Source organism: Lonchura striata, chromosome 26 (genome assembly GCF_050655825.1).
Source record: "Lonchura striata isolate lonStrDom1 chromosome 26, ASM5065582v1, whole genome shotgun sequence".
Taxonomy (NCBI): domain Eukaryota; kingdom Metazoa; phylum Chordata; class Aves; order Passeriformes; family Estrildidae; genus Lonchura; species Lonchura striata.
The window spans coordinates 2,106,679-2,648,713 of record NC_140728.1 but is presented as its reverse complement, the minus strand read 5'-3'; the positions used below and the strand labels follow the sequence as shown (position 1 = coordinate 2,648,713).

At 53.7% G+C, this 542,035-nt stretch overlaps 33 protein-coding genes and 3 long non-coding RNA genes across 129 annotated transcripts in view; 18 read left to right on the top strand and 18 right to left on the bottom strand.

Moving 5' to 3' along the window:
• GRM4 (glutamate metabotropic receptor 4) overlaps positions 1-7,517 on the bottom strand; it is a 36,474-nt gene extending 28,957 nt beyond the window's left edge. Inside the window, exons 1-2 of one of the 3 annotated variants that reach the window (XM_021535982.3) lie at positions 7,369-7,517; positions 596-1,374 (exon numbers count right to left, since the gene is read on the bottom strand). In XM_021535982.3, the coding sequence (XP_021391657.1) occupies positions 596-1,114 (519 nt within the window). In that variant the 5' untranslated portion in view covers positions 1,115-1,374; positions 7,369-7,517. Of the gene's footprint in view, positions 1-595; positions 1,375-2,318; positions 2,336-6,425; positions 6,742-7,368 lie in introns of those variants that run through there. The other 2 variants (XM_021535983.4, XM_085561187.1) reach the window with 2 other exon arrangements.
• Positions 7,518-21,655: 14,138 nt separating this feature from the next.
• Positions 21,656-29,068, top strand: HMGA1 (high mobility group AT-hook 1). Of its 4 annotated transcripts, none has more exons than XM_085561186.1 (6): positions 21,656-21,741; positions 21,980-22,106; positions 25,569-25,673; positions 26,344-26,424; positions 26,812-26,862; positions 28,832-29,068. In XM_085561186.1, exons 3-6 carry the CDS (start codon positions 25,572-25,574, stop codon positions 28,835-28,837), a joined length of 240 nt encoding a protein of 79 aa, XP_085417312.1. In that variant the 5' UTR covers positions 21,656-21,741; positions 21,980-22,106; positions 25,569-25,571; the 3' UTR covers positions 28,838-29,068. The 4 variants fall into 4 exon arrangements, with proteins under 4 accessions (XP_085417312.1, XP_021391639.1, XP_021391640.1 ...); XM_021535964.4 differs by having other exon boundaries at positions 27,938-29,068; XM_021535965.4 differs by having other exon boundaries at positions 26,341-26,424.
• SMIM29 (small integral membrane protein 29) lies at positions 29,037-31,811 on the bottom strand. Of its 8 annotated transcripts, none has more exons than XM_085561180.1 (5): positions 31,259-31,312; positions 30,274-30,388; positions 30,098-30,123; positions 29,923-30,028; positions 29,037-29,667 (listed from the first exon to the last, which is right to left on the bottom strand). In XM_085561180.1, exons 2-5 carry the CDS (start codon positions 30,322-30,324, stop codon positions 29,605-29,607), a joined length of 246 nt encoding a protein of 81 aa, XP_085417306.1. In that variant the 5' UTR covers positions 30,325-30,388; positions 31,259-31,312; the 3' UTR covers positions 29,037-29,604. The 8 variants fall into 8 exon arrangements, with proteins under 8 accessions (XP_085417306.1, XP_085417305.1, XP_085417311.1 ...); XM_085561179.1 differs by having other exon boundaries at positions 30,214-30,388; positions 31,259-31,309; XM_085561185.1 differs by lacking the exon at positions 31,259-31,312 and adding an exon at positions 30,955-31,188 and having other exon boundaries at positions 30,214-30,388.
• A 4,536-nt stretch (positions 31,812-36,347) lies between these two features.
• Positions 36,348-59,596, bottom strand: NUDT3 (nudix hydrolase 3). Of its 5 annotated transcripts, XR_013341268.2 has the most exons (6): positions 59,201-59,594; positions 48,189-48,299; positions 40,238-40,282; positions 39,520-39,604; positions 38,365-38,777; positions 36,348-37,226 (listed from the first exon to the last, which is right to left on the bottom strand). XR_013341268.2 is itself a non-coding variant. In XM_085561176.1 (5 exons), the coding sequence occupies exons 1-5, from the start codon at positions 59,297-59,299 to the stop codon at positions 38,608-38,610; spliced, it is 498 nt and encodes a 165-aa protein (XP_085417302.1). In that variant the 5' UTR covers positions 59,300-59,596; the 3' UTR covers positions 36,348-38,607. The 5 variants fall into 5 exon arrangements, 4 of the variants coding, with proteins under 4 accessions (XP_085417302.1, XP_021391663.1, XP_031362838.1 ...); XM_085561176.1 differs by having other exon boundaries at positions 36,348-38,777; positions 48,201-48,299; positions 59,201-59,596; XM_021535988.4 differs by having other exon boundaries at positions 36,348-38,777.
• A 1,098-nt stretch (positions 59,597-60,694) lies between these two features.
• Positions 60,695-66,813, bottom strand: RPS10 (ribosomal protein S10). 2 transcript variants are annotated; one of them, XM_021535987.4, is made up of 6 exons: positions 66,678-66,813; positions 65,085-65,234; positions 64,319-64,490; positions 61,528-61,605; positions 61,155-61,210; positions 60,695-60,783 (listed from the first exon to the last, which is right to left on the bottom strand). In XM_021535987.4, exons 2-6 carry the CDS (start codon positions 65,232-65,234, stop codon positions 60,742-60,744), a joined length of 498 nt encoding a protein of 165 aa, XP_021391662.1. In that variant the 5' UTR covers positions 66,678-66,813; the 3' UTR covers positions 60,695-60,741. The 2 variants fall into 2 exon arrangements, with proteins under 2 accessions (XP_021391662.1, XP_021391661.1); XM_021535986.3 differs by lacking the exon at positions 66,678-66,813 and adding an exon at positions 65,753-65,807.
• PACSIN1 (protein kinase C and casein kinase substrate in neurons 1) lies at positions 66,811-80,699 on the top strand. Its single transcript, XM_021535984.4, has 10 exons — positions 66,811-66,950; positions 76,183-76,315; positions 76,648-76,804; positions 76,914-77,149; positions 77,291-77,446; positions 77,773-77,948; positions 78,130-78,250; positions 78,327-78,451; positions 78,569-78,762; positions 79,094-80,699. Exons 2-10 carry the CDS (start codon positions 76,253-76,255, stop codon positions 79,201-79,203), a joined length of 1,338 nt encoding a protein of 445 aa, XP_021391659.1. The 5' UTR covers positions 66,811-66,950; positions 76,183-76,252; the 3' UTR covers positions 79,204-80,699.
• A 594-nt stretch (positions 80,700-81,293) lies between these two features.
• On the bottom strand, positions 81,294-89,168 carry SPDEF (SAM pointed domain containing ETS transcription factor). Its single transcript, XM_031506980.3, has 6 exons — positions 89,028-89,168; positions 84,171-84,644; positions 83,335-83,532; positions 83,196-83,243; positions 82,641-82,781; positions 81,294-82,544 (listed from the first exon to the last, which is right to left on the bottom strand). Exons 2-6 carry the CDS (start codon positions 84,616-84,618, stop codon positions 82,366-82,368), a joined length of 1,014 nt encoding a protein of 337 aa, XP_031362840.1. The 5' UTR covers positions 84,619-84,644; positions 89,028-89,168; the 3' UTR covers positions 81,294-82,365.
• A 13,105-nt stretch (positions 89,169-102,273) lies between these two features.
• On the bottom strand, positions 102,274-127,205 carry ILRUN (inflammation and lipid regulator with UBA-like and NBR1-like domains). The gene is made up of 5 exons (XM_021535990.3): positions 126,973-127,205; positions 115,360-115,514; positions 111,943-112,140; positions 110,092-110,420; positions 102,274-102,675 (listed from the first exon to the last, which is right to left on the bottom strand). The coding sequence occupies exons 1-5, from the start codon at positions 127,128-127,130 to the stop codon at positions 102,640-102,642; spliced, it is 876 nt and encodes a 291-aa protein (XP_021391665.1). The 5' UTR covers positions 127,131-127,205; the 3' UTR covers positions 102,274-102,639.
• Positions 127,206-128,647: 1,442 nt separating this feature from the next.
• Positions 128,648-133,068, top strand: SNRPC (small nuclear ribonucleoprotein polypeptide C). 2 transcript variants are annotated; one of them, XM_021535969.4, is made up of 6 exons: positions 128,648-128,698; positions 128,921-128,963; positions 129,307-129,415; positions 130,724-130,813; positions 131,389-131,493; positions 132,700-133,068. In XM_021535969.4, the coding sequence occupies exons 1-6, from the start codon at positions 128,691-128,693 to the stop codon at positions 132,822-132,824; spliced, it is 480 nt and encodes a 159-aa protein (XP_021391644.1). In that variant the 5' UTR covers positions 128,648-128,690; the 3' UTR covers positions 132,825-133,068. The 2 variants fall into 2 exon arrangements, with proteins under 2 accessions (XP_021391644.1, XP_021391643.1); XM_021535968.4 differs by having other exon boundaries at positions 130,721-130,813.
• A 789-nt stretch (positions 133,069-133,857) lies between these two features.
• BLTP3A (bridge-like lipid transfer protein family member 3A) lies at positions 133,858-159,271 on the top strand. 5 transcript variants are annotated; one of them, XM_085561168.1, is made up of 22 exons: positions 133,858-133,885; positions 133,981-134,085; positions 145,167-145,329; positions 146,093-146,131; positions 146,602-146,693; positions 146,886-147,075; positions 147,242-147,382; positions 147,931-148,101; positions 148,639-148,816; positions 149,145-149,231; positions 149,365-149,529; positions 149,963-150,105; positions 150,821-150,962; positions 151,399-151,592; positions 151,828-153,368; positions 153,590-153,786; positions 154,260-154,411; positions 154,496-154,643; positions 155,848-156,119; positions 156,440-156,548; positions 156,931-157,046; positions 157,456-159,271. In XM_085561168.1, the coding sequence occupies exons 2-22, from the start codon at positions 134,042-134,044 to the stop codon at positions 157,573-157,575; spliced, it is 4,404 nt and encodes a 1,467-aa protein (XP_085417294.1). In that variant the 5' UTR covers positions 133,858-133,885; positions 133,981-134,041; the 3' UTR covers positions 157,576-159,271. The 5 variants fall into 5 exon arrangements, with proteins under 5 accessions (XP_085417294.1, XP_085417292.1, XP_077645205.1 ...); XM_085561166.1 differs by having other exon boundaries at positions 157,450-159,271; XM_085561169.1 differs by lacking the exon at positions 133,858-133,885 and adding an exon at positions 142,311-142,438 and having other exon boundaries at positions 133,965-134,085; positions 157,450-159,271.
• A 171-nt stretch (positions 159,272-159,442) lies between these two features.
• Positions 159,443-161,296, bottom strand: TAF11 (TATA-box binding protein associated factor 11). 2 transcript variants are annotated; one of them, XM_021535970.3, is made up of 5 exons: positions 161,106-161,296; positions 160,895-161,034; positions 160,674-160,761; positions 160,414-160,510; positions 159,443-159,835 (listed from the first exon to the last, which is right to left on the bottom strand). In XM_021535970.3, exons 1-5 carry the CDS (start codon positions 161,271-161,273, stop codon positions 159,705-159,707), a joined length of 624 nt encoding a protein of 207 aa, XP_021391645.1. In that variant the 5' UTR covers positions 161,274-161,296; the 3' UTR covers positions 159,443-159,704. The 2 variants fall into 2 exon arrangements, with proteins under 2 accessions (XP_021391645.1, XP_085417301.1); XM_085561175.1 differs by having other exon boundaries at positions 161,160-161,288.
• A 545-nt stretch (positions 161,297-161,841) lies between these two features.
• ANKS1A (ankyrin repeat and sterile alpha motif domain containing 1A) lies at positions 161,842-235,071 on the top strand. Of its 7 annotated transcripts, none has more exons than XM_085561174.1 (25): positions 161,842-162,063; positions 177,721-177,801; positions 178,510-178,666; positions 180,424-180,486; positions 184,962-185,258; positions 185,869-185,944; positions 186,228-186,329; positions 187,548-187,643; positions 187,728-187,924; positions 189,366-189,458; positions 193,434-193,551; positions 198,901-199,466; positions 208,683-208,749; positions 212,370-212,476; positions 224,127-224,225; positions 224,561-224,713; positions 224,835-224,942; positions 226,497-226,661; positions 226,990-227,115; positions 227,241-227,312; positions 227,712-227,798; positions 228,134-228,271; positions 228,895-229,065; positions 229,475-229,573; positions 230,206-235,071. In XM_085561174.1, exons 1-25 carry the CDS (start codon positions 161,867-161,869, stop codon positions 230,323-230,325), a joined length of 3,555 nt encoding a protein of 1,184 aa, XP_085417300.1. In that variant the 5' UTR covers positions 161,842-161,866; the 3' UTR covers positions 230,326-235,071. The 7 variants fall into 7 exon arrangements, with proteins under 7 accessions (XP_085417300.1, XP_085417297.1, XP_021391670.3 ...); XM_085561171.1 differs by lacking the exon at positions 229,475-229,573 and having other exon boundaries at positions 161,843-162,063; positions 230,206-230,303; positions 232,068-235,071; XM_021535995.3 differs by lacking the exon at positions 229,475-229,573 and having other exon boundaries at positions 161,843-162,063; positions 230,206-230,303; positions 230,407-235,071.
• LOC146765245 (uncharacterized) lies at positions 198,701-201,407 on the bottom strand. Its single transcript, XR_014950146.1, has 3 exons — positions 199,792-201,407; positions 199,344-199,618; positions 198,701-199,003 (listed from the first exon to the last, which is right to left on the bottom strand). It is a non-coding gene; the product is annotated as an uncharacterized LOC146765245 (long non-coding RNA).
• Positions 235,072-239,539: 4,468 nt separating the features above from the next.
• Positions 239,540-280,011, top strand: SCUBE3 (signal peptide, CUB domain and EGF like domain containing 3). Of its 4 annotated transcripts, none has more exons than XM_085561164.1 (23): positions 239,540-239,862; positions 257,033-257,155; positions 258,090-258,215; positions 260,978-261,112; positions 262,080-262,205; positions 263,144-263,260; positions 266,346-266,393; positions 269,270-269,386; positions 270,507-270,629; positions 271,809-271,925; positions 272,766-272,888; positions 273,077-273,211; positions 273,490-273,582; positions 273,666-273,782; positions 273,860-274,021; positions 274,275-274,478; positions 274,559-274,720; positions 274,992-275,159; positions 275,248-275,409; positions 275,648-275,845; positions 276,273-276,425; positions 276,603-276,682; positions 276,833-280,011. In XM_085561164.1, exons 1-23 carry the CDS (start codon positions 239,829-239,831, stop codon positions 276,980-276,982), a joined length of 2,973 nt encoding a protein of 990 aa, XP_085417290.1. In that variant the 5' UTR covers positions 239,540-239,828; the 3' UTR covers positions 276,983-280,011. The 4 variants fall into 4 exon arrangements, with proteins under 4 accessions (XP_085417290.1, XP_085417289.1, XP_077645160.2 ...); XM_077789034.2 differs by lacking the exon at positions 239,540-239,862 and adding an exon at positions 248,258-248,739; XM_085561163.1 differs by lacking the exons at positions 239,540-239,862; positions 266,346-266,393 and adding an exon at positions 248,156-248,739.
• A 752-nt stretch (positions 280,012-280,763) lies between these two features.
• On the bottom strand, positions 280,764-283,306 carry RPL10A (ribosomal protein L10a). Its single transcript, XM_021536006.3, has 6 exons — positions 283,277-283,306; positions 283,003-283,077; positions 282,841-282,921; positions 282,386-282,534; positions 281,703-281,875; positions 280,764-280,965 (listed from the first exon to the last, which is right to left on the bottom strand). Exons 1-6 carry the CDS (start codon positions 283,279-283,281, stop codon positions 280,795-280,797), a joined length of 654 nt encoding a protein of 217 aa, XP_021391681.1. The 5' UTR covers positions 283,282-283,306; the 3' UTR covers positions 280,764-280,794.
• A 418-nt stretch (positions 283,307-283,724) lies between these two features.
• Positions 283,725-292,720, top strand: ZNF76 (zinc finger protein 76). 4 transcript variants are annotated; one of them, XM_077789080.2, is made up of 15 exons: positions 283,725-283,847; positions 284,642-284,810; positions 285,988-286,068; positions 287,195-287,272; positions 287,419-287,621; positions 288,193-288,270; positions 288,624-288,740; positions 288,978-289,053; positions 289,350-289,475; positions 289,577-289,756; positions 289,968-290,201; positions 290,526-290,656; positions 291,371-291,523; positions 291,613-291,726; positions 292,044-292,720. In XM_077789080.2, exons 1-15 carry the CDS (start codon positions 283,725-283,727, stop codon positions 292,146-292,148), a joined length of 1,968 nt encoding a protein of 655 aa, XP_077645206.2. In that variant the 3' UTR covers positions 292,149-292,720. The 4 variants fall into 4 exon arrangements, with proteins under 4 accessions (XP_077645206.2, XP_085417286.1, XP_021391685.3 ...); XM_085561160.1 differs by lacking the exon at positions 288,193-288,270 and having other exon boundaries at positions 283,782-283,847; XM_085561162.1 differs by lacking the exons at positions 283,725-283,847; positions 284,642-284,810 and adding an exon at positions 286,557-286,657 and having other exon boundaries at positions 285,974-286,068; positions 292,044-292,719.
• Positions 292,721-293,444: 724 nt separating this feature from the next.
• On the top strand, positions 293,445-303,923 carry DEF6 (DEF6 guanine nucleotide exchange factor). The gene is made up of 11 exons (XM_021535998.3): positions 293,445-293,617; positions 297,360-297,500; positions 298,932-299,117; positions 300,415-300,642; positions 300,722-300,868; positions 301,036-301,144; positions 301,226-301,524; positions 301,909-302,075; positions 302,272-302,470; positions 302,862-302,952; positions 303,181-303,923. The coding sequence occupies exons 1-11, from the start codon at positions 293,522-293,524 to the stop codon at positions 303,390-303,392; spliced, it is 1,875 nt and encodes a 624-aa protein (XP_021391673.2). The 5' UTR covers positions 293,445-293,521; the 3' UTR covers positions 303,393-303,923.
• A 961-nt stretch (positions 303,924-304,884) lies between these two features.
• PPARD (peroxisome proliferator activated receptor delta) lies at positions 304,885-323,616 on the top strand. 10 transcript variants are annotated; one of them, XM_085561139.1, is made up of 8 exons: positions 304,885-304,955; positions 307,914-308,007; positions 317,607-317,835; positions 318,515-318,666; positions 319,355-319,493; positions 320,072-320,274; positions 320,599-321,049; positions 321,449-323,616. In XM_085561139.1, the coding sequence occupies exons 3-8, from the start codon at positions 317,706-317,708 to the stop codon at positions 321,694-321,696; spliced, it is 1,323 nt and encodes a 440-aa protein (XP_085417265.1). In that variant the 5' UTR covers positions 304,885-304,955; positions 307,914-308,007; positions 317,607-317,705; the 3' UTR covers positions 321,697-323,616. The 10 variants fall into 10 exon arrangements, with proteins under 10 accessions (XP_085417265.1, XP_077645208.1, XP_085417263.1 ...); XM_085561142.1 differs by having other exon boundaries at positions 304,925-305,005; positions 317,721-317,835; XM_085561141.1 differs by having other exon boundaries at positions 304,925-305,005; positions 317,721-317,835; positions 320,596-321,049.
• A 732-nt stretch (positions 323,617-324,348) lies between these two features.
• LOC110473434 (uncharacterized) lies at positions 324,349-327,340 on the top strand. Of its 2 annotated transcripts, none has more exons than XM_085561156.1 (8): positions 324,349-324,566; positions 325,044-325,163; positions 325,262-325,542; positions 325,755-325,849; positions 325,961-326,181; positions 326,424-326,534; positions 326,618-326,741; positions 326,815-327,340. In XM_085561156.1, exons 1-8 carry the CDS (start codon positions 324,496-324,498, stop codon positions 326,968-326,970), a joined length of 1,179 nt encoding a protein of 392 aa, XP_085417282.1. In that variant the 5' UTR covers positions 324,349-324,495; the 3' UTR covers positions 326,971-327,340. The 2 variants fall into 2 exon arrangements, with proteins under 2 accessions (XP_085417282.1, XP_085417281.1); XM_085561155.1 differs by having other exon boundaries at positions 325,752-325,849; positions 326,815-327,107.
• A 141-nt stretch (positions 327,341-327,481) lies between these two features.
• Positions 327,482-334,607, top strand: FANCE (FA complementation group E). 13 transcript variants are annotated; one of them, XM_085561127.1, is made up of 12 exons: positions 327,482-327,544; positions 328,485-328,722; positions 328,957-329,578; positions 329,661-329,705; positions 330,316-330,375; positions 330,456-330,599; positions 330,675-330,798; positions 331,336-331,411; positions 331,533-331,599; positions 331,695-331,820; positions 331,938-332,032; positions 332,161-334,607. In XM_085561127.1, the coding sequence occupies exons 2-12, from the start codon at positions 328,499-328,501 to the stop codon at positions 332,162-332,164; spliced, it is 1,587 nt and encodes a 528-aa protein (XP_085417253.1). In that variant the 5' UTR covers positions 327,482-327,544; positions 328,485-328,498; the 3' UTR covers positions 332,165-334,607. The 13 variants fall into 13 exon arrangements, 12 of the variants coding, with proteins under 12 accessions (XP_085417253.1, XP_085417258.1, XP_085417254.1 ...); XM_085561128.1 differs by lacking the exon at positions 327,482-327,544 and adding an exon at positions 327,617-327,649; XM_085561129.1 differs by lacking the exon at positions 327,482-327,544 and adding an exon at positions 328,177-328,208.
• Positions 334,608-336,321: 1,714 nt separating this feature from the next.
• LOC110473436 (uncharacterized) lies at positions 336,322-342,944 on the top strand. Its single transcript, XM_085561134.1, has 16 exons — positions 336,322-336,514; positions 337,136-337,176; positions 337,255-337,400; positions 338,203-338,249; positions 338,619-338,695; positions 338,860-338,923; positions 339,212-339,287; positions 339,529-339,556; positions 340,132-340,272; positions 340,382-340,513; positions 340,792-340,939; positions 341,343-341,395; positions 341,954-342,004; positions 342,105-342,187; positions 342,275-342,388; positions 342,691-342,944. The coding sequence occupies exons 1-16, from the start codon at positions 336,436-336,438 to the stop codon at positions 342,848-342,850; spliced, it is 1,440 nt and encodes a 479-aa protein (XP_085417260.1). The 5' UTR covers positions 336,322-336,435; the 3' UTR covers positions 342,851-342,944.
• A 1,295-nt stretch (positions 342,945-344,239) lies between these two features.
• MICAL1 (microtubule associated monooxygenase, calponin and LIM domain containing 1) lies at positions 344,240-356,678 on the top strand. Of its 4 annotated transcripts, XM_021536008.4 has the most exons (26): positions 344,244-344,397; positions 347,651-347,866; positions 347,944-348,222; positions 348,876-349,083; positions 349,166-349,273; positions 349,444-349,542; positions 349,620-349,775; positions 349,982-350,082; positions 350,347-350,604; positions 351,001-351,116; positions 351,199-351,325; positions 351,597-351,669; positions 352,073-352,223; positions 352,296-352,483; positions 352,591-352,697; positions 352,780-352,830; positions 352,928-353,005; positions 353,332-353,506; positions 353,601-353,683; positions 353,792-354,245; positions 354,364-354,455; positions 354,613-354,711; positions 354,828-354,921; positions 354,999-355,098; positions 355,209-355,282; positions 355,387-356,678. In XM_021536008.4, exons 3-26 carry the CDS (start codon positions 347,962-347,964, stop codon positions 355,515-355,517), a joined length of 3,384 nt encoding a protein of 1,127 aa, XP_021391683.3. In that variant the 5' UTR covers positions 344,244-344,397; positions 347,651-347,866; positions 347,944-347,961; the 3' UTR covers positions 355,518-356,678. The 4 variants fall into 4 exon arrangements, with proteins under 4 accessions (XP_085417247.1, XP_021391683.3, XP_085417246.1 ...); XM_085561121.1 differs by lacking the exon at positions 352,928-353,005 and having other exon boundaries at positions 344,240-344,397; XM_085561120.1 differs by lacking the exon at positions 352,928-353,005 and having other exon boundaries at positions 344,250-344,397; positions 351,597-351,717.
• SMPD2 (sphingomyelin phosphodiesterase 2) lies at positions 356,490-361,391 on the bottom strand. Of its 3 annotated transcripts, none has more exons than XM_085561158.1 (11): positions 361,324-361,368; positions 359,726-359,828; positions 359,178-359,274; positions 359,015-359,091; positions 358,711-358,804; positions 358,533-358,622; positions 358,135-358,217; positions 357,833-357,965; positions 357,658-357,762; positions 357,424-357,580; positions 356,490-357,203 (listed from the first exon to the last, which is right to left on the bottom strand). In XM_085561158.1, exons 2-11 carry the CDS (start codon positions 359,773-359,775, stop codon positions 356,860-356,862), a joined length of 1,230 nt encoding a protein of 409 aa, XP_085417284.1. In that variant the 5' UTR covers positions 359,776-359,828; positions 361,324-361,368; the 3' UTR covers positions 356,490-356,859. The 3 variants fall into 3 exon arrangements, with proteins under 3 accessions (XP_085417284.1, XP_021391650.1, XP_085417283.1); XM_021535975.4 differs by lacking the exon at positions 361,324-361,368 and adding an exon at positions 360,212-360,419; XM_085561157.1 differs by lacking the exon at positions 358,533-358,622 and having other exon boundaries at positions 361,324-361,391.
• A 2,769-nt stretch (positions 361,392-364,160) lies between these two features.
• TEAD3 (TEA domain transcription factor 3) lies at positions 364,161-387,693 on the bottom strand. 10 transcript variants are annotated; one of them, XM_085561144.1, is made up of 14 exons: positions 387,559-387,692; positions 376,248-376,501; positions 372,759-372,823; positions 370,990-371,052; positions 370,796-370,858; positions 368,017-368,028; positions 367,545-367,682; positions 367,295-367,338; positions 367,131-367,192; positions 366,688-366,821; positions 366,401-366,574; positions 365,413-365,553; positions 365,059-365,211; positions 364,161-364,536 (listed from the first exon to the last, which is right to left on the bottom strand). In XM_085561144.1, the coding sequence occupies exons 2-14, from the start codon at positions 376,381-376,383 to the stop codon at positions 364,423-364,425; spliced, it is 1,299 nt and encodes a 432-aa protein (XP_085417270.1). In that variant the 5' UTR covers positions 376,384-376,501; positions 387,559-387,692; the 3' UTR covers positions 364,161-364,422. The 10 variants fall into 10 exon arrangements, with proteins under 10 accessions (XP_085417270.1, XP_085417273.1, XP_085417271.1 ...); XM_085561147.1 differs by having other exon boundaries at positions 366,688-366,791; XM_085561145.1 differs by having other exon boundaries at positions 376,248-376,504; positions 387,559-387,686.
• A 5,019-nt stretch (positions 387,694-392,712) lies between these two features.
• TULP1 (TUB like protein 1) lies at positions 392,713-396,903 on the bottom strand. Its single transcript, XM_085561159.1, has 10 exons — positions 396,766-396,903; positions 396,407-396,511; positions 396,166-396,300; positions 395,911-396,002; positions 395,519-395,692; positions 395,103-395,215; positions 394,519-394,627; positions 394,226-394,324; positions 393,772-393,943; positions 392,713-392,993 (listed from the first exon to the last, which is right to left on the bottom strand). The coding sequence occupies exons 2-10, from the start codon at positions 396,450-396,452 to the stop codon at positions 392,860-392,862; spliced, it is 1,074 nt and encodes a 357-aa protein (XP_085417285.1). The 5' UTR covers positions 396,453-396,511; positions 396,766-396,903; the 3' UTR covers positions 392,713-392,859.
• Positions 396,904-397,282: 379 nt separating this feature from the next.
• On the bottom strand, positions 397,283-400,223 carry LOC146765244 (uncharacterized). Its single transcript, XM_085561033.1, has 4 exons — positions 400,177-400,223; positions 399,398-399,497; positions 397,862-397,979; positions 397,283-397,761 (listed from the first exon to the last, which is right to left on the bottom strand). Exons 1-4 carry the CDS (start codon positions 400,221-400,223, stop codon positions 397,355-397,357), a joined length of 672 nt encoding a protein of 223 aa, XP_085417159.1. The 3' UTR covers positions 397,283-397,354.
• A 2,525-nt stretch (positions 400,224-402,748) lies between these two features.
• FKBP5 (FKBP prolyl isomerase 5) lies at positions 402,749-421,863 on the bottom strand. 2 transcript variants are annotated; one of them, XM_021535999.4, is made up of 12 exons: positions 421,809-421,863; positions 415,882-415,958; positions 413,404-413,521; positions 412,406-412,550; positions 412,055-412,197; positions 411,063-411,177; positions 407,815-407,971; positions 407,256-407,346; positions 406,403-406,486; positions 405,769-405,954; positions 404,755-404,994; positions 402,749-403,146 (listed from the first exon to the last, which is right to left on the bottom strand). In XM_021535999.4, exons 2-12 carry the CDS (start codon positions 415,890-415,892, stop codon positions 403,039-403,041), a joined length of 1,398 nt encoding a protein of 465 aa, XP_021391674.2. In that variant the 5' UTR covers positions 415,893-415,958; positions 421,809-421,863; the 3' UTR covers positions 402,749-403,038. The 2 variants fall into 2 exon arrangements, with proteins under 2 accessions (XP_021391674.2, XP_085417261.1); XM_085561135.1 differs by having other exon boundaries at positions 415,882-415,961; positions 421,842-421,859.
• A 5,178-nt stretch (positions 421,864-427,041) lies between these two features.
• Positions 427,042-433,711, bottom strand: CLPS (colipase). The gene is made up of 3 exons (XM_021535976.4): positions 431,798-433,711; positions 431,205-431,327; positions 427,042-431,125 (listed from the first exon to the last, which is right to left on the bottom strand). The coding sequence occupies exons 1-3, from the start codon at positions 431,903-431,905 to the stop codon at positions 431,000-431,002; spliced, it is 357 nt and encodes a 118-aa protein (XP_021391651.2). The 5' UTR covers positions 431,906-433,711; the 3' UTR covers positions 427,042-430,999.
• Positions 433,712-433,715: 4 nt separating this feature from the next.
• LHFPL5 (LHFPL tetraspan subfamily member 5) lies at positions 433,716-459,540 on the top strand. Of its 2 annotated transcripts, none has more exons than XM_085561118.1 (4): positions 433,716-434,219; positions 436,780-437,016; positions 437,754-437,786; positions 452,759-459,540. In XM_085561118.1, exons 1-3 carry the CDS (start codon positions 433,808-433,810, stop codon positions 437,768-437,770), a joined length of 666 nt encoding a protein of 221 aa, XP_085417244.1. In that variant the 5' UTR covers positions 433,716-433,807; the 3' UTR covers positions 437,771-437,786; positions 452,759-459,540. The 2 variants fall into 2 exon arrangements, with proteins under 2 accessions (XP_085417244.1, XP_021391695.1); XM_021536020.3 differs by lacking the exon at positions 452,759-459,540 and adding an exon at positions 438,046-438,347 and having other exon boundaries at positions 433,717-434,219.
• Positions 439,221-462,419, bottom strand: SRPK1 (SRSF protein kinase 1). 3 transcript variants are annotated; one of them, XM_085561114.1, is made up of 17 exons: positions 462,384-462,419; positions 462,238-462,298; positions 457,048-458,429; positions 453,449-453,567; positions 452,459-452,567; positions 451,979-452,066; positions 451,731-451,818; positions 450,226-450,332; positions 449,408-449,573; positions 448,390-448,415; positions 447,684-447,900; positions 446,993-447,421; positions 445,437-445,537; positions 444,418-444,525; positions 443,065-443,134; positions 442,520-442,612; positions 439,221-441,674 (listed from the first exon to the last, which is right to left on the bottom strand). In XM_085561114.1, exons 3-17 carry the CDS (start codon positions 457,116-457,118, stop codon positions 441,490-441,492), a joined length of 1,977 nt encoding a protein of 658 aa, XP_085417240.1. In that variant the 5' UTR covers positions 457,119-458,429; positions 462,238-462,298; positions 462,384-462,419; the 3' UTR covers positions 439,221-441,489. The 3 variants fall into 3 exon arrangements, with proteins under 3 accessions (XP_085417240.1, XP_085417241.1, XP_021391688.2); XM_085561115.1 differs by having other exon boundaries at positions 457,048-457,318; XM_021536013.3 differs by lacking the exon at positions 457,048-458,429.
• A 127-nt stretch (positions 462,420-462,546) lies between these two features.
• Positions 462,547-467,326, top strand: LOC110473468 (uncharacterized). 2 transcript variants are annotated; one of them, XR_014950144.1, is made up of 3 exons: positions 462,547-462,731; positions 463,243-463,372; positions 463,995-467,326. It is a non-coding gene; the product is annotated as an uncharacterized LOC110473468 (long non-coding RNA). The 2 variants fall into 2 exon arrangements; XR_002465880.4 differs by having other exon boundaries at positions 462,548-462,731; positions 463,978-467,326.
• Positions 467,327-468,274: 948 nt separating this feature from the next.
• Positions 468,275-492,168, top strand: MAPK14 (mitogen-activated protein kinase 14). 2 transcript variants are annotated; one of them, XM_021536018.4, is made up of 12 exons: positions 468,275-468,533; positions 475,178-475,307; positions 477,379-477,437; positions 477,803-477,914; positions 478,428-478,457; positions 478,876-478,923; positions 479,358-479,472; positions 480,420-480,491; positions 487,924-488,003; positions 488,530-488,608; positions 488,879-489,052; positions 489,804-492,168. In XM_021536018.4, exons 1-12 carry the CDS (start codon positions 468,418-468,420, stop codon positions 489,869-489,871), a joined length of 1,083 nt encoding a protein of 360 aa, XP_021391693.1. In that variant the 5' UTR covers positions 468,275-468,417; the 3' UTR covers positions 489,872-492,168. The 2 variants fall into 2 exon arrangements, with proteins under 2 accessions (XP_021391693.1, XP_021391694.1); XM_021536019.3 differs by lacking the exon at positions 487,924-488,003 and adding an exon at positions 485,852-485,931.
• On the bottom strand, positions 491,815-512,043 carry LOC110473467 (uncharacterized). Of its 5 annotated transcripts, none has more exons than XR_014950142.1 (5): positions 511,905-512,043; positions 510,509-510,629; positions 495,013-508,003; positions 494,779-494,830; positions 491,815-493,638 (listed from the first exon to the last, which is right to left on the bottom strand). It is a non-coding gene; the product is annotated as an uncharacterized LOC110473467 (long non-coding RNA). The 5 variants fall into 5 exon arrangements; XR_014950143.1 differs by having other exon boundaries at positions 511,866-511,964; XR_014950140.1 differs by lacking the exon at positions 511,905-512,043 and adding an exon at positions 511,606-511,852.
• MAPK13 (mitogen-activated protein kinase 13) lies at positions 493,634-510,503 on the top strand. Its single transcript, XM_021536016.4, has 12 exons — positions 493,634-493,888; positions 496,880-497,009; positions 497,361-497,419; positions 498,460-498,568; positions 499,566-499,595; positions 500,037-500,084; positions 500,996-501,110; positions 501,465-501,536; positions 502,020-502,099; positions 502,539-502,617; positions 503,520-503,696; positions 503,988-510,503. Exons 1-12 carry the CDS (start codon positions 493,770-493,772, stop codon positions 504,065-504,067), a joined length of 1,098 nt encoding a protein of 365 aa, XP_021391691.1. The 5' UTR covers positions 493,634-493,769; the 3' UTR covers positions 504,068-510,503.
• Positions 505,778-528,608, top strand: BRPF3 (bromodomain and PHD finger containing 3). 10 transcript variants are annotated; one of them, XM_077789087.2, is made up of 13 exons: positions 511,228-511,359; positions 511,491-511,543; positions 514,325-515,727; positions 516,590-516,746; positions 518,124-518,255; positions 520,167-520,295; positions 520,640-520,952; positions 522,019-522,282; positions 522,438-522,915; positions 523,781-523,878; positions 524,422-524,519; positions 525,981-526,135; positions 526,432-528,608. In XM_077789087.2, exons 3-13 carry the CDS (start codon positions 514,343-514,345, stop codon positions 526,613-526,615), a joined length of 3,393 nt encoding a protein of 1,130 aa, XP_077645213.2. In that variant the 5' UTR covers positions 511,228-511,359; positions 511,491-511,543; positions 514,325-514,342; the 3' UTR covers positions 526,616-528,608. The 10 variants fall into 10 exon arrangements, 9 of the variants coding, with proteins under 9 accessions (XP_085417228.1, XP_085417230.1, XP_077645213.2 ...); XM_085561102.1 differs by lacking the exons at positions 511,228-511,359; positions 511,491-511,543 and adding an exon at positions 505,778-505,914; XM_085561104.1 differs by lacking the exon at positions 511,491-511,543 and having other exon boundaries at positions 511,221-511,359.
• Positions 528,609-529,084: 476 nt separating this feature from the next.
• On the bottom strand, positions 529,085-541,324 carry TBC1D22B (TBC1 domain family member 22B). Of its 4 annotated transcripts, none has more exons than XM_085561116.1 (14): positions 541,165-541,323; positions 538,519-538,581; positions 537,373-537,429; positions 536,130-536,470; positions 535,249-535,428; positions 534,718-534,788; positions 534,195-534,323; positions 533,922-533,987; positions 533,003-533,117; positions 532,436-532,542; positions 532,004-532,079; positions 531,639-531,766; positions 531,325-531,420; positions 529,085-530,855 (listed from the first exon to the last, which is right to left on the bottom strand). In XM_085561116.1, exons 1-14 carry the CDS (start codon positions 541,218-541,220, stop codon positions 530,727-530,729), a joined length of 1,614 nt encoding a protein of 537 aa, XP_085417242.1. In that variant the 5' UTR covers positions 541,221-541,323; the 3' UTR covers positions 529,085-530,726. The 4 variants fall into 4 exon arrangements, with proteins under 4 accessions (XP_085417242.1, XP_085417243.1, XP_021391697.1 ...); XM_085561117.1 differs by having other exon boundaries at positions 536,130-536,446; XM_021536022.3 differs by lacking the exon at positions 538,519-538,581 and having other exon boundaries at positions 541,165-541,324.
• Between the last annotated feature and the right edge of the window lie 711 nt (positions 541,325-542,035).

The following is a 542,035-nucleotide window of genomic DNA, read 5'->3' as shown; positions in this document are numbered from 1 at the left end:
CCGCTGCAGCCCAGAGATGTGGTTGTGGATAAATAAATGTACAGCAAAGGGGAAAGGAATTATCAACTCCTCGGCATTCCTGCGGCTGGCACAGGGCAGGAGGAAGAGCCCTGCTCATCCCACCACAGCCTGAGCACCTCTGGGGCTGGTGGCACAGGACAAGCATCCCCAGCCTGGCTGATGTCCCCTTGGACTGAAGCAGAGCAGCCCCAGCTGCCCCCTGCCATCAGCCATCGCTGCCTCCACCCCTCTGGCTCAGGTGGGATTTACATTTTGGGGTATACCCCCTGAAGGAGCATCCCCCAGAACCAAACACACCCTCAGCCCACCTCCCATCCAGCCCCCGCCACGGGGCGGGAGCACCAGCACCACGAATCCGGGGGAGATGAGACAAAAACCCTCCAGCTCCGAGTGTCGTCAGCGGAGAGGGATGGAGGAAGGGATCCCCGGGGACCTGGGGGAGGCAGGAGAAGCGTTTTAACAGCACCAACTCTGCCTCCCCCCAGCTGTGGAGGAAGAGGCACACAGGAGAAACGCTGCCAGAGCACCCGCGGGGGTTTCGCCGAGCGGTTCTCGTCACCTGGCCGAGCCCTACCTTGAAGAGCCGCAGGATGTTGGCCACCATGATGGACACGGAGCTGCCCGAGGCGCCGATGACGCCGACCACCCGCTCCGGCTTGGTGATGATGGGGGGCCCCCCGCTGACGCAGCGCACCTCGGTGCTGTCCTTCTCGATGAGGGCCTGCACGAAGGTCAGCGACTGCTCCAGGGCGTGCGTGTCCCGCGAGCACGTGTCCAGGATGCGCGCGCCCAGCGTGATGTTGGGCAGCAGGTCGGGGTCGTTGTTGATGCGGTCCAGGGCGAAGAGCATGGCCTCCAGGCGATGGATGCCCTTCTCCTTCTTCAGCTCCCCGCAGGCTTTGCCCTCGGCGCCCCGGCCGTGCACGGGGAACAGCCCCCCGAGCGTGATGTCGCCGTCGATGCGGATGGAGTTCATGTGCGGGTAGCCCTGGCCTTTGGGCTTGGCAGCACCCCCGGGCGCCCACCCCCAGCTCCAGGCACTCAGGAAGAGGCAGAAGGACAAACGCTCCATGCAGAAGTGAGCCCCGCTCATCGCCAAGGCCGTGCCGGGGCAGAGCTCGGGCCGGGAAGGCGGCGGCGCTCAGGGGGCCGGGCCGGGCCGGGCGGGCGGCATGGCTCCGGAGGGATCCCGCTGCGCTCCCTCAGCGGCTCCCGGCGCTGCTGCCGGCCCCGGGGGAGCAGCGGGAGGTCGGGGTGCGGGAGGGTGCCGGGGTCTGCATGGCTACACCAGAGAGGAGAGACGGCAGCAGAGACGCGAGCCCACGTAAAGCTTCGGCTGCTTCCTCCGGGAACCTTGGAGGGACGGGGAAAAGGGGAGAGAGAAAATCAGGCAGGAGCAGGAAGAGGACGTCGGCTATTCTGGGATTTCATCAGGGAGATGGTGGAAATAAATACTGGGGGTTATTGCAAAAAATAGATTTGGGATCCACTGGGTCTTTGATTCATGCCAGGGGTTTGGGCTCGGCCCAAATTGCATCCAGGCAGAGGGGCTGGTCAGGGCCTCGGAGACAGAGCCCACAGAGCAGCACTGGTCAGTGACCAGCTCAGAGGGGTCCCTGAGACCCTGTCCCGACCTGTCCCTTCCTAAGGGAACTGAGAGGGTGGGACAAGTCCCAAGACAGCGTCGGAGTGGGCAACCCCCACACACACCCCCAGCCTGGTCCCTGCCTATCCTAAAACACCCCTACTTTTTCCCAGCGGGTTTTTCAGTCCCCTTCCACAAGCCCACTTGCCTTGAGCCCCCCAAACCGAGGTCTGCATCCTCAGCTGGAGCCAGGCACTGCCAAAACCCAGCGTTCCCGGTCCGAGTCACAACCTGGAGCTCTGCGCTCCTGCCGCTCTCCCTTCAGGCCACTGATTCCTGAAGCAGCAGCTGCTTCCCTTATCGACGGCTTCCAGCAGCTGATATCCACGGCACCTGAGCTGCCCCCGCCCCAGCAGCACAGCCCCTGCCTCAGTTTCCCCCCAGGCAGGCTCGCCCTCATGCCCATCCCCTCCGCAGCCGCTGACGGATGCTGAGGGCAGCGCATGATTAATGCAGGCACCAAAAGCAGCGAGGAGCCGAGCAGGCAAACGCGTTCCCCAGGCAGGACGAGCAGCAACAGTGAGACCAAGGAAACAGCTTAAATTAATCTCAGCTCAAGCCCAGAGCCGGCACCCAAGCTGGACAGTGTCTCACCAGCCCCAAGGGTGCTCCTGCAGCCATCCCAGCCAGGAGGACCCTGGCTTCAACTCACCTCCATGAATTATGCACCTCCCCGCCCGCCGCAGCCGCTTGAAGGCCCATCTCCAAAGCGATTCTGACAGCCGGGGCTTTTAAGGAGCCAGAATTACCCGGTGCCCAGCTCGGTGCTTCCAAAGGCAGGAGGTTGGGAATGCTGCAGCAAAACCCCTGCCCCAGCCTGCCGGGAGAGCCCCCGGGAGCTCGGCCCCGCTGGGATGGGGCTCAGGGACAGCGATCCTGCTTGGTGCTGGCCCCTCTGCAGAACCACCCCACGCATCACCAGCGGGCACGGAGCACGGGGAATGTGGCTCCTGCACAGCCTGGGAGCGGGTCAGGCTCTGCCCGTGCTGGGGAGGAGGAGGAGGATGGGGAGATGAAGGATGCTCAGACACCACAGGCACCTTCAGAGCCCCGCACCAGCCGAAAGCAGGTCGCCTCTCGCACCCTCATCCCTGGAGCTGCAACGTTTCTGCCCATCAAAGGTGGGATGCTCACACCATGGACGGCTCCCAGGGAAACCCTCAGAGCCCACGGCAGCTCCCGCAGAGCTGGCAGTGCCCCCAGAGCCCACTGCCTCTCCCTTTCTTCTTTTAAGCTTTTTCCCTCTCTGTTCTCTCCCCTTTGTGGCTCCTTTGATCATATAATCTGAACGAACTGAAGGTAAAAATATCACGGCAGGCAAGAAGAAAGCACAAATAACAGGGAGAGGAGGAGGGAGCTGGTTCGGAGCCCTCACGGAGTCATCGGGGGAGATGGAACCCCTGCTGCAAACGGCCCAGGAAGGGGTGGCAGGTGAGCACCCCCGTCCCCCCCACCTGCCCCCAGCAGCTCCTCAGCCACACACAGGTCACTGCTTCCACACAGCCCAGCCCTTGGTTCCACCATGCCTCAGCCTCCCCAAAGCAGCTGCTCCACCAGGGGCACATCTGGAGGGAGGTGCACATCTGGAAGAAGACACCTGCCTACAGCAGGTGCTCATGGAGCAGGGAACAGCCTTACCCACACACACCGGGCTCCGAAGGGGCCACAGCCGCCCTCCTGCCCCATCTGCACAGCTCCACAGGGGCACCCCGAGGGCGGCAGGAACAGGGTGGCATCATCACTCAGCACGGTGCTCTAGCCCAGCCCCAAGGAAGGAGCAATTCTGCTTTCTCCTGCTTCCAGCACAGCATGGGCGAGGACGGAGCCTTCCCATCGCCCTCATCCCGGCTGTGCTGCAGCCCGACCCGCAGCTGGGAGCTGGCACAAGCACAACCAAGCCGAGATCTCCAGAGCCAGGGCTGGGTCATCCCCTGCCCGAGCCAGGCTGGGCTGGGCAGTGCCGGGGCGGAGGGAGCCGGGGCTGCTGCCCGGGACTGGCAGAGCCCTGCGGGGCACGGGCGGGCAGCTCGGTGGCATCCTGCTCCCCTCTAGTGGTGGCCAGCGGGCCACCGGCATCGCCAGCCACGGAGGGCCTGGAGGGAACAGGAGAGGGCTCAGCTGGGCAGGAGAGCCCCTCTTGGGCTGGTGAAAAGTGTCCCTGCCCATTACAAGGGCTGGAACTGGATGAGCGTTAAGGTCCCTTCCAACCCGAACCATCCTGTGATTCCATTAAATCAAAGTCTGATTAAGAATTCCCCCACATCACAGAGATCTCCTGCTGCACAGCCCTCTCCAGTGCCCAGAGGAGCAACGGGCCATCCCAGGCATCACCTCTGCTGCTCCTTCCCGCAGCTCCTCCTGCACGTCCCCACAAGCACTGCCTGGGCTGGACTGTGGTGGACACACTCCGGACAGACCCCGCTCCCAGAGCTCTGCCTGCAGCAGGATCCATCATCTCCCAGTTCAGAGCCAGAGCGTTTTCTGGGGCTCATCAAACTGAGCAGGAGCTGAGCTGGTTACAGCCCAGGAGATGCAGCAATAATCAGGCAAGAGCACCCAGCACTCACCTGCACCCATCCCCAGCTGCCAAAGAGCCCAGCTCCACCAGCACCAGCCTGGCACTGGGAGGGCTGTGCCAGCTTGTGCCACACTGGTTCCTACCACCTCCACAGCATCTTTTTGAAAATCAAGGCTATTTCTTTCCCCACCTGCTCTTCCTCCAGCAAGCAGGGCCAGCCAGCAGGCAGCACAATATCCCAATTAGTGTACACTCACTCTTCCCGCTTGCAAGCAGCTACAGGGTACTTTGCTTGGCTCCTGGGCTTTTTAATTGCAAAAGCTCCATGAAGTAGAGCAGAATGGAGACGTGGACAGAGGGAGGGGACGCCAGGTTAAGTTCTCTCCCGACAGGCAAAACCTTAAGTATTCAGGTCCAGTACCCCGGCGTTCACTCAGAGAAGCAAGGCCATGGCTCAGCAGGCAGCAGTGAGCACAGACCCCGGATTGTGCCATCCAAACCCCCTCAGTGAGCTCCAAAACACAGCCCCGGCCCAGCAACCCCTCCAACGATGCATGAACCGACAGCACAACGCTCACACAAGCCCAAGCCCATCACCAAGGGGCCAACTCGTCCTCTCTGCAACCAGGTCCTGCCAGCACCCAGCTCAGAGCCCCATGATGAGGAAAACCTGGGTATGACCACCCACCTCAGTGCCCCGGAGCATCTGCTGAAGGACGCTGAAGTCCAACCAAAAGTGCTCCCGTAGGGCGCGGACGAGATCCAGGGAATATTTCTCACACCATATTTATATACATCCTTAACTGCAGCAAGCCCTTTCGTTCCTCCTCCCTCCCGCTGCCAAGCAGGTCAGGGCTAATCCCTCACTTTGAAGGATGGGCTGGCACGGCAGGGGGGGAAGGCGAGCAGGATCCAGCCCCGGAGCAAGCGGAGAGGGAACAGCAGCTCACCTTGCGGGCAGGCGGCGCGAGGAGTCCGCGGGCAGCCGGCGCAGAGCTCCAGGGAGGGAAGGAGCCGCCGCTGGTCCCCCCCACCCCGCTCCTGCCACGTGCAGCAGAATCTCGCAATTAATTTTTTATCGCCATCTGCAATTTGGGATGGTGCTGGCTGCCGGCGAGAGCGCGGCCTGACTGCCGGTGCCCGGCGGTGCCCACGGCAGCGTGCGCTGTCCCCGCTCCCCATCACACCCACGCCCCGACACTGCGGTCTGGCGGTGCCAGCCCCTGCCCACATCCCCCCAGAGGTGACTCTGGAGACCCCCATCCTGAGCCGGGCTCGGTGCGGGGCCATCCAGGGAAGTGCAGGGAGGAAAAGCCTCCGTGAGACGCAGCGCCCGGGAGGAAGAGCCGGTGCCCGCAGCGGGCGCGAAGCCGGGGAGGGCGGCGGGCGCGGGTTCACGTATGTTATAATTAGGACCTGCCACTTCTTCAAGCCGTTGCCTTTCTGGGAAGAGCTGGAAGGGGGTGGCTGAGCTGACAAATCCATCCTCCTCCTGCCTGATGCCAAAGTTGAAGCACGTGATGCTCTTTTTCGGGGAGCCGTTAGGTGATGCTGGCCCCTGGGATGTGGGGCCAGGCCACGGCTGCACTCGAGCTTGGATTCCCATGGGAAAATCCCCTTGAGGCTGCTCTGACACTCTGGGGTGCAGCTCAGCACCCCTTAAGCCAGTGTCTGATGCCATCCTCAGGAGGGCTTTGCCTGTAGCCCCCCAGCCTGGGGCGGCTGGAGCCACCGCTGCCTGTGGGGACCCTCTGCCGTCACAGAGAGGGACCACCCCCAGCAGCAGCACTGCCCCTCCAGCCCGGCCACAATCAGCCGGGATCTCTGCACATCCCATGGGACCGAGCCCCCCCGGCGCAGAGGTGGCAGGTCACAGGGAAAAGGATCCTGCCCCAGCTCTCCCCCGCGCCACAGCCTTGCCCGGCGCATCCCCCAGCGCATCCCCCGCTGCCTGGTGCGGATAACGCTGCTCACAGGGCACCAACGTGGGGAAGGAAGGAGACGAGCTCTTTCTTTTGGCAGTTGTCGTGGTGGTGTTTTCCCGAGCTCCTCGCTGCATTCAACAGATCAGCTCTGCTCCTTCTCTTCATCCTTCCATCCCTCCCCTCCTCCCCGAGCCCTGCCCGGGGCACACGGCCGCTGCCGGTGGGTGACCGCCAGCCCTGCCTGGTGCCACCCTCGCCGAGCCCCGAGCCACAGGTCACCTGCAGCGCGCTGGCGATGGCAAAGGCGGTGACTCACCCGCAGCCTCTCCGTCGCAGCCGCCGCCGAAGGCAGCGGGCATCCCCCAGCGCCGGAGCAGCCCACGGAAAAATCACCCGGCTGGCAGAGCACGGCAAACTCATCACACCGAGGGAAGGCGGAGGAGGAGGAGGAGGAGGAGGGCTGGCAGGGCTGCACCCGGGCACGCAGTGGGAGAGTTCTCCGGTTTTTTCTCACGGTTGCCAACTTCCCCAGCGTGGCTCCCGACGCCTCAGATCCGCTCGCCCGGAGAGCGCTCGGGAGAGGAAACCGAGCCCGTGCCGGAGCGGGGCTCTGCCCGACCCAGGGGTGCCTCCGAGGGGTCGCTCCAGCGCCCGGGAAGGGTCGTACCCCCCACAGCCCCTCCGAGCTGGCAGGGGAAGCGCCTTCAGCCCTTCTCCGCTCTCCTGTCCCCCCTGCCCTGCCCTGCGGCGGCTCTGCGGGCGCTGCCCGCTGCGGCGAGGCGAGGGCAGCCCCCGCCGGCGGCTCGCCCGCGGTCACGGCCACCCAACCCTGCCCGCTGCCTCCTGCCCCAGCCCCTGCCAGCCCCCCCGGCCGGCAGAGCCCCCCAGCACCGCCCCCGGAGCCCTCGCCGGGCAGTGGTCACCTCTGGGGACAAAGGTGGCAGGTTGGGGACCGGGGCGAGGGGTGCCCTCCGTGCCCCCGGCGGAGGCGAGGAGCGGGCAGCGCTCCGCAGTCCCCAACAATGAATAATGCGATGAGTGCGAGAGGGGGGAGCGCTGGGGGTTCCGGGCTGCAGCCCCCGCTGTCGCAGCCCCCCCAGCACAAAAACAGAAGGAAAGGCGGAAAATTCGCCGGAGCGTTTTGGTGGAGGGGAGCGGCGAGGCTGCAGGGAGGGGGAGCGGGGGGCGCTCGGCCCCGGGGGAAGGTGCGGGGGCACCGGGAGTCCCGGGGATGCTCCCCCCGCGCCGCCCGCACTTACCCGCGGGCAGTGCCAAGTTGGCGGCGCCGCCGGCCCCGTCTCCGCCCGGTGCCCGGTGCCGCTGTCCGCCCCCAGCCCGGGGGCGCGGGCAGCCCGGGGGGGCCCTGCGGCGTGCGGCGGGGGCGGCCCCGGCCCCCCCAGCCCCGGCCCGGCCCGGGAGCCGAGCGAGCCGCAGCCGGGCGGGACCCGCCGCGCTCCGCGCACCGCAGCCGCGGCGAGGAGGAGGAGGAGGAGGAGGAAGAGGTGGAGAAGGGGGAGGAGGAGGGGGAGAAGGAGGAGGAGGAGGAGAGCCGGGGCCGGGGAAGTTTTGCATGAAGAGGAGCTGGGAAGCCCGCCGCCGGCTTTGCCAGCCTCTTAAAGCACTAGCGCAGCGCGGGGACCCCCGCCCCGGCGGACCCCCGGCTCCTGGAGGAAGGGTCTCCCCGCCCGGCTGCTGAGGGTCTACGGCTCCCTGCAGCGACAGCCATCCTCAAATTCCCTTCTCCAGGTGGGAGCAGCTCCCGCAAGCAGCGACGAGGGAGGATGCTGTCACCCCAAGCCGGTGCCTTTCTCCCTCCCAAAAATGCTGCCGAGCCCCCGCGCCCCGCGGAGCTCGGCTCCTGCCTCGCTTTCCCCGTCAATGCCCCGCGGCTCCGAGGAGCCCGCCGTGCGGTGTCGATTCATTAATCCAGAGAAAACACAGCCCCCTGGTAATGGCCATTGACACATTAAGTGCTGCGATCCATCACGGTAACGACACGGCGGCGATCGCCCGGTCACCGGAGCAATTAGGGCACGCCCTGGCGAGCACCAGGGCTGCCGGGGCTCCCAGCCCCTCCTGGGGTCCCATCCGCGCACACCAAGCGGGGTCTGGCTGTGGGGAGGGGGCTCTGCCTCCTCCCAGCACCGAAGAACCAAGCACGGACCACAAACCCACAATTCCAGCCTCATCTTCCTCAAGGGGTGATTCGTGTTTGCAACAGCGAAATCCCAGCCCTGGTGAGGGTCAGCCAGGGCGCAGGCAGGCTGGTTGCCCTCAGAAAAGGCTCCTTTTCACCCAAATCCCAGGGTGGAGAGGAGTTTTGCCGAAGCACTGGGGATTGCCCAGCTCCAGAGCTGGGATTTGAAAGAGCCCTGGCCTCCCCGGTGAGACGCAGCTCCTGAAAAGCTGCCCGGCCACCCCGCTGCCACCGGAGCGCTCCCGTGCATCCACGGGATGCTGCCCAGGGCTGCAGAGCCGCCAGGCTGCTGCCGTGGCATCGTTTCCAGCAAGAACAGGAGCGGTGTTTGTTGTTACTCTGCTCTAGAGGGACAGGGCGGGGGGCACAGCCCCACCACCCCACCCCGTGTGAGCATCCTCAGCCGGGGCTCTGATGATGCCGGGCTCGAAGCAAAAGGAAATCTGCGCTGTGCTCGATGGGGAGGGGACACAGAGAGCAAGCCCCTGGGAGGACAGGACCCCCTGCCTGCCCCAAGCCAGGGCTGAGGGGACTCCAGAAACCACAGGATAAGCCAGGCATAAATCCCTTGCCAAAAATAGCTTTTAGAGGCACCCTAAGGTCAAGGTCCCTGCTCCAAATCGGAAGCCCTCAGCTCCTGGGGATTTCTAAGACACATGTTTGCCTTCAAGGAGAAACAAGGGTGCTTTCCTCACAGCCTGGGCTCATGAGGACTCCAGGCCACCCTGCTCTGATCTTCCCAGGCCCCAAACAATCTCTGTGGGAAGGTGTTCGGGATAAATTGTGGAGAATTTTGGCCGGAGCACCACCTGAGCTGCTCTGGCAGCTGGCTCATTCCGGAGCGCCTCACTGCTGCCCTGGCTTCAGAGGAAAATCATAACCCAACCCTCCCAAAATCATGGGAGCCTGAATGCCAGGGATTGCAGGATGCTCTTCCCACCACGGCTGAGCTGGCAGTGCCTCTCTCCTCTCCGAGCCTCACGTCTCCCCTGCTCGCAGCCCTCTGCCAGCCAGAACCCAAAATACCAGCACAGCTCTGGTGTCACCAGCGAGAACGTCAGAACCCAATTAACATTTGGGAATCCAGCCGAGGCTGACGATTCCCCCGGCACGGCGGGAAAGGCCTCGGCGTGGGGCTGAGGGTGGGAGACACCCCGGTGACTCCAGGGGTGCAGCTCGCCCGTGGGGTTACCCCAGAGCAGCTCTGCAAAGCCCACAGAGGTGCTGCCAGGGCTCCTGCTCAGCGCTGGGGTCAGAGCTGGGCAAATCCTCCAGGAGAGTTCGATGCCATCAGCAAATGGACGTGGAGAAGGTGCCAGGATCGATATCGGCCCTGCGGGCACCGGGCCAGAGCAGCTGAGCAGCTCCTGGTCCCGAGGGCAGGGCTGGGGCCAGAGCCCCTTCCCAGCTCCATGCCCCTGTCCCCTGCCCATCCAGGCTGGCACAGCACCCCGGGGTCCCCCAGCAGCCTTTCCTGAACCCCCAAACTCACAGGATGCCTGCAGGAGGCTCTGGGTGCCCTCACCCAGCTCATCCCCAGGCTGGCACAGCTCTGGGTGCCCTCACCCAGCTTGTCCCCAGGCTGGCACAGCTCTGGGTGCCCTGACCCCACTGATCCCACAGCTGTCCCCAGGCTGGCACAGCACCCCGGGGTCCCCCAGCAGCCTTTCCCTGAACCCCCAAACTCACAGGATCCATGCAGGAGCCTCTGGGTGCCATCACCCAGCTCATCCCCATGCTGGCACAGCCCTGGGTGCCCTCACCCAGCTCATCCCCATGCTGGCACAGCCCTGGGTGCCCTCACCCAGTTCATCCCCAGGCTGGCACAGCTCTGGGTGCCCTCACCCAGCTCGTCCCCAGGCTGGCACAGCTCTGGACTCCCCCTCCAGCCTCCTTCCAGCTGCCCTGGCCCCCAGCCAGCCAGGAAGGTCACCGTGTCCACTGCTGAGGCCACCAAGCGCCATCCAGGAGACACAACCGCTTGCAATTTGATTTTTTTTTTTTTTTTTTAATATAGGAAAACTTGAAACCGCATCTTATGGACTGGACATTCCGGCTGAGCTCTGCAAAAGGGCTTTGAATAATTTATGGCCGAGCCACCAGCTCCTCCTTCCTCCTCATGGGTCACTCCTGTCCAAGAGATGGAGGCTCAGGAATCACACCCTGCCCTCTTCATCTGGGGGCTGCACTGCCAGTGCCTGCAAATGCCTTGGGTGTGAATTCCCTCCTGGTTAGAAGGGTGCAGAAAAGAAATCTTTAATTCAAAGTGAAATATTAATAGAACTGTAATTAGCTGTAATATCTACACAATTAAAAAGCAGGAGGCCCGGCAAGAGCTATTTTCATGTGTATTTAAAGAAAAATAAGTTTGCAGGGTAAGGGGTGGGGGTGGCTGGGGATGATTTTCCCAATTGTCTGAGGGAGAAATGTGGCACACATGTCCTGCAGTGCTGGTGGAACAGGAAGGAGTAAAAGGACAGGTCAGAAGAAAAGAAAAGAGCAGAAGAGGGATTTGTGGAGGAAATAAAGAAAGAAGAGCTGAAATGACACTTTTGTCCTGCTCCTCGGGGATTTTGTAGCAAAGGCAAGATTTTCACGGACAGGCAGGGGTGGGAAAAATCTCAGTGGAAGTTGGCAGGGAAGGAGTGGAGTGACCCTGGCTCAGCCCCCACAGATATTTTCCAGCAGGAATTGCATGAGCTGCTTGCAAAAAGCCATCAGCTCACCCTGAGCTGGGCAGTCACCGAGGGGAACAACAAAACCAACAGAATAATTCAGCTCAGCCCCTCCAAAACCCCTAAATAATAGGCCAAGGAGGGGGAAAAAAAGCAGCCTTGGATTTTTTTCCCCTAGAAAGTGACTCCCACACAGCCCCAGCACATGAAGGTGGGTAAGAAATCTGGATTTTTGGAGAGCAGGAACGGCACTGCCTGTGCTCGCACGGGCTTGACATTCACACATCGGCCGTGCCTCTCCCCACAGTGGGGATAATGGGATGCCGAATGTCAGACCACTTAAATATATATAAAACTCATTATACGCCTCATGACTAACAGATCTCGATGGGGAAAGTTGCATTTTAAAGAAATGCGGGGAGAGAAAAAAAAAAAATAAAAAAAAGAAAAGAAAAAGCCCATCCGGGCTTGCAGGGAGGAATTAGCAATGAACCAGGGATGATTCGGCTGCAGGCTGGGAGTGATGACAACTCCTCCTCCTCCTCCTCCTCCTCCTCGGGAGGAAGGCTCCTGTACCTGTGCCAGCTCCCTGGCAGCTCCCTGGCAGCCTTTCACCTGCTTTGGGGGCTGTCAGCTCCCACCAGAGGCTTTCCTGCAGCCCAGGCACCCCCAGCCCCCCGAGAAACCCCAGGTGACCCCAAGGAACCAGCCCAGCCCCTCAGAGGCCACCAAGGGGACGTTTCCTGAGCTTCTGGGCTTTTCCCCCGTGGCAGCAACGAGGGGATGGAGCACAGTGCCTCTCTCTTGCCAAACCTCTTGCTGCAGCCTCAGAGCCTCTTCTTGGGGGTTATTTTTCTTTCTTGGGTGTATCCAGCCTAAAAATCCCCCTCTGCTCCTCCCTGCTGCCTTGGCATGAGGACAAAAGGCCCGTGCCCGGCTGAGGGAGCCCAAAGTCGGGCAGCACCATCGCTCTTATCGTTCTTCTCCTCTCCAACACTTCCACCTAATGGTGAGAGAGACGCTGAGGAGAAGCCAGCCCAGCCCAGCCCAGCTCACACAGGAACCCCCCAGGAGCAGAGCAGAGGCTCAGCACAGCCCAGCACAGCCATGGACCCCCAGGAAAGAAAAGCTGCTGCTTTGCCCCTGGAATGACCCTGTGAGGTGGTTCCAGCATCTCCAAAAACGGGGATTTTTGTCAGCTCCGTGCTCGGGGCTGTGTCCTGCCTCTCCCCCCCTGCAGCTGCTGCTCCAGCGTGGGAAGGAACAGGGGGTTTGGGAGCCCAGGAGCCCAGCCCTGCATCCCCACGCTGCTGTCGCAGGAAAACACGAGGGCTGCTGCTGGAGGTGCCCCCAGTCTGATCCGCCCAGCGCCACTGGTGAAATGCTCCCACCCCAGTTAGAAGCTGTTGCTTTATAGCAGAGGAGGGAAGAGCTGGGGCCCAGGGACGTGCTGAGTGGCCAGAGGTCATTTTGGGCAGCGATTTCTCCAAATTTGGGCTTTGAACAATACAGAAACACGAAAAGCTGAGGCATAATGTTCTCCTGGAAATCCCTCGTCCTGCACCATCAGCAGCTTTTTGTGCTGATGCTTCAGAGAGAGCAGGACCTGCCCCCAAACCAGCAGCGGGGTCCCAGTGGTGCCACCCTGCTCCCATGGACCAACCTTCCTGTTCTGCCACCAATTCTGTTTTTAAAGCCAGAGATGTCCCCAGTGCAAAGGTGCCACCCCGTCCCTCAAACCTGGCACTGGGAAAGCAAAGAGGGACAGACAGTTCTGTCTGCGTTTCCATCTGGGTGCAGGAGGGGTTTTTTATCCACCCACAGGGATCATGAGCAGCTGGAAATGTTTTCTTTAAATCTCAAAAAATAAATAAATAAATAAGGGAGAATAGGGAAGGAGAGAGAACATTTGCTGGTAAAATTAACTGTGACGGCCAGGCAGCACACACTCCCTCTGTACCCACAGGACAATTAGAGGAAAATCTTTACACGTTAACTAACATGGAAGGCAGGGATGGCATGGAAGACAATCCCCTCGTTTTTCCCAACCAGCCATGCTGGAGCAAGGTGGCAGCAGCCCCTGGGATGCAGGACATGGGCAGGGGACAGGGCAGGAGGGAGAGGAGAGCACAGCACCAGCTCTGGTGAGGAACTGGGACTGGAAAGCCACGGGATGCTGGGTGGGCCCAGAGCCAAGCACCAGCATCTCCAGCACCCATCCAGGCATAAGGAGATGGGGGAAAGCAGGGAAGGGCCCCATTCCTTGCTTGTCCCCTCCAGGTGTCCAGGGAAGCTGCTGTGCCCCCCTCACACACCTCCAGAGTGGCACTGAGCACCCATCCCACACCCAGCCTGCCCCACTCACTCTGCATGCACCAACCTGCTCTGCCGGAGAACAAACTGCCCCAAACTGGGATGGATTTGCAGCAGAGGCTCCTCCAGCACTCCCTGATTGCTGCTGGGGTGGGGAGTGAGTGGCACACCTTGCCCAGCACCCCGGGAAAGGTAAAACCCCGCGGTGCCTGAGCCCGGAGCCCACCCCGGCGGGCAGCACCCGTCTTCTCCTCCCAACTTCTCCATAATTCATGCAACAACCTCCTGAAAGAAATATCCTCCTCGGACATAAAATATTCATGGCCTCATCCTTGCAAGGAAACACTGTCTTCCTTGGAGCGCTACCAAGCAGCCGAGGCCAGCACGGATTTGCCTTTGCAGGAGTAATTATGTTGGTCATCGATCGGTGCCGCAGTGAGGGGCTGTGCTGGGAGGGGCCCCCCGGTGCCGGCGTGACCCCCCCATCCCCCTTCCCGTGCCAGAAAGTGGCTTTTGGGAAAGTCACAAAAGGGTTTGGGGAGTGGGAGGAGGGATCCCACACTGAGCAGCGGCATCCCAAGAGCTTCCCCAAGCTCGCAAGGGTGTCCCAGGAGGGAGCAGCTCCCCCAGCACCGCCCTGGATCCCACCCAGGTCACACCCAGCACCCCTCACACCCCACAGCCTCATGCACCTGCCAGGAGACACCCCCAAACCCCTCCAGTCCCCCCAGCTCCTTTCTGCTCCCAGTTTGGATGCTCAGTCCTTCGGAGCTCCTTCCTATTTCCCCTCTTTTGCAGAGCTCAGCCCCACTTCACTGCACAATATTCAAAATCTTTATTATTATAATTGGGATTTTTTTTTTCTTTTGCCTTTTCTCTCTCCCACAGCTCCCCGAGCCCCAGGCAAAGGGTTCCAGAGGTTCTCCTGTGCACTGGAGGCAGCACAGTCCAACAGAGCCCTGTCCCCTGGACAAGGAGATGGAAGGGAATGCATCACTCAGCTTCAGGGGGGCTCAGGGTGAGGAAGAAGAGGAGGAGGGGCTGCGGGTGCCAGGGAGCGCCCCAGCAATGCTCTGGGAGATGATGTCTGAGGGGAGGGGGGCTCAGCACGGGCTGGGGGTGAGACACAACCTGGAGCAGCCTGTGCAGCCGGGATGGGGGCCAGGGCCAGGAGCTGCCAGCCCCGGGGACCCCCGGCTGCCGCAGAGCCCCTCTGGGTGCCAGAGCTGGGCTCAGCACCTCCAGCGAAGGCCAGCAGTGCCTTCCCGTGGAAGCTGCACTCACTGCAGCCCCGCAGCAGAACGGACCCGGCCCGGGGCATCCCTCCGGCCCAGAACATGGGGAAAATTATCCTGAATTCACACACACACACTCGGCTGTGGTGGGGACTGGCCCCTCCAGCCCCCGGCTGTGGCACAGCCCGGGCAAGCAGCTCCTGCGCATCAGTGGGTGAAACACAGGCTCCACCTCCACAGCCCCCTCAGGACCCTTCCCTAAATCTCCAGGGCAGATCCCTGCTCCAGCCGATGCTCCCCAAGCCTCTCCCAGGGCTGTTGGGGAGCAGGGACCCTCCGAGAAGCCACATCCTCCTATTGAAGGGCGGCGTGGGTGCTGCCGGGGTGGGTGGGCTCGCTCGGGGGTGTCGCTCCCACCCCGCAGGGACTCTGGGGACCGCTCGTCAGGGATGGGAACAGCGCTGTCCTCCCCCAGCTCCGAGTCACGGGGAGCCGCCGCGTTCGTGACGCTCCCCTCGAGGGGAGCCACGCGTGCCGCTCCGCTCCCACGCACGGAGGAGCTGCCGAGGTTGCCAAGGAAGCCGCTCCCGGGGCCCGGAGCTGGCTGGGAAGGTGGGTGACAGCCTGGCAAAGTCCCACCCGGCTGCTCTCTCGTGCTGGATTGGGAGCGTTATAAATGAGAATTTGGCCAGAAAAATTAAAATTTAAAAAAAAAAAATTATTTTGCGATCAAATTCTATCTAGCCAGCCACAAGGAAAGAACAGAGCCGAGCCCGGGGTCGGCCCTGGGTGTGCCACAAGGAGTCAGCCCCAGCAGAGGTTTCCTCTGTGCCAGCACACCTCCATCCTGGCACAAGCGGTTTTTATAGGGAAAATTCCGCCTGGGGCCAAGATTTCGGCAGTCAGTCTTTTCTTCCATTCAGAGTCCATAGGTTAATAAGATTTTCTTTTTTGGTGATGAGGAAGAACAATTCAGTGTCCGGAGTTCTTGAGTCCCTTGATGAAATTTACGGGAATTCGGGAACGCTGCATTCACATGGATCCGCCTGAGGATTTCCATGAGATCCATCCCGGATCGTTCACAGGATGATCAGCGCCTGGGGTCCCCGTATCTCTCCAGATATGGCCCATCTCCAGAGGAGCCACATCCTTTAATGTGTAAATCGGGTTTCAACACACACCAGGTTTCACCTGCGAGGGTGGGGGTACTCCTAATCCAAAGTGTACACTCCAACAAATATTCAATATCACATCTATCATACTAGAAATGGCGTGAATTATATCTCCTACACATACCAGGGAGTACCAGGGCACGGCAGCACGGGAGGAACACCGTGCCCGTCTGTGAAGCCTTTAGGTGGGGAAGGTGATTTTGCTGGGCAGGGGCCGTGGGGATAACCATCCCCCCGCGTGGGTTTGGGAGCACGGAGGGCTGGGGTGCTCAGCCCCATGGACCCCTCCTGCCAGCCCCTGAGCTCCTCGGTGCCCCCCTGGCAGCCTGTCCCTGCCATTTGAAAGATGAGCCCCTGGCAGAGCCGGGCCAGGCACGGAGTAACCGGAGCCGGGAAGGAGCCGTGACCCCCGGCCCATCCCGTTATAGCCGGCCCTAATCCCGGCCCGGCCGGGTGTCACATTCCCCCGGGAACGGGAGAGAGCAGCAGGGACACGCCGTGTGCCGGGGGTCCCCTGACAGGGACAAACCCGCTGTCCCCGAGCTCCGGGGACAAAGCCAGCAGCACGTGGAGGGCTCGGCCCTACGGCCAGGGCACCGGCACCCCCCAGTGTCCCTCCCCAGGGACCAAACACCTCCCTGCGGGCACTGAAACGGGAACGAGCCTCAGCCCTGCCCGGCCCCACCTTGCCCCCAGCCCTCGCCAGCACCGTGCTGCTGCCGGGGAGGGATGCTGGGACTCATCCCGGCGCGGCGGGGGGAGGATGCGGAGCCCTCGCTCCATCCCGCTCCGCAGCCGGAGCCTCTCCCCGTTAGGTGGCAGCAGGAAACCGCAGCGTTGGTTTTTCCGACCGAAATTATTCCATAATTCTGCGATTCCGGCTACGCGGGAGCGCGTCCCCCGCAGGAAAACCTGGCGCTTCCATGCGAGGCCGCTCCATCCCCTCTGCCCTGCCGCCTCGGGTCATTCGCTGGCCATTAGGTGACCCTGACCCATCTCCTCCCGAAGCCCTCCGGTCAAGCCCCCAGGCCGTGGAGGGGACACGAGCAGCGCTGCTCGGCTCCCGCTCCCTCCCTTTGACCGCCTTGGCCCCGTTCCCCGTCCCGTCACCTCCGGCATCGCCCCCCGTTCCCTTCCCCCGCCTCTGTGTCACCGCGGCCCCCCGTGCCCCCGGAGGCTCCGGGACGGTGCCAGCGGCTGAGTCACGCCGGTGACCGGCACCTGAGTCACCGGGAGCAGGGAAGTCCTCCCCCGGCCCTCGATGCTTTTCCAACCGGAGCTGAGTAAACGGGAAAGTGTCAAGGAATTTGGCCGGGAAAAGTGTTTTTTTGGAGCCCCTGGTGCGTCCCCTTTGCCACAGCGGGCTCAGAGCTGGCCAGGGAGTGGGGGGGTCCTTCCCTATTATACTGCGGGATTCCAGGGCATGGAGGAGCTAGGAAAGGCTGGGAAAAGCAGGACAAACATCCCTGTCCTCCAGCCCCCTGCAAGCGCCTCGCGGTGCATCCCCCCACCCCTCCTCGGATGCTGCCGGCAGTCACCACCTCCTCCGCTGCCCTGGTCAGATCTGATGTGCAATAAAATACCTTGATTAAAAAAAAAAAATACCAGGCGGCCAGACCCCACTGCGAGCCCGCCAGAGAGCCCTCGATTAATGACCCCTCGCATTCCCCTCCTCCGTTAATGATTTACAGCGGCTCCTCCCGGCCTGTCCCTCCCTCCCTCCTCCCCCACCATCGGCACCCCCAGGCCCCAGCAGAGGGGAAGGGGCTCCCGGCAGCGCCCGCAGGGATTTTCTCACCCCTGGCACATTCCCCGCGTGGGGAACACCGGGGCTGAGGAAGTTGCCAGCACCCCCAGCGTGGCTCAGCCTCATCTTTGCCCAGGGGGACGGCACCGGGCTCCATTCCTGCCTCTTCCCTGCTTGCTGCCACCTCCTTCTGCCAGGCGGGACCCCGCAGCCTCCCCGCACCCACCTGAGCCCATGTGCGGGAGCGGGGCCAGGGCTGCCCCCCGCAGCAGCCCCAGGCTTTGTGCTCCCGGCAGGCAGCCCCGAGGAGGTTTCATGTTACTGGGAAACTGGGATGGCGGGATGTTCCCGGGGCAGCCCCGCAGACAAAAGGCCATTGTGCAGCCGCGCAGCCATGGCTGCAGCCCCGGAGCATCCCGCTCCCTGCCACAGCCAGCAGCCACCCCAGGCCCGGGAGGTGGCACAGCCGGTGTTGGACCCGCCAGGGGCCCGAGCAGCTCCCCAAAACTCATGGGATGCTCCGCCATAGAGTGCCCAAGCCGGAGCACCCCACAAACGACCCCTCGCCCATCGCCATGCCACCAGCAGCACCCTCTCCATCCCGCGGGGCAGGAGTGGCACTAAACCAGACCCTGCTGGCACCGAGTAGGGGTGACGGGCAGGGACGTGTCCCCACAGGTCAGGACGTGCAGGTGAGGGGTGGCTGAGCCTGAGCCGCTTTCCAGCCCCACCGGCTGATCCTGCTCGCCCTGCGGCCGCCATGGATCAGCCTGTGCTGCCTCGGGATCACCAGGGTACAGGGAGTTATTTATGTGCATTTCCCGCTGCGGGGGCTGTGCTTATTGCAGCCCCAAGCACCCCGGAGCCCAGGGCAGGGGGAGCACCTCCAAATCCTTCTCCTCCTCCCACCGCCACCAAATTCTCCCCTGAAGCCCCAGCTCCGCGGTCCTGTCCCCACCACGCCCCATTAACGGCTGCTCCAGAGGCTCTGCAGGTGACAAACACACCCTCGTAATTAGCCAGGTGGCCCTTCTAATCACCCGACAACCTGAGCTGACTCAGAGGCTCGGGTTTCCCCTTTCCCAGGGAAATTAGCAGGAATTAGGCGCCCAAATCCCAAGCGCGGCTTTGCGGGGCTCGGTGGCAGTGCCAGGACGCAGGGCAGGGCAGGATAAGATGTGTGCCACTCAAGGGCCACCCTCTGGTCCCCCATATCCCCCCTGGGTGCTTTTTTGGACACCAAATCAGAGGTTCTGAGGAGCCCAAGGAGCTGGGGGTGATTTTTTTTTTCAGGGCACTTTCCAGAGGTGCAGCTTTTCCCAAGCGCTGGGCACCCGGACCTGAAATATTGGCTAAATAAATCGAGATACGAAAATAATTCATGTGTGCACCCCCCATTTGCAGCTCGTGCACCCCACGGCGCTGGTCCTGCAAACCCCGGGCTCAAATCGGCGCTTTAAGCCTGTAAGTTATCAGGTGATTTAGGAATTTTTCCGCAGAATGGAGCTGCAGGAAAACGCTGCCCTGGTGAGAGCTTAATCTGCTCCAGGGGTGAGAAGGAGGAAGGAGCCATTTAATCAAATTAACAGGCCTGGTTTGGGGTGGGTTCGGGGCTTTTTGGCCACATGGGGCTTCCTCAATGGGGCCATCGGGGAAACAAAGCCGGGAGGGGAAACAAAGGCCACGTCCCCATCCCTGTCCTCCCGCGCCATGGCCGGCCAGCCCCGGGAGCTCCCGGACCGGGACATCCCTGCTGGCATCCCGGGGGGCTCCCGTGAGCTCCGGGACATCCCTGCTGGCATCCCGGGGGGCTCCCGGACCACCGGGACATCCCTGCTGGCATCCCGGGGGGCTCCCGTGAGCTCCGGGACATCCCTGCTGGCATCCCGGGGGGCTCCCGGACCACCGGGACATCCCTGCTGGCATCCCGGGGGGCTCCCGTGAGCTCCGGGACATCCCTGCTGGCATCCCGGGGGGCTCCCGGACCGGGACATCCCTGCTGGCATCCCGGGGGGCTCCCGGACCGGGACATCCCTGCTGGCATCCCGGGGGGCTCCCGGACCGGGACATCCCTGCTGGCATCCCGGAGGGCTCCCGGCTCCTCGGGCACTCCGGGACACCGGCTCCGGGCGATGCCACCCCGGCACGGCCCGGGCTGCCCCGCCGTGCCCCGCGTTGGGCTCAGCTGCGATGTGGGGGGATAATAAATCATTTGTTTCCCCATTTCCAGCCATTTTCAGCTTCTTCCCTGGCTGCAGAACTCAACGGCGGGATGGGGGAGCTTGCCCAGTCCTGCTCCCAAACCCACTCAGCCGCGAGCCGTAAATCAGGAACCCAAGTGCAGAAACAAAAGTGAAAATGTTCTTCTCAGACTGCAGCCCCGGGCTCTGCTCCAGCGCGGTTCTTTCGCTGTTTTGCCCTCCTTGCACGTGGCTGTGTGCCTGTACCTGGCTGCTAGGCCATCTCCCCACCTCTCTCTAGTTCTGGGGCATTCCTCCAGCTCTGTTTTTCTTCTTTAAAGACCAAGTGGACGCCCCACGGGTGAAGTCGGTGTGGGGAGACTCCAGCGTGGGCTCTGAGAGTGGGAAACTGCTGAAACTTTGAGGGATTGAAGCAGAGCAGCCCCGGTGGTTTGCAGAACTCGGGCTGCTGCACAGTAAATAAGGAGGGATATTAATAACAACGAGCCTCTGCCAGCACACAAACCAAGTTCCTCATTGGGCTCACGAGCCTGAGCAGAAGCGTTGGGGTAAAAGGCACCCTGACATATTCAAACCCAGGTAGGGCTGCCTGCAGGTGGGGAAACACTAATTTTAGCCCCCCAAAAAAAGGGTTTGCAAACAACCCCTGGCTGGACACAAGGCCCTGGGATGGGGGCTTGGATCAGGAGGTGCACGGGGTGCAGGCAGGGGGTGCCTGCTCTTCCTGCAGCTGTTTGGGAACAGGAAACCCTCTTGCAGGAGGGTTCGCCCCCATCTTGGCTTTTATTTTTTAATTGTCAGAAAGGGTCACTGCTCCGATTGTGTTTTAGGCAGAGGAATTTGCAGGGGATTTGAAAAATCCAAATAACAATTAGCAGAAACAAGTGCCCCAAGCCTGGCTGGGTTTGATTTGTTTTTCTTCACCAACATTCCCTGCTAGAGCAGTTTTGCACAGGCAGATGTTGATACTTTCACATTTCATCATCTTAAGGCTCTCCTTTTTTTTTTTAATATTTTAATAAAAACTTTTCTGAAACTTAAATCCAGCTGTCTGAAGTTCAGATCCTCACTTCAGAGTTCAGCCCTTAGAGTCAAGATGGTCAAAAGCACCCAAATCAGTTTCCATTAGGTTTGTTATTGTTTGCACAGGAGTTTGCAAAAATTTCACACAACGGGATGCTGAGCTCTGGATTTCCCAGTATCTCATCGAGGAAAAGCACCACAAGACCCCAAATGCTCAACTTGTGTTGGAAACATTGCCCTGACACAGGGGGGGACCTGGGTTTTGGGGCACCTCACCCGAGAGCTGATCTCAGCTGACTCCACAACGACCCAAAGCACTTCCAAACCGAGCAGAGGAATTCTGAACAAAGCTCTTCCCTGCAGACTGAGCCCAGCACCTGCCTAAAGCCCCGGAGAGCCTCGGGGGCCCCCAGGAGCCCCCAAACCTCACTGTGCACCCAGCAGAACCTGCTCCCACACCAGCCTCCCCTTTCGGCGGTGGTGCTGCGGTAACGCATTCAATAAACACCGCAGCAGCATCCGAGGAGCCCCGGGGAGGGAGCCCCCCGACCCGGGGAGCAGAAGCTTTTTTGGGGAGCTGACCTGGTGGGGAGGCAGCAAACAGAAGGAGCATCGTGCTCCGGCCACCGGCACATGGCGATTGCCCCCGCGGGGCCACCAAACCCCAAAATACGGAAAGGGGAGAGCCACGGGTGTGACGATGGTGATTGTGGGGGGGGGGGTCACCCACAGTGGGGTCACCCAGCCGGGGGTCACCGCCACGACCCCGGCCGGGAGCGTTGGCAGAGGGGGGGATGAGGGTGTCTCCATCCTCTCCATCCTCCCCGGCCTGATCTCCACCCGCCGGGGGGGGACCCGGGGCGGGCAGGGCGGGCAGGGGCGCAGCCGCCGCCGCAGCGCTTTGAACGGTCCTATCGCTCCCGGCCGCGCCGCCCCGCGCCGCCCCCGCCGTGATGCGGCCCCGGCTCCGCCTCCCCCGCTCCGCCGGCGCTGGGAGCTCCCTTCGCCTGTTTGCCCTTATTTAATTTCGAGTGTGATTTTGCTATTTTTAGCAGCTGGATCCCCTCCAGTAAGGCTAGGAGCTCGCTCCGTTTTTTTTTTTCCCCCCTCTCCCCCCTTTCCCCCCCACCTCTTTTTTTTTTTTTTTTATTCCCCCCTCGTTCCCTTGCAAATGATTTTGACCCAGCTTCCTTCCTCCTGGAGCAATTTTTTTTTTTTTTTCTCTCGCTCTCTTTATTATTTATATAAATCCGCGGGGCCTGGCGGGGATGCGGGGCTGAGCCGCAGCCTCTCTCTTCTCCTTGCAGATCCGCAGTCGCCGCGGGCGGGGGGTCCCTTCGCTCCGCAACACAGACCCGCCGGGAAAAAAACAAAACCATCGAAAACCGGCCCCGAAACCCACGGCGAACGCCCGGCTCCGGGATCAAGCTGACTGTGAGTGCCACCTTCCTCTTCCTTCTGCCGCGGGGGCCGGGGCTTCGCTTCCCCCGGCCGCATGCGGGGACGGGCCGCGTGCGCCTGCCCGAGCTGGGCTTTATTATCGCTATTAATTATTGTTAATAGCAGCGTGATGCACCTGGGGGGGTGGGCCGGGCGGGGGTCCCCGCTCCCACCGCCGAGCGACTTCGCTCCACTTATTGGGCTGCGGGTGATGCAAACGCCCCGCACGGCGCTCGGGGCCCCGCACGTTCCCGGGACAGCCCCGGGACAGCCCCGGGACAGGCACCGTGCAAGGTGCGTGGGGGCCGCGCACCCGCGGGTCGGGGCGAAGTTGCGGGGCTGGGGGCTCAGGCGAACCCCCCAGCACGGTGCCCCGCAGCCCGCCTGCAGCGCCGGCTCCACGAGGGGTTTTATTACACCGCCCCCCACCCCCAGGACGGGGGCTTCACAAAGCCCTGATGGTGCCCTTCCTGCCTCTTTTCTTTCTCCTGCACCTCCCTCCTTCCTTTCCTTTATCACTTCCTTTTATTATGCATCCCAGGAAGGAAGGGGGGGACTTTCCTCAATGGCAGCCCCGGGGTGGGGTTCAGAGCAGCCCCGCGGCGGGTCGGGGCTAAGGAGGAGCCCGCACATCCCTCCCGGCCCGCACCCCTGCCCAACAGGCTCTTCAACTTCTGCTCCACGATTCCTTCCCCTCCTCCTTCCCCATCCCTCTGCCAGGAGGTGCGGCTGGGATCCTTCTCCAGCTGCCATCAGGCTGGATTTTCTGGGCGTGAAGAGCTTTTATTTATTTTTTTATATATATATATATATATATATACATTTATATATATTTTTTTTTTTTAAGATCTAAGCCCCCCCCGCCTGTCTTCCCGCTTCTCCTGGGCCGGTTTGTTTAATCTAAAGAGTAGGTGGCAGGAGCGAGGGATTTATGGGGTTATCAGCACAGAGCAGCGTAAGGCAGCGCAGGCGGCTGGGAAGGCAGGACCAGGCCCGAGAGCAGGAGGGAGCATCGCTCCGAGGGGACAGGTTGGTCCTTGTGCGACCCAGAGGTGGCTGCTGCGGAGCAGAGGGAGCGAGGAGGAGGCCCCCGAGGCTGAGCATCCACAGGGACGGAGAAGGGGAGGAGGTTTCCTTCCCCCAGCTCAATGGAGAGGCAGATGCGGCCCCTCCAAACCGTGCCGAGATGCTCCCCCCGCCCCTGGCGAGCCCGGCAGCCCCTGCCCGCGTCCCCCACTGATTCCTCCCTGCCTGGAAAGGTTTTCTCCCTCAGCTGCTTCCTCTCCTCCATGGCAACCCAGCTGCTCCCTCCCTCCCTGCTCGGCTCTGATGGCGTGTGAGCAGGGCCGGGGCTGCTCCCGCCATGTGCCCGGCGTGGTCCCCGCGGGCCGGGGGCACTGCGGGCGGCTGGGGCGGCTCTCGGGAGCGGGGCTGCCTGGGAAGGGGCTGGCATGGCAGAGGAGCAGCCCCCATTTCCAGCATCCTCCTTCCCAACCCCCTCTGCCAGAGCCCCCCGAGCCCCCTCAGCGCTGGAGCCCCTGCGGAGGAGAGGGGGTGGGATGAGGAAGGATGGGGGGTGGGATGAGAAGGGATTGGAGATGGGATGAGCAGGAATTGTGGGGTGGGATGAGCAGGGATTGGAGATGGGATGAGCAGGAATTGGAGGGTGGGATGAGCAGGAATTGGAGGGTGGGATGAGCAGGAATTGGGGATGGGATGAGCAGGAATTGGAGATGGGATGAGCAGGAATTGTGGGGTGGGATGAGCAGGAATTGGAGATGGGATGAGCAGGAATTGTGGGGTGGGATGAGCAGGAATTGGGGGGTGGGATGAGTAGGAATTGGGGGGTGGGATGGGATGCAGAGGGATGGGGGTGGGTGGAAGGTGCACGTGCTTTCCCCAGCACCAACAACTTTGCACAGCAGCTGCTTTGGGGGGCACAGGGCGGGCAGACCCAGCGGCACCTCCGACCCGTGCAGGGTTCCCTTGGCATTCCCAGCTGGAGCTGCTGTGGGGTCTGGTGGCCCCTCCAGAGGAGGAGAGCCCAGCAGGGTGGGGGTCATGCTGGGCCCATCTGTTTCCAGCTGCAGGAGGGGGCACGGAGCAGCTCGAGGCTGTGCTGCCTCTGACAGAGATTGACTTAAAAAGAGACAAAACCCCGTCCCAGCCCGACCAGCAGCCGGCCCTTTGCTGGCCTAAATCTAAACCATACTTCTTTTTTTTTTTTCCTAAGAGACTCCTTGAAGGGCTCTGGGATGCTGTGAGTAATATTTTCGGGGTGTTTACACTACAGCATGGTTTCTGTCTCCCAAAAAAAAAAAAAGACTCTGAGGGTGGTTTTTGTTGTTGTTGTTCTGCACTCATGAGTCACTTCCAGAGGGGAGCAGGAGCTGACGCCTGTTTTTTGAAAAGGCTCAGAGGTCTGAGTGGCTCCTCGGGGCTGCATGTCCTGCCCACACCCTCCCCAGTGAGGCTCAGCACCCCGGGGGGCTCAGCACCCTCTGCCCCCACAGCCCCGCTATCCCAGCTGCTCCAACACCATCAAACTGGGACCAGTTCCTCAAAGCTGAGCATTATTATCCCAGAGGCAGGAGGGTGCCTCCATCAGCACGCACAGACTGGGCACACGGCCTCGGAGCTGCCTCTGTTGCTGCTGGCAAGCCTCACATCCCCACGCTGGGCAGGTGTCCCCAGCATGGCCACGCTCACCCCGCCCGTGGGCTCACCGTGGGCAGCGGGGCTGTGGCAGCAATCCTGCCACATCCCGACTCCCTCCTGGGCTGCCAGCCGGGCACCGAGCCACCCCCACGGCTCTGGAAAAGCAGGTTTTCCCTGTGGCCCTGGGAAGCAGCGAGGTGGAGAGGGGAAGATGGAGCCTTTTCCTTGGTGGAATTGCTCCAGGAGCAAGGGAGAGCTGCCCAGCCCTTTGGGACGTGCACAGGGGAGGTGACAACCCAGCGTCCTCAGGTCAAGGGCTCAGCCTTACCCCCAGCTAGGCAGGAACAGGGGTGCAGCAGCGCCGAGGATGGGGTGGGGTGGGGAGCAGGGCTGTGGGACCCTGAGCCCCGCTCCAAGGCACTGGCACCCCCCTGGGGGCACCCAAGGTGCCCAGTGCCACCACTCGCCCTGCCCCAACTCGCGGTGCCAGCAGCACATCTGGGATTTCAGGTTAAATCTGGAGCCTCTGCTCTCCTCGAGGGCTCTGCAGGATGGGCTGGCCAAGCTGCTGCTCCCCAAACTCCTGAGGGGACCCCAGGAGTGGCTGCTCCTGCAGGGTGGCCGTGGGCTGGGGGCACTGCCCTGCAGCCAGCGCATTTTGCTCCCCGGCTGGTGCCAGGGGCACGCAGGGGACATCTCTGCTGCCCCAGGGTGAGGGTGTCGGGGCTGGCACGGCGAGCCAGAGCCGTGCCTGACTGACCTTCCTCCCTCCCACTCCTCCTCACCCTGCTGGGACAGACGATGAGTGAATCCAGCGCCAAATCCAGCCAGCCCCTGGCCTCCAAAGGGGAGAAAGACGTCTCGGAGAAGAGGGGCCGAGGGCGGCCTAGGAAGAAGCCGCAGGTACGTGGGGTCCCCTTGGAGAAAGGGGGGCCTTGAGCACCCCCAGGGTGTGGGGCAGCAGGAGATCCCCCCACACCTACACCCCAGGCTGGGGACACCCCCAGTGCAGCCCTGTTACCCCTTTGGGCAGCACCTCCCCAGGGCTCAGCAGCAGCAAAACCTTCCTGGGGGTGTCCAGAGCCCCCCCAGAGCTCCTGGCCCCGGCTGGGGGCTCTCCTGCCCCTCCCCAGGCCCTGCTGAACCTGCCTTTGCAGACAGGCTAATTAAAGCCCCATTAGCAAAAGCTGCTCAGAGAGATAAGATGCTGCTGAAGCCTTTATAGTACCAAACCCCCCCAGCTCCCCCCGAGGCAGGTGGGGTTTTGTGCACATGGTTTTCCTGCAGAAAAGGTGATTTGTGGCTTCCCCAAGACGCTTCCTCAGCAGGGAGCGGGGTCTGGGCTGAAGGGACCATCCAGCTGGGCTGAGTGGGTGATGCTGGGGGTGGAAAAGGTCACGTTTGCCCAGCTGAAGGACACGCAGGAGCCTGTGCCTGGCGTCTGACCACCAATCCCAGTGTGACCAGTGCTCCCAGTAGCACACGGAGCATCTCTGCCGGGGACAACGGGACTGCCAGGCTGCACTGCAAACCACTCTGGGCGTGCAAACCCCCCAAAATCTTCCTCCAGCAGGAGCCCAGCGAGGCCCCGACCCCCAAGAGACCCCGTGGACGGCCGAAGGGCAGCAAAAACAAGGCCACCACAAAGGGCAGGGTAGGTACCCAGGATGGGGCTGCTCCAGCTTCCACAGGCCCGGTTTGAGCTCAGTTATGGACAATTCGGGGCAGATCTGCCTCCGAGGTGGGGATGGGGGGAGGAATCTGGCCCAGGGAGGGTGGGGGGGCTGTGTGTCAGCACCAGGACACCACCCGAGATAAACCTGTTTGCAAAACAGGCGACTCACATCCTGCACCCACCTCGTGACTCACGGGGCATCCAGGGGGGCTGGGGGGGCTCGGGGGGCTGGCAGCACCGCCCCGGGAGATGCCAGTGGGGTGATGAATCCGGCAGTCACGGTGGGAGGAAGGGGAACACCGCCCACCCCCGCCAGCATCCTGGGGACAGCCTGACCAAAATGCCTTTTTTGTTCTCCCGGCTCAGAAAGCTGCAGTCACGCCAGGGAGGAAACCTCGAGGGCGACCCAAAAAATCGGTAAGCGGGCTTTTCCTTTCCCCCCATCCACCCTGGCAGGGTGCTGGGCACTCTGGGGGCACAGCAGCTCCCCGGAGAGCCCCGTGAGGCTGTTGGGTGGAGGTGCTCAGAGCACTTGAGCGAGTAGAACACGCACACGGTGGGCTCTGAAACCTCTGGAGGTGGGGTTTTGAGGAATCCTGCCCACCCCACATCCCCATGGACCCACGAGCAGCCTGGCTGGCTGGTCCTGCCCTGGGGACATGCTGACATTCCTTCCTCCCTTCCCTGAGCTTCCCCTCCTCCATTTCCCCCCTCTGTTGGCAGCTCAGGCAGGTGCCAGGTACCCCGGGCAGTCTCATCTCCCTTCCCTGCCTGTCCCGGATTTTGCTCCTTTTCCCACTGAAATTCCTGGCAGAGCCAAGGGCTTGGGGCCAGCCAGGGCTGCAAACCCCAGGTGCCATCCTGCCAGGGGTGTCACCGTGCCAGGGATGTCACCGTGCCAGGAGTGCCACCGTGCCAGGGGTGTCACCATGTCGGGGGTGTCACCGTGCTGGGGGCAGTTTGGGGACTCCAGGGCGGGCAGCTGGAGCTGGGGGTGTGTGTGAGGTGCCTGTCCCGTGCCAGCGGGGCCGTGCTGGGACACGATGTCCTGCGATGTCCCGCTCTGGCAGGCGCGGTGGCGTTTTTGTGAGTGGCGCGGGAGGAAGCGGGGCTGGCGTGACTCGGCCTCGGTCAGCCCCGAGTCCCCGCCACCCCCGGGGTCACGGCCACCCACCCCGGCCCCGGGGCTGCACGGGGACAGCCGGGGCTGGACACCCGACAGCCACGGCTGCCACCCCCCCCACCCCGGTGGCCACTGGGGACCCGGCTCCAGAGGTGTTGGTGGGGCTGTGGTCTCCCCTCCTCACTTCCCTCCTGGGATTTCACCTCCAAGCTAGAGTCAGGGCCGCTCCTTGAAGCCAGGACGGGGCCGTGCCTCAGTTTCCCTCGCTGCACAAGGGGTGTGATGCGCCTGGCCAGCCCTTGGCGCGGGGGCAGCAGAGTGGGGCCGCTCTCCTTTCCACCCCCCCGGCCACGCTCCCTTGCCTTGCAGCAGCAGGACGAGGAGGAGGTGAACATTTCCCAGGAGTCATCCGAGGAGGAGCAGTGACACCTCCCGAACCCGGCGCTACCTCATCGCCCGACGGCCCCGCGGCGGCCGGGGGAGAGGGGTGGGGAGAGACCCACTGTGCCGCCCTGGCTTCCTCCTCCTCCTCCTCCCTCCTCCGCTCCCTCCTCACCCTCAGACAACGGCAGCACTGGAAAATGGCCCAACCCGGGCGGCCCCCGCAGCCCCCGCCCGGGGGGGCACTGCCCCAGCTCCCCCTCCCCAGCCCTGGGCTTTGGGCACCCCACTGGAAAGGGGGATCACGGCAGAGAGCCGGGCTGGCACCCCCACCTTCGCTGCCCCCCGTGCAGTGATCTCACCCCACCAAAGTGGGGCTGGCTGCCCCCCCAGCACTGGGCTCGGCAGGGAAGAGACGGGGGGGCAGTGAAGGTGAGACCCCCCCCAAAATGCGTTAGACCTTTGCTCTGGCCTGCTGCTACCCTGGGCAGCCCCCTTCGTCCCCCCAGCCCTGGGTGACTGCACTGTGTGCGGGAGCAGCTCCCGCGGCGCTGCCGGGGCCCGGTGCCCATCCCGGGGGTGCCCACCCTCGGGGTGCCCGAGCACGGCTGGCCCCGGGCAGCCCTCTCCTCATAGGTTCTGGTATATATTTTTTTTTTTGTTTAGTATTTTTTTTTTTCCTTTCATTCACAACTACCTCTGGATATTTAAGTTCCACTCTCTGAACTCACGGATGTGCTGCTGCGCTGCCAGGGCACCGTGGGCTCGGTGGTTCCTGTTTTCGGAGTGTTGCTGGGGGCTGTGGGGTATTTTTTTTTTTTCCCCCTCCTTTTTTTTGGGCTTCATTTTTCTTTTTTTTTTTTTTTTAATTGTTATTTTGAGGTCTAGTTTGCTCTGCTGCTTCAAGGGATCGAGGCTGGCAGGGCAGAGGTGTGGAGGGACCATGGGATGCTCCCCCTTCCCCTCTGCCCCGGCACGACGGCTGCAGCGGGACCGGAGGTCGGTGCCGGGCGGCCCCGGCGGGAGAGAATCGGGGTTTGGTTTGGGTTTTTTTTTGGTTCACTGTTAACGACCTTTTGGGTTCCTATTTGCAGTTACTTGAATAAAACATTTTATGGATGTTTGTGACGCCTCTGTCCCGGGCCCCGGCTGGGTGGGGCAGGGCTGGCTCCTCCCGGGGTACCTCCACAGGGACATCCAGGCATCCACGGGGATGAGCTGCCGATGGAAACACGAACAGGCAAAGCCCTGCTGCCCCCCAAACTCCCACCCAAGGCCGGGAACCCCCAGCCTCACTCGGAGCCTCGGAGCCAAGGCAGAGACGCATTTATTCACCCCATCTTCCCCCAGGCATCCCGTGCCAGCAGAGCCTGCTGCTCCCTGCCAGTCTGCCAGCCCCAGCAGGCCCTCCTGGGCTTTCCAAGGGGCTGCTGCAACAGTTCAAGAAAAAAAAAAAAAAAAAAGGCAAAAAAGGCAAAACCAGGCACTGAGGTAGATGTCCCATCCTGGTCAGTGCTCAGACGTGGGGGCAGCAGCTGTGGCATCGTGGCACCACCGCGGGCACATCCTGCCCGTTCTGGCTGATGGAACCGGAGCTGCTGCCCCGTCCTCCCTCCCCTCCGGCGGGCAGGATCCTGTCCCGGTGCTCCGGGCAGTCAGGCCCTCCAGTCCCTGCGCGGGGGCCAAGGGGATGAGGAACCCCCCCAGCCAGGCACCACCTGCAACAAACACAAAGGAACACACCTACAGCCAGGGCGGGTGGGGAAGGCGCTGCCCACGCAGCCCAACCCTCCCAAAACCCTCTGGATTACATCCAAAGCCCAACTCCCACAAGGTCAGACTCTATGTTCTTGGAGGTTTTTCCCGACCTTAATGATTCCATGATTCCCAGAGCTCCCTGGGGACAGGCACCTCATTTGCTGCTTCAATTTTTCATGGGAAAAGCGGATAGAATTCCCAGCACAGCGACCCACCTGAGCCTCCTCAGCCTCCACCAGCAGCTCCTGCTCCGACTCGGGCGGTTCCTCAGCCGGGTCGTAGCTGTACATGGGCAGCAGCCGGTGCCGCAGCCGCTCGGACCTGCCGGGGGTCGCTGGTGAGTGCAGCCCCCGCCGGCCCCGCCGCCCCCCGCCCCGCGGCCGCGCTCACCTGCGCTTCTTCTTCACGTACATCACCTGCGGGGAAAGGCAAAGGCATCAGCGGCGGGGGCTCCGCGCCCCCCGGTGCCTCCCGGTGCCCCCCGGTGCCTCCCCCCGCCCACTCACCGCGGCCAGGAGGGCACCGAGGAGGGTGAGGAGGAGGAAGGGCCCGAGCACGGAGCCCACCAGCGAGTCCCCCGCCGCGCCCGGGGCCGTGGGCGCCGTGGCGTTGCTCATGGCCCAGCGCCGGCTCCTGCCCGCATCGGGGGGACGCGCCCGTCCGGCCCCACGGACGGGAGCTCTGCAAGCCACAGGCGGCCCCAGCAATGATCCCCACCCCGGGAATGACCCCCACCCCGGGAATGACCCCCGCCCCGGGAATGACCCCCGCCCCGGGAATGACCCCCGCCCCGGGAATTCACCGCCAGGGAATGACCCCCACCCCAGGAAAGACCCCCGGCCCGGGAATGACCCCCACCCCGGGAATTCACCGCCAGGGAATGACCCCCACCCCAGGAAAGACCCCCGGCCCGGGAATGACCCCCACCCCGGGAATTCACCGCCAGGGAATGACCCCCACCCCAGGAAAGACCCCCGGCCCGGGAATGACCCCCACCCCGGGAATTCACCGCCAGGGAATGACCCCCACCCCAGGAAAGACCCCCGGCCCGGGAATGACCCCCCCCCCCAACAACCCCGGGAAATCACCGCCAGGGAATGACCCCCACCCCGGGAATGATCCACCACCCAGGAACGACCCCCCTCCCGGAAATTCAACGCCCGGGAATGACCCCCTCCCTCCCGGGAATTCACTGCCCAGGAATGACCCACCGCCCAGGAATGACGAGCGCTCAGGTAATAACCCACCTCCCGCCCGGTAATAACCAACTACCCGGTGCTGATCCGCCGCCCGGTATCACCCCGTGGCGGGGCGGGGGGGGGTCACCCCGCACCCCCTCCCTGCGGAGCTGAGGCTCGGGGGGCGATCCGCCTCCAGCAGCGGGACCCCCGCACTGGGCTGTGCCCGGGACACCCCCGGGCTCCCCGACCCCCACCCCAATTCCCCCCCTTTCCTCCCTGTCCGGTTCGGGATGTCCCGGGGGTCTCCCCCCCTTCCCCCCCCGCCCACTCCGGGGATCCCCGCGCGCGCGCCCCGCCCGGCCCCGCCCACCTGCGCGCGCCGCCCGCGCCCGGAACCCGCGCGGCGCGTGACGGACGCGGGGCGGGGCCAATGGGTGGAGCCAATGGGCGTGAGCAGTGGGCGGGACAAATGGGTGTGGCCAATGGGCGTGAGCAGTGGGCGGGACAAATGGGTGTGGCCAATGGGCGGGGCTTGGGGCGGGGCGGTGGCGCCGCGCGGCCGGCAGGGGGCGGCAAAGACCGGGCGGGGGGGTGCGGGGGGAGAGGGAACCGGGCAGAGAAACGCCGGGAAAATGGAAAAATGGGAGCGCGAGGAGGGGAAAAACGGGGAAAAACATCGGGAGGAAGGGGGAAAAGGCCCCTGCGATGGGCACAAGGAAAGGCGAGCGGAGGGGTGGGCGGATGGATGGAGGGAAGCAAAAAAATGAAAAAAAAAGGCAAAATTAGGCACTGAGGTAGATGTCCCGTCCTGGGGGAATTGGACATCTTGCCAAGGTGAGTGTTCAACTAGGGGTGCGGGTGAGAGAAGAGAGAGGGATGGATGGATGGATGGATGGATGGATGCATGGATGGAAGGATGCATGGATGGAAGGATGGATGACGGATGGATGGATGACGGATGGATGGAGGGATGGATGGATAATGGATGGATGGAAGGATGGATGACGGATGGATGGATGGAGGAATGGATGACGGATGTATGGATGGATGGATGGATGGACGGATATGTGGTTGTGGTGGGACACAACCACCCACAGGGGATGGCCGGGTTCCAGGGGTGCCAGGAGCACAGGCAGGGTCACCCACCCTGGGGGCTGCTGTGGGTCCCTGGCCGGGGGCTCCTGCTGTGGCCGCTGTCCCCCAGGCTGGACCCGTGGGAGCTTTGGCAGGGGCTGTGACGGTGCCAGCAGTGTCACCCACGGTGGTGGCAGCGCCCCAGCCCTGATCCCGGCCGCAGGGCTAATCCGCTTTGCCCGCGGGGACCAGATGGTCCCGCTAAGTGGGTCAGGCAGGAGCGGGGGACACCGGGGAGCTCCGGCCCCGCTGCGCTCCCCGACAGCTGCAAAAAGCAATCATCGAGTGGGATGAGGTGGAAGAGGAGCCTGGACGTGGCGGGGCTGGGGGGACGCAGCCCCCAGGCTGGCAGCAGGGCAGGGCTCAGGCCCTGCGGAGCACCAGGAGCCTCCTGAGCTGGTAGGGAAGAGCAGCAGCTGGGCTGCAGCCTCTGGGATGGAGCTGCCCGTGGCACAGCCACTGTACCCTGCCTGCAGCACTGCCCTGCCTTCAGCACTGCCCATACCAGTCCCCACACTGCTGCCCTCACCTCCTGCCCAGCCCATGCAGGGTTATTTTCCTCTCTCCACACCAGAAAAGGGCACCAGCTGTCCTAGAGTGCCCAACAGCCTTTGTTCCCGGTGTCCCGATGTCCCCAGGGGTCCCGCTGGCCCCACCAGCCCACGCTGACTCCTCTCCCCGGCAGTGGCACTGGTCTCCTTGTCTGTGTTGATGCCCCCCTGCCCCAGAGACCCTTCCCAAACCAGCCCCAGCCCCTGTTCAGCACTGCAATGGGAGAACCACAGAGAGGGACAGGACCCCCAGTTCCCCCCAGCCCAGCGCTGACACCTCAGGAGCCTTCCACGCTGCTGCCCATCCCCTCCCAGCCCAACCCTGCTGTGCCAGGGCTAAAAATAAATCCATCCATTTCTAGGAAAGCTCCTTGGAGAGCATGAGCGAGTGGGAGCACATGGCCAGGAGGAGCATGCGTGGTCCTCGGGAGGAGACCGGGGGCCACCAGGCCCCTCCACACGGCCAGAGCCAGCCCAGGACACCTGCAGCACCCCCAGATCACACGTGGACATTTATTTTTTACCAATCCATTGTTTCCCAGAGCTCCCAGATGAGGGAAAAGGGGAGCCAAGGCCGGGGCAGCACAGGACCTGCTCATCCCTGGAGAAATCTCCCCCTTGCTAAGCTTGGGGTGGGGAAGGATGTCAGGGGGGCTGAGGCCATCACCACCCATCCTGGGGACAAAGCACCTTCATCACTGGGGTTTACAGGGCGTCAGCCAGGCCGAGAAAGCTGCAATAGCAACACAGGGTATTTATTTCTTTTATCGCTGCCCCAAACCCCGCTGGGAGCCCCCTCCCCTGCGCTCCTCGGCCCCCAGCACATCACTGGGGACAGCTTTGCTGAGCCGCTAAGCTCCCGTTTAAGCAGCTGAGCGCCAAGCGGCCGGATTTGCAGGCAGAGCATCCCTCCGGCTGCTCAGCCAGAGCATCCCTCCGGCTGCTCACCCGCCCAGAAACGCCGGGCTGGGGCCGGGGCTGGGGCCGGGGCCGGTCCCGGCTCTGCCCCCTCGGGCATTAACGCCGCCGTCAGCACAGATTCATTCTGGGCATGCTGCAGGAGCCCGGCCACATCCACATCCCAAAGGGAATCAGCAGAGGCTGGCTCAGGGATGGGTCTCCACACCAGGACGCGTTTGCTTCGCCTTTCCCTGGCCAGGCAGGCAGCCCCAGGGATGCCGGTGCTGTCGGTGCCTCTCCCACGGCTGTTCCATGGGGAAGGATTTTGGGACAGAGGTGGGAGCACCTTCGGAGGCTCCTCGAGGCTCTCCCCTTAAAATGCCCGTTTTTATTGCAGGGTGTGTGCCCCATCAGCGAGCCCAGCTCAGCACCAGGCTGGTGGTGACATCCCTGCAGTTGGTGACATCCCTGCAGCTGGTGACATCTGCCAGGCTGTGACTGTCCCAAGCCACTGCAGGGAGATTTCTCCTTGGAAAACTCTCCCAGGACGGAGAGACCAGGCAGGAGGCAGAGCCGTGTGAAACCCTGGCGTGTTGATTGGTTGGCACTGGATTGCAGCCCACGCTCTCGGCAAACTGGCAGCCCCCGATTTTATTTTTTGCCATTTTTCGCTCTTTTAAAGACAGCGACGGGCTCCCTCTCACACTGAACAGAGGAAACCCCTCGTGCCAGGACCATCCAGCTTTACCTCATCAGACTCAGAATCAGGCAGGGATGTCCTGCACCTGCCAGCCAGGACCGAGCAGGAGCAAACACCTCCTGCAGGAGGGGCTGAGCACGAAGGGACCAGCTCAGACACAAAGCAGAGACAAACCCCACAGCTCTGGCCAGCCCTGGAGCTTATTTTGGGGAGGAATGGAGAAGCCTCAGGCAAACACACCTATGGACAGGAGGCTGGACGATGGACCCTGGTCCTTTCTCCCTCAGCTGGGGTCTGGGGTCCCGTTCTGCTGATTTGGGGGACTGCCAGGAGCCCCCCATGTACACAGAGCTCATGGAAGGACTGAGCAGCAAATGCAAAGTGATCATTCGAGATTTTCTGATTTAATAAATATAAAACAGGACACACAGGAAATCCAACAAACGCTCTCAGACCTCCCCAGGTTTCTGAGGCAATTCTAGAGCAAATTCATCAAATATAACATCAAAATTCCCACCTTCCCACTAAAAAAAAAAACAACAAAAAAACAAACCAAACCAACAAAAACCCCAACCTCTATGGACTAGCACCAAAGAGAGATTTATAAATCTCCTAAATACAACTTCAGTCCAGTTCAGTTTCTTTTTCACCAGCTACACCTCAGTTCTGTACAGACCCCTGACACAGCACTCCAGGATCTCCGCAGCCCAGAGCAGCTGGATTAGCTCATCCCAAGGTTAGGAAAATGAGGATCACACCCCAGCCACGAGGTCACCACGTCCCTGAAGGGCTGCAGCCACCAGATGATGCCATTACTGAGGAGAACAGAGCCAGGAGGGAAAACCCAGCCTGGCACCGGGTCAGGCAGAGGGAAAAGCTCCTCACACTGCAACAGGCACTGCTTGGGGCAGGTTTGGCTGAGGATGCAGCTCCATCCCCACCCCAGCACCAGCCACAGGCTCCACTTGGGAGGGTCAAACCCCAAACCAACCCCTCACCAAGCCCCAGTGCTCCCTGTATGCTCTGCACAGGGATGGATGCTGCATCTGGCTGTGTGAAAACACAAACATGTTAATTTGGGATAAAACAGAGAACGGGCAGGCAAACCTACAGCTCTGGTACAAGGGGTGCTTGCTGGACCTGTGCAGCCTCCAGGATTTTGATCCCTGCTCGCTGTGGAATGCTGAACACAGCTTCTGCATGGAAAAGCTGAGGCAAAGGCCCAAAGCCCCTGCTAGATCCGGGAACTGAGGATTCCTGACATTCCCTACCCACATTTTTAGCCACTGAATACTTTGTGGCCACACAAGGGAAAAGCCACACTTGCAGATTCCAACCCCTTTTCATTTTTCCCTTTACAGAGTTTGCTTGAAGGCACATTCCAGCTCAGGCTGAACGAGCTGCCTCAGTGCTCCACAGGAGAGCAGGGAAGAGCTCACAGCGTCCACCTACACTGGAACAGAACTGGTGGGAATCCTGATGCTGCTGCTCCTTCCAGCCCCAAACCCAGCTCCCACCTTCCCCCCAGCACCAGGGCAGACAGGTTTGGGTGCTGAGGGACCCTGATGTGCAGCCCTCAGGCTTTGCCCCCTTCCATCAGCTGCACCCTGCTCACACCCCAAACCAGCACTGAGGACCAGCCAGGCAGGGAGCAGATGGCTGCTGCTGGTGTCTGGGGACACTCGGCTGAGCCAGCTGAGCACTGCTCCCACGGGATGCTGAGACACAGAGTGACACCCCACACAAGGGGCAGCTGAGGTAAGAACCCACTTTCCAACGCTCCCAGCTCGGAACAGCACGGGTTTCAGCACAGCTGGAGCCCCAGGCTCATCCCTGGCACTCAGCACATCCGGGCTGTGGGAGCACAGCCACCCTCCCACAGCTCCCCCGGGCCCCACACAGACAGGGCAACGCTCAGTCCCACACCAATTAATTAACACCAGTTTAGACAAAACCACTCCAGCTGCTGGGGGTGCAGCAGCAGGAACCTCAGATGCTGAGGAAGATGGGAATCGTGTGGTGCAGGGAGAAATTTGGGGAGCACAGAGCTCAGGCCTGCTCGGAAATCTGCACCTCTTCCATCAAGTCTGTTCCTGCCCCAGGAGCCATTTCCAGTTACAAGGCAGAACATCAGCCACTCCGTGGTAACAGCATCAATCCATGCCACATTAAAACACTTTCTTGGCACAATTTATTTTTTCTGACCCAAACAAATAAGCCATTAGCAAGTCATTAACAATATTCTACCCTAAATTGTCAGTTTAACAGCCCTGTAAAAACATTTTTTAGTTTAGAAACAAAAGTGTGCATGCTGCTGATATTAAAACTGCAGTTACTCTTTCAGGAGTACCAGCTGTTTTGTTGCAAAGCATTTCCAACATACTAATCTGTACAGTAGAGACCAAGACTCGTTGAAGGCAGTAGATGGCTGTGTCAGGTGCCTCGCAGGGCACGGGGACAGCGACTCTGGGAATTTCTTGGACACTTCCAGATAGAATATTCAAGCCCTTTTGAGAGTTTGGTTCAGGCTGACCAGCACATAGTGAGAAAGGATTGTACATTCGTCTCTAAGTTGAAGTGAGCTGAACTGGTGTAATTTAGGCTCAATTCCAGACGCTTGGGTTTGAGCTACTCCTTGAATAATGGGCTGTTCCTTACGCGTGGTTTTCCATGTCAGCGATCACTGGCACTGCTTTTGGCCTGGCTACTCCACACCGATGAAAGCAGGGAGAACAAGGAAAGGAACAGAAGAGGATCTTAAAATGAACAGCTTCTTGCCAAACCAGCAAGGATACCATTCCCCCTTGTCCCAGGCTCCATGGATATTTCTATCGGATTTTTATATTGTAAGCGCTTCTCAGGAAGAGAGAAAACTCCAGAACAGTGAGTGTTTATTAGAATATTTTTTGTTAAATAAAGAGCAGGAAAAAAAAAAACTGAAAAAAAAAAAGTACTGCAGATTTAATTTCACATCTTGGCTCTGCTCTGACAAAGGAGAAGTTACTGAACTCAGCAACCGCTTCTTGTCCCAAGCCAGGGATTAATTAATGCCCCTCCCAAAACTTGTACCTGTCCCAACCCACCCCCCCACACACACAACCCCAACCCTTCCCATTTTATTTCCCAACTAGACAACACTGTTGGCAAATCAAGACAGCATGAAACTTACAGCAATAAAACAACAACCCCCCCCGAGTGAAGCGTGCCAACGCATCGGGGAGCTCTGCTGTGCTGCTCCCCAGGAATGCTGCCTGCGGGAGGCAGCTGTACCTTTCACGGAGGGCACACCTCAAGCACGCTCCACGGTGCCACCCTAAGTGCCGCAGAACCACAGGACAAGAGACCGAACACCTGAATTTTTGAATTATTTCCCCCCCACAGGGATTTCTCTTCGGGGTGGAGCGCGGTGAGGACGGTCCAGCACAAACCCCAAGTGTCCAGCTGGGCACGGCGTAAGGCATGTGGACAGAGAGGCAGGATGCAGCGGGAGCAGGCGCAGCGCTGCTGAGCCTCGCTGCAGCTGCAGTTTGTCCGTCCGACCCCCCCTGCACCCCCGGCTCCGCCGCAGCCGGCGCTGCTGGGGCTGTTTGGTTTTGGCCGGCGGCTCCAGACCAGCTCCGGGAGGTTTCCCGGGGATGGAAACGCAGAAAGGCTGGCGGGAGCTGTGGGAGAAGCAGCAGGGATGTCTGCAGGTGATCCGAGCTCTGCCCTCAACTTCAAGTGTCACTGCACTAAATCGGGAGATACTGGTTGGGGAGTAAACTGGCCCAGCCACCAGCACTGTCACAGAATGTGTGTTTTTAAAAAACGGAGCAAAAGGCAAACAGATTAATCGTGAACCCTTCTTTTCAGAAGCAGACCAGGATTAAAAAAAAAAAACAAAAAACTCCCGCAAAATTAAAATGTTAGATCCTCCATCTAAAAAAAAAAAAAGTTTATACAGATGTGCTGCGAGTAATCCCCACACGGGTCTGAGCAGCACCTTACAGTACAGACTAAGACTTGAAGAGCTGATCTCACATTGGAAGTCTTTTAATTAAAAAAAAAAAAAAACAAACAACCAAAAAAAAGTGGCTCTGGCTGGGGTGACACGAAGGGGACACTTGGAACACTTCAGAGCACAAGGCAGATGAGGGGCTGGCAGCCTCCAGGCCGTGGAGCGGAGTACCGGGAAAGGGGCACTTCATGCACAAAATGTATTTTACAAAATACAGATCCAAAAAAAAAAAAAAAAAAAAAAGCAAAAAAAAAGCCAACAAGAACAAAAAAAAAAATTCATCCCACCTTGCACTAAATCGCAGCACTCTGAACACTTGCTCTGCCCCAGGCGGCTGCCCATGCCTGGTGTGAGGGAGGAGGCATGGAAACGGGGAGGGGAGGGAAATCCAGGTCTCAGTCTGCTTTTGGGAATTGCTCTCGCAGGGACGTCGTCAGTCATCTGATGTCGGACACGGAGCTCTCGGAGTACGGCGTGGTCATCACCGGGGTGCCGTTGTTGGCCAGGCAGCCTTGCCTCAAGGTCTCAAAATACGAGGCCTGCACTGGTTTATGATACTGCAGAACTTTTATGGCATCCTCTATCTTAAACCATTCCCTTTTCCTTCCTGGGGGCAAAGAGAGAAATCAGTAGGTGCAACAGAACGATGTTCTCTGATCTCAAGGGTCTCCCCCTCCAACCTCACACTGACAACTCCCCATCCCCAGGGACAGTTGTTTGTTTAGGGCACTACATCCCCTGTCTTGAATTTCTTAATAAAAAAACATTATTTTGCTATTTCTGCAGTTTCTGTTTAAAGCCAGATGCTCATTTTACAACAACTCACAACACACACACCAAGCACCACCCGATTTCCACCAGTTTGCAAGTGGACTTCAGGTTCCTGTGGACAGCTCTCAGTTCTTACTCTTTCCATAAAGAGCCTGAGGGGAGTCATGTTCCATTTGCTGCAGTGCAGTCACAAACCCTGTGGCAACAACGGGTTCATTTCCACTTGGGAATCCAATTTAAACACAAAGGTTTCAAAGGTAACAGGGAATGATTAACCCACACTGCTCACATGTATTTCCTCTAGTCTCAGACAGGACAGTTCATCTTTGCTTGGAACCATCCAGTGCAAGAACTAAACACAAAATTGCTGTGCAGGCAGCTGGACACTCACTTGGCTTTTCCTGGGTCACAGAGATGACAAATCATCGATTTCACCACAATTTTTTTTCCCAAGCAACCAAAGGACACGCCACTGCAACTTTTCCCAACAACACTCACACAGACTCCGGGTCGCAGAGGGATGCTGAGCTGACCTGTGGTTTGTTTCCATCAGCTAAGGCAGCATGCACCAAGCTTACCAATATTGACAGAGTCCTCCCAGTCCTCCAACACTTCGGTGACGATGAGTACGTAAACATAAGTCCTGTGCTTCCTGTCCCGGTTCTGGAAGGCAAAGGGGACAGGGTAAGGAGCAACCAACAGCAACACCAAACCTTGTTAGGCAAGAGGGCACTGGGTACTGCAAGATGCAAACTGCCCACCTCGGGAGCAGCTCCTCCCACAGCACAGTTCATTCTTAACTAAAAACTGTTGTGTTTTAAATCAGAGAGGTCCGGGAGTGTTGATAGGGATACCCAAAAGTGTAGTTCCTGATCTGTGGAGCAGGGCTTTGTGGACTGATGTGCTTACAAATTAGTTCTTCAGCTGGGAAGGTTCTGACCTATTTCCCATGAGTTTGAAGGAGTCAGTGCCAGAACAGCAGCAAGAAGAGCCGTGTCTGGTACCTGCTGACTGTGCCAGGTGTGGCTGTGAGTGCTACAAATGAAGGAGGACCCTACTCCCCCACTTTTGGCAGCACCAAGAATATTCAGCCACGCCAGTTATCACCAGTGATTTCACTGAAGTGCCCACTGCACAGATCAGAATTGCTGAGCAGGTGTGTTTTTATTGATTTAATAGTGACTTTGACGTTTGCACCAAACCAGCACCAGCTCACCCCACAACCCTGCAGAGCCATTGTTACTCCAAGATGATTTTTTACAACAAAATTTCACAGCACCCACATCTGAAACTTACCTCAAAAATTCCCACTAATCTTCCTAACGTCCCTTTCACTCCAGCCTAGGGAAGTTCAAAGAGAAAAGAAACATGCTTTAACAACAGCTCAGTACGTGTTTCCTACTTGTTGTGCAGGACCAGTTCCTTTAGGACAGGAAGCAAACGTTCCAAAATTCTTCTTGTCTTAAACCAACACAGTCACAAGGCAAAAACCAGAAATGTATCCCAAGTGCTCAACATCCAAGCATTCCCAGGGTTTTTTTCTTGTTTTCCTACATTCAAACAATTTTGAATTCAATCTGGAGGAAGAAGAAATATTTGAGGAGTTACTCTTTGCATACCAATACAGTCCTCGTGACCAGAATCTCCTCTGCAGGTTATTACAGCCTGAGCAAGAGGAACACTGGCTTTGGGGTTTGGCAATTTTACCCCTTCAAAATCAGAGTTTAAGGAAATAAAATACGTGTAAGACATCTCACTTACACCCCAAGAGTGATGTGCCAGCTCCCAGGTATTTCAGGGGTGTCCTGCACACACCTGAAACAAGCCAATATAAACACAAAATGCCATGACATGGCCCTGGCAGCAGGAACTAGAGAGGTTTGGATATAACACAAAGGGCAGATGCACACTGAAATAAAGCTCTTGAATCAAGCCAAGGCACAAATCAGGAGATCTAAGCAACACTTCTGCCTGTTTGAATGCTACTGAGGATGTACCACTCCATCACTTTGGTGTCCCTTTTGGCACCTCTCTGCTGGCTCCCTCCCCACCCTCCTCAGCTCTCAATCCCAGCCCACTCTCCTGCCCTTGTTTTATACTCCCTCTGTTTTATGACTGTAAATGGTTGGAACTCAAGTGCTACAGACAAGATGAGATCTTGCTCCATGATTTAACAGGTCTGAACCAACCCACACAGCCTGGCACACGACCCAGCCACAACAGGGAGGTAGAGTCGGCTCCATCTCCAGCAGCTGGAACACATCCCATCAACAGCCCAGGGAAATTGTGCCTCTTGCAGATGAGATACAGAGATCTGATAATGCCAGGCTTCTCTTTTTTTAAAAAAAAAAGATGTTTAAGTCACATTAATGATAAGACAAATTCTCTGTCCTACTGACCAGCTGCCACACAGTCTCGTGCTGTCAGAAAGGAAGAACTTTCTTTAATGAGACCATTTTCCTGGTTAAGTTCCAGCCTACTGCACAAAAAGGTACCAGAGAATCCAACCAGAGAATCCCTCACTCCAACAGCTGCTGATGTGGAACTGCCCCAGGAGCAAAGAGTTTGGAGCTTCCTCACTACCAGCAGTCAGAGAAATCTATAAATCTGTTGGAATCTGAGGTATTGATGATTTTGAGATTGTAAAAAGTCTCTGTGTTTTTGCCCCGTTGCCAAAGCAGAAGCCATAATTGGTCTGTGCTGGTTTCCAGGTTGTTTATTCTGTTGATCTCTCACATGTTCTGCTGCCCTGCCCAGCTCTGTCCTGCAGGGCAGCGTGTGGGGCTCTGCCCTCAGTGGGATGTGACAAACATTAAATACCAGAAACTCCCTGGGCTGGATTTACAATAACGTGCCAATATCTGTCACCTACGTTGGACAGTGTGTCCCCAGCCTGAACCAACAGAAAAATGCCAACACCACAGTGAGACATGGAGGGCATGAAGGAGGAGAAAAAGGACAAGGCACATCCAACTTCCTCCATCTTGTCCCCTTTGGACCCCTCATCTAGAATTCCAAAATTTTACTTTTGCACCCGTGCCACACTTAATTATTACTGATATCAAACACTCAGAGCTGGTAATTCATCCTGTGAGATTGAAAACTCTTTTCCATGGACAGAGATCACAGCCAGTGTCTCTGGGGGCTCTGTCCAGGGGGTTCCTGACCCCTGCCAGGGTCCCAGGGCAGCCAGAGGGAAGCCCTGGATTCCCACATCAATCCTTTTGGTAACGCACTCACTGAGCTCCACATCTAGGAAGCGAATCAACCGAATCTCCCATTTCATTTTTGGACACAAGCTCTATTGTCTCAGCAGAACTTGTGACATCCTGCTGGGCCCAGAGGTGCCCCAGTGCCCGTGACTCGGGGGCTGTTTCTGGAGCAGCAGCCCCACGAAGCAGCAGCAATCCCCAGCAGGTCGGTGCCCCGTGCACAGCGGGCACTGCCCGCTGACCTTTGCGGGTGAGCGATTCCCCCTCCTGTGCCAAGCCTGTGCCAACCCCGCTGACCTGGCCTCAGCCCTCTCCCAAGGCATCTGGAATGTAAATGCTTCAAATGCATTTCCCTCAAGGAACTCCTTCAGCACTGGGGTTTATTTTTAGCTAAGCCATGTTCAACAGGCAGCAGAAACACAGGGAGGAACTGGAGGATTCCACCTTCACAACATACGGACATGAATGCATTCAAAGGTGAAGCACAATCAAATATTTCTGGAAAATAATTGTCTTAAGCCAATGCTTCACTGGTTCCTGGAAAAGGTTGTTGAATTTCTGCTCTCCCTACCTGCAGGCACTGAATCAGAAGCCAGGGATTTTGTTGTGATGGTTTAGTGAACTCTCAAGTCTGACTAGAAATAAATTTATCTCCAGGCAACTGGCCAGCCTGGAGACGAAGGATGAATTCTGCTCAAGCAGCCTCCCAGGCAGTTTACCCCAGCTCTAGAACTGTGCTGGAAGTAGCAGAGGGAGGTGAGGAGCCCTTCCTTCTGTGCTGGTAAAGAGATGATGGAAATAATGCTGTCTGCAAACCAGGATCCTCCTGCTCTGTCCTGCCTGGTCTTATTTGCCCAAAAAGGCACAAAAACCAATGCCAAGACAAACATGTCTTGTAGAAAAATCATGTTGCATTATCATCACACAACTGGAGAAAGCTCTAAGCTTTGCTTCACACATAAACTTTTCATGTGCAGTTGAAAATGGTGATATAAAAGAATGGTTTGGTTCAAAAAACCCCATTAGGCTGATTTTATAAAGCAAGTTCTTACCAAAGCCTGCAAAAAACATCAGCCACTGCTCCTGGGGGCCAGTGCCTCTCTCAGCCTTTTTCCAGGTAAAGTGATTTTAAAGACAACATACAGGACACTCAACACCAACAGGATTGTCATACACCTGTTTTTGATGGAGCACTAAACTCCCACACCAGCAGGAGAGGTTGTCCAAGATACCTGAGAAAATAACTTACAACTGTTATCACTAACAAGTCAAGCTTGCTAAGCAACAAGAGAACTGCCAGGCTCCTCTCTGGGTAAGCTCCCCATCTCCTCCTTTCACATGGGTAAGAACATTTTCTTGAAGAGTTAAAGCACAGTCCCAGGCTCACCCAGACCTGCAGCAGGGTCTAAATCTTAATTTGCAGCAGATGACTCAGGAATTTTCTCCTAGATAGTAAATTAATGGCCCTCCTAGCCCAGACCAGTGAGTGAGGCAGAGGAGCACAGTTGATTTTGTGCCCCTCTGAGCTGGAAGTGCTGCAATCCTCCAAGTACAGGAAGAATTCCAGGGGGATGCTCCTGAACCCATCAGCAGGGGTAGGACAGCACCAGCACCAACTGCTCCAGCTGCGGGTGTGGAAACAAAGCAAGGCAATCACACAACAGGATTCCCTGGGAGAGGCACGCTCAGGTACAAGAGGACACACAGAGCTGGCAAAATGAGCTTTTCCCCTGCTCTGCTGATCTCAATCAGTGTTCAGGGTTCAGGGGAGGAGGAAAAGGCAGCTTTGGCAAGAGCACATCAGCCACAGACACTGCCAGAGGCAGCTGCCTGCCCAGCACACACTTCAAACCCCCAGTGCACCCAGAGGGGTGGGCTGGGAGCTCAGGACAAGGAACAAAAACCTGGAGGAAATGAAGCTTTACTAGTTCTGCTGCTCATGGAACAACTTGTTTTAATAAAGAAAAATTACTGAAGCCATCCAAGAACAGCAGGTTCAGGTTTCAAAGCTGAAAATAAGTTGGGGTCAGATGCAAAAAGCAGCCTGCAGCAACACCATCTGTTCCTCGGGACAGCTTTTATTTCCTTCCATCTGAGCTAAGGAAAATGTGGGTTGGAATTTCAACTATTTTACTTTGCTCTATTAGGCTCAAAGCCTGCATCTACTACAGATTACTGCTGGGCAAGAGAACTGTGGTGAAACACCCAAATATTTGCCTAAGACCTACACTACTGAAGGTGCAAATCCCACCCAGGAGGACTGTGGACACGTTTGGAGGATGCTGATTCCAGGCCAGCTGGGCAAACTCTGATGTCTCACAGAGGGTCAGACTCATTCATCTAATTCAGTACTGCATGACACCTGTATTTGCTTCTACACTTGTGAAATAGAAATGAAATTCAGTATCAGAATGAAGAACTTTAAGACACTGCAATCGTTTTTGTGAAGTCTGAGTACACAGGGTAAGGGACAGTGACTTTGAGCCATCACTTGCACTGGGTATGACCAGCTAGGAGGGGTTCAAAGGCCATCATGTCATCATTCATCTGTGGCTCCTGCAGTACTTAAAAAAAATCTTCCTATTTTAGCACCGAAAGGTATCAATATCTGTGTTCTAAATCACTAACAAAATACATGAAACAGGAAAGATTATCTATAAAGCATGTTTAGAAGAGGGGAAAAAAAAGTTCCAGCAACCAGATCAAAGTACTGCTGTGATGGACTATTCTTGAAATTGGCACCAATTGCCTGTTTGATCACAGATCAAGCACAGATTATCTGGCTTTTGACTCCCATGAAGAAAGAACAACCAACACTCCTGCAGCGTTATAAAATTTGACATTTACTAAGTATTTAAAGGTCAGGATGTGAAGAATGCTCTAAGTGAAAAAGGAACTGGTGCTGAGTGTGACAGATGAGTGTGGAGGCTTTTTTCAAAGTCACTCTATAATAAGTTTAAGGCATCTATTTCTAAACCATGATGTTCACCAGTTGCTCACACCCATAAAAACCCCTTATTCCTAAGCAAAGAGCACACTCCATGAGCACCACGACCTGTTTGAAAAGGGCACACACCTTCCACAAGGTGAACTTTAGAACACACGTGGAGTTCCCAGCTCTGTAAGACCGACTAGAGCACTTCTCAGCAACCTGTCAAAAATAAGAGGTTTCTTCTGAAGAGGCTGCTCTGACCCAGAGCTGCTGTGTGTCTGCTGTCACTCTGCACAAACAATGCCCAACAACTCCAGTCACTTCCAATTTCATGCAGACAACAGGGAGCATGACAAGTGTTGGTACCTGTCTACTTTAATACTTGTGCTGGTACAGACTAATATAGATAAGGACTACTTCAAACTAGGACAAGGATTTGAACTCAAACTGGGACAGAGGGATCACAGCCTTCACTCAGAATCAACATTTCATTTTTGGAACAGAAAGAGGGAAAGGTTAGGTAACTTTAGATGGCAATTATTTCTGCAATGACATGGATAAACCCAAACACATACACAGTAAAATTAAAGCAGTGAATGCAGAAGTTAAAATGTTCATTTATGGAAGCATGTTTTGAAAAAAAAAAATGCACACCATGCAAAAGAGAATGAATTGGGAAGAGACAATCTATTGTCATTCTTAAAAGCCACAAGAAACAGGAAGTGTCCCAAGTTCTTACAGCTCTTCCAACCAGCTCTTATTAAAAATTGGAAAAGGCATACCAAAGTCAAGGAAAGAAACCCACACATTTCTCCTACAGCTTTGAACATTGCTCATTGCCATGGGGGAAACTGGATTTTCCCTCTCCCACCTTGAGCAACAAACTGGAACTGCTCAGCTAACCTGTGTCCCCACGAATGGCTGTCCCAGGAGAGAAGCAAAGACCTCAAACTCAGAAATCAGCCTCAGCTCCAAACAACCCCAGAACAGCTGGATTCACATGGAAGGGAGAGCAAGGGCTCCCAGCTGGGAAGGTGGGTGCTCCTGTCTTTCCCAACACTCCTGCTGTGCTCCAACAACATCCCCCTACACCCAGCAAACAGCCCCCAACAGCTCGAGGCCGGGGATGTGGGGGATAATTCTGTGTGCAGACCCTCAGTGGCAGCACATGAGCACAGCCCAAACGGGGAAGGCCTCACACCCCTAAAGCTCTGCCAGCACCACTGGGTGCTGGTGTCAGACAGCTCCGCGTCAGCTCCTCCACCTGCACCACACCCGAGGCTGGGGGTGCCCAGGTGAGCCAGGGATGAGCCAGGGGTGAGCCAGGTGAGCCAGGGGTGCCCAGGTGAGCCACAGGTGAGCTGGGGGGCCGAGGTGAGCCACGGGTGTCCAGGTGAGCCCGGGATGAGCCAGAGGTGCCCACATGAGCCAGGGGTGCCCAGGTGAGCCGGGGGTGCCCAGGTGATTCCCAGCTGCTCCCTTGGCTCCAAGCTGCTGCCGCTCCATGTCGGGAGCGGCCGGGCAGAGGTGCCTGGCCGGGCAGAGCTCAGCCCTGCCAGGCTGCCAGGGCTTGAGTTACACTGGCAGCGGGCAGGGCTCCACGTGAGCAGGGAACACCAGCGGAGGAGCGGGATTATCTCAGCCAGCCCAAACCAGTTCCTGCACGGCCGGAGCCCAGCCAGGGCTCCCGTCCAGCAGCGCTGGCAGGGAAGGAGCGCGGCTCTCCCGGGGCGCCGCTGCCCGCGCAGGGAGTGCCCCTGCACATTTATTTTAGGGGTTGAGAGGCTCTGCACCTCCTGAATGAAGCCTGGACTTCTGTATCAAATTGCCTCATTATTAATAATGCTTGGGTTGAAAAGCAGGAGTCTGCAGCTAAAAATATTTCTATTGTTCTGGTTACACTCGCTTTGGCTTGTAAAGCAGTTGAAAGGCTGCCGAGTTACTGGAAAAGCAGGAGCTGGGTTACAAGCTGGAAATAAAATTTGCAAGAAGCAATTCCCAGTATTAGAGGGAATAAAAGACACTTAAAAAAATAAACTTTGACTGTATAATCTCTTTCTGATAAACTGCTAGATTATAAAAATCTCCAAAGAGAAATATGCAACACAAGATCTGCCACATTTGGTTAGTCCAACAGTCTGAATATTCAGAGTTTTGTTAGACGGCAGCACATTCTTCCAAATAATTCAGGAAAAAACCTGCATAGACCAGACAATTCAAAAAAGCAGCTACAGGAGAAGCTTCCTCCCAAGTCCCATCAATTAGCTCTTGCTTTCTGTTCTGCACAGAGCCCAAAGATTTATAACCCTCTCAAAAGCATTTTTAATCCTGCCTTATGTAACTGTGAACCTACTTGGCCATTCTATCTATAATCATGCAGTCATTTCTGAACCTAAGCATCTCCCCAGTTGGTTAATATTCAGAGGCAAATTCCAAAGACATGTTTTACATACAGTGCAGTCAACTACCATTTACTGCCTTTACACTTCTTATGAAGAAAAAAATTGTTCTTCCAGCAGCTTTAAGAGGAAAATGTGCCTTCTCCCTACAGCCCATTGATCTGTGTTTGATCTGCTGTATGATCTCCTTCCTGAAAGAGCTTCAAGCAAAAAAGAGAAAAGAAACCAACCAACCCATGCACGCTTTAGGAATTGCTGCTGGTAACTTATGGCCAATTTCACTTATTCACATAAACCTCACTATATTCTAAACCAAAAACATACTTAGGTCCCTATATTTGTATTGCTTCCAGTGGCTCCTCAGGGTTTATTTCTACCTTCTACCCAAGTACTGGACAGGTCCACAAAGGCACAGCTGAATTTTGAAGCTCTCTTACAGAGAAAATGAAGCAGAGACTATATATATACTGAAGTGACTAGAGCTGAACTTTATTTTCAGTTGAAGGTATCAGGCAAGGACAAGTTCATTCCAACTGAGAGGTTTAATTACATTCCCATGCTCTCTTATTTAGGACTCCGTTTTCCTCCCACGTGGGATGGGGATATCACCAGTGACCCTGTCTCCCTCTGCACCTCAAGGAGAAGAAGGAAGAGTGATGAAAACAAACCCACAGAAGCCGGGCTAACAGGGTGAAGCCACTCACCTCCTCACAGACCTCGCGCACGGCGGCCACGCCGGGCTCCTCCTCAGGCTCCATGCCACCCCCGGGGACAATCCATCGGTCTGGATGGCGACTACTGCTCACCAGCAGCACCTGTGGAGAGCAGAGACAGCTGATGGCACCCCCAGCGCTCCCATTCGGAGCCCAGAGGTTGTCTTTGTGCCTCACACACCCCCAGACACGACCCACCCAAGGCAGGGTCTTGCCACTGCTCGCTTCTCCCTCACAAATGTGAGCTCGCTTCTCCCCATGCACAAATTCCATCAGCAGCGACACCGAGGCACTCCCACACTCCGTGTTACTTCAGCCACTGCCTCTCCCTGCTCTGATGCATTGCAGGAAAAACTCTCCTTGCACACCAAAACGCTCAATTAGCACTGGGCACAACATCACCCACAGTGCGGGTCCGCTGCAGAGTCCTCACAGCTCAGGCAACAACACAAATGCACAGATGCTGCTCAGCACCTCCACCCTTTGCAGAAGCACCCTGATTTAATTCTCCTGGTGCCTTTGGCCTTGCCTGTCCCTGCAGTTCTGTCACTAACAACACACACATGTCCAGGAACTCCCACTGCACTATTTATGTGCAATTATCTGAACAGATTCTCAGCCCCACTGTTTGTCACTTCTTTTTTGCAGTAAGCACTGAAGATTCAGCTCTGGAGCCAGCACTTGGCTACGTTTGGTTTAGAGGAGGTTGTTTAATGAGGTGAAAGCAAAATGAAAGGCTATATTAAACCTATTAAACTTAAACTCCTCTAGGAAAGGATTGCATGGAAGGACAGACTTTTGTGAGTGAGAAAAATGGCTCAACCCTCTTCGCAGGAGGGATTTGCCATACACATGCTTTGTGGCAGGTTTTCTTGAAACAGTATTTTTTATTCCAGGGTAATTCTGCTCTGTAGAAGTTCAGGTTCTGATTTGCCACCTCCCAGCAAGACAAACTCTAACTACCACTCTCAGCTGGCTACAGACTGTCCTAAAGAACAGCGAGACGCTGTGCTTATTAAATCTACTTGCAATACATGCATGAGCAGAGATGGAAACTTAAAACAACACTAATACTGTTGTCCAGCTCTCTAAACAAAGCTTGTTCATTAGAGTTATCCTGCTGTACTTCATCATTTCATGGGCACAAAGCTCGGAGCCAAAGCGACTTGCTTCAGAAACTTTCCAACATACCAGTCCAATTAGGTTCCAGGCCAGCTGTAACAGTGTCAGACATTTGGGAGTTGCATTGTGGAGACACTGCAATCCCAGGCTTTACTGGGGAAACACTGATTTGCCAGTAGGATATGAAAAGATTTGCACTAGTTACCCAAAGGAATCTACCTACAGAACTCAAAATTAAACTTCCAAAACAAAAACAAGCACAAGATTTCCAGGATTTTTCAGTTGGTTTATCTTGAAAATTCTCTGACCAAACTCATATTGGAAAAAAAATGAAGCTGCATGAGCCACCTCAGTTCCACAGCTCCAAGTGGGATGGTGCCTGCCCTGTCCTCTGGCCAGGCTGTGACAGAACAACGTTTGCTTTACAGTGACATCCCAAGTGTTTGGAAGGCAGAATTCCTTTCCTCCAGGCATCCAGTCCATGTAAAACACCACCAGAAAGCCATGCCTAAATAGGGCATGTGAACTTCATTCATCCTCAGAGCCCTTGGGACAGCAGCCAGTCCCTGACAGGCTCCTCAGCCACCTCAGTTTGCCACTGTGCCTCTTCCTAGCACAGTACTTGACTTCTACTCCATCCTCACTCATCATCCAAAAGAGCTTGGACTCAAATTCCTGACTCCAGGTCAGTTGGTGATTCTGAGGACAAAGCTAAAAGAGCAGGAACAGCCATTTCAAGTGCACCTTTGCAGCCAGGTAAGGAAGCACCAGCTCCGCCACCTCCCATTGGAATTGAGAGCTCTAGCTTGAGGGGAAAAAAAAGCAGAAAAATATAAAAAAACCCTGCAGAACCAGATCTTTGAAAGTCAGCACAGCACATCTCACAGCCCTGAACTCCTGCCACCTTCCAGGCGTGAGAACAAGGATCTGCTACAGAACCCTGGTCACAGACTGCCCCAGGAAACCTGCTCGGGCTGGGACAATGCCTCAGCAACACACCAGGAGGAACTTCTGGGTGCAAACAATGGTTTGAGGCAAAGTAAATTAACTTCAGCTGCTCTGGCAGTTGAGCATTTTCTGAATAGAATTAACATGAACAACCCTTGCTGGGAAGGAAAAACCTGTCATTCTCACACTTTTATGTAATCAGACTATTTCCTGTTTAATAAAAAGGAAATCCCATCAAGAGAGTGCAGGAAACAAGCCCTACAAGGTCATTCTTTTAAAACAACTTCAAACAGGATATTGCTACCAATGAGCTCTCCCACGACAAAGGGGCTGAGTTCCAAACAAGGGGGAGACATTGCTGTGCTGGAAAAAAACCACACTTCCAACACCAGTCCTGGATCCCAATACATCCAGCACATTCAGAGGGATCAAGGAAAAAGTTGTCATCATCTAAATCCCAAAAAGGTTTGGGTTGGAAAGGGACCTTTAAAGCCCATCTCATTCCACCCCCTACCACCTTCCAGTAGACCAGCCCAGGGTACAGCTGGCTTTTTAGCTCACTAACTTCTTTATTACATAAATAACTTTGATTTTAATACATTCTAAAGTAGTTAATTTAATCTAACAGCCATCAAAAAATAAAACAAAATTTAGTTATGTTTTTAAATCAGGCTAGAACACTTAGGGAGGTCAGACATTTCCATTTTATTCTTGCCAGGCAACTGTGTTTAAAATGGCTACTGAGACTCTTGGCCTGCCAGGAATTTTGGAGTTGGATTTTGGAGCCACGTCCTGCAACCTTTTTGGAAAAGCATTTGCAGGTAACACACATGTCACATGGCCAAGTTGTGTTTTCCAGGATTTCAAAGACAATTATGTCATTTCAAAGCAGGGAAATGAGCAACACATCTCTGGCAAGGCAGGAGGTGGCCCTGCTGAAACTCTCCCACACAATCCCCCACAGAAGAGAAAGTTTAGAAAAATAAGCCAAGTTTGAAGTGTGCAGCAGGGGCTCGAAGCAGAGAACCTTCAAAGCTGCACACAACAAACAAACCCAAACAAACCTGAGCAGTACCAGCCCTGCCTGGAGAGACAGGAAACACACCAAGACATCTAAGGCTGCCCAGACAGCCACATGGAATAAGGAGCTCCATGGGAAAAGGGGTAAAGAGCTCGTCCCTGGCATAAATCTGGGCATCCCCCATACACAACGCTGACTTTAAAACAACCGACACAAACCTGCTGTAAGTCACATGGAGGGGTTTTTTCTGTCTTCTTCTCACAGGAATAATGGGGCTCTGCAAAGCAAGAACTGGGCAACCAGGATCAGGCAGAGAATTAACTCCCCTTTTGTGGAACAGAGCAGAAGACATACCCAGGTTCTCCCACTCTGTGGTGGATTTAAACAACATCCACCACCCATAAATAAAACAAGAGCAGCTACACCATAAGGAACACGATTCCTCGAAAGAGGCTCCACAGCAGCATTTGAGCAGACAGAAAGGGACCTCAGCCCTGCAAGGAGCTGGGCCACATCACAAGTAGAAAATGAGCTGAGAACCTTCCAGACTTCCAGGAAAAGCCAGTGCTCCCCACCTGTGCCAGCCAGGGCCCGGCAAGCTGGCAGCCAGCAAGGAGAACAGCAGGCAAGATGTAAAATCCAGGTCTGGCCCAGCAGCCTCCTGCTGCCAGGAGCTGATCCATAGCTGCTGGCTCCTGACACAGCCTCTGCACTGCCTAACAAGCTTCCCCTCAATATTTTCAGGCTTTCCCTCAATATTGACATGCTTTCTATCAATACTGTCATGCTTTGTATCAACATTCAGCCGTAAATCACATTGTTTGCACAGAGAGTGAAGCACAAACCTCCTGGCACTGCACCTCCTTTCCCACTCTAGCATCATTTATCAGAACACAGCTTGCAAGGAAACTCTGCTGCCGCAGAGGCTGCAGGAGCTGGGAGGAGAAGATGGCTGACTGCAAGGCTTTTGCTGTTCAATCTGCCTTTGTCTCAAAGTTTCAGTTTAAAACGAGTGTGTTCTCAGGAGCTGAGCTGTGCTCCCATGTGTCCCATGGCCAGGCACATCCCAGAGCTGGTACTGTGTCCAGCATAACAAACACCTTGGGTGTTTCACTCAATTCTCCCAATCTCCAAATATCAGTCCTGTAATGCTTTTCTACCTGAAAAAAGTGGGATGCTCCTTTGACCACACCAAATCACCTTTAAGCCCTACGACCAGCAAGGGGTGAGAACTGGAGCAGCAGGAGAAGAAGAGGGACACGGCCGTCACCAAAGCTGTGCAAAATTAATCTCATTTCCCCGGCAGCAACACAGCCACGATGACTCCCCAGCAAATCACGTGTTTTGCCAAACTGCAAAGGCAGCTTGCCCCAGAGTGCACGCCAGGGCTCACGGGAGGGCTTCTCCCACCCTCTTGCTATTCCAGGCACGTTCTGCAGCTCGCACATGGTAGGAGGGAATCCAGCCGGTGGTCAGCAGGGCTACAGCCGGCCCTGCACCTGCCAGCTCAGCAGCTGGGACCACAACACACACTCTCACCAGCCACAGAAATCCCTCCCTGCCCGTAACAGCCTGTCCTGCCAGGAGCATTCCAGTTCCTCAAGAGGATACGTTTCCTTAGACAAGTGTTATTTTTGCACAGGCACCTGCAGCAGGCTCCGTGGGATAATGGGATTTAATGGACAACATGGGATCCAGGAGCTGGAGGTGGGAAATTCACGGCAGGACGTGCAAAAGGGAAGGGATTCGCACTAGAGGACTTGACAAAAGTAAAGCACAAGTTTTGGAATGGGAGCAAGAGGTGAACTGGAAGAAGTTCAAGTCATTTCAAGTGCTTGGATCGCACCTACAGTCCTATAACCAGAGAGGAAAAAATACAGCAGATTTTGTTGGTTTTTAGGCTGCTGGTTAGTATAACAGTAATAAATCACCACGCTGCTGCTCTGGCTCCAGAACTCCACAGGTCCTGTTACTGCTACTGCAGAGCCACTGCCTGCTCCTACCAGGGAGGAACACAATCCCAAGTCCTCCCCCTCCAGCGAAATTATGGTTTAGATAACCACAGAAATTATCTGCAACATGCCTTCCCATGCTTCAGGAGCAGCTGAACCGCCTGCAGCAGCAGCCGCTGCTTTCAGAAGCCGAGGGCTGATAAGGGGCACTCCCAGAGAGAGACCCCAAACCCCAGAACCTATTTCCACCTGTCAAAACCAGTTTGGTGACCACTCGGTGCTTACACAACTTGTCCAGGTGCACCTTTTCTAGGAGAAATGCTGGCTTGTAAAGTGCCTTTCTGAGTAAGGGAGGAAAAGAAGCAATGAAGAAGTGTTTGGGATTTTTAGAGACCCAAATGACTCTGGTTGTCAGCAGCTGCACACTGTTCTCATTAACCACCCTACTCAGGACATACAACATGCACAAACTCATGGGAAACTGCTCAAACAGAAGTAGTTAATTCTACACACAGCATCAATATATGTCACCTGCAGGAGGAGAAGTAACCCCTGAAACATCTGACAAAAATCTACCCAGCAGGTGATCGTACACCTCCGAATTTCACAGGTTAACATGAAATTTCTGAGAAAGTGTCAGTGTGCAATATCCAGCAGCAGAGACAGGAATTCTGAAACAAACACAAAATTTGAGAGATCTTTGACTGGTCTGTGTAGTCAGTCCTTCAGCTGGATATAAAAATAACAAGTGTTTGAAGAAACAGAAGCCCTGCTTCCCAACCACTGGATGTCACCTACAGCACTCCCACATGGATGTTTGCTATTTGTAAGGTAGAACTGAGTTTGTTAATTTTGCTCTATCCAAGCAAACCAGGAGAACTCTCCTTATTTTAAAAGAACATAGAAGTCTATGCACATGGGTGGGTTTTTTTAAGGGAGAAGGTTGTTTTTCTGGATTGTGAGAGACCATCCATGGAAAGATAAGGTCCCCTGGCAGCAGTCCCTGCTGGGTACAGCCCCAAATGCTGGTACCTGTCTGCACACTGCAGGAGTTTATCTGAAGGGTGCTGAGATGAACCAAGTAAGGCAACTGGGTGTGGTTTTTTTTTTTTTTTTTAAAGATGAGGTATAAAACACACAGAATGAGGAGAAAAAGGTAGGAAAAGCAGCTCTGAGTCAAGCACTAAATGGATCTGCATTGGAAGAGATTCCAAAGCAGTGTTCTGCAGAGCACAGACACAGCCAGCACTGTTGGGTCCTTCTCCACAGACCCAGGGTGGAGCACACCCTCCTTCCATCATCGTCACTTTTCCCTCAGTTGCAGCAGAACAAAACTGACTCAGTTCTTCAGTTTCACAACAGCTCGCTGAGCTTCCAGTAAATTAAGTGAAAATTTAACAATTTACATCCTTTTGTTGTCTGGGAAAGTACAAGAGACCGTGGAGTAGCTTGTAAAACTGTTTAGTGACAGCTGCTTTTGTGGGAAGGCAAAACACTTTTTGAGATGAAAGCCAGGTTTTGCAGAGGTTTATCCATGCTCCTGCTCTGGGAGAACACAACCTACAGATTCTACACAATTTACAGGGCTGAGAGGGACAGGAGAAGCACAGGCAAGAGATCCACTACCAAGCTGGACTTTATACCCCTGGAGATGTGGTAACAGGTCAGCAGCAGACCAGGAGAACTTCACTTGGGTTCAACCACAACCCTCTGATGCAGCAGATGGGAGCACACAGCCAAGCCCAGCCATCAGAACAGGGATTCTGAGACTATTCCACAGCAAGCAGGATGATCATATGATGCTGGGCTCACTTACATCCCAGCAGTGAGGCACTCGGAGTGGTTTGAGCTGTTTTTGGTTTCTGCTGGAGCCAAGGCACAGGGGACAGCCCAGCAGCACCTCGTGATCCCCACCACACTCGGTGGGTTCCAATCCCAGCTCTGCTGTGTTACATCACAAGCTGGAGTAAAACAGGCCCGGGAGAGGAGAGGCCAGAAGGAAAAGAAAAAAGGTTCGTTTGCATTCCAGTGGCTCTCCCAGGGGCCACGGTCCAGCTCTCCCCGTGACCACCGTGACCACCGAGCGCTCAGCTGTGCCAGGGCACCGGCCCCTGGGTGAAACCTCTCTTCTCCCAGCTCCATTCAGGCCTCATTCACTGCTCAGAAAAGATTCTTCCCGAGGCATTTCATCAAAAAAAATTAAATAAAAAAAGAGTCTTTAAAAACACCCGTGGTTAACGAGCAGTTTGTCCTTTCACAGACACAATGTGGGCATGTTCAAACCCGGACCCACGGCCCAAAGGTGACTCTTTATCCTGTCAAACATCACCTCAGCAGGACATCAGCTGCTGGGGCATTTTCTGAGATGTTTCCTCATGGAACAGCTGGTCCACACAAAAAAAACACACGTGTGTTATGTAAAAATAACACCCTGGTGGCAATGCTGAGGAGCAGGGACACCCCAAGCAATGAAGTGACCCCAGAGGTACCACAGGATTTGGGAGCTCTCCCTCCACACTCCTTCCACAGTTCTGCAAATATCCTGAGAGTTCAGTCCACGTGAAAAGATGGGAAAAGCAAAGTCCTGGTGTTTGGCTGCTGGAAGGTCCTTTGAAGTCTGTTCCCTCTCTCTGAATGAATCCCGTTGCTGCCCCAGCTCTCCCAGTTGCCCCAGGAGGTGGAATCGTAGCTTGGGAAACCACACACAATTTGGGGGATTTCCACAATGCCCAAAAAAATGTAAATTTTTTTCTCCATTTGAGATTCACACTGAAATGAATTCTCCCTGTGCTGCTTTTTAAAGGAATATGTAACAAAGACTTCTTTTCAGCCAATGCTTGGTCTTCCAAAAACGTTCCAGAGCTTTTTTCATGCCCAAAAGTAGCGGCCTCCAAATGCAATGCAGAGACAATGTGCGACCTCCAGCAGCATAAGGAAAAAATAAATCACTTAAAAACTAAAAAAGAACAAAGTATTTTTCTGTTAAGACTCTCTATTTGCAAATGTAACACCAAACCAAGGACATGGTGTTTTATCAATCTTCAGGGATTGCAAAGATTTCAATGAAAAATATATCAGTGAACTGAAGAGCCAGGGGGAAACACCTAAGCATAAGAAAGTAACCTCTGTAAGAGTAAACAGAATTCTCTTGTTTCTTCTTGTCCATTGACAAACTTTTTAAATTCAAGAAATAATGCGGGGTTAAAAACAGGAAAAAATGGGATTTCTGAGTTCATAGCAGGAAATGAAGAAGAAAGGCAAGACCAAAGTTCTACTATTTCTTAAGCACTTAAAAGGAACAGTAATGAGAAACAGCCAGTCCTAGGAAAAATCCTACTTTAATATAGAAAGTTTAATTTATTTATCAAAACATTCTTATTTTCTTCTCTCTTTTCAAACACTAAGCTTTTAATAGCTCTTTAATGTACATACTTTGGCTCTGACTCTTTCTCCCCTCCCTGGAGAGACCTTTTAAAGAGATCTCAATTTCCACTTAAATAGAAGCAATCAATAATAAAATACGTCAGTAACATTAAAAAGTATTATTGTCCAAGAGCAAACCAAGAAATCTTTCACAGCCATTTTATATTCTGTGCTTAAATGTGTACAGATGACACCTTTCTTGCTATCAAAATTAAGTGCAAGTCGCAGTGAGTGGACACCAGGCAGCTTCTTTCAAAGTTTATTTAAAAACCAACAAATGAGAATTAACCCAGGAAATAATTAGAAAGGAAAATTAATAAGGTGTCCTGCTTGCTGATTTCACTCATTGACACAAGTTTAACTTCAACACCTTTTGACCAAGGCCAAGTGCAGGATCTGAGCACAGAGTCCATCCCAGTGGGGTTAATTCTGTGGGATTGGTAAGAACTTTCCCAGATGTATTTGTGACAAGCCCTCTTCCTGGGCAGCTCCTGCAGCAGGGCTGTAACAGGTGGGAACACAGGAGGCACTTTCAGCTCAGGGTTCAACTCCCAGCTACCACACACAGCCCTTCAAAGACTCTGAGACCAGATCCTTCCCTGCCTCATTCCTCACCAGCAGCACACACAGCACACCCTGAGGAAACCAGCCCAGCCAGGAGTGCAGCCACTGCTCCCTCCCCGAGCTGTCCCAGGGCAGCAGAGCCACTGCCAGCTGTCACTGCGAGCTCAGGGACGAGGCCACCAACAGCGACCACAGGGACAGCACAACGCTCACCCAGAGCCTGCCCTGCTCACAGAAACCTCCCACGGGCCCCCAGGAATGAGCCGGCACAACCAGCACAGGGAGCCAGCTCCCTCAAACCCTGCCTGAAACCAGACACAGATCGTTCTACTCCAGCCCTTACCTAGAAACTAGAGCCTGAAGGAGTTTAAATTCAACCCACTGCAGGTGGAGACCACAGCGAAGACACAAAAGGGGTTTTGAATCTCAGCCTTACACCAACCTGACAGCTGAGCCTGCTGAAGCATCCATCCCACGCCAGCGTGCCTTGAGAACGAGCTCACTTTCCTCCTTGGAGCTCTGAGCACTGTGGCACTGCCACACAGCCTGGTGTCCCCAGCACAGTGAGGGCTCTGTCACCTGCCATAGCACACCTGGGTGTCCCCAGCACAGTGAGGGCTCTGTCACCTGCCATAACACACCTCGGTGTCCCCAGCATCATGAGGGCTCTGTCACCTGCCATAACACACCTCGGTGTCCCCAGCACAGTGAGGGCTCTGTCACCTGCCATAACACACCTCGGTGTCCCCAGCATCATGAGGGCTCTGTCACCTGCCATAACACACCTCGGTGTCCCCAGCACCACGAGGGTTCTGTCACCAGCTCCCACGGGCCGGAGGGATCAGCTGGAGCTTGGGCAACACTGCAGCCTGAGGTGTGTTAAAATAAAACTCACAACCGGTCACACGCTGAGTGCCTCAGGCACCTGTTAGAAGTACTTTTCTACCCTAAACCACACTGCATTCACACATGGCCAAGCCTCCACCGTCTGGAGAAGAGCCTGCAAACTGCCCCACTAATTGTGTACAATTCATCAGGGCACTCCAACGCCCTGACCCACCCGTGCTGAGCACCCCCAGCATCACCACACAAAAACAATGATGGTCCTCTTCATGGTCAGTCCATAAATTTCCTGGAAGTCCGTGGGAAGGATCAGCTACACTGAACACTACACCAAACACACTGCTGTCATTTCAGACCATTTCTGCTGAAATGCTGACACTCCTCATCACGCCAGCACAGCTACAAAGGGCTTGCAGTCTCCTTCACGTTAAATAATAACTGGATGTATGCTAATTGCCTTTCCTCCAGTGAACTGTCTGCATTCCCTCCCGATTTCCTGTAGCTACAAATATGATAATCAGGAGAACAAAGACTTTAGCACAGCCACTCGGGCACAGCAAATGCAGCGGAGTGTGTACGCCTGACTCCAGCAGCAGCAGCAGCAGAAGGCAGACCTGCAACCTCGCTGCTCGGAGCACCCCGAGCCCACCTTCAGGAGCTGTCAACAAAAATTGGTGTAAAACCGCACACGGGAGCGAAGTTTCTCACTGGAACTTCCCGGACAATGCAGCCCCTTAGCAACGCGGCCGTTCTCAAATCAACCGATCCACCTTTATTTCCCACTTCCTCCCAAACTCTCCGGACAGCAACTTCTGGCACTCCATCAGTCCCCTTTTATCCCAGTTTCTTTTTATAAATCCAAGGTCAGGTTTCCTCTGCCATCTCATGTGATGCACTGGACTGAAGTTCTGCCAGCGTGGTCGGTCCCCACGCTGCCAAACCCCCTCCCGAGCTCCCCTCCGCCCGTCCTGCCGCCCACCGGGCATCTCCAGCGGACACAGCAACCAAGCGGGCAGCGCCGGCTCCGCCAGCGACGCCGAACGACGCCTATTAAAAATAAAACCCCGTTGCACCGAGTCCCCCCCACCCCGGGGCGGCTCGGGGGTCCCGGGCCCGGCCTCGCCCCTCACCTCCTCCTCGCTCTCGCTGCGGAAGCACAGGCAGGCCGCCCGCTTCTTATAGCCATCCCCGTCGTAGGTGCGCGTCTGGTTGGACTTGAGCTTCATCATCCTCCGCTCCGGGGGCGGCGGGGCCGGAGGACGCGCGGCCCGGAGGGCGGGGGCGGGCGGGACCCACCGGGCGGCGAAGGACGGGGGGGGGCGCGGGGGGACCGCCTGCCCGCGACAGTCTCTCTCTGGTTCTCGCTTCGTGGGTCTCGCTACGCGCTGCCGCCCTTCGCCCGCCTCACCCCTGCCCTCGCTGCCGGCCGCGCCGCCGCCACCGCCCGCGCTCCGGCCACCGCCGACGACGACCGCGCCGCCATCTTGGGGCTCGCTACGCAAACGGCGTAGCGCCGCCGGGCGGGGAGGCGGCGCTGCCCCTGCGGCCTCACGGAGCGCCAAGTGCGCAGCGCGGCTTCCAGAATCGCTCCCCCCGCGCTGGCGGCGCCGCCACGCCCCCGCCCCGGCTCGCGCGCTCTACGCCATCGGCGCGGGCCGCGTTCGGGAATAGGGCGGGCGGCGTAGAGCGGCGGCGGCGGGCGCTCGGCCTTACGCGAACAGCGCAAGGGGCCGGGCCGGCCGCGCGCACGTGGCCCCGCGGTGACAGCGGCTCCGCGGGGACGGCAGCGCCCGCCCTGCGCCGCGCGGGGGCGCTGCGGCAGCGCCGGCACCGCGGGGCCGTGTCCGTCCCCCGGTGACACCAAGGGGCCGCGTCCAATGCCCGGTGACACCGCGGGGCCGTGTCCATCCCTCCGGTGACACCGCGGGGCCGTTTCCATCCCCCCGGTGACACCAAGGGGCAGTGTCCATCCCCGGTGTCCATCCCCCCGGTGACACCGCGGGGCCGTGTCCATCCCGGTGACACCGCGGGGCCGCGTCCATCCCCCCGGTGACACCGCGGGGCCGTGTCCATCCCTCCGGTGACACCGCAGGGCCGTGTCCATCCCCGGTGACATTCTCCGTGTGTCCATTCCCCCTCCGGTGCCACCCGGCTGGGTGTCCATTCCCCTGGGTGACACGCCAGGTCAGTGTCAGTGTGTCCGGTGACACCGCGGCCATCACGGCCCGTTACCGGTTGTCACCGGCTGCCCAGCGACACTTGGCGGCAGGCGGCGGCCACTGCGCCACTCGCCCCACGTCGGTCCTGCCGCAAACCCGCCCCCGGTCCCCACAAGGGACAGCCCAGGTGACAGCGCAGGGTGCGGACACGCGGGCCGTGTCCCCATCAGAGGGACACGGGCTGGCACAGCTGAGTTTTCCAGCTCAGCCCCAGCCCAGCCCTGCTGCATCGCCCCGGGCAGATGGGAAATGTCCAGGACTCACTTCCACACCCCTAAACTTCCTTCAGCAGAACAGAACCTGCATTTAGTCACTCCCAAAGTGCTGTCCCAGATGCCAAAGCTCTGAGTCACGCTGTGCTTCGTGAGTTCTGTTTGTGTGCTTCAGACACAGGCATGAACCCAGTGGCATTTTCACCTCTTTTATTATACACAAAACATGAGCACGAAGTTCTACTGCGGGGGCTGACCACGTCCACGACCGAATCCACCTCTCTGCAACAGCAAAAGGAGTGTTAGAAATCATTGTGTCAAGCAGTGACAAACATCATCAAAGCTCTGATGGCACAGGTCAGCCAGGCGAGTGCCACCAACATCAACACATTCCAGCCAGCTCTGTGGATCAAACCTGAAATACTTTCATTTTTGAGGTATAAAACCATGGATCTCCAGAGAGCTCAGCCTGCTCTCAAACTTGTCACTGGCCTCTGTCCCACCACATCCTTTCCCCACAGTGAGCAAGCTGCATCTGAAGGGCGACAGTTTCCAGCCCCTCTGACACCGTCAGAATCCTACAGGCAGGACCTTCCAGCTTCTCCCACCAAAACCTTCAAAAAAGGAAGCAAAGTTCAAATGCAAACACTCACAAACTGGAATTCTGTGGCTGCTCCAGCACCAGCCTCAGCCTTCTTGTCAGCACCAGCTGCAGAAAGAGAAGCAGTCAGTACCCACAGAATCCCCTGCCTGGAAGCAAAGTTTTAACCATCCCACAGAACTAAAACTGGGGCTAAACACAGCAAAGCAACAGCTGTAAATGAGCACGTTTGAGAATTACTGAGCCAACCCCAGGGCAAACCCCACAGCTCAGCTGGACAAAACTCCAGCACTCCTCCCATCCACGCTCACATACAGACCCATAGCTATGCCAAGAGCCTCATCTTCCCCTTTTCTCCTTGAGAGGAGCCCCAGAGCTGGACAGTTGTCCCCGGGAGGGCAGGGGGGCACAGGGGGCACACTCACGTGGCACGGCGCTGCGGCGGTACGTGTCGCGGTCAGCCTCGCCGCGCGTCAGCCGCGCCGGGCGCTCGCCCTCCAGACCTGCAACACAGAGCAGAGCCTCAAACGCTGCTCAGCCAGGCCACAAACACAAAGCTCCTGCACCCCAAGGTGCAGAACAGCACCGGGTCTGCCAGCAGTGCTGCACCTGGAGCAGCTCGGGGAGAATAAACCTAAGGGAAGCAGTGTTTTAGTAAGGGAAACTTCACTCTAAGGGTGAAATCTGCTCAGCTTGGGGCAGGGTGGAAGTTAAATAATGTGAGAAGTGGGTTTACAGCATCATCCCAACTGTCTTCTGGACATCAAACTAGTGCTTTGTTGATAAAAATCCCAGAATACTGGGAGTCTGCCATGGCTGATGTTGGTGCACAGCTGATCCCAAACTGCAGGACAGAATTCGGACCCCAGCCTGAACCAGCCACACTGTCAGTACCCCAAATTCCTCATGTCAGTAAAAGCAGATTATCTGTAGAATGTCAGATTAATAGCAGACAAAACTGCTGCAGGAACACCCAGTTGTGGTGGGACCACCACCTCTCAGGGACTGGGCTGTGTGCCTGGAGCCCAGGCTGGGCAGAGCCCACCCAGGCAGGACCAAGGATGCACCCCAGCATCCTCCTGAACATCCACATACATTGGTATGGCCATAAAAATCCCAGTTCTTGCAATAATTATTTTACTACACCACCTCTGTGGCTCTCAGACTACTGCTGCCTCATCCACAGTAAAAAAAGAGCACCAAGTGCAGCCCTTCCAAATATCCCTGCCCAGAGGGGGCTGAGGAGGGTTCCAGCACCAGGACAATCCTGTGACACCACACACAGCTCCTCCTGCACAAACCCCAGCCAGAAGCTGCCACTCCTCCCTCCCTCCCAGCAGGGATGCAGCTCCTTTAAGCTCACTGGATAAACGCAGCATCTAAAGAACAAATCTTGGAACACCCAAGCAACTCAGAGATCAAAGAAAGCATCGTATTCCCAGTTTCTCTGCAATTCCTTCCTTTGAAGCAGGTGATGCTCCCATTTTGTTTGGCTCAGACACAAACTGCAGCAGCTGGGGGTGAACTCCCAGTGCTCCTTGGCCCCCAAAGTGGCTCAGAAGCAAAAAAGCACAACCCATGTGATCCCCCAGAGCAGAGTCTGCTGCACCCCCTGCACTTGGGGTGTGAAAAGCCACCAAGGGAAAATCAGAGCTGCAAGCCCCACACACAGAATCACAGAGCAGCTGGGGCTGATCTGGAGCTCACCCTCTTCAAGCCCTCTCAAGGCAGGGTCACGCAGAGCAGTGGCACAAGAACGTGTCCAGGTGGGTCTGGAATGTGCCCAGAGAGGGAGACCACCACACCCCCAGCTGCTCCAGTGAGAAGCTCTTCCTCATGCTGAGGTGGAACTTGCTGTATTTTAGTTTCTGGTCACTGCTCCTTGTCCTGCCACTGGGCAGCGCTGAAGGGAGTCTGGCAGCATCCTTTGGTACATGCCCTGGGCATATCTGTGGGGATTTGTCTCCTCTCCTCCAGACTAACCAGGCCCAGCTCCCTCCGTCTCTCCTCACAGAGGTGCTCCAAACCCCTCAGCATTTTTGTGGGCTCTGCTGCTCCTCCACCACGAGTTTGCTGTTCACCTTCAACAAGGACCTTGTTGTATTCCTGTGGGAAATGGCTTTTTCCCCACCAGAGACCCCTGTAGCTGTAACCATGTTAGTTTAACCTTTCCTTCCTTTCTTGACCTAATTGGCTGAGAGCCAAATATATTTTCATGAGCAGGAGTCTAGACAAGGCTCTGTTCTCCCTTTTTCTCCCCTGGAAACATCTGAGAATAAAAGTCTAGGACTACATTGGGGGTTAGAGCTTCTTTTGGAATCTTTTACCTTGCCCCTGAAATATTCCCCCAAAGCCTTCTCAGATCTGGGCTGTCTAGCAACTCCAGGGTGCTGTGGGGGTAAATATTTCAGGAGCCCTGTCCCAGGAGCACCTTCAGTGTCCCTGGGGAAGGCAGAGTGGGACACCCACCACTGGCCACAGGTGATGCCCAGGTGGGGCTCCAACATCTCCTCCACATCCCCATCCCATTCCTTGGGGAAGGCCAATCCCTGGGGTGGGACACAAACCCCGACCACATTTCCTTGCTCTGCTCACAATTTTACACCCAATCCCCACAGGTCTGGCACTGTCCTGGCTGCCCAGCCCCCTGTGCCCACCCCTGGCTGCCCAGCTGAAAGAGAGGAAAAATGTAACAGAGTAGAAATTAGAAATCCATTTAGATTTAAGTGAAATGTACTGCTTTGAGCTTGGTACTGAGTTGAGATGGTTTGAGTAAAATATGCTGTTTAGTCTAGTAACTGCAACACTAATAAAACTATCCCAGCTAAAGAAAAAAAAAAAAAAAGACAAATTTCCTCACTAAAAAGATAAAAAATAAGAAAGACTCCTCAGACCTTTAAACAAGCAAAGTGACCCAAGAGTTCTTTCTATACTTTCTAACAAAAACTAAATACGAGTGTAACTAACTAGAAATGTAACACGAAATCAACAAAATGAATATGCATAAACCTATTTTTATATAAAATTCTATTACTATGCACAAACCTATTGTAAAATTCTATGAGTATAGAAATTAATAAGAGCAATAAAAATCAATGAAGTTATCAAAAGCGAGCCATTAAAGAACAACAAGTCCCCACGTGCGTCCAGCACTATAAATAAATATTGAAATGATGGAGTTTGAATTTTCCCCCACGTTTCCCAGCCCCAGCTGACCTTTGGGCCGGGGTCTGCCGGTCTCGGGGCGGCTGCGGCGCAGCGTGGCCGGGACGATTTCGGGAGGCAGGTGGAGGTAATCCCGCAGGTACTGGATGCCCTCGTTGGTCAGGTACCAGTAGAAGTGTCTCCAAGCAAACTGCTCCTTCACGTAGCCTCGGGACTTGAGGGACTGCGGGGAGAGCTCCCAGTTACTCCCAGTTCCTCCCAGTTCCAGCCTCTCCCAGCTCCTCAGCAGGGAAGGGGGACAGAAGGCAGTGAGACAGAGTGAAAATTGAATAAGGTAAAAATCTATTCAGATTTCAAGAAAATGTGCCACTTTGAGCTTGCTAAATATGCTAAATAAATTTAGTCTAGTAACTGCAGCCTAGCAAAACTACTAACACACTTTTGCACACTAAAAGATAAAAAAGACTCTTAAGATCTTAAAACAGACACGGCAGAGTGACCCAAAAGTTTTTGTTAGAAAGTATAGAAAAAACTAAGTACAAGTGTAACTAACTGTAAGTATAACGTGAAATCAGCAGAATGAATATGCATTAAGCTATTGTAAAATTCTATGCATAGAGAAATTAGTAAAGGAAATAAAAAAAGATCAACAAGAGTTGTCAGAGGTATGCATTATGTCCATTAAAGGGCAATGAGTCCCAACATGCTAAACATACCCATTCCCTACAAATCTTTATTAGAATGATGAAGTTTAATTTTTCATTCACATTACAATGGTGAAGTTTAATTTTGCAGCAGCAGCAGCAGAGCCCCCCACCTGCATGGCTTTCATCACGTGCAGGTTGGGCACGTTCTTGTCCACCAGCTCGGGGTGCTTGGCCATGTGCACGTCCTTCTTGGCCACCATCACGCCCTCCTTGAACAGCAGCTCGTAGATGGCGATCCGGTTCTTCTTGGGCATCAACATCTGCAGGGGGCACAGCAAAACGGGCTCGGGGACCGGGAACCGTGCTGGGCCACCCCGGGACGCGCTTCCCGGGAGGGAAACCGGGAAATCCCAGCGTTTCCTCCGTAAATCATCCCGCGCACCCCCGCCCGCTGTCGGGCACACCGGGCAAGGTGGGGCAGGCTCGGGGAGAGCCCGGCCTGGCCCCGCCGTTAAGTGCAACTGAACCAGGGAACCGGGAGCCGGAACCGACCCCGGCAACGCCCCCAGCACGGGAAATCAGCTACGGGCGGTGCTCCCGGACCCACCGGGCCGGGGCTGTCCGTGCTCGGGCATGACCGAACCCCCGCGGCAGCGGCCGGGGTGGGACGCCCCGGTGCCAGCGCCGGACACCCAACCCCACCCCGCGGCCCGGCGCCGCCGGTCCCTTTCTCCCCGCACAGCCGGGGCGTGGAGCCCCAATGGGGGAAGTGCGGCGGGGGGCGCCCAGAGCCCGGGATGGCGGCGATGCGCGGCCGATGGCCCGAGCGCGGCCTCACCGTGGCGGCGGCGGCGGCGGGGCCCGGCCGGAAAGGACTGCGCGTGCGCCGGCCCGCCGCTTCCGCCGCGCCAAGGACCCCCTCGGCGGCGGGAGGGGGCGCCCGCCGTGCTGCCTGCGCGGAGAGCAGGCCCCCTCCTGCCCGGGGGACGGGCTGCCCGCCGCGGTGCCTGAGGGGCACGGCGGTTGACCTCCGCCCCCACGTCCCCACTCGTGTCACGCCTCCCACACGTCCCCACCCGTGCCATCCCCAGCCGTGTCACCCCCCACGTTCCGGCTGTGTCACTCGGGGCTGTGTCATCCCCCACGTCCCCATCCGTGCCATCCTCGGCCGTGCCACCCAAAGCTGTATCACCCCTGGCCGTGCCACCCCCGGCCGTGCCACCCCCCACGTCCCCGGCTGTGTCACCCCCGGCTGTGTCACCCCCCCCCCCGTCCCCAGCCGTGTCACCCCCACCCGTGCCATCCCCACCCGTGTCACCCCCGACAATGTCACCCCCACCCGTGGCATCCCCACCCGTGTCACCTCCGGCCGTGCCATCCCCAGCCATGCCACCCAAAGCTGTGTCACCCCTGGCCGTGTCACCTCCGGCCATGCCATCCCCACCCGTGGCATCCCCACCCGTGCCACCACCACCCGTGTCGCCCCCGGCCGTGCCACCCGCAGTCCCCGCGGTGCCCGCTGTCCCCCGCCGTGAAGCGCTGCCCGGGACCCCGGAGAGCCGCGGGTCGCAGCCCGGCCCGAGGGCTCGGGGCTCCCGCAGGCACCGGGGCGCTCTGCTCCGCACACACCGGCCCGGGAGCCGCGATTCCCCCGACCCCGTCCGGGGCTGTGACCGGAGCCGTGTCCCCTGGGGCGCACCCCGTGTCCCCCCGGTGTCCCTCCCGTGTCCCGCTCCGTTTGGGGGTCCGGGAGGAGCGGACACCTGAACACCGCGGGCACTCGGAGCACCGGAGCGGAGCCCGGGGACAGCGGGAGGGACCGCGGCGCCCCGGGGTTTATCGCCATCCCCTCGGCGGGCGCGTTGTCACCTTGCGCGGCCGAGGAGCCGCCGCGCCGGGGATTGGTCGGCTAAAAATGCCGCCCTAATCTCCGAGCTGATCTTTACCCCCTCCCTCCGCCCCATCTGCCGCGACCTGCCCGCGATGCGCAGCGCCGGCCCCGGGAGAGGCTCCGCCGCTGTCCCCGCGGCCCCGAGGTACGGCCGGCGGGGCGGGCGGGGGGCGCACGGCTGGCCCGGGGGGCACAGGGGGATGCCGGGGACCGGGGCGCTGTGACAGCGCTGTCCCCGCCGGTGTTTGAACCGGCTCCGCGCCCTGCTTTGGGAAACCAACCCGCGCCCGACCCGTTCTAAGTGATTCCCGACCCGTGCCGGACCGTGCCGGGCGGGGAACGGGAGGGATCGAGGGATGCGCCGCGCTCCTGGAGGTGCCCGGTGCCGTCCTGGGGCTTTGCTGGGTGTCACCCCCTCGTTTCTTCCTTTGGGACGGAGGTGTCCCACAGGGTGACCCGCAGGATGCTGCGACAATCGCGGCATCAGCCGGCCCGGCCCGCGGAGCAGGAGCTGTCCCCGCCGGCCGGACACGCTGCGCTGTCGCTGCTGCAGCAGATCACAGCTCCTGCACCTCCTGCCTTGGAAATGGCAAAGCAAGTGCTTCGCTAAACGGATTAGAGCTCTCCCGGCAGCCTCCCCGGCTGCTCCCGCATCCCTCGGCCCCCGCGTCGCCTTCCCCGGGCAAACCACAGCCCTAATAAGCCAAAAGGCCGCGGCCGCAGCACGGCAGAGATCAGCCGCTGCGGCTGCCAGCGCGCCTGACCCCGAAAATGAAGCCCTGAGAGTCCTGCCACCTCCTGGGGTTTTGTGTTCCCTTTGCAGGAGCACAGAGAAAATCGGGGAATTCAGCAGGCAGCGGCTCGGCCGGTGCTGGAGGTGCTGCCTGCCCCGGGGTCGCCCCTGGCCGCTTCCTCTCCCTCCTCTCCCTCCTCTCCCTCCTCTCCCGGGGTGTGCGGCCGCCGGAGGGGATGCGGCAGGACGGGAACGGGATTGAACCGAGAAAGGATTGAGGGAAGAGAGCCCAGGCACAGGCAGGGACCGACAGTGACGCGCACAGGGCAGGGCCACGAGGGAAGGGACATCAGCACAGCGTGGCAGCACCGAGCGGGGCTGTCCCGAGCCCAGAGCCTGGGCTGGGCTCTGGGTGGGATGCCCCTCGCTGGGAATGGCCTGTCCCCAGCTCTGCCGGTCCCTGCCAGGGCACGGCGATGGCACAGGGATAGAGCCAGGCTGCACCAGCACAGCGCGTGGCACGGGGACAGACTTTGTCCCGGGGATGCCAGCCTGGCCGGCGTTTGTGCAACACCTTGAAGGCAAACTCCGGACCTGCTGAGCTCCTGCAGATGGTGCTGGAGGAGGAGAGGCCGCCTCCAAGCCGGCAGCTTGCAGGGGCTGTGTCCCGCACAGCCGGCGGGGCCGGAGGCAGCGAGCCCCAGCACGGCTGTGGCCGTGGCTGGAATGTGCGGGCTCCTCGGGCAGCTGCCCGCAGCCAGCCCCGAGCCGCTTCCCTGGGAAAAATGGAGCCTTTATGTCCCGGCCCCAGCCCCTTCCCCGGAAGGGCTCGGAGGATGCCCCGGCCGGTCACAGGCAGACAAGAAGGGAATTGTTTCGGTGGGATTTGGGTTTCTGGGAGCACCTGCCCCGCGCGGGGCCCTCCACAATGGCTGCCTGTCTGCCGCAGAGCCGCCAATTATCCTCCGCGGCTAATTAGAGATGCAAAGTAGCGCTTGCATTCTCCCAGCTCCCCGGAGGGCTCCTGGGACCGGCGGCACATCCGCAGCGGCGACGCAGCCCGGGCATGGGGCGAGCGTGGGGCGCTGGCCCCATCCGGCCCCCCGAGCCCCAGCTGCCCTGGGAGGAGGCAGCGGAGGACAGGAATGGGCTCGGGATCCTGGGATTCCCTCTGCCCCCATCCACACCAGTCTTCCCTGGACCGCCCATGGGCTCTCCCGTGTCTCCCAGAAGCAGCTGAGCCCCATAGCTCGGGGATCTGCCGGGATTTAGGGAACACATTTCCCTTCCTTGCTGGGGAGCTGGCTGCGCTCAAACCCCCCCGGTTCGTGCGAGGGCCGGCACTCCTGCCTGGCTGATGGGCAGGCGGCTGATTCCTGGTGGCATCTCCTCATTCCTGCCTGCTCTGGCTCCAGCAGCCGCCGGGATCACCGTGTGGGCTCCTGTGCTCCGTTTGTGCTCACGGAGCTGTAATTCTAGAGCGGCAAGTGGCCCCATAAATCAGGGCTTATTTCCTGCCAATACCGTCTGCTGCTTCCCACAAGGAAACTCATTTACAGGAGGAGAAGTGACTTACCACTGAAAACAGTAAACGGTGGGATGGTGAGAGCCGGGGAAAAGTTTGTCGTGACCGAGTTTTTGGTGAAGGAACTGAGGAGGCAGAGCTCCCACCTGCTCCCTGCATGGAGCAGCCCAAGCTGCAGGGAAGGAGACCTGAGCTGGTGCCACCTGCGCAGACCACAAAGCTGGTGGCGATGGCTCTTTGCACTGGGGAACCCCCCGAGTCATTGAGGTCCCCCTATCACCATCCTGGAGAGCGTTTGTCACCTGATGTTTAATGCCAAGGATCCCTCTGCAGCAGGGATGCTGATGGTGCCTGGGACATCCCAGTGCTGAGAACTGCCAACTCACTGCTTGGAAGGACCATGACCAGATATTCAGCACCCTCTGAAACACCAACAGGCAAAGATCCCCCGCTCCTGAAGGAACCAGCGTCCATCCCACTCCTCTTTGGGACTGGGGACATTAAATCCCCGAGGTGTCACCCCAGCTGCAGCAGGGCGTGAAACCTTCCGGGGGCTGTTCTGGCTGGCCCTGATGGGGGCTGGCTCGGGTGGCACGGAGCTGCGAGGAGCCGGGAGGCAGGCGGGCTGCAGAGCCCCACCGAGCTTCATTAGGCAGTCGAAGGCGCTTGTTAGGGGAAAGCTGAGCCGGCGTCGGAGGCCGGCAGAGCCCCCCGGGACCGGGTCGCATTCTCTGGGCAACCCGATCCCGGCGGCAGCGGCCCCGGCAGCCTCATTACTGCGGCTTCTGCAGCGGCTTCGGTTACTCGCCTGGACGCTCTCGTCTCCTGCTGGCTTTTAATTTCCCTGACATCCCCCGCGAGCGGGGGGATGCAGGCGCAGTGTCGGGAGCCTGTCATCACCCCCACCCGCATCCTGCCTGCTTCCCGACGGCTTCCAGCCCCCTCTGCCCCCGGGACTCCCATCCCGTAACAAGCTCCGGTGACCCTGGGCATGAGCCCCGGGGCTGGGGCGGAGGCAGATGGGCAGATGGCAGTGAGGGGGAGCTGCCCCGCTCCCCTCCAAGAAGCCTTGGGGGCTGCAGCCCCCTCACCCCCTTCCCCAACCCTGCCGGGGGGAAAAGGCTGTTCCTGATTCTCTTACCAGCCTGTTCCCAGCTGGCACATTTGGCAAGGAGGCGGCACCGGCTGCCTCTCCGAAGGCGTTTTGGGGTGTTTGTTCCTGCAAAAGCTGTGGTTCAGCCCCAAAACCCCCCTGCAGCCGCGGGGGTGACAGAGAGGCCGTGGCAGCAGCGGAGGGAGTGCATGGCTCTGTCCTGTCCCGTGCGGGAGGGACAACGACCCCCGGCGTGGCAGAACCAGGAACCCGGAGGGGTCCCCAAAGAGCCCCCCCGCCTCGTGGCCGGAGGGAACGAGTCCGATTAGGTCCTACCGGAGCCCGGGGCCCGACCCCGCCATTGCCTGGCCGTGGCACCCCCCTGCCGGGCTGTGCCCCGGGCTGTGCGGCCCCGGTGGGTGCGCTGGGCGAGGCTCTGGGGCCGGCGGGTCCTGCGGGGGCTGGCGGCGGTGCGGAAGGCGGCCGCGGGGATGGGGGGGTCCATTCCCCCTCTCCGCCCCCCCCGGATGATTTTTCGCAGCAGCGGCTCCATCCCGGTTGCCACGGCAACGGGCGGCTCGGGCAGGCGCGTGCCCGCGGCCGTGCGCGCCGCCGCTGCCCGGCGGGAGCGGAGCGAGCGGAGCGGAGCGAGCGGAGCCCCGGCCCCGGCCTCGGGCCCCCGGCCCCCCCGGCCCCCGGCAGGTGAGCGCGGCCCCCGCGGGGACAGCCGGGTCCACTGCGGCGGCGAGGCGAGGGACGCCCGGTCCCTTGCGGGGATGGGGTGCGGGATGCCCGGGTCCCTTGCGGGGATGGGGGGACGGCCGGGGGGTTGCTGTGCAAGGACCGGGCAGTAAGGCACGGCTTTGCACCCCCCCGGCAGCGTATAATGTCCCCTGATCCCTTCTGCAAGCCCTGGAGGTTGGGGGGGTATATGACCTTCACCCCCTCCGTGTGTCCAGTGGGGTGCTGGGGAGAGGGACGCCCCTTCTGCAATGCTGCCGCACTCCCGGGCTTGTGCCTCAGTTTCCCCGTCTGCAAATAATGGGGTGAACTTGTGCTGTCCCTGCCATCGCTGTCCCCCTGCCCAAATAAACACCTTATTCCATCACTGAACCCCCTCCTTTCAGCCGTGCCACCCCAGCTTCTCCCTTGCTGCCCCCCACATCTCCCCACTTTCCTGTCCCCTCTGGCTCCAAGTCTGCTTCCCCACCACAGAGAGCTGAAATTCCACTGTCCCTCCACCTCTCCCGCCCCCAGCAGCCCCGTTTTCCTCCTGTCGCCCCCGGCTCCGGCTCCATCCCCGCGAGGGTCCGGGACCCCCGTGGCAGCGCGTTCCGCTCCGCTTCCCCCTCCCCGGTGCGGGAGCGTGGGGATGGCACCGCCGTATCCTCCACCATCCCTGTTTGCCACTTCTGCGTTTAATTGCAAACCTCATCTTTGGATTTCTGCCTAAACCCGGCTCCCGGGACCGCAGAAATCCCCGCTCGGTGTCCGAGCAGCCTTGTTTACCGCGGCGAGCCGAGGCGGCAGGATGAGACAGAGCTGCCGAGCTGGGCAGCCCCTGGAGCCCCCAGCTGAGGCTGAGCCCCCTCTCCCTTCCCCAGGCCTGAGCACATGCGGGGTGTTGGCAATCCTGCTGCTGCTGCCCCTCCAGGGATCCCCATCCTCATTCCCCATCCGCATTCCGGGCACATCCACTGTCCCTGAGCTGGGCTGCAGGCTCCCCTGGAGAGACACTTGCGTTATCTGCAAATGCCAAGCAAGCTTCCTGAAATTTTTGCACAAGGCTCCTAAAATCCCTCGAAGATTAATGGGTGCCCTGAGCAGGGTGTTTTTGGGAGCGCAGGGGGAAGGGGAAGCTCTCTGCAGAGCCCACATGAGCTGTGAAGCCGATCTCTGCCAGGGCTTGGAGCAAATGTGTCTCCCCTGGCTACTGCAACCTGGCAGCACCTGGCTCCCGGCGGCCTCGCGTCTGTGCACAGGACACGAGGCTCCTGGTACTGCTCCTGGATCAATGAACCTCCTTCCTGCTTTGGGAGAACCCACAAGCCCTGACCCCACAGGGTCCAGCAGGTCCCCAGGCCTCAGATCCCCCCATCAATGCAGATGACCCCGATGGAAGCGAGGAGGCTGCCATAGGCACATTCCACCCAGGATTCCTTGGAAAAGTGGCTCCCAGAAGTTTCCCACCATTACCTCTGTGCCCCCTCCAGGGTCCTTCTGCCCTTGCAGCCACCTCATGCGATGCTGGGTCCCGGGCAGCCCCATGGTGTTGCTCTGGCTGAAATCCCATGGAGAATCACCCACCATTCTGGGTTTGGCTCTTTGCCCGAAGGCTCCAGCCCTGCTCATGTTGCAGCCAAAGGGGTTTTGCCAGGGAATGCAGGAAGGACCCTACAAGAGCCTGCTCCCATGGAGACAGTACCCTGGAAGGGCCCAGGCTCACTCCCTGCTGGCATTGGGCTTGGTTTGATGCCAAGGGGGCAGGATGGGTGCTGAGGCCGCTCAGCCCTGAGCCCCAGGCTCTGCTGATGCGGAGCTGCCAGCGTGAATCAGCAGCACCCACTTAACCATTTCCTCACAGGGTCCCCATGGGCTCTGGAGGGGGCCAGGCTTCAGCCACACCACAGCCAAACCTCTCCACACTGCCTGGCTCCCTGAGCTCTGACCCTCGCCAGCCCCAGGAGCATTTCCCAGCCCCATGGGACACACGGAGCAGCCCTGGGGTGGGAATCCCAGAGCCACTCAGCTGGGTCACACTGAGCAGCAAACCAGGCACAGCTCCTGCAGCTGCAAAGCCTCTTGCAATGCACATCAGTGGCATGGGTTTTCCCTGGGACCTGCTGCTGTGCCTTGGCCACTTCACCCCCCGTGTGGCCACTTCACCCCCCATGTGCAGCCACCTCGATCCCCGTGTGTGGCCACCTCAATTCCTGTGTGTGGCCACCTCAATTCCTGTATGGGGCCACTTCTAGCCCCATGTGTGGCCACCTCAAGCCCCGTGTGTGGCTGCAGTACCCTCGGTGGATGCAGCACAGCAGCCCCAGAACATGGTGGGAGATCTGCTGCCAAGCTCCTCTGGACCTCCTCGGCTGAATCCATTTGTCTTTGCCACAAATGGCCACAGTGGTGTATCATGGTGGCATTGGCTCTGCACCCTGGAATGGGCCCTCAAGCAGCCCTGTGCTAAGGGACAGCAAATGACCTTTCCTGTGGCCGAAAGCCTGAGGCCCAGCACTCTTGCTTGGATTCCCACAGCCCAGTGCAGCTCCCAGTGTGGCTTCCCCCTGCCCTGGATGCTCTCAGCGAGGGTCACTCACCCACTGCCCTCCCAGCAATGGGGCTCACAGCTGGCATGGACCTCCTGCCTAGGGACAGCATGGGGACAGGCACGGGGACACCGTCTCGCTCTGTGCTCCTCTGCTTGCAGGGCACCTGCCACCATCCAGCCTTAGCCAGGGGCTCTTGGCAGGAGAGGAACCCACACCAGAGGCTCTGCAGCCACTCCTGCCCCTGGTCCCCACCAGCTCAGCCAATGTGCCCAGGGGCAGGAGTGTGACATCCCCATCCCCTGCTTTTTGGCTGCAGGAGAGATGCTGGGTCTGGGACAACAAACACTGGGGACAGGGGACAGCAGGACCGGTCTGTCCCACCTCGCTGGGGACATGGCTCTGCCAGCCAGGGCTCTGCCATGGGGGTGCAGGCAGCTGCCCGCGCCGTGCCCGCGGTGTCAGCAGCACCAGCCTCTGCATTGCAGCAGCCTCCTGTCTGCACAGGGCCACGGCCACGGCCCGGCCCCCACGGAGGGCAGAGACCCCCCTGCAGCAGCAGGGCAGCAGGAGCTGCCTGCAGGCTGAGGAGAGCTGTGCCAGTGCCCAGCACCGAGCGTGCTGACAGGAGAGACACACAGCGGGGCCGCTTCTGCAGGAGCAGCAGCCCAAGGGCACGTGGAGCAGGAGCTGGGACAAACTCCACCGTCACTCGATGCCAAACGCTCTGCGGCTTCTCCCTGGCAGCGCCGTGGGAGTGAGGGGCCAAGGCGGAGCCCCCCAGGCCGAGGGCACCCGAGTGGCAGCGCGTGGCTGGGGCTGGCAGCTCTCCACGCCGCAGCTCGGCCGCCGGCTCTGCAGGCGCCAGGCATCACCACCGGCCTCCCTGATGCGAGGTGATGGCAGGGCTGGGGGCTGGCAGGGGCTGGCAGGGGGCTGGCACGTGTGGCCCAGGCGGCCTGGCACAGTGGGGGCACATGCACGTGCGTGGGGGTGCGAGGACGGTCGTGCGTTGGGGTGCGTGGCAGGAGAGTGGCGATGAGGAGGCAGTGTTAGCTGGGAAGTGATGCAGAGCCAAAAATAACCCCCAGGATGCGGCTCAGACCAGGTAGTGGCTTGGAGACAGAGCTGCTGCAGCCACGTTGGCAGTGCCCCATGGCACGAGAGGCTCGCTGGGGGCAGCAGGGGCTGGCACTGTGCCCGTGGCTCCTGGGGTACACCCAGCCATGGGTACGCTCCCTCCCTGCTGTCCCCATCCTAGGTCTGGCACGCTGGGGCTGTCACCCTGAGGGTGCCCTTGCCATGCCAGTGTAGCCCCTGCAGCAAAACGCAGGGGCACGAGCCCTGGGCACTGCACGGTGCCCACGGGATGCACACAGCGCCTGCGGGGTCCCCTGGGGCTGTGCCACCAGGTGCTCTGTCACCACTGCAGGTGCACCGGGGCAGCCTGCGGGTGCTGGGGTGGGGACAGCAGTGGCAGTGCTGTGGTGCCAGGCAGGAGCAGTGGTGGCACTGTGGGTGCCAAGGACAGTGGCCATGCTGTGGGTGCCAGGCAGCGGCAGTGTTGGTGCCGTGGGTGCCAGGCAGCGGCAGCGATGGTGCCGTGGGTGCCAGGCACGGTGGTCCTGTGGGTGCTAGGAGGCGTGGTGGCAGTGCTGTGGGTGCCAGGCAGCGGCGGTGGCGGTGCCGTGGGTGCCAGGCAGGCGCGGGCGCTGCGTGCTGCCAGCTGCGGGGGGATTGCCGTGCCCCCTCCATCTGCGTCTCGGCGGCTGAGCGAGGGACAGTCACGCGTTTATTTTTAACCGTCTGGGGAGGGTGGAGGGGATTGGTGCCTCCCTGGTTATATCACTAAATCCCTGCCGGGCCCTGTTACTTCCAGCACAGCGAGCCCTGCACTGCGCTCCAGTAACTGTTTCAGGTCCCTGTCCTCCTGGGGCCGTGCCCTGCCCCGGCCCGGGGACACCTCAGGGCCAGCTGTGCGCACAGCTGGAGAGCGTGGGCACTCACCAGTGCTCCCTGCGGACCCTGTGCCCCCAGCCCTGCCCTCCCACCCCACACAGAGTGCCCTCTGCCCATTCCACCTCCCCAAGGAAGGGATGGTGTGTGAGGGTCACAGCCACATCTCTCTCATGCTCGTTTGTGGACAGGGCAGGAGGACATTTGAGCTGTTCATGGCCACCTTGTCCCCATCCCGGTGGCAGATGCCATGCAGGATAGGCCCAGTGTTTTCCTGTGGAAACGCTGTCCAAATCCAGGTCGGGGTGGGGATGATGAGGAGGACGCCTGGGAAACGGCCACCACAGCCCCTGCTCTGTCCCCGTGCAGTGCCACCCCCAGCTCTCAACAAAGCAGCAAAGGGTTGAGCCCCGCAGCAGGGCCACGTGGCGCTCCGGGGATGCCGTTCTTCTGGAGATCAGGACGGATTAGGGTGGGATATCAGGACGAGAATTTCTTGGGCGGCGCATCCCCTGACCCTGCCACGGCCCCTCGCCCAGCGGCTGCCAGTGCTGAGCCAGGCTCTGCCCAGTGAGCGCCCACTGTGCTGCTGCCCGCCATTCCCTCCAGCACCGCTGGCTCGGGGGTGTTCGGATGGCACCAAGTGGGTGGTGGGCACTGGAGGAGCCAGCAGGTCCAGAGCTGGAGCGGGCACAGTCCCCATGCCTGTCCCCTGTACGTGGACATTGTCCCACAGAGCTGTTTGCAGGAGGAATGGGGGTCCCCTGCGCCCCCCGTGACTCCCCTCTCCTGTCCCCTCAGTGCATGAGGCTGGTGTTCACCCAGGAAACCCCCAGCACCGGCTCTGACGCCCGAGGCAGCGCCGGGAGCCATGTCGGGTTCCTACGACGAGTCGGCATCGGCCGCCGAGGAAACAACCGACAGCTTCTGGGAGGTGAGTCCCGGCCACCCTCCCCTCCCACACACCCCACCGCCACTGTCGCTGCACCCCGGGGTGTCCCCTGGGCTGGGGGCTGCCCTCCCTCCTCTGCCTGACAGCATCCCTGCTGCGGTGGCCCTGTGTCTGAGCCAAAGGTCTCAGTCTTGGCTGTCCCTGAGTGACACAGGGGTTGGAGGGAGTTGGGTTGGAGCAGCCCCGACCCAAAGCTCCATCCCCACACCCCCAAATTGCCTGGTGCTTCCCCTGTAGCCACCCCAGGGAGCTGGGGCTGAGGCAGGCGGGGTGGTCACAGCCCCCACACCTGCCTGTGCCCGTGCCCATGCCAGGTGGGGAACTACAAGCGCACGGTGAAGCGGATCGACGACGGGCACCGGCTCTGCAATGACCTCATGAACTGCGTGCACGAGCGGGCCAAGATCGAGAAGTCCTACGCCCAGCAGCTCACCGACTGGTCCAAGCGGTGGAGGCAGCTCATCGAGAAAGGTACCGTGGCTTTTCCCAGGGTTTCCCCAGGACAATCACAGCCTCACCTGGCAGAAACGGAGCGGGTAAGGGCAGTGGGGTGACCCCCAGCTGTCCCCTCGGCCCCCAGGTCCCCAGTATGGCAGCCTGGAGAAGGCGTGGGCCGCGATCATGACGGAGGCGGACAAGGTGAGCGAGCTGCACCAGGAGGTGAAGAACAGCCTCCTGAATGATGACTTCGAGAAGGTCAAGAACTGGCAGAAGGATGCCTACCACAAGCAGATCATGGGGGGCTTCAAGGAGGCCAAGGAGGCTGAGGATGGCTTCCGGAAAGCCCAGAAGCCCTGGGCCAAGAAGCTCAAGGAGGTGAGAGAAGCACAGAGTGCCCTGGGGCAACCCTGTGCGCCCAGTCCAGGCTGGGAGGGACACGTGGCACCTCCCCACAGGCAGAGGGGTTGGCAGAGCAGTGAGCACTGCTCTGATGTCCCTTCCCTGTCCTCCCCACAGCTGGAGACAGCCAAGAAGGCCTATCACCTGGCATGCAAGGAGGAGAAGCTGGCCATGACCCGCGAAGCCAACAGCAAGGCGGATCAGTCCAACACTCCTGAGCAGCAGAAGAAGCTCCAGGACAAAGTGGAAAAGTGCAAGCAAGATGTGCAAAAGGTGTGAAGCACTGCCCTGTGCCAGATGCATGGGACATTGGGCAAGGGAAACCAGGGGAGATGGCCACCACATCCCTTTCTCCACCATCAGTTCCCATTTTCCCATCCCTGTGCTCCTGGAGAAGGATAAGGATTTGCAGGCAGTGCTCAGGGGAGTGTGAGCTGGGCAGGTATTTACCCCACTTTTGGGGGCTGATTCCACCCACTGAGGCTCCTGCTTCAACTTGAGCTCCCCAGCTCTGGTGACCCCCAAACCAGACCTCTCAGTGCCCAGAAACGGCCTCTGAGGTGCTCGAGGTACTACCATGGTCCCTCCTGGTTTTGCAGACTCAGGAGAAGTACGAGAAGGTGCTGGACGAGCTGAACAAGTGCACCCCGCAGTACATCGAGAGCATGGAGCAGGTCTTCGAGCAGTGCCAGCAGTTTGAGGAGAAGAGACTCAACTTCCTCAAGGAAATGCTCCTGGACATCAAGAGACACCTGAACCTGGCCGAGAGCAGCAGGTAGGGGCAGGGAATTCTGGCCGACGCGATGGGCACCACGAGGTACCAGAGTGGCGGGAGGCTGTGCGGGATCCTGGAGGAGGACACACAACCTGTCCCCAGCCCGGGCGTGTCCCCGTCCCACGCTGTCCCCAGGGGTCCACCCTGACCCGCAGGCCCCCGACCACGTCTCTCCCCGCAGCTACGCCAACGTGTACCGGGAGCTGGAGCAGACCATCCGCATGTCGGACGCGCAGGAGGACCTGCGGTGGTTCCGCAGCACCAGCGGCCCTGGCATGCCCATGAACTGGCCCCAGTTTGAGGTGAGGCCGGGCGCCCTGGCTGGGTGCTGGCAGCTCTGCGGGCAGCCGGGCACTCAGGGTGGCTCTGTGCTTGCAGGAGTGGAACCCGGACCTGACGCACACGATAACGCGGAAGGAGAAGCAGAAGAAGGGCGAGGGGGTGGCCCTGACCAACGCCGGCAGCGCGGGCGACGCGGGGGCTCAGGCGGGCGAGCGCGGGAGGTGAGGGCCGGCGTGAAGGGCAGGTGCCACGAGAGGCACGGCCTTTGCCTGTGCAAGGATTTGGGGATGCGGGGTGACCTCGGTGACAGCCAGCCCTCCCTCTCCTCCCCCTGCCAGCGTGAGCAGCCACGACCGCGGGCAGACCTACAGCGCCGAGTGGTCCGATGACGAGGGCAGCAACTCCTTCAACACCAGCGAGGCCAACGGCGGCGCCAACCCCTTCGACGAGGAATCGGCGGGGAAGGGCGTGAGGGTGCGGGCTCTGTACGACTACGATGGGCAGGAGCAGGATGAGCTCAGCTTCAAAGCAGGTACGGTCCCTTGCCACTGGCAGGTAGGATGAGGCTCGTCTGCTGGGTGTGAAATCCCTCAGATCATTTCTGAGTTGGCCCAGCCCTTCAAAGAGTTGACTTGTCTGAAAGGGGAAGGCAGAAGCTGAGCCCAAATGCAGGAGGGACAGGAGCAGTGGGAAGGGACAGGGCACGTGAGGGCTCATGAGTCACTCCTCGCCTTTCTATCCTACAAACTGGTGTGGCCAGGATGAGTCCTGCAAACCCCCAGCCGCTCCATCCCAGGCAGAAAAAGGAGGTGGGAGAACTTCAGCCCCTGCAATGAGCTCTTCCCTTCCACCTTCCTCTCCAGGTGATGAACTAACCAAACTCGGTGAGGAAGACGAGCAGGGGTGGTGCAAAGGGCGCTTGGACAACGGGCAGCTGGGGCTGTACCCCGCCAACTACGTGGAGGCAATCTAAGTCTTGTGGTGTGCTCCTCGTCACCGTCAGCAGATAAATCCACCCTCCGTTGTCTCCATCTCTCCACCAGCCAACCAGCCATTCTGCCGTCTGGTCCTTCACTCCTCACCCTTATAGATTCAGACATATTTTCCGACCAAGCTTTTATTTTTTTAAGAGTTGTCTCCGAAGAGTATTTTGCATAGTCGCTTTCTTCTAAGATAATGTGAAGCGAAAGATGACGTTGTCCGTTCGTCTACGTTAGTTGAATTTTTTTTTTTTTTTCTGAGCGAAAAGCCGATACCTCAAGATCTTAAAGCCCAACCAGTGAGAGCTCCTGACTGGTTGGTTTTTAAAGATACTGAAATCATGAGCCGCCTTCTGATTGGCTGGAACTGTTCCGAAACGCACGGCGCCGAAGCTCCTGGGACCAACCAAATTCATCCCAGAAAACCAAGAGGGATTGGAGTCTGACTCCGTTGGTTATTTTTTTGGTGTTTCCATCTTCTCCCCCGTTCATCCTCCCGCCCCGAGGAAGGGGCTGAATGCCCCCTTCAGCCCCGCGGCCATCCTTGAGATGCCCAGGTGAGGTGGGACCAGCCCTGCCGTGGAGCTTGCTGGCATCTCCTCAGCTTCCTCCTCCTCCTCCCGGCTGGGCTGTCAGCGCACCGGGATGCCCGGTCTGTGCTGCAGGAGCAGCGTCGCCCTTCGGGTGGGCAGGTACCCAAAACGCACACCAGATCCAGGTGAGGTGGCCCTAAAATCCAGCGCTGTCCAGGGAACGACCCACCAGGGCCGGGTGCTGCTGGAAGCACCTCCATGCCCAGCCTGGGATAGCGAGGACTGCCTTGGGCACTGCTGGGGACGGTCCCCATCCTCCCCTTCCTGCAGGGATGCAGGAGCAGAGCAGGGACAGGGGTTGAGCATCGTCCGGCCCGGGCAGAGCAGCTGCCTGGCAAAGATGGCCCCGAAATCAAGACACGCCAAGGCAGGGGAATGGCCACAGGCTCTGCCCTTTGCTTGTCCCCACGGAGCTCTACCCCTTCTCCCCTGGGCTCTGCCCCGGCCCCGCAGCTCTGAGCTGCAGCCACCCCACCCCTGCCTCGGGTGCGTTTGCCATCCTGAGCTCTTCCCTACAATCACCTCTCATTTCTTTCCATACCATCACCCTTAGCAGCATCAATGCTTCCCGCACGCTCCTCCTGCTCCTGTCCTGCCCCCTCCGTTGGTTCGTGAATTTTTTGGCCCCAGGGATCCAGTGTTCTCGTGGATGCAGGGGAAGCACGGCGGGCGGGAGCCATCCAGCCCCTGCCGGGTACCGGAAAAAAAAAACAAACCCCACAAAGTCAGAAAAGACCCAACCAACCACCTGTCTCAGCAATGCACCCCGGTTTTTGTACATTGATTGTGTAATTTAAGAAGTATATATATATAATATATATATCTCTCGTGATTGTATTTCCGTGGATACAACAACAAAAAGCAGCAAGAGAAAATAACCGAGCTCTGTCAGCGTCCTTGGCTCTGGGGTTTCCTTTGCTGTGCGTCTGTCCCACCCCCGGGGGGCCGGCTGAGGTGGTTGTGGGCCCCCAGGTAGCGACACCCCCACGCCAAGGTTTTGGGGTGCAGCAGGATGGGGGCTCGGATGCATTGCTGGGGGACAAGGGGAACAGCCACTGCCTTTGGGGACTCCTGTGCCACTGCTGGACAAAGCCTTGGGACACCCACGGCAGGGCTGGAGGTGATGCAGATTTTGGGGCCCTGACCCAGCGCCCTCCTGAGCCTGTGCCAGGGGACCTGTGAGGGGGACACAGGATCTGGGGCACCACCAGCACCACCAGCCCGTGCTCACAGTGCCCTGGCACACACAGCAAATCACAGGACACACTTTGCTTTTTTTTTTTTTTTTGCTTTTCTGCTCCCTTTTCCAAAGGCCAAGGCAGTTTTCCTCCTTCCCCTGCTCCTTGCTGCCCTCCATCCCTCCTGCCAGGATGGGAGCAGGGCTGTCTGGATCTGCTGCTGTGGGAGCAGCACGGAGCAAGGACAGAAAGGAAAGGCAGTAGCTGGCACCGGCGGATTTTTTAAGGAAAAAAAAATCAAGAGACCAAGAACCAGATGTTTTTCCTTTTAAGCTCCCACAGAACATCCCTGGAAGCCCGGGCCACCCTCGGCATTTGAACCTAAACCACAAGTCATCAGCAGCCAAAACTGAAAAGCAAATAACCAAATAAAACCCCCTATAATATAAAAGATCAACATTGCCAGATAACTCTGACTCTGGTGCAATGAGCAGGTGAAGCAATTCCCAGCTCTCTGCCCCAGTCCAGCCTCGGCGGATCACATCTGGTTTTATTGTCCAGAGGGAAATGGCAAAGCTGCCATCTCCATTCCCCCAAACTCCAGAATCAGGCAGTCCAAGTAAAATCCAAATCCAGGGAAGAGCTTTGTGCCAGGGCACAGAACTTGGGGTCTTAGGAGGACTCTGGTGGCCCTGTGCACAAGGATGGGGGGACCCAACTTGGGGGACCCCCGTTGTGCACAGCCCCACACCCACATTCACAGCTGCTCCCTTTGCAGAATTCCCGTTTGCAGCCCCGAATCCCTGTGAAGGGGAGCAGCTGAGCATGTCCTGCAGTGAAAAGCAAAGGGGGGATGCACCTGTGCCAAGGGGGTGCCCAAGGTCCCATTGGCACAGCTCCCATGGCAGGCAGCACCCTTGGCTGGTGCCAGGCTGCTCCCACAGGGATTGGGACAGGAGCCCACCATGAGCAGCAGTGGGTGTCCCTGTCCCTGTGGGTGTCCCTGTGGGTGTCCCTGTGGGTGTCCCTGTCCCTGCGGGTGCCATTGTGTCAGTTCACGCCCCAGACTTTCCCTCCCTGAACAATGGCTGGGGTGAAGCCACCTACAGCCAGAACCTGGGAAGGAGGAGAGGATTTGGGACAAGCCCAGCCACCGTGCCCACCCTTCCCGTGGGGAGCCAGGGCTCTGCACGGTCCTTGCCCTGCACCAGGGCCTGCTGGAGGTGAGGAGGTCCTTGTGTCCGATGCCAGCAGGTCCTGGCAGGGGAAGCCTCGCACCGCAGCCGAGGTCCTGGCTGCTGGCAGAGGCTCTCTGTGGCTGGGGCAGAGGGAGGCAGCCAAGGTCCCCCGGTCCCTCCCGGCGCTCAGCCGGTCCCGCCGCCGCTCACACCGGGTGCACGAACTGGTAGACGAGGCGCTGGGAGATGTCGGGCTTGCGGATGATTCCTTTCTTGTAGTACTGCCGGATGGAGCGGCTCAGCTTGTCGTAGTTCATGGCCGGGCGGTTCTTGCGGATGCCCCACAGCCGGGCCACCTGCGCCGAGTCCTCGATCTTGAAGATGCCTGGCAGGGGAGCGGGCACGGGGGGTTACAGCATCTCCTGCCCCACCTCAGCCCCCCCAGCTCCCGCCCCGGGGCCCCTGGAGCATCCCCGCCCACCTTTGTCCTTGTTGAGCCAGCGGATGAAGCGCCCGTAGTTGTGCGGTTTCAGCAGCAGCTCCTTGAGGAACTGCCAGAGGTGGATGGGTTGGCCGGCACAGGACGAGTCCACCTCGCTGTCGGCCCAGCCGGTGTCACCTCCTGCCACGGGAAGGGACGGGTGAGAGGAGGGAAGGGACGGAGCTCGCTGCTCGCACCATCCCAGGCAGCTGCTCGAGTCCCCATCGATGCCAGAGGGTCTCCGGCGCTCAGCCCGGCTCTGAGTCTGAAGATTTGCTTTCCCCTCCCTGTCTTGGAGCAGGGAGAACAGCTCAGTGCACCCGCAGGGGTGTGGGACAGGGCCAGTGAGGGATCGAGCCATTTCCCCTTCGCTGGATTTTGCAGAGAGCCGCGGGGCTGCTCTGGGGCAGAGGGAGTGCAGCCGCACACATCCCCCAGCAGCAGCTGCCCCGGTGCTCCGGGTGACTGCAGAGAAGCAGGGAGGGACCCCTCAGGTACCCCGGACCTGCCCCAAGCAGAGTGGGGCCAGCGGAGCTGAGCCCACCCAGAACTCACCGCAGTATCTCACATCTCCCGGGGCAGCCTTCTCCTTCATCCAGGCGGCTGGAAGGGAGGAGCGGGGGATCAGGGGGGCATCTCCTGCGGCGCAGCATCGCCCACCCTCCCCAGCTCCCTCCCGCTCCCTGGCACCCACCGGACTTCCAGATGTCGAGGTGGGCGTGCAGGATGTCCCCGCAGGCGGGCGAGCGCTGGCAGAACTGCTCCTCGGACATGGCGCACAGGTCCTTTCCCGAGAGCTCCTGGAAGGACTTCCCGATCTGCGGCAGCCGGTACTGGTGCTCCGTCCACAGGATCCACTTCTGCACATTCCCGGGGCTCCAGTCCATGGGGTCTGGGGGGGACGGGGGTGAGTGTGGCTGTCCACTCCTCCCATGTGGTAGTCACACTCCCCCAGACCCTCACACACAACTACAGTCCCTCAGGAACCATTCCCTCCTCTGGTGGACACTCTCCCCCAGACCCCCACGTGTGGCTCCAGCCCCTCAGGAACCATTCCTTCCTCCTGTGTGGAGCAGCCACACACCCCCAGACCCCCACAGGTGGCTGCAGCCCCTCAGGAACCATTCCCTCCTCTGGTGGACACTCTCCCCCAGACCCTCACACACAGCTCCAGTCCCTCAGGAACCATTCCCTCCCCCCGTGTGGAGCAGCCGCTCTCCCCCAGACCCCCACATGTGGCTCCAGCCCCCCAGGAATCATTCCCTCCTCTGGTGGAGACTCTCCCTCAGACCCCCATACACGGCTCCAGCCCCTCAGGAACCATTCCCTCCTCTGGTGTGGAGCAGCCACACTCCCCCAGACCCTCACACACAGCTCCAGCCCCTCAGGAACCATTCCCTCCCCTCGTGTGGAGCAGCCACACACCCCCAGACCCCCACAGGTGGCTGCAGCCCCTCAAATGCAGCGTGGCTTTGGCTCCCACGCCATCCCATCAGCACAGCAGCACCAAGGGAGCCCCGGGACACCCACCTGCGGCAATGTTGAGCAGCTTGCAGGCCGTCTCGATGTCCTTCAGCACCTCGCCCACCACCATGCTCTGCACCTGCTCCAGCGAGTGCTCCTCCAGGTGCAGGCTGTCCTGCAGCTCCCCCTCGGGCCGCAGCCCCAGCCCCTGGCTGTCGATGATGGGACATTGCTCCGGCTCCTTCCGCGCCTCCTCCCGCCCGCCCTGCCCGCTGCTCGGGGCCAGCTCCCCGGCGCCCTTGGTGGCCCAGGCCGTGTCCTCCGGGTAGAGCATGTCGAAGTAGTGCAGGCAGAAGGCTGGCAGGGGCTGCTCGGGGGTGCTGGGGGGGCTGGGGCTCTCCGGGCAGCCCCAGCTGCGGGGGTCGGGGTCCCGCGGGGGCGGCAGCAGCGCGGGGTCCGGCCAGGCGAGGCGGCCGGGGGGCAGAGCGGTCAGCCCGGGGCTGGCACTGCCCATCCCTCTGCTCAGCGCCGGCTCCCAACCTGCCCGGGGAGGAGAGAGGAGCGGAGCTCAGCCCGGCGGCGCTCCTGCCTTCCCGCCCGGCAGCCAGGCACAAAGGGAGGAACTAAGCCTGTTAGAGGGGAAAAACCCTCCACAGAGCCCCACTGTGCCCCGCGAGCCTGCGGGGGTCAGCCGGGGCTGGGGGGGCTGGCCCCACTTTGGGAGGACCAACAGCAGCCAGCAGGGAGAAGGAGCTCAGGAGATGAGCGGGATCTGAGCCCTGGTTAGGGTCTGGGTGTTTGAGGTCTGGGTGTTTGAGGTCTGGGGGTTTGGGGTCTGGGGGTTTGGGGTCTGGGATCTGGGTGTTTGAGGTCTGGGTGTTTAGGGTCTGGGTGTTTAGGGTCTGGGTGTTTGGGATCTGGGTGTTTAGGGTCTGGGTGTTTGGGATCTGGGTGTTTGGGGTCTGGGTGTTTAGGGTCTGGGTGTTTAGGGTCTGGGTGTTTGGGGTCTGGGTGTTTGGGGTCTGGGTGTTTGGGGTCTGGGTGTTTGGGTGTTTGGGATCTGGGGGTTTAGGGTCTGGGTGTTTGCGGTCTGGGTGTTTAGAGTCTCCCCAGGAGCTGCACCCCAGGCTGGCAGCAGCTCAGTCCCAGGTGGAGCTGAGGCCTCGGTGGGAGGCAGTGGGGGACACTGGGGGGGATCGCCAGCACCTGTACAGGACAGCCCCGGGGTGACAATGGGTGCTTGAGCTGCAGGGACACTTTTCTGAGCATGGGAAACCTCCTCTGCTGCTTCCACCCGAGGCACAACAGCCCCCAGACCTCCCAGGAGGGACCGAGCCCAGCACCCGGCCCTTGGGTGCTGTTGCCATCCCCCAGATGAGAACTTTCCTTGTAAGACAGGATAATTGCAATTATCTTCACTGTCGTGCAAGGAAAACTACCCCAAATCAGCCTGTCCCCATCTGTCTCTGCATGCACAGAGTCCTGGAGGCCATGGAGAAAAGGATGAACCTGCTGAATTTCCATGGCAACACCAGGGAATGGCTCCATCCGTGGAGAAACCTCCCCAAAAACCACCCAGAGACTTTAGGAAGGGCAAGCCCCTGCCAGGGAGAAGCTGTTGATGGGCATGGCCAGGGCACTGCCCAGCTCCTCCGCCTTCAGCATTGCATTTTACAAGAAGAAGAACCATTTCAAATTGGTGGTTTAAAAGCAGAAAAAGGAGCTTTAGGAATGGAGCTGGCACTGGGAAAGGAGCATGCAAAGTTTGAAACCCCTCAGGACACCAGGCAGCCCTGAGGATGAGCAGGGGGCAGTGCCCAGGGAAAGGGGGTGCCCTGCTGCTCCAAACCCTAGCTGGGGGGGGAAAGGTTTAAAAAAAATGAGAGGAAAAGATCCCACAGGGTTCCTCCAGGCAGAGCACAGCCACCAAGCACGGGGGTGGTCACTGAAGGAGGGACAATGAGGACCCAGCCCCGTGTCCCATGCTCAGGAGGGAGTTAATGGGGCTCCTGAGGATTCAGTGCTCCCAGGAATATGGGTTTTGAAGTTCTGCATCGCCTGCACTTGGTGGAAACTCATCACTTCGTCCTTGGAATAGCCTGAAGAGCTCAGAAAGAAGCGTGGAAGAGCCAGGGACGCCTAAACAGCACCCATGGCAGCCTCAGCCCGTGGGGAGCTGGGCAGGGATTGCAGGTTCAGGAGCTGGAGCACATCCCTGCGTGGTTTTAGTGGCACCACAGGAAGGAGGAGGTGGGAGAAGAGGGTACCCAAATCCTCTTCTGCTCTGGGGCTGCCCCCACCATCCAGACAGTTTCCCTGAGAGATGGTGCCTGCTTCCAAACCTCTCCTTGATTTGCTCGGGATTAAAAGAAGAGCTTTAGGAGATCAGCCCTAAATCCAGCCTCACGCTGCTCCCAGCACAAAAGAGAAGTGGTAACAGCTTGTGTAGCTCCTGCTGCTGCACAGTGCTGGCCGTGGGGGTGTCTGGGGAGGGGATGGGTTCTTCATTCCCAGCGCCTCTGGGATGTTCTGAGGTCAGGGTTCATCCTCACCCACGGGGGAGCAGCGCCATGGAACGCCGCAGGATGGACTGCCCCAGCTCCATCTTCACCCTCATCCTGTTCCCCTCCTCCCAGCAGGCACCAGAGGGACCCAATCCCTCGGGAAGTGTCCCCAAAAGCCTGAGCTGCGCCCCACCAAGGGCGCTGTACTCTCAGGGCGGGGGAGGCTGTTTGACTTTCTCCCTCTCTGGCACACGGGCGGCCGGGCTGGGTGGGACCTGTTTGCGCTGAGAAGCCACTTCAGGTGGCCTTTCCCCCCCTCTTCCCCTACCTTTTTTTGCATTTCCCTGGAAAAGGAGAGCTGGAGGAGCAGCCCCAGGTGCACAGGCACCCAAAACCCTTCCCGTTGCCTGCCCGAGCTGAGCGAGGCTGAGCCGCTCATTGCATCAGCCTTGGCTGCTCCGCGGGGCTGGGATGGGGTGCTGGGACAGGAATGGGGCTCCTGCACTTCCCAGGGCACGGAGCCAGCCCCAGCCCGGGGCTGTGGGTGGTGCTGGCTCACGGCTCAGCCCCACAGGCCTGCAGGGACCCAGCCCCACACAGACCCCGCAGCCGAGGGGGATAACGATGGGGCCAAGGACCCCCGTGCCACCCCGAGCTCTCCTGGCAAGTGCAACCCACCACGGCTCAGGGTGGAAGGCTGGGATCGGCCCTTGAGAGCGAGAGAAAAAAAAAAAAAATCAAAAAGAAATTCACCCACCCCCCACCCTCGAACAATGGGTCCGTTAATTAAAATCCAATCAGCGGTGGAACAGGTTGTGCCGGAGCGCTGTGGGACCGGGCGGTTGGCCCCGCTGCGGGAGGGGCGCTGCCCACAGCGCCCGGGATGAGTCCCAAGCCCCCGGGCACTTCCGAAAGCCCTTCCCAGGCAGCGGGGTGAGGGACCAGGGCCAGGCTCCAGGGTCACCTCCAGCCCCAGGCTGGGGACAGGGATGTGCTGTGCTGTGCTGTCCCAGGAGGAACTGGGGATGTGCAGGACCCAGAGCTGTCCCACACTGCCCAGAGCAGCCTGGATGAAGCAGGAAAAGAGATTTGGGGTCCCTGCAAAGCCACGGCTGCAGCAGGTGCCCAGGTGGGTGCTCAGAAGCTGGTGGCAATTTGAGATCCTGCCAGCACGTCCCATGCACCCTGCAAGCCCCAGAGTGACAGCTGTGCTGTGCCACGTCCTGCTGCCAAACCCTGTGCCACGCACCCTTCTTATCTCTGGGTGGAGGGAGGAGGATCGGCCAAAACCTCCCCAGAGCCAGGGCAGGGACTGGGGATGGCGCTGGAGGGCTGGGGAGGTGACAGGGCGGGGGGCTGCGGAGGTGACAGCCCGGGGGGCTGGCTCTGGTACCTGCATGGTGACAGCTGGGGCCATGGCAAGCCCCGGGCTCGCTCTGATGTACCCCTGGAGGGATGCAGCTTGTCCTGGGGAGGGCCTGGCCCCTTGGCTCCCCACCAGCCTCCTCCAACACCACCGAGGTGCCCTGGCTCCTCCTGCCATTACCTGCATGGCTGCTGGCACGGGGACCGGGTGTCCCCAAGGTCCCCACGGCCTGGGTCAGGCTGCCCTCTCCATCAGCACAGGGAGGCAAAGAGCAGTGCCAAGGGACAGGCACCACCCGCCAGTGACCCGAGCAAAGCCTGGTGCTCGCCGTGCCCCCGGTGAGCAGCAGAGCTTGCTGTTCCCCATCTGGGGCCAGGGAGCCCCTATTTATAGCAGCACCTTCCCCCCGTGCTCCCAGCCCCAGAGAACACCGGTATTGTGGGGATTTGGCACCCTCACGGTGTTTGTGTTTCACTAACCGAGCAGAACCACGAAAACCAAACCCGCAGCCAAAGTGGCTTCAGGGCTGACAAAAAAAAACCCACCCCAGCGGGAGAGCACCCGGGACAGCGCAGGTCTGGAAAAGGGGTTCAGCTTCACAGAGACACCCCGGAGCTGGCAACTCCTCGACAGCCACCCAGGACACTCCACAAAGGCTCCCAGCTGCTGGTTTGTCACACGGTGCCCCAAAGCTCGTTGTCCCCTGCCTGGCACAGGGGCTGGTGGCACCCTGGGTGTCCCAGCTGTCACCAGGTGGGCTCAGAAGCAGCTGGCCCCAGAAGTCCTGTCCCCATCCCACCCTCCTTGCTTGAGCAGGAGGAGGTCGCGAAGACACAAGAACAGCAAATCCCGTTCGATTTTGGGTGACACCACGCAGAGAAATGCCAGGAGCCTCGCGCCGAGGGCCAGCCTGTCCCTGCCCAGCCCTAAGGAGCTGCGGGGTGGCATTCGGACACGGGGCAGCACCGTGCCCACCCCAGAGTGGTGCCAGGAGCCCTGCGGGGAGGGGAGGTGGGTGCTGGGGGAGCGCAGGGGGTCGCGGCAGCGCCTTACCTGGAGGGTGTGCGAGCTCAGAAGCCGCATGGATGGCAGCGCGGGGTGGGAAGAGCCGTCCCCGCGGCGCTGGGCGCGGTGGCTGCGGGGGACATGGCCCCGGAGCGCTGTCCCAGCCCCGGCCGGCGGCACCGAGCCCGGCTCAGCGCCGGCCCCGCGGCGGCAGCGCGGCCGCTCCGAGCATCGGCCCCGGCGGGCACCGGCGGCCAGAACCGGGCACCCCGCGGGGCTCCGGGCCAGCAGAGGGAAACGAAACCAGGGGGACGCCGGCAGTGAGGGTCAGGGCTCAGCCAGAGCCTCCTTTGCCCATTATATCCGATTCCTTCCTTATTTACCTGAACAAACAAGCGGCGCTTACCTCAGCCGAGGTGTTTGAACAGCCCGGGCCGGGTTAACCCTTGGCAGGTGCGTCCAGGGCGGGCTCGGACCAGAACGGGCCTTGGGAGGGGAGTGGGGCAAAGCCAGGCACCGTTAACCCCTTCCCACCCTCACACGGGACGAGACAGGCACAGGGACAGGGACAGGGACAGGGACAGGGACAGGGACAGGGACAGGGACAGGGACAGACAGTCCTGGCTGCAGCACAGGGAGCTGTGCATGTGTGAGCTCCATGGCACGGGCCACGCTGGGGCCAGGAGCATCCCTGAGGCCACCCCGGAGCATCCCTGAGCCGAGCCCCAGAACCACCCCCTGCCCAAGGGCTGCAGCCAGGGACGGAGCCCGTGAGGGAGCACAGAGACACTGGGGGTGAAAGGAGCCCCTGACAGCACCAAAAACCCTCCCAGCTCAGGGCCACAGCTCTGTCCCCTGCCCGGGGGTCTGTGACTGCAGGATGGGGCACGGGGGCACAGCCAGAACGTGCTGCACTCCAGGCCCAGGTTGTCTCCACCGGCACGAGCAGGAAAAAGCAGTTCTGAGCGAGACAGACACCGAGCTGGAATTTATTGTCTTTTTTTTTTCAGCACATGAAGCAGGCAGGGCAGTTCAGGCAGTTCTCCTGCGCACGTAGCGCTGCCAAAACCAAACTCCCCCGTGCCCTAAAAACCCACGTCAGACCAAACCCTGCCACAAACAGCCACGGGCTGGCCCCACGTCACCACGGCCCAGCAGGCACGTGGCTGTCCCCAGCACACGCAGGGTGACAGAGCTGGCATCCCTCACTGCCCTGGCCCGGGGCAGGCACAGCCGATAAGCCATCCATCGGAAATGTTTGCCCTGAGGAAGTGAAAACCCTGGAGAAAGGAGACCCCGGTGTGAGCACCGGGAAACGGCTTCGCTCCTATCGGCAGCGCCAGGAGTTTCTGCCTCCCTTTGAAACGCCTCAATGTTATCTTATCGTGGGGAAAGCTCCCCCTGGATCAGGGCTCCCGTGTCCCAGGAGAGTTCTTTTCCCTGTTTTGGTAAACACAACTGGGCCTGGGACACGTGGAAGTGGCTGTGGGGGGACCCCGGGACAAGCAGCTGTGTTGGGAAGCCACCAGTCCCTGCCTGGGCTTTGCCAGGGGCTGGGCATGTTTGATTGGGATGTGGCACAGCCAGGAGGAGGTCCAGGCCCCCAGTGCCCTCCCAGAGCTCCTGGTAGCCACAGCAGAGCTCTCCAGCCCTCTCAGAGCACCCACTGCATTGGAAAAGGCCCCACAGCACCCAAAGCTGCTCCGGTGTCACAGCTCAGGATCCCCCGAGGGCACCCAGAGCAGGAACATCCCAGCAGAGCCCCGGACTGCAGCCCTGCAAGCACAGATCCTTTCCCCACAGCGCAGAAACACGAGTGTCTGGGCTGTGGGAGCTGCAGATGCAGAGAGGGGTCAGGTGTAAACTCGACACCAGCCTGGCACCAGCCTGGCACCAGCCATGCTGGGAAAGCACCGCGGCCATCCCGCCCTTCCTGTGCCCGCTCCTGCCCCGCAGCCGGGCTCTGCCCTGGCGGTGTCTGGTGAGCAGGGCTTGGTTTGCACGGGCTGGGCAAGCTGGAGCTGCTGTGACACCACCGCCAGGTCACCTGTGCTTATTTGGCTTCTTTACAGCTTTTCACCAGAACAAACACCAGGCCAGAGCACCAGGAGTCAGAAGCAAAGCGGACGAGAGCACAGCTGGGGACACCGGACAGTGTCAGATGTCACCAAGAAGTGGGGAGCTCCCAGTCCCACATCCAGAGCATCCCAGACCCGGGTCATCCTGGGCTGTCTGGGACCTGTTGCCAAACTCACACCTCAGTCTCGAAGAGCTTTACCTACTTCTCTTATGGGTAGCAGTGGGATCTTGATAACAGAAAGAGATTAAAGGGAAAAACATTTGCTTTTCTGGGCTCAGAGAGAGCTGGGCAGTGCAGCACAGCGCTGGAAACTGGGTGAAAGGCCCCAAAATGAGACCTCTGCTTCCCTCCCAGAGGGCTCGGGGCCGGAGCCACCCAGTGTCACCAGTTTCCGTGGGCTCCAGCTGTGCCGGGCCACGCTGGGCTCTCCCCGACACCTTTCGCAATCGCAGCTCGGCACAGCTCTGCTTGCACATGCAAACCAGGAAAAGGAGAGATTGCAACACCTGAGGAACAATAAAAGAGGGAAATTAAGTCTGGCTTTTCTGCCCTGGGTGCACAGTTTTGGGTACTTTTTCCTTGTCCTCCCTGTCAACCCATCAGCTCCGATTCCGGTGTCTTTTGCCACTGCTGAAACTTCAGTGCTTGGGAACGCGGCTGGAGGGGAGAGATGGAGAAACGACTCATGAATCAGCCTGGAGGAATCTCTGCCCACCTGCCTGTAGCTAATCTCTGGCTGCATCACAAAAATAATAGATAAGCAGCCATGGCACATATAATAAAACTATTGAAGGCCCTTGATGTCACTGTACAAACCACAGAGAGCATGGAGCCCGAGCTGGCCCCACACGCAGCTGGTGCTTCCTGGTCCCCTGCAGCGGTGGAGCTTCCTCTGCTCCAGCTCCTGAACAACTTTTGGGACAGTGGTGGCCCCTGAGGAGAGCTAGAGTCCCTCTGGGAGGCCGCATGCTGCACCCCATGTCTGTGCACAGGGCAGCGATGGGACAGGAGGAATCCCCACTGCCAGGCTGCAGGGTGGGCACTCTGAGGCTTTTTTGTAGCCCAAGGAAACTGGAAATGATTGAAATGGTGGAAGTACCTTTAATGCGTTCTCTCCCAGGGGTCCTGGGTGGGGAGAAGGTCTCTCCAGCAGAGCCCAAAATCACCCCGAGGGTCAGGGAGCACAAGTGTGCAGGAAGCCACAGGTGTGCACGGAGGGGACGCTGCTTTTGATGGTGCAATGCCCCTGTGCAGATTGACCTGGGAGAGCGTCCAGACCTCCCAAACTGAGAGCCCAGACCACCAGAATCCCCTCTGAGTCCTCCTCATCCCAGCCAGACCTACCCACTTCCCGTGCAGCCCCAGGGCGAGCGGGGCCGCTCCTCTTTATCCTCTTTATTACCCCCGCGGCTCCCCCATCTCGCAGCTGCTGCCATAATCGCCCTTTACGGGGCCGCGTGTGTGCTCGGGGCAAACAGCCGCGTTATTGCCGCGGCCCCCGCCCGAGGACACCCTGCCACGGGGGCCGGGGCTCCCGGCCCTGCCCCGCCACTCGGTCCCCGCTCGGAGCCTGCCCAGCTCCTGCCCGCTGCTCCCGCGCTCCATCCCCGCTGCGCCGGCTGGCAACCGGGTGTCCCCGTCCCGCTGCGTTCCAGAGCAGCCCTGAGCCTGCAAAAGGGGCTGGGGAAGTCACCTCCGTCCAGCAGCACAGGCTGGGTGTCTGCTCCACCGGGGGTCCCGGAGCCACCCCTCTGCTGAGCGCAGAGACCTCGGTGGTCACCTGGCACCTTTCACAGTGTGCTTTGCAGCTGTGGTGGCAGGAGGTGACCCGGGCTGTCCTGCTTCTGCAGCCCGGCCGTGCCTGGGAGGGCAGCAGGGGAAGGACGAGCTGCGGGAGGAGGATGAAGACACCGGAGTGAGCCCAGCCCCCGGACCACCAGCTCCCCACCATTCCCACCCCGGCTCCCCCCCAGCACCCCCAGGGCCACCCCGGGTGACGCAGGGAACTCGTGGGACACCCAGCCAGGCAGGGAGCAGCGATCCACCACCGTGTTTGCTGTTCCCTTCCCAAAGCCCTCTTCTTTTCTTCCTCCGGTGGCATTAAACTCCTGCTTTTGTCTCTTGGGATTAAAAGCCTGGAAATGGTTGCGGGTCGCCCGGCGGTGCCAGGAAGAGAGGGCTCAGGGCGGCGTGGGCACACCCCGCTCGCCGCAGGGTGAGGAAAGGTCACGGCTCCCCCACATCATCACCGGAGATTTGGGGCGCAGAGGAGGGGAAGGATCCTGGCCTGGGCTACACCAGCGCACGATCCCTAAATCCACAACCCCCCAAAAGAACCCCCACAGGCACCGTGCTGCTGTTCGGTCACTGTCACCTGCCCATGGCACGAAGGGCAGCGGGGCGGGGGCTCCGCACCCCCTGCCCGTGCCGGGGGCCGCTCGGCAGCGGCAGTTCCCAGGCACACACGGGCAGCCAGGTGAGACGGGCCGGGCCTGGTGCCAGCGGACGGGATGTTGTCTTTTCACACAGCCCCGGTGCGGGGCCGAGAGGCAGCGGAACCCTCCGCGGCTTTGGTTCCCACACTGGGTGCCATTGAGAAATGCAAATTCATTCTTCTGCTGCCGGTTCTCCCCACATGCAAAACGATCCTCGGGCATAACGGCCCCACGGAGCGACAGCCCGGAGAGCGTGGGAGCCGCTGGGCAGGGAAACAGCCCGGGTGGGTCCGGGTGGGACGGGCAGCTCTGGGCTTAGGGCAGCACACGGTGCCCCCGGAGCGAGGAACGCTCTGCTGGTGATTTCCCCTTGAGTTCTGCATTGTCCATCGCAGGAGAACTGTGGAAGGTTCTGCCCCAGAGGACAAACCCCTAAGAGTAACCCCAAACCCCACAGCCTGCCTGGGCTCAGCTCAAAGCGCTGGTGGGGCTGGAGGGGCGGCGTGGGGAGGGGGCTCAGCAGGGACCGGAGTCAGCCCTCTCCCACCACTCCTGAGCCGGGTTTGCAGGGCCAGGGGATCAGGGGGAGGAGGGCTCCCCTGTGCACAGAGGGAAGGGACCCCCCATCCCGTGTGGGGCCGTGGGTCTGGGGGCAGGATGGGCACACGGAGTCACTGAGCCCTGAAGGAGACGAGTCCCTCCCCTGAGCATCGCCCGGCTCCCGCACCTCGTCCTGGGGGCTCAGCAAGGAGCCACGACCCCATGACCAGGGGAGTCACGTAGGGAAAACGGAGTGTGGGAGGTGGGGCAGGACCCCAAACGAGGTTCCATATCCTATCTTCCCCCACTGTGCAGTCGCTGGGTTGGCCAAAGAGCTTGGAGGAATTTTCCCTGGCAAAGACACGCTCCTGGGGCAACTCCTGGGTATCCCCAGCCCTGTCAGCCTTCCTGACACCAACACTGCAGCTCCCGGAGCCAGGTCTGGGGAGGAGGGAGCTGTGATGGGCACTGGGAGCTGGGCAGGGGGGCCCCAGGACCTGTCAAAGCCTTGCTGGACACAGGCAGCATTCCTTGTGGCATCCCTGGTTTCCCAGGGCAGGATATGAAAGCAGAAAGCGATTAGTGCTCTGTGAGGGAGCAGAGAGACAGAGCTCTGGCCCTGGTGTGGGACGTGACCCGAAATGGCTCCATGTTCCCCTCAAAGGGCTGTCCTGGCCCCAGGCCCGGCTCTCCCAATCCCAGCTCCTCATCCCAGCGCTGGCTGAGGCACCAGCAGAGCAAGGACATCACTTCTCTCCTCAGCAGTGGATTTTGAGCGCAGCAAAATGTTTGTTCTGTCAACACGTGCCTAATCCCCAACCAAAAGCTGATGAAAACACCATGGGGGGGAAGGATGGGAATGAGCTGCCCTTTGAGACAAAGCCCCGGTGGTGACAGCCACAGCCCCACTGGGGGAACTGGGATCCTCTCCTGCTCTCCAGTCCTGGGGTACCTGTCCCAGGTAGAAACGCTCTCCTCAGGGCAGGGATGGTCCCAGCTGCAGCTCTGCCACAAACCCGAGCAGGATCCTGAGCTCCACGGAGGGAGTGCAGAAATTATCCTTGCTCTGCAGGGATGGCCCGGCCTCAGTGGCCAGTCCTGGCTCCTTTCCCCTCAAAATGTAGCCAGCAGTGTCCCCACACCAGCCCAGGCCTGTCTCTGTCCCTGCTGACCCAGCACCTGACACCATCCACAGGCTCAGCAGCATCACAAATGGGCTCACCTGAGGATTAGCGTTTCCAGATGATCCATAAAACCCTTTTCCTTGTGGGATGAAACAACACTTTGTCCTGCAAGGCTCGTTTCCAGCCTGGCTGGGGCTGGGCTGAGCAAGCAGAGCTGCCTCAGTGCCCACCTCGGGTGGTCCCAGCAGGGACCCACTGCCAGCACCCAAAGGCATCAACCCTGCACCCTTCACCCACAAGAAAAAAAATAAAAGGGGGAAAAAACAGGGTACCTTTAGCAGTTTCCATTTGTTTGCTCTTTAAATAATTGTTTCCTTATCACTATTGATTTAGATCCCTTTAAAATTCTGACAAACCTGCTTCTCAGGCACCCTCAGCTGCTTCCTCCCAGCCTGCTCCCCACGGGCAAGGCAGAGCAGCCAGGCTCATCCTAAGGAGAGCTCCCTGCTCGGGGAGGCACCTGCAGGGCAGCGAGCCCCCGCTCACCCTCCTTCCCAAGATGGACAAACCAAAGCTGCAGTTTGGGAATTTCTCCTCTCCCCATCCTCCTGTGGGGCAGACACGGGGCTTTGGGGCTGCCAGGCCCTGCCAGGCTCGGGGGGCTCGGAGGGGACACCCCCAAGGGCACAGTGGCCACGATTGCCCAAACCCCTCACTGCCAAATCCAGCTCTGGCCATCAGCAGCCCCAGGTAGGGCAGCACAGTGACTGCTGGAGTGGAGGCAGCACAGGATGGCTTTAAGTGTCCCTCAAGCACAGCCAGGGTGTCCCTGAGGCCTCGCTGGGGACAGGGACCCTCTCTGCTGCCCAGTGCCAGTCCCCAGGTGCCTCTCACTGTCACCTGCCAGGGAGTCCATGGCCCTGCTGGGCTCACAGGGGCTCGAGGGGCTCTTCCCAGGGTCCCTCCAGTGCCACCCGGGCTCTGGGGCTGCAGTGCCACAGGCTGGCGTCACAGCCCAGCCTGCAGCTGTCAATGAATTGAGGAAACACGGCCACAGCAAACAGCCAACAGGGAAAATGCTGCAGATTAGATAAGGAGTGGGAGCTTTGCTGTGTTTCCCCCTGGATGCCGATGCTGCACAGATCTGCTGAGCCCAAGTGCTGCACGCCAGAGGTGCAGGGAGACCCAGGAGAGGCTGAAAGCTCTGTCCTGCGGGATGGCTTTCCTAGAAAAGGGCCTGGCAAAAGGGTCTTACCCCAGCTCCAAGGTTTGGGGGTCCCTCTCTCCCTCCCACAGGGTTGTGCACCACCCCGGGGCCACAGAAGAGCAGCCAGACCCCCTTTTGTCCCCAACACATGTCACCCTTCAAAATGGGACACAGCGTGGGCCAGGTGTGCAGACCCTTCCTCACCCCCAGCCCAGAGGGGTGTGCCCGTGCTGTCCCTGCCCAGCAGCTCCTGCCTGGCCCTGCAGCACTGCCCCAGCCCCACACTGCTGGTGACAGGCCAAGTGACATGTGCCACCCCCCTGCCCAGCCAGGCCAGCAGCAGCTCTGGGAGGTGGGGGGACACGGCTCCTGCCTGCCCAGCCACTGTCACCAGCAGGACTCAAAGCCTGGAAAAGCCACATCCAGCAGCTCCAAAGGGTTTTGTGGACGAGGAGCAACCTCAGCTCCCTCTGCTGGCACATGCCCCGGGCTGGGCCCGTGGCCAGCAAACCCTGTTTGAACAGCTCGGCTGGGAGCCCCGGGGCTGGGTCACCCCCTGCTCCCAGCACCGTCCCCTGGCAGCACACGGAGCTGTGATTCCCATCTGGGCACGGCTCACCCACCTCGCAGGACTCTGCACCGCTCACCCGCAGTGTCAGGTGCTGAAAACCAAACTTTTCTCCCCCTGCTTTAAGTTTCTATGAAGGCGTCGCTCCTGCAGGGAAGAGAAAACCAAAATGTGGGAATACAATGAGCGAAGAGGCAGCTCTGGAGCCAGCCCAGCCGCAGCTGCTCTGCAGAGCCGAGCCCGCAGCCTGGCACGGGGCAAACAGGGCTGGTCCGTGCCCACGCGTGCCATCTGCCTCCCTGCGGGCTCTGCTGCGAGCTTTTACTACTCGGCTGTTTTATCAGTGGGGTAGGAAATGTTTGAGATTAGATTTCCTTCATTAATTTCTGTGTAACTAAGACTTTTCCAACGAACACACAGGCAGAGAGAGCAGGTTTTAGAGAGCTTCCAGAAAGATCCCAGGTTTCCCCTTGATCCTGCTCCTTCCCCATGGACTCCTGGTAGCATCCCACCACTGGCCTGGCCTCATTTCCCCCTTGGCCCATTAACATTCCCCGGTGCCTCCCAAGGGATCTGCAGAGATGCACGAGCACAGTGCTGCACACCATGAGCTGCGGAATGTAGCAGGGAGAGGAGGAAAAAGAAACAAAAATCACAAAAATCCTCTCTGCCACCGTTCCAGGTGCTGCTCCTGGATGGGCAGGTGCCCATTGGAGCCCTCGAGGTCACGCCTGCAGATATGAGGATGTGTGGTGGTGCTGGGGAGGTTTTGGAGCAGATCTTGCTCTTCCCTCCAGCCTAAGGGGCATGAATACCCAACAAGGCACAGGGTATGGGCCCAAGCAGTCCTGGGTGCTGAGCACATCCTCATCCCTGTAATCCATCACAAAAATCTGGGAACACCCTTCCTCCGACTGCCTTTGGGAACCAAAGAAAACTGCATAAAACCAGAATTAAATTTGCAACTTTCAATGGACGATGATCTGATTCCCCTAAAAAAATAAACCAGTAGCAAAAGCAGCACCCAAGCAGCTCCCACGTGCCTGTGGCTGCCTTTTGCCTCGGTCTCCTGCCCACCCAGCTCTGCTCCTGGGATTGCAGGATGACCTCCACCACGGCAATCCCACCAGGTATTTGCCCGCTCAGGAGATACCATTGAAGGTGTGATGGGATTGTCCTGTGCTGGCAACCTCTGACAGGTTGCAACCCTAAAGATAAACAGATTCTTTCGAGCAAATAAGGAGTAAATGCAAAGCTGGGCAGTGAGCAGGGCGGGCAGTGCTCCCCTGCTCAAACACAGCAGCCTTGGGACACCACGAGCACCCCGAGCTCGAGGGGCGCGTTCTACTCGGGGCACAAAACAAACACCTCCAGGCACAGGTAGCAGGATGTCTTTTCCCAGTCAGGCTTTCAGTCAAGCTTAACTGGCACATGAAAGCTCCAGGCATTTATTCAAATGATAAAAGCAAAGCCAGCACACACACAGGGAGGTTTCTCGTGGGGATTAGTAACAAACTCCCAGGTAAGCAAAGGAACGGCCTCAGCTGAGCTGCTCCATGCTGCAGTTTATCCAAGCAGGGTTTGGGCTGGGTGTCCTGAGCTGCAAGGCCTCACCTGGGAACTCAGATCCACCTTGGACAACTGGGCAGGTGCCCAGCAAAGTGAGACCTTCCTGTGCCCCCATCCCGATACACAGTGCCAGCTATTTCCTTAGGGATTGTGAGAAAAGAAAACCCAAGCCAATCTTCCTCCCTGCAAGCTCCCACTCCTGCCTTCCCGAGCCACTCGGGAGATGGAAGGTCTGATCCCTCAGGACTGGGCTGTTTGGAGTGTGAGGCATCACCCCATCCTGCAGCAGGCTCCGAGGGAAGGGCTGGGCTGTGCATCAGCCACACCAGGAGCACCCGGGGACGCAGCTGTGGCATCGCTGTGTGCTGGTACCCCTCGTATGGAGACCCTCAGACCACCCCACTCCTCCTCAGGAGTCGTCCTGGAGAAGTGACCTGACCTTGACACAAGGAATCTGGAGTCCCCTCCCTCCCCCTGCCTCACAACCACCCCCAGAGCCTCTCCTCACCCTCACCCCCACCCAGGGGCTCGACAGGTAGTTTGATAACCTCAGTATGCACTGAATTGGGCCTGATTTCTCAGCAATTTGGACTAAACTAGGGCCGGAGATGGGTTTAAGGGTGTTGTGCTTGAGTACCTGGAAACACTCCAGGAATGGAGGAAACCACGTTTAACTACAAAGTGACAGACTCAGAAGTTTTGCAGCTTCAATAAAACTCTCAACAGGTACAGAGCTTTTTTTTTTTTTTTTTTTTTCTGTGTTAATTTAATCATACAAATATTCATTTATACATTAAGGAAAAAGCTTCCTTTATTTTCACCCCCAATGTGCTATCATAGGACTTCTCCCAGACTCAGAGAGGCAACACACCATCCCGTGCTACACATGCACTGCCCCGGCGAGCACAGACAGGCTGGGAACCACCCACGCACTCACACACGGAAAAAATTAAACACAACAGAAACCCAGACGTGGGACAGCGTGCATTTCCACCCACACCACTGCTCTCCGACTGCACGGCTCTGCCCCAGCTCCCAAACCTTGGCAGGGCTCGAATCCAGCACTCCTGAGGTGTGGGCAGAAGATTCCCACTCTCTCACCCCCATCCCATGGCACTGCCACTTCGGGGCCAGTCCCAGGGACATCCTGCTCCAGTTTGCCAAGGCTGGGAGGTGACACTGCTTGAGCTGTGGTAGTGACAGGGTCCAAGTGGCTCTCGCTTACCACAGGGACCCACTTAGAGGCCATCAGACATATTCTACATTACCCTTTCCCTTATGGGAGCTGATACAAACTGCAGTGTCATGAGATCACCTGGGCAGAACTTGGTCAAATTCATCTCAATCTCCCCATTAAAAGTTGGACACCTGCAGCACGAGCAATCTGAGGGCCGGCTGCAACACGAAACTCCCAGAAATCAGGAGATAAAACCACCTTTGGCCTCAGTGAAACAGCTTTTACTCAAGGAAAAACATAGAGATAGAGCAACCCGTTTTAAACATCCTTCCAGTGCCACAGCAGGGGCCACTACCCTGGCCCCAAAGAACCAGTGCTCCGTGGGTCCCCCAGTGCCTGGGCAGAGCAGGATGTGAGCAGAAGAGCTGCAGATCTCAGAGCCCTGCCTTTCCTCACAGCCTGCAACGTGGGACCCTCGTCACCAGGACACCTCGGACTGCAAACGCGCGCGCCCTCGGAGTGGGAAAGCACAGAGCTACTTGGGGCACATGCAGGTTTTGGTTTTTCAAGACAAGGGAAATAAATTCAGCCTTAGGAGGAGCACAGGAACACGAGTGTGGCAGCCAGGGGACACAGGAGGAGCACACGTGCCAGGGGGCAGAAAGCCAGCGTGGGGGTATCCAAGTGCAAGGGTCTCCCAGGTGTCTCTGCTGACACCAGGCAAAGGTCACAGCACAGCTCTAATTCTCAGACTCAGACCTTGATTTCCCCTCCCTTCCACCATGCAGCTGACACAAGGAGCTAATAAAGATAAGGAATCACCTCATCATTTGAACCAAGAGCTGTCTCCAGGGGTTCAGTGCCCTCAGAAGGGGAGCAGCAGCGCTGCAGGTGCGATGCTCATTTCCTCAAAGGGGCTTGTGAGCCACCTGTGAGGAAAGGAGGGAGTGAGCAAAGATTCCTCCTGGCCACACCACACTGTGGGGCTGCAGATCACCCCCCAGATCAATGCTCAGATCTAATACTCAGAACTAACCCAAGACAAAATGTTGTTACAGCAACCTTACAGCAAGAACTCAACCTTCCAAGAAGCAGCACCTTCAGCAGGTTCACTCCAATCCCAACACTTGCCCAGATGCAGGGCACAGCCAGGTCCCCACCAGACTGCAAGTGCAAGTGTCAGGCAGTTCAAACCCCGTGGTGCCACTTCTATACAGGCAGTTTCTGATCTTACACTAGTTCCTCCCAGCTAACAGATTTCTGAAGGCAGATTTCAGCTAATGGTGATCTGTAACAACTGAACCTCTGAAATATGAACAAAATCCATTGCCCAATTCTTTCTCTGTTGGACACAAGGAACTCCCACTGGCCCCACGAGGTCCATCCATATGCACCCAGGTACCAGTCCTTGGTAGCTGCAATGAAAGATTCCCCCATTCAAAACCAGCCACAAAAACAAAAGCAGCCAACAGCAGCAAGGGCAAAGCCATGCAGTGTGCAGCTCTGACACGGGGAAAAGCCTTCACTGGAAAGATCTGGAAGAAAGGGAGCTTTGCATATTCCTGTATCTTTGGCAGATGGCTGTTCCAGCCTGGTTCATTTGGGCAGGATGGTGCTGCAGGGTGTACTCCTCTGTTTGTGGGGTCAGCACTCCAGAATAAATTCACCACAGTGCCTGAGACTGAGCTGCATCCCCTCACGCTGCACTTCAGAGTCCAGAACGGGAGGAAAACATGCTGGAGGAACAGCAGAGCAGCCCAAATCTTTTGCAATCCCTCCCCTAACATGAACCCACTCGGAGCCTCAGTGCAGCCCCCAGCCCAGATGACAAAGGCAGAAGAAGAGGAGGTGACAGTGGGACCCAGCTGGTGGTGTCACCTCCTGCTCTGTGCTCCAGAACACATGGATCAGCCTCTAAGCTACACCTCAGCACAGGACAAACAAATGCAAACTTATGCTCTGAAAGAGAGGGGAGACTCCAAATGAAAAGCATGGGATGCCTGTGAAGCTTTGCAACTACCAGCAGGTGAATTACAGCTACAGAGATTCCTCTTGGCACACAGCTCCAGGCACAGCTACTGCACACGAGAGTGAACAAAAAGGGATTTTAAACTGCTAACCACATAGGACAGCTCAGGAACTTGAATAAATCAGTTTCTTATCAACGTGGGTGTGTATTTGTGTACTTCATGTACAAGAGGGAAGGGAGATGAGCCCTCCATGTTATCCCAGAAGTCCCAGTCTCTCCCTCTCCAACTCTGAGACCTGTCCATAACGTGGCTCCCAACAACATGCAGGACAACTTAAAAGCAACACCCAAACCAAAAGGAAAAGAGGAAATAAAAGGTTAAAAAGTTGGTAACTAAAACCAGCAGATGCTGTTAAAAATGCAGTGCTGGGTGCAAACCCAACCTGGCATTAAAAAAGCCTGACAGAAGCAGTCCCTGCACAAACCCCAGCGGGTGCTGAGCAGTCCCGCTCGGCAGCAAACCAGGACGTTCTGGGAAAATGCACGCTGTCCCTTAGGCAAGAAAACCAAAAAAAATAGAACAAGAAACAAACAGAAATTAAACATTTGCTCAAACTACAACCGCTCTGTAGGCAAAATATTCTTCTTTAAAGATGGCTTTTAAATTTTCATTTTTAAACTTCTTTTTAAGCTACCTAATTACATGTGAAGATGATTTCTAAAAACCCATAGTGTTGGTGTTTTTTCTTCGTCAGCATTTACACCACTCTGAAATCCAGCAGTCACACATGCATACTCAGGTTTTGGACTTTCCTCTGGAAACAGCTAGTCTTAAGTTACTGGGCTTTTGTTTTCTTCTTTTCCAGAACACGGAGGCAGAGAAGGGGGGTCCACGCTGTCTGTCTGCCACATGAATCCCCCTCCCTTCCCCCAAAAGTCAACTTTTTCTTAAATTCTCCTCTTGTCGATACCCGTTTTGTGTTTTTGTGTTTTAAGACTGTCCGAAGTGATAAGGACCGTGGAAACCCTGAAAGAAAGTTGGAGACATAATCAATTTTCAACAAGCAAGAAACAAAATGCTCAGTGCTCAGCTCCAAAGAGTGCCCAGCCCAGCCCAGGGCTTCCCACCAACCCCACCGTGGCTCCAAGGACATTCTGAAACCACACGTTCCAGGGCTGGCTTCCCCAGAGAGGGCAGATGCCACCACTTACCTCTGTCAGATGTTTTTTAGGCCAAGGCCACAAAATAACTTGTGTTTTCTACACCAGAATTCCCTATAGATGCTACAACACCTGCAGGCTCAGCCCCCGCAGCCTCCCCAGTCTGTCCCACAGATGTGGGGCTGTAAATGGGTGAGAGGCCATGCCAGATAAAGCCCAAGAAAAAGAATTCCACATTCCCACAAGTGCCAGGTGTGCCTTCTCAAGATGACAATGCACATTTGCTTCCAGTGAAACCAACCAGACCATTTACCAAAATCCCCAAAATGCTTCCTACAGAATCCATTTCCCTCCTTTACATCCTGAAGTGAGTCACCTAAATGTCAGATGTAGTCACAGGTCTCAAATTAACAGGAACTCCTTTTGTAACTTCTATTGTCCAGGTCAGTTATCCGGGGTTTCATCAGGAAGCAGAAGAAAGACCAACAGGCAGCAAGAGATGCCCCAGCTCACAGGAGATGAAGTTTGTCAGTGAAGAAGGTACAACCCCCACACAAACCCAGACACACACTGAGGTCAGGAGGGAGATGAGGGAGAAAATCTTGTTGTGTCTCAAGGCAGAATTGGAAGACCATTATGCAAATGCTTCTAAACACAGTCCAGCTCTTCCCAGCACACTCGGGGTGAGAGCCCAAACCATTCTTGTTCTGGCTGAACGGGAAGCTCTGACTTTAGTTTTCACCACTCTGCCTTTAACAGGGCAAATTTCCTAGGAAATACCATTTCCTTCATGTTCTACAACTTCAAACCACCCCCCCCCCAATGCAGGAGCCAGGGCCCTGGAGCCATGAGTAGGAACACAGATTGTGTAAAGGATCAACGTCACTGGCAAACCCCAGGCTGCAGAGCTTTGCTGCACATCTGACTAGGAAGGAAGTGCCATGAACAGTCTGTAATCTTGCTACAGCTGGAGAGAAAAAGTTCATTCTTGGGGATATAATCAGGTGGTAAATACAAGCAAATGGCAAAATGAAGCAGCTCTCAGCATCCAACCAAGAGGAGGATCAGCAGACAATTAACCAGGACATCTCCTGAACTGCGTGGGAAGTATGAAAGACTGGGAATGTGGAAATTGCTGTTTGCAGACAGAAATACACGCAAGTGATGGAAAAACAAACACGCTTCTACCCCAGGAATATGCTGCAGTGCCAGTTTGTAAAGCTTTTCCAAAGAGAACAGCCAGCAGATTCCAGCATGATAGTTCACCTGAGGAAGGAGATGCTCCCATGAAAATCCAGAGACTGAGAAATCCAACATTTCCAAAAATAAACTCACTGGAATAGGGGGAAGGGGAGAAGCAGGACAGAAACATTAAGATGGTGTGAGCAGGTGCACAAGAAAAGGACACAGAGGAAAAGCAATGTATAAAAGGATCCCAAGCAGTCTCACCTCCCAGGGATTAAGCTATTGTACTTAGCACTCTGCAGAAGGAAAACAGGATTTGCTGCTGATTACCTGTACAGACACATTTGCCAGAATTTGCTCCATCTTTGAGCTACCTGCACACAAGGCTTTGTTTGAGGCACTGCCTGGCGAGCTCAGGAGGGGTTTAACCACAGCCTGCCCCTCTGCTGGGACCACCCTGGGAGTCCCTTACCCTGTGTCACCTCACAGGAGATGCCAGAGGCAAACCAAACTTGCTTGCTTTAATTTGGGGGTTCCACAAGCATCTCCCTGTGGTATAAGGAACTGCAGTCACCCTCAGTCTGACATCAGAGCAGCTCATTTGTGCTTTTGGATGCAGAGATCCTATGAAGTCACCGTGAGCTGGTTTGGGAAGCCCTCTGGATCTCCACACAGTGGTTTCTGGAGCACCTAATTTAAGGCTACGCAGTTATGCAAAGTGTGTCAGTGAAACCCAGAATTTTGCTCAGCACAAGAGATTGCTCAGCATGTACAGCTGTGCATCACCTGCCACCCTGCACTGAACACCTGACACCCTGGAATGAGCTCCCCTGGAAATGACCATGGTCAGCTCCTTCTGACACAAGGAATTTCACCATGGAAAAGCCCTTTCGGAATTGCCACTCTTCACTGCATTTCACCTACCCAAGATTCATTACTGAACATGAGAACTTGGCAAAATTGAACCCCACTTGCATCTTTAAGGCAAGTGAGAGCTGCTTTAGTGCAGACCTGTGCAGGTGACTCCACCTCCCCTGTCCCATGACATTTAGTCACCATGCACAATGTAAGGGTTTGATACCAGAAAACTTCAATTACTGCTGCAATGCAAATACCAAAATGTATGACATTTTCAAGCCTAATTATTCCCTCTATGCAACATTTTACATCATAAACATGCAAAAATAATTCTGCAGACAATTGCAGTTTTTCTGACTTGTTTCAATGGAAGGATTACTCCCAGTATTTTTGGTGCCTTCCCGTCTAGCCTCCAACTGGGATCACTGTCTTTATGAAAAGCTCAGCTGCAGCTTTGCAAACTCAGTTTCAGTTCTTCCAGAATGTTCCCCAGAAGTAACTGCTCACTTGCTGGTGGGAGCACTGGCTCTTCACACAGACCAGTGTACGACAACACAGGACTGTGATTTTCCAAGCAAAGACTCTGCATGACAACTACTGGCATAAATTATCATTTGACTCGTGCCTCTAGAAGGGAAGTGATGTTTTGTGAAGTTAAAACCCTTTTTGAAGACTGAGCTCTGTAAACCGAGGTACCTGTGCTGGGAACAAAGCGAGGATTAAGTGAATCTTTCATAAACCATCACACACAGGCTTTCAGACAGCTCTTTATTTCACCTCTGTGACTGAGTCACCACCAATGCAGGTACACTTCCAGGGACAGGAGGTGGATGCACAGCAATACAGGAGTCTCCCAGTGCACACTGACAGTGGCCCCAGCCCACGCTGCCAGCCCCCATCCCCTCAGGCCGCTCCTACCCCGCGCTGCTCCTACCTCGCTTACGTAAACTGAGCACAAACACAGAACAAAGCATCCAGCACTTGTGTTTTATTCCATGCATGCTGTGCAAACATGGCGTGGCTGGGAGACCACCAGGAAGTTCAGAACCTTCTGGGAGCAGGCACTGGCAGGGCTGGTTCAGGTGCCCCTGGGTGAGGAGGTGGCAGGGCTCAGGTACCTGAGTTCCCATGCACAACTCCCTGATGTGCTGCTGGGCCAGGATAAACAACAGGCAACTCTGCTGGGCTGCAATGGAGCAAAGTTGGGCTAAAACCAGATTAGCTGGCACTTCCACAGTCAGGAAGGACATGGATTTCATGGATGAGCTGACAAGCAGCACACAAACCACCGATCTCCCACTAGAGAGGCAAACCAGCTCATGCTAGCCCAGCCCAGGCTGCAGTGCTGTGGGAACTCCAAGTCCAACCTTCTCCCACATTGTCTAAATGGATGTAACCACACAGTGACCAGCCCAGACACCAGGATGGAAGGAGCTTCTCCTCCTCCATGGATGAAAACATTTTTGGGGCATCATCCTCATGCATGAAGACAGTTTTATGCCCAGTTTCCAGTAGAAGTATTTCTGTCTATAGTTTATAGAGGTACTCCAAAAATCTGCAAATTGGAGCCCTGGTTTGGGAGAAGCATGGCTTTAGAAGCAGCAACATTTAAGCTCAGAGAGGGGAAGCCAGTTAAAGGCTCCAAGGACACAGGATTTGTTTTCCCTTATGTACAGGAAGATGCCAAGTAGCTCAACTCCACACAGAACAGAGGGAGATGGGGAGCATCAACACAGCAGGAAAAAAGGAGCTCAGATTTTAAAGCTGTGAACTCCAAATATGTTTCTATTTCACTGGGCTTTGAAGAGCAGCACAAGCAAAGACCAGGACAGCCTGGCACCATTTGCTTTGGTGGCGATGATGCTCAGTGTCCTGTCTGGGCAAATCTTTGCAGAATCACAACTTCCAGGTGCAGTTTCCTGCATGACATAGAGAGAAGTGATTCCTCAGTTCATCTGGGCAGCAGGTTTAGATACAGATCTGTGGACTTTATATAGAGGTGTTAAGTACAATCTAAGTGTCAGGATATGGCTATGCATTTCTGATCTTCTCAAACATGGAAATGTGTACATTTCTTTCCTCAGTTAAGCAATTAAACTCTAATTCCCAGGCACTGTAAGACTGGATCTTGGGCTTTTAAGGGAAAAGCCAGTCACAGGAGAGCAGCAGTGACCGTGCAGGGTTGCTATGAGACAGGAGTAAATAGGAGAAAGCTGTATCTACCTCAGATCTCTGGAGAGTCCAGAGAAAGTGACTGCCAGAGAATGAAGTATCTGTGCATGGGGATTTCTGGGCATCCTATCCTGCACTTAGGCACATCTTTACATCTAAGAACATGCAAAAACTCCACTGGGAACAGATTTAACAACAACATGCTTCAAGCAAAGCCCTGGCAGGCCCTGGCCTGCAGCCTCCTCACAGTGTGTGTGGAAGGTGGGCAGGGGGCCCCAGGGAGGTGGGTGCCATAGCAGGAATAAAGGGCACACAGCTTGTTCCAACCATGCCACAGGTTTCATCTTACCCACTTACATGGAATTCTGTGTTTGGTTTTGTTTGTTTTTCCCTAGGACACCCAAACCACACACTCTGCTGCTGTATAAAAGCATTTTGAATGTTTCCAGGTGTGCAATGCTGCTGTAATTGTCTAACCCAGCAGCAGATGGCACGGTGGTGTTGCCACAATCCTGACTCCAATGGGGAGCTCTGGAGGACAAGTCACACCTGCTCAGTGCACCAGAGGGAGAACTAATTCCGACAAGGTCTGGCAGCATCGAGTATGTTTTACACCTGCAGATGTCAGAAACTGCTCATTTTATCTCAAAGATTTCATGGTCTCATGCACTGCATGACTGGGTGTCCCCAGTGTCTGTCAGCAGAGGAAGCCTCCACAGTCAGATGAGAAATATTTAAGGGCTTATTTTACTTCTAAATACAGGACACAGGCTCTTCTCAACATTTTAACTAAACCTGAAGCATCTCTTTTGCTCACCAAATGGCCTGTCAAACATGACTGGGATTCCCTCCCTCTCCCAGGTACATGAAAGGAGACAAAAACAGCAGAGATTCTGCCCAAAATAAATAAAATCCAGGAATTCTTGGAGTCTGTGCCACTGCCTAACCAACCCACAGTGCTCTCCTGTCTACTCTAGAACCTGAAATAAAGCCTTTCACATCAATATTCAATCACAGGGCAGCAACTCCCAATGCAGTAGTTTTCCTTCTCCTCTGCAGCAGCAGAGTACAGGTCAGATCCCCTGGGGATGTGGAGAAGATGGGCCAGGTAGAGCTTTTCCCAACAGGAACTGGAGCTCCATCTGTTCCTCAGGTAATTCAATACTCCTGACATCACCTCTAATAACCCCTTTTCTGCTCCAGCAGCATCCCCAGCTGGGTACACCATGCACACAAAGGGGAAAAACCAAACAAAACTGCATCTTCTTTTCCCAGAGGCCTGGTCAGGGAATGGGGGGAATGTTCACCTGACCATTTCAAACCAGACCAGGTGTCTGGGATGTCCAACTCCCTCAAACTTGTTTACTACAGAACCAGTATTGTACCAATAGGAATACTGGATCTGTGGCAGAAAACTTCCTGCCCTGGACAGGATGGGCAAGGCTGGAACATGACTCAGATCTCCAGAGCTACCAGAACAGCCTCCAAATGATAAAATAATTTGTCTTTGTATGTCACAAACAAGAAGAACTGCAGTAGAGAGAAAAACCATCCAAACATCAAGTAGCTTTTCCATATCCCTCACCCCCAACCAAAAAAAGGACTATAAAGTTGTCCCTTCTGAAACCAGCAAACAAAATGTCTGCTTTAATCTTAGACAATCCACCTCAAATCCACCCAAGAATATTCTGTAAATACAAAAAGAAATAAATAACCCCAAAACAAAGAAAAAGGGGAGGAAAGGTCACCTGCCCTACGTATGGGGTTAGATTATAACCGCCCCTGTTTCCTCAGAGCACAGAGCTCTGGGTTACCAGCTAAACCAGCTCACTTCAACCTTGTGACACCTCTCAGGTGGTGCTTCACTCTCCTATGGCTTCTCTCCCACAGCACAGCTGCTCCTTGCCAGGGGCTCTGGTTCCTCACACCCACGTTCCCTGAAGCCAGCCCCAGCCCAGCCCCTTGGGGAGCACCGTGACCCCAGCACGCAGCCCCTACAGCAGCTTCCAGCACTGCCACTTCAGGGGGTGTTTCACTGACAGCTCATCCCTTCCCAAGCCATCCACTCCACTGCAGTGAGCAGCAGGAGCCAGCCCAGAGATGGTGGCTCTCTTTGGGACCACTAAGAGGGGGCAGTCAGGCCATAAAAAACGCACAGCCCCGGGGTAAAGGTCACTAAAACAAGATCCACTGGCACAGGACAGGCAGGTCATCCAGGGAGGAACTAAAGTGCTGTAGGTGAACTAACATTAGGGCTTTATTAAGTCATTCAGCAACCAAGTGTTATTGTCCTACACAGCCTGCTCAAAGTACAGTAAAGCATTTTTAAAGGATTTAAAAAATCAAACTAGTTTGACATACGACAGTACACACCTACACATACTGCTGCATTAACAGGTGGATTCTGAATGGTAAATAATCCTGCAATTTATTTTTCACACACAAGCAAATAAAAACAGTCAAAATATCACTCAGACTCGTATAGCATCCACCAAGCAAGCTTTTGAGAGAGATTTAAAGTAAAGATAATTTAAAAGTCACCTACAATTATGAACAAGACAAGGACACAGACAGGAACGGTCCTTTGATTGACTGTTCCTGCAGGCAGCTTCTGCAATCAAATGGTGTGCTGTGTAGTCTCCCCACACCAGCTAAAAAGAAGTTAAAGTCATCTGGCTAATCTGAAGTTTGAGAGTGTGGTTATTTGTTCTCTGTTCAAAATTATGTAAAACTCAGGACACATCTAGAGAGATATTTTGACTTATTTGCACACGCAACTGGAGCAGGCTCCAGCCACTTGCGGTTACAGCACCCAAACAAGGTTATATAAAGTTTAAGAAGGACTTGAAGCAAAAACAAAAAGGTGGATCTGGTAGAGTCTATCAGAGGCAAAAAATATTTTAATATAACATGAGGACTTGGCAGAGTCAGACAGTCAAATTCAGAACCTTCCTTAGCAGGTCTGGCAGAAGCAGAAGGAAAGGGCTTTGCAGTTTGGAAGGAAGAGCAATTACACACCTGCCAGGCTCCTCCCCTACCCGTTCTCCTGCTCGCCCAGGGCACCTACCTTACTGTACGTCACTACCGACAAGTTGTTCGAGTGACTGCTGGGGGAGAGATTTACAGAGTTTTGTGACAGTCCATTCTGATCTTGTTCGATTTGGTCAGGAGCAGGCCCCCATGTGTTTTTGCTGATTGTGCCTAGCTCGGAACCCCCAGGGTCTTTTAGGTTGTTTTCATCTGGTTGCCTGTTCTTCTGTGGAGAGGCGAATGGGTTAAAGTTTCCTTCTACCTTGCGATGAGGCTGCGTGTTGAACTCTGTTTCAAAGGATGACAGCTGCTGTGTGACACCCAGAAGTCCTCCAACTTCCACGCTGAGGATCACCCAGATGACATCTGTGGAAAGATACACATTTGGCTTGTCACTAGATGGGAGTTTATGAAGGATCAGAAGCAGCAAATGAATTCCATCCTTTACACTAGCAAGAAAAAGACTTATTGCTTAAAGCACATTTTGATAAAGCCTCAGCAGTACTGGCTCCAGTCCCCCAGGTCTGGGATCAGCAGCTTGAATTTTAGGAGCCAATTGAGGACAGTGAGATTCTACCTTAGGGGCACATGACTTGCTTAGGGAACTCCTCACTGCTAGGGCCAATATACACCACTAATCCTCCCTGTACACAACTCCCCTTGCTGAAAACTACACCCCCGCTGTCCCTGCACAGAGACACCACTAATCCTTGCACACACACATACCACTGACCCCCCTGCACACACAAGCACCACTGACCCCCGTTCACACCCACACCCACCAGGGATCCCCCCACGCCCCAAACGCGGCCCCCAAAGGCGGCTCTGCAGCGCCCTCTGCCGCTCGCCCACGGCCTTGCGGCCCAGGCGCTGCCGGGGCTGGCATCGCCGGGCCCCCGCCCCAAAACGGGACAGACGTCCAGGTCCCGGGATGGCCGGGGCTCGGGATGGCCGGGGCCCGGGATGGCCGGGCCGGACCTCGGGGCAGCCCCCAGCAAAGCCACCAACTCGGCTGCAGGCCAAGAGTCCCTCGGACTCAGAGCTTGACAGCCAAAGGGGTTCACTCTTCAAGTGATAACTTCTGGCAATGCAGGGACATCTCCCTCTGTTCAGGGCTGGGAACCTTCTGGAAACCCTCGGCTTTGTGAGCATATGGGATCACCAACAAACTGAACAGGCTGTCCCACCTGCATGGGGATATCCCTGCCCACCCCTCAGGGACACACCGTGTCCCCTCCAGACAATGAGGAGCCACATGACAGTGCCAGCACTGCCAGTAGCCCCCTCCTTCTGGGCACTGGTATTTTTGCCTCCATGTGCCAACATCTCTCACTCAAACCCTGAAACTTGGGATACTCCCAGCTGCCAACAGAGATACAAAGATATTCTCAGTGTAAATTACAGCTGGCAGAAAAGGGAGGAAAGGCTGCACTGAAGGCAGATGTTTGAGGCCCGGGCTGAAGTACCAGGCAAAATAGCCAAATGTGTTCTTTAAACAGAGAAATAACTCACAGGGGATAGACTAAATCACTGCATTAAACCCTGGGCATTAACTTCTCACATGAGGTTTTCACTACTATTTTATGCCCATATGCTGTTCACAATGTTAAGTAATAGAAAACTGGGAAAGAATCTTGACAAGGACAAAGAGCCTCTGCGAGAGCTGCGCACATCCCTTTGTTTTCCAGAGTTTTATGTAATCTGTAATTTATTCCAGTGCTTAGAAAACACTGACCAAGACAACAAAGCAGCTCCCTTGATGTTTTCCTCCACTCTGTGTTCTGTATTTCAGCCCTGGGCTGGCAGACCTCTGCCCTCTGCTCCATTTTGTGCCTGCGGTGTCCCTGCTGTCCCCAGCAGGGCCGTGGGCTGGGAAGGGGCTGCTCACCTCCGTAGTAGAGTCCCGTGGCAGTGCACATCCGCCACTGTCCCTGATACATTCCGGCGGTGCTGGGGCTGCACATCTGCACGCTGACATCAGCCATCTCCTGCGGCTCCAGGGACCTCACCATCACCATGTTCACGTGGCCAAACTGGTCTCCACCGACATACTTCAGGCAAACCCCTGGGGGCCACGCCTCCGTCCCTGGGATTAGACAGGAGAGGGAATTACTGACAGCGCACCAGGAAAAGCTTTGTCTGTTTGTGTAAGACTGGTTGAAACATGCTTGTTAAAACAGTTGTGCAATTGTTGGATGGTCAAAGGAAACCAACATACACAGGACACAGCAGCAGTGGAAGCTGAGGAAGCCTGGTTTTCAGAGCAGGCTTAACTGGTGCATTTAGGCACCAGCAGGAAAATTCCTATTTGAGTAATCTCTATGTCTTTGTTACACAAAAAAATTCTCAAAGTCACAGTGTAACAGCTTAAAAAAAAAAATGGAACTTAAACTTATACACACCTCCCTTTTCCCAGGGCCAGAGACAGACACAAAGGCAGGGCTGTGTTGTGTGCCCCTATTTCTGCCTCCCTCAATGAAGCTCCTGAAATATGCCACATCAAATACCTGTTATTTATACAAAGTGTTGGCAACATGTCCTTTCAGGGATTCATTTCTTTCTAAGCCTGTTAGGAGTCTCGAGAGGAACTCATAGTTTGAGCTGTAACTGAAGTTCCAGCATTATTTCCTAAAAGCATTTCTTTCTCTCCTTGCACCAACATTTTTTTTCAGGCTTGTGCAAAGGTGGCAAGAAGGGTGGTGAACACACAATTTATCTGTGGAGATCCATGTTTAGACTGCAGATACTGGGACTGACAGCGTGACCTGGCAATCAGAGAGACAGAAAACAGCTCCTGCATGCAGGCACTGCTGCCAAAGATAACAAGTGCTGGGGCAGACAGAAAGAAAAAGTGCTCCTGAGACTCATGAAAAATCAGTTTAGCACAATTTTCTTTTGCTTCTTCCCCAGTCACATCACATGACTAAGCCAAGGACTGAGAACACCTCCTGCTCAGCTGAGGCTGATGGAAATGGCTACGGAAAGCCTGAACCACCACGAAGCTTGGAACTGCTCCGTCTGGTCCGAGGCGAGCGCGCTGGAGGCTGCTCTGACCTCACGTTACCTCAAGGAGCATCCTTTGCAACAGCTTGCCTGCTAATTTAATCCCTGTGGATACTCCAGCGAAGACACGGCAAGGAATGGTTCTCTTGTCAAGTCCTTATTTTGGAATTCACAGCCTCACAGGGAGAGCAGGATGTGCACGAGTGCAGCGGGATGTTCAGTGTGGGGGATGTACAGTACAGCTGGAAAGGTGCTGAGAGAGCAGGGCTCTGAAACAGGAGCTGGGTGTCTGGCTGACCTCAGCCTGAGGCATGGGGCACTTGAGCATGAAGCCTCATCTGCAGAGGTTGGCAGCCCAGCAACATGGTTTAGTTTAAATTATTTATGTGATTTTTATCAGGTTTAATGGCTTTAGGCTTGCAAGGTGCCTAGAACACTGCAACTGATAAGCCTCATAAAATGAAATTATGATTATGTCATTCTATTTCAGTACACTCATCTCTCAGGAGATGATAAATTGCAGAGAGTGTCCTGCAGAGCCAGCAGCAGCTGGGGGCAGAGTGGGGAGAGGAAGCCAGGCTGTTAAATCCTGCTGCTCTTTCAGCAATGGTTCTACTACAAAACTGCTCTTCTGGCAGACAAGGCAGCACTGTCCTGCAGGTACCAGAGCAGGGCATTGTTTTTTACTGATACATATGAGAATCTGACTGAACTGAGCTCACAGCTCACACGCCTCAAACTGACAATCTCTGAGCTCTGCCTGTCACACTCATCAGACCTGCAACGCTCCAGTGACACATGCCTCAGGTATTTTGTGTTCTAGAACTGAAGTAATGTAATCAAGGACTCCTGTAGAGCTGTTAAAAACCTTGGCTCTGCTTCAGTTATCTGCCTAACAAGTAGATATTATCTGGAAATACTACAGCCCTTTGATACTATACCTTAATTAAACCAAAGAATGGTTTTCAAATGCTGCAGTCCTCCTCACGCTGCACAGTCATAACCAGCATGTGAAGCTGCACTTCACCAGCCCTCAGCAGTGTGGCTGTACCAAGCCCTGGCCTCCAGCACCACTCTTAGGGCATGGACAGATGGTCTAACAAGCCAGGTTCAAACCACACAGAAGCCAAAACATGTCGGCCTCACCAGGAAATCCGAAATCAAGATGAGCTCCTGTCCCTCATTTGAGAAGGCCCAGGATTTCAGAAGGTGAAACATTCCAAGAACAATGAAACATTCACTGAACTAGGATGCTAAATTAAGGCTGAATTTGCATCCAGGAAATGGCACATCAGAGGAACAAGGAAGGGAGGAGTCAGTAAGGGCCCAAGATAGAGGTGTAGTCATAACACACGCAAATTGAGATACTAGGAGTGGAGAAACAAGACCTATCACACTTACTAGATTTGTAAGAGCTGTAATTGGGACAGTTATAAAAAAATTGCCAGTCAACTTTTCATGGTACTAGAGTTCAAGCAAGTCCATGTGTTACCCTTTCATTGTACTTTCAAACAGAAGGAGGCAGAAAAAGTACCCTGAAATATTAAATCCTTCCTGTAGAACACATTCTCTATAAATCAATGTTCTTAAACGTGCTAATGAAATACTCTTAGATTTTTAGTGTGGTTTTAGTGTGGATATTCTGTCCAAGTCCTGCAGCTATTCACAAGAAAAAATACTGAGAGCTGAACCTGACTCGTGATGACTCCCAGCATCACACCTCGGTGTGAGATTGTTCTCCCCCACACAAGTACAAGCAGGTCAATTATAATCAGACAGTTTTAAATGTTCATGCAACATCCCATCACTGCACAGCTTGAGGACAAGGGACTCCTTCACATCCATGGATCTCATTTTCCTCTCTCTGACTGCATCCCACCAGGCCAAGCACTGGGAATGCACTTTGCCCAGCCTCACTTCCTGGAGCCCAGTCACTGCTTTGACTTATTTCAAACTGGAATGTGGTCTCTCCAGCCCTGCATCCTCTCAGAACATGAAAAGGCAATTCTGCCCGAAGTGGACCTGCCACATGACCCTCGTGTCACTGCCTCATTTGTCTGCAAGTTTCATAGAGTTTGTTTGTGTGGTGGCATGAGGAACAAGACTGGTGACCTGACCGAGCTGCACATCCCACCACAAAATGTTTGTGCCAACCCAGGAAGGGGAACTTGCACGGGCTGGCAGCACCTCAGGTGGCTCCAGCCCAGGTGAGGGCACACAAGCTACCTGCCTCAAACCAGCATCCCTCCCATTGGATCACAGCACCTGCTGCATGGGGCTTGCTGCAGCCCAAAGGCCTCACCTGTATTCTGTATCCTCCACGTTTTTGTAAACTGGGTATCAGGAGGGATGGACTCTCCTTCACCTATGGTGACATCTTCCACAAATGACATGGAGGGGACATTGATATTTGGACTCTCAAAATCATAGTAGGCTCCAATGGCAGCTTGTAGATTCCTGAAAAGGAAAAAAGCACATTACAACCCAAAGTACAGGTGGGTCAGGCCCTTCGCACAGGTCATATGTCATCTTAAAACAGTTCAGCAAAAATATCCAGACTGTAATAACTCTGCTGCTCGTGTGTTTTTTTTTAAAGCTTTTATCTCTATCACATATGGATTCTCCAAGATAACAGAGCTCAAAATACAGCACTTTTTCTTGCTGGTTTAGATAACTTTTCTACTCTGCTCCTATTTTCTCTGGAAATCTTGTAACTTAGAAGTTTTGGAGGCTTCTACTCCAACAGTTCTTTATGAAACTTGCTGAATAGTCCAGGAGATACCAAGAGAAGAGCTATGCCTCAGGAGGCAAACACTGGACAGTTTCTTCACACCAGCCTTGTTACCTCAGCTAATTTCATAAGGACTAACCAAACCTCTGCTTTTTATTTTGGCACACAAGGTCAAGAGGAACAAAACATGAAGAATACTCGTCTGATAACTCTCAGGGCCAAAGGGCACCAGTAGCTACAGATAATAACTCCAGCCTTGCTGGAGTTTTTGAAACATACCATCAGGTACAAACTGTTTATTCATCAAAAAAGTGCCTGTTTAGCTCTGGGTAGTCACAACTTGCAGGACCTTACAAACCACCTGAGTCAAAAGTTCTCACTGAATAAAGATAAATGACAGTGAAGCCTGTGATATATTAAGGACATTCAGAAAGCCACAATGCTATTGATTCCTGAGCCATGGTGTAGCTACAACTCATGATAATTAAGTGAGAAGAAGAACAGTCAGGCAGGAAGAGGATTCATGAGCCTTAGCTCAGTTCCATGATATACTATTAAGTCATTATGTAAGTGTTTGTCAAGTCATGTAATTCCTCTGTTTATGCATGTTTGAGAGGTTATGGCCCTGATTTACATGTTGTGAGTGGGTGTTGTGAGAATGGAGATGAGTAAAATCTCCCCAAACCCGATGGGCATAACAACTGCTTTTTTTATTCATGACTGCAGAAATCTGTGTTGCTTTTTCAAGCAGGATAGAAAAAAAAAAAACAAAATCAAGACTTCAGGAACTGGGAACCACCACCTAAAACCAAAGCCCTGCAGAAGCTGCTCTGTGTGGGCACAGTGACATATTGAGGGGCTGGGTAGTTGTGGGGTGTCATGTGTCCGAGTCAGACAGCCAAGGTGAAAGCAAGAGAAACATTTGCAGCGTGACCCTGAGCAAGAGCAAACACAGGGCTTTGTAGGGCTGCTTGCCAGCTGGAAAGAGGCTTGAAACAGTGAGTGAAGAAACTGCCTCCTGTTCAATTCCTACAGTGTTCACGGCAAAAAACATTCAAATCAGACATTCTGGATAAAATCTGAACTGCATGGGAACAGTGTCATGTTCTCCTCACAGAAAACTCGTGGAACCCAAAGTGCAGCACCTGACTGGGGGGAAACAGCAGGGGGGCACTGGGAGAGGACTCGAACAGCCCCATCGGTTTTGCAATCAATCCATCCATCACAGCGCCAGCAGCCAGCAGATAATCGCTGTGAGTCACAGGAGTTCCTGAGTTCTGCTAAGGAGGCACTGGAGGAATGTCCTGCACAACATGGCCACGGGGATCGATCAGCGCTTCAGCAACCCCGGCGTCACAGCCAGACCTTTGCCATCCATGCCGAGCAGACTTTGGTCCAACACAGGAGCCACGGGTCCTGTGCCATGGCCAGAACTCTGAATTCCAGAGCAGAAACCATTATTCAGCCTGAGGCGTTTTCTATTTAAGAGTGTCAGGGCTCTATTTAATCCTGTCAGCTCAGTCAAATGCTGCAGGAAGGGGCCATGTCATATTAGCCAGTAAACAGAGACAAATGCTCAGTTTTACGTCACCAACCGCCTGTTGCTTATACACTGCACAAGATTTACATAACTCACACCAGGGCTGTGCCAAGAGACTCCTGCTCGCTCACCCAGCTAACATCATGAGCTAGAGCTTAGTTTGCACTAGGATTTCTTCCTGTAGTACAGCAATCCAAGGCAAAAGGTACTGTAGGAGATACAAAAGACAGCAATGCAGCTCTCTTCTTAATCCACTACTACATAACTACATTTTCAGATGGAGCACAACACCTTGTGAGCAATCGTTCTGGAATCAGTGGTACTGACATTTTATTGACACTGAGAGGGAAAAAACAAAAGCTCTGAGGGGCAGATTTCTACTGCAACTCTTTGGAAGGCAGCCTGGCTGTGTTTGTTTGCTGGGCTGCAAACAGGCCTCAGAAGGTAGTGGGCTATTTGTGCACACAGGCCTGGGGCCAGCACTCCCATCCCGGGGTCATATTTCAGTCTGCTTTGCCATTGGGAAACAACAACACTGCTCTGCAGCATCGAGTTAAAAACTAACTAAAGAACAACGCAAGCTGGAAACAGATTTGCCCCGTTTGTGATCAAATATTCCCAAACCCACCTCCCCACTCCCACCCTATGATCTGTGTGACGGGGGATGTTTGGAGTGAGCCCTTCTATGTGTTTCAATGCCTCTTAGACTTCCTAGTAGAGAACTAAAAAGAAGCTTCCAGAAACTGAAGAGAAATTCACAGTGGCAAAAGCCAAAGTCAGGATGACAAAGCAAATCTACCTTGAGTTCATGTTCTTTGACACAGACAACCCCAGGAGATAGGGACAGAGTGGCGGTGGCCACGCTCTGTGCCAGAGGCACCCCCAGCTCACACCTTGCACAACCACCACTGGCTCTGTCCCGCTCCTCCCCCTAACACACAGTGCTCCTCTCCTCCCTGGCCCAAAACGCCCCAGATCAGCTGCAGAGCAGCACTCTGGGGAAAATGCCACTCGCAGAGCTGAACTCTCTGCAGTCGGGTGATGTGCAGGCAGCTGAACCCAAGCAGCCCACGCTGCACTCGCCCTTCTGCCATCAATGCAGCCCACAACCAAGTGTGACCCTAATGACAGAGATGCATTAGGGCAAACACACTCAAGGCCTTGAAATTAGTCTATTTTAAAATACGTATTTGGGGTTTTTTTAGGTCTTTGTCCAGCTGTAACTGCATAGCCCCAGCTGCAGATGCTGCAGGGACAGACACAAGGGTCAGCCCTCAGAGGGTCCAGTTATCATCTAAAGGTTTCTGCTCACATATCCCTGCCTGCTTGATTTCACTTCTCAGTGTGACTCACACCACACTACTTACTACCCTCTGCTCTCTGTCATACGTGATAAATTACTATTATAAGCCAAACAACTCTTTAAATCCAACCAGTGTAATGGACATGATTGAGCTTTCCTAATTACAGGGGTGGCCATGCAGCTCTTTCTTCACGGGGCCCTCCAGGTCTCAGGCTCTCTTTACCTTCCCAAAATGAAGCAATTTTTCCATTTTTAGAGCAGTCCTGGACCGCAGGAGTTTGTAGCCCTGCCACACTTACAGAGCAGGTCTGACAGGATCCAATCCCAGGAAAAGCCTGCAGTCACAAGTCACCCCAGTGATGGGGTGAGCCCAGGACTCAGCACCGTGCTCCATTTTAGCCTTAAGAGCCAGATCCCAGAAAGAGAGAGGGGAGTAGGAAGTAAGTACAGGTAGTAGCTCCACATTATCAATCAAATCCACTCTAACTCTGGGTATCCCTCTCCTTCCTCTCCAAGGGCATCCCATAACTCTTGCATGTCAAGTGCTTTTCCCACACAACACCAAAGTGTTCCTTTCCAGATCAATCCTTCTGCTCTGCTGCTTCATTTCAAGCCTCAGGAGCTAAATTACAATATTCAAGTTAAAACCTTCTCTGCTAATAGCTCTGATGACATCCCTTAACAACTCTTAAGTGATAGCTAAGAGGTGGTTCCTCTTGAGCCCTTTTTTCCCTTCCCTCTTTTTTCCAGACAAACCAATATATTTAGCCATTGATTAATTAAAGTAATTCAGTGTTCAAAATTAAAATAAACTCTTCCAACTCAGTTGACAAACTCGAGGCCCCCTTACACAACCTCCCTGTCCTGCAAACAACCAACAGAATACGGGTAAATAGAAATTGTCTTTTAATTAACTGTATCAGATTTTCTTAGGAGACTGAAGGCACTGAAGCACAGAGGTTGCTGAGGCCTCAAGCAAAGCAGAGCACGGGCCCAAAACCCTTCTGCTTCTCAGAATATGGAGAATCCTTTCAGCATAAAGAAGTTCAATATCTTGGAAGAAAAGCGGTACAAGCAGGTGCTTCAAACATACAAGACAAGGGACATTAGAATTTGAACTATGAATGTTACAGGAATCTGCAAGCTTTCATATACTGTCAAATTACTTGATGAGAGAGCCAAAGAAAAAGATGTGATTTTTCTTAAAGAACAGATTTTTGAGGGATAAAAATTCAAATCAAATCACAGCTTAGGCTCAAACTCCAGCCTGCAAGTTTCCCTCCCTGGCTCCTGCCCATGCCCACAGCACAGCACCCACCATGGCCTGCTCCTGTAGCACTGCAGGGCTCTGCTTCTCCTGGGCTGTTGGAGAACACATCAGGCAGAATGCTCCCTGCAACAGCACCTTCCATTCGGAATTTCAGATGGAAGGAGCCCTCAGGTCATCCAGAGACAGCCAGCAATGTTTCTTATGTAACAAACGGACTTGGCCATTGGAAGGAAGCTGCCAAGGTCTGTCCCCCTGGAAGGTGAGAGGAGCAGGAGCAGGCAGGTGCCCTCAGCACTCACAGGGTGCAGTGTTTTGTCCTGAGCTAAGCAACTCAGGTAACATCTCCTGGAAATCTGCAATGTAGACGCTGGGCAGTGCTAAACAGCACAATAAAATCTCCAGCGCAGAACATGTGATGTAGGACACCTCAGTCTCCTTCTGTAACTCAAGTCTCCACCTTCACAGAGCTCCTCTCGCTCTCCAAATGCAGTCTGTAACCAGGCACCACAGCACCCCATAAGGTGCCTATTGTTAAAAACCAAAAATGAACAGTGCAGCAGATGGACAGTTTCTCATTCCCAAATAATGAAACTTCTCTACATGATACAGGGGGGAGAGACTGAAAATGCAGATGGGAGACATCCAAGTGAGGCAATCCCTTTCATCTCTTTGTTTCCACAACATTAGTTGGATGTTCCTCATCCCAGCTCTTGGGGACCTGGATTGTTGATAATCCAGGCTGGGATATCTCCAACAGCTTCTGTGGCTCCTGAAGCAGGAGATGCCTCACTCCAAGCCTTGGGGAAGGCCGAAGGGGTGGGGGAAGAGGCATGTACATCATGCTGCAGGAAAGCACTTCTACCTGGAGCTTTCAATTCAAACGTTCAATAGGGATGACACATGGCAATTAAGTGCAAAGTCTCAAGATGTTTTGAAGGGCTGGAATTTTAATAAGCGAATATCTCTCAGCAGACAGAATTTCAGAAAGCAAAATTTCTGTGTCAGTTTTCTTCGTTCTTGACCCTTCTTATACTAAAGTTACACTAAATTCTGTGTATGAAGTTGGGAAACTACATTAGAGGATGATGGAAAGGGATCACTGAGGGAAGCTGAAAGCTTTAAGCTGAATTTACACAGCTGGGTGGGGGAGAAGATCTGGCTAATTTAAAGCTTATGGATTTTTTCACATGAAGACACAGAAAAACATTTCATTGTCTTAGTTGAAAACAGCAGTTCCACATAAAAGTGGGGTGTTCTAGGAAGAAGACAGAAACCTGTGGTGACAGGAGCAATCCTGTGTCTGCAGGGGCAGCACGACGAGAGAAACTGAGAGCCCACAGGAGAGGCACAGTGTCCTCAGAGCACCAAACCATCAAAGGAACTCACTTTCCTTGAGCAGCTTTAATGTGCACAGAAACACCAACAGCAGCTGCTGAAACCTTCTCGAGATATCTGCACAGGGCTGAGCATATCACCTAAGCACAGCAAAAGCACCTGAGCACAACCCCTTGCCACCAGCAGCACCACAATACTGGTGCTACAAGCAGTCCTCAGAACCATCCCCAGCAGCTGAGCCCTCCCAAAGCAGTTGGTCCCACCAGCTTTAAGAGGGGGGTAAAATATCCCGAGAATGTCCCAGCAGGAGCTGCCACTGAAAACAGGCAACAGCTCTTCCCAGTGGAAAGTCATTGAGAGCTGCCAGCACGCAGGAGATTCTGTAACTGCCAATTCCTCAGTACCAACTATGTTACCGATCTATAATTGTCTGATGAAAGTGAAAGGGGATTAAGCCACAGAAACTGTCTGAGAACAAGTTGGGGCATGTAAGGCAGAGTCCAGCTGGACCAAAATTATATTGTACCCAATTCCCTATTCTGCTACAGTTACCTGCTTATGCTTTCATGCCACAGGCACCGAATTTTTCAATGCTTTGTACCTTGGAGCACAATTATAGTATGTTCCACAGTTATAAATACAATTTCTTTACAGTCTAAATTTCATTCAAAATAATCAGGTCAAACACTTGAGTTGCTCTGGAGAAGAGGTGTGCATTTGGGATTTTTTTTTTTATGCACTAGATAAAAGCTTCTAAGAAAATATTTTTAAATTGTTTAATTCTGTAATGTTGCTATTTTTAGTAGCATTAGGAGACAGCTGTGGACACAGGCAGCAGCCTGGGATGATTCACAGGCACTGTGACATCCACTGTGTTTCAAGTGAACCACAACAGACCAAACAGTTTAAAACCTCTTTTTCCTCCCCAGCCCAAGGGTGTAAATGACCCTGCACCTGCCACAACCCATACACCTCCCCAGACTGTCCTGACATCCTGGTGACAGCACCTCACCAACCACCAGATCTGCTGCTGGGGTGCCACTTCTGCCTGTGAGGACAGTCACCAACTGGGTTGGAGTAAGATGGACATCAAGTACAAAGCCTCAGCTTCCTTCTTCCCTACTAAAGCTTATCAACACCCCACCAATGTTTTGAGGCAAGCCTTCTCACCAGCTTTGGCCCAGCTGGTCACCATAAACAAATATTAACCCGACCAGAGTCACACCAAGACACAGATTGCTCGACAAACGTGTACTGAGTCACAGAAGGAACATGGGACTCTGGTCTCTGTCACCTGATAAGGATGAGGGGAACTCCCACCCGCTGCTGTCACTGCCCCACGGATGCTGGGTGAGGAATGAAAACCCACAGGCATCCCCAGGGAAGGAGGATTTCTTTGCAGAATCAGGTCACGGTTTCCTGCCTGCTCCTTGATATGAGGATTGCCCACCAAAGGGAAGGGGTGTTAAAACTGAGCTTGAGGTCCATACAGATCAAGGGGGAAGTTTTCCTCTCACATTTGTCAGAACGTGGATTCAATCTGAAGAGCAGCCCAAACATCTGTTCTCATAGGACACCTGCATGCTGCAGGTGTCTGCAAACACCTCAGGTTAAAAATCAGGAGCAATGCTGCTGTGAGCCACTTTGGAAACACATCCCATGTGAGTGAATCCCCTTGACCCAGTCTGTTCTGTTCAATTCTGAGTGTCCTGACTTACACAAATATACCTCAAGTATTCCTCTGAGTAGCACCTACACTTTGTATAAGTCATGGGAAAAGCAATTAAACCCCTATTAGCTAAATCATGTCTTTAGACTCCCAATTAAGTACATCCACTTCTGGGCAATACAGGTGTTTCACTGGTTATAAAGAATTTGAACAGCCCACCCACAGGGATGGAAATGTGAATCTATAAAGCAATTGTAGCACAGAGCTGCCTCACACCTGACATGAGAGAGAACAAGGTTTTACTGCAGATTTCTGCAGTATTTTCAGAGATAAATTTATCTTCATGCAAAACATCACCTAGGGAGTACTAGTTAAACCATGACACAGCTACAAATTCTCCTAAATAGATGAAAAAAACCACCAGAATCTCTAGAAGAGATCTGACAACCTTACAAATAATGACCTTTTTCACCTAAAGCTGGATCCAAAAAGCTTTGTTACAATAATGCCTTTTTTCCCCACCCACACAATGGAAACCATCATTACCTGACACACTTCAATTAAATATCACACCTACTGCTCTGATAAAAATTCAGCTTTCTAAACAAGAGCTAAAAAGAGAATGTAAAGAAATATTACATGTAAATTATTGAAATATACATTCGTTTTTCCAAACTAGGAATCTCTGAGCCAGCTACACTAAAATATGGATTTTAAATCCACCATCATTGGCTACTTCAAACTAATTCACATTCTCACGGAACTGAAGCAGCTCCAAGCCTCTCACCCACAAAGCTGGCACACAGTCCAATTAAAAGAAAATAATTCCTTTTTCTTGTCCCAATACAATTTCCACACCAGCTTTATAGGAATCCAATGGCTTTTATGGAGTTCCAGAGCTCCCTGTGAAGGCAAGCCAAGGCCAAAGGGGTTCAGACCCACTCCTGCCCATCTCACAGATCACTGTGGAGCTACAAGCAACACGTGGGACTTCACTGCACCACAAAAACCCTCCTGTGAGCCCCCTTCCTCCCACCTGTGGTGGGGCCCAACACCTGGAGGGGAGGGAGCAGAGCCAAGGTAACCGAGGGGGATTTGATCCTGGATGCAAGAGTAGCAAAATGCCCTCCCCACTCCACCACCCAGGGTTTCCTCTCAAGGAAGAAAAGTTTTCAGCATCAAAACAGTTCATTTTTGGTTCTGCTTTTTGAACAAATAAGTTCACTTTTGGTTTTAGGCCGAAAGTGAAAGCTCAGCCTCTCCCTCTGCAGCCTCTCTGAATGGAAAATAAATAACTAAATGGTAAAGCAGGCTGGTGTGTGCTGCTGCTGGGGAATGTACAGCCAGGATCTCGGGAATGGGATTTATGCAGCAAGAAGGCAAGAAGTCAGCACAGAAAACAGACATAACTCTAGGAAAGTGTTTAATAAATAGCAGGAAAAGACAAAGGGTTTAACCTGTATTTCCTGCAGATCAAGGAACAGCCTCTGAAACTTTGGATGAGTATGTTCAACCCAAAGCATTTTTGCAGCAGTTAATAAAGCCAGCTGGCAGTTCCTTAGCACTGCCCAAGCCTGACAGAGGTCTGAAGGGGCACTGAGCATTCCTGGGAACTGGAGAATTGGACACAGACTTTTAGAAGCTACTTACAGGTATTCCTCCACAGCCAGCCACTAATTTTCCCCCCCTAGATTGGCCAAACAAGCTATTTAAAAACAATTCCTTTATTCCAGCAGTACTGCTAATTCACTCTAAGTCCTCTGACCACAATTACTAATGATGCTGTTGGAAATGGTCTTTCAAAGCACATTAAGCTCTGAGTGTTCCCTACAGTATGTGAAAGACACAAAGTGGGGAAGGAACTGCAGGTCTGGAGATGACAATTACTGCCAAAGAGCAGCCTTCACACCTGGGAACAAGTTCTAGTGAAACTATTTATGTCTTTGTTAATTAACTCACACCTGGGACATTGCTACAGAGAACCTGGAATACCCAACACGTGCCCTTCTGTCAGCCCACCATGAGCTCCCTCACCATTTCCTGCAGGTGAACATCAATCCTGATGAAGAAGGGAAGGGATCATCCCTGAAAGAACGTGCTATGACTTTGCAACACTTGGAAAAGTGATCTGATTGTCTCATCAAGACAAATTATTTGCAGGACATGCTGGTGCCAGAAGGTTCTGACCCTAATCCCAGGCCACACAAGGCAAACCTGGTAGGGCACCTGAATCACCTGGGCAGTGTGGATTGCACAGGGCCCCTCAATGACACGGGAAAAGCACTTCCAGAACAGGAACAGGCGTCCTGATTGTCCCTGCTGAGGGTTAGTGCAGGGTCAGCCCAGCAGGGCCAACGACCCTGTGGCCATCTAGGAAGGGGTGGGAGCTGGGCAGTGGGACAGGCACAGGGCACAGCTGGCAGCAGGACACACCAGCATGAGGAATAGCACCAAGCTGGGGGCAAGGAGCAACCCCTGCCAGGCTGAGAATGGGCACTCACCTGGGCTCTGAGCCCTCAGAGCAGTCCCACTCGTTTTTGTCTTCATACATATCTCACCACCCCAACAGGCACATGCCCATCCAGCCACAAGACTTACCAAACTTGATTAAAAAATATGAAAACCGATGTTTTCAGAACCAAACTATTGGAAAGTTTTCCTGTACGTTAGGAAATTAAGACTATTTCAAACACTTCAGATCTTTTTCTAATTAAACTAACATTTGAAAAAGCCCTGGGTTCTGAGGCTGGATTTGAAATGCTGTTATTTCAACCAAGAATTCAATACTCCTGAATGAAAAAGAGCTGCTTCAGCACAAGCCAGGAACACTGCTACACAGAGCATCTTCAGGAGCAACTTTCAAGGGAACTCTGTTCCCTGCTCTCCCCAGGAACCTCAGAGAACCCCCAGGATTATAGTGCAGCGTCAGTTTTAGTCATATCATGGATAAGGTGGGAAAGCATCTTCTCCTAGGAACCAACCATTTCTTCCAAGCAAACTCCTGAACTCAAGACCTTCTTTCACATTTGTGTCAGCTTACAAAACACAAGGAATTACTTGCTATTCCCCTATTCCTTCTGCAGATGCTTATTTGCCATTAAAATTCGATATGGAGCTGTAGGAGGAAGGAAAACCAAAAAGCCAATAAAGCTGCCTTCCCACTGTTTATAAGCTCAACAATTCCACACAAGTTTTCCCCCAACTGTTGATATTCTGACCTCCCCCTGGATTTCAGTTTTCAAAGCTGAGGTTTCTGGGTTTGATGGTCTACCTCTAAGCAGAGCTTAGTGAAGTGATCTGTGTTCAACGTGTCTGAAACACACAGCACTCATTTGCTCTCCTGCAGCCCCCACCCTGCAGAGCTTTTAGGTCAACACACTTTGGAGATGGGCTGAGAGGTGCAAGAGCCCAAATCGAGCCAAACCACACGACTCACAAAGCAGCTGCTCCATAACATCCTTTTTACAGTTCCTGGGCTCACTGCACCAGAACACTCCTACCTGCTGTTTTTCACCCTTGTACTGAATATTTTCTCTGTTTTTCTCGAGCTACAGTTTCACTGATAACCCGTGCCTGCTTTTTCCTTGGTCAGTGACACTGAGCCTTTATCAAGACAAACACACACCCAAGAGTCGGAAGATTTAGAGACCCTCAGTCCACAGGCAGAGTTTTCCCCGAACACCCCGGTAACTCTCACACGTGCACCGCGGGTCCAGAATCCTACAGCGCCTTTCTGCCACAATTTCCCTTGCTCCGAAGCTGCCTCCAAGTCGGGGCGGCCCGAACGCGGTGCGTGCCCGCGGCTCACACACCCCGTGTGTGCGTTCGCCACCCCAACAGCTCCGCGGCCCTTGCACCGGCAAACCGCACCCCGAGCCGGGCCGAGAGTCAGCCCCGGGCCCGTCCCGCTCCCCCACCGCCGTGGGAGCCGCTCCGGCCCGGGCAGGGGACAGAGGGCCCAGCACAAACACCGCCCGGGGGCCTGGAGCGAACAGGCTGAGGGAGCACCGCGGCCCCTGGAGCCCCCTCAGGCCGTCCCGCCCGCCCCCCCGGCCCCGGGCCCGCACCAGTTGGTCATGTCGAGGAAGAAGGCGCAGCCGGCGGGGCTGAGCTGGAAGCCGAGCAGGCGCTGGAACTCGCCGATCAGCACGTCCTTGTCGGTGGTGCCGAGGCAGCTGAACTTCTGCATGAGCTCCGCGTCCAGGTCCACGTCCATGCCCTCCATGGCCGGTGTGGGGGAGGGCGGGGGGGTCCCGGGGGCTCCGCGGCCGGGCCGGGGCCGCCTCAGCGCCGCGCGCGCGGGGGGGGCGCGCGGGGGCGGGCGGGCGGGGGGGGGGGAGCGGGTGCGCGCGCGCCGCCGCCGCCGCGCGCCGCGCCTGCGCCGCCCCGCCCCGCGGCGCGCGGCGCGTGACGTCACCCCCCACCTCCCCCCCCCCCCCTTCCCTGGCCGGCGTCACCCGGGGCTGGGGAAGGGAGCGGGGGCGGGATTTATTAAAAAGATATATTAAAAAAAATTGTTCTATTGTATAAAATATTGTATCGACAGCCAGCTGTGAAGGACAAAATCTCTCCGACAGTTTAAAGTTAGAGAGTGTGTGTTTATTGTGTGCGGGATAGCTCCCAAATCCACACCGCGGCTTCCAAGTGGTTACAGAACCCTTTTATCCATACAAGTATTGAATACCCAAAATACAAATACACATTCATCATTTCGGTACATCCCATTCCTCACTTCGTATGCTAATCATTTCACAAGCTATTAAGCATGCGTGGTTTGTTCCTTGAGATGGGTCGGTGTCCCTTCCACGGGGAGGGGTCCCAAAATGAGGAAGTCAATGAAGTCTTCCTTCTTTTGACCTTTCTACCTTTTCAATGCAAATATGACAAATGAACTCTTGGTAGAACTCCCATTCCTTGTCTTCAATTGGTTTCAGAACAGAGGAGGCCCACAATTGTCTTAAGTTCCTAAAAACTATTTGTCAGTTTGTATAGTCCTCATTATACACCCAGCTAACTAAACATTGTGTTGACAAGCAATCAGTTATTAGCTAAGTCTTAACTCTTAACTTCATCAAGGCCTACTCATTTATTTTAATTAACTCTAGTAAGGCTTATCTCTAACAAAAATCTCAGCTCCTCTAAAATCTCTAAATTGCTTAAAATTTACGTTTCAGGCGGGGCCGCGCATGCAAATGAGCGCCGCGCGTGACTCGGGGGGCTCCGCGCGCGCTCCGCTGCGTCACCGGGGGGCGGGGCGATCTCTCGTCCCCGCCCACATGCGCGCGCTGCCTTCCATATATGGCGGCGAGCGCGCGTGTTTGTGTATGCAAATGAGACACCGAGGCGTCATGCGGCGCCATGCAAATGAGGCGCGCAAGGCACGACGGGAGCACCTTCCGCGCTTTTTTTCCACCTAAAAATGATGTTTTTTCCCCGCAGTTTTCCACAGCGCGCGGCTGCTGCGTGCGCGGCCGGCGATCGCAACCACGGGCTGTGTCCCGCGCGGGGAGAACACAGAGAACAAGGATAACAGCGTCAGGGAGCGCCCCAACGAAAGCCGGGGAGGCGCCGCCGCGGCTGTGGGCGGGTGACGGTGGCGTGAGCAGCCAGCGCCGGGCGGGCGCGGCCTGGCTCCACCTGCCGGGCGGCGAGCGCCACACAGCGAGCGGCGTCACCGTCGTGTCACTTCCGGGCGCTACGGCAGCCGGCGGGGGCCAAGCGGCGGCGCTGCGCGAGGGCGGCGCTGCGCGGAGCGCCACTTCCGGCTGGCGGCGGCGGGAGCGCCATGCCCAAGTGGGTGCGGGAGGCCGGGCCCGGCTCCCGGCGGTCCCGGGGGTCCCGGGCGGGGTCCCTGGGCGGGGGTGGCTCCTTCTGTGGGGTCCTGGTGCTCCCCGCGAGCTCAGCCGTGAGGAGCGCGGATGAGCGGGCGGGCGCCCTGCGGGGTCGTTGATGGGGCTCCGTTAAGGCCGCAGCAGCGCACAGGGGGTTCTAAATAAACTGTTTTTTCCCCGGCAGGTTTTACTGTGATTACTGTGACACGTACCTCACCCATGACTCGGTGAGTATCAAGGCTTCGACTTCAATTCTTAAGAGGATTAAAATGAAACTTGCCTCGGCTAAGAACAGGTCCTGTGGGATACAGCAGTGTTCCTCTGTGGTTTCCCCTTCCATGCAAAAAAGAGGGAGAATGTGCCATGCCCTTGGTGTTCTCCAGCAGAGAAGGCAGCTGGGGGGTCCTTTGGAGAACCAACACTTATTGTGCTGCCAAAACGTTATATAAAAATTTTGCACATCACTCCTCCTCTGTCTGGGCACAGAAACAAACCTGCTTTATGCTGCTAAATTACATGTGTTTAAAATCATAACACTGCTAACCTTAGAGTTTCTGTGACCTTTCCCAGCCCTCCGTGAGAAAAACCCACTGCAGTGGTCGGAAGCACAAGGAGAACGTGAAGGATTATTACCAGAAATGGATGGAGGAGCAAGCCCAGAGCCTGATTGACAAAACAAGTAAGGCCAATCTTTCTGTGACCCTGGCTGCCTCCCTATTCCCTCCCCTTCCTTTCCTCCAGCTGCTCTTCCTGCTTCCACCTTGACTTCTCCTCACTTTCCTGGGGAGTTTTTGCTTAGTGAGTCGTGAGTAGAAACTTGGAGTGTGGATCTTGAGATCCTCAGGTTTTGGGCTGTCCTGGGGGAGCCTGAGAGCTCTGCCTACCACACAGGAGTTGAGGTTCCCTCCCAGAGCTGGTGGCAGTGGCTCCATGTCACTGTTCATGAGGGCTGTCAGTGCCACTGCTCTCAGTGACATCCTGCAGGGCCACATAACAAACTTGTGCTGCTTGGCAGTGGCACATTTTCACTAAGAGCATGGATAAGAATTCCAAAAGATAGGAAAATGGACATAAGAATGTGCGGATTGTTGCATTTTTTATATGCTGGGGCCATCTGCCCTCAGTTCCCAAGTGATGTGTTTTTTTCTGGCACTTATTAACTGAGGTGTGGCATTATTCCCTCTGGCACTTCAAGAGCTCCTTTTTCTCTTTCCTCTATGATAGAAACACAAACACAGATTAGCTTTATGGCAGCACTCCTTGGTTCGTGGGGTATCTCAGGTTGGACAGGACCCCTGAGGATCATTGATCCCACTCCCAGCTCCGTGCAGGACTGCCTGAAACCAAACCATGTGAGCAGCAGCATCACCCAGCTGCTCCCTGAGCTCTGACAGACTCAGAGCTGTGCTCATCCCCTGGGAGTGTTCAGTGCCCAGCCACCTCTGGCTGAAGAGTTTTCCTAAAACATCCAGTCCAGATTTCCCCTAACTCATCCTCACTCTATTTCCCTTTGTCTGTTTTCCTTGTGCTGCTTCCAACTTCCCCATTTTTTGCCTTCCTTCCAGTCAATACCAGTGGAATTCCTCCCCTTCCTTGCCCCCTCCCCAGCCCTGGCCCCGTTGTCATTCCAGCACAGCATGTCCCGGTGGAGCGCTGCGGATCCCGCCACGTGGTTGATTTTTTTTTGGTTGGTTTTTTTCCTCTCCCACCCTCCTTCCTTCCCTCCCGCTCTGCCCAGGGCTGTGACACCCACGCAGGAGTTCTCTAGTCCCATCTGTAACAATAATTGTCTCCAGGAGTCTCAGGTGCTCCCCAGGTGCCAGGGATGTGTCCGGCGTGGGGACAGCAGCGCACGCAGCATGACGTGACCGCGGGGCATGACACGGACGAGTGACCCGGCGCTCCCTCGGCCTAGTAACTGTTTTTTTTTTTTTTCCCTGGGATTCTTTCTTTCCTTTTTTTTTTTTTCTTTTCCCCCCCAATGTAGCGGCTGCATTCCAGCAAGGGAAAATTCCACCGACGCCGTTCTCGGCACCACCTCCGGCCGGAGCCATGATTCCACCTCCTCCCAGCATCCGTAAGTTTGGGACACTTTGGGACTGGGGTCACAACCCTCTGGAGCTGTATTGTTTGTGTCCTCAGATGGAAAGAAAAGGCCTTTTAGCTTGAAGCCGAGCCATCTTGAGCTTGTGCTCCCAGGGTGTGAGGAAATGAGTAAGAGCAGTTCAGTCCTTACTGTGTCCGATTTCTGGGATGCTGAGTGCACCAGAAGCAGTGACAACCCCTCATCCCATGGGGGCTCCCGTGCAGGTGGCTCTGGTAGAACTGCACAGTGGGTTGATTTGGGTTGGTTTTCCAAAATAGAAATCACTTTGGTAACCAACCATTTGCCCTTGAGCTGGTGAAGGGCCCAGAGCCCTCCCAGCCCCAAGCCCTGCTGTTGGGAGTGGCAGCTCCCTGTGCTGGGTGTGCACAGCTGGAGTTGGTAACCAGCATATTCCTCCTCTGGTCACTTCCTAACGCCTGGAACCAGGGCTGGAACAGAGGCAGATGTAAAGCCACTGAGGCATTAGTTACTGCCATGTGCTGCAAGTAGCTGCAGGGCTCTTTGGTGGCTGAGAGTGCCAGTGTGTAACTGTTGTGTCTGTCCAGCTGGCCCCCCCCGGCCCGGCATGATGCCAGCCCCACACATGGGGGGGCCCCCGATGATGCCAATGATGGGCCCACCCCCCCCAGGAATGATGCCAGTTGGACCTGGTAAGTCTGGGATGGGGTAACTCTGCCATGTGGGGCTGGCTGGGAGGCTCTGGGTGATGTTTCCTGTCCCACCATCTGCTGGGCACTCAGGGCTGGGTTGGTCACGCTCTGGTCGCTCCTGTGTCACTGCTACTCCTGCATGGGGACACTACAACAATTTTACACCACTCATTAAACCCCTTTGCTTCTCATTGACCCCCTGTGCAGCTGGAATTATGGCTTCGGAGTTTGGTGCCTCCAGGTCTCAGGTTTTGCACAAGAGGTGCTTTTTTTGCACTAAATGATTTTTAGTGTTTAAAAGTGTCTCAGGGGAGCGTGTTCCAGAGAAACAATGGGCCTGGAAAAAGCTTTATCAGAACTGTAAACTAAAATGTCTTTGATCCATTCCACTCCTGAGCTTCCTGGCATCTGAAGAATTCTCAAGGGATATCTTACTGGAACAGTTCCCAGAACAAATCTATGGGAACACATGCACACGTGCACTGAAAGTAGTGAAGTGTCTTTGTAGTTATTGTCTTGCATTTGAAAGTGTTCTTTAAGTGTTTTTAGAGGCTCAAGATAAATGCACAATCCCTGACATTCAGCAGCCTGGAGAAAATAAATGACAAAGTGGGATGGAAACCACTATTTCAGGGCTGTGCAGTAGAGCCCCTGCTTTTCCCTGGCAGAGGTGCTCGGTGCTTGTTTGCGAGCACATGGGATGGTTTTGCAGCACTTTTCTCCAAATTAACACTTTTCCAGATCAATAATTAAACTGGTGTGTCTATTGAGTGGCTGGAAATAAGTTGTGAGTGAATATTGTCAGAATGGGTATATAACCCAGGAGCTCAGTTCCTCCTCTGCTGCTGGCTGAGCTCCTTCAGGAACAGAATCCATCTCAGCAGCTGCCAGGTCAGAGTTTAGACTTGGAAAATGGGAGTTCCCTGGTAGAGAACCTGCCCACTGTACAGTGTGAAATTTCCCCCTTCTGAGGGTGGTGAGGCCAATGTTGCTGCGAAAGGAAATTGTGGCTGCCCCTGGATCCCTGGAAATGTCCAAGGCTGGGTTGGGCAGGGCTTGGGGCAACTTCGGGATAGTGGAAGGTGTCCCTGCCCCTGGCAGAGGAGTGGAAATAAATCTTTCAGGTCCATCCCAACCCATGTTCTACCATGACTGGGCAGGTGGTGCTCCCAAGAGCTGTTCTCTAACCTGTTTTTTCCCTGGCAGCTCCTGGGATGAGGCCGCCCATGGGAGGACACATGCCAATGATGCCAGGGCCCCCAATGATGAGACCCCCCTCCAGACCCATGATGGTGCCAACCAGGCCAGGAATGACCCGTCCAGACAGATAAAGATGGAGATGGAGCTGCCTTTTCATATTAGGGTCTTTCCTTTGATAAACACCACAAATCTGTGTCCCTGGGGCTTTGTACTCTGTGTCTGGAGGGATTCTGCTGTAACCTCAGCATACGAATGGACACACCCTGCACTGACTTGTACCAGGTCTGGCTTTTTGGGTGTCTCTTCAGTTTTATTATTTTTTCCTCTCCCATTGAATGATAAAAACAAGAATAAAGCATTGATGTTGTTTCCAAATGGACTCGGAGCCTTGTTCTGAACTCTCTCCTGGGGAAGAAAATAAGAGTGGGAGGAGCAGTGCTGAGCTGTGAGGGAATTTCAGGGCTGATGGGGGAACCCCTGGGGAAGGAGGTCCTGGAGGATCCTGGGCAGCTCCAGTATGTTCTGGGGCGGGGGGGGGGGAATCCTGTGTTGGTTCTGGACTGGGGTCCGGAGGGGAGTTCAGAGTGGTCGCTGGAGGATCTTGGGGCAGCTCCAGGATGGTCTGAGGAGGGGGAATCCCGTGTTGGTTCTGGACTGGGATCCGGAGGGGAGTTTAGGGTGGTCGCTGGAGGATCTTGGGGCAGCTCCAGGATGGTCTGAGGAGGGGGAATCCCGTGTTGGTTCTGGACTGGGGTCTGGAGGGGAGTCCAGAGTGGTCGCTGGAGGATCCCAGGAGTTCAGGATCCTGGGTTCCTCCGGGAATCCTGAAGGATCGCGGGTTGGGCTCCTGGGTTGGTCCTTGAGTGGGCTCCGGGTGGGGAGCGGGTCCGTGGATGTCCGGGGGGGCACTGTGGCCGCTCCCTCCGCGCACGGCCGGGGCGGTGCGGGAAGGGGCGGTGCGGGCAGGAGCCGGCCGGGGCGGTGCGGATAAGGCCGGGGCGGTGCGGATAAGGCCGGGGCGGTGCGGTGCGGGAAGGGGCGGTGCGGGAAGGGGCCGGCCGCGGCGGAGCGGAGAGGGACGGGCGGTGCGGGCAGGGGCGGTCCGGAGCGGGGGCCGGCCGGGGCGGAGCGGTCAGGGGCCGGCCGGGGCGGTGCGGATAAGGCCGGGGCGGTGCGGGCAGGAGCCGGCCGGGGCGGTGCGGGCAGGGGCCGGCCGGGGCGGTGCGGATAAGGCCGGGGCGGAGCGGATAAGGCCGGGGCGGTGCGGTCAGGGGCCGGCCGGGGCGGAGCGGAGCGGGCGGTGCGCGATGGGGTCCCGCCGCCCGCGGGCCTGACCCGCCGGCCCGGCATGGCGGGCATCATCAAGAAGCAGATCCTGAAGCACCTCTCCCGGTGAGCCGCCCGCTCCTTTTCCTCCTTCTCCTCATCCTGCCCATTCTCATCCTCCTTCTCCTCCTCCCGGGGGGCTGCAGGGGGCCCGGGCCTGGCGGTTTGGGGGCTGAGGGGCCGCTCGGGCTGTGGGGCCGCCGGGCCGGAGCGGGTGTCCGAGGGTCGGGGGTGTCCGAGGGTCGGGGGTGTCCGAGGGTCGGGGGTGTCCGGGGCTCTGGGGGTGTCCGGGGGTCGGGGGTGTCCGGGGGTCGGGGGGTGTCCGGGGCTCCGGGGGTGTCCGGGGGTGTCCGGGGGCACTGCGGTGTCCGGGGGCCGCGGGCCCGGCCTGCCCGGAGCGCCGCTGCCCGCGGTCGGAGCCCTCCGAGCCCGGCTCTGGGCCGGCCCCGGGCCGCGGCAGCTCGGGAGGCGGGAGCGGAGCACGAGCAGCCCCGGGGTGACACCGGCTCGGGGGGGTGCTGGCGTTGTCCTCCGTCGTTTTCCGTGGAGATCACCCCGGCGCTGCCAGGGCCGTTGGGGAGAAGCGGGGTGTTCCGGCGTGAGGCTCCGCCGGGAGATGCAGCTGCGGCCGCGGCTGCTCGGGGCGGGCCCGCATAGCGGTGCCTCAGTTTCCCTTCACGGCGAGAAAAGAGCTCTGTGTTGTCCCATGGCTGCGGGCAGAACCTCGCCCTGCATCGCTGCGGGATCAGAGGAGCGTGAACGGAAAGGTGCCGTGCCTGTGAGGGTGCAGGTGAGGCTACAGCACTGCACAGTCCTCTGTGCTTTCTGAGCTGCTCCTGCTGCTGGGCACGCTCAGGTGCACAGGGAAGGGCCTGGAGTGACCTGTGTGGGCTCAGTGCTGGTGTGATGCACAAATCCCAGCCTTCTGAGGTGGATCCTGGGGGTGTCTGGAGCCCCAGACCATCCCCACACAGCCTGAGTGGGCAGTGCAGGGTCTGTCTTGGAGTCACCAATTGCTCCATGCTCCTCCGGCTCTCTCGGCACTGTCCCGAAGGAGGAGTGATGGAGCTGCTGCTGGAGCTGCTCTGGGTGCAGGTTTAAATGGATTTCTGACATCCCAAGCTTCCGAGCTTTCTGTCCTATTCACCTCACACAGGTGTGTTGTGGTCAGTGCAAATTCAGCCTCCTGGTACAGAGGCATTGAGGTATTTTATAGCACGGAGAGCAGTTCTTGATAGAAAGTAAAACAGAGCTGGATGTTATCCTGGGGGCTGTTCCTGTGGGTGCTGTTCTCATGGACAATTCTATTTCTTTACATAAATACAGTTTTCCTGGTGTTTTTATTTAATTTTGTATATTGGTCTCTCCTTACCACTGCTACAGCATATTCTTACCCAAAGGGCCCTTTTTTTCCCTCAGAGTGGGCCAGTTCTTAGTCTTAACCTGTGTATCCTTTGGGCGGTTCCAAGGAGAACAAGGAGTCCCAAAACATTCAGCATCTCTGCCTGTTTTCCTGCTAGGACTTTGTTGTTTGGGTGATTGATCTGAATTCTGCCCCTCACTTGAAACAGGACTGTGGGTCTTTGCAGAAATGCAATTTGAACCCAATTTAATGATGTATTAAAAATATTTTTTTTTTTTTTTTGTTTCAGTTTTGTTTCCTCCGACTACCTCATCTTCACCCTCCCTTTGGGTTTTCTTTCAGCCACGCTTGTTTGCCTGGAAGAATTTTGCTACTGAATCATTAATCTGCCTTTATATTCTGCTCACATTTGCATATGAAACAATTCCTTGTTCTTTTTGTTGTGTCTCCACACGGAGTCCTTTTTGCACGGGGGTGTGTTTTTGTCATTCTTCTGTGTGGAAATATGTGAATGAGGTGTTTCACCTGACTGTTCCTGTGATCCCACATAACGTGAGTGACCCGGTGGCTGTGGTGGTCACGGCAGGGATCAGTACAGCTGGGCTTTACCCACTTGTGAAGGTATTTCAGAAGGCTCAGCCTTGTGTTGTGCTTCAGAAGCTTAAATTCCTAGAGCAGGAGAACCTAAAAACTTGCGGAGCTTTCGCCATCTGTGCCTTTCACTCCTTTGTCCTATATTTAGCTTGGAAAAGCAAACAGATTAGGTGGTTTCAGTTCTTGCTGCTTCCAGGCAGGCACAGGGCTGCAGTGCTGGGGAGTGTTTGGAGCCCGACATCAGGGACTCCCCAAGAGCTGCCTGAGTATCAGCTGCTGGCTCTGAGCATGGAATTATCCATGGAAGCACATCTAATGCTTTAAAATAAAATCAGTGAGCTGCCTTTACCTCTTCCTGGCCTTATTTGAAAGGAGCTTCTTCTTGTTGTCTTTTTTTGTTTCAGCCAGTGTTGGCGTAGCCACAGCAGATCCGTGTTCTCAGGGTGTGACAAAGGCCCTGTTTATCTACAAGCCCAAATGCCTCAACTTTGGGATTTGAGTTCTCAGCACTGCAGTGGGAATGCTTGCCAAAATGGCTTTTATTTCATTTCCTTGGAGAGGTTTATCCCCTGCTGCCTGTTACAGCTGCTTTGTGACGATCTGGGACACGTGTTGAAGCTTGTGAGCTTGTGGAGTAACAGGCACACCAGACATGGCTTGCAGAGGAAATGCAATGTGCAGTCCTGCTGGGGAGAAATAAAAGCTGGTGTCAGCAGAGGAGCAGCTGGACTGGGGTTTGGGAGCAGGAGGAGGAGATGACCACAAATGGACCCCAGAGAACTGCAGCTGAGGAGTAACTTTGGGAACCTCTCAGAGTAGGGTGAAAAGGGAGCAGAGGAGAAATGAGAGAGGAGTTAGCAACAGCAGAGGTGTTACCAGAGAGGAAAACCTGTGTGGAAAAACAAGGCCTGTTTGCAGGGGGGAGTGCCGAGCACGTGTCGCCGGTGCAGGCAGATGTGTAACAGATGTGCAGCACAGAAATGAGTGGATAGTAGATTGTGGATTTGGCAAACTGCCCTCAGCACAGGATGGAACCACTTTTTCAGGTAAGTGAGATAGGATTTGGAAATAAAATTTAAAATACTGTTGGAGAACAGAGCTGGGGAGCAGCATGTGCAGGGTGCAACGCTGAGGTGCTTATCAGGGCAGGTCAGGTTCTCAGCCAGGAGGAACAGCACCGTGTAGCTCCTCATAGACGGTGCTGCACCTGAGTGGAGGAGGAATGGAGGAGTGCCTCTCCACTCCAGGGATTAGGCCTTGCATCCCTTTTGCCTTGACTCTTGCCCTCTGTCATTTGCAGCTGATGGGTGAGTGAAGAGACAGAGAGGCTCGTGGTGTAGCTGTAGTTTGTTCTGGACCCATTTGGCAGCAGGGACACGTGGATGTGGCAGTGTGTGCTGAGCTGGGAGCGGGTGGGCTCCTGGGGGCTCTTGTTTCCTAGCTAGGATGTGAACATCTCAGAATCCCTTCCTAGCCCTGAAGATGCCTTTGGCATTACCCCTTCCACGCAGTTGTGCTGCTTCTGTGCCAGCACAAGGGGCTGAGAGCTGGCTCCCAGGCCCAGCACTGCGCTGTGTGTGATCCCTGCTGGTTCTGCAGCTGGCCTTGGGACTGTCTGGGGCTCTTTGCTCAGGACTGTGACTCCTCCCTGTCCATCCCCACCATCAGAGACCTGCACTCAGGCTGAGGCAGGGCACAGAAAGGCCTTTACAGCTGTGGTCATCCTGCCAGGGGGTGAGAGTCTCCCTGGGGTCAGGATGCCAGAAACTGGATGTGCTTATCTCAAGAGGACCCATGCCTCTCCTCAGAACAGGTGGGCAGATGAGATAGAGCATTTCTTCCCCCAAGAAAATGGGATTTGTTCTGTGCTGTTCAGGAATCATTGGAATGGGCTCTGTGGCTTGCACCAGGCAAGTCAGGCCATGTCAGCAGCTCTGCCTTTGCCCAGCACAGGAGTGTGGGGAATTCTCTGAGTGTAAAGAAAGCTTTCCCCCCTCAGCTTAGATTTCTTGCCCAAATGGTGCAGTCTGGGTGCTGCTATAAGAGAACAGGCCCTGAATTCCTGCTCTGTTTGCCTCTCCCTTGCCCTGAAGTGTTTTGCAGCATCGCTGCGTGCTCCAGCACTGTGCTGCAGCTGTGCCCTTGCTGCAGTCACAGGGTGGCACATGCAGCTTGTGAGGGCTGCGGGACACACTCAGAGTCAGGAAAAGCTACCTCCAATAAGAGAGATTTTCTTACTACCAACCCTCCAGGCTTCTCCCCGTTTCCTGACCTTGATTGTAAATAACCTGAAAGCAATTTAGCGAGCATGGTGGGTAAGGAGGAAAGCAAAGAAATTGCATCTGGGAATGGCCTGAGGAAGCTGCAGAATCTCAAGTGATTTAGGCAGCAAAACCTCTGACCAGCTTTGCCATTCTGGCTTTAGCTGCTTGAATATCCTCCTTTGGCAATCAGGGAAATTTTTGTGATGATCTCTAAGATGATCGTTTACCTAAAATAGCTGTTGCAGCAATGGGAAGTACATGAAACCACAGAGCTGCCAGCTGTTAAATGCTGACAGAAACCATTTCTTTTCCATCTGCACAGCGTCCTGTTCCTGTGGTTCAGCTCGTGCTCTTCATCTAGGTGATGGTTCCTTTGGTGTCCCGGTGCCCAGGGTGGATCCAGAGCATGAAGCAGTTTGTGGCAGGACTTTATGAGGCAGTTTATCAGGAAGGAGCTCTGCCAAGTCCCAGCAGACAAACAAACCCCTGGTGATGAGCTTATCTCCAAGTTCTTACATGCTATGCCCGGCAAAGCATGTAAGGCTGGATGTAAAGCCTTTACTCAATGTTTGAATTTGGAAATGTCTTGTTTTCCCAGTACATCTTGATGGCTTCTTTCACTCTTAAAAGTTTTAATATAGTGAAATTATTGATGGCAAGGCAGAACCCCAAGCTATTATGGGTAGAGTAACACACATCTGCCTCTTCTTTGTTCAAGACAGGGTGGGGAAAAGGAGTGGGTCCAGACAGGACCTGGCATTTTCCCTTCACAGAGTCTGAAGTTTTCCCTTGCAAAGTCATGGTGGCTGTGCTGCACTTTGCTGGGAGAACCAAGCGATCAGTTTTATGGAGCTGCTGGGTGCAAAGTGTTTCCAACCACTTCTCCTTGGCTCCAGACACGTGTGTGCCATTTCTGGAATGCTAAACAGACTCTTGTTGCAGCAGAGGTAAATTACATTTGAATAGCTCAGGAGGAAAATGTGGCCAGAGCTCCTTCACTGCTGCTCTGGTCTTGCAGGGCCCTGCACTGACCCTGTGGAACCTCTCCAGAATCCTTCAGCCTCACTGATGGAAAGGGTCTCTTCTTTCTTATTTCTCCTGGACTCCCTGAGCCCTTGCTTCCCTGCAACTGCTCCATTGAGTCAGAATTAGGAAATAACCTGTTTGTTTCTGCACACTGGAGACGAAAATGATTGCAGGATGAAGCAGAGCTTTGGACTAGTGCTTGTATTTATTAGGTTTCTTTTTCGTTTTCTTTCATCTGTCATTTGCTTGAGGACTAGATTTGGGAAATTCCCTGGCAAGTGCATTCTGGATTTGTTGAGAGCATGGGGCAGCTGGCATTTAAACTTTACTGCGTGTCCAGGCGAGGAGCTGGAAATAGCAAAGAGAAGGTGGAGTTCAGCCCCTGGCAGAGCCCCGGCCTCTTCTCCTCTCAGCTGAGTTCCTGGTTTGCTTTCCAGGGCTCCCAGCACCCAGTGAAGTGCTGGTGGGTGTGAAGCAAGGTGTCTGAGCGTTCAGAATGCTCTAGAGAAATATTTGTTGAGACAAGAAAGTGTCCTTGGTGCCAAGGGAGGCTGCAGCCTTCGGAGAGGAGTGAGCTGTAATTCTGCTCTGTGTCATGGTTGTGTCTGATCTCCTTGGAAATGCTGATTTTTCTCCCTCCGAGTTTAACTCTGAATTGAATTCTTAAGCCTTCCCTTAGCCTCCCTGTGTTGCAGGAGGTAACACAGAGCCAAGACAGCAGATGACTGATCAGGATGTTTTGTGTTTGGCTTCAGGTGGCTGAGAGGCCCAGCCTCTCATTCAATGCAGTTGAAGCCTGGAAAAACAGAAAGCTGATAATGGAAAGCCACCAGCAGTGGCATGTGTGTACAGGGACACCAGATGTGCCTAAATCCACCCTGATAAGGAGCATGGGATGGGCTGGCACCTCGTTAGGTGGCAACTGTTTGCCCTGTACCCCAAGCAGGGTGAATTTCTCTGGCCCATTGTCTACTTGGGAAGGAGTTACTACCTCCCAGGATATCTGGGGTACACAGAGCTCTGCACAGGTGATGAGATAATTGTAAATGTGCTGCTTTCTGTCTTCTTAACAATTGTGCAGTTTGGTGTTGATGGGATTCCCTTAAACTCTAAATGGCTTTGTGCTAAGAGGGTGTGATACCAACTCCATCTCACGCTGCAATAATTAGTCCCATCCTCTGCTAATTCAGTGAGTTTCTCTTCCTCCTGTGCAAGTCTGCAGAGCATCCCTGTGCCCTCTCTCAGACAGAGTGGTCCCTGCTAAAATGGCTTTTCTTCCTGAAAAAGCTTTTAGTTCTCCCTGTGCGTCTTTGAGGCAGCTATTTTTTCCCTTTCTACATAAGTTTTGATCACTTGCCCAGTTTTATTTCCTCCAAAATTATTTTTAAGTTCATCCTCAGTCATGTGTGCTACACTTAAAGCTTCTGCTGCTGCCTTCCTTGAGAGCAGCCCTGATCTGGAAAGTCACTGACCTTTCCTTTTAGCAGTTGTGAACCTTTTGTTCTAGTAAACATGATATATGGCTTCTGAGATGAGAGGTTTTAATTTGAGGTGAAATGTCATATCACAGAGATTATTGGATTGCAGAAGATATTCCCAAGAAAGATGGAAATCCCACTAAATGCTGTGTCTGAAACCAGACCAGGCAACACTTGAAAAGACTTTTGGGAAGGAGGAAATCCGTGTTGGTCAGAATACAGTTGTTGTTTTTTTTTTCCCCTGTGTCCAATTCCTGTCATAATTGAATAAATTACATATTTGTATTCCAAATCAAAGCAGAAAAATCCCCATCTATTCCCTTGCTGTGACCCTTGTGGAGGCAAAAACTCCAGTGGTTCCTGGGCTGGTTTCATACCGAGCTGATCAGTTCCTCCTTGCTGCCTTACCTGTGCTTGGAGGGACTTCCCAGCTGCTCCCTGCAGCTGTGGCTGGTGTCACAAGCCATGCACTTCTTTCTGCCAAGAGATTTTGCTTGTCATTAAGCAAAATCAAGGTCATTGATGTACAGCTAATTAGTTCTCCCACAAAATAGCCATAGTGACAAAGGTATTAATAGAAATGCTCGTGTGGAGCTGGGGGTGGTGGCTGTGTACAACAGCCAGTGATGGCTGCAGGACTGCAGGGAGGAGGCTGAGGCAGAAGCTGAGTATTTGAGAAGAAGGTTCCTGATCCATGTGTCATCAGGGTGATGAGACAGGGATCTGAGGAGAAGTTTTATGATTTCAGATGTCTTCTGACATTATCTGTCCATGCATTTGCTCAGTTGGAGACAGTGTGGCGAGACAGCTACAAATGTGAACATAAACTTATTTATGATTCTAGCCTGGCTTTGGGCCAGAGGTCAGATTTACCCAAATTCCTCTTGTAATTGGTGAGTTTGTGGCCTCTGGATATGCAGGCTGAGGAATTGGGCAGTTGTTTTCAGTAGTGACATCAATGTTTTGATATATAGTCAAGCTGATGATTGAGCAAATAGATTTTCAGGGTTGACTTTTGTCAGAGTAATCCCAGCAGGCTCAAAAGGAGTGCTGCCCTGTGAGTTTACTGGCTCAGCTCTGCTTGACTTCTGATGGAGCTGGGGAAAAAAAAAAAAAGGTGCAAAAATGCTCTGGTGTCAGTTTTCCCAATAGCCACCATTTACCATTTTCATTCAGTTTTCCCTAAGCCAGCAGCCCGTGCTGCCAAGGACGTTGCTGTGGGTGAGTGTGAATGGAGAGAAGCTGCCAGCAAACATCTGACACGTTCTGCTCTCGCTGCTTTTCCTCCCCTGGCACTGACCAAAGCAGTTCTTCTCAGGCAGCAGCAGAGACCTGGCACTTGGGAGCTCTGTGTTCTCAGGAACTCTCACCTGAGGCCTCCTGTGAGCCCTGTGTGACCTGTGGGTGGTGAAGTGCCTCAAGTGTGGAGATTATTCCTGTGGAAGGTCTGGGATTCTTGTACAGGGCAGTAGCTGAAAGCAAGGTTTGACAATGGCAACATACCCTGAGAAATTTGGGCACTGGTTTAAAATAATCTGTTTCCATTTGAGATGTATTTTTTTCCAGAACCTCCAGCTTCTGTTGTCCCATCATGGGTGGGGTCTCTAAACTCTGCTTTGGGGATGGAATGACACATTTTGGAGCATGGAATGCCTCATGAAAGGATTCTTTAATGGAGCCTGGTAGCACTGGAGGTGGGTTTGGTGCCTGCTCAGCAGGATCTCTGCAGCCTTTCCCTGGAGATGGTGATAAAGAGTTGCTTGGTTTGGCTGGATCAAGTTTCATACCTCACTCTTAGACTGTGTCCTGTTTCACAGCTTTAGTTTTTCCACAGTGTGCTGGTATTTTTGATACACCTACACACTAAAGGAAAGTGATGCCCTGGTTCAGACATGTGCTTGTGTTGCCTATAAACAAAAGAAAAAAAAAACCAAAACAACAAACCCTTGTATTAGAATACTAAAGTAAAAAGCAAACCTTTATTTGGAAGCTTCCAGGTGTCCTGGTGGTTCTGAGAGCACCCAGAATTGAATTTCTGCAATTTTATAATGTTAATTAATTAGGATATCTAACAGGTACATCCTATAGGAGATTCAGTTGCCCCAGTAACCTACCCCTGGGTCAGCCCCTGGGAATTGGTCCAAGGGCTTCTCTACCCCACTTATTCTGCCTTATTGTAGGTCCCCTCCTTGGAATGAGACTAAACAATATTTCAGGAATGTGTTTAGAAGGTCAGCTTATTGTTCTAAAATCTAGGGGAAAAGGATAGAAAAACTACTGGAGCTACAGCCATTAGCATTAGCAATCTACAAAGCTACAAATACATGAAAAATATATAAAAAGCTTAAGTATCATTCCCCCCCGTTTAGAGACTTGACAGTGTAGAATTATAGGCAACACTTGTACTTTTCCTCTGCATTAGCAGCTGAAAGCAGCTTCTCCTCTGAGCTCTCTTATCCTGGGATGAGGCTCCCAGCCCAAGGATGATCCTTCAGTGCAGGTGTGAGAAAGCTCAGCCAGTGGGGGCTGATCACTGCCCACGCCAGCTTTTGAGCTTAAGTGCTGGGTATTACCTACCTGTCCATATTGTGTTTGGTTTATTCTTGGCATCCAATCCCAGGCAGACACGGTGACATCAGCTTTCAGCAGAGCTGGTTCTCTGACACAACACAAGGGTGCTCCTGGGTTGCCTCTGCAGGTGTTTGCTGTAATTTTCAGCCGTGTCTGGGTTTGTGGGTGCTTACAGCAGGACTCCAGGCCCAAATCATACAGATTCTCAGTGCCCCCTGCCAGTGGAGCAGCTGTTGGAACACAGCCTGCAATTTTCAGTTTCTTGGTGCTGGTGCTGAGAAGCCAGGTTAACCTCAGCCACCTCCTTGGGCATGTTCAAACAAGAACACGGTTAAAGGGAGCGGTGAGTTTGAAGGGGATGTGCAGCCTGGCAGGTGGTGTAAACTTGGTGTGAGCTGTCAGCGTGTCCCTTGGGCTCAGGGCAGGGAGGGGACAGCAGGGCACAGGAGCTGTCTGCAGGGGAAGAGCAGCAGTGGGCAAACTCACAGGTGTGTGCTGCTCTCCCCTTCCAGCACTGCTACATCAACAGCACAGGGTTGACACCAACATCCCAACACATCTGTCAGACTTTCTCTTCCAACAAAATGTTTGCTTTGGAAAGGCCCTTTTGCCCCTGAAAGCCCTGGGCTGATGGCTCAGCTGCTGCTCCGGTGCCTCACCCAGGTTTGTGCTACGCCCCGAGCTCGTACAGCGGCTGCAGCAGCTGCATCCTGGCAGTGTGGCTCTGGTTCCTCCTCTCCTCCTGGAGCTGTGGCTGTTGCAGGAGCCCCTCGTGCCTCTCCAGAGCAGTGCCCACACTGTGGGTGCAGGGGCAGAGTGTGACTGGGAGTCTGCTCCTGCTCAGGCTGGCAATAGGGGCTTTCTTTCCAGCCCGCCTTCTGGGTCACTGTGCAGAATGAGAATTAGCGTTGGCATGGAGGAATGTGAAATCAGCCCTGCATTCAGTGGTGGGAAAGTTGTCTGGCAGGAACTCTGCAAGTTTGAATCCCCCTGCTCCTGTGGGGGCAGCTCCTGCACAGGAGAGAGGTTTGGTGGAGACAGGAGGGGATATGCTGCTACAGAGGGGTTCTCTGATCTGGAGAAGTGTTGCTAACACTTGTGCAGCCTATGAAATCTGCTGCCCTCTGAACTGGCTCTGCTGGTTCCTTAGGAGCCAGTCTTGTTTTGATGAAGTCAGAGGCTTTTTCACAGTCCTGCTGCTAGTGTTTCATCCATGACACTGGAATCTCAGGCACGTGAGGGATGGGAAGGGCTGCACACAGGGGAGGTGAAACACTGGCAGCCCTGGGAAGGAGGAATTTCAAGCAAGAGAAAACAGAAGGGGGAGCTGGGGCAGTCTCTGGGAGGAGAGGTGCTGTTTGGCCCTGCTGACCAGAGAGCTGCAATGGTGGTGTTAAAAAGAGACAGCCACAAAAGTCATTCATTAATGGTCTTTTGCTTTCCTGGGTGAAAAGAATCTAGAGAATTAAACCTTCCCCTGCTGACACAGCAATTCTGGGGGGAGTAAAACTGCTGAGTTGTTGAAGTTAGGCTTTGGTTTTCTTTGGTTTTGTCCTAGGGCAGTTTTGCTGGTTTCTAGATCCAGACCTTTAGAAGGAAATTTTTAGTTTCTCAAACCTGAATTTAGTTTAAAACAAAAAAAAAATATCCTCCAAATGTCAAAGTGTAGAAATGTTTGGTGGTTTTTTTTTTTTTTGTAGCGATCAACTTGCCTTGGGTTTAAAAATGTCAAGAAGGGTTTAACAAAACAGCAAACAAACTGTGGTATTAAAATAGTTCTGAAATGCTCCTGCAGAGTCTCAGCAGCTTTGCTGGGGGCTGTTTGTGAGTTTTCTCTTTCTTCCCTTGTAGGTTTACCAAGAATCTCTCTCCAGACAAAATCAACCTGAGTACGTTGAAAGGTCAGGGGCAGCTGACCAACCTGGAGCTGGATGAGGAGGTGCTGCAGAATGTGCTGGAGCTGCCCACCTGGCTCGCCATCACCCGGGTCTACTGCAACAAGGCCTCCATCAGGGTGAGCAGAGGCAACCTCAGATGGGTGAAGTTACCCATTTACAGGCAGAATCCTTGAAATTGTCCGTGGTCTTGCACTTTGCACACTGAACTCTAACAAGTTCTTCCTCCTTCTGCTTTTTAAGAGCAAAAAAAGGTGATTTTTTAGTTGTTAAAAGCTGCCAGGTTGTTTAATTGCACGTGGTTCTAACCACTGTTGCATTACAAGAACTCAAAAGTTTTAAGGACATCAAAGAGACTTTCTATAAAAGAAATATGATTCTACTCTACCAAGTGACAGTGAAAATGAGCTTGTCTTACTCATCTGATGTGCTCTGTTTTTAGAGTCAGATCTGCTCAGTTTAGTAACAAACATTTGTTCCCCCTCCTACAAGAACTGCAGAGGGAACATTGCTGTATGAAAATAAAATGGAGCTTTTTGGTTTGTGCACAGTCTTCAAAAGAGTTGTGTGACTTCCAATAACAGCAGCAGTTAGTTGTAAACTCTTAAAGGCCAAGAATATTTCCTACAGCAGAATTTGACCTGAAGAATATCTATTACTCCTGATGATATATGAGATCCAAAAGCTCAGCTGGGTTTGTAGATCTGGTGTCTGGAATGTCTTTTCCCTTGTCTGTGTCTCTGTTTGACCTGGATACAGTCAAACATTGCAGACATTTCTCAGAGAAATGGGGCTCAAAGTTTGGGCTGAGAAGGTTTCCTGCTATTTCTGAAACTTTCCAATGCAAAGATCACTCTGATAACCTCAACTTTATTATTTCAGATCCAGTGGACAAAGCTGAAAACACACCCAATCTGCCTGGTAATGTTGCCTCTCTTGTCTTCTTTCCCTCCTTTGTCCATTTTTCCTTCCTTCTTGTTTGCTTCCTTTTCTTCCTCACTCTTCTTAATCTTTTTTGCTTGAGAAAAATTCTGCAGAGGGAAACCATCAAGTGCTCAAATTTTCTTGGCACTTGAATCCTTCAGGCCCTTAGCATATAGGGCCACGAGCACCCTGCTGTGAGTCCCTCACTTCACTGCAGGATGGAGCCAGATGGGCTCTCAGGGAAGTCCAGGGCAACCCTTTGCCTGTTTTTTCTTGGTTGTTTTCACACTCCTGGGGTTTCAGGTTACCCACTGACACTGGTGGTGTGAGAGCTTTAACACATGAGACTCTTGTAGCGTTGAGACTCCAGAGTTGGTTGTCCCTGCCCTGGAATCCCACCCCAGGGCTGGTGGGCTGGGCTTGAGGCTTGGTGTGGTGTTCATGGCTCCCACGTTGTGTCCCTGCAGTACCTGGACAAGGTGGAGGTGGAGATGAGGACGTGTGAGGAGCCTCGGCCGCCCAATGGACAGTCCCCCATCGCTCTTGCTGCCGGACAGAGGTCAGACCCTGAGCCCTGCAGCTTCTCCCTGCCCTCCTGCTGGGGTGTGGGGGCTGCTGTTCTCCTTGACTCACCACTGGCCTCCCTGCTCTGGGGTTTAAGTGCCTTTGGTGTTGTTTATAAACCTCTCTGTGTGAGCCTTACCTCTGCCAGCCCTCTTGTCGTGACATGGGGGGGATCTTCTCTTTGCAGTGAATATGGCTTTGCTGAGAAGGTTGTGGAGGGGATGTTTATTGTTGTCAATTCCATCACCATCAAGATTCACTCCAAGGCCTTTCATGCTTCTTTTGAGCTGTGGCAGCTCCAGGGCTACAGTGTCAACCCCAACTGGCAGCAGAGTGACCTGCGCCTCACCCGCATCACCGACCCACAGAGGGGAGAGGTGAGGCCTTGGTTTTCTACTGGGATCACAGAAGAAAAGTGTGATGAATGATTTCTCCTTGTTCCATTTCATGTCTTCTGAGTGTTTTGTGGTTTTTTTTTTTTTTTTTTTAATCCTTGAAGTTGTGAAAATCTCAGCATTTTTCTGGTTTTCTCCTTCTGGGCAGGTTCTGACATTCAAGGAGCTCACCTGGCAGACCCTGCGGATAGAGGCAGATGCCACAGAAAATGGGGATCAGGATCCTATCACCACTCCTCTGAGACTCATCACCAACCAGGGGAGGATCCAGATCTCTCTCAAGAGAAGGGTGAGAGTTTCCTCTGTGCTTTGCAGGATGTGGTATCACTGCCTGGTGCAGAGATGATGCATATTTCTTCCCACCGTCCTCAACAGCCCTTCTCTCCCTTCAGAAATGTTGAGCCCAAACTGATGTATCTCTCCATGTTTTCTGTCAGAGACAGCTGTGTTCTTACCAAATGTCAAAGCAGTTTCTTTCTCGGGGGAGATCTCATGGATGGAGTGAATTTTTCAATCAGTTCAAACACCCAAAGGAGAGCTGTCATCTCCTTACTGGGAGCTGAAAGCCTGGCAGCCTGATTTTTAGCTGTCAGTGGAAATGTGATGATAAAAAAAAATAAAATAATTAAAGAATGAGTAATTTGAGCAATTTGCCTCCTAAAGAAGAGGTGGCTTTGACTGCTGTCCATCTGAGAGGAGGTGCTGTGGATATGCACCAGCTAACATCTCTCAGAGGAGTTTCACAGCAGCCTCCCTTCTTTCTGCCTCTGTTTTACTAAGACTCTATGTCTGTGGAGGCAGTTTTTGAAGTCCCTAACTCCTTCCTTGCTGTTTCAGACCAAAGATTGCAATGTGGTGGCCTCCAAGCTGATGTTTCTGCTGGATGACCTGCTCTGGGTGCTGACAGACTCTCAGCTGAAAGCAATGATGAAATATGCTGAGTCTCTGAGTGAAGCCATGGAGAAATCTGCTCAGCAGAGGAAAAGCTTGGCACCAGAGTCTGTACAGGTGAGTGAGTTTGGATGTTGGTCTGCCAAGGAAAAGGGCAGTTTCTGTTTGTGTGGCATCTGGCCCATATTCACAGCATTTTCCTTGGTGGGAACTCAGGTCAGTGTTGTGTGGACTGTGGTCTGCTGTAGGGTAACAAGGTGACCAAATGAGTGGGATTCATTGCCAGTAAAATACATTTTCCAAGTCAAGGATGAGGGAAGAGGAATATTTCTGCTGGAGTTGGAAACTCCAGGGAGGCAGGGATGCACACGTAGTGCAGTGAGGTTGCACAGGAGGGATGGGAAATACTGTGGCTCTTTTTGCCCAGGAATCTTAAAACATCTTCCCAGAGAAGTGCATGCAGCTGGCAGAGCCACAGACAAAAGGTTTTGCTCATGGGAGCACAGGAGAGGATCCAGATCCTGGGAGCCCAAATTCAATCCTATAAACCAATGCCTTAGAAGCTGACAGATTTGCATGAGTTGGTTAATTGCATTGTAACCTCTGTGTTTTCCCTTTCTCTGAGTTCTCACTGAGCTTGCCCCTCTCCCACAGATCACTCCCCCTGCTCCCAGTGCCCAGCAGTCCTGGGCTCAGCCCTTTGGAGCCAGCCCCAACGCCAGCAGCATCGGGCAGTACTTCGACAAGCATGACATGAAGGAATCCTCCTACCACCTGCTCATCTCCCGCCTGGACCTGCACATCTGTGATGATAGCCACGCCCGGGAGTCAGGTCAGGAGCAAGGAAACAGCAGCAGAGGGAAAAACAACAGCTGAGGCAGCCATTTTCTGGCTGGAAGAGGGTTGGAAAGCACTGGGGTTTTGCACTTTGGGATTTGAGTTTCCAGGTCTGATTCTTAGCATATAAACCATTGATTCAGGTGTCCTTCTCCTTGCTCAGGACAAGATTTTGGTGCAGATTCCTAAAGATGGTATCCTAATCCTGACTGTGGTGTCAGTTAATCAGCGGGGGCAATCAGAGCAATGTGGTTCTGAATTCTTCTGGATCAGGGCTCGGGTTGCAGAGCTGACGATGGTTTCCTCTGCTCTGTTCCTCACAGGTGCTCTGAAGCATGGGATGCTGGGTGGAGCCATCCAGCTGACCTTCAGGAGGATGGCTTTTGATTATTATCCTTTCCACAGGGCAGGTAGGGAGCCTGTGGACTCACAAACTTAGGAGGGGGGGATAAAAAATGAGTTTGAAGAACTCTTCTATGATTGCAGGCTGGACTAGAAGAGAGAAACCACATTTTTAAAGCCAGCATGTTTGCTTTTCTGCAGGAGATGCCTGCAAGCATTGGGTGAGGTACAGTGAAGCAATGGAGACTCGAGGACAGTGGGCGAAGAAGTTGGTCAGTGAATTTCAAAGCAAGATGGAGAAGCTTTATGAAGAAACAGACCCTGTGTTTGCCAGGACTCCACTTTCTCCTTTCAAAAGGAAACCAGGTAAAGGTATTTGATAAAACCAGTGAAGCAGGAGGTGGCACCAATTTTGCTTCATCCAGCAAAACCTTTAGTTGCCTGTCCCCTGCTGAGCAGGTTGATTTGTTGGTGCAGGAATGCACCGTAAAAATCATAAATATAATGGCAAAGGCAAGTGGCTGGGAGAGCACTGCAGCAAGGATGGACAGGCTGCAGTGGATTATTGTTGGGTTTCTCCGTAAGATACAAGGATGAAATTACATACTTAAGACCTGGCTTAGGAATGTGTTCTCTTGCCACAGAACAGAACAGACTCACCTTTCACAGTGTTCTTCCTTCAAAAGTCCTGAGTGTTTCTCCTGCCCAGCTGTGTTCATCCATTTCTAATGCTGTTAGTTCTTAGTAAGCACAGAGGTGTTGGTACTGATTGTGACTAAAACCCTGTCTGTCCCCACAGAGCCTCCCCAGAGCCCCCAGAAGAGCCCCCCAGAGAAGGGCCGGGCTCCCCCCACAAGCCTCCCGCGGCTGCGGCACCCGCCCTGGCACCGGCTGCGCTCCAGCTGCGTGGTGGTGCGGGTGGATGACCTGGATGTGCACCAGGTAGGCACCTCAGCACTGTCTGCAGGTGGCAGTGGCACTTCTAAAAAGGAAATTCTATGATTCAATATATTATGATTAAAAGAATCATGCAAGTCCTATGACAGCTGAAACGCTGCCCAGAGAACTTAAATGTTGTTATGATGTTGTCTGTAAAATTTTAAACCCCAGAGGGGAACTGTATAACCATGGGTGTCTGCCCTCTGTTCCTATCTAAGCTTGCACCAAGCATTAGGCAGGCCCAGTGTAAAACATTTCATGCCTTTAAGAAGTCAGTGAGGACATGGATTTTTGACAGAGGAGGTGTAAGTCTCACCTCAGGGTTTCTGCCCTGGTTCAGGCCCTGTATCCATGTACCCTGTATCCATCCAAGAGCTGGTTTTGCTCTCTGCGGCAGCAGATACTGTGATGGACTTGCCAAAGTGCTGCTGATCATGCAGACAGCTGTAACAGATTTCTGTTCTCTTTGCTCATGTCACCTAATTCTGCTTGTCACAGCTCTTACTAGCAGTGACAGGAGACACAAAGAACTAAATTCCCTCAAAGGAGGGGAGTTGGCAATATCAGCAGGTAGAAGAAAATTATGTTTTTGCTTGAGAGCAGTGTATGTTTGATGTGTAAATGAGGCAGATTGAATACAGGCAACTGTGGGGTCACTGGGGCACTTGGGTTTGCCAAGTCTTGAGTTCTGCACCACTGCATTTTGTTCTGTTTTCAGGTCTCTACAGCTGGGCAGCAAAGTAAGAAACCCTCCACCTTGCTTTCCTGTAGTAGAAAAATCTTCAAACTCCCTGACCAGGTCTCTGCAATCCATATTGAATTCACAGAATATTACTTCCCAGACAATCAGAACTTTCCAGGTAATACATCAAGGTTAGCACCTTCTTTCACAAGTTTCTTAAAGAGTCAATGGTCTAGATGTGTTAACCCTGTTAGATATTCTCTGTCCATTGTTTAGTTTTCTGATGTTTCCTAATTTTTTTTTTTTTTTTTTTTTTGCCTGTGGGAAGGTGGGATGGAGTTTGTGTTGTGGAAGGAGAGCTGTGCTTGCAGGAAGGAAGCACAGATGCTGTTTGCCCAATTTCTGGGGTTCAGCATTACTGAGAGCCCTGGAGCAGGGCCATGGGTGCTCTGGGTACTGTCCCCATGGGCCACCTCATTCCTGGGGGTGCACCACAGCTGCTTCCCTTCCGAGATGTCTTTCACGCTGCATTGGTGCTGTCAGTGCAGCTTCTGCACTGAGCTGCAGAGCACCCGAGGGGCCTCTCCTGCTGTCATTAATCTGTTTCCTTCTAGTTCCATGCCCAAACCTGTACATGCAGCTGAACGGCCTGATGCTCACCTTGGACACACCAAGTGTGCTCTGGATAAACCTCTTCTGCCTGGATTTGTGTCGCAGCCTGGAGCAGTTCAAAGCCATCTACAAGCTGGAGGACTCAGGCAGGCGGGATGAGCACGTGGATGTGCGGCTGGATGGCTTCAGGCTGAAGGTACCTTTCTTTTCCTTCCTTTCCCAGTCTTCAGTGTTCTCTCTGTGAAAGGAACATGAGACCAGCACATGGCTGGAGTGCACAACGAGGAGACAAACCTGCTGCCTTCCTCTGATTTTGCTCTGTCTGCTACTTGTGTTGGTTTTGTTTGGTCTGTGGGCAGTAAAGCTGATGCTGGAGTTCTCATCCAGAATAAACCTCTGCTATTCCTTTCTCACCTTTCTTCCCCCTGCAGCTCAGCATCCCCGTGGATAAGAAAGTCATGGATCACCGGGACCGGCCACGGGCCCTGTGTGTTTGCATGTCAGAGGTGACAGCCACCAACACCCGCCACGCTCCCTCCTGCAGCTGCCAGGACCTGCAGAGCCTCTTCCGTAAATTCGCGGGGTCGGAGTTCTTCCACTCCAGCTACGCCGAGTTCCCCCGGGCGCGGGACAGATTCGGGCTCCTGCACACCCTGTTCCTGCGCCACGCCTACCAGGTGGATGACAGGCCACAGAGGCACCCAGGCTTTCCCCAGCTGCCTCACAAAACCTCTGCCTCTGAGGATCTGTGGTCCGTGAATTTCAGTGAGCTCTCCCTGGGCTTTGAGGGGGCCGAAAGCTCCAAGGGCAGAGCCCTTAGTTTTATTGACCCTTTTCCCCTTTCCATATGGGCCTGCCTGCCCAAGAGGTGGGGGCAAGCTCAGATATCTAAACGACAGGAACTGGCCACCTCTGAGGTGAAAATCAAGCCTTCTGCCAGCTTTAGCAACCACTCCAAGAACGAGAACCTCTCCAGAGAACACGGTGTTTGTCAAAGATCGAAGACTGACCAGGATCTGAAGAATATTTATAAGGCTCCAGACACAATGGATGTCTTGGGAGAATCTGACTCTGAAGTTGATGATGGAGTAGACAGTAAAGAGCTGGAAGCCTCTGCTGATATCCACGTGCTCGTGTCCTCCTCTGTCCATGTCAAAGTTCGACTCAACCACTACCAGTACTTGGTGCTGCTCAGGATGAAGGAAGTTCTGCAAACACTACAGGAGCAGCTGGCTCAAGATACCCAGGAAATGACTGGGTCTCCTTTAGATCCCATGTCTGTTTGTGTGGGAGTTATGTTCCACAGTGCTGAGGTGGCCCTGCTCATGGCCCCTGCTCCAGGGTCTGTGGTGGAACCCAGGTCCCCGGACTCGGACACAACCAGCCTGATCGAGTCCGAGCTCTCACCCTCAGACAGCAAGGAGGGGCTGGCAGCTGAAGAGAAGGAGCTGAAATCAGAGAGCAGTTCGGAGAAGGGCTTAGGCAGCACCTCAGAGCTCCCAGAGGACAGTGGGATCCAGGACACTGGTGCCAGTGTCCAGCTGGAGAGGCTCCCGAGGTCCGCGAGTGATGGAGCCCTGACTGCAGCTCCCCGCGGTAAGGGTACAGAGGAGAAAGGCTTGATAGAGGAAGCACACGAAGCTGTGGAAGCCCTGGTTGCAGAAAGACCAGCAGAGACCAGCAGCCACCCTCAGAGCCCTCCTGCTCTCCCTTCCAGCCCAGCCTCGGACACGCAGCCCTCGGGCAGAGGAGGCGTCGCCCTCAATGGCCAGGCAGAGCTCATCCCGCTGCGGAACATCGAGGTGGAGCTCTCCAGTGCCCTGCACATCACCAAGGATGCCACCAAGGAAGCTCTGCACGCCACCATGGACCTCACCAAGGAGGCCATGTCCCTCACCAAGGACGCCCTGAGCCTGAGTAGGGACAAGATGACCTCCACCATGCAGAGGATGTTGTCCCTGCCCCCGGCCAGGTGAGCAGCCCAGGCTCCTGATCTGCAGGAGGGGGAGGCAGAGCTGCTTCCTTTCTGTCCATTGTATCTGGATTGGAGATGGGTTAAGTGTTCATCTCTTGGGGCTGTTCCCGGGATGCTGAAGTCTGACTTGCAAGTGGTCAGAGACCAGCCCAACACTCAGTTAATCTGCAGGCTCAGCTGCCTGCCTTTACCACTGGATTTTGTTGGGTTTTCTGTAGGGATTCTGTGCCCAAAGCAGAGGAGGGAGCAGTGACCCCGGGCGGGGCGGGCAGCAGCCGGATGCGTTTCTTCTCCATGAAGAGGACCTCATCCCAGCATTCCTTTGACACCACATCTGTGGATGGGAGTGGCCCTGAGGATGGGCTGTCTGTGGACAGTGATGGCAGTGATGGCTTCGTGATGCTCACAGACTCTGGTAAAGCCCTTGGCTTTTTCTCTCCTCACCCTCATCTCTCAGGGGTGATGCTTTGTGCCACAGGCAGCTCATCCTGTGTTCCTATGGAATCACTTTTGCTGCTCCTTGTTTTTGAAGGTCTTAAGGAGCTGCCTCACAGTGGCTCTGTCTACTTTTGTAGCTGCCTTTTCTTTGAAGTGAGGAGGGTAAATCAGTGTGTGGTGACCCTGCACATCCCAGTGGTGTCCTGAGGGCTGTAGGGGCTGTGACGTGCTGGTGGTTGGTACAGAGCATTTAGGAAGGGCTGGTTGGATACTGGGTACTATGGACATCTTTCACTTCAACCCTGTGTTGCTTAAGCTCATCTGAGAAGCTGGAGAGAGATGGATCTCCAGAGGATGGTATTTCCAGAGAGGCCAGAGATTCAGGCAGATGCTGATGTCAGGACTTCCAGAAGAAGAAATGGAATTGAGTTGTTGTTACTTCCATTTCAGAACCCAGCCTGGACCCTCTTCCTTCAGGGCAGCTTCCCCATGCCCACAATGACACGGGCAGCAGAAGCAGCCTGGTGGCAGAAGACGAGGGTGCAGTGTCCCCTGAGGTGAACAGCTCCACGTCCCAGAGTGAAGACCCCAGTCTGCAGCTGGTCAGTGCCTGGCACTGGGATTCTCTCCCTGAGGGGCTCTGGAAATGTTTGCTGTAACCAATGAGCTCTTGGTGGCTGTTTCAGGTGTCTGTCCTCGTGCTGAAGATGAATGATGTGAACTGTGCAATAGAGGTACAAGGAGATGATCTGTCTGTGGCTTTACAAGTAATGAACGTGGTTCCAGAGCAGCTGAACAACGTTGGCATGTGGCAGTTCCTGCGTGGCTACGTGGGTAAGATGCTGCTCTGGGACCCAGCTGCATTGTTAGAACTGGCTTTTATACCAGCCCTCCCTCAGGGAATATTCCATTAACTGGGGCCTCAGTGTTTGGGGTGGTTAGGATTGAGCACAACTCATGTATGAGGGTTCAGATCTGGCATTTGAAAGATGTTTTCCAAGTGCCTACACGGTCAGGTTCTGTGGTGGTTAGGATTGAGCACAACTCATGTATGAGGGTTCAGATCTGGCATTTGAAAGATGTTTTCCAAGTGCCTACACGGTCAGGTTCTGTGGTGGTTAGGATTGAGCACAACTCATGTATGAGGGTTCAGATCTGGCATTTGAAAGATGTTTTCCAAGTGCCTACACGGTCAGGTTCTGTGGTGGTTAGGATTGAGCACAACTCATGTATGAGGGTTCAGATCTGGCATTTGAAAGATGTTTTCCAAGTGCCTACACGGTCAGGCTCTGTGGTGCATAGTAATCATTGATTGTGATTTTTTAAATTGCTGAGGATGCATGAAATCAATTAAAAGAGTGAATAGAATTGTCTAGGGAAACCATGAAGTTATTCCTGACCTGAGAAAAATGTTTTTGGGTCTACAGTACTTCCCCTAAATTTGAATTAAAAAAAAAAAAAAAACCAAGCCAAACCTTAAAACAATCAACTATCCCTCAAACACCCAAAAAATGTAACCCCAAACAAAACCAAAAGCAGCTCCAAACCTGAAGTGGAAGTGTGAGCAGTTCCCAGGCTGTTAATCCTGCCTTTCCCAGTCCTGCCAGTGGCCACAATGGAGCAAAGGGATGAGGAAAAGCTGGTCAGCTCTGGAGAGTGATCCAGGGCAGTGGGTCAGCTGTGGAGGCAGAGTTGGGACACTCTGGAGGGCAGCTGGGACAGTTCTGGGGGGGCAGAGTTGGGGCAGCTCTGGAGAACGAGTGGGGCACTGGGCCAGGTCCTGCACATGCAAAGCAGGGACCAGTTTTAAAGTGTGTGAGAGAGGGATGTGCCTGGGACCCCAAAGGGTGCAGCTCCAGTGCCAGGTCAGTGATGTGGGCCTTTACTCCTTGGAAATTGGGATTTCTCTGAAGTGAGGGATAATGTCAGACCGAGGTCACTTGGCTGCTTTTGGACAGAAACGGGCTTTCCATGGTGCCCATTCTGATCTGATAACCAATCACTGGCCCCGTTGTGCAGCGAGATCTCTCTGCCCCAGCTCTAGGAGAGCCAGGCGTGGAGAGGGCTGCGAGCCCCGAGGCCGGGCAGCCCCATCCCGAGGTGTGCCTGCGCCTGGAGTCCGGCCCCAGCGCCGCCGCTCACTCGCCGCTGGCCGAGCGCAACGGCTTCCTGCAGGTGCTGCTGCACAGCCGCTGCACCCAGCTCTGCACCTCCTGCCTCACCAGCCTGGCCCCCTTCCTGGAGGATGAAATCATCCCAGAGGTCATCCCCATGGAGATAGAGGTGGTGGATGCCAAAATCACGTTGAAGGTGAGAGATTTCCCCCAGGGCAGAGCTCGCGTGCAGGATTGCACTTGGGAAGGGATGCTGTGGGAATGCTGGGGGCCTCTGTAGAGCTTCTCCTGAGGCTGTTTGGTTTTGCTTCTAAAAGCTGCCCTAGGGATGAATAAGGGACACAAAGGAAGTGTGTTCCTGTACATAAAGCCAGGCCTTTCCCTAGGGTGGGCTCACCCCCAAGTCTGGCAGTGCTGCTGGTCAGGAACGCTGCTCCTGAGGAGGCTGCATGCAAGGGAAGTTCTTTCAAGAGCTGTCACGGCTGCTTATCCCTTCTCTGCTTCATGTTCCTCCAGGATGACAGCCCCCCAGTGTATCCCACCTCCCCTGGCCCTGTCCCCATCACCTTGGCAATGGATCACGTCGTGGTGAGGCGCAGGGATGACGGTGTCTTCTATCTCACAGGTGAGTGACATCCTGGTTTTATTGTCCCTCTGCACCCCCAGGCTGTGCTGGGAGAGACTGGGATGTGATGGTTGCTGCTGGGAAGGATGGGCTCTGAGGTGGGAGCAGTCCCTGTGTGTGTTTCCTGCTGTGGGAGCAGTCCCTGCCTCTATTCCCTGCTGTGAGAATTTGTGTCTGGTGTTTCCTTAAGCATGCACAGACAGGATCCATTATTACCTTTTAGTTCCCCCATTTGAAAAGGGGAAAGAGAATTTTATTTCCCTGTGTAACAAGAGGGCAGGTGGGGGACAAAAAAGGAAAGAAATTAATTAAAGTTATTTTTTTGTTCTGAGAGCCCTGTTGTGTGAATGTCCACACCTGAGTGGGTTCTGTTGCTTTCCAGCTTCCCAGGGGAAGGACTCGGTGAAACAGGAAAAACCTGTGGCAGTCCCTGAGGAGCAGAAGGCCCCATCAGAGGGTGTCTCACCAGCCCCAGCAGCAGGAGCACGTGGGCTGCAGGTGAGTCACTGCTGCCTGGACAACAGAGCTGGAAATTCTCTTTTGCCTTCCTGTGTTTGCAGTCCTGGGCAGGTGTGGTGAGCTGCAGGAAGGGAGTGCCCCAAGGAGCAGCCTGTGCCTCCTCCCATAAGTGTTTTGAGGAGTGAGGGCACCTTGCCCAGCATGAACTCACTTGTTCCCTTTCAGAATCTGCTTGGGGATTGTTTTCTGATTGGCTCCATCCCTGTGTCCAGTTCCTTGTTAGAAAAACAGGGATCAAGAGGTTCCCAAAAAGAGAAGTTCTGTCAGTGTGGTTGTGTCTCACTGTGTAATTCATCCCAAAAGTTCCTGCTTTGGTTTTCCTTGGAGCAGCTCACTGTGTACCTTGAAGACTCCTGTCTTTTTCTCTGCTTGTCTCTTGTAGCTCAAGCAAGTGCCAGAGTTGCAGAGGGAGCTCCAGACCATGAAACTGGCCCTGGCAGAAGCCAACATGGACAAGGCTCGCCTTCTGCAGGAGATCAGGAAGTACGACCCCCTGTTCCAGCTCTGACACTGCTGGGGACAGGGGACCAGCACCAGCAGGGCAGGTTTGGTCATTTCACTGCCAAACAGGTCCAACTCCAGGACTGAAACCAGCTGTGACTGCAGAGACTGGGCAGAGGGAGGGAGGGGCCTGGCTGAGACTAACGGGAGGAATGAGGAGGAGTTTGCTCTGCTCTGGCCTGGGAGTGCTGCACTGAGCCAGGGCATGGTCAGCCCACAAACACCAGCTCAGGTGCAGGGGGGACACCTCATGTCCCCTCATCTGTGGGTGGCTTTCAGCTTCCAGCTTTTGTGCTGACATCTGGAGATGCTCCATGCTAGGGTTTCTGCTTCTTTCACCTTTCCTTGTTGTGTTCTTGCCCAGCTGTGCTCACCAGGGGCCACGGCAGGAGCAGGGTGGTCACTTCAGCAGCTGGGCAGTGATAGGATGGGGTGGCAGAAAGGTCAGGGCTCTGCTGGGAGAGCAGGGCTGCTGTCACTGCAAACAGGGATGGGACTCCCACTGGGGAGCGAGGGCACACAGCTCACTATTCCCACAAGAACAGGGTCAAGACAGTACAGAAATTCCTTCAGATTCCCTTTCCCACTAGTAATTCCTTGTGTAGAGATGGTTGTACTGTATGAGACTTAGTCCAGTTCATTCCCACTTAATCCCACAATGTATTGGGGCAGGAATTAATTCCTTACAAGGCACCGTTTAAACTTTAAGTTTACTATCAAAGAATGGGGTGAGGGAAGTTGGTTCAGTCTCAGAAGGAGATGACCTGGGTGTTTTTTGGATGCACCTTTTCCTCAGAACTTTGTGTGCCCGAGTTCCCCGGTGGGGAGGAGGAGGAGCAGCCGTGGCTGCTGAGGAAGGAGCTGTGGAGTTTTCAGCACTGGCTGGAACCTTTCAGCAGGGCTGAGGGGCTGCACGTGCTAGCCCTGATGCCAAAAGGAAAACACTGGAACACCCCAGTGTGGAGCAGCTCCCTGTGAGCACTGCTGGAAACTGCCCAGAGCAGAAGCTGGATTTTGTTTCACCAAACCTTTGTGCTGCTCTCTCTGCCTGTGGGGAGCAAGAGCTCTGAGAACTGCTTGCCTGAGGTGGAATGCCACGGTATTCCTGCTTTTTCTTCATTAATTGCTTGGAAATGGGAGGTTTCTCTCTTCTGCTTTTTCAAATTTTCATGACATTTTGTGTAAGTATGGGAAGGGTATGCCAAGGGTTTGCCCACGCTGCAGGGTCCCACAGCTCCTCCCACGTGTGCAGGCTGAGCAGAGCTGGGGCCAGGTTGTTTACAGCAAATTCCTTGCTCCAGCTACTTCAGTCAATGGGTTTTGTTGAAGAATTCAAGCATTTCCTTTGCTTTGAAGACCCAGTAAAAAGGAGTGTAACCCAAAACCCACACGTGTGGGAGGACAAAACCTCCTGGGTCCCCACAGATTGTAAATATCAAAGTTTACTTTGTGGAGCCTCTTATTTAAGGATTCTTCCTCTGTTCCAGTGAGAGCCCACAGGTGCCATGGGAGAGCACGTGGTCTCAGCACCTCTCACAGGGTCAGGAGCAGCTCCCAGGGCCCCTGGAAGGGGACAGGGGCAATGTGCAAGTCTGAACTTGAATTTGAATTTTAGGCAGTATTGCAACTTTGCTGCAGTTTGTTTCCACTGATGGGTTTATTGGTTCTATGAACCACGAGCAGAATTAAACTCATTAACCTCCTTCCAGGCTCTGGCCTCTTTTCCTGCTTTTCCCTCCCCCTCTCTTCCCACTGCTGCTGTTTTTTGGGCAGCTTCTGGATTTGGAAGCACAGCTGAACCCTGATTTCAGATGTTCCCAGGGAATCAGCTCTGGGAGCACCTTGGGTCACACAAAGAGCAGATCCCAGCCTGGTTATGAACACAAGAATAAGTTTAATGCACTGAAAAGAAAACCCACACATCTGGGCACAGATGGCACATCTGGGCCAGCAGAAAATGCTCTGCAGCCCCTGGATGTTGCTCTCCCCAAAGTCCAGGTCAAGGGTGCATCCAGGCTCTGCCCAGCACAGGCAGGGACAGCAGGAACATCCTTGAGGTCCCACAGGTCACCCCAAAAGGGCCTTAGGGAAGAGTCCACGTGGGAAGGTCCTACAGGAAGCTTATCTCAGCCTCTCTCAGTGGAAAATGATCTTTTTGTACTTGGAGTTGGGGATTTGCCCCCGTGCCTTGAGCCTCCGGACAGCCTCCCTCATGTGCTTGGGCTGCAGGGGGGGCAGCTCCCCCCACTTCTCACACACATCCAAAGCTGGACAGATAGACAGACAGACACACAGGTCAGGGCAGGGGCCAGCTGAGCTCTGCCCAGCCCCTGCTGCTGCTTCAGTGCAGTTGGGAAGGAACAGGAAATGTTTGTGCTTGGGGTTTGCACCAGCTCCTCCTCCCTGACAGGAGTCCCAGGGCAGCAGGCAGGACAAAAAGCTGCTGAACCCCTCAGGAACTGTGGAGGGGGTGGAGGAGCTCAGAGCCTCTGGGGGTGGGTGGGCTGTGAGCCCCAACAGCTGAGCAGAAAGAGCAGGCTCAGCTCCCTGTCCCAAACTGATCTGAGCTCATCCCACAAAGGAACTGGGGCAGGTCTAGAGGCTTTGGAGCCACTCTGTCCCTGCAGCACTAATGGCATCCCCATCATGCAGCTGCTCTGGGGCTGAGGGACGGAGTTGCCAGCCCAGCTTCTCTTCCTGAGGAGAAGCAGCAGTGCTGGGGGATCAGAGGGGCTGTGGCAGCTTCTGCTGTGAGCCAGAGCTGCTGGAGAACCATGAAAATCCTGTTCCACACCCTGCTCCAAGCAGGGAATTCACCCTAGCCTCTCAGCAAGGTGCCACTCACCTTCTTCCACCACCTCCCCAACAAACACCTTGGAGATGCCCGACATGGCAATGACGACGTTCTGGGACACGGAGGTGCCGGTGATGGACTGGATGAGCTGGGACAGGGACAGGGACAGTCAGATCCCCACCCCCGTGACCTCCCAGCCCATCCAGCCCCTCGGGGAGCCGCGGCCCCAGCTCCCGCTGCGGGGATTGGAGCTGGAGCCCCCCGGGACCGGCCGTGGCCCAGCCCCGCCGGGGCTCCGGCCGCTCTCGTACCCGTTTGATGGCAGCCTTGGGGAAGGCAGAGCGCCGGTACATCTCGTAGCGGTTCAGCTGCTCCTCGGAGAAGGAGGAGACCAGGATCCTGCGGGGCACGCAGCGATCGCTCCCAGCCCCGCGGAGGCCGGAGCGGGGAGCGCCGGGCTGGAAGGCGGGGAGGGGGATCTGGAGGGGGCTGCGGCACCGGGGCCACGATTCCCGAACCCGCAGGCACTCACTGCATCTTCTGGATCTCGTCCTCGTCCACTTTCTGCTTCTTCTCCTTCCGCTCCTTCAGCTCCAGCTTCACCTTCCGGGCCGCACCCGCCTGCAGCCCCGGCTCCTCCGCGTCCGCCGCCTCCCCCTCCGCGCTCCTCACCTGGGCGGGAGCGCAGCGCTCGTTCTGCGGCCCCGCCGCCCGCCCCGGCCCCGCTCCCGCTCCCGCCTCACCTCCCCGTCCGCCACCTCCGCCTTCAGCTCGCTGCCGCCGCCAGCCTCCCGCACCTCGCCTTCTCCCGCCGCCTCTGCGGCCGCCGCTTCGGGCGGGGAGGCGGCTGCGGGCGGCGGCTCCGGCACAGCGGCGGCGGCACCGAGCGCGTCCCGGGCCGGGTCCGCCATGGCCGCGCCCGCGGCGCCTCCTGATGACGAAACACTGCGGGCGCCGCGAGGGGCGGGGCCTATCGCCACGGGAACGTGACGCGGGGCGCCTCGTGATGACGCACGCGCACCGGCGAGGCGGGGGGGCACGGCGTCTGTAGTCATGGCAACGGAGGTGCGACAGCGCGTCCCGATGACAACGAGGGCGGTGCCTGTTGCCGCGGCAACAGCGACTCGGCAGCGCAGCTTAATGACGCGCGGGGCCGGGCTTGTCGCCATGGCAGCGGGGCTGCGGAGGGGGCCCCGTGCGGGCCTCACCCCCGGGCTCTGCGCGCCCGGACCGACCAACCCCGCTCCGAGCCGCCCTCCGCACGCCTGGACCCTGCCGGGACACGGCGCTAGGGCGGCCCCGCGGGGAAAACTCCCCAGAGCCGCCCGAAACGGGCGCGGCCGAGGCACGGCGGGCACCGCGGGGGGCGTGGCCGTTACAGCTCCCCGCCCCCGCACCGCCCATCCATCAAACCCCGCCCGTCGGGCCGCGCCCTCCGAGGCCCCGCCCCGGCCCGCCCCGGCCCCGCCCCGGAAGTCGCGCGGGCGGCGGGGCCGCGCCGGCCATGGGGAAGGAGCAGGAGCTGCTGGAGGCCGCCCGCACCGGGAACCTCCCGGCCGTGGAGAAGCTGCTCTCGGGGAAGCGCCTCAGCTCCGGCTTCGGCGGCTCCGGCGGGGGCGGCGGCGGCGGCTCGGCGGGGGGAGGCGGCGGCGGGAGCGGCGGGAGCGGCGGTGTGGGGCACCCGCTGTCCAGCCTGCTGAGGTGAGCGCGGCCCGGGGACGGATCCGCGGCCCGGCGGGGGCTGCTGCCGCTGGCTGCGGCGCTGCGGGCCGGGAGGGCAGCGGGAGCCGCGGGTGGCGTGTGTGGGGCTGGGGGCGTCTGGGGGGTTTGGATCTTGGGGTGCAGCGAGGGGGCTGCTGGGGCCGCAGCGCTGCGGGGCAGGCCGGGGTCTGTCCCCGCTCTGCTCCCCGGCTGGGACGGGACACTGCAGCGGGGCGTGGGAGCTGCGCACCCCTGAGCGTTTGGTGGGGCCGGTGATGCCGGGGGGCCGTGCCAGAGGGAGCTCCTCGGGCTGCTGTGCCCTCCGGAGAGGGGAGTGGGTGACTTTCGAGCTGTCTGCAGCCGGCAGTGCCAGCGCTGGGTGCTGCCCGTCCCCCCTGGCACCAGCCGCTGCGGCGCTGGGAGCTGCGGTGTGCCCGGGGAGGCTCCCGCACTGCCAGAGCTGCGGGATGACTTTCGCGAGGTGTCCCGGCCCTGCGCTGGCATTGTCGCGGCTGGCGGTGACACTCTGTCGTGCCTGGGCTCGGCTCGTCCTCAGCCCCATGCTGTGGAATTTGCTGGTTGAAGCTCTTGGACTTTTGTTTCTCTTCCTCGTGTTTTGGCATCACCTCTCGCTGCTGGAGCTGCAGCTTTGGGCACTTTGGGAATGCTCCTGGTCCCTGAGCAGTTGGTTTGTACGGGAGGTGTGGAGGAGGTTTGTGTCCAGTGCCAAGTGATACTGTTGCTACACAACCTGGCTGTTCAGAGAGATGTGACTTGCCCCTTTTTGGCCAAATTTCATCTGTTTTTCCTTTCACATAAACCAGTTGGATCCCTGCAGGTTGTGCTGGTGGCAGAAGCTTGCAGGCATGCGAGAGCTCACCCTGCCCTGGGGCACACGTTTGCCTTTCTGAAACGTAAATCTACCCTTGGGTCGAGCTTTGTTCTTCTCTTTTGCTACATTAAACAGTCTGAGCCCTTGTTGGAGTGGGATGGATGTGCCCACAGGGGCCTCAGATCAGTGCAGTGGCTCAGTGCAGTTGAACACCCTGTGAGCTGAACCAGATCCGCCAGTGCCCAACAGCACCTGGGCACGATGGGGCCTTTTTCTGCCTTTTCCTGGACAGTGCCCGTGGTGCCATGGTCCTGGAGCAGTCCCGTGGTGCCAGAGTGAGCCCGGCTGTCCCTTTGGCTCTGACCTGTTACTGTTTCTCACATGTGGACACTGCTTCGTGCACAGCCTGAAGGAGGGTGCCTGTCACAGCTGTCACTCGTTTTCCATGCTCACAACCATGGCTGTAGCTGCTGGTGACACTGGACCTGCCCCTTTCTCTGTACAGCTGGGATTTGTGCCTGTGACAGCAGTTCCTGGTCTGGCTGCACACTGTGGGGCATGGCAACGTGTCCTGTTTGCCACCTGGTGCTATTTAGGAGCTTTGTGACTGTTTCCCACCTCCCGAGCACTTGCTGGGCTCTGGCTCTGTTATGGACTCCTCCAGCTCGTGGTGAGGTTTTGATGAGAAGCAGCTGCTGAGTGTCCCTGCAAGGAGAGGCCAGGGAGTGCAGGAGACAGGCTGGGACAGGCTGCAGGGACCAGACAGATGAATTTTAGGGTGGAGAAAACATCACCTTTTCCAATGCTAGAACATGGGAACTTTTCTGATGTAGGATTTTGCCCTCCTTGGTTGTGGGGAGACGCCTGCCCTCAGTCAGGCCTATGTGCTCTGTGTTTTCCCTTCCTTGGGCAGCCCGTGACCCTGCTCAGGCTGATCCCTGCTCCTGCCAAGGCTCCTCGTGTCCGTAAGGATCTCTCCTGACACAGGAGCTGCTGAGCTGCTCTCCACTCCCAGAGCAGGAACATAAACACTCTGCTGGGCTGCTACCTTTGTTCTTTTCTCTGCCTGATTTCAGGACCCTATTTTAGTTTCTGTTTAAGTCCCACTGTTTGGATAACCTGCTCCCAAAGCTCTTCTCTCCTGAGGTGCCTGTTGCAGCTCTTTTTGTCAGTTCTGCCTTTCTGGTGTCTCAAAGATACAGTTTTGGATGGGGTACAAACCAGGCATTCCCTGGAATTCCCACATTACACCTGGTACATGCTGTGCTGGCACCTGCTCTGAGCTGGCACTCACTGGTTTGGGCCATTTCTCTTCCAAAGAGAGCAAGTGCTGCTCCATGAAGTGGTAGAAGATGGCCCTGGCAGTAAATTCCTTGCAATGTGGTGTTTTATCAGGTAACCTGAATTGCCATTGGTCTGTTATCAGTTAAATGTGAACTTTGTCACAGTCTGGGCTGTGCTGCTCCTTCCCAGGCTGAGCAGGGCCCGCTGGGTGTGGAGGCAGCACAGATTCCAATCACCTATGGCTGCAGGTGAGCAGGAAACAGAATGGGATGGAGTGGGGTAATCCACAGGAGGAGGAGCTCCAAAGACAATTTAAGTCTCTGGAGGGGTGAATGTGCCAGGTGCAACACTCAGGGCACTGGGCAGGAGAATAAATCCTGGTAGGAAGCTGATGGGAATGGGGAGTGCTGACAGAGAGCTGGGGAAAGGAGGAGGATGCAGGAGGGGGAAATGGGAGTGTGGATCTGCCAGAGCAGATGGTGGGCTCACAAAGAGGTGATGGCTGCCAGGCTTTGGGAGGCTCGGCTCCCTGCTGGCGTCCACGCAGCCCCTGGGATCTGCCAGGGCCTGGGGAGCTGCTGCAGGCCTGGCCCAGCAGTGGGAGCAGGTCCTGGCTCCCTGGCCAGGCCCGGCTTCTCCGGTTCCAGCCATGGACCGTGGCACAGGCAGGAGCTCCGTGTGAGGAGCCAGAGAGAAAACCCACTCTGTGCATGCACAGCTTGAGGCTTAAGAGCAACAGCAAGTCCAGAAATCAGAGATGGTCTGTGAATCCTTGAGGTTCCTTGGGGTTATGAGCCACTTCTGCATCGAGGCTGCAGAATTTGATGTATTGTGGTTTTTTTTTTTTAGTGGTTTACTGTGAAGTTAGGGGTGGGAAACAACAAAACAGTCTGTGGCTGAGCTATCAGGCTGCATTCAGGAGGTTTTGCCAGGAGCAATGAGGGATGGGTTGTGTTAAAGCCAAAGCTGCAGAAGCAGCTTTTTATTTCCATCTATTGCTGTGAAAAGTCTGGATCTGTGTTGCCAGAGGGGGAAGCTGAGGCTGCTGCTGAGCCCCAGATGGGATATGCAGTCCCCAGGGAGCGTATCAGGGAGATGCTTCTGCTGGGGATGAGGAGTTTGGGTGCACGTCTGTTGTGGGAAGGGTCGAGTGCTGCTCCAGAGAAGCCACAACCCTTGCTCCAGCCCATTTTCAGCTGTTGCTGCTGGTGAGGGGGTCTGGTTGGTTTAAAGAGTGATGTGGCAGGATGGCAGAACACTTGAGGTGGCTTCCAACAGTCCAAGGGTGGTTAGGAATCAGAAAAAATTTAAAAGTGGGGTTTGCTATTTGTTCTGGTGCTGCTGATGGTTCACAGCAGGGATCTGATGGTGCCTCCTGGGGAAGGCTCCGACTGTGCCTGTCTGCTGCCATTCCCTGGGGAAGGCACACGGTGCCAAGGATTTCCCCCTGGGGAAGGGGGGGATTGCCCTGTCCGAGGTCAGGGCCGGGCTGTCTGTCTGTCCCTCCAGGTGTCCCCAGGCCGTGTGGGTGAGCACACAGTGAGTCCTGCAGTGTCCGGCAGAGACAGCAGCAGGATCACCGGGGGGCTCCAAGGTCCAGCTAACCCAGCCTTGTGCAAGCAAGGTGCTTCCCTCTCTTGCCTTTCCCCATCACAAAGGAGCTGCTCCTGCTGCATTCCCGCAGAACAGGGCAATGCTGGGTCTCCCCCTCGTCCTGCTGCTGTGATTAATCATCTCACCCACTTTAAACCTTCTCCACACCCTCCCGTGCACACGGCGCCGTGGGACTGAACCCTCTTTAATTACACACCTGAGCACAGGGATTGCTGAAGGTGCTTGTGCTGGGAATTGTTTCCTAAGTACTTCTTTAAGAATTCAAAGGCTGCAGTTACTGGCTGGGACTCTGCAGTGTTTTGTCTCTGTGTGATCTTGTCCTGCAGTTTTGGAAAGTTTTTGCTTGCTTGCTCTGCTCGGTGCAGTTCTGTGTTCAGGGCTGGGTCAGGAGCATCAGACTCTCCTTGCTCAGTGGCACTTGGGTAAAGTGGGTAAAGCAGAACTTGTGGTTTCACAGCACTGGGGCTTTCTTGGACACATGGGAATTGATGGGTGGGTGGGTTCCTTCCTGTGAAACCCCCTGGAGAGGGCCCTGTCTCGCTCCCTTCCCAATGGGCTGGGGGCAGCTCCAGGTTTGCAGGGTTTAGTTGGCAGAGAGGGGGTCTGGAAGTGGAAAGCTCTGCACAGGTGGGTGTTGGGGGAAACGCTGCAACTGGCAGGTCTAACACTCCTGTCTCCTGAGGCTGCACAGTTCCTGGATGCAGCAGGAGGGAAAGGCAGGCAGAGGTGTCTCCCCTTCCCTCCTGCTCCCAGCAGTGGGTTTTGCTGAAGAGGAGCTGCTCCACTCAGTGCCACAGGTCCCCTCCAGCTGTGGAAGGCCCTTTGGCAGGGAGCAGAACTTTCTGGAGATGAATGGCTGGAACAGTATTTGATGTATTGGGAGCTGCTGAGCCGAGAAACAGGGTTCATCCAGCTGGATTTTTGTGAGAATACACATCATTTCAGTGTGACTGAAGGACAACAAATAGGGGAAAGGTGTGACATAGAGTACAGGTAATACAGAATGCAGAAAATGCATCCATATCATGCCAGACCAGAAGGAAAGCTCCTCTCAGCTGCCCTGGCACAAAGGACAGGCAGTTCCTGGAGGCTGAGCCCCTCTTGTGACATTGCCCAGGGCCTGCCAGGCTGACTCTCAGCAGAGAACGTGTGCTGACACCTCCACTCCGTGTGAGCTCATCTCCTTTCCTGGCTGTGCCATCCACTCCTGCTCTGTTCACTCCTCAGATGCAGCTGTGGAGTGCTATAGTGCTCTGGCTGTGGAATCCTTTTAAGGTGAAGTGTCCTCAGGATGAGAAGGTGCCTCTGAACAAGGGTGATGGCTCTTTCCTCTTGTCACTGCAGCACAAACTCTGCTGATGCTGAGCTGGCACTGTCACTGTCCCAGAGAGCTCACTCCAGAGTACAGCTTAGTCATGGAAATGAGATAAATCCTATTTCACAGAAACTGGTAAAAATAAAACTATTGAGGATTGATTTGTTTCTATAGCAACCGTCTGGCGAAGTGAACACAGCTGCTGTCTGCAGGAGGGAGGAAAACAGAGCTGGAAATGTCGGTGCACCTGGGCTGGCTGTCGGCAGCAGTGAGCCTGGGGGCTGGGGAGGGGGCAAAGGCTCCAATAAAGACAGGGCAGGAAGGTGTCAGCTGCCTTTGGAATGAAATTTGAGCTGGAGTGTGTGAAACGTGCCCTCTTCTACACAAAACCTAGAGAGCCTCAGAGCTTTTTATGTCCTGCTTCCAAAAACTTGCACTCCTGCACCCTCATGGGTAGGAGGATGCCCTGCCCTGGGTCAGGCAGGGCATTAATGCCACATGGTACCTGGGTGTCCATCCCACCACAGCACGCTTCTAGACCTGAATCCAAAATTACTTTGTCTTGGTGCTGTAACTCAATGAGAAATACTGAGCTTTGAGAAGCTGGGAGAATCAGATTGGAGTTAAACTTTTTCAATTGCCCTTTAACTGAATGTGGAGCTGGATGCTCAGCAGGGATTCCTGCAGGTGTTTGTATCCTGGAAGAAAATCCAGTTGGGCCTCCAGACTGCTGGATAAGGGGTTTAAGTTTGGAACTGTTTCTGTGTAGATTTGTGTGGTTTTTTCTTTTTCCTAAGCCAAGGATTTTAGCTGGCTCTGGCACATGCAGGATGTTGAGGTGGCTGCTTCCCCAGAGTTAGTGAGGGTGAGCTGTTCAAATGTCTGGGAGGCTGCAGGATGCCAAGTGCTGGGACTCTGTGTTTTTAGGTACATGCTTGGCTTGCTGTCATGTGGCTGTTGAGAGTTCCAGGTGAAAATCAGGGTGTACGTCTGGCGCAGCAGGATGCTGAGGGAATTATAGGGGGAGGAGTGTGTGTGCATGGCTTTACTGGACACTTTGCAGGAGCCCAAGTTATTCATCTGGAGGAAAGTTGAGCTGGAGTTGGTGTTTAGATTTGGTAAGCCCAGGTACATTCACACTCCTCCCTTGTTATTTTAACACATGGTTTCTTTTATAGGAAATTAGTGTTAAAAATAAACCTCAAGCTTTTTCCAGTTCAGAGGAAGTATCTGTAGTGCCTTGTACTGAGGACAGTCCCCAGTACACGAGAACAAAACCCTGTCTGACAGTGAGTGCCATAAATATGATGTAAATACATTATCTCATTAGATTTTTATCTAATCCCATTGCCTGCTGTTGTGCAGACTCCTGAGGCGAGCAAGGCTGAAGATGTCATAGGTGGTCTTTCAAATCTAATATTGAAGTGGGTTGGAAATTAGGTGAATTGACTTTTGCCTCATCCTAATTAAGACACTGAGAAATCCGCTCAAGTTTATCATTACAAAGTGCCTGATTTTAGAACAGAATCCGATTCCAGAGGCTGGGTGCCTGCTGAGGTTTGAAGCACCCCCATGAAGGGACCCAGGTGGGCTCTGCAGGCTCTTCCTCACTGCTCTCGGTTTCAGGAATCAGCACAATTCTTTTAGGAATCAGGAACAGGATTAGGATAAAACCTTAAGCTCTGAAGACTTCAAAGCTTTGCATCGTCACCTTGGTTCTGTTACAAGGACAATGAAATCCATCAGATGACTTAAATAGGAGACTCTGTCCTGTGGACTTGGGTTGTTTTTTTTCCTAGTGCTTCTTTCCAGGGATTTCTTAAGCCTTGGATTCTCACTGCACAGTGGGGACTCTGATAGGGTTGACTGCCCTGTAAGAGATGTTTGACCTCAGTTCATCCCGTGATCCCCATGGATGACTTGTGGCTGTCCTGGAGTATTGTTAGTAACCACCTTTGCATGATTTTCTGTTACTGCAACGCCCCTGTGCCCCTTTCACAGCTCCTTTCAGCCTGGTGCAGGCTGTGAAGCTGTGTCTGAGCTCCTGTGGCTCATCTACTCTGGGTGAGAACAGCTGAAAATGGAACTTGGAGGATGTGTGGAATTCGTGCTGGATTTGGCATTTTGGAAATATTTCCTCTAATCTCAACAGAAATTATTTCACAGAAGGAGTGAAACAGGATGTGACCTTGACATTCCTTTTCACTGGAAATAAAACTAAAGAGAATTGGTTTAAAAGCTTTGAGGATCCTAGTTGTTATATGGGTGTGAGTTGTTACAGCTGAGATATAATTATTTGATGGGACAGTCACAGTAACCCTGAAATTGTTTGAAGTCCTGGAAAATTTTATCCAGCATATATTTAGGAGTCTGACTGGCATATGTACATTCCTTCTGTACGTTAAAAATGTCAGGCTGGGAAAGGTTCTGCTGCTGAAAGCAGCTTCTGGCTGGGAGAGCTGTATTGAACAGAGAAAAGGCTCCGAGCTGGGTTTGTTATTCTTGCAGAGAAGCGTGCAGAAATCTTTTAAGGGGTTTGGAACATTTTATGTTGTATATGTTCCCCAAAGAACGAAGTTTGTTTTTTTTTTCTGGTGAGGAAAAGCTGTTTGAGGCTGTCATTGTAGGCAGAGTCAGAGCATTTGGGTGAAGGCAGGACTGGAAGCTGCAGATCCACAATGAAATATGTGGGAACATCTCTCTTTGCTGCCTGTTCCATTATTGGTTCAGTTTTCCAGCATTAGGGGTGGGTGCAGCTGCCCCTGGCAGCTCCTGGGGAGGGGTCCCTGCCCTTCCCCAGGGCTCTCAGAGCAGGCCAGGACTGTCAGCTCCATCCCTCTGACTGCCTGGCTCATGCCCTCAGCTCTCAGCACTCGTGTTTTTCAGCTCTAACCTTATCTCTGTGCAGATAGCACAGACGAGTAATGACAACTCCTAGCAGCTATCTTGGGATTTGGGCATAATTTCCTGCCTTGGCCATTCACTCCTGATCCTGCTCTCTAACAGGCTGGATTTCAAGGATGCTTCTGGAGTAAAAGGATGTCCTTTCTGATTTTCATCCTTCTTTTCCTGAGCTTTTCCTTAGGAACTGTTGTCCAAGTCAGTGCTTTCTCTGCTTGTGTAGCATTGACATGACAAGCAGAGCTGATCACAGAGCTCTGTGGCTGCTCAGGTGTGTCCCCCGTGTTCTTCCCATCTGAGCCACCCTGGGGTCACTTCTCAGGTGTGTTCCCATCTGAGCCACCCTGGGGTCACTTCTCAGGTGTGTTCCCATCTGAGCCACCCTGGGGTCACTTCTCTGTTTGCCCTCCTGCTCTCTCTGTCTTTGCTCTCTCATTTCCCTGTCTCTTGCTCTTTGGGCACCCAATTAAAAAGCTCATCAAGAAGGAGTGTCTCTGGTGTGTCGGTGCCTTGTTTGTGTCCCGCACTGTTGCCAGTTAATCTCTCCTCCCCGTGTCTTTCTTTAGCCCTCAGGGACTCCTGGTTAAGCTGGAGCTGGGATTGATACAGGCTTAAATGGAGCCATGTGGGTGAGTGGCTGGGCTGCTGGTGTGGGCTGTGTCCAAGGGTAAAGTGTGCTCCAAACGCTTCAGTGGAAGCTTTGTTGTGGCTCTGAATTCTCCAGTCCCGTGTCCCCTTCCTCGAGGGCCTTGTCTCTCATCCTGTCATTCTGTTGTTTGCTATCAGAGCAACTCATTCCCTTTTCAGTCCAGCACCGTGTTTCTCCTGCCTGTCCTGATGATCCCTCCCAGCATCCTGGGGTCTCCCTGTGTGCCCAGAATTGAACACTGCTGTGCCAGCACCCGTTCTGAATCCTCTCACTGATCTGGGCAATGTCACAGGGGAAGGGGGATGTCGTGCCAACCTCTGTCTCACTGCTTGCAGTCTCCCTAAGGCAAAAGTGCACTCTGCGTGCAGTTGTTGGTACAAAATAATTGCATTTGCTTTTTTAATTGCTGTAGGGAAGGGGTAATTCGGTCCCTGAGTCTCTGTCTCTGCTTGACTTGGCCTATTTACCTGCTTTTCATCTGCCCCAGGTCAGACACGTCATGGTTCAGTGTTCAGGCATCAGGGCTGGGCAGCAGCCAGGCTGACAGGGGTGGGAGCAGGATTTGGGAGGGAGTGGGCAGCAGCCAGGCTGAGGGGAATGTGAGCAGGATTTGGGAGGGAGTGGGCAGCAGCCAGGCTGAGGGGGATGTGAGTGTGGGTGATGTGGCACAAAGTGAAGGGCCAGTGCCCAGGAAGAAGCTGTGCTGGCCCAGAGGAGCATTGGAGCATGGCTGGCTGGGCAGAGCACACAGACCTTGAGGGGTCTTTTAGTGCTGAGATGGGGAGAGCATGGGGGGTTTATTGTCTCTCTGTAGAGAGGTCTGAGACTTCAGCAGGAGGAGGCTGTCCATATTTAAATAATCACCATCCCCATACCCTTCTAAGTGCAAGGTGCTGGAAATCCCAAACTCCCACTAAGATGTGCATTGGATCAGATCTCTGTGGGTGCTGGAAACAAACATTAAATTTGAGGTGCGTTGACATTGTTGTGACAGTGGGCAGAAGGTGACACGTTTTCTGCCATCCCAAAACCCTTAATTGACACATCTATCCCATACAAGGGCACTGGCAGGCGGGGAGGGCCTGTGCTCTACCACAATTTGTTCTGCACAAGTTCCTTTTGATGACATTTTTACTCCAACTCAGAGCTGTGTGCCTGTCAGAAGGGAGCAGTGCAGATGGACATGTTGGGCTCCAGACACGATGCTCCATTGCTGTTGGCTGACTGACATGTCCTGTGGGATTCTGCAGCTTGTTAAATCATCTCACAAAGGAGAAGGGGGAGGGAAGGCCTGGTGCAAGGTTGCCAGCTGTAGCCAGTTCAGTGCTGCAGCATCAGCTGCTTGGTGGTTTTGATCAGGAATTTGTGGCTGCCCAGGGTTTCCTTCTATTTTCTCTGGAACTGCTTGATGAAGAGAAGGCCAAGGGAAGGTCTGGCACCTTTCTAAGGAATTGTGTTTCAGTGGAACCCGGCAGCTTGCACCATCTACATGTGTCTTGCTAATTTTCTCTGCATCTTTTTATTTTTTTAATATTGTATTTTCTTCCATGTAGTGCATTTTCTCCAGTGCTGTGGGAGCTGCAGATGGAGAGTGAGGATTGTTTACCTGAGCAGTGCTCTGGTTCGTTTGCAGTTCCGGGATATTGGTTTATGGCTTTGATAATGCTGTTCAGTTTGCTGAATTTCTGCAGGAATGTTTTGGTTCCTTTTGTTCCTATTCCTCAAAACCCCATCTAGTCAGATGCAAAAAAAGAGAACGGGCCACAAAATCAGCATTCAGTAAACCTCAGTGAGAGGTTTGTCAGCATTTGGCAAATGTTGTCAAATCTCTGTCCTCTTTTAGGGGTTGCTTTCCTGCCTTGAATGAACCCAGGCTTCACATCAAACCCTCCCATCTCCATGCTGGGTTGTTGCCTTCCCATTTTCCCTGCTCTTCCCCTGCCATTTTGCTTGGCATTTGGCCAGGGTGTGGACAGGGGGATGCTCCTGCTGCCACACACATCAGACCCCAGAGCTCCTGGACCCCTCCCAGAGACCCTGCTTGGCTTTCTGTGACTCAATGGCTGACCCTTTTTGCACTTCTCCCAGCCAAGCTGGTTTGGCCCTGGCCCTGAGGTCAAAGCCAGTGTTGCAGCCTGTGTTGTGGGGCTGCTCCTGCTCTGTGGTCTGTCATCAGCTGGGAATGCTCCTTAATGGGAGGAGGTTGCAGAGTGCCTGTAATGCTTTTAAGAATAAAGAGCAGCATATGCACTCAAACCAGACCTATATTTTTCCTGTCCTGCAGCTCTTTATTTGCCCCTGCTCAAAGGGATTCTCTGATGTAGCACACACTCCATGCCTGACCCGGCCTTTCTGTCCCCACTGCCACCCCCCACCATACATTAACTTGAAATAAATGCATTTTCACTGCCAGGAGCCATCCATAAGGCTAGGGCTCGCCTCTTCCTAATGGGGGGTTTTAGCTTGGATGGACACATTTCTATTAGTGATGAACCCTGTCTGGTTCCTTTCTAGTGTGAGCTGCAAGCCCAGGAGTTAAATGTGTGGTTGTCATGGGTCTGTGCTGGCCCAAAACAGCCTCCCCTGGAAATGAGGAGTGGGAGATGGTAGACTGGTTCTGAGGGAAGCAGATGAGCTCACCTTCTGCCTCTCTGCTCCTGAACTCATCCTTGACAGGCTGCTGTCACTTCACAAACCCATGCAGGTTTCCTGCTCCTGGCCACCCCCTGCACCTGAGGAACAAAAGGCTCTCCTCTTTCCCAAGGGAGAAGGGATCATTTGGCCATCAGAGGATTGGTTGCTGCACAGTGTTGCTCCACTGGTGGAAGTTCTCACAGCACCCTGTTTGCTCTACACTGGCTGAACTGTCTGCAGGTGTTGGGCAATGAGGCTGGAGGTGTTGGCAGCTGTGGTTGAGACCTGTTGCTTCACTCAGAATGAGCTGAAGTGGGAAGCTTGAGGTCTGGCTCTGTGCAGAGGGCCAGGCGTGGCTCTGACTGCTGCAATTTGTCAGTCAAAATGAACTAAACCTGAGGATTTTCTCTGGAATCCCTGGTCAATGGCTCTGCTGGATGTGGGTCTGATTACAGAGCCCAGGCTCAGCAGCTCTCCTTCTGGCTGTTGTGAATGTCAGCTGGATCACTTCTATGTGTCCTGCCTTTATTATGATCTCTGCTTTTCCCTGCCCATTCTGGTATCTTGTACTTGAGCTCATGACCCTTTGACTTTGAGGGTCCCACTTTTCTTATAGCAAATTAAAATCTGGGCCAAGAAGTTGAGGAGTGCAGAAGCAGAAGCTCATGGTTTGGCTTCCTCTGCAGCCACTCCAGTGGCTGGACTCTGACCAGCTGTTCTCCTTGGGCTTTCTCAAAACCTGCCAGGAGGGGCTGAGAGTCCCTTGCCCCAGCAGTACATTACTTTAATCTCCTCCAGCCCTGCATCAACCATTCATTTATAAAAGCTGTTGTAGTATCTGGTGGTTGGGGCGCATAAGAAGCGGGGTCCCTGCTCTGTTGGAGTCCCACCATGCCAAACCCTGCCTGCTGGCAAGGTGGCTGCAGCCACCTCACACTTGAGAAAAACAAGCAGCTTCCTAATGCTGAGGCCTTGCCCAAAGCCTTTGGGTTGTTTGTGTTGCCTCTGTGAGCAGGAAATACCAATGAGGGTCGCAGTGGTTGTGTGGATGAGGGACTGACCTGCTGGGGTGGCCTCTGGGCAATGGCCTCGGGGGGAATCCGCCTCCAGCCCTCATTGCCCTCCTGACACTTGGTCTCTAAGGCTCTGAGTGAAGTGCACAAACATCTGGGGCCAGTGCTTTCAACTTCCTGGTGCCTTTGGGCCAAGCCATTTGTGTTTGCTCATGTTGCTTTTTGTTTTTAGTGTTGGGTGTGTAAATACAGGAGCTCCAACAGCCTCTGCTCTGCACCCTGAGCTCTCCTGGTGCTTCCTTGATCCATGTTAGTGAGAACAGAAACCAGCCCCAAAGGTTCATCATTTGAGCTGAAAATACCACGTTGTTCTCTAGGCTTGGCCCTGCTTTAGCTCCTTGCCTGAGGTGGTTTTGTGAGAAAAGTTACTACTGCAGTTGGGAAGAAAGAAGTGGAAAAGCAAGAGGACAAATGTGGTCCTGTTTAAAAGTACTTTGGGGTTTTACTGTGACCTAAAGCATGTGCTTTATTCAGCAGTTTTCACAAGCAGGAAGTTTTATTTAAGGCCTTGCTGAATCATAGAGCAAGAGAAAACTGAGCACAAAAAATATTTTAAATAGAGCAGATTTTGCTGTTTTCAGACCTTCCTGATGTCCTCAATGTTCAGTCTTAGTTGTCTTAAGCAGATGTCATCAGGAGCATCTTCAGATGCTGCCCTGGTGCAGCAAAGGGCAGGTGAGACCTGGGTAATCCTTTGAGAACAGACGTCATAGGGTAAAAGGAACCTTCCTCTTTGATGTGAAGGGGTTTTGGGGAATTGAGGGAGAAAAGCAATCAAAAAGCAGCAGTGGTCAAATTGGCTCCAGACTTTTACTGGGGACCTGTATTTACAGCATTCTCCTGCCTGTGATGCAATTGGCATTTCTGTTTAGAAATCATAAACAGCCCAAAGTCACAGAGAGTTCTGGGCTTTGTGCTCTGCTCTTCTCAGAATCCTGTTTCCAGACCTCAGGAGAATTTCTGGCAAAGCTGAAGAGGAAGAGGAGGGAAGGGAGTGATGTACTTTGCTGCAGTCCCCACATCTAAATATAAATAGTTCTCCTCTTGCATCCTTCCAGTCTGATCTTATGGGTGATTTGACCTTTCTTTGATAAAAGCTTTCTTTATTTGCAGGAATAAAAAGGCAAAGGGGAGGAGAGGACACAGCAGATGGGTTTTTTTGAATATCTTTAGATCCTGGCAGTTGGTTTCTGCAGCACCCAGTGCTCACTGCTGGACCAGCTCCCTCCTGGGCTCCAGCTTTTCTCCTCCTCTGAACTCCTTGAACAAACTTTGCATTTCACTCTAAAGCATTGACCTGGAGATGTCTGAGGAAGTGTTTTATCACGGAGACACCACGCTCCAGTGGGGACAGATGCCCCAGGCTCTGGTCCCCAGCCCTGCCCACTGCACCACTGACCCTAGTTTTCCTCATTTCATAACTTCAGCTGAAAGAAACATTTGTGTTAATTGCTGCTGGTTTTTCATGTGCTCACCCTCAAGCAGTTTGAGCTCAGCTTCCAATCACGGCTCAGTTTAATGTGTAAAACCACGGGACGCTGGCACTGCCCAGGTTGCAGCCCAAGCAAAGGCAGCACAGGTGCAGTATTAGAACTGCTCTAGACTGCACACAAGGCTTTCTGGCACTAGTTCTGACCATTAATTGCCACCTTAAATCCAGCAATAAATTATTTGGGCAACCACACTGCGGGAGCCCACTGCCAGGAACAAACCAGAGCTGAGTGCTGCTCAGTCCCCTTCATTGCTACAGGACTGCAGGCTGGGTCAGGCAGGGCACTCCCACACACTCTGAGTAGGGGGTTTTGGTGTCTCACTGGCCTTCTGGGTGTAGTTTAAGCCATCATCCTGCAAACAATGTTGTCAGTGCTGGAGGTGCGCTGCATGTGTGTATTGATCTGCATGTGTGTATCCTCCTGGAGCACAGGATGGTGTCTGGCATGCAGGATGCCTCAGGATAAGCCTCTGATCCTTTGCAAATTGGATTTTGTGGCTCACTTGCCTGTCCTCTTGGATAAAGTTTCCCCTTAGCTGCCTCTCCTCTAGCAGAGCTTGGGTCCTTCTCCAGACTGCAAAGCCTTTTATAGTGCTCTGCAGATCACTTGGAAGGGACAGGGACAGCCTTTCCATTTCCCACGGAAACATGCTCCAGAGTGAACCTGCTGCTTTGTTCCCTTCTGGAGTTCACTTGGTCTGCAGGAGATTCCAAAGGTTTGGTGCCTTTCCTGCTGGGTGGCACTGAGGTGCTCCTGGCTAGCAGCCCCCCAGTGATGGCTGCTGTTTTAGAAAGCCTCTGGGCCATGTGAGTCCTGATTTCATGCTGGGGAGGAAATGGATTGCTCAGAGAAGGCCAGCTTCAAACAGAGCCACAGCTGGCTGATTTTAAACCATTTCAGATGGGGATCAGAGGGTGCTGGTTGGTTTTACCCCCACAGAAAACAAAGCAGGAAAATGCATCACCTTAGCAGAAGTGTGTTTTTCAGGACTTGCAATAAGCCCTGCGTAATTTCTAAAAGGATGGTGTGTAAAACAGGCCAGCACACACAGATGATGAGTTTTACTGGAGAGGGCCATCATCAGGAAAGTTGAATAGGTCCAGTTTGCTTATAAGAATGAGCTGGTTTGAGTTTCATGCCTGTTTCTGGGAGAGGGTGGTGGCCCCGGTGAGGGACAGCAGTCACCACACTCCTTCCACAGTGAGCTCAGGAGCAGCACTGGCCTCTTACTTGTGCCATTCTGTGCTGGTGTGAGCAGGACACCCTGCAGGGGCTGGGGAAGAGTAATCCTTGCCAGGGTTAATACTTAAATCTGTGCTTCTTGACTTTTGAGGAAGGGAAGGAAGTTAATGCTCTCAGAAGTGCTGGGAGACCACCTACTCTTTGGTACAGATTGCCAACAGCTGACAGATGGAAGTGATTTTGGGACAGTGAGAAGTCAGTGTGGAATCACAGTGGTGACCAAGAGCAGACTCTGTATCCCACAATCTTTGACTTACACCCACCCCTTGTGACTCTTGCTGTGGAGAAGGACAGTTTCCCAGAGCCATCAGAATTCTTCTGTGGGGTGTGAATTAGCAGTGGGTCAATGCTGTCTCTTGTGGTTCAGTCTAATAGACACACATTCCTCTGAAGATGCTTTTTCCAAGCCTGTGTATGGCTGAAGGATGTGAGGCAGCTCTGATTGGAGAGCAGGGGGTGAGGTGGAGCAGAGCAGTGATTCCATGTGCTGACACACCGACCCCTCTGCCCCTGAACACAGCTGTCAGGTACCCACCTTGGCATGAGACCTGTGCCCTGCCCTTGCCCTGTCCCTGTTTGGTGTTTGCCTAAGTGTCCCCTGTCTGTTTTTTGTCTTGCAGCATCTGGAGGGGGCCAAACGTGAACTGCGTGGACAGTACTGGATACACCCCGCTGCACCACGCTGCTCTGAATGGCCACAAGTGAGTCCTGCTCCTGGGGTCGCAGGGGGTGGATGCTTTGTGCTTCCCTGGCCACCGCTGTGTGCTTCATTCACCAGCTGAGGCACTGGTGCAGCACTACTCCATCTTCAGGGCAAGTGGAGAATGTCAGTGCTTTGGCTGAGGTGCGATGTGACACCTCCAAACGCTGAGGTTTTCAAGCACCCTTTTATTTCTGAGCAATTTGGATGAGCTGTAACACCGTGTGAAAGGGGCTACCATAGTGACAGTCCCTGCAGTCTTCCTGGTGTCCAGGGTGGTCTGGGCCTGCACCACTTTACAGTTGCCTCGTGTGTGTATATCACATTTTTAAAGTAATTTTAGTGTGGTATATCTCATGTTTCTCATTGTTGCCTGAGATAATGAGAAATCAAATAGAGTTAAAATCACCCTCATTGTGCTGGTGCAATTCACTTTGCAGCAGAGGCTTGTGGCTGAATACAGCCCCTGTCAACTCCATTAGTATGGAGTTAATGTGGATCTTCCCTGCACTCATCTCAGCATTTATTTATTATTTATTTCTTTTTTTTTTTTAATTTGGAAGCATTTAATAGGAGCACTTAAAAATCACATTTCAAGAGGCTCTCTGAAACACTCCTGTTCAGATTAACTTCTTGTTCAGTACTTGCTGCAGAATGTGAGCTGTGGAACAAGGACTGCATGTCTCACAGAAGTTCCTGTCTCCTGCAGGGATGTTGTGGAAGTTCTGCTGAGGAACGACGCGCTCACCAACGTGGCAGATTGTAAGGGCTGCTACCCCCTGCACTTGGCAGCCTGGAAGGGAGATGCTGACATAGTGAAGCTCCTCATCCACCAGGGCCCTTCACACACCAAAGTGAATGAGCAGGTCTGTCTGATTTTCTCTAATGTATCATTGAATCACTTCCCTGGCATGGAGAGAGACTCCTTCAGCTGATTCCTGACCCTTCCCAAACCAGTAGCAGTGGTTGCAAGGTCCTACTTGCTGGTGGGATAAGAGGGGCACTACTTAAAGCAAAACATTCAGTTCTGAGTTAGTGGTAGGAGGAAAAGGTATTTAAGTTTCACAGACAGACACATAGGGAAGTGGTCTCCTGCTTCTGGGCTTCTAAAACTAACCCACAGTTTTCCTTTCAGCTGCTGGATAGCTGAGCAGGTTTCTAGTTCTGCAGAGGATCCATTGGCTCCCTCCTTTAGGAACTAATCCAAGCAGCTTTGTTCAGTCTCTTTGGCCGTGCTCTCTTAGCTGCTCTCCTGGCTTGTCTCTGGCACTTGCTCCAGTTCACTAATTTGTAAGTTCTAAGATAATTTTAACACTACTTGCCCCCAGAAAAATCCCTAGCTTAATCTTAAAGAATTATTTTTGCAATCAGGCAAGGAGAAAAAAAAGCCTCTTGGAATTGTTCCTTTTGTCAAGCTGATCAGTTTTGGTCTGGGGTGCAGAGGGAGTGAGAGGTACGAGATAGCTGTGTCCAGTGCAGAGGGCTGGCTCCTGTGGAACTGCCCTTGGACATCAGAGGTATCTTAAATTCCAGGGAACTTCGGAAATGCTACTGCTGAAAGGCCCAAATATTCCTGTTGTTGCAGAGTTTTGTTTAAAGGAACTCATGAGTGAGGCCAGCTGGGTGCTGTCTCTGAGCTGCTCCTCCCTGAGTGAGTCTAGCACAGAGGCTAAAGCTGCACTGGGCTGTGCTTGTCCTGTCCCTGAGGCAGGAACATCTGATGACCCTGTGAATCAACTCCTAAACCACTCAGGTTCTTTCAGGAGGAAAGGAATAAACTAAAATAGGTTTGCCTGCAGACTAAACCTGGGCATTCATTCCAGAGGTAATTCCCATGTGGGTCAGACACCCCTGGCATGAGTTCAGCTCACAGTCAAGGTGAGCAGCTGCAGAGTCCCTTCTGTTGATTTGCTCCATGGTAGTTTTTCAGAAGCTGGGGAGCAAACTCCTTCCAGAGGCAGGTTTAGGTGTCCCAGTCCTCCTTTGTGGGGACCCAAGTGCCACACTGAAGTTTCCCAGGATAGGTAAATTGATGCACTAGGCTGCCCCAGGGATAATTGCTGCTAAAACATCATGGAATGAAAAATCTGGTTGTAGTGCAACTCTCCATCATTCCTCCACTGAGCGGGAACAACGAGGAACTTCTGTTCTGATGTCTCTGGTGCCAGTTTTCCAGTTTGGGGCTGTGGTTAATCATGTCTCCAGGCACAGCTGCAGGCACTCAGTCTGATTACATGGGTTTGAGTGCAGGTAAACCCTTCAATCAATCTGCCAAGAACTGAGTGAGAGTCAGTAGTGTAAATGTTCTGCTCTGAGTAGGGCATCTAGAGGGGTGATCTTTGCAAAAGATCCAGAGCTCAGTATGATCCTTGCAGGTAATGTTTCATTATTGTCTGTTTAGTAGGAACCCTGTTAAATGAGAAAAGTCAGGAAGAGCCTGTGCTTGGAGCCTGGTCCAGGTTACAGCAATCCCAGCTGGAATGGCTTCTGCTGGCCATGGCTCTGACTGGAACAAGATGCTGTGTCCTGGCATTCCACCCCTTGGAGTCACCCATTGCTTTGTTGCTGTATCTCACCCATTTCATTATCACATTTTTTTTCTTTTTCCTCTTCCTTTTTGTAGAATGCTCTTGAGATCAAAGAACTCAAAAAGTACGGCCCCTTTGACCCATATATCAATGCCAAGGTGTGTACTTTGCTGTCAGCATTTCACTGCATCATCACTCCAAGCTGCACCCGCGTGCTTCCAGGTGCAATAATACCTGTTCACTTTGCAGCTGCTTGGGGAAAAGGAAAATGGGGCCATTCATTTACTGTGGGTTTCTCTCTTCAAAGCAGTTATAGAAACATAATTAAAGGAAAGCTTTTCCTTACTTTCCTGGGGGCTCCTTCCTTGCTTAGCCTTGTAGGACTCGCAGTGATGGTCAGTTTGCTTGATTGGGCTGGATGACTTCCCAAAGGTAATGTTACTTCAGTTAAATGTTCTAGGTTTTGTTTCATGTGCTGATGTTGCTGATAAATGCAAAGAGAAAGAATTTTTTTTTCTCCTGCTTAACCATGGTTGCATTTTCTCTGTGGGCTGTTTGGAGTGAATTTTGATGCCTTTTCTCCTACCAAATGCATAATGCTCTGTGTGTTGTTTGAATGGACAGTTAATTCCTGTGGTGGTGGTGGTGGTGGTGGTGGGGAGAAGGGAGGGCAGTGATGTTCCTGCCTCCCTTCCCAAGTCCTCCATGTCCTGCTTATTACATCAGTCTCTCTTTTGATGTTCAGTCTGTGGTGTCGTTTGACCCTTCAGCCCTGGTCTCCTGTTCCTGTTTTCTGGCTGTTTTGCTCCTCTCTTCTTTTCAGTTGTTTTGAGCTACAAAAGGCACAACATCAGCTTGTGCAGTGTGCTGAGACTGAGCTGTTGAAGAGGCTTCCTATCCAGTATTGGGAAGCTGAAGATCAAATTCCTGGTGGTAGTTTCTCAGACACCATTTTTCAGTTTTATTTCTAGTGAATCTACAAGCCAGGGGTGGCAAACAACCTGTTGCTCTATCCTGAGACACCTCTGCCATGAGCTACCATGCCACAGCTGCTTCCAGCCAGTTATTTTGGATCCAGCCATCCATGGCAGGTTTCTGTCTGACAGAGTTTCCCTCTGCTTGGTCTGCAGGACCTCAGAAACATGCAGCCAGGGCTCCTGTGCTTGCTGGGAGTTAGGTGTGGTTTTGCAGGGTCACTGTTTCAGGGTCACTGGTGCCCACCCTCTGAGCACAAATGCCTTCCCGTGAAGCTCATCCAAATCAGGGATTTTTGCAAAAATCCAGATAGGAATTTTATGCCTTTATATATTCTGTGGAAACATCATAGTTGAACAGCTCAGCTGCCTGAAAGGAGCTTCCTAAAACATTGTCAATAACCAAGTAAAATCTTACACACTCCAGTATTGGGATGTTGAACAAAGAAGGAATGTTAATTTGGGTTTTATTCTGTGGAGAAGTGCATTATTTAAAACCTCAGTTCAGTGTTCACAGTGGCTGAGGTGCTCTCTAGAGCAAGACTGATTTTAGGAATCTTTGCTTTGGTTTTAAAGAGAGAGAGATGATTTTCACACAGTTGTTGGGTTCATCACAAATTCTGAGCAGCTTTGCACCAGTTCCTGGCCAGATGTGATGAAGAGCATGTGGAGTTGGAGCTCTCACACAGACTGGTGTTTTCTCAGGAGCAGCCAAAGAGCAGATTGTGAGTAGGGCAGGATTCTGCTGGACACTCAGACACCCACAAAAATCATACCAAGGAATCTTAGAAACCGGGTGGGTGGGACTGAAGGGACCTGTAGCCACTTTCCCCAACCCTGGGGCAGGATCAAGTCTCCTTACACCATTCCTGACCAGAATTTACCCACAAAGTTCTCAAAAAGCTCAGAGAAGGACAGCTCTGTGAACTTTCTTTGGCAGTTTATTCAACCCTTCAGATCTCTGCAGATCAGAAAACTTTCCCTTATTCAAACCAAGTCTCCCTGTGCTCAGGCAGAGCTGTCTCACCCTGTGTTGGGAGCAGGGGGTGCAGAACAGACACAGCACTTGAAAGGGCTGTGGATTCTCCACTTGATCATGGGATGAGGAGCAACAGGGCTGTGTGTGGTGAGTGGTGTCACATTGCCACCTGTGCTGGAGCACAGACAGAAAGAAAGCAGAGTGTCCCTGCTTGTGTCCTCTTTGTGCTCTGCAGGCGGACATTGCTCCCAGCTCCTCTCTTCCAGCTGAGAGCTGGGGGGATGCAAGGATTCCTGCAGGAATGCAGCCCCTCGGCCCTCCTGAGTGCTCTATTTTTCTAAGTAGTTCTGAAATTTGAAGCCATATGCCTTCTGGTGGCTGGAATGGAATTTTCCTTTTCCATCTCTGATACATCTGTAGGTCTGAGCACTCCTGCTCGCTGCTCTGGTTTGTGCCTGGAGAGGTGATGCAGGAAGGGAGCAAACTCCCTTGCCTGGAAGAGCTGTAGTATTTTTGGCTGCTCTCAAAACTCTCCCAAAATGGAGGCAGTAAAGACTCAGGCAATAGTGGGAGTTTCCACTGCACAGTCTGGAATTGGGAGAGACTTGCTGTGATGATTCAGGGGAGTTTTATTGCTTGTGATCTCTGCTGCAGGAGGAAAGTCTGGGGATTTTGCCTCGAACATTGGAGCCCCAATCTGCTTAGGGAAAGTTGGACTGAATTGCAGGGAAGTTGAGGGAAGTTTCCAGCAATTACATTTTTTAACAATGTTGTGTTCCCGTTTCTGAGCCCTCAGGCAGGTGCTTGTAGCTGCTGCATGCTTTAAAGCCCCCTGAGGCATATGTACCCTGTGCTAGAGAGAGGGGGACAGTCCTAGCCAAGGAAATCTCCAGCAGCCAGAGCTGGTGTGGCACGAGCAGCGTGTGCCCCCACAGCTCTGGGGCAGAGACCCACTGCTCAGAGAGGCTGGGGTCATCCACAGTGCTGGCAGTGAGGATCCCTTGTGCCACAGGGCAGGCTGAGAGCCTGGGCCCAGCTGTCGTGGGCTCCCTGATCCCTGCACTCCCAACCCTGTCAGATGGGAATAATGGGATTTGCCAACCCTGCAAATGCCAGAGAGCAGCAGTGTGAGCTGATGGGCAGGTGCAAGCTCTGATGTTCTCTATTCTGTCCCCTCTCACTCCGTTTGTATATTTTTTGTGCAGAATTCTGTATCCTGCAGTACCCTCTGTCCACGTGTATGTGCCTCCCCCCAGGATGGAGCCTGTTTGACTTGCACCTTCTGTGCTGGCAGTGATGCTTTGCCCTCTCCCCCTGCATGTGCCTGACTGCTCCTTCCCTTCACTGCCGTACAAACTGCAGCTGCCAGAGCCTCTCCCAGCTCCTGCTCCCTTCCTGCTTTGCCTGTGGCTGAGAAGTGATGCAAAAGCCAGATACAAACAACTGGGGCATTGACAGGACTCCTGTGAGCCTGAGAGTGACTGAACACCTCAGCAGGATCCCAGTGCTCGTGCAGCCTCACGAGTTTGTGGCATGGTGCAAAATACTGAGCAGTGTCCCGAGGCGTGCGTGTGCTCTCACAGCAGGCAGGGATCAAATTCCCTTCTGCAGTGGTGCTGCTGCCTCCAGCAGGACAAGAACATTCTGTTTATTTTGCTGGAAATGTTGTGAAAATGACAAATTCAACCACGATTCTTTCAGTTTAAGTGTGTAACTGTTTGTATTAAACTTTTTTGGGGGTTATATTGTCAGATAGTTGTTTTCAAAGTGCTTAAACCAGAATCCCTTTGTGGATGACACACAGTAGTAAAACTAGAAACTTGAGAGGAACTTAATTTGAGAAAAGGCTCTGTTAGATCTGGCCATGTTCCTATTTTGCACCTATACACGTGGGTTGTTGGATTGCTCATCTTTGGGCTTTGCATTGCTAGTTCTTAGCCTGGCTGCTGCTGCACGCTCTGGTTTGGGTCTGGCTTCCAGCTGGGGGTGCTCCCTTGTCACTGAGGCATTGCTTCCCTCAGCTGACCTGAGCCCTGGCTTGTTCCTGCAGTGGTGGAATTGCACGGCTCTCTGGTTCACAAACTGCATGGGGCTGGGTGCTCCCTGTCTCTAAACAGCCAGAATTGCAGAGGTGGAATCACTGTTAAAACCAGGATAAGTAGGATTTGAAACAATTGAAGTTTAAATCTAAAATTATGATGATGAAGCTCCAGCAAATAAAATTCACACAACAGGTTGCCTGCCTTATATCCAGCCTTTTATTTTTGTGGCACCCTGAAGTGTGGGATGCTGCCAAGATACCAGACTAACTTTCCCAGGTGCCAGCAGCATTAATGGGAACCTGGCTACAGCTGAACATCCCTTAAACTTTAGCATTGCCCCTGGATTCTGCCCCTGGTGCTTGGAAGGCAGGCTGGTCCATCTCTACTCCCTCTTTCCCACAGCTGAAGTGCATTTTTCTGGGTATCCCTGAAGCTGTGGCTGGACTGGCCGATCAATGAGCTTGTGAGGGGGTACTAAACACCCAGGGAGACGGTGTAACATTGCTCAGGCTGGTTCAGACTGGGCTCTCTGCTTCCCCACTGCTTTCCTTTTGTCTTGTTTTCGGATTTAAATGTTGGAGCGAGGCACGGGGCAGCCGCTGGCCCGGCCCTGACGCGCTGCCGCTTGTGCCCCACAGAACAACGACAACGAGACGGCGCTGCACTGCGCGGCCCAGCACGGCCACACCGAGGTGGTGAAGGTGCTGCTGGAGGAGCTCACCGACCCCACCATGCGCAACAACAAATTCGAGACCCCCCTGGACCTGGCTGCTCTCTATGGGAGGCTGGAAGTGGTCAAGATGCTCTTGAACGCCCACCCCAACCTGCTGAGCTGCAACACTAAGAAACACACTCCGCTGCACCTGGCAGCCAGGAACGGGCACAAAGCAGTGGTCCACGTCCTCCTGGATGCTGGCATGGACAGCAACTACCAGGTATCTGCTGTGTCTAAGTGGGGCTGGGCTGTGGCTGGGGATTGCAGAGCTCCACCAGCCCTCCTCGCAGAGGGAGCACTCGCAGAAGCTGAGGAGAGCTTTGTGTCCTGCTGGGCTGTCTGTGCAGCTCTGGGCTGCTCGGGGAGGCTGCCCGGGGGGACTCGGCTGCTGTGCATGCCTCACGCCTCCGCAGGGGCAAGCAAAGCCCCAGACACAGAGTGAGGGAGAAGAACCCCCTGTGGCCGAAGCTGTTCTACCCTGCAGTGCTGTGAGCTCTGATAGGCAAACGTGTCTCTTCCTATCAAGCCACTTGTGAATGTGCTGTTTTCACAGCAATGGCTTGTATGTGGGGCTTGTTTTTCCTTGTCAGGACATGACCTCTTGCCAAGCTGTAGAAGGCCTTTGCTTGGTTTCTCTGATGGAGCCATCCCCATTTTTCCATCCCACATCCTCAGCATTGTAATAACGTTGATAGTTCATCCTCAGCTGTAGGTAGTGTACACCTCGTGTACAATGCCGTGTATTTATTGCTTCTGTAACTCTCTCAGCCATGCCTCCCTCACCATTCCCTGCTGTCTGGCTTCATGCTATGTTTCCATTTAATTTGCAGACTGAGAAAGGCAGTGCTTTGCACGAAGCTGCTTTGTTTGGCAAGACAGATGTGGTACAAATATTGCTGGCTGCAGGTGAGAGAATGTTCCCCCTTTGAAGCACTAATGCGGTGATCCCTTCACCCAGAGCTTGAGGAAATCCCTTTCTAGTGTAGTAGGTTTCTCCATCCAGCTGTCAGAGCTCCTTGGAGCAGGATACAGGAGAGATTGGCTCTTGGAGTTTGGCTTTAGATTTGTCTCTAGAGTGCCTTTTAGCTCTCCCCAGTGCTGATCACAAATGTGTCTTGATGAAATGCACGAACCTGCACACAGTTAGACAATGTTCTTGCTTTTGCCCTCTGTACTCCTGTGGCCACAGGTATTGATGTGAACATAAAGGATAACAGAGGCCTGACTGCTCTGGACATTGTGAGGGAGCTTCCTTCCCAGAAAAGCCAGCACATAGCAGCTCTCATTGAAGGTGGGTAATGCAGCTCTGCCTCTGGGGAGGAGGGGAGAGTTTGGGGTGCTGATTCTGCCAGGGCAGGTACAGAATGTGCTTTTCTAGACCTGGAGAGTGCTGAAATCACAGCATTTTCAGGATGTGTTGGAAGAATCAGTGCTGAAACACTGGGGTGAGCTTCTCCAGACCAAATGCTTGGAGGAGGACTTGGGGGGATTTAGGAGGATTAGCCCTTTGCTGAGAGAGTGTGGCATGACTTTTATAGTTTAAATGGGCTTAATTGAGCTTTGTTTAGCTCACTTTAGAAGTTAATTAAAATTAAGGATAGCCTAAATCTGCTTGCGGAATGCAAAGTAACAGCTTTAGAAATGGTTCTGGTGTAACTCCCCTTTACGTGTCTGTGTAGGCAAATCACTGTCCACAGATCGCACATCCTGCTCCTCGCCTTATTGTGAGGCTTGGGCATGGAATTTGCAGATGAGATTTACAGAAAAGGCCTTGATTACTTGTGTTTTATAAAGGAGCTTGGTCCATTGTGTCTGTCCAAATTCGGGAATGAAATGTGACATCTTGGCTAAATTCATACCTTGTAATTACACTGTCTGCATTTCCTCTCAGCTGTGGGGAGGATCAGAAGCATTTGGAGCTGGGGTGTGTTACTCATGCTGAGCATTTGGGAGCTTTGCAGGTTCAAAGCACTTCTCAGACTTTTAACTAAGCTGTGCTTGTGAGGCTGGAATGTTTGAGCTTTATTCTGAAACTGAAGACAAAGATGGGCTTTAAAACTGAAGGTGTAGCAGATAAAGTCTGTTAGTTTTCCCCAGGAGGGAGCTGCTGTTGGATGTTACATCAGCTGAATGTTTCTGGCTTTGCCTGTGGTTGGGGGCTGCAGCTGGAATTGGTTTCTCTTGTTATGACTCTGTTCAATGATGGAGTTTGTGTCTACAACACAAATTTGCTCCGTGACTCTGTGTCCGTGCAGCAGCTTTGCAGCTTTTTGATTAAAGACTGAAAGTTCAAAGGACCATCCCTACCCTTGTGCCTGTGATTAAAGAAGCTGCCTGCGTCTATTTTGGAATCTGAGCTGCAAGTTTTAATAATGGTTTTTTTTTTTTTTTTGGACACTTAATAAGCTGACAGTTGGCCTTCCACCCACGAGGGAGGAAGCGCCATGTGCTGAAGGGGACAGAAAGCCAGATTGACGTGAGCTGACCCTGTCCCCCAACCCCCTTGCAGATTACACCGTTGGGAAGAAAAGTGCCAAAGCTGTGGAGAAATCTGCTCCAGCCCCACTCGCTCCAGCCACCGATCCCTCGGGCCGGACATCTCAGGGTGGGCATCACCAGCATTCCTCTCCCTGCCAGCATCGAGGTCAGGAGATCCAGGGACAATCCCTTCTCTCTCTTTCCCCCGCAGGTGATGTGGACAAAGCTGTCACGGAGCTGATCATCGATTTTGATGTGAACCCCGAAGAGGAGAGCCCGTATGAAGCTTTGTACAACGCCACGTCCTGCCACTCCCTGGACAGCCTGGCCAGCGGGAGGTCGTCCGACCGGGAATCTGTGAATAAAGAAGCTGAACCGAGTGGCCTCAAAGCAGCTGGAGTCAGGCCTGTACGTAGCTCACCCCTGCTTGCCCTAGAGGCACAGGGGACTGACCTGCAGGGTCATGTTTTGCACAGGCTGCCCAAGCTTGAGGAAATCTTTACATCCTTCCCTGATGTTGATGAGAGCAGGCAGGTGTCTCTCCTTCCCTACCCTGTTCACAGGGATTGCCTAAAAGCAGCCGCTGCTTCATTTCACCTTGTGTTGCATCCTTCTGTTTTCTGGCAGTGCACTGGTGCCAGTGAATCTTGGTCTGTCAGGAGATTACATTTTGCAGAAGGGATGGCTTCTTGTTATGAAAAAAGTTCTGGAAACTAGTATGGAGCATCTTCTCATGCCTCACTGCTTGACCACAGCTACGGCTCTCAGGAAATTATCTGTAATAACCTGTTGCAAACTAGTTGGCAGTGGAAGGGCTTTTTTTGTGTATTACTTGCAGAGCTCTGTAGAGGGTACTCCAGGCTTTACAAAGCTGCACAGAGCTCCTGGAACTGTCCCCAGAGAAGTCTTGCTCACCTTCTGTCAGCTGCATCTGCTGCCATGGTAGAAGTCAGCAGGAAGGCTGCTGTGGGGCAGATGGGACACGGGCCCTGCAGTGCTGGGTCAGCTTCAGGCTCTGTGTTCTGGTTGGTTTTCCAAAGCCTGCTCTGTGGAGGCGTTTTTGGACAAAAGGCAGAGCAGCAGTGAACAATTAAACTGTTGGGGGCACAGTAACCATGGCTCCCCTCTGTGCAAAGAGGTGCAGCCTTTGGCTTGTGGTGAGAGCAAGCAGAATAGAAATGAGACATAAGCTGTGGATGATGGACATTTTGGCCAAATTTCTCTGGTGTGCAGTACCAGGCAGTCCTGTTACTGATCAGGTCTTGTCCTTGTCCTGTGCTGATGGTATAAGGTGAAATGAGCTCAGTTCTGTCACAGGTAAGGAAAGATGAGAGCTGAACTGCAGTGAAAAGAGAGCAGGAAGAGGGATGTGCTGGCTGGAGTTTGAGCAGAGCAGCTCTGCTGCTCCCTTTGCCATTAGATGGAGCTGTGGCTGGGCAGGAGGTGGCCCCAGGACCAGGCAGCAGCTCCAGCTGCCCAGTTGCAATCCCAGGATATTGGAGGAGAGCAGTGCAGTGTAGTTGCTCTATCCCTAGAGTTTTCCACTATAAAAGGTGCCTCTGGCATCACTTTCACTAAGCCACAAGCCCTTTCTTCTGATCTGCTCATTGCTCACTGTCCTGTGTAATGCTGTGGAGATGCTGGTTTGGGTCTGAGTGAGACCTGTGGGACCAAATCAGTGTTCTGAGGAAGAGGAAAAGCAGCAGCCATTGCCCAGCTCTGTGCTGTTAGGGCTGAACTTCTCCTCCTCCCAGATTAATTTGAGGAGGTCCTTGCTGCATCCACAGCAGTGGGGACACAGCTGGTGGTGGCAGAAGGGTTGAGCTGACAGTGTCTGTCTCACCTGCAGAGAGAACGTCCTCCCCCACCGGCCAAGCCCCCACCTGATGAAGAGGAGGAGCAGAATGTGGAGAAGAAGACAGGCCACAGTGCTCCCTGTGAGGTACATGGGGCTTGCTCTGGGGTGTTTCATGGGAGAGTGGTTTGAACATCAGTTTTAATAGTTTGGGAAGAGCCAAGGGTGCTGTTACCTCCTGTGCTTGTTGAGCTGTGAATATGAAGTATTTCCTCACTCAGCATTGCTGCTGTCCCTTACCATGGGAACTTCCTTTGTCCGCTTCTTCCAGGGCACCTCAGAGTTGACCTTCAGCCTTACTTTCCTATTCTTGGCTGAGAATTCCCTTAGGAAGAGATTTTTCTGACCCACGTTGTGATGTGGACCTTTGCCCACTAGTAATGATCCCACCACAGCCGTCTTCAGTTGGACTGAAACACAGGGGGGCTGTGAGTTCCTGCTTCCTCTGAGCTCCCAGCTGTGGAGGAGCTGCATGGGCTTGTGGCTCCTGCTGACATGAACAGGGATCAGGGGCTTGAATTCAGCTGAGGATCTGGCCCAGCATGTGTTAAAGTTGCCTTCTGCAGGGGTCAGTGCATGTGAGCTGCTTTCTGATGGAACTCAGGCTCTCCCATATCATATTGTTGCTGCTGGGGCTTCCTGTTGCTCATCTTTTTCACCTGCCTGTGAACCTCAGATGTAAGGAATCTCCGGGAGACACGGCTGTGGGAAACCACAAGTGTGCCTTGGCAACTTCTGCTGACACCCAGGAAAACCTTCAAAGCAAATCCAAATCCTGTGGATTTCTGTGCTCTCCCAAAGCCAGTGGCTTGTGTGTGAAGCTCGTGGAGCGTGTGCCACCTCTGCTGTCAGAGCAGGCTCTGGTTCTGCAGGTGCTTTCTTTGAGTGTGCTAATCTGCTGGAGCTCTGCAAGGCATAAATGAGATCTGTTTTCTGGAGAGTGTCAAATCCACATGAGACACAGTGAATGGGACCTGCTGTAGTAGACTGACCACAGAGAGCGAGTAAACTCTGAGCTCTGTGTGAACAGGGAGACTGGGATGTGACAGTGTGGACTGATCAAATGCAGGGGGTGGTAGCCAGTCCTGTGCCCTGGCAGAGGAGGGCTGGGCAGCAGCTCATGGAGTAATTGGGAAGCAGAACTTGTTTATGACAATAAACACACGTGAGGGAAACGTGCCCTGACCATTCCTGCTGAGCTTTCTTGCCATGTTTAATTACCAAGCACCTGCTGTGTTGTCCTGCCTTTAATAGCTTTGGAAGCACAATCCATTAAAGGCAATCTTGCTGGCAAATGGCAGAGTGACTCGCTGAGGAGACCTTGATTTGTGACCAACTTCAGTGACAAAACTTACAGGCATCGTGTGGCTGCCTGGAAATGACCTTTTGGACATACTGATGAGGAGTTTGGGGCTGATCCTTTTACTTTGCTTGTTCCTCCTGGCCTGCTCTGCTTTTCTGACTCTTGCTCATCTTTTATCACCTCAGAGCATGCTCTCCCTGGGCCAGGCAGGTGGGCACATGCTCCAGGAATGCTGTAAACATTCTGCTGCAGCATCCCAATCTTCCCCCCTCTAGCCCTGCTCTCCCATTGGAGCCAGGACATTTAGTCATTGAGTATTCTGGGGTTGGGCCAAGCTCTAGTTTTCCAAAGTAGTCTTTTTATTCCTTGCCAAGCTGGGGCTATCAGTCAAAACAGATGAGCATAAACAAGAAATTTCACTTTCATCACGGAAGAGCATTGGTACAAACAGGCAAAGGAGCTGATTGTTTGGAGGTGCTTGAGTGGTGCCTTTCACTATCTGCAGAAACCTTCTGGATTTGGAGCTGAGTAAGAGTCTGCACTGTCAAATTAAAGTTCAGTTCCAGTTGTTTACTGCTTGTCTCCAGAAGGGAAGTGCAGATCAAGGACAGGGCGCCACATTGGCTCCAGGGGTTTGGTCTGCAGTTCTGGGAGGCAGAAGAGAGGAAGAGATGAGTTACCCTTTAAAAAGTCTTTCAAAGTCCTCTGCTGTGGATTAAGTACACCTTAAAGAGCATCCTCATGATTCACAGCATCTTATGTTTGGGCTTTGCTAGCAATGAACATTTATACATGCAAAAAACACAGCTGAAGAACTAAAAACTGAATTGGAAGAAAGCTTTACTTGATGTTGTTGCTCCTGGTCACAAAGTCCACAGAGCAAGTAGGGTTCTCCAGCAGTGGTCTTCATTTTGAGTGAATTTGAACCCGGAACACTGTTTAGAGCTTGTAAGGATGAGAGATGGAGAAAATCAAGTGTCACCAGGCCTGTGAAAGCTCGCAGAGTAGAAGCTGGGAACTGTGTGCTGCTGGAGAACTTCTGCCTTTGGTGCATTTAAAGAGGACAGCAGAGGAATCATCATCTCCAGGAATGTCAGGAGAGCACTGGGGCCTGGCTGAAGGTCCAGGCTGCTGCTGTGCTAACAGGCTGCTGCTGGGCAGGATTTTTACAAGATCACTGTCAAGAACCTCTTACCTGCTGTTCTGGTCTGGCGGTTTTGTGCCACCATCTGGTCAGAATTTTTCCCTAATTTGCTCATTATGAGCTCCTTCACCTGGAAAGGAGCAGGTCTGCCTGGCAGCTCCTGCTCAAGGCAGGTAGAATAAATAAATATTTCCCATGCTGGACATGGCCCATTTCTTCCCATTGGGAAAGTCACATTAAAAGCCAGGTGGGTTCATGCAGAACAGCACATGGATGTCAGAATCCTCTGTGCTGCTGACTCTTAGGTGCCTCTCCAAGACTCCTTTAAGCTTCCAGAGCTCCTGGCTGGGTTGCAGTCAGGAAGGCACCAGTTTGTCCTTGGAGCAGCTCTGGTGCTTTCACCTTGGGGAGAAGCAGGAGGTGGGCTGTGTCCTGCTGGTAAGGCAGTAGCAGGTCTAGGGGTCTGAGCAGTAGGAGCCCTCACTGGGGGCACATTTTGTCCAGACCTGTTGTTCCTTGTCCTGGCAGCAGGTAGGGATTGTTTGTATGATAGTCACACATGGGGTCACAGAGTGGTTTGGACTGGAAGGGACCTTAAAGATCATCCAGTCCCAAGCCCTTGTCATGGGCTGGGACACTTTCCACTCGACCAGGTTGCTCCAAGCCCTGTCCACCCTGGCCTTGAACGCTTCCAGGGCATTCACAATTTTCTCTCACTCCATGCCCCTCTGCAGCTCTCTTGGAGCCCCTTAGGCTGCATTCCTGGGTCTTGTTGAGCGCCTGGGACAGGGTTGCATCAACTTGCCAGGATCTGGCCAGGAGATGGTGCTGAAAGGCAGCTGACTGTGCTGGCACAGTGCCCTGGTGCCAGTTTGGCCCCTCCAGCACTGGGATGGCACAGGAGGGTATCCAGTGCCTGTCATGCTTGGCATTGATCAGACCAACACGTGCGAGTGCAGCACGACTTGTCTGGATCCTGCACCAAAACCTCATCTTGCACATGGCCTGGTGGCTTTCCAGAACAGCTCAGGGAGAGTCTGCCAGGGTTACAAACCAGCTCTAAGCAGAGGCTTTGGGGGATTTAAATGAGCACAATCACTGCTGCACATCCTGAAGTTAAACTGAGTTCATACAGTGCTGCCTGAGGACTCTTTAGTTCTGAATATGCCATACATCCTGAGGTCAGAAATGCAGATCTGAGAGGGTGGCAGGGATTTGGGCTTTTGTTCTTTTTGGCCCTGTCCTAATAGGGCTAGCAGCTAAAAAGTGAATGACTGTGCAAATTCCAATAGCAACAGCAAGTCTGAGATGGGATGAACAGGAATAACGGTCTCAGCTCTTTTCCCCCTCCAGGCTGTCTGCAGCCCTTGCACAGTTGGTCAGTGCTGGAAAGCTGACAGCAGCCTGAAATACTAAAAATTAAAGGGCTTTGGGTGGGTTTTTTTTGAGGGGGTTAAAAAAATCCAGAGGGGAGTATTACATTTTGGCTCGCGCTCCTCAGTGAAGGTGTTGCCTCTGCCAGTTCTTTGCTTAACCCATGGCATAGAGGCTGTGGGGTTTATGCTGGGACAAAGCATTGCTTTGCAGAGCACCACATTGTGCTGTTCTTCATTAGGCCTCTGCTGCCCGGGGGAAAAGCAGGGGAAGTGGAGCTGAGGAAGAGGAACACCCCTACGAGCTGTTGCTTACAGCAGAAACTAAAAAGCCGGTTGCAGTGGACAGGAAAACAAAAGGTGAGTGACCATCCAAAAAGCAGAGCTGTTTGCTTGCATGTGCTTCAGGAAGACATGGGGGCAGAGGGCAAGTGGAACAATGAAAGTCTCTGCTGGGTGGGGGCTGCAGGGTGATTGTTGTGTTTCCTGGTAATCTCTCTGTAAAGGAGTGCTCTGAGCGTTCCCGTACAGAGTGTACGTGGAGGAAGGGCAGCTCCACTGTAGGACACTTCAGAGATTGCAAGGATCTGCTCTGTGACCTCAGAAATGCCCAAATCTCATGCCTAGCCAAGCAAAGACAGAGGGTGAGAGGCTGGAGGCTGCACCTCTGCCAGGGAAGATGAGCAACACAAGTGCTCCAGTGAGCTGTGTTCTCCATCCAGCTGGCGCTGCAGGTTTCTGTTATCCTGCTGTAAAATCAACATCCTGCTCTGTGTTAGAGCTAATCTGAGATGGAAACTAAGAGAGGAGGAAAACAAAAATGTGTAGAGCAAGAACTAGAACTGTCTGAAAGCATGGGGGTTACACAGGTTGATATTGAGGCAGTTTCTCCTCCCCGTGAAGGACCTTTGAGCTTTACAAAGCATCTGGGAACACCTTGTCTCTTGTGTTCGGCTGTTGTTGGCTTTTTGGCTTTCCTTCAACAATAACAACAAAAGATTTGTTTAGAGGGAAAAGATTTTCGCTTTACTGAGAAGTCCCAAGCAGGAATTTGGGTGGAATTAGTTTGGATTCTCACTCTGGGACCCCTCTCCCTCTGAGGATGGACAGGGCTAACAAGGAGGTGATGCCTCATTGACTGTTTTGTCAGACCTGCAGCTTTTTTCTCCTACTTGCAGCATGATAAGCTATCATTGCCCAGGTCCTGCTGCTCTCCAGGGTGGCACAAGAGGTCATTGTGTTCCCACCAGCACTTTCCAAAGCTCCTCACTGCCAGAGGCAAGTTTTGAGAGCTTTTTAGGTTGGTGCTTTGCAGTCTGGGCCAGGAACAGTCCTTGGGCAACAGCCACTGAGCGAGGGCTTTCAGGCTTTCATCAGTGGGCAGCTATTGCTGGTTATTCAGGCATGAGCTATTCCAACTGCTCCACTCCTTCCCCTGGCTGCTGTGTCCAGGCTTGATTGGTAAGAGTGGAGGTATGTCCTAATTATCTGTCAGCTAAAAACCTCAGAGTAATGCAGGTGCCTGTTCTTGATGCAGATCTCTTCCCCTGAACACCTGAAGACAGGAGAGGTTGCAGGAAGATCTTTATGGATCCTTTTATGGATCCAGAGCAGAGTCCCATCTTTTTGATGTGCAGTTAGAAAGATCAAAGCTGTGACTTCATGGTTTGCACTCCATGGAAAGTGCTGGTAACAAGCCTGGAGCTCTTCCCACTGTTACAGTGGGAGAAATCCAAGGATGCAGTTGAGTTTTTCCTCATCTTCCCTGACTTTCCCATTCTTTAAATGTAGTCAGCACTGTAGCTGATGGTGGGGGGAGAAGATAAATTTAAGGAGTGGCAGAATTAAACAAGAGTTGAGGGAGTGTCTGAAGCCTTACTTGGGGTGTTGGAGAATTTTCCCATCTCTAGGTCAGAAGAGTCCTGGAGCATCAAAGGCAGCAGCTCAATCCCAAGACATGGAACAAGCTGAAGCATGGCTTTGAACTGTTGGCTCTCAGTCTGAGGGTCTGGCCTTCTAGATGAGTTGTGGAGCAGCCTTTGGTCAGGAGAGGAGGGCTTGGGCTCTTGTGGCTGTTGAAAGGGCGATTCAGCGCAGAAGAAAGGCTGAATTTCAGGCACATGGGTTTAATGGTGCCTTTCATCTGTGATAGCTGCCTTTGTTCCTCTGGCTGCCAGTTGTCCTGTGTCCAGCCAACAGATCAATGTGGCATTATCCACTGGCTTTGGTGGCCTTTGTGTGTGTTAGAGCAGCTCGCTGTCACATGCTGGAGCACTGGGAGAAGTTGTCCTCGTGTTTTGGGCGGAGTATCAGAAGTGGTTTAAGCCAAATGCTCTCCCATCCACTTTGGTGTGCAGTCACATGCGTGAAGTCAGGGCACCAGGCCCTGGAACAGGGTGTGAAAATAAGGCAAAAGAATAGGAATGTGTGTGGAGTGACCAGGAGGAGGCTTCTCAGCTCCTGCCTCCAGAGAGACCTAATGGAGGGTGAAAAGACTTGAATTTTGGCACGTTTGGCTTCTCAGGAGTCACACCCAGGTGTTGTCAGCACTGACCAGCTGCAGGTAGGACCGACTTGGTGCCTTCTGGTAGTTATTACAAACTGATACTTGTTGAGGTTGTTCTGTGCTGCTTCCATAGGAGGTCCAGCTTGAAGTCCCCACTTTGCCCTTCCTCCTGTTAGAGATTTTCTTTGTGGTTATACTGGTTCAGCCAGCACAGTGTGACTGTGCTGCTGACCAGAGAGTTGGAATGAACCAGCAGTAAAGTCAGAACACTCTGCAGAGAGATTGAAAGAAACTCTATTCTGAGATCCAGAATGTGGCTGCTGAAGCAGCAGGGTGGTAGCTGCTGGTAGCTGCCTGTGGAATGGGCCTGTGTTTCAGTTCTGTTCTAGGTGAAGGATATTTTTGCACCCCTCAAGGGCAGCTTCTTCCTCTGGCCTTCTGTTTCACAGGAGGGAGATTCGCCTGCTCCTCACTTGACAAATTCTGGCATGATGTAACATGGGCAGCGTTTTCCATGTGCAGATCAGAGGCTGCTCTGTGCTCTCACTGATTTTAAGGTTGGGGAGCTTGAGCAGGCAGCAGCTGCAGGAACAGCTTCATTCTCCTAATCCAGGGTTGTGAGACAAATCCTGCTGTTGATATAGAGGAAAAGAAATCCAGCGGAGAGAGGGTGGTTACAGCTTAGCATGGAGTGTTTAGGGAAGTGCTTCATATCTGGAGTCCTCAGGCTGCTGGCAGGGAAGCTCTTACTGGAATTCTCTCTGGATGCAGACAGTCTGCACCCAAGAAGGGCTCCTGATCCCAGAAAGGGTTGGGGGCAGCCTCTCCTGTGGGTAAGGCCTGCATCAGGCTGTGGCTGAAAAAGGCAGGATCTGTCAAATGATCTGTGCTGGAGGGTAAAATCAGTGAAGGGAGTAAAATCCGTGAAGGGAGCTGGGCAGAAGTCCCTGTGCTAGGGACTCTTTCAGAGTGTAACTCACATGAAACTGGAGGAGGGGGATTTGAAAAAAGGAGAGGCCTGGAGAGACCTGCATGTTCCTGCTCCGTGCACCTCAGGGACAAAAAAGACTGAGATTGCTTTCTACATTTGTTATTCTGTCTGCAGCTTCCAGGGCAGGCAGGCTCTGAAATGTCTCCTTCAAGATGTTTCTCACAATTTCTGAGCAAGTGCTGTTGCCCTTGCTCCATTCCTTCCTTCCCTGGCAGCTGCCCCGTGTTTCAGAGTCCCTCTTCAGCTTGCAGATGAGTGGGTGGCTGGGATTCCTGTCCAACAGGAGCCCTTTTGTGAGGTGCTGGAGCTGGATTTGGAGCACTTTGTTCTGGCTGGACTCAAGTGTTACAGCACGTGGCACAAACTTTGGCCAGCCACCTCTCTGCCTTCAGCAGAAATGTCAGTAAAGGTTCAGCTGGGGCATGGAAGAAATGGTTTCCAAGGAAGGGAAGAGGTTGGGAAGAAAAACAGCAAAAGTTTTTCTTTCCCCACAGGTTTATGTGACTGTCCCATCACTCCTGTCATGCTCACCTCTCTGTGGCTTTGCATTAGTACCAGTCTGTCCTGTGAATGCAGCACATCTGATCTCCTCTGAGGTTTGTCCTCTGAGGTTTCTCTCCAGCACTGGAGCTTCAGAGCTTTATGCAAAGTAACTGGGTTTAGTCTGGCATTGTAATCTGGGGTGCTGCTGCTGGTCCCTCTCAGCCAGGACTGGGACCTGCCTCCCCCTTGGCAGCTCCAGTCACAGAACTGGTGGTTTATGTGCCTGTGCAAGAGAGTCAACAACTACTTCACTGTCCTGGAATCTCTAACTCATAGGATCCAGGATGAGATAATCCCTCGCATCACTTGATCCCAGTGAGGGCTGTGGCTGCTCCTGGCCTTCCTGTGCCTGCCAGAGGGATTCACCATGCTCATCAGGCACAGGGTACCTGGGACTCCCTCACAAAGCAGATTACTAATTCAGCCTTTTCCTGCCCGGTTCTGGTGTGAGGGCGGACCACAAAGCCCAATGGGTATTGGTGTTTGAAAATGCCCTGGCCAGGCATGGTGCTGGAAAGGTGCTGGGAGCTGAGTTGGGCTCTCTGCTGCTGCTAACAGGCTGCTTTTAGTTAGAGTGGAACTCACTGTTTTGCTCACGGAAAGGAGGGTTCCTTTGCCTTGGCTTCCCAGAGCTGCTGTCTGCAAAGCAAGTGATTTCCTCTTGAGATCCAAACATCCTCCCTGCACTTCAGAGCTTCGTTATCGGAGTGTTTCGCTGTATTGTTCCCTTGCAGCATCAATTTTTAGCCCTCAGACTGAAGAGTTTCTTCAGCACTAAATGGAAGCAGTTAAAATTCACAAGCAATGCTGAGAGGGTGAAGGAATCCTAGGAAACCAAAGTTAGACTTGTTGGCTTGACAAAGTTTTGCTTCTGCAGTTGAAATGCTCATTCAGCTGTGACAAAGGTGAGTGCATGTATGTGTGTGTGTGCACGCTCAGCACTTGGGATCAGTCAATTCTTCATGGTTTATGCAGGACCCTGGTACCTGATATTAAGGTTGCTGGGGCAGGAGTAGCTGGGAACCAGTGTCACGTTTCTGGGGCAGCCAGTGCTCCACCAGCTCTGACCACTCTGTGCTCAGTTCATTGCAAAAGAGACTTTTTCCTCAAGCTTTTTTTCTTGCATAAACTGTTTATTTCTCTCCCCTGAGCAGGGAGGAGAGGTTAAACTCGGAAGCCACTAGGGAGGGAAGCAGTGGGTTTTTTTGGGAGCGGATTTTGGAACTCGCAGGTCGATTACAGTCCAGGCGTTTTCCCACCCTGCAGCCCGTGCCAAGAGCCGGGCGCGCGGCTCTAAATAACGCTTTGGCCTTTATGGAAAGGGATCAGATGTTCCAGGAGCCTCTGTCTCTGCTGCTCCCACCTCACTTGCTCTCTCTGCAGGATATAGTTAGCACTTCTCCTGGCCTTATATAGCAAGGGCTGATAGTTAGTGTTAACAGGAATAAAAAACACGGAGAGCTGCCAGATTGCGTAAATCGGGCCAGTGTTTGGAATTTCATAAATGCCACGACTTTGGGTACAAGTTGAGCACGCGGAACAATACGGAACTGTTCTCTCTTTAGATCTCTCCCTCCCTTGCTGAGGGAGAGCAGGGAGAGAGCTGGATTTTACTGCTTCTTCCATGTTTTTAATTTCCCCCCTCCTCTCTGCTTTCATCCCCTTGAAGACCACAGGAGGAGCAGCGGCGGCCGCAGCCAGGACTCTGCTGAGAGCCAGGACATCCAGGTGCCGGAGCAGTTCTCGGGGTTGCTGCACGGCTCTTCTCCAATCTGTGAAATAAGTGAGGACCCTTTCAGGCTCGCTTCCTCAGCGGAGAAGGGGGACACGGAAGCCACGAGCCGCCCCGCTGCTATGCAGCCGGAGGATGCTGAGCTAGCCTCGTCGGGCGCAGCGCGGAGCAGCCCCCCGGACCCCACGCAGACGGCGGTGTACGCCACGGTGCAGCACGTCAGCCGGGCGGATCCCGCGGCCCCGGTCACGCCCCACGTGCCGCAGCACCCCGGCAGTGCTGAGCCAGAGGGGGACAGAGCTGTGGGCAGAGCCCACCCGGGCAGCAAGCCCAAAGCCGAGCTCAAGCTCAGCCGCAGCTTGTCCAAGTCGGACTCTGACCTGCTGACCTGCTCCCCGACGGAGGACGATGCCATGGGGAGCCGGAGCGAATCGCTCTCCAACTGCAGCGCCGGGAAGAAGCGGCTGGAGAAGTCCCCGTCCTTCGCTTCGGAGTGGGATGAGGTAAGGCTGAGCTTGCTAAAGAGCCTCTGTGCCAGGAATGACTGAGCAGCAGGAGCTCCCCTCTGCCATGCTGCCCTCAGGGGTCCTGGGTGGGTTCCATTGCTTCCGCTAACTCTCGCAAGGTGTTAACAGGCATGTGCTCACTTGGGAGTCTGCAAGGTGTTAAATGCCAAAAGATAAACTTTGTTGGAGTGAGGGAGTAGCAGAATTGCAAGCAGTTTCAAAGTTTTTTCTCAAATGCAGGGCTTGGTTTCTTTTAGGCAAGCCAGATATGTTTTCACATCCCCAAAATGAGAAAGACTTGATAACAATGCCCTTCACCAACCTTTCTCCTGATTTCCTCCTTCCAGTTCTTCCCTGTTGACTATCCCAATGCCTTGGAAATGTTGTGTTCCTGGGTCCCTGCTGCTGGGGAGTGTGAGCAGTGCCCAGGGGTTCATGGGAATGGAAGGAAGACAGTAATTAGGCTGGTTTGTGTATTTGATAGCTTCTGCTCTCCTCCTCACACGCTTATTTCAGCGGCTGGTTAGCGGTCACTTTATTATCATATCCGACGCCCACGGACAGTTAAATATTTCATGCTCAGAAAGTTGGCCCTGGAGAGCCACTGGGGCAAGATTAAGTGTCCCTCTGAAATTCAGCACCGCAGCATTACTGAAACATTCTTTGGGGATGATTCTATGCTGGGAGAACCGGGGCTGCAGAAGAGATAAGCTCGGATGAACCACTCTTTGTACTCTGAAAAGGAACTAAAACCCCTGGCGTGGTGCTGGGGGTGTGGAGCCGCGTGTGCCGGGCGTGGAAGCCCGGGGGAGGGTTGTGCCCCTGCACTGGCTGATGCTCAACTGCCTCTCCAGCCCTGACTCGGAGAGAAAATGATCATCTGGGGAAGAGGGAGGTATTTAGAGATGCTAAACACAACGTGAGAATCCATCATTCAGTCCGTTCTCTCCCTCCCCCTGACTCCCTGCCGGGTCTCAGGGTTGCCAAATAGATATTTTCCTCTGCAGCTGCTTGGGTTGGAGAGGCTTTGCTGTTAATTGCCCAGGTCAGTTGTACCATGGCTTAGGGAAAGGCTCGGCAGCAGAAGGTTCTTTGGAAGGGCTGGATAATTCCCTGTGCTTTTATCTGAGCTGTTTGCAGCAGACACTGAAAGGGCAGAAGCCTTTGGCACGACTGCATTGGTAGCAGAGGTCAAGTGCTGGGCTGCCTGCACTGCCTCTGCTTCCTCTGCTCAGATGAACCCTCAGAGCTGCTTCCTCCTGCCTGTAAACAAATCCCTCATTTCCCCTGAGGCAGATGGACAAACCCCAGGAGAGGAATCTGCTTTTCCTTCCTCTCATGTTTAGGTGAGGAAATCACAAAAAGAATGTGAAAAATTCACATCTGTCTGCAATGGGGCAGGTCTCACTTTTAAAAAACTCTGGCTGGTCATAATGGCAACAGTGAGATTTAAACATAAATGTAATTCTGTGGTTGTGTGTTGAATTCGTTCTCTGGATGGGATAATGCAGCTGCTCAGAATCGGATGCAGCTTGCAGCCTCTGCATTTACCAGGGCAATATAAACCTTGTTGAGCCACCCCTGTTAGCAATGGCTTGGCTTTCCCTCTGTGCTGAGGGGAAACAATGGCAGATTTATATTATTCTATTAATTTTAATGGCCTTTATGCAGGTGACTGAGGAGGGAAGTGATCCATGTGCAGCTCTCTGTGGCTCCCAGCTGTACCCAGCAAGCTGAGGACTCTGCCTGCTGGCCTGGCCAGCAGTAGGTGTGTTTGTGTAGGGCACAGGGGCTTGGGGAGGGATCTGTGGTGGTCCTGGACAGATGAGATCTGCAGCAGAGCTTGAACTGACCCTGCTCTGAGCTGTGGTGGCTGCTGGGGACAGCAGAAAATCGGCTGCTTTGTGAGCAAAGGGTCACGGCCTTGCTCTGGCCAAGCACTGCCAATGCCCTTTGTTGGAAGTGAAAGGTGGTGCTGGCTTTGCCAAAAGGGTGGGATGGGGAAGGAATTATTCACTTGGCAAATCTCATCCCTGTTCCCAGTTGCAGCTCCCCTGCTCCAAAGGAGCTGGCCCAGAGTGTTGCTTTGTGCTCTGTGCTGTCCAGGAGCCCGTTCAGCCCATGTCCCACCTGCTCCTGAGCCCCTGCTCCCTGCTGGGAGTGGGGATGCACTCGTGGTGCCCCTGCAGCTGCTGCCAGGTGGGACTTCTATGTGAGCAAGGCAGAGAAACTCTTACATCAACATCCACGTATTGCCCAGGGAGGTGAGGAGTGAAAATGCTCAGTCCTGCTCTGATGGGAAGCAGGGTGCGGGCAAGGAGACATGTGAGGGGCTAGAGCTCTGTCAGCATAAATATTTGAATCCTTCCAAACCTGTCTGTGGCTGAAGTGATGGATTTGGTTTTCATGAATATTGAGCAGGCAGGGATGAGTGGGGCAGCAGCAGCTCACGGGGGGTTTGGTGTTTGCATCTCTGAGGGAGGGGGTCTCTGCCCCCAGCCCCACTGCCAGCCCCCTTTTCAGGGCAGATGAACCTGCTTCTGCTCTGCCTTCCTGCTCTGCAGAGCAGCTCCAGACCTGCCCTGCAGCCTGGTTCATGCTCCAGGCTCTGAACAGGGATGTCTGCCTGCAGTCAAGGCCTGGGGCTGCTCTTCTGCCCTGTAGGTGCTGGTAAGAAAAACGATCTGTTAAATGATCAGGGGCAAAGAACAAGGAAGGCTGCTGGGAATTAGCCTCAGACCTGGCTCCTGACATCCCTGACATCCTCCACTTCCAGCTGCCTGCTGTCAAGTCATCTGTTCCAATGCTGAATTTGAATTTTGGAGGTTCCGGTACCCATCTCACAAAGTGAGGTTGTACTTCTGTGTTCTGACCTAAGTCCTCCTACAAAGAAATTAAACATCCTTCAAAACAAATTTGGGGAACTGAATAAAACATGCACATCACTTTAGGTTTTTTTAGAAAAAAGGAGGTGCACAGTCCACCACTTTTTTTTTTTTCTCCCAAGTGAATTAGTTAAAGAACTAATGAATATTCTGTAGCTAATTATGGCACTGGACATTTCATCTCTGATGAGTAACTGCAGTGGTGCTCCATGTCTCCTGTGAAAGGAATGCTTTGCATCTGCACTAACCATGGATGTGATGTTTCACCATTTCCTGACCTGTTTTGGGGCTGTTGATGTCCCTAAGGATGGATGCCAGGAGCAGATGGCACATCTGTGGTGCCTTCCACCTCAGGTTTGGAGCTGGGAAGCAGCTTGATGGAGGCTGGGGCTGCTGTGGGTGGGTGCCTTTAAACCTTGTCTGGACTGTTGGGTGCTGCAGTACCCTGTGGAATCAGTGTCTTAATTACAGGCTCACTGTAGAGGATTAACAACATTTGCATTGAAATGTGAAACTTTCTGGAAAGCTTTTGATGCAAAACCTGCCACTGCCTTAAAACACCCAGGAGTTGAAATTCAGAGCTGCCAGCCAGCACCGTTGAAAGAAAATGCAAATATTCCCCTTGTTACTCAGGAAGAGCTGCTGGTTTTGTGCCTGGTGAAATTGCATGGTGTAAAAAAGCTGAGGCATCAGCCTCTGCCTCCCAAAATGTTTCATTTATTCTCTTGGTTCAGGTGTTCAAATTTCAATTTGTCCTGGGTTTGTCCCTTACCCTCAGCTCACATTCCAGTTTCCCCTTTGCCTGAAATAATTGTAATTCACTTTTGTCTAGGGGAGAAGCAGTAGTGGGGTCAGTATTTTTGGTCTTGATTCTGCTAAACAAGCATGGCCATCAGGGTCTTAATCAGCTTAATTATTGGTCTGATTATTCTATTGTCTCCAGATCCCAATGTTTCCTCCTGTTTTGCCTGTGCTAAGGTCAGGAATTCTTACATCATCCCTTGTGTCCAATCTCTTCTCTTTGCCCCCAGTGGTGAGATTTCCTCCAGCCTGATGAACTTTTTTGAAGTGAAAGCTTTTGTGTTTCCACCATTTTTAAATCTGCTGCAGAGGCCCAGATGTTGGAATTGTGAGGCAGTGTGGAACTAAGCCAATCCAAGCCAGTGTAAGACAATTTACTGGTTTTACAGGAAAACCTGTGTGCTGAAAGGCCAATGTAAAGACCAGGCATGCTTTGTTCCAGCATCAAGGGTTGGACACAACTGGGGTGGTATTGCCAGCAGAGCAGCTCCATCCACCTGTGTGTGTGTGTTTCTGGGAGCTTCTCAAAGTGTGTGAGCTCAGTATTTATGAATCAGAAGCTTTTGATTCTTGTGTGAATGATCCGTGCTCTGACGGATGTTTTGGTTATGTAACAACCTTGTGATCACTGGCGTTTTGGGGACATTTTTGTTTTTCAGGAACAGAAATGTCCGGCCACGGTGTCCTTACTAAATCCAGTCCTTCATTATGTTCTCTTCCGCTTTACGTCGCATCTTCCAGCAATTCTGAAGCTTTTATTTTAAAAAAAGTCTTTAAATCTCTCCAGCCTGGAGCAGCTTCTCTGCTCTGTCCCACAGGCCAGAGCCAGCCTTGCTTGAGAGCCTTATGTTGCTTTGGGGTCTGTGTTAGGATGCAGGAATATGGAAAGACAAGTGAATTGATTCAAGGCTTTCTGGGGGTTTGCCTTTTTTATTGTGACTCAGAGTAGCCTTTGTCCAGTTGGTTCCCTGCTGTGGGCAGATACGTTGCTACATTTGGCCATTTTCTTTATCATGTCAGTGTTGGATTTTACTGTTTGTCAAAACAACATTGATATTTGGAGGGCTGTGATACTGCAGATCACACACTGTTGTGAAATTCAAGTTTATACCATAAGTTCCTTTTGGTACGTGTTTGGATTTGTAACTTTGGGATTTGTACAAAAACACAGGCTGGAGAGTGGCATGAAGCAACAGGCCCTGGTCCCCATCCAAATGAATTTCTCAGAGACCATATTAAGCCAGAAAATGTGTTTGCCTTTATCGCTGGTGAACAGTTGCAGAATGATTTGAAATAAATTCAGCAAGTCTCTATGCTGTGTGGAAGGCTGCTGGGGGAGGATGGAGCACAGCAACTCTGGGTTCAAGTGCTCAAATGTGCCGTGAACAACTGGCTGGTGCAGTTTAGCTTTGAATTAATAAATGGAGCATTATGTTTTCCAGGCCTCTGGTGTTTGTTATGCTGACTTCATACAGGCTGATGTCTTTTGGAGACATGGAATATATTGAGCAGTGAAATATAAGCCATGTGCTCCATGGGGTAGCAATGGGAGAACAGAAGCTGAAGCATCATAAACTGAACCAGAAGTGGTTTATGCGCTGTCACCATAAAAAGGAGTTTCATGGCCCAAATCCAAATTTTGTAGATCTGTACCTGTATTAAGGAGTCAACAGGTATCATCCCAGATCCCACTCTTGCTCCATCTCTTTCAGACATGCTGGTGGATGCTGCAATCCTGCCATTATTCTGCACCAGGATATATCCCAGCTGAGTCTGAGCAGCCTCCCTTCCTCCTTCAGGGGTGCAGTATCAGTCAGTCAGTGTCTGCTGTGGTGTTTGTACATTTAATTACATGGAAATGTCAGTGCTTCTGTGCTGCCCCAGCATCATCTGTCGACCTCAGGTGCTCACAGTTCTCCCCTGAAGTTTAGAGCTGAGCTGCTGGGCTGTGATGGGGCTGCTCACATCCTCACTGGAGGGTTTGCTGTGCTCAGAGGGGTTTGAAACTGTAGAAGCAGCTTGTTTGGGAGTTGTTTTTTTTTATAGTTTGAAACAAAATCTGCCCCATCCCCCAGCTGTTAAAGCTTGGAAATAATGAAGTCTTAACTCCTGACACTCTTCTGGAATTGCAGAAATTTAAAAGACTGATAACCTTTCCACCCAACTTTGTAAGTAGCTTTTGAGACTGAAATCTGCTGCTGGAGCTGCTCTTGTCTACTGAGCTGAGCCCCAGGCGGGTTTGTACAATAGGTTATGAACCCTCAGTAATAAGGATTTATAATGGGAATCCTGCTATATTCTTAATTATATTCCTGCTGCAGGGTGTCATTATAGTGCACTAATGCCCTCCATATGGCAGATAGTGTGGGCTTGGTTCCGTGTGGTTTTATTTAATTACAGACCTTTATTTGGGTAACATTGCTGCCCAGAGTCTGAGGCTGTGCAGGTGCACTGCAGGTGCTCATCCTGGTGCTCAGGAATCACTGGTGATTTTTAAGCTACCACAGAGGAAGCAGAAGATATCAACCCACACAAGGCAGAGAGGCCCTTGCACAAGGTGCCCAGAGCAGCTGTGGCTGCCCCATCCCTGGAAGTGTCCAAGGCCAGGCTGGTCAGGGCTTGGAGCAGCCTGGCACAGTGGAAGGTGTCCTTGCCCATGGCAGTGAGTGGGACTGGATGAGCTTCAAGGTCCCTTCCAGCCCAAAGTGTTTGAGGATTCTGTGATTTTAGTTCTCTCAGGGTGACCTTGCTGTGTCCTTGGCAGTCTCTGATGCTGCGTGCAGAGACTGAGAACAAACTTCTGCATTTGCACTGATGGTGGCTATAAGGTGAGGTTTTATGAAGCCCCTTTCAGAAAGCTCCAGGAGCATCAAGGTGCCTCCAAGTTGGATGAGTGTCACCCTGACAGAGTGATGGTCAGTCTGGTACTGTCCAAATGAGGCTCCTGCCCTGTGTGTGGGCAGACAGCCTGTATTGTGTGAAGCTCTTTATTCTGGGGACAAAAGCTCTGGGGGTGGTTTAATGGTCCTCAGTCACTCACAGTGGATTTATTGGCTTCAAACTTCAGCAGTGGCTGGGGAAGAAAAGCTGGAGAGATCAGTGTGGACACCCTGGTTTGGCATTGATCAGGGCAGGGTGTGGAATGGGGCTGGCTGTGGAGCAGAGCCTCTGCAGGGCACTGTGTGCCCTTGGGGACAGGGGGGTCACTGCTCTCTACACAGGTGTGGGACCTGTCCCCCTCTGGGTCCCTGCTTGTCCTGCAGGCTGGGATCAGAGGAGACATCTGCATCCTGCCCATGTGAGAAGCCATTGGCTGCTCCTGCCATGAGCACTGTGAGGTGGGGAATTACTGTGCAGGGCTCTGGTGTGGAAATGCCTCCTGTCCTGCAGTAGGACAGACCTCAGCATGCCCTTCTGCAAACAAATGCCTCTTCCTCTGTTAGCAGAGCTCTGCTTGGGATGGTTTGTTTGGAGCCAGGTTCTGTTTTGGAGTCACTGGCCAGTTGCTACGTTCCCATGGCCGCCTGCCTGCCTGAGGAGCTCACCCCAGCCCTGGCCGGACTCTCAGCCGCACCCAGCTCCTTTTTTAGGGCGTTTGGATCTTTCACCAAATGTAGGCAAATGTGAAAATAAACCCAAGAGCTCCACTCATAGTAATTGCTCTGCAGCTCCTTCCAGGCGCATTCCTGCTCTGGGGTTAATGAGGGACACTCTCCTGTCCTTGCAGTCTTTCCTTTTCCCAGAGAGCTTCAGCTGTGCAGGAGTTTCTCCTTCCTTGGAGGTGTTTGAGGGCTCACTGGCTCACCCTCATTGTCCCACGTGGAGCCAGCTGCCCCTCTGCACTATGGATAACAGATATGGTTCTGTTAATTTAGAAGGCGGAATCATTTTATGGTTTTGTTCCTGTGGCTGTAAAACAAATAAATCATAAAATCCCCACCCCAAACCAACCCCACAGCAGAACCAGAGATGAGCACTTGGTCCTTCAGTGGAAAAATACAGGTTAAGCCAAAACAAATCAGAACTGCATGTTCAGGCTACAACTAAGTCTGAGCTGCAGCGCTATATTTAAACATGGTATTTTTGTATTTTAATAATTAACCAGTGGGAAAGAACAGCCTAAAAAACTGTAGTTAGGTTATTTTCAAGGTATCTTCTCTTCAGCACTATGTACAGGCTGGAGTGCAGCTGAGGAAAGGCTGCACAGGATGGGGATGCTCTAAATCCGTGGTTCCCTCTCCGGGTTTGTCCTTCCCCTCATACTTCTCTTTGCAGCCTTCTAACAGTTAAATCAAGCTGGTCAGCCATAAACCCATGTTTGAAGTGGTGTGTGAGTCTGTTTGAGGTGTTTGCTTCTCGTGGAGAGCCGAGGGCAGGGCAGGATTTCCCTCTGCATTAATGGAAATAGCTGGGACTGTGCCTAACTGTGAGCAGCGCTTGGCAAAGGAGGGCTGGGAAAGGTAATCCTCTGCCACGTGATTGTTTCATTTCCATTCAGTTTTATATAGCACAAAGCAATTCCCTGCTTTTGAGGAAAAGGTCGTGGGTGTTTCAGTGCTTCAGAGACACCTGCAAGTCCTCAAGGCAGTGCTGGGACTGCAGAGCTGGCAGTGCTGGGGGCTGAGCCTGGACAGCATCAAGTCTCTCTCAGATTAGGAGGGCAGCATGATGGAAACAAAGGAACTTGGCCTCAGAGTTCATTTGCAATTTGAATCCAGCTGGAGATTCCCAGACAAGGCACAAGAGCAGCTCCAGCTTAGTGATATACTTTGTCCTGAAACTGATGGACACCAATCTGCAAAGTTTAATGTCCTTAAACTTCTGGGACTTGAACTGAACTGACCTCAAGACCCAAAATGTGCAGCAATTGCTCAGGGTTATGGCAGTGTCCCAGAAATCCTTTGCAGCTCGGGCTCAGTGCCTGTCCATGGAAAGGAGTAGAAGTGTCAGGGCCCTTGGTGTTCCTGGGAATGGGGCTGGTTCTGCACCATCCCTCTATTTCCCTCCAGTCCTGCATGGCCATAATGTCCTGATGGTACTTGAGAGCACTGTGAAATTCAAAGGATTTGCTGCTCTGGGGGGTCAAAACCATCTGCTTTGGTGGTTCTTGTTGGAATGAATCCAGCAGGCCTCAGGTGTCTCCCAGCAGTTCCAGCAAAGGTCACATTCAAGTCCTGGCTCCATCCAGAGGCCAAGGAGCAAAGAATGTTTTTGCCTTAGGACAGGATCCATGTGTCCACTCTCCAAACCCCTCCTAACTGGAGTTTCTTTTTACATCATACTTCCCTTTTCTGTGATATGTGTTGGGATTCTGATTGTTTTCCCAGGCTGATTTTCAAATCTCCCAGTAAATGGGTGTTAATTGTATTTCAAGCCCAGTGGAGGTGCTGATCCTCTAGTTCAGAGATACCTTAACATCCTTCTTAGATTTCTTCAGCTGTCATGTGGGAGGTGAAATCCTGAGCTGCTTTTACCTTTTCCTGAAGCTTTATTAATAATGCAGCGCATGCTTTTTTTTTATTTCCAGATTGAAAAGATCATGAGTTCCATCGGTGAAGGCATTGACTTTTCCCAGGAGCAGCACAGGATCTCAGGTAGTGTACCCAGCTTGTGTCTGTCTGTCCTGGCTGTGCTCTGCACACAACCAAGCTGCTGGCTCCTGTCTGTGGTTGTCTTTAACCTGCTTTGGCTCTGGGAGGGAGAGGAATGTTCTGGTCCAGGAGGAGCAGACCTGGTTTCCCACATGATGCTCAATGCTGCTGGCAGCAATTTTAATTCTACACTCTTTGGGAAGATTCCTTTAATTTTACAGAATGCAGCTGCAGGATTTTTTTCCCAGCTCTTTCTGTGAGGGCAGCAGCTGTGCTGAGCAGGGCTGGATGGTGCCAGGGGTGGGTCAGTGTGGGTGCCACAGTGGCCATGCCCTTTGCATGTGGTTAAACTGCCAGGTGCCTCGGGGAGGGTGATCTTGGGCTTTTCTAAGTGCACCTGCAGGTACCCACTGACCAAGGCTCTTGGACAACCCTTAAAATGTGAATTTCCCTTGTCTGCCTTTGAGTCGTGAGCAAAAGCAGAAGTCAAGCTTGCTGGAGAGCTGCCACCACGGGGGATTCTGTCCTTTTAAATCCTTCACCTTTGTTCTGCTGCAGCAGAGCAGCTCTGGCTCTGGATGGGCAGCAGCTCCTCCTGATGAGATGCTAATGCAGCTCCGCACACGCAGCTCACACGGGCTGTGACAGAGCTCACCTCATATCCATTTGTCACTCAGGTTTTTGCTTAGGTGAGGAGGAACCCACTGTTCCCAGTGGGAGTTTAGCCTGATTCAGCTCTGCATTCCAGGATCAGATGGCTTTGCAGAGGAGTTGAAGCTCTGTGTGGGTTTGCTCCCTGCTCTGACAGCCCTCCCCACACCGGTTCAGGCTGTGATGGATCAATAGCAGCAGGGAAAGCTCTGACATGAGGGGAGAGGCAGAGCCTCCCTGCAGGGCTGTGCAGGGAGCGCTCAGCAAGGTGGACACCCTGGAGCAGCCCTGCCTGTCCCAGAGCCAGGGCTGTGCCCTGTCACACTCAGTTTGGGATCCCTCCTGTGCAGCCTCATCCTCTCTGTGCTGTGGGATTCAAGAGGAGCCTTGCAGCTTTGGGAATGCGCTCATCATTCCAGCTCTGCCCACCTCTGGTTCCCCCTCTGCCAGTAGCAGGAGTCCCAGAATGTGGAGCATAAGGGGAAGGATGGAGCTGAGAAATAGGAGTTTGTTTCAGCCAGAAGTTGTGATTAGGATCTTACCAGGGGGCACAAGTACTGTGATTGTTCTGTTCTTGTATCATCCTTGTAAGACACAAATATCAAATGTATTTGGGGCACCTTAGTTTTCAGCCTGGGATGTTTTAGGTGTCTGTTCTCTTTTTAAAGAAAACTCCTCCATTCTCTCCCTCCAAATACTTCCCTCTCTTCATTTTGTCATGACTTGAAAGGTTTTGTAAACAGAAAACCTGCACTTGGTATCACTGCAGGTTTCCCTTTTGAAAGCAGAAATGTATTTACAAGTGCATGCAAGGCTGAATAAAGTAAATAATTTTAAAAATTAAATTCAGGAGCTTGGGAGAAGGAACTGCTGCGGTTTCATTCCCCCTGACATCTCCCAGGAATGCTGTGGTAGGCAGCAGGCACTTCCTCACCTCTCTCTTGATAAATTAATTCTGAGCCAGCCACAAATCACTTGATCTGTCGAAGCAGACCTGTGACATCATTTTTTAAAACCTCCGAGCCATGTTGTCCATCATCGAGTAAATATTGAGGAGTCAGTGATTTCCACTGGAGAGTTACAGAGCCGCTGCCTCCCTCCCGGCGGGTGGGAGCACTGGGAGGGGGGAGAGGATGAGGAGAAGGGAGGGACAGCGTGGGGCTGGCGGCTCAGACAAAGCCGCCGCAGCCACCGGCGGAGCGCAGGGACCGGCGGGGAAAGGATGGAGGGGAGGATGGAGACCTGGCGAGAGGGAGCTCCTGGCACACGGTCCGGGCTTAGCTGCTGCCCCGGAGCATGGGCTGGCTCAGGGGAGGGAGGCAGAACCCTTTTGTGATCTCGGCGCTGGAGGGACCGGCCAGCGCTCCCAAATACCGGCACAGGAGCAGCCGCCGGGAGCAGACAGCGGGAATTACCCCAGGAATCTGCAGATGACACCGTGAGCTCTGTGTGTGCAGCCATTGCAGCGCAGTGGGGAGGGATGGCTGGAAGGTACCAAACTGCTTCAGCTGACCTGAAGGTTCAGAAGAAGCAAACGAGGGTCTCCTGATCATCCTTTTCTTTGCATCCATGCTGGAAACAGACGTGCCAGGGAGCCTGGAAATCTGTCTGTCTTGCCTAGCAAATTCCCTGGTGAAAAGGAGATCTCTGAACTTTTTTTTGGTCATACGTAAGGTCTTGAGCTTTACTAGAGGAGAGTAACAAGTCACTGGATTCATCCCAGGGATGAGGGAAGGGAGAGCTCATCTGCCAGGGCTTCCATAGGTGTTGGGAGGAATCTCCTTTATCAGAGGCTGAGGGGGAGGTGCCAGGGCATGGCTCGGACTTGAGCTGCAGCAGGAAGAGGAGAGAGTGTTGCTTGCATTTGCTTTTTTCCTTTTGCCGTGGCTCGGGAGCGGGGAACCGAAATGCCTCCTTCCTGCAGAGCTGCTCCCTGTCTGAGCGAGGGGCTCGATGCGGCGGCTGCGCTCGGCTGAAGAAAATGAAGGAAGGGCAAATCCAGGTGCGTGCCCAACACCTGGCAGGACCAGCAGTGTTGGGTGAGATCGTCCTGGCTGTGCTGTCACACGGTGCAGAGGTGGGGCTGGGCTCTCTGGGGCCAGCGTGCTGGAATGCCAAGAGGTCCGGGCAGTGTGCTGGAATGCAAAGTGATCGGATCGCTGGTAGAATGACAGAGCCAGGGCTGCCAGACATGAGCCTGGGGTCCCAATGACACAGTAACGGCGAGACGAAGCCCCTGCCATGGTTTGCCTCTCTCAGGACTGCTGGGGAGGAAGAGCACAAGCCCTTCCTCTCCGCTGCTGCAGTCTGTGCTTCCTTTGTCTTGCGTGTCTTCCCGCGGACAGCCGCTCTGCCTGGGCTCCTGCTGCTCTCCCGAGCATCCACCGTGTCCGAGCTGGCTCGGCTGCGTGAAGCTGTTTTCTCTCAGGCTGCTCCGTGCTCCCCGCTGAGCCGGGGCTGTGTCCAGAGGTGTTCAGATGAGAGGACTGGCACAGCTCCGCTCCCTTCCCTCGCACCTGCGACTGCCTGGGAATGCCTCGGGTGGAAGTTTGCTGCTCTCCTCCCGCCCCCTTCCGCTGAGCCGAGGAGTGGATCCGCATCCCCATGGGGTTGGGCTTCATGTGCTTGCCTGGCGAGGAACTCACCAGCGCTGACAGCAGTGCCTGTGATCTCAGCGCCCCAGCAGCGCCTCTGAATCTTTGCCCGGGCGAGGAGTTTCTTTTCTGAGTGTGAACTGCGGTACAGATTTGCACCCGGAGCCCGCGGAGGCAGCGCGAGCTTGTTGTCCATGCTCTGTGCACACCAGAGGAATTGTCTGCCCGCTGATTTGTTGTACTCTGAGCATAATTTTTTGAGTTTCTTTATGGTAATGACTATGATGTGGCAATGCCATCTGTCCTCCTCAGAGTGCCGCTGCTACCGCCTGAACGGTTTCTCCCTGTTCAAGCGGCTGCCGATTCCTCTCTCGTCAGGTTCGCGGATGCTGGAGCAGAGCGTCGGGGAGTGGCTGGAGTCCATCGGCCTGCAGCAGTACGAGAGCAAGCTGCTCCTGAACGGCTTCGACGATGTTCGCTTCCTGGTGAGTGCCCGGCAGGACCCCGTGCTCTGGGGGATGCCTGGGCCGAAGTTTCCCGCGCTGCCGATGCCCCGAGCGGGCGCCGGGCAGAGCCGGGTGCTGCCGCCCGGCACGATGGTGGTGGAGGGTGTAGAAGGTTGGGCAGAAGGAATAGGTGAGGGTTATGTTGGGTTTTCGCGTTTAATTCAGGTGGTGTTGGTTTTCTCGCTAAAATTTTGATAGGAAATTTTATTTTGTCTGCTCCCTAAATCTTTACTGTTGAATTTACTCCAGAAATGGGAAGTGAAATCCGCTGGTGTTTTGATGGAAGCCCTGAGCAGTCTGTGCTCTGGGCTGTGAAGGAGGCAGCAGACCTCTTGTTGGAACTGTACTTGCTCAGAGCATGCAGGCAGTATGTTAATGAGCTGTACCTAATTGCACTGACGCTGTTGGCTCTGAAACTTAATGATGACGACATGGTAATGCTCAGGGTTGAGGGGTTTTAATAACCAGTGTCCAGAAACTTAAAGCAGCACGGTGTAAAAATCCAAGAATTCATGTGGAATGATGGATGAACTGCAAGGAGGGAAAATCTTGGTGCTGCAGGAGGGCTTCTCCCTGCATGGCTTAAAGAAATGCTTTTGAATGTGGACTCTAAGTTTGACAAATAACAGCAAATGGATGTAAACCTTGGAAAACCTTGCAAAAGTTATTTTGGCTAATGCAACATCCTGCCTTGGAATGGGAGCGGTGACATCTCTGGTGCTGGGGACAGTGCAGAGAAGTGACACCGGGAGGATGTGAGGATGAGGGGATGGATGAGGGGGTTTGGGAGCACACAGTGGCCACCATTGGTGGGGAGGGTACAAGGGGCAGCTGGAGAGAGACACGAAGCCAGGAAAGGGCATGGATGGAGCTCAAGGAAGCACACACCTGAGCAGCATCTGTTGGGCTACTTAAAGGCAGGGTGTAATTATACTTTTAAAAATGACCTGACCAGGAGGATAACTGTTCTGGGGTCTATCCAGCTTTGCTTCCTGGTCTCCACAGCAAGCAGCCAGGCCATTTGCTTTCCCTTCCCCTGGCAGGGCCAACACTCCCCTCCAGAGCTGGGGTTTGCTGTGTTTTTCAACCCATGTCCCACCCAGCCAGTCCCAAACCCCAGTGGACTCTTGGCCAGGGATGTATGAGGGTTCAGCATCCCTGTGTGTGCTGGGGCTGTTTGGAGATGGTGCAACAAATTTAAATTAAATAACCTTGTAGATCGTCTTGGGATCCTCTGCTGATGGATCTGTGATCCTTGTGGGGTCAGTGGCTGCTCTCACCCAACAGTTGCAGGTAGAACACCTTTCCCAGGTGTGCTGGACCCCACTCAGCTAGCAAAGGTTCCTGTGTGTGTCCTTCTGTGTGGTGGTGTTGGGTACGTGGTAGGATTTGCTCTCTTCATGGCTGGATGTTTTTCTCCCCTGTCCAGAGCTGGGTGGCTGCTCCCAGTGCTGCTGGATTCAGGGGATGGGACACTCATTTCCTCATTCCTCTCAAATTTAAAAGGTCAAATAATTGCACAAAGATTTTGTGCAAACCCCAGCTGATTTCCATTTTGCTGCTTATCTCCTTTCCTAGGGAGTTGACCCTGGCACCCGTGCCAACCCTGGCTTTAAATCCGTTCATCCCAGCCCTGAGAACTCCAAGCTAATACATTAGCACAGCAGGAAAGTTGAATTATTTAGAATCTTCCCCTCTGTGTTGTTCTGGTGTTGAGGGAGCAAAACTTTCAGATAGAGCACAAGTGAGGAACAGGTAGTTCATTTGGTTATAGTGGTGTTTTTGATGTTCTTGGATGAATTATTAAAACTGCTGTGAACACTGAAGCTGGGCAGAGCAGGGGCTCAGGACACCAAGCTCTGAGTGTTGGGCTGCCCAGTCCTCTTCTTTGCACAACCATTGCTTTATTGGCTGCCCCTTCCAGTCTCTTAACAGAGAATATTCCAAACTAAGAGTGCTATTTTCCTGGAATTAAGCAGTTTCTGTGGAAGGATTAGTCCCTCTTAGGGCCTCCCTGTGTTCAGTATTTCAAGGTCCAAAGAGTGCTGGGTAATGGCTTGCAAATCGCCAAGTGGATTATGAGGTTAATTAAGTTTTAGTAGCCCAAACTAGGAAATTGAAGTCCTTTGATATGAAAACACATGTTTTCTGTGCAGGATTTTGCATTGCATTGCTCCCTGCCCAGAAAGCTGCAGGGTGTTCTGGCGTGCCAGGATGATCCCTTTGCTCTGGGGTCCCCAGGTGCTTTTTGGGAGGTAAACCAGGAGCTTTGCAGGAGAAGCATGTTCAGTGTGCAGAGATCATACAGCTACAGAGCAGGGCAGTGTCCTAGAAGAGCCCTTTAATGACTGAGGGAGATACTCAGCCTGTGGTAGAAGGTAACTCAGAGGAGGGTTAAAAACAGTCCAGCGAGGCTCTGGGGTGCCTGGTGCTGTTCTTCACTGGAGAACCAGGGTTTAAAGTGCCCTGTTTGCCCCTGCTGTGGGACAGGGTTGTAAGAGACTCAGACTGGGGGTGCTGGGCTTGCTGGTGCTCTGGTGGCCTGTACTGCAGCCGGGTCTGCTTTCAGGAATTTCTGATTCCCTGGGTATGTACAGCTGGCTCCTGTGTTAATCTATGCCCCGTGTCACAAGAGCCTTTACCCCCAGGTAGGGAAGTGATTCATGAACACACTGTGTGTAAAGGGAGTTTGCAAAGTGCTCTGTAAATATATTTGGCTTCTTAATTAGATGTTAATATAGGAAGGCAGAAACATGTGTTGTTTCCAAAAATAATAATTCTGTTATTTTCAGAACTCCAGGAACTGGGGATTAGGGGATTAGCTGTGCTCCGGCCACGTGCCGGCCGCTTCACTGGACAGGCTGCAGCTGGAGTGGGCAGCAGGGGTGTCCTGCTCCTCTGGAGGTCTGTGGCCAACAGCTGAGAGGGGCTCAGGGGACCCACAGCTCCTGCAGGTGACAGTGGGAGCCACGAGTGTCTCACAGGTTGTGCTGTGGAAGGGAAAGGTGCTCTGGAGCCTCCTCTCTGCTCCTAGGAACTCCAGTTCTACATCTGGGACAAAGTTGATCTTGATCAAGCACTGGCTTCACTCGGGGGTGGGTATTGCTGGCACAAGTCAGCAGGATTTTTGGGACATGGATGTGACGTGATGCTGGAGCGCCCTCGTTCATCCACGTGTTCCTGGGAAGGGACCAAGGTCTGCACAGATCTTGGATTGTGTAATCTTTTGGCTGGGTTAAGGGAAGAACGGGGTGATAAAAGATGGATTTAGGTAGCTTAGCTTTCCCAAACACTGGAGTTCTCTTCCCACATCTGTATATTGGGCCACATCTCAGTGTCTGCAGAAATTCTTATATTCCCTTCAAGTTTCTTACAGTAGCCACACTGTGTTTATAGACAAGGCAGGGAAGAAGTTTTCCCTGTTACTCTGCCACTCTCAAGCACAAACCCCACTGTCCTAGACAGCTTCTTTCCCTCACCCTCTGCATTGCCACCAAGTGACCTTCATGGCCAGCAGCACTGCCACGGGGCAGTCAGACTGGGACACTCAGCTGCTGCTTTTCATATGGAGCTGGAATTGGGCAGCAGCCTGTGCAGGCAGCTGGGCTTGGGAACAGCTCAAGTGGAGATAGTGCTTCCAATCCTCCTCCTCCTCTGCTCTGCAGCCCGCTGGGATTCCTTCATCAGAGGGGAAAGTTTATTTGTGCGGTGGGTGAACACGACCGAGGCGAAGCTGCTGGCAGCGGCTCTGCTGTCCTTGACTTAGCAAAAATACAGCTCTGCAAGTAGGATAAAACCTTCAGCAGCATTGCCTGCCAAATGTGAACAGCTCCAGTGAACCAGGAATGCCCACCCCACCACCCAGCAGGAGCAGCACTGCTGCCTCCCACGTGGAGGAACGCGGCCCCGCAGCGTGCGCCGAGTTCCAGGAGCCTCATTGCCTCATCCCTCACCAGAGGAGGGGAATGAAAGGTCAGATCACAAAACTGCAGCAGTGAGTGAGAAGTATCACCCAGAAAAGTGCACAATAAATGGATTTAATTGTCCTTGGTGGGCAATGAGCTGGGAGAGCAGGAAAAATGTCACAGGAATATGGACCAAGAGGGATTCTGCTGCTCCTGGAGCTTGGCCCCATCATGTCTGCTGTGCTTACCAGTGCATCTGCCACAGATGCCCCTTTTGGGAAGTCCAAAATCCATAGGAAGTTGATTTTGGGATGCCCAGTGCATTCCTGGTCCCTGCAGCAAACAGAGATTAACCCAGGGAAGCAGCAGGCTGGACTTTGCCCATCTGGAGAGGGCAAGGACATGGCCACTGTAATGAGAAGGAATTGCAATAATTGATAGTGAAATTCCTCCACAGAAGTGGGAAGGAAATGCCATTACCTGTTCCCTCACACGGTGTTTTGTGATCCCACAGATGCCATAAATGTATCTGAGATGTTTGCAAAAGCTTTCCCCTTCCCCTGGAGGGCAGGATCTTGCTGCTGCCCCGACAGCTTCCCCTGGGCTGACATCTGAGAAGGGCAAACCCCGCGTGTTCTGGCAGTTGTACCAGTGTTCTGGAGTTGAACTTTTTATTCAGTTCAAAGATATTTTGATTCACAAATGAGCAGGTAAAAGAGAGCATAAACCATTTTTTATGGCTTTTTTTTATTGTTCAAGCCTGGATTCCCATGGAGTGTGTGGAAAGCAGCTAATGCTGATTCAATGAGACAGCGTCAGAAAGGGAAATCTGTTCTCTGCATGTAGTGCCCTGGGCTCCTCTGGGGGATTTTATTTATTTTTTTATAATTGGGGAGAAGTGGTAGAAAAATGATGGTGGTGGAAGAATGGGGTGTCTGCAAATAATTTAGAGTACTGACATTAACATGATTAAATGCAATTCAGGGCCATGTTAGATTAGCCTGCAGTGTTGTTCACTAACAGAACAGCCTTTCCTTCCCCTTCTCCTCTCTGTGTGTGCAGGCAAAACCAGGATAAATGTGGAGCTGAGGCCTTGGCTCAGGTTGGCTCACCTTGGCTGGGGGTGTGAGCTGAGCTCGGCAGCTCTTGTGCCTTCCCAGGCTGAGGACAGCCCCGATCCACATCTGACAAAGCCAGGGCTCCTTTGCTCTTCAGATCCTGGGATTTGGGTGTGGGCTGACATATGCACCATCCTTGTTCTCACCTGTACCTGCCCTGCTGCAGCACTGGCATCTCCCGTGTCCTCAGTCACTCAGCTCTGCCTGATCCAGTTCCGAGTGGCCCAGCTTGGCACGCAGCTGCTGGTCCCCTGGGCAGCAGCCAGGCTTTGGACATGCTCTGGGAATGTGTCTGCCCCAGAGCTTTTTTCTATTTTCATATAGAACTTGTCATTTTATAGTAGCCATTCGGGGAAAGCTGCACTGACACATTCCAGTAGCGGTTTGCACCCAGGAATGATCTGTGAGGAGTCACCAGAGACCCCTGATAGGATTTTACTGCATCTGCTCTTGTTGAATCACAGCAAGAACATGGTCTGACCACAGCTGGTGCAGGGATTTCCGTGCAGACTCAGGTGAGCTCTGTGTAGCTCATGCCTGGGCTGTGTCAGGTTGGAGCAAGCTCTCCTCAGCTGGGCAGAAGCTCTGGGTGGCTGTTTCTGGATTTGGTCACTGCTGTCAGCCTGCAGGAACACGTGCCAGTGTCCCCAGACTGACTGTGCAGCACTAAATGAGCCCCTAAGAGTGGAGCTGGACCCTGGGGTAAGGGTCTCTGCCAAGCCCCTGAGTGGGAATCGCTTCATTCAATTAAATGAATTTTGTTTGACATCTCCCCGTGGGTTCTGGCTGGTCCTTGGGAAGTTCCCAAGGACTGTGCTTTATCCACTGTGGTAGGGGTGTTTGAGTTGTCTCTGTAAGAGAATGGTGGAGCAGAGGCATGCAGGGATCTGGGGTTGAAGCAAGTTTGAGGATCTTGGGAAATGTGGCAGAGCTGTGCCAAAGCTCCCCGGATAATAGGAATGGACTTCATGGGGAGCAGAGAGGATGAAGTGGATTTTAAGGAGCAAAGTGGGTAGACCAGAACTGGCAATTTAGAGGATACTTATGTTTGATTCATTAGTAGCTCCAGGCCCCATAAACATTAAAAAAGCCATTAAAGTTGCAGTTAATTTTTTTTTCTCTCAATAAAATTGCCTGAACTTGACAACCATGACCGATTCCCTCCGTTGCCATTGTCATGCTGCCAGTGTACATGGGGAAGAAAATTAAAAATGAAGTGGCTGTGTGCTAATCTGAGATTTATTGTAGGGTTTTGTGTATGAGCCCCTTTCCCTGGCGATGCTCTGTGAAGAGCTGGGGCTTCGTCATCGTGCTTGTGGCCAAAGATCCTTTCCCCTGCTTTCCACTCGAGTATCCCAGGCTGCAGACTTTATTTAAGGGAAGGCACCAAACTCCACAAATCACAAGGCCAATTACAGATTTGTATGACCAAATGGGGTCCCCCTGCTCTGAGATCTGGGTGTGCCCAGCTGGGAGCTGGACATGTCTCCATCTCCCACCTCCAGATTGCCAAAAGCAGAGCAATAGCAATGACAGCAGAATCTTCAACAAGATGCAAATTGTCTCGAATGCAGTGAGGGGAAAAAGAAAAAGAGCTTCGTGTGCACTTTGTATGCACAGAGAGCCTTCAGCTGTCTCTCTGCTTGGGATGTCTGCAGGAGCCTTTGGAGGCTGGGAATGCCGTGTTTGGGTTTTGCATCTGTTGCTTTGAGAGCAGAGCTGTGCTGGCTCCATCCTGCCTGTCCTGCCCGTGCAGGGTGTGCTCACAGCAGGGCTGTCCTGCCCGTGCAGGGTGTGCTCACAGCAGACCCATCCTGCCCGTGCAGGGTGTGCTCACAGCAGACCCATCCTGCCCGTGCAGGGTGTGCTCACAGCAGACCCATCCTGCCCGTGCAGGGTGTGCTCACAGCAGACCCGTCCTGCCCGTGCAGGGTGTGCTCACAGCAGACCCATCCTGCCCGTGCAGGGTGTGCTCACAGCAGGGCTGTCCTGCCCATCCTGCCCGTGCAGGGTGTGCTCACAGCAGACCCATCCTGCCTGTCCTGCCCGTGCAGGGTGTGCTCACAGCAGACCCATCCTGCCTGTCCTGCCCGTGCAGGGTGTGCTCACAGCAGACCCATCCTGCCCGTGCAGGGTGTGCTCACAGCAGGGCTGTCCTGCCCATCCTGCCCGTGCAGGGTGTGCTCACAGCAGACCCATCCTGCCTGTCCTGCCCGTGCAGGGTGTGCTCACAGCAGACCCATCCTGCCTGTCCTGCCCGTGCAGGGTGTGCTCACAGCAGACCCATCCTGCCCGTGCAGGGTGTGCTCACAGCAGGGCTGTCCTGCCCATCCTGCCCGTGCAGGGTGTGCTCACAGCAGCGCTGGCGGCGGGGCCCAGCCGCTGCTGGCCCAGCCACACGTCCCCCATGGAACACTCGCTGCCTCGGGCCCTTCTGTAGCTGGAACGGGAGCATGGATGGACGCCAGGCTCTGGGGAAGAAGCAGCATCTGAAAATTGGGTAGTTAAGTGCCTGCAGAGTGTCCTGCTGGAGGAAGAATCGGGCAGATTTCGGCAGCGCTGCCTTTGGCTCAGTCACTTTGGGGTCACCTCGCTAGCAGGAGGGGACGCTGCCTTCTGCCAGGTAACCTCTGACTGTTTTTTCTTCTTTTAATGAGAAACCTGGAGCCTCACAGGCTGTTTAACTACAGTGCAGGCAGTGAGGCGTGAGCAAAGCCAAGCCTTTTTCCAAGAGGAAAAAGTGTCTCTGTGTCTCTGCAGCAGGTCGGCTGCAGCGGCGCCCTGCAGAGCCCCAGGTCACTGACAGACCCCTGCCCTCCCTGGGGCGGCGTGGGGGGCAGAGACAGGGGTCAGTGTCCCTCGTGGTGGTGTGTATCTGTGCCTCTCCATGGAGAGGGCTCGGAGGAAGCTGAAGGCCAGGTTGGGGGATGAAGGTCCCTCTGACTGCCTGGCAGCCAGTGTGTGCCAGCTGGGACCCAGGGTGGGATTCACCCTGCCCAGTTCCAGGTGTCTGACTGGCCTGATGCTTCAGCTCTTGTTGCTGAAGCATCACCAAGAAGTTGTTCTGCCCCAGGTAATGCATTTCACCTTCCCTGGCTGAGCCCAGGTGGGGGCTGGTTCCTGACTGAGCACATGGTGAGATGTTGGGATGAAGGAGCTGTTGGGTGTCCCTCACTGCCCCAAAATGTGGGTGACATTGAGAGCTCTGGCCCGGGCCAGCCCTGGGCCTCCCTTGCTCTGCTCAGCTCCGCAGAGCTGGGGCACCCAGGAGGAATGTGCAAGGTAAAAACACTTGTCACAAGGAATAAAATTGGAAATACGTCTTGGGAAAGGCTTTTTGATTCTAATTGGCATCTCTGAGGCTGCTGCTGGAGGCTCCTGGAGGTCTGGGCTGATGGCAGAGCACATCCCAGAACCCTGCTCTCCCCACTGAGCCCGTCCTCAGAGGACCTGGGGAGGGATTGGTGGGAGCTGGGGCTGCCCTGTGCCCTCAGAGGGCACTGGGAGGTGGCATCTGCCTGTGGCCAGCACCAAAGGGAACCTTTGGGTAAAATCAAAAAGCAGCAATGGCCCATCAGAGCAGCTCTGCTCCTTGGCTCTTGCCTGAGGGTGTGTTGAATGCAGACAGGTTTAAAGTCTGGCTCCTCTATGTGGCTGGCAAAGGTTAAAATATCTCCAGTGCCTTTGCATTTAATTCTCTTTTAGTGGCAGATTATTGTTTTCCATGGGAGCTGAAATCCAGATGGGTTTGAAGGACATTTCTCCTGCACCAGGGACTGGAATGATTTGTTCAGAGCTGCTATGCTTTGTCTATCCTTGTTAAGTACCCAGAGAATACGGACTGCCACCAAGGGAATTTAATGTGACACATAAAAATACGGAGTGCAGGAGAAAGCTGTAGGCTTCACAGTGTTTAACTACCTTGTGTCCTTGCTACAGAGCAAGCAATTTTCTTCAAATTTGAGATGCCAAAGGTGGGAGAACACCTACTGCCCTGCCTTGGTGCCCTGTGGGAGAGTGAGAGCCACCAGCTCTTGCTGCTTGTGTGGGATCACAGCCGTGCCAAAGGGGATTAGCACCAAAAAGGGCTCAACACTGGAAAGTGAGCATGAGTGAAAGTGTAAATAGGATCAGCAAGCTTGTTTAGTTTTTGTACATGAAAATTACACATCGCCATTGTCACAGCTCATTTGGCTGCTGACTGTTCCTGCTGTCCTGGTGGCATGAAGGGAAGGGCTGGCTGTGAGCTCTGCCCTTGCCAGCATCTTTCCTGCACTACCCCAGCTTCAGCCCTGGCTCTGTGCAGGGGGATGAAGCCACAGAGTACCAAGATGGGCAGGTCAAGGGAGCAGAGCAGGCCCAGGCATTGGGAACTGCAGGTTTCAGGTACCTGAGGGGTGCTTCAGTCCCTCCCTGTTCCTCCCCCTCACAGGGCAGTAATACTTTGCTTTCCAAACCTGTGAGAGAAGTCCCATCATTTGCTCTGGCCCTCTTTGTGCATTTCAAAAAGCCCTTTCCAAGCCATCTCTCCCTCGGAGATGAATTCCTTGCACACATACTGCATTCCTGCCAGGTGAGGTGTCTGTCAGAGGAGTTAATCCCCATTAATCCCTTCCCTCCTCCCCGGAGCTGAGCACACAATCCCCTGCTGTTACAGGAATGCACATTAAATGTGGCTCTTTGGCTTAAAATTCATGAACAAGAAAAGGGAGGGGATGTTTCCATCTTTCTGGTGGGATGCTGCAGCCCACCAGCCGGAGGTCACTGCCCTGGCAGCAGCAGCTCCTTGTGTTAATCGCTGGGAGTTTGTTCCCAGTCCAAGAGAGTTGCAGCTTGTGCACCAAATGGGCAGCCTGGAGCTTTCAGCAGCAACCTGCCCATTGTTACTCACTGATTTGTGCACTGGAGGGGTGCACAGAACAGTTTGTGTGATGTGGTTCCATCCTCTCACAGCTCCTGGTGTGCAGTGTCACTACTCAGGTGAGCCCCTGGTGTCCCCTGGCCTCGCTCACGGGCTGTGGGGTGCAGGGCAGATGGGTCCCTGGTGTGCACAGGGACTCTGGGGCAGTGCCAGCAGCTCTTCCCAGCACAATGGCCCCAGCTAGCACAGTCTGTGAACTGGCCTTTGGGAAAACACAGAATTAAACCCCCCACCCCCACCGTGGGCTGAAGAACCATTTAGTTCTGACTTTTCTGTTTCTTAAACAACTCTCAGACAAATAAATGCCTTTATGCCATTGCTGTCAGCTCAGGCTCTGCTCTCCTGTCCCCTCCCAGCTCTCCAGGAATGAAATGTGTGGGATCTGACCTGCCAAGGGAGGGGGAGGCAGAGGAGCCCTGTCAGGGGGTGTGGAGGGCTCTGCCTCCTGCCACCCACTGCTCATTTGCTGTTTGCTAAATGATTAGTCTGGGGGCTGCAGGGCAGCTTTCCCTCGTGGCAGAGAGATCTCTGGGCATCTCTTACCTCTGGTGTTAATCCACTTTCTCTGAACACTCCTCTGTCGGAGGGAGGAGCAGCTCCTGGGTGGAGAGCCATGTGCCATCCTGCTCTGCTGTCACCACACCTGCCATGGACGTGGCAGTGATGCTGCCTGGCAGGAGCAGAGCAGCTGCTGGCATGGCCGGGAGCAAGGACACTGCTCTGGGGCAGCTCGCTGCATTTAAAGCAGGTAGCACTCACAAAGCACACGTGCTGAAATCCCACGAAAGCGTGGATGGGAAGGGGCAGGAAATATTTGCTGCCCTTTATGGAGGGTGCCTGGCAGTCTCACCTGCCCTCACCTTCCCTGCGGCCGGCCTTAATTGGGTTTGTCTTATAAAACCAAAATGTGGAACAGTGAAGCGCTGTCGGCGCACACCTGCTGGGACTCTCCGGGGAGCAGAGGGAGGCAGGGCCAGGGAGGGGGTCCGGGCTCCAGCTGGAGCCTTCAGTCACACAGCAGCGTGGCTCTGCCAGGCGTGGGGAGAGTGTCCTGCTGAGCTCTGCCCAGGTAGGAGGGCTGGGAAGCAGGTTGTGACAGGGGCTTTTAAAGGGGGGATGGAGTCCGTGTGCTTCTGCTCTGCAGGGGGAAGGGGGCAGAAAAGGGGTTTTGACAGCACACAGTGGGGTGACTGGAGCATCTCTGGCCCTACCCAGGGCCAGAGGAGACATCTGACCTTCCCCTGCTGCCAGGGAAAGCAGTGCAGGTTTCCCTGTGGCTGTGGAGGGAGGTTGAGCAGAACCCAGAGCCCTTGCTCGGGCATGGAGGGGGCTGGGGTTTGCCTGGGCACTGTTACAGGATGTTTAAAGCCTCCGTGTGTCAATCCCATGGGAGGTGGCTGTAAGCCATGCCCCGGGGCTAAAGGCTGGCTCGGGAGCAGGGAGAGGAGGGCAGTGCTCCCTGTGCTGCAGCTCTGCTCATGTCAGCCCTCTCTGTGCCCAAGGTCAGTACATGGGGCAGAGCTCCCAGCTTTGGAAGCCTTTATCCTTCTCCTCTTCCTCCTCCTCCTCTTCCTGCTGCCAGGATGGGCTGGAGGTCAAATCAGGAAGGTGCTGTAACTGCGTGATGCCCGTTCACACACATTTGTGGCTCCCTGCTCCCATGTGGCTCCCTGCTGTCCCCACAGGGCTGTAATGTCATGGAGGACCAGGACCTTCGGGATATCGGGATCGGTGACCCGCAGCACCGCCGGAAGCTGCTCCAGGCCGCTCGCTCCCTCCCCAAGGTCAGCACCAGCTGAGGATGGGGCATTGCCAAGCATGCCTGTGAACACGGGAAACAAAAGCCAGACCCTGCATCTCTGGGGCTGTGAGAGGGGTTTGGGGAATAGCAGGGAGGAGGAGGAGGAGTATACTGCTCTTCCAGGCTATGTGGATGTGGTAGCTCCATGCTGGGACTGTTCCTCCTGCCAGTCTTGGTCCCAAGCACGTTCTTTGTATACAGTACTTTTGTTACTAGCTAGTGGAGATGGTGATGACCTGTAAACTTATTTTCATTGGTCTTATATCCCTTGGGAACCCAGCTCCTGCAGCTTTTAACACCTTTCTTTTGCTTTCACAGTTGAAACCTTTGGGCTGTGATGGGAATAGCCAGCCATCAGTTCCCGCATGGCTCGACTCCCTGGGGCTGCAGGATTACATCCAGTCCTTCCTCTCGAGTGGCTACAGCTCTATTGACACTGTGAAAAACCTCTGGGAGCTTGAGATAGTAAATGTGAGTGTCACCCCTCTCCTGCCAGGGCAGCAAGGTCCTGCCCTGTTCCCTGGGGCTGGGACTTGCTACAAGTCTCTCAGAGCAGCTCTGTGCCTGTGGTGACCCTGATCTCTCCCTGCAGGTGCTGAAAGTGAACCTGCTGGGCCATCGGAAGAGGATCATCGCCTCGCTGGCAGACAGACCCTACGAGGAGCCACCAGCCAAGCCACCACGGTTCTCACAGCTGAGAGTGAGTCCCTGCTCGTGGCTCCCTGCCTGCCTCGTGTGTCAGTGCTGGGAGAAATCTGGCCATGGCCAGGGGTGTCCATACAGCTGCTTGCCTCATCCTCTCCAGCCACCCCAGCAGCAAATACTTGTGCAGGGGCAACCTTGCAGTGAGTGGGGCAAGATAATTGCAGCCCTTGCAGGCCAGCCTCTGGATGCTGACCTCATAGGAAAGGTCAGGGTGCCACTCCCACCTCTGCCCTGCACAGAAGGGAGCTCTGAGCCTACTTTCTTACCCTTGTTTCCTGGTCAGAGAGGCTTTCAGCAGGCAGGAGTGACCCAGCCCAGCTGGAGAGGGGCTGCAGCTGGGACTTGGTGTTTGATTGCACCCTTGGGATCCAGAGCCCTCTCCCTGGCCCGGCTGGGCTGCTGAGAGCTCCTGCTCTTGCTGCCAAATAACACTCGACAAGATGTGTGGATGTTGATTTTTGCTGCAGGAGTGGCAGCATTTGGATGTCAGGCCCTCATTACGGGGTTGGCTGGGAGGGAAGCATCACATTCTCCGTTCTTCCTGAAAACTGGCTTTTGAGAGCTGAGTTTGGCAAAAGCTGCTGGGCTCAGAGTGACCCTGAGCTCAGGAATGGGGTAGCATGTTGTGCTGCCTCCTCCCAGAGATTGCTAATCAGCTTCCTGGAGCAGGAATTGGAGTGATTAGAGTTTACCCAACCTGAACATCTGGTCCTTGCCCTGCTGCAGAGCTCTGCCCTCCTGGCTTCCCAAGGCTTTCCAACCCAAACAGCCTCAGCTGAAGCGAGTTGAGCTGCTGTGCCCTGCTTGTTGACACGGGATTTTTTAGGAACCGGGTTCAAGTGTGAGAACAGAGAGAGTTCACACTGCTGCTGCACTGGGAGGGTGCCCAGTACAGACCCCCTGCTCAATGCCCTGTGCCAGGCAGAGGAGCATGAGGGGACCAGCAGCCAAGGAAGGATCTGCACCGTGAGCCGGGCGAGACTGAAGGCAGGGAGAGGCTGCTCCGTGCGGCTCAGCTGATTGAGATGCTGCCCGGGGAGGCTGGCTGGGAGAATGGGCCATGTGCAGCATTTCCTGGGCTGCAGCTGGTGAGCTCCAGCGCTGGCTGCGGTGCGGGGGGTGGGCGGACGTCAATGGCAAATCAAGCGAGTGGGTTGAATGGGACTGATGCAGCCGCAGCTGTGCCGAGGCTCTGGCCGTGCCTGGCGGCGGCTCCCGGGGCTCCTCTGCTGGGGTGGCTGAGCATCATCGCCCTTGGGTGCTTAGATAGTGCTTTAGGGAGCCCACCCCTCTGGAATCACCTTGCCCCCAGCCCAGCGTGTCCCCTGCCCTCCTGGGATGAGCTCTCGGAGGCGGAGGCGTGCTGGGCACAAAGGGCTGAGTACATGGCTGAAACCATCCTGGAGTAAATCAGGTGTCTCATGCAGAAGGCAAAGGGTGGGATTGGCACTGAGGCAGGAGCTGAGCCTGTTAGAAATGTAGAGGGAGTGATGGGGGCACAGCACAGCCCAAGATGACTGGGTCTCTTTGTGGTGTCTGCTCCTTCCAGTGCCAGGATTTGATGTCGCAGACGTCGTCTCCCCTGAGCCAGAACGACTCCTGCACAGGCAGATCTGCTGATCTCCTGCTGCCCTCCGGGGACACTGCCAAGAGGCAACACGATCGTGCCACTGAGGTTGCTACTTACTCCAGAGCTGAGCGCTACAAAGCACAGGTTAGTGAGTGTTTGTGTGTGTCCTGGGGGCCCACTGCACAGGCTATCCCATCTCTGGAGCCAGGGAGAAGGAAGGATGATGCAGGGAGGGAGCTGGTCAGGCTCATCTTCCCTGAGACATTAGAGTCAGCAGCTCCTTTATGCCTCAGTTTCACCTCAAAAATAGCTCACACTTCCATCAGCACTGGCACCTTAACCCCATGTGCTGCCTCCACCCAGCTCCTGGGGGATTTGGCCATTGCCAACCTCAGTCCCCTCAGCTCAAAGAGCCCTATTGAGAACTGTTCCAACCCATCATGGCTTCCCATCCACGCTTCTTGCCGTGCAGGAGGACCGTCGGGAGTCCAGGCTCACCCTGCGTCCCCCCAGCCTGGCAGCCCCATATGCCCCTGTTCAAAACTGGCAGCACCAGCCTGAGAAGCTCATCTTTGAGTCCTGCGGGTACGAGGCCAACGTAAGTGTCTTTTGGTTTGTGGGGGTGGCGAGGATGAGGAGGCTCTGAGGCTCAGGCTGTTGAGCATGGGGTCTCAGGGCAATGTCATTGCCTTAGGATTTAATATCTCTCCCTCCTTCACACAGTACTTGGGCTCCATGTTGATCAAAGACCTCCGAGGGACAGAGTCTACCCAGGACGCCTGTGCCAAGATGAGGGTATGGAGACCCTGGGGCTGGGGGCTTCACTTGCAGCCTGTGGGGGATGATGTGGGTTGGGGAGGGGGGACCTCAGTGGTTCCCCAAACCCTGTCCACCAACAGGCAGTGCCACTGTCTCTGGTGAACTGCCCCTTCCCAGCATTGTTCCCAGTACCCAGGAGTCTGCACACTAGGAGAGGAGGGGGTGTTTTCACTGGGGGAGTGGTGGCAGGGTTCTCTTCAGGTCCTTGTCTCTTCCCCTCTGCTTCCACCAGGAGCTAAATTTCCTCTTCCTCGTCCTAGATCCCCAAAACTTCCTGTACAGGCCTGGAGGTCTCTAAGGGGACATGGGCTGGGGTGGGAGTGAAGAGGGAGCATCCATTCGTAGTTGGTCACTTGAATATTCTCATTTCTAAAGAAATCTACGGAGCACATGAAGAAGATCCCAACCATAATCCTGTCCATCACATACAAAGGGGTGAAGTTCATCGATGCCTCCAACAAGGTGAGCTGCAGATGCCTCAAAGTTGGTGTCTGGAGGGACACAGCCTGCAATCCCACCTGCCTGGGGGCTGCAGGTCACTTTTTGTGGCTCCAGAAGCCACAGCTGGTCCTGGGGAGCTTCTGAGGCTGGGGGAGAATACCAAGGTGGTGATGATCACCTGAGTGCCAAAGGCTTGGCAGACTGGCTGTTTGTGGACCATGTTGCCCTTTATTCCTGCCATGGGAGGGAGCTGGGACTGGTCTGGCTGGGAGACTCCCCTTCCCTGTCCCCAGGACAGCATCTACAGCCTCTGTTTGCCCAGAAGGGTGACAGGTGCTTGTGGTTGACCCCGGCAGAATGTCATTGCTGAGCACGAGATCCGGAACATCTCCTGTGCTGCTCAGGACCCTGAGGATCTCTGCACATTTGCCTACATCACCAAGGACCTGCAGACCAGCCATCACTACTGCCATGTCTTCAGCACTGTGGATGTGGTGAGTGCGTTGTCATGTCACATCTCCTGGTCCTTCAGTGCCCATTTGTTTCATCCCTCAGCTTCATTGGGTAGTGACAGACTGCTCCTTTCTGGGGTTCTTTCACCCATTTTTACAATAAAGTAGTCTTGGTTTCATGCCTGTCCTGTGGCATGGAACCTCTGTGGACAAAGAGAATATTTGTCTGGTTTCATTACTGCCATTTCCAGCGCTGAATAAAGCAGGGCAGGACCTTTCCCTTCTGGGGAATGTGCTGTGCACAAACCCCTAACATGCTCTCAATTATGTTGAGCATAATGGGCTGATTTAACAGCTCAGAGAAGGTAGAAGTGTCATTTGCTTTTAAACTTGGGCAGAATCAAAATTGCACAAGACTTTTGGGTTATTTTTCTTTATGCTGCTGAACTGCAGTGCTGGTGGGGCTTTACAGGTGGGCAGGGGGCCCTGGGACAGGCAGCGTGGTCCCAGCTCCCCCACATCTGGAGCTCAGTGGCTTTGCCAGGGATACAGCAGGATGTGACTTGCTGATGGGATGGTCTGTGACCCCAGAGCAGCTTCTGAGCACAAGGGGGACTGTGCACAGGGTGATCTGACAGCTTTGTGTTCTCTGTGTCCTCTCAAAGAACCTGACGTACGAGATCATCCTCACGTTGGGGCAGGCATTCGAGGTCGCCTACCAGCTCGCCCTGCAAGCCCAGAGAGCAAAGCCTCTGGGTGCTGGAGCAGGAGAAATGATTGAAACAAAATCTTCCAAACCGGTGCCTAAACCACGAGCAGGCATGAGGAAATCCGCGGTACGTGGGAGCGGCCAAGAGCGACCTGCTGGGCTGAGCTGGGGGTTCTTGTGGGCACCTGGGTGGTGGGGGGAGCCCAGACGTGGTCCAGGTGCCTGTCCTGCTGCTGGCCCTGCGGGTCTGTGTCAGTTCTGTGGGGCTGGGGCTTCTCCTGGTAGCAGAAGGGCAGGCAGAGGTGGAAATGGCTCAGGTGGGATGGGGCTTTAGTGCCCTGCTGGGTCCAGCACAAGCTTCCACGTGCAAACCCTGCAGAGCTGCAGTGAAACAAATAAGTGAGCTGCAGTATGGGATTCCCCATAACCACAACCAGCCAAGACTGGAGCTGCTGAGCAGCAGGGACTGCTGCACATGCCACTGCCTTCCTTTAATGTCTCCTTTTGTCTGTGTTCTGCTTGCTCCCCCCGCTCAGGTGCCGCTCCCTCCTGACACCCGCTGTTGTTACTGTCACACCTGTACAACACACCGCCCCTCCTACCTGCCGCTGCAGTCTGTTAGTCCTGGAGCGAAGGTCTTTACCCTTCTTCCTGCCATCTCCATTCCAAACCGACCCGGGCTGCCTCCCCACTTCCCGTATCTCCTGCTGCTCCCCCGTGTCCTGCTGTTTTTCATCCCCATGCTCATTCTGGCCCACACCAGGGGTTCAGATGAACCCCAGGGATCTGCTGCTCCCACCCACCCCTGCTGATGCAGTGTGGCAGCTCTCAGCTAATCCTGCTGCTCCTGCTGGGGTGGTAACTTCCCCACGGCACCCTGATTTAGCAGGACAAGAGGAAAGAGCCGTGCTTGGTCAGGAGGGTGAACCACGTGGGAGCTCACCTGCCAGGAGCTGTCTCCCTCTTGTGCCATTTCTGTAGCGCTCCGTTTTTCATGCTTGTTTGAGATGAGCGAAGCTGTCGCTGATGGTGACAGGGCCTCGCAGCCTAATGCAGGGAGTCATCTTGGGGTGCTGGGTTGAGACTGACGTGGCCAGACAAGTTTTAGCTGTGAAGGACTCAAATGCCTCTCCAGCAAGAGCTGCTTCCTTGCACACATTTTTGGGATGGGCAGTAGGCAGGCAGGCGCTCTGTGCTTCGAGTTCTCACTCATTCTGACGCAGAAGCACAGGTGTCCTAAGATGCCCTTTCTCTCCTTATTTTCTAGCTGGATCCCCCTGAAGTGGACCAAGACTCCCAGTCTCATGCCAGTGTCTCCTGGGTCGTGGACCCCAAGCAGGACTCCAAGCGAACCCTCAGCACTAAGTATGAGACCACTATCTTCTAAAGCAAACGCCCGCGTCCGCCCCGTCTAACCGTGCCTTTGCGATCTGATCTGTCTGCTCTTCTAAACTCCCTCTTCCTCCAGCTGCTCGCCCTGAGCCCGCGTAGGCACCGCGTCCAAGGCAGCAGCACTTAGGAGACTGTAGACTTAAACGGCTTTTGTACCTGATCGCTGCTGAACACTGTGAATCTCCTTACTCGGAAGCAAGGGTAACGCGCTGTAGCTGCCCGCGAGGCGGGAGGAGCAGAGGGCAGGCTGGCAGTCGGAGATGTGGATCCAGGAAAGCCGCCCACCGTTTTCACGTCTTCCCCCCTCGCTCTGGCACTGTGAATCCCTGGGGCAATGTGATACTCCCCAGGCCTTTTTTTTTCTATCTCACCTTGTCCTTGGACTGATGGAGACCTCTTGTCTCTACGGTGCACACGCTCCCTCCTCCTAGATCCTCCTCTTCCCGACTGAGCCACGGCTGTGTACTGTTCAGTGAACTCACCTCTCCTTCCCTGCCAGTCGAACCGACACTAACCACTGTGATGCTCTCTGCAAATAACACACGGGCACTTCCATTTCCTCACGGCCACCCTTGCCCGCAGTCTTCTTCCTCAAAGCCCAGCGCAGAACTTGCTCTGGGTGGTGGGGGAGTGTTGGTTTGGGCCGGGTATGATCGTTCCCACTGTGAGCTCTGTCCCCTCGGACATGGCAGGGGGTTTGGTTGCATGCATTTCAGTCCCTTGTAGGTTTTTCTTTCCCTCATAGTCTTGGTGTTTACACTCACCAGACTTCTCATGAGAGCTCGGTGTAGTTCTCACGTGGCAGCCTGTGGCTAGGCTTCCAAAGGCACATGTTGTTGGGACGGGAGGTGTCAGCTGGGCACCACAAGCAGCATCAGCAGGGAGAGGCCAGGGAGCACCCTAGGTTATTTGCCCCTAGTGTTAGGGCCCAGTAGCAGCTTGTCTGAGTTCTGCTGTGGCTTAGGAGCTGCTGCCTCAGATATTCCATTTCCCCTCACCTGCAGTGAAATCTGATGTTTCAAAGTCCTTATTTAGCTCTTTCTCAGGACTAAGTTTGATCTCCCAAGTAATTTGCAACTTAATGGCAAACTGACCTCAGACTGAGGGCTCAGCCAGTGGGAAGCCAATGAGAGGACTAAAAGTGTTGTCTTAAAGCAAAAAAAAAACAAAGGAAAGCTCAGTCTAGTACATACATTTCATATGCCACAGAGTCAGCACTGCCCAGGGCCTGCAGTGCCACCCTGCCAGCCCAAGCCTTGTGGCCAGCAGAACATTGCTGTGCCTGAGGTGCTCTGGGAGGTTTGGTTTGTGTTCCATCAGCACTTTTGCGAGCTCTAAGAGTGCCCTGAAGGTTTATGTGTCCCTCCAAGAGAAACTCAGTCCCTGGTGTGGGTGGCAGAGTGGTACTTGTAGGTGTTCTCCACGCAGCTACCACACAGCTGCCCAGTGTCAGAGGCTCTGAGCTCTTCACCTCCCCCTGCTCTCAGCTGGGAAGGACAGGTCCCTGCACAACCCCTAAATCCGGGTCAGGAGAGCATGTGCCTTTCTGAGGGTGACCAAACCCAGCAGGGATCACAGGCAGCCCTTCCCAAACCGCGCCGCTGCCGCTCTGTGTCCGTAGCCGTGACGGTTTTCGTGTCCCATCTCCGGGCCGTTCACCTCGCCTTTCCCAGCACGCGTTTTTGTATGACTCGGAAATTCACTCCATTATCTTCCTTTCTGTTTGCCTCTGCGAAGCTGAGCTCCGGGCAGCCGTCTCCTACCACGGGATGTAGTGGCGGGGCAGAGACCTGGGACGCAGTGGCCTCCTGACATGAAGATCATCTCCCTCTGGCACAGGTGGCTGCCTCAGAGTGGGTGCGTGGCTGCTCGGTGAGGGCTCCCAGAGCAGAGGGGGGAAGGGAGCCGAGGAAAGCTGCTCATCTCCATTCCTAGCAAAGGAAAACTCGAGACTCGGAGGCCAAGAGCGATGTCGCCTTTCCCGGTCTGAGACAAAACGTCTTTCGACTCGTTTCTTTTTTAATGAAGTGACACAGAGCAAATCCGGTTCACGGTTTCAATGTAGCGCTGCAGCTTTTTGGTGAGGAAAAAAACAACCAACAGCTTTTTATTTACTGAGAATCCTGCAGTCCGCGAGGAGCACGACAGAAAGTCTTAGCAGGGGAGTGGTGTGTGCATTTCTGATGGTACTTACTCTGCTTCAGCTCTGGGAGAACAGGAGAGAACGCCAAATTCTTGGAGATCACTTCCTCCTGTGTGAGAACCTGGTAGGGTAAGTCTGCATCCTGTTCTCCAAGCCACTCCACACTTCTGTAGCAAAAGGAAGTAACTTCAGGAAAAGATTCTGCAAGGGATTTTCACTCCAGAGCAGCTGTGGCCAATATCCCTGATGGTACAAAGCTTCCTTATCCCCCGAACTGTCGTGTTGCAATACTTGACATTTCTATGGCAAGGACCCCGTTTCTTCCCATTTCCGCACTGAATTCCTGGGGACGACTCCCTGCTCCAGCCTCTGTGCACCTGTCTTGTTTTTAAATGCAGTTATGCCCTGAGGGATTGGGGTTTTTTTAAGTATATTCAATTGTGATTTAGCACTTTTTTGATACTAGCTAATTATTTAATTAGTGCAACCGTTTCAGAAGATGAACAAATAAGGAGTTAAATTTTGGGCATTACACTGAAACAGTCCATCCCCAAGGACAAACCACATCAGCCTGAAGGTGGCTTGGCCCCGTCCGAGCCCAGTGTCCCCAAAGACACCGCCTCAAAGGTGCTGCGTGCTCGCTTTTATTCTGAATTACAGAGTGTTTCAGAGTGGTTTGGGCTGTGACTGACGTGTTTTCAGACTGTTCCCCTCTGGGGAGAATGTTAAAATGGCTGTGATTTGAATTCTTCAGATGCAAAATGCAGCGCAGTGCGTCTGTCGTGATCTCGTCAGGCCCTGCCAGGGCTGTGGGACCTGCTGCCACACAGGAACGCTGTGCCCGAGTAATTCCTGTTTAACTCCAGTTGCTGCTGTATGCCAGGGTTTCCTTTAGTCTCTCTCACCAGTGAGGCTGGGAGGGAAGTGAACCATAATCCCAAGGGCACAGACCTGTAAAGGATTGGGAAGGGGGAGTGGAGATTTTGGGTTAAGTCAATGAATTTAGGAAACCTAACATTCCTTGTTATGCACATGTTGCAATTCATACTGGTGTAAGTGTAAATATTTGGTGTGTTGGCAACAAGTCTTTGGTGAGATTGCAAATTGAACCTCTGCTTGGGAGGAGGGACACCTTTCCTTTCTGACACGTGAGCTTTTTTGGAGGTTGGCTTGGAGGTAACGTGGTGATGAAGACTCCAATCTTCAGGCACTGGGCTTGGTGACCCTGGTGGTCCGTTCCAGCCCCACGTGTAAACCTGTGGTTGTCTTTAGTGATCCATTCTTTAGCCAGATACTCCCTTTCTCACCTCACAGACAGAGCAGTTGTTTTGGCAGTTCAGTGTGGTGGGGTCTCTCGAGGGACTCAGTGCTGGAGACTGACCCTGGGCTGTGCCAGTCCTTGGCTCTGGCCACCTTCACCCACCCACTGTGCAGTATTCAGGCTCTTCCTCCCTGCAGGGTTTTGTGCTATCTGGAGGAAACTGCCCCAAATTTCTGGTGCTGAACACGACATTGCATCCAACTGCCTCTGCTGTATTACCTGCCCAGGAGGAGTTGGGGCTCCTCTGTTCCTCTCTTTAAAGACAGATTGTGTTTCACAGACTTTGGTTTGTGGGCTGAGCCCTCACACACGGCTGGCAAACAGAGTTGCCGAGTTTTGTCTTTCTTTTTATAGGAGGGGATGATTTTTTTTTTTTTCAAATTGAAGATGCTTTATCCTTTTTTTATTTTGTGTTTACAAAGAAAAAAAAAAACAAAACAGCATTAACCTTAGCTGTTCAACTGACTTTAAACATGCTTTGGGATTGTTCTTTTTAGAAGAAATTATGCAACTTTTTTGGGGTACATGCCTGTCCCCCCTCCCAGGGAGAGGCAGCGCCTTCCAGGCTGTGCCTGTAGTGAAGTCTGTACCTTCAGGAGGCTGCTGAGACACAGAGCAGATGCCAAAAAACCCCGAACACGTCCCATTCTGTGTGCAGCTGAGGTGGAGCCAATGCTTTAATGCTCCTTCCACCCACCTCAGAAGTTTCCAGCAGCAGCAGCAGCATTTCCCCGGCTCTGCTCAGATCCGTGTTTTGGAGCTGGCACAGCACTCACAATGCTGTCGTGTTGCAAAGATCTCCCTTTTAGATCTCATGTTGGTATTACCTTAATTTTTATTTTTCCCAAAAGAAAAGTACCTGTGCTGTTCTTGCTAAGTCAACCCAGCTCAGACATTTTTCTTACCCACAGAAGAATAACCTGGGATTCCCTGACAGGGCAGAAACAGTCGAGTTCAGTTTGCAATGTGGACATTTTTGCTAATTGTGATGTATGGCAGTGGGGCTGATTTGTAATACAAATGTTATTTAATCTGTCTGTATTTTGATACTTGAATTTCCTTTTATTTCCTGTATATACAATTGTTAATCTGTTCAAATTTGTCTGAATTTTAAACATCTTGTGGTACCAAACATAACCAATCTGTGCAAGAACATAGACTGACCTCACTACAACAAGGCGAGATTGTAAATATTCCTGGGCTTCCAGCAGTCGTTTTGTTGTTTTCATAATTGTACAACTTAGAACAGACTGAATTAATAAACAACCTTAGACACACGTGTGTGCTCTTGTGTGTGGCCCCAGTGTTATGCCCAAGTCCTCCTGGGGGTCTGTGTCAAAGCAGGGCAGTTCTCATCCTGCAGGCACTGCCTGGGGGAGTTTGGGAGCTTTGGTTAAAGCTGCTTTTTCTGCAGTCAGTCATAATGACCCAAATATTGAATATTATTATTTTGAGTTTAATTTATGCGTAAAATCACATCCAAATGTTCTGTTAAAGACAGCACGAGGGTCTGCCACCATCGTGGGTGTGTTCTACATGTGGTGGAGGGCTAGAAAAGCTCATTTTTACCCCCACTAAAATACATCTGCAAGGACTGTGTCCCTGGGGGCTGTCATGTACTGGGGATAGCCACTGAATCCCTTTTTGCAGCGTGGCAGCAAGCAGTTCCTATGATACCAGTACCCATGTGGGCGACCATGGTTCAGAACATTTACCCAGCAAAGGCCTGGGTTTTGCCAGAAACTGGGACATTTGAGTATGTAAAATTAGAGCAAGAAATCCAGACATTTAAATACAGGTTAAAGTTCAGATTTTCATGTCAAGTAAAATCTGACTGATGTGAAATGCTAAATACACCAGGGATTGCTAAATTTATACCGTATGCTCCATTTCTAATAACAAGGCAAGTCAGGTTTTCAGGCTGACATGAAATACACTGAGTTGGTTTAATGGTTTGAAGCACCATGAGGTTTTATCCCTCACAGCCACAGCCCTGGCTGGGACTGACACCTCAGCAGAGGTTACAGGCCCCAGGCAGAATCTGTGAGTTTTTAACTGAGTTAAAAAGCCTTATCTGCACTGCAGTTCAGTGAGCTCCACAGCCCCTTGCCTTCCCCACCAAATAGTGACAGGGTTTTGAGGAAAAAAGACTGCTGCTTTTTCTAGTTGAGAGGTTTATTCAGATCCTGATGTGCCAAAGGTCATCTCCTGCTGGCCTCGGTGGAGTTGTTGGATGAATTTTTACAAGCTGAGGCAAGATCTGAGAAACTGGAGGAGAATGGATTCCACCCCTGCCTGGTACGTGGAGGATGTGATCAGAAATAATCCAGCTTGCAGCTGGGAGAAGTACCTTCCTGAGAATTCCCAAACTCTTGCCTGTTGGTTGCACTTCCAAACCCACACCCAACTTCCAGCAGCTCCTCCTGAATGGAGCCAAGGCCCTTTGGGAAGTCTTTTTGAGAATATTGTCCATCGAGGAAAATTAGAAGGCTGAGGAGGGAAATTAATCCACTTCCCTGTAGGGAAGAGAAGTATGAAAACAAAAAATAATTGGTCAATCAACAGCAATCTCCTGTGAGAGAAGCTTCCTCAGGCAGCCAGGAGCAGATATGGGGCAGCCCTGTTTTACAGGAGGTTGCTGGAGGAACCAGGAACACTCTGGAGGGATGCAGATAAACCAGCAGCCAGCACAGGAACCCAGGGGACACTGGCACCTGACAGCGCTTCAGGACCAGGTGTACTCACTTTGCTTTCTCTTTGTCAAACATCCACGTGCTTTCATGCAGGAAAAAGCCACATCAGTGACTTGTGGTGTGGAAGTGACAAAGTCTGGCCAGATCCTTCTGCAGAAAGTGCAGAAACAGTCCCTTAAACAGTTCTTCAGCTGAGACGCCAACACCTCAGAGAGCTCCTCTGCAGAGTCTGCTTTGTTCATGTCACAGTCACAGCTTACACAGCTGCAGCCTCTAAATCTTCCCATATTACTGACTCATACCTGACACTCATCAGATTTAAGAACTTCTTAGTAAATCGTGAAGCAATGAATAAATAAAACAGGCTCCAACTTTTTTTGCTTATTCCAGGAGCCATCTTATTTTCTTGGTACTTCTTCAGACCCAAACCCACTTCCATCCCCATTCTCACACATTTTTTGCTACAAGACAGAGAAAAGCCAAGCCTGAGTGTATAGATATATATTTATATGTATATAAGCTCGCAGACCTGTGTGGGAGAAGCTGACCCCTGGCAGTCCAAAGTCGCTCTAAGGACAATTTCATGCACAATGGTCAATGTGGAAATGTCACCAGTGACTGCCCATAAGAGAGAACTGGCTGCAGAAAAGCAGGATAAAAGTAAGCGAAGGAACGCGAACACAGCCTCGAGAGGAAAAGGCGGTTAAAAAGCATTTTTTGAGTGAAAACGTGCAGGTTTGTGTACGGACAAATCGCCTCGCCAGCTGTGAGGGGAACCCGCCTCCCTCCCGTCCCCGCCATCCCCGGCGCGGGGCTGACCCCTAGTGCCGGCCGGGAGCGGCGCCTCAGTGAATTAACAGCGGGCACTGGGCGAGCGGGCACCGGGCACTGAGGGAATGGACACCGGGCACTGCGGGAATGGACACCGGGCACGGCCCTGGGCGCTGTCCCGCGCCCACCACCCCTAAAGCCGCCTTCGGGCCCGGCGGCCGGGACTCCCCGCGACCGCGGCGCCCCCCTGCCCCGCCAATGGGCCGCGCCAGGCGCCGTGTAGGGGCGGGGCGGCGGGGCGCTCCCATTACGGGCGGTGGGGGGAGCGAGGGTTCCGCTGTGAGGCGGGTCCCGGCGCCGCGCTGAGGGGAGGCAGCGGCGGCGAGCCGCGGGGGCAGCGCGGGGTCTGCCGTGGCACCCCGGTTTTTCCATGGCACCCCGGTCCTGCCATCGCATCCCGGCCCTGCCATCCCGGGAGCTGCCGCGGGGCCCGGCTGCGGGGGCAGCCCGGAGCTGTCGGGGAGCGGCAGCTGCAGGGAGCGCTGCTGGCCGTGCAGCCGCCGCAGCATCTTTCCTGCTCCCTCAGTCCTTCCTCCTCCCTCAGTCCTCTGAGTTCGCCCCTTTTCCTTTCCGGTGGGCCCAGAAGGGAGGGCTTGACTCCGGTCACCTGCTGTAACCTCTCCTGCACTTCTCTGGGATTGGGGCTAAACCTTCCGAAGGGCAACCCCACAAACGCTGGGATGAGGCTCCTTGTGTGCCAATAAACAATGTGCCTTTTTTCCTTTTTTTCTCCCTCACAGCATCCCCCCCCCCTTTTAATTTATCTCCTCAGCATCCGTGACAGCTACAGCACTGAGGGATTACAGCGCCCTTAGGGCCACAGGGCAGGACTGGGGATGGGGATGGGGATGGGGATGGGGATGGGGATGGGGATGGGGATGGGGATGGGGATGCTGCACAGAACCATGGGGACAGCTTGTGAGTGGAAAAGCAACTGGGCATAAGAAACAAAACCAGTAAAGCTCATGGTGAAACCTGCCTGGCCCAAATCCTGCACAGGAGTTTCCCTCAGTGCTCCTTGTGCATTTTTCTGCAGTGCCCTTTTCTGATCCTTAGCTTCGCATGAGGAAGCTGAGGATGAAGAAATAGCATCTATAGAGAGTAGAACAGCACAGCTCCTGGGGCGACTGCACTTTGCTCTTGTCTCTGTTTCAGAGCACAGCCCGTTGCTTCCAGCCTATAAATCCTGATCCCAGAGGAGGCAACTGTAAGTATTTAAATATATATGCATTTCCCCTGCATTAATTTACTTTCCCATGTGACTGGTGACATGAAGGATTGTAGTAGAAGAATGTATTTTTAATGCATTTCCTGCAGATTTCTGCAAGGCAATCTAATTCCTGAGTGGGTTTAACTTGCCACAAAGGCAGAGGACCTCAGGAACACGGGTAATTGGGCTGGGTGGGTTCTTTTAAACTACTGTTCTAATATGCTCCATCCATCTCTCTGATTAGATTAATCTCATTTATTTTAGCCAAGCCATCTAGCTGAAATCCCAACAGAGGAAATTGAGATTTTGAGTCTTTCAGGGTGAGTGCTTGGAGTGTTAGGCAGCAAACTCCAGCAGGGATATTTCCAATTTGCCCTTTTAGCATGTCAGAAATTTGTAACCCTGTTGATCACATTGGAAAAGGACCATTTGGACTGCAAATCTGCCTCATCCATGAGGGGCTGTGGAGAGCCCACACAGATCTCCTCTGCCCTGCTTGAAGAAAGTTCCCTAAGATATTAAACCCAGCCTGGTGCAGAGGGCTCAGCTTTCCAAGAAGGCTTCCATTTTTCTGGCAGGAGCAGAGGGAGCTCCATGGCTGGACCTTCCTCACCTGTGGAATGGCCACGCTTTTGCAGCCCCACCGTCATGACTGTGCTGGGCGCGGCGAGGGGGAGAGCCTGCCAGTGCAAACAGAAATACCTTCCCCGTGGAAGGGGAAATGGATTTTTTGTTTAAAAGATGGCAATGTTTTTCCAAGCCTGATGAATATGAAAGTCCCCATTTAAAGGAGTTGAAACAGCAGAGAAACTGGTCACTGTTTGCACGCCCACGCACCGACAGAGGAGGTGAAAGCAAACTTCCTGGTGTGTCCTGATCCAAATCACCTGGGAGTGAGGCACAGCGCCCCGAGCTGGGAGCTGCTGCGCTGAGCAGCCGCAGAAGGCTCTCTGTGAAACACCAAACCCCATCCTAACAGGAGAGGCAGAGCCCCGGGGTGTCACAGCCCTCATTTCCAAAACGGGAGGCAATTTGGAGCCTAGCAGCTGCATCTGTGCCTGTTGGAAATTGGCCTCACAGGGGGAGGGCAATGAGAGTGGAGGGCAGAAAGTGTTAGCAGGTGTTTTGGGAGGGTGTGGAGCAGGGGAAGATTGGAGTTTTCCTCTGCCCAGTCCGCCAGGAAAGCTATTTTTGCAGGAGCTCCTGGGCACCAGACAAGGTTTGGATTGTTCCCGTGCTGGATGCTGGTGCAAATACATGGGCAGACAGCTGGATCCTGAGGAGCTCCCAGTGCCCCTGCATGCGTGTGAAGGGGTATTTTACACCTTGTCCAGGTGAGAGGATGTCTTGGCGTCGGGTTTGCCGTAGTTCCTGATTTTGGTTGGGAGTTCTCTGGAGAAGTGCCTGCTGGCATGGACATGAAAGGTGTGTGTATGTGCCCATAACACACCACATGCTTCACCTGCAGCTGTGGTATCTGTCGGTTCCCTGCTCCTCAGGTGGTGCAGGACCTTTCCTGTGAGACATCCCATCTGCATGAGCTGGCTGTTGCCACCTCAGTCACAGTGAATGTGTGTGAGCTGTGGGGAGCAGCCACTTGGAGCAAACCACCCCTTGTCCTGTCCAGGCTCCTGTGGGCAGTGCCCGGTCTCGGGGTGTTCCAGACCAGCCTGTCATCTGTGTGTTCAGGGGATGGGCTGGTGCTGGGTAAACTGAGGCTTGGAGGGGTTTGGTTCATGGTCACATGGGCAGCCTGGCCACGGCCCAAGCATTGTGACTGGGAGTTGTGCATGGAGCTGGGGAGATGCTTCTCGTGCCATCTCACCCCGTTAGACACCCCCACACCCAAAATTGGGTTTGGGCTCTCCGTGCAAAGCACTGAGTTGCTGCTGGTGCCACTGGCTCTGGATAATCTTTGTATTTGCTGACATGACTAAATTGTGGCTTGGTGGAAAGCTCAGCCCTGGGGAAGCTGAAGGTGCAGGGAGGCCCAAACCACACACAGCGCTTGGGGAGGAATTGTGATCCAAAAAAAAAAAAGTTCAAAGGTGTTTTTGGCTTAATGCGGTTTATCTAGATTGCTTTATGTTCGTTAATCTGTATTAACACAAATTCTCTTGGAATGGCTGGCTGGGGAAGGGTTTGCTCAGCTATTCTGACAAGGACAGACTTTTCTAAAAGTAAAAAGTTTGAGCTGGGAAAAAAAAAGCCAGCTCCTGTCTGGCATGAGTACATGGAAGCCTTGTGAGGAGAACAAGGCTGTTTCATCCCTTCTGCCCACATCCAAGTGTCCCTGGCACCTGCAGACACTAATGACCGATCAACTTCCCCCACTACCATAGAGGATTAAATCCCCCTGTTCTTCCTGGGGTAATGTGAACCCCTTTTCCAGCTGGCGTGCCAGAGTGGATGGCACAATTAGTTAGTGAACTTCAAGGTAACTTGGAGGTCAAGCCCAGATTTGAAGGTGGTGGTGGGTGTGAGCGTGACCCAGGGAGCCATGTGATGTGGGCAACATCCTGGAGAGGCAGGCGATCTCCCTGTCCTCTCCTTTCCCCAGGGCTGGGATTAGGAGAGATTTTACAGCTGAGTGACCAGCCTCATGGTGAGGTTTGGTTCACAACGGCTCAGCCCCAAGCCCCTTATCAAGGAAACTTCTAGGTCTTTTATGGCCAAGCTGCATATCAGCAGGACAGTTTGTACCTGTGGAGGACCTGTCCCTGAGAGGCACCACCCCTTTGCATCCATAGGGACTTTCCACCTTGAGAACAGGCAGAGAAACCTGGAGCTTGTGGAGATGGATGGCAAAGCCCAGTGCTTTGGAGAGGGTTATGTGAGTGCACTTCTTGCTCTTCAGAAGTCTTCTTGCGCAGCCTTGGGCAGGTCCTTGCACCAGATGCCACCTCGTTCCACCAGCTGCCTGTGATCAGGATTGCTTGGGTGCCACAGGGCTGGAGACCTCTTGAGGATCAATGGACCAGCTCCACCAAGGGCCCAGCTCCAGCTCCCAGCAGCCAGGAGCAGCAGCAGGCAAGCGAAGCATTCCTGCAGAGCTGGGATGGGAGTTGTAAGCAGGACTTGGGGCCTGCCCCAAACCCAGGGGACTCCCTCCTCCCCCTACCCATGCAAACACCAGATTAACAATTTATTTGACATGTTGCGGCTGGTTAGTTCTTCACCCGCTCCCCTGATCAGAGGGAATAAGTGTTGCAGTGTGCAATAATGTTCATTTCAGGTGAGGGTAAATATAGAAAGGAAAACCTGCTGAGAGCAAGCCATTTATTCCTGCGTTTGGAAGCCTCTGCTCATAAACAGTCAGTCATGCCCATTTGGAAAATCCCAGTGTGGTTTTCTTGGCCATCCTAGAAGAACATTTACTTTCCTGTAGGTTAAGAAGTCCGTTTTAAATAAAAAAAATAATGTCATCTCACTTCCAGCTGCCCTCGGGTGTTTAGGGCTTGTTGACACACTAAGGCCGCTCTGTTCTCATGCAAAAGTGGTCTGATGCAGGAATTAGGAAGGAGATCCTGCAGGGCTTCCCCAGCTGGTTGGGCTGTCAGCCCCTTGTTCTTTGGGTTCTCCTTGTTCCCCCTGGGATTTTTTTGGATTTTATCAGATGTGTAGGGTTAAAACCCCCAAGCCTTTGGGGGTGTGGATTCAGGGAGGTGCTGGCGGTCCCCTGAGAGTCCCATCAGCATGGGGAGAGGCTGGGGCAGAGGGATGAGCTCATGCTGGACCAGAAAACCTCTGAGGGTTTTTGGGAGAGCGTGCCAAAGGCAACAAGACAGTGAGGGCTGCAGGAGCATCCCTCAAAGAAGCCGGCAGCCATGGTCAGCCCATGGTGACCTGCTGCAGCACAGGAAAGACACCCCAAAGCAGTGCTGTAGGAGGAGGCTGAGGAAAGGGGACAGCCCCTGGCAGAGCCAAGCTCTGCCTCTCTCCTCTGTCCCAAAAGTGGCACCGAGGAGCCGTGCGGGAGAGCAGAGCAGCCGGTTTGAGTTGGACGCCTGCCCCCGTTGGCTCCGCAGCTGGCACCAGCCAGCTCCCTCCTCTGGAGCATTCTGCAGTCAATAAGGGTCTCTCCATGTTTTCTGACAGGCTCTGGATTTGGCTCGGGTTTTGCCTTGGTTTCCAAAGGCAAGAGGCAGTTAAGTCTCTTGGAAGAATGAATTAATTAGCAAATGCCTTTGGTCAGGTCAGTGCCCTGAGCGGTGTGCCCGTGCCTCTGCACCGGGTACAGGCTTGGAGAGGCTGCTCCTACCCTCCCATATTTCCAGAGCTGTACATCCATGATCTAACAAAAAAAGAAAGGGAAAAAGCCTCCCCTGGAACGCAGTATTGACTTTAATGGTGGCATTTGTGTAAGCAACAAAATATTGACGCAGTTGGCTGGGGTCTGGCCGGGGCTTCTGGAAATAAACTGCTGCCTTGTTAAATTGTAGATGGAAATGCAAGTGGGAAAATGACTGACATCTTACACAAGGCGGGCAAATAAAACCGCTGCTTTACTACAGCGCAAAAAAACTCAGGAATTAATAGGTCTCCTTCTGCTCCAGGGTGTTGGATTTATCCCCAAGTAAGATCCATAAACTATTTTAAGGAGAGAAGTGCTACTTTTAAACATGTGTGTCTGGGTCCTGGAGTTCCCGTGGTGTCACAGTTAACCCCTGCCTTGTCATGGCTGTGGGCAGCAGAGCAGCCCCCCACAGCCCCCCCCATCCCACCACAGCCCTGTTCCTGGAGGGAACCATTCTTGCCAATGCACAAACACATCAACACCTGATAAATGATGAGGTTACTTTCAAAGGATGTTTTCCTACGATGTGTTCCCACAGCTTTTGTCAGAAATGTGTTCAGGCCTCGACCTGGACTCTGAGCTTGATTTTACCAGTGTGGGATGTAAAATGTATTTTAAAAACCCCACCTGCTCCAAAGCTGTGTCTGACTCAAAGCAGATGGACTGAGCATTGCTGAGTCCTTCTAGGGTGACACCCCAAAAGACTCCTTTTGACTTCAGTAGCTGAAGACCTTTGATCATCTTCTATGGGAAATGTGATTAACAGAGCTGTAGAGAATGATACATCACTTTCCTTTCTACCCAAAGCCCCTTCCTTCTCCACCCACATCCTGATGATCTCCCAGCTGACGTACATGTGCTCGTGGAAAAGTAGGATGAGATAAAAGCTGTCTTCCAGTGGCACAGGGTCCGACTCACCGGCAGCAGCGACACCAGTGTAATTATACACACTCCAATCCGATCTCCCAGTAATTATTCTGGAATAAAAGCCTGCCTATTTCTGTAAGACCTTATGTCACTTGGAAAGCTGTTATAAATTCAGCTGGAAAAAGGGACCCTTATTCTGGGATAAGTGTGGTTAGTGGTTAACTAGGAACGGGGCTATTCCTGGCGTTGCCATTGACCTTCCTGGTGACGCTGGGGTAAGTCACTTCACCTCAGTGTGTGTCACCTTCTCCTGCTGCAAACTGGGAATTACAAACAAGGGCTTTCGCAGGCAGCGTTTTGGGAAGGCCCATGACTCTGGAAAAAAGGTGTCACAGGGTGCCAGACAGTCATTTAGTGGGACCTGGTGCTTTTTTACCCACCTTAGAAGCATCTGGATCAAACTGTAGGCTGGGAAAATTAGGGACGAGTGTTGGGGACTGGCTGAGCCGCGTGAGCCTGGGCTGTTGGCGTGTTACTGGGAATACTGTTTTCCTCTCGGTTTTTAAAAATAGTCTATTCTGTTCCAAGTTGTAGACCACAGCCCTTGTTGGGGCATTGAAACGTCTGGGCTGCTGTTTTCTCAAGCCAGCACCTTCCACTGTTCAGGCTTGGGATGCGATGCCAGCATCCATCCCCTCAAACTGCTGGGTCCAGCAAAGATGGGGGGGTCCTGCCCTGGACTGGCAGCATTGACTCTGATTCTCATGGACAGGAGGGAAAAGGGAAATCTGGTTCACTCTTCTGCCTGCAGTATCCCTGCCTGGTTCAATAGCTGCTTCTGCAAGCCCTAAGGGCCTTGGGGACTTTTGCTTCTCAGCAGCTTCTTGTGCAGCCTCAGAAACTGCTTTTGGCTCACCATCACACAAGCACACACAGCTGAAGATGCAGCTCGTTCCTAGCACATGGCATGAAATCCATGCTAGAGGTGGGGAGAATCGTCTTGGAGGCTTTTATCATTTGCACAGACAGTGCAGGCTGGCTCACAGCCAGAACCCATCTGCTTGCCAAAGCGGGTGCTGCCCACGGAGCAGCAGGACCAAGGTGCTGATGCCAAGAGGTGCAGGCAGAGCCTGCCCTGGCGCGTTCCCACGGCCTCCGTCCCTGCGCAAGCAGCGGAGTGGGGCTCACTGCCACTCGGAATTGGGCTGGAGCCAAGGAGGCAGAGGGGAAAAAGCCTTTTACAGTCCATTAGTGCTCCCCAGAGCCATTCAGCCCCTCTAGTCGTAAAAGTGGTGGAAGCCACAGAAACATTACGGCTGGTCTGCAGAAGATGCTGGTCTGCAGAAGATGCCAGCCCACCTCCTGGCTCCATGTCCCTTCCCAGGGGCTTTGCCAAAGCCCCTGGCCCTCACGGCAGTTTGGCTGCTGGAATTCCCTCTGGGAACAAGCTGGCAAAGGGCTGGTTCCCTGTCCATCCTGAGCTCCCCCCAAGCAAAATGTACATGGGAGGGTTCCAAGTGCAAATGTGTGTGTGCTAATGGGAACTGAATTGCCTCTTGCCCCGAAGCCTTGCAGCTTGAGGAAAACAAGGCAGGGGCTAGGAATGACCTCATATCGCCTCCCAGGGAATGTTTTGCCAGATGAAGGGGGGAGAGGCAGCATCAAGACAGCACAATGTATGTATCTCTCTCCCTGTGTAAACATCTCTGTAGCTGCAGAAACCTCTTAAAACCCCGAATGAGAGGAGAACAGCTGCTTTGATCTGTGGATGTGGTTGTTGTTTTCTGAGTGCAGATCCGTTCTTTTTTTAATTTTGCTTCAAATTAAAAAAATGCCTGTTGTGATCTTTTGCTTTTATTTCTTGGCGAGGGACCGGAGAGTGGTGCAGTAAATTTTCATGACTCCCCATGTAACCGTTTCAGCATGGCTGACAATTCCTCGCCGTCTCTTCAGCGCCGCAGCACAATGGGCCGAATCTTCTGGCCCTACATGAAGCCAAAGCAAATGGATTTTGCCCAGAAGTGCACAACGGGGAGTGGAGGCAGCGGGGAGGAGAGTCCTGCCACCTCCTTCCCTGCCACACACACACACACACACACACACACACACAAGGCTCAGGCTGGCAGGGCTGTCCCAATGCCTGTGAAGGGTTTTGGAGTCAGCTCCTGGGCACGGATTCATGCCAGCCTTGTGCGGCAGCGGCAGGAGCTGGTGAGGAGCCATGGGCCGAAGCGCTGGGCTGTCCTGCAGGTGATGTCAGTGTGACTGGTGGCACTCCCTCCAGACTCCCTGTGTGATGTCAGGAATTCCCATCTTTCCCTCTGGGGGACAGCCCTGTGCTTGGAGGGGCACCAAAGCATGTGCAGCCCTGGCACCACCACTGGCCCTTTGGCCACTTGACCGGGCAGCGTGCTTTGGGAAGATTACATAGCTTTTTTGGGAATTCCTGGACATCAGCAGTTCACTCCAACCCCACTGCTTCGCTGTGGTACTTCATAACCCTCTTGGAGGAGCGAGACATGGGGCTCAGCCCCTTGGCTCCTGTGGCATGACCCACCCCCCAGCATGGCACTGGTTTAACTGGGAGTACTTGGCCAGAGACCTGTCCCCACTGAGGCGGTCTGGAGCGAGTGAGGAGTTTGTTCATTCCCCCCACGCTGTCACGTGGCTGCTCGGTGTTTTGGCATTTTAATTACACACGGTCCTGTGTATTTAAGGCTGGTTTATGGGTGTTTATACTAATGCGTAAACCTGCAATTTAGAAACTCAGTTATAAATCAACATTGCTGAAGGTCTTGTCCCTCGTGCCGTGAGATCGGTCTCCAGATTTAGAAGATAGGTTAGAGGGAAAAGAAGGAGGACTGTTTAGTTTTCCTCTGGTTATGATGATAAAGGATCACAGGATGGGGTGCGAGGTGTGGTGGCTGGGCACAGAGATCTGCCAGCGTAACCCAGAGTAGAGTTTCCATCTTGACTCTGCTCTTATGAGTCTTTGCCATAAGAGAATTGCATTTCTGCAGCAAATTCCAGCCCAGAAAGAAAAGCAGTGCCACAGCTGCTGATCTGATACTCACAGGAGGGTGGTGGCACCCCACTGGTGATGTCTTCAGATCAGGATGTGGGCTGCAATGCCCAGAGCCCCATCCCACTCAACACTCCAGAGGAGGAGCTTTTGTACCCTGGAGCTCCAGGCACAGACTGGAGCTGGCTTCCTCCAGCACCAGCACCCAGTGGGATGGCACATGCCCACTGGTGGGTCATGGTCCTCTCCCAGCACATCCTAAGGACAACACCTCCACATTCATATTTTCATGTACATTTTTTTACAGCTTTAAGAATCATTCGTGCACCTTTGCCCCTTACCAGCTGCCGTGGAGCCTGGCTGTGCCAGGGATGGGTTTGGGTTACTGGTGTGTGCTCCTGCAAACCCCTTCCAAAAGGGAAGGTCCCTGTCTCATGAGGGCAGCCCAGTGTGTCTTTGTAGGGAAAGACCCAGGGAATCCTCAGCATCCTCCTGTCCAGCTGCAGTCCCTCCTCTCTGCTGTGGGTTAGCTGGATATTTTCTACTGCCTCTAGCCCCCTTTGTCATATCTTTAGGGGTTATTAGGACAAAAAGGTGTTTGCGGGGTGTAGGGGCAGCACAGTGGGCTGGGAGGGAGCCCACGGGCAGAATGACCACTGGGGCTGTCAGATCCCTGTCCCTGGACAGGTGGAATCACTGCCCACCTTCCTCCCAGTCCCGTTCCTGGCTCCAGCCTTAATCTCTCCCTGCAGTTTCCTGGCTGGCGATGCCTCTCCTGGCTCAGGGAGCTGGAGCACCCCGGAAGAGAGACGGTGCCAGCAGCTCCCAGTGCAAGGACGGTCACGGGGTGGGACAGGGATCCCCTGCCTCCCTGGGGTGCCCCCAGCTCCAGGGGGCCAGGCTGTGAGAAGGTCCTGCAAGCAAACAAAAAACCACTGAATATTTCAGAAAGGTTTTTTTCTTCCCCCTCCACCCTTATTTCCAGTCCTCCTTCCACCTCTCAGGGCAGCCAGCAGAGCTGTTCTCTGGCCCTGTTTCCCCCTGCCCAGCACCCCGAGACTTTCCAAAAGCCACCAAGCCCAGCCAGGTCGTGCCATCTGCAAACTCTCAGGTTTTTTAATTACATATATTTTTTCCCTTGTCCTTTTCTTTCCCACCCCTTGCCTTTTCCCATGCCATACGCCTCCCCCTGGCCCCCCTCCCCTTGCCACCACCCCAAGCCCTCGGCTGGCCGAGGGGCTGCGAGGTGCGGGGTGGGTCTGGGGGTTGCGGGGGGCTTTGCATTGATGCATTGATCGCCCATGGTCTCCGCCTGACCTCCCTGCTCCCAGGGAAGCAGTCTCCATGGCTACTGGCCCTTCTCCTTCAGCGCAGACTGTAAATTCCTGCAGGCAAAGCCCAGCCTTGGGGGTGCGAGGGGGGGAGCCGTGAAGGAGTAACCAAAGCCAAATAGAAAGAAAGAAAGAAAGGCTGGGAGAGAGAAAAAGGGCGTTGCTTGGATGGGGCTCTCCTTTCCACTCCCCTTTCCCAGGTCCCCAGCACCAGGGCAAGGCGCCTGCTTCCCCCCTCCAGCACTACTGCTCCTGCTGCTGCTGCTCTTGCAAAACTGGAATTGGCTGGGATTATTTAAGGGAAAAAAAAAGGAGGAGAAGGGATCAGAGCAGCCGCCAGAGAGAGGGCGATAGAGTCCACTTTCCTCCAACTGCCCTGGGTCTCCCTCCCTCGCTCTCTCCTCTTCAGCAACACCAAGAGCCCCAAACTGAACCCAGAGCAGCTTTTTCCATCAGTTCAGTTCCCTTCCCTCGCTCTGTCTCACACACGGCAAGGAGAGAGCCCCTTCCTCCCTTTGATTTTCCTTCGCATGCTCAGCCCCTTGTTTCCTTTAAAGCACTAGAAATCCCCTTTCTTGCCCCCGCTCCTCCCTGCAGACTGGGATTGCAATGGGAGCTTTGCAGATTGCTGGATTTTCCATCCTTTTCTTTCTCCTCCACTCTGGAAACACGCTGGCAAATAAAGCCAGTCAAGGTAAGAGAAAATCTTCCCTGCTCGAAGGTTTGCTGTTTGATGTGTGGATTGGGCAGCCGGATCTCCTCGTTAGAGCTGGGGTTTAAGTGCAGGCTGGAGGAGGCAGCAGCAGTAACAACAAACAGTGGAGGGGATTTTAAATGTCGCTTGCAGATATTCTCGCCTACTGCCTTGGAACTGGGGTTGGGTTTGTAAACTCTTTAATGAGTTGCGTTTCTTAGACTTTAGGTTTTTTTGTTTGTTTGTTTGTTTGGACTCTTTATCTCAAGGCAAGGGGTGCAGGGACAGAAAATTAGGGTGGGCAAACAAGTCTGCATCCATCACAGGCAAAATGTGGCTGTTTGGAGAGGCTTGGGGGGCTCTGCTGGTTTTGTGCCTGTGAGATGGGGCTACCACGGCAGTGGTGTGGGCGAGGAGGCTGCTCCGGGCTGGGCTGGAGGGCAGGGATGGCGGAGCGGGTGTTGATAACGCCGGGAGGCTGCATCTGTGCTCGGGGATTCACATCGGCACCGGGGAATCTCAGATGTGGGCAACAGGAAACTTCAGGTAGCTGAGCACAGCTAAGCCTGAAAATTAAGGGAGCTCTTTCCCTATCTCGTGGTTTGTCCCATCCTTATCAACTTTGGGCTTTTCTGTTTCACAACTCCCGTATTGAGCCAGAGCCTCCCTTTCCCAGACGTACACACGGAGCTTTATGTATGGTCTATCTATACCTTCACTTTTCTATAGCACCTCTATATTTAGCTCAGATTTTTTCTATACACGCGCGCGGGAGTGCGTGCGCCCACACGAGCACACACAGCCCTATACATGATCCTGTTGGCTGTCTCAAAGGGGGTTTTCTCCTTAATTCACCACTATCTGTACAATCTGTCGGGTTTTCTCTTTTTCTTTCCACGGCATGTAAGGTTTCTCCGGCCCGGCTCTGGCTGTGCCGTTGTGGCAGCTGCGTGTTTGTGCGTACGGCGAGATTAAATAGCGTGTGAATGAAATCTCGGAGCGCAGGGTATAATGAAAGATCTCTTGTAGGAGGATTCCAGCCACGCGCGTGGTCGCCCGAGTCCTGTCACCGACAAAGTTAGAAGGAATTTCAAGGCTATTGTCTTATCTGGCTCAAAGTGTTTCTAAAACAATAGGCGACTTCTCCGGAGGGCAGCCTGGGCAAGCAGGAGAGATTTTCCAGGGCAAAGGTTTGGTGAGAAGGCGTCCAGCTTCACATAAAGCTTTATGATTTAGGCACAGAAAGGAATGCTTAGGTTTTTATCCCCCCTCAAATTATCTTGAGTGTATGCATTGCTTTCATTTCTTATCATAATATTTATTTATTAAGGCCTTTTGGTTTCCAGTTCCATTTAAGCCTGAGCCAGAATTGCATTAAAATAGCAAAGTGAAATTCCATCGTGCAGAGACTTGACAGATCCCTTCAGGGAAGGAGAGGGGTGGAGTGGGGGTGGAGAGAGGTGAGCTCAATCCTGTGCCGGGTTCATCGCCCGCCGTGCGCTGGGACAGCGCTGGCTCCTCCCGGGTGTCTGGTGCTCACCAGCCGGGGGGCTGTGCTGGAGAATTGATCCCTGAGGCTGCAGTTTTGGGGTTCTGTGGGCTGGGGAGGGGAAGGTGACTGCAGAGAGGCAGAGGTTGGTGTCTATGGGCAGGGATGGGCCTGGTGCTGGTGGTCCTTTTTGGATGAGGCTGAGTTCATGGGCACTGTTAGGGCATCGCTGATGGCAAGTACAGCATGTGCCTTTCCTCACAACCTGCTGTCTCCTGGGTTTTCTGACTGTCACTGAGCTCTTTGATTCCACTCTGTGTATCTGGGACATGTATTAGGATATTTCTCAAAAGCATCGAAGTGTGTGTGGCAGGTGACAACACCCCAAGGATGGGGCACACATCACCCCAAAACCTTTGCTCTTTTAAGGGACAGTCACCCTTGCCAGCTGACTGTCGTGGGCTGGAAAGGGCTCCTCTCCCATCTGTCTTTTCTTGATGGGATAACATTGTGTCATGGGTTGGGCTTGCTGGCTCATTTCTTGTACTGAATTACCCCAGAAAGTTTAGTCTGTGGGGAAGGAAGGATTTAGAGAGCTGGCTGCTGGGCCTGGAGGGTGTCTGCCAGTGGACCTGGCTGGCTGTGGAGTCAGCTTAGGGCTAGGGAAGCTTTCAAGAGGAGAACTGGCAATATAAATCTAAATAACCATAGGGAGGCTTGTGACATGCATTCACATCTGCAGGCCGCAGGTCAAGCTGCCCACATGTTGCTGTGCCCACCACTCCTCTGGGTTTTGGATAGATAATGTCAGCCCCAGTCCCAGCCTCTTGTCTGTCAGTCCATCTCACATCCTTCCAGACAGAAGAGTTTGTCCTGCTCTCAGTGGAGCGGTGCCCTTACCTGCTGTCTGCTGGCCTCAGTCCCTCCCTGCATACTGGGAGGACAGAGCCCTGGGACTGGCAGCTCTGTACCCTCCTCGGGCAGTGCCAGCCCCTCTGGCAGCGCCCTCATCACTGGGAACACATCCCAGGATTTGCCACTTTTCCCTGCAACTCATTGCACATCCCCTCAGATGATGCTGTGGTGTGGGAGCAGGAGGGAGAGGCAGCATCTCCCTGGGAGTTCCCAGCACCCCAGCTTGCAGCCCCTGGTGTTCCCAGAACCCCAGTTCAGGGTCCTGGGTGGGATGACAGCCTCAGCCCAGCCCACGGAGCACTCGATGGTTGATGGTTGGCACCAGCCCTCCTGGCTGGTGCTGTGTGGCTGCCCGGGGCACAGCCACTGTCCCACGTGAGGGGCCGGTGTGCTGGGATGCACCTGCAAAGCCTACACCACCAGGGATTATTTTCTGTATTTTTTTAAGGAGTCTAAAATTTTCCAATTGCAGCATGGAGATGCTGTTGGATTCCCCTCCCATTGCCGCCAAACCTCCTCCCCCTTGGCCTCTGCCTTCCTACCTCTCCAGCATTCACAGTGTGCGACTGTTGTGCCTGTCCCCTCCACCCCGCTGAAATATGAAATGTAAAACTGTAAACATTTCACATACACAGTTCAAAGGAGATCTTTGACTGAGGACGTCTAACATGCCTGTACCGAGATTAAAAAAGGGGAGGGGGTGGGTAGGAAGGAGGGAAGAAGAGTTTTTTTTGTAACTGCCAACTGGAGTATAAATATTCAGACACCTTGAGTCTTCCAGTGCCGATGTATTGCTCTCTCCTAACTGCTCAGGAGTTTGGGGGTTCTCGTCTTTTATTTCTATATCAATTTTTTTCCTTCGCAGACAGCCACACCAGAGTACTCAGTTTAGGAAAATAGTATGCATGATTGACCTTAACCTTCACTTTCTAAGTCCCCTGAGAGGCTTTAGGAGAAGCCTGGGATGGCAAATAAAGTTTGCTCTGTCTGGCAGCACTGGAGGATGCCTGGCTGTGTTTTGGAGAGGCTGGAGGTCTTGAGATTGTTGCTCCTGGAGCAAAAAACAAACACATTTTTTAAGGCAAGGCCAGGTCAGTCTGATAAACCAAAGGAACAACAACAGCAGTGACATTTCTATGGGGAGATGAACAGGCTGCTGGTGTGGAGCATCAAACCCTCTGCGGGGAAGTGGTGATGGAATTGGGTTGAAGTGACCAGGGTTGGCACAAGGAGGTGGGATGGAGGTGGAGGGAACATTTCCTACCCAGGGAATGGTGGTAGAACTGGGATCCATCAGGATGACCTGGGCTGCTGCAGGGGATGGACAGCTCAACCTAGCTCTGCCCTCATGGGAGTGGGAAGCATAAGTGAGGGGGATAAAAAAGCTCTTTTTTATCATTAACAGCTTTGGGGAAGCAAAACCCAGGGTGAGGGTTATAGGGCAGGGTCTGGGCATTGGACAGTAGGGTCACCAGGCTGGCATTGGCCCTGGGTGCTCGCTGTGACTTGCGGTTCCTCCTCCGTCCATCCTCCATCATTGCACAGGGCCAAGTGCTGGGGCTGCACCTCCTGTGTCCCACCTGCTTTTGGGGAAGCTGGGTGGATGTGCAGGGCACGGGGCTGGTTTGGGGGTCTCCATTGCATGGTGAGATGCAGACATCCCCTCTGAGCCATCCTGAGCACAGGTACCTGCCCAGGGAGCACTGGCACCCCCATCCTGGCAGCAAGACCTCACCCAGCACCTGAGTCAGGATCTCTGAGTGCAGATGACACTTCTTTAGCCAGTTTACAGAAGGCAGAGCATCCTCCTCTCCTCTCCTGGCCCACATCCCCTCCCAGGGGCTGCCACTGCCCGTGGCCATGCCCTGAGCCACTCCTGCTGTGGTACAGCACGAGTCACCCTTGCAAGCTCCCTGGACGAACAAATGATTAATAAACTGCACCACAGTGTCTGAGGTGGTTATTAATACCCTGGTAAAAGGAGCTACTGAAGTTATAAAGCTTTAATTTGGCATTAAGGCCGAGTGGAAACTCCGCGTGTCTGCCAACAGCTACACACACATCCCCATACAGACAGGCCGTTAATATATATGCCTATATAAAAACAAAGAATAAAATTAATTTGTAGAAAAAGCTGAAGCACTTGTAGGAGAGGGGGAAAGTGATGGTAGGTTTGTTTGTTTAGGATTTTTCAGGCCAGTTTTTGCTGTCCTGAAAAAAGTTTTTGCTGTCCTCACCCCCCTCCTCAAATTTATTGGAACTTTTGGCCTAGGGTTAAAAGCATCTTTTATTATTTTTTTTAAAACAAAATAAGGAAGTGAGGAAAGAGCCTCAATCCAGGCTCTAAAAATATACGAGCTGTTGCTTTATCCCCCTCCTCGCTGTCGGGTGTGATGCTGCCGGGCACAGAGGCTCTGCCACCGCGTCCCCCTCGGTCAAAGCCCTTCGATCCCGGTGGGTGCGCGCCGGTCCCGGGGAGGTGGCAGTCCCCCTGCTTTTGGCACGCTCGAAATGGCAGTGGCGTTGAAACCGTCTGCCTCCTCTGCCTTTGAAATGGAGAATAAAGCTGCAGCTGGAGCGGAACGGGGCCCAACAGCCAGCGCTGGAAAATCCCACCCACAACGGAATAAAAAACACGGCCCGAGGCGCGGGGCGAGCGCCGCAACCTCCTGCCCTTCGCGCAGCCCCCGGCGGCGGCCGTGCCAGGGATGCTCCTGCCCTCTGAGGAGCCCTGGTCGTGCCCAGGGAGATGGGGCTGGGCAGGGAGTGAGGCCACTGCAGGGAGACCTGCGGTCCCCAGCGAGACCCAACATCTTCAAATTCCCGGCTGGGTGCAGAATTCCCCAGTGCCGGGGGTTTGAGGAGCGATGCGCCCATCTGCGCCACCCAGGTTGGGCTCATTTCAGGCAGCTTAGGGTGAAAAATAGAGTTTTTTGATTATTTGTGGTAGGAAGAAATGGAGGGGCTGTAGGGGTACAGATCTGCAGGAGGACTGGCAAACTCTCCAAAAAACCCACCTGAATTTGAGACCTTGAATGGAGCAGGTCCTCTGGAGTATTGGGACAAGCAGGGCACACCCCAGTGAGGAACTACTGGGAGCAAGAAGGGACAGGAACATCAGTAAGGATTTTTTATTTAATTTTTTTTTTTTTTTTTTTAATCGTCACTTGTCTTGGAGATGAACCCTCTCATATGGTAGCAGCAACTCAGAGCACCTGCAGTGAGGCTACAGGCAGCTTTTTGGATGGAGGGAATTCTGCTGCAGGAAAAACAGGCTGGCCTGAGAGAAAACCTTCCCTTTCATGGGAAAATGCTGCTTGCATTGACAAAAATGCTAAAAACTGAGTTTTTTCAGAGGGTTTTACTTTAATTCACTACATCATTTCTGAAAGACACTGGGAAGCCAAAATTTCAGCATTCTAAAATTGGGATCTTTGCCAATCCCAGGATGGCTCCTGGAGAGTGCAGGAGGGTATTTATTCACCTTTCCCACAAACACACTTTTTTGTTTTTTCTTTTGGTTTTGGTTTTTTCTTTTTCTTTTTTTTTTTTTTTAGCATCCTGTAACCTTTCAGAATGACTCTAGCTTTGGAAAAATTAGAGTGGAAAACTGATAATGTTTTCTTTTGTACTTTTGCTGCTGTGTAATCTTTCCAAAGTTAGACAACTTTTGAAGTTACAGAGTGGGAAAAAAGATAGAAAAAAAAGATGCTATGCATGCATGAGTGGGAAAGGGGCAGAGGTGCATTCAGTGCCTCATGCATGTTGTTCGTGGTCTTGAGTTTGAGAGTGCAGAAGGAAAAATAAATAGGAAATAAAATTCCCCCAAAAGTGAGATTCCTGGCAGAAGGCTGGGAAAGTTTCAATGATGTGATTTATGCCTGGTGGATACATCATGTTCTGAGCATTTTTAGGGGAAGGAGATGGTGTTTGGTGGATGGTCTGTACTGTTTGGGTGCTGGTTCCCACCTGTGTGCCAGGCTGGGTGCCCGTGGTGCCAGACCTGACAACTGGCACCCTGGCACCATGACTCAAAGCATCACAATGTGATTTATAACTTTGGGGGGACACCTGAAGGGGAGCTCCCAGCCATGCAGGGCCAGGACCAAGATCTGCAGATTCAGCAGACTTTTGGGTCAGCATCAGCTGTGCTGCTGCTGAGTTTCCATGCACATTGTGGCCAATGCTTGGCATCCCCCCGCATCCCGTTGCTCCACTGTCACAACCTCCCAAACAACCCTCTGGGAGCCCAGTGAGGGGTGCAGGAGCCTGAGGCGAAGTGACTGGGATGCTGAACAGCCACACTCAGCTCCCCAAAGGCACAAGTGCCCTGTGGGACCCCTGGCACAGGCAGGATTGATGCTGGGTGCTGGGGTGGCCAGTGTGGCACCATGGCCAGTGCCATGGCTGCTGTAAGTGCCAGCCAGGAGCAGGGCCTGGTCCCCGTGCAATCCCTCCATCGTCCCCACCGTGGTGGGTCAGCCTCCAGCCGGTGATTAATGGCCCAAGGAGGCCGTGGTGGCCGCGGGCCATGGCTAATGTCAAATAACAAATATGAATGCGGGCTGTAAATATTTATACAATGCGCAGGCACGTGCCGCCTCCCCGATGCAGAGACAAAGCTCTCCTCCTCCCGGCCGGGTGACTCACATCTCCCGGCAAAGAGCCGCCGGGGTGGCCGGGACAGGGCTCGGGACACGGCTCGGGCTGGCCGTGGCCCCTGTCCCGCGGGGCTGCAGGCTGCCTGCCCGCCCGCCGCTCGCAGGGATGTTTTGGGTCTCTGCGGAGCTCCTGGAGCACTTCTGTTCTTGGGGCTGCTGACAAGCAGTCTTTTAAAGGCAGCTGAGAGCTTTGAAGCCTCACACTCCTCCTGAGGGGGTAGAGGGAAGCTGGAGGGACTCTCAGGTCCCCCTTCCCCAGGGAGAAGCTTTCTATCCCCGTGAGAGGAGGTGGAGGAAAATCCCTCCAGGAGCAGCGCTGATGCTCCCCACGTGGAGCTGGAGCCTGGGCTGCTCTGGGAGCCCTGCCCATACCTGCAGGCCTGGGTGATGCTCAGCCCTGCCTGCCCCTCAGCAGCCTGCTCTCCAGGCACTGGCAGTCATGGAGGGGATGTGCCCGCTTCAGGGCACCGCATCTCCCTGACTGCCAGAGCAGGGAAGGCAGTGAGAGCCAGCTGAACAGCCTTTTGCTCACAAACCACCACTCCATGTGCTTGAGGCTTCTCCATTTCTCAAATACCATTAAAACCTCCACTCCCACAGCCTTCTGTCACAGCAAACCCTTGGGCATTGCTGTGTGAGGCCATTGGCAGCGCGTGGAGCTCTGGATGTGATGCCCTGGGTACCACGACACTGCATCCCAGAGAAGGGAGTTGAGGTGCAAAGGGGGGTGGGGATGATGCAAATTTTGTCCGCGTCCCCAAGGAAGCCTTGATGTTTTTCCCAGTTCTCCCTCCTGCTTCTCACTCCTGGCTCACAGGTTTTTTTAGTGTGGTCCCTGCTAATTTGTGCACATTCCTTGGCGCCTAAGAATAGAAAGTGATGACGATTATTTGGGTGCCTGGTCGGCTCAGGAAACAGCTAATTGGAGACAGAGACTTTTACCTCTGCCTGGGCTGGCTCCAGCCTGGACTAGGAGTGCCGGAGCAGCATTTCCTATCATCAGACACGTGAAAGGACCAGGGAGTCTCAGGGTGATGTGTCCAAGAGGGGACACAGGTTGTGCTGTTTGGGAGTAGACCCAGTGATTCGCCATGTCCAGAGCTCCTCATTAGGGCTGATTGAGGAGCCAGAGGCTGCTGGGATCCGTCACCTGGGGTGGTGGCTGCCGTGGGGACACGGGTAGAGGTCCTAGGCTCTCCCCTTTGCTCCCTCACCTCTCTTCTTGCAGATGTTGACGAGTGTGTGGAGGGCACCGACAACTGCCACATCGATGCCATCTGCCAGAACACCCCCAAGTCCTACAAGTGCATCTGCAAGTCTGGCTACACCGGGGATGGGAAGCACTGCAAAGGTAGGGACACGCCGCTGGCAGAGCTGGAGTCCTGCTGGCGAGTGACAGCCCCAGCAGGTCGGAGGCCAGCAGTGGCTTGTCAACACTGGCCTATGCAAAAAAGCCACTTGTTCACCCTGGCCCATTGCAAACCTTTTATCCCCCTTTTCTGCCCCAAACTCCTGGCCTGTTGACAGTGCATGGGAACAGAGAGGACTCTGTCCTTGCTGGTGATGCTGGCAGCCGTTGTTCTGACATGGTTGGGGCTGCCCATGAAGAGTCACATGGGGCTTATTTTAAACAAAACTGGGCTGATTTTCCTGCAAGATTTCTGACCCTGAGGCTACAGATCTGTGTTAGCAGTAAAAACACAAACTTAAAAATAAGACATACAGAGATATAGATGATGTAGATATCAATTTAGATGTCAATCTAGGTGTAAATCTAGATATTGGTAGAGGTATATATCTGTATATAGATGCAACTGAGTGGGGGATGGAAACAGAATGGGCTCCTTGGGGCAGCAAGGATTGGAGCAGGGGAAAAATTCCCAGCTGGAAGCAGGTTCAGGGTCAGGATGGGCCGAGTACAAATAGCAGGATTAAAGCGCTCCAGGCACTGCAGGGCTTTGCCATGGAGACAGGCTGCTCTGCCAGCACCCTGGGAAATCCCAGGAGGTTCCCAGCACTGTGTACCAAGCTAAAGCTGTAAGACACTGGGTTAGCTGGGGTTCCAGCATCCAGACTTGGGAGAGTGGGGATGGTATTGTAGAGTCTGGAGGGATGCTGCAGGTGATAATGGAACTGAGGAGCTGCTGCTGGAGTAGGCACAGAGAGCAGAGGACCTCAGGGCACATTACCAGCAGGGTGGCAAAGATGCTGGAGATGGGGAGCAGCACCCGTGGTGGGCAGCAGCCAGGGCAGCCCTGCAGCTCTCCCACCCTTCTCCTCCGCAGATGTTGACGAGTGTGAGCGGGAGGACAATGCAGGCTGCGTGCACGAGTGCGTCAACATCCCCGGCAACTACCGCTGCACCTGCTACGACGGCTTCCGCCTGGCACACGACGGCCACAACTGCTTAGGTGAGGGATGTTGGCACCCTGCAGCTCCTCAGCTGCTCCAGCACCTTAGGACCGACCTGCTGGCTTTCTTCACTGGGCACTTCCCAGGACCTGACACCCCCAGATCTGCTGTAGAGCCATGGAACCACGGTGGCACTCCCAGGACACTGAGCCAGCTGCAGGCATGTCCTGTGCTGCAGTGGCTCGCTGGGGACAGGATTGCTCCCCATTACATCGGGATGTTGCCAAGGGAGGAAAACTCACTCTGTGGGTCCATCTGTAGACTGAGAGGGTTGGGGAGAGGCAAAAGTGAGAGAGTTGGGTTTGGAGTTGTTAGGGTGAGGAACAGGCTCCCCACAGCCGCATCCTGCTGCAGCAAGCCGCCGGGCCAGCAGCTCTGTGCCACTGCCGAGGGCAGGACCAGCTCACCCGAGCCCTGCCACTCGCTCCGCTCGTGCTTGAGGTCAGCCCTGCACCTGCCAAAATAGATGAGTTAATAGCAAATATGGTGGGGATGGGAACCAGCGAAGGGACTGGATAAATAATCCCCGGGCCAAGACAAACCCGGCATCTGCCTACGGAGCGGCCGTGCATCCTCCCTGCTACTTCCCACCGCCCCAAACTCCATCCGGCCGCGGCGGAGCCAAAGCTCCCGTCAGAGCCCCGGGGCCCATCGAGCTGCCCGCGCCCATCACCCGCTTCCTCCCGCGGCATCCGCGGTGGGAGCTCCGGGGCACGGGGCCGCCCGCCTCCCCTCTGCCTGGAGCTCATGCTATTTTCCAATTAGTGTCTGCAGAGGGGTCATTAATGAGCTCATCACTGGGAGGAGGAGGAGGGGGAAGGGATTATGGACACATACGCTTTGCATTAACCACCATCACCGGGATCTTTTTAGCCTCCTCGGGGAGGGGGGAGATTTACACAGCTGGGAGGAGGCGCGGGCGGGCGGCTGGCTCTGCCTTCCTCTCCCGGGGGAGGATGAGCCCGAAGAGAAGAAAGGAAAGCTGGACGTCATGTGTTTACAGAGTTGGGTGGGAGGGGATGGAGATAGCTGGGGAGCAGCCGGCCAAGCAGGGATCTGGGGGGAGCATGTTGGCTCCCACCTTGAGCCCTTCCTTAGCTCATCCCAGCATCTCATTCTGATCCCAATGTGCTTTGTCCAACCTGCCTGCATCCCCTTTTAGTCAAAAGAAAGAGAAGCAGAGAAAAGCAGCATGTTGTGCCAGGCTTTGTCAGTGCCATGGGCAAGAGCTGAGCTGGGGAGGGATCAGGTTATGTGCCCACCGGCCCCTCCATTGCCCATCCTGGGTGACCTTTTGAACCAGGACAGGAATTCAAGCCCCCGTCCTGACAAAGGCCCTGCTGGCTTCTGCCCATCTCCGTTGCCTTTAATAAAACAGGTATTAGAGAAGTGGAGTCTCATTTCAGCCATCGGGTTTGAACGGCTGCCTCCTCATTTTTGAGCAGAGCTGGAAGGAGAAGTTGCAAGACATTAAGCCCTTGTTCTAAGCAGGGGGATTTGAGGAGGGTTATTGGCATCTGCAGGACATGGCTTGGCTGGGATGAGCATTGGAGGAAGCCGTGGGCTTCCTGCCATTGCAGAGGATGTCCCTTTATGCCTGGCTGCATAAAGTGAGCCCACTCACTGCCCTGTGGGTGAGGAGGTGTTTTCAACACCTCCTTTCCAAGGCAGCAAGTTTGTGGGGTGCTCCTGGGCTCCACTGCCTGGCCACTTCCAGCTAGAGCTGCAGCCCCACTTTGATAATTCTGAGTGAATCCTCAGGACTTGCCAGGGGCTGGGGCACAGTGCAAGGCACCCACACTGCTCGGGCATCCGCGTGTCCATCCATTTTGCCCAAAAGCAAGGGGTTTGGGTGTGTGCTGTGCTGTCTGGGGAGGGGGCCGGTGCTGGGAGCCCTGGCGCGTGCCGTCACTGAGCCGCTATTCCGGCGTTTCCGGTGGGCGATGCTGGCGGGGCTCAGTTTTCCCCTCAGCTGTGGCTCTGCAATGCTCGAGTTCACAGGACGTTTTCTTTGGCATGGGGCCCCTCGCTTCCCAGCCCGACACCATCACCCGGCACCGCGGGCAGAGGGGGCAAGGGGTGGCCACGGCACAGATTTGTCTCTGCCCGAGCCTGGCATCCTGGTTGCTCTGGCACCTCAAGGCACTGGTGAGTTCAGCTTGGACCATTGTCCCCAAAAAGCCTCTAGAGAGAGCAATGGGCAGTTATTCTTCATTAAATGCAGGTTTTGCAGGGCTGGAGCAGCAGCAGCCTGGGGCGAGGGCATTGCTGCTGCCACAGGGCCACATCTTGGCCCCTTGCTGCCTTGGCTTGTTAAACCAAAACAGGTGTGAGGGCAGCCAAGCTGCAGAGCAGGGGATGTGAGTCTCCTTACAAGTAATTATCCCTGCTCTGGGCTAAGGTTTCCCAGCTCCTCTTAATGAAGTGCAGGCATCCCCAGCTGGCAACAGGCTCTGAGGGGCTGGGATCAGGGGCTGGCTGTAGCCAGGATGACATCCTGGATGTTTTGGGTTTTCTGGGACAAGGAAAACCCCTTTCTTCTGTGGTCTGGTGTTCTGTTCCCCTCAGTAAAATGAGGCCATCAGTCAGGGAAGCTGTATGATCCCTGCACCCACTCCTGCTGTGCTTTGTAAAGCATTCCCCTTTCTTCCAGCTGGGGGGAAGCAGGTCACTCACTGCCCGGCAGATCTGTCCCACCCAGTCCCCATCCCCTTGGTGTGCCAAGGAGCTGTGCTCACCCTCTGCCACCTTCTCTCTGCAGACCTGGACGAGTGCTCGGAGGGCAACGGCGGCTGCCAGCAAACCTGTGTCAACATGATGGGCAGCTACGAGTGCTTCTGCAGGGAGGGCTTCTTCCTCAGTGACAACCAGCACACCTGCATCCAGCGCCCTGAAGGTCAGTGCTCAGCACTTCTTCCCCACCCTGGGGCACCCGCCATCCCTGCCTTTATCAGGCAGGTCTGTCCTCTGTCACCTCTGGCCACTCCTGCCTGGGTTTAGGTGCTGCTGCTGGGTTCTTGGTGTGGCAGATTTGAAGGTGAATCTGTGGCAGGTGTGTTGGGAGAAGTGATAAATGTCCTGCAGCAAAACCCTCACATGTCTCTTGTCCAGGCACAGCAATACTGAGCCGGGGACATTAATCCTATGCCCAGAGCAATTTATTGATAAATGGAAGGATCTGGAGGTCCTCACACCATCTTAGGAGACACATCTTTCCCTGCCAGGTCTTGCACAGCACCGAGCCCTTTGTCTCAATACGAACTCTAAATTGTTGCAATCTGGAGCAATCTCTTAGCCAAAATAGGAGGAAATGAGAGATTTTTTGCGTCTCTGCTGATTTTTATCTCTGCTGCTTGGCAAAGCCAGCTGAGTGTTTTTGCTTTCCTCCTTCCCAGCTGTGTTGGTCACTCCAGCTCCCCAGGAATCTCACCCTGCCCAGGACAGCTGAGCAGCTGCAGTGGCATCTCCTGTGTCCCCATCCCTTGCATGTCCAAGAGGGATGAGCTGGCTGCTCCTTCCTGCTGGTGCCACAGTGGGTGGTCCCTGCTGGGGACAGGGATGCAGGTGCTGGGTCTTGAGCTCAGTGGGGTTTAAATCCACCAAGAGATGTGGGAGCAGGGTCTATCAACCAAGGCAGGAGGGAATCAAAGGTTGAAGGCTCCCAGGTGGTTTTGTCCACCTTCCCAAGCAGCTCTGTGCCAGGATCTGGCCAGGGTTATCCTTTCCCCACAAGTTTCTCATTGACAAGGTTTCCCCCCATTGCCATCAATTCTCCATCCCATCCCACCTCAGACGTCCCTCTGCCACTGCTGACCAGTGCCAGCAGCTTTTGGAGCATTTCTTTGCTTCCTTTTCTCTTTTAGAAGGCATGAACTGCATGAACAAGAACCATGGCTGTGCCCACATCTGCCGGGAGACCCCCAAAGGGGGCATCGCCTGCGAGTGCCGCCCTGGCTTCGAGCTCACCAAGAACCAGCGTGACTGCAAACGTAAGGAGCACTCCAGGGCTGGGGCTACAACCTCCCAAGGACCCCCCAACCCTGTCCCCATGGCACAGACACCTCCTGCCCCTGCAGCAAAGCCCTGACCCCTGGTAGCAGTTGGTTCATTGAGCCTGAAGGTCAGCATGCTCAGCTCTGCCTCTGTTGCCCTTACAGACAATGCTTCTGGCAGCCCCTTTTACTGTGGGATGTTGTGTCCTTACATGACCAGGCTGAAATGGCAGTTCAAGGGGGTCCCAGGGGCTCAGCATCCCCTGTTCTTGTCCCAGTGTTTCACTTTCCAAAGGGGAGGTGAACAAGGAGAGTGCAATTGGCATGTGAGGAGTGCAGGAATCCTCTCCCTCAGGGTTGTGGTGCTCTCAGCCTCTCTGATCTCCTGCCAGCATCCCACTGGCAGTGCCAGGGTTATTAAATAGATATGTGTGTATTTATGCAATTATTTTTATTTTGTTTCTCATTTGCTGTGTGCAGCAAATATGTAAAATTGCTGATGAAATGAAGGTTTAATCCTAATCTAAATTTACAGCACACCTTGCCCCCTGGGGAGGGCTGGCAGGGATTCCCAAAAGCTCCTGTGTCATTCCAGAGCTCAGGAAAGTTTCACCCTTCCCCTGTAGCACTGGATTCAGGGTCAATCAGACCACCAATCCCCTTTGCTTGGACTCCACTGGTGGCATTTAGCAGATATGAAGAGGGAAGACATGAGGAACCACATAACATCCTGCATCTGCTATGATCCCACAGGGAAAGTGAAGGGCTTTAGGAATTATCTGTGAGGGAAGGAGGAAGGAAGGAAGGGAAGGAGGGAGGGAAGTCTCTGAGGGTACAAATGAGGTGTTTCCAAACCAGCTTTATGTGCTACATGTGGATGCTAGGCAGGGAAGAGGAGCTGGGGCCACGGTGACACTGGTGCTTTGTCCCCACAGTGACCTGCAACTACGGGAACGGGGGCTGCCAGCACACGTGCGATGACACCGACCAGGGGCCCAAGTGCGGCTGCCACGTCAAGTTCCTGCTGCACTCGGACGGGGTGACGTGCATAGGTAGGTCAGGCCATCACCCACACGTGGGTTGGGGCGTGGGATGGTTGCTCTTCCTCCCTGGCTGATTTGTCCTTGGCCTGCTGAAGGGTTTTTCCCAAGCCTTGGGCGTGCGGCGATTTCCTTTTGCTGAGACCAGGGAAGCTCAGCACATGTGTGAGGGATGGTGCAGTACCTGGGGGTGCAGGGATGTGTCTGCACAGCCACAGGGAACAGAAGTGATCTTGGTGGTGCTTGAGGGGACACCTGGGGACAGGCAGGGGTCTCTGCCTGCTTCTGTGCTGCTGAAGAGAGAGCTGTGAGGATGCCCTCGTGCTGGGAATTGTTACTGTCGCTGTCACTGGCAGCTTTTGAGGAGGGATGTGGAGGAGGCAGGTTTGCCCACAGCAATCTGTTATAGCTTGGTATTGTGGGGCCTTGGCTCAGGAACAATTGTCTTGCAGAAAAAAAATACAAAACCAAAACCCCAACAACCTGACAACTCAACCAGCCCCAGAATTGTCCTTTTCCTGTGTGTGTTTTCAAATTGTAAAACATCAAGCAGAGATAGAAGTTTTACTGGTTTCATATGCTTGTGCTGTTTAACAGCTGCTTTGATTTAAAAAATGTTATATTTGGGGAGTGATTAAGTCCACAATTGCTTGAGACATTTGAGTTCTTACTGCAAAATGAAAAAGAAAAAGGAACTGGAAGCAAGAGAGGTTTTGGCTCCCCGTGTCCCTGCTGTGCCTGAACAGAAAACTCTTCGTGCTTTCCACAGACGGCTCTGTCCTAAGGGCAGAGGATCCCCCCTGAGCCCCTGGCTGCTCCCTGCCAGCTTGAGGGGTGTTTGGGGCTGAGCCCCCAGCAAAGCCCTCCTCCCCATCAGCTCACTGCTGTTTAATGTCACTGCTGTTCCCCAGTCTGCTCCCAGGGTGGATCCCAATCCCTCCTGGCTGCTGGCAGGCGCTCACAGCCCTGGTCCCCGCCGTTCTCGTGTTTGTTCCCGCAGCCATTGCGTCCTGTCCCACCTCTGAGGACCCTCCCAGGGGGTTGTTGCTGTGCCTGGGTGGGGAGCTCTCCTCCAACAGGGAGCTCAGGACCCCGGGTATGTCAGCTGGTGGGTTCCTCCTGGATGAGGGGCCCTGCGTGCGGTGTCTGACTTGGGCAGCTGTGGGACCAAGGATGCCCCTGACCTGTTTGGTGTGGGGGTGAGAGTGCAGCTCTCCAAAACATCTCATGATTTGGGGGATGCTTCAGAACAGTCTGTTTTGGGGTTGGTCTCTGCACTCAGACCCTGGGTACCACAGGTGTGAGGGTGGGATTTGGGGTTTTCAAAAATCACTCATCCTCTTGTCCTTGGCCAAAGTCTCCCTCTTTGTCCCTATGCCCTGCATTGTACCTGCTGGGGCAGCATCTCCCACCAGAGCCAGCACATCCCTGTGAGCTCTCCCCTTGTCCACCTTTCCAGGGGAAATCAAACACTGCACTAGAGGATTTTAGGAGCAGCACCAGCCCAAAGCTCACCACCACACCACGCCTGTCTCATGCCTTTGGGCTCTGCAATCCCCTCTCACAGGAAGGGGCCTGCCCAGCTCCTGCACTCCCTGGGGGATTCCTGATCCCCAGTCCCACCGTGGGAACACCAAGGGGTTGTGCTCGAGCCACTGGGAGCCAGCAGCCACCCCTCAGGGATGCCCGGCCAGCAGATTTACAGCCGAGGTACCTGCTCGCATATTTATAATCACCCTTTCTTGTTTTATGGCTCGGGCACAGCAAACAGCCCTCCCCTATCCACACTGCCCCCTTCACCGCCCCTTCCCCATTTCCTCCAAAATATTTCATCATTTCAAGGGGAATAAAGTTTCCAGTGAGGGGAAACGCAAAGTCGTTCCCCGGGCCATGGGCTTTGAAATTGAACGCGGTGCGTTTGATGGGCTGCCGGGACAGGCCCCTGGTCCAGGTTCCCTTCAGATCACACCACGCGGCAGGAAGCACGATCAGCCCCTCTGAGTGACAGTTTCATTAGGCCACGGCCGGTGTTTTTCATTTTTCTGCTTTTTATTGCTGCTTTTAAAAATGCAGATAATGAGGAACATGCCTCTAAGCACAGGGACCATCACTAATGGCTCCCAACATGTCTGCAGGCACGAGGGGGAGGGGGAGCCGGGACGGGAAGCCAATGACCTTATATATTTATATTTATGCTCCGAAAGCAGCCTTTAAAAAAAAAAAAAGAATTAGAAAAAGCACATAAAACAGTCCTCCAGCAGCCAAGGGTGCAGTGCCCGCAGGGAGATGCAAAAACAGCTGTCACAGTGATGCAGATTTTGGCTTTCCAGGAAGATTTACTAGCCAGGGCATCATTGCAGCTGCCTCCCACCTATATTTGGGGTGCAGCAGGCCTATTGCTGGACCCCTACTTGTGGCAAGCACTGGTGGAGCGGGAGGGGGTGGACGGGGAAGAAGTATGGTTAGATGGAGAAGGAAACTAAACCCAGCTCAAGTTTTATGGCTGATTTCCTGACCCACGCCTAGGCGGTTTGTGGCGGTCCCGCCGACGCTCCCCGGCTTTGTGGGGCTGGCGGTGCTGGGAGCAGTGTCGGGAGCTCTGGACCCACAGCCAGGGTGCACTGACCCACGGGTGAGGCTGAGCAGCCCAAACACACCCAGGGTTTGGGCTCACTGCTGGCTTGGCTGCTAAATCCAAGGGGTGCAAGTGCCACAGGCGGGATGTGGTTGCTTTCCCAAAGGCCATGGCTGCGCAGTGTCTGTGTGGCTCTGCTCAGGGATCACCACCTGCCCTGGCATGTGCTGGTTTTGTTCATAGTCAGGGTGAGGACCTGGTTCTCCAGACTAACAGGCTGCACTAACGCTCCTCACAACGCGCTTCTCCCGCTCGCATGGGGCTCCAACCAGCCCAGCACAGCTGGAGGGGTTTGGAGAGGCTGAGGGACAAGGAATGCTTGGGAGGTGGGAGAGAAAAAGCCCAAAGGGACAGTTTCCACCAGGCTGGAAATGCAGCAGAGTTGAACCCATTGATGTGTGACACCAACCAAGTTCCCTGCTGGACACTGTTTCTAAATCACTTTTTTATAATGTTAAACAGGGGAGAGACACTTCCAGCAACACGTTATCCTTGAGACGTTTTCTAATGGTAAATATTTTTGTTCTCTCTATCTCTACGAAGGGGTCTAACCGTAGATGGTCTCTCCTCTGGAGATCATAGCGGGGCTCGGGGGCTGAGCTGCTGCGCTAACCGCATGTCTCACTAACCCTGCCCCGCTGCTGCTTCCACACCCCGCCAGGCCAGCCTGGGGCTGGGCTGGGTGACAGAGCAGGGAACCCTCCCCCTGCTGTGCTTGCATGAGACGGGGCTCTCACACTGCTTTGGTGGATCCAGCCCAGTGCCAGGGGTGGCAATCTGCTTTCCAGTGGCTGTGGCAGTGGTTACACACCCAGGAGGAGCACACAGTGGGCTGCCAGCAGCACTGCGTGGTGGGGAGGGGGATGCTTGTGCCCATTTCTGTGCTGTGCACTCCCAGTTACTCTTTCTAGAGCCCACCCTCTCAAGGATGGTCCCCGCTGTGACTTTCAGGGTGTCTCAGGGTTTGGCCTTGCCACTCACAGTGGCTCTCAGCCCAGAGCTGCAGCAATGGCAGAGCTGCAATGGGCCCTTTACAGGGCTGGGCACCTCCCCAGGGATTTTTTTGCATCCCCATGGGGGTCTCCAAGCCCTTCACAAAGGTAAGGTGATGCCTCTGCTCTGCCACCAAGGAAACCGAGGCAGAAGGTGCAGCAACTTGTTTGTGGTGGGGAATCTTGTTCCTGGATGTGCTGGGTGCAGGCAAACTCCTGGCACATCCAGGAGCTATGGGAGCTCAGCTCACCAGCACAGGGAGCACAGACTGCAGCTTTTGGGGGGCTCTGAAGAGCCTTTCACATAAGGGTGGGAGAAGGAGGGACCCCATATCTGCATCATCACCACACTCCAGCCAGCCCAGTGGTTACCCCTCTGGCTCATGGGCTTACATCCTGCTGAGATTATCACTTCTCAGAAGGTGGAGGTGAGGCCAGAGTGTCGCCAACATTGAGGGTGCTGAGCAGGCTGAGGAGTGCCATGGCACAGCATTTGGACAGTGAGACCAGAGCTGGGATGGAGGAGGGTGGGAATGAATCTGAGTGTGTGTATGTGTGTGAAGCTTTGTCCTCTCCCTGCCTGAGCGATGGAGGCCTCACCAAAGCCCTGTGTGGCTGGTGAGTCACGCCAGGCTGGGAGCAGCCCTGGGCTGCCAGCTCCGCCGAACAATTGCTGCTCCCCAGGGCAATCCAGAGCCCAGCCCCATGCTGCCAGCTTTCACTGCCTCACAGGTACCCCATTAGCCCCCTCCAAGCTTTCTGCAAACCCAGAACAGGGTCCCCTCCTTCACAGAGGGGTTTGCAGTGGTGCTCAGGCTGTGCTAACTGAGCTTATGCCCACCCTGGGCAGCTGCCCTGGGATGGTGGGTGGGACTGGCTTTAATCTCAGGTGAAATTCCCAAAAGTGCAAATCGGCCAGGAAGGGTGCCACAGTGCTGGAGGAGGCTGTGAACACGATGACAGTATGCCCAGGGCACCACATTCTCTGGAGGGCTCCATCCTTCCTGCTGCAGCTGCTTCTCCAGCTCCATCCTGCTGGCAGCAGCACCTGAGCCAAACCAATCGTCTCATCTCAGTGGTGACCCTGTTAAATCAATCCTCCCCGGGCTGCTTCTGCATCAGCTGCTGGAACAAAGGCTGGCGTTAAACAAATGATTCACTGGGCTTTCAGAAAGTTTCCCTTCCCTTGGGGCGGTGTCACCCACCCCGTGTCCCCTGCACCACAGGGAGGGGGATGGCCCTGGCACGGCTGGGCCGCGTGAAGCGCGAGGACCGGGCTGGAGGAATAATATCTGCAGAAATCCTTCCCCTGCCGTTAGGTTTTGTAATTGTGCTGGCGATTAATTTCATAAAATGGTCCCTTTTGTTCTCTTATTATGGGACATCATAAAAATAGCAGTGGCAAGACGAGCACAGAGCGATCCCAGCTCCTGGGCCCCGCGGCAAATGGTTGGATGGTTCAGTCATTCCTACCCCATGTGGCGCTTGCAAAGAGCAGGAGAACCTGGGATTTGCTCTTTCCAAGGAATTTCTTCAAGGCATTTTCATCTTGGGTTCCTTGAAGCCCAAATGCCTCATTTATCCAAGCAACCAGCCTTCTGAAAGGAATATTTTATTATCCTTTGTGAACAACTTAATGCACTTCAAACCATTGTTCTGGTGGTTAGGGTTGAAATTGAGGATTGATCTCACAGGGAAGCTGTCAAGCTGAAAATGCTTCATTTAAATTAGTGTCCCTTCTAGTCCTACCAGCAACAGCTGACTTTGATAATACTGAAATAATTAGCTTTTTTTTTTTTTCAATTGGATTTTTTTTCCACTGATGCTGCCTGCCTCTGAGTGTGTGTTTTAATTATATGATGTGTCTCCCAAATTAGCCTGAGACACTGGACCAGCCACCATGCCTGAGCAGTGGGTGACAGTCAGGGACTGACAGCACAGGGTCACCCGTGGCTTTGTGGCTCGGTAGCTTGGTGGCAGCGAGGGGGACAGGACCCCCCTGTCATCCCACTGGGGGACTGGGGCTGTGCACCCACACCCCTGGGAGCTGCAGCCTGGGAACTCCTGGCAGGACCTGTGTCTGGTTGCTTTTGCACAAGTGCTATGGCTTCGTCCCTGGGAATTTGAATTCCTCCTCTTGGGAGCTGCCGAAGGTGGCCTCCACGAGGCCCTGTTTGTGGGGCACGCCAGCCCCCATGTGTTCATTATTTCACGGCCCTGTGGCCTCGTTGCTCTTGTGTGAGAGCCAAGGGTGGTGCCTATGGGCTCTGCAGGGAGGTTTGTACCCGCTGCCACTCCCAGGCTGTGGCACGGGGGACATCTGGGTGTCGTGACTCCCCCAGCCTTTTGAACACCCGTGCCTCACCCCAGCCTTTCTCTCCCCTTCCCATGCAGAGACGTGTGCTGTGAACAACGGGGGCTGTGACAGCAAGTGCCACGACGCGGCCACCGGCGTCCACTGCAGCTGCCCCATGGGCTTCATGCTCCAGCCCGACAGGAAGACGTGCAAAGGTAGGTGGGGTGAGTGGGGCTGGGGCACTCACTGCTCACCCCTGGGTGCCTCAGACCCCCATTGTGTCCTTAGTGCCCTCAGAAAAGGCTCAGATTTAGCTCAGCTCGACATTGTTCCCAGTGCTCACTGGCTTGGTGTTTGCAGCCATGGGGTGGGGACAGGAATCACCGCCCTGCACGGGAACTGGGATGCCTTGCTGCAGGCACCGTGCTTGGCCCCACACCCCTGGGAAGCCTCTGGGGAGGAGGAAAAGGGGGTCAGGTCAAGTTTGAAGCAGTGGCATAGCTGTGGGGTTGTCCCATCTCACTCCACCCCACTGCCTCGGGTGCCCCAGGGGAAGGGCTGGATGTGCAGGGAGTCCACACCTGCTCTGGGAGTTTGAGATGCACAGGTCCCTCTTGGGACACTGCCCAGCCAGGTCTGAGCACCATGTCCCACCTGGGGGAGAACACCCCGAGATGCTGCACGTCCCACCAACATCCCCACCCACCTGTCTCTGACAGGCAGAGCAGTCCAGGCTGCTTTCCCTGCACCCCAAACTTGCCCCCCTAGGGCTGGCCGGTGCCTGTGTTGTGTCTTTTGGCAGCTCTCAGAACTTGACCCCAGCTGAAAGGAAAGCCTGTCCCACTGCTGGCTGCCTGTCTACCTGTTGACTGCTTCCAGAACCCCTTGTCCCTGGTATTTTATCAGAGCATCCACCCCTCTCCAGTTCTGCAGTTTCCAGCGATGTGCAATAACCCAGAACCATGTCCCTGTGTCTGGGGTTTTATTATGGCTGCAGGCAGGTTTACAGCTTGCCCTCTCACAGTCATAAAAAGAAAGCCTCAGCCCCAGAGAGGCAGAGCTGCTGCCCCAGCACTGGGGGATGGAGGGACAGGGCAGGCTGCTGCCTCCTCCTGGTCTCCTTCCATTTCACAAGTTGTTTCCTAGCACTAAATTTTGTGATTAGTGGAAAAACCGGCCACATCAGCCATGTTCCTCTGCTGACCATCTGAGCCCAAAGGGTTTCCTCCATTTGCCAGCTCATGGTGGGGACAGCATCCAGAGGGGAGCACTGGGCTCTCCTGGCCAAGCATCCCAGCCAGGGCATGACCCTTGGGTGTCCTTTGTCCCCACCAGACATTGACGAGTGCCGGCTCAACAACGGCGGCTGTGACCACATCTGCAGGAACACGGTGGGCAGCTTCGAGTGCAGCTGCAAGAAGGGCTACAAGCTGCTCATAAACGAGAGGAACTGCCAAGGTAAGGGGCAGTGGGTGCCCAGGCCCCCTGCCCTGTCCCTCCCTTGGCTGCTGCTGCAGAAGTGCTGCCCCGGCTGCTCATTCCTCTGGCCCTTCCTGTGGGCTGCATACATCCTTCAGGGGATTAGTGTTGGATTCAGGCTCTGGTTTGGGGCTTAGCCCTTCAGCCTCAGAGCAGGGGACTTGTGGGCTCTTGCAGAGTCAAAGCCAGCAATTAGGCAGATTCCAGGGTTCCCAGTTCCTGGAGGGCAGGAATGGGGAGAAGATGCCTCCTGCTTACTCCAGAGGGAGCTGGCTGCTCCATGCTGCTTCCTCCACCTTTTTCTCCCTGTCCAAACATCTTTCTGCACATCTCACATAAGCCCAGCAGGTCACTGTGCTGCCCCCGCAGCCCATGGCCAAGGTCAGCACGGCAGGTGTGCATCAGCCTGAGTGCTGGCCGGGGAAGGAGGGGGCTGGCAGGCTCCGGGGCTGCCACTGCTTTCATCTCCGTCCAGGTTCTGTGCTCTGGGAGTTTGACGTGAGTGCAGCAATTAACTTAATGGAGCCAATGAAATGATGCTCCAGCCCACCAGGTTGGGTTCACCTCCCAGCCAGGGCCTCCTGCCCCAGCGAGGTGCCCGCGGGCCGAGCATGCATTGCTGGCACCGTCCTGAGGCAGGACCTGCCCGCACAGCATTCCTGATCCCTTCCTGGCACCCTCCTGGTCCCTCCCTGCCCTGCACGGGCAGCAGCCAGGGGCTCTTGCAGCCTTCCCATGCCAGGGACAGGATGGTGGCCCTGTTTGGCCCGTGTGAGGTGCAGAGGGGCTGTAGGAGCTTGTGGTAGGGGGGTGCTGGTGCAGTGGGTGAGGAGGAGCTTGAGGGGAGGGAGGAGGAAGCACAGAACCCTGGAGCATACTGGTGTTGGATCTCTGGAGCATCCTGAATACCCAGAATTGTATTGAATGGTACTGAATGCCCAGAATTGTATTGAATGGCACTGAATGCCCAGAATTGTATTGAATGGTACTGAATGCCCAGAGCAATCTGGTTCGGGACCCTTGGAGGATACCAGTGCAGGGTTCCACAGCATCCCAGCACTGTCCTCAGCTTGCTGGAGCAGGAAGGGGACAGTCCTGTGCCCAGGATGGCCCCTCTGCCGTGCCAGTTCTCACCTCCTCCCCTTGCCTTTCCTCCAGACATCGACGAATGCTCCTTTGACCGGACCTGCGACCACCTCTGCATCAACACCCCCGGCAGCTTCCAGTGCCTGTGCCACAAGGGCTACACGCTCTACGGGCTCACCCACTGCGGAGGTAGGGCCAGCTGGGTGCTGGCAGCCTGTCACCCCGCCGGGCTCGGGTCCCACGGAGGCGCACGGGGTGGGGCAGCCCCGCGGTGCGGCTGATGTGGGACCCCTGGGGACACTGCCCACCCCAAGGGCCCGTGGGGAAGGTCGGTTCCACGCATACACCCCGGGCTGAGACCAGGCAGGGACGGGGCTCGCAGCCAGGCTCGCCGGTGTCTGCAACTTCAAACAGAGCGACAGGAGCAATTTGCGACTTGTCTGCAGCGGGAGAGAGGGAGAAATCCCCGGCGTTTTTGGCAGGGAGCTGTGATGGGGTGGGAAGGGGAACATCAAAAGGGTTTGATTTAAATTTCACAAGGCAGATAGCTCCCAAGGGCGGGGGCGTGGTGCGCCCGGGAAGCGGGGAGGTGGATGAAACATGCTTTGCAGGGGCTGCCGGAGCGTGTTGTGGCAGCGGTGCCGGCGGCCCGGGATGACGAGCCCGGGTGCTCCGGTGCTGCCCGGCTGGCGAGGGTCAGCGACCCTCCTCAAATTTTCCATGTCATCTCCTTCTGCTGCGTCCTCAGCCCACGAAGGGCTGGGGCTGGGCTCAGCCTGGATGGGCTGCACCCATCCCTGCCTAGCCCTTGGGGACACCAGGAGTCGGGCTGTCCCTTATCCCCATGGAGCTGGCACAGCTGCGGGGAGGTGGCACTGCTGGAAATGCCCTGAGGTGCAGACCCCCTGTCCCAGCTGGGCTTGGATTTATCCATCCAGAATCCCAGCCCTGAGAAAATGCAGTGATTCAGTGTCAGAGCCGAGGGGTCCCACTGCCCCTCACCCACTGCCCCTTCTTTTGTCCCCACAGACATTGATGAGTGCAGCATCAACCGGGGTGGCTGCAAATTTGGCTGCATCAACACTCCTGGCAGCTACCAGTGTACCTGTCCTGCTGGCTGCAAGCTGCACTGGAACAAGAAGGACTGTGTGGGTACGTCAGGCCAGGAGCCAGCACGGCTGCTGGAGGAGCTGGGGGCTTTGGGATGCCAGGCTGGGTCCCTGTGCTACTCTCTGGCACCCTCTCCTCCCCGTGAATCCCCCATGAGCTGGAGGGTGCAGGGGTCCCTCGTGGGTCTCTGAGATGTGCCAGCCATGGGCATCCCTGATTGTCATCACCAGCTGGTGCTTGTCCCTTGGAGCTGGTGAAGTGCCTGCCAGGTTCGGTGCCACCACGGGCCACCCTCACCTGCAACAAGATGGGCAAGAAGGACAGCTGTGCCCTTTCCTGCACCTCCAAGGCCCGATTTCTGCCAGGTACCAGCGCTAGTGCCACCACCAGCATGAGCAGGGGGGTCCCCATTTCCCTGCATGGCCCAAACTGAGGGGAGAAGAGTGGCTACACAGCCAGAGTGCAGTGGCTGAGGGAGGGAGGGAGGCTGTTGCTTAGGAGGGCTCATTGTTGGGTGTAGATCCATGGGACAGGTCACTGGTGCAGGATCTCTATGGCAGGGTGCTGGGCATCATCCCCCCACAGCCCAGCCATGTCTGCCTGCATCACCCTGGCAGAGCCAACTCCCCTTACTCCCTCACAGAGTCTGACAGCAGCTACACAGTGAGCTGTGGGACCCCCATCCTGCGGCAGGGCGGCCAGCACAGACCCACCAACAGCAGCCAGCAGTGCCTTGGTAAGGGGGTCCTGGGGTGCCCACGGCTGCCACCAGCCTGGCTGGGCCATGCCAGGTTTCTGAGCACCCGCCTGTTCTTTCAGAGACTGTGGCTGCGCCGGTCAAGCAGAAAGCCTCCTTCAAGATCAAGGATGCCAAGTGCCACCTGCACCCCCGGACCAAGGGCAAGCAGGAGGAGGCTGGGAAGGCCGGGGCGCAAGGTGAGGTGTGATGGTGGGGAGGTGGGGGTGCCTGTGCCCCAGCAGGGATGGGGTGCTGACCTGTCCCCCATGTGCAGGTGGCTCGGCACCGTGCTCTGACTGCCAGGTCACCTTCGTCAACCTCAAGTGTGACTCGTCCAAGAAGGGGAAGGGGCGTCGGGCTCGCAACTCCCCCAACAAAGAGGTGACGCGCATCACGCTGGAGTTCGAGGCGGAGATCAAGCCTGAGGAGATCACAGGTGGGCACAGCACTGGTCTGACCCCTCCTGGGTGCAGGCACAGGTGGTGGGACCAGGGACACGATACCATCCCCATGCAGCAAGGAGAGATAAACCAGTCCTCGTCTTGCACTGGATTGGCACGTGCTGGGTAGCACTTGCAGCTGAGCATCTAGGGGATGGGTTTAATGCTTCTGGGCTTCCCTCTCCACCCCTCTCTTCTCACTGCATCTCTGTTTCTTCCTGTACCCCCATTCCCCTCTGCACCACCCAGCCAGCTGCAACCTGCACTGCCTGCGACAGAGAGTGGAGAAAAAGCTGAAGTCGGCCATCAAAGCCCTGAAGAAATCCATCAACCAGGAGCGGTTCCTGCTGCGTTTCTCAGGGATGGAGTACGAGGTGGCCCGGAAGCTGAGCGTGGCCCCGGAGCGGCAGGAGAGCTGCGGGCCGGGCCAGCAGCGCCTGGCCAGCAAGTGTGGTAAGGAGCGTGGTGGGGTGACGAGGGGACCCGGCGGTGACAGCCCCCACAGCATCACCGACGTCCCCCCCGGCTCTCAGTCAGCTGCTCGCAGGGAACCTATTACCACGGGCAGACGGAGCAGTGTGTGCCCTGCCCCCCTGGCACCTACCAGGAGAAGGAGGGGCAGCTCTCCTGTGACCTGTGTCCCCGCGGCGACACCTTCGGACCCATAGGAGCCACCAACATCACTGGCTGCACCGGTAAGGAGGGCACGGGTGGGGCTCGAGGCACACTCAGGGCATGTTCAGGGCTGCAACCTCAACCATTAGCCAGCAGACAGGAAAGCCTTGAGCAACCCCAGGGCTCACAGGAGTTCCTGGTTTGGCTGTTTATTATTTAGAGGGGACCCCAGGAAGGAGAACACTTGCTCTGGGTCTACTGCTGAGGCTGAGGGGGAAGAGGATCTGGGTATGGGGCAAGAGAGCCCCAGGCATGTGGGGTGCCAGGACTGAACAATTCCTGTGCCTGCAGGTCAGTGTCCCCCTGGCCAGCACTCTGCTGATGGCTTCAAACCCTGCCAGCCGTGTCCCCGTGGGTCCTACCAGCCCGAGGTGGGACGGGCGCTCTGCTTCCCCTGCGGCGGGGGGCTGACCACCCGCCACGAGGGAGCCCTCTCCTTCCAGGACTGCGACACCAAAGGTAGGTCAGAGCTGGTCCCCAGGAAGGGGCCACCCAGCAGGGCTGTGCCAGCAGCTGACACAGCTCCCTGTGCTCCCTGACCCTCCAGTGCAGTGCTCCCCTGGGCACTACTACAACACGAGCGTCCACCGCTGCATCCGCTGCGCCGTGGGCACCTACCAGCCCGATTTCCGGCAGAATTACTGCATCTCCTGCCCTGGCAACACCACCACCGACTTCGACGGCTCCACCTCAGTGTCCCAGTGCAAAAGTAGGCGGGCTGGGGTGCAACAGAACGGGGGGACAGGTGTGGGGGTCCTCCTTCTAAAGTATTTAAAAGTCCTGCAGAGTTTGGGGTCATTTCAGTGCTTTGTGCATGCAGGCAGGCATGGGGGGTTGCCTAATGGGACACTGCCCCTCTTGCCCAGCAAACCACCCCCAGTGGAACACTCCCCACCAGTGCCCCCATGGCACTGGTTCCCAGTTGAACTGGTCTCCCTGCCTTGCAGACCGGCAGTGTGGAGGGGAGCTGGGTGAGTACACGGGCTACATCGAGTCCCCCAACTACCCGGGGAATTACCCTGCCAACATCGAGTGCACCTGGAACATCAACCCCCCGCCCAAGCGCAAGATCCTCATCGTGGTGCCGGAGATCTTCCTCCCCTCCGAGGACGAGTGTGGCGACGTCTTGGTCATGCGGAAAAACTGTAGGTAACCGAGCGGGCCGCGGTGCTCAGGGGAGGAGCTGGGGAGGAAAAGGTCTGGGCTTGGCAGAGCTGCCTCGTGCAAAGGAAGAAGGGCACATCCCCCAGCAGCAGGAGGGGAATTTTGGGAATAGGGTGAGTGGGGAGATGAGCATCATGCTGCCATCCAGGTGTCTTGCTGGATCTCAGGGATGTGCATGGGCTGGGCTGTGCGCCTGGGCCTCAGCCTTCATTTTGGGGATTAAAAGCCCCAAATCTGGTGCAAGGAAGGAATAACAATCCCTGGTATGTAACATGAGAGTTAGGGGGTGCTCAGCCTTGCCCAGCACAGACAATTCCCATCCCTGATGTCATCCTTGACCCAGTAAGGCTGGGGGAAGCTCTGCTGATGGGCAAACAGCATTCTGTGTTCCCTTGCTGTTCCCTGCAGCCTCCCCATCCTCCATCACCACCTATGAGACCTGCCAGACCTATGAGAGACCCATCGCCTTCACCGCCCGCTCCCGGAAGCTCTGGATCAACTTCAAAACCAGTGAAGCCAACAGCGCTCGGGGCTTCCAGATCCCCTATGTCACCTACGACGGTGGGCACAGGGCACGGGGAGATGCCATCCCAGCACGCTGATGCTTCTCCCTCCCACAGTTGGGGACCCAGGTCGCCCCCAGTTCACACCTCCCGTGTGTTTGGGGGGAGTGGACTGAAGGATGGAGGCCAGAGGTTTGGGGACAAGTGGCAGCTCATGCCCTGTGTTTTTTGGCAGAGGACTACGAGCAGCTGGTGGAGGACATCGTGCGGGATGGAAGGCTCTACGCCTCCGAGAACCACCAGGAGATCCTCAAGGTGAGCGTGTGCCCCCAAGTCTGTGTTATCCAGGGCTGTGGGGATGTAGCATCCTTCCTTTTGGGGATGCCTCCTGCTCTCCTTGCACTTGGAGCTTCAGGGGAGCACAGGGGGGATGCTGAACCTCCCTTTGGCTCGGCTTCCCTGTAGGACAAGAAGCTCATCAAAGCTTTCTTCGACGTGTTGGCACACCCCCAGAACTACTTCAAGTACACAGAGAAGCACAAGGAGATGCTGCCCCGCTCCTTCATCAAACTCCTGCGCTCCAAAGTCTCCAGCTTCCTCCGGCCTTACAAATAGCCCCCCGCCGCCCCGGGCTGCCCCGCAGCCAAGGAAACCCTCTTCTCCCTTCCTTCTCCTTTCTGATTTTTCCTTCCTCCGCCTGGCTCCGGCAGGATCGCCACTGCTCGCCCCGCAGACGTCCCCCCACGATTTCCCTGCTGCGCTCCCAGCCGGGGGCACGCTCCGGCGGTGAAGCCGCTCCCCTCTTCCGAAGCAGCTTCTTGGAAGGTTTTAAGAAACTGAAGTAGTGGTCCTTCCGCTGTCCCGCGTCCTCCCTTTGGTTTCCTTTACGCCAGGTCTGTCCCCGTTCCCTGGTGCCACCAGCAGCCCAGGACAGCGTGGGGGTCCTTGTCTCTGCAGCCCCCGGGGCTGGCGCCGGCTGCGGCCCCGCGGAGCCCTGGCAGAGGAGCGCAGGAGCTGAGCCGCGTCCACCGCAGCTACCGGCGCCGCTTTGCAGAGGTCGGGGGGAAAAGAACTGACAAAGCCGACTCGATGGAAAAGGAAATGCAAAGGAGTGATGGCAAAGCCCACCAGCGCGGCACCGTGGTGGCTCTGGCCCGCCGGAGAGCCGTGCTGGTGCTGGGAGGGAAGCGCAGCCAAGCCACGTTCCCGGAGAACAATGTCTGGCTGCACGGGAGAAAACAGGGAGCAAAGGAGACGGACTTTCAGCCGGGTTCGATTTTTTTTTTCTCTTCTCCCCCCCCACACCCCAGACACTTGTGCCAAGAAACCAGACTTTGTTACAAGCTCTGCCAAAGAGTAACTCGGAAAAGCAAGCTTTGAGAAGAGCAGGAGTTAATGTTTGTGCACTAGGATATCCTCCTTTCTACCTTTTTCATATGTATTAAGTGCAATCATTTGAGTCTTCCTTATATTATTTAGAGGGAAGTTGTTTGTTTTTTTTTCTACTAGAAACGACAATATTTATAACTGCCTGAGAAATGAGAATGTGTGTTTGCAAGAAAACAAAAACCACCCACCCAGAGCAAGCCGGGCCCTGGGCTGTGCTGACCAGCACGATGGCATCTTCAGGCCTTTTCTGCCACGTTTGTCCCCGATAAAAGCCCCTCTCTGGGGGGAGATGGTGCCTCTTCTGCTCGGTGCAATGGGGTGAGTTTTTGTAGGGTGTTGGAGGCGTCTTGGTTCATCCATGGGGGTGGAGTTGGTCCTGTCAGACTGATCCACCACGGTTTGGGTGTTGTTCCAGCCCCGTTGCGAGGGGCATCAGAACTCAGCCCTGTCACCTGCTTGTTGCAAACTGATTTGTTTCCCTGAGGGGCTCAGGGATGAGCCAGCACCTGCTGAGGACAGGTCTGGGGATCACGCTGGGAGGAGAGGGGAGCTACCCTCCACTCAGCCCTGAAATCTCTCCCAGGCAGAGCCACCCTCACAGACCTGGGGAGGTTTTGTGCTTCTGAGTCCCACCAGCCATTTTTGGCCCCATCCCTGTGTGTTCTCACCCTGCAGGGATGCTGTGGGAGTCCCTCCCCAGGGAGTGGGGTGCAGGTCCCAGGGAAGACTCATCCTGCCACCCCTTGTTTCACTGCATCTGCCTCCCCCAGACAGGCTCAGCTGGGGACAGTGGCCAGGTGGACAGCACTGGTGGGTTTGGGTTTGTCCCCCCAGCATCTTCGTGTGGACAGACAGGACTCCCAGGGACAGGCAACTGCTACCACCACTCGCCCCTCCTCCTCCTCCTCCTCCCCAAGCCTCCCTACTTTTCCAGCCCTGCTGCCGGTTCTCAGCTGTCATCCTCCCCACACTTTCATCCTCATCTTCATCCTCTCAAAGACCTGGAGCTGCCAGGACTAAACATGATCGACCTGCCTACAGCTCTGCCAGTGGCAGGTCCCTTCTCATCACTGTCCCCACTTTTGCCTCCCTGTCCCTTTGCCCACACCTGAGCCAAGCCCTGCTTTTAACAAACCAATTATTTATTGCTCTGCGTGTCCCACTGGGTCCATCTTTCCTGCATCTGGGGAAAGCAGCTGCTCATCCCTGTTTTCCCTCCTTGATCCACACTGCTCCAGCACCCCAAGAGCCTCTCCCGGGCTCTGTGAGGGGCTGCAGGGGGCTGAGCACTGGCACAGGGGCTGAGTTTGTCCCCAAGATGCGTCAGTTGGAAAAGTCTCTCCTGATTCATCCCAGCTGTGGATTTTCCCCTCCTGCCGCCGGCTCCCAGCCTGTTTGGAAGCTCCACATCTGTGGGCTGAGCTGTTTGTCACTTGGTCGCTGTCTGAAAGCAGCTGCTTTAATGCACAAAAGCTGCTGTAGGGATCTGGAGGGGTTTTGTGGCTCTGGGACAGTGGCACAGACCAGTGACCTTCGAAAGGGCCCTTTGCGTTTAGAAGGAAAAAAACACCAGCAGCAAAAATAAAATCAGCCCAGGAATGACCAATCCTGCTGTGGTGGCCTGGAGTGCCACAGCCCCTCCTGCCCACCAGAGCTCATTAACTTTGATTAACTCTGGCTCATCTAATGTCAGGTTACTGCCCAGCTGCCTTTGTGGGGCATCAGGACCATGGGTTGTCCTGGCTGTCACCTGTGTCACCTCTGCTTCCCTGTTGTGGAAGGATGAAGTGGGCAGCACATCCTCCTGGAATGGCCAAAGGCACCTGGAAATGGTGCTTCCCCCTTCTCCTTTCATCAAATACCTTAAAAAAGTCCCCAAAATTCCACAGGGCCCTGGAACCACCCACCCCGCAGTGGCCCAGCCCCACTCCTCACCCACCCCCACCTCAGAATGGGTTTGAAAGGCTGAAACCCGTGTCAGCCACCTCGGGGATCAAGGTTTTAAAGCAGTCAAGAAAAATTAAGGGTTGTTGAGGTTTTGGCTTTTTTTTTTTCATGGAGTTATTTATATCTGCCTTTTGCAGCGGGCCAGGACTTGCCATCTCCAGCAGAAACTATTAAAGTGATGAGCAAGATGTAGTTCATGAAGTTATTTGCACTTGATTAAAAGAAAAAAAATTGTTATTTGAACTTTGTAAAAAGAAATGTTTGCATTTTGTATTGTCTTTTTTTAATTATTAAATGGAATTTCTTGGTGTTGTGTTGATCTTTCAAAAACTGGCTCTGATGCTTATTTTAAAGGTTTTTAACAGCAGGATCCAGAGCTATTTTCATTGTTTTGTTCCCTCAGATGCTGACAAGCTTTTCCAGGGCCTGAAGTATTTTTTCTCCCCCCCACAGAAGCTTAAATGCTGCCCTTCCCTAAGCTCTCCAGCCCCTGCACAATGTATTTATTTATGCACATTATTTAAATGCAACAAATTTCATTTTTAGCCAAGAACACGGAGTTAAACCGGCTCAGAGGGAAGAGGGGAAACACCCTCTACCTCAGCCCCATCCCCTTGCTGGGCTGCAGCTCTGTCCCCTTCAGCACCCCTGGACCCACAGACAATGCCCAAGTGCTCAGGAGCTGCACCTGGGGAGGTGTGGGCTGTGAGGGGCATTTATTTAAACACTTCTGCTGCTCCTCACCAGCCCTCCCAGAACAGGGCTGGACTCTGCACAGGACTCAGGTGAGCTCTGCACCAGGTAAGGGGGACACAGGGGGATCTGGGGGCCACAGCCCAAACTGCTGAACCTGCACCTCTGCTCTGGGGGCAGAGTGGAGCCCTTCCCCCTGCCTCTCTGAATACAGGGGGGATGAAGCTCCTTCCCTCAAAAGCTCCAAAATCCCACTTGGAATTCATCTCTCTCAACACAGCATCTGAGCATTCCTCAGGAGGAAGGGAGCAGTTCTTTAGCAAACCCTCCCCGAGGAGCTCTGGAGGAACAAAACCACACACAGCCATGGATGTCTGGAGGGTTTATTGCTGCCCCCCTTAGTAGAGGCGCTGGGGTTTCCCCATGGTGCTCTTGATGTACAGAGCTCGCACGTTCTGCCAGTTCTTCTTCAGCAGGGACACCAGGAAGTTGATGGCCAGGTGGATGTTGTAGACGAGCTCGTCCTCTGTCATCTTCACGTGACCCACAGCCACAGCCAGACAGAGCACCTGGGGACAGACACAGGTACAGCTTTCACAGGCCAAAGCAAAGGTGACCGAGCTGACCCACTCATCAGGAGTTGGGCTGTCCCATGGTCTGGACATGCTCCCACCAGCTTCACTTTCTGCCTCTGGGGCCAGCCCCCAGCCCTCTCTGCACTGTGGCAGAGGCCAGGCCTCCTCTCTGAGCAGCCTGGAAGTCGATGCTCCCACTTCCACAGGCTGGAGGCAGAAGGATTTATGAGTGAGCCAACAGGCCAAGTGTCAGGACATTGTTAACTCGGGTATTCTAAATGCTCAAGCATTTGCAAACCCTCACATCTGCTGTGGCCTCTCAGATGTGCCCCCACGATCCCCACAGAGCTGCTCCCAAGTGAATTCCGACAGAGTCGAGTCCCAAATTCAGCCCCAGCAAAGCCCCCGTCAGGCTCAGCCCCCCAGGGACACCTCTGGCCAGGTCCCACCCCATGAGCAGCACCCACGTGCTGGGAGCATTAATTACACTGGATTGTGCTTGGCACTGAAGCATCCAGTAATTTCTTCATCATTTGCTCCGAGATCCATCAACCACAGTTAAATTATTCCTCCTTCCTTTCTGGCTGGCCACGGAACACTCCAGGTACCATTTCTCCTTGCTGGAGGGAACCAGCTACAGCTTCAGGAACACTCGAGGGACACCTACAGCCCAACCCAGAGACGGCAGACACGGAACAACCCCCAGGCACACAACTGAAGCCATGCTTTACCTTCTTCATCTGAAACTTGATGGTCGATTTGACCTCATCGACCTTGGCCACCAGGTTCTCATTGTGGGTGAGCAGAGAAGGGAATTTCCCAGCTTTGTTCAGGCCTGGGCCCAGGATTCGAGGAATTTGTTTGATCAAGGACTCAGAGGCCAGGAAGGCATCGTACTTCTTAGCTGCAAGGAGACAACCAGGGGGCTAAGGATGGGCTGGCCATTAATTACATAATGTATGACCCATTATGAACTATGGGGTGAGCTCCTGTCTGCCTGAGGAATGCACAAGAGGGACTCTGGAGTTCCCAGGAAGGGAAGGATTTTCTCTCCAACCAAAAGAAATGAGCACATTTCATTCTGTTCACACAAGAACTGCAGGACTAAAGCACACTCTTGCTTCTGGCATTTCTCAGCTTTTGCTGCCCTCCAGCTCCCTGACCAGGTACTGAGGGACATAGCAAAGGATGAAACTGTTGACAGGATCACTGTGCGTCTCTCCTTTCCTTGGACAACCAGCCCCATTCCTGCAGTACTGACCTGTCAGACCTGCACTGGAAACAGCCTGGTGGCTTTTCTGAAGAGTTTTTGGGCAGATTTTGGTACTGGAGCTGACTCTGCTCAGCTTTTCAGCTCTGTAACTAACCGTGGCATAGAAATCTGAGCATAGGGAAAAGCCTTATGGACACTCACCCAGCTTCTTCACCAGCTTCTTATTTTTGTTGAGCTTCTTCAGAGCTTCTATATCCATATGAGGGATATCAACTGCTTTGGCCTCATCGCAGTGCTGCTGGTCCCCCAGCAGACAGACCGAGAATTTGGGCCGTGGCGTCGACTTCAACCTGGGCAAGGAAGGAAGGTCCGAGTCAGAGACCGGCCAGCACCACCCGCTTGTGCACGGAGCCAGCACGGAGACACCTTACCGCAGCACGGGGCATCCTGCACAGCCGCTCACCTGCCGTCCCAGCAGGCCGGTGGGGCCAGCCCGGGGGCTGCCGCACCTCCCCTCATGTTTTAAGACCCAGGGTCAGGGTCCGTCCGGCCGCCCCCTCTGGGCGCGCCGAACTCCCCGAGCGGTTCGGCGCCGCGGCGGCCCCGAGCGGGCCGGGCAGGGCCGAAGGCTGGGTAGGAGCGAGAGCATGGCGAACCTGACGGTACCGGAGAACCGTTTGTCCTTCTGCGGGTCGTAATTCTTGAGGCTGATCTGCAGCTCCACCGTCTCCACGAACCTGCGGGAGGCGGCGGGTGAGGCCCGGCCGGGCACGAAGGGGGAAAGCCGGGGGTGACACCGGCGTGTCCGCGGCTCTTACTTGCGCTTCTTGGCACGGCTGCCGTGCAGCACCTCCTTCACCGCCTCGTACAGGGTGTCCCGGGACACTTTGCTGCTGCGGGGGGAAACGGCAGCGCGGGCTCAGGGCCGGCCCCGCCCGGGACGCGGCCCCGCGCCCGCCTCACTACCCGCGCGTTCCCCCCGCGCTATCCACTCCGAGGATCGCGCCTCGCCGGCCGCCCGGCCGACCCCGCAGCCCCCGGCGGGCGCGGATGGCGGCGGATGGCGCGGAGCAGACGCTGGGCCGTACGCACCTCATGGCTGCGGCTGCTCGGAGCGAAGGGGCGGAAGCGGCTCCGGCGCGGTATAAATAGTGGAGAGCTCTCGCGAGACCCGAGCGCGCGGCGCGGCGCCATGTTGGGAGCGGCGGGGAGCGCATCCGCGGCTGCCTGGCCGCATCTCCTTCCTTGTTAAATAAACAACCGGGACCCCTTTGCCCTCCGTCTCGGGCCACCAGGACAGGAGTCCCTGCGTCGCTTCATAATGTATCCCAGGAGGCCTGGACTGGCCTCAGCGGCCGCCGGGAAAGAGCTGCCGGTCCAGGCTCCAGCGGTGCCTGCCCGGTTGCCCGGCCGGGCAGTGGGACCTTTTGGCTTCAATGTTGGCACTGCGCATGCGCTGCCGGCTGGGGGGGGGAAGCCCCCCCCCTCCCCGCCGCGCACTGGCCGCTAGGCGGTGCGCGCGGGCCGCCCCGGAACCTGTATGGCGGGCGGGGCCGGCCGGGCGCGGGCGGGAGCGCCGCCGCTATGCGGGTTGCGGGGTGGGCGGCGCCGCGCGCGGTGCACGTCGGGCCGGCGGCGGACCCGGGCCCGGCGGGTCGCTCAGGTCGGTGTGGGGGCTGGGGGGCGGCGATGGCGGCCGGGCCCGGCGCCGCCTCAGCCCCCGGGTACCCCGCGGGGGGAGCCCCCCGTGGCCCCGCCGCCCCCGGACCCTCCCCGCTGCCCCCCGGTTGGCTCGGGGGGACGGCGGTGCGAGGGCAGCCCCGGGGGAGCCTCCGCCGGGTGCGGGGGGCGCGGGGCGAGGCGGCGGCGGGCGCGGACGGGGCGCTGCGCCTCGTTCCTCCTGCACATCAAACCATCAGAAAGATTGGGCTGTCTCGGAGGTGGCCCAGGATGAAGGCGCTGTAGCGCCTGTGAACGATAACCCATCAGCAGGGAGTCCCTTCAGCGGAATGCTCTGGCGGGGGTGTGCAGGCTTTAGCATCATTTGCTTAGAGCCTGAAATTCTATCCCTCGGAAGGCTGGGAATTAGGGAGGAGAGGAGGGGGAATAAAGCTCATCACCCTGCCCCTCTCTCCTGCAGCACAGGACGTGCTCAGCCTGTAGGATCAGGATTTAAAGTAGCTGGAAACCCTGCGGATCATTTGGAGGACGGGAAGGGCTCGAATGTGACAGTTGTACCATCTCTAAGAAGAGTTTGTCACTTCACTGGCGTGATAAGCTGTATTTTATATTTGGGTGTGGAATAGATTCTTATCCCTGCCTGAGCATTGTCCATCTTAACCCTTTATAACCTCAAAAGTTTTTGATTCCATTCAAGCCTTTCCTAGTGTGGAGAGATTAAAGGAGGAAGAGAAACTAAGGGCAGAAACTGAAATGGAATTGTTCTTTTTACTTAAGGCTCGCAGCAAAGACGACGACCCCGTGTCCCACGGGCCCCTGGCTCTGGGCCCCAGTGCTCCCAGGCAGGATCCATGTCTGGGGAGTCGGGGCAGGATGGAGAGCCTGGGGCTGCCAGCAGTGACCCTTGGGGATGGCACCACGGCCTGCCTGCAGCAGGCTGCCAGAGGTAACAGAGCCTCGGGCTGTCAGGGCTGAGAGGCTCCTCCTGGCTCTGGAATTAGAGTCAGACTCAACCAGGAGTGCCCCTCACGGCATGGGAGCTGCCACACGTGCGTGGCCACTTCACACGGGCAGCTGGAGACTGCTGGATTTGCACTGGAGTCGGATGTAAAATAAAATACAAATCAAACATGCCTCTGGTTTAGAAATGAAGCTGTGCAGATGGGAGAGCTGTTGCTGTAGAAAATAAAGGTGCTGTTCAGACCAGGAGAGCCCCGTTCTTCCCAGGGTTGCTGTGTAACTCTGCTCCACCAAAACTTCCCCTGGGCTGAGCAGGTGGTTTGGCATCACTGGTGTGCACAGGGTTTGGTTCACAGCAGTGCTTTCCCTGCTCAAAGGTGCCAAATTCCACACCTGCCCTTGCTCTGGTGTTGGTGAGGTGCCCCTTTCTCCACCACCCACTGCTCCCAGGAAGAGGAGCACGCTGTTTGCCAGCCTGCAGAACAGGATGGAGGAGTTGTGCAGCTCCGTGTCCTGGGGGTTGCTCTCCTGCTTTATTTTCTGTGCAAACTCACTGCAAGTTTGTTAGACGTGTGCAGCTGAACTGTCTTGGAACCACCAGGTTGTGTGACCCCCCTCTCAAACCTTATGCTCCAGGTGAAAGCAGCCTGGATTCTCCATGTTCAGTGGGATGGAGCAATTTCCTCTCTGCACCAAATCTTTGGGTAACTAAGTCATGCTTCCACGTTTGCACAGTCAGGCTTTGGCAGAGTCGAGCCTCTATAGCCCAACACTGGCAGCACATTAGGCCCCTTTAGGTGCTGTAATCGTTTCCTAACAGTTGATCCTCTGCCAAAGTAGTAGATAAATCTCCCAGCACTTGCTGATGCTGCTCAGCACACCCAGTTCATCTTTCTTTCCAACACAAGTGCAATTGCTTTCTCTGTATGCTCTTTCTGCTCCTTGCCATGAGGAGCTGTGAGGGGCAGCTCCTCAACAAGTGATTCCTGAGGGTCTTTGTCATGTGTCCTGTCCAGACAAGGGCAGTGCCAGCATTTTTGGGAAGTCAAGTGTCTCTGGGGGAAAGCTGATCCCTAACAGCCTAGAAGTGACAATTCATCCCTTTTGTGGGACTGTGGGAAGCTTGTGGGACAGCAGCTGATGGTATGTTTTAACTATTCCAGGTGAAAAGCTGATTGAAGGGCAAGTCATTGAACTTGAAGATGGGACCACAGCTTATATCCATCAGGTGACAGTTCAGAAAGGTGAGGAGCACACATTGCCCTCTTTCTGTTTGGAAGGACACTGTAGATGTGGCTGCAGCTCTCAGTGCTCCAGGATTTGGGCTCCTCTGTCTGTTCCAACTCCCAAAAGTCCATGTGAGCGCAGGGCTTCTTTGGGGTTTTCTTTCTTGTGGTTTTGAGGCTGAGTAAACAAGGACATTACCTGCAAAGTCTTTAGCAATGTGATGAGAAGGTGAATTTGGGTGGAGGTGGAGGCAAATGTTTCAGTGTCATTTCACCTGTGGGCTTTCCCTGTTGTCATACCACAAGCCCAGTGAGCTGTGCTGTGTTGGTGCCAGCCACAGCACACACAGAGCTTGTTTCATGTGGGAGCAGCTGGGCAGGAGTTTCCTCTGAACTGTGAGATAATACATTACTTCTGGAATAGGTGGTGGTGGTGGGGAATCATGTGGGGATTGCTGGGAACAATGCCACCTTGACCCATCAGCCACCATCATCTCTGAAATTAGGTGACATTAGTCTGAGAGGTGTTGGGAACCCACTTCATGTGGCAGGCACCAGAGTGGCACAGAGGAATCATCCTTGGCCATGCTAAGATGCAAAAGGGCAGGTAGAAAGAGCTCTGTTACTTTGTGCAGTCCTTCCTTGATGCTCCCAAGCTCCTTGTATGCCACCTCCCATTTCTGTTCTCCAAAGGCTGCTTGAAATGGATGTTTCATAGCTGGCTGTGTCCCTTTACCCCCTTCACCCTCTTCCCTGCCTTCACATGCACAGTGAGGGGGTTCTCCTCACCCCTGCTTCCCCTGTCATGGGATGTTTGTGTTCTCCTTCACACACCCCTGTGCCAGAGCCATCCTTCTTGATTATATCCCCTTCTTGCTGGGGCATAATCTGGCATTTTGAAACTATTGAGACACTGCATCACTCCTTTGAGCAAAGGAAGAGACAAATCTGTGCATGAAGCCTTGAAAACCTCATCATTCACATCAGAAAAGCTCAAATGGTGTCTTAAAACCTACAGTTGTGGTTGCCTTTCAGGGCAAGCAGGCAGCCCCGTGTCCTCTCCTGCCTGACAGCCTCAGCTGCCACAGCACTCCCCATGCTGAGTCCTCCAGGAAGGTGTGTGGATATTTTTCTTTTCTTTTAGAGGCTCTGGCTTTTGAAGATGGGCAGCCAGTGGTGCTGGAGGATGGCAGCTTGGCCTTCATACACAGCACAGCTAAAGGTAAAGCACTCCCTGCTCTTTCCCTGGCAGCTGGAGGAAAGCTGCTGAAATGTCTCAGATTTCCAAGGCTGGGGAGATGAAGCTCTTTTTTTCTGCCTCACACTGAGTTTTTTTTCAGCTCTTTACCTGAATGATTCCTCTTGCAGAGAGTTATGAGCCTGGCACATTCCAGGCTGTCCAGCTAGAGGATGGCTCCACTGCCTACATCCACCGTCCTCTCATCGTGGCACCTGGCAGCACCATCCTGGAAGTGCAGACAGAGCCTGGGCTCCAGGAGTTGGCTGGGGAGGAGGAGGAGGATGGCTTTGATGTGGACACCATGAATGCATTGCAGCAGTATGGCAGGAAGGTGAGGGCACAGCATCTCTTGGCCTGAGTTTGTGCCCTCCCTTCAGCAGTGCTTGTGTGCATCCGTCTGTCAGCAGTGCCAGCTTTGAGAAAGCAACTGGACAGGGCTCCAGTGGGAGTGCCACTGCTGAGGGGTGCCTGGGGACACAGAACGGGGCTGTGGGGTCCTGTGGGGTGCTGGGCCTGCCACCCTTAACCTGCTGCAAGCTCAGGTTTGGGGAGGGAGGAGAGCTGCTGTGACACAGCCTTTGGTGTGCCAGCAGTGGCTAAGCCATGGCCACTGTCCCCATGGGGACGAAGGCCTCAAAACCAAAGCAGCTTCAGATCCTGATGTGCTGTCACTGCGGTGCCCCACCTCAATATCCCAGGTACTGCCTTTTTGTCCCACCTCTGTAGTGCTGAGCAGCAGGGGCTGTGTGCTGGCAGCGCTGGGCTGGGCACAGACCTTCCTGCTGTGGCAGGCCCAGCCCCTGCTCTCTGGGGAAGGGTGGGGTGGCACTGTGGCTGTCACTGCCTTCCTGCTCCACGCTGTGCAGGGACACACAACAGTGCCTGTGCTTCTTCACTCACAGGGCTCTGATGAGGAAGAGGAGGCAGTGACAGACACCTGCCATGTGAAGAGTAAAGACTCCAGCAACATCTCCTCCCAGGTCTGAAGTTTTCAGTGACTGGAACTAGGCCGAACTCCTCTTTGCCAGTAATTATAAAAATGTTGTGGCTTCTCTGCCGAGTTAGCAAATGCTAACTGCACATATTTCAAATGCTGACAAAGGGAGTTTCGTGTCTGAGAGCCCCCAGTGAGCTGGGGGGTGGGAGGAGGAAATGCAGGTTCCCAGAACCCTGTCACCTGGGCTTCACCATGTGGGTACAAGCTGGTTTGTAGGAACATGTTTTTGGAAGATAACTGCAAGAGTGCATATGTATGGCAAGGAGGGAAATATTTGTGTGGGCTTGGTGAAGCTGTGGTGGCTTGCTGGATTGATTCCAGTACTTGTCCCAGCAGGAATTGCAGGAGGAGGAGGTGCAAAGCCACAGGAAGGGGCAGCAGGTCGGCAGCAGAGCTTTCCGCTGTGGATACAAAGGTTGTGGCCGCCTCTACACCACTGCCCACCACCTCAAGGTAAAGCAGGTGACATGGCAGTGTGCAGGCCAGACCAGTCCCAGGTAACGCTGCCAGAGCAGAATGTTCCCTTGTGTACAGCTGAGTTACGTGCTGAGCTCCCCAAGAGGCCCAGATGTGTCAATGGGCCAAGGTGAAATCCAGCATCGAACTTCACATTCTCTCCACCAGCATTTTTCCACTGTTCTTCTTCCTTCCCTTGGACATCATTTTAAGGACCTGTTCTTTCTTTTCCAGGTACATGAACGTGCTCACACAGGTGACCGGCCATACACATGTGACTTCCCAAGCTGTGGGAAAGCATTTGCTACAGGTAACAATTTTCTGTTTGAAGCAGATCTCATCTTCTGTCTAACCCAGTAGAGCACAATATCTAGAGCATCTAAAGGAAGGGAATCACAGCACAGGAGCCTGCTGGGACTTCACTGATTGTGGGCAGATAATGGTGGAAGCAAGGTTGGAAGTGGTGTTGGGGTTGGTTATTTCTTCCCTTTCAAGCTTTGCAGACACAACACGGACGCTCAAGTACATGGACTGAGGGGTGGTACTCAGCTTGTCATGGTGTTTCCTTCTCATTACAAAATGAATTGTGGTCTCTGTCCTGGACAGGGTACGGTCTGAAGAGCCATGTGAGAACACACACAGGTGAGAAACCCTACAAGTGTCCAGAAGACATGTGTAGCAAAGCCTTCAAAACCTCCGGGGACCTGCAGAAACACATCCGCACGCACACAGGTGAGCAGCGCGGGAGGAGAACTGCACAGAGGACAACCCAGAAAAGATCTCCAGGTGGCTGCATGGTGGCAGGTCTCACCCACAGCTCTCTGTCCATGCAGGTGAGCGTCCCTTCAAGTGCCCTTTTGTGGGCTGTGGCCGCTCCTTTACCACGTCCAACATCCGCAAGGTTCACATCCGCACGCACACGGGCGAGCGGCCCTACATGTGTGCAGAGCCTGGCTGCGGCAGGGGCTTCACCAGCGCCACCAACTACAAGAACCACATGAGAATCCACACAGGTAGGAGGGAGCCAGCAGCAGGGAGATTGGTGGGGCTGGAATGGCCATTTCCAGGCTGAAGGTCGGAGGGGTGGGTCTAGGAGTGGCCAGGGAGTTGGTTCATTGGATTGATTATTGTTCCAGCAGTCTGTCTCCAGCTATTTGCTCTGGTGGGGAGTCCCTCCCCAGAGCATGAGGAGGGTGAAGCTGAACTCTGTGGCCTCTGCCCTAGGAGAGAAGCCATACCTGTGCACCGTGCCGGGCTGTGGGAAGCGCTTCACAGAGTACTCCAGCCTGTACAAGCACCACGTGGTGCACACGCACTGCAAGCCCTACACCTGCAGCAGCTGCGGCAAGACCTACCGCCAGACCTCCACGCTGGCCATGCACAAGCGCAGCAGCCACGGCGAGCTGGAGGCCACCGAGGAGAGCGAGCAGGCCCTCTATGAGCAGCAGCAGCTGGAGGGTGAGTAGCTGCTCCCCCATCAAGGTGTGGCAAAAGGGAGGGAGGTGACAGCGAGAACAGGCGCGCCCCTCTCAGACCCTGTGCCTCCCCGTGGAAGCCGGATCTATTGGAAGGTCCTTGCTGTAAGTCAGAGGTTGGGAGCAGGCCCCTGCCCATTCTGTGGTACAGGAGAGATAAAGGTCCTTCTTCCCAGGCCATCACTGGGCTGGTGTCATCGTGGTCTTGTGCTCTTCTGTGCTAGCCCTTGAGACAACAGGCAGGTCCAGAGGCCAGGCATGTGCATTCACACCCTGATAATGCTGCTCTTCCCCTTCTCTGATCCAGCTGCTGCAGCTGCTGACAGAGGCTCTCCACTGAAGAGTCAGCATATTGCTTTCCTGTCAGAAGTGGAGGAAGATGAAGAAGATTCTGTGCCTACACAAATCTCACTTATCTCTCAGGATGGGACAGAGCAGGTATGGACACGGACAGCCTCCAGCATGTCAGGGACAGCAGTTATTATCTGAAGTGAGATTCTGCCTCTACTCAGCCGTGGTGTTCTTTGCAGGGTCTTTTTGCAGCATTTTTTTCAGGCCTTGGAGCTTCCTGGTCTCTTCCTGCCCTGAGGGCTCCCTCCGACAGCCTCATCCACTGCTGCAGTGCTGGTTTGGGGGGTCTCTGGTCCAGGTGCCCCCCCTTTGCTGATGGGGGTTCTGGGTGTTTGTGTGGTGACTGGCAGTCCTTGGCTCCCTGCAGCTCCCCAGCTCTGCTGACCCAGGCTGGATTTGGAGATGTTTTGTCATCACTTGGATACAGCAGTGCTTTTCTTGAACTTCCCTCCACCAGCTGCCCCTGTGCTGACTGCAAAAAACTTCCTCCTGTGGCATGGGGCAAGGGAAACAGCTGCCACCAGTGACCTGTTTCCTCTTAGCCTCAGATGCTCCTGCTACTGCCATGCACAAAGCTGTCCCCATCGAGGCTTGAGACAAAAGGCTGAATGGGAAGGGGAGATGTGGTGGAAGGGGGAGGGCTGGAGACCCAAGCTCTGAGTTGTCTGTTGTCACTTTTATCCATGGCGCTGGGCAAAGTCCTTGAGTCTTGCAGAGTCTTGTTTCCTCCCTACCCAGAGCCATGCATTGCTAAACTCAGGAGTTGCCCAAGACTCCCTGAGCCTCTGCTGTCATTCCCAGGTCAGTCTGTCTCAGGAGGAGCTGCAGGCCCTGGGCAGTGCCATCGGCGTGGTGACGCAGAGCGGGGTCCTCGCCGTGCCCGAGGGAGAGCTGCCAGGTGGTGACACGGGGGCCATGACTGTGGCCAGCACTGATGGCAGCGAGGCACAGGAGGTACAGACAAAGCTGGGAGCGTCCCTGCTTCCTCTGCTAGAAGAGAGCTGCACTTTCTTTTAAAACATGATTAACTGAACTTTTCCCAGGTGACCATAGTCGCTTCTGGGGCAGTGGTGTCAGAGGAGTCGGACATCGCCCCGCTCTGTCATCAGCAGGTGGCATTGCTGGCCACCTCCCATGGCACCCACATCGCTGTGCAGGTACCACAAGGCTCTTGCCACCGTCCCCTTCACTCCTGGCCACTCGCTGCCTGCCCTCTGGCCCTGCTGCATCACTGCTTGCCCAGGGGCTTGCTCCTTAATTCCCAGATGCCCTGTGTGCAGAGAACAACAGGGACATCCTGCTGGGAGTGCAGAATGCTCCTTTGCAAACAGCCCTTCTTCATCTTGGCCCTGTCTGCCCTTCTGCTTCACACCTGTGTCACCCACCTGTGTCATCCTCTGTCCAGCGGGAGCCACCCTGAGGTGCCTTGTGGGGGTTCAGCACTCAGTGTCTCTCTCCCCGTTCCCTCCCCCAGCTGGAAGAGCAGCAGAGCCTGGAGGAAGCTCTCAGCATGGCCACAGCAGTCATCCACTACGAGCCAGTGGCACCTGACACAGCCCTGCCTGGGAAGGGGAGCTGAGGCCAGCGGAGCAGCCGGGGCAGAGGGGGAGTGGCAGCCCCAGCCCGCCGTGTGCAGGGGTGGCAGGGCAGGGACAATGTCTGAGCCAGTGCCAGCGTGTGCCCTGTGCCAGCTGGGGCAGCACAGGGCTGGGGTGACCTGTCTGAAGGGGAGGGAGGGCAGATACACTGGGCTGCTGCCTGCTCCTGGGCTCTGAGCAGCAGCCCTCTCTTCAGGGGCACTTCCTGCCCTCTCCCTCAAGGAATGGTCCAACAACTTTCCTTTCTTGCCCACCCCTCCAGCTCAGGGGCAAGCGGGCAGCACATGCACAGAAGCAATAAAGGCCCATCAGAGCAAGGCCAGGCTGTCCTGAGCTCGGTATGGAGGGTGAGCAGTTCCTGCCACTGGAGCCAGCACTGGGATGGTTCCAACAGCAGTTCTCCCATCTCTTTGTCACACTTCCTTTTCAAACAAGGCTTCCATGGCAGATTCCTTGGCTGTGGAGCAGAGCAGCCAGCACTTGCCAGGAGCTGAGCTAGATCTGGATGTAAATGCTGAGTTGAAATAAAAACAGATTTAAAATTTGGTTTTTAAAAGGACCCCTCTTCTCTTTGGTGGAAGAGAGGTGGATGGTGGTGTTCAGCAGCTGTAAGGATTAAGGACATTGAGATTTGTGGAATTGACCAAACATGTCCTGCCAAAGCAGCAGCTGTCCCAGAGGAGGGCTGGGAGCAGGGTGAGCTGTACCCTCGGAGCCCTCAGCATGTGGCTTGGAGGGGTAAGACGTGTCCCTGAAATCTCACATCAGGCCTTGGCTCTTCCAGGGACCCCTGCAAGCCTAGATTTAGGGAACTGTGTCTGTGAACACATCCTATATCCTCCCCTGAGCTGGGGAGAGAGACCTGGGCTGGTGTCCTGCCCCCAGAGGTGCCTTCAGTCCTTTCACTGCCCTGGGTGCTGGGTGGACAGAGCCGGAGAAGACCTCTGAGATCCTCGAGTCCAGCTGTAAACCTGAGCCTGGCACAGGCTCCCGGCAGTCGTGTGGCTCGTGTTTTAGACATCCCAGAGGAGTTCGTAGAGAAAGATGTTTCCGCGGGCACAACCCGAGAGGATGCCAGGGGCTGAGTCTGCGCTCGCCCGGCGAGACCGATCCCTTCCGAAGGCAGCGCTCTCAGGGAGGGAAAGCTGCTGCTTGAGCCAACACAAAGATTCCTCTCCCCAAAACGCAACTTAGGACGGATCTGGGCCGCGCTGGGCAGGAGCGGCGGCGGCGGGGCCGGGGGCTCGCGGGGCGCCCCGAGCAGGCGGCGCTCCCGCCCCGCGTCCCGCCCGCCCGGGCGGCTCCAGGAACCGGATCCGCGGGCTCGGCAGAGCCGCCGCCGCCGCCGCCAGCCATGGACCTGCGAGCCGAGCTGCTCAAGTCCATCTGGTACGCCTTCACCGCCCTGGACGTGGAGAAGAGCGGCAAGGTCTCCAAATCCCAGCTCAAAGTGAGTCCCCCGGAGCGCGGAGGGAGGGTGGGCAGCGAGCGGCGGAACGAGCCCCGGGCTGCTTTGCATCCCCGCGGGTTTCCACGGAGAAATTGTTAAATATTATGATCTATAAGAGCTTGTTGTTGCTTCCACGCTGGTTCTGGTGAAGCTCTCAGGCTCTGTGGCATCTCCCTTTAAAAAAAAAAAAAAAATGGGCTGGGGGGGAATTCGTGCTCAGAGGTGTTTTCTAGGTGAAAACGGTAAGAAATCTAAATTTTAGTTATCAGTTTATTGTGCTTTTTATGGCCAGCTAAGAGCCCAAACTCTGTTCACGTGTTCTTGCTCGCCGGAGCACCTGTGTTTCTCCTTGCTGAGCCAGTGGGTCGGGAGGTAGGGACAGGTTGTTTTTTAACAAAAACTCCTCAGTGGTGTGGCTAGAAGTAACAGAGCACTTTAAAAAACTCTCTACTTTCCCCTCTCCCCACTCTTAGCGGCTTTCAGAGGGCTTATGCTCTCAGCCCTTCATTAAACCCATCATAGCTTTAAAAATCTTTTTGTTTGCCCCCAGGCCAGGGTTGATGGAACTCACCAGGGAGCCCCTTGGCTCTGAAAATAATTTATTTTTTAACCTTTGCATACGGTGGGAATGTGGTTTTTTCATCCGTTTTGGTTCTTAGGCTGGCACTGGGGTTGGAAATGCTGCTTGGTACCAGGGTCTGTATGAGAGAAGAGACCTGAGCAGGAACATGCTGAGCACAGGGAGGTATTGCGTCAGGACATGGCAGCTGCTGCCAGTCTGCGAGACCGTTTTGAACCACTGCAAAAAAAAACCTTTTCCTCCATTCCCTTTATTTTATAGGGCTTCCCCGGGACAGGCTGCAGGGAAGGTGCTGGTCTTTGGAAGGGGAGTGTGTTTTGCCCCAGAATTAAGAGTTTGTTTGCAGGGATCCGGAGGAGAAGCAGCGGGAGGCAGATTCTTCCTGCTCAGCCTCTGCGGCTGAGAGCCTTCAGCTGCCCCCCAGAACTCGTGGCATGTGCCCTGCGAGCCACGCTCACCTGCTAAAACTGTAGAAATAGCTGAAGGAATTAAGGAAAATCCTAAAGTAGGCCAGAGCTTAATTCAGTTTGCTAATCCCTGAGAGGGGCTGCTGTGTTCTTTGCTCGGTGCAGAGCCTGGCCCGAGCATGGGGTGGACCCAAAACCAGCAGCAGTGCTTGTCTTGAGAGATCTTTATCACCAGTGACGATGCTGAGGCCACAGAAACTCTGATTTTAGTGGCAGTTTCATGGACAGTTCATGCAGGGTCTGCAAACCGTGGTGTAGGGGCTGTGGTGATGCTGGGGATGGCACCTCCAAAGTGACTTTACTCAGGGGGACGCTTGAGAGGGGAAGGGATGTTCTCCCACGCGCCTTCGGTGACGGGATGGGTTGGTGGCACATCATTGAACAACACAGCTCAGCTCAGCTCTGGATGACTTTCCCGCTGTCTCCAGGCCAGGGAGATCTTGTTTCCACCCACAAAAACACTCGAGTTTGCCCCAGCCTACACAGGCCAGCCGTGGTTCAGTGAGAAGGAATCTGGGGTCTCGCTGCTCTGAGCAATAAAGTGTTAAAGCCACCAAGCCCTCTCCAAACCCCTGCAGGGCTGCTGAGCCCTGGGCTGTGCTCTGCTCCCTCACCCAGGCGTGTTGCTGCACGAAAGGGCTTGAGCAGGGGTGGCAGAGACACGGGGTTTGTGCCTAGGGGACAGAGCCAGCCCCAGAGCTGGCCTGGCAGAGCAGGGGCTCCGGGCACTGTTGTGGGAAGGTGTCGGGGTTCCCAGCATGAGGATGCAGCTGTGGGAAGCCATTGGGCTCCTCGCAGGGGCACTTCTGCGCAGGCAGGCATGTGCAGATGCTGTGGGAGTGTAGGGGTGTGTGTGTGTGAGTGTGAGTGTGTGTGTGTGTGTGCACAGGAAGGAAGGACAGCTTGCGGTCGGGTGCTGCGCGCCCAGAGAGGTCGGGTAGTTTTGCTCCCAGCACAGGCACACCACCAGCCCTGCTCTTCTCTTGGGAAGCGTTGGTGCTCTCAGAGCCATCGCATCCCCCTCGCTGGCCGGGCTGGAAGGGCTGTGCATGTAGGATGGGGTGTGGTCCCTTCAGGGTGGCCATGCGTGCCTGGAAATACCGAGCGCTGCCCTGGTGCTTTTGGGCACCTCTGCTCATGGGTGATGGGTGGGAGAGGGTGGAGAACAGAAACAAGGCTGCTGCTCGGAGGAATCCAGGGCACTAGGAGGAGTCAGGCTGACCCCTGCCCTCCGGCCATCCCCTGCATGTCACAGGGGAACGGTTGTACCAGCAAGCTGCTTTCCTAGCATCCCTCTCCCCTGCTGTTATTCTCCTCCTCCTGTCGCTGTTTCAGAGCCTGCAAGGGTTTCTCACCTCTCCTATCTCCAGCCATGCCACCATTGACCAGGCCAGGGCTTTCCTCCCCATTTGTCAGTGGAGGGGCTTTGGGTCACAGGGTGCCAGGATGGGTGGAGGGGCTCAGGGTGCCCCCCACAGCTGGGATCACAAGTGAGACCTCACAGGACTCTTTAGGAGTGCTCTGGGAGGAGGGGTGAAGGATGGAGATGAAACGTTGGAAACAGAGAATGGGATACGATTCTCAAACTTTGAATTCATCCTAATGGATTTGTGACCTTTCTGGAAGATGTCTGTGATATTCCCAGGCCTTCCCACCACTGTGTGGACCCTGGGGCTGCACTGAGCCCCAAAAGGCACTGTGCAGCAGCAGTGCTCGGGGCTACAGCCCTGTTGTTTGAGCACAGGGTGGAGTCCTGCTGATCCCATTGGTCCAGAAGGTGGAAAAGAGAATGAAAATCTAGTTGAGCAAGAACTGTCTCCAGCTGCAGCAGCCATCATGGCCTCAGGCCACTCCTCTGCTGCTGGGAGGAAATTTCCAGCCCTGCACAGAGGAGTTGGGATGCTGTTCCATCACCTCCAGCCCCTCTCTTGAGCCCTTGGCAAGCTGCATCAGCAGATCCTGGTGCAGTGGTGAGGTGTCAGTCTGGGACGCTGGTTTGACCATCTCTTGCTTCTGGGATGTAAAGGCAAGGAGAGCACCACCTGCCCAGCATCACAAGCTAGAGATGCTGGTGGTGCTCATGGGCAGCCTTGCTCCAGGCTTTCCAGCACATGGGAAATCCATGAGCTTGTAAATATGCTTTGTTTAGGGGGATTTGAACTAAGCAGGCTGTTGGCAAGCCTTGCTGAGTTTCTGGGGATGGTGTGTCTCCAGATCTCCATTGTCTGCTTCCATTCCAGACAAAACCTTTGCTTAGTTTCTCACCAGTCTTTCCTATTTTCATGTTTCCATTTTTCTGTGTCCCCAGCAGACAGTGGGTGCTGCCAGGCTGGGCTGTGGTTGTGCCAAATGCATAGCTTGGGGTGGCTTATCAGCTTTTCTAGATCAGAGCGAGTCCTGTTCGCTCTGAGAGGTTTGAAACAGCCCTTTCAAGAAAGAAGTTCCTCATATGCCAAGAAAAGAAACTAATGTGGGAAAATCCTCGATTTTTTGCCTGTTTCTAAATGATTCTCTAAAGTTTACATTTGGAAATAATGCCAAACCCAAAGCTTGACTGGATGCTGTGGCTGCCGGGAGGTGATGCCATGCAGGGCACAGTGCCCAGGGGGGTGAGGGAGCGGGTGGCACCTTGGGGATGTGCTGGGGCAGGGCTGGAGGTTTGCTCACCTTCTCACCACCCCTTGTGCTTGGCCAGGTGCTGTCTCACAACCTGTACACGGTGCTGTGCATCCCCCACGACCCCGTGGCACTGGAAGAGCATTTCCGCGACGACGATGACGGGCCAGTGTCCAGCCAGGGCTACATGCCTTACCTCAACAAGTACATCCTGGACAAGGTGAGCTCCTTGGTCATCCCCCAGACCTGCTGCTCCTCACGTGAGAACCCTGAGGTTCCTGGGAGCTCCCCTTAGCTCTTGGAATCACATTCCTTGGTGGGTGGAAAGAGGGTGCAGAGAGATGGGGAGTGCTCAGACGAATGCCAAAATGAGTGAGAAATGTTTAATACTCAGCGTCTCCCTGGCAAGGATGAAGTCATCCCTTTACGTCACAGCTCTGGATGGAGCAGCATCTCTGACCACATTTCCTGAAGGGCTCAGAGAGAGAAATCAGCCCCTTTTATCCTCACCTTTGAGGTGTGACCTCATTTGGTAAAGAGGAGAGGGAGGAGGGCGAGCTGCAAGCAGGAGCAGAGTTGGGGTGGGTTGGGGCTTTCTCCCTTTTTTTCTGCAGTTCAAAGACACCTTTGTCTGGCACTGCCAGAGGTTGGTCTGTGGGTGCTGTTTCTTCCAGGCACGTGAGGAGAGGAAGAATGACTGACAGCTTTCTTCCACTGTGTGCTCACAGAAAGGGGCAGGAGCTGGGTGCAGTAACCCTTCACTCCCCTGGCTCTCCTGATGTTCTTGTCCCTGTGCCAGTCCTCATCCCTGTGCCTGTCCCCATCCCTGTGCCCATCTTTGCCTTGCCCAGAGCTGGTCAGCAGCTGCCCAGTCTGATCCTGGTTCAGATCTTGGCTGCAGGGATCTGGTCTGCAGCAAGCAAGGGAAAAGCCTTCCCCAGCTCCCTCAGCCCAGAGCAGGAGCTGCCCAAGGTCAGCCCAGCCTAATCTCTCCATCACAGAGTGGCCAAAATCCTTCCAGTTGCTCACATGGTTCTGTGGGAGGTGATTTTTAAACCCATCCCTTCTGGTTTCACCATGGCTAATAGAATCCCAGAGGCAGCCTGAAAAGAGGGAAGTGGGTTTTCCTAGTAAGAGACGTTTTTAGCTTTTGCCACCCAAAGGTTTTCCTCCAGCTTTGCTGCTACAGGCCACAGTTTGCTCCTGTGCTCACACAGCTGGGATAGAGCACCCAGGGACAGCCAGAGCTCCTCTGATCCCCATTCCAGTTGACCCATCTTCACCAAACGTTGTGCCTGGGGCAGCTCACAGTACCAGGACACAATTAAAGAACAGCAGCAGGGATGAGGCTGGTGGAGGCACCATTCCTGCTGGCTGCCCTTGGGTCAGCACTTCCCTTCACTCCTCAGTTCCTCTTTGTGGTTAAATGGGAAAACAAGAAACCCCAAATCATGGAGGCACTGGGGATGAGAGCTCCACATCATCCTGCCTGTGCTTCAGCCCAGGTTCCTGCTGGTGCTGCCTATCACCCCATGCTTCTCACTGGACAGATTTTAGGAGTGAGGGACTCTTCTCTCCAGCACTTCCTCCCCTCAGAACTCCCCTCTGTAGCTCTTCAGCTCCCCACTCACCCCCTGACTCCTGCCTGCAGGTGGAGGAAGGCGCTTTTGTCAAAGAAAACTTCGATGAGCTCTGCTGGACCCTGACGGCGAAGAAGAACTACAAACCCGACCGGAATGGGAATAGCCTTGTATCCCACCAGGATGCTTTCAAGCTCTGGTGTCTCTTCAACTTTCTGTCTGAAGACAAATATCCTCTTGTCATGGTGCCAGATGAGGTAGGACCTGCCTCTCCCCCCAGCCCTGTCCTCCCAGGGCTCCATGTGCTGGCAGAGCTCCATTTGTGGGTGACACTGTCACTTCCTGGCACATTCCACTGTATCCTGCAAGATGTGGTGCTCCAGGGGATGAGAGAGAGGAGGCTGGGGGTGGGACAAGGGGCTGTCTGCCCTGGACACCCCTGCTGTGCCCACAGCCACCTCCACTGCCCAGGGAGAAGAGGGGGACTTCAGAGGGGAGACCCCTCCAAAGTGCTCCAGCCTAGAGCAGACCTGGCTGTCCCTCTCCATGGCCACCCCGTGCTCAGCCCCTGCCCAGCATGAAGAGTGCTAAGGGTGAGGTGCCAGCCAAAGAAAAGCCTAGCAGTAATCTCCAAATTCCACAGCATTTAGAGGGGAAGGTTCTCCTTTTCTCTGGGGTCAGATTAAACCCCCATGAGAAGGGGAGCAGATCTGAGGAGAATGCACACGTGCAGAAGCCAAGAGTGGCCTCAGCAGGAGGAACATGGCTGCTGTTGCCTTCTTCCCCATCAACCTTCTGAGATCAGCAGAAAAGTCAAAATTAAAAAAAAAAAAAAAAAGAAAAAAGAGGAGAAAAAAAGGCAAGAAGCACTGTGCTGCGTAGATGTAGGAGGGCGACCGCACTTCCTGTGCCCTGGGAGAGGTGTTTCCTGTTCCTCAGACCATGAAAAACTGAATCATCCTAAGCACCAACATTCAATTCTTGCCCTTTTCACAATTAAATGACATAAAAAAATCCAGCATGGTGTTCTGCTGTGTGTCACCTTCCTGTGTGGCTCCCTGCAGTCACCCACTGGTCTCAGTCCCCAGACTGTGGGCAGAGGAGAGCTGGCAGCAAAACTTGAGCTGGAGTGAGTCTTCCCCACACCATGTCAACCCTTGACTCTTTTTATTTGCAGTTTTAAAATGATGCTCCTCTCTATAGGGACCTGTCCCCCTGCTCCTCCCCAGTGATTTTTGGGAAGCAGTGGTGCCGAGCTCACTGTGGCTGTGAGACATCAGTCCTGAATGATGTTCAGCAGTGCTGGCCTGTACTCCCTCAGGCTCTTGACTGCTACAGAGATTTTTCACTCTGCAGACAAACTAGCCAAAACATCCCAGCTTTGGGGTTAAAAGGAAAAACCTCTCTGTAGAGGTCAAACTTGAACCCAGTTCCAGTCTCCTGAGCCAGCCTGCTGCCTGGGATGCCATCACAAAGGGTGATCCCTCTGGGATCTCCCAGCTGGAGAGAGATGTGGCCTTGGGCTCTCCAAATTGTGTGTCCTCCTCCCCACAGGTGGAGTACCTGCTGAAGAAGATCTGCACAGCCATGAACGTGGAGCTGAACTCCTGCGAGCTGGATGATTTCCTGTCCCAGGAGCCGCAGGGGCAGGGCGGCCTCACGGTCTGGCAGTTCCTGGACATGGTGAACTCGGGGCGCTTCCTGAGAGGCATCGAGCAGGAGGCCATCAGCATGGCCGTGGAGGAGGTGTACCAGGAGGTCATTGAGGATGTGCTCAAACAGGCAAGGAGCCCACATATTCTGGGGCACGAGCTCCGTCCTGCTCCCACCCTGTTTTGATCTCTGTGTCTGTCGGGTGCAGGGCTACCTCTGGAAGAAGGGCCAGCTGAGGAGGAACTGGTCAGAGCGGTGGTTCATGCTGAAGCCCAGTGTCCTGTCCTACTACATGAGCGAGGAACGGAAGGAGAAGAAGGGGAGCATCGCGTTGGACAAGCACTGCTGCGTGGAGGTACAGCCCCGGGCTCAGCTTGGGGACAGCAGACTGTTCAGACCCCTGGAAGGGAGACCCAAGAACACACAACTTCACATCCCTGAGCATGGGAGAGCCGGTCCTGTGGCTGGAGAGGATAAGGTGGGGTACGGGGGGTAAGGCTGTGCTGTCTCCTCTCCCTGCAGGTGTTGCCAGACAAGGATGGGAAGAGGTGCATGTTCTGTGTGAAGACCTTGTCCCGCACCTACGAGATGAGCGCCTCGGACACCCGGCAGCGCCAGGAGTGGACGCTCGGTCCGTGCCCACCCCATGCCCCTTCCCCAGCTTCCCCCATGCCCCCTGCACGTCCCCACTGAGCGTGCCCTCCCTCTCCAGCCATCCAGACAGCCATCCGGCTGCAGGCAGAGGGAAAGAAGTCCCTGCACAAGGACCTGAAGCAGAAGCGCCGAGAGCAGCGCGAGCAGCGCGAGCAGCGCAAGGCGGCCAAGGAGGAGGAGACACAACGGCTCAAGCAGCTGCAGGAGGAAAAGGAGAGGAAGCTGCAGGAGCTGGAGCTGCTCAAGGAGGCCCAGAGACAGGCAGAGATCCTGCTGCAGGAGGAGGAGCAGCGGCGGAGGCAGCAGCACGAGGAGATGCAGAGGACCCTGGAGATCCAGCTGCGGGAGGCTGAGCAGGTGGGTACATCCCACATGGGCCATGGTGCTCATGGGGTGGGTGCTTCCTTCTCCTCCTGGGCAGCCCAGAGGTTTGGATGTACAGTGCTGCTGCCACCCATCACCTCTGGGCTCTGCTGTGCCTCAGATTCCTTTGAGCAGGAGATAAGGGCAACCTGCTCAAGGGGCTTTAGCTGGGGGACAGTGAGAGGCAAATTCTGGTGTCAGGCTGGACAAAGAGTCCGTTTCTGACCTCAGAGCCAGCACTGGCTCCAAATGACACAGCCTGTCTCCTGAGCAGGGAAACAGCTTTGCTTTGGACCTGTCGCCATGGGCTGCCCCTGCTCTGGGTTCTGGGGACACTGGTGGTGGCCTGGCCCACTGATGGCTCCTGTCCCCCCGCAGGCTCGTGCCTCCATGCAGGCAGAGATGGTCCTGAAGGAGGCAGAGGCAGAGCGGCAGCGCAAGCGCATCCTGGAGCTGGAGGACATGCAGGGGAGGCTCCAGGAGGCCCTGCAGCAGGAGGTGAAAGCACGGCAGGACGAGGAGGCTGTGAGATGTGCTCAGGCCAGGTAGGACTAGGGCATCCCTCCCCCTCCTTGGGCAGTCCTGCTCCCAGGGCAGCAGGTGGGCGTGGGGGTGTGCTCCCCAGGGCAGCTCAGTGCTCCCAGGGTGTGCTGGTGACTTCCCAGTATGCAAGCTGGGACAGGGAAAGCTGGTGGAAGAAGGGGCAGGGGGACATCCTCACCTCTTGCTCTTCATTGTCAGGCTACTGGCTGAGGAAGAGGAGAAGCTGAAAGAGCTGATGAAGCTGAAGGAGGAGCAAGAAGAATATATCATCAAAACTCAGAGGGAGAAGCAAGTCCTCAAGCAGGAGATGGAGAACAAGAACAAGTGTCTGGAAGAGGCGCAGAAGCAGCTGGAAGAAGTGAGAGTGAACAGGCAGCGGGTGGACCAAGATGTCATGGTGAGCATCACATCCGTGCCACATCTCCTCACATGGTGAACCCAGGGGACTTTCCAGCCCTCCCAGAGTCACCTCCATACTGGGGAGGACCAGGCTGGAACTGCCGTGGGGGTTTCTGAGCTGTGCCATGTGCAGGCAGGGTGTGATGCAGTGGCTGAGACAGGACAAGCGTGTCCTGCCCTGGGGACAAAGTGTTGCTGTCCAAAGCAATGTTAACAGTGGGAGTGTGTGAAGAGGGAAGGGTTGGAGGGGGAGCAAAAGGTCTAGAGGTTGGTGAACTGGGTCTCCATCCCAGAGGGAACCTCCAATCCAGGCTTATTCAGAGAAGGCAAACACGTGCCCATGGTCCCAGTGGGGCACCAGCTCACCCCTTTCCTCCATCCCCTGCCAGGCAGCCCAGAGGAAGCTGCGACAGGCCAGCACCAACGTCAAGCACTGGAACGTCCAGATGAACCGGCTGATGCACCCCATCGGGCCAGGAGGTAGGAGAGCAGCTGACCCAGCTGACCACCCTTCCCTGGACCTCCCTGTGCTGGGGCATGAGCCCAGACCCCCACCCATCTTCCCCTTTTTGGGGGCATCTGGTGGCTGGAAGGACTCTCAGAGAAGATACCGTAATGCCTCCGGCAAGGAGGAACTCCACAAACCTTTTCCTCAGCTGAACAGTTTGGGTCCCAGGTAAACAATTCTCTTTTTCTGTCCACCCCCAGACAAGCGAACAAACGTGAGTGGAGGAGTCTTCGCCGGCTACCAGCCCCTTCTGTCACGGAGAGATTCTTCCCTCAAACTCAAGCAGAGGGTGGAGGATAAAGGCAGTGACCCCACGAGGGAAAACAGCAAGGAAAACGTGAGCAACGGTGGGAACAGCAGCGTGTTGCCATCTCCAGATGCGGACACCATGGCCACAGAGCCCACCAATTAGCCCAGCAGGATGGCAGAGCCCAGCTGGGAATGGCAGGGCTCAGCTTGTCCCTCCAAGTGGACGGTCAGTGTGGCCATCTCTGCATGGGGACCAGCACAGAGCCTGCAGGGGACTGCATAAGGTAGAGATGCTCCCATTTCCATCAGTGAAGAGCTGCAGCCACCACGTGCCAGGAGGATCAGGCAGCCCAGTGTTGGGGAGAGGACACTGGGACCTTCTCCTCTGGACTGCAGGACTCAATTCCTCGTGCTCTGTTTTACACCCTCTACTAAAAAAGAGACGCTGATGGGTCGGGACCCTGTGGCCCAGGGGCTGCAGTTTCCTCTTGGTTTCTACAACAACCCTTCTGCATCACTCACTGTGCTCCAGGGTGTGGGTCTTTGTCACCAGCCATGGACACCTGGACCTTCTTGTCACCCCCACACCACATCAGGTGTCCTAACTACAGCTACCACTGTGTTCCCTGGCTGTGGTTGGTAGTACTGGAGTCACTTAGCAGAAATAACCAATAAAGCTTTTGGAGCCACTGGCCACAGACCTCCTGCCGCACACACTAGTGGCCCTGCAGGCACCAGCCCCCTTTCCTTGGCTGGGCAGGGTTTGGATTTCCCTTCTTGTGTATGAAAGAGCCCTTTGAAAGCAATCAGCCACAACCTGTGAAAAGTGGCCCCACCAGCAGATTCTTGGTTGGTGTGTGGAGGGCCAAGAGGGACACAGAACAAAACAAAAAAGCCCCAATAACACACCATCATTTGGGTTAGTTTTTCAAGCACCTATGTATAAATATACAGTCCAGTCAGCTGTGCCTTTGGGGTGTTTCTAGAGCCAGGGTCGCCTCTGGAACAGGCCCCGGGGAGCGACTCCATCTCTGCACTCAGACGAGCTCAGTTCGTTAGCGATTGTGATCTGTTTCCTCCCGGGCCTCGAACGGTCTCACAGGGTTTCTCTCAGTTTTTTTCCACCGAGGCCGAAGGGGCCCGGGACAAAGCGCTCAGTGTGCCGGGCCCAGGCCCACGCGCTGACGCACAGCGGGGGCACGGGCAGGGCAGTGCAGGCCGAACATCGCCTCTGCCCCCTTCCCTCCGCGCTGGGACACCGCGGGGCGGCCCTCAGCCCTGTCCCGTGTGGGAGCCCTGCCCGCTCCGCGCCATCCCGGCCGGGCTACCGGGACACAGGATCCCGCCGCTCCGCACGGGTTTTGTGGGCTCAGTGAGCTCTTCCCAGCTCCGCCTCGAGGCTGGGTTATTGTCTTCCATCGAGGCGCCAGGGGGGGTCACTGGCAGCGCTCGGGCTCCTCGGGCGCGGAGCAAAACCCCGTGAGGCGGCGGCGCCGCCATGTTGGGCGGCCCTCAGGGGGAGTCCGCAGCGCCTACACTTCCCATGAGGCCCCGCTCCGCCGCGGGGCGCAGTGCGGGCGGCTCCCGCCAGAGGGCGGTGCGGCGCGGGAGGGTTTGGGGGCGGGGCCGTTGCCGTGGTGACGCGGGCGCGAGGCTCCCCGGCGGCGGCGGCGATTGGCCGCGCGCGCGCGCGGGGTGCGGTGGCGTCAGGGCGTGCGCGGTGACGGTGAGGGGGGGGCGGGGGGGGGCGGCTGCGCGAGCGGGGCCGCGCGCGAGGTGAGTGAGGTCGTGAGGGACCGGGGGTGTGAGGGACAGGGGCGTGAGGGACCGGGGGTGTGAGGGACAGGGGCGTGAGGGGCTGGGGGTGTGAGGGACAGGGGTGTGAGGGGCTGGGGGTGTGAGGGACAGGGGGAGTGAGGGACAGGGGCATGAGGGACAGGGGGTGTGAGGGACTGGGGCGTGAGGGACCGGGGGTGTGAGGGACAGGGGCGTGAGGGGCTGGGGGTGTGAGGGGCTGGGGGTGTGAGGGACAGGGGCGTGAGGGGCAGGGGGAGTGAGGGACAGGGGGAGTGAGGGACAGGGGCGTGAGGGGCAGGGGCGTGAGGGGCAGGGGGAGTGAGGGACAGGGGGTGTGAGGGGCTGGGGGTGTGAGGGGCTGGGGGTGTGAGGGACAGGGGCGTGAGGGGCAGGGGGAGTGAGGGGCTGGGGGTGTGAGGGGCTGGGGGTGTGAGGGACAGGGGCGTGAGGGGCAGGGGGTGTGAGGGACAGGGGGCGTGAGGGACAGTGGGTGTGAGGGACAGGGGGCGTGAGGGACAGTGGGTGTGAGGGACAGGGGTGTGAGGGACAGGGCTTGGTGCAAAGGGGACACGGGTGTGGAGAGCTGGGGCGTGAGTGGCATCAGTGACTTCAGGCTGTATTTCTTGGGAAGTCATGGGGGACAGAGGACGATGCATGGCCCACACGGGAAGAGGCTTAGGAGGACGGTGTGTCTGTCTCCTGTGCCAGGGTGGGGTGGTGGAGGGTGCCAGGCACTGCAGGAGTTTGGGGCTGGAAGGAGGAGAAGCAAGAGGGTCAGGATGGACCCTGAGCAGAGCAGGGGCTGCTCCAGGAGGAAGGATCTGAGAGTCCTTTCTCATCCCTCATATCTGCCCATTCTGCTCCCCCCTGCCCTGATATCCCATATGAAGGACACATGTGTGGGAAGGAATCAGATGTGCTGTAGGGTCTGGACAATGCCCATCATGGTGCTGCAGAGGGGCCTGAGCTGTGGCTGCCCCATGAATCAAGAGTCCCAGGGCTGGCTGCAGTGTTGGTCTCTAAAACAGTGACCGGTGGGTTGAGGCAGCCCATGTCCTGTTTCTTGTTTCTGCTCTCCTCTCCATGCAAATCCCTCGTTGCCATCAGCAGAGTATCCTCCTCTGTACAAACATGCTCCAGGCTGAGGTGGGAGATTTCCTGATGACTTGCCATGTGTCAGCCAGGGACAGCAGGGGAAGCAACCAGGTGGGATGTGCTGGCAGGTTCCCTCCATGCCCTGCTGAGCTGGTGCAAGTGTTGCCTTGTGTGTGGTGTGATGGGCATGTCCTGGCATTTAGCTGTGAGTGGGACAAGGTGAGCTAGGCATTTAGTTTTAATTCTCAGATCTGTGGCAGCAGAGCGCTCTGGTCTGCAATGAGAGAGAGCTCAGGGTGTGATTTATGCACTCCCTGCATGTGATTCAGCCCTCGTTGACAGTGTCAAGGATAATGTTGTGTTACTGAATTGGGATGAGCTTTATTTCTGGTGGAGGTGGAGAAGGCCACCTCCTGATGTGCCAGTGGGGCTGGAATGACTTTAGTGTTGTTCTTTGTCAGAGAGATTAAAGAGAAACTTTGTCAGGATTGTTTAGAAAAACTGTCTTCCATATTGGGGAAGGGATGAGAAACCCGCTCTGCTGTGAAAGTGAAGCTCCTGAGGGCAGCTCTGTGGCCTCACTGGTGCTGGATGCACGCTTGGCAGAGCTCTGTGCTGTCCTGAGCCCCCACCTCTAAACAAGGACAATCACTGCCTTCAAGAGGATGTGGCTTTGACATCACTGATTGGGAAATCCTGATGTGATTGATGCTCCAGTGCATGGGACTCAGGTTGTATTTTTGGATCCAACACTTGTGACCTCCTCTGGATGTACCTTGATCCTGTAGGGGAACACCCTCCACACTCAGGCCACACTCAGCTTTTGAGGCTGGGAGTTAATGTTCTTTTTTCATCTCTCCTGGACAGCTGCAGCTGTCGTGTCAGACCTGGAAGGATGTGCTGCACTGGGGGTTCACTCTCAGCACAGCACTCACAGGTTACTGCTGAGCTGCCTGCCCTGGTAGGGGCTGGTGTTGTTGGTTTGTTGCTGGTTTGTTGCTGGTCCCCAGCTGCCTCATGAGTTGTCCCATCTCAAGGGCAGCAATGCAAAATGGGGCTTTTCATTGGAGTGGGAGGAGCAGATGAGTCTGGGTAATGTCAAGGAGGGTATGTGGGTGCAAATAGCATCATGTTCACAACATCTTTGTTTAATGTTTTATGTCCAGTTAGTCTGCATAACTCTCTAAAAATAGGACATATTTCCTCCAAGTCCTCTAGTTCAAAGCCTCATAAGCCATTTTTTTCCGGCATTAGTATCTTCCTTCTCTTTTGAGTCTGAAATTCATACAAGGCTAAGTTATCAGGAAAACTAAGAAGAGTGAATGAACTCTGTTGAATCCTTAAGTTTCAGCCACCCAAGAAGAAATTCATTAAAGTTGCAGGAACTTTCTGGCAGCCTCTTGAAGGTGTATTAAGCAAGCTGAGTAAACAAGCAGCCTGGTGGCCACCATAGTCCTTTTTCTAGCATCAACTTTGTGCATTGTCATAAGAGCTCAGGGTCATCAGCCTCTGGCTGCAGGTGACTTATGGCAAAGGTGACATCCATGGGGAGGGGATGGGGCTGTCTCTGCTGGGACACCCCAGGGTTTGCTCTGCCTCCTGTCTTGAGACAGATGCTGCCTGTGGCAGCAGCACCCTGGAGTCACCCTGACCCAGGGTTTCAGCGTGCAAAAGAGGGAGTGTGCGTTTAAATTTCAGAGCTGCTGCTGCTGGACCCAGCCCAGTGCTCCCAGCGGCATAAATATCTGGCCTTCAGCACAGCCGTGGAAACTTGCTGTCTGTCCTCCTGCAGATTGCTCCAGGTCTCGGCTGTCCTGGCTGTGCTGACATGGTGACCGAGCGGTGGCTTTCGGCGGCAGGCAGACAGGGACAGCTGCTCCGCAGAGGTAACCCTTCCCCTTTGCATGCGGGCCACCAACCCAGGCACTTAGCAGTGTTCCTAAAAACCTGGGGTAACTTCCAGCAAGATTGCCTTTGTCCATGAGCTTAAACTTTCTTAAATTTAATTTTAAATTTAAACTACGTGCCTTGTTTTTGTTGTGTTTCTGAATATGATCTTATGGATTATTTAGGAATACACTGTGAGGACCATGGTCTAATGCTGTTCCCCTCAGCTGGCTCTTTCTGTCAAAGCATAGTGACATAACATTTCATTATTTCAATGATGTTGATGACTGAAATTGGCTGTTGTAGAGGGAGGGCACATGAGATCCAGGACTGCATGTGGGTCACCAATCACCCAACAATCCAACACACGACCCGGCGGTGGTGCCGGTGCTGTCGGTGTCAGACAAAGCCAAGCAGGTCGTGGCAGAGGCAGGACAGGGCTTTGGAGGAGGTGGTCAGCAGGGCCATGGGCGGGCACTGTCCTGCCCACAGACCTCTGAAGTGATTCCTGGAATCAGCAGTGCCATGGCTGTCTGCATGTGGCTGTGGGTGTGTGTTTGCCTCAACACAGGTCTGAGGTGTTGAGCTGTCATGGGTTCTGTGTCAGATTAGTGCAATCGTTGCTCCACCTCTGTTCTGGTATTGAAGACAGACTTCCAAGGATCTTCACAGTGTGTTGAGAGGATTTCATAATGAGCCCATGAGGCTTTGCTGATCAGAAGAGCATTGTTGTATGGAATTGTTTTCTGGTGTTGATGGGCTCTGTCTTTCTTGTGTGAAGCCTTTTGAAAAATATGTATTTTTGTACAGTACATCTTGTTGCTCTTTGGGGACTGTTTCGTCTGTGGCTATTGAATTATGGACTGGAAATCTGCAAATGTTCTTGGAGACTGAAGGACTGGCACAAGAAGAGGCTTTTGGGCTCCTCTGAACAACAGAACCTGACACACAAATGATGTTTTAATTGGGTGAGATGATGTTACAGTGTTTATGCCTGAAAGGTTATTTGCTGTCAGAGCCCAGCCTGGCTTGCCCTGACAATGACATTTTAGATGTCAGGGGTTTTGTGGTTTGTACCAATTCTTTTGCTTAGAGCAGGAACAATCTGATAACCACAGATTTTGTCGGGCTGTGTTGCTGCTTCTCATCTTCTTCGGTGCTGCAGAGTAATCTCTGCTTTTTCCAGAAGTCTCTGTTCAGAGATGCACTACTGCAGTAATTTTGGAGACTCTGGGAAAGCCTGGACAAACAGAAGTGATTTCCATAGTGAGGACAAGTAAGATTTTTCTGTAGAACTAGTTTTATTTTTTTGTTAATTACTCTGCAATGTGCTTGCCTTGGCAGAATGCCTGGGAAATTACTTTACCAAAGCAGGGTTTAGAGAGGAACAATTGATGAATCCTTTTGGTCAAGGAGATTGTGAAGTGCATCTTCCCCAAAATGTATGTTTTGGGATGATGTTCACTGGAGCCCTGCTTGACTGCAGGAAGGGTTCAGAGCAGAACTGACTCAAGATGTAGCTTAGTTTCATTATGACTTCTTGAAATGCTTTAATATCCACAGTTTCAGTCGTACTGTCTGGAAAATGTCTGTGTTCTCCAAGGCTTAGCCAAGAGCTTGTGAACATCTGGGATCGTTTTGGTCAGGTCTATTTGGCTTTGCAAAGGGCTCTGAAATGCATGTGTATGTTGGGGTGCTTTCCTGGGGATCTCACAGAAAGGCTCTGCTCCAAGTTTAGAGTTTTGGAGGGTCTGTGGTTTGCAGGGGAATCCTGACCATGGAGGAGGAAGCGGCAGGATGAAAGCACAAGCCAGAAACACAAGAATTCATTCTGGTGCTGGGTGAAGCCAGAACCCACCTCTGGGGCTGGGTAACCCACAGCCTGGTAACCCCCAAGTTATCCAAAGTTGTTGCCATCAGGCTGCATTTCCTGATTTGCCCTGGTCTGGGAACTGGAACTTGAAATAGCAAAAACCAGAACATGCATGCTCAACCCTTAACAGATATGTGGGTTGGAGACAGGGAATGATTTTGGTGATTTGAAAGGGCAGATGAGCTGATAGGGAAGCATTTCTTTGATGGGCTGTTAAGACAGACTTTACTGTGAAACACATGCCTATCTCATTAGGACAGGCTTTGTCAGGCCTTTCCTGGCAGAGGGTGTGTGAGATGGCTTCAAAATAAGCAATGCTTTGTGCAGTCATCTTGTTGATGGGAACCTAAGCCCAAATCCCTGTCCTGCCTGACTTTTTACAAGTGTTTTTCAGTGCAACTCTTGATTTTATCCTAATGCAATCTGGGATATTTCTGAGAATGTCCAAATCAGCTTTTCACCTTAAAGTTGTTTATATGGGTTCTGCTAGAGATGTTGGCTCTTGAAAGCTGTTAACCCCATGAGGGCTGATGGTCAGAGACACACATCTCTGAAAATACCCGTGGATTGGTTCTCATGTCCGTGGGGTAGACCTTGTGTTGTGGAACTTAGGGACACGGGGATCTCTGGAAAAGGGTTGTTGGTGAGCATGAACTTGAGCCTGCTGAGCTGCCAGCAGCTGGCTGTGTGAGGAAGCAGTAGCTGTTGGCTGGCTGTGAGCTCTGTGGCTCACCCTGTACCCCCAAGACGATGCCAAAGGCATGAGGATGTTATGAAAGGTGCGAATGCTTTGCTCAAGCATTTTGTTTTCTGGGGGCCGAGGCAGAAATCCAAATGGTCAGAGCACCCTGTGAGTCTTGGCAGGATCACACTGACACGGTGGCTGCTCCTTTCCCTGCTGAAAAGGCAGGGGAATCTCTGCTGTCCAGGCAGCTATTGCTATGTGAATGTGGCCAAAAATAGTAATGAAACAGCATTCCCATCTAGTTCCCGACAGGGTGTTGTACTAGTTTGTGTGGAAAAGCAACTCTGGTGTTCTCTGGGGGTTTTCTTCTGGGGATTTTTGCAGTCAGACTGGGACCCCTCTGTTTTCCTGCTCCGTGGCTGAAGGGGAGCTGCAGCAGGCACAGCAATCTGCTCGATCCGTCTCGCTGCGCATGTCCTGGCCCTGCTGAATCATCAGAACTTGTGTCTGGGCACAATTGCTCTCTGTCAGCTGTGTCCTGGGATCAGAGTAGCATGGCTGGGGCCAGGATATTTTGCTAAAGTCTACAAAGCCAAGTAGCACTTTTCTGGGAGTCCAAGTGTAAACATAACAAAACTTACAGGCTGATGGATTTTTTTTTTCCTGGTTAGTCCATGGGATCTAAAATCTGTTGCTGCAAAAAAGAGGAGGCTTGCTATTTGTTTTGTGGGCATTTTTCTGCATCTGAGAGCACTGGCAACATAGCAATAAAACCTAGGGGCCTGCTCGATGTTTGGCTCCAGACAGAAGGCTGCATGCATGGGTGTGATCCTAAGTGACTCATTGGCCCACTGCTGCTTTTCTACCCCCATTGCTTTTCTGGGGAGCTGATTGCCCCTTCCAAAGCACGGGTGGCACTTGCTGGTGTCCCAGTGACCCTGAGACTTTGGGGAAATCGAAGCTGCGTGCTGGTGTGCACAGCACTGCCAAACTTGGCCTCACTAACCACCAGCAGTGCTCCTGTTCACAGCCACAGCTTGTTCCACTCGCCACTTTCCTGGAGTTCCATTTCAGTGCTGCTCTGAGCCTGTGCCCACTGTTTGCCTTGGGATTCTGTGAGCTCCTCCCTTACCAGCCCTGTTCTATAATTACTGATGTTCCTGAAACTGGATCCTTACACGTGTCCTGCTCAGGTTCATGAGGACAAGGGGTCCCTAAGCAAACTGACTGCCTTGGAGTACAGCCAAGAGGGCTTCAGAAGTTTGGGAAAGCATCATCTTACAGTGGCTCATTGAGTTCTAAGCCCCTCTTTAGCCTCCTCACCTTTGGGATGCTAAAGGAAAGGGGAATACTAGACAGCTTCTCTGCCATGCAAGTGCCAGGTTTGCAGTGTGATTCCAAACCATTGCCACAGTTTCACAGCCACCTCTGCAGCGCCCCGGGCTGTGGGGGAATGATCCTCTCTCCTTGCCAGACTTAATGATCTTCTCAGATAGCAGCACTTCTGTGCCATTTCAAGCGCTGAGAAGCCCCAGTGGTGTCACCTTTCCAGTACCTGCTTGTTTCCTGGCTGCTGTCCTTGTTCCGATGGGTCAGACCAACGTGCCCTCCTGGCCATAGATACTTGGGGCTGTCCTGAGTTGACCACTAAACACAAATACCAATCAGTAGCTGGCAGAATGAGATGTGCCAGTTTATTTCCTGAAAGTCATCCTGGAAATGCCTTGTACAGGAATGTAAAACAGGAGAAGATGGTCACAAGCAGTGCAGGGAGCTGACCTGGGGCTGAGCAGGCCAGACCTGCGAGTGTGACTGCAAACAGGTGTCAAAATTTGTGATACAGGAATAAACAATGACACTTGGCACTGATCTATTGCTCTGCACTTCCAAAAATGCCATCTCCATGAGCTAATGCAGCCAGGGAATGATCAGGAAGGAAGCACTGTAAAAGTCCTCGTTTCTTTGTGATGGGTTTTGGTTTTGGTTGGGTTTTTTTTATAGTCAAAAAATGGAAATAGGGGACCTGACCAGATTTGCTGAAGGTCATGGAGCAGCACTTCAATTACGAGCTAAGAACTGTGCAGCTTTTCCTTGCCTGCCCTGCTGCTGCCCTTCAGCCACGAGCCTGATGAGGGCAGGGAGTCCCTTTGCTGGGAAGCTGTTGAGGGATGATTTTTCAGTCTTCCCAATCTGCCATCTCAAGATTTTGGAGCACATCCCATGCATGCTTTCTGCTGAAGCCAGGGACGGCTGCAACTCCTGGAGAAGAGCAGCCGAGCAGACCTTGCTTTGTGCATGGCTGAGAATTCAGTGCCCAAAGTCTGCTATTTTTCTGTGTCTGCAATACCTCTTACACTCTGAACAAAGCCAGCAGCAAGTTCCTTTTGGAGCAAAATGTCATGACCTGGTTTTGGGGACAGCATCAATCATGGTACAAAAAGAGAAGAATCCAGCAAGTTTCGTAACCTTTTTAATGAGCTGGCTATTTCTCCCCGTCAGTGCCCAGGAAGTGGGTGAGTTGAAACGTGCAATAGATGCGTGATTCATTTTGGCAAGCCAGGCTGCTCAAGGCAGCTGAGGGAATCTCCTGCACCCTGTGTCACAAGTCCCACAGTAATTAGCAGCAGCTAATGGTCATGGCAGCTCTGGCAGCACCCCTCTGCTTAATGAGCCCAGCTCACTCTTGGAGGAGCACAGGTGGTCCACACCGAGCAGCCTTGGAGAAAGAATCACAGGACTGGGCTCTGGGGCATGGTACAGCATCTGATGCTTCAAGGGGAAAAATCTGTCCCAGAACATCCACCCTGGTCAGTGCTGTGTGGGAAGGCTCTTCCTTGCTAGCTGTAGTAGTTTATTTTTGTGTGTAGCCTGCCTTGAGGCCAAGACTTTGAGTAAGGAAGGAAACACGCAGCTACTAAGTGTTACTGAGATCTCATTGGCTAATAGGGGGGTATGCTGATCTTCCAGGAGCAAACATAAACATGTTTTCAGTGTTTGTCTCTCATGTCTTGTACTCTCAGTTACCTTTCCTGTATTGCAGCATCTGCTTAGCTCTTATTTGGCTTTTATTAGTAGTAGCTGACAAGTAGGAGGAGGAACAGAAACTGGTACTTGATCAGCAAATCTTGGAAGCAGTGACACAACCTAAGGAAGTCTGCAAAAGGTGGTCAACAAGCAGCAATCACATCTCTTTTGTGGATTCAAGTCAGTTTTCAACTGTGGATTCAAATGTGCTGCACATCACAGTGCTCAGTTCTCATTTCACCCCTTATGTTTCTTTTGGCTTTGAATTTGATGAATTTTCTTGTCCAGAGGTATAAACACAAGTGAGGAGTGCTCCCATGATATATTGGTTTTCCTTTATGACCTCCTTTATAGTACAGTTGTATTGAACAACTGCTTTGAGCAGATCAACTCTGTGACTTGATTCTTGGGAGGTTTGGACCTTTCTTTGGTGCTTTGCTTTGCATGGAAACTCTGAGCTTGGTTCCAGGGTCTGTGTGCTAATCAGCAGGATTGGCTGCCAGGGGAACTGCCAGGCCACAGGGACACAAGCTGTTGGTTGATGATCTGGAGGCTTGGATCTTGGTCAGCTCTGGAGAAGTACTACCTTCTTGCAGGGAATCCACACTGAAGATTTATCTCCTTTTAACTTTTATTCCTGTTTTTTTCCTCTCCTGGTTGTGCCACGTCTCTCTCCCTGTTCCCACTGATGGTTTAGCTTGGCGTAGATGCCAGCTTCTAGGAAAGACAAACCTGTTGCCCAAGCTGTTTGCAGCCAGCAGGCATCAGCCCAAGCCCAGAGCCAGCAAACAAACCCTCCCTGCACCAGCTGCAGAGGAAGCTGCTGGCTCAGCCAGGGTTACCAAAGCTCCTTGGAACAGGCATTGAGGCAAGGGCACAGTGAGTCATGAGATGCTTGTGCTCTTGCTCATTCCCATCCTGTGGGAAGAGGAAGGGAAACAACTTTGCTAGATTCTCTGGATATGCTTAGGAAGAAATTCACAGTCTCCATCCTTGTTTCCATCAGTGTCCTGTGACAGCTGCCAAACGGAAAAAGGGGTGGGTGTCTAGGGTAGGCAGGAGTCTCTACCCATCTTCCTGCAGCTTGAAGCTTGTGTGCTGTGCTCTGGCACAGGAGTCAGCCAAGAGGAGGAGACCAAGTTATCCCTTCTCCTGCTCTGGCACCTTGGCCACTGAGTGTAGAGGTACCAAATGGCTGGAGAGGTCCAGGGGTGGAGATGGGCCCTTTGGCTGTCCTTTGTTGTCCCAGTGATGTCCCACAAAGATTCTGGGCTGTGGTGCTGGCAGGGCAGGTCCCTCCTTGTGCTCACACAGAGAGAGTTTGGACAAACTCTGGAGAGCTCGAGCTTCCCAGGCCCCCCTGTTCCCCCTGAAGGGGTTGCAGGGGAACAGAGGGGAGCATGTGAATCCTTGGTGAATCTCCACAGTCTCTGCCTGCTACCCCAGTGCCCTATCTGGCATGGGGACAAGGGCTGAGGTCCCTCTCCTGCCGGGGGCTCTGGTCCTCAAAGGGTGGCATAGGCCTGGCCATGCCCAGCCCTTTACCCAAGGCTGCCTTGGCCTTTCATCTGCCAGAGGCAGGGGCTGCGGCCTCCCGTGTCAGATCAATCCGTTTTTCCAGTCCTCTCCCTCTATCCCAGTTGTTTAGAAAATGGGAAGGGCTGAGGGAGAGGCAGGTGTGCAAAGAGTTCCCACAGCTTCCCTCTGCTCAGGCCCCTGAACTCTTGGCCTGCAAGGAGATGTACAAACAATACATTCGGAGCCTTTTGGTAAAAGCTTTTCTCTCTCTGGCTCTCTAGCCACTCTCAAAGGGTGGGATTCACATCCATATCCTTTCTGTAACACCTTTCTACATGTGAGGCCCGTGGAGCTATCTGTCTATGTCTCATCCTCTGCTTTCCTCCTCCTCACACCCATCCAAGACGGACTCCATGCACAGTTTTGGAGTTGCTTTTTTGGGTTTTGAGGAGCAAACTGCATGCCAAAAACTCACTGCCTCCCTGGGAGCAAATGGCCCTGAGTAGAGCCAGTAGATGGAGGACAGCATATCAGGGATGTGCCCACATTATTCCAACATGTCCCATGAGACATCTGGGGCAAAGCAGAGAGCTCTGTCTGCAGTGGGTTTATAGCAAGGGGCTTGTGCTGGATACCAGGGACAAAGAGAATCTAATGAGCTGCTCATTAAGCTGCTGCAGGATGGATTTTCCACTGTAGACAAGCTTCTCCTGCCACAAGCTTCTCCCACTAACTGCTCTTCCAGGCAAAAGTGTTTCCCTGATGTTTGTGTGATCATTTATATATAACCCTGAAAACAGTGAAGTTCATTACCCTCCATCTCCAATGAATAAGTTTTCCTGCCTGTCTGCCATGTCCCACTGTGTGGGATGTGTGAGCAGAGGCCAAGGATAACACTGCCCTTCAATGGTCCCTCAGTGCTCGTGTGGAGGCACGGGAAGGGAGCACCCCCCTGCCTGCTCCTGCTGCCAAGGAGCACAGGGCAGTGTGCTCACTGTTGCCACTAATATACCTCACCTGGAAGCAAAGCCACCTGTCCTGCAGTCTGAATTCCCAATGTGGAGGAGAAAAATAAAGCCCCCTCAGCCACAGGAGACCCAGGCTCTGGTAGGGCACCAGCTCCAGGGATGACTTGTGTCCTGACTTTGTGAGGTGTCTGTGTTCACCCTCCCACCTGCAGGTTTTGTTTTCTCCCTGAGCTGCTTCCTTGCTCTTTCAGGGAGCTCTGACCTTGATGTCTTTCCAGCAATCCAAGGAGTTGGCTGCAGCTCAAATCTGAAGTGCCAGGTGTGAGGGTCTTCTCTAGAAAGGCAAACAAATCCAGGGAGTCCTGGGTCACTGCTGCCCTTCCCCAGCAAGCCCTGAGTTGTGCTGTGGGCTTGGGCATGGGGCATGGACCATCCCAGAGCTTGGGGTTGCCCTTATACAAGGCCCCTGCAATATCCTGCATTAGTTTAATTTGGGTCTGCAAATTGAGGCTCTCTTGGTTGAACCTGGATTTCAGTGGCTTTCCTGATGGGTATTTCTCCACTTAAAAATAACTCTCTTAAGGAAGTGGATGGAACTTTACATAAGATGGGCTTGAGATATTAATTATTCAAGGAAGAGTCAGTTTAGGAATCAGGATCCAGCATGGCTGGGAGGGAGGTGGGATTGTGGGCTCTTTGGGATGGAGTAAGGCAAACAAGGAGCGGAAGTGTGTGGGGGAGGACGGGGCCGTTCCTCCCACAGGAAACCCGGGATTAAGACACTGGTTGGATTGTGTGGCTGTTGGGATTGCACTGCTGGACCCCGTGGCTGAGCACGGCCGGCAGCTGCGCAGAGCAACAGCAACACGTTCAACCCTGCTCTTGGCAGAGGAGCCAAGTGAAAACAAACACAGAGGCTGTAACTGGCAGCACTCTGACAGGAAGGAGTGCGAGTGCAGGGCCGACAGGAAGCCATCAGTCTTGCAGATGGCTTGCATGGGCCAGGGACTTTTAGCCACTGCCTGCTGCTGCACTGAGCTCTGCTCCCCCAGTATCTTCCACCCATGGGCACAGTGTGTCCTAATCAGCTGCTGCTCCCAATCCAGGCTCTGCCATGGCTGGGCAGGGACAGAGGGTGAAACCAGCCCTACTTTGATCCTTCTGGAGGTGTTGGCTCTATCAGAGCCTGGCCCTGCCTGCATCACATAGGTCACTGTCAGCTCTGGGGGACGTTATCTGGGGCAGCATTTCTGCTATGGGACTTGTAAGTTGGGGACCCTTGATCCCTGGGTGGCATCTGGGCTGATTTGTGGTCTGCTAGGCTTTAAAAACAATTCTGTGAGCTTTTGCTTCCTTGAGTCCTACAGAATGTTTATTCCACAGTGCAAAGGGATCTTTAAATGGGCCCTGCTCTGCATGTCTCACTGGCTGAGGAGCAAGCACAGAGCAGGACTGGTGTGGTTGGTGACACTGCCCTGCTGCTGAGCTCCTCCGTGCAGGCACTCAGTGGCCTCTCTCCATGTCCTGCAGGCTAGCAGGAACAGCCTGGTGGGGTCCATCTTGGATAGACGCGGATGATGCCAGAGCTATGACAGGGATTGCAGTCTTGGCACTGAGGGGTGATCAATTATGGAACAACTACAGGAGGAAGTACCTGAGGTCAAGGAAGAGGAAGAGGAAGAGGCAGTGATGGTGGCAAGTGGAGCCTCAGACCCAACTGGAGGACCAGACAGCTCGCTGCCTTCAAGCAGCTACACAGGTGAGTGGAGCCACAGGATCTCATCCTGTGGAACATCTAGTTGCCCACAGCCTCCAGGCAGCATGCTCACCTGCAAGGACAGAGGATCTGTCCCTGAATGGAGTTCAGCTGAACTGAACATTTCACATTTATTTATGAAATAATGCTCCAGGTTATGGAGAGGCTTATTTCTTCCTCTGAGGTCACTGCACATCCATTGGCAACGGGTTTTGGAGTGGAAATTATAAGGACAGGCAGGAAACATTGTGCTTCAGAGCAAGGGGCCTCCCAGGGTGCTTGGGAATGCTTCCTTGGACACTTCCTGGGGTTCTCAGAGCAAAGTGATTGTAGGAGGTGGGAGAGATGGTTTGTAGATGCAGAAAAGCCTCCTCCAGAGCCCTTGATGTTCCAGCTGGGATGTCCTGTGCCAGCAGCCAGCCAACAAGGGATTATAAAATCTGCTGGTTGGAGTTTCATTGCCAGGACATGAATGCCAGAGGGAAGAAAGGAGCATTGATGTGGAGTCTGAGCTGCTGGGGCATTCTTGACTCTGTTCATGGCATTTGCCCGCAGCCAGTGCCAGATTCCAGATGTGATACCAGGGGCAGGCAGGACAGGGCTGGAAGTTCCTCCTCAGCCACGGCAGGAGCTGGGCCTGTGGCTGTGACACAGAAGGACGTGTCCTTGTGTGCGTTTGCAGACCTGTCACAGAGCTCCTCTCCCTCGCTGTCGGACCAGCTGCAGATGGGCTGCGAGGAGGCGGCGCTGGGAGCGCTGAACGTGGAGTGCAGGGTCTGCGGAGACAAAGCCTCGGGCTTCCACTACGGCGTGCACGCCTGCGAGGGCTGCAAGGTGAGTCCCAGGGACAGCTGGGTTCTGCAGCACCAGCTGGGCTTAGATCCCAGCGACTGGGCTGCCTCCTCACACAAGCAGATTTGCAACAGAACAGGGATTTGGGATTGATTGTAAAAAACCTCAACCTGTCTAGAATGGGGCAAGCATAGGCAGGCAACAAATGCTGCCCTGGGAAGGGGACTGAGACCTGTATGGCCCAAACCTTGCATTGTCATGCTTTGCTTTGTAAGGCAAATCCATCTGTCCCCAAAGAGACCCTGATTTTGCTTTTAAAAATAGCTTCTGTGCTGCAAATCAGCAGTGAGCTGTGTATTTATCTCCCTGGGATCACTGGCTGCAGCTTGGATGTTCCTCTGGAATTCTTTCCCCTGCAGCAGATCCAGCAGATTGCGTTAGCAGCCCAGGTCCTGCCAGACATTCCTGCAGGCTGGGGTTGGCCCATGGCTTGTTCCTCCATCCCTTTCTGTGGGCTGCTGACACAGTCACAGCACCAGGCATGGGGTGCCCTCACACCTCTTCCTCTGCAGCCCCTTTCTGCCACTACATGGGATAGAGACCCTGCTTGCATCACAGAAACCCAGGGCTCCCCCTCCTGAACCTCCCTGAAGCTCCTGGGGATAACAAACCAGTCTGGTCCCAAACCATAGGCCCTGCTGCTCCATGTCTCCCTGCTCCCTGCCTGCAGGGTTTCTTCCGCCGGACGATCCGCATGAAGCTGGAGTACGAGAAGTGTGAGAGGAGCTGCAAGATACAGAAGAAGAACAGAAACAAGTGCCAGTACTGCCGCTTCCAGAAATGCCTCTCACTGGGCATGTCACACAATGGTGAGTGTCACTGCTGCCCACAGGCCTGGACAGCTGGGTGGCACAGGGCCAGCTGCCCTGCTGTGAAGGGTGCCCATAGCCTCCTGTGCTTTAGTCCATGGCTCTTCTTGCTAGGTGATCTTTCAAATCTAGTGCTTCAAGCATTTGACTCCTCTTCCCCTTTTTCTGTATGAGAAAGGGCTGTTCATTCCCACCATGAAGTGCAGCTGCTGGCATGTGGTTGTCCCTTATGTACTGGCCCCGAGGGAGCTGGACACACAAATTGTTCTGTGCTGGGACTTTTAGATTTCATGTGTGAGAATCTCAGACCCAGACAAGCAAAGGTGTTTATGTGAGAAGCAGGGTTTGAGCAAGAGCCCAGAGGAATGGGATGGGATTCTGCTGTGAGGAAACAGCAGTGGATGTTTCATGAAGGTGTTAGTGCTGAAAGAACTGCAGCCTCGAGAAGCATTGTGTTATATAGCTGCAGGTGTTCTCCAGCAGACCTGTCTGTCTGCAGTGGCAGAACAAACTGCTGCCTCTCTGGATGCATCTCCTAGGGTTCCCCTGCTGTCCTGACCCCCAGTTTTGCCCCCCAGCCATCCGCTTCGGGCGCATGCCAGAGGCAGAGAAGAGGAAGCTGGTGGCAGGGCTGACAGCAAGTGAGATCAGCTGCCAGAACCCACAGGTGGCTGACCTGAAAGCTTTCTCCAAGCACATCTACAACGCCTACCTGAAGAATTTCAACATGACCAAAAAGAAGGCAAGAGGTATTCTGACCGGCAAGGCCAGCAGCACCCCAGTAAGTTCCCTCCCAGGGCAGGTGGGGTTGGCCATGGCCAGCATGGGGGACTGTTCTCTGGGAGATGGTTCACATCTCCCTGCTGCCATAGCTGTTCCCCATGCACCATTTTCACCTGGGCTCTGCATGTCCTGCCCCTTGCTGGGAGAAACCCCATTGCTCTGCACACTTGTGCTGTGGTGGGTGGGTGCAGATTAGCTGGGCACTGTCAGCCCCAGAGGCAGGGCACAGCACAGGGACAGGCAGACAAACGTGACTGTCCTGAGCAGAGCTGGCACCTCGAGTCCCCGCAGCAGACTCCTAACTTGCTTCTTGTTCAAGCAGCCTTTCGTGATCCATGACATGGACACCTTGTGGCAGGCAGAGAAGGGGCTGGTGTGGAAGCAGCTGGTGAACGGCATCCCCCCCTACAAGGAGATCGGGGTGCACGTCTTCTACCGCTGCCAGTGCACCACGGTGGAGACCGTGCGGGAGCTCACCGAGTTCGCCAAGAGCATCCCCAGCTTCGTAGGCCTCTACCTGAACGACCAAGTGACTCTGCTCAAGTACGGGGTGCACGAGGCCATCTTCGCCATGCTGGCCTCCATCATGAACAAGGATGGGCTGCTGGTGGCCAACGGGAACGGCTTTGTGACCCGCGAGTTCCTGCGCAGCCTGCGCAAGCCCTTCAATGAGATCATGGAGCCCAAATTTGAGTTTGCTGTGAAGTTCAACGCGCTGGAGCTGGATGACAGTGACCTGTCCCTGTTTGTGGCTGCCATCATCCTGTGTGGAGGTGAGCGGGTGCCCTCGGCCGTGCCGAGGTCAGGAAGAGTCTTCCCTAGTTAGAGGTGGCTCAGAGGGGGCTAGGGGAGCTGAGCTGCAGCTGGGCTTGAGGTCAGCCAGGGATGTCTCGGGCATGAGAGAAGAACTGAACACTTCCAAAACCAAAGCTTCTCTGTGGAGGGGATGCCTGGCAAGCTTGGACCAACAGCAAGGAATGTAGAAGTGGCATCTCCTTTCTCATGTGCTGCTGTGGGATACATTGTCCAAGGGCACACTTCTCCCCTTTCTAGCTGATGAGGTTAGAGTCACAGTGGGTGGGTTACAGTCCCTGGCTCCCTTTCCCCAGGAGCAGTGTGTACTTTGGAGAGCTGCACCATGACCCTGCAGCTACCATGCTTCCTCTCCACAGACCGCCCTGGCCTGATGAACGTGAAGCAGGTGGAGGAGATCCAAGACAACATCCTGCGAGCGCTGGAGTTCCACCTGCAGTCCAACCACCCGGATGCCCAGTACCTCTTCCCCAAGCTGCTGCAGAAGATGGCTGATCTGCGACAGCTGGTGACAGAGCACGCCCAGCTGGTGCAGAAGATCAAGAAGACAGAGACAGAGACATCTCTGCACCCACTTCTACAGGAGATCTACAAGGACATGTACTAAGGACCTGTTATTTATGAGAATGAAGCCATGGATTCCCATCAAGACTCTTTGTACAGAAACAAAGAAAACCCTTCCCAGTGTCTTCCATTTCTCCTACTGGAAACTCTTTTCTATGTGACCCTGACATACGGTACGTAGGGCAAGATGCTGTCAGGATTTGCAGGTGCCTCCTGCTCGGCCAGGGCTTCCGTTAACACACACTAACAAATCTGCAACGCTGCTGTTCCCGTTCCTTGGCCAGCTCCAGCTGCTCCCGGAGTGGAGCAGCCACCCAGTTTACGTGGCTCAGGCAGCAAGGTCACTGTGGCACCTTGGGTCCCCAGGGTGGGGAGCCCTGGTCCTTAGGAGGACCAAGGGGGTGCAGGGGCCAGTGGGGCTGACAGCAGCACTTACAGGTGTCTGTATTCTTTTGTTTGTTTGCACTCCAAGGACATGGTCCTGAGCCGTGAAGTCTGGGACAGTGTGATGAAAGGATGTTTCTGTCTTTCCCAAAGAAAAGCTCTGGAGTATTTGAACACGGGTAGGGCTGTCCCAGGAGAGACCCTCAGCTGCAGCCCCCACTGTGCTCTGCAGTGTGTTCCTGTCTCCCCGTGGGAATGTGTGAACTCTGCCTTCCTGGGTGCTGTGTGGGAGCCTTTGCTCCTGGCACCCTCGTTCCGTAGGGAACATGTCCCTTGGCACCTCAGTAGAAGAGAGGCTGGGATGGGGAAGTAGGAATGAAAGGATTTGACTCCTTAAAATTCACCTTCAGAGCAGAGGCATGGAATCCGTGGCTTCCACAGGCTGCTCTGCACAGACATGGGTTACAAAAAAGGTGTGTGGAGGGTCAGAGGCCTTGAGCTGGTCAGGGTTTGGTGTCCTGCCTCAGTTTCCCCTCTGTGAAAGGGACCTGGATTGTCACATGCTGTCTGCTTAGAGCAGGAGCACCAGGATCTGTTAGTGCATTGGTTGCAGAGCTTTGCAGGGGTAAATGCCAAGGATTTATAAACAGGGAGGGGGGTGGTTGGGATGCTCACAATGAGCAGGAGCTTCCCAGTGAGCGTGGCTGTGTCAGGGAAGCTGCCAGTCCACCTCTGCCACTGTTCCCAAGACTGGAACAGCTCCAGGCTTAGAGGTCTGCCTGATCCCAGCACCATTCTGGGACTTTACCTCACAACTTCTCACAGCTGTAGTGAAACACCACGGTGCTGCCTGGGCCAGGCAGACCCCTGGTGTGGGGGCTGTGTCCCCTGGGCTTTGGGCAGGGGGAGGATGAACCTGAGAATGGCTCAGTTTCCCTTTCAGGATAATGGTGTCTCACCTAAGAAGCAACACTTCTCTGTCTGCAGCTCCTAGTCCCTTCTGTCCTGAGCAGCCTTATTAAAATACTGATATTCCCTAGGAGGGGTTGTGGGAGCAAATTATTCGGTTTTATTTTACTTTCCTCTTCTTCAGGGTAGCAGATTTCCCTGGTGCAATAATTCCTTTAAAACCCAAAGGGGAAGAGCACTAGGCTTTCCCTCCCTATCACAGGGCTGGTTGGTCCCAAACCTCCCCCTGCTGCCACACTCCTCAGTTTGCCGTGCCTCAGTTTCCCTGCCCAGCCCTCCCCTCCCTACCTCGAAGGGGTATTGGGAATCACCGTTTCTGAAGCACTTTGAAGCCCTCTGGGGGAAGGCACTGGAGACATGAGTGTGCTGGTGGGAGCCCAGGGATTTGTCCTTCCCAAAATCCCGGTGGCGTTCCCACCTCGGTCGCAATGCAGGACTCGTGCCCATCACCTGGGAAACTTTTTGCTCTTCCTTCCTCAACAGTATAACAACCCTCAAACTGAAATGTATATTTTTGCTAGAAGTACAAACCTCCAAGTGTTTTTAATAATATAAATAGTGTCCACAGACTGACTTGACTTTAAATAAATCTGAACTAAATATTTAAGAACCTTTTAGCGTCCAGCCTATCTTTATGGGCTTTCTCTCAGCACCTGGAGACAGCTGTCGGTGGGAGGATTTCCAGCAGAGGCGATGGGATTTGCTGGGATTTGCCATGATTCCTGGGTTTCGGTAATTCCCAGATCTCGTACCTGCTGTGGTTTTCTTGCCTGCAAACCTGAAGCAGCAGAAAGAGGCAGTGTGGAGCAGGATCCCAACCTCAGCTGGATGCTTCCTGCCCCAAATGCTGCGGGCGGAGCTGGAAATGAGCTGAAAACACCGGGATAAGGGGAACAATGAGCTCCGGGGCTGTCCTTGGCTGTGGTGAAGCACCTGAGAATTTGCAGAGGAGCCGAAAACCCTCAGGCTCCCCTGGGCCCGGCTTGAGTGCCTGGGGGCAGCCGTTCCGCGGCTCCCTGCCTCTCCCATGCAGCGGGGGGCACGTGGAGCCGCCGTGTGCTGGGCGGGGGTCCCAGGGGACCTGCCTGGGCACCCAGCGTGGTTACAACAGCCAGCATTACATCATCCAGCCGTTCCCAGCGTGATGGGGGAGACAACTGAGAGAGAAGTGAAACCCACAGGCTGAGTTAAAGACAGTTTAGTAGGACTGAGAAGGAAGGGGAAATAGTAATGGTAAAAGAATTGGAATATACAGAATGTAGCGATGCACGCTGGAGTGGTGCCCCCGTGCAGGCTCCTCGCTGCAAAGTCCTTGACTCAATGTAAATAAGCAGTGCTCAGCGGCCGGCTGCTATCAGCCAGCCCGGGATTGTCCTCCGCCCCAAACACGTGTCCCCGCCAGGGGAGAAATCCCAGCCGGACCCGGGACTCCCTGAGGCCATAAATAGCCCCGAGAGGTGGCCCAGCCCTCTTCGCTGCTAGGGAAGAGATGGAGGTGGGCTCGATGATGGCATCTGGACCGTTAAGGGCCGAGGCAAGCTCTGTGAGACCCCTGTGCAGGTAAAGGCTTGAGGATGGGCTGCCTGGGAGCAGCTTTTGGGGGAGATAGGCTGGAGATGGGGCCCCTCGCTGTGGGGGTAGGGAGTGGTTCGGGATGGCCTTGATGCACCTTTCCCGTTTCCCCACCCCCCCGCCGGAGCTGGGGGTCGGCGGCAGCGCTCCAGCCAGGACCCCCCTTCCTCCAGCCCCAACTCCTGCCCTTCTCCCTGCCCCAGCCCTCGGTACCGCTGCTCCCCCACGCCGTTCCTGTCCTGAGCTTCCTTTCCTTGGCAATTAGCAGGAAATGAGGCTGGATGGGGCTGGGAGGACCCTGGATCCTGCCCTGGGATCTGCCCTGGCCAAGGGCTCCCGAGCCCAGACACCAGCCGGGGGGCTTCCAAAATACGTCCCCACCCAAACAAAGCTGGTAGCGAGGGGACGCTAGGGCAGGGCTGGAGCAGGGTCTGACCCCATCCACACGGCTCCCCTGGCTAACAGGAATTTTGCCCGTGGATTCTGTCGGTGGGGCCAGAGCTGCCGCTTCTCACATGACAGAGAATCAGCCCGGGTCTGCAGGTACTTCCAGCGTGGGTTTTGCCGTTACGGAGAGCAGTGCAGGTAAGGAAGGGCTGTGATGCCACGAGGATGGGCTGGGAGCCCAGAGGAGTCATGCTGAACTGATGGGACCCTCTGTTTCTGTCCCTGGGCTCCTCCAGCTACCAGCACGTCCAGGAGGAGCCAGCACCAGTAGGGACCCAGTATGGTGTGATGCCTCACTGCCACTGGGGCCAGGAACCTGGCACTGAGCCCACAGCCATGGACCAGGGGGGAGCCCAGTGCACCGTGGCCCACAGCAGGACATGTGTGGCCTTCAAGTTCCCCAAAATGGAGGCAGAAGTGGAAGAGAAAGACAAGAAGAACACCCCATCACTTGGTAATGTCCCCCATGGGGACATCAGTGGAGAGTTTGTCCCCACAAAAGCTCAGAGTGCCTCAGGTAGGTGCTGGGCTGCCCAGGGGACAAGTGGGGTGACACTGGGGTGGTTATGAAGAAGTTGCCTGTGCATATTTCTGCCTGTGACCAAGCCTGTGTCAAGCTGGGCTGTGGAGAGCTCTCCAGTGTGGGGACTGTCACTGCTGAAGCTGCATGCTCTGAGCAGCCCACCCAGCTCGCTGAGCTTTTCCCTTCTAAGAACTCTCCTCCAGCAGGCTTGCAGCCACAAGGACCAGCACTGGATCCAGACTCCTCTGACCCCAAAGAGGCAATTTTGGAGATGGCAACATGGACTGGTGACCCTGCAAAGGTGGGTTTGGGGTCTCCTGTGGCCGGGTATTCCCTTGTGGTCACCTTGTGGTGTTCCCGAGGCCAGAGCAGTGACAGAACCAGGGGGTTTGCTGTGCTGCTCTGCTTGCAGGTCCCTGCAGAGCCAGGTGCTGTGGCAGCCCTGGCCGCCACCGCAGCGCTGAGGGCCCAGAGTGAGTCTGTAGTGTGTGGCATCTGCATGGACAGGGTGTATGAGAAGCCACTGCCAGAGGAGCGGCTCTTCGGGATCCTCCCGAACTGCAGCCACGCGTACTGCGTGGGCTGCATCCGCAAGTGGCGGCGCAGCCGGAACTTCCAGAGCACCGTCATAAAGTGAGTGCAATGGGGATGTGGCAGGGTGGTCACCATTCCCCCTCCTGTGCCCTGAAATTCTTCCTTTGGTCCGGTGATGTGGCTTCGGGATTGGCGTGAGTTTCCTTTGGGAACAGGCGCTTTGGAGCGGTGACGGGTATGGGGGTGCTGGGGGAAGCTAGGGCAGCAGAACCACCCAGTGTGGGTGCTGAGCCCATGCTCCCTTCTTGGGACACCCAGCTGCACCCATCACCCTCATCCAGGGCCTGCCCAGAGTGCCGGATCACCTCCAATTACTACATCCCCCACAAATACTGGATCTCAGATGTGGGTGAGAAGGAGCAGCTCATCAGAGCCTTCAAGGCACGCACAGGGTGAGTGTGCGGCACTGCCCCAGGGCTGCGGGCTCTGTGCTGCTCTGGGAGCTACCCTCACAACTATGCTTGGAATCCCACAGGAAAATCAGGTGCAAATTCTTCCTCCGTGGCCACTGCCCTTTCAGATCAGAGTGCATCTACCTGCATGAGCTTCCTGCCAAGTGCCTGCGGCGGCACAGACAGCGGCAGCTGAGGATGCCCACTGTAAGTGGGGTGGCACATCCCAGGGCTGGGCTGGGCACCGGGAGCGTGGCTCATCCTCCCTCCTCTGCTGCAGGTGTTCATCCCTTCTTCCTCGGAGAGCTCTGACGAGGAGGATGAGGAGCTCTGCACGCTCGAGTGGGCTCTTACCCTGGCCATGCTGGAGACAGAAATTCCCCACTCGAGTTACGGCCACGAGATGCTTCTCATTGACTTCATCGATTCCGACTGAGCCGTGGGGGCCACGCTGGGCCTGGGTGCTGGTGGTGGCCTGGACCCGTCCCTGGGAGGCAGAAGTGTCTGCTTTGACTCTGCCGTTGTTTTGGGATGGCTCCTGCCGCGGGGGTGTTGCAGGGATGGGGTGGGATGGGGAAGCAGTTCTGTCTGGCATTTATGGGTGCACCGGGGAGACTCAGGGCACAGTCCCACTGCTCTTGCCGTGGTGCCCAGGGGAGACCCACGGGTGGGGTGGGGTGGGGTGGGTGCTGGGAGCCAGCGTGGGGGGGTCCGACATCCACGGGCCGGGCAGCAGGGGGGCACCGTTTTAAACTCTTTTTAGCCAAATCCGGGAATAACGAAATAAAACGGGTTGTGTAAGGCTGCGCTTCCGGGTGCCTATGATCTGTGGGCTGGGGGATCCACCCTCGCGGGAGGGAGGGGAGGCGGTGTTTGGGTTGGAATTTAAGGAATATTTGCATAAGTGAGCTCGTTTGCCGCGCGGGCGATTTGCGTTTCCCGGGGCGGGGCCGGAAGCCTTGGGACAGCGGGCGGGGACGGGGCGACAACCGGGAGGGTGCGGGACAGATGTGAGTGTGCGGGACAGATGTGAGTGTGCGGGGACAGATGTGAGTGTGCGGGACCGATGTGAGTGTGCGGGGACGGGGCGACAACCGGGAGGGTGCGGGACAGATGTGAGTGTGCGGGACAGATGTGAGTGTGCGGGGACAGATGTGAGTGTGCGGGGATAGATGTGTGTGCGGGGACACGGTGACAACCGGTAGGGTGCGGGACAGATGTGAGTGTGCGGGACCGATGTGAGTGTGCGGGACAGATGTGAGTGTGCGGGGACAGATGTGAGTGTGCGGGACCGATGTGAGTGTGCGGGACAGATGTGAGTGTGCGGGGACAGATGTGAGTGTGCGGGACAGATGGGAGTGTGCGGGACCGATGTGAGTGTGCGGGACAGATGTGAGTGTGCGGGGACAGATGTGAGTGTGCGGGGATAGATGTGTGTGCGGGGACACGGTGACAACCGGTAGGGTGCGGGACAGATGTGAGTGTGCGGGGACAGATGTGAGTGTGCGGGGACGGGGTGACAACCGGTAGGGTGCGGGACCGATGTGAGTGTGCGGGACAGATGTGAGTGTGCGGGACAGATGTGAGTGTGCGGGACAGATGTGAGTGTGCGGGACAGATGTGAGTGTGCGGGGACGGGGCGACAACCGGGAGGGTGCGGGGACAGCCGCGAGTGTGCCCGGGACTGCCCCGTGTCCAGCTGTGTCCCGCGTGTGTGACCGTGTCCAGCTGTGTCCTATGTGTGTGACCGTGTCCAGCTGTGTCCCGCGTGTGTGACCGTGTCCAGCTGTGTCCCGCGTGTGTGACCGTGTCCAGCTGTCCCCCGCGTGTGTGACCGTGTCCAGCTGTGTCCGGTGTGTGTGACCGTGTCCAGCTGTCCCCCGTGTGTGTGACCATGTCCGGCTGTCCCCCGCGTGTGTGACCGTGTCCGGGCTCCCCGTGTCTGTGCAGCCCCCGCCGCAGCGATGGAGCCCCGGTGCCCGTCCTGGCTGCAGCTCTGCCCCCGGCCGTGCCGCCTCCTGCTGCAGGCTCTGTCCTCGGGCCCCGCCGGGGCGATGGCCGCGCTGCGGGTGCTGCAGCGGGGCCAGCCCCACGAGGGGCCGGGCCAGCCGTTCTCCTGGCAGGCTCTCACCGCAGCCCTGTGCGCCCAGGAGCCCTGCCTGGAGGGGCCAGAGGACAGCCTGGCTCTGTGAGTTGGATAAGTTTCTAAAACTGGGTGTTTCGTGGGAGTTTTGGGTGTCAGGTGCACAATCTGGGAGAGCACATCCGCTTCCCCTGGCGCACTGGTCCATGCGTGAAGCTGAGGTCACAGCAGTGACCCACTGGTGTCCCAGCGTGTGTCTGCTGTGGGACTCTGCTCCACGGGGCGGGTTGGGCTCAGGACGGGGGAGTTTGCTCTGATCAGTCACCTCTCCTTTCCCAGCAAGCCACGGCTGCTGCTGCTGCCCGTTCTGTGCCAGAGAAACCTCCTCTCCCTGCTCCTCGTGGTGCAGGATGCAGTGCCACGGGACTGCCTTGAGCAGCTGCTCCAGGCCCTGGAGCAGGATTCCCATGTGGATCCCTGGGTGCAGACGCTGGGGGATCTGCTCCGGCGGGGACTGAAGGCAGAGGAGAGCTCCCCATGTCCCCCTGCCCTGTCTTCTGCGTGCCAGCAGCAGCTTAGGGGCCTGTGCCAGAAAATTGCCCAGAAGAAACCAGAGGGGCAAAGAAAATTGAACTGGTGCTTCAGCAAGCAGCCTGGTGCCCCTGTCTCTGTGCCTCAAGGTGGGAAGCGTAAGGAAGTGCCGGAGGAGAACCTGGAGTTGGACAATGAGAGAGAGGGGAAGAGGTTGTTGCTGGAGGAGGCGGCATTTGAGCCCCTGGGGCCCCAGGAATGTGGAGATGAGGCAGGGGTGGAAGAGGAGGTGCCTGAGGAGCCTTCAGGGGATGCATCTGCTCAGAGCACAGATAAAGCTGCTCGGGACAGCTCCCAGCAGGATGCAGCTGGGGAGCTCAGGAAGATTTCCCAGACAGAGCTGGCAGCCGAGGTCCAATCTTTTGTCCAGGTACTGTGTAGGGTTTGCTGTCCCCTTCCAGCCACTGAGCCTTTACAGCCTGATTCCCATTCCTTCATCTCATTTCCCTCAGATGCATGGACAGGGGCTGAAAATGCTGCTGCTGCAGGAGTCCAGCGTAAGTGGTTGCTTCTGTCTCTGTCCTGGAGCTGATGCTCTAAACAGGCTCGTGTCAGGGCCTCAGGAGTGGTGGTAAAGGAGGTGGATTTCAGAGCCAACTGGATGGGGATAAAAAGCCCTGTTGCTACCTCCTCTGGGCTGGGGATACCAACACCTGCCTGCACCCTGCAGGGGTGAGAGGCTGCCTGTGGGCTCAGTGCTGACAGACATGGGGGTAAGGGAGAAGCCCTGGAGCTGCATTTTGTGTGTTGGTTTATTTGGTGCTGTATTTTGTGTGTTGGTGTATTTGGTGCTGTATTTTGTGTGTTGGTTTATTTGATGCTGTATTTTGTGTGTGGGTTTATTTGATGCTGTATTTTGTGTGTTGGTTTATTTGGTGCTGCATTTTGTGTGTTGGTGTATTTGGTGCTGCAGTTTGGGTGTTGGTTTATTTGGTGCTGTATTTTGTGTGTCGGTGTATTTGGTGCTGTATTTTGTGTGATGGTGTATTTGGTGCTGCATTTTGTGTGTGGGTTTATTTGGCGCTGTATTTTGTGGGTCGGTTTTTTTGGTGCTGTATTTTGTGGGTTGGTTTATTTGGTGCTTTACTCAGGACAGTTTCTCTCCAGCACTCCGAGCTGCACACCCTGCCCAAGCTGAGCATCCTGAACAACTGCTCCCCCAGCCAGGTGAGCCCCAGCATCCCTGCTGCAGCTGCTGCAGGGGCCCTGCTGCTGTCCCTAATGTCCCATCCCCTCTGCACCCCCAGCTCGAGGGGCTGTGCTCCTTCCTCCAGCTCTCCACGTGCCCAGAGCCCTTCCTGCTGCGTTTCTGCAGCTGGCTGCTGGCTCTGAGCCCTGACCTCAGCTACACCAGCGCAGCCATCCTGGCAGAGCAGCTCTTCCTCAGGCGAGTATGTGCCAGGGCAGCTTTCCTGCTCCCCGTTCCCCTCTCCACTGTCCCCACCTCCTGCCTTTTCTGTCCCCAGGTCCTGTCCCTCACCCAGCCGCCTTCCCGACACCTCATGGCTGCCCTGACTTCGTTTTGCTCCAAATATTCCCATCCCTTCTGCCGTGTGCTGGTGGCTGCGGTGCTGCAGGGGCCAGGGGAAGGTGTGCTGGGCTGGTGGGAGGTGTGGCTGCTCCTGGGAGCTGGACAGGGGCCCCAGGTGCAGAGTGCTGTGCCCTGGGTGGCATTTGCCATGTGTAAGGAGGCCTGGGGCTGGTTTTTTCAGGGCAGGGGAACACCTGGGGGTTGGGATGGGAAATGGGTTTACAGATGCCCGAGATGGAGTAGGAGGGCTGGCCAGGCTGGCTTCTGGCTTATTTTTTCCCAAAGGACAGTTGCCATACCTCCATGATTGGAGGGCTACTGACAGCTCCTAATGCTCAGGCCAGTGCTGCTGTGAGGAGAGGGTGAACCCCTGCTACAGTGGCATCCCCTTTTCCCAGAGGCTGGTGCTGTTTAAACCTTTGCTGCAGCTGGGCAAAGGAAACAGAATTATCCTGAGCAGTAGCAGGGGGCACTCTGTAGTTTCTGCCTGTCCTGACTGGGACATACTCCTGTGAAGAGGTGCCAGGAAGGGCCAGGCACATCCCCATGGATTTGGCAGCCTCTGGAGGCTCTCCCCTGCTGCTTTGCCCTTGCAGGTGCTGAGCAGACCAAGCTGCTGTGCGAGCTCGTGGAGGAGTGCCTGGAGCCACACGCTGTGCAGCTGGTGCTGAGGTGAGGGGTGACAGCTCTGCTTTGGCCTGACGCCCACCTGGGTGGGTCCAGCTGGCTCCAGCCCTCTGGGAGCACCAGCAAGGCCACGGAGCAGCACCTTTCCTCCTCACCATCCTTCCAGCCAAGTCCTGGAGGTGCCTTTGTCAGAGAAACTCCTGCCAGTGCTGCAGGCCGTGCTGGGGCGGCAGGTGAGGGGCCCACCTTGTCCCACGGGTTTCCTTGATGGCTCCAGCAGTGCTGGAGCAAGGACCCGCTCTCCTGCCTGCTCCTGGCTCTGTTCCAGGAGGTGCTGCCCCCGGAGCTCTTGGATCTCCTGGTCCTGACCCTGTGCCAGCAGGCTCCAGCCTTCGCCACCTCGCTCAGCTTCGCCAAGCTGGTGACGGCCGTGCTGACGGCGTGTCAGAGCCAGGTGAGCCCGGCCAGGCTCAGCTCCTGCAGCTCCTGGGGCCTGCCTGAGGTCCCAGGTGAGGTCCCAGCTGGGCTCCAGGCAGGGCAGGGCCCTGAGCTGCTGCTGCCTCCACCCCAGGTCAGCCCAGCTCACCGGAGCAGCCTGGCTGCCGTGCTGGAGAGGAGCAGTGCAGCTCTGAAGAAATCGCTGCAGGCGGTGCTGGAAGGGGCCAGGTGAGGTGGGACAGGGCAGGTTCTGCACCCAGGCTGGGGAACCAGAAGGTGCCACGCCTGCTGTGCCAGAGCTGTGAATGGTGGGTACGGCAGTGGCTTCTCTCTTCTTGATTTTTGTCTTTCCTCAGGTGACAGCCAAAAGGAATCGTGAGGGGTCAGCTTCCTTGTGTGGAGGACACTCGTTGCACAGCAGCAGCCACAGCCACCCCTCCCTGTCTTCTCCCTGCTCAGGTGGGACCCTGCGAGTGGGGTCTGTTCCCCCAGAGTGCCCAGGGCTGCCCCTGGTCTGAGGGGCTCTTGCTGGGCAGTGCCATCCCAGCCCCCCACACTCCCGGGGGCTCAGAGGGGTTTTGGTTGAACAATTCAGGTTTTTCAGGTGTTTCTGTGTGTGTTCTGCCTCGGGCCTGCCACACTCTGCAAGGTGACCTGGCCCTCCTGTGCTGGGGCAGGGCTGTGGGGGCCAGGCAGGACACAGCCCACGGAGAACTTCCAGCCCTGGGTTCTTACTGCCCAAAACCCATCACTGAGCCAGCACAGACATTGGTTTGAGGCTGCACGAAGTTGATAATTCTGGATTTAGCTCACTATCTTGAGCTGGGCTGCTGTTTGTATATCTGATCTGCTGGGATTTACAGACCTCTGGCTGCAGCAGAGTGGGATTTTACTGAATTCCAGCTGAATTTAGCTGGGAAATTTGAGTGTTCTGCTTTAAATCCACCTTTCTATCCTGTTTGCCTGGCCCGTGAGGGGCCCTGCTGACACATTTCTGGTGATGATGACCCTACTCATTGCCCTAATAGAAAATGCTTGTGTGGCATGACTCTGCTCAAAGTTCTATCCTGTATTCTTGAAAATACCCACTGGAAACCTCATCTAGGCACCTCCTGGTCTGAGAACTGAGAAGAAAAGGCTGGGACAGAGTGGAGACTCAGGCACGTAGAGCTAGGGTTTCAGTGGAGGTTTTGAATCATTGCATTCAGGAGCTTCAGAAACTATTTAAAAATCCATAAACATCTACAAAGGGAGAAGGAGAATTAAAACTTGCAGGTGTGACGTGTGACTGCTCCAGGTTTGCACAATAATGTTTATATCCCAACCAGAGGAAGGAAACTCTGAAGCATTAGGTGACACTCTTAAGGCTGAGAGCCAGATTTCTTTATATAAGAATCCCTTAAGCTATTTTAGGTGACAGGGGACTGATGAGGCTTCAAAGTCCGCATTAGCTGCAGGATAGAAACCTCCAGGGAGCCAGATTGTTGATGTGTTTGCATTCCAGTGAGTTAGTGGCTGAGTAAAGTGAAGCTATTGTAGGGCTGCCCAAAATACGACATAAATAGAAATTGTGCCATGATCATCAAGGTCTAAGCCCTGCTCTTCTGGCTTTATTAGGTAGCAGGCTCTGATCTTTGCAGTTTCCCTGCAGAGCTTCTACCAAGTGACCTCGGTGTCATTGTCCCCAGTGCTCTGTCTGGCTGTGGCTGTTGGTCACATGGAGGTGACCACTGGCTTGTGGCAAGTCCCTCTTGGTCCTGTTTTTGCTCTTGGCTGCAGCTCCTCGTGTGCTGTGGGTTCCTCTGAGGTGTGCATGCAGATAACAATCCTGTAAGGAGAGCTGGGAGCACACCCTGGGGACACTGCACATGCTGGTGGAACACTTTATATGGAGGTTGGCAGCACAGAAAACTTCACTTTTGACTCCTCTTGACCCTTTGAGAGCTTAAAAATCCATCCTGAACAGTGCAGAGAGGTGGATGCAGCATAAAACATCAGTCAGATTTTATAGTTCAGCAGAACCTTGGCCAAGGGTGGCAGGAGTTCCAGGACTGGCTTTGTCCTTGTCCTGGTTTAAGAGTGGTGATGGTGAAGGGAATAGTCTGAAGCTTTGTCTGAGACCTTTCCTAGTTTACTTGTGATAATTGGCAGTGGTTCCTTACCTGCTTCCTCTTCTGTTTGTAGAGTTTTACTTCACATTACAGAGGGGAATTCCCTTTTTGGCCTAGTAGTTCTTGGGTTTTTTTAGAGGAAATTCTTCATATGCAGTTGCATGGGTTGTCTGTCCACTCTGCTGCCTCCACACTCTCCACAGGGATTTTTGAACCAGTTTCATGACAGGATGATTTCTCCACTGCCCCGGTGCCTTCATGGGGCTGTGGTCAGGCAGCAGTGAACCTTTGGGGTGAGCAGGCTTGTTAAACACCAGACATCTGAGCCATGCTGGGGCCTTGGGCCATGCAGCACCTTGTTGGAAAGGGCTGAAACTCAGTGATTTTCCTGAAAATGCCCTGTCTCCATCCCCCAAGGGGCTGCCCTTCTCCAAACAGGAGCTCCAGGTTGTTGCTGTTTCCCCTCCTGCAGCAGTGCCAGGGGTCACCCCACTTCTCCCTGGAGGTAACTGTGTCTTCAGTGACAGCCTGCTAATCTCATGTGTAATCCCCAACGTGCTGATGCACTTCTACCTGGAAACCTGGGGGCTGTGACACCCAAATGTGAGGCTGAACTGCTCTGGGGGAGGCTCAGCAATATTTATTTTTTTCACTTGGGATTTAAAACTGAATAAAAAGGAAGAGCAGTTTTCCTTCTTGTCTGTTTGGTGTTTTTTGTTTTGTTTTTTTTTGCCAATAACCTTTTAATCATAGGCAAGGATCGTGTTCTCTCTTGGGTAGCCTGGTTCCTGTCAGCTAGGGAAGCCGGGGCCACAGGAAGGTGAATTTGAGGGAGGGCTGGGCTGCTGTTTCGTGGTTGGGCCCCTGCACAGACCTGTAAGTCACGCTTGCCACATCAGTGGCAGCAGTCAGCGTCAGTCTGAGCAGCTTTCTTCCAAGAAGTGAATAATCCAGATGACCACTCTGTGATCTGAGCTGGGAGTTCAGCTCGGCTTCAGGTGCCCTGGGAGGTGCTGCTGCCGTGAGGGACCTCGCTGGAAGGAGCCCAGGGGACAAAGGCACAGCCACATGCTGCCACCCACACCCCTGGGCTGGAGATCTCCCCCGAGGGTCTCGTTCCTCCCTGCTGGACAGGTCTGTGTGAGGGGAACTGGGCTGCTTTTCCTTGCCTGAGGCTCTGCGATACCTAGATTGCAATCACCATTTAGCTGCTCCCAGCTTAAAAAATAAGAATGCCTAAAAATCCCGGCATGCTTTTAGTAAATGCTTTTAGAGACTCTTGGTTCGTGAACAGACAGGGACATTGCCTCTTGTGAGCCCTCCCCTGAGTGAGGGAAGGAACAGAGGCAGCAGTGAGATGTGTCCCGGGCTCTGTGTGCCCCACGGAGCCTGATGTGCCCCCTGGTCCAGCTGCTGCTCCTCTCTGCGCGGGTTCCCACCTCACCTCCCCCTGTTTGGAACACCTGGGGCTGCATTCTGGGCTCGCAGGTGGGTCAGAGCCAGCACTGGGAGATGCTGTTTGCCCTCTCAGGGCTGGAGAGGTCTGCAGACCCCCTGGGCATGGGGGGAAATCAGCAGCAGCCCCCAGGTAGTGCTGAAGGTGGAGCCCGAGTCGCTGTAAGCTCCTTAGGAGAAGAAAGCGGCTTTAGAGGATGCGATGGATTTGAGCAAAGGGGTTGAACCGCGGATGGGGCAGTGGGGGGATGGCTGGGGGGGAGGTGGGGCTGCTGAGAGGGGCAGGAGGGAAGGGGGACCCGGGCAGAGTGGCTTCCCTGCATCACCCAACAAGATGCTACAGGGGCTCCTCATCAGCCGCTCGGGTTTCGCCTGGTGCGGGCCCCCCATGAAAGCACCGGGGGATCCCCCATCTCTCCCGGCTGCCCGGGAGCAGGGAGATGCCGAGGCTGAGCCCGCAGGCACGGAGGGAGCAGTCCTGCTCTTTCCCGGCTCCCGGAGCGGCTGCGGGACCCGGCCCCGCACCAAAAGCAGAGGTTTCCTGGCCACCTGCAGACCACTCTGCCCGCCCTGGCCGGCGCGGGGAGCTCCCGGCCGCTCTCTCGCATCTCCTTTAAAGGCCTTCTCTCCTCGGGCTCGGCCCCGCAGCTCCGCTCGCCGCTGTGCCCGCGGGGAGGCTCCGCCAGCAGCCCCGAGCCGCGGAGCGCGGCCGCGCCGCGCCCCGGAGCCGCTGCCGGCTCTGGGCGCCCAGCAGAGCGGAGCGGGTCCGAGCTGGGCCCCGGCATCTGCCTTCGGCTGCCTGCGAGGAGATCGGGCAGGTAATGATGTCCCGGGGAGCGCCGAGTCGAGGGAAAGCCCGGTCTGGCATCTCAGGGGGTTCCTTATGCTAAACCAGCGGCGTGTCTCGTATCTTTTCCATCTGTAACGCAAAGATAAAGGAGCGAGCGTCTGCGAGGCTCGGAGCTGTGGGAAGGCAGCAGGCGGCAGGGTCTGCCGCAGCTGGGATGGATTGAGCACTTAGCAGCCGGGACCAGCCCTCCGGAGCGCTCTGATGCTGATGGTGTGATGAGTTTGGCTGATCCCTGCTGGCTGGAGACGCCCGAGCCCCTGGGTGGAGGTGTCAGCGACAATTCCCACTGTATAGGTGTGAAATGGGCTGGCGTTGGTGCCAAGTGCTGCTTTTTACACCTCCACCCAGAGCCGAGTGATGGCCCTGCTTGGAGCTGGGCTGAGCTTGGCCAAGGCTTTCCACAGGGCTTCAAGCAGTCCCTGCTCTCTGTCCCCCTAGGTCTCTCCTGCATTTCCTGTCCTGGACAAAAAAATTCTCCTTCTGTCCTAAATCTGCATGTCCATGGGCCCAGCCTGCGAGGAGTCACTGTGGGACAGTCCCTTGTGCACAGTGACTTCACGCTGGGGCTTCCTGCATCCTTCTCTGATCCTTTAAACATTGCAAAACAGCTTAGATGGGTTGTCCAAGCTCCCTTATATTTGGAAATCTTTTCTATTTGTCTCTCTGGGAGCTCAGGGACCTGGAGAGCAAGGGTTGCTCACACCGGTTGGTGGCTGCAAATCTATCTCCCCCCAGGAAGCTGACCCACATCACAAACCCAAAATGAGGATTGCCCTGGGGGAAGGAAATGGGGCTGGCAAGAAGGAAAGCCCACCTTCTTGCATTGAATTTCTCATCTGCCTCGCTCGGTGCCCGCCCAAATCCCAGCAGATTCCTCCCAAATCGCAGCGGGCCTCCCCACCTCTTTTCCCACAGATGCCTCCACGCTAAGCAGAGGAGCTCCACGCTCCTGCTGGGTGAGAAAACACTTTAAAAATATAACATTTAGAGGCGTTCTCCATCTGCGCGCAGCTAATGTGGGTCTCTCCCGATAGGTGTGCTGGTCCTGGAGCCTCGGCACTGCCCAAATGAAGCCGCTCGAGGGGCAGGGGGAGGAGGAGGCGGCGCAGGCACCGGCCCAGGGGCGCCGGCGGCGGCAGCGGCAGAGGACGAGCTGCCGAGCCAGCCCCTCGCCTCGGAGGTACGTGCCCAAAAAGCTGCCCCCGGGGTGCTAGCAAGGATGGGACAGTGGTGGCAGTGCCAGGCAAGGGATGCTGAGCATCGTTCTCCTGCAGCCGCTGCTCTCGGGCTCGCCAGGAGGAGAGGGAAAAGCTCTGCTGCAGCCCTTTCCAGAGGCAGGGGGAAAAGTTTGGGGGTCCAAACCCTCTCCCAGTGGGATGCTGGGCTCCAGCGTGGGGCTGCTGAGGGCTCTTTGCACAGCAGCTCCTGCGTCTCCACGCACTGGTGACCTGCCGTCCCTGGTGGCCTCCAGCATCAGTGGGCAGGGATGCTACAGAGCTGCCGGACCTCCTGGCAGCCAGGACAGGGGTTTGGGATGATAAACATATCCCAGTGCGCTTTTAGGGGCGCCTGCCATCCCCGTGGGGTGCTCTGAGATGGTGCCTGCTGGGCTCTGGGTGAGTTGTGGTGCTGGAAGAAGCCGGCTCGCAGCGAGGTCCGCTTGGCAGCCGGAGCAAAATTTAAAAAAAAAAAAAAATTAAAAAAAAAAAAAAAGACCAGGCTGAGGCAAAGTACGGCAGTGGCTGGTGACTCATTGCTGGCTGGAAACGGCTCCGGCGGGTCCTCAGTGGGGCTCTGCGGCGGCGGCAGGAGCCGAGGGGCGGCTCGCAGAGCGGGACGGGGACGGAGCAGGCTGCGGAGGATGCTCGGGAAGGAGCCAGGTCCGGAGCAGCCCCATCGAGGGAGCTGGGGGAGCGCGGGGGGTGCGATGCTGCCGGTGCTTCCTGAGTTTCTTTAGGGTTTACCCGGGATTCCCTCCACAGGGAGCAGCAGGCAGAGCTCTCCGGGCTCACCACATCTCCGGGTGAAGGTAAGGGCAGCCCAGGTGGGGATGGGGTCGCAAGGGTGGGTTTGTCACCTTCCCTCCCTGAGCAGCATAAGGGTGTTCCCTGGCCTGGCACCACACCTGCAGCCCCTTCCAGCCCTGGGACCCCAACACCATCCCCTGGATTTGCCTCACCAGCTGCAACCCACCCTCTGCATTGGATCCATTGCTCTCCTCCCCCTGACCTGGTCCAGTTTGGCTCCAGCTCCCTTTATCCCATAGGGATATTTTGGGGGGTACCTGCCAGCTGATGTCCCTTGGTGCCAGGGGCAGCTTTGGGGGTCTCTCCTGAAGTGGGGTCAGGCTGGGGAGGGGTCCCTGCTGCCCAGCTCCCAGCACCCTTTCTGTCCCCAGGCAGGATGAGCAGTCCCCAGGGACAGCCAGGTGGGGTTTTGGCCAGGAGTGAGCAGAGTGTGGAGCAAGTCAGCCAGGTGAGAGGGAGGGGAGGGTGAGAGGGAGGGGAGGGTGAGTGGGGCCTTCCCTGCCTGGCTCCTTGGGCTCAGCCAGGCCCCCCAGCCCCTCTGTGCTGGTCCTTTTGGGGTGCTGGGCAGCAGCAGGGAGAGGTTTGCCCCAGCTGCACCTTTGTGCCCCTCAGGAGCCAGGCAGGGCCGTGCAGGAGCAGGCTGTGCACCCTGGGGACAGTGACAGGACTAAACAAGGTGGGTGAGACCCCGTCCCAGCCCAGCTGGGTCCCCTTAGGGGAAGGTTTGCAGTAGCTGGGGATGAGCATGGGAACATGTTCTGATGAGAGTCATCTCCTCTGGTGGGGACATGGGGAAGGGGACACTGGCCTGGGAGGAGCTAAAGCCCCTCTGCTGGGGGAAGGATTGGGATGGTTCCAAAACAGGGGCACCTACTCCCTGCTAAGACTGGAGGGCAGAGGGAGGAGGAAGGTCAAGGGAAAGCCCTCACGTGTGGTCTCTTGTGGCCCCACTGCCCTCCTGCAGATGCAGAAACCCCAGAGGAGCCGCTGCTGAGTCTCCCCAGTGAGCTCTCAGTGCTGGACAGATTTGGTTTGCACAGGTAAGACCAGTGAGCACCTGCATCCCTCTGGGGGCTCCAGGACAGGGGGGGTTCCAGGGCACAGCAGGCTCAGAGATTGGACTTCCCTCCTTTTCCATTGCACAAGAGCTGCTGTCCACACAATGGGCACTTGGCTTCCCACTTCTGGTGGTGGCTGGCACCCCTGGGAGCAGAGCAAGGGCATTTTCAGCATGCAGCCCCCATGATGCCTCCATCCCTGACAGCACTTCTCTTTCTGCAGGGTGGCTTTGACCGAGCAGGATCTGGAGGTGAGGGCAGCTGGGGGCTGTGGGTGGGCTGAGGAAAGGGGACACAAGGACGGACCCTGCTGGCTCACAGTCCCACGGCCGTGCCCTGCTCCTTCAGGCACCGCAGGCCCCTGGCAGCCACCTTATCAACCCTTTCCCAGAGATGCTTTTGGCATTTGGAGGCAGCTGCATTTCCACCAGCCTGTCCTCTGCGTGCCCGGCAATCCCACAAAGTGCTCTGCAGCCGGGGAGGCGGCGGGAGCCACGCTAATAAAAATCATTTCCCTGCGAGTGCCAGGGCTGAGTCAGGCTCAGCCGGCAGCCGGGACCCGCAGCCAGGGCTGCTCCTGCCAGGAGGGCTCAGGATTTCCATGCGTTATCAGCTGCCTGGGGGACCCGGGCTGGCATCTCAGGGGACTGTCCCCAGCATGCAGCAGCCTAACTGGTGCTGGGCAAGGCAAGTGCTAATTATCTTTAGCACTGGCCTGTTTGGTGGCACGCTGGGAGCTCTGTCTGTGCCTTGGGGACAGCAGCACACGGCCCTGGTGGTTTCCCTTCTGGCCTCGTGTCCCACCTCTCACCTCCCCACCTTGCAGGCAGCCTTTGCCCACCTCGCCCTGGCTTTTCGCTGCGACGTGTTCACCCTGCAGCAACGGGTGCTGGTGGAAAAACGGGCACGGGATGCAGCAGAGGAAAACATCCAGGAGGAGCTGGGGCAGTGCCGGGCTGCCCTGGAGGTAGGTGGGCACAAGGGCAGGGGGCTGGCACGTGCTGGGGTCATCCAGCCCCAGAGGGGTTCGGGCACTCCAAGTGCCAGCTCCAGCAGCTCCATCCTTTCCCCCACAGAGGCTGGGCCGATCCTGTGCCAATGCAGGCTGCAAGGAGATGCTGCAGCAGCTGCAGCACAGCCTGGCCGTGCTGTCAGCGGCCGTTGAGAGGGCAACCAGTGCCGCAGAGAAGCTGGGGGCTGTACACCAGGTGTGCACACAGCCCAGGGCTGGGAGTGATGGAGGTGCTCCAGATGGGCTTGGGGTTTGTCCTGGGCTCACTGGGGTTTGTCCCTCCTCCTCACGGCGCTGGCCTTGACCTCCTGTTTGCTCTTAGCAGGGTGCAGGGGATCCACCCGCCTGCCCGAGGGGTGGGAAGGGGATGCCCCTGCAGTGCCCGGTGGAGGCAGCACGGGGGGCACAGGGAGGGGCTGGCAGAGCTGCTCCTCAGGAGGCAGAGCCCTGATCCCCCGTCCCGCCTGGCTGCAGGAGGCACGGATGAGCCGAGCAGCAGAGGTGATGGTGCAGCACGTGGAGAACCTGAAGCGGCACCAGGCGCGGGAGCACGCGGAGCTGGAGGAGATGAAGCGCTTGATCCAGCAGAACTCCCGCAACCGGCAGCTGGCAGAGACCCAGGGTGAGGCGGGCTCAGGGATGGCACGGAGCAGCCCTGCAGGATTTGGTCCCGAGCCCCTCGGGGGGGTCAGTGTGACCCTGCACCGCAGAGCCGCTGGTGGTGTGAGTTGAGGACTGGCAGTGGGGAAGGGAACAGCTGATGGCAGTTGTGAGGGGACAGTGGGACAGCAGATCCGTGTGGGAGCAGGTGCTGGTGGCCAGAGAGCCACAACCCAGCTGGGAATGCAGGGCAGGGGGCCCCATGCACAAAAAGGACTCTGTTCCTGAACACCAAGCCCCACACGTGGCACTGTGTGCACGGGACCAGGCACATGGCCAGGACAGCTTTCAGGAGCTTTGTGACTGTCTGCATCCCCCATCTTGGTGCTGGGGGATGATGTAAGGCAGATTCTCTTTGCTCCCAGATGATGTGGAGCCACGGCTGAGACCTCACCCCCTGAAGAGAACTTTCCAGCAGGTAACTGGTTCCAGTTCAGGAGTCTTGGAGCCACTGTCTCCCCATGGCCTGCTGTCCTCCCTCGACTGGCTGTCCCCACACACCCGCCTGTTCCCAAAAATGTCACTGCAGCCAGCTGCTTGCTGCAGGGAAGATCTGCTGGAAATGCCAGGGATGGGGCAAAATGTAGGGACAGCCTCGGAGGGCTGTTGGTAGAAGGACAGGATGCCCAGCAAGCTGAGGGCTGCCTGTGCAAGAGATCTTAGGCAGATCCTTCTTCCATTGCAGGGTCACTGCAAGAGCCACAGGCTTGGCTGTTCTTTAGCACCAGCTTGAATCTGATCCTGATCCCCTTAATAGCTCCAGAGGGAGGGGAGGGGGTCAGGCAGCCCCACCAGGACAGCTTGCAGCAGTAATGACAGGCACAAACCTCTTGGCTTTGACCTGCCCTGGCTTCCTGGCTTCCCCTCTTAGCTCCAGAGGGAGCTGGCAGTGCCCCGTGGTGTCCCTTGCCCGTGCTGGGGAGGTGCTGGGGCAGGAGGAGCTGCACAGTGCTCACCCCCAGCCCCTCTGTTGCAGGGGTCTGCCCGCCGCAGAGTCAGCATCGCCGTCATCCCCAGGCAGCTCTTGGTAAGGACGTGGCTGGGGGGGACAGCCAGGAGCCGTGTCCCCAGCCTCGGTGCCACTGGGGCTCCGTGTCCCCACTGATACTCCCACCCTCGGTGCCCAGCCAGGTGCCAGCCCTGAGAGCCGAGCAGCACCAGCGGGTGCCCTGGAGCCAGAGGGGGCCCAGCGCTGGCCCAGCAGCCAGAGGTAACTGCGCTGGGTGGCCGGGCAGCGTGGCACCAGCTGCCACTGCCCCGTGTGGGACAGCACCGACCCCGTCCTCTCCCTCCCCAGGACTGAGCTGGAGCCACAGGGCCAGGACAGCGCCGTGACCGGGAGGCTGGTGGCAGAGGCAGATGGCAGAGGCTCAGACACAGGGAACGAGGAGCCAGAGCAGCTTGGGCTGACGTGAGCAGCACCCTGCGCGTGCCCAGCATCCTCCCATGGCTCTCTGTGGTCCCCAGGTGGCCAGCACTTGGGCAGGGGGCTGGGGGATTTGGTGGTGGAAGGCTGGGATGTTGTTTGGCTGCCTCAGTTTTGCCCACACATTGTGGGTTGCCCACACCCTCCTCAGCCTTGTTCACTCGGGTTTGTAAAAGGGCCAGTGAGGTTTGGGGCTGAGTTAAACATCCTCCTTGCCCCCAGACGGGGTGGAGGTGGGATTTGCTGTCCCCCACGGATGACAGTGTCCCTGGTCACCTTCTCCCCAGGTCCAAGGGGTCTGCAGCGGAGCTGTGGCGTCCCTGGCTCTTCTTCCCACAGCACTACTGGGTTTTCTTCTGGCTGCTTCTCCTGAGCATCGCCTTCCTCCTCCTCGTCCGTGCCCTGGAGTTGCAGCGGCTGCAGTCTGCAGCATCCTCCAAGGCCTAGCTGGACCAGGGAGGAGGAGCTGAGAGGCGTCTCTGCTCCTTCCCCACGTCCTAAAACACCAAAACACTAGAATAATAAAATGGGAGGAAAAATGGGGGAATTGTAATGACGGAGCAGGGGCTAGGATCAAAGGTAGCATCTGTGGTAGGGTCCAGGGTATGGTTGGCACCTCTGTCTAACCATGAAGGGTTCAGGGAGCTGCAGCAGCTCTCAGTGATGCTGTGAGCTGCCTGTTCTCAGCACATGGAGGGATGCAGGAGTGCTCTCACCCATCCCCTGCGCTGGGGACAGCTCGGGCTGCCCACGGCCGTGGGTTTCTTTAGAGCCACGTCGCTCAGTGCCACCAGATGCCCTCAGTCCCTGCTGTAATTCACACCTAATGCTGCTTTGCTGCTGCCGGGGGACAGCGCTGGGGCTGGAAGGCGCAGGTCGGTGATCAGCCTTTCCCAGGCACCACGGAGCGCTCACAAACAGAGGGAGCTGTTCCCGAGCGCCTGGGAAAAGCGCTGGGTTTGACACAGACGTTTCCGTGTCCGCCCAGCCTCCCGCGGCCCCGAAACTCGGGTGGGTTCCACTGCACCCGGAGCCAGCAGCTTTGCAGGGACCAGCACAGCCCGGCCGAGCTGCCGCGGTGGCGGCTCTGCCCCGGGATGCCCAGGAAGGCTGCAGAGGGCAGGGATGGAGGTGCGGGGCTGGTCACCCTGCCGGGTGACTCAGGGTGACCGACACAACCAACGCCCGTTTGCCAGCTGGCCCCGTGTCCCTGAGTCACCGTCCCCAGGCTGTCCCCGTGCGTCACAGCCCCCTCGCCCTGACACCCGTCCCAGCGCACCGCCGATGTCCAGCAGCACCCCGAGGACACCGCCACCAGGAACCCCAAAAAGCACCCGGCCGGCAGCGATCTTCGGCCACCCCGGGGCTCCCCCGCCCGCCCCAAGGTACCTTCACCCCCACACGAAATGGAAACGCAATCCCAGAAGTTTCCAGGCGAGCTGTGGTGGTCGGGGTCCGGAGCTGGCACTGGGTGGGTCCCCCCCCCCCCCCCAGTCCCCCGGATCCTCCGGGGTCCCCAGCACCCTCCTGGCCGGTTTTTGGCTGCGGGGGGAGCGGCACAGCGGGAAGGGGTTGAAGCGCTTTGGCTTCATCACCCGAGTCTTTTTGCTTGCTTGGCGAAAAGTCTGGTTTCTCACCCTAAAAGACAAAAAAAGCCCAGCTGGGGCTGCGCTGTGCCGCTCGTCCCGCTGTGCCAAACCTCCCGGCGCAACATCTGCAGCGGCACAAAGAGAAGCGGCCCCGGGGCCGCCCCTCTGCCGGCACCGCCCGGCCTGGGCGCCCCCGGCCGCGGGGGAGGCTCGGGCAGCCGAGGGGAGGGGAAGGCCGAGGAGGGGAGGGCAAAGGAGAGAGAGGAGGGCCGGGCCGGCCGGCAGCTGCTGCTCGCAGAGCCGGAGCTCGTTTCCTGCTTGCTATCTCTCCCGGCGGCGCCCAGCTCCGCTCCCTCCGCACGCCCCGGTCCGTGCCTCAGTTTCCCCCCGCGAGGGGCTGTGGAGGTGAGTGGAGGGTGAGGATGGGCAGAGCATCCCTGGGTGGGGAGGGCAGGGCTCTGCTGCCCCCCGGGCCCGCGTCCCCCCGCTCGGTGCCAGCATCCCGAGCGCCGGTCCCCTCCGCCCGCCCCGCCGCGAGCATCGCAGCGCAGGGCGGGGACGGGGGTGGCAGAACCGAGCGGTGATTCTGCCGTGCTGCGGAGGGCTCAGCCCCCCGACCCCGTGTCCTGCTTGTCGCTGGGACGCTCCGTGGCAGGATAGCGCTTTTTCTCCGGCTGACCCCTCCCCACAGCCTCTCTCAGAGGCAGCGGCGTCCCCCCTGCTCCATCCCCGCTGCTTTTCCCCTCCAGCCGCTGACCTCTGCTGCCCCGGGGACAAAGGGGAAAGAGATCCCCCCTGCTTCTCCCCCTCCACCAGTGCTCCCAGCGATGAGCAGGACGGGCAAGAGCTTTGCTAAGATCCCTGAGGGATGCTGTGTGCATCATCAGGGTGATGTCTTTGCCACAGATGTGCTTTGGGCTAAAGGAGAAGTAGGAAGAGGAAAATGATGTAGGGTGTGAAACCTGGCTGTGACCAGACTTCCTCTTCTTACCAAAATTCAGCTGCAAGAGGCAGGTCCTTCCGTAGGCTGGTGTTGGGCAGGGGTACAGGCTGAGCAGCAAAAATAGGGGGCCACCTTTGCTCCTCCCCAAGCGTTGTCTGTGCCCAGGATGTGGCCAGGCTCTGGTGTGTGGATCCCCAGCAAAGCCTAACCCAGGTTTGTCCCCCCTCCTCAGCCCTTCCCCCCGTAGCTCCATGCTGGGGCCTCGCAAAGCTGGGGTGTGCTCATGCACCCACATCCCTGCCTCAGACCAGAGGAGCTGGCAGGGATTTTTCCCTCCCTCCAAGGATTCTAACCCACCCAAACCAAGGCAAGTTGCTTTGGCTTTGGCCAGGGTGGTCTCCCTGCCCAGTCCCACACCCAGGATGTTTCTCCTGGGCACAATAACGTTTGCAAGAGCTTCCAGTGCCTCCATCCCTTCCTGACACCCTCCCAGTTCAGCTGGTGGTTGGAAGTAAGGGCTTTGGCCAAGCTGTTGGGTGAAACCCTCTGTCCTGCCTTTCACTGGAGGGGCTCTCCTGGGGTCCAGCCCACCTCGGCAGCCTGGCCTCTGGTGTCCAGGCTGGATCCCAAATCCAGGACAGCCCGTCCATGCTGGGAGCCTGGATCCCAAATCCAGGACAGCCCGTCCATGCTGGGAGCCAGCGCAGCGGTGGCGAGGCGATCTGCTGAAAATCCTTCCAGCTTTCATCATCTCTGGATGTCCTTTCCCACCCTATTTCCATGTGCCTGGGAGCCACGTGAGCCCCCAAGCAGCTTCCCCCACCTCCTCCCAAGAGGCTGCTTCTCCTGCAAGGGCAAGAGGGAGACCCTGACCCGCAAGGTGGGGTGGGATGTCCCTGCTCCAGGGGTGCTCCCCGTGTCTCAGACCCGGGTGATGTCCCCACAGACATTTCTGCAGCCAACCAAAGCTGCCATGAGATGAGTCAGGGCTGGCTGCAACCCCCCCTCCTCCCCGCTGCTTGCAGGAACAGCGTTAGGGGAAGAAATGCAAAAGGCTTTGATGGAAGGAACAGAGCCCGAGGCAGCCTGGCACAGGCTGTGCCCTCCTCCACTGCCGCTGGCTGGGCTGAGAGCTGGGGTTTTGTATCAAGCCTGCAGGAACTGAGTTTTCCTAGGAGTTTCTGACCTTGCTTGCAGTTGTCCAAGGGGGTTTGAGCGTGCCAGAGTGCTGGCAGGATAATTTTTCTGTAGGAAACTGTAACACAAGGCTTCTTGTTCTGCCTCCTCTGAGCCTCCCTGCCAAAGCGTAGGGGCTGGAAAGCTTTCCCAGGCAGCACGCTGCCCCTGGCATCGTGTCCAGTGGGAACCAAGGCTGAGAAATTGGCTTTTTCAGAGCCAGGGGCTGCTGAGGCTGCAGCAGATGCTCCCAGCCTGAGCAGCTGCCTTTGCCCATCTCCCCGGGGCTCCTGTGTGGTGACCTTGGCAGGTGCCAGGCAGTGACTTGAGCTCCTGGAGGACAACCCATCTGCACGGGGCACTGCTGCCTGGCAGCCAGTGCTGCCTGGGCAGCCTCCGTGGTACAAGGATGGCTGGGAGCAGTGCAAACTCGCTGGGGAGGTTCTCAGCGCTGCCTCAGTTTCCCCAGGCTCACTAGCAGCACTCAGGGGAGGAGCAGAAACCTGTCCTTAGGTCTCACAGGCTTTATGAATGCATAGGCCATGTCCTGTGTCCCCACGCTGGCACTCTGGTGTGCGCCAGCCCCTGCTGTGCCCCACTGGGTGGCTTATCCTATGTCTGCCCAGGAAGGAAGGGGTTAAAATGCCCGGATTTCCTGAGTGTGGTGCTGGAAGGGAAGGTGACCTGCAGAAGTGATTAGAGGGAAGGTGACCCGCGGAACTGCTTTGCAAGGCACGTTCTGGTGTCGGGAAAGTCCTGAGTGAGACTGAACTAGAAATCCAGCCAGAATTCGGTCTTTTCAGCCAAAATTTAACCGCTTAAGCGACTCCTTTCTCCACACACCCCCAGCCTCCTCCTCCTGCGGGCTGCCTGATTTATTCACGACATCCTTGCCCCGCTGCAGTGCTGCCACGTGCCCACGATAACACCCAGGGGCGAGAGGGCAAAGAGCTGCGGCTCAAAGGTGGAAGCTCCTTGGCAGCACCGTGTCTCTGCGGGCTGGGGGAGCCTTTCACAGCCCCGGGGCTTGGTGACAGTGGCTGGAAAAGGCAAAGCTTTGTTCTTCGTGCTCGGGCTGGCAATCTGAGGGCACGGGGCAGTGCTGGGGGTGACAGAGACTGGTCCCCTGGGAGATGCCAGGGGTAGGGGGTTTTGGGATGCTCAGGAGGAATGTGCTGCACCCCTCCTCCCACGGCTTCTGTGGCGTGATGGGGCTGCTTGTAGGGTGATTTGACTTTTATTGGATTTCCTCACCGGTGCTTTCTCTGTGCTAATCTGCTTCCACCCGCTCCAGGAGCGCTAGAAGGGGACTGGGGGAAAAGACCACCCCATTCCAGCTGCACAAGCCAGGTCGGCGGGATGGACCCGACCCTGCTCCCTCTGGCCCCAGGGCTGCTCTTGCTGCTTTCTGCAGCAGCTGTGTGGCTGATTCCTAAAGCCAGGAGCTCCCTCCCATCCCCCCCGGTGAGGCCGAGGCTGCGGAGGAAGGAAGTGGTGTCTTCTCTCCAAAACAACTCGCTCTGCTCTTGGCTGTTGCAGGTACCCGCTGCATGGAGGAAGCCACTCACTGCTGCCACAGCCCTCCCCATCCCCTGCCCTGACGCCACCGTGGCTGGGTGACACCGTGGCTCTGTGGGTGCAGCATCCGGGGACGGTTCCATCACTGCTGCCACAATTTTGTGTGTGCCGGTTTTTGACAGCGCCGTCACCACCCGACAGCACCCGCAGCGGGGAAAGCTGGCACTGAGACACCAGGTCTGGCGTGGGACGCCTCTGTGGGTGGGGATCCAGGAGGGTCCCCTCCCTGCTGACCTCTGCTGTCCCTCTGCCAGGCTTCTGGGTGACACGGGATGAGCGTGCCGGCCGACGAGCCGGGCAACCCGGCCCATGCCATCTTTGAGAGGTTCCTGCGTGCCGGGGAGTGCCGCGAGGTGCTGGGCTGCTTCGTGGAGCTGTGCCAGCAGCTGGGGCTGCAGGGCAGTGGGCTACAGCTCTACCACGGCCTCAAGGCTGCCCTCAACTACTGGAATGCCAAGGCCCTGTGGAGCAAGCTGGATAAGAAAGCTGGGCACAAGGACTACGACCAGGGCACAGCTTGTGCTGGCACCAAGGTACTCGGGATGTGGGGTGAGGGGTTTGGGTCTCTCCCTGTCCTGTGTCCTTGTCTTGGGTGAGAACATCCCTTGGGAAACTCTGGCTCCCATCCCAGGAGGATGCAAGATGTGCCAGGCGGGGAGGTTGATGGAGTTTAATGGGACAGGAAGTTAATTAGCACTGCTCAGTTCACCATGGCATGATGCCACCTCAGTGCCACCCAGCCAGCAGTGTCCTTCCTCCTCCCAGCTGCCTCTCGCTGGGGACATCCCATGGCAGGGCTGAGGGAACTGTCAGGTCCTTGCTGGGAGATAGGAGCATCCCAAGTAGGATGTCCCCTTGGGGACATCTCTTCCCTGTCTCACAGATGATGCCTTCTGTCCTGACTGCTGTGCCCTGTTCTCCCAGCCCTGTGCAAAAGCTGTCAGAAGACCAAACCCATGGCAGGCCCGCAGGACCTGCACCTTATCTCACCCAATGCTTTAATTGCTGCCATTGCCCTGGGAGAAGGCAAGGTTCAGGGGGTGGGGGGCACCGCGATTTGCAGGGAAAATCAGGCAGAAAAGGGAAATACTGAGGAGGGCCAGATCCTGCCCCAGCAGGGGAGGTGCTGGCGCCGCCTTTGGAGTTCACTCCAGCCCTGCCTCCTGTCTGTCCCGCGCCGTGGCAGTGCCTGGTGGTGGGCGCCGGCCCCTGCGGGCTGCGGGCAGCCATCGAGCTGGCACTGCTGGGTGCCCGCGTGGTGCTGCTGGAGAAGCGCGACTCCTTCTCCCGCAACAACGTCCTGCACCTCTGGCCCTTCACCATCCACGACCTGCGGGCGCTGGGCGCCAAGAAGTTCTACGGGCGCTTCTGCACGGGCACGCTGGACCACATCAGTGAGTTGCAGGGGGACCAGGCTGGCTGTGGGGAGCCCAGGCACTCGGGGGTGCAGCCCTGAGGATTGCTCTCCCCTCCCAGGTATCCGGCAGCTCCAGCTGATCCTGCTGAAGGTGGCTTTGCTCCTGGGGGTGGAGGTGCACATCAACGTGCGGTTCGAGGGCCTTGTTCCCCCCACGGGCAAGGCAGGTACGGTATCTCTGCAGGGTGGGTGGCATTCCTGGGGACAAGGACAGGGCTGTGGGTGGTCACTCTGAGCCCCCCTGTCCCTCTGCTAGCCCTTTTTGGGGGGAATGAGGCGCAGCCCTTTCCCTGCTCCCTGGGGAACAGCACGTTCATGACCACCCCTCTCCCTGCAGGAGGTTGGCAGGCTGTGCTGCAGCCCAGTTCCTCTCCCCTCACCAGCTACGAGTTTGACGTCCTCATCTCAGCTGGCGGCGGCAAATTTGTCCCTGAAGGTGACAACAGGTGTCCCTGCAGCCCCAGGACCAATTTGGGGGGCTGAGTGGGGGCTCACGCCTCTCCCCTCCCGCAGGGTTCAAGCGGAAGGAGACGCGTGGGAAGTTGGCCATTGGCATCACCACCAACTTCATCAACCGCCACAGCCGGGCCGAGGTGGAGGTGGCCGAGATCAGCGGCGTGGCCCGAATCTACAACCAGAAGTTCTTCCAGAACCTCTACAACAAAACGGGTCAGTGGTCCCGTGGTCCCAACCCCCCCATGTGGGGTGTTGGAGGATCCTGCCCCCTCCTGAGGGAGCTGGAGGCTCAGCTCCAGCATGTCCCCAGTAATGGGGTGCGTGTCCCCACATGGTGCCCCATTGCAGGGGACATCTGGTGTCTGAGCCCAGTGCTGGGACACCCCATGGCCCTGGCTCAGCCCCTTCCCTGTCACCAGGCATTGACCTGGAAAACATCGTGTACTACAAGGATGACACTCACTATTTCGTCATGACGGCCAAGAAGCAGAGCCTGCTCAAGAAGGGGGTCATCCTCCAGGTGAGAGGGGCAGGATCTGGCCCTGGGACCTCACAGCAATGGGCAGCTGAAAGCCTTGAAAGTGGGATGCAAATTGTGGATGCTGGTTTAACTGCACACCCCTGGGTGGCAGGGGCTGCAGCTGCTGTTGCCTGTGCTGCAGGAAAAATCCTTCCAGGATGCTGAGAGTGCAGTGGCACAGCTGCAGCCTAGAGCTGGGTGCTCCCAGGCTGAGGGACAAACATCACCTCCCACATCCCAGTCAGCTTCACCCCATCCCCACAGGACAAAGCGGACATCGAGAGCCTCCTGGCCCCGGAGAACGTGAACCGGGATGCCCTCCTTAGCTATGCCAAAGAAGCTGCCAACTTCTCCACCAACTACTGCCTGCCCCAGCTGGAGTTTGCCCTCAACCACCGGGGCCTGCCGGATGTCGACATGTTCGACTTCACCTGCATGACGCGCTCGGAGAACGCGGCGCTGGTGCGGGAGCACAACGGGAGCCGTGTGCTCCTGGGGCTGGTGGGCGACTGCTTGGTGGAGGTGAGAGTTTCCCCTGCAGCCCCACCTCACACCCCCATTTCTCCTCTCCTTGCGAAATGCATTGGTTGCAATATATTTCCCCTCCCTAAGTGCTTCTCATCCCAATTGCCCAGTGCACTCCATCCTTGGGCAGGCTCTCAGGAGTGGCATGTTTTGGGGAGGTTATCCCCTTCTCCAGCCCCACCGATTTGGGGTTGGTTCAGGATGGAGGAGCAGCCCAGCCCCTCCCCAGACGCAGCCGTGCTGGCTGGGGAGGAGACGGCCACCCGTCGTCTCCGTGCGCGTCCTGCCGCCGCTCCCTCTTTCATCCCGGGCCAAGCCTGGCAGCCGCCAGCCTCCTCCCAGCTGCCCGACCAGCCACGCAGCTCCAGCTCAGCTCTGCCCTTCCCTTTGCAGCCCTTCTGGCCGCTGGGCACCGGCGTGGCCAGGGGCTTCCTGGCCGCCTTCGACGCAGCGTGGATGGTGCGGCGCTGGGCAGCCGGGACAGCCCCGCTGGAGGTGCTGGCCGAGAGGTGAGTGTCCCCGTGGCGCTGGGCTGGCTCTGGGGCGCGTGAGGATGGCAGCAGTGATGCCAGCCCTGTCCCTTGCACCCAGGGAGAGCATCTACCAGCGCCTTTCGCAGACATCCCCAGACAACACCAACAAGAACATCAGCCAGTACAGCATCGACCCGGCCACGCGCTACCCCAACATCAACCTGCAGGCCATCAAAGCCAGCCAGGTACCTGGCCAGGTCCTGCCGTGGGACAGCCAGCCCAGCCTCTCTGGCTGCCAGGGTGACACTAATTTACCAGTCCCCTGTCCCCAAAGGGTGTGAGACTGAAGCTGTTAGTACACAGGACATTGAATGTGTTGCCCGTTGTGGATGGTGGAGGGTTCTGGAGAGTTGAGGGGGGGTGTCCAAGTGTCCCCCTTGCCAGGGCCACCTCCCTGCGTGGTGCCATTGGCTCTGTACAGGCGGTGACCCACCACTGACATGTCCCCGTTGGCAGGTCAGGGACCTCTACCTCGTGGGCATGGTGGAGGTGGACCACAAGAGGAAGAGCGAGAACCGGCTCAGCACCGGTAGGAGCGACCACGCCTGCCCCATTCCTTCCAGCAGCCCATGCCCAAGTGGCTCCTGCCCTGGTTCTCCTCCCCATCCTCGTTTCTTGCACCCTGGCCTGTGTCCAGCAGGCTGTCCTGGTGGCACCAGTGGTTTCTGTCCCCTCTGCTTGTGGCCCATTTGGGGACACAGGCCCCTGCTGCCTTCTGGGGTGGAGGCTGTGCCCCTCCAGGCTGCACTGATGCTGAGCCATGAAATATTGGACAGATGGTTCCTCAGCATAGTTATTGAGACTTGTGGGGAGGGTTGTGGGGGCCAGGGGGTGTCTCAGCTTGCTCCCATGGGATCCCTGCCCTGTTAAAGCAGGGAGTCTGAGGCAGGAGGTGGACTGGGGGGTTGTGTCCCCTCTCTGTGCCTCCCCAGTGGCCCCTGGAGCTGTCTCTGAAGAGCTGCTGAGCTGGTGCCAGGCCAGCACAGCTGGATACCCTGGCGTGGCCGTGACCAACTTCAGCACCTCCTGGACCAGTGGCTTGGCCCTCTGCGCCCTCATCCACCGCTTCCGCCCCGACCTGGTGTGAGTGCCTGGGAGCCCCCAAACCCTCCACCCTGCAGAGCCCACCCTGATGGCAGCCACATCTCCCCACAGGGACTTTGACTCTGTGGAGCCCCAGGATGCCATTCGGACCCACCAGATGCTGCTGGACATAGCAGAGCAGGAGCTGGGCATCCAGCCTGTCCTCTCCAGTGTTGAGATGGCCACCATGACAGAGCCTGACCGCCTGGGCCTCATCACCTACCTCAGCCACTTCTATCAAATTTTTGGGACCTCTCCAGGTGTGAGATTTTGGGGGGATTTGTCCCACCCTGAGCTGCACTGGGGCTGGCTGGGCGCTCTCCTCTTTGTTGGGTGGGTGCCACCAAAATGGCTATGTCCTGTGCAGAGGTGGAGGTCAGCAAGAAGCCACTGTCTCCCCGAGGCACACGAGGGGCCCTCCTCTTCCTCAGCAAGCTGCAGAAGAGCCGGACCCTGGCACACAAACGTAGCCAGGTGAGGACCCCCACCCACACCCTCACGGCACACCAAAACCCCGTCACACTCCCCACCCTTCCCACCCCGTTTGGATTTGCAGGACGGTGCCCAGAAGGACAGTGAGGTCAAGAGGAGCCGCAGGGACACTGAGGTGGGCCTGCCCCAGGTGCCCCAAGGGGGGCTCTGCTGGGGTGCAGCTGTCCCGGGGGGAGAGTGGGGGGCTGACCCTCCCCTCGGGTCACTTGTAGCTGGACACGGGGCTGGATGGAGACACTCAGGACAGTGCCCACAAGCCGCCACAAGCCACCGTGATGGACCCAGGGCAGGTTGGTCCTTGCGTCACCTTGGGATGGAGGGTCCAGCTCAGGGCAGGGGGGCACCTGGGAGGGCACCAGTGGCTGGCAGGGCCAAGCCAAGGGCTGGGAGCAGGGCTGCACAAGCGAACGCCCACATGTTCCCAGCTCCTCCCTGCCTGTTTCCTGACCCGACTGGTTTTCCGGAGCCTTGCCGCTGCCTCACCCATCCCGAGCGGACCCAGCGCGGCGAGAGGGGCAAAGCCCTGCCCCGTGCCCCCATGGCTGCCGGCACAGCCACGGGGCAGGGTGGGTGCCAGGCCCCCGGTGCCAGCCCTGCCCGTCCTCTCCCCCCTCAGCCACCCAGGGAGAGGGCAGGGGAGAACAGTGACGCCTGCTACTTCTGCGGGCGCCGTGTCTACATCGTGGAGCGGGCCAGCGCCGAGGGACGCTTCTTCCACCGCGGCTGCTTCCAGTGCCGGCGCTGCGGGGCCACCCTGCGCCTGGGCGACTACGCCTTCGACGAGGAGGATGGTGAGGCGGCTTTTGGGGAGAGGGAATGCTTGGGGCACGACTTCTCCACCTTGCAGGTTGTCACAGGAGTTCACCCTCCCCTCCCCATGCCCAGGTAATTTTTACTGCTCGCTGCACTACCCCAATCCAGCCGGCATGGACCTGCCCCGGGATGAGGCTTCAGCACTGCCTGATGGGGTAAATCACCCTAAATCCCTGTAGGTGATGGAGGAAAGGCAAAATGTCTAGGGGGGTGGTTGGGTGTGGCCCTGTGCTGCATCACCCCTCTGCTCTGCTCTGCCACAGGATGCTGATGCTGCTGCCTGCCCACCCCCAGATGCTGGAAGGTCAGGTGTGTCCCCCGTGGCGTGGGCACCCAGTCCCCTTCAGCCCACTCCTGCAGCCCCACAGGCAGGGGCAGAGCCTGGGGACGCTGAGGACACTGCGGATACTGGTGACATGGAGGAGCAGGAGCTGCTGGCACAGCCTGGGGGGGACGTGAGGGAAGAGGAGGCTCCCAGAGCGGAGCCCCAGGGGACAGCAGACGAGGGTGAGGAGAGTGGGGGCAGGAGGAAGATTGTCCTTACACCACTGGAGAAGCTCTGTCTGTCCACACTGAACCTCACCAGCGAAGCAGAGCCCGAGCCTCCACCGAAGCCAGCTCGTCTGCGGCTCCAAGCAGCACCCGAGGCCCTCCCTGCCCTGCGGCAGGGACAAGGTGCCTGGAAGGAGGAGGAGGAGAAGATTGACATGGAGAAAGGTAGGTGGTACAAACTGGAGTCTCCAGATGAGCAGAGCTTTCAGTCCCTCCAGGACCTTGCTGTATCCCACATCTTGCTTGTGAGGAACCAGCCTGAAACAGTTCTTTTCTCGGGCAGACTTGGAGGAGAGTGACAGCGAGGAGGGGGAGGGAGAGGAGGAGGAGAAAGAGGAGGAGGAGGACACAGGCCTTGGCATCATGAAAGAGATGGTGAGGATTTTCCCAAGTGATGGTGGCACCACCAGCACAGGTGGCAGATGGGGCTCTTGCTCCAGACCAGAGGCATCAGGTCTGGCTCAGCTGTGGCTGTCAAGGCAGGAGGTGCCTTGGCCTTGACCCCCCTGCCCGTGCCACCCTCCTTTCACAGTACCCAGACCCCAGGGAAGAGGAGAAATACCCCACCTGGAAGCGCACGTTGGCCCGCCGGGCCAGGGAATCGCAGATGAAGAGGTTCTGCAGAGCCCAGGTAACCTCACAGGGGAGAGCCAGCGTGGCACTGTACCCTGTCCCCTCCATCCTGCTGCTGCTGGCCACATGCTGGCAGGTGCTGGCCTGCAGGTGAGTGCTGCCCTTCTCTTACAGGCCATCCAGAGGCGGCTGGAGGAGATCGAGGTGACATTCCGGGAACTGGAGCAGCAGGGCATCAAGCTGGAGAAGTTACTCCGGGATGAGAACGGTAATGCCAGGGTGGACAGAGCCCTGTGACTCTGCAATGGGGGTCTGCACCCTGCTGACCACTCCCCTGTCCTGCAGAGAGCCCGGCTGACCAGCAGACACAGTGGACAAACCAGCTGCTCTACCTGGTCCAGAAGAAGAACAACCTGATGACCGAGGAGTCGGACCTCATGATCGCGTGAGGCTTGGGGGATGCTCCCTGGTCGGTGTGGGGGCTCAGCTCACCCCAGTCCCCTGTAAAGCTGTACCTGTGTGGGTACTCACAGCACACCCTTTTCCTCCCCACAGGGTGCAGGAACTGAAGCTGGAGGAGCAGCAGTGTCAGCTTGACAAGAAGCTCCGGAGCTACATGAACAAGGAGGGTGAGTGCCAGCGCGTGCCAGGGAGAGGATCCCTTTGCACCGTGCAGGGAGCAGGTCAGGCCTTGTGGCCTTCCCAGCTCTACTGTGGCCCCCTGCACCCACAGATGCCCTGAAGACACCCGAGGATGAGAAGGCTGAGCAGGAGATCCTGAAGCAGCTGGTGGAGGTGGTGAATAAGCGGAACGTCCTCATCCAGTTGCAGGAGGAGAAGAGGCTCAGCGAGCTGCGGGCTTGACCTGCACAGCCCCAGAGCCACCACGTCCTCCCCGGGGACAAGCAGAGTGTGTGTGAGTGAGTCTGGGCTTGGCATCACTCTGAGCTACCTCTGGAGGTGGCGATGCCCCAGGTGCCAGCAGCTGCCACAGCAAATCCAGCTTCCCGCTTGCCAAAGCCTGTCACGGAGGGGCCAGGCCCGCTGGTGGATGCCCGCAGGAGGAGACACCGAGAAGCTCTCAGCCTTGGGGTGCTGAGAGGGCATTCCTGTGCGTGGCTGGATTGCCTTTGCCTCGTGCTTGCTGGAAAAGAAGACTCGCAGGGGACTGCAAAAGGAGGCTGTGGTGGCTCCCAGCAGCAAGGAGGTGATGGCCACCAGAGCAGATGCCATATGTGCAGGGGCACCTTCCCTTGAAGCCAGCCTGGGACATCCTTCCCAGCTGAGGGCATCCATCCCAGTCTGGACTGTCCATCGCAAGGGACATCTGGCTGTACAAGATGGGGCCAGTGACAGACAGACTGGGCTGGTCCAGCTGCTCTGCACCACTGCTTTTGGATGCCACGTCCACACTGTCCCCAGCTGCTGCAAGAAAGCAGGGGCAGAACCCTACCATGAACCCCTTGGGCCAGGGAAGGGCTTCTTGTCCAGGAGCTCCTGTGGGAATTGTGCTCAGGGCCAGCACTGTTAACACCGAGGACAAGGGACACCAGTGGCTGTGCCCTCCTTGCCCCTTTGGGATTTCTTCTGCTTGGCCTTTGCACAGACCTCAGATGCCCCTGGAGTCCCTGGCTGTTGCCTCTGTGGCCAAATGGTGCTCACGTGTCAGGATGGGGGTCCCAGGCATGGGTTCCTCTCTTAGCAACACCACCCTGTGCTCAGCCCTCATCCTGCCATTCCCCTCAGCACCTCCTCCAGCCCTCCCTGTGTTTGTACCAGCCCCAAAATCCTGCTGCAAACCCCCTCCCTTCAAATAAAGCCCCCCTGACCCGGTGCCAAAGGTTAAAATATCGCCTTTATTTTCCATTAGTCAGGACTGGTTGCCAGAACAGCCACCAGTGTAAAATTTGAGGCCACCCCAGGCAAGGGGAGCCTCAGTGTCTCAAGCCTTCCAGCCAGGCCAGTGGGTCCCTCCATGTACAAAAGAGTGTATTTAAAAAGACAGCAATAAAAATCTGCCTCCGTTGTGATTTTCACAGGGGTCAATGCAAAAAATCTACCCCAAAAACCTTAATTTCACCCAGAGGCAGCTGTCAAACCTGCACTACTGCATTGCTGCAGTGCTGCTTGCCTAAGAACTGATGCTGGATGAAATAGGGGACATGGTGTGACCAAGGGGACATTGTGGGACACCCCGAGGCTCAGCTCAGCCTTCGCTGGGACGCTCCTGCAGGGCCCTCAGCACCATCCACATCTGGTCCTCGGTGCCGTGCAGCATCTTCACCTCCATGGTGTGGAACAGGTGGAGACCGCTGGCGAGGACGAGGACGCCGAGGGCGAGGAAGGCCAGCAGGCAGAAGGAGAGCTTGGGGAAGGGCTGCTCTGTGCCCAGTCCAGCCAGTGTGCCCAGTGCAGCCACGGCCTGGAGCAGCAGCAGCAGCAGGGCCAGCACGGCCATCCTGCCCGAGGAGTAGCGCTGCTGCCGTGCTGCCTGCAGCCCCACGCCCACCTCTGTCCGTGCCTCTGTCACCACATCTGCCAGTGCAGGGTCTGTGGGGAGAGGGGCCCTCAGCAGGGTGGGATCCCCAAATACCATCCCTATACCCCCCCATGCCACCCCAACAGCCTTCTCCTCATCCCCACTGCTCTGCAGCCCTCCACAAGCAGCACCGCAAGGAGAAACAGCCCCAAAAAACTCCATCCACCTCCACCAGTCCATCCACCAACCCCTCAGCACATAGTGGGTGCTGGCAGCAGCCCCCCGACTTACCAGCTGTGCCAAGGGTGGCACCTGCAGGCTGTCCCTGCCTCTGGATGTGCAGTGTTGCCATCACGGCTTCGTGGTCTGAGAAGGGGATGTCCACGCCTGGGGCTCGCCCCACGGTGGTCTTCAGCTCTTCACACTTCACCGTGAAGCTGGAGATGGCCTGGGTGAGGGGACAAGAGGGTCACACCTGTGCCTCACCTCCCCAGTCACAGGTGGCGGGCAGACACTCCCCGGTACCTTGTAGAGGATGTAGTCGATGCGGATGCCCAGCGGGAAGGGCAGCAGCTCTGACTTGTCAGTGAAGCAGTTGTCAGGGACAAGGGTGCAGCCGTTCTTACAGCCCTGGGAGGAGAGCCTGGGTGAGCTGGGGGCTCTTGGTGTGCCTGGGACCCCACGCAGCCCCTCGGCTCACCTCAAAGTGCGTGGCCTCAGCAAAGGCGTCCCGCAGCCCCGTCCAGCCGCGCAGCAGCCGGATGCCCACATCTTCAGGGTGCATGTTCAGGTCCCCTCCCAGCAGCACCACGTCTGCTGCCTTCGAGGTGTGGCTGTGGGGACAGGGGTGGCTGTCCTTCCCTGCCCTGTCTGCCCAGTGCTCCTCCACCTTATTCCTGACTGGGACTGCTGCAAACGGGAGCTCTCTGGGGCAAGCCCCAGGGGCAGGGGTGACCACACACGTCCTGGGGACATGCAGGGGGACACCCCACAGCTGCTCACCGGATGAACTGTGCCAGCTCCCAGGCCTGCACCAGGCGGTGGGGCAGGTAGGCGTCCTTGTCCCGGCAGTACTCGGCGTGCAGCTGGAGAGAGGGAAAGCAAAGGGGCTGTGACTCCTGCCCTGCTCCCAGGCTCCCTGCAAACCCACCCAACCCCTCCAAACAGTCCCTGCCAACACTGTCTTTATGTCATCCCCACGGGGGAGAGCCTGGGATGCTCACCCCAGTGCATACCCTGCTGCCCTGAGTAATAATTTATTAAATCAGTGAATAGTCCAGGGCAGAGGGTGGAGAACAGTGGTTAAAGCAAGGGGACAGTATAGGAGGAATATGGTCACTCATTGTCCTCCTCCCCACTGTTCCCCCCATGCTGGCTGGGCTCTTCCCTGGGTTGCTCACGTGGGTGACGTAGATGTTGAAGATGATCCCTGAGATCTTCATAATGACGAGACCGACGGACTTGCCGCAGAACCAGTCCCCGTGCTGGAGCTGCCCAAGGGGAGGAAGGGCAGGTCAGAGCTTCTGAGGCTCTGTGGGGATGGACACCATGGTGCCACGTGTCCCCCACCCCACTTACCATGTAGGGGTACCCGTTCAGTGAGTACTGGTAGAGGAGTGTGTCCAGAATGGGGAACCTGGAGAAGACGCAGAGGCCGCTGCCGATCACCCCACTGTGGGAGGGAAGAAGCAGAGTGAGGAGACGAGGATCCCAAAACCTCTGCCTCGCCCTAGCCCTGGCCCAGGAGGACTCCCCAGGTGCCTGGGTCCCAGTGTGCTCCTGAGAGCATCCTGCTGCCCAGGCATGGCATCTCCCACAGCAACAGAGGTGGCACTGGCACTGCCCCACAGACAGCCCCGGGGGCTGACCTTGCCCTTCTCACCTGCGGAAGTAATGGGAGAAGGGATAACAGCCTGCCAGCTTCACCTTCAGGTCACTGTAGTCCTGCTCGCTCCACACCTGGAGGACAGAGGGATAGGCTGAGAACAGTCGTGCCCATCTCCCGGGCTGGGAATGGGTGCACTTGGCTCACAAACTGCCCTCACCTCCTGGAGCAGCACCAGGTCAAAGCCCTCCTGGCGCAGCGTGTCCCCGATGAGCCGGACGCGCTCCTGCCGCCGCTTGCTCAGGTAGCGGATGGCCCTGCAGACAGGGTGACAGTCACAGCCTGGTGGGGACAGGGTCATGGGGCTGTTGGGGCCCACTGTGACCCAAAACGAGGGAGAGAAAGAGGGCTCCAGTACCAGCAGAAGCAGGATGCAGGTGGGAAAGACGGGAACAGGAAAGGGCCATGCGAGGACATGGGGACAAGATGCAGGGAGGCTGTTTGGGGACAGCTTCTCCTGCCTGCAGAACTGAGACAACTCATCCTTGCTTGGGGTGCAAATGGGGTTTTTTTCTGGGGCTAACAAGCATGGAAGAGACAGGAGGCACTACCCAGCCAAGCACCTCATGACCCTCTGGGGCAGGGAGAGTGGTGTGACCCCAGAATGAAGGGGCCATGAAGGTAACCCCAAGGTGGGACCCCCCCCAGTGTGGTGCCCCCATCTCCACCCACAGTGCCTGGCACGGACCTGGCAAAGTCTGGACTCACCAGCAGTTGAGGTCGAAGATCCGGAGGCGCAGGGTGGGCTCTCCCTCCATCGCTTGTTGGGGCTCTGGGGGGCTCAGTGGGCAGCGCCGGGCAGAGGGGGGACCTGCAGGGAGCGGGTTGGAGTGGCAGCCCCCAGGAGCCCGTGCAGGCTGCAGGACAGAGCCAAGCAGCCAGGCCAGGAAGGCGGAAGGGCTGAGCCAAGGCCAAGGCCAGGAAGGAAGGAAAAGTGCTCGGGGTGCTCCATGCCTTTCATCTCCTTTCCTGCACGCAAGGACCACCCCAAACCCCAAACTGCCCCCGTACAGGGATCCATGTACCCAAACCACCCATGCGACCCTACACGCAGTGGCTGGGGACACCGGTGGGTCAGGGATGGGCTGCAGGGCTCAACCCCTCTGCCTGGCAGTGAGTTGTGTTCCAGGATGGGCTTTCCTCCTGGTTTCAAAGTGGAGCTGCGAGGCACGGGCATGGGACATCGTCACACACCTCCCCACTCGGGAAGCCCAGGGATCCTTTTCGGGACCCCAAACCCCGCAGCAGCCCCAGCGCTCCGCCGGCTCCGCTTCGCTCCTCCCCGAGCCCCGTGAGATTGTCCAATTTCCGGCTTAGAAGCTAAAAAGAGCAGCCCCGGAGCTCCGGGATGGCGGTGCGGGCAGCCGGGCTCTGCCTGCCCCGGCGGGATTACCCGGCGGGCTCATCCCGATCCTGAGCCGCGCTAATTAATGCCGGCGGCTTCTCCCGAGCCTGAGCCCCCAGGGGCGCTCCCCGCGGGATGCGGCGGGGACAGGAGCGGGACAAGGAGCGGGACAGCGGCAACAGGTGGAGCGGGGACAGGAGCGGGGCAAGCGGGGGGAAATGAGAGCGGGGATAGGAGCGGGGCAAGCGGGGGGAAATGAGAGCGGGGATAGGAGCGGGGCAATCGGGGGGAAATGAGAGCGGGGATAGGAGCGGGGCAAGCGGGGGGACAGGAAAGCAGAGAAAGGAGCGGGGCAAGCGGGGGAACAGGAGAGCGGGGATAGGAGTGGGGCAAGCGGGGGAACAGGAGAGCGGGGATAGGAGCGGGGCAAGCGGGGGGAAATGAGAGCGGGGATAGGAGCGGGGCAAGCGGGGGGAAATGAGAGCGGGGATAGGAGCGGGGCAAGCGGGGGGACAGGAGAGCGGGGATAGGAGCGGGGCAAGCGGGGGAGCGGAGCCGCAGGAGGGTCGGAGCAGAGGAAGAGCGGAGCCGCGGGACGAGCGGGGCGGCGGCGGGGTAAGCGGAGGAGCGGGGCAGTGGGAGGATCGGAGCAACAGGCGGAGCGGGGCCGGGAGGAGCGGAGCCGCAGGACGAGCGGGTTAGCGGAGGAGCGGAACAATGCGAGGATCGGAGGAGCGGAGCAATGCGAGGATCGGAGGAGCGGAACAATGCGAGGATCGGAGGAGCGGAGCCGCAGAGGATCGGAGCAGCGGAGCCGCAGAGGATCGGAGGAGCGGAGCCGCAGAGCATCGGAGCCGCAGGACGAGCGGGGCGGTGGAAGGACGGGAGCCGCAGGACGAGCGGAGCAACAGGCGGAGCGGGGCCGGGAGGAGCGGGACGGGCGGCGGGGCCGAGCGCGGACCTGCAGCGGGCCGGGAGCGGCGGGGCCGCGGGACTACGCGTCCCGGCAGGCAGCGGAGCGGGGCGGAAGGGGCAGGACCGGCACCGGGGCCGGGGGGGTGAATGGGGCCGGGAAGGGTGGAGGAGGCCGGGCAGGGTGTGCTGGGCGCGCCGGGGTGCGGAGGGATGGCGGGGCTCGGGGGTGGAACACGTCGCGTGTGTCCCTGGGTGAAGGATGGGAGCAGCGAACAGCCGCGAGCAGCGCTTGGAGGGGGGCTGCTGAGTGGTGGGGCAGAGCAGCTCCCCCTCAAAGGTGATCCTGAACGCAGGGATGCTGCGGGAAGGCACAGGGAAACGTCTATGGCCAGCCCAACTTTTCCCAAGCAAACCCTGCAGCAGTGATGCAAACTAGGGCAAAACACATCCTGGTACCCAGAATTGGGGTCCCAGGAGAAGCGTTACCCAGCCAAGGGGTTACATGGGACGTGGCAGCTTTCGTAGTCCTGGCTGTCGAAGAAAATACCAAGAAATAAAATAGGAACTTCAGAACTGCTTGAGCCAACCCATGAACAAATAATTTTAATGGTTTTTTTCAGCAGACCGTAGTTTTACCGGAGCTCCACAGTCTCCTCTCTTTGAAGTTGGACAGATACAGTAAACACAACAAATATATGATACAACCCATCACAGCTGGATTAAAAAAAAATACACAAAAAATATAATACATAAAAAAATGGATTTTTAACATTGTGGATTGACGCAGCTCTAAAAATGGTGATTGTAACCCTGGTAAGCTTTACAAAGTCTTTAAAAAAATAAAACAGTACTTCATGTGAAATTCATAAATACACTGGAGGCGAACGGAGGGGCTGGGGGAGTTGAGAAAGTGTCTCTGGGATCATGACTAAACCCCAGCCAGGGCTGCTGGGGGCACCAGTCTGTGTGCGTGGGGTGCAGTGTGAGCCCTGGGCTCGGTGCAGGCAGGAGGGAGGGAGGGATGGAGGCACAAACCGGTCCAGTTAACAAAGAGCTTAGTCCCCACTGGGGCTGGGAGCGGGGCACGTCTGTGTTTTATGGTGGGGGAGTTTTGAGTTTTCATTCCCAGAGTTTTAGATCAGTGAGTGAAACAGAGAAAAAAAAAAAAAAAAAACAAAACACCAAAAACCTACAAAATGACAAACAAACATGCTACATATGAGAACTTGGCCAAAGAGCCCCAGCACAGCCCTGGCATGGCTTGCCAGTGCCTGGCCTTGGATTTTTCCCTCTCTCTTTCTCCTCCTGCTCCGTCTGCCCTGCTCACAGCAGCCACCTCAGTCCAGCCCCACCACTGAGCCCTTGGCCTGGCACGGGGCTGGGATGGCTCTGCCCCATCCCACAGGGATGGGTGGCTTTTCCCAGCAGCAAGATGTTGAAGTCGCCATGCCTCACAGCACATGTGGCATCAAGGTGGCAGCCAAGGCGCTTTCCTGAGCTCTGGGGCTATTCCTGCTCCTTGCACTGGCAGCACTGAGCCTAAACCTGCCCTGTGCCCCTCCCAAAGTAGCTGCAGTGCCCCTCAAAACACTCCTGCTCTCCTTCCCACTGCCTTCACTTCCCTGCCAACATGAGAAATCCATCCAGACCTGGCCACCTCGGGCTCTGTGCCCCTGCCACCCTGCTCCCCGCCACCTCTGTCCCCTCTGTGACCCTCCTGCACCCTGGGGTTGCTTTCCCCAGACTCTGCCCTTGCAGTTGCAGCCTCAAGACTGGGCACTCTGCCTTGGCTTACTTTGGGCTGCAGCCACAAAAATACCTCCAAGCTGACCCAGTCCCTTATCCTGGCATCCCTCCTGTTCTCTGTCCCCTCTCTGTCCTTTCTGTCCCAAACTCTGCCCACTGACAGCTTGGCCCTGCATTGCTCAATTTATTTTTCCCCTCCCTGGCCACTTCCCACAGGATGCAGGAGAGCGGATGGAGCAGTTTGGAACAGTCATTGCAGAAAAAAAGGCAAAAAAAGGTGAAGGAACAAAGAAAAAAAAAACCAACAAAAACAAAATCTGGAACAAGGAAAATGTACATATACCGAATAAATCAAGCAATCTGCCCTCACTGCTCTCTACTCATGACTCCTCAGCAAGCGACCACAGTGGGGACTCTGAGCCTGGGCCACCCCCCAAGTGCAATTCCTGAAAGTACACAGCTCAAGGAATCCCCCACAAAACCCAGCCAGAGATGGAGGCATCCCAAACCTTTCCCTAAACAAGACACTTCCCATGCAGGGTGGGAAGGGAGCACCTGGGCACTGCAGAGGGCCATCAGCCTGATTACAAGCATGGTATCTTTTTAAAAAGTATTAAAAAAAAATTTAGTTTTCATTAAAAAAAAAAAAAAAAAAAAAAGGTAAAAAAGGAGCCATAAACCCCCATGGTTTGCATTGTCAATGCCCTCATGCCCTCACTGCCACTGTTCCCAGTGCCCCAGCTGGGCGTGGAGAAGGAGCATCCCTGGGGGGTGGCAGTGTCCCCCTCCTCCACTCTGCCCTGCCCTGCACGTCCATCCCCACGTCCTCCCTGGGCCGTGCCACGCGGTGCCAAGGCTGCTGTCGCTGCTGTGCCCATCAGTTTCAGACCTGGCACGGTGCTGCATCCTCCTGACCGTCAGTGCTCGCTGCCCTCCTCTCCACTCAGGACTGGGGCCACTTCTGAGCGAGGCTGGGGGTGGAAGGAGGGGTCGTCCTCTGCTCCAGCATCCTGCTGTGCTGCTGCTGGCACGGGGGATCCTGGCCTTCATCAGCAACACTGAGGGCTGCTCTCTCCCTCTCCAGTGCCAGATGTGGGTTTCCTTTCTCCCTACACTTCCTTTCCTATTCTTCTTGTCTTTTTCTTTTTTCTTCCTTTTTTTTTTTTTTTTTGGTAATTTTGTTTATTTATTAAAAAAAAAAAGAAAAAGAAACTGTTCCTAAGTAGAAAACATCTGCGATCACAAGTCAGTCATTTTTGGCTATTGGTTTTTCTTCCTCCTCCTTCTTCCTCCTGTCTTCAAATGACTTCTCACGAGGCAACAGGCACGGGTGGCATTTCTGCACAGCCCCCTCCCTCCCCTGCACGCCCCTCGTGCCCCTGCCTGTCCCCAAGGGCCCCTAGTCCTTGACCAACTTGTACACGTGGTGCTGGGCGCCGTGCTCGCTTGTGGACACCTCGAAAACGAAGGCAATGCAGAGCAAGGTTTCCTGGGTATCCCTGTTGGTAACAACCTGCAGCAGAGCAGAGGGTGTTAGGGGAGTGCTGTGCCCATGCTGTTATCTGGGGGGGTTGCATGGGCTCAGCCACAGCCACTTCGCACCATGAAAAGATTTGCTACCCGTTATTCAATTTAATTGCACCATCAAGACTTGCTACCCAGTTTTAGGGATGTTGCACAGGCTCAGGAACAGCCCAAACTGCACCACCAAAAATTTGTTTGGGGGAGGTCACATTGGCTCAGGCCCAGCCACTGCATTTGCGCCACCAAAAAACTGCTACAGATTATTTGGTGAAGTCAAACAAACTCAGGCACAGCCAATTTAATTGCACCCTATTTTGCTCCCTATTATCTGGAAGATTTGTCCAGTTTTGGGCACGGCCACTTTGTTTGCAGCACCAAGATCTGCTGCCTGGAACTCAGGCTCTGCGTGGGCTCGGGCACAGCCAGGTCTAAGCAGAGCCAGCAGGGTGGATGCAAGTGTGAGCTCCACACTCCTGGTGGGACACACCGCCTGGAAAAGGAGGGGAGGTACCTGCAGGATGGTGAAATTCTCCAGGACACTGTTCATCATGTACTTCTCTGGGAGGTGCTTGAGTTTGTGGATGAAGTTGATCATGTACTCGCACATGGGAGACCGGTGGATGCGGTAGACGAACCGGCCGTTCTCCAGCCGTGCATACTCCGTCTGCAGGGGACAGCCAGGGTGAGCAGCTGTCCCATGGCTGCTGGTGCCCAACTGGCACATGACAATGTCCCCTCCACTCCACCCATAAGCATGGTATAGGCACCCATGTGTCCTACACCCAGCTCTGGGTTTTTTTCCATCCCAGGACCCACCGTGCACCAACCCTGACCCCTTCCCGACCCTGTGGGGCACGGAACTCACCTCCACCTTCTCCACGACCTGCTTCCCAAAGGAGCACACCTTGGTGGAGACTGTGATGGTCATGTTCTCTGCACTGCTGTACTGGCTGCTGACACCATAGAAGGTCCCTGGCCCGTCCTGGATCGTGCTGTTCAGATCCGCCTGAAGAGAGGAGAGGGACAGAGGCTCCCGTGAGGCACCACCACGCCCAGCTCTCGGTGGGGACGAGGGACACCAGCTTTCAGAGCTGCCCAGGATGCCGCAGCCCCAGAAGCCTGTAGCTCAAGGATGACCTGTTGGAACTCAAAATGTCTCTCAGACATTTTTAGAGGTTCCAGGCCTTGGTCAGAGGCATTCTAGACCCTGGCAGGCAGCTGCAAACAGCTGTGATTTTGAGTTTGAGCCATGGAATGAGTTACCAACTTTGGAGGTGGAACAAGCAGTCACAAAGGGTTAGATAGGATAGTAAAAGTAGTTACAAAACAGAAGGGAAATTTTTTAGTATTGTATAGGGGAGTTTTAGCACCTGTACAGGGGGGTGTTTACTTTGTGCATGGGGGTCAGAAGTTCTAAGATGGAGGAAAGTGGGCTGATCCTGTTCTTCCTCCTTCTTCTTCCTTGCCTCCATGTTCTCGGTGATGTTGGCATTCACAGATTGGTTTAGAGTAGAAAAGCACTTGGTAATATAGGTAGTAGGTATTGGGGAAAAACTGTAAACATATTATATGTAATATATCATATAAAAGATAGCAGCAGCCCTGGGTGGGGAGAGAGAAGAAGAAGACACCGGACAGTGAGGGTGTCAGGAGTTTGTGTGTCACAGCCACAGCCCGAGAACACAATCTGTTAGATAACTAGCAATAAACTGCCTTGAGACAGAACAAGAGGCTGCGGAGTTTTTCTTTGGAAGCTCGGGTTGGAGGAGAGACTTCACCACCACAAGAGACCCCAGACCAAGCCCAGGGTTCTCACAATGCCCCTCCCCACCCTAACCCTCCCAGCAGCATACCCAAAACTTGACGAGAAAGAAGGAGTTCTGGGGCCCACGCTCATAGAGCTCCTTGAGGCCGCCTTTCTTCTCGGGAAACTTGTCGTAGATCTGGCGGATGTCCACGGCCTCCAGCAGCGGGTCGCTGTACGAGGGGTTCGTCTGGCCGATGTGCACGAAGAGGTGTTTGCTGTACTGTAGGGAGCGGGGTGGGGACAGCAGCACGAGAGGTCAGGCGGGAGCGAGGTGCCACGGGGCACGGGGAGGGACGGGCAGAGCCCGGGCGGGCTGGCGGAGGGGACCGTTACCGTTTCGGCGTCCCGGGGCACCTCCATGAAGGCGGAGTACTCGAGCAGCCGGAGCTTGGCGGAGGCGATGGTGCGGTCCTGCCAGACCGGCACGGCCGAGGCAGCTGGCGGGAGCGGAGCCAAGGGCTCGTAACCTGGGCCGGGGGAGTGACACGGGGGTGGAGGGGCAGCCAAAAACCGGGGTGACCCCCCCCTGCAATGCTGCTGTCCCCACTGCATCCCCCACCCTCTCGTAGCGCCCAGCACAGCGTGGCTAAAACATGGGGGTACTGGGTGGGAAGGGGCTGGAGGGTCCTGCTCACTTTTTGCTGGATTTCAACCCAGGATTTTCCCCCATAGAGTTGGGGAGGAGACACAGGTAGGGGGCACCGTGCGTGAGAGGGGACAAATATGACCTGGCAGGGACACTGGGTGCCCTCCAAGGGGGTAAGGACGTGACTTACTGGCTAGTGATGGAGGTATGGGTGGCTGGATGGGGTAAGCTGGTTGTGCAAACGGTTTAATGCTGGAAAGGAAAAAGCATCATCAGGTTACCAAGCCTGGGATGCCCAGCCCCTTGCCAAGGTGGGGTCCTGCTGGTGCCAGGTGTGGAGGGGTCTGTACTTACTCCTGAGAGGGTCCAGGCTGTCCTGGGATAGGCCCACTCCAAAACTGGGGAAACAGCACAGGGAAGAGTCAGTGGTTTCTGACTCCCCACTCCTAACATTTCCTTCCTCACCTGCTGCAAACAGCAGGGAGCCCTGCATTGCCCCCACGGCTGAGAACTGCTGTTGAACATCCCCCTGCCCCGTGTGCAGCTCACAGTGTCCCCACCACCCCGGGGTGTCCCCATCTGGGGGCCGTGGGGCTGTCCTCACCCTGGGGGCAGCAGAGAAGACGGCCTGAGGAAGAGGAGGAGGGGGGCTGAGCTTGTTCTGCAGGACGCTGGCCGACACGATCTGCGCCGAGGACATGGAAGCCATGCTCTGCAGAGCCTTGTCCTTCGAGACCTGGTCCTGGGGGGAAAAGGGGGGACAGGGGGGAGCAGGGTTACAGGGGCAGACTGAGCTCCCTCATGCTCAATTCAAACATGTCTGACAGGTTTTGCAAAGCCAGCAGCCAATCCCACAGCCCAGCCAGGGACGGGTGCAGAGGCATCCTCCCACCCCCTCTCAAACATTAATGAACAGCTGAAGCTTGCCAACATCCTCTGGGCAAAAGCTGACGGGTCTGGAAAATGCCCCCTCCCACTGCTGCTGGTGGCCCTCCCTCCTTGGGGATGGCCCCTCCATTGGAGAGGGCATAATGCAATGGAGAACAAAAGGAATTTCAGACTCAAGCTCAACTTACCAAGTTCATGGCCTGTCCGCAAAAGAAAGGAAAAAAAAAACAAGGTTAGAGTGTCATGGGAACCTTTGGGTACTCTGTACACTTCCCCTGAGTCAGTGCTGGTGTCAGCTGGGGCAGAGTTAATTTTCTCCATGGCCCAGGCATGGGGTGGCATGAAGAGAATTAACTCTACCCCAGCTGAAACCAGCAGAGCTGGGTATCCCCCACCCTGGCTCATCACCACAGCCCGACCTGGGGAGTGAAGCCCCTGACCTGGCTGGTCACCAGGGGAGGCACAAGGTGGCCACTGATACCCAGGCTTAATCCCACCAGGAATGGGATGCCAAAGCCTCCCACCCATTCTTTGAAGAGGTCACTGTGGTGAGTCAGGCCTGTGCCTTTCTTGGCTTTTCAAAATCCCCTACAGCCTCCTCAGAAGCCCCCAGTGCTGGTGGCTGGGGCACGGAGAGGAAGAGCTGCTGGGATGCCCTGGGACGTGGGCACCAACTCCCCCTGTGCTGTGTGTGCACTGACAGAGGAGACCAATCGTTTTTTCCTTTTGCTCCAAAAGTCACAGCACTGCTGGGCAGGAGCTCCAGGGCTCCCAGGTCCTGCCTGCAGCAGGGCTGCTCCTCCACCTGCATTGCTGGGACACGTTCATGCTGGTCCCAGAGCACACCCTCCCTCTGCTTTCCCTCTGAACTTTCCCCAGGGATCAATGCTTCATTTATTTTCACCTGGGGCAGGGCAGGAGGGCAGGCGTGCAGCCACACGCCGGGAGCACGAACACACACATGACTGCAGCTCAAAAATACAGATACTGCTTGTGGCTGCAGCTCAAAAATACAGATACTGCTCGTGGCTGCAGCTCAAAAATACAGATATTGCTCATGGCTGCAGCTCAAAAATACAGACACTGCTCGTGGCTGCAGCTCAAAAATACAGATACTGCTCGTGGAAGTGTCTTCATCCCACAGGACAGTGCTGGCTGAGGGCAGGGGGCTGCCTGCACTGATCTTGAGAAGGAATGTTCTGTATCCTCCCAGTATTGGTCAGGGGGATCTCTGCCCTGGCTGCTCCATGCCAGAATCCTTCAGGCAGCAAGGCTGGAGATGGAGAGCACAGCCATAGACCCCTGGGGTAACTCCTGCCTCCAGTTCCCCCTTGCTCTGCACTGTGCCATGTGGCAAGGAAATATTTTATATTTTTTTATATTTTTATTTTATTTTATTTTATTTTATTTTATTTATTTTATTTTACTTAATTTTATTTATTTTATTTTATTATTTTATTTTATTTTATTTTATTTTATTTTAATTATTTTATTTTATTTATTTTATTTCTTATTTTATTTTATTTTATTTTAATTTTTTTAAAGGCTTCTGCTGCTGTTGACCCTGCTGCCTGCCCCCTCACTTCCCCAACTGCTCCTCTTGGGGCTGGAGACTGGGTTTAAGACATACAAGCCCAAAGGAGCATCCCAAAATAAGGTTCAGATGCTCTCCCTGGATTCTCCTAGCAGACCAAACCCTGGTCTGGTGGTGGGAGCCCTCCTGGCATCCCTCTCATGGGGCACTGGGGCTCCTGCTGAAGGATTTGGGGGACATGTCTTGCTGGGCTCCCAGGCAGCACAAGCTGGAGTTTGTTGTGAAAGCTTTGAGGATGAAAATGCTCCAGCTCTGGCAGTGCCCCTTGCTGCCAGCTCTGCCAGCGGCCTGCACTGCCAGCCTCAGTGCTGGAGATGGACACAGCAGCAGGACAGGGGCACCTGGTGATGCCTTTGGCACCTCAAGGTCGGCAAGGCTGAAAGATTTCCTGGGCTCCCACTCCCACAGCGAGGCAGCAAATCACCCCTGGAGCCAAGGAGCTGCTCCCTGCTGTGACAGTGCAGAGATTAACTGGGGCACATGGAAGGAGCTGGCTGTGCCCAGGAGGTGACTGTGCACTGAGGACCTCTCTGTCCCCCACCTGGCATCAAGCAGGGCTTGGTCCTTTGGTGATGCCCTCAGTCCTGGTCATGCCCCTCCATCATCACCCTCCCCGCTGCCACCACAAAGTTTGGTGGGAACAGTTATGGAAAGGTTAGTTGGGCTCCAGTTAGGAGGAAGGAGAGAAGGAAGGAAGAAAAGAAAAGCCAACCAGAAAAGAGAACGATCAATTTTTTTTCTCACTTGGCTCCCTTGGCTCCTGGCACTGTGGCCTCGTCCCCAGCAGCATGGCCCCAGCTGGACCTGCTGCCACTCACATACATCCCTGTGGTGCCCCTGGGCTGTGCTCACACCCTGGTGCATCACCCTGGGCTGGCAGCCTGAGGGGACCCCTGGGCCCCCCACATCACACCAGAAGCTGTTCTGAGCTGGGGCAGGCTCCCTGGTGGAGGGGAGTGGGCTTTGCACAGCTTGCCTGAACCCCACTGTGCCTCACTGGCTGCCCTGGGGGGCCCTTCTCCTTGTGGGAGAACCCCTGATGGCCCAAAAAAGGGAGCAGCCCTCACACATCACCAGAGGAGGGTTTAAACCCACATCTCCCCATGGCAGAGCCCTCGCCTGGATGCAAAGGGGGATTTTGGCACCAATTCGCCCTCCTGGAGGAAAGGGAAGGGCTCTGCTGCCCCTCCTTGCGCTTCTCTCGGGGCATCCCACAACGACGCCTGTGAAAACCATCTGACCCAAGGAGCCAAGTGAGGGGGAAGGAAAATAAACACCAAAAAAAGAGAGGTAAAACAGGAAAGCAAGCAGCACACCGCAGAGCCGAGTGCGTTAGTCGCCAGCAGGCGGGGGCCAGGCGAGGCAGGGCGTACCTTCAGCTTGGACTGAATCTCACGAGATTTCCGTCGGGCAAGAACCTGCAAGTGGCTAGAGACCTGCAGAGAGAGAGCAGAAGGAGAGGGGGAACAGCAGAGCCGTCAACCAGAGGAAAGGAGGAGGAAGGAGAGGGGCTGCCCATGCTCACAGAGACACCGCCGCGGACACCTGGGCAAGGGCGCCAACGTACCTTGATGCCAACCTGGTACTCCCGCACCTTCTTCCGAGCTAGAACCTGTATGTGGCTGGACACCTAGCGCCCGCCACGCCGTTCGGAAAGGAAAACACAGAGAGCGTGAAGATCCGTTCCCCCCGCGGGCGGGCTGCCGTCCCCGGGCCTACGGAAACGGGGGAGCGCTCTGGCTGCTCCCGGAGCTGCTGGGCGTCCTGCACCCGCCAAGAGCTGCAGGAAGGAAAGCTGTGGGGCACCCCGCTGCTGCTTTGTGCCCACCCCAGGCTGGGGTGGAGCTCCTTGGTGTAAAGCTGCTGCAGTTGAGAGGGTCCCCGTTTACCACCTCTTGGGGACAGACAGACCCTGCCAGCACCGTAAGCCTGGCAAGTTGGAGGTGCCCCGGGCCTGCAGGTCCAGGAGGGACTGGCACATTGTCCCAGGGCTCATGCATGTGGGAAAGGTGAGAAAAAAGTTGGGGTTTTGTGTCCAGGCCCCTGTAAGAGCAAGACCTAAAGAAAAGGGGCTGATGTCCAGGCAGTAAAGGCACAGCGTGGCTGAAGGGCCATCCACAGGAAGGTGGGTGTCCACACGCTCACAGGGCTTCAGGGCAGATTTTGGCAAAAATCTGCTCCCACCAGTGCCAGGCTGTCCAAGAGGAGACAGCAGGCTGCCCAGGAGATGACTGCACAGTGGGATCAGTGCTCTGAGTGCTCTCTCCCACGGTTTTCCTGACTCCCCCCAGAACACTGCATCCTTCCCCCATGGAGGGGGGTCCACTTAAGTCTTTAAGCCAGAAATGAAGTGCTGCTTGGCACTGGTCTGAACATAAAACCAGTGGCCAGACCCTGGTCCCTCTCTTTTCAACTTAAGTCCTGGAGGAATGACCTCTGCAGTATCTGGGGACCAGCATCCCTCTCTTGTGGGGACTTGTGGCCTGGGACAGTCCCAGAATAAGTGTCCCAAACCCAACCATCTCCCTGTGGTGGGGGATGCTCCCAAGCATCCAAGGCCATGGGCTCTGCCTGGATGGGTGGCCTGGCTCCCAACTAGGGGCCACCAGGAGGGAAGAGCCACTGGACTCATGACAAAGGGACAAGTCCCATCGAGGGCTGCAGCAGGCCACTCCTCAGACAGGTTTGGTAAAACAAAGGCTTGCAGGGACCTCTGTGTGCTCCTGCCCTGCCTGCATCCCTGCCTGTCCCAGCATCCCACCAGGCAGGGCAGTGAGAGCAGGGCAAGGGCTCTGTGGTACCTCCAGCCCCACCAGGACCAGCACCACAGCTCCACACAGCCGGTCCCTGACCCGTGGCTGGCATGGGGATGCCTTGCTCCCAGCCCATGGGGTTTGCAGTGCCTTTGCTGTGGCACCTGGCACAAGTGGCACAAAGCCTGGCAAGGGGCAGAGATAGGAACAGTCCCCAGATCCAGAAGGCGCAGCAGAGAGACCCATGCAGGCACACACAGACACACACACACTGCCCAGAGAGACTCTGAGGGCTCCTGTCACCCAGAGGTGCCCCCAGCCAGGCGGGGGGCCCGGGTGCTGCCTGCCCCCACACCCCCAGTTTCACGGCATCCTGGGACTGAGGAAATCCCAGGGGTTTTGTGCTCACAGATGAAGCTCTTTGCAGAGGATGGGGAGACCTGCTGGCAGCAGCAGTGGCTTGAGGAGGGGACACAGATGATGAGCATGCAGCTGGACATCCGCTCCCCCTCGGGCTTACCTGGCACCGCCTCCCACCCCGCCCCAAGACCACCCCAGGAGAAAAAGCAGAGCAACGCCTCACCTGCTTCCTCGTCCGTGTCTTCCCCGTTCGCAGCTTGATGTAGCGGGCAATCAACTCGTTACGCCCTGCGGGCAGAGCCTGGGGTCAGCCCCGGCACACGAGGGGCATCAGCCCCAGGATCCCCGCGGGGCATCAGCCCCAGGGCCCCCGGGGGATATCAGCCCTAGAGCCCGTGGGGCATCAGCCCCAGACCCCGAGGGGCATCAGCTCCAGGATCCCTGGGGGGCATCTGCCCCAAAGCCCGCGGGCATCAGCCCCAGAGCCCGTGGGCATCACCCCCAGAGCCCCGCGGGCATCACTCCCGGACCCCGCGGGCATCACTCCCGGACCCCGCGGGCATCAGCCCCGGTACATGGGGGGCATCACCCCCAGAGCCCGCGGGCATCAGCCCCGGACCCCGCGGGCATCACCCCCGGACCCCGCGGGTATCACCCCCGGACCCCGCGGGCATCACCCGCGGACCCCGCGGGCATCAGCCCCGGTACATGGGGGGCATCACCCCCAGAGCCCGCGGGCATCACCCCCAGAGCCCGCGGGCATCACTCCCGGACCCCGCGGGCATCAGCCCCGGACCCCGCGGGCATCACCCCCGGACCCCGCGGGCATCAGCCCCGGTACATGGGGGCATCACCCCGATCCCGCGGGCATCACCCCCAGAGCCCGCGGGCATCAGCCCCGGACCCCGCGGGCATCACCCCCGGACCCCGCGGGCATCAGCCCCGGTACATGGGGGGCATCACCCCCAGACCCCGCGGGCATCACCCCCAGACCCCGCGGGCATCAGCCCCGGACCCCGCGGCCCCCCGGCTGCCGAGGCCGGCGCCGCCAGGAGGTGGCGCTGCCGCGACAGCGTCGGGGCGCGCTGGGGGAGCCGGGGGCGGCCGGGCCGGGCCCGGGCAGGGCTCCCCCGCACAGGTCACAGGTTCGATACCAGCCGCGGGGTCCGAGCGGGGTGGCGGCACCAGGGACCCCCCCGCAGCCCTGCCTCAAAGCACAGCGCCCCTCGAACCCACGGCAGAGCCCCCAGCAGAGCCAGCGAGCGCACCCCGGGCATCCCTGCCCGCAGGGGACGCGGGCTGGCCCCCCACCCCCGGCACCCCGCTTCCCGTTCACAAGCCGGGCTGGCCTTTCCACCAGTATTTCCTAACGTCCTGGTCTAATTCGAAGCAGAAGTTGCTTTTGCGCCACATTTCGGGGGCCAGCTGTGGCCAATCTACGTTCAAACGTCAGAGCAGCTGGGAGCTTTCTTCTCCCGGCCCCGGCCCCCGCCGCCCCCCCCGCGCACGGGGGCAGCCAGGCACGCCAGATTTATTTTAATGGACCAGATGGTCGCGGTTGGAACTTGTCGAAATGCCCTTGGAGCGGGTTTCGGCTTTAAAAGAATAAAAAAAATCCCTTAAAAAAAAAAAAAATACACCCACCCCCCCGCCCTCCTCTTCCAGCCCCATTGGCCCCTTCCCAGCCCCACAGCAACTGGGCCCTCCTGGGGGACACACACATGGGGACAGACAGGGCCAGGTGCCACGCAGAGACAGCTGCCCCTTGGGTGCCCGCGGCAGGCAGGAGCTGTGGGTGGGTGACAATGGGGGTACCCCTTGCACAGCCAGAATGGCACCCCGGTGTCACCCTGAGGCACAATTCCCACCCTTCCTGCCTCCCAGCCCGTGCTGGCTCCCTCCTTAGCACCCAGCAGGGGCCAGGTCTTCAAGGGTGTCCTTTAAGCCAGGTGAGATGACACCTGCAGCAGGGACCCTGCTGCTGACCCCCAGTTTGGGGGTACGCCTTCAAAACCCCCCTCTGCACGCCCTGCTCCTGAGTCCCATCCTCTGCCCCCCATACCCTGCCCGTGGGAATGAAATAGGGGAAAAAGTACTGGAAAGAAATGTGGGGCCTTCCTGGAGTTGGTGAGCCACTGCCGCCCTAGTGCCCAGCATGCAGGGCCAGCATCTCCTGCACCCATCCTGCCAAACACCATGCCCAGGGCTGCACCCTCACACCATCCCTGTGCCCACGTGCCCTGCCCCTTGTCCCCTTCCCTGTGATTCATCAGGACCGTGCCATTCCCTCCGAGAGGGCACGTCCTCCTCCAAATTACCACATTCCCCAAATTCCTCTCCCCTGACACCACCACGTGAACCAGTTGGACAGGCTGGGTTAAAAATAACCCGAGCCTAGCAAGGCCCAGGGTGCCCGTGCTGGGTCCTGGCTCCCCAGCTCCCACCTCGCTCTGCCACCCCCACAGTGCTGGCACCAGCGTGCCAGGGGCTGGCACCGCCATGGGCACCCATGGGACCCCCAAAAAGAGGGGTGCTGAAGGAGAGCAGAGGCACTGGCACACCATTATGCTGCCTGCTGGCATTGCCCGTGCTGGCAGTGCCCCTGGCACGCTGGCTAATGCCAGCCAGGGGTCCCGGGGGTCCCAGTGGGGAGGTGCTGGGGAAGGTGGGGGGAGATGAAAGGCCGGCAGGGGCTGCTGCCTCTTTAAGCAGCTGCCAGATGTCTCTGAAAGGCTGGAAAAACCGGTTGGGGCGTGCTTCGAAGGGCCAGGCTCCCGGCGGCACTTCAGCTATTCCCAGAGAAATCCAAAAAATGCATAGGCTTGGGAAGCCCTGTGCTCCCCCGCCTCCTCCTCACCCCGCTCCTCCAGCAGCCCCGATGCCGTGGGTTGGGGGCCCTGGCAAATGGGGTGGCACAGGTAGCTGGCACGGGTGTGGGGACAGTGGCAGAGTGCTCTCCAGCAAGCCTCGTCCCTTTTGCCCCTCTCCAGTGGCGCTGGGGGAGCCATCGCTGCGACAGCAGCATCCTGGGCAGGTGTATTTTGGAGGCTGGGGATAGAGATGCCAGCCCTGGTCCTGTTGTCACCATGGGGTGCTGGTAATATGGCAGCCTGCTCCTGACTTTGTGGTCACTGGCCCTTGGGGGTGACATCATGGGATGTGCAGGGCAGGAGGTACCAGTCCCTCCCCTGGCAGGGACAGGAGTTTTGGGAGACACTGGAAATGAGGCCGACACTCCAAAATCATCCCCCCAGCGGGACTGACCAGCCCTGCTGCCACCAATGAAGTCACCAAAAACTGAGCAGGGTGCGGGTGGCTCGGGGTGGCTGAGTGACCCTTGCCACAGGCTGCTCTGGCCACCAAGTCCGGTCGGGGAAGGTTTGGGGAGCGCTGTGGAGGCACAGGGGAGCAGGAGGGCTGGGGCTGCCCTGGCCCCGCAGTCCCGCGCCCGCTCCCTGCCCGACGGCTTCACCAAACCAGTCGGTCCGGCAGGGCCGAGAGAGGGAGGGAGCGGGAGGGAGAGCCAGGGCAGAGGGAGGGGACACAGGTCACCGCCACCTCCCCAGTCCTGCTCCAGGATGAACCCGAGCCAGCTGCTTTCGGGGCTGGGGGATGCTCGAGGGCGATGCCCCAGCATGAGTTTGGGGCAGGAGGTTTTTCAGCTCAGCCCTGGCCGGCAGCGCGGTGCCTTGGCGGTGCCTCCATCACTCACCGTACATCTTGCCCTCATCGGAGAGGATGATTTTCCTCCGGCCGCAGGGTGGGTAGATCGCCAGCGCCTCCTGGAAGCTCTGCTCGATGTCTGGACTCCACACTCCCTCGGCATCATTGTCCAGACTCTTGTCCATGCCGTCCTGGCCATCTTCCCGCCCCTCCCCAGGGCTGCCGCTGGCGTTCCAGCTGTTGGACGCTATGGTGCTGGCTGCTCTGGGCTCCGACCCTGAGCCCCCACGGATATGGGACAACCTGCTGGGACACAGGGGACACCTGTCAGAGCCAGGAAGCCTTGCTGGGGCATGGGGTGCAGTGGGAGCACGGGGCCAGGTCCGTTCATGGCCCTAGCCCTGCTCTCACTTGCACCCAGAGCAGCATCTCGTTGTAGGGCATCAGACACACAAACAGGCTTTCCTTGGGGGCAGAACAAGATTTCTACGAGTACTCCCAAATCCAAGCCACAAGTGACCACCCAGGATCCACCCAAATAAAGTTTGGGAAGAAAACTGTCCCCAGCTACTGTATTACCCATACAAGGAACTTGGGCACATGCTGTTTATGGCTGACACCTCGGGACAGGGTGGCAGCAGCCCCACAGCCTGTGAACCCTGACGCTGCACCAGTACCCACTGCCAAACAGCAGTCTCCTTGGGCAAGCTGGCCCAAAAAACATCCCTAGGCCCCAAAATCCCGGCTCCACCATGCCTGGCAAAGGCAGAGCTGGGATTTGAAGGGAGATGCTGAGCAGCTCCAAGCCAGACCCCACTAATGGGAACCAGGTGGCTGGAGCAGTCCAGCAGCCCTTCCCCTGGTACCAGGAGAGGCCCCCCACCCTGAGGATGCTCAGCTGGGGCCTCGAGCCCTCCCCAGCTGGTTGGGTGATGCTGGGGAGCCTTCAATCCTCCTCCTCTTCCTCCTCCTCTTGCCCAGCTCCCAGCGCAGCGTTTCAGTGTTTTGCAATAACATGTTTGGCGGCAGCTGCCGGCGGTGGGAGCGGAGAGGTGTCTCCTGCGCCGCCGCGCTTCCCGGACGGGCTGGGAGTGTACAAAGGTCTCCAGCACAGACATCTCCTTTTAAAGGAACTGCTGAGCCCGCTGGCTCAAGTGCGCTGCGAGGCCTTGCTGCTTTTTTTTTTTTTTTTTTTTTTTTTTCCTTTTATAAAAAAAGAAACTTAGCCCCCCCATCCCTCCTCTCCCTCGTCGCGATGTGATGTCAGCCCCTCCGGTCCCGCCGCCCGTCCCTGCCCGCGTCCCCCCCGCCGCCGCTCCCCCTCTTGCCGAGCGCTGTGGCCAAATAAGGAGAACTGGATTGTAGGATGGAGCCAGCCGGCCAAGGCAGGGATGGCGGCAGCGCTGCCGGACGGGCCAGCGGCACCCCGGCTGTGCCCGCTGCCGGGGGCTCCGTGGGGCAGCCCCCGCAGGGATGCAGGCTCCAAACCCCGCCGGGTTTTGGGGATGGGAGGGCAGGGGAGCAGCGGGACCAGGCACGGCACGGGGACAGCGGGGTTGGATATGGGGACAGCCCAGGGGACCCTCACTCGCCCCCAAAGCCCAGCAAGTGCATCGGGGCTCTGTCCCAGTGGGGCACCTACATCGGGGTGCAATGCCTTGGTGCTGAGCCCTGGATGCTTCACAGCAGCCTGAGACCCCCTGGCAGACCAGGACCCCCAGACATGGGGGAACCTGAGGCTCCTCAGCTTCTGCAGCAGCCCAAGGCCCTGCAGCCCCCAAAGGCCTCAGTGGTCTCAGACCCCACAGCAGCCCCGTGACAAACCCAGACCCCTCAGCACGGTGGCAGCTCAGGAACCCCCAGTGTCACAAAACCTCAGTGTCAGGAACCCTGCAGGCCAGTGCCAGCCCAGGAGCCAGCAGAATCCCCCGGGGCTGGCATCAGCTCACCCTAACAGGGGAAAGGCCCAAGAGCTGGTGCTGGAGGGTAACTTTATAGAGACCCACTGGATTCCCTGGCCTCCCCAGCTGACGGGTGTTTTGGGGCCCAGGGAAAAGATATAGGGCTGAGAGCAAAACCAGCTCGGGGCTGGCTGCACCACCGCAGGCAGCGTGCCCGGTGCCCTGGGTCACCGTGCCAGGCACTGTCTGCACAGGCAGGGTGACACTGACCCCACACCCTGCCTGTGACATACGTGTCCCCCTCCCTTGGAGGTCCCCAGCCCCCTCCCAGCCCACTCCCCCTCCAGCAGGGAAATCCCAGCCCAGCCTTTCCAGGGAAGCTGGGAGAGGAGGGAGGGTGATGCTGGGGCCCCGGCCAAGGTGCGAGGAAGCAGCTCCTCCTCCTTCTCCTCCTCCACCGAACCTGCTTTTGGCCAGGCGAACATTGGATTTCCTGGAGGGAGGGTGCATGCACCGCGCTGACGCAAGGCACGGCCGAGCGCTCCACCCTGCCCTTACAAAACACCAACAACAGCAGCAATTAGGGAACCGGCACGGCTGGACGGCCTGCGGACACCCTGGCCAGACCTGCTCAGCACAGGCAAGGGGACTGGACCAGCCAGAAAACATGTCACCAGCTCCTGCCTCCCAGCTGCTCCCCAGGGACCAGGGCTGGAAGACCACCACTCCCACAGCACAGGCATTTTGGGGATGCCAGGACCGCTGAGCCACATCCCCAGGGGATGCTTGCCTACTCTGAGGATGCTCACACGAGTGGGGATGGTCACTGGTACCCAGGCCAGGAGGGTGTCCCCACTTCCAGCTCACTCGCCCCTGACACCCTGAATCTGTGCGGGGCACACGCTCCAGTCTGCAGCTTCAGAGGGTGATGGAGGGGGCTGCACCCTTGTGAGGTCCCCCCGTGGTGCCCACAGCAGGCAGGGGAGGATGCCCCCAGGGCAGCCCTTATCTAAGGCTGCCCAGGAGACTGGGATGGTGTTCCCAGGGCTCCCAGAGCTCGGTCCCAGCACCACGGGCAGGGGACATGAGGCAAACCTGGGGCTTGAGCAGGCAGCGGGGCTGCAGGCAGCCACTCAGTTGAGGGAGCTCCTTGGGGCTGGGGACCCTGCTAAAGCTACAGAAAACCTCCTAAAACCCTGCAAAAGCAAAGGGGGACACAAAGAGAGAAGGGCATATAAGAAATGGGTGTTTTGTGAGGGAAGGAAATACTTTGGAGGCAGTGATGCAGTCAGAGAAGCACCGTGGGCACCCTGTGAGTGTCAAAAGACAGGAGCAAGGTGCTGCTGGATCCAGCACAACCAGCTGCGATAGGGATCGGGGTCAGGGATGTGCAGGGTGGCACAGGGGAGAGCACCTGGGGCTGGGGACATTGTGACATGGGCAGAGGTGCCCATCACTCCCACAATGCCCCCGTGCACCCAGACCTCATCCTTGAGCCATGCTGCCAAGCTGGGGGACAGCATATTCCTCTTTCCCAGCATGGTCAGCCCCAAAAGCATCATCCCATCTGGTGCACCATGAGGCACACCTCCAGCAGCCCTTGCACTGCCCCAAACCCTTCTGCCCTGCCCAAACTGGGACAGGGGTGGTGGCTGTTGTCACAGCTTCTCCTCAAACCACCTGGATTGGAGGGCAAAGTCACCAGCACTCGCTTCACAAGGGGGATTGCAGCACAGCACATCCCCAGCTGGCACTATCCAGAGGGACAAGGTGTGGGGCAGAGCAGCCCCAAGGACCCCTTCTTACCTGGGGCAGCCTGTGGCAAGGGACATTGGGACAAAAAGACGCTGCAAAGGTGCTGGGGACACTGCGAAGGCAAAGAACCCTGCAAAGACAGGGAGGGGGGTCCAGCTGCATCCTGGCTCCATCCCGCCTCCCCGTGCAGGGGGCCCAGGGCAATCCAGCCCTTCTCCCTCCCCCCTGCACCCAGACCCCACGGCAAAAGGATAAAAGTTCATGACAAGCCTGGGCAGGATCAGCACAGAGCAGCTCAGCCCCGCACCGGCTCGGTGCCGCCTGCACCAGCCCTGTGGGGGAGCATGGGGCTGCTGTCACCCCCTCCCTGCCACCGTGACTGATGGCACCCGCACTCTGGAGGTGAGGGGGACACGAGTCCCCACCCTCCCTGGTGCTGAGCGTGCAGCCCCTGCCAGGGACTGCTCTGTGAGACCTCAAAGCTGGACACCCAGCTCCTGTGTGTCCTGGCACACTGGGGCTCAGCGAGGGCACAGCTGGGGCCCTGACACTGGCACTGATTTGTAGGCAGGCAGAGGATTTTCCTCATTTCAGGCAGGGGAGTGCTGGCTGGGGGCCCTGTCCCTGCTCCTGCCTGTCCCCACCTGGTGACACGGCCAGGAGGAATGCTGCCCACACGGTCACAGGGCCACCAGCTCTGCAGAGCCCCTGCAAGGAAACCCAAAAGCTGTGGAGCTCCTGGGGGACACCAGCAAGACCACAACACACCAGAGAAGACGTTGCCGTGCCCACGGCAGCGCACAGAGTGGGATGCTCTTGGCCCTGCCAAGGATGACCCTGCCTCTCTTCACAGGAGCCCCACACCCCTGGCACCCTGCCCAGGGACCCTTTGGGAACACCGTGCCCCATTCCTGCCCGGAATCACCATCCTGGCTGGCCCATGGCTGTCCCAGGGACTGGCAGAGCTCACCCAGGCGGGTGGCAGCGGCTGAGGGCGGTGGCAGGAGGTTTGTTTACACTGTGCTCCTGTTCCAAACAGCTCTCAGGCTGCGCTGAGGGATTCCCTGGCTCGTGCAGGAAAGGGTGGCCACCCTGCTCTCTCCCACCCAGGTTTGCACCTCTCGACCGGCCACGTCCTCTCTGACGGGTCCCCCTGGCACAGTCTGGGGACGCAGCTGGTGGCAGAGCACCAGGCCAGCTCCCCGTGAGACAACCCAACTAATTTCCTCCCCTGTATCACTTCCTGTCCCTTCCGGCTTGGCGGGCGGCTCAGGAAGCAATCGGAGTGAGGAAACCGCAGGAAGCCACGTGGCAGCATCCCACCAGGGTGGGAAGAACTGCCAGGGCTGCCCCAGGCTCCCCATGCCCCCCAGCTCCAAGGGGTCCCCTAGCTCCCAGCAAAGCCCTGAGCTGGCAGGGATGTGGCTGCTCCTTGCTCAGCCGTGCGAGGCTGAGGGATGCTCAGACCCCTCATCCCAGGGAGCTGTGGATGAACAAAGAGAAAACGTGAGCGATTTGCTCCAAAAACATTTGGGGTAGAGAGGAGGAAGGGGATGAAGCAAACCCAGGGCACAGCTCCCTCCTAATGGCAGAATCACGGGCATCCAAACCAACCCCTCCATCCCCTCCTTCTCTCCAGTCCTGGCGGGGTGGCACAGCTGGGTTTCGGTTTCTGGAGGACCTGAGCCGGTTTTGCTCGAGTTTTCAGGCTCAGGACCCGAGGGCAGAGGACAGACGGACACTGTAACCCGGCGTGCCTCCCTGGCCCAATTACGCTGCCCTGCCCAGCCAGCACGGGGCGTTTCACCCAGCAGCGCATAAATAGAAAGCTTTTAGAGCATTAATTGCTCTCTGTGTTATGAAACGAGCTGGATGGAAACAACAGGGTTGGAGTTGCCTGCTGGGGATGGGCCACCCCCATGCTGTCCCGTGACACCCCCAGTGCTGGTAGCCCATGGCACAGCCGGTGCTGGACACAGCAACCATTGGGGACTGCTGAATTTGCCAAAATATATCCATCCCAGGATGTCTTCTCCTCAACATCCCCCGTAGATGAGCTCAGGGTGACCAACAAGTCCCAAGTCCTTGGGGATTCCCAGCTTGTCCCAAGGGAAAGCCAAGAGTCTCTGGTGTCAGGGGGCACCAGGGAAGCTGGGTCAGGCAGTTCTGCGCCTGCAGTGGGACAGTGTCCTACCACTGGGGCCAGCCGGGCATCCCAGGGACCCCAGCAGCCCTCTGTCCTGCTCCTAGGAGGAGAAATGCCTCCACAGAAGAGCTCCAGGTGCTGTTGACCCCATTTTTATGCCATTGCAGCAGGGCCAGGGAAAACGTCTCCCAGGGGACACTACCAGGCAAGGAGGAGGAGGAGGAGGAGGAGGAGGAGGAGAATGAGGAGGAAGGCTGCAATGAATTTCACACCTGCCCCCAGCTGCCTCCTCCCCCGTGAAACCCAAGCCTGCCCAGGCAGCAGCTGTACCCACTGCCCGCCCTGTGGCACCCGCTGCCACACAGCTCCCAGCCAGAAAAACCCCGTGGGATGGGGGGTGTGAGAACTGACTGGGGGGGATCAGCTCCTGAGACACCAGGCAGAGCTGTCAGGCATTGCCACCCCAGCCGAGACACGGAGATGTTCCTGGCTGCCAGAGTCTGACACGGAATGTGACACTGCACTGTCACCCAGCCACTGGCACCCTGTGAGAGGCATGCCTCCCTGCCCTCCAGCTCGAAGCAGTGCCCAGCTGAGGTCCTCCAGGAGCTGCAACAGCAGGTACAGGCTGCCCTGCAACAAACCCATCAGTGACTTATTCCCAGAAAGGGCTATTTTGATTTAGCACCATTTTACTGCCATCACCCCAGACAAGTCCCAGTGAGCAAATCCTTGTGCTTGCCAGGAGCGTGCTGGGAGCCCGTGGCAGCTCATCGCCTTCTCCCAGCATCTCCTGCCACGGCCCGAGCCGAGAGCTGGAGACGGGCACAGCGACTCCAGCTCCTGCAGATTGAAAAATTGCTCTGGAATCCTCGGGGAGGAAAATTGCTAAAAATACATGAAGGCGGTATTCTTGGTAAAAGAAGGAGCTCCAGCAAGGAGCGTGGCCCAAGAGTGCCAGGGAGCCCAGCAGAGTGTGTTAGACCCCTGCCCAGCACGCTGATGTCCAAACACCGCAGCTGGACCCTGACAACTCTGCAGTGCCACCCATGCAAGGCTGCAAGGGGACACGGCATCCACCCCATGCAAGAGCTGGAGCCCAAACTCGTGCCAGAGCTGGGCACAGGTGCTGGCAAACACAGAAAGCAGAACCCTGCCCAACTCATCCGCCAGCACAAAGCCGGGCAGGGAGAAGCGGGGTCTCGGACCAGACCTCTCCCGGACTGTGAAGTGCCCAGATCTTCCTGCTAATAAAAACCCGACGCTCGGTTGGGTCGGGAGCTCGCATGCCTGCGTGCGGGTGTGCTTCTTCCTAAACCCGAATTGCCTAAGCAGGCGGGGGGGAGGCAGGAGCTGGCTGCCTCTGGGGGAAGGGCGGGCGGCGAGGAGCTGGCATGGGAACGGCAGCCCATCCTCCACGCACCCGCGTCTGTAAACTTTGAACATCTTCCGGAGAGAAGTTAGTGGCTATTGTGAACAGCTGGATCTAATTTTACGAGGAGCGAGGAGGAGACAGTTGTGGGGAAATAATAAGGCTTGGCGCTCACAGGCGAGGATCCCCGAGCCCGGCCAGCCTTCCTGCCTCCGCCGGGGCAGCGCTGGCGAGACGGTCACGGTGAAACTGAGGCACGGAGCAGCGGATAATGCCACCCGGGAATCTGGGGCTTTGCCCTTGAGTGTTTCCCCGGGCCCACCGGGGCACGGCTCTTCCTCGGAGCACCAAACTGGTTGCCAGCCCCACGGCAGCATCCTCAGAGCCACGCTCACCCAGCGCTCACTGTGGATGCTCGTGGGTACCGCGGTGCGAGTGCGACATCTCCCTCCAGCCGGCTGCTTCCCCTGAGGCTCTGCCCACCTCCTAAAATTAGCTGCGGCCCCGCTGTCCCCTCCCCGGCCACCCCCCGCAGCCCGGGGAGCTCTGCCAGCACACGCTCCGGGTCCGTCCCGGTCCCCCGGTGGCAAAGGGGGAAGGGGGATCCAGCAGCCTCCTCCATCACTCACACCTCGCTGCCACCCGCAGCCAGCGCCTCCCGGGAGCGGCGCGGTCACCTCGGTGCCTCCGGCTCGCAGAGTGTGCCCGAGGGTGAGCTCTGGGTCGGATTTATAGAGGAGAGACCCAGCACAGCCTGCGACACACCCAGTGCCCCGCTGGGAGGTGGCAGAGGTGGGCACGCTGGGTTTCCGTGCTGCTGTTGTCCCATGGCAGCGTAACGGGGGGATGCTGAGGGTGTTGGAGCATCACATCTGTTTGGGACAGGATGGGGGGACGAGTTCCATCGGGATTTGTGTTGCCAGGATGGGACGTGCCTCGTGCGATCACCGCGTCCCCAAATCCTTCGCCCGCAGGTACAGCTGCACCAGCGTGGAGCCCTGTGTGAACGCTGTCACCACAAAGCCACCGACCCCAAGAACGGGACCGTGGGGTTCACGGCCTGTCACCTCCAAAGGGCTCGGCCTCATGGGCTCATCAGGAAACCCTGCCACGAGCTGCACGGGGAGCCCAAAGTGGCACCAGCACCGCACGGCGCCCTGCTCCCACCACCACGGCCAGGCCAGCGGCTGACCGGCACCACGAGGAGGTTTTCCCGGGGCCCCTCGCTCCCATTTCACAGGCGGGGAAAGCCGAAGCAGCGGGAGCTGCAGCAGCATGTCCAGACCCGCAGCGGGATCCGGACGTGCGTTATCGCGCGGCCGGGGCCGCTCCTGCCGCGTGCCCGCTGCAGGCTGGTGCGGGGCACGGGGCATGGCCCCGCCGGCTCACCCCATCATTACCTTCCCTCCCTCCCTCCAAAAAAACATTTCATAAGTCGCCACGTGATGGTGGCAACAGCGAACGCCCATGCGCTTCAGGTGTCTGCCCCAGCCACAACACGCAGGTGCCTGGGCTTGGCCCCCACCCCAAATATCACCTTGGACAAACAGCTGAGAAGGTCAGGGCACGGCCTGGCCGCTCGGCAAATCCCCCGCGGATGGAAGCTCCCAAAATCAAGGGTGGTGGATTCCCATCCACCACTGGCGCTCAAGGTGATGTAAACACTGTGGCCACCCCACCAGCCTCTTGCCATAGCCATCAAGGATTTAATGAGAGAGGGAAGCTCCTAGAGATGGGAGATTTTTTGGAAAGCATCCTTCCAGTTCAGTGATGGATGGAGAGATTCCAACCTCACAAAGAGCCTCAGGATGGCTCTTGCCACACAAATCCCAGCAGCACCCCTGGTTAGGGTTTTGCTGCCACTTCTCCCCTCTTCCCCTCCATTTTCCACTCCCACAGACAGAAGAAGAGTTACGAACACAGGAAAACATATTTTACCCCCCAACAACAGCCCAAAATTGCCCATTTAATGCCATTTCTGGCTGCTGCATGCCTGCACCCAGTCTCACCACCGAGCTCACCTGCCACCAGCCTCGTGCTCTGTGTGTGTTTGATGGGAGCTGCGCGGTTACTTGCTTTTTAATACATTAATTATAGCTGATTACTGCTGCCACCCCCACCTCCTCAGTGCCATGACCTGCTCGCACACCGCCAGGAAAAGGCTCCTTCCTTCGGCACAGCGCCAGGGCCACCGGGACTCGCCTCCCAACCCACTTGGTGGTGGCAAGATGGGGATTAAACGGCGATTAAGAGGAGATGCTGTTTCTGATATCATGATAAACAGCCACCGCATGGCATGGCAAATGGATGCACGTCCCTTTTATTGATGGAGCTGGAGGATTCTGCTTTGGAGGAAAGGGATTTTAGATGTGGGATGACTGCTGGAGGGTTATGCTGTCCAAAATGCCCTGGTTGAAACATCCTCTTACTCTGAGCTGGCGGGGGCTGCACCCCAGTGTTGCAGCCACCTTGGGCAGGACAAGACTCCTTGAAATACCTGGGTGCCATTTATAGAAGGTGGCTAGACCCGCTGTTTTCAAAGGGTTATTCCTGTCAGAAAATCCAGTGTGGTGCCAGCCACATGCCCACCGTGGGGAGATAGCTGGGTGCTCAAGGTCCCTGGGGATGGCAATGTCCCCCTGTGTCACCCAGCTGTGAGGAGGAGCCCCTCACCCCACAGCCATCTGCAGCCTCTTCCCGTGGGAATGCTGACCCTGTAACACCCAAACAGGGTCAAATCCAGTGCCTTCTCCCCATGGGACAGTCATGCTCATCCTCTCTGGTGGGGAAGTGCTGGGGCACTGCCACAGTGACCACCAGCTGCCCTGTCACCAGGGTCCCAGCCCCCCTACCCATTTCTCTTCTGGCTTCACCACCGAGTGACCTCGGCAAGCCCTCACCCCTCAGCCGCTTTGGGGTCTCTCTTTCCCCCAGTCTTGAGGGAAATGACCCCCAAGGGCTGTGGGCTGTGAGGCCACAGAGGCCCCAGTGCCAGTGGGTGCATCAGGGCTGCATCAGCCTGGCAAACCCCAACTCTCCACTCAGCATCACGAGCGCTCCAGCACCGGGGGGAGGTTGGCAGCCGGGCTGGCAGGGCCCCCCAGGGTGGCCGGGCACTGCCAATGCCCTGACTCACGACACGCACGTACCCGCGCGGGGTAAAGCGATAGGAGGGGAGCGAGGATGCCGGAGCCCAAAATACCCCGGCGTGCCTGACACAGGAGATTATCGCTTCGCTGATGGGACCATCGCCCAGCCCGGCTTGTCCCGGCTCCCTGCAAAGCACCAAAACCCCCCAAAATCCCAGCCTTCACCTTTCCCCCTGCCACCCCATGCCAACCACCCAACAGTAGTGAGCAGCTGCAGGGTGGCCGCCACACCAGCCAGGCCACTGGTATCATTTCCAGCTGGTTTCTCCCCAAACTGTTTTTTTCCTCAGTCAGTAGAAGCCAAATGTGTTGTACAGGGCCTGAGCAGTTTCGGGGGGTTGGAGGTGGGTAGCTCTGCAAGGGCTTGGCCGTATTTTCCTCCCAACGGGGTTAAGGGGAAAAAAAACAACACCAAACCCAAGGAGGGTGTAAAAATAAAACAATAATAATAATAATAAAGATGACACACTGCTGAAAATTATACATCTAATTGCCGCCTTGTTAGCAAAGCACCCCTATGACGAGGCACAAAGTGTTTAGCATACAGTCAGTGCACGATCATCCCCTACATGCGTGTGACACACATGTAGCGTGACACGCGGGTGACCCCGCACCTCACCCGGGACCCTCCCCGCCGCTTCCCCGGGGGGCTTCGGCCGGGGCGGGCAGTCCCCGTCCGCGGCGAGCGGCGCCCGCCCCGACCGCTCCCGACGTGCGGGCACAGAGCCCCTTTGTCACCCGGGGATGCTGCCCCGGGGACCCGGCGGGCACCGGCGCGGGGGCAGCGCAGCCCCGACGGGGCGGCAGCCCCGGGACCCGACGGGGGGAGCGAAAAGAGCCGGGCCGTGCCCCGCCACCAGCGCACAGCCCATCGCGGAGAGCCCCGGGGGGAGGCACCGAGCGGGGCCGGTGCGACCCCGCCGCCATCCGCCGGGGCTCGGGGCAGGCGGAGGGCTGCGGGCCGGGAGGAAGGAGGGGCTGGAGGAGGAGGAGGCGGAGGAAGGGGGGTTGGGAGTCTCTTCCCGACGAGCGCTTACCTGCTCCGTGCTCCGGAGGGGCTGGGCCGGCCGCGGGTGCCGGGAGCGGGGCCGGGGCCGGAGCGGGGCCGGGGCCGGGCCGGGCCGGGGCGGGCGGCAGGAATGCGGGGAGCGCGGCGGGCTCCCGGTCCGCGCACGGAGCCAGGCGCAGGGACGGGAAAGTTTATGCGAGGGAGGAGCGGAAAGTTGGGAGTCAATCAGGAGGCGGCGGGGCCGGGCCGGGCCTCCTCCTCCTCCCCTAACCTCCTTCTCCACCTCCTCCTCCTCCTCCTCCTCCTCCTCCTCCTCCTCCTCCTCCTCCTCCTCCTCCTCCTCCTCTTCTTCCCGGCCTTTCCTCCCGCCCGACCCTCCCGACCTCCCCGTCGGGGCAGTGGGGACGCGGGACTTCCCTTACACAGGGAGGTTTATTTTTTGGGAAAGGGCAGCCCTGCAGTTCAGCTCGGCCTGGGTTATGGGAGCGCCCTCTATGAGCCTTCCTCACCTTCCTCCTCTTCCTCCTTCTCCCGCCAGCATTCCCCGGATGCGGCCCTGGGATGCGGCCTTTGGCCAGGGCATGCAGGTGCTGCTGTCCCGTCTCGTCCTGTCCCGTCCGCAGCCAGCCAGGGTCACCCGTGCACAGCTTCATCCCCTTCTGCACCTCTTTATCGCCCTCTGTGCTCACCTTCATCCTCCTCTTCCTTCCCATCCTGACATCTTCATCCCCCTCCAAACACCCTCATCGCTCTCCTCATCCTCACACACACACACACACACACACACATTCTCAGTCCCCTGCATCCCACCAATCTGCAGATTCCCCGTTTGTCCCAGACACGCACCCCATGGTGCCCAGGATGGGGATTTCAGCCCACACTCTTTTGGGATTTCTCAAGGGAATTCAGCCAGGATCTGTGCCATGGTCACTTCCTCTGAGTGAGCTGATGGGTGGTAATGTGCTAAGCCACAGCAAGCAGAGCAGATCACATACAAACCCCTGGCCATGACCCAGCCTGACCATCAGGAACTGCAGCCCAAAAGGGGCAAAAGCCCCAGTCCCCCTGGCCACTGGGCCAGCACACACCACAGGCCTGTGCCACGGTACCCAAAACCCCCAGGGATAAACCAGGGCGAGGAAACCTCCCAGCGCCCTGCTGTTCTTTGCATCCCATTCCTTCTAGAAACATATTTTTCTAATTTTCATCGTCAGCTCGGTTGTATTCAAGCGTTTTGGGACAAGACAGCCAATGCTTGAGTCCGTGAAGTGACAGGCTCTGAAGCATCCAGCGCATTCAGCAATTGTGTGTGATTCATAAAGCCATATCACATTCTTCCACCCTTGGCCTGCTGCTAACTTGTACGAAATCTGGACCAAAAACTGCAACAAAATGGCTGCTATTCTCCAAGGGCTGTTCAGAGCCTCGTTACTCATCCCTTACTTGGGCAAAAATGACATTGAGTGCTCCTGGAGATGACAGCCTTAATTGAGTTCAATAGGAGTTTAGGCTGAGTAAGGCATGAGCAAACAAGTGTGCATTAGCCCATGAATAAAAAGCCTGATCCACAAATGTTTAGGAACACATGTAACACTGAGCAGGGGAGAGCTGAGGGGGTCACTGCTGCTCTGGCCTTGCCATTTGGGCAGGGGTCTGGCTACAGCATCCAGCAAAACTGATAGTGATGCTGGGATGAGCTTGTTCAGGAGTGCAAAGATTCAAGGCTGCCTCAGTGGTTTGTTTCCATTCTGCCTCTTAATTTTTATTTATTTTCCTCCTTCTGAAGTCCATAGTCCTCGTTTCTGCTATTTTTTTGTTCACTGGTGGGAACAGCAACTTCCTTTCTCAAATTATAATATAAAAGAGCTGCAAGCTGCAATGCCATAAATAATATTTTCTTATGGCCGGAACATCCAAGTCTAGGCAAGACACCAAGAACAGCTACAACATTGTAAAACTCCAACACTTCTCCAGAATGGATTCACTAATTAAAAAATTACTCCTTTTAAAAAGCAGTTGAAAAATATTGGCTTTCCCACTGCTGCCTGTCGCTTGCGGCATCGAAAAGGAGCCCATCCTGCAAAGCTTCAGCTGAGCTAACCAGCAAGCAGTCTGCCTTTCCCTCTAAAAAAGGTCACCAAATAAATAGAAGGGGAGGGGGAAGGAAGAGGAGAACACCTCATTGCAATCACTTCTTTAATTCATTAAAATATTGCCACTTCAAAGCTGGAGAGAGATCCCCCAGGGCTGGGGCCATGGCAGCTCACTGGGAAGCAAACAGCTCCAGCCCCTCCATTGCTGGAAAAGGATTTTCCCAGTGCTGGTCTCCCCTCCCACACCCCCCAGGATGTACCAGCCCTTCCCTCCTCAGGTTGCCTTCCTGGTGGGGCATTTGCCTCCTGGAACCCATGGAAATATCTGCCAGCCCCTCCAAGAGAGCAGGGCTTAGAGCTGGGTGCATGGAGCCCCCCAAACCCCATGGGTCTGTGGAAGAGGGAGAAGCCAGTGGTTGGAGAAGAGTCCCCACATCCAGCTCCCTGCTCAGCTCTGGACCAGCACCTTTCCACTCATCAGCACGGGATGGGGAGGAACCATGGAGAGAGCCAGCACTGCACTGACACTGGTCCTGGCGGGGATGTGCTGCTCAGCAGCGAGGTGGGGCCTTGGTTTTATCCTCCCCTTTGCCTTATAAGCACCACTGCAAAAATAAAACACATTTCCCAGGAGGTTCCCTTGAGGAGCTGACGACAGTCGCCTCTGGCCACTGGCCATGCTCGGTGCCCTGCACGAGCATTTTGAGGGGTTAAATCCACGCCTGCAGCACCAGCCCAAAGCCAGCACCCCTAAAACGAAGCTTCAGAAACCTCAAAGTCTCACACTGCAGGGAAAACATCATCCCTGGCGATTGAGGAAATCCTTTCTCTGAGGAATACACACACTTTGGACTCAAACACCATTGATAAGGCTCTTTCTTCTTCTTTTTTTTTTTAATCTTTTCTTGCAGCAAGCATTCCTTTCACACCCACGCACACCCCAGCATCCTCAGCCATTGGCCTGCCGGCGCATCCGTCACACTTTCCACGGGCCAAAGTAGATACACATTTCAACTGCTTCCATCCCTCATCTCCTCTGGTGTTAACAGCCAGCGCAAACAAAGGGCCCGAACATCCATCGCCCCATTAAATTGTTTTCATTTGTTTCTTCTGCCGCAGTTGGTTTGCGTTAGAGGGTTTGTAAAAGGGATTTCGGGTGGGCGGCTGATGCAGCGGCTGCTCTGGCATTGGGTGGCACCACATGGGACACCCGTGACAGGGATTTTTGCTCTGCCACGGGCAACGGGCCAGGGAACCTGGAGGGTTTGCAAGCAACAATGGGCAAATGGGAAATGGAAATTTTCTGGGTGAACGGAGGGAGAATCAACCTGGGGAGCAGCTGGGATATCAGCAGACAGAATCTGGGGAGCCCAAACCCCTCTCTCTCACCCGGCTGCTTCTTTTCTCCTTGCACTGGAGGAAATGGGGACGAGCATCAGCTCAACCGTTAGCTGAGCTCGTCCCGATTTCAAACAGATGTTGGGTTTGTGGCTGGATTTGGGCAGAAAGCTCTTGCTTTCCCCACATTTGCTGGCCATACCTCGTCAGGGACGCTGGTCCCGAACTGCTGTGGCTGGTTCTCCCTTGAGCTCACAAGATGTTCTCTGAGCTCACTCTGTGGGGAATGGATGATGTCCCACGTGGGCTGGCTTGTCCCCAAGTTGTCCACCTCAGCCTGCCTCACCACGAGCCTCTGCCCAAGAATCATGAAACCCAGATTCATACAGCTGGGGGAAATCTCCACTCCCCTCTATAAAGCCACTGGAGCAGATGTTCACCAGTGGTCCAGCAGCTCATGGTCCCCCTGTCACTGTCATCTGTCCTCAGCTCCAGGCTCTGGCCACGGTGATGTTGTGACACTGCCCAAAGAGGATGAGCATCCCCCTTGCACAATCACATCCATCTCATCCATCCTCAGCCTTTCTGCTTCAGCTCCCTCTCAGCTGCATTAACTTGGGGGGCCCATATCACCCCCAGAATGGGGGAACAAGCCCTTTGTGTCCTGGGAAGGGAATCCCACATGGTTCCGGAGCCAGAGTGTGAGCTGAGCAGGTGAGAAACAGCCCCAGAGTGTTGAGGATGGTGTTTCAGGGCTCCTTGGCACGCTGAATTAATCAGATTTGTTTGTGCAACCGAATCCTCACCCCATAACTACTGAAACTGGGGGCATGAGCTGTCCTGCTCCCAGTGAGCTGCCTCTCTTCAACATCTCCCCACCAGTCTGAGACAAGGCATGGCACCTTCTGTCCACCACCTCTCATGAACAGAGAGCACCAGCGAGGCAGCTGTGGGGACACCTGGGGCACGTGAGGTCTGGAGTGGCATCACGGAGGAGAGGGGCAGCGAGAGCTGAGGGCACGGGGAGCTCAGCAGGGCCCGTCTGGGTGCTGAGCGTGACTCAGCACCGCACCACACCTCATGAGTCACTCCACTGCTTCCTGGTGCACCCTGACTTTTCTCTTCCAGGTCTCTCCTGGCAGCACTGACCCAGCTGGGCCACCTGCCAGCAGTGCAAGCTCTGCCTCACGTGCCTACCAGCCCTCCTCTGCTGGCACTGCCACCCCTCAGCATGTGCCTGTGCGCTGTTGGTGCCAGGCTGCTTCTTAGGGACCCAAATCCCCAGCGATTCCTGGGCAGTGAGGTGAAACCCAGTGGGTACAAACACACCACGGGCACCAGGCATCCACTCACACCAGGGCAAAATGGGGCAAAAGAGGAGCTTTGTGCTTGCTGGGCAATGAGCTGAGATGGGGGCTTTTGCTGGGAGCTTAGGCAGAGCCCACCAGCATGTGGGCAGGGATGAGGAAACACAAAGTGAGGAGACCACCTACCCTCTTCTCACTGGGAGACTGAGCATAAACCATAACAAAAATAAATAGAAAAAGAAAAAAGAATATGCCAACAAAACCAAAACAAAACAAAAAGTGGGGGAGGGCGGATGACTTTCCAGGATCTGAATCCAAAAGGATGAGACAGGGATTGCAGTCAGCCTCATCTGCTGAATATGAATATACCTCCAGCCTGGCTCTGCCATCACCCCAGCCCAGCGATTTGCCCCAGCTTTGCCTGGAGAGGGTGGCTGCAGCTGGCTGAGCGTCCCACAGCACTCGGTGGGCACCAGGTGCCTTGAGGCACCCCAGGAAGAGCCGTGACTGCGAGAAGGTGGCAATGCAGGGAGAAGAACAGGACAGGGATGCGGGAGCATCCCCGGGCAGCCTCGTGCTCTGGAGCAGGAGCTACTCGCAGGCCAGCTTCCCGTCGAAGCTGGAGAGGGCGATGGCGAAGGCCTGCACGGCACACAGGGGGTAGCTGTAGTCCATGGTGAAGGCGTCGTCCGCCACACGCCCAAACTGCATCACGATGTAGTCAGCTGCAGGAGGGAGGGCTGGGCTGTCACCTGTGCACCCAGCACGTCCAAAAGGAGCTGCCCAAGCACCCCCACCCAAACCTGGCCCGCGACTCCAGCGCTGCCTGCGCTGTGCTATAGCGCAGGTCACCAAAAAGCATCATTTTCCCGTGGCACCCTCTGGTTCCTCCAGCATGCCCGTCCCTGGGTGCCACAGCCCCCCCAAAGGGACGGGGACCCCACTCACCCCACCCCCCCTACCCCGTGGGATCGCTGCTGCTGGAGGGCGGGTGACAGGAAATCTGTAAAAATAACCAGGGGCCCTCAAGAGGCTTTTTCTGTCCCGTAACCCAACACCCCGGAGGCCAAGGGCTTCTGACTGCGCCGGACAGGTGACGAGCAGCCGCATCCAGGCAGAGCTGCTGCCACCCCTGAGGGACGTCCCCGAGGCACCGTGCACCCCAGGGTGAGCCTGCCAGCAGCGTGGGCTGTGTGCTGGGGACAATGCTCTGGGCTGACTGGGTGGCTGGAGTGTGATGGGTGCTCAGCACCCCACAGGATCTGTCCTTGCCCTAAATCTGGCAACAGGAGCCCCACGTGCCGCCCCTGCCAGCGCCAGGGCCCAAGGGCAGCTCCTGCAGGGAGTCCTGTCTGGCTCCATCCCAGCTCCAGCAAAGGCAGGCAGGACTCCAGAGCATGAAAAAACTAAACTTCAACAAAAACAGTGGGAGCTGGGGCCATGTCATGAGGCAGTGCTCCTCCACCCTATCCCCTGTCCCATCCCACCCCTGTCCCAGCTTACGGTCACTGCTGTGCACAATCTGGAAGTTTTTGACAGAGGCATGGGTGACCCGGCCATGGAAATTGAGGACGTAGGATTGGGTCTCGTCGTTCCACACCGGGGCTTTGTTGTGCAGCTCGATCACGTTGTCCATGTTCCTGTTCTGCCATCGCATCAAGAGGCCGTCGTTATCCTGGGGAGGGGCAAGAGGGAGGGGAGCAGAGTTGGGGTGACCCCTCCAGAGCCCTGCCACCTCCTGTGGCTTGCCTGGGGGATGCTGTGTAGCAGTACCCAGCTGGAAATGGGATTTATCATGGAGAAAAAAATCAGATACCATGTCTCCCACCTCCCAGGGACACCTTGAATTTCAGGGACAGCTGAAAGCATCTCCATGCCCCAAGATGGGTAAAATCCAAGGTGGTGCCCAGCAAACCCAGCTCCCAGGGAGCTTCTCCCTGTCTGGCCCCTGACTTACGTTCCGGGGCCGGATGGGCACCCTCTCACAGTCAGCATTCATCCCAGGGATGATGACAGTCATCTTCCGGGGGCCTTTGAACCCTAAAACGTTGGTCTCCTGCAAGAGAAACCCTGTCCCTAAAACCAGCAACCGCTGCGGGTTACGGCCGCTCATGGGGGCTGAACGAGGGCTCGGGGGTGGCTCCAGCCCACCCCACATGTCTGCAAGCCCCAGTGAAGGGGTGCAGGGTGGGAACCCCTCTCTCCCTGCCTGGGGGAGCCAGGGAAGGCTCCCTGTGTGGCTGCTCTTACGTAGACCACGGCCGAGAGCTCCTGCCGCACGTTGGACCAGTCAGCGTTGGCCCGGTCGGGGTTGGCGCCGTTGTCGAACACGGTGAACCTCGTGCCCATCAGGTTGGATCTGCAGCCAAGGGAGGGACGTGGCCCTGGCTGATGCCCCTGAGCCCCCACCACTCCTCTCCAGGCACAACCTTGGTGTTGGTCTGGCTGCAAACCCCCGGTGCTGCTCCCCACCACCGCTGACCTTCCCACTCTTCAGTGACTTTCTGGGGCTCAAGGAACCCCTAAATCGGGGTGTGACAGGGTGCTGCCACCACGGGGACCCCCAGCACTGCTGTGTGGCTGCTGGCAGTGCAGGCTGGGACTTGCCAGCACCTTTTCTAGCCGTGACCTGTCTGCTGGGAGGAACCGGCCAAGCTTGTTTTCCCCTCTCAGCCCCCCACCACTCCTCAGGTCAGACACGGCAGTGGGAAACGCTGAATTTAACCTCCTGTCTGTGCCAGCCCTAGCTTGGGACAGCCTGTAAGTCATGGAGTGAGAAGAGGGTGCTGCAGAAATGGGGTGCCACCAAACTGGGGTGCCAGCTCTGCTCCTACCTCAGCTTCCCAATGAAGTTCTCTCCACCCCGTGACAGGTCAGTGGGGTCGATGGAGATGAGGTAGTTGGAGGTTTTGCTCTTCTTACGCTTTCTCCCAGCAAGGAGGAACACCTGGCAGAGCAGTGGGACCGTGTGGGAACGGGACATTGTCACTGCCAGCGCCACTGCTGTCCCCCACAAGGCACTGCCGTGACCTTGAGCAAGTCATGAAGATACTCCCCAAAATACTGTCTGCATTATGGGGCAGGAGGGGCTGAGCCCAGCCCAGCTTCAGCACGGCTCTCTGGCCACTGTTCACTCATCCTCCAGGCACCACCCACAGGGGATGCAGGCAAGCATCCCCCAAACCCTGAGGGTGCTGTCTGGGATGGATGCAGAGCCCCAGAGGTCTCCATGCCCCCCACCCCAAATCACCTTCTTGTCATTGTCCAGGTGAAGGTAGTAGGTGGGGTAAAGCCCCCGGTCCATGCCCCTCTTGTCCCGTGTCACCCGGCACTTGACGGTCACGCCCTGCGGCGCCGGCTGCAGCACAAACTCCTCCAGGTTGTCCACCTCGATGACAGGGGACGGGGGCCTCTCCTCCTTCTGCTGCTGAGTGAGAGGGGATGGTGATCCCAGAGCCCCCCTCCCTCCCCAGAGAATTGTTCCTTGCTATCCACCCCCCGGGCTCTGCAGCTGGTGGCTTTGGGGACACTCTGGTGGGTCTCACTGGGGGATGCTGCAAACCTCCTGACCCACCCTGAGGGGAAGAGCTCCTCTTCCCCCACCCTGAGGGGCTCCCCATGGCTCTGAGGGTTCTTTTGTACCTTCTTTGATTTCTTTGCTTTTCCCTTCTTGTTGGAGTTTTTCTGCAGGGTCTCTGGGGTCTCCTCCTCACTCTCAGCTCCTTTGGGAGGAACTGCTGACAGAAGGGAGAAGATCCTGACTCCACTGAGCCCCAAAATCAAGCTCAGCATAGACCCGTGCCAACACCGATTGTAACCCCCTCTCCATGGCCAAACTCATTGCAGCTCCAGAAGCTCCACCAGAACCTACCGCCCCCTCCAGTGCTGGGCTCTCACCTTTCTTTTTGGATTTTTTCTCTTTTGGGGGGTCCCCACCAGTCTGAAAGAGGGATGCTGGGTTTTTCTTCTTCTCTGACCTAATGGGTTTGGTGCTGGAGTCGGAATCATCCTCCTCATCACTGCTGGTGGAGGCTGTGAGGGACATGGGGGGACATGGTCACACAGCACCGGGGGCTGTTGGCTCAGGGTGATGCCATCAGGCAGCAGGACTGGCTGCCACCTCCTGCTCGTCCCATACCTTTCTTCTTGTTTTTCTTCTCCTTCTTCACCTGGAACACGGACATTGGCTCCTTCTTGGTACTTTTGGCAGATTTGGCTTTGCTGTCAGGGTCGCTCTTGTCTTCTGCTGGGACAGAGGAGCTGGTGAGCAGCCAGCCAGGGGATGGGAACGGGCAGTGACGGGGACAAGGAGGGGACAGGGTCAGAGCAGCAGAAAGGGCTGAGCTGGGGGGAGATTGCCTGGGGAGGGGGCGATGGCTCTGCAGCCCCTGAGCCTCCCGGGACAGTGACGGGGTGCAAGACACTTCCTTCATCCCAGGACAGATCCCAGGGGCAGCAGAGCTGGGCTTAAGCCATCCCTGTCCCCTGGGCACTCACCCTTCCTCTTCAGCTTCTTCTCCCCCCCACCCGAGAGGGGCTCTTTGGGAAGCTTCTTCTTGAGCTTTTTTGGCGGGTTTTTATTCTCCACCTCCTCTTCCTCTTCCTCCTCATCCTCATCCTCATCCTCAGCCGGCTCTGCCCAGAGGTGACCACGGCATCAGCCGACACAACGTCCTTTGGTGGGGGGGGACCTCAGGCTCGTGGTGAGCGAGGAGGGTCCGGCCCTGGGCGGTGTCGCTGTCCCCCCGATGGTGACCCAGGTCCATCCCTGGGCGGTGTCGCTGTCCCCCCGGGGTGGTGACCCAGGTCCATCCCTGGGTGGTGTTGTTTTCCCCCCGGTGGTGACCCAGGTCCATCCCTGGGCGCTGTCGCTGTCCCCCCGGTGGTGACCCAGGTCCATCCCTGGGCGATGTCGCTGTCCCCCCGGTGGTGACCCAGGTCCATCCCTGGGCGGTGTCGCTGTCCCCCCGGTGGTGGCCGGGGCCCCGGCCGTGTCCAGCTCCGCGGCCGCGGCCAGAGCGCTCTCTCGCGGCCGCAGCCTCGCCGTGCGGAGCCGCTTTTCGCTCCGGTGAAGTGTCCGGACACCTCAGTGCCACCTACCCAGGGAATGTGTCACCCTCCTTTCCCACTCCCCCTCGATTGCCAACTCCCCCAACAAGGCAATGAGCGCAGGTCCCCTGCCACATCCCCGTTTCTCCCAGGTCCGTAGCTGGGTTTTAGCCAAAAAAGCTCTGCCGGGGATGTGCAGAGCCCCAGCGGAGCCCCAGCAGGCACTGGGAGCACCAGGACACGGTCCAGGGGGACACGAGGTGCCACGAGCCGGGGTGGGTGTTGCCTCCGCACCTTGTGGCTTCTTGGAGCCCTTGGGCACTTGGGAGCGGGCAGCCAGGCTTTCCTTCTTCTTCCGAGGCTCCTTGGTGAATTTAGAGGAAGGGTCCTTGTCGCTCTCCTCCTCTCCCTTCTCCTCCTTCTTCTTCCTCACCTTCTTCACCGCTGTGGATTTCAAGAGATGCACACGAAGGAGAGCGCTTCAGGTGAGGGATGGGGCACCCCATTTCCCCATTTCCATGGGGGCTGGGGGGTTTGTGCTCACCCTGTGCCGGGGCTGGGGGCTCCTCTGCAGCCCCTGCCTCGCTCGGCTTCTTCACCCGCAGCCGCCGCGGTTTGGCCTCGGGCTCCAGCCCAGGCTCCTGCCTCTTCTTCTTCAGCTTCTGCCCTCATGGACGGTGCTGCAGAGGTGGTGCCAGCTTTAAACACTTTTTCCCTTTCCCAGGCAACCCCTGCTCATACAGCACTGGGCTCCTTTCAGAGATACAGCCGGGTTTTGCCCCAGCCCAACACAGGGCACCCTGACACCTTCCGATGTGTGACTTACCATGGGGCAGCCCCGGGGAAGGCAGAGGGAGGAAAACAGAGAGGTCTGTTAGCAGACAGACAGAACATCTGCCCTGGGCCAGCCCTGGACATGAGGGATGTGACGATGGTGCTGCTGTGACACCGTGCAGCACAGAGGGACAAATCCCACTGTGGCCATGGGGACCCTGGCTGGGAGCCACTCTGGGCACCTGAGCTGGGACAGGGGACACAGGGGACACAGGGACAGGCAGACAGCCTGGCCTCCCTCCTCCATCTCCTCTCATGCCCGCAGGAGGCTCCTGTGGATGGCAAGGAGGTCAGCAGGAGCAGGGAAGCAGGAGGATTAGGCACAGCACACCTAATCCTGGTTAGCTGGGGCTATAAATAAAATAAATAACCCCGATTTACCAAATACGGAGCATGTGGGTCAGCACCTGGCTCTGGGCAGGAGGTATTTGGGGAGTGGGTGTCAGCTCAGGGCTCTCAGAAAGTGATCTCAGCAAATCCAGGTCACCAAGGCTTCCACTGCCCAGCAGAGCATCTTCCCCCTTGCAGGGGTTTTGCTTCTCCCACGTTCTCCAGGGCGGTGTGTTTCACAAAAAGTGGGATCATGATGGATCCCAGTGGTTCCCAGGACTGTGAATTTGGGGAGGGGGAGCTGGGGGCTCCATGGTGAAGCTAGGAACTGGCTGCTTTCTTCCATGTCATGAGCTCATATGGAAAAGCTCCTTTGCACCCCCTAATCCCTTAAGCAGCTGTGGGGTGGGCAACCACTCCCTTACTTAACAAAGCCCTTCAAGGAGGAGCTGTTGATTAAAAATTAAATTGGGTGGTGGATGAAATTGCTGCTGAGACCCTTCCAAGGCTGGGGGGCACATGGGGCTGTTCTGAAAGGCAGGGAAGGGGGGGTCTGGCTTTCAGGGTCATGGCCTGGGGAAAGTGAGTCACAGTTTACAGCTTAACTGAGGGGCTTAATTAAATTGTTACTTAAGAACTAGGAACCCTCCTCATGGGGTGCATCAGAGTGATGGAGGGGGGATTCAGAAGGATGCACAAAGAAGGGGTAGCTGTGCAATTGTCTATACCCACCTGCTCTGGAAGGGGTTCCAAAAAATCTCACGTCCTCACAGGCTGCAGCAGCCCAATAGAGCAGCCCAACCAGCCTTGGTGTGGACTCTGGGGTTTGAGGGTCTCTGATGTCCCCAGCCCTCGGGGACAGCGCGCAGCAGGGGATGGTGGCACATGGGATGGAGAGGAAGGATTTTTTTCTCACCTGTTTGGGCTTGTGCTGCTGGGGGCTCCCTGGCTCTTCACTGGGGCTGTGGGGCACAGAAACCAAAAGGGTGGTGAGGGCTTTCAGCCCTCCACGGAGCCTGAGGGCACGAGATTGCCCCAGCTTTTGGTAAAGGGGGAAAGGTCAGTCTTTCATTTGGTGCCAGTAGCATTTCCCCCTGTCTCGATGGGGTCAAGCTTGCCTGACATCCTCCTTCCTAACAGGGAACACAGGACAGGCTCTGCCTCGGCCGAGGGGGACAGCAAGGAGCTTAATTTGGGGATCCCCACCTAGCAAACTTTTCCTCTCTGTAAGTGAATGAGCATCACCCCACCAACCCCCAAAGAAACAGCACCATAAACATGCTCAGTAAACTGCTCTGAAACTGAAATCAGGAGAAAAAGGTGCTGGAGGAGAGGGGAGCCCACTGGGGGTGCCCAGCACGTCACCCACCCTGGGAATCCCACCCTGCCAATCCCACCCTGCCAATCCCACCCTGCCAATCCCACCGGGAATCCCACCCTGGGAATCCCACCCTGGGAATCCCACCCTGGGAATCCCACCCTGCCAATGCCACCCTGGGAATCCCACCCTGGGAATCCCACCTTGCCAATGCCACCCTGCCAATCCCACCCTGGGAATCCCACCCTGCCAATGCCACCCTGCCAATGCCACCCTGCCAATCCCACCCTGCCAATCCCACCCTGCCAATTCCACCCTGGGAATCCCACCCTGGGAATCCCACCCTGGGAATCCCACCCTGGGAATCCCACCCTGACCTGTCGGCAGCCCAGACCTCTCGCAGGATCTCCGTCTGCAGCGGCATCGCTCCCGGCACGGCTCGGCTCGGCTCGGCTCGGCTCGGCTCGGCTCGGCTCGGCTCCGTCCTGCCCTTCCCCGCCCCGCAGCCCCGGGCAGGGCCGTGGGCTCAGTCCCAGCCGCAGGAGCCGGAGCGGCCTCGCAGCATCGGCCCGGCCGCCCCCGCGAGTCCGCGCTGGGAGGAGGAGGAGAAGGGCAAGGAGGAAGAGCAGCTGCAGCAGGCGATTAACTTTATTTCTCCTGAAAGTCGGCTAATAGGATTTCAGGGGCTGTCAGCCAGGCTTGCTGGGAGCAGCTGGCAGGGGAGTGACCACAGGAATGCAGGGGGTCAGCCGGACCCCCAGCCCTGGCTGGTTGGGGTCCCTGCACAGCGCAGCCAGCGGGCAGAGCAGTGGCTCTCACTGCATTTAGGGTTATCCTCCCTGGGTATCTTTGTTTTCCACCCAGAAATGACTTCTTGCTGAGTGAAGAGCAGGATTTGGGCTGCTCCGTGTGAGCTGTGCATGCTGCAGGGGAAGGCAGCATCCCTGGCTCTGGGTGGTGCTGAGGTTTCTGTGCTGAGGTTTCACTGCTCTGCCCTAACCCCTGTCCCGAAATCTCTTTGGATGTGTTTCATCATCTCCTGCTCACGTCTCACCTCCTCATTACACTTGAACATTTAACATTGAACATGTAACTCTTGCTGTCCCCCCTCAGAGGGTCCCACGGACGCTGTTGGGTTGCAAAGCCAGACAAGCCAAGTGTCCCCAAGGTCCCCACAGGACCCTCGGCCAGCCCACCACGGGCCCCTCGAAACCCCCAGCCCGTGCTTGGTGCCACTAGATGGCATTTGAGCACTGCGCACCCACCAGCGCCGGGAACCTCTAAATCCTCTCTACAAAACCCTCCTGGTTTCCCTTTCATCTCTAAACCTCATCACCCGCACAAGCTCAATTTCTCTTCCAAGGGACAGAAAAGCACCAAGCCAAAATAAACCAAAAATCTGCTTAAAAACGGGGAGCAAGCCCAAAAACTGCAAAGCAGGTTGGTGTTTTTTGGTGTTTTTGGGTTTTTTTCCTGTTGAGATTGTTTCCTATGGAAAATGTGGCTTGGGCTGCCCCCAAATGACTTTTTTGCCCTGCAAGAAAACATGAAAAGCCCACGTTTTGCAGAGGCCCTGGGTCTCGCAGCAGCCTCCAGGGAGGTGCATCCCAGAGTGGTTGAAAACCCAAGAGCTGGGTGAGCAGCTGGAGCAGCCACGGGGATGCTGTGCCCCTCCTGCAGCTGGGAAAGCAGACAGGCTTGAGAAACTATGCTTCAGGTACCACCTGATGGGACTAGAGAAGAGGAATTTTAACCAAATCCGGCTTAGTCTGCCAAGATTGTGGAGGGGGGTACAAAAGAGAGATGGGCAGTCATAATACCCCCCTGTCTCAGCTTTCTGTCCTCTCCCCACCCTTGGTCAAGGAGCACAAATGACTCCTCCACCCACTCAGCTGACCCTCAGGAAAACCCCTCCTGAAATAATACACTACGGATAGAGGAAAAAAGCATAAAGATAAACCTCCCAGGCTGGAAAAACAGCTGGGATCCCCAAAGAGTATCCCCCAGCCAGGCACTTCCAAAGCATGGATTGCTGGCCCTTCACTGGCTCTCCAGAGAACAATGGCACTGATAAAAAGGGGCAGCACCAGCTCTTGGAGACACCAATAATTCCTCAGCTGCTTGGGCATCTCCCCTTCAAGGAGTACCCACCCATCCTCCCCACAGCCACCCCATTTCCTGGGCAGGATCCAGAGAAAGAATACTATTTTTTTTTCTTTAATTTTTCTTTCAGTTGTTTATTTTCAAGCTCCAAAAGGGGTATTATTATAAAGACAGGAAAAATAACAACTGGAAAGCTGTTCTCATGGGGTAGTGACGGTGTCCCTTTAGGATGGACAGGGCTGGTGGCTGAGGAGGCAGCAGCAGCTCCGGTGCAGGGACACGATGCACCTGGGACCCCCTCACCATGGGAAAGCTGCTCAGTGACAAACCCATGGCACCAGCTCGGACCCAGCCAGTTGCTTCCTGAACCACGTGTCAACCTGTTCTTTTATCTTCCCCACATACAGATCCCAATAAAAGCAATAAAACTCCCATTTAAAGCTGGGAGCCAAGGGATGGGGTGCAGGCTGTGGGCTGAGCGCCTGCAAAGCTGGACAAGCTTTTGCTCTCTAAAGAAACAGGAACCAGCTCCTCCAGAAGGTAAAACCCGTGTGTGCCCCCCTCCCCAAACAGTGCTTTAAAGATTAATCATGTCCCCGCACCCAGGGGCTGCAGCAGGGGCCATGTGGGTTCTCATCCTGGCTCTGCCCTGCAACTTTTGGCCACGGGCAAGGAGTCAGCAGGAGACAAAGCCAATCCCTGCCCCGGGGCTGCTCTGGGACAGGCAGAGGCAGCACTGCAGTGTACCAGGAGCGTGTCCCACATCCCAGCTCCTCTCAGAGGATGCTGTGCTGAGAGTGGACACACAGCCCAGGGAGCTGGAACAAGCTGTCTACGGAGACCTCCCAGGAGCCAAGCGTTTTAATTTATCATGATAATATTATTTTTTTTCCTTTTTCCTGCTGTTTAAAAGGTGTTTGTTCCACGTGCAGTGGTCCCACGGTGTCCTGCCGCTCCTGCTCTGCCCCCAGGGCGGTGGGACGGGGTCGCTTTTCTTTGCGAGGTGCTTTTGGCTTCCACGATCACACAAACTGTAACAAGCTTTACAAGAAAACACTGGCAAGTCCCAAGGTTTGGCAGCAACCTTTGTCAGTGTGGGCCGAGGGCACGAGGCTATCCCATCCCCTCCTCCTCCATCATACATGTCCTTCAGCCTCTTCACCCTCAGCACCAGGAGCCTGTGCTCCTTTTCCACGTGCTGCCTTCTCCGCTGGTTTTTCCACACCGGTTTTGTTGGCTGCTTCCTGCCAAACAACAAACAAAACCCACTGAGCTGGAAACGGGAGAGGGAAGGGGCAGGCAAGTGACAGGGATGCTGGAATTAGGCTCAGGCAGTCCAGCCTGGGAGAGGAGAGGTAAAATTGCCCCCCACAACTCCCCCGTGCCCACTGAGCAGTGCAGCTCCCACCACTGGGCTCTGATTCCTGGGCTCAGTGGCTGGTGGAGGTTAAAGCTCAGCAGCCCGGGCAGCTCTTGGGGAAGGTGTGGGACCCCTGGGAATGATGTGACCCACCTCGCCAGAAGCAGGGTGCTGACACAGAGTGAGGATGGATGCATGGATGGATGGATGGATGGATGGATGGATGATGGATGGATGGATGGATGGATGGATGGATGGATGGATGGATGGATGGATGATGGATGGATGGATGGATGGATGGATGGATGGATGGATGATGGATGGATGGATGATGGATGGATGGATGGATGGATGATGGATGGATGGATGGATGATGGATGGATGATGGATGGATGGATGGATGGATAGATGGATGGATGGATGGATGATGGATGGATGGATGGATGGATGGATGGATGGATGGATGGATGATGGATGGATGGATGATGGATGGAGGGATGGATGGATGGATGGATGGATGGATGGATGGATGATGGATGGATGGATGATGGATGGATGGATGGATGGATGGATGGATGGATGGATGATGGATGGATGATGGATGGATGGATGGATGGATGGATGGATGGATGGATGGATGATGGATGGATGGATGGATGGATGGATGGATGGATGGATGGATGGATGATGGATGGATGGATGATGGATGGATGGATGAGGAGGTAAGTCAGCAGTGTCAGAGTGGAGATACAGGACTGAGCCATGGGTGCAGCCCATCAAGAGGAGCACTCAGGCACAGGGAAGCCTCCTGCCTGCTCCAGCAGTGACTGTGCCCATCACAGCTGGCCACACAAGCCAAGCACAGGCCCAGCAGCTGGCCAGGCTGGCGCTGCTCCTAGCCCAGGCCCCTGGCCTGCTGCTCCCCAGGGGCTGCACCAGTCACTTAATCCACAGCCTCAACCTCCAGACACCGCTTCAGAATAAAAATGACCCATGCAGATGGCTTGCAAAGCCGTGTCCTCTCTCGTTACAGTACAGCAGGTTTTGTTCAGTGGAATTTTGGATGAGAGCCTGTTCTGAGACAGCGATCTCCCCGCCTGAGCAGAGGAGCAGGTATTGCCTTACCAGCTTCAGGAAATCCACACTATCATGTCTCAAAATACTCCTGCCAGAGATGGAATGATACTTCATTTCACTTGTGACCAGGAGTTCACCAACACTCTCTAGCTGGGAGCAGCCAGCTGAAGTACCAATGCCAGCCCCGTTCTCAGCCCCTCTGAACTCACACTGCAAATGCTTTTATTGGTGATTGAGCACCTGATGGCACCCTCTGCATAAGAGAGACCAACAAGTAAAACACTTCTTCCCACTGCAGTAGGCTCTATCCCTCTATCCTCCATCCTGACCTATAATTTAATTTGGTTGAACCCATCTCTCCTCATCACAAACCCTCAGTGCAACACCTGGATGGCCAAAAACGAGCAGCACTCACCTTTGCATCCCTCTCTGCAAACTTTGTGAACATGTTGGCGTAGATCCTCCGGTCCCGCTCGTTGTGCTCCTTGGTTTTCTTCTGGCACACGGAGATCTGGGACTTTGCTGCTTTGTTCTGTGGGTTCACCTCCAGCACTTTTTGGAAGTCACATTTGGCCAGCTCGAACTCGTTCATCAATAACCTGGCTTCACCCCTCCTGTACAAGCCTTTCTCATTGTCCTGGTCCAACCCCAGAGCCTGGAAGCACACACAGGTCTCTGTGAACATCTCAGAGCCCTCCCAAGAGATCCCCTACAGGCAAAGCCTCAATAAATCTGTCAAAATTAGGACAAGGTGGCTTCAAATCTCCAGAGGACTTGCATCTTGCTCAACAAAAATTGCCTCATCTCCATTAGCAGCTGGGAGATCATTAATATAGTTTTATTATCTCTCCTTGCTTAAAATACCCCTAAGTGTGGCAGGGATATTCCTTCTTATATTAAAATAAATTTTAAAAAACTCCACCAAACTCCCAGTGAGAACATGCAGGAGAAGAAGATGCTTCATCCTCCAGGCTCATGCTGATGCCTTAGGACTTTAACTTTTATATTTTTCCTATATTTGTAATCCTGTAATTGTTTAGTGTATAACTCTAAACTCCATATACAGTGCTAGCTGCTCTTCTCCCATTTTGGTCAGACACAACAATTCCTCTCCGTGTCTGGAATCAAGGACACCTCACTGCATCAGACTCGCAGAGATGGAAACAAAAGTGAGTTTTAGGGGAGAAAACTTGGGGTAAATTACTTCATTACCTGAAGCTGTAATTGGAGGATCAACCCCCAGTATGCAAATGGACCAAACTTAGAAAAAGTGTGAAAACCCGTGACCCATTGTCATTTTTTTGGGGTTTAGCCCCTAAATGCACCTCAAGGCCCTTCAATAAATATACCTGCTATTTATTCCTTTAATTTTGCCTGGCCCCTGGTTTTGGGTAGCCCATGAAGGTACCATTTGTGGTGACCCCCCTACCTTGTCACAGCACTCGACAGCCTTGGCGTACTCTCGCAGCTTCAGGTAGCACATGGCCAGGTTGAGGAAGGCAGCCAGCAGGAAGGACTCAGAGGCTTTGGACTCCTTTTCAGACAAGCCATACTCCATTTCCAGCCAGGACACAATCTTCCCATACTGAATCACTGCCTGCAGGTATTTGCCTTCCTGAAAGGAGCAAAAAGAGGCTCAGTCTTGGCCCTGGCATGTGCCGTGAGCAGGTGACAAGTGTCATGTGGGGTGTTCGATAAATACAGGAAAGGAGGAGGATCCCGACTCCTCCAGAAGCAGCAGGTTTGGGAAAAGATGAGTCAGAACAGGGGGGAGCTGGGATGCTCCAGCTGGGAAGGGGAATGCAAAGCCCCTCAGCACTGGCCCTGGCCTGGGAAGGGTTTGATCTGCTGTCCTGCTCTGCAGGGAGCACCCAGAGCCAAGGCAATGCTGGGAAAGGATGAGATGTCTCGGGGAGCACCAAGGAGTGAGAAAAAGGCAGAGGCAGAGCAGGACTCGCCTTCCCCAGCCCTGTCTGGGGGCACATGGCTTCTCTGACACTGCTGGCTGCCAAATTCAGTCCCAGCTCCCCCCCTCTGCCTCTGCCACCCCCAAGTTCACAAACCTTGAAGTACATCGTGCCCTTCTCCTTGACCACAGCTGCCTGCTCCAGCTTCTCCTTGGTGTCCATCTCCCACGACTCCTTGGCCTGCAAAGGAACACTTGGAGCACTCCCAGGGGAGCAGAGCAGCCCCCCCTGCCCCAGCAGGACCATGCCACTCTCTGGGACAGCTGGGCACGCTCAGGGCTCATCAGGGCTGTACCACAGAGCCTGGAGAAAGGTGCTGCCTGCTTTGGCCAGGGTGATGGCACAGGCAGGGGACCCACGCAGGGATGTGCAAATCCCATGGGCTTTTCCTGCATCCCATCCCCAGCCTTCTCAAGGGTACAACAGGCTGGACAGACCAGCTTTTATCTGTGCAGTCTGGGGGGGAAATTAAGTGGGGGAAAAAGGAGAAAATTGGAAAGAAACTAAAAGGAAAATAGGAAAAAAAAGGAGAAAAAAAGGAGAGAAAAAGCAGAAAAGGGAGAAAAATAGAAAGAAAGTAGAAAAAAGGAAAAATAAGGAGAAATGAGGAGAAAATAAGAGAAAAATGGAGGCAAAAAGGAGAAAAAAGGAGGAGGAAAAAATAAAAAAAAAAGAAGGGGAGAAAAAAGGAAGAAGAGAAAAGAATATTAAATAAAAAGAAAGTACAAAAGGACAAGGTTAGGAACAAATAAGACACCCAGCCTTGGACCTCAGCCACAAGAATAAAACAAACCAACAGAGAAGAACAAATTAAGAACACGAAGCTCCTCGGTGACGTCTCCACTTCAGCTGGGGTTGGGCTGCAGCCACGCCAGGGACAAAGGCTGGAGGCTGCACAGGCCCTGCCATCCCTGCGACCAGGGAAGGACAGGAGCACCTCTGCCCTCACCTTCTCAAAGCTCTTCAGGGTCACCTCGTACACCAGCTCCGCGTTCCCCTGGATGCCAAATTTGGGCTTCCCAGCCTCGCCGAAGCCGTACCTGCAGGGCAGGGGGAGGCACTCAGAGGAGGGGGAGAAAGCTTTTTTTAGCACAGCTTGCCCATAAATGCACGCTCAGGTTGCCACCCGCAGCTTTCTAACATTTTGGGGACAGGGTGATGTGACTCTCCGCGAGCAAAGGTCCCTGTGGATGTACAATGCACACATTGGGAACCAGCACTCCTGGCTGCATCAAAACCATCTTTTTACACAGGCTTCTCTCCAGCCCTGGGCATTTGCAGGGAGACATTTTTATCTCAGACACTGGACTTGGATAAAGCCCTTTCACCTGGTTTTATGGTTTGTTTTTTTTTAAGTATCTCAACATTCCTGTTTACACGCCACTGGTCACCCCTGCTGTTCCTGCTGGTGTCCTCTGAGACTCTCCTGGAGAGTTTTCAGGATCACCATCTTCCACAAGGGCTGGAGGCTGGAACTCACTCAGCAGCCCTGTGGAGATGCTCCTCACCGTGGGCTGAGGTAGAGGATGCAGTGCTCTCCCCTCTGCATCTTCTCCAGGGCCTTGTCAATGCCGATGGGGATGTCGTGGTCCTCCCCTTCACCCACCACGAATTTCACATCCTTGCAGTCGAACCTGCGGCCGCCGCAGAATCCCTCCAGGTGAACTGCAGAGGGGCAAGAGGGGCAGGATGGCACCCAGAGTCACCCACACCTTGGAGAAAGGTGGGCTCCAAAGCGCCTTAGAAAGCATTTTGTAAAGCTTCTCTCCCAAAACTCAGCAGAGCCCAGAAGAGGGAAGACCCAGGGCTGGGGGCATTCTGGAGAAGAGGGATGGGGAGGGCTTGGGAGCACTGTTGAAAAGCAAGGCAGGCATATCTTGTCCAAGCAAGGACCAAACAACAGATAAACATCGTGACTAATATGTTCCCCTCGTACTCAAGTGCACGAGTCGAGTCTTACTGGAACTGGATATTGCTGCTGGCACGGCGCCAGGCAGAGTTTATCACGGTGATTACAAATCTTCTATACTGTGCTATACTGCCTTGACTCCTGCCTCCAAAACAAGGCCATGTTCTCCTGACTCTGAGAACTCAAAGTACAAGATAAACTTTTTTTTTTTTTATTTTTAATCTTCAACCAGGGGCCGTGCTGTTCCAGCCCCAGACGCTGGCAGAAGCGCCGACAGAGCGGACACTGGGTACCTGGCACACTCACCACCTGGCACTCCTGGCTGGCTTTCCACAGCAAGATTATTCTTTATTTATTCAAACCTGAAGACGTTCCAGGCTTTGGGGACGCTTTTGCAACCTTTGCATTCTGCTTGCAGGGTAAAAGGCATACACACACGTGCAGGCAGGCATCAAGTAAAAGCAATTTCACAAGGGACTCCTACATGTTGTTGGGGGGTGGGGAAAAAAAAGCCAAAACAAACAACTACAAAAAAAGCTTTGTAAGAGGAAAAAATCACAACTGTTCTTAAAGGTTTTGCAGCCTGCAAAGACATGAGCTTTACCTTTGTTTGAGGGGAACAGAATGCAACCTGAGATGCTGCAGGGCACTGAGCATCCTGCTGTGGTGGCAGGTGAGGGGAAGGACAAGCTGGGTACAGGAAGAGTTGTGAGGGTCTGGGCTCTGCACAGGAGAGCTGCAGCCTGGGCTGAAGGAAACCTGCGTCCATCCCCTGCCCTGGGACCCACAGGAGTCCTTAGGGTGAGAGGCATGGACCCAGCAGACCCGGCAGCCCCCATTCCAAGGGCAGGTCCAGCTGCCCTAAGAGAACCCAAGGATGGGTTCCTCCTGCAGGAGCAGGACGCCAGGCTCTGCCCTGTCACCCCACTCTTGCCACCAAAGCCGTGCTGGGACTCGAGCAGAGGATGCCCAGGTGCTCGCCAGCTCCCTGGGACACATCCTGCATCCATCTCTGGTGCACAGTGACCACGGCAGTCAGGCTGTGAGCTCACCCAGCTTGGGATGAGGACAAAAAGCAAATCCAGCTCCTCCGGGGACAACCCGTGCTTCTGCACTGCCCAAAGCCAAGCTGGCAGGTGTTTTAGGCACGGAAAATGTGGGAAATTCTGCCTAAAATACAAGTAAGCCAGCCACCCCACAGCACCGTGCATCTCCCTGCACCTCCCTGGCGAGCACAGATCCGCAGTCCCTGACCCCAAAAGCTCCCCAAGGTCCCACATCCCCTGCGGGATGAGGCAGGGATGGGAAGCTCCACTTTAAAACAGGATGCACGAGGGGATGTTGTGATCCTTCCTTCCAAGGATAGCTCTGCTCTGTTTTAATTGCACAGAAAATACACCGAGCACGGCGGGGGGAGGAATCTCTGCTCGGGTTTCCAGGAGTGGGTCAGCTGGTTCAGCCGCTCTTGGATTACAGAGAAAAAAAAGTCACTGAAGGAACATCACTCCGGTTGCAGCTCTGACTTATTGTTCTCTCAGTGCCTGCAGCGATTTTGTTTTTGAAGAGCTGAGAACAGAGTGTACTGAGTGCGGCTGGCACACGAACTTGATGTGCTGACAGCAATTTGTACTCAGATTAAAAACGGAGAAGGAGGAGGGGTGTGGGGGGAAAGGATGTAACAAAAGCTAGAATGCCAGATTTCAACTGCAGCACAGGTTTTAGGGACCAGAACTGGCATTTAGGGTCCGTAAAACTTCAAGCCTATTAAAACCCAGAGGTACTTGCTCCTGGACGAGTGATTTATTCCAGCCTAATTCCAGCACCTCCCAAACTACACAGCTGAGGTAAAGCATCACAGCCCTGCCCCAGGGGGGACTGCTGTGTCCCCACACCGCTCAGACAGCAGAATTTGAGTCAAAATCTCATTTTTCCCTAAAAGAGAGTCTCGTTAAAGGAACCAGCCACTTAAAGCTGCGAACTTTGTAAGCTCTCACAGATCAGATTCAATTTCTCAGCTGATAGAGGGACTTTAGGATCTTTGTGAACAGGAGCTCTGGAATTAAGAAAAGGAAGTGAATGCTTCCCATATGGAACAAGCCCTGTGTGTGTGTCTGAGCAGTTCCTGTGAAGGAAAAACCCCAAACCCCAGTCTGCCCTCCCCTGTCCAGCCCCATGGAATGTCTGCTCCAGAAATGGGACCAGAAGAGGGAGAACCCAATGGGATGTGAGCTCCTCATCCTCCCGTGGCAGCTGAGACCACCCCAGCCTCAGCAAACCCCTTGTAATAATTTCCTTTCCCTCACCATCAGCAGCCCCGTGGCCATAAGGGAAGGAAAAAGCCCTGCTCTATAAGAAATGTGATGAGACCCCCCCAAAAATACCATCAACACTGGAATGAGGAGGCCAAAGAAACTGCTGGGCAGCCAAAATATGTAGCAAGTGTTGAGGGAGGAAGGGCTGGCAGCTGGAGGCAAGGCAGGGCCAGGGGTTTTGGCAGATCCCAGAGCACCCTGACCACTGCTCTGGGATGCAGAAGGGCTGGGGGAGACAGCAGAGCCCTGAAACCCCACGGGGCTTTGTTCTTCCATCCTCCCCCAGCCACTGCCTGAGCAGCTCCAGGGTTTTCCTGGGCTGGTGGTTCTCCAGCCAGCCCTGCAGGGCAGAGGCAGCGCAGGGGCTGGCCAGGGAGAGCTCAGAGGAGCAGCCCCAGCTGCTCTCCATCCCCTCTGGCCCCCGGCTGGATGTCACTGCACCCCACAGCACGCACAGCCACCTTCACTGCCAGCAGCTCCTCGCCAGGGATCAGCTCGGGACAGGCTGGGCCCTCCCACCAGGACCAGCACTCACTCTCCACGGTAGCACCTTCATTAGGGTTGGAGTAACCTTCTCCCTTGCTCTTGATCCTCCGGATTATTCCTCCATCCTCAAACAAGTCCTCGCCTTTGAAGTCAAGCAGCTCGACCTAAAAAAAATAATAATAAAGAGAAAGTGGGCAGAGAGTAGGGAAGGGGAAAGGAGAAGAGAAAAACAACAGAGAGCCACAAAGCAGCAGTTCATCCCCTGGCTGGAGAACCAAGCCAGCGAATTCTCCGTTCAGCTGACGAGCAGAAGTTGCCCATAAAACCCAGATCCAAACCACAGCAAAATACACGTGATTTATTAGAAATGGGGACTCATCCAGTACCTGCAGCATAACACAAAGTAACAGCAAAAATAAGTTTATTGAACCTGTAAAGGTACAATACAGCTGCTGCTGGAAGATGCTGTGAAAGTCCCCCAGTGTGGGCAGGAGCTTCTCCATCATCCTCTGATGGGACCAGCTCTGACCCTCAGCTTAGTCCACACCCGACCTGAGCCTTAATTTAGGACAGACTCCCTCCTTCTGTGTCCCTATGAGCCCTGCCCAGGGAGCCCTCTGTGCCAAAACCTTAACTTTCCTACCACCCCTCAGCACGAATGTTTTTTTAGCACCTGGAGGCATTTCCCAGCTGCTTTCTCCTTCCCATGTGCATGTTGAAACCAGGAATCTGCCCACTCCCCGCCCCAGCACCAGGACTCTCCTAAGCTGGAGTTTCAGTCCCAGCCTTCCAGCTCAGACACACATTTCTGAGAAAGCCCTGGCAGCAGTTCCTGGAGCAGAGGGACACGTTTCAGGAATCCAAGTTGGGCTGGTTATTTTTTTTTTTTTTTGGTGAATTTTTTTTGTTGTTTGGGCTTTGTTTTATTATTATTATTATTATTGTTATTAATTTTAATTTTTTTTTATTTCCGAGCTGGCTGGCAGGGCAGAAAGGGAGCGAGCTTGCTCAGCCACACAGCAGCTCAGCAGCATTACTTGCCTCAAAAAAGAGGGTGGCATTGGAGGGGATTTTGGGGGCGCTGCCGGCAGAGCCGTAGGCGTACTCGGGTTTGCAGAGCAAGTAGCAGATCTCTCCCTTCTTCATGGTGGCCACCCCAATGTCCCACGCCTTGATTACCTGACCTAGGAGAAAGGCAGATGTCAGGCAGGAGGGAGCAAGCCAGCAGCAAACCCAGCCTGGGTGCAGCGAGGATGCACCAAAACAAAACCTGAATTCACAAGTGATTTAAGGCAGGGCTGACACTGTCCTGCAACAGGATCAGCTGCTCCCCCTGCCCCAGGGTGGTCCCCCCTCCACCACCCGGGGATGGACACCCCTGCAGCAGCTCACCCTTGCCCAGGCTGAAGATGAAGGGCTCGTTCCGGTCGCGGCTGGAGTCGAACTTTTTCCCGTTGGCCAATTTCCCTTTGTAGTGCACATAAACCTTGTCTCCAATCATGGGAGACTCGTCCTCACTCCCAGCTCTCTTAATGATCTGAGACAGAGAAACCACCTGTGAGCTGGGGCCATGGGACAGCAAAGATGCATATGGAGAGGGAGGGAGATACACACAAGCATTTACATTTAAAAAATATATTTATACACACATGCATATACACCCCAGGGTTGCTCTAAATGACAGGAGGCAGCTATTCAGTTTGCCCCTAAATTTGCCTGTCATCAGCTCCTAAAAACAAATCTCAAAGTGGAGCCACAGGAGTGGAGCTGGACTGGGCTGGGAGCAGAAACCAGTCCATACTGGGGGGATAAACACTGTGGCTCCAAACCTGCAGTGAGTGCAGCTCCACTCACTCTGTCCGTACACATTTTACTCCCAGGGGTGTGTCAGTTCACTACTCACTCCTTGTCAACACTTTTTTCTGAACGCTGCAGCCGGGAACAAGCAGTTCTCGAGCTGAGGATGGAGCAGGGGAGGATGCTATTCTTGGAGGAAAGGTCCTATTCAAGTGGAGAAGTGTAAGTGCTGAGGAGCAGAAGTATCCAGAAACGGCCCTGAATATGAAAAAGGGGCCGTGGAGCAGACTGGATGACCTCAGTAATGCGCTCTTTCTAATGTTTGTGAGTCACACACAGAAATGCTTTGTGGATTTACAGCTAATAATCTGATTAGGAACACAATAGCAGTGAAATTCATGGAGCAGCCTGGGCCCACCAGCCTCAACCACCGCTCCATTCTCCTTTACTCCGAGCAACGCTCATCCTCTTTGCCTTGGAAATGAAAGAACTCAATCCTCCAGCCCTGGAGCTGCGACCCTGAGGGCTGGGGGTGCAGGAAGTGCACCCCAAAGTGCAGGAAGGCAGGATGCTGTTGGCAGAGCCCCCCTTACCTTCAGAACCCCTCGGTCCTTGGATGGTGTGATGTCCTCCCCACGCTCGGCCAGAGCTGCTGCCTGCACCTCCCCTTCACTCTTGGTGGCCTCATCAGTGGTCATGGTGTCCTTGGACCTGGGGGGACACAGCACACACCCTGTCAGCCTGGCAGGAGCAGGGCAGCTGCTGGAAGAGGAAAGACAATGCACAAGCAAGCATTCTCCCCAAAAATTAAAGCAAGCCCAAACACCAAAAGAATCCCAGCTATTTGGGTGGATAAAGAGAAAATTCTACAATCTAAGGAACTGGAGGGGTTTTGGGCAAACTGCTGGAGCACTTCGCTCCCAAATGTCACCACATAAGCAGCCAAGGTGCCAGAAAAGCCACGTTTTCCATTGAACACAGACTTTTTCCAATGGTTCCTGGTGAAAAAAAGAATTGCCTACAGTTTCAAAAACATATTTCCTGATGATTTCCTTCAGACCATGGGGCTATTTTGGTAGCTGCACTGCTGGGTGACACATCATCAAGGAAACATGTGACGGAGAATTAGAAAGCGATGGGTTTTTTAAGACATAAACCAGATCTATTAAAGCCACTGTAATTGTGAAACTTTCCCACAGTCTTCAGCGTGGAAGCTGATGTTAACCAGCAGGAGAAATCATTCATTTGGGGGATTCAGAAAGAGCAAAGAAAGGATGTTTTCAGCTCCAAGGAGAGATAAGTCGTGCTGCAAGAAGAATTGCTTTCCTCGCACCCGGGTGGAAAGGGAAGGACTGGAGGCCAGCCCCCCCAGCACAGGAAGCCACTGAGACACAAAGAGCCCTGAAATGGAAGGAGCAAAGAGAAAAATAAGGGAACTACTTGTTGCAAGGCTCAATTATCACAGTCTTTTAATGGGATTCTGTTCCCTTTCCTCTGTGCTGCTGGGGTTTCAGATGGGAACATCTTATTATAAAAAAAAAAAGCATTTAAACGGCAAAGAAACGTGTGGTGAGACCCATTATCTCACAGGTATTTATTGGAAAACGTGCCATGGGTTACTTTGGAAGAAATGTTTGATGATGTGGGTGGTGAAGCACTGGTTACCCAAAAGGGTGATGGACACCCCATTCCTGGGAGCATTTGGGTGAGTTTGGACAGAGCCCTGAGCAACCTGCTCTAATCTAGCTGGACTAGATGACCTTTAAAGTTTCCTTTTAATGCAAACTATTCAATGATTCAAAGATTTGGGCGCTGAGATGGTCTGCACGCCACCACAGCCTTCCTCTTGGAGAGGAGTGAGGAGGAGGTGGTACCCATCCCAGCACCGTGCACCAGCTCAGGACTTCCCAGCAAAGACCAGACCCATCACCAGGGACACACCACCCATAACCCACCCTTAAGGACCAGGAGAAGCCCAAAAAGCAGGGAAGCAGAGAACCACCACCTCGTGGGGACAGAACCTCCCCCAGGTCCACCAAGCAGCCACCGCCGGGATGCAGGAGACAGCCAGGGAGGTGCTGGCTCCGGCTTTGCCGGTTGCTAAATCCCACCAAGAGACATCTAAAAATACACCCGACGCATCCTTCTCATTATTTTTCGACGTAAGCAATTAGAGGAGTCATCCAGGGAAGCTGGCCAAGGCGGGCGGGAGGGGAGACGCTCTGCGTCAGCAGCAGTGGGAGGGAAGGAGCCCACAGGACCCAGCTTTTAGAACGTGGCCCACGTTAGGAAAGAGCTCACCACTCCTCCGTCCAGCAAAAACAGCTCCAACTAGGTTAGGGAAAAGAGTGCACTGCTCCCACTTATCTCCCAGTTGGAGAGACAGGAGGAGGCTGGCCACGGGCCAAAATCCCAATTAATTTGAAACAAACTGTTGTAGGGCAAAAAAAAATAAATTAAAAAAAAATCTGCTACTCCCTGAGGTTTTAATAGTGAGATGTCACCCAGCCTGAATCTTCTTGTTTGTATGCTCTGGATGTAGGGAGGGCATTAATTAATTACTCTGTGCAAAAGCGCCTGGTGTTTTCTGACACCCCAAGCAGATCCTGCTTTCCTGTTGCTGCTGCAACCCACAAGATTAATGCTGTAAGTCTGCGAATGAAGCCAGGATAAACCATCCTCCCTCCTCTGAACATCCACACCGCTCATTTCCCTGGGATATAAACACGGATGGGCCGGGGAAGCAGAGAAATAAATAAAAACAAGCTTTTTAATTTTACAATTCCCTCTCCACACAGGTGTTGCTGTCTCCCAACACTGAGGAAGAGGTGGAAATTCAGGGGGGAGAATGGGATGCAGATGTCTGACCCCGGGCTGAGGACAGGCAGGTATCACACATGCTAGGGTTTCACCAACCACACCATCCCCAGCCACGTTTCCCAGAATTCGGCATACCGGGAATTTGCCAGCTCCAAATGGAAACTTCATGTTGCAGATCCCTCCCGGAGGCTCGCAGGAGGGGAAGGGGACAGGGAAGAGCAAAGGCTGGCCAGGGTTTTGAGGGGTCTCACCTTGCCACCATGCAATCCTTGGAGAAGGTTTGAAGGTGCAGGGAGAGTCCAGGCCCAGGGACACAGCGGGGAAATACCTGGTAAGAAGAGAGGAGGGGGACAAAAAGAAAAAAAAAGATGAAAAAAATATTCTTTTTTATTCTAAAACAGGATTTCAGAAGAAGAAGGGAGAACAGAGCAGTTTTGAGGCACAGATCGTGCTCCACCATGTCAGAGATGGGTGATGAAGATGATGGCCAAAACCTGTTTTGACTCGCTGTTTCCACAAAACAGCATCTTACCATCAGCTTTAAAAAAAAATAAATCAAATCCTGTCCAACTGTTTCACTGGGATGAAAATTTACAGGATGAAAAAATAAGAGTTGGCTGCCCTGGGGTTTGTTTTTTTTAAGACCCACTTAGCACAAAGCACTTTCACTTCCACGGCACCGCAACAGCCCTAAAAGCTTCAGATTGCAACACAGGAGGGAGTTGCTTGAAAATGCAAAGGTCAGGCTTGAAAAAAAAAAAACAAAAAACAAATCTGAAAGCCCAGCAGGGGGATGTGGGGCCCTGGATCCTGGTGATCATCACCCCAGATGCCAGCCCCTCGAGCTGGACAGCAGCACAGGGCTGCACAGGCATCCTCCAGCCCCAGCACAGCCTGGTAACGAAGAATAACCCAATTAGTGCAGCAGCTGCCTCTCTCCGCTGACCCACAGTGGATTGCTTCCCCTTCCAGCACAAGAACTGCTTTTTTCCTAATAAAATCCCTTCTTGCTGAGCAAGCTGTGCCTGTGCAGCAGGAGAGGGAAGACCAGAGCAGTGATTTCTCCTGGATGAGGGGGTTTGAAGACACCTCAGGGCCAAGCTGCTGAGCAGAGACCAAAGAAGGTGATGGTAATGAGTTTAAATAAGGATTTCTAACAAAATATTACTTTCCTAAAATGGACAAACAGCTCCACATAATCCTCAGCTGCATCCCAACACATAAGGACACACCTAGACATTGAGTGCTAGTTCTCACACTCATACATCTCAGTTAATTAATTAATTTTTTTTTTAAATCCTGGCCACTTTCTCGCTCTCCTCCAAAATAAGCAGGGAAGCCATAAAATTGAAAGTTCTGTTCACCAGCTAAGAGCTCCCAATGGATCCATTTACGTCCCGGGGTGCAAGCGGCCAACACCCCGGCGGGGCAGCCACGGCAACTTCTGCTCAAACGAAAAACCAAAATGCAAACAGAGCTGCTGGGACTGCCCAGCACCCTGAAAACACTCCCATGGCACCCAGGGTGAGCTCTGAACCAAAGCACAGCCCCTGGTCTCCTGTGTCCATGGCCAGTCCATGGAGACCCTGGTGCCACCCACGCCGTGGGGACACGTCAGAGGGGGATGCAGTCCCCAGACACCTCCCAAGGACCAGGAGGTACCTGCCTTTTACCTGAAAAACACCAGCAGGGGAAGGTTTTAAAACAATTAAGAGGATAACGAAGTGAAAAAATCAAACTACTGCATGCAGCTCACTTAAATGCAGCAGTGGATGCTCCCATCACACTGGCTTCATCGTTCTGCCTAGCTAATATTTGTAAGCTTCTGAAGTGGTTTTATTTAAGGTTCAAGCCATCAACTAATTGATTTTTTTTTTCCTAAAATATGTGGAATAAGAGGCTGTTCCTGAGCTGCAGCGAGAAGAACAAGTGAGCAGGATGGGTCACTAACCCTGCCAGAATAAATATCTCAGGCAAAAGCAAGATGGGTTCAGTGTCTCTGCATCCCCTGGAGCGAGGTGAGCAGGCCCGTGCCAGCAACACACAAAAGACCTTCAGAGAGGAGAGGTTTTATCCCCCCAGTTCACAATATAAACCCATTAAAAATAATCTGGCTCTTCTGCTGGTTTTCTAGCAAAGAAATGGTCGCTTGGTTTTCCCAGGTCGCTTCAAAAGGAAAAACAAAAACCAAATCAGAGGGATAAAGTTCCTCTGAACTCTCTTGTGCGCAGCCTGTGGTCCATCTCCTCCAGAGTGGGAACCCAGAGACACAACACCCTCCACTCCCCATGCCAGAGGGAATTAAGAAAAAAGCAGCATTTTCTTTTCTCCTCCCTTATTTTGAAGGATAAACTTATACCAGGGAAAACAAAATCCACAGACATTTATGGGTAGCTGCTGTCCCCAGGGGAGAAGGTGCCAGGGGCAGGGTGAGGCTGAGGATTCAGCTCTGCAGCTCCTTTCCTACCTGCCCCCAGCAGGGATTTCAGCTGCTTCCACCACAAAAATCACAGCAAGCCTCTGCCACGAGAACAGATCCTCAAAACACTGGAAAAACCAGGAATGCCCAAAACCTTTGCTCTGACCAGGAGGGAGAGGCAGCAGCCTGCACCCATCCTGCTCCTGAGGGGCTGGCACAGCTTTTGATGATGGCTAAAACGGAATAATCAAGGAAATATAGTAATAATGAATGGATAAAGAGCTGTTCCACACCAGCCTGAGCTTCCTGGGAGATGCCTGGCAGGGAGGCCAAGCACCTTAACAAGCTCAGAGGCCACGAAACAGTGGGGAATGCAACCTCCTAAAGCTTTCACAAATTGGGATTATGTAACTGGACAGGAAAAATAAATAATATAGCCAAGCAGGTTATATAAACCATCTGTAAAATGTGAGAAAGTACTTGACATCCCACTACCCACTCCTTGGCACCCTCTCGCTGGGTTTTCTGCCACCAAAAATGAGCGGGGTCCTTTCAGTCGTGTCTTCTCCTCTGGTCAAAACAACCAGGGACAACAGACCAGATGGGCTTTTTGGAATTAAATATTCCACCTCTGGCTGCTGAATGTGAATTTTCCCTCCCCGTGCAGCACACCAAGTGAAGTCCAAGCCCTCCACAGGCGACTCAGAGCAGCCTCCTGGCAGCAGCTACACCAGTGCTGAGAAAATTGAATTTCAAGTGACAGCTTGGGGGGGACTAAAATAAATACAAAATGGGAATAAACAAGGAACTCCTTGTTTGCCAATTCTGTTTTAATTTAGCCTTTTCTCCGGACTAAATGTGGCAATTAAACTTGGATCTATTAAAATGTGTTTGTTTCTTTGTTTTCCGAGCAGCTTGCAGCCAGGTGACCCCTGGCAGTGGGAATGCTGTGCTGGATGATTTATCCCCACACACCAGGGCTCAGCAGCACCTGGAGCATCCCTGAGCTGAATGCCACGAGGGGAATCCCCAGCTCAGCACCCAGCACCGCCAGCAGCAGCTTTGGCACCCAGAAATAACTCAGCACCCAGCACCATCTGCACCAGGGCGCTGTAAATGCCAAATGATTCTGGGCAAACGGCAATTCCCAGGGAAACGCCAGCCTGCTCGGGTGCCAAGTGAGGATTTCTTGGAGAAACATCACGAGGGGACAAACTGCAGGTGGGGAGGGGGGTGGCAGTGGCATCGCTGGGGACGCTGCGAGGAGCAGCAGGGGCAGAGGCCACCACGGCCTTGGGGACAATGCCAGCACAGGGGTGAGGACAGGCTCTGACACACTGGTGTGCACCACCTGGGGTGGGGAGGAGGCTGCATCCCACCTGGGCTCCTTTTTGGGGTGGTGTCACATCCCAGGAATGATGCTCTTGGTCAGGCAGTGCCTCCCAGGGCTCGTTTTATTCAGTGGTTAAATTTCATCTAAATCAAAAAGTTCTTGCAATGAGAATATTTTTCCATCTAAGGACAATACTGCTATTTACAAAGATGGGACACTGCAGGTAGAAGATGATTTAGCTGCAGTCCCTCACAGTCCTGACTCTTCACTTCTGACAGTTACTTTACCATTATTTTCCTAATTTTCCAACGCACTCGCTTGCAAAATCAGAAATCCTTACTAATCACAATTACTGGTTATGGAAAAAGCCTGTCAGCTCCATGACAAACAAGTTACATGAACAACTTGTACGTTAGAGCACTCGTGGCCACTTCTTTACACCCACAGGCACAGAGCATTAAAATAAAACCCTTGCTAAGTAATATCTATTTCCCTTTTACGTGCACAAGATCAGTAGGAGCTTCACAGCTCCCTCAAGGGGCTGCAGCAACTTTATAGAAATACATGTAACCAAGAGTGAGTATAAAATAAAATTGATATAAAATAGCATAGAATGAGAAATAACTGAGGACAAACTATTTTTCAAACCACTTACAAAATATTTTTCCCCTGAGCCAGTCTGCAGCCAGCCCAAGGAAATTTTGGTGCTGACCATCTCAAACCTTCCAGCAAACTTTCTCCTTCTGCAAGCAGGTAATTAATTAAAACACACATAACTACACAGCAGTGGTGTTCCTGAGGGATGCAGTCTGCTTTTTATTCAGTTGTCCTTATTTTTGGCTCGTCCCAGCAGGAAGGTGCTCTAACAGTGCCGGGAAAGGACCTCGACATGACTGAAATGTGTGCTGGGCAAACACAGCCTTGGGAAGATGAGATTATTTGCATTTATTAAAAATAAAAAAAAAAATAAAAATAAAGCCCAAAAATCCCGAACAAACAAGGAAAGATAATTGCATGAGCAATTATCCTGGCAGACATCTCTGTTCTGAGCTGGATGGGCACCACGAGCAGCCTGTACCACCGGACCTCTCCATCCCCCAGAGCCACCAGCCACGTGCTATCACCTCTCCCTGTGCACTTCAGCAGAGGAGAAAACTTCTCCACGACTCCCCAGAAATCTGCTGGGGATTTTTTCAAGGACCGAAACCCACCCAGGACCCCTCCACCCCCTCGCTGTGCTGCACAGCTCCAGGTTGTGGACGCTGCTCCCTCTCTGGCAGGGATTTTCTGTCCCCTCCCCAGCAATTTTGTCCCATTTTCAGAGTACCAGGCTGGAAACGCAGCCCAAGTATCTCGGAGTTGCAGCACTGGCACCCAAATCAAAGCCACAGCACCTTTGGGAAGACAGAGCAGAAAAGCCAGATAGATACAGGCTCTGCCAGACCTTTTTAATGATTTTCTTCTCCTCAGCCCTTCAGCAGGACAGGGGAGGAGGGAGGCAGCTTGCTCATGTTTTAAAGGAAGCGGCAATTTGTGCTTTCAACTCTTTTTTTTTTTTTAACTTTTAATTCCAGTTCCCAGGTTGGCTTTGATATCCCAGTGATGTCCTCAAATCCACCTCAAGTTTAATAGCTCGTTAGGATGAGACACTATTTAAACTCTAAAGCCATAAAGTATCAGCTCCTGGCTTTTTTTTTTTTTCCCCATTATGTTTTATTTTTAAGCATACTTTTATTGTTTGCACCGTTGGGGACAGAAATTCGGTTCAGCTTTGGAGCCTCAGCTGGAAGCCGCAGCCTGGGGACACACCGATGACAGACAAATCTCCTACGAGTTCCTACAGCCCATTGTGTAAAATACAGTTTCCTGGGAAGAGCAAGCTCATTCGAACGTGAAAACAGAAGCTCTGGAAGAGTTTTGATGTGAGGAGAGGAGGAGAAAACGCAGAAACTTTTTTTAAAATCACATTTACCCTGTGCAACCACTTCTACCTGCTGCCAAAGGCTGTGCGTAGCGATGCACACACCCTGCGGGGTCTCTCTGCTTAAAAGAAACGCTCCGGCTGCTCCCGGGAGCCTCGGACGGGGATGGGGAGCGGGGAAAGCAGAAATTCCCTCCGGTAGCGGCGGCAGCAGCCCGGGATGTGCCGGAGCATCCCCGGGCACCGCTGCGGGAGCTCCTCCCGGCATCCCGGGGAGCTCCGTGGGGCACGGACCCCGCTCCTACCCTCACCGCCACCATCCCCTTCCCCAGCGCCCCCGGCCCGCTCGGGACAGCGCTGTCCCCGCTGTCCTGTCCCCGCTGTCCCCGCTGTCCTGTCCCCGCTGTCCCCAAGCCCGCGGTGCCCCACGCTCACTCAGCCGCTCACCCGAGCAGCGCAGGGTGCGGCAGAGCGGGCACGGCGCTGCCCGGCCCGCGGGTCCCACCTGTGGCCGTGGCTGTCCCCGCTGTCCCCGCTGTGGCCGTGGCTGTCCCCGCTGTCCCCGCTGTCCCCGCTGTGGCCGTGGCTTTCCCCGCTGTCCCCGTGGCTGTCCCGCTGTCCCCGCTGTGGCCGTGGCTGTCCCCGCTGTCCCCGTGGCTGTCCCGCTGTCCCCGCTGTGGCCGTGGCTGTCCCCGCTGTCCCCGTGGCTGTCCCCGCTGTCCCCGCTGTGGCCGTGGCTGTCCCCGCTGTCCCCGTGGCTGTCCCCGCTGTCCCCGCTGTCCCCGCTGTCCCCGTGGCTGTCCCCGCTGTCGCTGTCGCTGTCGCTGTCGCCGCCCGGCTCCGAGCGGCCCCCGAGCCCGCCCGGCCGGGCCGCCCCGCCCCGCGCCCCTGAGCCCGCCCTGCTCGCGTCTTATTGGCTGAGCCGCCTGTCCGTCCCCAATTCCCACCTTGCCATTGGCGGCGGCGGAGGCGATATGCAAATCAGAGCGCTGTGCCCGCGCGCTCGCCCGGGTGGCACCGGCAGGGCCGGGCGGGAGCGGGGACAGGGACAGGGACAGGGACAGGGACAGGGACAGGGACAGGGGATAGGGACAGGGAACAGGGACAGGGACAGGGACAGGGACAGGGACAGGGACAGGGACAGGGACAGCCCGGCCAGGGTGGGACAGGGGACAGCCACGGGGACAGGGACAGGGACAGGGACAGGGACAGGGACAGGGACAGGGATAGGGACAGGGACAGGGACAGGGACAGGGGATAGGGACAGGGAACAGGGACAGGGACAGGGACAGGGACAGGGACAGGGACAGGGACAGGGACAGGGGATAGGGGCAGGGGACAGGGACAGGGACAGGGACAGGGCACAGGGACAGGGGACAGGGACAGGGGACAGCCCGGCCAGGGTGGGACAGGGGACAGGGATAGGGGACAGGGGACAGGGACAGGGACAGCCAGGCCCGGGTGGGACAGGGGACAGGGGTAGGGGACAGGGACAGAGACAGGGGACAGCCAGGCCCGGGTGGGACAGGGGACAGGGATAGGGGACAGTCCGGCCCCGGCGAGAGCGGGGACAGGGGACAAGGGACAGGGGATAGCCTGGCCCCCCTGTCCCGGCAGGGAGCGGGGACAGGGGACAGGGGACAAGGGACAGCCCGGCTCCGGCAGGAGCGGGGACAGGGGACAGGGGACAGGGGACAGGGGACAGGGGACAGGGGACAAGGGACAGCCTGGCCCCGGGAAGTGCCCGCGGTGTTTGACCCCGGAGCTCCGTGCAGCGCTGGAGAGCAGCTCCGTGCAGCTCCGCCACCCGCAGGGCTCCTCAGCCCCCCGTGGGGCTGTCCCCACCCCGCGGCTTCATGCGACCCCGCAAGGACACCCCAGAGCCGGAGGTGCCCTCGTTGCCCCCCAGCTCCCCGGGGTGGCCCGATCCCTCCCAGCTCCTCCGGGAGTCGCAGGAAACACCGCGCAGGAGAGTGAAAAATTGCCTCAGAGCTGGGGACAGAGATGTGGGTTTGGCGGACAAGCGGCTGCTGGAACACGCAGAAATGTTCCAGTTCGGGATGAAGGAAATAAGGTTTTTGTCAAGAGCTGCCCCAAGAATAGCGCCCCGGGTTAGAAATCAGCGCTTTTGTGATCAAACACCTCATCGCTGCAGTGCCTGAGCAAAAAAAAAAATGTTGGGGGCAGATTTAAATTGGGACATCTCTGAGTGTTTTTATGAAGTGGTCACTTTTTACCAAGTTTGTGCTGTAATGAGTGCCTGCAGCTCCCAATCCGCATCCTCATTCCCAATAAAATCTTCGGGGCCAGGCTGAAGGCAGCACTGCCCTGGTGGGTGTTTTCTCACAGGTCTGCTCTATATGCTGAGTTTGATTTCCCCAGCTGTAATTTATACACCGGTGTCACTCAACAGAAATACAGAGTGAAAATTAAAGTCTACTTTAGAAAAGGGGGGGAAAAATTGTTTTCATGGCATTTAATTTTCCCCCCGCTAAAATAACCCTGGTGAATCTTGCATGTGGTTTCAAACATTTCCCTCCCGGCTTTAAATTTCCAAGAGCTTTAAATATTCATTTACAAAACAAAATTAAAATATTGTGGGTTTGCAATACCAGGAAAATCCACAGCACAATTTCATCAGGCCCCTGAGATAACACCAAAACCCTGAAAAACCCCATGGGACCAATGGCAGCAATGAGGAAGTTCAGCCTAGTTTGTCCTTGTACTATAAAAATGGTAATTTTTTTTTTGTTTGCATAGAACCCCCCTCCCCCAAAAAAATACATGGGAATAAAGAATCAGAGTTGCTTTTTTAGAAAATAAAAGACACCTTCCAAATCACTGCTATGCCAGTGCCAGACCCCCCAGCTCACTCTGTTTCTTGGGTGGGGAGATGTCCTAAAGTCTCCCCTCTCCCAGGGCTGGGGTCTGCCCCGTTCGCCCCCATCCCTGTAACACAACCTGGAGGAAATCTGTTCCATAAATAATCCCGTTTGGCTTTGTGACGCCTGCCGGGGGTACTGCTTGTTCCCCCTCGCCCTCCAGCTGGCCACACATGTCCTGCCCCAGCCCTGAGCCCAGCTCTGAAAGGACAGGGAGTTTTGGGAAAAGTCTGGAAGCAGGGAGCAAAGCCAAGGAACCTTCTCTGCTGGCTCCCCAGCACCTCGTGTGAGGTGAGAGCAGCCTTCCTCCAAGGGAGAGAGAAAAAAAAAATTAAAATAAAGCAGGGGATATTTTTATTCATCCTTGTCTTCTGCTAAAAATAACCAGCGTTAATCTGCCTGCAGAGCGTGGGGAGGAGAGGAGTCCCTCCACCTTGGCTGCACATAGAGCCACATCAGTGAATCTCCTGAGAGCGGAGGAAGTGGCTTTTCTCTTTTCTCTTGGTTTCCTTTCGCGTGCGGCAGCACTGCTCCATGGTCCCGGGGCAGGGATCCTCCCCTTCCCGGCGGATCAAACCCATCCTTCCCCTCAGAACCCGGACCAGCAGTGTCCATTTTGGGGCTCCGAGCAGCGTTTCTTGCGGCCCGGCGATGCCCGCGGTGTGCGCGCCCCTCGGGGGGCCCCGTTCGCCGCTGGCACCGGGGGCGCAGCGCGGTGCCGTGCCCGTGGGAAGCCGCGTGTTTACGGGAGGTGCAGCCGGGGCTTGCACAACAGGCGCCGGAGAACAGGAGAACACCGTGTCCTTGCTGTGGGTGCAGCGCAGCTCCCGGCAGGAACGGACGGACGTGGGGACATGGGGACATGGGGACGCGGGGGACGGGGCAGGAGGGCAAAACCTCCTGCTTGGCATGAGGAGTGCCGACCCCGGCGATGCAGAGCAGCTGGAAGCCGCTTTCTGGATGAAACTCGCCCCCAAATCTCCCTGCGGGAAGGCCGCTGGGAGGGATGCTGGGTGTGGAGTGACCCAGCCTGGGGCAGTCGCTGGGGTCCCTCCCGAGGCTGCGGCAGCCTCCCCCTCTCTGCCCGGACTCACGGCTCCCCACACGACTTTTTAACAGCCGAGGGGCCGACACATCCCCCTCACACGTGGGGACCCCCAGGGAAGTCCCTGCTCGGTCACAGGCCTGATCCTGCCCTACCCTGCGGTGTGGCCAGAGCCGGATCTTTCCAGGTGCATTCTAATCCATAAATTACCAGATTGTGGCCTAAATTCTGGCCCTTGTTGCAAAAAGCCCCCAAGCCAGCAGACAGGGGCACCTCCCTCCAGAGCTTCGCTGATCCTAGCTCCATCCCTGAGCTCCCATTTTCCTCACGGCCCTTCCTTCCAGGCACCGGGGACAGCTTTTACCAGAGGAAAGGACGCAAATATTTCCCCAAATTATTTCCCTTCTGAGGAAATGAGGAGAATCGCTGCTTTCCCCGGCTGGCAGTGAGCAGCAGAGAGGTGGACAGAGCCCAGAGCTCCCCCAGCCCTGCCGGAGATGCAGCCCCACAGCAGCAAGGGCAGGATGCAGCAGCGGGGCCGGAGCAGGGAGGATAAATAAAGTCCGGCTCTGCCGTCCTGGCTTGTGGCCACTTCTAACACAAAGTACATTCCGGTCTGGACGTAACGAACTGTACCAGCCTCCGGCGGGGAGGGCGGGTGCCTGGGGGTGCCTGGGGGTGCCTGGGGGTGCCTGGGGCTCCCTCTCCAGCGTGGGGGTGCGAGCTGGCAGCACCGGGGGTGGGCACAGGGGTGACGGGGGCATCAATCCCTCCGCTGTGAGGAGGCTGGGTCCTTCCATGCAGATGTTCCTGCCGGACGGATCCGAGACCCAAGAACTCCTGCAGATCGCCCTCAGGTGCCCCAATGCTTGCGGGGCCGCCCGGAGAGCGGCGGGTCGGGGGCACAGCCGGGCTGGGCACAGAGCGTGGCTCGGGGGCCAGCGCTGCGGCTGAGCCCCACGAAGCCCCGCCGGGGTTTCGGAGCCGCTCTCAGCCTCTCCTGGCCGGGAGCCGCCGCGGCCGGAGCGGGCCGTGCCCCTGCCGGGAGCGGCACCGGGCGGGCGCGGTGCCAGGCGCCGGCCCGGGGACGCGATGTACCGGCCGGGGAGCGCCGGGAACAGCCTGACTCAGCGCCGGGCCGCCGGGGAGGCACCCGGCCAGCGCCGGCCGCGGCCCGGCGAGCGGCTGGGCTCGCCCGGGGCTCCTGGCTGCCGCGCTCCGGTGTGGCCCCAGCACCACCGCCCGGAAACCCCCCGGCAGCCACCAGCAATGCCCCCAGCATCCCCCCCAGTGTTCCCCCCGCATCATCCCTTTCAATATTCCCCCTAATATCCCACCCCAGTATCCCCAGCATCCCCCCCAGTGTTCCCCCCAGCACCTCCCAGGACCCCCCCGCCATCCCTTTCAATATCCCCTGTAATATCCCACCCCAGTATCCCCCCAGCATCCTCCCAGCATCCCCCCCAATGTTCCCCCCAGCACCTCCCAGGACCCCCCGTCATCCCTTTCAATATCCCCTGTAATATCCCACCCCAGTGTCCCCCCAGTATCCCCCCAGCATCCCCGCCAGCATTCCCCCCAGCACCTCTCAGGACCCCCCCATAATCCCTTTCAATATTTCCCCTAATATGCCACCCCAGTGTCCCCCAGCATCCCCCCAGTATTCCCCCCAGCACCTCTCAGGACCCCCCCGTCATCCCTTTCAACATCCCCCCTAATATCCCACCCCAGTATCCCCCCCTGCTCCCCCCATGTCCCCCCCGATGTCCCTGCCGATATCTCCCCCCTCATCCCCCCGGCCTCAACCCCCGCATGCCCCCAACATCAACCCCAGCACCCCCAGAGTGAATCCCCATCAATGTCATGGAGGTATCCCCCAGAATCCCCCCCTCCTCACCCTCGCTCTGCTCCCCCGGCCCAGCTCGCCAGCTTTTCAGGGAATTTAAGGCTAAAATTACCCACTGAGGGGGAACCCAGCTGCAGGGAGCACTTCCCCCCAGGCTGGCAAAGCACCCAGCCTCCAACACCCCCCGAGCTGCTGCAGCCCAACATCCCTTCCTTGCCCTCCCCACCTCTCTGTCGTGCACCACTTCCAGCAGCTCAAATTATTCAGGAGGAGGACTTTTTCCACTTGTGCCCTCGTGGGCAGCATCAGGGGGGGCTTGTGGAGGTCTGTGGGTGCCTGGATGTCCTCCCAGGGCCACTTCTGCATCCCCATGTCCAGTTTGCAACCTCCACCACTGCCCTGAGCTGGGCAGTCCTCAGCCCTCGGCAGCTCTGGGGGGACATCTCAAGGGACCCCACTTCCAGCCCCAAGGCCAACCCTGAGGATGGAGGAAAGACTGAGATCCCCGTGCCAGGTTTGGGAGCCCCTGGGGCTGATGCTTGCTTAGGAGGGGTCCCTGTCCTTCAGTCTAATCCTTCCCCTCTCCCAGCTTCAGGAGAAAAAAATCAGAGTGGGAAAACAGGAGCATGTCTGTCATTTTTCCCTCTGTCACAGGCAAAGGCAAAGCCAAAGCAGACGAGAAAAATCATCAACAACTGGTTTTGGCAAGAAGTGGCAAACCAGAGCTTTCCATGAATTTTTTTTTTCTTTTTGCTAGAAAGGTTGCTTTTCTTCCAGAGAGAGCTTGAAGGATGGCTTCTCGCCAGCTTCATCCTAAAATCATTTCCCTGGCACAGTGAAAACCTGGCCCAGATTTGGGAAAACCCTCAGCCACAGGATCAGCCCCCCACATCCCTGGGGTCTGCACCCCATTGTGCCCCATGGCTTGGAGCTTGAGGGGGTGGGGGCAGACCGGGGCATCTCCCCGAGGATTTGGGATTCCCCAAATCCCTGGTGCAGGCTGGGGTGTCCCACACCCTGCAAGGATGTGTTCCATCCCTCTGGATGCTGCTATGGCCAAGGGACACCCCGAGAGGGGCTGCTGCCCCCCCGAGCTGCCCCAGCCATGGCTTCGCCGTGCCCTGAGCACCACCAGGGGTCGAGGCTTGTGGGGGGCACCAAACCCCAGAGCCAGCAGCAGGCAGGGAGCCCCAGGTGCCTCTGTGCACCCCCAAACCCCTCTGGGCACTCTCGGATGGCTTTGGGGGACCCCTCAGGCACAAGCAGCCCTGAACCGCCCCACAGCCCCCCCTGTGTCCCCCAGCCCGAAGCCCAGGGGTGCCTCGGACCCTGCTGCAGGGTCACCATCGTCACCCCAGGCTGCAGCAAGGTGGGGCGCGCAGTGTGTGGGGACACGGGGTTAATTAGGGGTTTTCCCCTGCTGAAATCACTGTCCTGAGCTGGAGCTGCAGGGCTGCTGCCTGTCCTTCCCACCGTGGGGGCCAGGGCAGCTCAAACCCCCAAAAAACACATTCCCCCCCTGCCGGGGCTGGGGCTGGCAGCCTCTGTGCCCCCGGGGCGAGGGCTGAACGAGCAAACATCCACAAACACACAGACAGACAGACAGACAGACACACACACACACACACAAAAGTTTTCCTCGGAGTGTTTTGCGAGGCTGGGAGTGGGGTGACTTTGCTGGGGGTGTCTGCAAAGCTGGGCATTGGGTGGGCACCCCACTGGAGCTGCAGCGAGTTGGGGGTGCAGGGACGCCCCAGGAACGGGCAGAGAGGGAGTTTCGGTGCATCTGCGCAGAAATGAAAAAGAACTCGAGAAGGAGAAAAAGGAGAGGAAAAGGCGGTGCTTGGGGGCGAAAAAAAGGGTTAAAGCAGAGCAGAGGAGGAGAGGTGAAGGCCGAGGGCTGGAGGAAGGGGGAGGCTGGGGAGCGGGGCTGGGTGAGAACATCCTGTACCCTGGGGTGACAGCGGCCGGGGGGCGAGGGGGCGAGGGGCGGGGGATGTGCCACACACCTCCTGGTGCCCCGCAGGGGCTGGGCTCGCACAGGGGGGACGATCCTGCTGATGGGGTGAGGCTGGGGAGGGTCCTGGGCTGCCCTCACCCCCAGCGTCCCTTCAGTCTCATATTCCCCGCTGCTCTTTAGCCAAGCACGGAGAGCCCTGTGCAGGGCAGCGGAGGAGGAAGGGGCACCCCAATCCTTGTATTCCCCCGTGGCCCAGGTCTCCCCGCAGGGAATCTCGCTGCAGCAAAGCCCTCCTGCACAAGGATGCCCCGCTGGCACCGCGCTTTGCAGCTGGGGCTGTCCCCACCCTGCCGGGGGTCCCCCTGTCCCCAGGGCTGGCAGCACCCCACAAGCGCCGGGGGCCCCTTCCTGTGTTTGTTAAGGCGCCGTGAGTCAGGCGTCTGGTTTTCGGTTTAAGCCAATATTTACCAGCCCAGAGCTGCCAAAACAAAGCTGCGGCTTCACCAGTAAATATAGGGCTGAGATGGGGCGGGGGGAGGGGGATTTATGCGACCCCCACCCCAGCACAGCCACCCCCTCCCCACCTCTCTGGTGCCCCCATCGTCCTTCTGCCAGCGTAGGGACCCCACAAAATAAAACGGCGACACCACAAAACCCCATCGAGCACACACCAGGGGTTAGCCCCAAACATCCCTGCCCGTCCTCCCAGGGGACCCTCGGCAGGAGCAGAGGGGTGGCAGGGCTGGGGGCATTCCGGGGCTGCGCTGTCCCTGGGCAGGGGTCCCGGCCGGGCGGGGGTCCTGCCCGCTGCCGGGGCTGGGCGCTGCTCGCATCCTGGGCACGCAGGGCTGCCCCGATCCCGGGCAGTGCCAGCCTCTCCGGGGCGCTCCCGCTGCTGGGGAGCAGCTGCTGGAGCGGGGCTGGGAGCCCGCAGAGATGAGGAGCCCAGGGACAGACCCCGTGCCCCGTGTGCCCTCCCCTCGCTCTGCCCGGGGCTGGCTGGATGCTGCAGGACAGGGGCTGCTGTCCCCGTCCCTGTGCCCAGCTCCCCCCACCTCATCCTGCACCGGTGAGGACATGGATCTGTATTGCCAGGACCACCACGACAGGGAGAACAAGACCCTTCGGATTCTACCCACCCGCCACAAGCTCAAAACTAAATTCCAGCTCAGAATTTGCTCCTCTCTTGCAGCCCCTCTGAGCCAGACTGGCAGGGCCAGCAGGTCCCTGTATTGCCCCCCATGTTCCCCTTCCACAATGGGGACTCCCCCCAGCTGTGCCACCCTCCCAGATGTGTTCCTGGTGTTTCTGCAGCTGCAGATCAAGCTGCCAGTCACCCTTGTCCAGAAAAGAAAGTTTCCTGCAGCACCTCCTCAGCTGCCAGGGGTTGCCCCCAGCCTTTGTGACCTCCCCATCTGCTGCAGAGCCCTCGGGGCAGTGGGGAGTGTTGCTGGGGGTGCCTGGTTTTGTGATCCCCCAGGATAGAAAAGCATGGGGTGAAGCCTGCATTGGAGAAGCCAAGAACTCCCTCTCTATGATCCCCTCATCTCCTGCTGCTTCCACAGCTCTGCCAGACAGGCGCCTCCTCTTCCTCACCAAGGCAAGCACAGCCCAAGCAGCTCCCTCAGATCCTGGGGCTGCTGCATCTTCCCCTTCCCTGCATCCCCTTTTTCAAACTCCCCTTGAGCAGAGCTCAGCCCGTGGCTTGCTGCTGGCCTAGCCCACTTTGGTGTATGATTGCACACAATACAGGTAAAGCCATCATGTCAGGGTGGCTTCTTCCAGGACCTGCTGCCCTGCTGTCCCTGTCCTGGGCCAGGGACCTGGCTTGAGTGAAAACACCACCTTGAAGCTTGGCAGAAGCTGGTCTTAATTCAAATTCTCCCACAGCCAGACTCAGGGATGCCTGGAGAGGGGGAAAGGCAGGGTGGCAGGGGCAGCACAGAGGGGCACAGCGGGGGCTCTAGAAGTCCCGGGGGTCCTTGCAGACGCCGAAGTTGCTGTTGGTGATGGAGCCCACGATGGTTCTGTTGGCATCACAGGACAAGCCTCTCTCGCAGGGACACTTGTAGTAGACCCCATAGATGCTCTGCAGGGCACAAGGACTCAGTGCAGCGTGGGGGACGTGCCCCATCCCTGCCCAGCCCTGGGAGCAGGGCAGCACCTACCTTTGGAGAGCACTCCTGGGACTCTGCTGCCTTCGGGGCACATCGGGCCAGGCTGAGGCCGTTCTCCCGGTGGCAGCAGCCGCTCTTGCACTGGACACTCTGCAGGCACAGCTCCCCAATGTCCTGCAGCACAAGGCAGGGCCTGAGCACCTCTTTGTTCCCCTTTTTGTTCCCCTTTAATCTCAGCCTGGCTGGGAGCCCATGGGGTTTGGTGCTGAACACCAGCTCTGACTTTCGGCTGAGGCTCAGCACCACTGCCCCCATGCCCCAACCTCCCACTCTGCAGCATTTCCACAGTCTGGCCCAAAATACCACCCACCAAAGTGTATTTTGCAGGACTCACAGGAGGGCTGAGACACCAAAGGGAAAGCATTTCCCCTCCCCAGGCCCTGTGAACCATCCAGGGTGTGGGTCCTGGCTGGCTCAAGCAGCTGAGAGCTTGTCTGATCCATTTTCTGAGTTCCTTATAACTCCCCAGGCTCCAAGTCCCCTCACAGCACCAGAAAACCCAGCAGACACCTCCAGCCCTCCGTGCGTGTCCCCTGCAGCAGTGGGAGCATCCTGTGCCAAGCCCAGGGCTGGTGCCCCCTTACCAGCCTGAAGGTGAGCTCTTGCCCTTGCTCCTGCTCTTGCTGTGTCAGCAGGGCTGGGGTCAGCACCAGCAGGGCCAGGAGCAGGCAGGCAGGCAGCACGTTGGCCATGGTGGGCTTGCTGTGGCTGTGCCACGGGGCCAGCAGGTGTTTTATAGCCCCAGTGTCCCCCAGCTGACGTGGCTGCTCCTATCACACCTCAGCCCGTGGCACCGGGGCACTGCTGCACTGCCCAGGGCAGGGACCCAGCGATGTCTGGGCAGCCAGGGCCACCAGATCCTGTTCCCAGGGCCACCAGGTGCTGTTCCCATGTGACTGTCCCCACCGGCCATGTCAGCCTGCCCTGAGCAGCTCCTTTGGCCACAAGAACACAAAATAATGGCACTTCTGTGCTTCTTTTCCCTCCTCTGCTTCCCGCAGTGGGCTGCAGAGCTGAAGCTCTCTGGAATGCCCTCTGTGCTGGGTGCTGCTGATGGTTCATGGGCACACTGAGGGCTGGCTGCCATGGCAGGAGATCTGCTCCATGGCAAAGCCACCAGATCCTCCATCTCTCAAATGGAATCATGGACACCAGGAAACTGCAGGAGGAAGTTCATATTGTGCAAGATAGCACAGCCCCCTGCAAGGACCCAGAGCCCACCAAGGTCCCCAGCCCAAGGGCCAGCACCTTGGCCTGCCCTGCCAAATATTTGCTCTGCGTTTCAGTCCTTGGGGGGGGTGGGGCTGCTGAAAGGAAAACAACCCTGGGAACAGCACAGATTTTCATGCCCACAGTGGCTTGGCTGTTCTTGGACATGATTAATGGCCACATAGCCCTGGCCTTTGACAGCCACAGGAGTGACGCATGCTGAGGCTGGCCCTGGCTGCAGGGTGACTGTCACACTGTCACGTGCAACTGGTGCCCACGGCAGGAGCTGAACCTGTGTGGTCTCTCAGGATGCGGGGCAGATGTGGCTCCTGGAGAGAGGTGCCAAGGTGGCTACAAGTGCCTGCAGCCCTCTGGGGCTGCCCATGCTCCTCTGGCAGCAGGACATGGGCCCTGGGCAGAGACCTGGCCTTGCCCAGGTGCTGGTGGCACGCTGGTGTGCCCTGCTCGCAGGATGAGCCATCTCCCTTTCTGCAGTGGAGCTGTGGGGATGTGCCCTCCCTGCCCTCCCTGCCCGTGTAGGAAGACCCTGGTGACACGGGCTGGGAGGGCAGAGGGGAGCAGCCAGCAGAATTTGGGACACATCGCAAGGCACACAGCAGCGCCTGGTGACACCCTGGGGGTCACGGCACAGCCCCTGGCACACTCTGGGGCACACGCTGGAGGTCAAGGCACACCCTGGGTCTCATCCTAAAATGCCTCCCAGGGCGTGTGGCCCATGCTGGGACACACCCAGGAGTGCACGGTGCAGCCCGGGCACATCCCCACACCCATCCCGGGTGTGCAGGGCACAGGCCAGGGCGGTACTGGGGGCACAGCGGGGCACGGAGCGCACCCCTGAGCGCACTGCAGGGCACAGGGGCACAGGGGCACAGCCCAGGGGCGCAGGGTGCACCCCAGCACAGACCGCGGGGTGCGCACCGGCGATATTCGGGTTATCCTCGGGCACACGGAGGAGGCGGAGGGCGAATCCCGAGAGAGCATCCCAGGCACGCAGCGCGCATCCCCGGGGCTCGCTCCGGGAGCATCCCGGCAGCGCATCCCGAGAGGCACCGCCCGCCCCGGCTGCCGCAGCGGGGTCGCTCCGGCTCCTCCCGAGTCCTCCCCGGTTCGCCGGGGGTGGGAGGAGGTCTCGCCGCCGCCCCCCGGGGCGGGCCCGCCGCTGCCGGAGCCTCCCGCCGCCCCCGCGGCCGCCGGGCGGGGCCGGAGCGGGGCCGGGGCCGGAGCGGGGCCGGAGCGGGGCCGGGGCCGGAGCGGGGCCGGAGCGGGGCCGGAGCGGGGCCGGGGCCGGAGCGGGGCCGGGGCCGGAGCGGGGCCGGAGCGGGGCCGGAGCGGGGCCGGAGCGGGGCCGGAGCGCTGCCCCCGCCATGTCCAAGCTGCTGCCGGCGCAGGAGGCGGCCCGGATCTATCACACCAACTATGTGCGGAATGCGCGGGCCATGGGGGTGCTCTGGGCCCTCTTCACGCTCTGCTTCTCCATCCTGATGGTGGTGACCTTCATCCAGCCCTACTGGATCGGCGACAGCATCGACACGCCGCAGGCCGGCTACTTCGGCCTCTTCTCCTACTGCATCGGCAACGCGCTCACCGGTGAGCTCATCTGCAAGGGCAGCCCCCTGGACTTCGGCACCATCCCCTCCAGTGCCTTCAAAACTGCCATGTTCTTCGTGGGCATCTCCACCTTCCTCATCATCGGCACCATCCTCTGCTTCAGCCTCTTCTTCTTCTGCAACGCAGCCACCGTCTACAAAGTGTGTGCCTGGATGCAGCTGGCGGCGGGTGAGCGGCGCTGGGGAGATGCGCGGGGAGCGGGGGCTGCCACGGGCCGGCCCTTTTCCCTTTCCGCCCTCGGTTCTGCTGGGGATGGGGCTTTGGCCAGTTAAGAGACCCCAGTGTCACCTCCGTGCCATTTGCTCCCCTTTACTGGCTACCAGTGGGGAGTTTTTAGTAAAAAAACTCCTTTTAGAGCAGTTGAGACACGGCAGACTCGCCGCATGTCGGGTGATGCTTCCCTGTGCTGCAGCCCAAACCTTGTGGCTGCCAAAACTTACCTGGGGCAGCTTCTCCCAGCGCCGCTGCTCCTGCTCAGCCGCAGGGAGGCTTCAGAGGATCAGGTCGAGACAACCAAAAAAAAAAAATAAAATAAATAAAACCAAACCCAGGGCACAGAGCGCTCTGCTGTGCTCGGCATCCTGCAGGAATGAAGCAGGGAGACAGCGGGGTGATGTTTGCTGGCCCGTTGATTGTAGAAACTCCCTGAGCTCAGGGAATAACGCACGAGGAAGATGAAACACGAGGAGGGCACTGACTGACTGGTTTGGTGCCATCACTCGCATTTTCGCACTTTGCTGGGCGCTTCTCAGGCCTTCCCCATCTCTCCCCCGAGGCACTGGAGACACCTGGTAACCCAACTCCTGCGTTTCCCCGAGCCTCGGCTGAAACCCGAGCCGCCTTTGGGCTCCTGAGTTGATGCGAGAGCTGCCACCCCAGGGAGGGGCAGCGGGGCTTCTTCAGCTCCCGGCTAAAGAATCGAGCTCGAGCAAAGCTTTAGATAAGAAGCTTGGGGAAGCTCAGCCTCCTGGGGAGCAGGAGCAGAGACAGGCTTTGCTGTGGTTGTTGGGGGTTTTATGTTTTTTGTTGTTGTTCTGGATGGGGGAAGAGGAAATTGTCACAGGCAGTTCTGGCCAGATGGACAGGTACTGCTGCATTTTAGGAATTATTTTAAAAAGTGCGCAGGCTAATAGAGGATCCGTTTCCTGGTCTTTGCTCTGAACCAGGGCACAATTTCACAGAAATTATTTCTTTCCCACTTCCCCCATTTCTCTGTTAGTTACAGGGAAGATTCAATCCGTATGCAGTTAACCTTTCCAGGAAGAGAAATCCTCTCTGCAGACCAAGGAAGCTGCCTGCTCACCTTGCTGCTGGTCTGTCCCCAAGCCAAGGGAAAAGAAAACATTGGCAAAGGAGAAGGCCACTGCCCCAGAAGGGGGTTCTGGTTTACTGAGCACCTGGTGGCAGAGAAGGGGCACAGGTGTGGGACAAGGTGCATTTCAGGAGGCTGCAGGTGTCCATGAGGCGCAGGGACAAACATCTGCTTGTCCATCATGGGGTTGTGTGAGAGGAGTCAGGGGCTGCCTCACATCTGCACCACTTACTTCCAACGTAAGAGTGGAGCATGTGAAGGGCTTTTGTTAATCATGTCCCAAAACCTTGTATATGAACTCATCCCAAGCCTGGTCATTGTTCTTGTCCAGTAAATACAATTTCTCTGAGCAGGGGAAAAAGGCACTTCTGAGATTTTGGGGTATGAGCCGTCCTTCACTGGGGATGGTGCAGTTGACATGCTGGGGACCCCGTGGCCAGGCTGGAGCAGCTCCCAGGGTGGGTGAGCTCTGAGAGCAGTCACGGGAGCTGCTGCTGGAACCACCACAGCTGAGCAAGCAGAATTCATCTGCCCACAAAGCTGCTGCTGACAGCAGCTCTACCTTAGCAAACCCCAAGCTGGAACAGCTGCAAGGCGCTGGGCCAGGGTCTCCCTCTCGTGCAGCCTAAACCCATTCCAGTTTTGTTTGGAGGAGATTTCCTTGGTGTGACACGGCCAGGGCTCTGTGCAGAGGGAGCAGAGACGTTGCTGGGCAACGCTGAGACAGGAGATGCTGGTGCTGCACGTCCTTGACTCGTGGGAAGGCAGCACAGCAGCTCCTGCTCCTCCCTGCCTGTGCAGCAGAGCAGAGCCCAGGGGGGTGAGCAACCACAGTGCCTTTGAGGGACGAGTCTGTAGTACCTGATGCGTTTGCAGCATGATGTTTGCTCCTCCAGCTGCTCTCTGCACTTCAGTGTTGATGCCTGGAAAATAGAATACATCTTTCCAATTGGGGTGAATATAAAAGCAAACCTTTAGTTGAAAGCTTTCAGGTGAACAACGTGGTGAAAAGTATATGTGGTATAGTTAATTCTACAATTTTTATAAGGTTAGGAGATTAGTGCACTTATCATACACTGTCCAATTAAAGGTTAGTTAGTTAGGTAATAATTCCTGTGGTCCTGACCCTCTGGGAGCAGTACAGAGGTTTCTTTTGCCCCAGTTTTGTTATGTCTGGTTTGGAAACCAGAACATTCTTGAACTTGGTTCTCTTCTTGGAATAAGACTAAACAATATACAGGAATGTATTTATAAGGTTAGCTTACTGTTCCTAAAGGTAAGAAAGAAAGATAGAAAAGAAAACCCACTAGAAGCTACAGCAATCTACAAAGCTCCGAATTTATGTAAAACATAAAAAGCTAAAAATCTGAGGCACCGTCATCAGCTCAGGAGCCCGATGTCCCCCTGTCCCCGCAGCTACGGGGCTGATGATCGGCTGCCTGATCTACCCCGACGGCTGGGACTCGAGCGAGGTGAGGCGAATGTGCGGCGACAAAACGGACAAATACACGCTGGGCGCCTGCACCGTGCGCTGGGCCTACATCCTCTGCATCATCGGCATCCTCGACGCCCTCATCCTCTCCTTCCTGGCCTTCGTGCTGGGCAACCGGCAGGACAACCTCCTCCCCTCGGATTTCAAAGTGGAGAGTAAAGGTGGGTGTGCTGGGATGGGCCCCTGCACAGCCACGCAGCCCCACGGGGTGATGCCTTGATGCCCAGAACAGAGGCAGCCTTAAAGGAATGAAGTGGGGATTTACTAAAAGCCTTTCAAAGGATGCACCTTGGGCAGTGCAAGAGCTCAGCCACGGCTCCACCCAAAATGGATGGCTAGTCACGAGTTTGCACACTTTTATAAGTTTGGTCCATTCCCACACTGGGGTTCATTGCCCAATTCCAGCTCCAGGTGATGCTGTCCCATCCTCCCAGTTTGCTCTCCTCAATTTTCTGTTGTTTGCACTTTTTGAGCCTGAAGCTGCAGCGGTGTCCTTGGTTCTGGGGCTGGAAAAGGATTGTTTTGTGTGACTGAGCTGTGAGGAGACCTGCTGACACTTTATATGAAGTCCAGGGTTAAATACCAATGCAGTACAGAATCTGGAGAATGTGAAAGCTCAAACTTAAGGCATCGAGGTCCTTGCTGTTGCTTGGGTGGATGGTGGGTGGCTTCATCCCTGCCCCAGTCACTCACTGCTCTGTAGGGATGGAGAGCCAGCAGCAGGCAGAAAATTGTTGGAGAACAAGGCAGGAACCCAAATTCACCCAGATTGCATTTCCCAGGCCTCTGGGGCTTTCTCATCTTGTTTTAAACATCTTCGTTTTTGAAAAGAAACCTGCAAAACTCACTCATCCTTTCAGTTTTACACACTAACTCTGCAATTCTTTTTGTTTTACAGAAGAGGGAAATGACTGACAGAGCTGATCACCACGTAAGTGATAACCCACACAGATTTTTAATATTCCCAGCATGCACAATGTCACTGTTGTACCCTGATTACCAGAGGATTGACAGCTGATTTGGGTGCTGGAGTCACATTGGTTTTATTTGTGGGTAAAGAAGAAACAGTCTTTGCTTTGCCTCCCAAAACTGGGAAAGCAGAAACCCTTGACAAGTGCAAAATAAAAGCAGCATAAAATTTGAAGTCCTACTACATTTCCCAACAGCTGCCTTACTCTTTCTGTTCCCAGGGACATCCAGAGCTCTTCTTCCATCAGCCCTTTTCTTTGAAGTGACTCTTCTAGGAAGCTTGCACTTAACCAAATTCTGTGGATTTTCTACAGCTGTTTTCTTCACCCATGGAGCTGCTCTTGGCTCACAGCTCTTGTGGAGCTTATTTGGTGGGAAGAGCCCAAAATGGACATCAGAGTTTTTCTGAGTCCATCAGCAAGAGGGACAAGAGGGCAAGGATGACAATTTACTGCTTTTTTAGGGGGTTTGTACACCTTCTTTCAAGGAAATTATTTATGAATTAAAAAAAACACCACCAAAACATCAGTGTTTTGGGTTTTGTGCTCGTCTCCTGAGGGCAGAGGAAACCCTCTGCCATATTCAAGGTTGCCCTTTCACTGGAAAAATATCATGACAGACCAATTTCCAGCTGGGCAGGAATCACCAAACACAACCTCTGGAAAAGGGCACTTTCCTGGGGAAAAAAAACAAAACAACAAAAAAAAGAAAACCAAACAGCAAAACCAGAAACCAACGTGCTGAGCTGCAGCAGGCCTGGGACAGCACCTGCAGAGCAGAGCAGATGGTGCCAGTCAGCATCAACTCCCTGCACCACCCAATTAATCTGATTAAGCCATCATCTCCCATCCCATCCAACATCCACCCACAGCAGCCCTTGGCACAGCCCATTTCTGCAGAGGACAAAGCAGCAGTTACCTGGCCAGAACCCCAAATCAGCCTGCATTACAATTTTCATCTCTACTCACTGTAAATTGCTGGCTCCTGCAGCACTCGGTTCAGTTCTAACAAGCACCTTCCAGTTTTAGGCTTCCCTCTAAAATTTAAAGTGGGAAGGTTTTATTGAGACTTTTGGCTAGATAAGACAGCAGAGATATGACAGACTTGAAGAAAAACGTATTTTAGAATGGAAAGATTTCAGCAGAGTTGTCCTATTTTTTACTCTTCTCCCCTTTTTAAAATAGATCACAACACCAGCAACAAAATCTTTACCTCTCTCATTCTGGTAATGAAAGCTGACTGTTCACAAGTGAAGCAAATTGCATCCCTGAGCCCCTACTCAGAACAGAATTACAAGGGGAATGTATGAAGACTAGGGCTCAGTTATTAAATAATCTGTTTATTGCAGGGCTTTCACAAAGGAAACAAACAAACAAAAAAAGACAAAGCACCCAAGTAGAAAGAATAAAAATGTATTTTCCTTCAGGTTTTAGACTGACACAGCAAGTACAAATCCTTTAGTGTGAGCATGTCACAGCAATTTGGAAATGGAACAGACCCCAAATGAACGAGCAGACGGTACAAGACTGAATCATGACAGCTTCTGCAGGGCTTCAACTCACAAGCTGGCTCTAGCCTTGGCTATCATGGCAAAAAAAGCCCCCCTCCAGTCAGGGCTGGCAGAGGGAAGGGAAGGAAGGATGGGAAGGAGCTTTCAGCAGTCAAAGAGTGCATTTCCCTTGTGGGAAATGTTCCTTCATCAGCCAGTCTCAAGTAGGCAGGACTGGCTGAGCTTTCAAGACCACAGGAATTGTTTGCCCTGCCAATGTTATCTTCACAGTCAGTTGGAAACCAGTATTGTCTGCAGTCCTCCTGTAACAGAACATAGAAATGACCCACAACTGCAAAATGCCAGATGAAAGGAGAAAAAAAACCAAAAGAAAAGGTTAACTCAGTTTAAAACACTTTTTGGTATGTTACCTGCCTTTCTTTTTTTATTATATGCATAGAGAACCTGATCTACCACTAAAGGAACATGCAGCATGATTTGCATAAATAAGCCAAATCAGGCTCTGAGCTGAAGAAACTCTGTTCAAGTGGATTAAATGACCTGGTTTGTGAGTGAATGATCCTTACAGTTCCCAAACACACACAGAGAACTGACATGTAACAGTGGTCTTGGCAACTTTGGCAATGGAAATGGTCTTGGATAGCATCTGCATGGTCTCCAAAAACTTCTATCCTCTGCAAGCCACCACAAATCCAAAGGCCTGTTTGGTCCAGAGTAAGGAGGTGACTCTGAAGTCTCAATGCTGCCAAATCTTGCTTAGAGAAGAGTGGGATGCACTGAATCTGTAACAGGATGGGCAAGCCATCACAGAACTATTAAATGCCACAGTCATTTAACTTTTAATTAAAATTAATCCATTTAACCCATTATATCCAAACCCCCTCTGAGAAGGTTACACAGAAACCCCATAGAACATTTCTTAATTGGGGTAACTCTAGAAACAGCTTCTAATCCAGTATCTATGTGGAAAAGTCATTTCTCTTCCACTTCTGCTAGCTCTCTTCTTGTGCTAATGGCCCAGATAATAAAAGGCAGTCCCATCCTGGGAAGTTATTTCTGAAGGCCTGCACCTGAAGCAAATTAAAAGAAATCTTTACAGTGGAATTTCAGATATTGATTTTCAAAGTCCAGGGCTGCAGCATGGCTGTGATACAGGTGCTGCAACCCTTCCCTTGGGAAAAAAAAGTGAATGGTCAAAAATGAAAAGTCAGAGCAGACTGCATCAGTGAAAGCCAATCTCTCAGGAATACCACCTCAAGCAAGGCAAAAAAGTGCCAGTAAGGGATACAAAACCCCAAAAACTTATGGCTCACTATAATGTTAAGAGTTGCCTGCAATAAGGCTTTGTCTGCAGGCTGAGGGTGCACCCATCTGTTTGCTGAGGGTTGTGCGTTGAGTCAGTTCCAGCTTATGCTTATTTTGCTTGTCACTTTTTAGTCACAGGCGTTGTGTGGAAGTAGAAAACATCACCAAATCCAGAAACTATTCTGACTATCAAGGGCACGGGGAAGGAGAAAAAGTAAATGGACAGGGCACTTTGGAGGAAGAAATAAAGCATACTAAAACCTAGGTTTAAAAAGCTCTTTCAAAAGCAGCTAGAACTAAATAAACGTTTCTGACTGGAAAGCAAAAATACAGTAGACACCTAGAGAGTGATGGAGGATTGCAAGGTCTTTGCTCTACCAAGGATCTGGCACCACCTTGATGCCAACTGTTACTTCTCACCCCATCAGTAGCTACTGAATCAACAGTGGGAAAATTGACTCCTGAGTCAGTGAGATCTTCACAGGAAGAAAGGAGAGCTGGAATTTAGCTAAGGGAGATATCCGAGCACGGGTGAGCTCACATCTGTCACACACGGTGCTTAACAGTGAGGAGACTGAGGAAAAATCTCTTATTCTAGTCAATTAGTCTTTGGTGAAGCCCAATCAAGGCAAAAACACAGATGATGCCCACTGGCTGAGGAGAGTCCCCATTAAGTCACACAAACAAACTCAGCAGAACAGGTTAGATTTATCTAAAATCTTGGAAGCCTTGAAGGAAGAACTCCACACTGAAAGTGAACAAGGAGAAAAATGGATCTGGGAAAGGGCAGCTGGGTGTGTAGGCTATGCTGTAAACCAGAGTGTAACGTTGTGGCATTGCTTGGAAGCTTCTAGGAGTTAAGCCAGGGGTGCCTGAGACATTCTGCTGCTGTAGCTCGTTTCTCTGGGATCAGCTCCAGCATAGGGAGTAAGAAGTCTGTGAATGCAGCTGCCTCATCTTGGGACCACTCGTATTTTTCCACCAACACTTCAAAAAGGCCCCAGGGCTTCAGTTTGGTGATGTGCTTCAGATCACCTGAAAACCCAAGACAAATGGTTTAAGTGCAAGATACAGGAAAAGAGCAGCTCAGTAAAATTGGCTAAACAGCTAAACATGACAGAGTGAACCCAGGAACTGTTGTAAGGGAATACAAACTGCTAGGGCATGCTGAAGAGAGAAGTCAATTTTATTAAACCCTCTTTTCTATTTGCTTTAGAAGCCTGTTGTCAAAGGAGTCTTTTTTCACCTCCTGCTATTTCAGATGCCCTATCAGCAATTATCAATTTCATTAAATCACCAATTATGCTGCTTGACATGACAGATAAACTCTGCCACTGACTCTGGGATACGCACAATGCATGGAGACAGCAACACACTACTAATAAAGAAGGACTTGTTTTTACAAAAAGAATTATTAAACTAGGTCAAAACCTAATTTTTTGACTCAATACATTTCTGGGGTACTCAGGACTTTATGATAATGTTCTGTGCTCTGAGCAACATGGTTCATGATGTCAGGCATGCCAGAAATGGAGTCAAGCTGTCTAGAAAAGCCTTCAAAACTGACTTCCCACCTCTAGCTGACAGAGATCAGCTAAATAAAACCACATCAAGTTTGACAAAACAGCTGCTGTGCTGTTCCTGTACCTGCTGCATTTGATCTACACCAAGATGCTGTAGGATGCTTTTAGGAGTAAGACAAGAATGCCTCACATTTAGCTGCAGTTTTACTGATAAAGCATTTCATGAAACAAAGGAAAAGATTTAAAGATGCCACCTTTGCTGGCATCTATTTCTAACAGGCATTTCCAGCAAGACACTCCTGTCTATTTGGGCAAAGGATGAGGGGATAAAGTGATACTTGCTTTGTTTCCTTTTACCTTTTTTGGTGAAAAACTCCTTGGAATATTTTCCTGCCAAAATGAGCTTGCGAGGTATTTTCCCCAGAAGTTCTATGATCAATGCAATATGATCTGCATGTGAAAAATCAAAAAAAACCAAAAAGACAATGAGATTCATTCACACAAAACCTTTCTATGCTAGTTTCATGCTCTGGAATATAAGGATAACTACACAATCCCTTAAAAATTACTTTGGAAACCCACCTGAAACCAGGCCACACCAAGCAATAACAAAGACAAGGAGCAAGGGGAAAACAAATAGGGGCAATCTGAGGCACAATCAGTTTGAAACACAAGGTACAGAACCCAGCAGCAAGAGGAATGCAAATCACCAGAACAAAGCATGGACTTCATTGCACAGTGTTTGACTGAAGAGGCTTGAGCACAGTGGCTGCTGATTTGGGTAAATCATCTTTTTGCAAGGAGCTTTTGCATTGCTGATTTTTAAGACGTGGCTCATTTTGAAGAGGCAACCATTGGATTTCAAGTCCCATTTTAAAAAGGAAAAACTGAGACAAACAAACCTTCATCTCGTGAGTAGTCTTCCCCAGAGTGAGGCTCAAACAGGTAGTCCCCTGTTGCCAACTCAAAGGCCTAAACAAACAGAAATGAGCACATCAAATCACTTCAAAACACTGTAAGATGTGCTGCAGGTTGACTCTGCAAATCTCTGTGGGCCAGAAGTAAAGCAGTGGGAAAGAAAAAGTGCAAAACTACAGTAAACAGCTGTAATCCTAAATACTCCATTACAGCCTCAAATGTGCAGTGACTTTGCTTTAAAAGCTGCATTAAAAGCATCATAGGCACACCTAGGATGAATTATGGGTGCAGGGCCACCAGTTAAACACAAAGTTCAGGTATTTCACATGTTTGGCCTTTCCTCTTCCTCTTCAGAGTTTTGCAAAAATAACACTAAGTCCAAACTATAGCTTCTGGGGTTGGTTATTTTTAGTTTGTTTTGTTTTGCTTGGGGTTTTTTGGGGATTATTCCCTCTCCCTAATTTTCCCATGTTTTTCAAACAGTTAATCTCTGAACATCTGTCTGTAGAGTCAAAAACACATTTTAAATGAGAAAAACATCTGCACTCATTTCAACTCACCACTCCTAAATTCTGTAACACATTCACTTGTACTCAGAACACTACCCCTGACCTTCCGTATTCTCAATTTTTTTAAGAACTGCTGGTGCCAAACAATGGAATCAGGCACACTGTGTAATTCAGGCCACATGCTCTGCAGAGAAAACATGAACTTCTGCATTTTCTTTTGCCACATTCATCAAAATCTCAGCTCGTTTTCCAAGACAGCAAAAATGACTATTTTTCCAAGCTTAAATTATAAAACCCAAGCTTTGATTTGTTGAAGACACAGAGTGGAGACACCGAAGAGGCACAGGCAGTAACTGGCTTGACTGATTTTTTTCATTGTCATATTCTACATTTGCCAGCTGTTGAAGGAACAGCTTTGGCCTCATCCCAGCATTACTCAGACGAAAGATCAATTCCAAACCTGCAGAGGATGATTAAAATTAGAAATTATACTTGTGAAACAGTGCTACGTGAAGCAGAAAGGCTTTTTTTTTTTTAATATAAAAAGACAATGTGTTCAGAATTGCCTGGTTGTCCTGTTTTTTCCAGAAAGCATGATGGCAAAGTACAATCACACTTGAAATCTGCTGATGCTGGACGACAAAACCTTCAAAAGGAAAGCCACATGTGGAGAAAAAATAGATAAATTTACAAAACAACTCTGGTGTGGAAACCTATGATTCAGCAAGTCTGGAAGTTGACTGAACACTGCTAAGGGATTTTTGCCAGTCCCTCAGCAGCTCAGAGGGCAGGCACAGAGGAGGGATGTCCCCAGCTGGCAGGACTCACCATGCAGGCTGTGCTCCAGATGTCTGCAGGGGTGTTGTACCCCGAGCCTATCAACACCTCCAGGGAGCGGTACTGCCTGGTCTGGATGTCCTCGGTGAAATGCTTGTGCTAAAGAGAAGAAATGTTTTACTCAACAGCTCAAAACTGCTTAGAAGAGGAGAATCAACAACCTGGAAGGCTAGAGTGGATGAAAGCTCATTGCCATTACATTTCAGCTCCATTTTACATCCTCATTAACTATTTCCTTATATTCCTCTAAGTGCTGTAAATGAGATATTCCTCCTCAAGTGGAACAGCCCAGCAATTCAGAGGAAAGCAAGTCACAAAACCAGAAGAAATGAAGACTCTGCAGCATCTCCTACCCAGTCCTGGCAGACAGGCCATGGTCCTGCTGCCTTAAAGCAGATAAGCAACACCACTGTGAGAAATCACCTTGCCAGGCACTGCAAGCCTGACTGCAATTCTGAGTTGAGACTCATCTCTCCCAACAGATTTGAAGTGATTTGCCATTTTAGAATCCAAGTAAAAAGAGCTATTTTTTTATATTTGAAATGTCAAACATTTGAAAGAAACACAGCACAACCATCAAAGAATAAAATTGGGAGTTTTATGGTGAGAGTCTTCTTTCATGTGCTTGTGAAGGCACTGCAATGGTCTGACAAGCTGCAGAACCAGCATGTCAGAGCAATTGTTTGCAATGTTGTAGGCTCTCCTGGAGACTGAGAAACTCCTTCAGCAGTTCCACACAGCAGATTTCTGCACTCTGTGTGTGACGTGGCTCACAGCCCTACAAGAAGTAATGAAATGGCAGTGAGAAACCCAAAGCATGGACTGAAATCTTCTTTTTAGAGGATCATTTCTTTGTGTCTCTGCTTCCCTTCTTTTTTCTCTGTCATAGTTTCAAATTGTCACTGCTTGCACAGCCAGGTCTAAGGATGGGTTTTACAGATTATTTTCCATCTTGGCAAACTGGCTGAATCTGCAGCTTTAAAAAGTCAATGTGAAAAGACCAAACTTACCACCCAGCAGGCGTTTCCTAGGTCAGCTATCTTCACTTTGAGCTTATCTGCATTCTTGGGCTCAAGAGGATTAAGAAGGAAATTCCCAGCAGCTGATTTTCCTAGAGGCAATGTGTACAACAGCTGATTAAAGCTACATAGGCAGTGTCACCATCTGTCACCCAAATCCTATCAACCTCTCCCCAGCCAGGAAGTTTTTCTGATGGATCAGAACTGTTCCCTCCCTGATGCTTGGGTATAAAAATGAGCATCATTCTGCACTATCAACAACATCAATTAAGACCCAACTGGTGTCATTAAGCAGAAGGATAAATGAGCATATGCAACAGTGACTATTTCCCAGAATTTTTTGCACAGCCTGTCTATATTTAAAAAAAAAAAAACAAACAAAAAAAAACCCCAAACCCTGTTGAAATAAAGGCATTACCAGAAACAAAACAAACCTCACAACCCCCTTTAAGCCTTCCTAAATCTTTGAAGGAAGGTTCCCATGTTACAGCATCTTTCTGGCATACCCCTCATTCACTGCTGCAACACAAATACAAGAGCTAAAGGAAGTATTGGGAAAATGGAATGACACGATGGAGAGCAAAAGTATTAAGTCACTAAATGACATCCAGCTGTACCTCTGAACCAAAAATTTGGGAGAGTTTGAAGCTGTAAATTTGGGAGAGGGCTGTGAGAAGCAAAAATGTCAGTAATCTAGCAGAGACATTCAGCAAAGTGCAGTTCAAGTTTCAAAATCTAAATTTCTCCTGTTACTTTTCATCCATATAACTCCCCTAGTGGTACTCTGGGCAAGAAAATGCTGGAATACTTTTTTTTTTAGTAAGTACAAATGGTAGTTTTACCCTCCTTCTCCAAGCAGATATAGATCACATGGCAAGGACAGAAAGATGCAAGAATGGACAGTTTTACCAATTCATATTTTTATCACATACACACCTGGAATGTGTTTAAATTGCTGTACACTATTTCATGCCTTATTTTCTCCTAAGCTTACAAGACACAATTTTTCCACTCTGAAGAAGATAATATTTAAATAAAAGCATTAAAATAAATTTGGTTTCTTTCCCTACACTATACAAGCTTTGTTTCAAGGCTGCATTTTCTGGGAAAACACCCATCTTGAGCAACAGAGAGAAGTTACCTTTGCTCCATATTAAAAACCAAACTGTCAGAACATACTGAACATACCTATCCCTTAATTTAACAGCAAGTGACAATCTGCAGACTTAATGAAAATTACATTAGCAGCATGTGATTCAAAGGAGGAAATGTTCCTCCACTGAAAACCAAAGGCACGGGTGTTTTTAAAAAGTAAGAATATTTATGCAATCAAAAGTCAAAACTGAGGCACAACTACAACCAACACCTACAAACAGCAAACATCTTGGAGTATGATAATCAGGTTAATTACTCCTGGCAGGAAAACTCTCAAACAGGTGGTTCTGATCATTTCAGCCTACAAAATGCACATCTCTATTCATATGATGAGGTGTTGTAAAGAAATCTCCCCCACCAAGGAGCCCTTTCTTACAAGGTTCCTCTTATACCTTTGTTGTCTGTCGGGCTGTTATTCTCATTCTCATCCTCTGAAGGGATCTCTGTCCTGATGCTTTCCTGGAAATTGTTGATCTCCTGCTCGCTGAATGCCTGCTTTTGGTTGGGTATGGGCTGGCACACCATGGAACCCTCTGGGACCAAGGGCACAAACAAGTCCAACATTGCTTCTTGGGGGCTGATCTCTGAGTCACTGTTGTGCTGACTGTAATTACAGCTGTGCAAGTTCTCAGTCTTCTGTGTGTGAGGGTGGTTTTCACAGTCATTGGCATTGTGGAGGTCGTCCTCGAGCTGCACAGACCCCTCGTTCCCAGAGTCTGTCAAGTCTGTTATCGGGATCACTCCGTTGCAGTTGATTTCTCTTGCATGTTTTCCCACACTGCTTTCCATGAGATTGGATCCCTCCTGTCCAAGGGCTTGTGCTGCAAGAGGGGAAAATGAGGATGTAGCAGATTATGTCTTAATAAATAGCTGGAAGATGTTCAAGGGCACCCTGAGGGGTAGGGAGTACTGTAAGTGTAACTGAACACAGCCATTCACTCAGATTGTAACAGGAGATTTCCCAGTCCCATCACAAGGACAGAACAGGTGAAATGACAACGGCCACCTCTGCTAAAGGTATACACCCTCCTCATACCCCAACAACGCTGTCCATGCCATGTTGGCAATGCTTTAGCTCCATACCTGGCTTTTTGCTGATACTTTCCTCTGATGGACTGACTTTTATGAGCATTTCCAGAGGGGTCTGAGCTTCTTCCTCCTCCTCCTCAGGCTGTGTCTGCTCAGGGTTTGCTTCCTTCTCCATTTCCTCTATCTCTTGCATTCGTTTCTCCAACAACTCAGCCTGTCTTTTCTGCTTCTTTTTCAACTTCTTTTTCTTATTCTTTGACATTTTGTCAGCCTACGCAGTAGCAAGCAGAGAAATTTGACTTAACATTTTATACTTCAATAAATTTAAAATGCACCAAGGTTTAATTTATCTTAGAGCTAAGGAAACAGTCTGTGATGAAAATGACGGAGACAGCTCCTCTCCCAGATAAAAAGCAGCTATTCTAGGTTTTGAACCACTTGTCTCTGGCTCTAATGAGTACATTTTTGCCCTGACCTGAAAAACCTACATTATTCTCCAAGTGAAGAAGATCTCAGACTCCACAGAACAGTCACTTTCCCAAGAGACCTTGAGATCACCACAAGAACTCCTTGTTCTGGTGATAAATGAGCTAATACCATTTACAAGTCCAAGACAGCATTGAACCTGATGCCCACACCAAACACAAATCCCACTTCTTCCTTCTTACATGAGACTGCTCTCTCTTAATGCTGACTGGATCATGAAACAATGCAGGAGATACTATCATGCATACTTACAGGTGAAAGCTACTACACTTACTGGTTTTGGCTGTGGTGCAGTGCTCACTGAAAGGGAAAGGAAAATCAGTAAATCAGTATGGCTATACTCAACAACTGCAACTGCATTCTGAATTTAAGGTACATTTTTCCTATGTGGCATGATAACAGCATTTTAATGATATCAGCAAATGTGATTTTGAAGGCTCATTTATCTACAAAAACACAACAATAAAAAAAAAAGATAAAAACATCAAATGAGCAAATGCATAATTCAAGTTTCAGACAGGAGACTTGCTTGACTGATATCAAAGACTTCCTGCCACGTAGCTTCATTTACTGCATGTATTATGCATCCTACCCAAATGAAAATGCAAATCAAAGCATTAAAATACCAAACTTCAGGGAGCTTCCTTAAGCTAAAATCTGCTGTGATCAGTTCAGCTCAATGTTGGTGTTGTAAGATTATGACTGACAGAGCCTTCCAATACACACTGCAGTGATTTTTGAAAAGTGCACACATCTACAGATGGATGTTCTGAGGAGGAACACAAGAGAATTTGCCCTCAGATTTTTAAGGATGTTTGCATGTCAAGGAAACTGGTTTTGTTAAGTTTTCCAGACGTGTGCAAACTGACAACAGGCAGCTCATCTTATTGAGACTCTCATCAAATACATTTCCAGCATCATGCAATGAAAGGTAATAAACTTTTGAAGGAAATGAGGATTCTGCCACATTTTTACACCAGTTCCATATTGAGTGCATCAACATTGTGTTATAGAAGACTGACTTTGACTTTACCAGTGCCAGATTAGCTGTTGTTAAAAGTAGGCTCCAGTGTGCATTTATCCTCCCTCTTGTTTTCTGACACAGACTGCCTTCCCCATCATCTGAGTTACAAATCATGACTTATTTCCCAATTTACACTCAGGTTTTCAAAGGTTACTTGCATTATTGTTTCACCATACTCAGGAAGTTCTCCTTAGTGATGATTTGGGGGTATGTGGCAGAAACAGCATCAATTTTCAGGAAAAAAAAAAAAAAAGAAAAAAATAATCACCTGCAGAGCCAGATGGTGGGGGAGCCCCAGACCTCTGCCACTCTGTTGCCTCTGCAGCCAGCCTGCGAATGTACTGGTCATTCACACACAGCAGGATGTTCTCAGGCTTTATATCTGTGTGGATGATTCTACATTTCGTATGCAAGTAATCCAGACCCTGAAGAACCTGCAGGCAAGGGAGAAGGAAGTCAACCATTAGACAAAAGAATTGAGAGCAAAGTGGAAATGCAAAAGTGCCTAGGATGGCAAATGAGACTGAAAGGGTTTGTGTGTTTGAGAATACTCCAGGTCAGAGCTGGTGTGATCACTGCTTATGACCCAGTTCCACAATAACAGATTTGCATACAGATTCCAGCTACCATTTAAAAATACCCTATTTACCCTCATAGCTTAACTAACCACAGGTGAAAATCCAATTTTAATACTCTACAATAAAATCACACTTTTCTCCTCCTCTGCACCTCCCATGTAGAAAGGTGTTTCTTCTTAGGCTACCACCCAGTAAGGAGAACCAGTTTCTCCTGCTCTTCCCATCATTAAGCACTGTGCTTACTGTGACAGCTTTAAAAAAAAACTTCACTTAAGAGGAATGACTGAGGTAAGAAGAGGTTAAAAGCAAAAATCATCACTGTTTAAGTGTCAGAAAATAGTATCTGCAGCAGAAGGGGCTTGCAGTAGAGAAAAGAAGTACTAACCCAAGAATATTTTGTTGCATGGAGATACCATGGGTTTTTAACTTTTGTTTGATTTCTGAGAAAGATCAGTGAAAGATTTTTAACTGGGTCAAGAGGAAGAGTGCAGTCAGAACTGGAAGTTACCTGCTGGATGATTTTTTTGACACAAGGGAGCGGAAGACCCTGATAATTTGACTTGATGATCCACTTCAAGAGATGATGCCCTAGAACTTCAAACACCATACAGATATCTGGAACTGAATCAAGGAAAAACCTGGACATCCAGAGCCAAGGAGCCCCAAATTCCCAGGACTGAGGATCAAAAGAAATCCAAACCAGTTAAGCACTTCATATAAAGAACCCTTATCCTTCTGACACAGCTTGGAAAAGCTGCCTTCCTCAACAGCATCATTTTATCCTACACAACAGTGCCATTACCGAAAATAAAATCAAATCCAGAGGGATGGAGCTGCACAAAGGTCCCACTGCAGCAGGAGCAACCTCCTGCTTTCAGTGGGAGCCAGTTGCACAAATGTACATCAGTATTCACTGTATGTTTTGGAACAGCCTACACTTCTGCCCCAGGCAAAACTTGATGCCAGATCTCTCTGTCCCAGCATTACCTGTAAAGATAATAAAATTTCAATTTCATAAGTAATCTTCAGACCCATAGCCACTTTCTTTGCCCTCCTTTGCCTCTTTACCAGCAAAATAAACTTTTGACAAGCCTGGATTTCAGCTATATTTATATGATCTGCTTTTTAGCTCTAAGATGTCAACAGCTACAGTAATTCCAGTGACATATTCAGTACAGTGCCCCTGTTTTAGAAGCCAAACTTCTATGAGTTTATTAGGCTTCTTTTCATCTACACTGAAAGTACACATTTCACAAGAATGGAAGAAATATTTCTAAGCTCAAATCAACATTTACTCAGAAAAAAAAAGTTAGAGAAAAGAGAAAATGCATTATAGGTCTACTTTTTATAATCTACAGCTCAATTCTCTCAAGCAGCCCAGCAATTCTCTCTGAAATAAAATTTAACTTATCTTGAAGTGAAAACAATACATGAACGCCCAACTTTGAAATTGTGAGGATCCATTATTACCACTTGCTATAAATCACTGCCTATAAGAAGGCTGTTCCCACAATTACAGGCCACTGTCAAGGCAATGCACTGCAAATATCCTAACAATGCTGATAAATTACAAAGTAAGATGTTTCCATAACTAGATAACCAAGCTTATTTTCAAGTTATAGATGGCTCATTCACTATTTTCAGCTCCTGGTTTTAACATGCTGTACTGCTTTACTGAAATAACAGGTTCTTAACAGCCTGCTTGCAAAATTGAGAGGTTGAGGTAGATGGGCTCTCCTACCTCCAAGGTACCTCTGACACAGCCACTGGGTCCTGATTCACAAATTGGTGGCAGAAGATGAAAAGCACAAGCAAGCAGTGCTGACACAAATGACACCAGCCTGAATCATCACTCTGGATGTGAGCTCAGCAGGCAGTTTGGAGGCAGAGCCTCCTACACCAGGTTTCCTTGGGCAGGGAAAAGGATGCCTGGGCACTGCTTGCCAAAGCAGGGCAGCTGCCCAAGAAACTCCCATCTTTTCAATTCTTGGCTTTTATTCCACAAAAGGATACGGGATCCATTCACTCCTGAAATCTTGAAGTCATCTAATAACTGAACAACTCTCTCTTTGCTTGGATCATCTGGATCACTGTTGCGGACCTGCAGAGAAAGAGGTTATTTTGATATCTGATCCACTGCACTGTTTGGTTCCTGCACAAATTCTTGATGATCTGGAAATATCAAGCACCTGACAGATGCAAACTCAACAAAATGGAAAAAAAAAGAGTAAAATAAAATTGAGCCCAACTCAGGCACTCACCGATTTCAGCAATTTGATTTCATCCAATGCTGTTTCTGTGTAGTGCTCTGCACTCTTCACCACCTTCATTGCCACAAATCTCCTCCCTCTGTGCACACATGGAAAGTAAATTGGGAACTGTTAATGTTCAAAGAACTTATTCTCCAGGATTATCCCAAATCTTTTGCATGCAAGAGAGTTTATTTCACACATCACAGAAAAATAAGATTTAAACACTCAAGAGACTGCCCAGGAGTCTTTTTAACAAAAGATTCACGTTAGTAATTTCTCAAAATATGGAATAATAGGTCAGAGACACAACAACTCTTCCCACAGATACCATTTGTCCTGTTGAGTACCTCCCACACAATAGCAGAAAGGACTCCTGTTCTAGGATGTAGACAGCTAATGCTTTGTGTTTTTATCTACAAGTAAAAGGATATTTTCTGCTCAGGTTTGTGCATGCCTGGCAGGAGCACCAGCTGGAACAGGAGCACTTACTGAATGTCCCAAGCCAGCCACACGGTGGAGAAATGACCCCATCCAAGCTTCCGAATCACGTGGTAACGTCCATTGAAGAGATCTCCTATTTTCACAAGGTGGTAACCCCCTGGAAAAACACAAGAACCAGAGAACAGGTGTGGGGAACAGGCACCACAATCACTGCAGCACCACAAAATACTTCCCTAGTGAAAACACCTGAAATCTCCTAGGCTGATTATCTTTAGAAAACACAGGTTGTGATGGTAACAGAATCTTCCAGCTAAATCTCAGCACTGCTTTTGTATGCTCTGACCCTAGAACGTGAAAGAGGTACTGCAACCAAGATCCCAACAGCTCTCCTTGCAATTCTCCTGACTGGAAGGCACTCTGAAAGTTTCCACTGAAAACAGGCAAGTCTCCTCTGCACCCTTCATATCTCTGAAGCTACTGATGATACAGGGGGATTCCATCACAGAAGCAAAAATATGAAAAGCCAAAGATGGAACTGGCAGGAAACAGAACAAAGAGAAGAAAATGTGATTTGGTGTTTTTATTTGCTCTATATTTCATTTCTGCTCAGAGAAACAGGGGAAGGCTATTTGCAGAAACAAATTTTTCTGAAGAATGGATATCAAGATAATGATCTGATCTTCAAAAGAAAACTGAAGAATATTAAAAGGTTTTGAAAGTGTCCCTTTTACAATGAAATAAAAGTAAATGCCTACTTGCTTTTATCAATACTGAAAGTCCTCTGGCACAGAAGAAAAGTTAACAGCTTTAAACTTATGCATTAGAAACAGTTCTGCAACTCAAGTCTTGACTGATAAGAGATGGAAACTTGGAGACCACCTTCTCCATTTCACGTTGGCTTGAAAAATGTTATTATCGTCATGCAAAGTACTCTTAATGTAAGAGAAAGTCTATTTTCATTCTCTACATCAAATGGGAAATGGAGGGGATTCCTTGACTGCATTTAAAATAATGCATCTTAAACAGGCAAGTGCTCACCTTTACAGTAATCATTTGGATCCTCTTGCTCATCATCATCTGATCCCAGGATTTCCTCCTCTGGCTCTGGAAGTTCATTCTCGGAATTAGCAGCAAGGCCCCGGTGCTGGGTGTCAGGTCTGAAAGAGATCACACAGAATGTCACACACAGAGATCACACACATACATCACGCTTCATGTCACACACAAAGATCACACACATAGATCACGCTGCATGTCACACACAAAGATCACACTGCATGTCACACACACACAGAGATATCACACTGCATGTCACACACACACACAGATATCACACTGCATGTCACACACACACACAGACATCACACTGCATGTCACACACACACAGGGATCACACTGCACATCTCACAGAGAACACACAGCAGTGCTTTTATCCCTAAGCTAAAAGTAGACAGAAATAATTTTCACCTACTAGTGAGAGATGCACCTTAATGCCCTAGATCCACTTTCATAGTGGAACCAAGCAAAGTCCACACAAGATAAGTTTTAAAAGCTTAGTGATCCCACCAAAATATTAGCCTCTCAACCCCTTCTCTGCCATTCTCTAAAACAGATTTGTATTTTATTTGTTATCCTAGGTAAAACTTGAGAATTTAAATATTGATTAATTTTATTTTAAAGACTAACATCAATTAGTTTTTTATTCTTTTTCGGGGGAAAAAAAAAAAAGGTTAACCAGTATTTTAGAACTTGTGTCCCTTTGTTCCTTTCACATTCAAGGTCAAACGAATATTTAACAATCCTTCTGCTTCTAACACTTTAGAACACTAGAGCCCCTAATCTCAACATTTATTTCTCCCATTCTCAAGGGGCAAGCTGCATTTTTAGTTCATCTCTTGACTCAAGATCCAAAGTTTATTACAGTTGTCTGAACTATGGAGAGTGGGAGGACACAGAGCAGATGTTCAGTAAACCCTCCCGAGAGCTTGTGATTGCAGAGGGATTGGAATCAGGCACTAAGGTGGTGGAGGTTTTTCACTCCCACATTCATAAATAAAAGCGTTCATTTTATGTGTTTAACTTTCCATCAGATGTGCTACTCTGAGCTCTTGCTTGTGAAGCCCGTGTCAGCAAAGGCCACCTCCATGCTCTCAGACACTCAGGCTGTGCTCCCCAAATAAAACATCTCCTGTATCTCAGCTCCTCCATGGCATCACACTGATCACAGCCAAACAGCTCATGAAAGGCTAATACCAAAATCAGGTAATTGATTTACTTTACAAAGCATTTCAGGGAACGATTAAATACCTACAAAGATTCAAGATACCTCTGTACAAAGCAAACATTTACAATGAAAACAATGCCTACAGACCACTTGCTTCGGCAGGATTTAAGGGCAAAGAATGCAAGAATATCAACATTGAGTTTCCTCTCCTCAGAAGCACGAGATAGTAAAAAAAGTTGGAGTTGTCCAAAGAAGTGGGCAGCAAACTTCATCCCAGCAGTGACACACAAGCACAAGATAACATTCTTTACAGAGCGTTCCACAGTGAATTACAGGAAGTTTATTCCATTGAAACTATTGTTGCAGGGAAGCAGCAGATAACACTGAGGCCCTCTTTAAAATTCAGCTCATTTTGCTGCAAGAAGGAAGAACTGCCCACCCAGTGGCCATGCCAGCAACACAGGCAGGCCCTCAGATGCAGTTTTGACAACTTAGTCCTGAGCTGGACTCTTGAAAATCATATCAGGGCCGTACTAACTCATCTTAATCCATGGAAAAAATGTAATATTTTACTTTGGAATAGTTATACAGTAGAATGAAAGTTCAGCACTGACCTACTGCTGAGACTTCACACATTAAACACATCGCTAACACGTTTGAACTACAGCCATGTTCAACGTCATAAAAAGGGAAAAAAATCTTGCGCTCCAATCTGATGATGACTAAATTTCACTTAAAATCCACAATTCAAGTTCATTTAAACAAGGAAAAGCTACAAAGATCATTCCAGGCAAAGCCCCACCACCATTTACTTTCAGTCTGTTTTCAGTAAGTCCTGCTGATATTTTTTTAATTCAGGAATAGCATAGTGGTCTCAAACCATAAACCAAGCTAATGAGAATTCTATTAAGAACCTTGCAGCTTGATCCAGCCCTGGGATGTTTAGTATATAGACCTTTTAGTCACTGAATTATAAGTCAGGGATAGGAAGAAAGAAATCTGTAGAGATGTTTAGTATTTAGACTTTTTAGTCGCTGAATTATAAGTCAGAGATAGGAAGAAAGAAATCTGCAGTAGGGGGTGCAGAAAGTCTTAGAGCTTCTTGAAAATTGCTGCATTCCGTTGGGGACAATTGAGATACAAATAAAGTCACACGTTATCCCCAAATTAAGAGCGGGCAGCAAAGACAAGAAGCAGCCACAGACAGAATGGTGGAAGGGGAGATTAGATGCTTACAGACAACAAATCCTATAGACAGGGTAAAGAGAACAGGAGGTGGACAAAAAGATTTTTAAGCCAGGAACGTCACACATAGCGTGAGTAGCAAAGAGTAATTCTCCCCAGTGCTGTTTTGGGATTTTCACATTTTTAACTGCACAGGATGAAAGGGATTAAAAAGGACTCTAAAGAGAATTGCCCTGAAGTGGCAGTGATGCAGACAAACACATCACGCCATTCTGCAGTCCCAGTGCTTCTCAATAATAGCAATTCCATGCATGGAGGAAGAAGTTACTGGAAGCACTAAAGCCCATTCTCCTGGAAGCTTTCTGTGCCCCTCCTAAGGGGCTGAGTAATCCTGCTGCTGGCAGTCTCACACACGACACGCCCTGGAGTCTGCAGCTGAGTCTTTCATGGGGATCCAAAAGCATTTCACTTCCACATTAGAGTCTATGATACCAACTAATGTAAGAAAGCCGAATTCAGGTCACACACATCTCTACAGTGCTATTTCCCTTATGAAATCACCTCCAAAATACACCTCATTCTTTTGCCTTCCTGTGAAAATTTGTTTGATGTTATTGCACACCACCCTGTTCTTCCCCCAAAATGACCGTGTCAGCCAAAGACAGAGATTAAGAGAGAATTAATCAGTGCACAACATGTATTAATATCTAAGAAAAAATTATATACAAAAGCACTAGCCTCATCTGTCTGCTTTGCTCACCAAGACAGTACTCTAAAAGGCACAAAAGGCTGTTAAAGACAGCAGAAAAATCCATGCCCAGTGTTTAGATGGTAGCTGAAACAGCTGTTGTCAAAATTTCAAAATGCAGATAAAGTATATAAAAATCCCATACTAAATGATTGTTTACACATTAAAACCCAAGTGTTCTAGGGTTCTTTTTTCTTTTATAGCCACCTCTGATCTACAGAAGAACACTGTGATCACCTTTTCCTTTTGCTCTCTCATTGTGCTAATTAATCATCAGAATGAACTGGATCTGCAGGGTCTCTCTACAACTACATAGCAATATTTTACTTAAGAAAAACAATGTGGAACAGAACAGCTAAGGCAAAACACTAAATCTTCTATGGAATTTGTGTGAATCCACATCGAGAGAGACCCTCCCAAAAGTCCTTATTCTCTGAAGAGCTGCAGATTCTCGAGACAAAATTAGAGAGGGGAACCTACCTGCAAGAAGCACGGCCTCCCATGGATAAAGATACTCCTGAAGACAGCCCAACAGTTTTCGAAAAAGCCATCAAAAGTCAGACACCACAGTGCTGGGGAAGGAGGGGGACATCAGCAGCAGGCAGAGGGGCTGGCTCTCCTCAAATGCAGCACAGCTTTTGCGAGTGAAGCAGGAGGGATTTGCCTCCAGCACCCAGCTGCAGCTGCCCAGCACTGCATTGCAGGTGAAGGGCCGTGCAGCAAGGCTGGGGCTCGCTCTCAGCTGATCTTCCTGCAAATTCAGTCATGTCAGGGGGGTGATCATAAAGATTCATCCCCTCCTCTTGATGTCTACGTGTCTCTTCTTCCCTCTAATGAAATTAGAAATTCAGGCAGATACTTCGTTTCATCTTCCTCAACCAGCCGGTTTTATTTGCCTATTCAATAGCCCAGTGGATTCAAAGCTGGGATGAAGACAAGGATCATGGTAATTGTCGACAGAGCAAGCCTTTTGATAGAGGAATTCCAGCACAATAACTCAGCAGGGAAAGAGCATTCAAAGGAAAAATAAATTTTCTGATGTAATTCTGCACCTCCCCTTCCAGAGTTACAAGAAAAACTTATCCTTTATGTTTAAAATGACAAAACAAGCAGAAGGAGTCAAATCTTCTTTAAAAGGCTGGACTGAGTATTTTTCACAGCAGCGGGTACTTAACATCATCTTCCAACAATGTACAATTCCCAGTCATTTCCTGTGCCTGTTTATCCTGCTGGTTTATGTAAGTGACAGGGGAAACAAGTCACCAACAATGTGACATAGCAAGTAACAATTTAGAGATTTCTCTCCTAGGGAGCACTTTATTAGTGAAAAACACACTGATGCTGCCCCTGCAAGCAGGAGGTTTAAAGAACTGTCTTCATCCAGTTCTATGTCTAAAATATTTTCACCTTAAAAGCTCACAGAAGTCTGAATATGCTTTTAATAGTTTAGCATTACCAAACCTCTTCATATTAGAAAAGGAACTAAAAACATTCAAAATTTTCCACTGTAGACAAGATTTTGCTCCATGTTCACTGAAGATACCACCCAACCCCTGCAATGCACAGCAGGGATGGTGAAGTTATTTGCAGGAGCTAAGATTTGAGTCACTCACTTGCTCCTTCCAGAAGGTGTTAAAGCAATTTGGAAAAACACTGTGGAATTCTCTTGCCAGTTTTCAGTGGAATCACTTATCTGGTCCACATCCAAGGCAAAAATTGATTAAGAAATCTCAGCCACACAATGTGAGTTCTTACAGGTTTGCAGAGAAGGAAGGGTACCCTCTATAAATTACCAGACACACAGCCAAGTCTCCACATTCAACTTCACCATCAACCTCTGAATGTCTTCTTTGCTCCAATAACTTACATTAAAAAAAAAAAAAAAAAAACAAAAACAAAAAAAAAACCTTGAAAGGAGATGTTTGGTTTTCCTATTCAAGAGCATTAAGAGTGACTTCAAAATTTTGTTATGGACAGAAAAGATTCTTCCTTGTCCCTAAAACAGCAGAAATACTGTCCATGCTACCTAACTATTTGCCTTGAATAGATACAGACTCCTTCCACCCTCAAGCAAGGAAGGCAAGTTACATTTAAAGCAAATCACTTTTGTCACACCCATCATCCTTAAATACATACTAACAAAAAAATATACTCTCCTTATTCCCGTGTCTGCCACTCCCTTGAATTTGCAAAAATGACACCCAAGTGCAGGAAATTGAAGGGAACTGCTTTCCTAATTTTAAGTAGCCTCCAACCCAGTCTTTATAAGCAGTGTCACCTCTATTAGTGCGCTCAAATTACACACACGAAACGCCCCCAAGCCAAACGCAGTTCAGTGAACGCAGGAGGGATGACGAACCCAGCTCCCACTGGAGCTTTATCTGCTCCCAGCAGGCACCAGATAAAGGCACTGCAAACACTCCACGACTCTTCTTTCCACCTTAACCACCCAGCCAATGATTTGCCGGGCTGCACACCCAATACAGCAGGATCTCACTTAAGGATTCTGTGTTTTCATTTGAGAAGAAGCTCCATACGGCACGGTGAAAAGCCAGGATTTAAAATCCCTCTCCCATTTCCACATCTGTGCATGGGGACAATGTCTCTTTAAGGAAGAACGCTTGCAGGTTGCATCTCATTACTATTTCTTGGTGTGTCTGTAATTTCAAGTTAAGGCACATCTAGTGAGAATGAGTGCTCACACGAAGATCTGCTGGCAAACCTCATGCTCAATGAATATGGTAACCGAGTACACACAACTTCCAGCATGAATCCAGGTCTGAAATGATCCAAGTGTTTTCCTGCTCGTATGCAGCAAGCCTTTCTGCTCAAGCAATCCCAACTATTTTGGGGAGAATGGTGGGGGACTTATGAGTGTACAATCCATGTTATTTTGTGATTATTGCAACTCGCTCACTGTTGCATTCCTATTTTTGTGAATAAAAAACTGGTGTTTTCTGCCAGTAAGGCAAATCCACAATAGTTGCTGCTATAGAGCACTCATCCCAGAGCTACAGGAACACCACTGCCAAGAATTTAGAAGACTGGAGATGATCAAACATTTAGTTTTTAAATACAACTACTCAGAGGCACCAAGACACACTTTTGATTAGCAGATCTGTGGGAGCTCAGTTTGAAGATAAGTACTGGCTTTCATATAAGAAAGGTATTAAAACACAAATAACAGGCAATCAAGTTTCTTTCTTCCCATCCCCACTCCCCCACACAAGCACTTAACAAGCTGTTTGTAGAACTGGCTGATAGTCCAGCTATCACAAACCAAGGGATTTCTATGGAAACCAGTAAATTTCAGTTGTGTCCTGTCATGGTTTGATAATCACTTCTGTATTTGAATGAAAAAAATTACAAGGGCAATGGAAATTACAGATATCTCACCTTCAGAATTCCAAGAACCTCTGCCTGCTCTCTTTCTACAGGAGAGTGTTAGGAGAAATGCACGCTCTACTTCATTGATATAAAATGAAACTTTTAAGACAGGAAGGAGTGAAATAAATAGGATCATCCTGATTTGGCAGAAAAATAAGAACGTGTTGACGTTCCTATAAAAATATATATTCATTTCAAAAACATATATTCATTTCCTATTAAAAAAGCTTAGACACGGAATCATAATTATTATTTACAAGGTGTTTCTGTAAATCATCAGTTTAGACTAGTCTCGTCTAAACCAAGCAAACAGCAATATTAACTACTGGATGATGAAAAAATAAGTAATTTTCCAATTTCTTTTAACCTTTCCAAATGTTTGGGGGTTTTTTGTTATTTGTTTTTATGTTTTTAATGATATTAGGTTTAAAAGCAGCTGTAGCTCATTTTTAAAATGAAAGATATTTTGAATTGTTTTTACTTCCTTCAGAACATTCTCTGCACTTTTATATAATAATTCAGAACACTAAACTCTACTTTTTAAATTCATTGTTTCATGCTTTCTACTGCAAATGTAAAGAAAAAATGTATTACAGAAAAAAATTGCATGTTTGATCTAAACTATCATGGAACATCAGATATTAAAAGCACATTGCATGTGGTTTCAAGTATAGATTTTATGAAAAGTCATGAAACAACCCAGTTAAGCCTATTTTAGAAGATTTAACTAGAGCAGCTTTTTATTTAAATAGAATAAATGTTGTGGAACTGTACCTAAACTTAGAGACTGACACTGAGTTCATTTAATTACACAGCATAAAGCACATGCAAGTTTCTTTCATTTCTGAGATACAATCTAATAAATTTATGGTACCAGGGAAAAGAGTTGAAGCATAAAGTGTAAGAATATAAACACAGCATTTGAGAAATAACATTACTCTGCACTCAAATCAAGGTTAGTAGCAAAATCAAGAGCTAACTGGCAGTGCATTCAACCTGTCCTGAATATGTGGTTAAAAAAGACTTATAAAAAAACCCTAACATTTATCATTCAGCAACCTCAGAATCTACACAGATATTAGCCTTCCCAGCTGCACTGTGGACTCTGTTGGCAGAATCAGTATTGCTGGTCTGCAGCTAGAGAAAGAAAAAAAAAATAACATGTATAGAATTAGACAATGGATTATTCATACAGAAATTAGAGAAGGAGGAGAGCAGTTCACAAATTGTCCTAATGCTACCTTCAAGGTATACCAGGGACTCATATGGAAAAGGATGGAGCCATAATGCACGTCTCCCAAACACTTTGGTTAAGGCTCCTCACTCTTCAAAAGCCCCATCTCAAAACCACTGACTCTTGGCTGAAGGCAACAAGAAAAAAATATTTTAAATCCCTGTGATGTGTCTGAGGAAGTGGCTGAGAAAGCATTACTCTAGGCCTAAAGAAAAAACCCTCCAACTCCCACTCCCAAAGCCTTAGCCTTACTATCTTTGGTCCTAGGCACCTTCAAGAAAGAAACATCCTGAGTCACGGGAGATTTTACAGAAATAAGCAGCATTTTATGGAGTATACAGAACCAGCTCTAGGACTGACATCACCTTTCTGTAGAAAGGAATCCATGAGCAGCACTGAACATAGCACTTAGTGCAGCCTGCTGAAAGCCATTGTTTAGTATTTACTCGAGTTCTTCTAATTTCTACATTTGCCTCCAAAAGTTCCCCACACATAAAGACTCGTGACATTCCTGCGGTAAGACAGAAGCCACACGAGAGCATCAAAGTTAGAGAACGAAGTAAACAGCACATCACGGCATTCTTTCGGCAAGAAAAAAAAAAAAAAAATCTCAGGGGGAAAGAGAATCAAGAGTGGGGAGGGAGTGGAGAGAAGCTGGTTCCTCAAGCCGGCAGCTGCTGAAGCGCCCCGGGGGCTGCAGAGAGGGGACGCTGCCATCTCCCTCCAGGACACAGCCCGAGCCAAGGGCAGACCAGCACCCGCAGCTGCGTCCCTGAGCACCACCGCGACCCCGGGGCCGGGTTCCGGGGAGAGACAGCGGAGGCAGAGCCTGCCGCTCCCCGCGCAGCCCGCGCAGCCGCGGCCGGAGCCGGCGGCGAAACGGCCGCCCCGTGCCCGCCCAACCCGCCAGCAACCGGCCCGGCGCCGGGGATCCGCGCTCCCCCGCCCCGAGCGGCCCCCGGGCCCGGCAGCGCCGTCCCCGCGGGGGCGGCCCGGGGAACAAAGAGGCGGCGGGAGACAGCGCCCGAAGGAGCCGCGGCCGCACTCACTTCCTCTGGGCCTTGTCCTTCTTGGCTTTGGTCCGCTTCTTCCGGGCCTGCAGCGCCAGCACTGAGGGAGAGAAGGAGAGAGAGGCGTGAAGGGCGGCGGGCCCCGCGGGGGCCCCGCGGGCCGGCGGAGGCCGCGCCGCGCTCACCTTTCCGCTCCATGGCCGCCACCGCCCGGCGGCCCCGGGCGCCTGCGCTGCGCCCGCCGGGCTGGGCACGCGCGGCTCGGCCGCCCCCGCCGCGCGGAGCCGCCCCCGGCGCGGAGCCGCCCCTGCCCCGCCCGCCCTGCGCGGCTGCGGCGGCGGCGCACGCTCGGGGCGGGGCGGGCGGTGCTGCCGGTAGTGCCGCGGGGCGCGGCGCGGGCTCCGTTTGGCACCCGCCGCCGGGGCCGCTCGGGGCGTGCGCTGGCCGCCCGCGCCCGCCCCCCGGAACACGAACAGCGGCCCTTTTCCCTGGGAGGAAAACTCGCCCGCCCGTTCCTGGTGTCGGTTTGTAGGGTGCGCTTGGGACTGTCAGGGCAGCACCAGTTTGATGTAGGGGCAGCTGGGGTCTGGGACACATCCTTCGATTTTCGGATTTTTTGCAGTCAGCCACCCCCTCTGGGCCATATGCCCCTGGGCAGAAAGACCAGCCCTTTTCCCTGTGAAGGAAAACTCATCAGTCCAGGTTCCTGATGTCAGTTTGTAGGGTTTGCATGGGACTCTCAGAACAGCACATGTCTGAGGTGGTGGCAGGTTGTGTCTGGGACACATCCTTCGCCCTTCAGATTTTTGCAGCCCACTCAGAGCCACAGGCCCCTGAGCACAAACAATGCCACTTTTCCCTGGGAAAGAAAACTCCCCAGCCGAGGTTCCTGATGTCAGTTTGCAGGGTTCCCTTGGGACTGTCAGGGCAGCCCAAGTTCGAGGTGGTGACAGGTTGCATCTGGGACACATCCTGCACCGTTTGGAATTTCAGGAGGTGGCCATGATCATCTGCATGTCTGAGGATCTGTTTCTTCTTGTTCAGTGCAGTGGGAGAGCAGCCTGGGTTTCTGCAGCAAGCCCTGCCAGGAAAGCATCGTGTCATCCCACCAGATGGGAAGAACATTAGAACATTGCTGCATGCAAAACAACTGATCTTGTTGCAACTAGGTCAGGTAAGAACTTCAGGCTGCTAACAAAAATAGGCCTTTAAACTCTGACTTCTGTGGATGTTTAGAGGTATAGGTGGAATATTTGGCTATAAAGCAGGTGCTTTGTCACTTCACAGCCCATGTCCAGGGATTTGTGCTTGGCTGAACACAGAAGCCTTGTGTGTGTATGTGGGAGCAACATTATGGGGAAAAAGATCAGGATTGACTGGACTTCCTCTCAGCAGGATATTTGTTTTGCAGCATGAATACCCATGACTTGCATGCTGACATTCTGATGTCTGATTTGTCCACTGGTGCTAAACTCTGCAGTCATTGCAATAGGAAGGGAAGATTTGGAACTTTGCTGAACAAGAGGAAAAAAAAAAAAACCTTTTAAGTTTTCAGTGGAGACCTTTCATGGTGCCAATAGCTAGGAATCCATTTCATCTTAAATCAAAGCTGCCATAGGAGAGCCAATAGAATCTGAAAATTAGGGCTATGCCTTTCATGGGTTTTACATTACTCATTTTGAACAGAGCTGAGAGAAGCTTGGCATTAAGCCACTGTCCAGAACAATGTAGGGAAGCATATGTGGTTTGAGAATTACTCAATACCATTTGGGCCTTCAGTTTTTCCTGTCTTTCAGTCCAAGAAGATCCAGGATTCAGTTTTCTCTGCAGTTAAGAGACTCTACACAGTCTTCTTGAAAATCCAAGTTCATATCTGGATATAACTCTTAGCCAAGGGTGGCTAGAGTGTCAAGGTGGTCAAATGCAGTTCCCATAACAAGGTGACACCACCTGAGCAGTGAGAGGGCCCTGCTGGCATGGGAGCAGAGGACAGCCCAAACCTCCAGCCCTCGAGGAACTGGGCTCACAGGGACTGCTGGAGGTGACACCCCTGAGCTGCTGTGGGTCCCTGCTGCATTCCCAGGCAGCCTCACCTCAAAGGGGGCTCCTGTGGAAACAGTCACCTCTGTGAGGGTGCTCCCCACCCTCCTGCATTAAAGGGAGACTGGTGAATATTTAGTGTCACCTTCATTCTTTGAAGCTTTTTCTATGGGGGAAGAGTTTGAAAGGTCAATATCCTTGCATTAGACTATTTTGTGCAATGCCAAGGTGAGGGAGTTAAACAAGTGGTTTCATGAGCAGCAGAAGTCAGGAACCCTGCTTTCCTCCAGATTTGAGGAGGGTTTTCTTCTCCTTCTTGCCTCGTTCAGGTGTAGGACCCCAGCACAGGATGATTACCCAAGACTGGGTTCTTTCCCTAGGTGGGACAACTACTGGAATATTTTACTCAGAACAATTGCTTTTCCTGGAATTTCCAGCCACCTGCCCAATTCAAACTTGGCTGAGACAGCCACCAAGCTTAAAAATTATTGCAGAATACTGACAGAAAAGGCATAAGCTCCAGTTCTTCAGGAAGTCAAGCTATCTCTGTTTTTCACTTCCCCCATCATCCCAAAGACAGCTGGTGCAGTAACCTCTGGAAATAAAAAACTTGGAGCTTTTGCCCTCCGCTGGCAGGATTCTCACTCTATCAGAGAAATAAAAACAACAACAATAAAGTCATTCCCTGCTGCAAAGCTCAGCAGGATGCCTCTCCAGCTTGCACACAAAGATGTCTTTGCCCAAACAGGAACACAGGACTCAAAGCAATGAACTGGATTATCAATCCATTACATTTGTGAAAAAATGGAGAATTCAAAAGGGGATCTACCCAGCCGCATTTCCTCAACTCCATGACAATATTTAAGTTACTGGTAGGATAATTTAACGTGAAGGCTTAAATGTCAAGCCAAATATTCTACCTTCTGCTGTTCAGCCTGACTTCAGCAAGCTGTTCTGCAGTAGATTCTAACTCACCCAACTTTCTGCCTGTCCAAAGCAGCCACCTGTGTCTCTGCAGTGCTCTTGTGTGGCCTCCTGTGCCCACCAAGGTTTGCTGTGTTTGCTCTCTGCAGGCACAGGTGTTATCCCAGAGCTGGCACACACCATCCATCCCAGGTAGGCACCTCTGTGCCCTTGCATGCCACTCAGATGAATCACAAATGCTCTGTGTGCTGTTCACCTGATAGCTGGAGAAGCACAGAGCACTGGATACATCAGTTGCTTGACCTAATTAACACTGCAGAAAAAAGAGGGGATGGTATTTTGATTCCTCCTGTTCTGACCTAGAAGAAAACCACATAAACACTGCATCTGGGCAGCAAAAATTAACAAACCTATCCCACCTCCCCAAAATGAGACAAATGTTTCCTGAATTAAATTATTTAGTGAGTGGGTTAAATCAGGACTTGACCTACATGATATATTTCCCATGTATGTGTTTGAATCAAAATTTCCAGTAGCTAAACTCTGACTAACCCCACCGCCCAGTGCTCCTTCTTCCCCCTTTTAATTCCTGGCATGTTGGTGAATTTTTTTTTTTTTTTTTTTTTTTTTTTTTGATTCACAAACCAAATATAAGTAAGGCTTTTGACATCCCTGAACTGTGAACAGTGACCGTGGGGACTCACATTAACATTACAGAGCTGTGTCCCCCTCCATAATTTCACTGTCAGGGTGGCTCTGCTGACAAGTGCATACAAAATGGAGAACAGAAAAAACACATGAAACAGGGAAGTGGCAAAGAAACAGGGAAAAATCATGAGGAAGCAAGGCAGACATTTTTCTTAAACAATGAGCTGGAGGAAGAAATAAAATATATTTTCTTATTAAACAATGCAATGATAAAGTTTCCAATAATATTATCAAAATTCTGCCTTTGAATTCTGGGCAAAACTTATTGTATTGCATCAGGTAATTTTGGGTGGACAGACTCTTAACTCTACATCACATGTCACAGTTATACACGATTCAACTCTTGCCATCAAGTGATTTTGTTTCTCTGACTCCAGAATTTCATCCAATCTCCATCTTAGATTTTTAAAGATATTAAATGACAGAACAGAAGGCTTTTGCACAATGTAAATGATCTCACTATTACAGAAGGTAACCTTGTTGACAAGTCTTCATGGTTACTGAGAAAACAACACCAACTCAAACTACAGCTCTGTTTGCCTGCATTTATCACCTGAAAATTCCTTTACAGCAGTGTAAGCTGGACAAGACCCGTAGTTTCAGGCTTCAGTACCACATGTGGCTAAGCTGATGAAAGAGCTGGTTATCCAGAAAGAGAAGCCTGGCTCCCCTGCTTTCCTTTCCCTGTGTGGTCCTGTCCCTTTTGGCAGCAGCAGGCTGATAGATTAGCTCACCACACCTTGGAGAACCTCACCCAGTGGCTCAGTCTTGAGTCTCAAGCCTTGTCCCCATCTCAAAAGAACAGTTTAAGTTTCAGTACACACTGAAACAAAGCCCAGATAAATGATGAATAAGAGATTCTGTGTTTACTTTCATAGGAGGACTTAGCAGAACAGAAAAAGCCATAACCACTGAGAGTCCAGACTAGATCCAAAAAGAGATTCAGAAAGAAAACTGCAATATTCATAGTCAAACCAAACTAAAACAAAGAAACAAAAGCACAATCACTGAGACCTGTTTGTTCTGATACCACAGCAGGGACTCCAGCATTAGATTTACTGTCTTGTACACATACACATCCCCAGCCACTCCAAACCACAGCAGAGCGAGGTGTGTCTGACATCCTTGAGCACAATCACCCTTTTCAAGGCAAGGTCATACAAGCAAAACTAACAGCAAGAGTTTGCAAATTAAAGGTGTTAAGAATCCTAACATACCAAGAAGTAGTTACTTTATAGGTGCAAGCAGTGGTAACTTTTAAGTGTTTACTCCTGTGGGCTTCAATGACTTACACCACCATAGGAGAGGGTGCCACTTTGTGTAGAGAAGGGGTTTGATATGGGAAGCCAAATGTTTTAAAAGCAAGCTTCCGTGACCCATTCAGAATGTGTGTATCTTGCTAACAATTCACCTTTCTAAAGCTTGAGATTAAAAGCTAAGTGGCCTTGAACACAAATCCTGAACATGAATTATTTTCTGTGATAGTCTGTACTTACTACCTGGTGAAGATACCATGGGTTCCACCCCAAAATCAGCTTAATCTGCCGCACTTAATAACTTTAGACTTATGCATGTACTGGAAAGCAAACACATCTGTGTCTTTGATACTGCAAGGCCTTTTGAGCAGTATTGAGACGCAGCTTATTCTCAAAAAACACAGAGAACGATCAGGACACTGGGAAATGTGCGCAGCGCGAGCTTAGCTCTCCTCAACACCTCTGGAAGGGAACAAACCATCCTCGGGAAGTTCAGAAACAATTCACACCAACTCGCAAGCTTCCGCAAGCATTCTCATCGATTCTCCTTTTGTTTTTTCACTTTCGGAACAGCTCGGGGAGAAGCGAGGCGCTCGCTGAGGCGCGGGCGGTTCGCGCCGCCCTCCGCGCCGCTCTCGCGAGACGCCGCCGCGCGGGCTCCATCTTGGGGCATCGGTGCGCGGAGCTCCGCGGGCGCGGCCCCGACAGCTGCGGGGCCGTGCCGGGCCGTGCCGGGCCGAGCCGGGCCGGGCCGGGCCGTGCCGGACAGCGGGGCCGTGCCGTGCGGGGACAGCGGGGCCGGCGCTGTTTGCGCTGTGTACGAGGTCGCAGCGAGGGGCGGAGGCGGTGGCTGCGGCGCCGCCTGCGCCGTCCCAGCTGCGGCGGCAGCGTGTCCCCGCCTCGCTCGCCGCTTGGCCGCACGACCGCCGGCCGCGCCTCTCGGGGCCGTGCCGCCCCTCGCGGCGCTGCCCGCGGAGGGAGAGAGGGAGGGAGAGCGGCGGGGGAAGGCGGGGACACGGCCGCGCTCGGCCTCGCTCGGCCTCGCCCCCCGCGGCTGCGGCAGCGGGGCGGGGCGGGAGCGGCCGGCGGCGGCAGCGGGGGCGTCGCTGCTGCGGGGCCGCCCCCGCCCGGAGCGCCGAGGGGAGGGAGCGAAAGGAGGAAGGAAGGAAGGAAGAAGTCGCTGGTGCCGCTGCAGGAGCAGGAGGAGGTAGTGGCGGCGGCGGTGCTGCTGCAGCCGCAGGCAGAGCCTCCCCCTCCCGCCGGGCCGGGCGGGGCGGGCTCCGCAACCGAGATGTCTCAGGAGCGGCCCAAGTTCTACCGGCAGGAGCTGAACAAGACGGTGTGGGAGGTGCCCGAGCGCTACCAGAACCTCTCCCCGGTCGGCTCCGGGGCCTACGGCTCGGTGTGGTGAGCGCAGGGAGGGGACGGGGCAGTGCGGGGGAGGTCGCGTTAGGTCGCTGCCCCGCCGCGTCCCTCCGCCCTGCCGGGTCCGTGCGGGGCGGGCACCGCGGCGAGCGGGGCTGCTCCGTGCCCCGGGGGTTCCTGTCCCCCCGGCCTCCTGCAAGAGACACTTCTCCTCCCGGGTTTACGCGCGGTGCTGCCGGGAAGCCGCAGTCTCGTCTTTGGAATGCGTCGGGGATTGCACCACATGGCAGGTGGCTCCGAAACATTTTTGCAGGGGAAGATAATAATGTGTCCTTGCCGGCTCCCCCCCGTCCCGCCCCGAATGAGCTCATATGGATATATTTCAGTGACTTACGGACATATTTCAGTGTGATTTCTTGCAGTTTGTAGGTGGGCAGTGCAGAGGGATGCAGCCTGGAAAGCCCCCCCCGCCATAAGTGGCTTTGCAGAGCTAAGGGCTTGCAGCTCTTGTCCCAGTTTTCTTTCTGGACCTGAAGAATAAATTGTATTTGAGTCAGTTGTATTTTCATCCGGAATTTGTTGATAGGCAAGAAATAGAATGTTGGGAGGGCTGTTTTTGTATTCCTGACTTGTTAATAGTGGATTTACAAGCACCGATATTTTATTGGCAATAATAGATGAACACAGGAGGACTCGTTTTATTGCTATAGAATTACTGCAGCATGTGCTCCCTGGGAGAGTAAAGTCCTGCTATGAGACCTGCAGGAATACAGGGAGCTTGAAGAGTTTAGTTTTTAATGCTTACCTAATAGGAACAAACCAGGCTGCATGTGTGAGATACAATGCGTCCTTAATTTGTAGCTTCTCTGCTGGACTGCGGTGGATCATTAAACATAAATAGAGCTGCATGCTTGGCTTAACCTTAAAGACAAGGTAGTATTTGAATCGGTTTGACTCTAGACTTTAGCAGTCATTTAGTTAAATGTGCACAGATTACTGCCTCCTTTGATTAAGAAACATCTTCCACCTGAGTCTTTGGGTTTTATTCTGTGTTCTTTGCTTCTGTCAAAGTGTGAGCAGAATTTTGAAATATGGGTGCATAATTACAAAGCTGCTTTGCTGTTTTGTTGGAGCAGGCATGCATATGTGTTTATTAATGTATGCAAATTTACATTATGGGTATCAGTTTTATTATAAGGAGGGACACATGCTGCATTCTCTTAGTACAGAAAATAAGCTCCTTTGGACATGCTACAGTTTTAATGAAATGCTCAGCTGTTCTTAACCTGTTATAAAATTGTTGGTAGAGTTGAGCTTAAATAACTTGCATTTTTTAAAATGCTGTGATTGAAGTGTGCAGAGGCTTGCATTTCATAAAAGTAAACCAGGCTGGTCAATTTTGTAGTGAGAATAACCAGTATATTTGCTGAGGTGTGTTTTTGGTTTGTTTCTTGTTTTTTTTTTTTTTTTTTTTTTTTTTTAATATAATTATAGAATAATTTTGATTGGAAAGGAATAGACAGGTTTCTTTTGGTGAAAGAAGAACCTTGTTGACACAGCTGATAAATACCCCTGTCGGTGTCACAGAGTTATGCAACTTCTGAAATGTAATGGGAAATAAATTTGCTTGGTGCCTTGTCCTTTGTATTTTAAGGTTGATTCTACATCATATACCCCACTCCTATTTTCTTTTCTCCCTCCCTGTAAACTCCACTGTATAAGTAATAGTTGCAAAGTTTGTTTTCAACCAGTAACTAAAGAATTTGCATCATGAATTTCCTGTTCTGCTGTGTCAAAACTTTGAAAGATTGTGCAACTTTGTTCAGACCAAGTGAAACAGTTTTGTATTGGAAGCAATTTCAGACATGTGGCAGACTTTTTTTACAGTCCATGTTAATGGCTTCCTGTATGTTCTTCTAAAAAGAGTTTTCAGAAAAGATATAGTGATATGGAAAGTATGTCAAAATTGAAAAATTCAAGAAAACGACAAAAACTTTTGCATATTTATGGATGCTTATTAAGCTACAAGTGGTGATGCATATTACTTATGGTATTCCTGCGAGGACTTGTTCTGCTCTGTCCCTTTAGAGATTTTTTTCCTCTCCAGTAAAAAGCCACCTAATTTCATTTGGCGTTTGGTGTATCCCTGTTGGGATAGTACATAGTGGTGTTTTAACAATCCTTAAAATGGGAAATATATTTTCATGTATGTTCACTATTATTATATTCAAATGTAATCAAATGCTCTGTTGTTTAAGTTGTCAAAATGAGGCATTTGAAAATGAGGCATCTCCAGAAAGTGGAGGGGAAAATGAATAAAAAAGGAAGCATTAAGCTGCCAGATGAGTCACTTGGACTATGGAGCTGTTGTAAGCTGCTTTGAATATGGCTTGGAACTCCCTAATACACAAACCTGACAACTGGGGAGTCAGTGGATGGAGGGAGAGGCATTTTCTGCAGGACTGCCTGAAGTGAGAGCAAATATTGCAGTGTTTTCTGAGGGGTGGTGTGCAGTGTTGCAAGAATGAGGTTCAAATGGCCAGCTCAAGTATTTTTCAGGATCTATTTTTTAAGAACTACAAGTGTTAGAGATACAAATAGGGATTTGTTTCCAAAACTTAGAGAAAAATATACGCATATCCTCAGATTGATTCTTCCTAAGTCACGTAACAATTGCCATGGCACCTGTTGTAGGAAATGCTGTTTCATTCATTCTTGCAACATTTTGTGTATTTATTCAACACAGTCTTTTGCATGGCTTTTGTAACCAGGCCTGCATTGAAAAAAAGAGTTCCTGATATATCCATTTTGTAATATTTCACGTAGGGAGAGGGGCCTAGACAATACAACATCTTGCAGTGGGAAGTTGCTGAACAGAGATGGGATTGATTGGTGACTCACACTTCACTTGGGGAGGATTGCTTCATTTCTTGCGTGTGCTGGAGGGAAGTCTCACAGTTCAGCCAGCTCTGAGCTAAGCAAAATGGTGTTTTCACAAATTTCCCATCAATTTCTAAAAGGCTGTGATGCACATTTGGTATACTCTTAGTTTACTTAATTGTTATATTTTTGCAGCTGTTCTTTGTTGTATTGATGCCTTTGTAATATAAGGGGTTTGGTTTACTTGCTTTGCAAGCTATTTGTATTGCCTTAATTAAAGGCAAATGCCTCAAAATCTTGCATAAGATCTTTTTTTATCTTTTTTTTTTTTTTTTTTAATACACTGTCAGGTGATACAGCCCTCCAAAACCTGTGATTTCTTCCCATTTCAACCCACAGTTGTACTAACACGGAGTCTGAATTTCTTGGATACAGAGAATTCTGGAGAAACACTATAGATTTAAGAAATTTTAAAACATTAGGGTCTAGAGGAAATGAAATAACCCTAAATGCCACATTTGTGGAAACAGTTCCTCTGTGGATTTTTTTCCTAATCCCTTATCAAAGCGTGCAAGTGCCTCCAAATCCTGTGGGTGCTTGGAGGGACAGGTGCCTGCTCCTCCAGCAAGGTGTGGTAGATCTGTGAGGAGTGATAGGAACAGAGCTGTAAAACTGAGTGGGATGAAGCAGCCACACAGGAAGGATTGGCAGAAGATGTGTGGGGAGGGGAGAGTTGAGTAGGAGAAGGGCAGGCACAGAAAAGCTGTGAGCAGAGCTCTGAAAGGGCTGGCAAGGAGCTTGGACTGTAGGAGAACTTGGTATTTTAAGAAGGGAAATTAGTGAGAGCACATCTGTCCTATATAGGGAGATTTTTATTGCAGCTTTCTTAGAAGCAGGAGCTAATCTAGCACAGGAGAATGTTTGCAATTGTTAGAGTGTGTTGGGAGGGTGATGACTAAAGTGCAGGTACAGAAGGGACTGCAGTGAATAATAGACTGCCAGGTGCTGTGTTTTCCTGTCTGATTAGGAGTGCATAAATTAACTTCCCAGGTAGCACTAAGGAGATTCAACTAGCTTGGGTATTTGCAGAGGCACTAGCAATGAGCCGCTATATTTAGCAAACTAGTCTTTGCACAAAAATTGACATTCTGATTATTTAATATTTAAATAAGTTGTGCTCATAAGTAACCTTGTTACTTGGGTCTCTAAAGTAATTGTTTTCTTCTACCACCTGTGTTCTGGATTCAATTCAGGTTAGATCAGAATTGTAATTTTAGCTCACTTAGAGTGAGGTGGATGCAGTTTGTTTGCCACAGCACAGTACTATGTAAGAGGTTAAAAAAAAAGTGTGATAAATTCTAAATTTGTGCTGATCTTGTTTTAAAAGGGCTTTAAAACTGTGGATCATGCAATTTTTTCCTAATTGGGCTTCTTTAGCTGAAATGTGATCGGTGTAATGCAGCTGTTTTAAAGTCTGTGATGAAAGGCAGCTTAGTGTTCTTTAAAATTCTCCAGCTGACAGCTGTTCTGTAGCTCTGCAGGAACCTTTAGCCAGTTATCTGTATTGGCAGAAAATTACTCAGCGTGATTTATCTGTGGGGAAATAGTCTTTAGGCCTCAAATATGACCAGACTTTTTGTGTTCTGACTTTAAGTCTAGATTGTGAATGTGCAGTTATCCACAATTTTCTTTCCTGAGCTTGTGCATTGTGCTGTTTAACCAGTACTGCTGACTGCATTTCCCTTGGAGATTGTACAGCTACTAAAACAGCACAGTGACTTGATATGACCCCAAAAATGTAATTTAAAACCAAACGTGAAATTTAATTTCATCTGAATCCTGAAATAACTTATGTCTGGTGGCTCTAAAAGCTCAAAATCTTGGAAACCAAAGGAGAAATTTGACTCTGGATCTGTGGAGGTTTGAGATGCAGGGGATCCCCTTCTTTTCAAGATGAGTTACTGGTATTTGCTGCATTTTGTACCTGAAATGTTTGGAAATTGGTGAAGATCCATGACTAATTTACAACAGCACATGCTGAGTGATGATGACTACTCTTATTTTTGCTCTAAGTCCTAGAAAACACCTTATGTATCAGTAAAACACTGGCATGTATTTTCCGGCCAAACTAGGAATATTTGTGTGTTGCAAGATGGTGGTTCTTACCCAAGGCTGAAAAAAATTGAATTCTAAATTTCACGAAGCATTGCTGCTTAAATATTGATTTTTTTTTTTTTCCCTAGCGATGTGTGAAAACTTGAGAATTTGAAATCAACATTAAAAAGTGAATGCTTGATGGCTCCTCTTGTGTGCCTGGCACACAAGTTATCCTTGTAAAAAAGTTATCCTTGTGTAAAGGATAACTTGCATGTGGAAGTAGTTGCTAATGGGTGTTTTTTGAGCCAGTGTGATGTAGCTGGAGTAATTCAGTTCTGGCAGGTTGCTGCTGCTGTGACCTGGTGTACTCCTGTGTGTTTTCCAGAGAGGTCTTTCCACTCTGTGCATGCCCTTTATAGAAAGGGAGATGTTCTTCTTCCACTGTGCACAGAGGGTTTTTCCATTCCCTGCCAGGGCTGGGGGAAGGGTCACTGCTCATAGGAGGGTGCTGCTGTTGTCTTTTCTATTTCTCATGAACTTCACTTACCAAATTCCTTGGAAACTGGGCAAATTTGAGCTAAGCAGTCTTTCTGCAGGTTAATTCCTGGTGGTTGCTTTAAAAGTAAATGACAGCTGCCTTTATTTCAAATAGCTCCTTTGGTGGGGTGGGCGTTGTGGTTTGCATATGCAATTGTGGGTTTATTCTAGGACTGCTCTTGTGATTGGTTTTGAGCTTTGTTAGTTAAGCTTTATATTTCACACTTTATGAATATGTAGCATTCCTTTTTGCTTGATGTTTATCAAGAACTAGTGCATACTTACTTTTAAATGGAATCAGGAGTTTACCTGAACCATAAATAGGACAGGAAAATCAACCAGTATTGTCCTTATATGACTCTTTCCATGCCAGACTTTCCCCATATTGGTTACCTTGAGTGAAGTGTTGATTTCATATTCTCTCTTTCTCCGCCTCCTTCCTTTTGGACAGACCTTTATAAGTTGCATAAGAAATTACTTAAAATACAATTTTACTGTACTATATATATATATTGTTACTGAGTAGGATTAAATAAGTCCTCATGGGCTCTTAAGAAAAAATACTATTCGTATGTACAAGGTTTCCACTAAAGAGACAAGTTTTGGTAATGTACAGCTACGTATCATTCATTCACATGCACTTTTTTACAAGAACTTGGTGATTGGACAGGATTTACCAAAGAAATTTAATTTCAGCTTCAGTTATGATTAACAACAATCATAACTGATTTTATTAGGCACAAGTCCTGGATTTTTGTGTGAATTTAAACCACAAAAATAGTATATTGAGCATAGCATTTTGTGACCAAGTGTGGTGTTTGAAAGTATGTTTAGGAATAGTGATAGTTTTTACAAGTACTCTTCTCTCCAGAGTTTTAGTGCTTAATTATGTTTAAGAGCACTTCAGACAGCAAAGTCATAAACATTTCTCTTTCTACAAGAATTCCCTTTACTGTGTGGACAAGACGCATCTTTTAAACATTTTCTGCAGAAACCAATAATTGTGTAAAATTGTGAAGATTTTGGGTGGCATGCAGGTTATAGACCAGGATACCTAGAAATAATTTGAATTGGAGGAATGGCGTTGCCTGTAACTCAGTGTCTAGAACAAGTGTGAATTTGAAGGCATTCATAAAGGGTTAATTTGCTAATGTGGTTGCTCTGTGTTGCAGTTCTGCCTTTGACACAAAAACTGGTTTGAGAGTGGCAGTGAAGAAGCTCTCCCGGCCCTTCCAGTCCATCATCCACGCCAAGAGAACCTACCGGGAGCTGCGGCTGCTCAAGCACATGAAGCACGAAAATGTGAGTGCAGCAGAGGCTGTCAGATGCTTTCCTCAAGCTGGACTGAGCATCCATCAGGATTGCTTTTTTCTTGGTGCATATGGTTTTTCCCTCATGCTGAATGCAAAGCTTGCAGTAGTCCAGTGTATTAGAGCTGTAGAATATCATGCAGAGTAACAAAACCAACCCCAAAAAACCCCACAATGACAAATTTTGTATGGAAAAAAAATAGTATTTTCTAGAATAATCTCAAAATGACTACTTACCAAGGATCATAAGGATTTGGGACACAGGTGGTGTCACATTCTCTTGGTTACTTGTAGTAAACTGCAGTTTTTGTAGTGTTAAGCATTTATTTAAATAAAGAAAAATTCCAAAGTTTCTTTTTAGTGTCTTCTGGAGGGTTTTTAACAATTTTTTCTTTTGGCTTGCCTGTGTCAGAAAGTTATGAAGCAGACATTCATTAAATTCCTGTGGGTAAAATAGGGAGGAAAAAAGGGGTGGTGATGAAGGGGTGGAAATTAGATGGCTGTTTGTATGAGCCATCTACTTAAATCATCAACAAGGAAACAAACATGAATGTGGCAAATGTAACATTGAATTATTTTTTATAAACCTTCCACTTGGTATGGAGAACAATTGCCTGAGCACTTTGCTCTGTGCGTGACAATAACATGCCAAAATATTTATACTGCATAGTGTTTGGAACAAATTCTGTGTGGAGTGGAGCAAAAATTCTCATAACCAGCTCTTGGTTAGAGTTGTCAGGACATCAAGAAGAAAGGAAGGCTCTTGATTTCTTTTGTCCCAGCAAACTCTGGCTTGGCAGAAGGGGAATACTCTTTGGACATGAGCTGAGCAAAGCCAGGACAGTTACCTGGCACAAAAAGCCAAGCAAGCATAGTCTGATTGTAAGGCTCTCCTTGGTTGATCTGTTCAGAACTTCTGCTGTGGCAGGAATGGTTGTGTGGTGGTTTCTGACCACTGCAGTCAGCATTGGGTAGCCCATAAATCATCTTGATGTTTTTAGCGTGGCTCACATCCCTGGAACTTGTGTTGCACTTTGTGCTACTGTCAGTAATTCTTCCTGTGTGATACCATTGTCTCAGCAATGGTAACTTCTGGTCCTGCTTAATATCCATACAAATAGCAAAGGGTCCTTAAGATCATTGAGTTCTACCCCCTGCCATGGCAGGGATATCTTCCACTGGACCAGGTTGTTCCCAGTCCCATCCAGCCTGGCATTGGACACTTCCAGGGATGGGACAGCCACAGCTTCTCTAGGAATCCATTCCAGGGCCTCCCCACCCTCACAGGGGAGAATTTCTTCCTAATATCTGATGTACATCTGCCCTTTTTCAGTGGAAGGCCATTGCCCCTTGTCCTGTCATAACATAGCCTTGTAAAAATCCCAGTAGTACTCAGGAGTTTCTTTTTGGACCTTTTCTCATGCCTGAGACATTCTTCAAATAATAAAGCTTTATAAAGCTAATAAGGTTAAGCATTGAAATTTACTTTATGACTACAACTGTCTGAGACTCATTAATATTTTTGATTGGCATTGCAAAGAGCCTATCTTTAATAAAAGGAAGTTAAGTCGTTTTTACAGATATATATATATTATCAGTTCATCATCCCTTCATTTATCTGTGGGAAATTTATATAGGTTGTGATTTAAAAATCCTGCAGAGATGATCAGAGCTGGTTCAGGCAGGCATATTAGTGCTACTGTCATGACTATTTAGACTACAATTTTATTAAAAAAAAAAAAAATTGGTTTTATGGGGTACAGAACACACCAGCAAATGTGGAAGGTATGGTGCTTTGAGGGGCTTGGACATAAGGTGTTTTTTAATATCTTACATATCTAGTTCATGATGATTTGAGCAAGTAAATGGAGCTGCAGAGCTCTCACATGTGCCTGCCTCAGGTTTTCAAGTTCCAGGAGGCCTTGTTAGCTTGCATAAAGCACAACACTGAACAGATGGAAATGAAACATCTACTGGAATAAATACTTCAGTGCCACAAAGGATCTCAGTAACTGTAGTATGCTATAAATATATTTCACAGCTTTTCACTGTTTTCTTTTTAGGTGATTGGCTTATTGGACGTGTTCACCCCTGCCAAATCACTAGAAGAATTCAATGATGTGTAGGTAACTTCTCTGAAGATTGCAACAAAATGGTTTTTCGTATCTCCTTACACCTCCCAGGTTATGACAGAAATATTTGTCTCTTTAATTCATCTGCTATCACTCACAAAGAATCCTGAATTCCAGCACAAAGTTATAGTATATCCTAAGCTGTTGGACTTGTCAGAATTGTTCACTTACTGTGGTTTACTGCCCAATGCTGTTGGAATCACTCAATTTGCTGTTATTTAAAGTGTCACAATCTATGTTTCATTGAACAACGTGCTTTGGGACAGTCAGCTCTGCGACTGGAGATTTATAGGGAATTATCCTAATCCTATTCAAGAGATTGCTTCATAGCCCACGTGTTTGCTTTTGTTCACAGGTACTTGGTGACACATCTCATGGGAGCAGACCTGAACAACATTGTGAAATGCCAGAAGCTCACTGATGACCACGTGCAGTTTCTCATTTACCAGATCCTTCGAGGCCTGAAGGTGAGTGTCCCTGTCTTCCCTGAATGGGGACAGCTTCCCATAGGGGGTGGGAGTTCCTGGTGCATGTTACATCCTCAGGGATTCAGATGTGTGCATACAGCTTCTGTAACTTCCCTAAAGTATTGTAGAATAACACTTTATTATTCTTCTTTCACTTCTGCCTCTCTGGAGCTCTGCATCAGTAAGGTTACCTATCATTTTTGTGTGCTCCTATGGGCAGAGTCTAGAAAATGATGAACTGTGATGCTCTCTGATCTGGCAATGGATTTTTCATTTCCTCAGTTTTGTTTACTTGTGTTGTTCCACTCGTGTGGCAGCACTCCTGGGTGTTCCTAAGGAGAGGCAAACTGGAACACCCACCTGGTGGAACCCACAGACACACAGCTGGTTCCTTCTGCAGGCAGACTGGAGCATCTGAATTGTGTGGGCTGGGGTAGGGCACTATTTTGCAGGGAAGAGATGAGGAGGTGGCTGCTTGGACTGTTACTTAAATTTTGTCATCTTATTTTACAGTACATCCATTCAGCTGACATAATACACAGGGTGAGTATTCATTCTAAGATTGTTTCCTGTAGTGAAACATATCTTCAAAAAATGAAGCATGAATTTTACAATGTAGTACCAAGAGAAACCAGAGAAAATTTTCTGAGATTTTGTTTTGGTTAAGTAGTAAAAAGATTGAACAGGGGGAGTGGTTGTCAAGATCCATAATTTTCCTTTGTTAATTAGATCTCTTAAATACAAATATGCAGCACTGGTGTTGCCTTTATCCATTTTTGGTTATATGTGACACTTCTGAGAACCACAGAAGAGATTTCTGACTCTGATAAAATAATTTATCCAAAGTTAGTATTTGCACTCAGTTAGAATTTCTATTTTTATCTCCATTTACAATTTTATCTACTTCAGGCTTGTGGAACAACACATACTCCACTGTTAATGCTGATGTTTAATTTTTTAGGATTTAAAACCCAGTAACCTAGCTGTTAATGAAGACTGTGAGCTGAAGGTAATGTAGTTATAGAATCTGATTTGTTTGACTGAGATTTGAGTGAATGTAATGCGAATATCCCTTGCATCTTAAGTGTCAAAACAATTCCTTTTGAAAATACTTCCATAGAAAAGTAATAATATGCTTCCCAGCTGTAGCGTTGTAAGGATGTGGTTTTTGTATCTGGCCCCGTGTTTTTAGTGAATCATCATGAAAGTGCAGCGTTAACAGCTTTAGTTTGTGTTTACTTGTTTTGGAGACAAGATACCCAGACATAATTCTGATTATGTTGAGTCCTATGCTGTTCTAGCCTAGTGTCTTCTCACGGGTTGTGAAATTTGGTTTCATAATCTGTTTTTGCAGCTCTCCCCTCTCGAGTGCCCAGTTCAGTGACTGTTTGTGCTGGGTGGTTTGCACTGCTGCCTGCAGTGGTTGTTGTTCTGTGTTTGCAGATCCTGGATTTCGGGCTGGCCCGGCACACGGATGATGAGATGACCGGGTACGTGGCCACCCGGTGGTACAGAGCTCCCGAGATCATGCTGAACTGGATGCACTACAACCAGACAGGTAATGCCTTTAGCCAGCACAAGAGTTGTGTTTTGTCAAGTTTCTGAATTGTGAGGAGGGGGAAAAAAGGGGTTGTCCTTGCACGTGCTCCTCCATTTGATTGCATAAGTTGGCACTCTTGATAATTATGCTTTGGAGTTGGTGTCTGAACCGCTCTCTGTCAGTTGGAAGTTAAGAATCATTGTGATAGCATTCACCAGGATTATGAACCTTTGAAACTGCAATCAGCAAAATATTGTCAGCACTTAGCCCTTGCTTTTCCTAGCAGAGTGGTTTTTAAAATAAGTGACTGGAATGCGTCTGGTTGAGGAGAATGTCTGGAACTATAGTGTGAAGAAATGATGAAAAGTGGACAAATCTCCCATCCTTTCCTCTCCTGTTAGCCCCTTCTTCACAGATTTATCTTCCTCACAGTTTCCAGTAACTTCTCACCAGGAATACTTGCAGATCAGGTGCAGAGAAGAAAATCACAGTCTGAGAATAGTTCTTGTACAGGAGAGCACCAAAGAAAATGATGTGCCACCCCAATTTCATATATCAGTATCTTATGGGGTTTTTTCCCCCTCTTGCATGTGTATAGGCTTGTCTTGTATCATCAGTGAAATAGTTGGTGGTTGTTTGGGTAGCATTTATGTAAGGCAAAGCCATTCCTCAGAGTCCTCTTGGACAGATTTCTTCCTCTTTGCTGGTTTAGATTCCTCCCCAGCTCTTTGGTGTTCAGGTCATGTTATAGTCTGGAAGGGAGAGTTACCTGATCTTGAAATCTGTTATCTGTACAATTTTTAGATGACACAGAACAGTATCAGTTAGCTTGCAATGTATTTCAGGTTGCATCAGTGCCATGAGACTGTTTCAGGACAGAGCTGTTTGCCCAGGTTGGATGGGATGGTTCTGCTCAGGCTGTATTTTTATGCATCATGTTTTGTTTTCTGTTTTATTTTGTTCAGTTGATATTTGGTCAGTGGGATGCATTATGGCTGAGCTGTTGACTGGAAGAACATTGTTCCCTGGCACAGACCGTATCCTTTAGAAGTAATTTCTTTTTTTCAAATTGAAATTAGATCTTAATTTTCACATAATTGACAAGAAAATAAGTTCTGGGTTTAGTTATGGACTTTTGTGTGTTTGTTTTTAAATTAATAGCTTCTTTTAATCACAGTACAAAGAGGTGAGTTCTTGATTTTGCTGCACATCTGTTCCTCTTTATTTTCTGTTGTCCTCATTAGATTTATATACTCTTTGTTTCTGTTACTTTCCTTTAAGTTTATTTAAATTTATTAGTTGAGTTTCTAGCTAATACTTGCATGGATGTCTGCCAAGAATCCTCTCATGCTTCAGGTTTCTTGCAAATGTGATTCCCTTCTGGCCTCTCTTCTTTTCTCCTGGAGGTATCCTGGCTGTGAAAGCAGTGGGTTTGCAGATTCTTTAGTGCCAAGGTTCTCATTAAAATTCCTCTGAAATGTTTAGGTTCCATTTCCATGCTTGACTGTGAATCTTCTTCCACAGTGTGCTTATATTGATGTGAAAATTCAACCTTGAATAAGATCTTTCCAAAATATTTTTTTTTGCCTCATCAGAGTGGACTGGGTAGGACACTTTGGCAAATTTGAGAGAACTTTGTGAAATTTGGTCATATTTTCCCCAGGAAATTGGAAGTGAGACTTGATGGAAATTGGGAAATTGTTGCACTTAAAATTTTTGCTCAGCCACAGAAGGTTGGGGTGTAATTTGCTACTGGCAAGATTTTTCATTGCCTAGAAATTTGGCTTTCATTTGCCAGAGAAAATTACACTGCCCACCATGTACCAAAGTTTATTAGTTCAACCACAGTTTGTTCATTTTAATAACTTCTGTTAATTTGTTAGTATTTGTGTCAGTTAATTCAAGTATGGTAACACTTGATGAAAAGAAAGCTGGTGTTGGAATTGCTGCCTTCTGTTTATTTACCTTCAAGAAGCATCTGGGTTCCAAAACTCTCTCCTGAGGAGAAGATTTCATTCCAGCTTTCACAGTGTCACCTCTCTTTTCAGTGTGCTTTAACTTTATCCTCTCCTCTCTTTCTGCTTGACTCCATCTCATCATTTCTCTCTAAATTTGTTGAATTTGTTGTACTGTGCTGTGTAGTCATCTCTGCTGTATTTTGCTGTTGTCAGAGACAGAAATTGAATTAAATAAAAGCTGGTATATTTTTATCTGTTGATTCAGCATGTGTAGGTTGATTTGAACAGATTTTTTTTTGTTTCTTTTAAGAAAAACTGAGATACCAAGAATTGTTCGTTCAAACAAAGCAAAAGCCTTTAAGCCGTTACCATTATTTAACCCTAGCAACAGTGACACTTCAGATTTTAAAGAACTTGACTCTTGCAAGTAAAATATTTGTAATAGGATTTTCAATGTGTAAGAAATGCTGCATGGTTTTGATTTATTTTGTGGTTTTTATGAATTGAACAAAATGGTGACCTTCCAAGTCTGAGAAGTTTTTTCGCGAACTCTGTTCTTAGCTGTAAATTAAAGCCACTGATATCTGCAATGCAAAATGAAGTTTACTTCTAGGATCTAATTTATTTGCTTTATCATAATAAGGTACTTCATTAATTTATGTCTCCCAGCAGATGCTTGTAATGATTTACTTCAAATGCTCAATTTCATTTGCAAATGGCAGTAATGCTTTTTAATTAAATGCTCTTTCTGTTCTGAGTTGCTTAGATTTAAGAAAAACAGACCAAATCCTTTCCTATCTTAGACAAAACTTTGTAGTACTGTAATTCTTTCAATCCTTTTGTTTGTGCTTTTTGATCATGAGATTAAAACTAAAAGGGGAGTGGGGATGGTTCTGAATCTTGTTAGTGCATGGAACCCTTACCCAAGGATTGGATGGCTTTCACTCCAGATTTGCTGACAGCTAAAGACAGCAAGGAGAATTAAGATAACAGTCAGTTCCAGCTTCTTTCTGTCTTAAAGGTTTTTTGAAATCTTTATGTGTACATTATTTTAGGAGAGAGTTTTAGGGGTTTTCCAGGTTTAGATCCTGTTGGGTAGTTCTGGGCTCTTAATAATTTCATTGTACCCACAGATCTGCCCTTGTTCCTCCTGTAGTGTCACTGTACAATTGCTGACTTACTGACTTTGGAGTTAATATTAACATGAATAATTCAAGGTATGTTTGCCTTGTGTCCAGTTGCCAAGGATGAGATATATCCAAATCTACTGCAGTTCTAGAAAATTCCCTGTGCAGTTGGAGGCAATGTGACTCTGTGTTGCTGGAAACTGCTCCTGTTTGACAACTGAACATTTGAAACAGATCTTCTTTTTGGTCTCAAGATGTAAATTTTCTCAACCGTGTAGCCTTAAATTTCCAAAATTAGAGTGACAGGATATGTAATGGCTTCTCAGGATGATCATCCCCCTGTTCAGATGGTTCTCTTGTTTGAAGTGTTGGTCCCTTTTAGCAAGGATTTGGCAGAAATGCTGTGATGTTATTTACAGTCCATCACATATTTCTTTGTACAGCTGGGGATGCACCTGTTCAGTGCAGGTAAGCTGTAAATTCATTTAATCAGGTAAGTAATAAAGTTGGACTCTGAAATTATGATCTTCAGTGCTGTCTGTGATGGTTGTGCCTCTGATAAATGAATGTTGAGTTTAAACTTCTGAATCTGTAGAGATTCTAAATACAGCTGTCATTGACTTAAAGAAAGAATTGTGATACTCTTAGGAAAAAACCCTGTGGTTAATTTGGGCTTAGCTCTGCAGGATTGCTGAAGTACTTCTAATATTTACAACTGAATGTAAGGTAATTGAATTATTCCTATTGTAATCTAAGGGTAGAAGCATTTGGAGGAAAGATGGATCTCTAATATTGGTAAAATCTCTGCCAGTAGGTGGAGAAGGGGATAAGATTGTGGGAAAGAAGTCAGAAAGCAAAAAGTGAGCTGATGAAACATCAGAATCCTTCAGGCATTCCAACTCAACATATTCTGTGCATGGGAGACTTACCTGAGGCTTTCTTGTTGATATTGTTGTATCTGTCTGATGCCAAGATCAGTTTCTGTTAAACATATATATTAAACTTTTACAGCTCTGAATGTGAATATTCATATAAATAAGTAGGAAAGTTGACTTTGCTTGAATGCTTGGCTTGCACAAAGTCATATAAAGTAAAAATAAGAAAATCTTGATTTTTCTTGTACTAGTTTAGCATTTTTGCATGATTTGTGTTTCCTTAAACTCTGGAGAGTTTTTTCTTTTTTTTAACTATCTTTATTCAGTATTATGAAACTTCATGATAACTAACCAATCTGAAATTACATATTCTTCTGATACACCTTATTCTTGCTTGTGATGGCAGCTAAAACAACTTGGAATTTTGCTTTGCCTGAATAAGCTGTTACAATCTTGTGAGATTTGCTGTTGGTGGTGATAGCAGGTTATTTACTGAATTTTAGAATCCCTCATCAGTCCTTGGGAGTACCTTGAAGATGGCACTTGGGGTTTGCATGCTGTGCTTTCCTTCTCCATGCACATGTGGTGGTGTTTTTCTTCTGCTTTGTATTTACTGAATCTCTTTCCTGTCTTTAATTGCTTGTGGCTCATTTCTCTGGGAGGTGATGGGCCCTGTAGTTAAAGATTGCTACAGTTCAGCAGGTTATAGATGGCAGGCTTAAAACCAGAAGCAGGGTTGGGTTTTGGCACTGCCAGTTCCAGAGTCTGTGTTTTTTCTTATTTATCTGAGAAGTATCTTCCACTAGCAAACAGGGCAGCAATATTGTTGGCACACCAGTGCACAGGCTTTTAAATGCCTTTAAATAACTTAAATATTTAAACTGAACTGTGGCATATTAACACTCTAAAATTTGCACTTCAACTGCTGCTTGCACAAGAATAAGTGAAAGAAGTAAAGACTGTTTTAAATAGCTCTGAAGAAAATCTAATTGAAATGGGCTAGTTGTGGTTAGTAGAGTGCCCTTTGCTAATTCTCTTAAAGGAGTGGATACTTTGATCTAATTTTAAGCATTGACTCTTCAGAGTTTGCAATTCAGCTATGCTAAATCCAGCTAGATACTGGGTTTACTTTTAGATCTTGAGTAGCTAGAAGTTTGACAAGTAACTTTACAAGTGAAAAAATAATTCAGCTGTTCTGACAAAGTGCTAATTGCAGAGCTCTTAATTAATTTGATAGATAAAACTTTAGACCAAAGTTTACCTCAAAAGATGGTGGCTTTAGCAAAGCATTGGTAATTTCCTTCATACAGGGTTTTTTTGTTTTCTAAGGTTTTTTGAAGTTCTTGTTGTACTCAAAAGATACTCTAAGTAGGAACTGCAGCTGTATCTTCAGCCATCAGGGAGGCATTGATCCCAGAAAACAAGATTGTCTAAAAAATTTGTGTAACTACTTTGGTATAATTTTAAAAGCAAATATAAACATTATGGAGAGTCTGAATTCCCTGTGGAGGATAATTCAGCGAAGAAGGGAGATTATGCATTGATGGTTTTAAAAAGGATGCTCTGTGTCTTCTTAGTGTCTTGAGATTTAGCCATAAAAGTGTCTTTGATGGATTTCCCCCCCTCAGTCGTGTGTTTTGTCACCCAGGCCTTGTTAAAGGGGACAGCTCAGGCTGGCACGTGGCCTGCTGGGAGCTCTGCTCCTGGTAGAACATTCTTTCCATCTGCAGTGTTCCATCCTGAGAGCTTTCCACAGAGATGTGTAAAACCTGAGCCCCTGCTCTGTTTCTCCCTGCTGCTCCAGCAGGTCTGGAGGGCAGAAGGGATGTTCAGGTGCTTTGATCCCCCTGCCCTGGTGGTCCCCAGGAGGTGCCAGGGCAGGAGCCTGTGCCAGCTGCAGCAGCTCAGCTGCCCTGGCCAGGGTGTGCCCATGGTGAAGTGATGCTGCAGGGTCCAATCATTTCCTTACCTCCCGAGCTTTAGAAGTGGCTGAATGAGCTCACAAAAAGTTCACAAAAAGCCTTGACTTTCTTCTTAATACAAGTGCCTACCCTTTCCAGCCTTCTGCTTTACTTCAGCTGTCACTAATGCAACCTAATCCTGTGAACTGCAGCTTGGTGTGGGGCCTGAGGGGGTGAAGGGAGCGTCAAGGGAGCCCATCTTTGCCAGTGGGGCTAAAGATTTCTGTTCCAAAATAGTTCAGGATGCAGTGCCCAATTCCATGCATGTGGGATATCTGTAGACAAGATGTTCAATCTGTCTGATACAGAGAGAGCTCAGTTATATTCAGTTGTAACAACAGGAATGAATATGGTTTGCCTAAAACAGCTTTTCAGTCAAGGCCTTGGCAAGAATTAATTTTCAACATTAATAGGGTGATGTGTTGCGCTTTTCATTTTGATTTCTCCCAGCATTTTCCTTTATGGTCCATCATTAGATATTGATCAGTTGAAGCTCATTTTGAGACTCGTTGGAACCCCAGGGCCTGAGCTTTTGAAGAAAATCTCCTCAGAGTCTGTGAGTTTACACTTTGATTGTAATATCTGCCCTTTCAGAAGTCCCAAGTTTGTGTGTTGTTCTCCTGTAGTCTTATCTGTAGAATGTGTTGGGATTTATTTTTTGGTTTTTTTCTTCCTTTGTAATTCTTTGCTCTTGGATGGCTTTAAGTTCTTATGCTTTGTGTATCTTTATTATGATTTTATTCTTCCATATTCTCATTTTACTGCTTCGTGACTTTTCTCTCAGTTTGTGGGTTTATGCTTTGTGATTTATTGTATCATCAGGTGTTACTGGGGAAGTATTTTTCACAGCTAAGAGCTTGAGGCTTGTCTCAGTTATTATTTCTCCAGATTGCACACCCAGGGATCTTTCTAAATAGGAGCAGGTGTGTTATCCTCTAAACACACACAGTCCCTTCTGTAGTGTGATTAATTTCTGAAGCACTGCTGCCATATCTTTGTTTTTGTAGCAGAAAATGCCATTTAGGTTCCTTTCTGTAGCAGCTGTTCCAGGGCACACAGCAGAGTCTGCTCTTCACTTGTGCTGTGTGGGGTGTTGCTGTATGGAGCCCTTTTACCGAGGGAGCAGCACAAAGGCTTCCTGCAGTCATTTTGGGAGGGTGACCTCCATTTTCAGCCACTTGCTGTGCTGCAGGAATCTTGAACTGGGAACTTGTGCAAAGACAGTGTGAAACAGCCTTTAATTCTACCTGTTCCTGAAGGAGGAGTGAATAAATCGGAGCCAGGGACTAACAGGTGAATGCACAGCGAGCACTGAGGTCACTGCTGTTCCTGAGGTGCAGCAGAGGATCAGAGCTGTGGAAAGTGGTGAGAAGATTATGTTGTGCTGCAGCTTAATGTTCTTGTAAGGGTAATTGTAAATACAAATGTGAGATTAGCCTTGAATAAAACAAATGAAAACATCCCTGCTGAAGGGATGTGCAGTGCAAATTGGGATAAATTGGTCAACTTGCTCAATATGCCACCAAAGTAAAAAGCCCTGGGATGTCCCACCTTTGGAGAGATTAGAGCTGAATAACCCAGATTGATTTGGTTGCCCTGTGAACTGACCTTAAGGCTTCTCTGATGTTATAAGTACAGGGGATTAGCAAGAGACATAAGATGGAAGGTTGACTAAATTAAGCAGAAGATTAATTTGCATGTGTAAGTTGAAGTGGGTCTTTTTTTAAACATTATTGCACAATAAAAATAATAATTGCTCTTATCTGGGTCTGAAGCAAGTCTGTATGAAAAAAAGGGCAGTAAAATGCTGTTTCTACTCTTTACCCATTGTATGGGGGAAGCAAAACTCTTAAGTGTTTGATGGTTTTGCGTGTCACTATAACAAATTCTGGTTTTCTGCTGCATTACTTTACTGACTCTGACTTTCTCTGTTCACTGATACCTGCTAACTCTGTTTTATACAATGCTAATGTTTTGCTAATTTTGCATTCAATGCTTCCTGTCACCCAGCCCACATCAAAGGGCACTCAGAGCTGTTCAAAGATGTTAGTTGTGAGCCAGTTTCACTTTGCACCACAAGAAACTTAAGCACTTTTTATGAAGCAAAAGGGGAAAAAAAAGCTGGTAACCAGTGCAGAGGGTCGAGTTTTTGTTTCTGTTTTAATTTTGTTCATTTTCCTGAAGCTGTGTATAGCTGCACAGCTCAGGGAAAATTTTGTGGAGTAGCTTCAGCCACAGGAAATGTCTACTCTGATGGCTTAAAACTGCTGGGAAATGTGAACACAACCTTGTTGGAGTGTGATGCTAACTGCACTGGACAGAAATACTTTCTGTACTGGCAGTTACCAACTGAGCAGTGATTCTCCATTGCTTTAAGTGTTCACTCTTGTAATTGCTGAACATTTCAGGTAGCTGAAAAAATTAGTGGACCCTGCCTGTGTGGCTTTTGCCTTGTGGTTTGCAGAAGAGATGCTTTTGTATGCGACTGTTTTCTGTTTGAAATGGTTTTTGCACTGTTTTTAACAAAGCCCTTGACGAGGCACTTAAGATATTAACCAGCTTCAGCAGATCATGCGTCTGACGGGAACGCCCCCTGCATATCTCATTAACAGGATGCCCAGCCACGAGGTGAGATCTGAGCAGAGGAAGGGGACGTGCAGGGCAGGGCTTCACTCAGAGTGTTCACCACTTCTGTGAATTAAAGCTTGCATGTGGCATGGGGTGGGCAATTAACTACCTGCTCTTCTGCAAGATCTTTGTACTAAATGAAGATGTGAGATTTGGACAGTGCGTGCTCTGCCACAGATGCGTAGGACTCGGGAGAGCCTGGCTGTGAACTGGTTTTGCATGGTGTTCTGTGTTGTGCAGCTCAGCAAGGGACAGCAGGCTGCACCCAGCCTTGCTGGGACACCAGGGAGTCAGCTCTTCCTGCACATCTCTGCTTTCCAGTCTTGCTTTACCACAAGTAATATCAGCTCTTCCTCTACTGTCTTGAGTGCCTTAGTTGGGGCAGAGTAATGTTGATGTGCTTAGTAGGTGTCAGAGTAAGCAAGGAGACAGACCATAATAACCAGTGCTTCAGGATGGTTGAAAAGTACTTGGTCTTGCTGGCTGGATATTGTCTGATACTTCAACAGAGCATTTATTTCCACAGGCAAGAAACTACATCCAGTCTTTGTCTTACATGCCGAAAATGAACTTTGAAAACGTGTTTATTGGTGCCAATCCGCTGGGTAAGACCTGTTTATTAAATTTTCCTGAAACTGAAGGTAGCATGTCCTGAGACATGGAGATTCCCAAAGCTTTGTTCTGGTTGCAGGAGTAGTGCAGAGCAGGGTTATGTTTACATGTGGACCAAGGGTGTAAGAGGAAGGAAATGCTGGATGATGGCGGGTCCTGAGAAACTACAGACTGCTCATCTATGTTGGGCTTTTAGAAGCTTTACATTTCAGAGTAGTCACACAGCTCATGTGAGAAATCCTTTCTGTCTGGTGCTCTTGCAGCCGTGGACTTGCTGGAGAAGATGCTGGTCCTGGACACGGACAAACGCATCACGGCCGCCGAGGCGCTGGCCCACGCCTACTTCGCCCAGTACCACGACCCCGACGATGAACCCGTGGCAGACCCCTATGACCAGTCCTTTGAAAGCAGAGAACTTGAGATTGAAGAATGGAAAAGTGAGTCTGGGGGAGGGGAGAGACAGTAAGCTTCTCTTGTGGTTGTAAAATCATGGGATATCCTGAGTTGGAAGGGACCCACAGGGATTATGGAGTGCAACTCCTGGCCCTACACAGGGGTCCTGTACAACCCCAGAATCTCACCCTGTGCATCCCTGAGAGCATTGTCCAAATGCTCCTGGAGCTCTGGCAGCCTCAGGGCTGTGCCCATTCCCTGGGGAACCTGGGCAGTGCCCAGCACCCTCTGTAGGAAGCTTTCCCTGACACCCAGCCCAACTCTCCTGACAGGGCTCCAGCTGCTCCCTTGGGTGCTGTCACTGCTCATAGAGAGCAGAGATTGGAGCTGCCCCTCTCAGACTTGGATGAGTCTCCCCTCAGTCTTCTCTCTATCCCATGAGCTGAGATTCAGCTAAGCCATGGTTAGAGGCACAGCAGAAAGTTATAAAAATGTGGGCATCCTGTTGATTCTGTCATTACACCAAGTGAATCTACCTTTAGCATAATCCCTGGTAACTAACTACTACTAGGAGCACACAAACGTATCTCCTCAATGCTCTGGAAGTATCTTTTATTGTGTGTGTTGGTCTCTGAGAGTGGTGTAACCATCCTTTTCTTGTCTTAATTAAACAATACTTTTGTTTTAAATGCTGTTAGATCACTTGAGATGGTTGCAGGCTTTCTTGCATGAAGGTGTGTCTGGTAGTGCTGTCCTAGTCCTGCTGCTAAGTTTCTGTCCCACTTCTCCCCCCAGGCCTGACTTATGATGAAGTAATCAGCTTTGTGCCACCCCCGCTTGACCAAGAGGAGATGGAGTCCTGAGAAACTGCTCTCTTCTGTTCGTCCCACTTCACTGTGAAGGGAAGGCCTTTTCATAGGGACTCTCCAATTATCGTTCAAGTGCCTCATCACAACAATATTCTCCTTAGTGGAGGGGTTTTGTGTGTGTTGAACTGGGGAGGGAGGGGGGAGGGAAGGAAGCTGAGTCTATGTAAACATGCTGCATGCTCTTGTATTCTGTGTACAGCCTGGGGCAAGCCTCTGGAGACCTGTTCTGACTGCACTTAGTTCTTCCAGAGTAACAGTGCACCACCAGTCTGCACTGCTGGGGTGAGGTGAGGAAGGTGACAGTTAAAGGTTTGGTTGCAATCATTGCCATTTATCAATTCTCCTACAACTGAGTAACCTCAAAAAGAATGAAAGTTGGTTTACAGGTTTAGAGAGTCCTCTGTTTTCTTCAGGACTGAAGGTGGGGTTGAGGGATGTTCTTGTTCAATGCCAGGTGTCTGATTTACATCCAGATCTTCCTGGTACAGAAGAGTGTAGAGGCCTTCCAGCGCCTGATTCTTGGAACATGAAAAGATGTTTGAAACTGTAAATATGTTTGTGCCTTAAATAAATGGGGAGAGAGAGGAAAGGAAGTCTGGGGTGGAAATCTGACCCACTGTTCTTGAGTGAAGGCTCCCAGATAGCAAGGCATGAACTCAATGTAATTGGGAAGAAACTTTGAGGCAACAACTTCAACCCCTGGATTGGGTATTCCTGTGTTTTTCACTTTCCTCCTCCTCTTGTTCTGAGGCTTCTCAGCATTATCTTCCAGGAGCCAGAGGTTGGGGAAGATCCTTGCTAGCCACATGTTTGTGTATTCTGTTCCCTACAAGGTGGTGTGTTTTTGCATGTTGTAGCTGTATGTGCATGTAGAGCTGCTTGATTTTTGTCCTTACTTTTTGGGGATGGCACTGGGGGCAGTTCCTCAGACAGTGCCATAAAATCACAGCACCCTTCCTCCTGTGCTGCAGCTCCTTGTGAAATACCTGCCATCCTGGAGGCTTCAACGAGGGAAGGATGTTGTGTCCAACAACAGAGAAACATGCACCTTTTTCTTTGTTCTGACCTTCTCTCTGCAGAGGAGGAGAGCTTGGGTGGAAAGGCTTCTTGTGAGATCAAGTGTAAAAAATGTTCTTTAAAGAAATGACTATAGTATCTTGTGAACTTAAGTTATTTCCTGGAGAGATTTTTTTTTAGAAATATTGGAACCCAAAGCAAAGAAATAAGCATGCATAAACACACAATCACCCTTTCACTGTCTATATCTATAAATACAAATATTTATATACATAAAACTAACATTTACTAGAAGTTTTTTTTATCCTCTCACATAAGAGCTTCTTGGCTATTTCTTAGCAGGTTGATCTCTGCCCAAGGAAACATGAGAAGGGAGTATGTTTGAATACAAACGTGGTTCAAATATTTTGTATTTTCTAGGACTCTGCATGAGTGAAGTGCCCAGAGTTAGAGAGTGGCAGGAGGGAGGTTTCTCAGCATGTTTGTGTGCTCCATCTGTAGCTGGGGAACTCAGAAGCCCAATTTTAGGGCTTCTGGAGGAAACATTTTTAGACTTTAATTTGTTGCAGGCATCCTGTGTGGGCAATGTACCCGTGTATGTGAGGAGAAAGGCTTTTGCAGTATTTTGTATTCTTGTTACCTGTGGGGCAGAGAGTGTTTTTGTAGTGTTTTTGCCCCATGTTTGAAGAGGCAGCACAAAGGGATGGGACGTGGATGACAAAGCCATTGATTCTTCCTAGGCTACTTCCCAGGGATCTCTTCAGGCCAAAAGTTCAATAAAGGTCTGGGCTGAGATGAAGAGAGCAGCTCTGTTGTGCTCTAGGATAAAACTCTCCACAGCCCAACAAAATCAAGACAAAAAAATGTCCCTTTTCTGCTGGGCCAGCAGTCTGGGTATTCAAATAAACATGTAGATATACTATTGTAAACCTACAGCAAGTTTATTTTTATCAGCCATTTTCTGTGTAGATGCTACAGTGTGATTTCATGCAGAAATATTGCTAAAGATTTTTAAAAACTATTGGTGTTGTGTGTGTGGGTGTGTCTGTGTGTGTGAGTGGGAATGGTTCATTGGAGTCTGTCCTCTGAGGGAGCCCCTGGGGCACAAACTCCCTGCTGCCAGTGCTGTGCTGTGCTCAGCCTGCCTGGGCATGATGCTGCACCCAAAAGCAGAGATCTGCTATTTTGTTTCTATCCATGAATTTTGCTGTAATTGGTTATGCCAGATAAGATGTCACAATACCACTGGTTAAAAATAAAATCTATTTTTCAGATTTACTGCACTGCTGGTACTTGGAAACCTCTTGCACTGAATTGTTGAGTTTTAGTATGGTGTGAATTTCTCTGCTGTGCTGTGGGGGATCCTGGGTGTGGTGGCTGGGAGGGGACAAGGTGGCTGGTGGCTGACTCTGCTGCCATGGGGCTTCTTGTCCGTTTTTGCACAATTCTAAAGTTTCCTGTTTGATTTGGTCACGGAGTTAACTCAGCACAGCCCAGACATGCCCCAGCTATTCAGGACTCCCTAATTGGGTGCTGATTGCCTGCATGTGCACCAACAGCTGAGCAAGGTGTTCATCAAATAACCCAGGAGTTACATGTTTGCTTAAGGACCAGGAGTTTTTGCTGTGACACCTCTTGCTCACAGGTGTATTTATAGACCCAGCCAAGCCCTGGATTATTTCCAGGCTGTGCTGCTGCTGCAGCTGGGGCTGATTACACAGATACTGCCATGGTGCCTTGTCCCTGTTTGTGTTCATGAACAGCAGGCTCTGGGGCTGTTTGAAAACCATAACGGCCAGTGCAGTGGTTGCACATAAAGCTGGCACAGTGAATTTTCCCCACACCCCTAATTGTACTTTTCCTGTAGGGACACTTTTTTGCAGGTGACCTGTATTGGAAGGAGCAGAGGCTCAGGGCAGGGTGGAGGGCTTCTGGTGTAGAACACTGTGCAAGCAGCTAGGCTGGCTTGGTAAGGCTCGGCTTAGTCATTTCCTCTGGGGAGTGGGGAGGATGCACCTCCTGTGTGGGAGCCCGACCTGAGCCTCCTCATGCTGGACAGAAATGTTGAGATGCTCTCTGCTTACCAGAAATGGTCCTGGTGGGCTGGGGTGCTGGGCTGATTGGTCACAGACACGGTGGTGAACGTGGGCTTCGTTTTGTCCCAGAAGAGCCAGGAAGAGCTGAGAGCTGCTGCGGGAGATGAAACTGCAGCAAAGCCTGGGGCACAAACCACGGGGATGTTCCCATCAGCAACCCTTGCAGCAGTCACTTGGAGAACCTCAGCCTACTTTCAGCACCTCCCCACGCTGCTGGGCAGCCGGGCTCGGGAGAAAATCGCCATCGATGTGCCCCCGTGGTGTCCTTTGTCACGAGCCTGGAGCTGTCCATCGGCTTTGAGAGGATGCTCCTGCGTGTCTGACGCGATGCTGTCTGTGGCTTCTCCCTCGGATTCCCCGGCTCGACGAGTCCTTACTCATCCCCTTGTTTGGAGGAGGGATTTCATAAGCCTCTGTCCGAGCCCCGTGAGGATATTTCTCGGCTGATGGAGCAGCAGAACGGGAGCTGTGGATGACAGGGGCTGCCAGAGGCGTGCCCGAGCGGGGCTGGCTGCTCCCCCTCTGCAGCAGAGCCCAGAGGCACCTGTACAACACCGAGGCGTGTCAGGAAACCTGATGCCTCACCTCTGCCAATGTGGAGGCGGAGGGAGGAGGGCCCAAAGACATGTCCCTTCACGCTCGCAACAGCTGAAACAGAGAAGGAAACTCGCTAGAGCCTTTTTTACCAGCGCAGGAAGCCTCCCTGTCCCGCTCTCACCCTAGAAGCCCTCGCGTACTCCACTACTCTGGGGGGGTGGCTGTCCCACACCCGTCGTGCGATGAACATCGCAAGGAGAAGAGGCTTTTACAGACAGGAGGTGAACAACACGCTCTGGGAGCTGCCCAGGAGATACACATCCCTGCACCCGCTGGGCTCCGGCGCCTACGGCTCCGTGTGGTGAGTGGGGTCCTGCTCGCACCGCCCCGGCTGGGGGTGTTGGAAGTTCCGTGCCGGGGGGAAAACGAGGAGGTGCTTGGCAGCACCCCTCCATTAAGGAAGGACATTTGCATGTGTGATGGGAGCAGGTTGTCTCCTGCTCCAGCGCACGGCTGGAGACTCGCTCGCCCGAAGCGAATGGTCAGCCCGGGTGGGCAGAGAGCGGGCAGGGCAGCGGTGCCAGGGCAGCCGAGAGTCACCTCGGCACTGCGGGCAGGCAGATTTTGAGCTGCTTTGGACTCGAGCTTGCGTTAAGGTTCCTGTCTGCTAGCACAGGCTGGAGGCGGGGGAATACCTGGGTGTCTGGAAGAGATTTGTTGGCGATTCCAGAGGGGGGAGATGGATCAGGGTGTCCTCGCTGCTCAGTCCCAGGCGGCTGAAGCAGCTGGACAATACAACCCCTACCCTGATACAGTTTCCAGTTTGAAGTCATAAAGTGGATAGAAATGATTGTAAACCAGGATCAGTAACAGACCGGGACTTCCTTCAAGACTGATGATAAACCCCAGCCTACAAGAGAGCAGCAGGAGCTGCTGTTAATTATTCAGCCAGGCAAAGGTGCCTGAAGCAAGAGCAAGCACAAGGCAGACATTGCTGGGTTTGCACTGACGAACCAGAGATGGGCAGCCTGAAAGGTTAAATATGAAACAGTCCATTGATAGTATCTGAACAGAGCCCTTATTTCATAACATGCTGAGCTAAAAATAAGTTAAAAAAAAAAAAAAAAAGGTGTGTCCCTCTTCATAGGTGTTGGGCAAAGTCTGGCCTGCTACTGGCACTAATCCTGAAACCCTGGTGTCCAGGTTTTGTCCTTTTTTTTCTAGCTTCCAATTCCAAAGAGAGGCACTTACTCATCTTAGGCTGCCCAGATGCACTTATGCTTCTTAGATTCTTAAGTAGGTCCTGCAAAATCAGGCAGGATTAGACTTGACTTTTAATTTTTATTTGTACAGTGTTCTATGATTTTTATCACAAAGAAAATCAGGAAGAAAAATAAAGACGGGACACACACACACACACACAAAAAAAAAAAAAAAAAAAAAAAAAAAAAAAAGAAAGAGATAAATCCTTTCAAGTTTCCTTACCCAGATGAATAAAACAAACATCAAAAGAAATCTGTACTGGTCCCTGTAAAACTCTCGGCTGTTCTGGAGCTCTCAAGAAGGGAGGTTGAAGCAGCCCGGGGGTGCGTGGTGGTTTTGAATGGACAGAGCTCAGACAGGAAGACTCGATGCCGATTCCTGTACAAAGTTGAGGCAGAAAATGTGGAGTTAGGATTTGCTGTCCTCTGCTGGGAATTGCTGGGAAAAATTGCTATTGCGGCTTTTACACCTTCTTGAGCAGCTGAGAAAGTAACTCAGGAGAAACAGCAAAGGCTTGTTTCTGCCCTTATTAATTTGCCAGAATCTGTAGTGATTTGGCTTCCAGCTGAGTATAAGTGTGAAAGAAGAATCTTCTGACCCCTCCAATGCTGGTCTTGCTGCTCTCTGCCAGCCAAGACAGGGACACAGCTCTGCCTGCCCCAGGTCACCCCAGACTGCATCTGTTCACTAAATCTGTGCTGGGGAGAGCAGGGCTCTCCCAGCTGCATCGACTGGATCGGCTCTGGGCTGTGATTATGGCAAGGCTGTAACCAGCGTTGTCTGTGCTGTGCAGGCTGAAGCTCCACCAGCAGCTCTCCTGTGTTGGGTGCTGGGGTTAGATGCTCTGTAGGTCAGCAGCTGGGAGGACACTCTCAGATTGGGAAATCTGCCTTGAATTCTGCAGTTTGACTCCCTGGTCTGAGTCCTTCTTCTTATTTTCCTGGCTCCTCCAAAAATTTTACGCAGTGCTGTCCCCTCTGCTGACATCTGTTGAAGTCCTGGAATGGAGACAAAACTTCACTGGGAGTCCTCCTAGGACACCCTGCAGCACCTTCAGCATTTCAGCTGCCTTGTGTAGCTGTTCCTGCACTTCCTTTGCTTCTCCTGACTCAATATTTGTCAGTGCAAGGCTGGAGGGTGCAGCTGGAAGCCATGGGATCGAACATGATGATTTACAGCTCTTCTGTTCCTGTGGGAGATGGGATGGGGATTTCCAAAGCAGTGGAAACTGCTCTGGAAATTCACTGTGGGATTTGGCAGGAAAAACCTTTTTTGTCATCTGTTTGCCTCTTGGGAGGGGTCAAGGAGGTGCTGAGACACCCTTGGAAAACACCACTGAGAATCCTGAATTACAGCTGTCTGTCTGAGGACCTCCCTTCCCTCCTTGGCAATCTGAGCAAGGAGCCTCCAGAGGGAGAGGAGCTGTCATGGAATTGCTGCAAACAGCCAATGTGGCCAGCAGGAATAACACAGCATGCTGCAGCAATGGCTGCTGTAGCAGGTTTTCATCAGCTTCAGAGAATAGTCTCATTTTCAGCCAGACCTGCTCTTACACAGAAGCGAATATGTAATCAAGGATTCTGAACACAGCAGGATTAATTGCAGCAGTGTTTTCAACATGTGACATCCACTGTCTTTGTTCTAGAATACAGTGAAGGCAGCTGGCCTGCCCTAAAAGACAACAACCTCCAAGCAGATGGCAAAGCAGAAATTTCCATATCTTGATTCCCTTATCTTCATGCATTAGGGAAGGAGAAGGCAGTTAGAACTAATTCTGACCTTTAAGCATTTGTGTTTCCCTTTTCTTTCATCTCTGTTACCTCCAGCTCATTTCTGCATGTTGAAGGGAATAAAGATGAGCCCTTCATGCTTTTCTTGGTGTCCAACCTCATCCCTCAAAGAGCACAGGCTGCCAAAGCCACACAGGGTAACACCTCTGTGTGCAGAGCTCCACTGAGCTCCTCAAAGGACCTTTCTCTGCTGTCCTTCCACAGGAATCAACTCTTCTCTAGGAGATGACCTGTCGGGTTGCAGAATCTGTTAAAACATACTACTAACATCAGATTGGTTTTTTATTTGCCTGCTGCAGTTCGGCCATAGACAAGAAGACGGGGGAGAAAGTGGCCATCAAGAAGCTGTGCCGCCCGTTCCAGTCAGAGATCTTTGCCAAGAGAGCCTACAGAGAGCTGATGCTGTTGAAGCACATGCAGCATGAGAATGTGAGTGCCCATTTCTCCTCTTCCTGCTGACACAAGAGGTGTTTCCTTGATACCTGGGAGCAAGTCCTTTTTGGTGGCATCACCTGTGTTTTAATTGACATTTGGTATGTGCAGGTTGTCTCAGGGTTTACCTGTGACCTGTTTGCTGTGCCCAGGATGGAGCAGGTGTGTAATGGGTGAGCCCAGGTATTAGTAAGAGGGAAAACATTTGTGCAGCATCAGTGAGGAGTCCCTGGGTTCCTCAGATGGAATTTTCTGTGTTCACCCACGTGTGCCAATGGAGAGGTGATAAGTGCTATGTGCACAGCAAATGCTTTCCAGATTTAAATGTGGGCTTCTCTCCTTCCTCAGGTCATTGGGCTGCTTGATGTCTTCACCTCCACTGCCTCCTACCATGGGTTCCAGGACTTGTAAGTCTGGAGTTGTTTGCTCTGTGTAGACTTAACTGTTTTCCAAGACAGCTGTGTCTTAGCAGCAGCATAACAGAGAGGGTTGAGATGCAAAGGGACCAGATTAGAATCCAGGCATCCCCAAATAACGCAGAGAACCCAGAGCACCCATCAGCTCCCATGGCTGACACACCCAGAACACGTAAACAGATCCCACCCCTGCTCCCAGCTGGGACACCACAGCAGGCACAGACCAACCTGTGCAATGAGGATGTGTTACATTCCATGGTGCATCACACCTAGGGTGATCCACGTCACTGTGTGACTGCTGAGCTGAGGGGCTGCACTCAGAATGGGAGAAGTATTGTTCATCAGGCCTCAGGGCAATTAAACTTAGAATTTGAAAGATCTGTCCTTCTTTTCCTCTTGATTCTGGCTAGTCTCAATTTTTTTGGCATTTTCCCTCTGTGTTCATGGTCATGTTGGACAAGTCCTTTTTCCTTCCCCATCACTGCAGATGAGCAGTGTGTGCCTGGGTTTGTGGTTTGGCTGATGGCTGAGTGTTAGCAGCCTGCAGGACGAGCATGTGAAGGTTCTCAGAGCAGCTCCTGCAGGAAGACCATCAATTAGCAGCCTCAGCAGGCAGGTACTGAAGGAAGCTGGATGTTGTCTTCTGAGGCAGGGCTGGAGAACATTACAATGACAAATTTGGGAGCCAATGCAACTCCTTTGCTGTGTAAGACATTTCAGCTCCTGGGTGGTGAAAGGCTGTACAAAATTGAACTTCACTTGAGGTCTAAACTAATTCAGGATCCTGAAGATCCTTGTTCTTACTTGACCTCAGATACCTGATTTCAGAGAAGGAGAAAGAGCAATTTTCAGAACAGGTTGAAATTCCAACTTCTCTTAAGGATGTGCTAGTTAGCCAGGAACTGTCACAACAACTCATCTTCCTTACAGTGAGTTATACAGCCAGAAAAGCAAACCAAAGTGAGAACAAGGCTAGCCTGGTCCCCTGCATTTTTCTTCCAGACTCAGGGCCTTGTCTTACTGCCTTTTAGCTACCTGGTGATGCCATACATGCGGACAGATTTACAAAAGATCATGGGACATGAATTCAGTGATGAAAAGATCCAGTACCTGGTCTACCAAATGCTGAAAGGGCTGAAGGTAGGTGGGTCTGGAGGAGTTTAGTGACTCCCTGTGTCTCCTCTGTGTGTCACCTCTGGGCTGACCCTAACTAAACTCCCCTCCAATACTGTACAGGAGGATGTGGGGAGTTTATGGCATCCCCTCAGAACAGGTATTGGCTGTTGAACCATTCCTGTTCCAGCACACAACAATAAAATGAGTGTTTGCTTACATCAGTTGGGTATCAAAGTAATCAGCAGCCACAGGCCTTGGGATGGTTTTTCCATCTTGCTTCTTGCCCAAACCCTTAGCAAAACTCTGCACAGAGAGGGAGAGACTGGCAGCAGCAGGAGCTCCTCTGAACCCGTCATCAGGGGAGAAGACAGAGGAAATGATTTTCTATTCAGGAGCATAAGGAAGGAATGTGTTTCTGTAACTAGCTTTGAGGGAGCTGAAAGCAAACCCTGCAAACTCTGGGATGTAGAGACAGAGCTTTCCAGCTGTCCTCTCACATCCTTCACCTGGAGTCACAGCAGTGGCTTACAGGCATCAATGGGTTCACCTCAATCATCCCTCTCGCCCAGTCACTGCTACCTTGTGTTTAAATAAAGAGAGGAAGAACACACAGAAGGGTTGACTGGTATGCTAAAAACCCTGAAGTCAGTTTTGCAATTTTATGGTTTTGGGCCAAGATTATTTTTTGAACACCCAAAACAACCATGGTCTCATGTCATCTGCTGTAACCTTTATGACTTTGATAGTTTGAAGCTGTTGCACTTGCTCTGAGGAGCTATTGCTTCATCCCTCCTCTTCTCCTCTATGCATCTTCTTTAGACTGGCAATATCATTGTAAATACTGACAGTAATTTGGGGCAGAAATTTCTCTTTCAAACTGCTGCCCTAGGGACCAGGGACCTGTAGAAGGCTGCAGAAGTTTGTTCTCAGCAAGTTCTTGTTTATAGCTCTCATTTCTCTGCTGGAGAACAGAAAATTTTGTCTGCTGGTGATCACATTGTGGCTCCTCTTTTTATTGCAGTATATTCATTCAGCTGGCATTGTCCACAGGGTAAGTTCATGTGTGTTCTTATTCTGATTTTTGTCTGAGAAACACAGTATAGTCATAAAGTTAATAAATTCCTAGCCATCATTTCACTAATAGCATTGTCTGCTCTATTTTCCATCCTGTCTGCTCTATTTTTCATCCTACATCCCATATATGTTTGGATTTGCTAATTTGTGTAGCATTTTGAGAAAATGCTGTGTCTTCTGATGAACTGAGAAGCATTTTATGATGCTTTTTGAATTAAAACGGTTTCAGAAAAGAATAAAATAGTAATCTAATGCTGTTCAGTATAGCAGGCATGGTGTTTATTCAGTCATTTGCTGCATTGATACTGAACCTAGGGTGTTATGCGACCCCATCAAAGGCAAGCAGAGGTTCAACTGAGAATTGTGTTGATGCATTGCAGCTTGAATCATCCAATTTTTCTGCTCCTGTCTGTTGTAGGACCTAAAGCCAAGTAACCTGGCTGTGAATGAAGACTGCCAGCTGAAGGTAGGTGGCAAAGCAGCACTTTGCAGCACATCAGCTCCTGGAGGAACTGCTCTGCCAGCAGGAAATTGGCACTGTCATGTTTCCTCCTTCCCCCTGAGCCACCATTCCAGGCGTTGTGTTCCTTGGCGGCTGCAGCAGTGGGAAATACTCCCCTGCTGATGTCACTTGCTGAATCAGGACACAAGACCTCAAATGAGCCTTCTGTCACTGTAATCCCCACGGATGGCAATGTGTAATGACTTCCTAGAGAAATTCAGCACTGCTGAGCAATGCTTGAGCAGGTGAATGATCCCTGAAGGGTAACTGGATTCAGCTGCAGTTGCCCTTTGGTTCTTATGGACATTGTGGTTGTGATTCCAGACAAAGTCATTTTCAGGATTGCTCTGAAGGGTTTGCTTGCTGCTGGCTGGTGTGGCGCTCTAGCATGCATTTTCTGTAATGTATATTTCAGGGAGTGGCTCTGCTGCCCATAAAGATTGGGTCAAGCTTGTTCATCTGCAGCATTGAGGGAGAGGCCATGCTGTGTCACCTGCAAGGTGCTCTTATAGGAAAGGGTGAGCTGTAGTGACCTGGGAGCACGCCTTCACCACCAGGTCACAGACCAACTCCAATAAAGCACACTGACTCAAAACTTAAGTTCAAGAAAGGCAGAGACCGTCCAGGGAGCACAAAGCACTGATCCTTTAGCAGGGTCTTCTCATGACAACAGGTTTTGCAGCTGGCTTGCAATTTACAGTGGAATTAAGACATATTAATTCTTTGAACCATCCCATGGGTGTCTGTGGTTTAGCTTTGTTATTATCTGATTGGAGCTACTCCATTTTCTCTTAGAAGTAGAGTCTCACTTGCCCATAGGATTTCTCTTTTATCTCCTACCTTCCCTTCTCCTTATTCTTCTTTTGGCACTGCAGATCTTGGATTTTGGCTTGGCCAGACAGGCTGATGCTGAGATGACTGGCTACGTGGTCACACGGTGGTACAGAGCCCCAGAAGTCATCCTGAACTGGATGCATTACAACCACACAGGTGAGCAGCCCTGCCCCAGCATGTGACTCCCTGGTGATGAGCTGGGGGATCCTGCTGGCTCAAATCTCACAGAACTGTCCAGTTGTTTTTCCTCTTTTTTTGTCAGTGTTCCCTGGAGCAGAGCAGGTCCCAGAGGTATTGCACAACTCCCAGTGCTGCTGCTTGCAGGAAATGATGAAAGCAGAGATTTTAGCAGCATAGAAAAAACAGAGGAATGGGGGAGGGAATGAAATTTAAATCAGTGCTTGCTGCAAGCAACAGCAAAAGTGACAGCCCCAGCAACCACTGCTGCCTTTTAAATGACTTTTTAAAATTTTATTTTCTTCCTTTTTCCTTCTTTTTCTCTCTGAACAGTGGATATCTGGTCTATTGGCTGTATCATGGCAGAAATGCTGACTGGGAAAACACTCTTTAAAGGAAAAGACTGTATCCTTTCAAGCTGATCCTTTTGCCTCAGCAGAGTAATAATTCTTAGTGTGTGTGTGGAAGGGTTTTTATGAATGATGCTACAGAGGAAAACAGGTGTCAGTCTGGTTTATCAGGAGGTAATCACAAAGACCAGTCTTTTTGGGGAGGAAACCAGAAGGGGACATCAGAAATACACCTCTGTGGTGGCATGGTTCTTCATCAGCTGTTCAAACTTCTGCGGCCACAGCTCCATTCCCAAAGCTTTGCATATCCTTCCAAGCCCATGGATGTGTGTCCTGGCATAGTTGTGCCAGGAAAATGATCTATTGATGGAAATGCCATTTCAGGAAGAAGGGCTTAGAGCTCTTTTTGCCAGTCTAATGAATCTCTACTTGTGTGACTGTGGTGGGTTTGTATCATGAGCTAATCGTACACTTCTCGCAGGCTGAGCTGGGGTGGGGGTTTGCTCCTCAAAGGCTGATCTTTAACACAGCTTGCCAGACCTGGATCAACTGACCCAGATCCTGAAAGTAACAGGGCATCCAGGAGAGGACTTCTTGGAGAAGCTGGAGGACAAAGCGGTAAGGAAGTTCCTGTGGCAGAGGTGTCAGGGGAAGAGCTTGACTTGTGTTTGGCATGGGAGAGGTGCTGCCTCCACAGCAGCAGGGAAGTGTAGCAGCAGCCTTTCCCCCTGGAAAGGGAAGCATTTCTCTGTGCTGGTGGCACATCTGATGGACGCGGTGCTGTGTTGGGAATGGCTGTGTTTGGCAGGGACTCCCACATGAGGTGCCTGATGCCCCAGCAAACCAATTTTCTCTGTTCTGCTTGGCTCCTAAAACATAAGTATTTTTCTGTCTTGACCGATAAAAACAGTTCCTTGTAAACTGTTTGCTGAAATGGGACATATTTGGGATGCTTTGCTCTTTTCTTCATTTGCTTTTGCTCATCAGAGCCATGAGACGGAGAGCTGTATTCCACACCTGTCCACGTGCAGTAACTGTGCTCTCCTTGCTCTTTCAGGCGAAGAGTTATATCAAGTCCCTTCCTAAAATCCCCAAGAAGGATTTGTCTGTGCTTTTTCCTAAAGCAAATCCTCAGGGTAAGTAATCTCCAGCATTTCTCATGAGTTTTCACAGTTGGAAGGGAGGCAAGCTGACTGCCACGGACCCAACTTTATTTCTCCTTCTCATAATTTTTTGCTACTTTTTTCCCTTGCAATTTGTGCCCCTGCCTTTCCTCAGGAAAGTATCAGTTAAAAGCAGAATTATCTTTTATTGGCATTACAATGGCTATGTTCTGCTGTTCTTGGCCATTTACTACTTTTTTTTTTTATTATTATTTTTAACTACAGTGTAGAAACTGTTCATTGAATACCTGGATCTAGCAATATTTAACAGACAGCTGATGTGAAATTTTCAGGGTAAGAATTAGTCTCTTAGAAAGAGCTCTCTTCCCACATAGGTTAGTGGTGAGAGCAAGCAAAACTCTTCTAGAAACTGAATGAAAGAAAGTCTTAAAATGATAAAACCAAGTGGGAATGGGACTGACAGACAAGTCAGCATCTGAGTTTCCTGCCCTCCTCTCTACCAGGGATGTATAGGTTTCTATGTTTTTATACAGATTACTCATGTTAAGACTCCTTTGAGATTCAGGTCTCTGAATGAAAGCAAATGATTAAAATTGAAAAATATCTTGAGGTTACTGGCTTACTCCTCATGTCTCTGCAGCCCAATCTGTGCAGCAAGGCTTATTCAGGTCTAATTTGGTATTTCTGCACAATTTAACTTGTGTTAGTAAGAGCTTCCCTGAGGCTGTTGTTGGGCAGACTTTGCATCCCCACTGATGGGAGCTCCTTGCTGCCTTGGCCAGGTTGAGGATTCTCTTCACTGCTCAGGTCTGGAGATGAAACACTGGAAATACCAGTGCCACTCCTGCAGGGTTCAAGCACAGGGTGCTTGTGCTCCCCTGCACCTTGCCTAGCCTTGTTCCCATCCTCTACAGCTGTGGACCTGCTGGACAAGATGTTGCAGCTGGATGTGGAAAAGCGCCTTACGGCAACACAGGCCTTGGCTCACCCCTACTTCGACCAGTTCCGAGATATCGAGGAGGAGACAGAGGCACAACACTCCTATGATGATTCTCTGGAACATGAAAAGCTTTCAATAGAGGAGTGGAAAAGTAAGAAGTTGATTTTCTTTGAGGTTCCTGTCTAGCATGGGACTTCCCTACCCCTCTTTCTTTCCTGTACAGATGCTGAGTAAAGCTGTGATTGCCTGCTGATGCCTCATGGTAGTGCAGAGATCTCTTGCTTTCATCAAAAGATCCCTCCAGCTCTTCAGACAGACTTTTCTTTCTCCTTTGTCTCTTTCAGCTGCCACTAAATGCCTTTTTCTGCACATCCAACACTCCAACTTTTATTTGTGTCCTCTAAAATCACACATTAATGGTTATTTTGTTCTGCTTTTCAAGAGCACATTTACAAGGAGATCTTGACCTTCAGTCCCATTGCACGGAAGGATTCAAAGAAGAGAAGTGGGATGTCATTATAGCAATGGGTGCAGCTGTGGATGGGATTCAGTTCTCCTTGATGACATCAGATTCATTCCACACTGCGTTGCTGGTGGCCAACTTTTGGCCTGTGGGACCTCTCTCTATGTGCCAACACAAGGATGACACTGTGCTGTGGGCATTGGACTTTGTTCTATAAAGGGGAAACACCCCAGACAATTTTCAACATAAAAGACAAATTTGAGAGAATTTTACATGGTGTTTCCTTTTTTTTCCCCCCTATATTTGTCCACTTGAGAGAGGATGGGTTTCATTCTCATTAGTCTTTTCAAGCACAGAGTTGAATACATTAATTATGGATGAGGTAACAAAAAAAGGTAAAATTGGCTGGGAGTCCTAAGCAGAAGGATCAGAAATACTGAATTTCAGCATAACAAGACCTTAACTGATTTCACTCTGGCTGTGTCCTGCTTCCCTAAGCAGTCACAAAGCACCCAGTAGAGCAAGGCTGCTGGAATGGTGTCAGCTCCAGGGCACCAGGGGATCACCCTGTGTTCAGAGCAGCGATAAACTCATCCTCTCATCCTATACACACAGTTCTGCTCAGATGCTTCCTCTCCAAAGAGCCACTGCCTCTTTTCTTATTTTTCCCCTGATTATTTCATCCCTGGGTTTTGATCAGTGCTGTCTCCTCCTCACTGCCAGCAGCAAACAAAGCCTGGGAATTAGAGGCCACTTCCTACGGACTGGGAGTCCCAAGCAGCTGCACAAGTTACTATGAATATGGATCTGCAGGACGTTTTCTAGCCTGCGCTGAAACTGGAGGATCGGCAGATCCACAGCTTACCAATACAGTCACTTGATAGTGCAGGCACAGCTGCTCGTTGTGATAACACCTTTGGACTGCAACACCTTCCCTAGGGTGATCAGGCAAATTCAGCCAATCATTCCAAAGTCCATCCCAAGGGATATGTGCCAAGAGCCAAGGGCCTTCTCTGTATCAGAGCTCATACCACAGAGTCCCCAGGACTGGAGAAAAGTATTGAGAAGGTATTTGACCTCAGTAATACATACAGAATTCTCAACTCCCCCTCTCTTCTATAGCTGCTGACTTGGTTTGGTTTGGTTTAGCCAGGCTGTTTGTTTTCAGTACTCTCTAATTTTCTTCTTAAGTAATTTTCAGTTTTGCTGTAGAGACCACAAGTAAGGAAAAACTGCAACATTTCCAGAATTTTCTGGTCTCTCTTCACTGGTAACTGGGCAGTGATGTCATGTTGCTTGGCTGCCTCCCTGTTGCAGCTCATGGCATGCAGCACTGGGGATAACCCTGCAGTGACTGCAGCTTTTTGATAGGATGGTGTTGATGTTTGCCTGCTGTAGCTGCACAGATGGTCCATGATGATAAGATAAGGTTTCTCTTGGCTTGCATCTGTCTGGGTCATGTACAAGGCCTTTGCTTCACTCCTCTCTTAGGTAGGGGAAGTGAGCACAGAGCTGTTGTGGTGTGTCCTCAATTCCCTGGAAATTAAATGTTTTCTTATGCAGCACTCTTTTGTGAAGAGTGCTAGGGAGATGCAGTAATGTTCTGCTGCCTCTGTCCTGAAAAACACAGCTTGATGAGTTTAGGCTTCATCCTTTCCTCTTGCTAAGGAACAACCTTAATCTTCCTTGAATGGCAGAAGGCAGTTCTAGCTGCATCTGTCAAACTGCAGCTGGAATACTGTGCTTTTGAATCTGACCTGGCTGCCATGTGCATAATCTTGAACAGAGGTTGGAGAGAAGCCCTCTGCAGCTGCCATCGACATCTCAGAGAGCTGCAGATGTTTAGAGCTGCCTGTGCCAGGGTAAAATGAGGCTTGGTGCTTTGCAGCAGAGGGTCACTGTCCAGGTGAGTGTTTGTGAGTGCACAGGGAGATGTTTCAGGGCTGTGGGTGAAGCCCTCCTGACTACATGCAACCCTGGACATGGAGAGGCAAAGAAGTCTTAAAAGCTCTGTCTCGTATAAATGTAAGTACCTCTATGGTGACCTTTAAAGTAGAGATCTTTCTTTCAGAAAGTCATCTCTAAAGTCAAAGTCATCTGCTAGGGCAAAGAACCCATCCAGACAGAACTCATGAACCACAGTAAATGGGAACGTAGGGTATTTCTTAATCATTTTGCCCTCCTTCAAAAGGGGATAGGTAAACCTGAAGAGTCTTCTGTCTCAATAATGATGGCTGAGGGAGAAAACATCTTCACAATAAAGGAATGTACTGAGCAGTCTGCTGGTAGTTGAAAAGGGACTTGGATAGTTGTAGAAATAATTTAAAATGTCCTTTGGGAATTGTCTGTCTGAGCAGAGGACAAACATGAAGAGGCACTGGGGACATGTGATACAAATAGGTGTGAGAAGAACAATTGTGAGCATAACCAAGTAGGGTACACAGATTCTGCAAACATCAGTCTCACTTGTTTTAGGGATTGCACATAATCTTCAGCATCAGTCTTTCTGCTGAGTATACAGCCAGTTTCAGGGAGTGGGTTTCTCGGTAGGTTTACACTTACCCTGAATGCTCTGAAATTGCAAGAGCAATCCCAACAGCTGCTGTGTGGGCTCCATGCTCTGGTTTCATTCATTCACCCACCAAACCCGTACAGTGACAGAACACTCTGCAAAAGGATTACCCAATACCCCAACAAATATGGGGAGCAGGTGCTCTGTAAGTTCAGGAACCCTGGAGGTGTATGTATATTTGGTTTTTTGTGGTATGTATAATCCAAGAACTCAAAATAGACAGTAGAAAATGTAGCAGGTTGGTAGTGGAAAGAGTATCTGTACATACCAACCATCCCAGTGCTCCTACAGCATCTGAGGACACGTTTCAATGAACAGCAATGAGCTGCCAGAAGGGGGAGGTGGGGAGAAATTCTATTGACATTTCCTGAAAGGAATTTGAAAATCACCTGCTTGACAGAGCCAGTGACTCAGGCCAAGGCTGGAATCCTTCAAAATCAGCACCAGAACCGAGAGGGGGTGTGTGACCCTGACAGACACTGTGAGTCAAAGCAGAAATTACCTCATGCAGAGGTGCACGCAGTGCCCGGTCGATGACTCACACTGACACATCATTCATGGACATTCCTTTCATTACAAGTATAATTTACATTCTTAAAAACACAAAACCAAGTGATAAAAATCCCTCAGCCATTAAGTGGTCCAAAATTCCATAAATCAGGCCAGCCAAAAATATGTTTTACTGTTTGTATTAAGTTTCTATTATATAAATTTACACAGATATATTTATGGCATTTTTGTGCCTGTCTCAGATAACTTACAGATGTCTAACCTGGAATACTATTTACTTGCTATTCTTACATTAATTTCTGACTTCTAAACATCTTTCTTTAATTTGGAAAATAAAGCCTTCAGAAACAATCTTTCTCTGTAAGTTTGACAGTTAATTAGGTATGTGAAGTTGCAACTTTATGGGGCCTATTTGTTAGGTGTACATGTAAATGGGAAAGAAAAAGAAGATGAAGGAAGAATTATTTTATTTTCTTAAGAGATGCCACAGAACCAGAGGATTTTTAAAGACAGATAATAGTAGCTGTGTTTTGGATACCACCTAGAAACCTTTCAGTGCATAATTTTGAAAATTTCCACAGCCACTTAGCAAATTACTTATTTTATCCTGTAGGAAAAAGACATGTTATCTGTTTTTATATTTAACATTTTCACATTCTAGGTAGCAGATAAACAAATAATGTTAATATTTTAAGTATGTGACAATGGAAAGAGGAAAAACATAGAAAATTATAAACACATCTGAGAACTCTAGTGAGATTCTGTACAAAGGATGGTAATACCTTTTCATATTCCCATGTCTTGCTGTTGCCTGAGCAACCAGGGAAAGCGTTCCTAATCCTCTGCATTTTTCCTGTATCATGGGTCAGCAGTGTTGGCTGGAAACGTGATTATGGCTGTTTTTCTATTTCAGCTGAAAGAAACAAGACATGAAAGATTGAATGAAGACCAGAATAGCCACTAGTAATTTGCTTTCCCCCCAGAAAGGATGGACACTCGCTGCACTAATTGTACTTATCATGGAATCATTCAGGTTGGAAAAGGTCATTAAGATCGAGTCCAAATCTACACTGGAAACATCAGAATTTCCAGGTGAATGCAGTTTAGGGGATGTTTTGCCTGATTTCTCTTTACAAGGCCATTTTCTGAGCCCATGAGCTTACACAGCTTTTAATGATGATGTTCAGCTGGTGCTGGCTCACAGCTGATTCAGTCAGCTCTCCTTTATTGTCGGAATGTACTCCATTAAATAGTACTGAAGGGTTAGTATATTTGCAACCCTCATTGATTTGCTGTTACATGAAAGTCAGTTAACTTCTTTTAGCCAAGTTTGCCTGGAAAACTAAATATCCTCCTGCCACAAACCATTCTTTCAGATCTGTCTTCAGAACACTTCGACAGAAAAAAATGTTTTAAAATTAGAGAACATTGAAATTAAAAACATAAGAACCACTGAGGAGATAGTGCTGGGTGCTTGTGTGACCTCTCTGATGTTAGTGAGGCTGAAGAGTGTTATAAATATATGTATAAAATTCCAGTGAAAATACATGGCAGCTGAGGCTTATGACTTTTGAGATATCAGGGTTTAACCTTTAATGCACAAAGGACCTGTATAGCAATTGCTCTAATTTTGGCAATTCTGAAGAAAACAGCAGCAGAACAGCCAAAAAGAGATACAAATATAAGTCAGTTTTGAAGCTTCATAAATCAAAGAAAAAGGTCATCTCTCAATTTTAAATGATACTTCGCTTCCCTTTTAAAGTATGTATTATATACTTGAATAAACATGAAGAAAACTGTAATATGAATGAGGGTGCCCAACTCTGTTTGAGGTATCCTGGCTATTGCTTTCATTTGAAGCAACTAATTTTGCACTTGCACCCTTTAAAAACTGGGACAGCAACTAAATTGAATTAAGCTGTGCCTCTGGGAGTTGAGAGAAGTTCAGAACTTTCTTTTCAAATAACACGTTAGTTCCACGGCTTTGATATAAAGTGAAATTATGTATAACTTGTTTTGATGTTGTAACACATGGCCCTCAGTCATCAGAGATGTCTGGACATCTCTGTGCACAAGTCATCCCCAGTGTTCTTAATAGTGAACCTAATGTAATTATAATAAACTAATTCCAGTGCAAATTTAAGAGTATAAAATTTCAAAACTAAGGTAAAAAATTAAAGAGCTTGCAAAAGCTGGTCATATTAAAAGATAATAAAAAAAAGTCAAGTAAAACCCAGTTAAAATTCCACTTCAAGAAGAAAAACCATGGAATGTCCTGGGCTGGAAGAGATTTAACATCTGTTTGCAGTCTCCTGCTGTGGGACACCTTTCACTAGAGCAGGTTACTCCATCCAACCTAGCCTTGGACAATTCCAGGAATGTGGCAGCCACCAGCTTCCCTGGACAACCTGCTTCAGTGCCTCACGAGCATCACAGAGAAGAATTTTTTTCCCATTACTCAATCTAAACCTCCTCTTAGTTTGAAACCATTCCCCCTTTCCCTGTCCCTCCATGCTCTTATAAAAAGTCTCTCTTCATCCTTACTGTAGGCTCCTTTCAGGTACTCAAGGGCTGCAATTAGGTAACCCCAAAGCTTCTCTTTTCCAGGCTGAAGAAACCCAGTCCTCTCAGCCTTTGAAGACACTAATCAATTATTGAAATTATTTTATATACTGTTTAACCAGGTTGTTTTAGGGTTTGTTTTATCCTTTGTGGCTAGGACCATACTGTTATACAGCTGTTCTTTTGAGGGCGAGATCCTTTGTAAATCAGTGAGTGTATTGGGAATTTATTTCTAAATCCTTGATATTTTTCATGCAAAAAAAAAAAAAAAAAGACTAGTTTTTTTTATTTTCAAGTTTTGATATGTAAGTAGTAGACCTGTAAAAAAGTATATACCATATATACACAGTAAATACTTCAAAGGGATATGTAAAGACTGTTCAGCAGTAAGTCACATCTTTCTCTTTGCATTTCAAGCTGCAACAGCTCTGGTCCAACCTGAGTACTTTGCAAAACAGACTGTCACAGACTAGCTGCTCTTGGATTCCATGGTTAACATACGTTAAGAGACAAAAGATCTCCAGTTGGACTGTAAATGAGGGAAAACAACATTCTTTGCTTCCTTCTAAAACAGTTAATTCTATAAATTCAGATGGTGATATTATGCAATACTCTGCGCAGAGTGGGAGGTGGAACGCACATATGCTCAAGTATGTGGCATGCTCTATAAAAAGTAAGTGTGGGAGCCTCTGCAATTCCTATCTAAATTCTTATCTCAGTTGCTAACTTAACTTCTTCCTTGTTCAATCCCCTCAGTCCCTCTCTTGCTTGTCCCTCCAGCCTGTCACACCTCTGCATGTGAAAAGGCCATCTGAAATATTACTCTACAAAATAAATACGGGCTCTCGCTATTTACATTGTTTGTTTGATGTTGCTTGTAGACTAACTGTGGCAGGCAAAGGTTCTCTGGGAGTGTGGCCGGGTTGGACTCTGGCACCCGACCATGCTTCAGGGTGTTTCCTGGGACCCCACGCCCCCTGCAAAAAAAAGTGGGCTGCAAAATCAAGGCACCCCAAACAAGCCAGGGACAAAAATCCCACTTAATTTCCCGTGGCCTGCCGGGGGAGGTACCACTCACAGCCAGTACATCTACACCCGAGCTCCCAAACCCCAACCCCGCGGATGATGCGGGGGGCAGGCGAGGCACAGGGCGAGCCCGCTCCGGCCTCCGGGAGGCCGCGGCTCCCCGGTGCTGCCTGGTCAGCCACGGAGGGGGAGAGCACCGGCAGCGGCGACCCCCGCCCAAGCCGCGGGCAGCGCGGAGGGACCCCCCGGCAGCGGCCGGGGGCCTCCCGCTCGGCGCGGCCCGGGTGTGGGAAGGCACCGGGGAGGGGCGGGCGGTGCCTGCCCGCGGGGGGAGCGGAGCGCGGAGCCCCCTCCCCCGCTGGCCGCTGGCTGCCGCCTCTCCCCGCCGCTCGGCCGGCCCGCGCCGCCACCGCCGCCGCCTCCATCTTGAGCGTGTGTCCCCTGCTCCCCCCCACCCCGCCTCCACAGCACCGAGAGCGTCGGGGGCGCTGGAGCCCCGGGGGGGAGCGGGGGGGAGGTGAGGGTGGTGGGGGGCGAAGCGGCACCGGGGCCGGAGCGGCAGCGGCGGGAGAAGCGGCGGCGGCGGCGGCGGCGGCAATGAGGAGGCGGCGCTGAGGAGGCGGCAGGAGCCGGAGCGGACGGAGCCGACATCTTGTGCCCTCCCCTCCCGCCGCCGGCTGGGTGAGCCCGTCCGCCCCAGGGGGGAGGGGAGGGGGAGGCGGAGAGAATTTAAAAAAAAAAAAAAAAAAAAAAAGGAAAAGAGAAAAAAAAAAAGGAAAAGAGAAACAAAAACAAAAATTTCCCCCCAAAAGGAGGCGGCGGCAACGGTGGAGAAGCCGCGGCAGCGGCGCGCCGAGCCGGCCAGGTAAAGCTCTGCGCGGGAGGCCGCGACACCGTTCCCTCAGGGGTCTCTCCTCCCTCACACACCCCCGCGCCGGGGTCGCGGGAAGGTGACCGGGCGGGCGGGAAGGAGCTGGGGGAGGCCGGTGCGCCGCAGCCTGCGGGCCTCTCCCGCGTCCCTGCTCCGTCTCCGTGCGGCGAGAGCGGCCCGCGATCCCTCGCCGAGGAGGGGGCAGCGGCGGAGAGCGCCCGGGGCCGGGGAACGGGCAGCGCCGTGTCAGCCGGGCCCCCCCATTGCCGCCATCTTGGCCCCCCCTTCTTCGCGGCGCGGCGGGGGCGCCGCCCACCTTCTCCCACGCGATTGGCCCAGGCGGGGCCGAGCGTACCCGCCGTTAGCCCCGCGGAGGCTCGCGTTGCGATTGGTGCTGGCGCTGTGATGGACGGCGGCGGCAGCCAATGGCCTTGCAGCCCTGCTGCGCTCGCGCTGCCCGCTCCCTGTCTCTGGAGGCTGTGGCTGTTCCGTGGGGAGACGCGGCCGCGGCTCGGTCCCGCGGGTTCATCGCCTTCTCCTCCCCCCGGGACGGTTTCGTTCCTGTCCGGGTCCCTGCCGTGCCTTGGCTCGCAGCGCTGGCTGCTACTGGAGTTCCCTTCAGGGAGCCCTCGGTGCGCGGGGTAGCTCCTGAGAGGAGCTCCCGACAGTGCCTGACAGCTGAGGGCATGTCACCGTTCCCTCAGCGGCTGCTGAGATCTGACACCGCTCATGGCGAGCCCTGACTTTATACCTGAAACTTCACCCATGGCCCGTCTCGTGCTCTGCCTGTTCCAGAGGGAGGGCCTCTCTCAGGGGCCCTGCATCTCCATCAGCTTGGCTTGGTTACAGCAGCACCAGGGCATTGATAAAGATCGAGATCTCTGCGTGTGCCAAGGCAAGCAGCTCTGTCACATGTCTTGGGCACCGACACAATTCGTTGCAGGCATCAGTGTCAGTGTGAGGAGCATAAACCCTTGGCAGGAGTGTGAGTGGACCATGGGCAAGCACAGATGTGGCAGGAACATGAAGGGACATTGTCAAGGGCAGCAGGAATTTTGCTGGTGTTTTGGTTGGCAAAAGGTGCAGAGGGGACTGCAACTGCTTTCGGTTGTTTCTTTCCTCTGGCATCCATTGATTTTATCTTACAGATGTGTTTTTTAAATAGCTCCTGGAATTTGCTCCTTCTTTCTGGAATAAGCTTGGACCTCTTATAGGTCCTGGTCCTGTGAGATGCTGCATGCTGTGGCACACAATTGAGAGTTTCTGGAACTATGTCCTTCATGGAGTACAAATATTGCATTGGCTGAGTACAAATAGTGGGTTTGTAATGTGTTTCCTTGTCTGTGGGTCCCACAGAAAGGAACTGAATGCGTGGATTGCTTTAAATAAGGGTGAGGTGCTGGTTCAGGCCTCTGCATAGCAACAGATAAGCTCTGGGCTGGCTTATCTTCTCACAGAGAATTTACATTTGCTTTTCTTTGTCTCCTTTCTGACTTCTTTCAGCCTCAGCTTGTTTATTCCCATAAGTCATGTTCCCATCCTTGACTCTGCCCTTCTCTCTTGCATTACTCACTTGGCTTCCTCTCTGCTTTCCCTCTTTGCCAGCTCCCTCCTTCACCCTCCGATCTCCGAGCTGCAGCCACCATGTCTGAATCCTCCCCCAGACCATCTCCCCAGGCTTCTCCTCTGCTCCCCTCTGACAGGCACCTCCTTAATGTCAGCAGCCGACTCTCAGCTAATTATCTGGCTTGCTGATTAGCAGTTTGTGCGGGCAGAGCTGGCTGGGGCTTTTTGTTAAGGCTCTGAGCAAATGCCATTTCACGGCTCCTGGTGCTGGGAGCTGTCTTGCTGCTTTCCTGCTTGTAGCCCTGTGGACTCTCCATAGCCAGGTGACTCAGGTGGATGAATGGGAATTGTGGCTCCAGAGGGGCTAACGCCAGAGCTTGTAAGTCCATTCAGATCCATGCTGCTTGTTGCCTTTTTATCCTTCTTTGCTTCCTCGTGGAAGAGCAGAAGGGCTTCACATCTTGTCTCTGCTGCATTGCTCAGTTCATCCTCTGGTTCTGTTTGTGACCCTTGACAGAAGGAAAAGCAAAGCTGGAGGATGATTTTTCATTATGGGACTTTGCATCTGCAGTGTCAGAATGGAAGGATTGGTGGTGGCAGCCCTGACCTGTGAAACCTGGAGGAGCTCCCTCCTGGACTGAGGGAGAACCATTAGTTTTCTCGTCTGGAGCTGACAAAAAAAAGAATTAATTTGGAAATAGCATTCATAAGACCCGAATAGTGCATTCCTGTTCACCTGGAAAACAACCAGCACATTTGGGAATATAAATGAAAAGTCACAGGCAAAAGAGCAGAGGAGAACTTGTTGGTTTGTGTGAGCTTGATATGTAAATGGTGCAAGAAGATGTGAACAATGTTGTTTGAATTTCAGGGGATCTGAATGGTTTGCTGATCTGGATGCACAGCAGACTGTTTGTATATTGTGCTGTCAAATTATTTTGAGGTTTTCTCACTGGTGGTGTGGTAGAATGTACATCTGAGGTGCAAATAGAGGAAGTTGGAGGGTGCTGTGCTCTGATACACATTGCAAGAAATGGCTGATATATCAAAACCTGCCTGTATCTGAGGTGTAAAGACTCGGGGAGCCTGAAGTTACTGGAGTGTCTGGTAGGAATTCATACTATTGCAGCATTGAGTGAGTTTTTCAGTCTGTGCTGCTTCTCGCTTGTCTCCTTGTCTTACCCTGTCCTCTGTGCTGTTGTGTCCCAGGGTCTCTGGACCACAGGGATGAGGAAGCCTCGGAGGAGGTGCCGGCAGCACCTGGAGGGGAGGCGTTCTCCCTCGCCCTACAGCCTCAAGTGCTCGCCCACCCGCGAGACGCTGACCTACGCGCAGGCCCAGCGCATCGTGGAGGTGGACATCGACGGGCGGCTCCATCGCATCAGCATCTACGACCCCCTGAAGCTCATCACCGAGGACGAGCTGACAGCCCAGGACATCACCGAGTGCAACAGCAACAAGGAGAACAGTGAGCAGCCCCTCTTCACTTCCAGATCTAAGAAAACACCTTCCAAAGGCAAGAAGAAGGAGTCCTGCTCCAAACATGCGCCGGGGATATCTTTGCATTTGCCCCAGCCCAAGTTCCGTGTGGTGGACTCCTTCAGCCAGCCAGATGCCCCTCCCCTCCCTGCTGCCTACTACCGGTATATTGAAAAGCCTCCCGAGGACCTCGACGTAGAAGTGGAGTATGACATGGATGAGGAGGATCTGGCATGGCTGGAGATGGTCAATGAGAAGAGAAGGGCTGATGGTTATGGGACAGTTTCTGCTGACACTTTTGAGCTGCTGGTGGATCGGTTGGAAAAGGAGTCGTACCTTGAGAGCCGAAACAACGGGGCTCAGCAGTCCCTCATCGATGAGGATGCCTTCTGCTGTGTCTGCATGGACGATGAGTGTCACAACAGCAATGTCATCCTGTTCTGTGACATTTGCAATCTGGCCGTGCACCAGGAGTGTTACGGTGTGCCCTACATCCCTGAGGGGCAGTGGCTTTGCCGCTGCTGTTTACAGTCCCCTTCTCGCCCTGTGGACTGTGTCCTTTGCCCAAACAAAGGGGGAGCCTTCAAGCAGACCAGCGACGGCCGCTGGGCTCACGTGGTCTGTGCCATCTGGATCCCAGAGGTCTGCTTTGCAAACACTGTGTTCCTGGAGCCCATCGAAGGGATCAATAACATCCCTCCAGCTCGGTGGAAGCTCACATGCTGTATCTGCAAGCAGAAGGGCATGGGAGCTGCTATCCAATGCCACAAGGTGAACTGTTACACTGCCTTCCACGTCACCTGTGCACAGAGAGCCGGGCTCTTCATGAAGATTGAGCCCATGAGGGAGACCAGCATCAACGGCACGACGTTCACCGTGCGCAAGACTGCCTACTGTGAGAGCCACTCCCCGCCTGGCACGGTGAGAAGACGGTGTCCAGCTGCTGGTGGTGATTGGCAGGAGGTCACTGTGAAGGAGGAGGAAGAGGAGGAAGCCAATTCTGGCCCTCCCAAAGGGTCTGTGAAGAAGAACCAAGTGAAATTGAAGCAAAAGATTAAAAAGGAGCCCAGTGACACGACCAAAGGGCGTTCATCCATGCCTGTGGTGGCCGTTGCACAAATTCCCTCTTACAGGTGAGTGCTGCAGGTTTAGGGAAGGAGTTGGACAGCTGTAGCTGAACAGGGTCTGTTTTAAGGACTCAGTCCCTCTCACTGTTGACCTTGGAAACACTGAATCTTCAGTCAAGGCTTTAGCAATAGCTGTTTTCAGAGTGTCTGCAGCATAACCTGTGGCTGGGTTTCTTCTGAGTGTCACTGTGGTTTTCTGGCTTTGCTGAGCAGCCATCCCAAGCTGTTGTGTAGTGCAGACTCTTAGGTGGTCCCTAATAGAAAATACCCATCTACCATGAAGGCATTTTTAAAATACTTGAGGCATTACAGGTTGGTAGGCAGGTAGGGGTCATCCCATTATTAAAATTATTGAGATCTCATTCCATAGTTTCTTAACTCCTCCTCATGCAGAACTAGGTAGTGCTGAATTTTTGTTTGGTGCCTTAGGAGGTGTGTTGATGTGTCTGTTTTAACAGATAGGCTGATAAGGCACCATGTGTAAGATAAGAATGGTAAGCAAAGGTTAAAATAGGTGATCTGTTATTCTTGGACTCCTGTCAAATTAATTTCCCAGGCTCCAGATTAATAACATCAAACTTAAACGGCCCCTGGAAGGTTCTTGACACGGGAAGTAATTTTGAAATTAAGGCTTGGAGCTGAATGGATGATTCCATACTTTGTGCTGTGGCCAGTGCTTGGTGGGACCCTCCAGTAGGAAAAGGGGGCACATCTGTCTGCATGTGAGGAGATCCCAGATTGTCCCAGTTTGTGTGTACGTCAGAGTGAGCATTGACACAACCCTGCAAAGCTTCATCAGGAGACGCTGCGCTCTGCAAAGCCATGATTGCTTTGCAGCTGGCTCCATGACACCCTGTGCTTCCTTCAGGCTGAACAAGATCTGCAGTGGGCTCTCCCTGCAGAGGAAGAACCAGTTCATGCAGAGGCTGCACAACTACTGGCTGCTGAAGCGGCAGGCGAGGAACGGGGTGCCCCTGATCCGGCGGCTGCACTCGCACCTGCAGTCCCAGAGGAACGCCGAGCAGGTACCGCTGCTCCCAGCGCGGGGGGCAGCACTCACAGCTTGCCTTCCAGGAGGAGATGAGCTTTACACGTGGCTGGGAGGGGAGCAAGGGTGAAGAGATCCGTTTTAAGCCTCTCTCGATCTCCTCTCGGTGTGCTCATGCCTGAAGAACTGAGCTGGTGTATTAGGGGGATATCCATGATGCCACTAAAGTTGCTGTTGGTGAGACAGCAGGTGGGAGTTTTTCCTCTGAGTCAGAAGACCCAGGGTTGTGCAAGGGTGTGATGGGCTCTTGGTGGAATGATCTCTTATATGAATGATTAAAACAAATTCCTTGGAGTGAGTAAAGAAAATTATTTTAACACCAGAATTATGGCCAAATTCCAGTTCTGGTCATTCTCCCTGCAGCTTTAATTTCTGTCCATCCCATGCACATTGAGATATAATTATCAATTCTGGAGTCTTTATGTCCTCTTTTGAGCTGGCATCTGTGTCCTTTTATCTTGGTGCTATTAAACAACACTGCATTTGGCATGAGAAGCAGTTGCTGGAGTAATGAAGCAGTAGGACTTTACCCTCTAACACAGCCTGTCAGGAGGGATTGTATACAATGTATTTCTATTGTAGTTGGAGGAATTTGTAGACTTTCGGTTTGCAAGAAGACTGCTGTGGGTGCTAAATAAAAAAATTATTCCCCACTCATCAGTGCAGAGCTTGGGAAAGTGCAGCATTTCCTTTGTGTATTAAACTGGCAATTTACATTAAGTTCTTAGAAACAAATATCCTATTAATATAAACCATGAAGATCTTGGGAAGCAATTGTTCTGTTTGCAATCATGAACTTGTATGCACTTGAGGTATGTCATCCAAATTACTAAAAAATCTACAGATTTAGGAGAGGACGGATGATTGTGTTGTGAAGTCACTAAATAGTGTCTTGAAAGGTGTGAGCTCATCTCCCACTGTTGGCCATTCTTGGCAAATGTCTTTCCATGGCTCTGTTTTTTATGGATTACAAGCTAGCTCTATTCTCCCTGCTTTTGGTTGCCTTCCCTTGAGACTGTAAGTGCTTTGGGCTGCTGCTCCAATGCATAGGAAAATTTCCAGCCTCTGTAATAAACTTAGATATAAAAGCAGGGAGGGTGTAAATGAGCACACACTGAAGTGTGTTCCCAGGGTGAAGCTGCAGGATAATTTGGGGTAATTTCACAGCTAAGGTAAAATCTAGAAAAGCTGATGTTCTCTCTGTTAGACAGCTAAATGTTGGAGGAAGGAGGAGACATAGTCTGAACAAGAGACAAGGCAGTAAGAGGAAGACTCTGAGAACAACTCCCTAGAAAAAGAAGGAAACACAGGAAGCCTGTGGTGTTTTTTATCTCACCCCACTCATACTTTGCAGAAGGAGCAGGATGAGAAGACGAGTGCAGTGAAGGAGGAGCTGAAGTACTGGCAGAAGCTCCGGCACGACTTGGAGCGGGCTCGGCTGCTCATCGAGCTCATCCGGAAGAGGGAAAAGCTCAAACGGGAGCAGGTAGGGAGTTCTGACCATCCAGTTCCTGCTCTTAACTGCAGTCCCATGCAAGCTCTCTGTGCTGCAGGAGGCTCAGGAGGAGCATAACAGTTTTTCTTGAGCCTTTTCTTCTTTTGACACATTCTGACTGTTGGGTGTGCAGAGCCACCTCGCCCTGTGCCAGTCACACGTTTGCACTGTGCAGCCTCTGCCCTCAGAACCAGGGCTGGGCTGCAGAGTGCTGACAAAATGTATTTGCATCATTAATAGTGGATTTGATTCCTGACCTACAGAACCTCTTCTGTTTCTCAGCATGGACCAAGTGTTTTGCAGAACAGAAGTTAAGTTTCTTTCATGATTATTTCAGGAATTTGGTAACACCTTCTCCAGAGAGAAGTCTAAATGACAATTTGACATTAATTTCTGAAGCTAAAAACTCCTGTGGTTTGTCCTCTAAGAACATTTTTAGAAAAACAGTTTTAAGATGGAGACCATTTGCTAATTTTCCAATTTCTCCTTTGACCTGTGTGCACATCTCCAAAGTTTCACCAGTTGCTTCCAATGCTTGCCAGCCTTGCTTGTCTTTGCTATCCTTATCTTGTTGGTTGCTGCACCCACAGCTGTGCCCTCTGGCTATGGTATCCTCCAGGGCAGCTCCAGAAAAGGCTCACTGGCACACAGTGAGCCTCTGCACATCCTCAGGCCTTGCCTGGGTACTTCCAGGCTGTCTGCAGGGAGAGGGAAAGCAGCATCCTCTGTGATCACAGCTCCTCTGAGAGCAATTTTTCCATGGCCAGAAACTACCCACAGCTTTTCTGGAGTCCTTTTGATGGTTCATTTGCTGCATTGTCCTTGATTTACATTTACAGTTGCTCAGCCCTCATTGCTGTGTGAACATATTTTAAGTAGGAGGATAAAAAACCAAAAACCATTATTGGGCTTTGTTTGCTTTTGATATCTTGATAGAACTCTATCACAGCTGGCTAAATCCATAAAAGCTTATAGAAACTGTGATGTGTTTTTTAAAAGGATAAAATACCACAGGAAAGTAAATCTAGTTGGGCTCTGTCCCAGCCCAGCTTTTAGGTGAGTGCAGAAGGATGCTCCAGAATTGTGCATCTCTGTTTGGTTTTTTTCCTGTTTTGGGAGAAAAGTGTGGTCTTTGTCTATATTCATTTCCTCATTTATGCAGTCTTGTTGCTGAGCACATCAAATGCAGTTTGCTTTGTGTTAACAGACTCGCTTACCGTTGTTACTGAAGAGTTGATTTAATGACATAACGAGTGATTACAAGATCAAAGAAATGAAGATGTTAAAGGACAAATACTTTTATCCTGTTCTTTGAATAGATTTTCCATGCAGGAGGTTTTCAGTGCTACAACTTGTTTGTTTGAAATCAAACAGTATTAGAGACTTCCTAAAGGATAGAAGGAACTGTATTAGGAATTTGCAGACATCTAACCACTGTTGTTTGGTTTCTGCCTTGAAGTCTGAGAGCTTATGTCTTCAACTTTGTTTTTGCTCTCTATTCTTAATTATGGATGTTGTTCATATAAATGCCTGCATACTCTTAATTTTTATATAATGTTGCTAATTGGCATAATAACAATATCTTGAGGCAGGGAGTTCTCCAGGATAATTTACCAGGCATGAAAGCCTGTTTTCATTTTTAATTGTGGTATCCTTTAACTTCCTGGGGTTTCCTCTTGTTTTGACTTTGTGAGATTGAATAAACAGGAGTTTCCCCTGTAAAAGGATTGGACTGGGCAAGGTACATGGAGAGTGCAAGGTGTTTGCCAGAAGTTCTACAACAATGCCGGCCTGAGGTTTCCACCACTGAGTAAAGCTAGGGGGAAGATTCAGAGGAATCTGGAGGGAGACACCACCCACGGATCCTGTCCTCAGTGGGTGTCCTCATGGCTGTGTTCCCAGGTGAAGGTGCAGCAGGCTGCCATGGAGCTGCAGCTGACCCCTTTCAATGTCCTGCTCCGCACAACCCTGGACCTGCTGCAGGAGAAGGATGCTGCCCAGATCTTCACAGAGCCTGTTAACCTGAACGAGGCAAGTCTCTTTCCTAGAGGTGCTTAGTGGGTTGTAGATGAGTTATTCTGGGCAGAAGCACAAACCACCTTGTCTCAGGCTGCTGGTGGACTAAAAACTGTCTCATAAAGGACTCATGATGTGTCCAGGACAAAAAAAGGGTATTTTTTTTCTGAAAGTTTAGCACATTTTGGATGAGTAATGTTTTGCAGAGCTAGGGTGTGTCTGCCTCGCCTGGGTGACACAGAAATGAACATTTGTTGCTGCCTCTTGCCAGTGGAAAGGGCATTAAGAGTGCTTGTGATGGGTGCGCTCTGGTTGGCTAGTAAATGGTTTTTGTAATTGTACAGGTTTTATATGTTTAGGTTCCAGATTACCTGGAATTCATTTCCAACCCAATGGATTTTTCCACCATGAGGCGGAAGCTGGAGTCCCACCTGTACCGAACCTTGGATGAGTTTGAGGAAGACTTTAACCTTATAGTTGCCAACTGCATGAGGTATAATGCTAAAGACACGATTTTCCACCGAGCAGCTGTCCGGCTCCGGGACCTCGGGGGAGCGATTTTGCGTCACGCGCGGCGCCAGGCCGACAGCATCGGCTTTGACACTGGCGTGGGGATTCACCTGCCTGAGTCGCCCAAGCCCCACGACTTTTACCGCTTTTCTTGGGAGGATGGTGAGTAATGATCAGTGGTTTTTATTCCCTCAGGCAGATCATAGCTTTAGTTCTGAGCATGCCCTTCAGCCTGCATGGAAATTGTGGCCATTCTGCATAGGAGAATTTTCCTATCCATCTGTTTACCTAGGCACATATAGAACTCCTCTAGAACCCCAGAGTGGGATTTCAGGTGAGCTGGGCACTCTGAGCTAGGTGCAGCTTAGCTCCAGCTCTCCTAGTGCATGTTGGTGTTGGCAGAGCCTTGTAAACTGCCCGTGCTCTTTGACTTGTGCCAGGAATGTCTTACAAACTCACTAATTTAAATGGCATTGCAAACTTGGGTCTGGGATTTTTTGCTGTGAGGAAAGCTCACGTATTTAATTGTTAACTGGCAAAATGTACAGCAGCTGGGTTAGATGGAGCACTGAGGGCTGAAAGGGGGTGATGAGGGGTGAAGGTGCTGGGACCTTAGCAATCCTTCTAGCTGAGTTTTTCCATTCCCAACACAACCTCATCCATTCCCACAGCCCTCTTGAGGCAGCTCCAAAGCATTGGTTGAGTAACTTGGCTAAACTTAGTACAGCCATCAAGCACACAGAGCTTGCAGTGTGCCATCTGGTTCCTAAATGTTGAAGGCCTCTTGGGTACAGATGGACGGTCATTATGAAATTTGTGTAGGTGTTCAGCTGTCTGTCCTGCTCCAGTGGATGCCAGCCCTCCAGCAGAGCCAGAGGAATGGAAAATATGTTACGTTTTGGCCCCTTATGTTTGCGGTCTGATTTTGTCATTTAATCTGGCAATGAAATAGATTTCTGACAAGGGCCTAGACCACAAGTTGTTCTGTGTGGGGTGCAGACATATCCTTTCACTGTTGCCCCCGTGGCAGTAGCAGGAACTGAGGGATGGTCAAGTTGAATCAACTGCTCTTTATCCAAAGAAGGAAGTCCAAGCTCCAGTTGTTTCCCCAGCCTGAAGCGATTGATTCATAGACAGCATCAAAGGGAATGAGGCCTGGCACTGGCCCCAGGTGCTTCTCCAAGAAGCCTTGCTCCTTCCTTCACTGTTCCCTTCTCTTGTGCTGCAGTGGATAACATCCTGGTCCCGGAGAACCGGGCTCACCTGTCGCTGGAGGCGCAACTGAAGGAGCTGCTGGAGAAGCTGGACACGGTGAGCACCATGCGCTCCAGCGGCGCCCGGACGCGGCGCATCCGGCTCCTGCGGCGCGAGATCAACTCCATCCGCCACAAACTGGCCCAGCAGCAGAGCAAGGCCCTGCCCAACGGGGACACTGTGCCACGGGAGGGGCTGGAGACAACATCCAGGGAAGGGGATGAGGAAGGGGAGAAAGGTGAGCAGCGGGATTTTGATTCCAGGTCTCTAGTGCTCGTCAGCAGTCAAAGCCTGCTGTTTCTCCTGTGACTTTAGGGAAAGATGGGAATGGCTGTTGGTAGTTTTGGGAATGACTCTTGCTAAAATGTTCAAGCAGATTCTTTATTCCTTTAGCAGATGGTGCCAAGCTCCCGTACCCTCCAACCCTGGAGCCCACAGGACCTGCACCCACCCTCTCAGAGCTGGACTCTCTGCAGGACCCTCCAACACTCAAACCCATCAGTGAGAGCAGGTCCCTGAACCAGCTGCAGAGGAGGATGGTGTCGGACAGGGAGCTCTTTGACAAGAAGGCTCTGCAGCAGGAGAGCCAGGCTTTCCAGCGCCTGCTGTCCAACAACGGCCTCAACGGCCTGGCCCTGTCCCCTGCAGACAGCCCTGCCAGCCCCGCCCTCAGCAGCGTGGGCCGGCGGACATCGGTCCTTTTTAAAAAAGCCAAGAACGGTGTGAAGCTGCAGAGGGGTCTGGAGTGCTCCCTGGAGAACGGGGAGGAGCACAGGCAGGGCGGGCAGCACTCTCCCTCCTGCCCCGACGGGGAGCGCCAGGCGCGGAAACGCTCTGCCCTGGGCAGTGGGCTGGTGCTGGAAGCCTGCAGGTGAGTGGCCCAGGCAGAACTATTCCCTGAAACACCTTCTGTGTCTGGATTAATCTCTCTGATTCTGTTCTTTGACTTCTTAGTTCCAAACCCAGCCCAGACTGTTACTTACTTGTGTATTGACTCTAAAACACAAAAAGCTGCTGGGTGTTCCTCTTGTCCTCTGAAGCTGCAGGTCCCAAAAGCAGTGCTTGATTTTTCAAGCAAGTGGATGTGTGTTACACTGCTCTTTCTCAGTGCATGCACATCCTCTCTACTGATGCAGTTCCTGGGAACCAAAACTTGGAAAAACTTGAATTCAGATTTTCAGTTCAGCACTGCAGGAAATGCTGAACTTTTACCACCTACTAAATATGTGGTTTCTTCCTCTCAAAAGTTTAAGAGCAGAACTAGGCACTTCAAACATGACTGAACAGAATTAAAGCAAGCATCTGACGTGTTCTGATGTCTCGTGGACAACTTGTGTAATTATTCTATCCAGGAGCAGCTCTGTTTGCTACTTTTTCTCCAGTCTTTCTTTTCCAGCACCAAAATCACTCACAATAGGTTGCTTCTTAGAAAACTCTAAAAGAAAAAAAATTACAATATGTGAAAAAATATGATTGCTTGAGGTGGAGGTAGTCCATTTTCTGAATTGTTTGTAGTAAGAGGATGGAAGGATGTTCAGGATATGGGCTGACAAAGTCCACTTTGATACTGGAGTTTAAGTTTAAGCCTATGGACAACTGGTGTTCTTTTCATGTCAGTGTTGCACCAGTGCTGTAGTTTTTCAGGATTTTAACCCAGTTTGGGGAATCCATTGTCTCTGTTGTCCAGGATAATCTGTTTTCTCCTAATGCCCTACTTCTCCACATCTTCCTGACAGTGGTTTGATGCCTCCCAAGCGGAGCCGAGGGAAGCCAGCTCTTTCTCGGGTGCCCCTCTTGGAGGGTGTGAATGGAGACTCTGATTTTAGTGGCTCAGGTGAGAATTGCTGCCCTGCACCCACCTGAACCAAAGCATCTCGAAGCACACCAGGAGCCAGTCCTGCACAAACTACCCAGGCTGCTTTGTTACAGATTTAGGTTATTGCAGATAGCATTTTCATTACTCCTTTTCCAGGACCAGGACTGGCTGATTTCATATCTATGACCAATTCCATTGTGGGGCCATTTGATTTCAGTGACTCAGTCTGATTAACGTTTCTGATTAACATGAAGAGTTCATGTGAAGCCACATGACCCATGATTTAGGAGACTGTGGCCTTATCTTAGTGCTGAGCCTGACTGTACTGACAGAGCACAAAGAAGGCTGGAGTTTGGTACATGCTGAATTTTATCATAAACACCCAGTTCATATAGATACAAACAAGTGATTTTCCTTGTTGTCTTGTCAGTGTGCTTTAAGTACTGCAGTTGTTCATCTGTTTTAGTTGATTGCTACTGAGATGAGGCCTGGGTGAGATGACAGTGTGATTCCTTGTGTTTTCTTGCTGGCACCTAAGCTCTGTCTCCTGCTGTCCCTTAGGCAGGCCTCTCCTGATGTCCTTTGAGAGCCAGGCTGAGCTGGAGCCCCTGGAGCTGGTGTGGGCCAAGTGCCGTGGTTATCCCTCCTACCCTGCCTTGGTAAGTGCCCTGTGGCTCTCCCACAGCCTCACCCTGCAGCTCAGGTAAGCCAGAAAACAGTTCTGTTGTGCACAGTAACCAGACAGAAAAGGAAAACTTCCCAAAATAATGTAAAATGTGCTTTTTGTTTCTCCTTTCCCCTTTGCACAGTGAATCTTCCCTGTGCTCATTGTTTCAGAGCTTTTCAGAGGATTCATAAAACATTCGTCTCTCATTGTCAGGGGTAGGAGCTCTTTCCTCTCCTCTGAGGAAAGTCATCAGTACTGTGGGGATGAGAAAACCTAAATTTTATAAATGCAGGCACTGGGTTCTGCTGCCTGCACGTTTTCCTGTTTGGTGAGCACAGCTCCATCTGTAGGTGCCCAGCTGGCCCTGTCATGCCTACATCCTCTTGCAACAACCATATGTTTGATTTGAATATGAGCATATATGCATGTCCCTTGAATGTTATTCCTTACTGTTTATCTGCCTTTTCTTATTTATCTATTAATAAATAGATAAATATCAAAAAGAGCAGATTTTGCTGGAAGTGTGACTCTCATCCATGCTCTTACTCCTAGTGGGAGCCCAGAAGAGGGAATATCCATGGATTTTCTGGCCATCCTGGCCAGCCAAAGCAGTTTTAGTTCTCCACGTGGCTACAGCCAGAGTTAAACTGTGGCTTAGAATGGATTTAACCACTGAGACTGCCTCCAAAAAAGGCTTTTTCTATAGCAGCCTGTTGTGGTGGCAAAGTGTCTTAATAAATTCCTACAGATGGCCAATGTCAAAGCCAATTTGCTTTTTCAAGGCCTTAGGAGGGGAAGAAAAACAGACTGAGTATTGCAGCCACCTTCTGCTGTTTTCTTGTGTGCTGACATAGCACAAAAGTGCACATGAACATTTCTGCTTTACAGGGGGAGAATTTGTTGTGACTTATCTTCAAAATTATTGTAGTCTCTGTTTCCCTGGCTTGATGGTGCCAGAACTGCTTGTCAACTCTCAAAATATTTGGCCTGGTTCTGATCTAATGCAGTGCAAATCTGAGCAATGCCACTGATGTCAAGTGAGTTGTCCCAGAATGGAGCTGTTGTGAAATCACATTTGCCTGTGGAGTACAGCAGGAGCATTGCATTTATTTGGAGTTTGGTGTGAGGGAGGGAAATGCTTTGCTGAACAGAATAACACTGAGTTTGTACTGAATTACACATTAGTGTAAAGGCATTTACAGCCACACAGAACCACACACATCCATTTTTCAACATGGGGTGCCTGGCTTTGGGACTGGCTGGCTTCCCTCCCACAGGGGAAGCCTCAGGCTGAAATTTTTTTTTAGAAAGAGATACTGAAAACAAACAATTCTGCTTACCCACCCAAAGTAGACTTAATTTGTCTAGCTTGGATACACTGAAAGAACAGAAGAATGCATTCTGTTCATTGCTTGGAAGGATTTTGTGCTGAATGTCCTCCCCGTGTCCCCAGATTATCGACCCCAAGATGCCGCGCGAGGGTTTGCTGCACAACGGAGTCCCCATCCCTGTGCCCCCCATGGATGTGCTGAAGCTGGGGGAGCAGAGGCAGACAGAGGCAGGAGAAAAGCTCTTCCTTGTCCTTTTCTTTGACAACAAGAGAACCTGGTGAGTGTGTGCACACAGCTCCGTGATGAGGGGGAGCGAGAAGATTTAACATAATCTTTGGGATGTGGGAGCACGCAGGGATTATGATGATGTTACATGGAAATTGGGGAATTTAAACAGGCAGAGAGAAGTCTGTGCTCAGAAGGCATTCTGGCTGCAGGGACTTCTATGTCAAATGCAGAGATTTAAACATTTGTACCATCGTTGTGGGGCATTGATGATGGATAAATACATTACATGGGTGTAACTGCTCCTGGGGAGGAGGTGACAGCTCTGTGCACTCCTCCCTGCTGCAGGCAGTGGCTGCCACGGGACAAAGTCTTTCCCCTGGGCGTGGATGACACCGTGGACAAGCTGAAGATGATGGAGGGACGCAAAACCAGCATCCGCAAGTCGGTGCAGGTGGCCTACGACCGAGCCATGATCCACCTGAGCCGAGTGCAGGGGGACAACCCCTTCATCCCAGCCACCTACCTGTGAGGGGCTGCCGGGGCAGCCTCCTGCTCCTCCACACCCACTGCACTGCAGAGTGCAGCACCTCCAGCAGCTGTCAGCACGCCTCGGAGCACCCTGAAATGTGCCAAAAAACCCTGGTCCAGCTCCTTCCTGAATGTGTCTTGCTGAAGAGCTGGCAGGAGATGAAATGTAGTCTACAGGGAGTAAGGTAGGTAGGAAAAGCTGACAGGTGACAGGAGCCAAGGTGAGTTGCTGTGGTGAGCAGAGCACACAGCACTTGGATGTTGGGACCTCATGCACCATCCCCTGCCCCTGCCTCTCCTGGACTGCCAGGGTTTTGGGTCATCAGCCAGTCCCAGGTAATGCCTGGGAACCTGGCACCCCCAGGATTCTTTACAGAAATCCCAACTGGACTTTCTTGTGCCAAATTTACCCTAACCATCATTGGCCTTTTCAATTTTCTTTAAATCATTGTCCTATCACATAAAACCCGCACAGAATCATAGCTGGGAACTCTGATTGTGATTCTCCTGCCTAAGTCCATTGTGTTTTCATGTTTAGATTTTTCTCACTGCATTTAGAAAAGCTTGAGATTTTGGTAACCTCCCCCTGCACATTTTCATGCACAGATGCACAGAGCTTTAAAGATGAAAATCAAATTACCTGATCTGTGTCTGTATGTATGTCTTAGAAATTGATTTTGTAGTTTCACATTTCAGCTCTGGTTTCTGTGACTCTGCTTGTTGCAGTAACATTTCATATCATGACTTAGCACAGTACCTAAGAAAATATAACTTCCTTTTTGTAAGAAGTAATTTTGGAGGTGGCTGTTGAGCTGAAGCAGCTCTTCAGGCACTGAGGTTGATCAGGGTTGAAGGGAGATGCATCTTTTGTGTTGGTTTATGCACATTTGGTGTAAGGCTCCTCTTCCTTTTTTCCCCCTTCCTCTTTTCTGTCTCCCTGTTTTCCTCTGCCACATTTTGGACTGAAACCAAGCACTGAGCAGAGCACACATCCCTTCTGCTGTTTCACCTTCTCCCACACGTGCACATCCTTCCCTGGTGTGTGGGTCTCCAGTGTTGTCATCCAGCTAAACCCAGACAATCCCTGTTGGTTTGGGTTTGCATTGCAGAAAAGCAGGGACAAACTGATGTTTGGGAACTTGGCGACTAAATCTTTTCTATTAGCCAAGGACTTTATGATTTCTCTGATCTCTTCTGTTGCATATCCCTCTTTGCTTTCCCATTTTAAAGAGCCAAAGGTGCAAAGCAAGATTGTAGACTGAAGATCATCATTTTGCTTTTTAACTCAGTATTTTTAAATTATTTTTAACTTTTTCATACTGAAGAGAATGTGGAGTCAAAATAATAATAATTAATGATAATGAATAGTAGGGAGTAATCACTGCCATTTCTACTTGCTCTACTTTTTTAAAATACCACTTCTTATACATTGGGGCATGGAACTGCAGTTGAAGGAATTTTAAGATTCCTTTAACATATAAAGATGGGGCATAGGAGTTTATAAAAATATTAATAGTGATAATAATGCCCATGGAGTGTGGCTAGGGAAGGATGTTGTGTATATAGTTGTAAAATGTTCTAAATTATTTAGACCTATTGTCACCATTCTTGAAGTCCTCAGTTGTGTTGCTGGGTCTTTTATATGCACACAGTGTAATTTATTTAAAGGAACATACACTTTTCCAGGTGGTAGCTCAGCTGTGGACTAGTGACCTGTGTATATGTTTTAAGGTCTTGGGAGTTGGTCTTCTTTTTTTTTTTTTTCTTTTTGTTTGGTTTTTAAATGAGTTTAGAATTTGGATTGGCTGATATCCTGTTGTTGCTACAGAACCTAAATGTTACTGTCAGTCTGCTGTAAAGCACAGATTGCTCTATTTATTGTAGAAAGTGAGTTTATTTGCTTTCTAGAATTGTTTATATCAGATGGTATAAGAGAAGTAATAAGAAAATCTATGCTTGTAAAGAAAAAAAAAAGCTAATTTTACCTACTATAATCTGACTGTCTGAGACTATATTTTCTCTCTGAGAAATAAATGTTCTAATGTATGGAAAAAAAAAGCAAAACAACAAAACATCACCCTCAGAAAGAGTTCTTCCTTGCTAACGTTGTCCTGAAGTCCAGAACTCACCGTGATGGCTTTTAGTGATCCCAGTGGTCCCAGGTACAGGTGGGCAGAGCAAGGACAGGGAGGTGACACAGGGAGGGGTTTCTTGTTCTGCCTCCATGTCCTGTGTCCCCTGTGCAGGGGGTGACACCACTGGGTGCTGCATGGAGAGGTCTCACCTTGAGCTGGTTTTGTTTATTTGTAGTTTTTTTTTTTTTTTTTTGTTTAGTGGGAGATTTTTGAATTCTTTTTAAAATTGATGTTAAACTAAGGATCACTCTGTTTTCTCAGAGAAAAACAACAAAAGGCACACACAAACCAAGTCCAAATGCCTGAGAAAAATAAGTCCACCTTAGGAAAGTGACTTTGTGAGATACTGTTTGGAGTTTTATTGGCAACAAGGTTCTGCCTGTCACATGCTTGGCCCGGGCCTCACTGCCTGCTGCTTTCTTCCCCTGGGAACAGAAAGGGAAACGTGGAGGCCTGGGAGCCTCCAGCCCTGCCAGGAAAGCCCTGGTGGCCCAGCAGAAGTGCTGGGAGAAGCTCAGGGTGGCCCAGATCCATCCCCTCAGGCCTTCCCAGATGCAGCCCTGGCACAGCACAGAGGTGCTGCCCACGGAAGGGGCTGGCCCCAGAACCACCCCCAGCTGCTGGAGCTGACAGCACCCAGAGCAGGGCCAGCCCACAGGGACGCTGGAGGGGACAGCAGCGAGAGCTGCCCTGGCTGCTGGGGACAGCCACTGCTGCGGCCAGGACTGCTCCTGCCCGAGTGCAGCCCTGGCACAGCCCTGCCGGGCCCGGGGGCACTGCCAGCACTGCAGCCCCGTGTCTCCAGCGGGCTCTGCCTTGCTTCTGCTGGCAGCTCCCACCTCCTCCACTGCCCAAACCCTGAGAGGCGTTTCTGGCACACCTCGGGCAGAGCCAGCACTGCAGGAACACATCAGGGTAGAAACCTGCAGCTCTGGAACAACCGCCCCACCCTCCAGAGGGGTTCAAAACCCTACAACACCACAGCCAGGCATCCTTCTCAGGCGTGGAGAGGATGGGGAGAACAAGGGGTTCATGTTATAAATATAAAATCTGCTACAAAGAGAAGACATATATTGTACATCTTTGACCCATATACACAAGAACACAATATACACAGAACGCCTCGGAGGAGTGGGGACGTTGTCAGGAGGTTTTTGAGAGATGTTGCTCCCATACCAGCACCCCCTCTCTGCCTTCCCCACACTCTGCATGGGGCTGTACTCCCAGAACATCAGTCACCAAAAGTTCCACCAGGCTGGCACGCATCATTCCAGGTGTGTGTGGATGGAGTGGTCGTGGCCCCTGTTGTGCCTGCCCTGCTGCCCTGGGGGAGAGGTAGGCAAAGAGGATGGAGAGAAGGAGGGAGGGCAGGCACGAGGGACTCTCTTGTGAACCCACAAAGTGCTTGGGGGGGGTCTCTGGACCCTCCTGGAGCGAAGGTAGGCCCTGAGAGAAACTTCTTGCCCTGCCACCCTCGTGGGGAAGGATTCTGCGGCCAGGCAGGTCTCTGATAAGGCATTTTCATCTGGGACTTGGTGCAAATGGTGTCAGAAGAGAGGAGGGAGCAGGTGGGGCAGCGCACGTGGTGCAGGCCAACGGGAGGCAGCAAAGCTGAAGTGGTCCCAGCCAGACAAGCCCAGGACAGGGAGTGCAGAGGACAGGAGGGCTTCGTCTCTGGCTCAGTTTATCTGTAAAGCTTCCCCCATGTTCTCTCTTGGCCCCTTGAAGCCTCCCTTCCTGGTGTGAGCCACCAGCACGGAGTGAAATACTGAGAGTCGTCAAAATGGCACATCCAGGCGCATGGAGTGGCAGACAGGCACACGTTCAGAGTTAAGACAAGAGTTCAGGTGAGCTTTGTACAGCAAAGAGCAGCTGCTGGCTGGAGTGTCCGAGGACTTGGGATGACAAAAATGCCACAGTGATCAGATCGGGCCAGGACAAGGGATGGGCACAGGAGAGAGGAGCCAGTCCGGGCACCTATCGGCGGTAATGGTTTGGGGCATCTGCAAACATGTATTTGAGTCTGTAGGCTTCAGCCAGCAGCAGCCCAATCTCTTCATTACCCCAGTGTATCGTGGGCAGGTTTTGTAGCAACATCAAAAGGCCCTGGAAGAGGGGAAGATGCTTAGTTTGGAGAGGCTGCAGGCAGAGCACGGATCCGGTGCGGGCTTGGGGCTGGCCTGAGCAGCGGCAGCAGCGCTCAGTAACTTTTGCTCACCACACTTGCAGGTCTGAAAGGCTCAGGGACAACATCAAGATGTGTTTGGGAATAGATCTGAACCAGTGAAGCAGCCTAAGGCCCTTGGAATAAGGGTGCTGTTACAGGGTTACAGCTGGGCACAGGAGGGCAAACACTTTGATCAGAGCTGGAATGGGATGTCTGAACCCTCCAACAGCTCCATTCTCTGCCCTTATCACCAAGGCTTAAGTTACTTCCAGGCAAAGCTCCTGAGACCAGATGATCTTGAAGCCAGCTCTGACAGCTGGCTATGTCCACACTGGGCTCCCAACCAGAGCAATTCCCTGCCCTCTACATCCCCTCCCCAGGGAATCACCCCCAGCCTCAGGGTCTTACTTGGAAGTCTTCCTCATCCAGGATCTCCTTCCGCCACTTGATCAAGAAGGCAGCACAGACGTACAGGTGGAAATGGGAGAATCCTTCTGGCTCTGACTGTGAACAGCAAAACTCTGGGTGAACCCCTGCAGTTCAGCTGGAGAACAACCCCCCAGACACAGGTGTGAGCCACCCATCGTCCAGCTGGCTGCAAACATCCTGGGGCCACACTGCTTTGTGTCCCTCAGCACCCCAGCTGGTGCCAGACCTTTGTCCTCGTGGGGACAGGGACACAAGTGACAAGCCAAGCAGAGAGGGCAGTGGAGCCTGCATACCTGGTAGGTGTCCCAGAGGCGGATGGTGCAGCGCAGGGGCAGCTCCCTCATGAGCAGGTTGTTCATCCAGCGAAAGGCAAACTGCAGGTACTCGACCTCGTACTTCCTAAAGTGATTATGTACCTGCTCTGAAACAGCACATTTCACTTACACACCTGGGGCTCACAGGGCCCCAGCTCCTGCACGCGGCTCACTGCACAGTGGCTTTCACACACTTTCAGGCGGAGGCTTTTTTCTCCCAAATTCCTTCTTTCCTCACCCTGTGCTGTCACCAGGGGGTTTTTGGCTGACCCTGCCCTGAGAGTTCTCCCAAAGGAGGCCTCCCTCTGCTGTGACAAACCTGACCAGACTCCCGTGTCGCCTACCATCGATCCGGCTGACCAGCTCCTCCAGGGCTTTCACTTTCTTCTGGATCCCTGGCTGTGCAAAGGTGTAATTGTCCTGTGGGGAGAGGCCCTGAGTCAGAAGCAGCAGCTTGAACTAGAAATGATCAAACCCAAATCAGCAGCTGGACAGTTGGGATGAGATTCCCATGAGCCAAGGAGACAGGGCTCATGAGCACCAGGACTGTCTGCCTGCTGTGAGTTCCCTGACAGGATGGGACCACCTGGACAGGCACAGCACTCATCTCCCCAGGATTTCACAGATTAACATATTTAGTGAGGAAACTAAAGTCACTGAAGTAGCAAAACCTCCCTAATGCTGGAGCATGCAGAACACACACACACGGGGAGAGGAGACAACCACACTGGCACCCCAGCGAGGGCAAAGGAATTCCCGTGGCCCCAGAGGCTCACCTGTATCCCATCCAGCAGCTTGCTCATGCACCAAAAGCTGTCAGCCTCGATGCTCCGTAAAACATCCTGGGACAGGTTTGTCACGTCAAAGTTTTCCACATCCTCCTCTGCAAAAGAGAGAGAAGAGCATCAGGGAGATGGAGGACACCAGGGACATCGGACAACCCCAGGGGCTTTATCAGGCAAAGCTTTGCAGGAGCACTGCAACACTCTAAAAGTCAGGAGACACAGGGCTGGCCCTCCTGGCTTGACTGACCCAGCAGTTCCCTCCCTTTTCTCCTTGGGAAGAGAGCACCCACCACGCTGCTGTCAGGCCACTAAATCAGATTGAATAACAGGGCTAAGCTGGCCCATTTCCAATTTCAGAGGCTCAGCAATCCTGGCAAGCAACCAGGGAGCAGAGATACAGCAAGAGGTCAAAATATAACTCCAGCCTGGCCCAGGTACTCTGAAGGAAGAGCACATCATCATCCTCTTCTCCAGCAGAGCAAGTTTTTCTCATGCCAGCATTTCACACCACTTCAAGCCCCACTGTCAGGAGTGCTTAGAGCAGCAAGTGTCACTTACCAACATGCTCAGAGAGGAACACAACAAAGAATGGGGTGACCAGGTCATTGATGCCCTGCACATAGCCGCTGGCTGGGTGGCGAATGGCCCAGATAAACAGGATTCTCTCAAAAATCTAGAGAAGAACCAGGGAAAAAGCAGGTACCTGCATTAGCCATGCACAAAGGGAAGGCAGAAAAGCATAACTGCTAAGCTCAAAGAGTGCAGACCATGCACTAACAGGCTTTTCTGTAGCAGGAAGGTAATCTTAGAAGCATAAAAGTCCTGTGCCATCCACAGATCCCACATGCAGGCCAGCCCACTCTTCAGACAAGACAGCCCAGGCTCCTCATCAAAACCTCTACCTGAAGAAATGCAGACAGAACTTTTTAAGACCCAGGCAGCTTAATATTCACAGGACAGGGCAGAGCAGCCTCCTTGGCTCAACATCAGGTGGGAAGATGAGGTATCAGCACAGTCACAGCCACCAACATTCCCAGACTGCCCCAACCCCCTGTGCTCTGACACACCACATACACACTCTGAGCTCCTTTCCAGAGAGGACAGCTGCCCACACCTCCTGGCCACCTCTGGAACCCATCCCTGCCCAGGTTGCTCCCATAAAAGAGGTTTTGAAGCAAAACAGAACTATCCTGTGTTGTGGTTCAAACACCTTCAATTTGTCTCAAAAGCTTCAGGTTTTCTTCCAGCTCTTGGCTACATCTCACCAAGGCAGAGATCATCTCATAACCCCCAAGCTCCAAGTCTGATGGCTTTCAGAAACGTGGGACAAGACCAGACAGTTCCAGGAGGTATTTGCATCAGGAGCTGTCAGGCAGGGAAGTTTCCCCACAGAGTTCACTCCCTAGGAGCAGCGCTGGCCTCACTCCACACACACATCCCATGGCAGATGTAGGGCAGGAGCTTCACCCCCCCTTACCTCCTGCACGAGTGGCTGCTGGAAGAGGGGAATGAGTGGGTTGGTCCTTGGAATGTCAATGTGGATCTGGAAAAGAAGGTGGGTTACAAACACCAGCTGCACTTTCCAGGGGCACAATGACTTGTCACAGGCTAACAGAGGGGAATCCACCATGAGTGTTCCCCCAGGCAAGAGCTGACAAGCACAGTGAGGGCTACAGATGACAGCTGTACTGAGAAAATCATCTGCAGTCTGCTCTGCTCATGTGCAGGCAGGCAGGAGGAGGGTTCCTACCTGTCTGTAGGTGTCCTGGTGGTGCTCCTCATTCCGGGAGTCGTAGTACTGCTGGATGAAGCCGAAGTACTCCTCCCTCTTGCGCTGCAGGGTCAGCTTGCGGCGCTCTGAGTTGGCGGGGAGGTAGCCCTGCATTGGGAGAGCTCAGCTCAGGGCACAGCCTCCCTCCTCACCAGCCCCGAAATCCTGCCAGCTGTGCACAAACATCAGGCACACAACCCGGGAGCTGGGGAAAGAGCTTTCATGGAATTTGGCCTTCCTAGCCCCTGAGCTTGGAGTAACTCAACTTCATCAGGTCCAGTTCCCCAAAAGAGAGTGAACCACCCAGTGCCCACACCAGTCTGGGCTTTGAGCTCCAAGAGGATGCAGCAATGGCACTCCCTGATCAAAAAACCCTACAGCTCACCTGGGCACTGGGAACATACAAGCAAGGCTGGCTATGGGACACAGGGAGGTGCAGGAGCACTGTCCCTGAGGTGGCACAGTCACGCCAGACTCCGGTGTCACAGCTCCTGGTACTTACTGACAGCAGTCTCCAGGTCACAGGCCGGACCTCTCGGGGCACACCAGGCCAGCTGCATTTTCTCAGCTCATCTGCAAACGGACAGTGGTGGCAATGGATTAGATCCTAGGCACGTCCAGGCACCACTACACCTAGAAGGAGAGGAAAGCCCAGTCTGCTCCTGCAGGCTCTGGAGACAATGAGCCTCCAGGAAGGCTCCCACACTAGCAGTGACTGGGGATGTGGGTCTGCTGCAAGGAGAGCAGAGATTATTTCAGCCCAGCTCGGGCACAGAACAGGGAGCTGGAGGGTCACCAGTGTGCCAGGACCTCAATTCTCATGCAGAGACAGCCCCCAACCATCATGTGCAAGATGGGCAATGATTAGGGACAGACAGGGAGGGGTTGGAGGACACTTGCCAACAGGGCGATTCCTGCAAACACCCATCTGCTACAACTGCAGGCAGTGATTTTTTCCACCCCAAAGCAGACCTGATGCAGGCAGCAGGCCCCTTGTGCCCTCCCCTGCCCACCCTCATTGTGCCCCACTCACCCAGGTCGGTGTTGTGGCTGGAGAGGAGCTGCCGGAACTTCTCCAGGCGCGTTTTCTCCCGCACGGTCATGGGGGGAGCCCCGGAGGCATTTTGGTCAGAGATTCGAGCCACAAGGGGAATGACAGGCCGGAGGGGGAGGGACTGCTGCTTCTGCAGGGGGCTCCTCACACAGGCCTCCTCTAGCAAGGAGCAGAGGCTGCACTGAGCTGGGGATGGAGGTTGCACCTCTCCAACCCCACCTCGCTCCCACAGCCACTGTCAGACACTGCAGATTTCACCTTTCTGTTCTGATCAGACTGCACTCCACACGTGGACAGGACACAGGAGACAAGGCAGAACTGACATTCAGATCTGCTCTGCTCTCCAGATCCAAATATCAATCAAGCTAATTGCAAGTGCAGAGCCAGGAGCTGATGGGCTGCCAGTGCCATCTCCTGAGGTACTCTCAGTGCACAGGCAGACAAGGCAGTGAACAGGGGCTGCTGCTGCCCAATTCCCTGCTCAAGCTGTGTCAACATGACCTCACCCAGACTTTTGCTAAGAGCAGCACACCAAACCACCCTGGAAGCAGACAGTGAGCAAGTCTCAGCAAGAACTGAATAGATCTCAAAACTGACATAGCACCCAGAACATGGAATACTCTGGGGCAGACATGCCTGTATGCAGGCTATTGAGCAGCTGAGGACACAAGCATTAAAGCCAGGCCTCTGAAAATGGCTCCTTGGAGTACAGGACACTAAAAGAAAGAAAAAGCCTCTGTCGTTTTTACGGGCTGTGCCACAGCCTCTTGCCCACACTGGGAGTAGCAATGAGGAGGTGAGTTCAGTGGCCAAGTAAGAGAGCACTGGAGCAGGAGGCTGCTCCTGAAGATGGCTCTTACCAGAGGTCCTGGAGAGCTGGGCCTCGCTGCTGGACTTGATGACCTTGCAGTTGGTGGGCAGGTCCCCGAGGGCAGGCTGGCACCGCTCGGGCTTCACCCGCAGCTTGCTGTGGTTCTCCAGGACCTGCGCTGCCGCGGCCTTGGCCACTTTAGAGTTCAGAGTTTGCAAAGAGGACGAGGAGGAGGAGGAGAAGTCCTCGTCTTCATCATCCCCGATGTCCCAGGCGTCGCTGGTACTGCGGGCAAACTCGTGGAAGCTGGAGGCCTTCTTGCTTTTCATGGGCAGCCCACTGGCCTTGGAGCGGTCCTTGATGAAGCTGTGAGCCAGAGGAACAGGAGCCCTGCTGTTGGGTGAGTTCATTTTCTTTCCTTTCCCCACGCCCTCACTCCAATCAGCCAATCCCTCTTTCCAGTTTCCCTGCTCCTCCTCCCAGACCTAAGGAATATGTTAAGTCTCTCTGGGCTGCCCACTGTCAGGAGTGGCTGTCACAGTGGCAGCACACAGCTGGAGAGGTGCCAGCCTTCCTGGCTTGGAAGGGCAAATGGGAGACAGGTACAATTCCTCCAGCTCTGCCTTCCCCACCCTACACAAAACAGGTAGATTAACACCCAAAAAAAGGCCTTGCAACCTGGAGAGAGGCATGTCAGAGGGTAGACAGAGCAGGTCTCCTTCCATGGACACTCCCCAAACAGCTGCAGTTGTTCCCACAGCCAGGCCAGCCTGGGTTTTTCCTCAGGCACAGAAGGAATTTACTCTTTAGCTACAGGAGCCAAAGTCCACCACCTGAAGCAGGGAACTTCTACCACTACACAGCACGGGACAGGGATAAGGAGGCAGTTCAGACCAGGAATTCTGCCTTTTCCTGATGGGAAGGCTGCTGCAGCTCTCCAGCCTTGTAGCTGCTGGGCAGTTTTACCTCCCTTTCTTAATTCCTCCAGCTCCAAAGAGAAGCAGAAGGATCAGACACTGCTTAAAAAAGAAAAAAATGTCTGTTTCCTTTGATGTGGGTGTTACTGTATGGATTTCTGGCCATAAAGGGCACCAGCAGATAATCTCTCCCTGCAAGCTTCCACAGAGCTCAAGGCAGCACCACACCCCTTGCACTGCTGTCCTTCTCTGTTGCAGTATCACAGTGCCAGGGATGCTGGAGACCTCCACCTACAGCAGAGCTGCCAGGCCTTGTGGCTGCATCTCCAGGAGACAAACACTTGCTTTTTAAACACTTATTTTTTAAACACTTACTTTTTGGTGAGCCGGGAATCCAGTGGAGGATGCTGTGCTCCATAGACAGGCTGAATGCTGCAGGAAGGGGAAAAGAAAAAAATCCAAGATGCTGTAAAAAGAGGTCCAACAAATAATCTCAGCCTAAACTGGGGTCATGCTTCTTGCCTGCTATCAGGAGTTGAATAAAAGCCCAAAAGCAGCTTCACAAACCTTCTAACTTACAAGCCTTAGATCCAAAGTGTCACATGCAGATGAAGATTTGCTCTTTGCAGTAGCAAAGAGAAGCCTTGTTTAAACTCTTAGGCCCAGTCCAGCCTGAGCTGGGATTTGAGATCTGCTTTTTCCTGCACCACCAGCTCACTCCACGTGGCCACGTGTCTCAGTCTACCTGCTGCACACACTGACACTTGTTCCCTTTTCCAGTTTGGGGAGCTCACCCTCCCAGGCTCTGTGGGACAGGGAAGGGCTCCAGGCAGTGACCCTGGGGCTCCTCCATAAATGTACTCGAGGGTTTGAAGCCCATGCTGGCTCTCAGGATCACAGCCAGTGCCATGGAGGAGGAATTCCTGGTACAGTACGTGGTTTGACTCAGGTCCAAATCCCAGTTTAATCAACTACTTCCTATGTGGCCTGAAATGAGTCACCACATCTGGGTCCCTGGTTCTTGGGACTCACGGGACAAGGAGCCTGAGGGCTCCAGGCCCTACAAGGGGGGCATCACCTCAGAGAGGAGCTACTAAAAAAAAGCTCATCACTGTTTTTACAGACCCTGGAGGTGAGACAGGGATCCTGACTTACCACCTGCATTGGAGGAACTATTCGCAGCCACCCCACCCTGGAAAAGAACCTCTGGAAAACAAGTCCTGCAATGCCATGGCACAGACAAAGGCCCTTTCAGAGCTGGCACACAAGGAACAAGCTTCTCTTGGGTCAATAGAGCTGGCCTGGTTTCTAGGAGCTGCAGATGGTGCCCAGCAGTAAAATCAGCAGAGCCCAGCCACAGAAGAGAGGGATGGCAGCCTGGTGCAGCTGGGAACAAGCTGAGGATGCAAAAGCAACAGGTCCAGCTGGCAGGGGAGAGATGCAGAGAGCCAGGGAAGAGGCTGGAAACAACCACAGCACAGAGAGATCCTGGTGGAGCAGCCCAGCCAGGGGTGGGCTCACCACTGCAGTGGTTGTCCCTCGTGGCTGGAAGTCCTCACAGAGTTTATCCATCGAGGATTAAGCCTAGGACAGAATGTGATGACTAATGAGCACCTGGAAGTCAGGACTGCAATTAAGCAGAGGCACCTCCACGTGGACATAGCAAAGAGATGATGAGGAGTGAGAACAAGCCCTCCAGAGCAGCATTGCTTCCCAGGGACGTGTGGCAGCTCCCTGCAGCACAGCAGCCAGCAGAGCCTCTCTCTCCCATGCCCAGAACCAAACTCACACTGTCCCAGGATGTCCAGCAAGGTTCCTCCTCCCTGTCAGGGACCCACAGGCTGCCAGAGGGGAACTGCTTGACCAGCCTGGGAAGGCCTGGGCTTCACAAGACCCATGAAGGATGTGTGTTAGAGAGAGGAGGGGATGGGCAGCCAGTGCTGGGGGAGGAAACCCTTTCCTGGGGTTCTGAATCAATGTTTGACACAATGGCAGAGGGTGCCACCTGCACACAGCTCTTCTTGAAGCCTTACAAGCCAGACACTCTCCAAGAAGAATCTCAAGCTGATCTAAGCTGTGCTCCCAGCCTGACTGGACGAGTGCCCTGTTCTGTCCCAGTTTAAACCCTTTGGGACAGGCATTTCCTGCTCCCTGGATGCTCAGTGTAGGGTACAAGGGGTGACCAATGGTGTGAGGTACAAAGGCTGTGCTCCCTGTGTGACACCTCCCAGGATCATCACAGGGTGTGGGCTATTGACACTGCAGCAGAGCACAGCCTGAAACACCACTGCCACTGGACACACACACATTTACTTCCAGCAGGCTGTTTCTCCCCTTTTAAAACAGCATTTAAATAACCCCAGCAGACCTTGCCTGCCCATCTCTCTAAAGAGCAGGGAATAAACAACACATCACAATACGCCAGAGCACTCGGCCAACACATCCCTAGAAAATTACCAGGCAGAAAATTCCCAGTGCAAAAAAGCCACAAGACAGCGCTGTAAAAACAAAACAGCATTTACCAGTTCTAAACTTACACCTAAAATCCACCCTAAATCTACAGGGAGCAAAAGCAAATAAACTTTATCAGCAAATAAAAGCTAATACAACTAAGTGACCAAACACACAAAGTGTCATGGAAAAGGAAGCTAACACAGTATCCAAGTCCCTACAAAGCCTCCCTCTGCCAGATTGTCAGGGGAAAGAAAGGAGAGAGCCAAGAATCTGTACAGGAGGGTCTCTCAAAGCTCAGACAAAAAAGAAGAAAGGGAGGTTGATGTTTAGTGACCATGGGTGAAGGACATCCCACCTCACCCTCGGAATCAGGCTGCTGAGGACCTGTTGGTGGCTGTCCCTGGAAAGAGCCAGCACACAGGAGGGAACAAGGATGCAGGAGACCTGCCAAGCAGGCAGGCAGGAGGAGGAGAGAGCACTGCCAAAACCTTCCCCGTGCAGCGTCTCAGGCAGGCCCGGCTGCCGGCCAGACCGGTTCACCTGGTTTGAGTTTCCAAGGAAAGCTCAGAAGTCACCAAAAGGAGAAGAGGAGAAGGTGCTGTCCACGACCACCAGCTGAGAGCATGGCTGACAGCTTCGGGTAAGAGGCAGGAACAGCTGGGAAATAACCCAGGGAAAGCACAGGATTCTCCTCCCACAGGGGCAGCAGAGGAGGAACAGAGCCCCTTGCTCTCCCTCTGCTTACCACAGACATGTTCAGCCAACCTGAAGGAGCTGCACATGACAAGCAGATGAGTGAAAGCACTTCAGAAAGAGATATTCAACTGGGCCAGCAGGATTTAAAACTTACTAAGCATTTCAGACTGCACCCATACCCCAGGAGGCGAAGGGCAGGGTTCAGATAAGGCAAATGAGAGCAAAAGTGAGGAGCACCAGGCAGGAAAAGCACTTGAGAAGCCTCCACAGAGAGGCTGATGCCCTCTTTCCACATCAGCCTTGCTCCCGAGGCGCTGTAGGGAGCCTCTCCATCAGCACCAGCCTCTTCTTCCCAAGCACCATGTCAATCACTCATTTCGCTTGTTTCTCCCATCCCTGAGAGGAACATCACAGCCAGAGGAACCGAGGCAGGGGAGGTATAACCAGAGCCCTCCAAGTCCTTCCCCTTGAGCAGAGGGGGACCAGGAGCGCCATCCCACAGAGCTCAGGGTAATGTTAGGGTTACCAGGGACACCCCTTTGGGACACAGCTGCTGCCACCCAAGGCGACACCCCTGAGGACTTTGGGAAGGACGAGTTTCCTTCAGTTGCTGTGGGAAGGAGGAGGGTACAGCCCTGGCTCTGACCTGCCCCAAAGAGGCCTCCAAGGCATCCTGCTCCCTCCATCCTGCTTCCCACAGGGGGCACACAGGGCGTCCCCGCAGCCCCACACCGCCTGCCCTGTCCCACAGATGGGGGAGCAGCTCTGCCCCTGCCCCTGTCCCCTGTACATTGAACCTTCCCGCAGCAAAATCACCTTCCCACACCTGGGGTGGCCCTGGCATCCCCCCAATTCCAGGGAGGAACCCCCAACCAGCTCCTCAGCCCCGCAGCCGGGCCAGATCCTTCTGGCACCCCCGACCTTTCCCCTCAGCCCCCGAACCAGGCCGGGTGACAGCGCCTTCCCCGGCCGGAGCGCAGGGGGGGCGCGGCCCTCACACCCCTTCCCGGGGCTCACCTGCCCGGCAGCTTGGCGCTGCGCTTCCAGAACTGCCTGCCGCTCTCGGCCGCCATGGCGGAGGGCGGGGCGGGCCCGGCGGGCCGGCGGGCGGGGAGCGGAGACCCCCGGCCGGCCGGCCCCGGGCGCGGAGCAAGGCGCGGCCCCCGCAGCCGCCTCAGGCCCGCCCGCCCGCAGCCCGCGCCGCCGCCATCTTGGCTCCGGCCGGGCCCGGCGCCGCCATTGGCCGCTGCGCGCGAGGCGTCGCGGATCCACCAATCGCAGGCGGGCACAGCCGCGACGCGCGGGAGGGGGCGGGGCTTGCTGCGCCGGTAGGGTGGGAGAGACCATGGGGGGCGCGGGGGGGACGCGGGCGGCACCACCCGGCTCCTGCCGGGGGGGGCTGAATGACATTTTCGGGGTTTTTGGGATTTTCTGCTTTTCCAGGGAATTCGCGGCGCGGTTCCATTCCCGCCCTGGATCCCGCTCGCCTGTCGTGTGGGGTTTTAGGTCCGGTGAGGTGCCTGCTTCGGTCTGACACCTGGAGCAGTTTCTGTTCAGACTTTTAGAATTAAATAAATTAAAAACTTAATTTTTAATTAATGGCATTTTCTGCACCAGACGCTATTATTTGTCTTCTTTTTATTTATAGTGCAAAAAGCCCATAAATAGTGCTCCAGATTGGAGTAACACCTCTCATATTATTACTATTATTCTCCACCCCACTTACTCCCATATGGAGCACTGAAGAATAATTATTAATGAGTAATTATGCAAATAGTCTATTGTATATGCAAATTAAGGGACAAAATCTTTTCCTACTGCCACCCCATAGTAAATACCAAACACCTGCAGCACAAAGAACTGCAAAAAAAGCAAAAATAAATGAAAA

Excerpts from the sequence above, each read along its gene's own strand:
- SPDEF (XM_031506980.3), bottom strand. The coding sequence starts at position 84,618 with ATGGGCAGTGCCAGCCCCGGGCTGACCGCTCTGCCCCCCGGCCGCCTC. Across the intron at positions 83,244-83,334 it reads CCTCGACATCTGGAAGTCCG|CCGCCTGGATGAAGGAGAAG; the intron begins GTGGGTGCCAGG and ends CCTCCCTTCCAG. Across the intron at positions 82,782-83,195 it reads GGGAGATGTGAGATACTGCG|GAGGTGACACCGGCTGGGCC; the intron begins GTGAGTTCTGGG and ends TTCCCGTGGCAG.
- LOC110473434 (XM_085561155.1), top strand. The coding sequence starts at position 324,496 with ATGGAGGTGGGCTCGATGATGGCATCTGGACCGTTAAGGGCCGAGGCA. Across the intron at positions 325,850-325,960 it reads GGACTGGTGACCCTGCAAAG|GTCCCTGCAGAGCCAGGTGC; the intron begins GTGGGTTTGGGG and ends CTCTGCTTGCAG. Across the intron at positions 326,535-326,617 it reads GCCTTCAAGGCACGCACAGG|GAAAATCAGGTGCAAATTCT; the intron begins GTGAGTGTGCGG and ends GGAATCCCACAG.
- CLPS (XM_021535976.4), bottom strand. The coding sequence starts at position 431,905 with ATGGCCAACGTGCTGCCTGCCTGCCTGCTCCTGGCCCTGCTGGTGCTG. Across the intron at positions 431,328-431,797 it reads AAGAGCTCACCTTCAGGCTG|GACATTGGGGAGCTGTGCCT; the intron begins GTAAGGGGGCAC and ends CTTGTGCTGCAG. Across the intron at positions 431,126-431,204 it reads CCCAGGAGTGCTCTCCAAAG|AGCATCTATGGGGTCTACTA; the intron begins GTAGGTGCTGCC and ends TGTGCCCTGCAG.
- TBC1D22B (XM_085561116.1), bottom strand. The coding sequence starts at position 541,220 with ATGGCGGCCGAGAGCGGCAGGCAGTTCTGGAAGCGCAGCGCCAAGCTG. Across the intron at positions 532,543-533,002 it reads GTTCCTCTCTGAGCATGTTG|AGGAGGATGTGGAAAACTTT; the intron begins GTAAGTGACACT and ends TCTCTTTTGCAG. Across the intron at positions 531,421-531,638 it reads GCCTCTGGGACACCTACCAG|TCAGAGCCAGAAGGATTCTC; the intron begins GTATGCAGGCTC and ends TGCTGTTCACAG.
- SMPD2 (XM_085561158.1), bottom strand. The coding sequence starts at position 359,775 with ATGGAGGGAGAGCCCACCCTGCGCCTCCGGATCTTCGACCTCAACTGC. Across the intron at positions 357,966-358,134 it reads GAGCTGGCACAGTTCATCCG|CCACACCTCGAAGGCAGCAG; the intron begins GTGAGCAGCTGT and ends CTGTCCCCACAG. Across the intron at positions 357,581-357,657 it reads TCGACTACATCCTCTACAAG|GCCATCTCCAGCTTCACGGT; the intron begins GTACCGGGGAGT and ends CCCCTCACCCAG.
- PPARD (XM_085561137.1), top strand. The coding sequence starts at position 317,706 with ATGGAACAACTACAGGAGGAAGTACCTGAGGTCAAGGAAGAGGAAGAG. Across the intron at positions 317,836-318,514 it reads GCCTTCAAGCAGCTACACAG|ACCTGTCACAGAGCTCCTCT; the intron begins GTGAGTGGAGCC and ends GTGCGTTTGCAG. Across the intron at positions 320,275-320,595 it reads GCAAGGCCAGCAGCACCCCA|CAGCCTTTCGTGATCCATGA; the intron begins GTAAGTTCCCTC and ends TTCTTGTTCAAG.
- HMGA1 (XM_021535961.4), top strand. The coding sequence starts at position 25,572 with ATGAGTGAATCCAGCGCCAAATCCAGCCAGCCCCTGGCCTCCAAAGGG. Across the intron at positions 25,674-26,340 it reads GGCCTAGGAAGAAGCCGCAG|CAGGAGCCCAGCGAGGCCCC; the intron begins GTACGTGGGGTC and ends ATCTTCCTCCAG. Across the intron at positions 26,425-26,811 it reads AGGCCACCACAAAGGGCAGG|AAAGCTGCAGTCACGCCAGG; the intron begins GTAGGTACCCAG and ends CTCCCGGCTCAG.
- MAPK13 (XM_021536016.4), top strand. The coding sequence starts at position 493,770 with ATGAACATCGCAAGGAGAAGAGGCTTTTACAGACAGGAGGTGAACAAC. Across the intron at positions 499,596-500,036 it reads CAGCTGGCATTGTCCACAGG|GACCTAAAGCCAAGTAACCT; the intron begins GTAAGTTCATGT and ends TGTCTGTTGTAG. Across the intron at positions 501,111-501,464 it reads GATGCATTACAACCACACAG|TGGATATCTGGTCTATTGGC; the intron begins GTGAGCAGCCCT and ends CTCTCTGAACAG.
- FANCE (XM_085561122.1), top strand. The coding sequence starts at position 328,499 with ATGGAGCCCCGGTGCCCGTCCTGGCTGCAGCTCTGCCCCCGGCCGTGC. Across the intron at positions 328,723-328,956 it reads CCAGAGGACAGCCTGGCTCT|CAAGCCACGGCTGCTGCTGC; the intron begins GTGAGTTGGATA and ends CTCCTTTCCCAG. Across the intron at positions 331,600-331,694 it reads AGGCCGTGCTGGGGCGGCAG|GAGGTGCTGCCCCCGGAGCT; the intron begins GTGAGGGGCCCA and ends GCTCTGTTCCAG.
- LOC110473436 (XM_085561134.1), top strand. The coding sequence starts at position 336,436 with ATGAGTTTGGCTGATCCCTGCTGGCTGGAGACGCCCGAGCCCCTGGGT. Across the intron at positions 338,250-338,618 it reads CACCACATCTCCGGGTGAAG|GCAGGATGAGCAGTCCCCAG; the intron begins GTAAGGGCAGCC and ends TTCTGTCCCCAG. Across the intron at positions 339,288-339,528 it reads GACAGATTTGGTTTGCACAG|GGTGGCTTTGACCGAGCAGG; the intron begins GTAAGACCAGTG and ends CTCTTTCTGCAG.
- SCUBE3 (XM_077789034.2), top strand. The coding sequence starts at position 248,655 with ATGGGAGCTTTGCAGATTGCTGGATTTTCCATCCTTTTCTTTCTCCTC. Across the intron at positions 262,206-263,143 it reads GAACCAGCGTGACTGCAAAC|TGACCTGCAACTACGGGAAC; the intron begins GTAAGGAGCACT and ends TTGTCCCCACAG. Across the intron at positions 266,394-269,269 it reads CCTTGAGACGTTTTCTAATG|AGACGTGTGCTGTGAACAAC; the intron begins GTAAATATTTTT and ends CTTCCCATGCAG.
- FKBP5 (XM_021535999.4), bottom strand. Across the intron at positions 411,178-412,054 it reads ATGCCACCCTCTTTTTTGAG|GTCGAGCTGCTTGACTTCAA; the intron begins GCAAGTAATGCT and ends TATTTTTTTTAG. Across the intron at positions 403,147-404,754 it reads TTGCAGAGAGGGATGCAAAG|GAAGCAGCCAACAAAACCGG; the intron begins GTGAGTGCTGCT and ends GTTGTTTGGCAG.
- MAPK14 (XM_021536018.4), top strand. The coding sequence starts at position 468,418 with ATGTCTCAGGAGCGGCCCAAGTTCTACCGGCAGGAGCTGAACAAGACG. Across the intron at positions 475,308-477,378 it reads AGCACATGAAGCACGAAAAT|GTGATTGGCTTATTGGACGT; the intron begins GTGAGTGCAGCA and ends TTTTCTTTTTAG. Across the intron at positions 480,492-487,923 it reads ATTGTTCCCTGGCACAGACC|ATATTAACCAGCTTCAGCAG; the intron begins GTATCCTTTAGA and ends GAGGCACTTAAG.
- PACSIN1 (XM_021535984.4), top strand. The coding sequence starts at position 76,253 with ATGTCGGGTTCCTACGACGAGTCGGCATCGGCCGCCGAGGAAACAACC. Across the intron at positions 77,949-78,129 it reads AACCTGGCCGAGAGCAGCAG|CTACGCCAACGTGTACCGGG; the intron begins GTAGGGGCAGGG and ends CTCTCCCCGCAG. Across the intron at positions 78,452-78,568 it reads CAGGCGGGCGAGCGCGGGAG|CGTGAGCAGCCACGACCGCG; the intron begins GTGAGGGCCGGC and ends TCCCCCTGCCAG.
- NUDT3 (XM_021535988.4), bottom strand. The coding sequence starts at position 59,299 with ATGATGAAGCTCAAGTCCAACCAGACGCGCACCTACGACGGGGATGGC. Across the intron at positions 48,300-59,200 it reads GCAGCGAGAGCGAGGAGGAG|GTGCTGCTGGTGAGCAGTAG; the intron begins GTGAGGGGCGAG and ends TGCTCTCCACAG. Across the intron at positions 40,283-48,188 it reads TGCGCGAGGTCTGTGAGGAG|GCTGGAGTGAAAGGGACGTT; the intron begins GTGAGTGGCTTC and ends GAACTTCCCTAG.
- ANKS1A (XM_085561174.1), top strand. The coding sequence starts at position 161,867 with ATGGGGAAGGAGCAGGAGCTGCTGGAGGCCGCCCGCACCGGGAACCTC. Across the intron at positions 180,487-184,961 it reads ACCCATATATCAATGCCAAG|AACAACGACAACGAGACGGC; the intron begins GTGTGTACTTTG and ends TGTGCCCCACAG. Across the intron at positions 224,714-224,834 it reads GGGAGCTTGAGATAGTAAAT|GTGCTGAAAGTGAACCTGCT; the intron begins GTGAGTGTCACC and ends CTCTCCCTGCAG.
- DEF6 (XM_021535998.3), top strand. The coding sequence starts at position 293,522 with ATGGACCTGCGAGCCGAGCTGCTCAAGTCCATCTGGTACGCCTTCACC. Across the intron at positions 302,076-302,271 it reads GTGAGATGTGCTCAGGCCAG|GCTACTGGCTGAGGAAGAGG; the intron begins GTAGGACTAGGG and ends CTTCATTGTCAG. Across the intron at positions 302,471-302,861 it reads GGGTGGACCAAGATGTCATG|GCAGCCCAGAGGAAGCTGCG; the intron begins GTGAGCATCACA and ends ATCCCCTGCCAG.
- ZNF76 (XM_077789080.2), top strand. The coding sequence starts at position 283,725 with ATGGCGGGCGGGGCCGGCCGGGCGCGGGCGGGAGCGCCGCCGCTATGC. Across the intron at positions 289,476-289,576 it reads ACACATCCGCACGCACACAG|GTGAGCGTCCCTTCAAGTGC; the intron begins GTGAGCAGCGCG and ends CTGTCCATGCAG. Across the intron at positions 291,727-292,043 it reads GCACCCACATCGCTGTGCAG|CTGGAAGAGCAGCAGAGCCT; the intron begins GTACCACAAGGC and ends TCCCTCCCCCAG.
- BLTP3A (XM_085561166.1), top strand. The coding sequence starts at position 134,042 with ATGGCGGGCATCATCAAGAAGCAGATCCTGAAGCACCTCTCCCG. Across the intron at positions 147,383-147,930 it reads AGATCTCTCTCAAGAGAAGG|ACCAAAGATTGCAATGTGGT; the intron begins GTGAGAGTTTCC and ends TTGCTGTTTCAG. Across the intron at positions 154,412-154,495 it reads AAGACCCCAGTCTGCAGCTG|GTGTCTGTCCTCGTGCTGAA; the intron begins GTCAGTGCCTGG and ends TGGCTGTTTCAG.
- SMIM29 (XM_085561178.1), bottom strand. The coding sequence starts at position 31,713 with ATGTCCAATTCCCCCAGGACGGGACATCTACCTCAGTGCCTAATTTTG. Across the intron at positions 30,389-31,258 it reads GGCGCGGGCGGCGCGCGCAG|AGCTCCCGTCCGTGGGGCCG; the intron begins GTGGGCGGGGCC and ends TGTGGCTTGCAG. Across the intron at positions 30,029-30,097 it reads TACGTGAAGAAGAAGCGCAG|GTCCGAGCGGCTGCGGCACC; the intron begins GTGAGCGCGGCC and ends GACCCCCGGCAG.
- TULP1 (XM_085561159.1), bottom strand. The coding sequence starts at position 396,452 with ATGTCCGTGTTCCAGGTGAAGAAGGAGAAGAAAAACAAGAAGAAAG. Across the intron at positions 396,003-396,165 it reads GAAAAAATCCAAAAAGAAAG|TTCCTCCCAAAGGAGCTGAG; the intron begins GTGAGAGCCCAG and ends TTCTGTCAGCAG. Across the intron at positions 394,628-395,102 it reads AACTTCATTGGGAAGCTGAG|ATCCAACCTGATGGGCACGA; the intron begins GTAGGAGCAGAG and ends CCTTGGCTGCAG.
- TAF11 (XM_021535970.3), bottom strand. The coding sequence starts at position 161,273 with ATGGCGGACCCGGCCCGGGACGCGCTCGGTGCCGCCGCCGCTGTGCCG. Across the intron at positions 160,762-160,894 it reads GACGAGATCCAGAAGATGCA|GATCCTGGTCTCCTCCTTCT; the intron begins GTGAGTGCCTGC and ends CGTGCCCCGCAG. Across the intron at positions 160,511-160,673 it reads CCAAGGCTGCCATCAAACGG|CTCATCCAGTCCATCACCGG; the intron begins GTACGAGAGCGG and ends TCCCTGTCCCAG.
- ILRUN (XM_021535990.3), bottom strand. The coding sequence starts at position 127,130 with ATGGAGGGCATGGACGTGGACCTGGACGCGGAGCTCATGCAGAAGTTC. Across the intron at positions 112,141-115,359 it reads GTGGAGGATACAGAATACAG|GGACGGAGGCGTGGCCCCCA; the intron begins GTGAGGCCTTTG and ends GTCTAATCCCAG. Across the intron at positions 110,421-111,942 it reads CACGGGACTCTACTACGGAG|ATGTCATCTGGGTGATCCTC; the intron begins GTGAGCAGCCCC and ends ATCTTTCCACAG.
- LHFPL5 (XM_085561118.1), top strand. The coding sequence starts at position 433,808 with ATGTCCAAGCTGCTGCCGGCGCAGGAGGCGGCCCGGATCTATCACACC. Across the intron at positions 434,220-436,779 it reads CTGGATGCAGCTGGCGGCGG|CTACGGGGCTGATGATCGGC; the intron begins GTGAGCGGCGCT and ends CTGTCCCCGCAG.
- BRPF3 (XM_085561102.1), top strand. The coding sequence starts at position 505,876 with ATGAGGCTTGGTGCTTTGCAGCAGAGGGTCACTGTCCAG. Across the intron at positions 522,916-523,780 it reads CTGGTGCTGGAAGCCTGCAG|TGGTTTGATGCCTCCCAAGC; the intron begins GTGAGTGGCCCA and ends TCTTCCTGACAG. Across the intron at positions 526,136-526,431 it reads TTTGACAACAAGAGAACCTG|GCAGTGGCTGCCACGGGACA; the intron begins GTGAGTGTGTGC and ends TCCCTGCTGCAG.
- TEAD3 (XM_085561144.1), bottom strand. The coding sequence starts at position 376,383 with ATGGACAAGAGTCTGGACAATGATGCCGAGGGAGTGTGGAGTCCAGAC. Across the intron at positions 371,053-372,758 it reads AGACACGGACGAGGAAGCAG|GTGTCCAGCCACATACAGGT; the intron begins GTGAGGCGTTGC and ends GGCGGGCGCTAG. Across the intron at positions 367,193-367,294 it reads CAGCCTGGACCCTCTCAGGA|CATTAAACCGTTTGCACAAC; the intron begins GTAAGTACAGAC and ends TTTCCTTTCCAG.
- RPL10A (XM_021536006.3), bottom strand. Across the intron at positions 282,922-283,002 it reads AGCCGTGCCAAGAAGCGCAA|GTTCGTGGAGACGGTGGAGC; the intron begins GTAAGAGCCGCG and ends CGCCTCCCGCAG. Across the intron at positions 282,535-282,840 it reads CGGTTCTCCGGTACCGTCAG|GTTGAAGTCGACGCCACGGC; the intron begins GTTCGCCATGCT and ends TTCCTTGCCCAG.
- MICAL1 (XM_085561119.1), top strand. The coding sequence starts at position 347,962 with ATGAGCGTGCCGGCCGACGAGCCGGGCAACCCGGCCCATGCCATCTTT. Across the intron at positions 351,117-351,198 it reads CTGGAGGTGCTGGCCGAGAG|GGAGAGCATCTACCAGCGCC; the intron begins GTGAGTGTCCCC and ends CCTTGCACCCAG. Across the intron at positions 355,283-355,386 it reads GAGCTACATGAACAAGGAGG|ATGCCCTGAAGACACCCGAG; the intron begins GTGAGTGCCAGC and ends CTGCACCCACAG.
- LOC146765244 (XM_085561033.1), bottom strand. The coding sequence starts at position 400,223 with ATGCCGCTGCAGACGGAGATCCTGCGAGAGGTCTGGGCTGCCGACAG. Across the intron at positions 399,498-400,176 it reads GAGGTCTGGGCTGCCGACAG|GCTCCGTGGAGGGCTGAAAG; the intron begins GTCAGGGTGGGA and ends TCGTGCCCTCAG. Across the intron at positions 397,762-397,861 it reads GCCCCCAGCCCCGGCACAGG|CGGTGAAGAAGGTGAGGAAG; the intron begins GTGAGCACAAAC and ends TGAAATCCACAG.
- SNRPC (XM_021535968.4), top strand. Across the intron at positions 128,964-129,306 it reads CGTACCTCACCCATGACTCG|CCCTCCGTGAGAAAAACCCA; the intron begins GTGAGTATCAAG and ends GACCTTTCCCAG. Across the intron at positions 129,416-130,720 it reads GAGCCTGATTGACAAAACAA|TAGCGGCTGCATTCCAGCAA; the intron begins GTAAGGCCAATC and ends TCCCCCCCAATG.
- SRPK1 (XM_021536013.3), bottom strand. Across the intron at positions 450,333-451,730 it reads TTCAGGAGTGAATGGATCCC|ATATCTGTATGGTGTTTGAA; the intron begins GTATCCTTTTGT and ends ATTCAGTTCCAG. Across the intron at positions 441,675-442,519 it reads GGAGTTTTTCACCAAAAAAG|GTGATCTGAAGCACATCACC; the intron begins GTAAAAGGAAAC and ends TTGGGTTTTCAG.
- RPS10 (XM_021535987.4), bottom strand. The coding sequence starts at position 65,234 with ATGTTGATGCCCAAGAAGAACCGGATCGCCATCTACGAGCTGCTGTTC. Across the intron at positions 61,606-64,318 it reads CGGCAGACCCCGGCCCAAAG|GTCTGGAGGGCGAGCGCCCG; the intron begins GTCAGCTGGGGC and ends TCTGTGTTGCAG. Across the intron at positions 60,784-61,154 it reads CAGCCACAGAATTCCAGTTT|AGAGGTGGATTCGGTCGTGG; the intron begins GTGAGTGTTTGC and ends TTGCTGTTGCAG.